Genomic DNA, 576,716 nt, shown 5'->3' on the forward strand with positions numbered 1-576,716 from the left:
AGATAAAAAGCCTCCTTATCATTGCATAGACATTTGGTATGCCAGTACTGACCCAGAAAGCCCTTGCCTGACTTGTGCAAAGTGCTTGGCAACGTTCGTCAAATCAATCAAGAACACACCTTTCCGACAAGGCAGCAGCACACACCATGTTTGCCGAGAGAAATAGTCTTCTGAAAAAGGTAGGCAATACAGCCGACATGACAGCACCAGAGAAAGTGTTGTAGCACAATGTATGCACACACGAACCCAGGGTTCTTGTGTTTTGAAGCCTCTTTATTTGGCTGGTAGGAGCACTGGCACGGCCCAACAGAACAGACAGAGAGGAGTGCCATGAGGCAAGGTCTAGGGTGCACAGCACTGCACACGCAAGGTTGCATGCATGGTACCAAAGGGTACAGCCCTTGCGGATTGAAGAAAGTGGTGCAGAACGTGGCTAAAGCACACTTTTATGCAACATTAGGGTCCCTAGCCTGCTAGGGTACATCTCATTCACAAATCCACAAGTGTAGTTGTGCAACTGAATGTGTACTGGGCTTTTAATTTTGCATGGACAAAAAAGCATTCCCAGCAAGTATACACAGAGTCAAGTGTTCGCACGAAACTGCTCAATTACATAATGCTTCCCAACGATACCCGGCAGGTAACTCAACAGCTTCTCATTTGATTTGCACTATCCTTAACAGTTTCCCTCTGGAGCATGACTAAAAAGCCTAAAAATATGGCTAACAGAAATCGTGTAATGTAAGCTGCAGCTAAGAAATGACACCTCAAGTTTTCTTTAGGCTATCGTGCTGAGGCACCCCACTGTCTGGGGAAAGACAAGCAGAGCAAGAGACTGGACTGGCAGCACTGGAACCTGGCAACTGAAGAAGCAGTCTCCCTTGCATGTTCTAGCACCCTTGCCATTCAGCAAACAGGTTCGTATCCGGGGAAAGCTAATGTCCCATTGAGCTCTCCTCTGCTGGCCATGCTTTGTCCACAAAACAGCACAGCATGCGAGCAGACAAAGTTAACAAGACGAAAAGCACGAGTTTTTGCTCCTGCTACTGCATTTCACACAGCCTGGGTGCCAAAAGAGTGTTCACCTGTTCCTGCATGGCCACTGTTACCAGGTGGACAAGGCAGGTTTCTGGTTCTCGGCATAAGAACTAACGGCCCCTTTGCAGCCTCAGCCATTACTGCCTGCTGTAATCACTTCCGTTCCCTGCCATGTTCCATTTGCAATGTCAGCCTTTCATGCTAAGTAGAAGAATGCTGAAACACAGGGTTGAAACGCAGGGTTGTAGAGCCACCCTCCAGTGCTGCTGAACCTGGCAAGTTCGTTTCCCGTGTAGTCAAAAGATTGGGCTTACATGCATAATGCCATCCTCACCAGAAACAATATGCACCCTATTGGAGGCACTTGTTAATCAGTAGCTGAGGGCCAAAATACTGTATGGCTGCTACACAAAATGCCTACTGAGGATCCCTCCCGAACTCTTGTATGCTGTGTTGCCAGAAAACCAGCCTTGCCTTGTCCACGCTGCCGTCATCTTTTGGCTACACTGGGCCCCACACAGCCACTTACTGGGATATACATGTTATGCGCACCACAACTGAAGCTGGCTGGCGCTGCACAAATGTTCCTCTCAGTTGAGGAGTTCAGGCTGTAATAAAGCATAAACTGCACAGTATTTCGTGGTAGGCACGGTTGCTGGTGCCAACTCTGTTTTTGAGCAGGACATGCATTTCACAGAGCAGCAATGGAAGCCCCAACCCAAGAGGCAGGCACATTTGTAGAGGCGTAGAAAAATACCGTTTGCATATCTGCAGAAGGCACGTAATGATCAGCCATGCCCAAGCACTTTTGACACAGCCCCGTTTTGTGGGACACTAATGCTCTGAAGGCAGAGCCACCACCTAAGCTGTTCACTCTGTGTTCCTGCCAACTCCACACTGCCTGGGGCAGCACAACCAGCAGTGCCCACTTCACTCAGTTTGTCCAGCAAACTGCCCCACTGCGAGCACCGGAGACAATGCTGGAGGCCCTGCCCTTCTCACGCTTGATACAGGATGTTACACAATCTCATCTTGTTTGCGTACAAGGCAAACAATGCGAACACAAACAAGGTACCAAACACGTCCCACAAAGCTAACTCACACTAAAGTTCTGCCTGCATACAGCACACGTACACCCTCTGTCAAAATTTTCAAGGCCAATCCTAAGCCTTCCAAGCCACAAAGAATTCAGAGAATACACTTTACCCTAAAATATGACAAGACTGTGTTACTACAGTAATAAAGAAAGGTGTTTTCTCCAGCTTTCCAGCAAAAAACATTTCAGCCTCGCTCGGGACGTAAGCTTGTACGTCCAATTTTTTGCGGCCTGCGCACTGTCAGCATGGCCTCGAAGGTTTTCACAAAGACTGCACCTAACTTGGCGGCAGGTAGGTTGAGCAATAGTTCTCGCATCAAAGTGAAATCCCACCAACCGCACTTGTATAGTCAGAAAAATTACAAGAGGCATGAGCTTCCACTGCTAAGTGGACACAGTAATACAGGTTGACAGGTTCAAAGTGCACTCAGTGCGGTTGGCCAACTGGGTTGCGGAAGCCCCTAACAAGGCCCGCAATCCTCCCACAAAAGTTTAGCCCCACCAGGATGGTATGCTTGAAACACTGGCAGCGTTCAAAGTCCGCTAAATGCACCTTCGGAAGGAAGGACTGACCTCGTCAGTCCTTCCTTCCAAAACTGGTGGCTTTCCTCAATTGTGTTCACAATGTCCATACAGCCTTAAAGGAGTACTGACACGAAATTTCAAAGCTGAGATAACTATGTAAAATGCTTCATGTTTATCAGGAGATATCTCCCATCAAGTTTTAACAGCAACCGTTCACCGAAACACATTTAAAATCCATTTTAATCTTCGCCCGCGCGAGAAAGCCCAGAGCGGACGACATGACATCATCTGCTATGCCCAAACTGCCGACGTCGGGGCTCCCGTGACGAAGCCGACGCGCTGGCTGTGGTTGGCGCGCGCTGCTCGGGCGTGTGTACACGTCATGGTTATGGGACTGACGTCATGCTGCCCGTGCCTGTGGGGACGGCGAAGACCTCGGCCGGTCTGGGCGCGCGCGTGCGCTCGCTCGCGCGCGCTTCCAGAGAGGCAGCGATACGGCAAGAATGGTGACGTCACGTGATACATCCTGTCATGGCGGCCGCTCGGCGTTTTTTTTGTCGGAACCGAAACTGGCACGAATAAACGACGCCGTAAATGAATGTTTACGCTGCGCTCGACCGTCTAATCTGTCATTCTATGATTAGTGGGCTGGTAGGCACGCATAGCAGCGAAAAAAACGTAACACGAAAATTTCGTGTCAGTACTCCTTTAAAGAGATCTTCATGCAGAGTTTTCTGAACACTTATGTCCCTGTCAAAAGCACCACTCCCGCAGACATGACGTCGCATGAACAAACAGTGACAGCCTGGCCTCAATTCCCATTGCCTAAAAAAGGTTGCTTGCGCTTTGCTGCTGGCAGCATTTTCAGTGCACACATGCGAGTGTCAACTAAAGAATCTCTGCAACCAGCTGATTTGAGGCTAGCATCCACTTCACAATGTAGGTCCACTAATGGGTACAACATACTTAATCGACGAGATTTAGGGGAAATCCCCAAGGTGGAGTAAGTTTCTCTGAAGGAAAGTTTGACGTCCACCTCAATGCAGCCAAATGGCTGCAAAGGGAAGCTGTACAGCTTTCTCAGAAACTTCACAGTTGAAGAAAAATTCGTCCTGGTCCAGGATGACCAGCCTCCTGGTTAGCTCAGTTGGTAGAGTGACTGCTCTCTGAGCACGAGGTCGCGGGTTCGATTCCCGGCCGCGGCGGCCGCTTTTCTGATGGAGGCGAAAAGCAAAAACGCCCGTGTGTACGAGATTTCGGTGCACGATAAAAATCCCCAGGTGGTCAAAATTAATCCGGAGCCCTCCACTATGGCGCGCCTCATCGCCTGCGTTGCGTCGGCGCGACAATCAATCAATTAGAGTGACTGCTCTGGTTCAGCGGTGGTCCCGGGTACGAATCCTGGACCAGGACGAATTTTTCTTTAACTGCGAAGTATTTGAGAAAGCTGTACAGCTTTCCTTTGCAGCCATATGTCAAACTTTCCTTCATACAACACAATTGCATGCCTTCACTAGGAAGTTTCATAATCCTGGCTCGAAGCCATTTTCTTGATAAAAAAAAGCCTGAAGGCCTAATGGAGATGATGGGACAAAATGCGCGAAACAAGGACGGGATGAAAAGAAGGAAGACGCCACGCTGCACAGCACATTTTATCCCACCAAGTCAAAAGACCAACTAACCCCGCAGATCGCTTTCATGAACCAATGGAGGCCTCTGCTTGCCCGTGGTGGTAAGTATGCCATAGCCATGCACTGAACAGCAAGTTCCACAAGAGCAGTGGCTGTGTTTTTCCAGTGGGGACGGCAGACAAAAACGCCCCTGTGTGTCGAGATTTCAGCCCGTGTTAAAGATCCCCTGGTGGTAGAGAGATTAATCCGGAGACCTCCACTACGGTGTGCCTCATCTTCAGCATCCAAAATGTAAAAATAATCATCGACTTTCCCCAGCGCTAGTTTGCAACTGGAGTGAGGAAATGAAATGCCCTTTTAATACTAAAAGCACTAACTTGTGTGCCCTGTCATGTTAAAAAATGGGCAGCCATGCTTAAAAGATGGCCGCGGTTAGCTGCTTCTAGGGGAAATGGCGAGCCTGGAGTGCAGCCATCGTCACAGATGCCTATTTCTCCTTCCGCTGTCCTCACAAACCACGTGCAACATTTGGTGCACTCAAAAGAGCAGAAGAGGCTAACACTTGCACTCACACTACTTAGGCTTGCAGGCACTCTTGAAATGTCCATGCTTCCAAACTGCAGTTTTTTTCCCCATGTTGCCGAGAGCCCTTGCACTTGTTAGGGGTGACTCTCTCCTCTCTTTTTTCGGTTTCTGCTCTCCCTTACATAAAAGCCATAATAGCTAACACAATGCTCAAAGAGTACTGCTGGGCATGGCACAGCCGTGTGCAAGAGAAACTGCCAAGCAGTATAGACAGTCTGGCAAGTTGGTCGATACTCATAACTGAGGAACAAGGCACACAGGGTTGCCAGTGGAGCCCTCTGATTATCATCCCTGGACTGAATGCGGACAGTTTGTGGACTCATCTCACCATCATAGGAACACTTGCAAGAAATGATTACCGGATTGAATCTCTGACAGTGAAGCAAATTCAGCATTGACAATCGAAGAGCCCCGAAAGGAATGACAGGCACAAGAACTGAGCAGTTGTGCATTTCCCTTTTGCACTGTGCTTTGACGATGTTAAGCAGGGTCATTCCAGCCCTTCACTGCCTCCACTCAAAATTGGACCCCGTGGCCAGTTCAGCAGGAGCACACCAGTGGGGTGGCTCAATCCCAGAGTTCAGTGCACTAACATCTTGGGCATTCATCGACAGAATTAACTGCGACATAGCCAGCTACTGCCGCAGCAGCTCCTCTGGTGCTTGCCAGCCAAGGCTACCAATGTTTCGGCTTTCCTTTGCAGCCATATGTCAAGCTTTCCTCAAAGAAAAACTCTCTGACGACGCTGGCAGCACTGCTTAAGTGCAACCGCATAAGGGCAAACTTTGCGACCGCATTGTGACACGTCCGTATCGTCACTGCTGTATGTGCAGCCGTAGAAAAAAACACGAAACACTGCACTAAGCAGGCATGAGTCCATGCGAGGGAAGAATGCGGCCATGTAAAAAATATCTTGCCTACGAGGAACTCTACCCTGAAGTGCCCACCAAGGAGGCCCCTGCACTGGGGAGTGGTAATAGAAAAATAGTTGCGCTTAAAGGTGTGTGTGCGTGTAATCACTGCGTGTGTGTATATATTAATAGGGGTGAATAAGAAGGCAATGATGAGGTGCTTTGGTATGGGGCCCCCAAGGGGGGAGCATTGCCCGGTGCCTAGATGTTGGTCGAGGCCAGCTTGTCCAGGTTCTTCACCTCCTGGAGTTTCTGCACGGAGGGGAGGGAGAGAGGGGGGGATGCGGGTTACCACAGCCCACTCAGCATGCACCAAATGCAGCCACTGCAGGTTAGCTAGCCCCCTCAGTAGAGCCCAGAAGTTGGCAAGAGCAGTTCCACACTTTACGTGATCAGGCTTGCAATGCCATGGTAGAGATCGGAGTCCAGTGCACCCTCTTTACTCTTCCTACGTTAATGTTGCTGTAGTCATGAATATGCAAACTAGGGTGCCATTATTAGAGTAGAGTACACAGGGTAGAGTTGTCAGCATTGCTTGAGGGGCCACATGCACCCTTGAAGCCGGTGGACTAAAATGCTCCACAAATACAGAACCAACTTTCTGCTTATCCTTGCTACGATTGTGCGAGTGCTTCGTGGCTACCCAAGCACGGCTTTCTCGTGCCTTCCCACGTGCTCACAGCATGCTGGAGAGAGAGCCTCACCATGAACGAAGAAATCTCGTTGGACACAGCCTCGATTTCCTGAGCAGTCTTGGGATCCTGGAAGGGGGAACAGAAGGACGGCATGGGGTCAGAATGCCCCTCGCAAAGCTGCCATTTTACTGTGCAGGGGGCCACAGTACAGTTCACACCAGGTTCCTAGATATGAGTACAGTCGAGCCCACTTATAACGATACCGTGTATGACAATATAGTATCGGATATTAGGATGGACAACTATCCACTTTTGTCGCCGTCCACTTTTGTATGTGTTCTATGGTGAAAAAACCGCTTAATACGATGCTCCAGTGCCACTATATTGGATATAAGAACTGAATAACAACATGCACTGAAAATGCAAGCTGCTGCCGGCTTTCCCCACTGACGGCATGCCCCACAGGCACTGTTTTGGAAACGTCTGAGTGCCTCACTGAAGAGGCAATCGTTGCACAAATACATGCTGTGGACAGCGGTGACAGTGACGACTCTGACAACGCGGTTGCGTAGCCTACTAGGGTAGTGCCTTCGCAGGAGGCCCAACGCATGATACAGTCCCTCAGGGACTTCGTTCTCGCCAAGGACCTTTCACTCAGCTATGTGGAAAACCTATAGGTGCTCTCGAAAAAGATGTGCGCCAGCTTCGCGTGAAGTGAACAAACCTGAGCGATTTTGGCCCCATTTCTTCAAATAAGTACTAACGGTATGACCTTGCTTGCATGCAAATAAAATGTTTTGGTCTCTGTTTTGCCTTTTTTATTTTTTGCAACCCGCTTATAACAATTACCGGTTATAGTGACGGGATTTACTTGGCACTTGAATACTGTTATAAGTGGACTAGACTCTAGTTCTACCCACTGTCTCGTGCTAGCAGTGACCGACACAGCCCCTCCCTCTTAGCGCTCGCTGCAAGATAGTTTGCACACCTACGACACACTTGCTGCTACAAACTGTCCATAGGTGGCAGCCCTCTCTCACTGACCAACAATTCGTGCGCAGATGACATTTTTTCTAGCAAGCAAGGGGTCATGTTCCTGCAAATGATGCGTGAATGTCATTGGTTGGGATTCCCGGATTCCCCTTAAAAAAAAAAAAGAAACAAAACTTCCTTCAGTCAGCATTCTTAATGGCTTCACTCCATTACATTCACACGACAGGAACGTTAAAGGGTTATTGTCACACATGATACACCAGACTCTTGCACGCAACCTAATGTAAACAAATGGAAATGCATGTGCAAGTCTCACCATAACATGGTCCTTATCAATTGCCATTAAACATTCCTTTGCCACCAGCGAACTCACATGCAGGTGAACCTCCTTATAACACACACTGATACAGCAAATCATCGGATATACAGCGAAACCTCGTTGCAAGAGACACTCAAGGGACACGGGAAACATGTCGCTTGTAACCAAGGTCTCTTGTAACCAAAAATTATAAAAACAGTGCACAGTCGAACATGACCACTTTGCTATCCACCAGCATCAAAGCATATTCAGACAGGTCAACCAGAAAATTCTCACTATGGCTTAAGAAAGTCATTCATAGTAGTTTTAGGGACTGCAGATTGTATTAGTTTCCTTCCCAACTTGCGTAGGTAAAGCATTTCACTTTGCAAGCGTTCCTGTTCTCACAATACCGTCAAAGTGCTCCTAGACAATAGTCAGCCTTAACTGCTGACACTTTGTGTCCTTGTCATCCAACTTCTCTGGTTCATCCTATAGGGCACCATTTACTTGCGCAAGGATCACATGATCTGTAGGCTCCATGAACACACAAGGTCCACATCTGCAGCCACAAACTCCTCAAAAGTTTCTGGAACCTCTGGGGCCTCTTGGATGCAGGTGCAAGCTTCATCTTCAGGGAAGCTTTCCACAAGGTCCTTCATATAAGGACCCCCTTTCATCGTGTCTCTTCTAAATAGTGAAGAATTTACTCTAGAGACTCGAAAAAGTTGCCCTCAGTAACAGAGTGTCTCTTGTATGCAATGTTGCTAACATGGTGAACATAGGAAAACCAACCAAACCATTTTCAATTGTCTCTTATAACCAAGTGTCTCTTGTAAAACAGTCTCTTATAACGAGGTTCTACTGAAGCAAACAAAATTGTGCCGGCATTTTGTCACGTAAAAAAAAACTGACGTGCACAAGCATAGTTTTGCATAGCAATTTGCCATTGAAAGTACAACGCTCTCACAACACACCAATAAATTGATAAGCTCTGCGAGTAAAGTTAGTGTCGGTGCAGGTAATATGCAAATTTTGCACTAAAATACACCTCGACCACAATGTGGGCCACAAAGTAATGCGTGTGTCGTCACAACCGACCGTGCTTTATTTGAAAGGCTTATTGTCAAAACCAAAGCCAAAGGGGACTTCCACTCTTCCTGCCATTGGCGGATGGACGCCACCATGCAAAGTGGGGGCACTGCACCAAAGAAGACCGAGAGGAGGAGGGGAGCTCACCTTGTCGCGGGTGCAGCAGGAGGAGGAGAAGGAGTCGTCCAGGGAGGAGTCCGCTGCAGAGGAGGACTCGCACGAGGACAGGTCCTCGGCCGTCAGCGGGTCGCTCGCCTCGAAGGGGCACAGGTAGCCGTCCGCCCCCTTGGGCCGCCGCCAGCGCAGCAGGGGGCTCTTCTTGGCCGCCTGCGAGGCCGCCAACGGCCAGCGTGTGAGTGCGAGTTAGTGGTGTCCGGCCCTGCTTAGACACGGTGCGCACACGTGCCACCCACCTTGACCTTGGCGGCGGGCGAGAGGGGCACGTGGTCGGGGCTGGCCTGGAGGGCGCGCTTGCGCTGCACGATGCGGGGCCCCAGCAGCTGCTTGAGCTGCAGGGCCAGGTGGCGGCGCAGCAGGCTCTTGCTGGCCGGGATGCTGAGGACGGCGGCAAACACCTCCCAGGTCATGCCGTCCTCGTAGATGAGCAGCGCCCCGTGCACCCCGCTGCCTCGCAGGTTGGGCGCGTACTCCGACAGGTCCACCGTGCGCAGCCACTCCATCACCCGGTGGTTGGTCCACAGGGACACGTCCAGGGGGCTGTACTGGCGGCACTGCACCACGGGGGGAGGAGAGGACAACGGTCAAGACACCCTCCTCCTTCCCGCTCGGCGGGAACTTGCCTCGTCGGGGAGGGAGCGCCGCTTGAGGCATGCCGGGTCGAAGCGGTTCAGCCTCAGCACCTGGATGCCCCACTTCATGCTCAGGTGGTGGAACTGGTTGGTCACCTTCAGCCGCAGAAGGTCCTCCTGTCAGGCAGAGGCAGCCATCATTAGAGCATACGCACACCTCACCCGGGTGGAGTAATGGTTGCAGTGATCCTATGGCAACAGCCAGCCTAGATATTAAAAAAATTACGCCCACCTCCCCTCGCGGGAACCCTGGTGTGATGCGACGCTGAGGGGGGTTCAAGCGCAAGCGGAGAGCAACCGTCGACCGAAAGGCCGCCGGAGAGCGGCACACCGGTTATATGCGCAGCGCGCCCGAAGGATAGGAGACCGCGGAGAGAGAGTGCCGTGGCTATGACGCAACACAATTTACTTTAATCCAATCCAAATCCAAGCCAAGCCAAGCCAATCAAATCCAATCCAATGCCCCTCGCGAGAGAGGAGAGGGGGAGAGTGGCTGCGGACAACGAATGCACGCAGACAACGGACGCACGCAGGAAGGACAGGGCCGCCGACAAGAGATGCTCTGAACGTCGCATCTAAAAAGAACTACTACTGCCATTGCTAGCTCTTATGAGGTCCTACTCAGTACCAGCAATGTGCCACCTTCCTGTTTCCTCGCACCTCCACAACAAAGAGGCCCATCAGCCTAGGGTACCTCGATTCAGGTGCGTCCGCCGTACAGGGTGGAGACACGTTGGCGGCGCCATTCTGGGTCGCCCACTTGCTGCCGCAGCAGGTCACTGTAGAAAGACCACGATATAATCTTCCCTGCAATGCGGTTCACTCGCAAAGTTTGAATCCTCTTATCTATTTCGCCTTGCTGGATCTTGGGGGAAATGAAAACAACTATGCACTAAGCACTTTGCCCCGATTGTGGCAGCACAGGACTGTTCAAAGGGTGCCTCCTCCCAGTGCGGCGGCGCTGGCATCGCTCCCTGTGGTCCATGTCTGTCCCATAAACAACATCAGTCCATCCTTCTACTAGCAATGGGCCCCACTGGTGTAGACACAGCACAAGCATGGTGCAAGCCGCAGAGGCAGCAAGGGGAACGCTGCTTCTCGGGGCAGCCAGATAACGTCACAAGCACTTGGTGCAGACACTGTGAGCCGCATTCCACTGTGCAGCCAAAACATGGTGTCACTAGTGTCATCTCGTTTGCCATTCTAGCTGTCAATCTTTGCAATGCGCGTTGGTATTCGCGGTGACATCACCCAATCGCTCGCCTCCTGTACAGTGTATTCTTGCTCTGAGGGTGCGAGCGAGGAGGGTAGCAGTCTCACCACGGTGAGAGCGTTGAGCACGGCCCCGTCGACCAGGGCCTCGGCGAAGGCATCCTTGTACTGGGGCAGGCCCACGTCATCCAGCCAGCGCAGCACCCAGGCCGCATCCAGGGCGGCCGCCGATCGACTGAGGGCACTTGCTTCGGGACGCAGTCCCTCCACAGCCAGCAGGAGCTTCTTGCGGTGCAGGGGGTGCCGCATGCCCAGCTCCTGCGAAAAAAATGCACGCAGCTCCCTCTTTCTCTGTCTCGCACACACGGGGAGCGCTCACACTGGATACCGTATTTTCGCACGTATAACCCACCCCTGCATATATTCCGCGCCCCCACTTTCGGGCTCCCGCCCCGTTAAAGAAAACGAAATCCTCGCGTATTGCCCGCACATTTGATACAGGAAAGGCTGCACCAAAGCTACTGCTCAAGCAACGCAGAAAAAGCGTATATTTAGCAAGTAGAATACATTGACTACAAGGCGCAAGTCAAAATTCAACCAGCGTCACTGCTCTCGCTAGAGCTATCACTTGAGCCACAGTCTTCACTGTTGTACCCAAGGCCATCGTCACGGCACAACGCGCATTGCCGTGAAGCCGCACTAAAGGAAAAACCTCGTGTATTATCTGCACCCCTACTTTGCCACTGAAATGTTCGCATTTTTGGCGTGGGTTACACGCGCGAAAATACGGTATCCTCAGACCAAGACGGTGTGCTTTCCGCCTCGGGGCAACACCTCATTGCAGGGCCACCTCCTGTCAAAAAGGGTGCCTCGGGCATATCACAGAACGTCCACGAATGACCAATTGACAAAGACCTGTGGGGCACACTTCCACCCCTTTTGTGCTACCCCAAAACACAGCTGCCTGGGATGCCCATGACATTTTACTTCAGGCCAAGCAGCTGGGCAGCCCTGCTTAGCGGCCTGTTTACGATATGCAAAGCCACAAAAGTGTAGTGGAGCAGCTGGACACCCTTGGTGATGCTACTGGTTTAGGCCGCTTTCAGGGGCGAGACAGCTGAATCAGATTTGGGAGCAGCTCTTGGAGCAGCGAAATCTCGATTTTGGAGCAGAAGAATTTTGATTGGGAGCAGAAGAACGACATTTATTATGTCCCCTTAGGAGCCCAAAAAATCAAATTTTTGGCAACTCACGTGGGAAAAGTGCACTTTTTAATCGGTTTTGAACGAACATAACACTGAAACATCTTCTCAATAAAGTTTTTTTTCTACCAGAGTATCACAAGGTACGAACAGCACTACCTTTTTACAAACCATTTTTAAATTCTTCGGTGGCTCTATGAATAGATAGTGGAGATCTGTTGAGAATATCTGATTGAGAAACTAAGGCATTTTTATTATCATGTGAATGCCGAAATTGTTATTTTTGTTATCCCAGACTTGGCTTTACGCACAAGTGTAGAGCCACGGCAAAAGTTGCGCAAAGCGAGGTGACAGTCGTCGCACCCCACCAGCCCTCCCATTTCAATGCCCAAGGTGCACATTCACTACAATCGTAATAGTAATGTTGGTATGCTTAGCCGCCTCCCTTTTGGCATTAAATTTTACTTCAGATAAATGAACCCTTTTTTCTAGCGTGAAATAATAGCCCGCCCCGCTATCGGACACTGCTTGAACATTTTGCAGCGATGTAACCTGCGCCGCTGCTTCTGCAGCGTTGATCGTCCCATTCCTGCCACTCGCAAGCTCGCTGTGAAAGGCAGTAATAACTCAGCATTTTATAACATCGCAATGAGTCTGAAATTTCACTTCAAGCACGCGCTGGCCTTACACTCAAGGCCTAAACACGGCAAATTCGTGGGCACCATGTTGTTTTTGATGAATTCCCGTCTTTCGAGTCCCGCAACGTACCCGCAACAGATCGAAGGACTAAATGTAAACCCAGCCACCTCAATCACTAAAACCAAGGTGAAAATCGGCGAAGAGCACTCTGCCTGAACCATGAGCAAATGCTTCGCCCAGCAGCCACGTTTTCACATCTTCACCACACCAAGATGGCCGCACCCAGTGATGTCGTTCCGGAGATACGGCGCTCCAAAAATTGCCGTTTTTTTTATCAACTTGCACAAGTAGTTTGACACCTCAATACACATAAGTATTTTTTCTACAGAACTTTGCAATGGCTTTCGATGGGAAAACTGTAAAAACGCACAGAATATAACATTGCCAACCCGACATGGTGACTTTCGAAAAAACTATCTGGGGGGCAATTTTATGCTGGTTTTTTATTGCATGATCAATCAATTTAACCTTTACAAACACCATCACATTAGGGGTGCTGGAAAATAATGCCGTCAGTAAGCATTTTCCCCCACAGAAACTGACGGGAGCGTTAAAATCCTTGGCTCTCAGACTGTTTTGGAGCAGTTTGGCGCAATTGTTGCAATTTTCAAGCTTTTGGAACAGCCTGGCGCAGGAGAACAAATTTGTACCAAATCTGCGCAATATGCGCAGCTGTCTCACCCCTGCGCTTTGGAGCAGCTTTTGGAGCAGGCAAAAATGCGTTTCGGAGCAGCAAAACCAGCTTTCGGAGCAGGTGTTGATAGAAGCAATTTTAAGACACGCATTGCATTCTTGATAGATAATCGCTAAAAGCCCGCTCTTTAACGATAATAAAAAATTAAAAGAACCCAGAACATGGATATTTTGTCCCCATATTTATCAGTCTCCTGAAGAATGTCTGCATTGAACTTTGTGCAGCAGCCTGCACAACAAAAATTAAAAAAAAAAAAAAAAAAAAAAAAAACAAGCTCTTATTTTTACACAATAGCAGATTTACTATGAACAAACTAAAAATTGCTCGTCGCAACAAACATGCTATGTAAAATCGAGCGCTATTGGAAGGCTATCATGGGAGTGCTGACCAATAAGCCACGGCTTTGACTACATACTTGAACATCACGCTCCTCCCCGTGTTGCACATGCATCACTATTTAGCAGCGTCAGCGCTGCCACCGTAAGGGTCCAAAATGACAAGCCACCGATAGCAGCGCTATTGTTTAAAAAGGCAGTGGGCAGCCATTTCTGCCAACCAACCTGCAGCACCAAGCTGAATCTTGCCCCTTCACAATGGGTTTGCCGCAAGCAACCGCAACGCTTCTGTTAATGACGGGTGGCCTATTGAAATCCGAATGAAAAATTGCCTGTGACGCTGGTGCACCGCCATTGCAGCAATAGTCAGCCATCGCTCTTGTAACCCTGCTGCATGGGCACTTGCAACGGCCGTTAAAGGGGCAGACTGGTCTTAGAGCTATTTTTTTTATTTACCAACCAATTTTAGTAAAACTACACTGCATTATAGAGTTTTTTTGTGCTGGTTTCAAATCTGCCATTAGATTTCTTGTAAGTTGATTATATTTTGAGTTAATTAATGATTAATTGCCATTATTTTGGGTCACAGTTACTAAATAACCACTCCATACAGAATGGCAATTACCACGTGGCTAGGCAGACAAATGACTAAAGAATACAACTTAGGAAGAACTTTTTTGATTCAGCTATTTTTGGTCGTTTTACAACACAATGAACTTCGCTTCTCCCGCACTCTGCCAGAAATGGCTCGCAGGTGGTGCCAATTGAATGCAATAATAATTTTCCAAAGCCTCCATTTCAAAAATTTGTTTCCAACATTGTATTCTCCACACATTTCGCTATCAGAAGCAAAAAGAATCACAGTTGTACCTGCTCTGGGTGCCAAGATATCTGGGGACGAAATGCTAGCTTTGCATTGCAAGAAAAGTGCCATTTCACCATCGAATTCTGCGCTAACTGAGCTGTTAAAACGCTAAAGTGTTAAAACACTTTAAAACGCTATTATAATATAATAATAACAAAATATCATGCCTTTTGACGAGGAAATTTACAGACTGATAGAAAAATGGCCGTGGAGGCCGAAAATGCCATTTTTCAGAAAACGCTTTCTTTTACCTTTTTTCGGCCCCAAAGACGCAACTGCCCCCTTAACGCAAGCTGCAGTTGAATGCCCTAACGGCCGTGGTAGTAGTAGTAGTATCTGTTTGTTTTATGGCGCAAGGGCAACGATGGCCAAAGAGCGCCAACGCAATGGTTGATCATTTTGAATGATGTTTTAGTAAAATGGTGCTGTAAATGTGACGATATTAAAAGATGTTAGTGTGGGGGTGTATACAGCCCCTCATTTAAAACAACAATAAAATTGGGGAAATGGGAATGGCAGGGTGAGAATGTAAAAAATAAATAGACACTCATAGCTTCCTCCCACTTTGAAGGGCCCCGAGGTTACACGTGGTATGATATGCGGTTTAAAAAGCCAAGGTCTCCCAGGTAAGCAAAAAGGCGTTTACTTGGAATTAAGGGTTGATCAGCTAAAAACGTCGAGGGATGAAGAGGAATCATGTGAGTGTAGAGTTCCCGGAAGTGCTTTTTCCTTGCCTTGTGGAAGTACCCACACTCAACTAAGACATGGCTGACGGATAGGCGATGTCCGCACCTGTCGCATTGTGGCGGTGGTTTGCCCTGCAGAAGGTGCGAGTGAGTAGCGTATGTATGGCCTTTTCGTAATCTGCACATGTATACTTCCGTTGTTCTGTTGTGTCTTTCTGTGTAGTAGCTGCCTAATTGGGGTTTTATAGTGTGGAGTTTATTATCTGTCTGAGTGTCCCAGTGTTGCTGCCAGCGTTGTCGGATTGCCTTTCGAATGAATGGTTTCCAGTCAAGATAGGGAAGCTGCTGAACGTCGACGCTACAGCGAAGTGCTGCCACAGCGGTGCTCTGGTCTGCGAGTTCATTACCAGGAATGCCACTGTGTCCAGGCACCCAACACACGACTATGACCTGTTTTAAAGCGTAGGCTGCCATTATCTCTTTAACTAACCTGTTCAGCACAATGTTCCTACTCGGTTTTCCATAATGCAGTGCTGTCACAACACTCAATGAGTCTGTGTATATAATGGATTGTTGTATCTTTGTTTGTATTATGTGTTCTAGCGTAATTAATATAGCATGTGCCTCAGCCGTAAATATACTTGTGTTTCTGTTTAGTGTCCTTGTGCTGGCAAAATTGGGACCGTGTGCAGCACATGCCACAGCAGTGGCAGTTTTGGAGGCATCTGTGTAAAAAGCAGTGTATGGGAATTTGTTTTGCAAGTGCAGGAAGTGTTGTAGGATGAGTTCTGTGGGTGAATGTTTTTTGTAAATTTCCTTGAACGACATGTCACAGGTGACAGGGCGCAGTTGCCAAGGCGGCATGAACTCAACGAAGTCAGTTTTGTAAGATTCAGATAAAATAACCCCAAGTTCTGCCTCCACCTTCACTCGGATAGAGAAAGGCAGAGGAAGCGACGGACAGCTCGAAAACAGCCTTTCGGACGCTTTGTTTTCAAGAATAGCATTTAGCGGATGACTATTTAAGGATGTCACCCTTACGCAGTACCAAAGTGCCATGTATGTACGCTGGTGCTCTAAGCACCACTGATCCGTTTCTGCGTAGAGGCTTTCAATAGGACTCGTCCGGAAAGCTCCAGACGCCAGGCGAAGCCCCAAGTGCAGCACTGAGTCCAGCATTTTTAGAGCTGTTTTTGAGGCAGACCCATACACTACACTTCCGTAGTCGATATGGGACCTGACAAGACTGTTAAAAACACGTAAAAGGCATGTTGTATCTGCACCGTATGACTGGCGGGAAAGGACTTTTAAGATGTTTATAGTCTTCATGCATTTCATTTTAAGTTGTTTAATATGTGGGATGAATGTAAGCTTATCATCTAAAACTACTCCAAGAAACCTGTGTTCTCTTTTTACGGGTATGTCAACTCCCTTAAGTTGTATGGTTGGTTGCAGATGGATGCCACGCTTCCTGGAAAAGAGAACACAAGTGCTTTTCTGCGGATTTAGGATAAAACCATTTTTGTCTGCCCACTTGGCTAGTCTGTTCACAGCAATTTGGATCTGCTGTTCACCGATAGACGAGTTGCATGACCTGAAGCTGATGTGAACATCGTCTACATAGATTGAATAAAAAATGGTGGGTGGCAGTGCTCTCCCTAACGTATTCATTTTTACAATGAAAAGTGTGCAGCTAAGTACTCCACCCTGGGGAACGCCATTTTCTTGTGTATACGTCCTGGATAATGCTGCACCAACTCGTACCCAGAATGTTCTATCTGATAAGTAGCTTTCCAGTGTGTTTAACATGTTTCCACAAATGCCGACAGATTTAAGGCCATGCAGGAAGCCATACCGCCAAGTGGTGTCATAGGCCTTTTCAATGTCAAAAAATACAGATATACAGTGTTGTTTATGAGCAAAAGCATCTTTAACATAAGATTCAACAGCTATAAGATTGTCAGTTGTTGACCTGCCCAAGCGAAAGCCTGCCTGGCAGCTATCAAGGACACCATGATATTCCAAGACATAGATAAGCCGTCTATTGATCATCTTTTCAAAGAGCTTGCTCAAGCAGCTCGTCAAAGCAATAGGGCGATAGCTTGTCACAGAAGAGGCATCTTTTCCCTCTTTCAATATAGCTAATACAATTGCCTCTTTCCAAGCATGAGGAAAGTACCCAGCACACCATATCTTGTTGTACAACAAGAGAAGAGTATTGAGGGTATCTATGTGCAGGTGCTGAATCATTGTGTATGTTATTTTATCAACTCCTGGCGCCGAAGCGCGGCATGTGTTGAGGGCTACCATAAGTTCCTGCAGCGAAAAATTAGAGTTATACCCGTCATTAGATTTCTTGTTGTCACGAATAGGCTTTCTTTCAACAGATTCTTTGTATCGCCGGAATGTCTCGGTGTAGTGGGAGGAACTGGAAATATGTTCAAAGTGTTGTCCCAGGGTGTTTGCTTGGTCTTCAAGTGTATCGCCAGTGGTGCTGACAAGAGGTGTGACATATGTTTTCTGCCCGTGCAGTTTCCGTATCCTGTTCCAAACTTTGCGCGTATCTGTATAGGAATTTATTGATGATAGAAAAGACCTCCAACTATCTGTTTTTGCCTGACGTCGGATTCGCCGTCCCATGGCTTTTGCGCGCTTGAAGGAAATTAGGTTTTCTGTAGTAGGATACCTGCGGAGGACCCCCCAGGCCTTATTCTGAGCATTTCTGGCCTTCTTGCAATCGTCATTCCACCAGGGCCTCTGAAGATTAGGTGTGGTACCGGAGGTCTGGGGAATAGAAACGCTAGCAGCATCAAGTATATGTGCTGTGATGAAGGAGCACGCTTCATCAATACCTAAGTGTGTTATTGATGTGTAAGTAAGTTTCGACATCTCTTTAAACGTTGCCCAGTCGGCAACAGCTTCTTTAAACTTTGCATGTGAAGTGTAACTGTAGGGGCATTTTTCTAAATATCTGAGGGTGACTGGGAAGTGGTCGCTGCCATAGGGATTTGTATCCACTTCCCATTCGATGGATGGAAAAAGAACGGGGGAGCCTATAGCCATATCAATGTGTGAATATGTGTGGTGTGCTGTATTGTAGTATGTCGGCTGCTTTTTGTTAAAGAGACAAGCTCCGGAGGACAAGAGAAAGTTTTCTATCAAGCGGCCCCGGGAATCTGTGCGTTCCGATCCCCATAGTGGGCTGTGCGCATTAAGGTCACCAACTAGTAAAAACGGTTCTGGCAGTTGATCTATAAGGGACTCAAATTCGTAACTGGACAAACGATATTCAGGGGGAATGTACAGTGAGCAAATTGTTGTTAACTTGTTGAAGATAATTGCCCGAACAGCAACCGCTTCTAGGCCGGTGCGCAAATGAATAGATTGACAAGGGACAGCTTTTCGCATATCGACTGCCATGCCACCCGAGCAGTGCGAGCAGCTGTCTCTGTCTCTTCTAAATACTGAGTATTGGTTTAGGAAGTTGGTATGCTTAGGATTCAAGTGAGTCTCTTGTAGACACAGGACGGTTGCTTGAGTTTTGTGTAGGATTTCATATATATCATCTAGGTTTTTAATTAATCCCCTACAGTTCCACTGCATAACTATTTGTGCTACCATAAATGTTTAAAGATTTTGGCTGGTGAAGACTAGGGATGGATATATCACCTACCACACTTAGGTATGATTTGGGCCAGTGACACGGGGGGCTGCTGGTTTTTTTTCCCGCCCCGCCATGGAGCGCTGTTCTTTCACCGCCTTTGGCGCTGGCTGAGACGGTGCCATCTCCATGTCCTCGTCTGAGTGCTGGGACAGTGACGAGATGGAGTCCTTGCAGCCTCCGACACGGAATATGTTCGAAGTGGAGGAAGGAATCTCTCCCACCAGAGTTTGTTGCGTGTTGGACGCAGAGGTGGTCGAAGGACCCGCCACATCTACATCCATGGCCACCTGAGGTCTGGTAGCCGGAGGAAGGGGACCGACGGCAGAGCCGTCACTCCTGGCATTCGTGGCCGACGCAACACTTGCGGGTGCCACAGGTGTTGTGTCAGCTGGTTGGCCTGCCTTAGGCAGCACCTCGGGGGGCTGGGGCGGCACCAAGTCTGCTTCACAGTACTGGGTGGCCGCAGTGACTAGACGCCGCTCCGCCCCCCGGCGAGCCACGTCGGCATACTTCGCAGAAGCAAAGGCGCTGAGCCTTTTACGCGCTTCTAGGTAAGAGATGTTCTCATTGACTTTAAGATTGATTATTTTCTTCTCAAGTTTGAATGTTTCACACGTCCTTGAGTACGCTGTGTGCGGGCCACCGCAGTTCGGACATTTGATCAAAGTGCTGTTGCAATTCTCTTTGGGGTGGTCGTGCTCTGAGCACTTTGCACACGTTAAACGCCCACGGCAGTTGTTAGTACAGTTGAACCCCTTTATAAGAGACACGTACCGGGGAGCAGTTTCTGTCTCTTATATAAGATGTCTCTTATAAGCAGGGTGCCATGTTTTTACCAATTAATCAACCCATAGTTCAATGTGGGCACCGTATGACTAAAATAAGCTCAAAAGAACGCTACAGCATGTTGAAAAAGATTCATTCTAATTAATGTTTGGCCCAAGCATTTATGAAACTTTGTTTGCTTCATGACTGTATTTACACTGTTTTTTACAACCAATTCTACAAGCTTTTTTTCCTTTCCTTGTTTGTGGAAGATGAATCGTAGATGTTGAGTTCACAAGCCTGATCAATAGCCAGAGCGCACAGCTTCTTCCGCTGTGTGCTCAGGCTATTCATTACGCTTGCAGGACTCAGCATCTGCAGTGCTTCTTGATTGGGAGCTACGCGAGTGGGAGAGCCCGCATGTGCGATCGCGCTCCATTCAATGGACGGCAGTAAGCTTCAACCACTTCTGTAAGTTGCATTTTCATTGGCAGGGCTTCTCATTGTCATTTCATAGCTGACTGAACCACTTTGTGTTTGCTGAAGTTATAATAAATAGCGACTGCAGGTGTCTGTCGTCCACCTGTGCTTCCAGGATGGAAGCAACTGCAATTAGTGACTGGTGGCACTGCGTCTGAAGTTAAAATGTCTGTTACAAGCGAGATTATTGATTAAACTTCAAGGATGACTTGTCCCTTATAACCAATCTTCTACATCTGATGTCTGTTATAAAAGAGGTCGATTTAATGGGAGAGATAGGGCAGCCAACCATGTGGGTGAATAGTGTCTCTTATACCCATTTGTCTCTTACATCAGTGTCTCTTATAACGAGGTTCAACTGTACTGTGCCCATAACGTTGGCACTTAAAGCACCGACGCGGGTTGGGGATATATGGTCGGACGGTACAACGAAGAAAGCCTGCATTCACAAATTCAGGTAAGGTACTACGGTCAAAGGTGAGGACAACATGTTTGGTTTTGATTTCCTGATTTTCTCGACGCATAGTGATCCTCCTTGCTGCAATGACGCCCTGTTCGCGCAGGCCCTCGAGGATGTCAGAGTCAGTTTCATTGTAGAGATCAGATTCGGATATCACACCTTGGGATGTATTTAGCGTTCGGTGGGGAGTGACTGATTTTCAGGTCGCCAATGAGGGTTTGTTCAAGGAGCTTTTTTGATTGAGCCGGGTTGTTTACTTCTACAAGGATTTCTCCAGAGGTCAGTTTCTTGGCTTTGTAGTGTTTTCCTACAACATGTTCAATGCACTTAGCTATTAAGAAAATGGATGTAGATGTCACTGGCTTTGTACTGTCTTCGGATGCGATGATCAAGAACTGGGGAAAGTTGTCAGGTATTTGGAACGATAGGGCAGGCAATGGGGGAAAATTCGCTTCGGTGCGGCCCCTTTTGGGGGGCCGATCAGTGGGTTTAGAAAATTTTGAAAGAACCATGCAGCATGGAAAAAAAGCAGGGAACGGGGGTACTATCTTCGCTCGGTTTACCCTGATGCCGAGAGAGGTCCCGGAGCTCCCTGCCTGGTAAACAGACAGGGAGCCCATCCGCCGGAGCTTGACCACGGCTCCGATGGCCACCGTTTGTGGTTTCTACCCTTCACCTTAAAACTCCTAGCCACGGTAGGATACAGCGTGAGTATGGGGGCTCGGGGTCCGCGGTATCGCCAGTACCGTCACCAAGATTACTCAAGGTGCCCCGTGCGGGGCTAACGACCGTGGTAACTGAACAGTGGTGGCTGTGCTCACACAGCAGTTCCCATGTTCAGTTTCTTTTCTTTAATTTTCTTTAATTATTTTCTACGCTGCATATTACACGGCGTACTTCTTTCACTCGTCACAACCATTTTTTTGTAACAGTACTGCATAACATTTAACCGAACCAATCCGATTCGTGGCGTTGCAAATGGCTGCGCTTGTTGGAGTTCGATGTGGTGAAGCGTCCTAATTGACACTCCATCGCTTGAACTAACCGCAGCACCGCTGTCCTACCACAAGTTAATTTGCAAATGTGTCAGCGAAGGTGTCCACACGAAGCGTTTTTGTGGCAGCGTGCTCGCCTGCAGAGGGGACACTATGCTGGGTGCAGCCATCTTGCCCATCTGCCGATGGAACGGAGACCGGTCCCCTCCGTTGGCGTGGTGATCGCCGTTGGATTTCCAACAGCGCTCGCGCTGCCATGTAACTCCGCCTAACTGCCTTTAAGGCCAACTGCCATTCTCGTAGCGGCAGTTAAGGTGGCCGTGTATAACAAGGGTTCAAGTCGGGGCAAAAGAACCGCTACGTCATTTGTTTGCACACCTATGCCTAAAGGCGGTCATGAAATGAGATCCCCATAGACCTGCAGTGGCACACATATAAGAAAAGCAAAATACAAGTAAAATGTAGGAATATTTCAGCTTTGAAAACGCCATCGACAAGGCCTGTCGACGGACTTCGCACCCAGTTATGCGCAGAAACTTCAGTTGACGTCCACACAGCAAAGCGGGCAGGCGCCTTGTATGCGTTGTGAAATCCCCCCCAAAACTATGTTAAAGAAGCACTGACACCAATTTTCGGCGTTAATATTATTGCACAGTTCGCTTCCTTCACTCAACAGAATACCCTGGCTGAAATATGAGCGGCCTGCGACGTGAAGAACATAGTTCAATTCGATCTCATTTATCGCGCCGACGGAGCAGCGTGCGGAGCGGCACTCAGCAAATGGACATCAGCGTGACATCACCCCGTGAAGGCAAAAGAAGTGGCGCGACAGCGCTCGTCAAAAACTCGTGACGTCACTTCACGCGCGCGGCCCCGCGAGCGGGCGCAACACCCTCTCAAGCGCGCGCCGGTGACGTCTGCACAAAGCGGTGAGGTTAGGCCGGGATTCTGTCATATGTGCCGTTCAGGATGAAAGCGCGGGAATTTGAAACAAACGATTTTCAGGCTGTTCAATGTAATTAACTATCGCGCGCTGAAGTATTTGAAGTGCTGTTTCAGGTTGGCCAGACCATTAAGCATCGATAAAAGCAATAAAAGTGTAACATAAAATTTTCGTGTCAGTGCTCCTTCAATTCCTTGCGAGGCCACATGCGCGCATTTCACCTCGAATTTCCACGTATGTGAATTCTATGCCTCTATGAACTCTACATGAAATCTAAGATGGGCGTCATCATATGCGTGAAGTACTCGTGAAGCTCGGCAACGTCAGGCGTCGTGAAACTGCCTAACTCACTCGCTGGCGCACGGCCCGAACTCTCTCACCGTTTCCTGCCCTTGCATACTATTTTCTCCCCCTGCACGTAGTAAATTCTCATCTGTTAACAGTAAAATCTTGATGATACGAATCTTGTGGGTCCGTGAAAAATATTCGTATCACCCGAAACTCTTATGAACAACACAGACCAAAAAATTAGGCACTGAAACAAGTTTTTGTTTATTTCTTTTCTTACTTTCGCGTGAAGAAATCCATAACGTTTTTCTGCTTTTTTTTACCCTCCATGTCGCCGAGCAATCCCTTCTGGACTTTCACCTCCTCCCTAGCGGTGCCCAAGCTCACTACAAGAGCGCTTTTGTATGCGATTCGTGCGCGTCGGCGTTGTGTGCGTGATATTTTCATGCCCGCGTCGGCGATTCTGCGCCCATGGTCAGAAAATTACGCGCGACGCGCGTGGCAGTGAGAGGAGCCTGACGGCTTGCGCCAATGGGAAATCTTGCGCCTCATGGCGGCAGTTACGAAGCACTCAAGATTTAGCTTAGCACTTCGACGCGGTGCGGATGATGTTTTATAGCGCCGTTTTCACTCACCTTGTTAGCTCATTTACCACACAAGAAACTTCATGTGTGCTTTGAGCGGCATTTTAAAGAGCGGTTAGAAGCGGTCTCTTGAGTGCCCACACCACTTCGCGACCGAAACCACCGCCATGTTTTCGCGGCCGGTCGCGCCCAGCGCAGCGTGCGTGTGGTTTCGCGGCGGCGTCACCGTGCCTGTGGAGTGCGCGGCGCGTTTTCGCGAGCAGAAAACTTAGCCCGGCCGTTACCGGAGAAAGAGCAACAAAGAGGGCAGAGAGCCCATACCTCGCCGTAGCTTGATCGCTCGGCAGTCGGCGCCTCGCCGACTCGTTAGTATCATCCGCCGGGCACTGCAGGTCCGTTTAAGAGCCAAAATTTTTCCCATTTCAAACAATGCAATTTCGCCGGGACTTATCAGAAATTCGTATCATCCAGAAATTCTTATCACCAAGATTCCACTGTAACTACAACTCCTGCGTCCTCATCTCTTGCATACTTTTCTTCCAGCACAACTCCGCCAGCACCCGGTCGACGTGTACGCTGTCGGGGCACGTTGGCGAGTGAGTACGGCAATTTCACGACGCCTGACATTGTTGCCGAGCTTCACGACTACGGCACGCATATCACGACGTACCGTATTTACTCGCGTAATCCTCGCACTCGCGTAATCCTCGCACCCCTATTGTGAGCCACCAAAACTTGGATTTTTTGGTTCCTCGCATAATCCTCGCATAATCCTCGCACCCCCAACTTTGCAGCGGCGAAAGTTGCCTGCTCGCGAAACCCGCATGGTGCACGCGCTCTCCAACGCGCGCCCTCCCCCGCCGCCTCTCCGTTCGGCTACGTTCGGCGGAGAGCGTGCAAGGCTATCCAGGCGCCCTAACAACCTGCATGGCTACTCCCTAACAGGCGCCCTAACACGCTACTCACACTGTCCTTGAGCCGGTTTCGCGTGTGCGCAACTAGACAGCATTCGCGCAGCCCGCTGCCGTGTCGTCGTGTCGCTGTCGTGATCCCGTCGTAGTGCAGCAGCAGTCAGTGAGTCACTCGCGTCAGTGGTGGATAGCTCGCTGCCATTTTGAGAACTTTTTGATCTCTTTGTTTTGTGCTTGGTGCCGCTTCGCCATGGGGAAGAACGCCAGCTACAATGCCGCTTTCAAAGTGAGAGCCATAGAGTACGCGATCGAACACGGCAACCGCGCCGCAGGCAGGCACTTCGGCGTCACCGACTTCAACGTGCGTTACTGGAGTAGGGCACGCACATGATGACGACGAGATAGGGCGCGCGCAAGAAAGCAAAGACGGCCATTTCATGATCGGTGATCGATGGGAGACTGTTTACGTTGTAAATAATAAAATAAAAAGAAATATCTGCTGTTGGCAACACTGAGCTTACATACAAAAAACGACCGCTACATTTAACGGGATTGGCATAAGGCAAATTGGCAACACTGTGCACCGGATTTTTTTCCCCGCATAATTCTCGCACCCCTAACTTTGCATTTACTTTTCCGAAAAAAAAGTGCGAGGATTATGCGAGTAAATACGGTATATCGCGGCCCGAAGACCACGAGGTGGACGGTCGTGACGGCGGCAGCTGGTCTCGCGAGCCCAATAGGTGCGAAGCTGCACGAAATTAACAGTCAACAGTCTCGGGTGGGTGGGGAGATTTCACAACGCCTACGAGGCGCCAGCCGCAAAACGTATTATCGCCGTTATCGCAACAAGGGCCAGCAGTTTGCTTTGGCTTGGCTTGGATTGTGTCCCGAAAACAGGTGCACCGCGATGCCGCTTTCAATGGGGAACCTCAAGTAGTTAGTTTGTTTCTGAAAGCCGGTGTACACCCTTGGGCGCAGGTTGGGCGCAGAATCGTCAAATTTGGAGGAAATGTAGCAGGATATAGCAGCCAGAGCACTTGGGCGCAGTTTGGCGCAATTGGCGCATCACTGGGCTAGTCAGCCATAACTGCCAGCCCTTGGCCCCCATTCTCCCCGAGAAAGTGTAGCACAACACAGACTGCTGTTATACCAACATACCTGGTGACACAGTTACCCACCTCTGGGGTCATATTTGCGGAGAGGGAATCAGTGGGGTGAAAATTTTGCCGCAATGCCATGCTCCGAGTTGCAGCTCACTGCATACGCTGCGGTTTCATTCCTTCTGAACAACAGTGACTCTTCCGAACTAGCCAACACACTTTTGCCATCACCATGACCAGAACTCTGCCTGGAGGAAACAAAGGCACGGCAAAGTAATCCACCTTTTTGAAGATAGGGAAATGCTAGGAATCGCGGAGTGTGAGATTCCACAGAAGCAGTGATGGCAGGGGAGGAATGCGTTGCGCTTCACTTCCTGCTAATCGGTGGTCACCTGAAGGCAGGAAGGTTGTACCTTCTACGTTTTCTGCACTCTTCCCCCACTACTGCGCCACCAAAGGCAACCCGTGGTCGAGACAGCTGTACTGCCGACTAAGAGGCCTAAACATGCCCGCTCACCTTCTCGAGCTCGGCCGCGGTCACCTTGAGCAGGCGGCTGCCATCGCGCAGGAAGGGCTTGGTGCTGTCCCCGTACACGGCTAAGCCCAGCCGCTCCAGCCACTGGGAAATGGTGTCGGGGCCCCACTCGCTCACGGGCTTGTCCGTGCTGCACACACACAACACGGCCACCGATTACGCCTGCTCTCACAAACAACGCAGGGCTCATGAAATGGTCGCAGTAGTACAGTGCAACCTCGATAATAGTACAACTTTCAAGGGACCGCACAAACGTGTCATATGACCAGGGTGTTGTATGATCGGGGTACGGGCAAATGCCGCCCTTGTAGATGGTCTCACTCAACAGGTGGCCTAAGGACTTATTCAAACTATTATATTTACCGCGTTCTTACGTAATTTGCGAAAACCAAAGTAAAAGTTTCTAAAAAACAAAAAAATTAAGGCTGTTTCACTCAAAGTGAAAGCTGTCGGAAGTGCAGAGCAGTGATTCACCAGAGGGGCTGTGTGGGGCCGTTGTCCGCTCATTGCTACCACCCCTCACTCTCTTCCCCTCCCTGTCTCACGCATCTCTCGATGAATTGAACAGAGCTTGTGTCCAACGCAATTCAAATTTCCCACCTTTGCACTGCTCACACAGCCTCCGCTTGGAACAGCACAAGCGGGAGTTCTGTTCTTTTTGTGCTTGCTTTCCTCTCGCATGTGCCGGAGCATTACTGTGCAGTTTTGAACGCGTCGTTTTTTTTTTGTCTTCCGTGACCACTTTTTTCGCTTATGATCGTAAAGACCAACCCAACGAGTGATCCTAACTTAATGAATGTGGGGGATGCCAGTTAATTACGCACATTTGGCCTCAAGTGCACCTGCAGTTTTCTTTGTGCTAAATAATGGGGACATGTGTGACAAGTGCCAGCGGTTCAGGAGTTTCGAATGGTTATGACCATATAAACCACTCCTTCAAGTATGCTGTTCACTCTTGGCTGGAAGGCTGAATCAAGGGACAAGCGGGTATCCTTTTGAAGCCCCTGCTTGGGTGCCTGACGCCGCGTGGCCCTGTTTGGCTGTGTGATGCCGCATGATACCGTGACAGCAGACGAGCTACGGTGACAGGGCGGGCCCCTAAGGTGCTCTGCATTTAAAACGCCTATTTTGTGCCCCTTTCCCTTCACACAACTTCGCTAGCTCACCAGCCGAGTGCCGCACGCCACCCAGCCCCCATGCTGCCCAGCGCTAGACCGCCAGCCTTTTGCCTCGCGCCTCGCATGCGAATAAGCTGGAAGGCCAACGCGGCTGAGCAAATTGAGAGAGAAAAAGGTGAGAGTGTGAAACTACCAAGGCCCAGCAAAACGAACAATATCACGGGGCGCCGATGGACGAAAGGTGGGAAAGTAAGGAACGGAGTGGCTTTCAAAGACCCTGACAAACAGAGATCAGGCGGCAAGAGTTGTAAAGACCAGAAAGAAAGGACTGCGCAATGATGCAGAGATTCACACAATGCACCGGGAGAGAGATAGCGTCACAAAAGGAAGAAACTTGAATTCAGCACGCGAGGAAAGCAGGTGTTCAGTCATCGCTGTGGGGTTGCAGCGTATGTGTTATCACGTTTGTTGGCTCGATGGGAGCGTAAAATTCGCGGTCTGCCAGCCACGTGTACTTTGACTCCACACGGCTGGTGCGTTGGCATTCTGCTGCCGCGTGGGACCGTCGAAGGTTAACTCCCGCCTGCCAGTACCCGCCTGCCTGCTTGCATCTGTTCAGCAAGTGGTCGGGCCCACCTACGACCTTTGCGCACCAAGCAGTGTGAAAGGGGGTGGAGAATAAACAAAGTTCGGGTCGAGGCAGTGAAGCGGTGTAAAACGTGGGGAAGATACCGGTTTATCCTCATTAGGGTCCATCATATGAAGCGGACCGCGTGCACCCGAGCGTCACATAGTACCGTATTTACTCGCGTAATCCTCGCACTCGCGTAATCCTCGCACCCCTAATGTGAGCCACCAAAACTTGAATTTTTTGGTTCCTCGCATAATCCTCGCACCCCCAACTTTGCAGCGGCGAAAGTTGCCTGCTCGCGAAACCCGCATGGTGCACGCGCTCTCCAACGCGCGCCCTCCCCCGCCGCCTCTCCGTTCGGCGGAGAGCGCTGTGTATCCAAGGCCATCCAGGCGCCCTAACAACTCCCTAACACGCTACTCACACTGTCCCTGAGCCGGTTTCGCGCATGTTTCGCGTGCGCGCAACTAGACGGTGTTCGCGCAGCCCGCTGTCGTGTCGGCGTGTCGCCGTCGTGGTCCCGTCGTTGAGCGGCAGCAGTCAGTGAGTCACTCGCGTCAGTGGTGGATAGCTCGCTGCCATTTTGAGAACTTTTTCATCTAATTGTTTTGTGCTTGGTGCCGCTTCGCCATGGGGAGGAACGCCAGCTACACTGCCGCTTTCAAATTGAAAGCGAAAGAGTACGCGATCGAACACGGCAACCGTGCCGCAGGCAGGCACTTCGGCGTCACCGACTTCGGCGTCACCGTGCGTTACTGGAGCAGGGCACGCACATACGACGACGAGATAGGGCGCGCGCCAGAAAGCAAAGGCGGCAATTTCATGATCGCTGATCGACGGGAGACTGTTTACGTTGTAAATAATAAAATAAAAAGAAATAGCAGCTGTTGGCAACACTGAGCAGAGGTCGGCAAACTCACTCATGAGTCCACTCACTCAGACTCATTTGGACTCAAACTCACGCGTGAGTTTGAGTTTGAGTGAGCGCGAGGCTAGTGTGGCATGGTGAGTTTGAGCTTGAGTGAGTTTGAGCCGAGTGATCACGACTGAGTTTGAGTCCGATTGAGTTTGAGTCCATTTTGAGTTCTGAGTACATTTTGAGTTTGAGTCCATTTTGAGTTCTGAGTACATTTTGAGTTTGAGTCCATTTTGAGTTCTGAGTACATTTTGAGTTTGAGTCCATTTTGAGTTCTGAGTACATTTTGAGTTTGAGTCCATTTTGAGTTCTGAGTACATTTTGAGTTTGAGTCCATTTTGAGTTCTGAGTACACTTTGAGTTTGAGTCCATTTTGAGTTCTGAGTACATTTTGAGTTTGAGTCCATTTTGAGTTTGAGTTCATTTTGAGTTCTGAGTACAATTTGAGTTTGAGCTCATTTTGAGTTCTGAGTACATTTTGAGTTTGAGTCCATTTTGAGTTTGAGTCCATTTTGAGTTCTGAGTACATTTTGAGTTTGAGTCCATTTTGAGTTCTGAGTACATTTTGAGTTTGAGCACATTTTGAGTTTGATTACATATTGAGTTTTGAGTACATTTTGAGTTCTGAGTAAATAGGAGTTTTAAGTCCATTTGGAGTTTGAGTACATATGAGTAGCCTAGCAGGCAGCTATGGTTGGCTGTTAAGTTTCATGCGTCACTGTGGGCTCGGAATTCAAGTTACCTGCGGGTATGGCACCAATCGCGATCTGCATGATCGGTTGGGAGGGAGGTGGTGTCTGATTTTTTTTTAGTTTCTTGTTGAATTTTTATGACCATAAGCACTTGCTGTATACAGTGTAGACCATTTATAACGTAACCGCTTATAGTGCGGGACCGGATATAACGCGGGTTTTTGCGACCACCGGTTTGCCTCCCATAGAACTCAATGCATAAGCATACCGCTTAAGATGCGGTTGGCCGAAGCCCAATACCGTTTATAGTGCGGTTTTTCGGCGGGTCTGCTGATCGACCGGCGCAGCTGAGGCATCGTTTTAGGGCAGCAAAAGAAAAAAGAAAGGGTGAAATCGGCCATCTGACGCAGCGTGCACCCTTTGCCCTCCTCTAACGTAGACACCCAAAGAAAAAAAATAGGCACCCTTTAGTTCGTGCGTACCTGATAACCACAACTGACCTTGCTTGATGCATCTCTGAAGATAGCGACAGTCTCCCCATCCGCGCGCGGCAAGTTGATTTTATTAATCGTGAACCGCATGCCCCGTTTTCGCGCACGAATCGTGCACATCAGCGTTGCGCATGAGTTTTTTTTTTTTTTTTTTCGTGCTCGTGTCGACGATTCCGCGCTCGCGGTGGCTTCTTCGCGTGGCAGTGGGAGGAGCCTGACGACTTGCACCAATGGGGAGACGCGTACGTAATGGCGGGAGATTCGAAGCGCTCCGAGCCGGCTAACCGCGTCAGAGATGTTTAGGCTTACCACCGCAGTATTTTTTGATGGGCGCTTTCACAAGCAGCGTGGATGGCAGTTTATATTCCACTTTTCGCCCACATTATTAGCTCCTTTCTTGCATGAGCATCTTCGCTTGCGCCCCGTGCGGCATTTCAGCGAACGGTTAGAAGCGGTCGCTGGAACTTACTGGAACTGCATGCACCGCTTCACGGCCAGTGCCGACGCCATGTTGCCGCCTTTTACCGCGCCGCTCACACCACGCCAGTTGTATCCGCGCTGGCGTGCACTGCACGTTTTCGCGATACCAAATCTACCACGCGGTTCACGCTTTAGAACGTTGTTGCTGATAAGCCACCGCTTTTTCTCTTTCCGAACATTCGAGCCGCGCGAAGCCGAAGATTTCCACCACCAGTACGTTGCGCTGATAAGCAGCCGCCTTCGGCATCGTGAACACAAGGTGGGGTAAAAAAAAAAAATCCCGCTGGCGTTCTTATCACGTCTTGCGGCATCTGTTCATAGCTGCTAAAAACGCAGCCATGGTCTCAAAACAAACACAACGGAAGTTAAAGCCGCGCTCGCCGTTTGTGAGACTGCGCTGTTGCCCTGCAGCAGCGGCTGATGTTAAAAATAACACGAAATATAGACCGTGGCTTCGTTTTTAAGTGCTATGCGTTTGAGTGATGATAAATATAGGTTGACTTGAGAGATAGGTGGCGATGTGGTTGAATTCGCGCGTGTTTTGGTTATAGTGCGGTACCGCTTATAGTGCGGATTTTTGCGGCTCCCGCGACATACGTTATAAGCGGTCTACACTGTACCTAATTTTCGCGGCTGGGCGCGTGAGTGATAATTGACTGGTGAGGTCATAAAAAAGGGTTGTCTTAACTTTTCCTCCTGACGGATCCACTAAGAGCGTGGGAAAGGGTGGTGGGAAAGCACACGGCGGCGCTGGCGTGCTGGTTGTTCGCCTGCTACTGTTAACGGCTTGATATACTAGGGGTCACAAAGGAAGAGGTGAGAGCCGGGGGGAAATGGGGGCGGGGGCTGTCCTTTCTACGGTTTCAAATGAATTAGCTGAATTGACTAGGCAGCGCCCCTTAAGACAGAATAATGACCACATTAGATTGGGTGAAAAGTGAAACTGATGAGGCTAAGGCGTGTAAGGTATCAAATGAAAGGTCCGGATTAACGGAATCACGCGGGGTAAATAAAAAAATGCTTCCTGATTGTAGTCATCAGGCAGTCATAATGAGTCATAGATTGGGTTAAAATTCAAAATGACGCTGCGAGGGCATGTGGGGAATCAAATTCAAGGTCTCGATGTGGGGAATCATTCGGGACGAACATGAGATATGGATATATCATGACGTAGTCATGGTAAATCAAAGATTCGGTTAAAATTCAGGTTCATGACGCTAGGGCGTATCAAATTAAAGGTCTCGATGAGGGTAATCACGTGCTTCCTGATTATTATCATGACATAGTCAAAATGGGTCATAAATTAGGTTAAAATTCACAATGATGCCACTGGGTGTCCGGGGTATCAAATTGAAGGTTCCGATAAGGAAAATCACGTGGGACAAAAATGTGGTAGGGCTATATCATGAGATAGTCATGGTTAGTCATTGATTGGTTTAACGTTCAAATTTATTCCGCTAGGATGTGATGGGTATCAAATCAATGGTCTTGATGAGCCGAATCACGTGGGAGAAATACAAAAATGCTTCCTGGTTATAACCATTAGATTTAATGGCGAGTCTTATATTGGGGTAAAATTCGAAATGACCCCGCTAGGGAGTGTAGGGTATCAAATTTACGGTCTTGAAGAGGGGAATCACGTGGTACAAATAAAAAAAGGCTTCGTAGTTCGAATCATGAGATGGTCATTATGAGTCATAGATGGGGTTAAATTCAAGGTGAGGCCGCTGAAGCATGTGGGGCGTCAAATTGAAGGTTCCAGTTAGGGGAATCATGTCGGACACCTAAATAATGCGTCCTGGTTACAGTCATGAGTCATGGTTAGTTTGACTGGTATGAATTCCATATGACCCTGCTAGGGTGTGTGGGGTATCAAATTAAAGGTCTCGTCGAGGGGGTCACGTGGGACACACTCACACTCACACTCTCACTCACACTACTCACACTCACACACTCTCACACTCTCACACACTCACTCACTCACACACTCACTCACTCACACACTCACTCACACACTCACTCACACACTCACTCACACTCACTCTCACTCTCACTCACACTCTCACTCACACTCTCACTCACACTCACACTCTCACTCTCACACTCACACTCTCACTCTCTCACACTCTCACTCACACTCTCACTCACACTCTCACTCACACTCTCTCACTCTCACTCACACTCTCACTCTCTCACACTCACACTCAAACTCACACTCTCACTCTCACTCACACTCTCTCACTCTCACACACACTCTCACTCTCACTCAGTCACACTCACACTCTCACTCTCACTCACACTCTCACTCACTCTCACTCACACTCTCAATCTCACACTCTCAAACTCTCACTCTCACTCTCTGACTGTCTCAATCTCTGTGAGGCCATGTGAGTTCTGAATTCATTTTGAGTTCTCAGCCCATTTTGAGTTCTGAGTTCATTGTGAGTTTTGAGTCTATTTTGAGTTTGAGTACATTTGAGTTGTGAGTACATTTTGAGTTTTGAGTACATTTTGAGTTTGAGTACATTTTGAGTATTGAGTTCACTTGGAGTTTGAGTCCATTTTGAGTTTTGAGTCCATTTTGAGTTTTGAGTTCATTTTGAGTTTGAGTTCACTTTGAGTTTGAGTACATTTTGAGTTTTGAGTTCATTTTGAGTTTGAGTACATTTTGAGTTTTGAGTCCATTTTGAGTTTGAGTACACTTTGAGTTTGAGTACATTTTGAGTTTTGAGTACATTTTGAGTTTTGAGTCCAAATTGAGTTTGAGTACATTTTGAGTTTGAGTACATTTTGAGTTTTGATTACATTTTGAGTTTGAGTACATTTTGAGTTCTGAGTACATTTTGAGTTTTGAGTCCGAGTGAGTTCTGAGTTTTGAGCTCAACGTGAGTTTGAGTTTGAGTGAGCGCAGATGTGCTGCTCAGCATTGAGTCTGAGTTTGAGTGAGTGGTGATTCGAAAAAAAAAATTGTGAGTGAGTTTGAGTGAGCCGCGCCAACTTTGCCGAGGTATGACACTGAGCTTACCTATACAAAAAACGACCGCTACATTTAGCGGGACTGGCATAAGGCAAATTGGCAACACTGTGCACCGGATTTTTTTTTTCCCCGCATAATTCTCGCACCCCTAGTTTTGCATTGACTTTTCCGAAAAAAAAGTGCGAGGATTATGCGAGTAAATACGGTAATCAAAGTTTTTAATGCATTGTCTCTATGGGGAGCACGTCAAGACCGTGGTGGTCCATTGTAAGAGGTGAGTCATTGTAAAACCATGGGACATAACATCGGTGTTCCACTGTATGTGGTTTTTCATGAGGCCAGCTTAGCCTCGTATAAAACTGCCAGCAATTACGCAGCCTAAGCAACCCCATTACCGTATCAAAGACACGGACAGTCGCCACTCACTGCTAGTCCTGTAGACAGCGAAAATCCCGACCCTTCAGTAAAACAATGCCCTCCGCCGTAGCATGTGGCACTCCTAGCTTCCGGAGATCGAGAAAAAAGTTTGCCCGCTCCTGGTTGTTCGTGGAACAGTTCGTAATATGGTTATCAATAGGGGTGTGCGAATACTCGAAAATTTCGAATATTGCTCGAATATTAAATATGTTATATTCGTATTCACTTCGAAAACTATGCATTCAAAACATTTCGAATATTCGAACGGGTTCGAATAATCGGCTATTATCGAATATTTGCATTGATTAGTTTAAGGGGGAACGCGTCTTTCAACTTCGGAAAAATGACCACAACGTCGTTTTTTTTTTTTTTTTTTTTTGAAAGCCAAATATTCGGCTTCTATGTTTTCTATGCTGTGGGTTTGCAAAGTTTTTCCGCCGAGAACCGTCGCAAAGTGGTATACAGAATACTTTTGCCAGCAGTGGTGACAAAATGTCAGCGCAAATGGGCGAAAAAATTGCAATTTTCGGCGCGCTTTCGGCAACTTTCGGAACGTTGCCACCAGGCACGGCCATTTTGGTACGATTGGATCGGCCGAGCGATCCTCTTTCGGGTCGTTACCATTCAAATGCAAAGAACTTTGAACAAGTTTTCTATCATGTTTTATAGGCCGCTCAAGCTCGGTGCAAGGTGGACAGAAAGGAAATTTTGTAAATAATAAGTTTTCAAAAATATTAGTTTGAAATTTTTTTGGTGTTATCACAGAAGCATTTCCGGTTGATGCGCTAATGTTCATCAAAATTCCCAAAGAGACCAAAAAGTTGATTTCGAAAGCCACATCCCCCTTAATTATTCGATGTTCGATTCGATATTCGAAGCTAGATATTCGTATTCGATTCGTATTCGAAAAATTTGATATTCACACACCCCTAGTTATCAATGTTACCAGGCACACTACACGAGCAGGATGAGGCAATGCTGACCTTGTATAGCCAATTGATTCATTGATGGTAAGGTTTAACACGCTGACACAGAGCAGGCAATGAGGCGTGCCACAGTGAAGAGCTCCGGATAAATTTGGACCGCCTGGGGATCTTTAACGTGTGCCGAAATCTCGTTCACACGGGCATTTCTGCTTTCTGCCTCCATCAGAAAAGCGGCCGCCACGGCCGGGAATCGAACCCGCGTCCTCGTGCTTAGCAGCGCAACGCCTTAGCCACTGAGCCACTGCGGCGGGTCCTTGTTTAGCCAAGCTGGTGTCGCATTGAAGCTGTTCTTACTCAATGAAGCATACGTGCCGGCTGCACTGCCAATCTCTATGCACAAAGCAACCATCAAGCTCTGTCCCCGGCTGTCACAAAGCACTCATCACAAAGCAGTTGTGCGGATTAACTCAAAATAGAAGGCTGGTGCAAAAATGCTTCTGCTGCACAGTGCCTCTGCACAGGCATCCTTACTTTACGATGACACTGGTGCTCTATCGCCACCTACAGAGAGAGAGAGGCAATAAACGCTGGGTTACACAACTAAACACGCCGTTCACGATTTCATTTCTCTAACAGTTGCAAGACAGCCGCAGCTTTTAGGTTGAGAGACAGGAAGAGATTTGTGAACAGAAAGTGGATCCTGCCCATAGTTTTTCCTCACCATTTCTGTTTACACAAAACACTCCAGGCAGGGTTTACGGCAGATGTGAAACTGATGTGCATAACATCCAAAATAACGAGAAAACCACCAAATAATGTGAGGGTCCTTTTTTTTTTAAACTCATACCTCATATTACATGCAGATCCAAACAATTTCAATTCCCCTCTGCCCTCCAGGCTTCAATATCCCCCGGGCCCAATCCTACCCTCTCCATCACCAGGTTTCTCCACAGTAGGAGACACTATGCCTAGCAGAAGCATGTGTTAGCTGTTTTTTTTTTTTACTATGCTGGCACGCCATTTTGACCACACTGGCTCTGTGATGGCTTCTTTTTGAAGAATTTTCTGTGTACTCTGTACTTGTGTCCACACTTTCATAGCTGGTTTCAATTCTTGGAATCATGAACCAATAAGCCCGGTTTTCAACTCTCTCCCAGCTTTGTAGTCCCCAAACATCACCTTGTATTATATGCATGCCTGTATTATATGCTGGTTTTCATGGTATGTCTACATAAGACACCACCCAAAACACATGCACAACTGTGTGATTCATACATCTCCTTTACATCTTGAAGGAATACTGAGACGAAATTTCAAAGCTGAGATAACTATGAAAAAGGCTTCCCTCGTGTGTGCAGATATCTCCCAGCAAGTTTCAATAGTAAGAGTTCAGTATAACATATTTTATACCTACTTTAATCTCTGCGCACACAAGAAAGCTCAGAATGGATACCCTTTTGCAATTGGCATCAGCATGATGCTAGTATCTCCTCCACCTAGCCCCCAACTGCCGACGCGAGGGCCCCCGTGACATGGCCAACGTGCTGGCTGCAGTTGGCGCGCGCTACTCCGTTATGTGTGCCACGTCGCAGTTTTGGGGCTGATGCCATGCTGCCCGGGTGTGTGGAGACGGTGGCAACCACGGCCAGTCTGGCCAAGCACGTGTGCGTCCACACCGGCAGTGGTGCCGAGTGGTGCAACGAGAACGGTGACATCATAGCTGCCACCGCCTCGGTGTTCCGTTTTGTCCCAACCGAAACTGGCACGAATAAATGAGGCTGTAAATAATTATTTATGCTGCAACCGACGGTGTAATGTGCCATTCTATGATCAGTGGTCTGGCAGGCACCCATAACAGCGACAAAAACGTAACACGAAAATTTTGTGTCGGTACTCCTTTAAAAAAATTTTGCGCGTCAAAGTTTGGGGATGTCCCATGAACGTTTAGACTGCCATTAGAATTTCTATGCGGTGTCCTAGAAATATTTACAGCCCTTGGCACGAAAGCAGTTCATCCCATGGGTGTTGCCTCTACGTTCAGTGCGTACTCTACGCTTGAGAGACCCAAGCTTTCCCCCTTTTCCTTCTTCCTTAATCCTCTCAGAGCCACAGGCAGAGAGAGAGAGAGAGAGAGGACTCACAAGTGGTGGCTGTTGTGCACGATGGGCGTCCACCCCAGCCGGGGCCCCGTGGTGGCCCGCATCCCTCCGCGCTGGAAGCTGTCCGACACGTCCATCGTGTGCGAGTTGCTGCGCTTCAACCTAGGCCATCAGACACGCGAGGGACGAGAGGGGGCAGATCATGGGCAAGGCCAACGGAAAACCCAAGAGCCACTGGCACATTTGTCCAAAAACCAAGATGCGTCTGCACTCGCCGTTCATAGCCAGTTAAAAAAAAAAAAAAAAGAGGACAATACCGACCAAGCAACCTTTACGATTTGCACCTTTTTCTTAGGGCAGCGCAATATATACAGCAAAAACTGCCCCTAGAAGTTCCATCTTAGATTTTTAGGCACATAACAAAGGGACACCCTTGGACAGCAACACAAAATGCGCAAAGAAGGAAAATAAGTTTGCAAGCATCATTCATGTGCCAAAACAGAGCAAAAAAATGTGAGACAGAAGACAAAGAATTAATGTGCAGTGCTGAAACCTGGTTGTGCATGCCACACTGCCTGCCCTTCAGCCTGCCTTCATTCTCCTCAGGCCACCAGTTTATCCTTAGCTTTACTATGTTCCATCTGAACCTCTTGTTCCCGAAAACAATTCTCCGTGTCACATGCAGTAGTAGGATGTCGAGTGCTGTCGCTGACTCTCATCCAGTGACCCTGCCTCAACAGGTTCTCCCACTCCAAGTTCCCACCCAATGGAGCTCCCCACATACCCCCCTTTCCAGATTAGGACTCTCAAATAATGCAGCCAAATCCACACGTCTCGTAAGCGTCCCAGCTGACTGGTGCAAAGGCAGTGTTGCAATGCAAAGCGTAAGGCCCTTGATGATCATGGTGATTAGTTTTTCATGGCGCAAGGCCGAACGCAGACAAAGACACGGTGTAAGAGGTATTTTAGGTGAGAGAGCGCCGCCGCCCAGCACGTCGACGTAAAGTTCGGCTTCGGGGGCGGGCCGACAGATGGCGACAGGGACTGCGGCCCGCTCAACTGCCTATGCTGCACGTGCACGCTGGTGCAAAAGCAGCCCCGGCGATGTATCGTTCGAGTGAGCGACCACTGGGAGTTAATCTGTGAATCAAGCGAATATTTTGTCTTGCCCTCCCTGATATCCGCTGCACCTACCCGCCCAGTTCTGACGCACTGCGATTGAAAAGACGTCACATTGGTGTCAGCGTGCGGCGCGGTTGCACCAGTTTCATCGTATCCTGGAGACAACTTCTGCTGCTTTTTTTTTTTTAATTTTATAAAGAGAAATCGCAACAATATTAATAGACAGCACGGCACGAACAAGAATGAAATAATAATCAAATGTTTGAGGTTCGAACCACGATCTTTCAGCAGTCATAAGGCTGTCAAACATGCCACTCCTGTCGGCTTTTGCAAAGAACCCTACCTGAAACCACAATAAAAAAAACAACACCAACATTTTTCTATCCTCTAAACTAGCCATTGTACAATGATTCAACATATGTTTGCTTGTTTCTTCACCATTTATTTAAATGATAGCAGCGTTCTCAAAACAATAAGAGCGAAACACGCGAACTGAGCACTCCTAAACTTATGCGTGAATGAAGGTTATATAAGCGGTACTGCACTCGTCCCGACATTCGGCGTCAAACATGCTTTGACATTTTTCGCAAGTCTGCACTCACTCAGACAAATGGGTCTCATACAAGCTTTGACATTTTTCGCAAGTCGTGGCTCTTTGTTTCGTTCTTCTTTTTCAACTGCCTGCAGTACTGCTGCATGCGCAGGCCCACGTAATAATGCAACAGCTTTGCCAGCATTTCTTCTTTGTGAGCACTGCATCGGAACATAAGGTTGTGATTCTCCAGCACAGCATCAATGGTTTTGTCGTACACATCTCGGTCACTAGCATGTTTCGCAAAATGCTCTTCATTGCATTTCAAAAGATCGAAGAGTTGCATATTTGGGTGTGTCAGCCAGTCCTTTGTTTTGCAGTTCACTAGGTCGGCTTCAGGGACATTTGCAATGCCCTTTTTCCCCGCAAGAGCCTCTTTGCAACTGGTACAGGATGTGAGGCTGCCAACCTTCCGGGATACGAATCCTGTGACGTAGTAGACGATGCAGTCAACTACTGTTGCGTCTGAGTCGTCCAAATCGAAGAGATCATCGCATGTGAGGCTGCCAACCTTCCGGGATACGAATCCTGTGACGTAGTAGACGATGCAGTCAACTACTGTTGCGTCTGAGTCGTCCAAATCGAAGAGATCGTCGCACTCCCAGCTTCCTTCTTCAATCAGGCCGTCAAGTTTTTCTTTCAGTTGATCTAATTTAGCAGGGCGTTGCGAGGATGAACCACTGTAATGATTTCCTAAATCCGCCAAGGTGACAACAGAAGCTTGCTTGTTTCCAGTAGTTGTGCAGTTGCTGAACTGCCGTGGCTTTAGCAAGGAATACAGGCTCAGCAAGCTGTATAGCTGAAGGAACGTGGGAAATGTAGGGTGTTCGTTCTGCACTCCAGCTTGTCTGACGATACCAAAAAAACCTTCCAACGGGTCTTGATTCATCTTCGCCGTTAGAACATACTTGAAACTGCCCCCTTTCAGCAGGTAGACTGAAAGCTCCCGCACCGACTTTAATGTTACGCGTAAGCCTTCAGCGGTTGACTGCGTCAAAAAAAACGTCTTTGGAGAAATTTCTCCTTTCACGACCTCGGTCTCCCAAGAGTCTAGCCACTCAGATGCAGCTTCTAGGACAGAAAAAGTCTTTGCATCCCAGTTTTAAGCTTTCTGCGGGAAAACGCCGGTTCAGTGCATCAGAGGTCGCTTAAAAAAAAGGGTAAACTGAGCTGTCGGCTCGGCATTAGTTGACATTAGTTGACATGGTGCGCCTTTCTGTGCGTAGAACATTATTCCTTTAGCCACGGAGTTACTAAAAATCTGTGTTGCAAGCTTAACTCTCATTTTCAGCATCTTAGATGGGTCGACGTGATTATACGTTATTTTTGGGCATACTCTAAGTTCACCACAGTGCTTGCTGTTTGCAACGAACAGGGCATCATAGCATGACCATCTAATGAGCTTGCCATCTTTCATCAATACCTTCTTGTCGTGTAGTCGGTTCCTGATGCACTTAAAAAAGTGAGGGGTGTCAGATAGGACATACACCTTCCTTAAAGTGTCCAGTGGGTGCTCGAATGCATTCAGCACGCCACCCAGTGCGTCACTGATTCCAAGCTGCTTCCACATGGAGCGGTTGGTGGATGCTCCATCGCACACAACGCCGTCAATGAACACTCCGGCCTGCTCAAGTTTCAGGATGCACTGAATCAAGAGCTGCGCTAAAAGAGTCCCCTTAGTCGGTCCTTTGGACGCAAACACTGCTACGGGCTGCAAATAGTTCTCGCCGAACGGGGCAAAAGCAAAAACCAGGCGGTGATCTGCGAGCTCACTACTCTGATCCTTTGTTTCGCCATGATCAACGAGGCCAGTGTACGTCATCGTTTTCGAATTGACGGATATTTCCTTCCTTACTTGAATTTCGTCAAATATCAGCATCCCTCTGCGCTGAAACTGTGACTTGGAGGAAATTTTAATCTTGAAAGCTTTGAAAAAGTTTTCATCAAAGCCACACTTGAGGCCAACCATGCTTATGTACTTTCTTATCGTAGTGATGCGTGGGCAACGGCAGTACATCATTACTGCGCAAAAAAGCGTATGTAGCTGGGCTGCGGATGTTCAGAAGAAGACACAACAGGAGCCAGTCATCCGTATACCGTCTGTTTGTTTTTGAAGTGCACTTTGCGGCTGATATGCATTCTTCTAGCAGAAGAAGCTGCGCTGGTGGCAAGTTGAGGCGCTGCAATTTTTCAGCGATGTCTTCTTCCTGCAGCTTTGTAAGTTCTTTCCTGGAAGCTTGCAACTGCTCCAACAGGAGCTTGTTCCTTCTTGCGAGGCGTGCTCGTGATCTTTGGAGTGCATAGCTTGCTCGCCTCAAAGCGTGGAGCTTCTGTTTTTGAGCAGGTGCTATTTCCAACCTGATGCGCTTCAATGGTCGATCCTGTTTGGCTCTTGCAGCTCGACGATCGGCATGTATTCGCAATGTATCAGCAAGGCCGCTCCAGAACTGACAGATGGTTCCACTGGGTGGAACTAAAAGGCACCTGTTGTGTCTCCAGTTCCCCTGGCAGTCCACAAAAGCACACTCAGGAGGGACACCAGGAAAATCCATTAAATTCGGCCCTCCGCAACACACGCTAGTGCTGTCGATGACGCTGAGCATAGTACCCAGTGCCGATACAGTCGAGACTGACGGATTTAAGCCCAAAGCAGCAGTACCTGCTTGTTTTCCGAAGACGGTCATGTCACTCTTCACATGCAACGCCTTCCGATTGAACACCAGCGAAGAGCCGTCGCTTGTCCTGTGCGTCACTGCAGCGTCTATAAAGACGATGTCTCTCACGCCTTCTGCGTCAGTGAGATGCACAGCCCACGAAGATTGTGGTAGACTAATGCCAGGCGTCGAGTTAAAAAGCTCTCCAAAAGATGAGTCATGCGAGGCATTTGCGTAGGGCTCAATCACAGTGCTGCTGTCACAGGGCATTTCCGCGCTTACTCCTGAAGCACTGCAGATCTCACCAGGCGACGTCGGCATGGGCTCACAGCTGCTTCCACTGTGAGAAGTGCTTCTTGAAGGGGCTACATGATGGGCTTGTCTCTTCACTTGCTTGCGAGGGCTTTTGATCTTCTTGGAGAGGTATCTTGGCGCTCCTTCGAAAATCGACGGCACAGCGACTTTCGCTAGGCCGCTCTTCTTCTTCCAGACATCAGTACATGGCCATCTGTTTCCGCGGACCAAGTCTTCATGATAGAATGCGGGGTGAAATGCTTCTCGCAGACTCTGTCCGCCCTTTGAAGCACGCGGTCCTTTCGAGGTACTGCACGTCTCCATGCTTCGAGCCTCGATGGGTCGTGCTGCGACGTGAAAAGCGAATACTTTTCCCTGCACGACTTATACCCCATTTTGCAAAACGGAACAAAGCACTTTCCCATCGCGCATGCTCGTGAATGAGTTCTTAGCTTACAGTTCTTGAGCACAGCAAGTGAAAATGGCACAAAAACGTCGCACAAACAGCACAAATGCCGCGCACACAGGGATGAAAAGCACTGACAAAGAGAGGAGCCAGGCGCGGGCGAGCCACAGGTTGCTACCACCCTCTCTTGGTGCACCGCGGAAGGAGAACAACGCCTCCCCTTGCCCACGAGCGGCTCGCCCGCGTTGTTCGCTCACCTAGAATACCTCTTACACCATGGACAGAGAGCACCAAAAAAAACTATTTCATGACAGTTGTGTAGAGGTAAATACTTAAACCCGCCAAAAAAAAAAAAAAGAAAAGAAAATCAAATGAATTAAATAGCAATGAAGATGGCTGCTGTCAAGGGCCAGGTTGTGACTATGCGTGGTAAGAAATGAGGTGTAAAGGCTTGCCTCTCAGTTAAAACCATAAAAATACACTTAATAAGAGGAATCACGGGGCCATTGGACAAAAAGAACAATTTCATCTTTAGAGTTCTGTGAAGTGTGTTGTGTCAAGCGCATTACATTGTACAAGGACGTGGATTATGGACAGGCTCTTCCCACACGTGCTACACAAGCCTTTCCATCTGGCAATCGCAGCATCCCAGGAGTGGACCCAACTGAGGAAGCCAGCCAGCGAGAGAAGAAGAAGAAGAAGCAGAGCCTCACCTTCCGAGGATCTTCTTGAGGCCTCGGCCCTTGCTGTGCTTGAGGGTGGAGGGTGGCGAGTACGTCTGGCAGCCTGCGCCCGGACGCATCACCACCAGCTCGGGCTGGGCTGCACGCATCAGGCATGGCACAGGGACAGGCCTTCAGCCCGGCAGTCTCTCCCTCTCCCATCACGCTTTGCGCTTTCATCACAAAACCAAGAATGCAACATCTGAAACAGTTGTGGGTAAAATGCCAGTGCGCTTTCCTGCTAAATGTGTTTTGCCCACTCTTGTTCACCTCAACGTAAGGGGGCCACCTGTACATCGATTCATGTGGTATTCGTCTATTTGCATGTGTTGCTACTGTATGGCCCCACACGAGTACATGCAAGGCCTCTTCACAAGTGCTATCCTTGAGAGTTCTATTGGGCACTTGTCAGTGACAACTACTCTGTCACACAAGCATCTGTGTGGCTCTCATGGCAGCAAAAACCAAAGCTGCCCACTCCTGCAACACAGGCGCGGCAAATGTGTCCGTGACCGCTCGCAGAGATGCTAAGCAGAGGGAGGTCACCTGACCACGGAACACACAAAGGCACACACACACACACACACACACACACACACCTAACAACAGATGTGGTCACTTGCATGGGAACGACCACCACACACACTGCGCACCAAGTGTTTTAAATGTAAGCAGCTTCGAGGTGGACTAGTTTGATCACGGATAAGAACTGGAAACCAAATAGACAAAAGGAAAAATAAAGCAGCTGCTTTTGCAGCTCTCAAACAACCAAGCTGCGTTGCTAGCAGAAGTTTGCACTGGTGTTACTGCCATGTTTTGCAGCATCATTAGTGGCATATGCAGGCACAAGTTAAGAATGGCTTGTGTAGTGTATCCCTCTGCCCGAGCGATGGACTTCCGAAGTCAATGCACGCATGTATTTTGGAAGGAGACTGCGTTTAATGCGTGACATTACCTGCCTTTTGTCGCCTAGTTTGTTTGTTGTCACAGCAGCAGTTCATAAGCTTAGGTCCGAAAACTCCCAGATACAGCCCATGTCACATTCGAAATGATCGCACTCATGTGCTCTTTGAACCATGTGACGGAGCAGCCAGCTGCAGTGATTCATTCTCAAGTTTTGTTTGTTTTTTTCTCACAAGTATAGTAGCCCCCAAGGGGCTCGAACGAAACGAAAACGAGGAACAAAAAACGAAAAAAAAAAGAACATTTGTTGGCAGAATAAAAACGAAAATGTAATGATATTTATTGTTTCGTTCAGGGGAAAAACCAATAAAATTTTGTTTCAGTTTCCGGTTTTCAGATTTCGATTTTCATGTAGCGAGGTATTACATAGCCGTAGATCTCCTGGCATGAAATCTTCTCTCTTCTCTCTCTTCTCTGTCAACCCTCTGCCTTCTTCCATACTCTCTCATTGTGCTGATAGGTGCAGTGCTGAGCTCCCCGCGTGATTGCCGCGGCTATCTGGCTGCGACGCAACAAACGCCGCAGCCTTGTTTGTTTATTTATTTAGCTAGCTAGCTTAATAAAATACCCAAGTTAGCCCTATGGCATTGTTTAGGCGGTGTGGTACATAAATAACAAAGAAGAAAAATACAATTCTTGGTGTGAACACCAGCATACACCACACGACTAGCAGCGAAAGCAGCGCATTGCAGCCACACACTCAATGCAAACAGCTACAAGTCATATTGCACTTGTACGCAAGTGCTGCCAGAGCGCAGCGGAAAACATTTCATAAGGAGCGGAAGCAACCGTATCGTGCAGGGCATTTCTAGCTTTAATAGATTTTAGAACAATTCATTTCCAATGCGGAGTCACGCCACAAATATTCACCAATTTTCTTGCTGTTATCCCTTCGTCTGAATGTACACCGGCGGGTGTAGCTGAAGGTACTGATGTTGGTCCATTGCTACCTCCTTTCATACAATCTGTTTTATGATCAAACACACGAGTTTTAAATTTTTCCATGAGACAGACTGCCTTAAACTTTTAATAGTAACATCGCAACTATAGGAGTTAATAACAAAGCCCACAGCTAGATTATGAATTGCCTCAAATTTATTCATAAGAATTTCAAATTGGGCGTTGCAGACAAACGCAGCCTACTCAAGAAGTGAGCATACGAGCGGAGCACGCTGGATTTCCGGAAGCTTTCAGAGTTCGCACCTGAAAATTGTCTGTTTCGTACAAAATGGGGAGCACCAAAACAAACAGCGCTGGAGGATTTTTCCTCTACAACCGCATCTCAACCAAACCTCGGTGCCAAACTGAGGACTGCCAGAGAACAGGGTGGCAAGTTGGAGCTTCATTTACAGCTGTGCCATCACAAGTTACATGACAAGGAGTGCTGAAGCGTTCTCGAATTTTTTTGTGGGCAGTTGAGTCATTTAACAAATATTTTTACAAAAATAAAATTAAGCGTCGCTGCATCTTTTTTAACATTTGCATAATTTGAGCGCCACAGTGGGGAGCTCCAGATTAATTCTGACCCCCTTGGAACCACATTTAACGTGCGCCAAAGTCTCGACACACAGTGTTTTCACTTCTCGTCTCTATCTGAAAAACAGCCACCACGGCAGCCGGGATCGAAGTCGTGTTTCCGGGCTCGGCAGCGAAACTCCTCAGCCATGGCCCACCGTAGCAGGCAAAACAGATCGAGTGAGCACCCACGGATAGCTTTGCAAATTCGTGGGGACACTGCCTCCCGCCAAAACTCCGCGCAACTGTACATACTGCACACTTGGGCTGCAGTTTAAAGCACATTCTGTCGACTTTGCCTACAAGCGCATTCTTGGCACCTTCCAGTGAGTCAATCAAGCCGTCAGCGACATCCTTGTGATGGTACTACAAAGGATGCTGCAGCCTTGGTGCTCATGTTGTCGCTCGATAGCTGGCAAAGCAGCCTCCTTAGAGCTGAAAGCACCACTACGTGTGTGCCCTTTCGATATGCTGCTAGCTTAACATTACCATCGCCCGTTACAAAATTCTTGCGAGAATAGGTTACTCGCACTGTGCTGCATAGAATCCCATCCGCTCAATGGTGTCAGCAGACGGTGCTTCAGGACCACTCCGTAGGCGGGCACAACTGCAACAGTGTGCTGTTGAGCCCAGTTTCAACAGCTAGGCAGAGGATCTTTCCACGAACCTAGCACACATGTGGTCAATGTGTGGCCACATGAGGTCAATGTGTACACTAGCCTCCTAATGTGCTTCAAGTTTCCCTCCTGTTTCACGTAAATGCCGAAGAAGGATGCAGTAGGTAAGACCAAAGAGTACCATTGCCAAGCATAATTCACAAGCACCTTCTTTTCAATGGCCCATAACCGATTGGTAAAGGTTTAAAAATGCACTCTTTTCAGGTATGCGTACCTCTGCTACTCTCCACGTGAGTGCAAAGTGTGTTTTGCAAACCAGAAGAGATTCATAGTTAAAAACATAAGATAGCTGACCAAAGCTTGATTAAAAAGGGCGTTTTGGCTCCCATACTGACGCCTTGTTCACTCAGCAAAAAAGTCCAAAGCTTCTTGCTCATTTGTTTGTTTGTTTAAATGCATTCACGCTGCACAGGCGATGAGGTGCGTCGTAGTGGAGGGCTCTGGATTATTTTCCAGTACCTGAGATCTTTAATAAGCACCGAAATCTCGAACACGCAGGCATTTTTCCCTTTGCCTCCATCAGCAAAGTGGCCGCCGTAGCCGGGAACTGAACCCGGGTCCTTGGGCTCAGCAGCACAACGCCTTAGCTACTAAGCCATTGCAAAAGAGCTCTAAAAGCAATTGCCTCAGGCATCTTGCATACGAAGGCGGCAGATTGTTTTTTTTCCCTTTCATTTGAATCACCAGGGCGTCAAGATGGTGTGACAGCTGTTTATTTTCTCTGGCGATAACTGAAAATTTTTTCCTAGGCTATCCTAGTGACCCCACATTTTTAACAACCATGAACCTGACTTCTAACCAACCAGAAGAGATTTTGTCAAAACTTGGATTTCCTTAAACCAGAGGTGCTGGCACATGTCCAGTGCCTGTACTCTGCGTCTTTTTCGACTACAGCGCTGTTTCTGCACCCGTCCTCGGTGCTCCCTGTGTTAGCCAACCTACAGCAGTGAGCATCAATCAGCACAACTGGGGCCTTTTCTTAAATTCACAGCTCCACAACAGTGATGAGAGGACGATGAGGCACACAGGCCTCCTTGTTCGTGAATTCAAGAACACGGAGAACCAACCTGCCCAAGCATCAATGCCAACTGGAGCCAGCAAATTGCTCACCTTAACCTTGCACAGTGTAAGAGAGATGATGCGCAACACTTAGGGAATTTTCTATGCTCTGCAACATGATCGTAGCCCGACTATCCCCAAACTCCGCCCTACCAACTCTGCACTCGACCTCGATGTTGAGTGAAATCACACGTAGTGATGCTCCAGTTTGCGCATTGGGCACAACTAGCACATGGGGGAAGCGCATTGTTAAACAACAGCCTATGCAGGGAGGGGGCACCAATACGGTGGCTGCAAAAAAGGATGAACAAGGGCATCACACGTCACACGTGGGCCGGCACAGTGCTGCTGAGGTTCTGTGGCTCGGCTTAGGCGTGCAGCCAAGTGAGCAGCCAGCATCCCCAGTGCGCGGCATGCAGTGGACATGCAAGAAGCCACATAAGAAGGCAGGCACCCAGCAGGCCGCCAGTGTTGAGCAAAGGGCGCCACGCAATACGATGCTGCACTAGGGGCAAAAGTGAGTGCACCCTGAACAATGGCCACGCACACCGCACTACGCCCAGCCATTGGAGAGATTTGGATTCACATTACGGGCTTCAACATAACAAAGCTACACCTTGGCTATGAGGAACCATAGCAGAGGGCTCCAGATTAACTTGGGGCACCTGGGGGTCCTTAACGAGCGCTGAAATCTCGACACCCGGGTGTTTTTGCTTTTCACCTCCATCTGAAAAGTACCAGCTACACCCGCATAAATGCAGAACTGATACTGCCTCCATCGGCGTTTGCACTGCTGGTGGATCCAGAATTAGAACAAAGGGCGACGCCTACCGCTTAGAAGCATTTGCAACAGATGAGTTGGGCGCTACTCTTGCGCTTTTAACAGCAAAACATTACATAGTGACGCAACCTGTGCTTTTTGTACTCATTTTGGCAATATAGTACTCATTTGGTATTTTGTACTCATTTTGGCAATTTTGGCAAATGAATAACATCGACATCCAGCCATCACAGAGGTAGGATTGAAAAGTCTGAAAATGTCGCACGTGCGTGGTTGACAGCTCAACAGTGTCAGACGTGCTTACAAGATCTTTTTTTTAGAGTCAACAGCCAGTCGCCTTTGCAATTCTATCTTCAGAGCGATCGTACGTTCACTACTATGCTGGGTAAAGATCAGTCCCACAATGGTTGCCTCCTTTTCCTACTTTTCCTGTCTGCTCTAGAATGTTTTCATCTCATCTTTCAACCTTCTCTGCCCTCCTGACACTTGACACTACCAGTACCCCTCCAGGTATCCCTGTCCCTCCCGTCACTGCATTTACAATGGCAGTGCTCTCACGAGGCAGCATGTGTATACATATACACTGACGTGGCCAACTCCCCATAAACACGCTCCGTCAAAAACATTGCAGCAAAGCGACAGGTGAAACCAAGAAATTGAGGGTGAAACCCAGAAAGCCCGCCTCTCCCGCATGACAATGAAGAACCCAAATGGCAAGCACCGCGAACACAAGACCCTCCTCGGCACTTCTCAAGCCCACAGTTTCCATTCCTGAAAGAGAAAAGTGCATTCGACAGGGCAGAGGAACCAGAGCAGTCAGAGAGACACACCCCGACACTGCATGCCTCGATCACAGCCCAGAGGCCAAGAGAGAAGTCAAAAAGGTGCCAAGTGGAGCGCTTCCCATTGAGCACACTACAGCCCCCACCCTGCACCACATGGAGTCACTTTCCAAAAGGGTGAAGTTCCCATTTTCTTTTAGGGGCGAAGCTCCTTAAGGCGTGGGTCTGTCCATCCTCGACGTATGTATGTAGCCACCTCTAGTTTAGTTCTTGGATTGTTTACGAGATGGCGTGGCTACCTCTAGTTTAGTTCTTAGATTGTTTACTAGATGGCGGTACTTGTATATGATGAAAAGATGCACTTGGATTGTTTACTAGATGGCGTGGCTACCTCTAGTTTAGTTCTTGGATTGTTTACTAGATGGCGGGGAGCGTTGTAATAAAATCCGTTCGCTGTTGGCGCGCACTCGGAGTCGCCCGATGGATAAGGCTGCAGATGTGCGAGCCCGCGAGGCAGAAGCGCTCCGTGAAGCTGCGCGACGCCGTCGCCAAGATCCTGCCGTACGAGAGCGGGAGGCCGAAGCGTGTCGTCTCACTGCGCGACGACGCCGCCAAGATCCCAGCGTTCGAGAACGAGAGGCCCAAGCGTCACGGCAACGGCGCGAGGACCCTGCCGTACGCGAAGCGGCACGGCTGCGGCGCGAAGAGGATCTCCAAAACGTCAGAGAACGGGAAGCGGCAAGAAAGCGCGCGTATCGGCAGGCAGACCCCGATGCAGTGAGAGCTCGTGAGGCGTCTGCAAAACGCATCAGGCGAGCTCAGCCCCAAGGTGCCGACGCGCGGTTTAAGCGAGACTTTCTAGACGTTACGTTCGGACACAGATGTAGTGGGCGAACTTTCACTGAAGAGTCACGGTTTTACCGATGATTTCCCCTCAGGAGCTTCGCCCACTCATCATCATTCACCCCGTGGATATGCTGTGAATTTTTTTTTTTAGGGGCGCTACTGCCGCACGTACTGCTTAACTCTACCCTGTACCTTTGCACTGTTTCGCCAGCACGTTTTCACTGTGAGCCTGTGAATATGTTATCAGGCATGTAAATAAATCGCAGGTGACGCTGGGTAGGGCCCTTTCTGTTGGACATTATCTTGAAAGTGATATGCTGCAGCATCCACCTCTGATGAGGGAAAGAAATTTTGAAAGTTCTTCCACAGATGCTTGTGTGAGGCAGCCGGTGCAAGTCGTGAAACTTGTGAGCCTGACAGTGAAGTGGCATTTTGCAGTGGCGCGTGACCATTGGATCCCTCCTGCCTGTCTACTGAACAAAGTATTTCCAGCTTCATGCTATTTGAATCACGGTCTCAACATCTTTGATCAAAGTGTGGCTGTAGCACACATAAGCAAAGTCCCTCCCACGCTGCAGGCGAGGAAATGAAGCTCTCGTTATGCTCGAAGACAAACATGACACCGTTAGGCTTCCTCGGGGCGCATGATCGGCTCTTTCCTAGCAACACCGAGCTTGTAAGAATCAATGGTGACTTTGCACCCCGTATTACAACGGATGCTACCAAATTCGAAGCTATAGCCAAGTATAATGACCAGGCCATCAGGACGCTGGCCAAGCTTGGCTCTCAAATAATCTCGGTAGAACCACCTTTGCAACACATCCCGGGAGTGCCAGTTGCCAGAACCATCCCATTCACTCAAGAAAGCGTGCCGATGGCCAGAGGACCCCGACTGCTCCCTTTCCAGTCAGCGCCAACAACCCTGCCGATCGGTGCTGGACTACGGGAGGAACTAAAAGCAGTCGAGTCGACAGCCGGCACTCCCGTATTCATCACTTTTTCTACAGGAAGCGTTGTGCACAGCATAAGAGAGGAACGGGAAGCAACGAGTTTGCCAGCAGACGCTCCTGGACTTGTCCCTTCTACGGGAAACGTCAGACACTCCTGAAACCACTCTTCCTTGTAGCCAGGCAGCACTTTAGAACAGCCAGCCCTGCATGAACACCGCAGGCAATCACAGCTGCAAGGATGGACTTCCTCTATCACAGCCACGTCCAGTAAGTAGCCAACGGAAGACGCACCCACAGCGCCCTTACTCAGTTCCTTTGCCGAAGGGCTACATGAATGTCAGTCTGTGTCCGACTCATGCTGAACACAAGGAACAATGCCCATTATTATTCGCGTGAATGAGTCATCAACCAGCAATTTGGCCACTGTGGATATGGAAAATGACAAGAGAAAAGAGCCAAGCATCTCCAATGCCCACTCCAGTGCTGCACCAATGGCAAAAAAAGCCACGTGCCTCATACAACGAATCGGCACCTGTCCGTACACCCTGACAGACAGAACCCGCAAGCTCCTACAAACGTGACTGCCAGGGCTCCAAGATCACCCCTACTTGACGAAAAGTGCACCAAAGGTCTTCTGTCAAACCGGACACTTTGTTACATGCCCAGTACCAAATATTCAAAGCTTGTACTGCTCCGATGGGCGAAACAATGTTTGGAACGACCATAGAGGAATCAGCTTGCCAGTGTGAAGATGACAAGATGATGTTAGCCAAAAGGACGTTGTGGGTATCACTAAAGGACACCGCTGCGTTGTGGGGAAAACTGGGCATGGTGACAGAGCTGCAGTACAGTTTGGACGAAGACGGTCATCCAGTGGACTGTTCTGACAATTTGTCGCTCATTGAAAGCAGCAACTCCAGTGCATTTAAAAATGTTACAGCTGCTCAACGCAAAAACGCAAATTTTATTTAAGCGTCTGGACACACGGATTCATGGATGATGACTGCACTTCAACTCGGTTTCCTTGCAAAGCCTCATGGTGGTGACCATGTAGGTTCATTCGTTCTTTATTGAAAGGCAAAAAAGGAAAAGGAGAATGTGGTCAAGTGGACGACATGCCATCTCTGATCATTACCATCGACTGTACAAGCGATGACACGTTCAACTCTGACAAGTGTTTTGCCACCAAGACGCCACCACAGCACCACAAAGAGTGCCACCACGTGAGAAGCAAGTTTGGCGGAAGTAAGCATTCGTCTTCAAAAACACCCTTGCTTTCAGAAGCGCACGCCAAAAAGGAAGAGCCAAACCGAGCCGCAAGAAATATCAACCGGTGCATCTACCTCAAGTACACAACAGACTGGAAGTCACCATTCAAAAAATTAAAGCCATTCCACTCGATGTGAAAGCTGTCAGTAGTGCAGAGCTGCGATTCGCCATAATTGGCTGTATACCACCGTTATCCGCTCACTGCTACCACCCCATGCAATTCAAATTTCCCACCTTTGCAGTGCTCGCGCGCCCCCCGCCTGAAACTGCGCCGGTGGGAGTTCTGTTCTTTTTGTGCCTTTCTCCCCGCACGTGCCAGCGTTGCACTGCCACATTTTGCGTTTAAGAAACCAACCCAACGGGCGTCCTGAACTAAAGGAACGCGGGCGCTGTCGCTTAATTACGTATATTTTTCCTCAAATGTACCTATGGTTTTCTTTGCGCTAAACAACGGGAAGATGTATGACAAACACCAGTGTTTCACGAGTTTCGAACGCTTATGACTATATAAACCGCTTGGCTTTCGAAGCCTCTGGGGTATGCCACGAACAACAGCGTTACTCCGGGATGCCGCCTTCGTGCTCCATATACTTGGGTCGAGCGAGCGAGCTAGGACGACAAGGCGAGCGCCTAAAGTGCTCTGCACTTAAGAGGTATTCAAGCTGCATTCACACAAGTTTGTCACAGAGGAAGAGTTGGATAAGGAGGCAGCTATGAAGCCAGTCAAGCTTTTCCACAGCAAGGACTTGTTGACGAAAACGGACGTGGATTATCAGTGCACTCAAAGACAGAAGGTCTGGACCCTATATTTTCAGGAATGGAGACCTGCGCCTTCCCCTGGAAAGGCATGTTGAAAAAGGGGTCCATGGGATCAGCCTGCATCTCCCCGGAGGGGAGAATGTAGAAAATGAGGATGAAGAAGTATTGAAGGAGGAAAAGGTAGCAGTTTGGAATGGTGGCCTCCTGTCTATCTCTTCTCTTCGCCCAGCCAATCCTAATAACACCTTATTCTGTCTTAGATCCCGGGGCTGGTGCCCAATGGGAAGGGTCGCTCCGACCAGGCAGGAGAGGAAGGGAGAGGGAGAGAGAGAGAGAGAGACCGTCACCTAGTTGTGGGGCGCTGCAGGCTCGGCGAGAGGGCCGCAAGCGGAAAAAGCCTTTACCGAAGGAGACCCCTGTGGAGCTCTTGCGGCCCCCCCTGAGCAGGGGCTCCTCCCCTCCGGAGGCTGAGGGGGAGGAGGGGGAGGGGACCTCCTCCGGGGGCCTCCGCACCTGGTGGCCGTGCGAGCGGGGGAGGCTGTTGCTGCTGTACTGCCGCAGGGCACCCATCTGGGAACAGGGGGAGAGGGCAACGTGCAACGTGGAGGCTATTCAATGCAGACGTTTGTGCTACTTAGTGACGGAACTTCGTCGCGGTAAAAAAGTTCTGCAGAAATTAAGAGAATGGACCTCTCCCGGGGTACGTTACGCAGCGGCCGTGACGTCACGGAAAGCACACGTGCTGGGTGTGGCCAGGAGGGTGGTTGGCAAAACATTCGGACCGGCGCGCGGCACGTATGCAGTGAGGCTGCATTAGACGCGCCCAAAAGTGGAGTTTTTGTTTATGTGTTGGCTTTTCTGATGCCGGTGGGCTGCTGTGCTCTCGGCTACGCAAATCTTGCGAGCAAAATCAGCGGCATCAGACTTTTCGGAGTCCCCAAAGAGGTAAATTCGGCGTGTATTGTAGATGCGTGCAATGTGCTGAAGAGGCTGGCAGCCAAAGCAGCGACATAGTCTACTCTTACTCACAGCAACATTTCCCATTCTCGAACTTCTGCTGTCCTCCAAAGCGCAGTCATACCGTCTACATTGGCAGTCTGCGCTGATTCGTGCCATGAAATGATGCTGTTTATCAGCCATCTGCTATCATGCAGCACCAGCAGAAATTTGGTCAAGTGAAATAGTGCCGGGGTAGGGGGCAGACGGAAATTTTCTTGCTGCGAAAAATTGTCGTGTTTTGGGGAGGTAGAGTACTGTATTAAAAACACAATGAATGCCTAACCTGCTTAGGCGACGTGAAATAAAGTTTTTGACGAGGGATCCGCGATAGCCGCCTGCCGCCAGATCGACAACGACAAGATTGGTCTTATGGGGGATCTGTTCAACACGAACGAAATTAATTGCTTGTAAGTGCAATAAAGTTTTACCTTGATCAATTATATTCTGCCTTGAGGATGCGGCAGAACAGAGATGCTTGCCGTGCTCACATGTAGCATCGCGCCTTCAACGCGAGATGGGCCGCTCACACGACTCGAAAAAACTCGAAAAATGTGTTTGCCCTAAGCGAACAGACTCAGTGAATGTATTCTTTTGTTGTGGCCTCCCGACGCTGGCGTATGCAGCGGGCGTACAAGGACACTAACTTTAACTATCATGAAAAACTGACTACCGAAAATTATTTCAGTGGACTGTCGCAAGCTATACGTGCACTAACCATAAGTGGCTGCTATGTTACTCTCACAATGACGATGAAGCGTTTAGCGATTTCGCTGGGGAAAAAGGTAACAAAACAATCGGTAAATCACGTAAAGAACGACATCATCGCTATATCTTTATTGCAATAATTTTTGGCTGTTGATCTTCATATATTTGTTTCGTTGCTGCTAATTTTACTTTTTAACCCTTTCATGCTTTACCTTTACCTTTTCCCCTCGACATGAAATCGTGTGTACGCCACTGTCTCCGGGCGACGCAAAGAGAACAGGGAGCGTATACGCTGCCCGAGGCACCACGCTTAGCTTAAGCGGACCTCGAAAGCAACAATCAATTAGCTTTCCTTGGTATGTGTCCGAACACAAAGAATTTTAGAAAAACATTCTTGGAATGCTTCGCAACAGCACCAACTTTCAGAATGACTCGTTTAGGCTGTTCTGACGCGCACTGATTATCCGAAAGCGTCGCCCTTCGGTTGACCGTACGGTAAACGAAAGTGTTGCGGAGGTTGTAGATGCGGAAAGCTACATGGAGGTGCGACAAGATAGCTAGACCCCCCCCTGCAATGTAGGCGGCCAGTGACGGCCCAAACCAACGGCACATTGTTCCTTTCGGGCGCCGCGCGGTCAGGCCGGGCCATCGGCGCAGGCGCGTTCTGCCAACCGCCACCGCACTTCGCGGCCGCCAGCAGGCGCCACCTGTCGCGCACGTGCGCTTCGTGACGTCACGGTGTTTACATACAGGGAGAGGTCCATTATGTACCAATGTGTACCATTCTATGCCGCTTGTCTTGAGTGCGAGTTTTTTACACCAACATTTTTTGTTTTTCTTAATACAGTCAGACCAATTATCTCCATTTACACTATTATAACGATTACATGTGGAACTTCCGCGAAATCTGCATTATTGTGGAAATGGAGGGCGTTACACGTTTCGCCCTTTTAAGTATTTTTTAAAATATTTTTCTTATTTTCAAGTTTTTCAAGTTCTTGTGCGACCAGCTAACTGAATTTGCACTGTTACAGCAATTACAGGTGAAACTTCTGGGATGTCTGCCTTTTTGTGGAAATGCGGGTCATTACACGGTCCTGGCTGCGGGGGTACTCGGCAAGGAATGTTACGCATTAAAAGCGCTAAAAGACGGGGACACAAGAGGGACATTCTAGCGTCTGTGCTTCGCAGGCAACATTCTGCATACATTGTTAGCAGCACCAAAGGACCTGCATCCGTTAATACCCGACACGTGAGATGCCCGACACCTCCGCACACCACTTTCAATGATGGCAGCCAACACTGCCAGCCGACTCCATCACACTATGCTCCATTAAGAGAAAGTCCATCAAAATGCCACGGCAGAGTCTTTCTGAACGCAGCTTCACTGCCCGCTTGTAAGGAAGGTCGGCCCACTGTTTAAGACCACTACCCACTTGAGGCCGCTGCCAAAAGGCCACGGGCGCTTGTTCTTTATCCAGTGAAGTCTGCGCTGCATGAAACTGCTCTGCCATTTTATTATGATTGTTGGTTTTTTTTTTGGTGTAAGGCCAGCTAGGGCAAAGAGCGCCATACGAAAGTGATTACCACAAAAAGTTAGGTATTAAAATGTATAAGTCAGTCAAGTACTAAACTCAATTAAAGGCGATGGGTAATGGCTGGTGTATAGGGTCACTTTTGATTATGCACGATAGGAAATGAGGTTCAAAAAACTTAACACCTGACAAATACTTGAAAACATGTTTCCCAGAAACCACGGCATGGTCACCCAAAAACAACGATGGGTGTGTTCTCTGTAGAGTTCTCTGGAGTGTTTGTGTCGTGCTGTGTCAAGTGCCTTGCATGTGATTAGGATGTGGACTACCGATAGGCCCTACCCGCACCTGCTACACAAGGGTCTTGGAGACCCATGCTCTGCCATTTTAGCCAACCCCTCAGCCAGCAGTGCTGAGAGCACCCTGCTCTGACCAAAATTACCAGCTGAGCGTGCCACTTCAAGTGCCCTGCAAAGCATGGTGCAGCATCAGTGGCTGCACGGCAAAACCGGCGTTGGCCCACGTAAACAGTGCCAGCTTGGAGGCAGTGAGACCTGGCTGCAGACCTCGTGTGTGCACAGCTTTTCAGGGGGGCCCTGCCATGACCACGATACCATCATCCCCCTCCCCTGCATGTGGCTCAGCCTCTGGCGAGTGTAGACGCACATCAGTGTGGCTCCACTATCCCTGGATCTCACCACTCAACAACATCGGCCCTCATCGCCGCCCATCCCCTTCTCCAAGCCATCTTGTTTTGTCAACCCCTCGCCCTCCTGCAGCAGCCATGGGCTTGACCCCCTCCATAGCACTGCCTCACTCCCCAGCTGCTAACCCGCCACCATGAAGGGCTTGCCTGAGAATCTGCAAGCAGCATGCCTGACAGCACCACTCTGGCCTGTTGTAAGTACATGCACACTGTAAAGTGTGCAAGGTACAAATGTGCAAACTTGTTTTTGAAAAAACAACCATGTTGTTTAGGCACGGGGGCACGACGCAAAAGGGACGTTACGGAAGCATGGAAAATCAGCCGGGAGGGGTTGATATGCACGAGTCATCCTTCGGTCAGCCTACAAGATGCAGAGTTGCCGTTTCTGGGATGACACGTGCAGTGGTAGCACACTATACCTGATAGGTTGTACTTTTTATGTCTGGTGTTATTTTTTATTGTGTTAATCAGTTAGGTTATGTGGGTCGGTTGCACTATATATTTCCATTTCTTAACAAACGTTGCCAGTTGCTAGTAGCACGTCGTCCTGTGCATTTCTTTCCTTGTTCAACGTCTTTTCTGTGCCTGTTTTTAAGATGAATCAATGCCAAGTCACCCCACTTTCCATCCTGTTAAAGTGGATCAGCTGAACAGCCCCAAAACGCGATTGCAACAGCTGGGCAGACAAAGTGCCCAACCAACGTCCTTGGGGCTTTCACGCAGACTCATCATGATAGTAAAGCAGGACTGGGGCCCAAGCGGTACCGCTTGGAGCACCAGGGACCGACAGTGTGCGCACATCCTGGTGAACATGATGCAGTGTGGCGCCACCAACTGCAAGTACCCGGCCAACAGGAACTGCCTCGCAGGGGATGAGAGGGGCCGAGTGCAGCAGCCACACTTGCCACCACACCAGCCACAGGGAACCCTTTCGCCCACCGTTCCATGTGAGGCGGCCGCTGCAAATTAACCCACCATGTGCGAGCCGTCGTCGCTGCTGGGGCGTGGCGCCAGCTGCTGGGGGGTGCTGGAGCGCAGCAGGGCGGCCGAGTGGGAGGGCGGGGAGGGCAGCGTGGCCGAGGCGCTGCGCGGGGGGCACAGGGGGGGCTTCTCCTGCAGCCGCAGCTCTGCTCCAACCGACTGCACGGACACACGGGGCGGCAGTCGTCAGCCACGCCACCTACCTCTAGGCGCTCGTCCACGCTCACACAGGCTTGCGTCAAAGAGGCAGAGTCAAGCAGTCGCTAGAAAACTAATAATAACAAGAAGAACCCTATTTCTACTCCGCAGGGCAGAGATGCAGAATATTTACCTGCACATCCCAAAAACTTTTCTCCCCTTTGTCCCTTTTACAGGTGACAAAATGTAAAAGCTGTGCCTGTATTCGGATGGTTGAAGACCTCGCGAATGGCACGTGCTACTGGGTTCAATGATGAACGAGCTTTCCTGACATGCAGAACAGGCTACAAGGACAGCGCTGGACTTGGGGCTTGCAATTGTTAGTTTAAAAAAAATTGGCTGTTTCTCTTTCCTTGTCATTATAATAATACACACGCTTCAAGCTAGACCAACTGTCAGCAAGTTCACAAGCTCATCTTAATTTAAGTCTAGCACCGTAGCTTCACATCCACCCAGCATTTGTAATACTTGACAGTGGCTCCTCAACACAGAGCAAAAACCAGAACAGATGCCGTCAAAGAAACCAGCTCCTTACACAAGTGCTGCATATTCCCCCACATTGGTGGTACTATTCCGTGTCCCGCTAAATTTTTGTAGCAATTTCAACAGCAATGATCAGCAAAGTCCAAACTGGCTTGGAAAACTAGTTCACCAGTTCGTTTTGCTTTCACTCACGTCAATTTTCATGCTCTACTGATAAGTAAAAAGTTTGGTGGTGTTGGCAATGTCATTTCCTCAGTCACTGTTCGGACAGTCGCCATCTCTTCAGAAGTGAGGGTTTAGTGCCTGAGAAATGGATTCAGCATTTATTGACCAAGGCCAAATGAGGTACAAAAATGTCGGCATTTTTTTATGCCTCGAAAACATGTTGAGCTGAGACTTGTATTTATGCAGAACTATTGGGTATTCAACAGTGAAGTGTTGTTCCCATCTGGAATCTTTTGTTTATGCTTTTACTTTCAGGGTTAACCTCTCTTTTACATGTTTTGCTCAAATATGTCTCAAAACTATTCATATGGCCTGATAAAATTTTGTGTTTAAGTTTAAAACACCTTTTAAAATTCATGAAAAGAGAAATCACATCTACAGGTGCCGTCTTAAATAATTGGAACAAGCATTTGTGAATATCACGAAACATTTGTCTTACTGTCTTCACGACAGTTACGACCGGCTTACACGAAGCTTTTTTTATTGCAAATGCAAAACAATGCAGCCAGGCAGCTTCTGGGAGAAGAAATTCCGGTAAATTTACGAGACCGTGTTCCACTTACTTTTGACGGCATCTGTACATGCTTTCATTTTTACGTTTTGCATACGCACTACAGTGAAACAGTCCTTGCGGAAAAGAAAAAAAAAAAAAAAAAGTGGCTGCAACTGCTGGGTAGTTTGTTAGTGAACACCCGATAACACTGGGCTCTGCTGCAGCTGACAGCTCTCAAGACAGGCAGTGTTCTGGGTGAGACATTGAGAAACAAATGGGGCTGCTTCTAAAAGAGCACCCTGTAAGCGACTGACACCAAACAGGAATGCCGCATTCTTGCTGGGCCCCTTACAAGTCACTTCTGAACAATGATCGATGCGCTGCTGCTGTTCACAAGTGAAACCCTCGTCCAACGCATGATTTTCAAAAATGTTTTGGGGGTGTAACGCAGTGAAGCTACCTGGGGATCTTTAACATGCACCGAAACCTTGGCACACGGGTGTTCTTGCTTTTGCCTCTGTCATAAAAGCAGCCACTGCGACTGGGAGCAGCAAAGTCCTCTTGAGCTCAGCAGCACAATCCACTGCACCACCACAACTGGTGTCAAACAAACGTCGCGTCCCCGTGCCACGTCCGCACACCGCACGTAAGAGTCCTTCCTTGACCTCCCTCCCTGCTTTCAACCCCCCGAGTCGATTCTCTGCGAAAGGCTGGGGGCAGCCACTGCGAACATGTCGGTAGTACTCCAAGAGTTTGCTGGACTGGTGGTGCTTCTTGAACAGCTACTCTGTATGTCAACATTCCCTGGTTACTACGCCGACATTCCTCAGTACAAGCACTGGCCTGAAGTAACCAAAACCTGCGGGAAACGGGCCTTTTCTCTTACGCTACAAAAAGAGCCCAGCAGCAGCATTCCTGGCCACCCTATCCGCGCCCAGCCCCTCCGACAGCTGCAGTGGCAACAAGGCAGGTGTGCTCACCAGGTGCTTGTCGCCGTCGCAGGGCGCTGGTGACCGCTCCTTCCAGTCGGCCCCTGCAGTGGGAAAACAGCCGTTCCACACACATGCCCAGCCCATCTTTTAAGGAGAAACCCCTAAGTGCCCCACTTTTCAAACAACCATTGATGTTGACGACGTGCAAGCAAGAAAATGGCTGCCACTGTAGGAAAGGGTAAATAAAAAAACACACGCTATGTGACACCATTTGAACCCGGATATGCACGGAAGCACCCCAGTGCTCTGTCACTGTGCCATCTACATGCGTTGCCAGAGGCAGAACAACAGTTGTTGCCACTGTCGTCGTTCCTTTTTTGTGGTGGGGATCAGGAGCTCTGCGGGGCTAGTGTGCCAACTTGACAACATTCGCAAAACTGCCGATTGATAGCACAGAAGTTGCCGAATAGCGAGTGCCACGTGACACCTGAACGTGACGCAATGTGAGCAGGAAAGCAGGAGAAAAGAAGCTGGTCAGAGTAGTTTGCACTACAGGGGCAGAACTACGATGCAGCCATAAAGCATGTAACCAGACTTAAGTGCCCCAAAAAATATTCTTCTTCTGATTTGACTTTCTTTTAGGCCCCACTCTTTTGCGCCTTCCATTAGGCATAAAAAGTACTCCACTACTTGTGTCTTCAGTTTTTGCTGAAGACCAATCAGATTTTGCTAAAGACCAATGTCAAGAGCTGGTCTTGGAAACCACCCACCAAGGTATTCCCTACATGAAGCTTCTGTTATCTGGCTGAACTGAACATTTTTACTGTCCCAGTAGTTCAATTCGTTTGCTGAACCCATCAAGACATACATTCACTGTGATGAAAAAGATAGACCCATTTGCTCCATTGCTCAGGGCCCGAAAGCTCCCTCTTGCATCCTTTTGCCTCCTGTAGGAGTTAATGTTATGCCACATCAGTTAGAACTACGCGAGGGAAGGACTCTCTCGAATCTTATGCACACACGGTTTTTCAAGTGCAGGCTCACTGCAAAGCACTGTCAACCCTCTCTTCGCCAGCTTTGAGCACCATGCGCCGTCTTCACACCAAAGTGTACTTTTTGTGTTGCGTCTCTCCGCAATACGTTCCAGCGCAACCCCCCCCCCCATACTGAGAATCAACTAGACTGGCAACACATTCTTCTCTGACATCACTCTCCCACAAGATGCGGGATCCCGATTCAGCCTCGTGTAACTCTCCTCACTAGCACGGCAAGCGGGATGGCTTGACACTGTCCCTTACTAGAAGCCGGACAGTGACTGGGTCGCGACAACGGACAAATTTCTGTCCAGAGCCCGGCACACATCACAGCCCGTGACGAAAGTTACAGGGACAGCCAACCGACTTTTGGCAAGTGTACGTTCTCTATCCCGAATGAAAGGGCACCACTTAATTAAGATACCTCAAACAAAAAAGGTCTTCCCGACGTGGTCCTTTAGAAGGCGGAATTTTAAGATCCACCAGCTGTATATGTGCTGCCAAAAGAAATGCTGGCAACCAAGACAGCCAGCTGCGCAGCAACACACATTCAACTGCACACAAGGCGGAAAGGGGTATTTAAACATCTGTCCCCAATACAGTAATACAACAATAATAAGCTAAAAGAATAATAAAGAGCAGCTTTTCTATTTTCCTACACTCTTTTTTAATTGCATTGAGACTAGAATGCAGATTTTTAAATGTACCAAAAGCTTGACAAGGGCTAGTTGGTTGAACATGCTGAAGACTAAGGTGCTACACAAGGGGGACCAGACGTGGCGCCGTATCTGTTGCTACATGTTTCTCCCAGTCCCCGTTGTTTAGCGCCTCAGTCTTGAATATGCATGTACAGTAGCATCACGTCTAGACATTGCATGGTGCCACCTTGCAGACATCGGAAAGTTTAGCGCCAAATTGAAATCATTTCCCCCAACTTATTTAGAAATTCCACGTGGTCACCCCACTATACGAAACGCTGGCTTTCACATGAGCTAGAGGACATACATGCCACAAAAAGCAGCTCATCCGTTCTTTTGTCGCTGTCCTTTTAAAGGGGCCGCGAAGACACCATACAACCTTGTTCAGTTTGAGAGATTTAGCTGTTAGCTACATTCCAGCCACGGAAAAATTTTCAACAGCGACGTTTGATGGGCAGGCATATGGGCCAGCACTAAAAGCATGCTTCTCAGTGTGCTAAATGAATGTCAGCATGCAGGTTATACGACCAAACGGGACTGAGAGGCCCCCCTGCAATCGACAAGTCATGTGGTGTCTTGGCAGTGGCTTAGGCCAATCGCACAAACAAGACCGTGTGACGTCATAGAGAAATTTCCTGACAGTGGCTGGGGAGTCGCCGCTGCTTCGCCTGTTTTTCTTATTAATGTGCCCACTATTTGCACGAAGTTTGCGGCAAGAGTGGCGTCATCCTTTATCGGGACAAGGCAGCCTCTCTAATGAACCAAACTCGCACTGTGTCTTCCCGGCCCCTTAATGAAATGCAAGGCGGTCGATCTCACCCAGCCGGGTGGGCGTGGCCCGGAAGCCGTCGGCGGCCACCGAGGACACGGAGCCGTGGTGGGAGGCAATGCGGCCGCAGCGTGTGATAAGCTCGGCCTCCCGCTCGGCCAGCTGGGAGCGCAGCAGCACCACGTCCGTCTGCGGCACATGTCCCGCACAGACAACCGACTGAGAAGGCTGGCACAACACTGGTTGAGCAGACTTCGGATACTGCTGCTTTTTCATATCGAAAGAAAACTCCTCAGTCTGTAAACAAGCCACGTCAAGGACAAGTGGGACGTGCCTGCGCTGTACATGAAAAGGCATGCTTGCTGAAGTGCGGCTCGCCTAGACACTGGCACCTGGGTTCCCTCTGGTACATATCAGTATGAAACTCTACGCGTTGAGCAGAACAAGCAATAAAAACGGAACACAGTATGCATAATCACCTGTGAGCAGTTAGTGCACTCTGTAGTGCATACATAGTCGACAAGAGTGTGAACTTGTGCTTGTTGGTGAACCATCCTTGTAGATATGGTGCAAAAAGTAGACAGAGGACAAGAAGAGACAAAGATTAGTGCTCACTGTCATCTCTTTTTGTCCTGCATCCATTTTTGCACTATGGCTACAAGGGTAGTGTATAGATGTACTCACCGACTTTAATCAGAACACATCAGTTACCTGGTTTGGTTGTAAATCCGACAGCATTATGGCCAAGATACCATGCACAAAAAGGCAAATGGCTCAACAAAAAAAAAGGTGAAAGAATGCATACATTGCTGCTCAATTTGTCAGGGAAGTTCCTGCAAACAAAGCAAAATAACTGACTTGGAACAAAAAAAAACTGGGTAACTTTTGGTCTAGCTGGGAATCGAACCCAGGGCCTCCGCAATGCAAGAGAAGAGCCCCCATCCCCAACACCACCATGACTCAATGAGCCAAGAAGACTGAAGGTGGACACAGTGAACGCGATGGGGACTATGAGATAGAAACATGCGCTGGAGGCATGTGCTGAGCCCTACAGAAGTAATTTGGGCAGGGTAATTACATTACCACCCGCCGAGGTGGCTCAGTGGCTAAGGCGTTGCGCTGCTGATCACGAGGTCACGGGTTTGATTCCCGGCTGAGGTGGCCGCTTTTCTGCATCGTTTGCAATGGGAAAAATTTCGGCTGTTACGAACGGACCTGCGCGGCCCGGCGGAAGGTACGAACGAGCCGGCGAGGCACCCGACTGCTGAACGAGCAAGTGACGGCTCTCGCTCCCCTGTTTGTCACTCTTTCTCCAGAAACGGCCGGGCTGTTGTTTTCTGCTCGCGAAAACGCTCTGCGCACGCCCAACGCGCTGACACCGCCGCGAAACCACCCCCACGCTGCGCGCGGCGCGGCCAGCGACGTCAACATGGCGTCGGCTCCAGCCGCGAAGTGGCGCGGGCGCTCGAGCGACCGCTTCTAACCGCTCTTTAAAATTCGGCTCAAGGGAGACACGAAGTTGCTTGTGCGGTAAAGGAGCTGATAATTCATGCGATAACGGTACTATAAAACATCATCCGCGCCGCTAGTGAAAGCGCCCATAAAATATTTGCCGGGGTGCTAAGCCTAACCGTCTCTGGCGGAGCCAAGCCGGCTGTCTCGATCTCATCGCAAGTAGTCAGGCTCCTCCATTCTGCCGCGGCGTACTGCGGTACTGCGTCATTTTCGGACTGAGGTAGGCGCTACCGCGGGCGCGAAATCGTCGATGTGGGCGTGAAACTACAGCGCTCGCAGAGCCGAGGCGAGAGAATCGCGTGCAAAACCGCACCATGCGGTTCTCGCTTGGCTGTTGCGGCGTGTAGCGAGCTTGGGCACACCGAGTGAGGAGACGAGCGCGAAGCTTTACGTGCTCCAGAAAGGACTGCTTTGCGACACGGGGGTTCAAAAAAGCAGAAAAATCACGAATTTCTTCACGCGAAAGTAGGAAAAGAAATAAACGAAAACTTTTTTCAGCGCTAAATTTTTTGGTCTGTGTTGGTTCATACGAATTTCGGATGATACGAATATTTTTCGCAGTCCCGCGAGATTAGTATAATCAAGATTTTACTGTATCAGCGCGCGGCAATGTGCACGGGCTCGGACATGCCAGCTACTAGGGTCTCAAGTGAGCGGCTGTTTTCGATATCTGGTAAAGTGGTGACGAGCAGGAGGTTATCACTGCTCCCCGAACATGTTGAGCAGTTAACCTTTCTCCATGTTAACATTTAAGTGAGTGCAGACCTTAATCTGTTGAGTGCAATGGTATTGTGTAATTCCTAATTTTACTTTGTGCGATTTGTTGTGCAAAGTTGCAGTTTTTGTGTCTCTAGATGGCGAAAACATTAATTTTACAAAAAACCATAAGTATTCGTATTCGAAAAATATTCGATTCGATTCGAACTTTGTTTTTATTATTCGAATTCGCTTCGAAATTAAAAAATTGATATTCGCACACCCCTAGTAATTACGTTACCACAGTACATTTCCACTAAATGTCCTTCTCGCTTGGCAGGCATAAGCTGAGTCATAGTAACTGAGAAAAGAAAAGAAAAAGACGCCAAGAGAGAGGACGGTGGTGATGATGATGATAACAAGACGCATTCTGCAACTTAGCCCAATGCTTCAGCAATCACTACATCATAGCGTGTGCTTCGGTGTTCTCGTAATTTTTCTCTGCTTGTTTTTTTAGCTGCCTGAGACCAGTTGCTTCTTAATGGTGGTGTAAGTAACTGCACTGCCCCACTGGCACAGCCTTCAGGGCCTGGAAAACCAACTGGGCTAACAAGTGTTACTCAATACACGTGCGTTTTCGATACACGATACACGTGTATCTTGATACACGTGCGTTTTTGCTTCTCGCCTCCATCAGAAAAGTGGCTGCCATGGCCGGGATTGAACCCACATCCTTGGGCTCAGCCGTGCAACCAACAACACCTGAGCCACTCAGCCCCCGTGGCAAGCCCGCCTTCCCGTTTCATTGAATTTTATCCACTGTTGTGTGGCTGGGCATGCACCCCAGCTGAGATTTGACAGCCTTTTTTTACTTGCACCCCCCCCCCTACCCCTATGCCTGGCAACGGAGCAAGGGCTCTGATCACCTCAAGCTTCTTGACCTTGCTCTCGAGCTCGGACTTCTCCCGCTCGGCAGTGACCAGCTTGAGCTTGAGCGCAGGCATGTCTGCCAGCAGGTCCAGCCGGTCGGCCTCGATCTTCTTCTTCAGCATCATCTCCTGGGGGCAGAGAAGAGGGAAAGGAACGTTCAGCACTGCCCCTCCGGACGGGCAAGGAGGTGAGCAAGGACAGCAAACGAGACTGGCAGACAACAAACCTCTAGCTATGCTGTGGGTCCACCCTAGGCCACAAGACATGCGCACAACTCTCGAGAACCGTTCCCTCAAAACAGATTTTCTCCATACTGCGGCTGCACATCCTAGCAACATCTTGGGAACTGCTTATCGGATTTGCATTCGCTTCAGTTTTTCTTATTCTGTTCCTGAATAAAGCAGCTTAGTGAGGGTGAGGTCTCACCTTACATTACCAACAGTCTTACTGGCATGCGATAGATTAGAAGAGAAAACCGGTTGGAAGGGTGCCTAGGCAGGCACAGCTGCACCAAAGCAATGACAAAGATAACACACAGTAAGCTCGAAGGACCTCTTGGGTCTTGCAGGGTGGTTACAGATCTGACGGGCACAGCGGAGATGCCTCCAGTGTGCAACCTTGTGCTGTGCACCTGACAGACGGGCTGACCCCACAATGATACTGTGATTGCGACAAGCCATGGTGCTGAGTTCTCCTACCAATCTCCTCTGCTCCTGGCCTAGTTCCCCCTGGCTGTGAAATCAGTCAGGTGCAAGACTGTGCCCTGCAGGCCTCCCTCATCTTCTACACCCCGTGATTGTGTGGTTCCCGAGTGACCCTTGCAAGTAGGCTCCTCCCCACCCGCCTTGGTCAGTCCAAGAAGGGGGACAAAAAAGGGGAAAGGCAGTGTCCCTAAATAAGGCATCAGAGAACCGACACTGAGGCACGCAAGTGAGCAACGGCGGCCATTTTGGTGTTTATCAGTGTTTCCAAGTTGCTGCTTCTGTGGTTTCACCACTAACTTTGACGAGGTCATTTGTAAGCAACCGTACTGAAGACACAGCGAAATGGCCTCTTTGGACACACTTCTGCAGCTGCAATGCCGCGAAGCATGGTATCTTTAATTTACGTTCGAAATGACGACGTCGCACGTAGGTGCAGAGCAGGCAGGGCAAGGTAAGACCACCACAGCTGGCCGACCGAAAACGCACAAACAACAAAATGGCGGCGGCCATGAGCCATCACAGTGTGAACAAATGTCACGTGATGCGAACTGACCAACGATCACGGCGGCCACACGGAACAATAGGAGAAAAGAGTGCCGATAACCTGTAACCCTTAATGCAGTGACACTAGCGAGAAGAGGAGCCGCACCTGCTTGAGCAGCTGCTCGGTGCGGTCGAGCAGCAGCTTCTTGTCCAAGAGGGCCGACTCGAGCTCCACCAGCTTCTCCTTCTGCAGCTCCAGCTGGTCGCTCAGCACGCTCACCTGCAGCGGGGCGTCGTTAACAGCAGGGCATTAATGCAGAAGGCAGCTCGGTCTCCCTTATCACGCCCACTAAAGGAAGGGCCAAGGCACATGCAAGTGCGCTCACACGCACCACGCTCAAACACACTATGCTGTTACAGAGAGTACGGAGGAAGGGGCTTCCACTGTGAGCTACACTGCCCTCTTTTGCGGCGGGACAAGATTTCGTGCCCTTCCACTAAACCACTGTTCAAATGCAGGCATACATGGGCAGGCCACCTTGTGGCAGCGACACATCCTTCACTCTGGGCCCAGTGCACCGACCACGGTGAGTGCGCAATGGATGAAACAAAGTGGCTGGTCATGCACTCGAGTCTGATAAACAGGGCTCTGAAAGAGAACAACCAGAAGGGAACTGGGGGGAGGGCCGCACGATGTTATCACGCAGTGCCACCTACCCATTGCTTTCCCACCGGAATACATGCCCCTTGGAGGTCCCGCAAGTGAGAGTGTGCCACAAACCTGCAGCGCGAGGTTCTCCTTTTCCGCTTCCAGGTGTGACACCTTCTCCTGCAGGTCTCCATAGTCACCAGACACTGGGGTCTGCACATCAAACAAAAAACCCCCGTCAGCACACACACACCCGCACTGGGCCGAGCTACTACGGCAACGCTTGCCCCTTGCAACAGTTGCGACAGCCCCAAAACATACACACACTCGAAGCTCCCATAATCGTGAAGCGAGCAACACTAGAGGCAGCTGGCCTCTGCTTGCACCTGAAGGCCAGGCGTAAAGAGCGCAAAGCTTCATAGTCGAGGTCAGCGCAGAGGCTACCTGAACTTTCTCCTGAACAGTCTCGAAGATACAATGGAAGAGAAACAGAAGACTAGCCCCATGTAGGAGCAATTGACTGCCACGTACGGATTGTAAGCGGGCCAGTTGTCGTCTCTCTTGTCGTCCTCCTTTACCACCTTATGCACCAACTGGCCCACCTACAATCCGTGTAACTGCACTTCCATTCCATTCAGAAACATGTTAACCTAGCTTAGTCACACATTTGTTTTTTGTTTTTTAACAATGTAGTTCAATTTTTCGAACAGAGAAACTTGAATGCTCCCCTTCCCCTCTGTGCACCAGGGACAGCTTGCCTCCCCTCAACAAAATGAAAGCAGACGTTCACTGATGGAAGCAGCATCCACATTCAATAAATGCCTGTAAAGACTAACTCGCTGGTTCAAACTTTTGGTTGCAAGGGTGAACTGGGAGGCAAGCCTTTTCAGTGGATTCACTTGGAAGCAAAGCAAAAAAAAAAAAAAAAAACGCTCTCTCTACACAAACATCTTCCCACAAGCCAAAGAGAGCATTCAGATCACCTGAGATTTGCCCCAAATAAGATGCACTGTATAAAAATTTAGGAAGCTACGCACCTCCCTGATGAACTTGCAGAATGCATTAGTACAAGTTCATGAATTGGTAGCAAATACAACTACCAACAGCGCTGTAGTCAACAGCAGAGAATTTTTCCAGTCACATTCCCAAAGCTGGAAGAAAAGTCCTCTTCACTTGGCATAGAACTAATCTACCGAAGTGATGTTAACTCTTTCAGTACGGCGCCATAGGCCATCGGACGCCGGTGTCCGATGATTTCAAACGTCCCGCGAAAGCTAAAAACGGCGGCGTCTGTCGGACAACTAACGCCATCTGGCGTGTTTATTGCAACTCATTTTTCGATTTTATTATGTTTTGTTGATATTTCGCGTGCAGAGACCGCGCCAAGAGTGAAATTTGAACCCGCGGTAGTGGCGAGTTGTGTGAAAATGGCGTCCCGCTGTATTTATAAACAAAACGGGCTTCCTATCAGACGACTGCGGCTTTACATTTGTGTGTAGGGTCTGGACAACGTACGGTAGGGATATTTTGACAAATGCGCCGCGTCATATCACATTATTACCTTCATGATAGCCTGGCACTCATGTCAGATTACCGCTAACGGAGCGATACCCGACACCTCTCAAGAGCGCTGGATTTTTTTTTTCTAGATTTTACCATTAAAGTGAAAAGGATTTTGTGCCAGAACACAAAGTGTGCTTGGATGCATGACTGACTTACAGTCGAGTGGCTTCGAGGAGTAGCACAGCCGTCAGTTCTGCTAGTTTGACGGGCCCACAAAAATACAAAACTTGGTGTACAGCGTTGATATATATATATTGAATCATAGCCAAGAAATGTAGGAACAATTTGTATATCTTATAATTTTTAAAATAATTATTAGACTCATTACAATCGCCTATATACATTGCGTGTATACTTTTTTTGTGCATTTTTTTCTGATTATTTGACTAATAAACTGTAAGTAACTGTACCTTTCACAAAACTGCTGGTATGTGTTTGTAAGAGCAGTCTATAAGCTACAATGACATGCATAGCAATGCTAAATGTGTCCACTAGCTCAAGAGAAAAAAATAGTTTTGTGGAAGCACTCAAAATTGGCCGTTTTTCCGCCGTAACCAGAGTTAATCTCCACCCACACTAAAGGCACGTTTACAGTCTGACATCGTACAAGCGCACGCGTTCTTGTGGCATGGCCACTTAATGTCGCAAATGAAGGGCCCTCTATACTGTAGTCGAGGGGCCTCAAACTCACATCAGTGAGTGGGCCACAGTCACTAAATTTAGTCCTACAAGGAAACCCGGGCAGCGATGAATGTTGAAACGAGGGGGGATTACCAAAATGCCAGCTAACGCTGCCATTCGAGAGAAACAAGTCCTTTCCCACATCTTGTAAATTGCCGAGTCCTTTCTGAACGGAATTTGGTGCCACGATTCGAGAAACATATTGGTACCCATTCCCAGGATGACTGAAGGGCGTCCACTCTGGTAAGATGAAGCTGCGAAAGACAATATCAACGCGTTTTCAAGCAGTCTTTGGCTAAGTGAGCAAGGCACGCACTCGCGCATTCACAAAAACAAATAAAAATAACTGAACAATGACACTCAAGGGTAAGACGGGCCGCAATCAAAGGCTCCGCAGGCTGTGTGTTTGAGATCCATGCTATAGACCCTGGAAGTTTGGCTAGTCTGCCAGCTGAGGCCTTCCAACAGAAGCCTTTTGCATACCGCACACCGGTCGACTGCAGCGCCCTCTCAGTATACTGGCCCTTTTTTGCTAGTGAGAGATTTTTCTACAAAATAAATTGTTTTGATAGCTTTCTCTGATATTATTTGTCTGCATTCCTTTTCGGGTGTGAATGTATTTTGGAATTTTTAAGCTTTTTTAAATGTGAACAGTACTGTTGCTGCCTCTGATCGGGTGCTCACCGCAGTGTGCAAACGACCACGGCTAAAAGCGGTGTCAAAGCGGTGTCGCTAATTTTTCACTTTCATTACTAGAGAAGATAATTCAGGCGAGAAAAAGTAAGCAAATACCCAATTTTACGAAAAAATTTATTAAAGCAGCAATGTGATTGTTAAAAATGCCTAAATGGCAAACCTGGGAAGTGTGCTGCAAGGTGCACTGAGAGGGTGCCACAGCCAACCAGAGTGCTGTTCTTTGCGCACTTTCATCGCTGCAGCGACACATCGTTGTAATGCGAAACTGGCCTAAACGGCAGAGTAGCCAAATTTCTACGGACCATACTCTAACATTACAGTGCCTGCAACGTGTTCGGCGGCTGTTGACACATTTTGACAGCACCGGCATCAAGACAGGACAAGGTGCCTATCCAGTGTGAAGCACACTGAACCCGTCAACCCAGAATGCCAGCCTGTTCGGACTGGGTGTGTGCGCGCATCCACCTGCTCGCCTGTTTTGTTTCATGAATTTCCGAGACAGTCAGCGTGCTAACTGCGGAACCTTGTACGCATGCACCAGCTGGAGCCACCTGTGCTGGCTGCGGTGTGCCTCCTTAGCCAGCAGGTGGAATCTTTCTGATCTGCCACAGCTCACTTGGCATCATTGGAGCCTCACTGCAAGCAGCTGGTTGAGGAGCAGATGCATGACCATGGCATGCAGGGTGAAGAATGCAAGCACTGAATTGCTGACAAAGAACGCTTTCGCCACTTCACATTTTGGCCCCTGCTGTACTCTTCCCCCTTTTTTCCCCAAACAAGACGACGGCAGCGCGTCGGCCGCCCTCTCACGACGCACCCTGCACCGGCCGGCCCCGACCCACGCGTGGCAGGGCGCTGCTGCCACGTGGGGCACCGTCTGGTCGACGCAGCAGTGGCCGCAGTGCGACGGCGGCGGGGCCCAGTTGGCACCGCCGAAGGCGCAGCCCCGCTGCTGCTGCGGCCTGCGCTGGGCCGACCAGGCCTGCTGCGGGCAGCCGGCGTGCGGGGGGCCGCACGGGGCCGGCGAGCAGCAGCACGGAGTGGGCGGCGGAGAAGAGGCGGCCGCGGCGGCCGCCGCGATCCACGGCTGCGCGGCCGCGGCCATGACGGCCAGCAGCTGCGGGTCGCACGCGTCCAGGCTCCGGCGCTCGTCGCCCCCCCAGGACGCCGCTGCGGAGCGGACGTGCGGCGAGCGGCCCCGCTGCTCGTGGTCCGAGGAGCGCGCGGGACGCCGCCGCCGCCGGTTCCTCCACTCGGCGGGCCAGTCCGCCGAGGGGGCCTCGCCGGCAGGGCGCAATGGCGTGGGCGTGCTCGTGCCGCCGTCCTCGTCGTCGTCGTCCCCGCCACGGTCGTCCAGGTGGTCGAGCCGGCGGCGCGCCTGCGACCGCTGCAGCGACGCCGACCACGGGGTCGAGTAGCCGGACGTGCTGGGCGACGAGTTGGCCAGCTCCTCGGCCGCGCTCATGTCCGCCACGCCCTCGCCACCGGCCGCTCCTGCCCAGGCCCGGCGGCTCGGGCTAGACTGCATGCGAGGCCCGTAGTACATGGCCGGCCATGCCGGGCGCCGGCAACAGACTCCCGCAGAAGACGCTGTCTCCCAGGACGACGGTTGATGCAGCAGGCTGCGCTCCGATGCGCTAGTGTCCAGCCCAACGAAGTCTTTCAGCAGCCCTCGAGTTGCGCGGGTGCAGTTCCGTAGAAGCACTTTGCCGAGACAACCGGGAGCAGCCGTACAAGGTCCACTGTCTTCGGGAACGAGTGCCCGCGGCGGTTAGGCAGCAGCCGATCGGGGCTTCAGCGGGAGGCCGGAAGCAGATGTTGCGTATCTACCAATCCGATGGACACACACAGAGCAGTGACGCACGTGCTTCGTCTGGTCCAGTCAATCGGACGTGTCCGTCCCGAAGGTCCCCCGAACAGGCAGCGCGGAGAAGCCTTCCAGCAGGAGCGGGCGGGCTGTCAAGAGGACGCGTCCGAGCAGCCGCCCCTCGATGGCTCGGCGGCCGTCACGTCCCTCCGGTCGGAATATGGTCGCCCCGAGCGCGCACGCCGCAGGGGCCCGCATGACGCTGACGGTATCCATGCGTGCCGCTATCGGCGGCGGCGGCACAAAACACTCGGTCGGGGCTTGCGGCTATCGTGCTTGAGTCAGGGCTCCGCGGGCGCAGCAAAACAGCCCTTTTCGAGGGGCCACAGAAGTGGGGCGGCTGGCATGCGGAGGGCCAGCCAGGCACCCCGAGTCGATATCGCTCGGTTCGTCGGGCGCACGTTTTCGGAAAAGTAAGGGCGCGAAGCGCGCGCGCGCGCGACGTCGTCGGCACGCGGAGGGGAGGAGGCGGCTCGCGGACGCAGCAGCGAGCTAAGTTTAACCGCGGGGTTCGCGCTCCTCAAATAGAGCCGCCGCTGCTGCTGGCCCTTCTTCCGCTACCGCCCACGTGTGTATCGTCACCGCTTCGGACAGCGGTCCGTCCAAGCTGATCGCCTCCGACGGCGGGTGGGCACCGCGGGCAGGCCACCGTCCGGGAAGAGGTCGACGCTTCCGGCGAGGAGCTGAGTTGCGCGCACGGGAGGACGCCCAGTGCGCCCGGCAACGGCCAGCCGACCGGCTTCGCCTGTTCCCCCTTCGTGCTGAGATCTCCTTAAAAGGTACCGTTCTTCCGGTCTCCGCTCTCACAGCCTATTCGATTACCGCCGCTCTCCATAGCCCCCTTCAGGTTCACGGACACGACACTCTTTGCAGGCCAGCGGGTCGCGCAGTTCGGGCGGTCAACGTCCGCTGATACAAAAGCGGACGTTTTTTTTACCGGGTCAACCTACTTTAGCGGGCTTCTGCTACCTGCTCCCAAAAGACACGTGGGCGTACGATCACAGCAAAGCCGCATGCGCCGCACAGCGACAAAACAACGCAGACGCGTCGCACCCCAAGAACACTCGTGTCGCAAGGTAATTCACGGAGTGTATACCCTTCCCATCCTTCGATAAGCCACAAAATCATGCTACGGTCGAACACGGATACACCGATATATTGTCTGTATCGAACAGTCTGAACATCCCCTTGGAAATCCCATGCAGAATTATAGCGCTGCTCTGCTGTACGCGTGTATCGAACTCTCTATCACGGGCACATTCGATAAATCGAACGCTGCGCCGGAAGTGCCCCTGAAAGTGCGCTTCTCCTGACCCAGTGTATGCGATGATGATGGTAAGTTCTTGCGAGCGCTGCCGCGCTAGGTGAGGATAGGGTTTCCACCTTTCCCCAAAGGAAAAAACCGGCCCTGCGAGGGCGGCGGGGGGGGGGGGGGGGGGGGTATATAGAAGGTTGAATTTGTGGTAAAAAAACGGCGGCGTTTTTTTTTTTTTTTTTTTCACATGCAATGCCATTTATTGTAGCGTTTTCCTACAGAGAAATCAACGTTTGTACTGAAAGTGATTGATATTTTGCTTATTGCTGTGAATGTGCTGCACTGAAAAGTAACCGCACTTGCTGACCGCGCCGGCGGCATTTCGTAGTGTTGTTCCTCCCGTGGTTCCTCCCTTTGGTGCCATAGCTTCCACCTCAGGAACCGCACGCGGCCGAGCATTTTCTCTGCTCGCGTATCTTTGCACAGCTTGTCGACACATATTTATCGGTGTAGTTGCTGTATTGACGCTTAAGAAAGGCCGAAAAAGAAATAACCATGGCCGATGACCAAAAAAACCGGCCAATGTCGGCCGGTTTTAGGTACAGACTGCCAACCGGCCCGCTGTCTAAAAAACCGGTCGGGCCGGTCCAAAATCGGTCAGGTGGTAACCCTAGGTGAGGAGGACGCGGTCCGTCGTTTCGATGGCCATCAACACCTGCTGCACGCACTGTAGCATGGGCATGGAGGAAAGAAAAGGTTAGCATGGGGGATGCCGCATGACACCGAGGACGCGGGGATTGATTGGGTGCGAAAGGATATAACGGAGGAGAGGAAACCGACCGGAAGCACTCGGCTTCTGGCTTTTTTTTTTTTTTTCTGCGTGCTTGAGAGATTACCAATGGTGGCTCGCGCGGGAACAGGCCCACTCGTCGCAGCCAACTCGTCATAGGAAGTCAAAGCGGGCCTCTGGTTCGAGGTAACACCGACCTCCTCGTAAATTTCTTCCCGCAGTTCCATTTTCGGCAGATGTCCAGAAGGGAGGTAGGGTGGGGGTGAGTTAGGTGGCTCGTTCAGGAGGTCCGATGCGGCGTGGGGCGTTCGTGCCCGAGGGACGTGCTTCGGAGCCATGGTGACGAAAAAAAAAAATTGGCTCCAATCCACGCTATGAAAATGGTTGGAAAGAAAGGCTTTAAACGACACCCACAACAATGGCCCGTGCGACTCACTTGAATTCACGCACCTGGCTCTAGAACAAAGAGTGTGGAGCACAGCCTCCTTTAAACAAGGCTATGCCTGGAATTCGCGAGGCGGAGTCCCGAACGCAGCAGCAGCGTCGGCCACGGCCGTGAGTCGGGAGAAAGAAAACGGAGAGCAGAGACTGATGAAAAGCGCTGGTGCAGGAAGCGTCCCCCAAACTTCCCCAGTATCTAACGTCTAGCAATTGCCTTTCTTAGACGGAAGAGCGTTCGCAGATGAGTGGTCGTGCTGCTGACCGCTGTGCTTGTTCACCCAGAGCAAAAGGGACTTCCTGCTTCCTAGTTTTGCACTGTATGGTAAAAGTTTCAGTTGATTTTATTTCCTCAGTACCCATTTGACTTCGCTGACTCTTCTCCCGCCTTCAAGTGGCCTTAGCTTTGCCTACTAACGTTACAGTCAGCGAAGCGTCGCATGTGCACTTGTGGGGAGCGACCCGGACTCGGAGCTTGATACAGTGTACAAACTAACAAAGTAAAGCAAATTCTTCCATTCACAAACGTGTAGTGGGTTAGTTTCAACTGAGCGAGCGAATTGCGACGACCCGTCGGCTGCCGGAGCACTAAACGCTGGGCCGACTGACTCTGTCGGAAGGTCGGCGAGCCGTGCAGTAGCGCAGCCAATTGCCAGCTCATCTCTTCCTGACGTCACACGAAAACACCACAGAAAATGGGCGACGGTGGAGAGAGGAGCACAGCATTTTCGAATTTATTTTTCTACTAAATAAATTCGCGTAAACGCGCTCAGAGTGGTCGAAACATGGCCTATGGACTCCAGACTATAATTTGTGCAGTAATCCCGCAATGTTTACAAATCACTTCAGTGTCCCTTCAACGTATGTTTGCCGTACGACCACTTAATTCCGCCGGGTGCGGGTTAGCCTGGAGGTGTTGTCGAACAAGTTAAGCCGTACGAAGGAAGTGCGCAATGGGCGCGCAGCTTCGCCAAAACAGGCCCAAAACAACCGTCGCTAAAGCAGACGACAAAGCCGACGGAATGGTCCCGCCGACGCGACCGCCGAGGGGATCAACTCCGGTGCGCGGGGAACGCTGGGTAAATTCGCCGCGCAATCTACAGTATGCTCCGTGAGTGAAACCCTCTGCCCCACCCCACGCCGCCGCGTTGAGTTTCTTGTCCCGCACGCCACGAAAGAACGGTTGGCTGGTAAGGTACAAAGTTTTGCCTTCAAGCAGCGTTCTACTAGGCAGGCCTGAGACAGCTCGCTCTCCGAGGGCAGAGACTGTCCGGTGCTGGAGCAGCCCGGAAGTTGCAAGGAGCCAGTGGCTGTCTGATGGACTTGGCGGCGAGTCGATGTTGGCAGTGAAGACGTTTCCATCAAGAAATAAAGGCAAACAACTGCTTGCGCCTTGAAAACATGCGCAGACCAAACACTCGGTGTTGGAGCTGGCAGGCCCCACTCCGGCAATTTCAGCGCGCAACCTTGGAAGCGCTGGGAAAATCCACGCGAATCTAGCTCGCTCCGGACAGGATCAAAATGCTTTCAATCCTGGGCTGGGAAATTCTATGTGAAGTGAGATCTGCGGCGAAGGGAATGACTGAAAGCATTATTTTATAAATTGGTGGAACCACGTACGCAAGTTCCGCATAAAGACGGTCAGATAAAGGAATGAATACCTGGATCATGTTGAATTAGCAGGAACATCCGCGGGGCTGCTCCTTCCGTGAAGGAACGACCATAAGTCTCGCAATTCTACACGAAGTGAGAGGACTGCCACAGTAACGCTTAAGTATACCCTCGTATAGTTAAAGGACGAGGTAATCGGCGTAGGCACACGTTCTCTCGCTAGCCAGCGTGCACACAGCGAACACTCACAGGCGCCCAGGCCGGGCACGATGCTTGCGCCGAATGCCACCACCAGGCCGTGGCCAGTGCGGGTCCCCAGTCGAGGTGCGGCGCTGCAACGACTTGGACGCGGCGACGGCTGCTGGCCGTAGAACGCGGCGGCGGGGTCGGCGGCAGCCGGGTGTCGACCGGCGCCACTGCGCCCCAGTGCCACGGGTTGCGGAAGGCGTCCGCCATGGTCTCGGCGCTCGTCCGACCCGCAGTGCGTCCGCTACGGACGCTGCAGTCGCTGCTGTCGTCGTCCTCGTCCCCTTCGCCGCTCGCAGCGGACGTCGAGGCTGCGGAAGACGCGTACGGAGGAGGAGCAGCCGGTGGCCTCCGCCTGTTGCGCCTACCGCTCCAGGTAGCAGAGCGGCACGGGGTCCGGTCCGGTGTCCCGCTGCGGACGCCCGGGCGCGGCGACGGACTCCGCGGAGGCCGGTGAGCCACGAACGTCGGCGTTGGGTCCGGCAGGATCATCGCGGCCGTACACAGCTGCCCTCTCGCCCGACACTCCCTCCCAGCAGCACTAGCCGCAAGCCGTTCCGGTCAGTCCGGTATCGCTTCGGTCACAACAGTAAAGGCCATTGGTCTCATTCTTCCCAACGGTTCCCTCAACAGCTGTTCGCGCCTGCACTCGATGCAGGTGACATGCTAAGTGCGCCGTGGCAGTTGGAGAACTTATCCGACGCAGTGGGCGTAGCGCGAACCAGCAGGTCGTCGTACGGCTGATCTTCGGTCGGACTGGTCAAATCTTTGGCGCCGCCACTGCTTGGTCACTCGGAAGTCCTCCGGTAGCACCCGCAGGGCTGTGGTCGATGGCGACTCAACGGCCTTCGAAACATGCTCTGTCCGACGTCACGTGATTCCCGACTGCAAAACACCGGCGGCGTGGCTGCCGGCCGCAAGTCCAGGTTGAGATCCACGCACCTACAGATAAGCAGTGCGGAAAGGGTTCCCAAAAAAAAGGCTAGATCGCTGCCGGTGTCGCTATCTCGCGGGCTGCCGGCAGTACTACGCGCCGGCATCCGGACCGTTCTACATCCGAGCCGTCGTGGGCCAAGGACGTCGCGAATGTCTCTGTTAATGAATCCATTAACGGCACAGAAACAGAGGGCGCTGAACGTGAGGGAGAGGGGCGTACAAAACGTGGAGGAGGAGCCACCGAGGCACGGAAAGAAAAATGTAAACTGGGTCACTACGCCAGCGGCGCAGACGAGACTGCAAGCGACTCGACCTTGGGGCGACGGCTTATGAGGGACGGGCTCGGAGGAATGTCAGTCGAGAGGACGTGCACCGTCGCGTCAGAGCTCTTATTGCGCTGCGCCTGCAACGACGACGACGCGCTACTTATCGGGTCAAATAAGCGCCGTACACGCACAAGATGGTACTAAATAAATAAATAAGCGCGCGCCCTAGGACAGCTATACTGATGATGATGATAGTTGGGTTTTATTGGCGCAAGGCCGACTATGGGCAAAGAGCGCCAAAGAAGAAGTTACTGAATTATGATGAGACTGTACATACTAAAATATCCGACTAAAAGTAAAGGTGATGCAAAACAAAAGACAATGGAGATGGCTGGTGTATAGGGCCAGGGTGATTACACATGATATGACAAGAGCTGCAGAAAGTTTACCTCAGCTAAAAACTTAAAAACACGTTGACTAGAAAACATGGGTTCGTCGGCTAAAAAGTATGATGGGTGCAAAGGAATGTGTCGCCTGTATAATTCAGGGAAATGTTTGTGTCGTGTTGTGTCAAGTGCCTTGCATGTGATTAGTATGTGGACTACGGATAGGCCCTTTCCACACCTGCTACACGTGGGTCCCGAAGTTCCAGTGAGCAGGTGGGAGTGCGTCGCATGTGTGTGACCTATCCGCAGCCTAGCCAGGGCAACTTCAGTGTATCTGTTGTGTGAGTCAGTTATGTAGCGTCCCAGTTGAGGTTTTGTTACGTGTAGTTTGTTGTCTGTTTGTTGACTCCAGTGTAGTTGCCATGTGTTACGAAGCTGTCGTCTGATGTGTGTCTTTAGGTCGGTGTAAGGTACTGTTGTTATGTCAACTGTGGTCATGAGAGCAGCAGCACTAGCCATTTGATCAGCGGTCTCATTGCCAGGGATCCCACAGTGACCTGGTACCCAGCATATGGTTATTTCTAAATCTGAAGCATATGCAGTCATTATAACCTTTAAAAGAACATTGATTACATAGTTTTTTGACGACCTTCCTGATGACAATGCCTGCACAACACTTAGAGAATCTGTGTAGACGATGGACTTTGGAATCTTATGTTCGAGGATGTGGTTTGAAACGAGTAATATGCCATAGGCTTCTGCCGTGTAAATACTGGTATGAAAATTCATTGTCTTAGTTACGGTAAAATTTGGTCCGTGTGCTGCACAAGATACAGTAAAACCAGTTTTCGACGCGTCGCTATAGAATTCTGCGCGCCTGTACTTGTCCTGCAGGAACAGGAAGTGCTGCAGAATTGCACTCCTTGGTACCCTATTTTTTTCTACTAATGTGAATGATAGGTCGCATGATATAGGATGTAGATGCCATGGTGGAATTAAATTATGGATGGGTGTCTTGTGCGTATCTGAAAGAGGGACCGTGAGTGCAGAAGCCTCCTCCCTAACTCTGAGAGAGAAAGGTAAGGAAATAGATGGCCTATTTAAAAAGAGTTGCAAGTTTGATGTATTGTTCATGATGGGATTAAAAGGATGGTTGGTAAGGGACACAATCTTAGATGCATACAGCAGGTCAACATACTCCCGCTGATGCCCTAGACACCACTTGTCGCACTCGACATAAAGGCTTTCGACAGGGCTAGTGCGGAAAGCGCCGCATGAGAGGCGAAGGCCAAGATGCAGCACTGGGTCGAGCATTCTCAGTGCGGTCTTTGTCGCCGACCCATACACGACACTGCCGTAGTCGAGCCGGGACCCCACCAACGCTGTGTACAGGCGCAGCAGGAGTTGTTTGTCGGCCCCATAAGATTGATGTGAGAGAACCTTAAGAATATTCATTGCCTTTAGGCATTTACATTTGAGCTGTTTGACATGAGGAATGAATGTAAGTTTTTCATCGAATAAAATGCCCAAAAACTTGTGCTCCTTGTTCACAGGAATTGGCACATTCGCAAGAGTGATGTCTGGGTCCGGGTGGACCCCACGCTTCCTGGAGAATACAACACAAGAGCTCTTTCCGGGATTAATTTTAAAACCATTTTTGTCTGCCCAGCCGGCAAGCTTCTTGACGCCGAGCTGGACTTGACGTTCGCAGATGGACATATTAAATGATTTAAAAGATATCTGCACGTCATCTACATACATGGAGTAAGAAATTGTAGGCGGCAGTGCCTTCCCAAGGGAGTTCATTTTTACTATGAAGAGAGTGCAGCTTAGAACTCCGCCTTGCGGCACGCCATTTTCTTGCACGTGTACCTTTGACAGTGCAGAACCAACTCTGACGCGAAAGGTTCTCTCCGACAAATAGCTAGCAAGGGTGTTAAACATATTACCAGAAACACCGAATGACTTCAGGTCAGTAAGGATCCCATAACGCCAAGCGGTGTCATAGGCCTTTTCTAGGTCGAAAAACACAGTTAAACAGAACTGTTTATGAACGAAGGCATCCTTAATATACGACTCTAGTGCCACAAGTTGATCATTCGTGGATCGCCCCGCCCTGAAGCCTGCCTGGCAGCTCTCGAGAAGGCCGTTATACTCCAAAAAGTACACGAGCCTCCGGTTTATCATCTTCTCGAGAAGCTTGCACAGGCAGCTGGTCAGGGCAATGGGTCGATAGCTAGCGGGAGAAGAAGGGTCCTTCCCTTCTTTCAAGAATGCTACAACTATGGCATCCCTCCAAGACATTGGAATGTGCCCCGAAAGCCATATCTTGTTGAAAAGGTGAAGAAGTGTTACAAGAGTGTCTGTGTGTAGGTTCTGTATCATTGTATATGTAATGTTGTCTGGGCCTGGAGCTGAGGGTTTACACGTGCTCAGAGCAGCCCTCAGCTCATGTAGTGAAAACAGGGAGTTGTACGAAGTCTGTGATTTGTTGTTGTCGTGTAGGGACTTCTTTTCACAAGAGGCTTTATGTTTCAGGAAAGTGTTCGTGTAGTGTGCTGAACTGGACACGTGTTGGAAGTGTTGTGCGAGTGTGTCAGCCTGGTCTTCCAGAGTGTCCCCTGTTGTACTGACCAGGGGCAGGCTGTGTGTCTGTTGTCCTTTGAGTTTGCGTATACGTGTCCATACTTTCCGTGTGTCTGTGTAGGAGTTTATTGATGTTATGAATGTACGCCAACTCTCTCGTTTTGCCTCACGGCGCACACGTTTTCCTAATGCCTTGGCCCGTTTGAACAAGAGGAGGTTTCCCGACGTGGGGTACCGACGAAGGATACCCCACGCCTTGTTCTGGGCCTCTCGCGCCCGCCTACAGTCCTCATTCCACCACGGCCTCCGCTGGTTGCGCGGGGCACCAGAGACGTGGGGAATGGACTTTTCGGCGGCGTCGAGGATGTGCGCCGTGAGGAGTTGGGTAGCTTCTTCAACGTGTAGGTGTCCTATGGATGTGTGGTGTAGTTTGGATGTCTCTGTAAATGTATTCCAGTCAGCTCGTGCTTCATTGAACCTATTATGGGAAGAGGAACTGCTTGGGCCTTTACCTATATATGTAAGTGAGGTGGGGAAGTGGTCACTGCCATATGGGTCAGTTCCCACACCCCACTCGAGAAGAGGAAAGAGAACTGCGGAGCCAATCGCCAAGTCAAGACATGAGTATGTGTTGTGTCCTATGTTATGGTATGTAGGCTGTTTACTGTTGAAAAGGCATGCTCCTGAAGATGTAAGGAATTTCTCTATGAGGCGACCTCGGGCATCCGTGCGAGAAGAGCCCCAAAGAGTGTTGTGAGCATTAAGGTCGCCTGTCAGGATGTATGGTTCGGGCAGCTGGTCAACCAGCGCCTCGAAGTCAGAGCTTAAAAGTGAAACATCAGGAGGAATGTATATGGAGCATACCGTTATCAACCTATTAAATATTATCGTTCGAATTGCCACAGCCTCCAGGATAGTGTTCAAGGTGACAGGGTGGCATGCTAAGGATTTGCGACCGATTATGGCCACACCGCCAGAAGAGTGTGTGCAGCCAACCCTGTCCTTTCTGTATACCAGGTAACTATTCAAGAAATTTGTGTTCTTGGAATTCAGGTGTGTTTCCTGAACACACATTACACTTGGCTGATTAGCATGCAGAATCTCATAGACGTCGTCAAGATTATTTAGAAGGCCTCTGCAGTTCCATTGAACGATATTTTCTCTTCCCATTATTATGTATTAGAGCTACTGGAGTGTGACTATTTATGTAGGGTCTTTCGGGGCTTGGACTCTTGGACGGGGTGTCTTTACCTCCTCTGGAGGTTTAGATGGAGGGACCCGTTCCTTCCGCTGCGAAGCAGACAGGAAGGGTCCTACATCCAAGTCATCATCTGATTTGGAAGGGGTACCCGGCGTACCGGACCCCCCGGACCTGGCACCCTTTGCGGTGCCCTTCGTTTTGGCCGCGACCGCCGAGGGCGTCAGGAGCGCCCCGGGTGGCACAGGCGGTGCGGCGGAGGTGGGAACTGCTGCGGTTTCCTCCAGCTCCATCTCCTCCGGGCCCTCGCATGTGCTTCGGGCCGGTGGAGAGGAGGAAACAGAGGGTGCAGCAGCATCCCCAACGGACGTGGATGCCACCACAGCCGCTGCTGACTTAGCAGGCGGTGCGGTGGCGGGTTGGGCCGCCAGAGGCAACCCAGGGGGGGGCGAGGGCGGGACCAAGTCCGACTCGCGGTACTGGGTCCCCGCCGAAACCAGACGCCGCTCCGCCCCCCGGCGAGCTGCGTCGGCGTACCTGCCCAGAGGGAAGGAGGCGAACCTCTTCCGTGCCTCTGGGAAGGTGATGTTTTCGTTGACTTTCAAGGCAATGATTTGTTTCTCTTGTTTGAACTTTTCACAGCTCCTAGAATAGGCAGCGTGTGGTCCCTGGCAGTTGGCACAGGTGAAGTTCTCGGATTTACAATTGTCAGTTTGATGATCATGGGCTGCACATTTTGCGCACGTCAATTTACCACGACAAGACGTTGTGCCGTGCGCAAACCGCTGACACTTGAAACAGCGGCGTGGGTTTGGCACGTAGGGTCGGATTGGACATCTCAAGAAACCTGCATTGACCGACTCAGGAAGGCTAGAGCGGTCAAGTGTCAAGATTATGTGCTTAGTTGGAATTATTTCATCATTTCGGCGTATGGTGATTCGCCTCACTGCTGTCACGCCCTGATCTCGGAGGCCCTCGAGCAGATCTGCTTCAGTCTCATTCATTAGATCCCGATCAGAGATCACGCCCTGGCAGCTATTGAGGCTGCGATGGGGCGTGATCTTGATGTCAACATCTACCATGCGCGTTTGCTTGAGAAGGTTAGAGGATTGCTGTTTGTTTTCAACTTCTATCAGAACTTCTCCCGTTGTGAGTTTCTTAGCCTTGTAGGACTTTCCGACAAGGCTTTCAAGAAACTTGGAGATTAGAAACACAGATTGGGAAGTGATGGGCTTTGTCTTGTCAACAGATTCCATGATCAGAAACCGCGAGAAATTATCAGGCTTTGGGGGAGAGATCGATTGCAAAGGAGGAAAAGAAACTTCGGTGCGGCCCCTTTTCGGGGGCCGATCACGTCTGGGGGGGGGTTTTGAAGATGCCATATGATACATTGGAAAGCAGGGAGACGGGGGTACTTTCTCCTTTGACCTTACCCTGGTAGTCAAAGAGGTCCCGGAGCTCCCTGCCTGGTAGACAGGCAGGGAGCCCATCGGCCGGAGCTTGACCAAGGCTCCGACGGCCACCGTTCGTGGTTTCTAACCCTCCACCTATAAACACATTGCCACGGTTGGATCCAGCGTATGTTTGGGGGCTCGGGGTCCGCGGTATCGCCAGTACCGTCACCAAGATTGCTCAAGGTGCCCCGTGCGGGGAGGACAGCTATACTACTAGCTTATTTAGTGGCTCTAGGCTATACAGTGGGGAACCCCGCGACGAGTTCTTTTGTTTACGAGGAGTTTCAAGGCAATCAAGGCCACAGCAATGGGAAATTGGCGCCGAGAAGCGGATAAAGAGGGCCGGTTCCAAAGTTGAGGGTTTTACAGCCCGTCCAGAAAACGGTGGCCAGGACGATCAGGACAGAAACCTAACAAAAGCTCAATTAATGTGTCAATGCGAGCTAGCTGGTATGCCGTAAGTAAATCGGGTTTAGTGCCAAGCACAACTTCAGGAAAAAAAATCACGCCATATCCACGGAATGAATGATGATAAGTGAGGCGAAGCTCGAGAGGGGGAGATCATCGGTAACCGTAACTCTCCCGTGAAAGTTTGCCCATTACATCATTAAGAAAGACGTAAGACTGTGTGCGTACATTGTACAAATCAACTTTTATTTTCTGAGTCAATGCTCCCAGGCCCAGACCTGGTGAAAGACCCCGCGCCATCGAGGACTACCCCGCACCTCCACCACAATTTGTCACGTAGGATGGGACACAACGGTAAAGAAAGAACTTTTATTTAGGGCGAACTTGTGCCCGAACAAGACGAGAGGAAACGAGCAAAGGTCCTTGCGTCTCGTTCGATCTCCGAGAACGACTGCCTGCGTTCGTGGCGTGATCTCTTGCGTGATCTCCCCCTCGCAGTGCACGTGCGCTCGCGCCTCCGTTGGCGAACACAGACAAGCTCGCGCTCCCGGTGCCGAATTTGCGCTGCCGGTTGCAGCCGGTTCTTGCGCGTGCAACGCGGCCCACTTTGCGACATCTCCGAAAGCATGCGGCGGTCACGTACCACGAGACACAAGGAATGGACAGACCCATGACTTAAATTAAGGCGCTTCGCCCCTAAAAAGGTTTCGACAGGACAGACCTCGTCGCGCACACGATGTGAACCGACGAGGTGGTAAAACAGACGCACCGCCGTTTCCTTTACGCTACCCGACTCGCACCTGCGCTGTTGCTATGGTAACCGTGTCCGGCACCTGCTGCGCTAAGGTGGCTTAGCCGTGGCTCTGCCGTGGTCTCCGCGATCGGCTACCAGCGGCGCGCCGCCGGCAGCAAATCGAGGAGGCCGTGGCTCTGCCACGGCCGGGCTGGAGGAGCGGCGGGCGCGCACTTTCATACGGCCTGCGCTTCGGGTATAGTTCCCACCTTTGACCGCCGCTAGTTCGTGTCGCTGCGGACCAACCCTCGCCGGTTGACCTACAGCACGCGCGGGGTAGGTAGAGCGGCGGCGCGCGCGCACTTGCCACTGCCCTAGCCCTGCCGGGGCTACACGCGATACCTGTCCGTGTAAATTTACATGTGCGTCATTAAAATAGGCGACTCCTCCCCCTTCTGAATTTTCGGAACATTATCACTCGGTAGCGGCTAATCAAAAAATTGAAAGAAACATTTTAACTCGGGGCACATGAAGAAAAATGTGCGAGGCCTTCATATCTTATCAGCGACTGTATTATATGAAAATGGTGAGACAGGCAAATAAACACGGCACTTTCCGTGACTGAAATATCATTTCTTATTTTTTATTTTTCCTTTCGGATGATGTCTTGGTTTGCACACGCACAGGGCACGACCAGAGACGCGAATGATTTCCCGTCGAGGGAGATAAGGTTATCGCTTAGCTAAACGTGATTCTGCTATTCACGCTCCGGTCGGGCTGAGCGGCCCGCCGGCAGCGAAGCGCACTGTCAAAAACACACAGCTGCTCTGCCAGAGGCGATGCGTCGACTAACAGAAAGGCGGGTTGGAAGGGCAGAGGGTTGGTTCGAAGCGCCCCCACTGTAAAGAATCTGCTGTATTGGTTCCTTCTTGGGTGCGCAGGCCGTATGAAAGTGCGCGCTCGCCGCTGCTCCAGTCCGGCCGTGGGCTCTGCAGCCTTGCTTACCGTCAGTCCTCACAGATGGCGCTGCCATACTGAGCCGCGGACCGTTGTCCACCGCAGCTTTGGGTCTATTCGTTTCACCTGCACCGCGTGAACCAGTTCAGGCGGTGCCGCACTTCGCCGTTCGTTTCAGCGGTGCAGCTCGCGGCACCTGAACCTGAACCGCGCCGTTCGATTCACCGGTGGTGCCGACGGGTGCAGGACGGGTTCATGGCTTTGCCTGCACTCCCTGCCGAGGAGGTGCAGAAGCAGACGACAAAAGTGCAGGGCTGGTTCCGCCGATGGCGGAACCCGCTTTGCACCACTGTGAACTGGTTCAAGAGGTGCAGGCTGAATCGAATAGACCCTTTGTTTCATAGAGTTAATACTACTGACTCTAGAGCAAAAGCTGCCCGGCCAGCCCGTGCATTGAAACCGTGCTACACCCGGGCGCTGACATGATGCCACCCTCACAGCGTTGCCCGCTGCCTTTTTGCCTACTAGAGTTGGCGGCAGTAGTCGGTATTCACCTAGTAACCAACGCATTCCATCATGGCAGCCGCCGTTGCTGTGAGTGCGCCGTGAAAACTGCTGTGCCCAAACGTTGTGTGAAGTTTTTCCTGTGGTAGGTAGCGAACTTTTGTGCCATGCTGCCGCGTTAGATGCAGTTTTGCATTCTCCGCAACTGAGAAGGGTAGCGTGTAGATTAGCGGGTACTTCGTACGCTCGGAGAGGTAGCTTTTGCCGGTGCGTCAGGGGAGTTCGGTCGTCGCTTCGGAGTTGAGCGGACGTGTTTTTTCGTGCTCCGGTGCTTCGGAGGGGCTTCATTTCGGCGGCCCGTTGCAAGCGCGGGCCCTTGGACGTCGCCCGGCTTTCGCTCTGCTGGTGTGGGCGGTCAAGTGCCAGCTCCCGCGCCCCCCTTAGTACCCGTCTCCAAAGCGGTCGGGACCGCCGCAGACTTCGCTCTTCGTCGCACCATGCTCGCCTCCGCGCTTCACTGTTCCCTTCGAGGTTTCTCGTCTCCTAGACGCAGCATTACGCCAGCCAACAGTGTTTGTGGTGTGTTGTGTGCGACGGAATCGACCACAGTGGAACTACTCTTCTCTACTCTTTCCTCACCTTTCTAATCTTTACTTTTCTTTCTCCTATCCTATTTCCCCAACTATTCCCGCTTCCGGACTGTGTTAAATGCAGGTGAGCTCCCATGAGAGCTTAATAATATCCACAGTCCATTTATTTTCCTGCTTCCTTTAAAAAGAAATCACTTCCCCATGATTGCTTTTTTCCCCTGATTTTTTTTCCTGGTGGCTTCCCCTGTATTCGCGCATGCGCTGTTTCTGTATATATCATTTTGTGTGTGCTAATAGAGTTCAGTTGATATGCAGCGCTAGTCCTGTGTAGTCGCTTCTTCGTTGTCCCGTCTGTACAGCGCTATTTTAACATGTTTCACACGCCTCCCCTCCCCCCCCCCCCCCCCCCCCCCCCTGTATGCGTCAGCTGATTGTTTTCGCAATCTATTGAGGTGCTCTTTACAACTACTTGCTGTTCTAGCGAATGGAAGTTCAAACTGGACAACACTTCCAAGAAATGCATGTAAATGGAAATCGTATTTGTGACTGCACTTTATGCTAAACAAACATGCTTTCTGTGCCCGTTCCTGTGCCTGTCTACGAGGCCCCTGCAGCACGTGTGTCAACTTTTTTCTCCAGTTGAAATGCTTTTAGGTAGTGGCCCTTGCATTAGCTTAGATTCAATAACCGTGAAATACCCAAGCCTAATATTGATAAGTTATGTGCATCAAGAAACTCTCTTAAGAGATTTTCCGTTTTTCTAGGTACGCTTAGAAGATTTGTCATTGATTGTATTCTTGGGGACGTCACACAAGGTACATGATTAATGTTGTCAGGTTACATTAGGTCGCAATAATTCTATTTAATAGCAGCTTAAACAAAATCTCGACAAAAGCAAACCAGAGACTAGAAGATATCATGTAGAACGCGCATTTCCATTCTGGGTTTGTGGAACTATAGCTTTCAGTACTTCCAACTACAAAGAAAGTAGTGCAAGTGTTCATTAGTCGCTGCAGGGCTCTTTACCTTTTAAAATTTCATGCCCCCTCTCCCAGAATAAAGAAAGAGGAAAATTGTGTGAGGAACTAACTATTTCCAGCAAAGTTATGGCAGGTTTAAAGCCAAAAAACAGACAGGGTTAAAAGCCAAAAAACCTTTTTGAAAAAAAAACAATTTCATGATAAAAAACCTAAGCACTGGAGAAGAGGAAAAGAACGAAATAAACAAATACAAGCAGAGGCAGCATAAAAGAGCAAAAAATGAACAAAGCAAATGCAATTCTACGAGGCAGTTAGTCACGAAAGCTTCCACGAAGGAGCAGACACTTCAGGAGAAATTTTAAAAAATTAGAAATTATGTACCCTATTTACATTATGTACACAGAAAATCAGTCATATTTCAGTGGTTTTAGACAAGATGGAGCTAAAGTAGCCAAATCAGTTCTTGCCTTGAAGAAGCAGATTGCAGTGATTAAGAGAGAACAGTCACAGGTGCTGTAGGGGTGTTACCAGTATGCAGCATCCTTCGTTTGCCCATTTTGTCATTTTGCCTGCTTGTTTTATGCCTGTCTTTTTTTCGCCCATGGTGCTGTCTTTGTACTGGCCATTTCCACGCCATGTTTTTTTTTCTCCCGAATTTTTTATCCTTTATTTTATGCCAGTCCTTTCCTTTTCTTTCAAGTTTCCTGTTCCCATTTCCACATGTAGCACAGCCAGCTGGACAGTTCTTCTTCTTTTCTTGGTTAACCTCCCTAGCTTTCTTCTACAGTTTCTTCCTTTCTTTGAAGTCGCACATTAGGTCATCTTAGCCTTGCTCTTACCTTCACAAACTTCCCTAGAGGTCTGGTGGTATTACTGGTGGGGAAATAAAATTTGTTGGATAAGAATTGCTTGTACATATGACCCTCTTGCTTTTTCTGTGTTTGTTTTTGCTTATGATACACGGACTGATGGCATTGCGATGGCCCATAATTTTTGATGAAAACAAGAATGCTGATGACCACAATCTGAATGAGCATTAGCCAGAACTTTCATAATCAGCTACAGCATTACTGGAACCCAGCTTCGGTGATGCAACTTCGTGATCATCCTTGTTGCTGTGAGCACGCTGAAGCGTGGAAATTCTACAAGGTCTGGTGTGGCACCTTTGTGGCCACCGGTTTGATGTTGGCATAAATGAGAAGGCTGTGCTACACATATCGAATTCCTTCGTTCTATCGCGTATCGCATTCGCATATCGCATGCCTTCCTTTTATCTAGTGTATACAGCTGAAGAACGTCTCCAGATGGCCCTGACTGAACCGATACGTGCAGATGTAACTGTCGCAAATAATAAAATTGAGAATTCAATTTATTGTCGGCTTTCTTAATGACTGCCATATGCAATGCACATTAAGTGTCTGAATACTCTATATTAGCGATTGATAGTCTCATGCTAGGCAGTCTGATTCACCTGCTATAGTTATGTTTGGCAGCTGTTTCAAAATTAACCACTATGATTGAACTAATGAGGGGCAATAACAATTTATAGGTGCACTCAATTAATTTACTTTTCAAGGGAGACGTATATCCTTCGTCGACTTCGCCTTGCACAAAATACATGACGGGCCCATCGCGACCCAAGAAAGCGCATATGTGTGTTACCTCAACATGCTTCCTAGGCGGTTTCTGTTGACAGAGATTTCCGGCCGAACCCGCAGGCATTTGAGGTAAAACTGCCTGCAGTCGGGGTGGTCCCGATAATTGGGCGTGTACAGAAGTGGCCGTTTCCGTTCATTGGCGAAGGCACCCAGGGAAGGACAGAATAATTTTTCTTAACGCCCCACCACACGGGTGCCCATCTCACATGAACGAAGTTTACTCTTCCCCCACTTCCTCCGTGCAGGTATATACATGGGCCATATGAGAGCAGAGGTGCAAGTATGCGTAATTAAACAACGTCGCTGATCAACCGAATTTAAGAAATGTGTCATGCAAAGCATCAAATATATTCTCGAAAATTTCAGATTGCGTGTTTCAGCGATCGAAGAAGCATGCACCAATCGCACACACCCATACAGGAGATTTCTGCACCTACATTCGGGATTACCTTTCGGCTTCGCCTTGTCCTCCTCTAGAAAACCACCTTATCGTGCAAATAAAGTTACCATTATTATTATTAGTTGGCGGTTGTTTTATCTCTGACTCAAGTAAAACACCGTTCAGTGAAAGTATAACAGCACCCGTAAACAAGAGCCTAGTTATACGGTAGGCATGGTAAAATGGTTCGTACATTTGTTTGTTTTAATTTACGAATCATATACGATTAAAAGGAGCCGATCTGCCCAGACATGTTTCGCGTAACATGATATGACCGGCTGACGGCGAGTTCAAATCGGCAGCAGCCACTACGGACATGTAGAGAAGGTGTCCTTGAAGATAGGCGGCGGCGGCTTTATTCCGTATCGTCGGCAGTCTTCGCAAGCAACGAAGTGGCACAGCAGACACTAAGGCGTGTTAGAGTGAACCTTTGTAAATTAGCCCCACACGACTGACGCTCCTCACAATATACCGAAACTAAATTTGGCGCCTCAGCCCGACGTCTTCTTTTTGCTTATAATTTCATTTATTTTTGTTCGTCAAGCATGAATACTTCAAGAAAACTAATAAAGAGCATACAAACTCGTAAAGAAACTCAGTTATTGCCATGAAAGTTGCCTAATTTTAGCATTGGGCCCTAAATTTGTGCCTCATTTTCAAGAAAAATTGTTAGCCATATCTTCAACTACTGATCTGGCAACTACAGCGTGGCATCATGGCGGCATTCATGTTTAGACACATTTTTGAGCCAGCTTTACCCGCCTGCTTTGTTTTGACCGTATTGGCTTGATTTTGTTACTGTAGAAAGTAATCGCTTCGTGAAACATGGGACATCCCCGACAAACAGGGTCACGTAAGACAACCCCAAAGCGGCGGACTGCTGTGCAGCTAGAACAAGCAACAGCAGCGCGCGTCGATAATTGTATGTTTACGTGTATGATTGTTTACCGCACCATTCTTACTGCTGCAAAATGAATATGCATTACATCTAAGTGCAAATAGCTCGTTCGCTTTTGCCGCGCCCAGCCAATCGCGCAGCTGGACACATATGACATCACAGATTCTGTTGCGGGAAATGAGCTAATGGGTCGCATGGTCATTCCCTTTTTTTCCTAATTATATAGCCTATTTGAGCGAAGTGTGGTGTCAGTACGATTCTAACGAGGCACTTTTTTGAATGAACAAAACTTGTGTTTTGTCTACATGGCCCTTTAAGGTGGCGTGACGTGCAAAAGTGGGCGTGTTGGTAGCCTAGCCCCTTAGTGGACCGCAGAAACGTATTCTCCGGTCACTACTGTCAGAAGCTCCGGACATTCACTGCAGGACAGGCATAGGAATGTACCTTCTAGTTGAGCTGCCACACCGTGGATAGACAATTCCGAAGCACGCCTAGAATAATTCTTCGAGGTGTACTACGGAGAAGGCAACCTCGCAGACGACGCTGACCTTTCCGTTGGGCGTGCGGACGATCTGGTCGAGCCAGGCGTGCACGAACTTGGCCGCCGCCGGGTCCGGGCTGTGCGCGCTGCTGTCGCTGCCGGCGGCCGAGCGGCCCCACTCGACGGCGCGGCGCAGCTCGGCAAGGAGACGGTCGACGCCGCTGCGGCAGCCGCCGTTGCGGTTCTCGTCCTCGGCGCACTCCAGGGCCGCACCTGTTTGAAGAGACGGGAGACGGTCCACGCCATACAGGCCACTGCTGCCATGGCTTTCGCCAGGCCTTTCGCAGGGCTTCGCATTCCGCACGCTGAATGCCCGAGTTCACCCGAGTCGAGCTTTCTACACGCGGGTAGGGTGTCTAGAAGGGGCCACCCTAACGCGGGGTAGCCACACATGCAGCGATATCGGCGAGCGACGCGGCAAGCACAACTCAGTGGGTACAGTAAACAGGTAGAGTGGGCGACAGCGACGAGCGAAAAAAATAATGCACTGCCGCCGCGGGGCCCTCGATCTGTCGCCAGCGACAGCGACAGGTGTTTATATCGCTGCCAGGACAACCCTGGCCGCATGTGAATAAATTGACAGAAAATCAAACGGGTACGTCTAATCCGTCTGCTTTAAACTACCCCTAGAATAATTCAAAAAGCACAATAATTTTTACGAATCCGCCCCTCGCTGCTTTAAAGGGGTCGTGAAGAGAAAATGCATTTGCCTTCGTTTAATTTTGCCTGCTTGAACGACCTTTTAAGAACATAAATCCCAAATATTTTCACAATTCATGGCTTCTGGAATTTAGGAGGCGCCGTTGAAATTCTCGTTTTGAGGCGCATCGCAAGCGACCATGCGCGCACCGGCGGTCGGCAGCACAACTAGAATTACGTCACGTCAAGTACATTCGAGAGTTCAACGTGGTTCAATGTTCTTTGTGTATAATATTCTGCAAAGCTGCAAACCAAATATTTTAAAAATAATGCATCCTTTATTCGTTGCCACAAAACAGTTTTCTATCCACGTGAGCGGTGTCGTGACCGCTTCAGTTGTCTGGCAACCATTGCAGCAGAACTAGAGTGAACTAGAACTACAGTGGCTGGAATAGGCCACTGTACTAGAACAGAACTCAGACCTACTGGGTTTGTACAGTTTGTAGCCAGTTTCCCTGCTGAATTTTACGTTCTTTTCCCGAATTTTTTTCGGAATCTTATCTTTTATGTATGAAATGGCCCAAGATCGCTCAAGCAAAAAAAAAAAAAAAAGTGCCCCGTGTGCGATTCGAACTTGCGGCCTCCGGGCCAGCCCAACGTTACGGTCAGCCTAGTGGTCCACTGCACTATCGAAGCGGGAAGGGCGCGCGTCGAAAAACTGCTGCATAAAAGCCTTTTCGCATTTGTAACCCAGAAGTCTGTCGTGTTTTCTAAATTCTAATCTACCCAGAGCTTTAACCGCCAACTTACTGTTGAGCGCTTCTGCAGTAAGCCAAAGCGGAGCGCATACAATCAACAAAACAGCGTTAACAGCATTGTTTATTGCAGGAAACAGGAAAGCAATCGTCGAACTGCGTGATGTTGGGACTCGGCGCTGTATCGCTGCTTCTCGCTAGTTATTTTTGCGCTTAATAATGGATGGGTTTTAAGTTCCGACTACTCGAACTTCCTTCGATAAACGTGTTTATGTAATAAACTCTCATTTTAAGCACTCCGTCATGTATCTCGTCAGGTCAGAAGTTTTACGCTCGCGCAACTCACATTACAGGCTACGTGAGACAGACGTCGGCAAACTTGTGCAAGAATATCGGCTAGCAAAACTACAGTTTAGACTCGGGGAAACAGCGTAAACTGTTTACGAATGCCCAGTATAGATTAAACGTGGTTACCTCTGCCTGCGCATCTCGCCGGTGTTGTTGACTGAAAGTTCGACCATCTTGATCAGGCGCATTTGAGATCAGACGTCTCCCCTTCAGTTGCAGGGCGAGTTTCATCATGGCGCTGATGTTGTAGCTTTACCTGACCCTTTGCAAGCCCGCTCTATGCCGACATATTGTGCAGACGAGGGAGAACTGTGATTGGCTTCTTACTGACTTACTGAAACGTCACTTCACGAGTTGAGGAGGAAAGCCTCGGTGAAACCGTAACTGCGTTTGTTTACCTATTTGCCGATATCGGGCGACGAAACGGATATGCATTGTTTGTTTATCAAGGTTCCACGGTTATAGGCGCACACACAACACAGTTTTTTTGAAAATCTCTGCACGACCCCTTTAAAGGGACACTGAAGTGATATGTAAACATTGCGGGATTACTAGCGCAAATTGTAGTCCGGAGTCCCCAGGCCATGTTTCGACCACTCTAGGCGCGTTTACGCGATTTTATTTAGTAGAAAAACTAATTCGAAAACGCTGTCCTCCTCTCTTTACGCTCGCCCATTTTCTGTGGCGTTTTCGTGTGACGTCAGGACGGGATGAGCTGGCAATTGGCTGCGCCACGGCTGCGCTACTGCACGGCTCCCCGGCCGACAGAGTCAGTCGGCCCAGCGTCTCGTCCGCCGGCCGCCGGCGGGTCGTCGCAATCAAGGAGGTTAAAAAAAAATTGCTTGGTCGCAATTCGTTCGCTTAGTTGAAACGAAGCCAGGACACGTTTGTGAATGGAAGAATGTGCCTTTCTTTACTTGGTTTGTTTGTACACTGTATCTAGCTCCAAGACAAGGTCGCTTCACACAAGCGCTGCACATGCGACGCTTCGCTGACTGGTACGCCAGTAGGAAAATATAAGGCCTCTTGAAGGCGGGAGAAGAGTCAGCGAAGTCAATATAGGTACTAAGGAAATAAAATCAACTGATATTTTTACCGTACAGCGTAAAACTAGGGCGCGGGAAGCACTTCTTTGCGCTGGGCGAACAAGCACAGCGGTCAGCAGCACGACTACGCATCTGCGAACGCTTTTCCGTCTACGAAATGCAATTGCTAGACGTGAGCTACTGTGGAAACTCGGGCGACGCTTACTGCACGATCGCAGTACAACAAATAGTCACCTAAGCGGCTTGAAATGCCAAAACTAAATAAAAGTGTAAACCGGTTGTACAATATATACCCTATATTAGCAACGTATTCGCGTCCCGCTCCGTGGCCTAGCGGTCTGGGGCTCTAGGATTTCACCGCAAATGTTTTGCGAGTCACGAGTTCGAATCCCCGCGGGTACGTGCTTTTTTTTTTTTTTTTTTGTAAGTTAACTTTTTTGTTTTCCGCCGATGTTTTCTATATTGAGTTCACCTTTTTTGGGGCCGCAACGTTCATGGCTACACGAACTAGTTCACAAAACGCGCGCAGGCTGGCACTGGCGCGCTAGCGAGTTCTCGTTGGCGTGCTGTTGCCATAAGCACCGACTGCTTGCAGGCAGTGGGCCCAGGCCAGAATGAACAGACCCTTGGCCTGGTGCGAACACGCTTTTTACGATACAGGCATGAGGGAGGCAAGCTCCAAATATGGGGGAAAAGCGCATGACATTTGGGCGTCTGCGGGTACGCGGAGGGCGTTCATGCACTGCGTAGGTCTCGGCTAGTGAATGCTACGACTACAAGCCGTCCTGGGAGGCTGATCTTGTGCATTTTACAGCCGATAACATGGCAGAAGCGCGGTACGATGATTACTGAGATATTGAGAATGCCCATCCAACAAAGCCATTGGTTATGTTTTACAGAACCGAAACCGAAACTTGTGTGATTGCTAACCTTGGGCATCGTCCAATCACGGCGCCCCTCCTCTCAACGTCACAGCCTTAGTTGGTGCGGCCGCCGCAAACCGCGCATGGTAGTTTTTCTTCTTTCGCGCTTTGTAAAATAATTACCGATTTGTCAACCGGATAAACGATGAAAAGTGTGCTAATTTGAGCCAGTCTACGCAGTGCAAGCAAAAACGGGAGCTTGACAAATTCACTTCAGTGTCCCTTTAAGTGCTTTGGGGTCAGCAATTTTGAAAGCATTACGTCACCATGTTTCAAGCACGCGCGTTGCGAGGTACAGAAAATCGGTGGTACACAAGACGTTGAAGTTGTGGTCAGCGCGAGCTGGGGATCACGCGCCGGGAAAGGGAAACAGCAGGGCGGGAGGAGAGGGGAAACATCAGCTCCGAAGGACTGTAGGCCGCTGCTGCACGTGCAACGCGAGCCGCCTTACGAGTTGAAGGCACCGACCGGGGCAAACAGGAGGCCAACTGGTCAGACGGACGCACAGTTCAACTGAATGCTCAACAGCAGATCGACAGAAGATGCAGCTAGCTTTAGGGGTACAAACCACGCGTGAACAGGACGATAGGAAGATCACACAAACAAGGCGCTGCTTTAGAGGCCTTCACATTTTTCGATTGATTGTAGGGTTTAACGCGCCGACGCAACGCAGGCGATGAGGCGCGCCGTAGTGGAGGGCTCCGGATTAATTTTGACCACCTGGGGATCTTTAGCGTGCGCCGAAATCTCGTACACACGGGCGTTTTTGCTTTTCGCCTCCATCAGAAAAGCGGCCGCTACGGCCGGGAATCGAACCCGCGACCTCATGCTCAGCAGCGCAACGCCTTAGCCACTGAGCCACCGCGGCGGGTCCTTCACATTTTTCAGAGGCCTTTGTAATCCTTTCTACGCATCCCCGCAATTTCCTTCCCACAAACACTCGTGTCATTCCACTTAAATCGCTCTTGTCAAGCAGTTTCGCCTTGAACTTGAAGGCGTAGATGAAGCCAGACAACCAATTTTTGTCGAGTATATGTGCTCTCGCCAAATGAACGCAGCGTTCTATGTAGTAAGGTAACCACAAGCAATTTATAAACAAATTGGCGGAAATTATTTTTTGAATTTGGCGCTAAACTTTCCAAAATTTGAAAGGTGGCAGTCGTAGTGTACACACGTGACACTACATTACGTGCCCTGGTCACGTGACCTGCAAACCTTCTGGAAAACCTTGTAACACAAGTATTTGTAAGTTTACCTTGTAACACAGTGATTTGTAAGTTTAAACTGTATATGTATTTTAAACATTCTTTTGAAAGTTTTAAAGGAGCCATGAAAACAAAATACAAGTTGGGTTTGTTAGAAAGACTGCTTTGTCCCGATAACAATGATACCAATATCATCGCAATCTTCGAACAAATAACGGAGATATTAAAGAAAACGTGTGAAGCAATCGCGACCCCCTAGCCGATTTCCCGCAACTTTTCTATGACGTCACGGAACCTTAATTGTTTGTGCGATTGGCGGCCGCCTAACTGACCTGTCGCGACGACACATGACTGGACGTCTGTAATGGGGCCTCTAGTTCCATTTGACCGCAGCACTTGAATGCTAACGTGCAGTTAACGCACTGAAAATTGTTTTATTGCTGGCCCGTATGACGTCATTCTTGCTCATAACACGTCACTGTGGTGCAAAATTTGAAAGTTTTTAAATAGTTCTTGCTTTTTTTTCGTTAAAAAACATCTTTTGTGGCTGTAATAGAGCTGAGTGAGATACTGAATCCTAATTCTTTCAAATTAAACGAAGTTGTATTTTCTCTTCATGGCTCCTTTAATGACGCCGCTCGCCGCCCCTGGATTGCTGTCACTGTGGCGAACTGAACCTCCATGCCTGGAATCAACGGCAGCGTTTCCTGTTTGTGTTGTACATTGTTTGACGATTCTGCCTGAGTGACGGCGTTTCTTCTGTCTAAATATTTTAAAAAGAAAAAAGAACGCGCCCGCGGAGAATCGAACTGCCGACCTCCTGCCGGCCACCGGTAATGGCCGCCTTTTTTTTAGTTTCGGTTCAGGAAAAGCAAATATTCGCGACTTGTTTGCGTCTCCCGCGCTCCTGTTTGAAACACAGTGTTATGCAGTTGGCACTCCTCTTATGTGTACTGCTAGATGACATCATTTTTACGTTGGCGAAAATTTGAGTGCAGTTGGCCATTCAGACGCTGAGATGAGGAGGACGACAGGCGGATAGCACGCGGCTGACAGTGGAGGAGAAGAATGAGGTACACGACATTGATCGGTTAACTCGGTTTATGGAAGGCTCTGTCACAATGCTGTGGCGAGGGGGGCTGATGGACGGGGAAGTACGCAATTACAACTGGACTATACTTTCTCACACAACAAATCTAATGTCATTCAGAGCGAATAACATTAGCTTTAAATGTCATTCGGTTTGACCGTGTGGATCTACACGGCGAAGTAAATGTCATTTGATATTGTCATGATAGCAGTGAAGATTGGGAAACTCGCAGAACTTTGGGATAGTCATGTATATGCGCCCATATTTTACTTTTTAAAACGAAACAAATTTACACCTTAGAGGGAAAAAAATTGGCGCAGCTTGCACCAGTGGTGCCAGGCTGGAGAGACAGCGGAGCTGGCGGCCCCTCTCCCTTCGTCGGAGAGCCGGCTGGTGCATCATTATCAGCAGCAGCAGCAGCCCACTAGGTCCCCTGCAGGACAAAGGCCTCTCACATCGACCTCCGACCGCTCCTGTCCCACACCGCTCAACTGCATTATTTCCTTATTTTGCCCCTCCATCGAGTAACTGGCCTTCCTCTTTTTCTAGACCCGTCCTTCGGTGTTCACCCTGTCCCTCTGGTGGTCCACCAATTGTCATTTCGCCAAATTACGAGGCCAGAATCTTCCACTCTGGTTTGTTCATTGATCCAGGAAGCTCGATTCCTGTCCCTGAGTGTTAATCCGATCATTCTCCGCTCAGTGGCCCGTCGAGCCGACCTAAGTTTGCTTTCAAGTTGTTTAGCAAGGCGCCAAATTTCCGCTCCATACGTCATCTCCTCCCACTCATTTTTGAACTTGCCGCTGAAATATCCCCATGAAAGGCCATGATCGTTTCGTCTGCAGGCTTTCACATCTCGGGTTCTAAAACACAGGTTTCACAACACGGGTTCCAGTGCGCTAGCACGCACTAGAGCCCGCGGCCAAATCCAAAGCAAACGCATGCGCTACGAACCCAAAGGAAAGGCTGTGCGCCCGGGATGCGATGATAGCTCAGTTGGATCGATGCTGCTTTCATAATGCGGGGGACCCAAGTTTTATACCGACAACAAGAAGTTCTCTTTCCATTAGATTTTCTGCACGTCATTGTTCCCCACCGCTGTTAACTCACACCCCTTGGGCCTTTGGGGTGGTGAGGTTGCCGGTTTCATGGTGTAAATGTTCCGGGTTCAATTCCCAGGACCTTAACCACTTTTTGTTTTCTTGAGGCTTTGGGGTTTTCTGTCTATGACGGACTGATTTGTGCCGGTCCAAATAGCTCTGCTGTCAGGTGACCTTTGTATCACAAGCCAAAACGTAAGTACGTAACAAATCCGTGTCTGGGAAACAGTACATGTGGTGGATCTTTACAAAGGCATTGTTTGCTTTTCATTCATTTATACAACAACATGCGGGGTAAAATATTCGGTGGCACGTTTTGGACATGGTGCTCTGCCATTCATTATTAAACTTCCTTGTTCAGTGACAGACCCCTGTGGTCAATGGGCGCTACTCATTCAGTTTGGAAGCTAATGTGTTCCCCAAACTCATTCAAACACTGAATGCCACTCGCGTAAATGTCAGTGTTCTCGTGTAGCACCAAACTAAGGGCCTGCACAGCTCATGTCGTTCGCTCTAAATGTCACTACATTTGCCATGTGACAGGGGTCATCGAAGGCTCTAGAAGCATGCAAGGGTTCATAAGCTGATTATCAGTAATGCCACCTAAGTGTCGTAATGAGATAACATTGAATGCATGCAACACAACTGGCTCGCAGTTTATTCTATCAGTCTTGCTATTATTCCTACGTTTATTACTCTCATTTCTATTGCTTACGAAACATTCATAACATATCTCTCTGGCTAGCCCTCCAGTAAGCTTTCACCAAACACATGTCACATGTTTGGTTGGTAACAGCGCGTTAAAATGGGAGCACGAAGAAAAGAACCGGACAGGACGAGCGCTAACTATCAACTGAGATTTATTGAAAACGAAGAAACATTTATACATGAAAAATTCAAAACTGCGCATGTGCAATGGTGAGAATCACACTCAAACGCTGAAAGAAACAACAGGAACGATTTACCCTTGCTTTGACGTTTAACAATCAGTTGATAAATCTCAGTTGATAGTTAGCGCTCGTCCTGTCCGGTTCTTTTCTTCGTGCTCCCATTTTAACGCGCTGTTACCAACCAAACATGTCGCTTTACCAACTCGCCCAACTCTCCATCCTACTGCAGTACATGTCACCTGTGGGTGTATGTGCGGCCACCTTGCTGGTGCAAAAAACTGCTGTGGGGAAACCGCTGTAGCCAAAGGGATGCTAACACTCACTCACTGTTCTGTCCCCTATTGTCCACTCTTGTCCTATTCTGTCCACTGCACTCAGAGAAGTTCAAATTATGGGGTTTAACGAATCAAAGCTACACCTTGGCTATGTGGTGCACTGTAGTGGAGGATTCTGACCACCTGGGGATTTACTCTGACCACATGCACCAAAATCTCGACCCACGGGTGCTTTTGCTTTTCGCATCCATCTGAAGCAGCTAATGCGGCCAGAATTGAACTTACGTCCCCAAACTCAGCAGTGCAACACCCTCAGCCACTTTAGCAGGTCACTTATGCCCGTGCTACGTGAGCGTTTTGAAGGCCTTTGAGTCGAATGTCATTTGACTCAAATGACACCTTTGAGCTGCTACACGACGTTTTTCAAAGGCATTTGGTTAAAATGGCATTTGAGTCAAAGGAGCACGACAACTGACCTTTGAAAGTCTCAAAGGCATTTGAAACACGAACGGTCGTACCCTCGGGCTCAGTTTCTGCAAGCCGTAATAACGAAAACAATCATTTACGACTAAAACTTGGTGTTTGAAGTGCAAGATCTTTATAATTTTTCACTTTTTTTCGTTCTCTGTCACTCACTCTACAATTACGAGGTAACTTGGTACGCTCAAAGCCAGCGGTGCAAAAAGAAGTCAGTAGAGTGGATGCTTGGGCGTGTTGGTAATTCATACTGGAAATAGGGGTTCACAGCGCGGGAGACAAGGACGACGAAAAAACACAAGACGAGCGCTGAACTTCAACAAGCTTTATTGACGATAGCGCCCAGAATATATACAGAAGCGGAGACACAAAAAAGAAGACAAAAAACAAGATAAACAAGGCGGAGGGCATGAAGTCACACTTATGCATGTGTTTAACACAATCGCGACGCATTCAGATAACGGAGTTCGTTATTGGAAAGTGCAACCGACGGCACACTGATGCACAGCTCACCCAGTCGCTGTATCTGTTCAGCTTCTACGATCTCGCGTGTTAGCTGCTCACGGTGTCTGTAGATGATTTCACATTTGTTAAAGACCGGAACGCAACCACAATCTCGACAATGAATACCCAGATGGCCCTGTACTGCGGTATTGACATTGTAATAGTGCTCCTTTAATCTTTCGTTTAGGCATCTGCCCGTTTGGCCGACATACTTCTTTCCGCAAGTGAGCGAAATGACATAAACAACGCCAGCAGTGCAAGGAACAAAGGGCTTTCTGTGCTTGGTGGTGCAAGTGTTTTTTCGTCCGGCACGGGAATTTACGCGCTTGCAAAGCCCTGATAATTTATCAGGGGCAGAGAACACCACTCTGACATTCGCTTTGTTGCCTATTTTCTTCAAACCGTGCGAAATTTTGTGCAAATATGGCAGCTTGTTGAAGTTCAGCGCTCGTCTTGTGTTTTTTCGTCGTCCTTGTCTCCCGCGCTGTGAACCCCTATTTCCAGTATGCAAAAAGAAGACAAAAAGAAACTGGCTGCCTTGTGCATGCTTTGTGTGCTCTTGTAGGTCGTTATCAATTTGATCATGAATAATTGCTTCTTTGCCCGTGTTAACTCTAAAATTAAATTTTCGCCAAGAACGAAACATGGCAGGAGTGGCGACACCAAAACATGGCGGGCAAACGCGGAAACTTTCAACTGCTTTTGAGAATGGTCGTGTAGATCGACAGAACTCCTTCCCGTTTCGAAGGTCATTCGACTGAAATGTCCTTCCAAACGTTCGTGTAGCACGGATATTAGAGAAGCGGTTCACAGCTTTAGGGAGCTGTGAAACTTTTCAAAAGCTGGCTTAAATTCTCAGTGGCTTTGGTGTGGTGGGCATCTTTCGAGAAAGGCCACCGGCCACATTTTTACTACCTCAAAGCCCTGCCTGCCATGCATAAAAAGGGAGCTGTTTGGGATCCTGTCAAGACACAGACACCCGATTTTTGTCGAGTATACTTTTTCTACCCCAAATGAAGAGGCATCACTTCAAGCACCTTAATCTGAAATGGTTCTGTTGACAGCACCCTACAACTTTTGGAATTGTAATTCTTACATCTACGAGTCATACGTGGCCCGCCAAAAGGAATACTGGCAACCATCACAGTGAGCCATGCGGCAACATACTTTTTGTAACTGCACGTCAGATGAAAAAAGGTTTGCGAAAAATTGTCTTTGGCTAAAAGAACAGTAAGGTGCAACCTTTTCTATTCGTTTACGCAGTTTTTGAATAATCAAATCAAGCCATTTATTTTTCCAGCATTGAAACGGCACTGAAAGGGTACAGACAAAAAGCCCTTGAGGCTTGACAACGACTGTGCCCCAATTACATGGCAAACAGGCATTGCGTTCGAAAAAGCGCGTTGAAATCGAAGTAGTTATTTGGACATGTATGGTAGTGCCATGTTTAAACACTACAAGGTGGCACCACTCAGGCTACAGAAATTTTAGCCCAAAATTAAAATTATTTCTGCGTGTTTATTTAAAAATTCCTTACGGCTATTCCAGTATATAAAACGCTGGCTTTCATATGAGCCAGACGGCATGCACTCCACAAAAATCGGTTTTCCGTCCCTTCAACCAGCTTTTACTGCAATGACAAGGGTGCCAACTGCTGCCGGCGGGAATTTCCAGAAAAGCTCTCTAGTGGTCTCTCTCTGCAGTTCTCTGGTCCTCAAGGTGCCATCTTTGACTCTTTTGTGGTTATCTGCAGCTAAGTAGGCGTGGTCCATAAAGTTTAAATTGGATGCACAAAGCCTTGCTTCTAGCCCATTTATGAAGTTGAGCACAGGCTCACTGGATCTTAAGGTATTTCTAACCCTTTCAGCCCTGAATTTTATATTTCAAGCAAAATTTGTTTTTCTGCATGTTTTCGTGCAGCTTTGGGCATGAGAAGCACAGAAATGAAAAATAACGCTAACAGTGCAATTATTTATTGATTTACAGGCATGATAATTAATTAGGTGATAAGGAAATGAAAGTATTTCTTATAAAAATACATTTTTTCCTTTTTGTTGTAAGACCTATGACACCCTGATTTTACAGAAAAATTTAAAGCTCGTAATTCAAGAATTTATAGATTTATAGACATTTTGACAAACCGGAATTTCCGTTTCCTTACTTGCCCTGTCATCATACCCTGCGTCCACTGAAGCTTCTTCTGTTTCATATCCTCCAGCGCCGCGAAAACCCAACAATACTGATGTCTGTCACAAGATGCACGCTTGAACATCCCTCACTCAGGCAACTAGGAGTTTTCGTTTTGTTCTTAAGGCGCCAGAGGATATTATATGCTGTGTTGTCAAATGACGACGCTAGGGCCAAGATGGCTAAACACCTCCAGGGTATTCCAGCACACACCCACTAATGTAAGCTCTAACCACCATGCCCTAACATAAGCCATGCACCCTTGGTGATACTGCAGCAGAATTGGGAGAACAGACGAAAAAAAAATACACAGGAAAAGAGTAGAAGTACTGGATTTAACTCCTCATCCGCACTGGGCCACAGATCATGTCAACATTACCAGCATCGTTTTGATGACACAAGGGAAGGGCAGCAGCCCCGCATTTCGGAGGAAGGTGCTGTCATCTACCTAATGGCTGAAAAGGCAACGTTGTTTAAACAGCAGCCAGTTTAACACCCACATGTGAAACAGCCCAACTAAGTACTCCGATTGTGAAGCACTACATTTCCAAGCGTGTCAATGCGCTCAGCTTGGCTGGCTTGAATTGATCGTAAAAGCACCAACTCTTCTTTTCGGGACGAGTGTCATTGGAGTACTGTCGCTCACTGTTCGACATACGGAATCTCTGGGGCGATCACCAAAGTCTGAGGTAGCCACGCAGCGGTCAGGCACTTTTACACAGGATCCTCGAGGGGACACTCAGACGGTTCAATATGCAATGATTCGAAAGATACAGGTTAGGTTTAATGTGAATGGTTTCGACTGTGATCGAGTGGATGCGAAAAAAAAAAAAAGGGCGCTGCTCACTGGAGATGATGCCGTCCATTTGTTCCAGCGCTGCTGCCAACACCTGGCTGGCGTCGCACTCCCCGTCCATACCTGCGCGGCAATCACACACGTCGTCAACAAGAGCGACGGCCGCTGTCACAGCAGCCGCAGTGGACACACGCGCGGACAGCAGCCTCCGGACGAGGCAGTGATTGTCATGCATACACGACAGCATCACGAAGCAACTACGACCGCTGCGGGGGAAGAGCCAAGGCGACGCGGACGTTCCGGATAGATCCCATCTAAGGACTGGAATTCAAACGCGGTCGCTCGAACTTGAAGGATGATCGTCGGGACAGCAAAATTTGGGACTACGTCATAGAGTCAGCTGAAGCTGCAGGGGCGATAAGTTGGCGGAGCACGACGCGTCCGCCTCGACGACCTTTACAAGTCCCGACACTTTTTTTTTTTCATCCGATTCCGCAATTTTCGCTGTGTCTGTGTAAGAAATTCGTCTCCGAGATGCATATGTTTAAAAGGGGACGCGTACACAGGTAGGTGCACGGTCAATCATCATTTACAGGCTAGGGCGCTGGCCCGAGCTTCATCACACCGCTCGACGGCCCGCCCAAACGCGACGCTCGTTTCCGAGAACATCCGTGTAAGAAGAATGTTTCTTTTTTCTCTAGAACTCCGGATATTTCGTCCCTGACGCTCAACCAGTGCCCTGCATTTCTTCCGATTGTACATACACAGTAGTTTCGGGGTTGACCCGACAAATCGGCGCTCATGAAAGCGCAGGGAATGAGTACCCCATAAAACAAGTGGGCAAGCACGCAGTGTCGCTTGTGATACGGGCCGTCTGAGCCCCGCGCTGAAAGCTTTGTGGTCGTGACCACGCCGACACCGAGGCGATAACCTTTGCGGCGTCTACCGCGGGGCTAGACACTCCGTCGACAAAGTCAGTGCGCCCAAGCTGCACACATCGCGATAGCGACGTAGGCCAATAAAGGCGCCGGAATTAATGTGGCCAGATTAAAGTCACGACGCGAGCAGCCAGCAATGAAGCCCCAAGAAGCGCAAGCAAGTACAGCACACAACGGTGCCAGCCACTTGTAAGCACTGGCGTAAAAGCATGCGTCCGTCCGCTTACACTTCGGTCCCGATCCGAACAGAAGACGGCGTAAGTTTTCGAAACTCACTTGCTCGCAAATGCCGCGGTGTTTCCGGAAGCCGGAATGCGAGATAAACACAACAAACAAAAACCAGCGTCAAGAACTTGTTGATGAGTCGTCGTCTGCCACAAACTCGGCCATTTGTAACGCGCCCTGCAGTGCATGCGCCGACTGCGCCCCCATGCGCAAACCTCCTACCACTGCTACCACTCCTCTCCGTGCAGCGCTAGCTACGTTGCGAAAACCAAAACTGCGGCTTAAAATTGATACATCCACGTGTAACTAGGGTTACGGCGTTTTCTATAATTTTGTAGTGTTGGTATAAGCGATACATGCAACGTAGCCTTAAATTTTAGCGATTCCAACAGCATTCACTAAATAATCTGAAAATAAAGAGTACTTTTATGCTCACCTAAACGCGTTCGGCAGTGCTGTTTTCGTGTAGATAGCGTATGAGCACGACATACTTGTCAAATATTTAATCAACCAGTGTTCGATATGAAACAATTATAGCTCAATGCGCCCTTTAGCACACCCAAGGAAATCATCAGAGCGAGAATTATTGCGCCGGGCAAGCGAAACATGTCGCAAGGAGATGAACGTTGAACTTGAGCTTGTGACTCACGTCCGGAAATGCTACGAGTTGAGTCGCTAAATAAAGCCGACCGAGGGGTGTGCCTGACAAGCCAAATGGTAGCACAAGCAGAGACCAGAAAAAATTCCTTTTTTTTTTTTCTTGAGACCGTATCAAGCCTATTTGACATATGAACTACTAGTGGGAATGAAATACTTTAAGCAATCGTTTATTGTGCCTATAAGTACCTATTTTGAGCTAGGTTGATGCCTATATGGGCCTTTTAGCGCCTAAGAATGCCTTTTTTGTGTTATGTATTCTTTTCTGACGCTTCTCACGTCTATGTTCCTCTAAAATTGTTCTCGTTTCAGCAGCCCGCAACTCGGCGTTTGCCTCAGGCTGTTCGCGAGGAGAGCCCATGCGCCGTGCCAAGCACGACGACACGCGGACACGCGTGCTCGAGCCGGCGCCTCCTCATGGCCTCCTCGTCGTGAAGTTACCCCGAGCAACTCGGCTGCCAGAGGCCCGAACGCGTCGACACTGCAGCCGACGTCGTCGCCGAGTGCCAGCATGCATGAGCACCCGGCATGAGCACCCGGCAAGAATTAAATGCCAAGACAAAGGCGATGTTCAGTTTACAACACAAATTAGTTACCGGGAACCCATTGCGCTGTTTCGTAACGAGAAATAAAAAGGAACGTTTTACTACATCTGCAACAGGGCAACTTTATTTGCCATCTTAATGGTTCGTAAGCAACATTACGCGAGAATGCAAACACATCTCGCTGTTCTAGACATCTTTTACATTTTAAAAAGAACGCAAATGGTCAACAGTGCAGCCGTAACAGAAAATCTGCGCTCTATGTGAGGTCTCAGAAGCTTGGTTTACACTGTAAACCTGCTTGTCACTTTGCAATTCGAGCTAAAAATGAGATGTTGATTATACTGAGCACGTTAGCAATTTAATTCACAAGTTCACTTGCGACGAAAGACTTAAATAAGCGATCCGACCCCATTATTCATCAAACCTGCCGTCAGAGGAATTCATTTAACTAAAGCTGCGCGCAAAAGACCCTTCAGAACGATTGCATTTATATCTCTACGCTGGTTAAAATTCGGTAATTTTATGTTGCCTTTCGAACACACAAGCTGTTAGAAAAAGATGTTCGGGCAGTTAAGTGGTGTTACCATTTCAGGGCATCCCACTCATGCAAGACTGCGTCATGCTACCAGTGAAAGCGATTGAAACTGCTGTTGTAAACTGAATTCCAGAGATCGAGGCTTCCTGATTTGTTTCTAATTATGCTTTCATTGAAGGCTCAAAGCCATAGTCTGGAAAGATCGAGCTTGCTACGAGCCACGGCGTACAAGTTCATTCTCATTATTGCGGCCGTTCTTAGATTCCCGATGGGTCGCCGCTTGTTTGGCGTACTATTAAAATCTTATTGCCGCTTCTATGCTATAAATGGAATGTTGATGAACCGAACCACAGCATGCCACTCTTGTATGTGCCTTTCGTGCGCACATACGGTGCGAGGAGGAGGAGGAATAGACTTTATTGAAGCCATAAATTAAAGACTTCCGGTGATCAACCTGGGCTGGTCCCCACGTCCAGGGTCCCATTGGTCCTGCAGGCCTCATCCGCTAAGGATATCAGCTGGCGCTGACCCTCCGCGTCCGAGGCCCTGATAGCCGTCTCCCAGATGTTGGGGTGGTCTCGCAGTCGTGCAGCGTCTTGTGGTGCCGGATGGTTGGGGCAGGCAAGGACCATGTGGTAGATGGTGCCGCGGGCCTGTTGGCAGTTGGGACATGCGGGTGAGGGGTAGAGCTGGGGGTAGAGCAGGTTCATTCTGGCTGGTGTCGGGTAGGTGTTGCTCTGGAGCAGACGCCACTTGACTTGCTCCCCCTTGTCAAGCAAATGATGAGGTGGTGGTAGAGTGCGCCGCTGCTCCCGATAGTATTTTGTAATGCTCCTAAAGGTGGTGAGGGGGGTAGGTGGGTCCAGCCGCTCTTCCGGATCTTCGTCCCCCGAAACCACGGCACGGGAGCTAGCTTCTTCGCGTGCCGCGCTCGGGCATTGCCTCTCACTTCGGTCTGAACTTCGATCAGAATTTCTTCACTGACAGGGGTGCGAAGAGAAGCTACTTTCGAGTTGTCGTCCCCAGTACACGCCACGGCTACCACTTCACCTGCACAGATCAGGGCTGCGTCTGTGTAGGCTACTCTGTGAGGGGCTATGTACTGAAGCATCTTGCCGAGTGCTTTGGCACGTGCTTCTCGTCTGCCCTTGTGCTTCGTTGGGTGCATGTTTTTTGGTATTGGGCGGACGTCGATAAGGGACCTCCAGGCAGGTGGTATTTTCCGGGGTGCTTCACCAACGTGGATGGGCTTGAGGTTCAGTTGAGTAAGGATGGTCTTTCCTGCTGGTGTTTTACCAAGTCTAACCAGTTGGTTAACGTGGTGAGCCTCAACCAATTCTGGAAGGGTGTTGTGGGCGCCCATCTCCATAAGTATCTGCGTGGATGACGAGGCTGGAAGATGCAAGGCTGTTTTTGTAACTTTCCGGAGTATAGCTTCCAGTCGGGCTTGCTCAGTTTTTAAGAGATTCATGTAGGGAGTCACGTAGACTACTCGGGAAATGGCGAAGGCTTGTACCAGGCGAAGGGTGTCCGCTTTCATCATTCCGCGATGTCTAGTCGTAACTCTCCGGATCATGGGGCATACGGCGCGAGAAAGGCATGAAGCGCGCCCACGGTGTGCATTCTCCCAGGCCGCTCAGCGGAGCATCCACACTAGCAGCGCGACGCTGCCGCCACCTACATGTCGATCTCGCGGCGAATAGGAATATCGGCGATGGCTGAGACAGGCATGCCGTGCTTTTATGACTCGTTCCCGCAACATTTAGCGATGACTTCCCAACGTCGACTGAAGTACGTACGCCACACAGCGGGTTTGACGCAACTGAACCTTAATAGACCATCGTTCCCAATAAACAAACTCCTGCTGGAGTCCTCCGATCGCATTTGCAAACTCGCCCCTTTGCGTACCCTTGCCACCGTGGGTAGTAGCAGGCGTAAAAGCAGGCAGTTTGAATAAACTTTTACTCTCCTCTCTCTCGCAAACTTCAAAGCAGTATCATTTGAGACTGATCAGCTGTTGTAGTCGGGAGCAATTTTTGTCACAAAATCCATATGGCTCATCTGTAAATGGCTTCATCCGCACCACGTACGACGCTCAAAAGCCTGATTGCGAATAGATTTTTAAGGGGGTGGGGTGTCTAACTACGTCTGCAGCTAACTTCGCTTCTTTTTGAGCAATCAACTTAAAATTTTTGGAGCGTATGAATAATCAATATTTACCAACTTCGCGCGAAATTTCATACAGCAATATTTATAGTTTTTTAAATAAAATTCTAGAGTTCTAGCTTTTTCCTCGGAATTTTCATAATTTTTTTTATAGGCACAGGGCTGAAAAATTTTCTATATGTGTTAAATGCCTCAGGCTTTCTTCTTAAGCAAAATAATAATGGTGGCAATAACCATTGATTTAAAAAATATATTTCCATAACACAAACACAAATTTTAATCCTTTTCGGCAGAAAAAAGTGCGAATAGAAAGATTTGGTGAGAACATAGTTATTCTGGTTCAAAATGTGTTTATAGCATTGATAAACAAAGCACAAAATGTTCCTTTTCTCAGCGGAAATGGTGTTTTGAGAAATCCACCTTCAAAGTTTCCGTTTCATTTTTTTTTTTTTTTTTCAAATTGTCGCTTCTTGCACGGATTCTCAGAAAAGCGAGGCAGTGCTACAAAAACAGTGGACTTCATGCTTTAAAGGTCGCTCTAATAGGTTGATAAAGAAACCAATTGCGTGCGCGCAAGCAGAATGATAGACGACCGACCTGACATAAACAAATGTTTCGCAATTGCATGCGCAATGACATTTCAGCGCCATTGCGGCATATAGTGAACTACAGAGAAATCCATGTCACTATTGATTGATTGTAGGGTTTAACGCGCCGACGCAAGGCAGGCGATGAGGAGCGCCGTAGTGGAGGGCTTCGGATTAATTTTGACCACCTGGTGATCTTTAACGTGCGCCGAACTTTCGTACACACGGGCATTTTTGCTTTTCGCATCCATCAGGCACTATTGGTAGAGTGTACACTCTACTATTGGCGGTGACATGTTTGAGTGGCGCCCCCTGGCTCTGACGTCGGCTTAGGGACTCGCTCCGCTGTCGTCTGCTACACTCCGCTTGTGAGGGGCAGCAGCGCATGTGCTAGAAGTCGCCCGCTTTGAAGCTTTAGTGCATGAAAAAGCGTATTTCTAGTAATTCAGGTATTTTTACCAGCCTCTGACACATGAATAATTTCAAGCTGTATCCCCCACAAGTTTGAAACGCACGATAAGAGAGAGAATAACTTTCTTTAGAGCAACGGTCAAAAGATCGTGTGTAACTTGTCCTTTCTAGCTTGTACGCGAGGTTCAGCGCTCAGAGCTCCTCGATAAGTATTCAAAATGCGTAGGCTTCCATACAGTATTTTTGGGATGCTCTTATGAAGACTGAACAGTTTAATGCTACGTGCCAAGCAGAGGGCCCCTGCTCGCATTGCATTGCAGGAAATAACTTCGGCTGTCTATTTCTCTCGTTGTTGACCTGTATCAGGTTGATGTTTTTTTTTTTTTTTTACTGTGCCCAACGCATTAATTTTTTCGCACCATCACAAACGTTTATTAGTAGGTTTTGGGATGCTGGGGAGGATCACAAAGATTGTGTGGATATTTTCTTCAGGCTGTATGGCATACATTCCCTTCTTCACAAATTCGCTTTCGTTATGGCTGCGTGCAAGAAGATGCACTTTCTCTGCGTGCGTTGTTTATTCACGTGCAAATAGAATGAGAAAGTTTGTGCTACGCCACCGCCATCACGCTCCGGACAACGTACGTTGTACAGAGTACTCGAAGGCGGCTTTTGTGCTCCGAATTTCTACCGTAACCATCGTTATCATAACGAGCTGACTCTCAACCCAAACAATTATGACATGATTACGGTGTTAAAGGGGTATACTAGCTAACCAACGCAATAAATAGTATACGTGCATATATTACAAGAAACAGTGGCGTAGACTTCTTATTTTTCCGGGGGGGGGGGGCAGACCTGGAGTGCGCCTTGAAGCGGCTAAGGGAGGGGGGAGGAAGCGGTGGGGGGGTCCCTATGAGATGACACGTCATCACCCCGATACAAAGAGGCTACCACTAATCATCATCATCATCATCATAAGGGGCACCTGCAGCAGTAAGGGCCTTTTACATTGTGTCGGCTAACTACGAGGTGTCCCCAAATAAGACGTCCCGCAAATCTATGAACCGTGAACTTCAGCGGTTTGACGCATCCAGTAGAAATTCCTTTGAATACGTGTTTTACTGGTCATATTTATTCAAAAATATTGCATGACTGAACCATCAGCACAAAAAAAAAAGGAGTCGATTTGTTTTTTTTAATGGGCAGTTCGGGGGTAAAAAGAAAGGGACACGAGAAAGGGACACGACAGGGGCGCTACGCGCTGCTATGTTCATTTCCGTTAAGAGCCCCGAAACGGGTCTGACTTTGACCACTCATTTTTGTATCCGTGTGTGTGTTGTGCCAGAGCGCCCGACACAAATTCGCTGCACCTGGCGACGTGCCGATGGCGGGGTGGATTCGCGCCTAGGTCAAACAACCCGCGTCAGACATGCCGCGACTTGGCGGGAAAGGCGCCGCCGAGGCGACGGCTGGACCAAATCATGCATGGGACGAACTAATCCCCGCAGACACGCAGCAAGTAGCGCCTGGAGACACCGCCGCAGAGTCGCCTTCCCTTTCCCGGTCGTCGCGGCTCGGCTGACGCAATCGCTTCGCCTCCATTCACCAGATTCATAATGCGGCCAGTGATAGCTCCGACTGGATGGCATTGGAACTGCACGCTGCCACGGAACCGTGGGGGTATAAAACCAGCCCGGAAGCAGCGGTGGTACGGCGGCATCTCATCGAAGGCCCTGAGTTGAGAAGTGCTATCGCGCTTGTCTTAGCCATGTAACGCTCTTGCTACCTTTGTATATATTGTATATAAATGCTGCTTCAAATAACCGTCAGCCCGGCTACTTCGTCGCTATGGTCTGCGCCGCGTCGATAGCGTACTGGGCAGGGCAACGTCGCAACAGTAGTGACTGAGCTGGGATGGCCCAGTCCCAACAGTGTATGTGTATGTTTTTGGAGGCTTGGAGCGAGTATCGCTCGCAGTCGACGGCCGCAGTGCACCCATTTGCTGCCGGTGCTTGGCAGCCGTTACAGCACTGTCCAACTGCTCTGGCGTGCTTTGTGACCTCGAAAACAAAGTTTGCAGACAGGCTTTTTGGAAGCGTGATAGCTTGCCCTGACGTCACTGTATTCCCATGTTGGTGCGTTGGTTGCACAGTGGAAATCTGCAGCTCTTGGTTCGAGAAGCGCTGATGAAGCTGAGAGCTATCGATAAAAAAGTGCGGTGGCGTCGTTATGGGCAAGCAACATGTTTTACGAGACGTTCCAAGACGCGAGCTAAAGGTAAAAACCCAACGTCTGGCGTTGGCGTTCATCATATAAAACGGCCCTTTCACGAGGCCTTCCACAGTGCGAGCTTAATTAAACTCGGCACAAGTTGCTAGCGAGGAGTGCACGGTCGCCCCGCCAGTAAACAGCAGATGAAGGTAGGGGAAGAACAACCACCGAAATTCACCGTCGTCATCAGCTTCATCATTACACGGTGGCATAAACGAGAAGCAGCGCATCGGGTTGCCATTCGAAAGCAAAACGCTCCTCCAGCAGCAAGATGCCAGCGCTGTTCGACAAAATATGCGAGGCGAAACAAGGCGTCACACGCGTTCGACTGGGCATTATGATGTCCGATTAACAACCCACAACCTGCACGGTGGGGCTATATGCTCACTTGTAAATGGACAGCACGCGGACATAGTCCTACCAAACCTGAGCAAAAAGTTCCAAAACGGGAGCCTAATAAAACCATGTGGTTGACACAAACCATGCAGTCAACTTGACGCGAATCACGTAAACTAACTGCGACTGTTTAAATGAGCGGTTCCGCTCACGAAACGACTCCAGAGCATGACATGCTTCTATGGAAACTGCTTAAAGGGCCCCTGAGATGGGGTTTTTTGGGGGTTCGATGGTATCGGAGCGCAACGGCTATTTCTTGAACTAATCGTGACGTGTTTGTGCGCTCTTGATTTAATCAATTTTTTACGAGCGTAAAAACATCAGAAAGCTACAAAAAACATCTTTTGTGTGTGGGTGCTTTTACACAGTCACACATATTTGTTTTATACCGGAGTGTAAAGCACTTACACACCGGGCCAAACCGGGCTTGACGCTCCTCCGTTCTCGGCGGAAGGATACAGTGAGCGCAGGAGCAACGACGCTTGCAGCCAGCGTGATCGCTGGTGTGTTCCGTGTCTGGTGTTAGAGTATCATCAGTTTTCTTTGCATTTGCTTTCTTGGACGCTGTACCCGAATAGATTCTTTGCACCATCTGTGTTTCGAGCGTAGCCGACGTTGTTTCAGAGGTGGTAACGAACGGCGCGCCAAGGGAGCGCCGCGCCGACGACGAAGGAGGAGCTCCGCACGCAGCGCTTGGACGACGCCGGCCACTGCTCGTGATCACGAGGCGCACGCTCAAGTGCGCTCACGCGGGCTGAATAAATCAATTCAAGCCCAAACGCTGTCGCAGCTGATTCTTTGCGGCGGTCGCGACAAGGGCAAGAGCATGCTCATCCCGTAACGACAACTGCCAAAGAGTTTCATTTCATTGCTTCTCATCAAGTCATGATCGCAGGAAAGTGTGGTTTGCTGCACCGGCCTTCTGAATGAACCTGTTGCCTAGTGTCCTTAGCGCGCTTTACCGTTTACCATGTTAAATGAAGCAAGAGTAGCCGTTTGCCGCTGAAAACGAAAGGATTGCACTCTGCGGTTTCTGCATTCCGGCTTACCGGCTCTGCCGAGTAGCGACATCTGGCGAATTCGTCGCAAAGCAAATGACACAAACGTTTGTTGCCCAGAACTGTTCGCTTACGCTTGAAATGGCTTGAATCTTAGACGTCTTAGATTGAACTCTCACAATACAATAATTTTTTTTTTAAAGAGCCGTATACTTCTACTGTAGAGCTTAAAAAATCGAAAACATGACGTTGACGCCGCCATCTAGTGGGAAGAATTAGGACCAAGTATTGCATTAACCAGAATTCACGCCACCGCTAAATATTTCGATATAAAATGAGTAAGATATATTGTAATGATTCCGCAGTTACCTATATTACCTTGCACAAGACGATTTTGAAAGCATAAAAGAGCTATGCTAGTTCATAAAGGCATCTGAACCATTGGAAGCGTGGGAGGCTGGGGTAGGGGCGGAGATTTTGCTTGCTCATTCTGAAAAAAATTGTCATTTATCGTGCTCCTGATCATCATTTAGCAAGAATGTAGTAAACAACATCAACTAAGATTGCTTGCATGAAGCGCCGAGCGCAGCGCATTTGCTGTGCCGTAAAGTTCCGGAAGAACGCCCACCCAAATTTAAGTACAGTGATATCAAGTGAAAAATACGAGATGGGCGAAATTTCGGGTCAAGCGCGGAAAGGACGAATAAGTGACCGCATCTACACATGAAGAGATGATTCGGGTTTGTTTTGTTCACTCATCGGCGCTAAAGCCATGGATTTTACGGGGTGGGCGCGCGTCTTTCAGTAAATTGAATATTTCACCCGTGGGGGGTGGGCGATGTTTCGGGGGAGGGCGTTCACTCGGAACTTTCCGGTAATCTAATCAAAACGCGAGCGTACATTTCGCCGGCGCAGGGGGCTCGCTACTAAAGTCGGTAGAAATTCTAGCCTCTGTATCGCTATGTAGCGACGGTAAAAATAAGTTACCGTTCACGGAAACTCTGGCGCGTGCAAGGTCGACTTCCGCAATCACCAGTATCTCCTGCTCAAAGTCCGTAAAGACTGAAAACGTAGCTTAAAAAAAAAAAAAAAGGACGTCGTCGTCTCATGTGCGACCCACTCGCTGAAGTAACCATGGTAACGACGACGCTCTAAACCAAACTGCCGCCGTCAAAAATCGCAGACATTCCGGCGGCCAACCATGAAATGAGTGCTTCGCCTGGACGAGGTCGGACTATGTCGTCATCGCAAGCCGCCGAGCCAACAAATAGTTCTGTCTCGTCGGGGTAATAACTTTTGTTAGCGTGAGCGAATATGCTTACTATTTTTGGACTTGTTTCTACAAGAACTATAGAGTAGATTTCTGACACAAACAAAAACACTTTGAAATCTATCTCAGGCCCCCTTTAAAGGGGCACTGACACAAAATTTTGAAGGCGAGATAACTTCGGAGATAGATTGGTGGGAACACATATACATCATCTGCAAAATATCAGCGGCGAATACAGCCTAGAACATATTTAAAATCAATTTTAAAGTGTGCGAAACGCAACCGAGCAGCCAGCAGAGGACCACGTGCAATCGACATCCCGAGGATATCGTGTAAATAAACAACATCCAAACACGTCACGAGTTTGTGTTTGCCGCTTCCGCACTGCCGGCGTTTTTCGCCGGCTCGCCCGGTTCTCCGCTCCAACCGGAGGGCCGGAGGGCGGAGCTTCTGCCCTCGAGAACGAACGACCCGATCGTTGGCGGCGGAGGCGCCGTGATTTCGTCAGCTCATGGGGCAGCTGGCCGCTACCAAAGTTCTACAGCGATTCCAGGCACTCTGTTTCTATTACTGTTTATTACCATTGGATGCGAAAACGCGCCGGAGGCACGAAAAGCCCACTGAGCTCGCCGCACGGTCGCTGTGCAGGCGGCGGCCACGGCCGCGAAGTGGCCCAGGCCGGCGCAGGTAGCTCGAGTGATAGCTTAATGTTACCGCTGCACGAAATTGTCCCCAAGTCCCGACCATGGTGGCTTACATGAGAAAGAAGTTAATGATGCGATGGCGGGTTGCATTAAAAATTGTCATCTGCACCGCTTACGAGAGCGGCACTTGAATATCCGCCGCAGTGCTAAGCCGAACACATCTGTAGGCGGACCTGTAGGCAGACCGGCCGGCTGCTCCCAGCGCGCGTCTTGCCACCCACCGTCTCGAGCGTCGCGCGTCGTTCTTTAGCCGCGGTAGCATTTGCACTCGCAGCGCCTGCGTCACATCCACGGTCGCTTTTTAATTAAGCGCCTCACGAGATCAGTACGTGGGGGCATTCGCAGAAACTGCCGTCTATGCGGATTCGACAGTGCTACGGCGGCTCTGCTCTGTGATATCCCTCCGACGGTCACGTGGTCAGCTTTGTTCACACAAAATCCACAAAATCCATCGTTTCGCGGCACTCGATGAAACCCAAACTGCGACTGGCCGCAGTTAAAATGCCTCTAAATAAACAACCGTCGCACGCTGAAGCAAATGGGGTTTCTACAGGTTATAAGTAGGTCACTAGCTACTTATCGCAACAAAAAAAAAAAAAACAAGATGCAAAATTTTTGTGTACAGTGCCCCTTTAAGGCAGGAAAAGAGCGACTTCGGTGCGCGTAGTGCATGCATTGTGAGCAGCCCCCACCGCTTCCCCTAAAACAATTTGAATGAAGCAAGCGGAACGAGGCAGCTACGCGTTCCCAGGCCGCGCATTTGTAAGCAAAAATAACTGCTCCAATCAACAGGTGCCGTAAAAACAGAGCAACTGTGGCCGCGTTCCCCACCGGGACCTAACCCCCTCGTTTTTCCCTTTTCACTGTGACCCCTTAGCGAGCGACCGCCGAAAAACGTTAATAGTGCCAAACAAGGACAGGCAAAGGAGGGAGGTGCAGTTTTCGTTGCGAGTTAAGCAGCACAGCGCCACCGCTGAATATCTGAAACTCGTACACGTGCGTCCAGAGTCGAGTTTGTGATATAACTTGTTTGCACTGCTGTACTCATGAGTGCATGTACTCACGAGTGCAAGCTCTCGAAAATACAGCATTCATGAGTATTGTAATCATGAGTACTGTGTACTCATGAGTACCATACTCACCAGTACTCATACTTATGAGTACTCATCCTCATGAGTATTGTAGTCATGAGCAATCATACTCATGAGTAGTGTACTCATGAGTTCTGTACTCACGAGTAGCGGGCTTACCCCTGTACTCAATCGTCATCATACTTACTGTTTTAATCTGGGTGTGTACTCACTCATCATCGTACTCACTAGTGACTTTGAGTACAAATGAGTACAAATGAATGTATTCACGAGTGAGTGCGCCGACCTATGCTCCCGACAAAATGTCGCTTTGCTGGCGTGCTGCTGAAGCCAAGCTATGGTGGCTATAAGGGTGGCCCTTCTAGCCACCATAGCCAAGCGCAGTGCTACACTGTTGTCAACAATCCGCACACTGAGCACGTCTAACTCACTGTGAAGAAAAGCGACACGACCCTGCGTTTACCCCTGCCCATCGGGAGGACGGAACTGTCTTTCAAGATCCCAACCCCTATTATAAACAATAGTTGGCAGACAGGACGGCCAGCAGTCCGATGTCGACGGGCGCAGAGCCGAGCCAAGCCTTTAAAAAAAACTCCCACCTCCCCTCGCGGGAACCCCTGTGTAGATGCGACGCATAGGGGGTTCACGTTGCAGCGTTGGACAGCGGAGGAACGCTGCTGGAACGATGGAGCGGAGCGGCGCAGGCACCGCGTTTTATAGCGCGCATAACGGTGAGGGGACGCGCCGGCGCCAGTGCGTCTGCCGCGGCTATGACGCAACACAATCCACTTTATTCCAATCCAAGCCAAGCCAAGCCAATCCAATGCCCCTCGCGAGAGAGTGTTCGCTATCGGAGAGGAGAGGGGGTGAGCGGCGGAGAGCACAGCTGGCGCGGCGAGGAGAATGGGGGAGGGGTGGACGCCGACAACGCCGGATGGATGCAGGGACAAGGCGAGTGAATGAGATGCGTTCGCATCTAAAAAATCGTCAGCCGGGGCCAGAGGGGGCTCTGCCCCCCCGTAAAGCCGTCCGGGGGGGGGGGGGGGGGCGCACGAGCCCCACTGCCCCCCCCCCGTAGTTGGCGCTTCTGACAAAAACGAAACCGATGAATATTTCCAAAAAATCTTTTTATTGCTTGCCACCCTTTCCAGGCGTAAGAAACAAATCCTAGTCTACTCGGGATGGCATTCTATGAATCGAAGAAAATTACTCTTACTCTCTTGTCCTGGACTGAGGACCCGGCCCACTAATCAGTTCAATTTTACTGTTAAATTAAGCTTTCCCCTCCTCCTCCAAGTACTCCTCCTCTTGAGTGCAGTTTTCCTACGACGCATATCTCAATTGCGGAGATGAGGCTGTGAGAAATGTAGAAGGATCAACATTTGGGCGAGTTGGTACTGGTTATGTATCATCTTGACGAAACAGCGTTAAAAAACGGGGACACTAGAAGAGAAAGACGACAGGACGACGCTGTACTCACAACTATTTTTTAATAAACTGCACCACGCATATATATACTATGTCCCCAAAACCCACGTGCGCTCACAACATGACGCACATCGAGATTATCACTACCAAGTAACACCAAACTCTAAGTCACGGACTTATCTAGAAATAAGAATTCTTTTTCATGTAATGCTATCGACGGCTCACTTATGCAGATATCGCCTCTTTTTCTAATGTGAAATGCTTCGATAACTTCCCTAGTGGTCTGATTAGTGTGAACCGAAAGGATGGTGGTGTCATGAAAAAGCGGAAAGCACCCATGCTCGGAACAGTGTCTGGTGATATGTGAATCTTTCTTGTTTTTTAGTGAGTTCTTGTGCTCTAATAATCTTATATTAATGCAACGACCAGTTTGCCCAACATATACGTGGCCACAGTTAAACGGAATTTGATAGACCACCCCCGTTTTACACTCGACTGGAGGGGACCTGTGCTTAACAGAGCATTCCTTTTTAACTGCAATATCAGATTCTGCCAATTTCCTTTCTATTCGACCACAAATTTTTCCCATCTTAATGGGCGCTGAGAAAACAACATTTATACCAAATCTACCAGCTACATTTTTGAGCCCATGTGACAATTTATGCTTATACGGAATTACTACCACTTTTTTCTTTTTACAAGGTTCACCCTCCCTTGGTTCTACGGAGGTAACTTCTTTTATCCGCCTAAGAAGCTTTCTTGCTGTTGCACAAAGAACATGCTCAGGAAAACCTGCCGTTCTTAACCGCTCCATTTGTACTACAAAACTTTTTGAAACCTGATGAAAGCAAGACCTGGAGAGGGCCGATAACAAGCACGAGAAGGCAATGCCATTTTTTACTATCTTGGAATGCGAGGAATTAAAATTGAGTATGGGTTTTCCCGATCTCGGGCTGTATTCCCAACACACGTGCGCATTAGTTAAATAGAGTTTAACATCTAAAAATTGCAACTGATTATTATTTGGTACTTCATGCGTGAACTGTAGACCAAAGCCATTATTATGGAAAATTTGAACCACCTCTGTAACTGTCTGTTTGAAATCACACTTCTTCACAAAAACAAGAAAATCGTCTACGTATCTTAGAACTTTAATTACTACGTCTTCCCCCCTTTTATCAATATTCCTATCCACCCTGGCCAGAAAAATATTGCTGAGTACTGGAGCAACTTTTGACCCGATGCACACCCCCGACCGTTGGCGGTACATATTCCCTCCCCACTTCACACAGGTAGACGCTAAATAGAAGGAAAGTATTTCAAGAAAACTGCTGACCGACACACCGCTACTATTACAGAACTTTAGCTCATCATTATCTTCGGTTATACATAGTTTTACACTTTTCATTAATTCATTATGCGGTATGCTATAATATAAGTCTTGTACATCAACACTGAACATATCACACTCTCCCGGGTTTGACTGAATAAGAAAATCTACAAGAACACTGGAGTTTTCTACTAAGAAAGGGTCAACAATTGCTAAAGACTGGAGATGTTTTTGAAGGTACCCTGACACTGCTCGCTGCCACGTATCTCTTTCTGTGACTATTGCCCTGAACGGAATATCAGGTTTGTGGGTTTTTGCAGAAAAGAATATATCTAAACACCCTTTACTTGCTTTACTTACTGTGTCTGCTAACTTCTGTAGGTTGTGCGAGTGAAGCAATGAGACCGCGTGTTCCTTCACCTCTGCCGGCTTAAAATCTACTTTGTTGAAACTTTTTTCCACGGCAGCTATCGCTTTCCTGCTATATACACTCCCAGGCACTACTACAAAGAAGCCTTCCTTGTCTGAGGTCATAACATGAAGATCCCTACTCACGGCGTAGTTCACCACATCTCTCACAGTCCTATTGACAGAACTCTTTGCTTCCACTCGTTCTAGTACGTCCACGCACTCGGCGGTGAAGCGATGCCTTTCTTCATCTGTACTTGCACGGGTGACTGACCTAGCCAAAGTCACCAACTCCGGAGGGCTGGGGCTTGGCTCGTGGGCGAACTTTGGGCCGAGGGCAAGAGCTCTTCTGTGCCTCTCAGGTAGTGTTGCATCCCCCAGGACCAGAACCTTTGCTTCTTGCGGCTTGCTTTTCTTCTCTTTGGGGAGGGTAGGCCGGGTGTTATTCCACATCCATTCCGCAGTCTGGTTAGACGTCTTCCGCCAATTCAGAAAATCCCGTCTGCTCCTCCCTCTATCTTCCTCCCTCCAACAGGCTGTCCGAAGGCAGTCTTCCAGAAACCGAGCTTGATTCATCCACTCCGCCCTTAGGATTCTACACAAGCGTCTGGTGTGTCCGGAAGAAGGCTGCAGGAATCCACACATCGACTGCACATCACTCGGGCACAACCCATACCTAGCATGCCATGCTAGGACCCTGCTCTTGCAAACACAGACCGCCATCATCGATGCGAGTGCACTTGGGTTACATAGGTCATAGTGGTTAGGACGGAGAACAGAGCCCGTTGTAATAGAAATATACTGCAGAAGGATCAACATTTGGGCGAGTTGGTACTGGTTATGTATCATCTTGACGAAACAGCGTTAAAAAACAGCGTTCTCCATGTGAGAAATGTACCGAATTTCCCTCCAGGTCTGAACAAACATAGTGTTAATGTATCTTTACCGTAGACGTTATTCGTTACCGGTTATTCGATACCGGTTAGAAGCCTAGTATAAAACCACCAAACAGTGGGTTATCTGTAACTCAACCTACAGGTTTTGCGACCCATAGTGAATGCCGGCATACTTTCATGCTATTACAACGTAAAGTGATGAAATATAATACTTTCGATTGTTCGGCGAGGTTGCAAAAACTGTTTTTTTCTTTCATATGACTGCTGGTAATCGTAATGCCTTCTGCCAAATTCGACAACCCCGAAGGTCTTGTATTTGTTTTGGTCTTGCGTTTTCGCTGTTGTAGGTTATTTGCAGCTGGCGGCTGCCTTTGTTCTAAAGATTTCTGAACACTGAAGCTGACGCTTACTCCGACTCATCGCGCTCCGCACAGGGCCGGCTTCGCAAAAACTGGGGCGGCACCGGCAATGTTTCTTCCGGAGCGGTAACAAAAACTATACTTTAATTAACGTCTGGAGCTGGCGTATGCGACTTAAAGTGTTTTATTATGATAAAAAGTTACGCACACGCAAAATCTGGTGCGAACAAGCATCAGACGTCAATTTCATCCACTGCGTAGGCTCGGCTAGTGTGCTATGATTCCAAGCCGTCCTGGGAGGCTTATCTTAGGCATTTTACTGCCGACGACATGGCAGAAGTGCGGTACGACGATTACTAAGATATCGAGAATACCCATCCAACGATGCCGTCGGATGTCAAGCATGTTGTTTTACAGAGCCGGAACCGAAACTTGTTTGAATGCTATCCTTGGACATCGTCCAATCAAGGTGCGTCTCTCTGTCTACGATGCAGTGCACGCTACTCGATTAGCTCAGATAGATCACCTAACCCTCCGAAACGACAAAGCTGAAAGAATAGAAATTGTAATTGAGCAGGCATCTTTCAACAAAAACACTATTCGTGGTGTCATCCAAGTGGACCCAGCGGACACCAACGAGACTATTCTCAGTTGGCTGCGTTGCGAACAGGCCGACATCCTCAAAGTACAAAAAATCGGTAACACGGACCGCGCAATCCTAACATTTGACTCCACAACTCTCCCAAAGACCGTCAAGTACTACATGGAGTTAGTACGCGTTGTAGAATACAGGCCAAAACGACTGGTGTGCTTTAACTGCCACAGCCTGGGACATATGGCTAAATTCTGTCCATCTCCGACCGTGTGTAAAGATTGTGGCCGTATCCACCCAGAAACCGCTGAATGTGATTCTGCAGCATATTGCGTTGCATGCAAAGAAACAGGACACCTCGCTGTTAGTAAGGTCTGCCCGACCCGCCTTCCTAAAAAAGAAGAACGTAACCACCGATCAGCCTCTTCCAAGAAGACGCTCCCCGAAAGCGCCTTGCCCAGCGCTCCTCGATCTACACCACCAGCGGTCACATGGGCTTCCACCGTCACCGGCACCTCATCCGGTTCGCCCCCTGCAATTGCTCCTTTACCAGAAAACCATCCTCTAGTAACTGAAAATGCCCAGCTCCGTCGTAGCCTCGCCGAAATCCGCGCCGCGGTGACGGCCTTACAGAAGGAAGCGGCCGCCCTCCGAAAGACCGCAACGCGCAGGCAATCGCCCTCCGCTGGGCCAAGTAGTTCTGCTGCAGCACGCCGTAGCCGTTCACGTACAAGCCGCCGCAAGCCATCCACTAACATTACTCAGGCCCCCACGGCAAGCTCTTACATAACGGAACAGATGCTTAGCCAAAGGGATGCCCGTATCAAATTTGAGACAATCAAAGAATGGCAGAAAGCGTCCAGCGAAATAGTTGCACTTCAAGATCAGGTGACTGCTATTAAAGATGAACTCCGCCAGTTCATGGAGAAATTTGGTCAAACGCTGGGAACTCAACAGCCCTCAACGCCCCCTCCCAGCGAAACGATACGAAAGAAAAAACATTAGAAGTCCAATGTTCCCCTCACCCCTTTTTCCTAAGGGAGGCATACTACAATGGAATTGCCGTAGTTTCTCTCAAACCGGCCCGCTACTGAAGTCCCAAGTGAAAACGCTCCTTCCGATGGCATTACTGCTTCAGGAAACGCGTGGTCCTTGCCAAATTTTATATTATACTACCTTTTCAGATCCTAATATTCCAAGCCAAGCTCACTCCCCACATGGCCCGACTCCAGGGTTAGCTGTGGTACTTGTTCACAAATCCTGCCACGCTGTCCAGCACCGTTGGGAACAAGCATGCAATGGCGACAGAGAAGTGGTTATTGTCCTTGTTATGCCACCAGAAGGCAAACCGATGCTTCTCGTGTCGGTTTACTGCAAGCCAAGTTCGAGTGCCATTCCCTCAACACATTATGACTGGATCCCATATCTTTTTTCACTACGTTTTACCGGTCCCATCATTATCGGGGGAGACTTTAACGCTCGCAACACTCTTTGGGGCTACTCCACCACAAACCGTCGAGGGCGGCTTTTAGAGCAAACTCTTGAGTATAGCCCCCTTCAACTAATAAACGAATATGGCGTCCCTATCCGCATTGGCCTTTATTACGCTCAAAAAGATACTACACCGGACCTCACTTTAGCTACTTCTGGGGCGGTGAAGAGCTGGAACACGTTGAACAGCACCTGGGGTAGTGACCATTACCCAATCATGCTCCAAATTAACAGCAAAAAGTTACGCCCTACACGTGCCTATCGTCAGATAAACTGGATGTCATATCGCTCGCAGTTCGCAATCTCTTCTCAACCTACGCTCGAGGAATTCATCGCCTCCATAACACAAGCACAGTCGCTCGAATCTGAAGAAGTCACCAGTACGGCAGATGTGGACTGTCCTGATTCCCACATGTTCCAACTTCTTCGCAAAGCAGAACGGCTAACCAAACGATATCGTACACAAGGAAAACGACATCATCACCTGATGCAGCTGAAACGTCATTATCGAATTATTCGCGAGTATCAGGTCACATTACAAAATGATAATTGGCAGAGTTTCTGTGAAGATCTTGGACATGAACCTGGTCTCTCTCGTCTTTGGGGTGTCTTCCGCAGCATGAACAGCCGTGCGAAGGTGCGTCTCCCGATCCTGGATGATATGTGCCTTCAAATGGGCTACACACAAGTGGAAGATACCATCATTCACGCGTTGTTTCCTCACGCCGTTACCGATCCCTCAACCCTCCCTCCTCTACGGATAATCCACATTGATCACCCCATGTCTGAACTCGACTCCCCTTTCACCCTGGGTGAACTGCAAGTAGCCATTTCTCAAGGCAAGCCCAAGTCTGCTCCTGGCCATGACCAAGTTAAATTGCGAGATCTCCGGAACCTTCCCCCCCAAGGCCTCGAGCGTTTTGCAAACTGAAACTCCGGTTGGCATCCTTGCGCCTCTCAAGCCTTTTTCACGTTCGGGCGAGGTATTTGCCAATAAAGTGTATGCAAATGCAGCGTACACACCACACATTGTACATGAGTGATCAGCCCCGGCAGGCTCTCAACAGCACCGACGCCCCCACAGCAATAGCAATGCCATACCAAATCTATTCCACTTAATTTGGGTCTGTCCTATATTCGCCCGTAACCGCCGTCAACTGCTAACTGTGGGTCCTGCACCCACGACTGAACTGGAGCACGTTAGTCGTGTCCGTAAAGACCCCGCTACTCTAGAAATAATTACCCAGTACGCGCTTGAAAACGGTCTGTACAAGCTGGTATAGCGGTCTGACAGACTTTCCCGGACTGACCATTCCCTTCCACGACCAATGTCAACAGTGCAAACTGTGCATTTTGGTGCCACTGACAGAGTGAAATGTACATCTTGTGAATAGGACCTTAAAACTAGAAGTGTGTACACTGTGTGAACTGTGATGAATTGTGACCTCTCCCTTTCTGCTCCTCCTCCGCCATCCTCACTTCCCCACAGGGCCTCATGGCCTCTCGTCCTTAATAAAGTATTTCACTCACTCCTCCTGTCGTCACAGCCTTTAGTTGGTGCGGCCGCCACAGACCGCGCATGGTAGTTTTTCTTTTTTCCCGCTTTATAAAATAATTACCGACTTATCAACCGAATAAACGATGAAAAGTGTGGTAATTTGAGCCAGTCTACGCAGTGCAAGCAAAACCGGGAGCTTGACAAATTTACTTAGCGTCCTTTTAAGGGTGGGTTCGGGATGACGAAGAATGCGTTGTACTGCCGAACCTCCTCCTCCATCTGGACTGGACTGGAAAGGACATCAGATCGCATGTGAAGGCCGCGAACTTTCAATGTTTTTTGTGGGTGAATGATGTTGTCGTGATGATAAAGGAAAAGATGAGGTGGGTTCCAATGACGGGAGTGCACAAGGAGCAATGAAGTTTTCTCAGCCGCGCAAGCTAGACCGATAGTATGAGCTGCTTGATCAACAGCTCCGAGAGCGGCTTGATGGCTGTCTTGAATGAATCCTGGACTACGGCAATTGATCCAGATACTGATATCGTCGGCATAGAAGGAGTAATTAATTTCGGGGAAAGATTCTGGAGTGCGATGGATACGGCGCATGGTGAGGTTAGATAATGTAGGAGAGAGGACCACTCCCTGAGGAATGCCTCTGTGTGGGTGAGGTACCGCAGAAAATCTCGGTCGTAACTGTACATGTGGCGTGCGAGCCGTGATTTGTATCTGCTAGTTCTGAAAGTATAGCGTCGTGATCCACGTAGTCAAATGCCTTCATGCGTTGTATAGCGGAGATGGCTTTAAGCAGGGATGAGCTGGAAAACGTATGATGCAGTGGAAACTCCCCAGCCATTTCCTGGCGATTTCTGTATGACATCACAGAATCTTCCCTGTGCGACTGGCGGCCTCCGGTCTAAGGCACCACCAAGAAACATGAGTAGGCGATTGTAGAGGGGCCTCTAGTTCCCTTCGATCGAATCACTTGAAGATGAATGTGTAGTTAAAACACTGACAAAGATGTTTTATTCATGGCCTATACTACGTCACTCCTACTCCTAGTAGGTCCTTGTGGTGCGAAAATAGAAGGCTTTTAATATTTATAGCGTTTTTCCGGCGTATTTCGTGGCTCGCTTGTAGCTGAGTTAGTTACCAGAGGCTAGTTTTATTTTTCGATGTCAACAAAGTTGTACTTTGTCCTCATGACACCATTAGGAGGGCGCAGAGACGCTTTCTAACGCCGCCAGCCCTGCTTCTCCGACTGCCTCACGCATGTGCCTCGAGCGAAGTGACGGTCGCGAGGGTTCAGCGCGTGCCACCTCGTTCTTTGGCGGCGGCGGCATCAGCACGCGACAGGGCGCTTCCATCGTTCCCACCGGCACAACATCGAGCCCTGAGGACGCAGTGGCCGCTGCAGCTGGCCGTCCAATGAGTCCCCGCCTCCCGTAGGCCCCCTCAGGGATCGGGACACCGGAAACTTTCCCGACTGCAAGAGTGCGTTCCTCTCAGGGCCTTGTCAAATTGAACGGGGTGCTAAACCGCTTTCGTCATGGATCCATCATCGTTCAGTATAACGGTGTCCCCAGGCAACTTCGTCCAGGAGCCCAACGGCTCCCGAGTGTTCTTTTTTTTTTAAATGCAGAGCATTTCAGTAACTCACGATGTCACCCGCGTTGGCGTCCGTAGTCCGCGTCCGCATCGCTCCCCCTACACTATATAAATACTTGCCGGCGCCAGGTTTCGATCCTACGACTCTGCGGGCGGAACGCAAGGTGCACGGTACTCTACCAACTGAGCCACAAAGCCGACACAGAACGGAAGGTTACGAACGTGCCTTATATCCTTGACTCATTCAACCGTCGGCCAGAGGTGCGCCCTCTCCCCCGCGTCCTCCTCGCCTTCTCTCCGCTCGCAACGCCCTCTCTCGCCGCGTTCGGTTCGGGCGCACAACAGGTGGGGACGTGCGCAACACCCTCTCTCGCCCCGTTAGGTTCGCGCGCAAGAACAGGTGGGGCGCTCGCATCGCGCTCTCTCGCCGCGGTCGGATCGCGCTTCGCGCGCGCTGCGGTCGCTAACATCTGTGGCGTGATCGTGACGTCAGCATCACGCGTTCGCGTGGTGGCGATTTCGGCGCTATAACACTCTCTCGCGAGGGGCATTGGATTGGATTCGATTGGATTGGCTTGGATTGGCTTGGATTTGGATTGGATTGGATTAAAGTGGATTGTGTTGGATTGTGTTGCGTCATAGCCGCGCCACGTTGCGTCATAGCCGCTCCACGTTGCGTCATAGCCGCGGCAGGGGGTTCACGGCACGTTTCACCATCACTTCATCGACAATGTCTACGCTGGAAGACAACAATTACAACAACAACAACCAATACGTAATCCATACGACTTGCAGGCGCGCGCCCCCGCAGAAATGCTCTGCATTTGATCGTGCCCCTCGCGAGGGGGATGTTTCTTTCTTTTTTGTGTAGGGGAGGGGGGGGGGCTAGTCGAGTCCCTAAGAGTGTTCTGTTCGTCCCAGCGTCGCTCTCTTCGCTTCTGTCAGCTTCCTGGAAGAGAATGCGAATTCGTGTTGAGCGCGCTCGGTCGCACCGCTGCGGGAGGATAATTCCTGGTCCGGCAGCCCCGCGTTTACAGCAAGGTCTTTCTGGAGCAGAGTCTGTGCTGTTAAACATACTGGACGGTGGTATTCCACACCAGCTGCAGAGTTCTGTGGTCGATAGTAGAAACCAGCACCATATTGTGCCGTATATTTTGTAATATATTGTATTTCCTTGCTTCTGCCTATTAACAATAGTAACCAGCTAGACAGGTTTTCGATATAGACAATGGAAGAGGTTGCACTGTACCTTCGAAAAAGTTTTATGTGAGTATGGCTGTTCCTCATACGAGGCCGCAGTTAGTTTGGCGCTAATACCTTCGGCCAAGCGGAGAACGCGTGCAAGCTGATCAGAAAAAGTTGCTTGCATTTCCGTTAAATTTCACATCTGCACCCACCAAAGCCGAGTGTCCCGCGTGTCATCAGCTTTTCTGAACCATTTTCGATGGATGTGGCTTATATTTGGCCATGTTTCATGCAAAAAAATTAAACTGCTAGTGCTGTTTACCCATTCGTTTTTCCTCGTGGGCCCTGACGATGACAGAGGCGCGCCAATGTAGCCGGCTGGTGTTCTGTATAACAATCCCTAAAATCAAAGTGTCTTTTCTCGCTATAGTAGCGACTTGTTCTAAGTGCCCTGTCGCGCTGTGCCCGCGCGTGCATGCGCAGTCGGGTTCCGGTCCCGCCACCCCTAGCGTAGAGTTGACAACTTAAGAACGGCACCGGAAGTTGCCGCTGTGCCTTATCACCGTAGCCGGATGTTTCTCCGCGCAGCGCAAGCAGGGTGTTACTGGGAATATTTTGAACATGGCGTGAGCCGTTCCCGTGATTTTTTGGACATAATATGCTTATAAACGACTCCAGTGACGACAAACAAACTGCGTGAGACAAGGCAGACGATATCACGCATTCATAGCAAACCCCTTTCAAAACGCGCGCGCACTGACGTTACGGGTCCGGCGCTTTGGCGGAGTGATACACTACATGAGGTGGTGCCGTTCTTGAGTTGTAACCGAGTATAGCCGCTATGCCAAAACTCTCTACTATACCCCTCTCCCGTGTCTCCGCTGCTCCCGGGTTCCCAGATCTTGGGTGCTGCCGTGACGCACCCGATTTCCGTTTGTGGACTTTTGCCGGCTCGGTTAGCACCATTGGCAGTGCATGCGGGACATGCATATCCAGCTGAACATCATGATAAACAGCATCACTGTAAAAAATTGGGACGATCACGCATTATGTGCTGCCTGTCAATGCGGCTGCAGGCGCGATATCTTACAACACCAAGATTTGAAGACTACTTAAAGAGTAGTTTTGATGACTACAATTTTCCTTGTCGCACTCAAACCCGAAAATTTCTCATCGACTGCCACCCAATTCAACCGCCCGCAAGTTGATATATTGTTTCATGAAAACGTACATGTATAGGAATAGCAGTTTTAAATAAGTCTACGGAAATGGTACATGCACTCATGCAGCGCTAAATAACAAAAATACCCCACAAAAGCAGCGTATTTTAATTACGAATAGAAGTGGAATATGTTTTTACTGTAGAAAATTTAAAAAATTAGGAGTAGACGTGGAATAGGCTTTTACTGTAAAAAAAAAACGGGTTACGAAACTTCTGTGGCGTGGCATAACTCAGTTATGCCTGGGTGTGCGTAGCGAGAGGATACGGTTAATGTCATTGTTTAGCTTGGTTCCCTGCACGGTTACGACGCTAATCAAGGCGTGCGGCTCGTTCTTCTTCCGTCTCCTCGGCTCGCTGCCTCCTCTCGGTTTCGTTCCGACGACGAAGTCTGTCTTATTTCGGTCTCACCGACTCACTTTCCATATCGGACGAGTAGAATATCCTGGAGTAGAATATCTAACAAATGCAATGGAATCTGTTCAAAATCGTAGTGTGCGTTTTATTCTTGCTAACTACTCTCGGACAGCAAGTGTGACATCTCTCACACCGTAGGAAACTAGCACGATTAGTACTACTGCACAAAATTTACTATTACCATCCTGAATTACGAAGTCAACTTTTGTCTGCACCTTCATATATATCGTCTCGAACTGATCACCTCCATAAACTGTTCGTTCCGCAGTGCAGCTCGAATTTATTTTTGTACTCATTTATTCCAAAAACCACCACTGCATGGAACCACCCGGAGTCCCCGCTTTAATTGCTAGCATAACCTATTTGTCTGCATTTAAAAACACTTACGTTAATCCGCGTTTTTGTTTTGTTTTTTCTCGGTTTTTCCTGTTTTTTGATATCCTTTCCTGTGTTTGCATTATGTATTAACTCCACTCCCTTCTGTAACGCCTTCGGGCCTTCAAGGTACAATAAATGAAAATGAAATGAAATAAACGCCACCTAGCCGCACCTTCTATATATACGACTTTTTGTATTTTATGCATATTTTATTCTTTTATTTTTAATTTTTAATTCTCTTCTTTTTCTTTTTTCCTTTTCCTTCTATTCTGTATTATTTTATTTTTATTTTATTATTATTTTTTTTTTGTAATGTTCGGCGCTGCCTGCGGCCCTGGCAGCTGCAGCGGCTAGGGAATCGCTAGGTTCCCTAGCCGCTGCCGGTTCCCTAGGAATTGCTGCCAGCTAGGGAACCGCTCAGCTCCCGGTGCGGCCACCGGTCACACAGAAACGGCGAGAATGCAGCCATTGTAGCTCTCGCTACAAAAAGGAGGAGAGTTGCGCGTTTTCGCGAGTTGTGCGAGCGCGGGAAAATTAACCACGGGCAAAGCGCAAGGGAAGCGAAAGGCCCCGTTGATTCGAAGCGGCAGAAAAGGGGGCGGGTAACATTGCAGCGGTTCGACGGCAGTCGCAGCGGAGCAAGCAAATACGCGGCCAATATTTAACGTAAAACATATTGTTCTCTTTAAGGGACAGACAGCTGATTTTTGTCGAGTATATTTTCTTCATCCCAAGTAAAAGTGCATCACTTTAAACCCGAAATGGTTTTGTTGATGGCTCCCTAGAACTTTTGAAATCGGAAATTTTAGATATGCCAGTCAAATGTGTCGCGCCAAAAGAAATTCTGGCAACTATGGCAGTGAGCCTTGCGGCAACACACTTTTAACTGCACTTCAGATGAATAGAGGGGTTGAAATCAGCAGAATTGCTTGGACATGCATGGCCTCCGAGATTCCCCCGTGCGCGTTTGCAAAACGCGCGCGGGGGAATCTCGGAGGCCATGGGACAAGTAACGTAGTATCGTGTTTAGATACTACAAGTCGCCACCATTGAGTCTTATTACATTTTAGTGCCAAATTAAAATCATTTCCACCTGTTTATTTAGAAATTTCTTGCAGTTAACCCAGTATATTAAACGCTGTATTTCATATGAGCTAGAGGACATGCACTCCACAAAAATCGGTTGTCTGTCCCTGTACTGATTTCTAAAACTTCAACATTCGAATGCATACACACAAGACACGACTGGGTATTTTGTTTCCTATTTTAATGGTGAGGATTCCAGCCTTATCCCTGTGCTCGACGATGTGCTTCACCGCTTTATCTATGGGCGATCTTTGTCACAAGCATGTGACCCATGGTCCTCTCTACAAGCAACCGTTGGCCTTTCTGGCTGGGACTGGCCTCCGCAGTATTCTGTAGTTACTGAAGCCGCCTGCATGACGTCATTAGTTTTCCCTACCCTGTTTAGTTAAGATCTATACGTAAGCTTGAGCATTTTTCTTTCCATTCCTTTCATGCCATGTAACAAAATGGCGCACTAAAGAAAGCGAACATTGCAAGCACTAGTGCTGCTTGCTAGTACAGTGGTTTGTATTTACGACGAAATAGGAAAGAGCGAAGAAAGGTAATGAGTAAACAACTTGCTCTACCCCTTTACAAATCTTGCCCCTCCCTTGCAAGTCCATCCCTACTGTGGGTCCTCCTCGCCAAACGAGAGCGGGTCGAGCCGAGTCCGGGTATACTTTTCCCTCGATCCGTTCAAAATCATAGCCGCGCGCTTGCCACCCGCTCAAGATGACTGAAGCTCCCCGAGGCCCACGCTTTGATGATTCACGAAACGCAGCTGCGATCACGCCACTCGCACAATCTCCAAACTTCTGTCTCCCGCCAAATGCGGTAGCACCAGGTCAAGGTGTGCCCGATGCTCGTCCCCCAGCTTCGGTCACACTAACTCGCAGGGGCTCAGTTATTGGCCCCCAGCTTCTGGAACGCAGACTCGACAGTTTCCCCCTCCTGCTCTCTCGGCTTCGAGAACGCCAATTCGGCAACCCCCCCGGTCCTTCTCCCCCGTCTTCGGCCACGCCGTCTGGAGAAGACGTTCGCGTTGAGCCACCTACCACACCACGCTGCGCCACCCGCGGCAACAACGACCGGGCCCAGCCAGCAGCAGCCCCCGCAGGAGGGAACCGGCACCGCAGCCACGGTGCGAGGCATGCCGCCCGAGTCTGCCAAGAAGGAGTCCTTGTTGGCTGTCAAGGCGTCCGAGCAGCAGCTTGGCCAAACATTCTGCGCAGCAAGATGGACAGCGAAAGCCTTCCTGCGAACGTTGTGCCGCCGGAGCAGGGGTTTTCTACACGGCCACTGGCTCCGGGAATTGCGCCTGGAGCGGAGTGCGGATACAACATGGCAATTGGTGTGGGACCAGGTCCACCTTGCAGCTACGACGTCGGAAGTCCCACGGTCGGTGAGAATTCGCGATTCATAGGGAAGACTACAAGCTGCCGAGGCTGGCCGCGCCAAAGCAGCACTCGCAGAAAAGGGCGTTGGACCTTTTACGCATGATACGGGAGGACATCGAGGAGCATTGCTCAGAAAGCATGTTACAGCACATCCACCATGAGGAGTCACGAGATATGCAACTGATGAAAAAGACGACCTCTGGCTCAGAGCCGGCGGTCTGCCGCACAGCGGGACAGCGTTCCCGCAAATCTTCCGCGACGATGGCGGTGGATCCAGAATAGCTCGGCCCACAACCTCGTCAACTCGGCGCTTTCCGGACGACTACATCGCCCCGAGGAGGAGCCCTGTCGTTGCCACAAAGACATCCTTCGAGGAGGCAATAGGAGTCGTAGTCTTCGATCTCCTAGTCCTCCGACTGCAAATCGCGGTGTTCGCGCACCCCTCGGCGACGCAGGAATTCTCCTGTCAAAAGCCCAAAGTCTCAGTCCAAACGACGGTGTAAATCAGACAAAAAGGTCGTCTTCATGGTCCAACTCTTCCTCTTCAGGCGGCCGAAGACACGGGAAGGGCAAATCCACGGAGAAGTACTTTTCGTCGACCCCCAGGCACTCGTCGGATGTTCGACGAGCGAAGAAGAAAGGCAGTGGCGTCGAGCTTAAACGAAGTGTCACCGTGCGGCTGTCATCCGAAGCGCAGAGGGACCTGGAAAACATTCGTAAACATTGCGAGGCGGTGGTCAAATCGCTAAGCTGCACGCGGGGTGTTAACGGCGATGCCCTTCTAAACATGCTAGAAACGGTCGCGCGAACAGGCGACCGCCATCGAGGAACGTTGTCGAAGCGCTACCGATGACCGGGGTCGAAGAGAAGTGCCGCTCCCGAAATTTTGGCGACGAGATGGTGGCGTACAACAGCATCTCCAGGCCTTCAACGAAGAACTTGGGCCGCGAGGTGGAGAGCTACGACGATGACTTCCAGAGGCCGCCATCGAGGAGCTTCGGGGCGCAGGAGCAGCGCATGCCATCTCGTGGATCTTTGTACAGATCTGAGAGTAAATCATCGGCCTTCAACAGGGATGAAAGAATGCCAACTTCGCGACTTGTCTTGCTTGCACACGTATTTTCATCGTGTGATAGTGTTGTTGGAATAGCGAACTTCACTATACTGACCATACTGTTGTATTTTTTTCTTTATAATGCTTCTTCAGGGTGATTTCCGTTTGTGCTTTTCGATGGTGAACGCACTGCCGTAGAAGCCTCTCGTGCAAATTAAAATGTCTGGCTGCTTTCAGTCATTTCTTCGTACCGCTAACACACGATAAAGTCATTTGCAACACAAGTACTTCTGCTCCGCCATACCCAGAAGAAATGTTTAGGGCATTCCTCACCCATCTGGTTAAGCGCACAGTACAGCCCACTAAGGTAATGCAGAAAAGAGGGCGTGTAATCCTGAGATTGGACCAAAGTAAACGGTAGGCTCACCGAGAGGCGGGGGACATGGAAGAGGGGCTCGAAGTTGGGGCAGTAAGGCCAGAGGTCCAGATGCAACTTTATGGGAATAGTAAAATTTAGTAGAAAAAGTTAATTCGGGCTGCGCAGTGAAGATCCGTTGTAAGTCAATGGGAAAAGGATCCGCCGGGATGGTGATAGTGGTGGAGTGATGATGGTGATTGCAACACACAGCGTACGTGTCGGAGGCTTTTCTTGGCATGTCAAAGCTTTTTTTGCCGAAAATACGGGGGATGCTTGCCCAAGCTTTCTAAGAATGTGAAAGCGAAAGATTAATTGGATGCTTGCTTGGTGTGCTGCTGAACCTTTTGTCGAACTTTGCGGCCGCACCCGTCCACAAACTTCTCTCCGAAGTCCATTTATCTCACTCGCTATCTCCAGGTGACCTCGTGTGAATCCGTTGCTGAACTTTGTGGCGGTGCACGTCACAGCGTCAGCAGCCCACCCTCCAAAGCTCGCTCTGTTCTCAAACATCGGCCGGAGCTTTTTCTTTTTTTTGTTCAGAAAAGGGGAAACCAGCGAGCAGAACGCAGGACAAGACGAGGAGGCACATACACAACACCGCTGGACTAACAACTGGTTTATTCGGCAGGAACACATCACATCTATACGCCAAACCTGCTCGCGTGCACACTTTTGAACAACGTGAAGAGCTGAACTATAAAGATAATAATTCAAATTCCTTTTCCGTGATAACAACCGAAGGATCACTAACGCAACTCTGTTTATTTTTTCTTATTAAAACCGCTTCTAGCAGTCCGCGCTCACGTCTCGTTTTCCCACGACCGATAGTGCTAGTGAGGTGAAACCGTGGGGCACAATTCTGGCAATCTTTTACATGCAAAGCTAAATTGCTTCCCGTGCCCGAGCCCAAGGTTCCTCGGTGCTGCATGAGGCGTTCCTTTAGGCACCCGCCAGTCTGCCAGTCGCCAGTTTGAGCGTTTATTTTGCTACATGGCATAGATAAGGGGTATGAGTTGATGATGAGGAAAGTTTGTTAGATGAGAAGGTTAGTTCGCGTATAAAGTCTAGGAGGGAACGATGATGGGGCCCATATATCCATGTGTTGTATGCGGATTCGTCGAATACGCGGAGGCCCATCGCCGCAAGATGTCGCAGTCTCGTAGGACGCAAAGCGAGCAAGACCACAGCAAGTGGTGTATGTCGGCTATTGCATCGCTGCAACTGGGCAACCGGGGTCTGGAAAACAATCTTTGAAGTGAGGCCATTGGCGGGTCACGGCGGGAGTGATGATGAAACAACCTTTATTGAGCCCAAAAGATTTGGTGGTGCCCACAGGCACCAGACGGGGGTAGCTCCCTATTCACGGGACCCATATGTCGCCAACAACTCCTGGCCCCTGGCCACCAGGGCTCGCTGGGTCGGCAAGGCGGGGCGGGACCGCAAGGTCTCCCATCGCTCAAGAAGTGGGGGCGGGAAATAGAGGTAGGATAGGGGGGTGTAGCGGAGGGAGTGGGGGCAAGTGTACTTTTGAGGAACGTGCATTCCGCCCTGGCGTGCGACAGCGTGACTTCGGCCTGCTTGCAAAAAGGACAGGTGGCGTCGTGTAACTCGGGATACATTTGATGGAGCAGGGTTGGGTGCGCGAGCGACCCCGCCTGCACTCTGCGCAGGATCGTTTGCTGTTGCCTGGTTAGAGAGCGGTGTGGTTCGGGTAAAGTGCGCCGTTCTTCCCTGTACACTCGAGTAATCTCTCTCTAGCTTGTCATTGGGCTCGGGGTGTCCGCATCATCGCGCGACTCGGTGGCTGCCCGGAGCGTCATTTCGTGGGCATGGTAGTCGGAGATGGTGTTGCCTGCTACCCAAGGCCACCGCCACCTGGATCTTCCTAAGCGCAACCTCCTCGGCACGGGTAAGACCCGGGGGGAGGTTGGCAGCTCACGGTGGAATTAGAGCACGTGTGCGGCGCCGGAGGTGTTCCTTTCTAGTCAGCAGGAGAGTCGCATCATCCAGCGCTAACGGGAAAGTCGGAGATGGAATGGAGACTGCAAGCCGGGCTGCTGCGTCTGCCCTGCAGTGGGCCGTCAGTAGGTCACGCGGAACCCATTCAGTCAGTATCTTGTGAGTAATTCGTGCCGCAGGGATTTTGTTCACCAGAGCTTGTACATAGCCGCCGTTACATATCATCTCTGGAGGTGTTCGTATTGCACGAAGTTTTGTGGTTTGAGTGAAAGGAAAAGGAAAGGAAGAGCGCTGGTGATATTATCATTACTATTATTGAGCTCAGCGGGGATCTTACCTGCATACAACCCAGGGCGGTAGATGGGGAGCAGAGTATAGAGGGTGCAAGGATAGAGCAGAATGTTACAGAGGTAGAAAAAGGGAAGAAAAATTGGTGCAGCTCGCACTAATACGCGCAAGGCTTGAACCATAGCGCATCTGCAGGATTCCTTTCTATATGTAAGCACTGAAGGCCTTCGCGACACGCCATCCCGCATTGCACTAGGTTTGAAATTGTTCACTTACATTTTCAGTCGTCGCTTTTAAAATGTGGCAGTAGTAGCCATCGTCACATTCATCTATATCGTCATCTTCCTTTTGCAATAATTGCGGGGCTGGATCGTTCTTAAGAGCCAAGCTGTTAAACTAACCATTTGTGTATGGTGCCTGCAGTAAAAAATAACGAGAAAGCACCAAGCGCTAGTGCACGCGTTCCTCGAGCGCACGTTCGTCAAGATAACCACACCCACTTGGGCAGGTTGGTCAATATTGGCAAAAGAACTCCAGATTCTCTGGGCGAAGACTGCAGCCACAGCCCGCGGCCTATACCGCAATAGGATGGTGGTGGTGGTGGCCATTTATTGGGAAAAGAGGGGAGAGAAAAACTGCGGGTATTGTTAAACTCAACGGGGAGTTCACCCTAATACAACCCAGCCCAGGGAAGGGGAGAGTGCTTTCAAAGGATAGAAAGAAAGAGCGGTAGGGGATTGGGGGACATTCTATGTCGAGTTCGTCCCGTCTATGACGCAACGGCTACAAACGCAGCGGTAGTCTTGTCAGAACCAGGAAGTTGAGCAGACGTTGGAAGGCCTCCCGTCGGATGGCGCTCGGTTCTGTGGGAACAGAAAGTCTTCCAGCTTGTGGCTTCGTGCGCCGAGTCACTGGAGTGCGGCCCGGAGTTCCTCCATCGCGTTGTTACGCTTGCGGCAAGAGCACAGTAAGTGCTGGAGCGTCTAGGGCTCTGTGCAGTCGGCTCAGGTGGCGGACGCCCGGCGGCCTTGGTGGTGCAGGCGGGCTCCCACGTTGCAGCAATTAAGCCGCAGGCAAAGCAGGAGCGACCGGGTGTCTCTGCTAATGCGTCCGGCCAGGACCCTTGGAGCCTGGCCCATTGACCATTCGGGCGTATGGATGCAAGGTCTCCACCACTCGTGTCAGAGTAGTCCTTGCAGCGTCGAATGACACCAGATCCCGTGAAGCTGGGACCCCTTGCCTGGCGAGCAGGCCCCGTGGCCAAGGCGTCCGCAACCTCGTTGCCCATGATGTTCACATAATATGGCAGCCAGTGAAGTCGCAGTGGACACCCCAGGGCCTCTTCCACATGAAGCTTGGCCGCCAGCCACCGCTACTCCATGTAGCCGCTGGAGCTGGCTGCTTGGTCGGCGGCACGCAGACGGAGGAGGGCAGACCGTGAGTCAGTCAGGATGACGGCCCCCGGACCTGGATGCCCTGCTTTAGAAGAAGACTGCACAGCAATACCTTCCATCACCCAGTCCGCCTCCATAGCAAATTTCAAGCGCAATTTCCGGTAGAATGCAACTCCTGCTTACAACCCGGTACTCTTCCTCACATTATACCAGAGTGCAAGCACAACCCCAACCTCCTCCCTCTTCCGTCCCCCTTCCCACCCCTGAGCTGTGGGAGAACCTGGTTACCAGCAGCGATCTGGACGTCCAGATACTTTTGGCCTCCAGAGTGAAGGCTGCCCACTCATCACATGGCTTCCTGGAAAAAGGAACCACTCCCACTTCACTGGCTCAAAATATTTTTCACTCACTCCGCGTCGAAGTGGAGTCCAGCCAGCTCGGCGTGGGTGGATGAGGCAGGCAAGGGCAGGCTTCACACCTGGCTGGTGCCGAGTTCCAGGGCCGTGCACGCAGCTCCGGCTCTGCCCGTCGACTGTGCACGGCGCCATCCGTGCACACCTGGAGAAATTCAGGAGCGTCGTCCTGCAGCAGGCCGGCCACCTCTTAATGGACGGCCTGGGGTGGGCTGGACCCCTTGCCATGGATGGCAACTTGGTGACGATGCGTAGAGCCTGCGCCGTGCCTGGCGGTGGTGGCTCTAGGTGGGACCGCGGTGGCAACGTGATGTGGCTCTCAATCAATCAATCAATCAATCAATCAATCAATCAATCAATCAATCAATCAATCAATCAATCAATCAATCAATCAATCAATCAATCAATCAATCAATCAATCAATCAATCAATCAATCAATTTATTTTCAGTAAGAAGTAGTGAGCAGTGGGAGGCCGCACTGCTCAGCTCTCTTCTGCTGCTGTCATCCAACTGGCTGTCATGCAAGCTGCTGTCATCCAACTGGCAGAGGACGCCGCCGGGGACCACGGGTTCCTGACCGCCGACTAATGGGACGAAGATACCTGACTTTTCCTCACGGTACATTCGTCTTAAAAGGGATGACAATAAAGACTGTTTTTTCACCCTCTCTCTAGATGTACCCCCAAACACACCCCTTGTGGCTCCTGAACGGCTCCTTTTGGATACCCCAATCATGGTCGTAGTAGAGTGTCCTCGCCACAACTTCACCTGTGCATATCGTGCTAAGTGAACGCTCACAGTGCAGTGCAGACTTTATATGAACAATCTTCCCCTCCCCTTTTCCCCGTGCCCCACACCAGGGCCTATTGGCCTCCTCCTGTAATAAAGTCATCCATTCCATTCCATTCTCTCTTTCTCTTCAGTGGCCAGGAACGACGGTGATGTCTTAGTGCTGGTAAGGTCTTAGTGATGTCTTAGTGTGCGTGAGGCGTGTGCGCATATTGTTTCAATATGAGTGACCCATGACAATGACGATGTCAAGTGAGCGCCTAGATACTCATAGCAGTCTGTTCGAGTTATTTCATTTGAACTAATATGGTATGCGTGATTTGTGATGCTCAGTTTACGGGAAAAGGACATGGATTAGCACTTATTAAGGTGTGCGAAAGAGCGCCAAAATGGGGGGCGTGAAAGAAAATATATTTTCCATGGGCGCCGTCCTATCTAGTTACGCTAGTGCACATACCACTGCACATAACCTTCTTTGCCCCTCAATCTCTCCCCCGACATACTCGCAAACCAATCCGCTTTCTCAATTTCACTTCGTTCTTTCCTTCTCCCCTCTCACCTGGGGACCTACCCCTATATAAAGCGTGCCAGCCAGGCGAGAGATTGCCCTGACGAAAGCAAGTCTCTTTGCTGAAACGTTGGCAACAATCGTGCTTTTACCTTGTTGAAAGTTTTCTGTTCTTGTGTTCTCTACCATCTTCAAAAGTTCAACTGCTCCCTGGATTTCGTGTACGAAGATGACGCAACAAGGTAAGCCCCCTCTCCTCTCTCTGGCACGCGTAGCTCTGATCGGTGATAGCCACTTTAAGTACATTCACGACCACTTCCCTTCCGGACAACATTCACCATACATCAGCTTTCAAAGCGGCGCCACAACCCATGACATCAGAAAACTCATTGACGCCGCCCCACGCAACATCACTCACTTCATTCTTCACTTTGGCACTAACGACTTAAAGAACAACACCGCTGAAAGCACCATCGAGGCCATGAAAACTCTTGTTCACGACGTTCAGACCAACAGGCCCAAAGCACAGATAACCCTCACAACAGTACTTCCCAGGATCGAAAACAAACACAAGCCAGACATACCCCAGACGCACAGACTTCTAGCTCACTCACAAAGGTCAGCTAAGCTTAACGACTTCCTCATGTACCTTGGACACAACAAAAGAAACGTTGACATCATTCACCACGCAAAAATTCACCACGACCCCCTAGGACACCTGGCCAAGGACGGACTGCACCCTAACTTTCGAGGCGTCCGACTGATTTCCGAAAACATCAAGCACAGGCTGAGGAACTCATTTAAGGTGACGCTCCCAACTTCACGTATCAACCTCCCGTCTCCGGCCAGCACAGAACAACAGAACCAACCCAACACCCCCAACGGTAACGAAATGTCATGTACACCTAAGAACAGCACATGTGACGCCAGCACACAAACCGTCGACGTGGACGCAACACCAGTTGTACAGCACGCAGGCGAACAACAACTCGACCCACCAAGACATCACGCTCATGGTTCACGCAGACCCCAACACGCAGTATAACGCAAATAGGCACCCAAACAGGCATCGATGTGGACCTCACCCCAAGCAGCCCCCCTAAACAACTGACTCCAAGCAAAAAAGTGTCACCCCGGAGGTCTGCTCGAAAAAACACAAATGACTACCACCGAGTAGACCGGATGCTCCAACCCCTAAATCCCGCTCTTTCCTCGAAGCTCGAAAACTAGCCGGCAAACAAACCAACTACAGATTTCATCTGAAAACGTATTCCTCGTATCTCCAAAGCAAAAAGATCCCAAAAGGCCTCCGCCTAAAAGTTAGTTGTGCCCTTGGTGAGCTCCCTCCTGAACTAGCTGCCAGGTGGCAAGGTATTCTCAATAATGCTTCGCTTTCACTCCTAGAAATTCTTAGAGACCACTGTACTAGCCAACTCAGCCTCTTCAACGACCAGATTGAAGCTCTTTCGCTAACTGAGCAGGAGAAAATAGATCTCAATATTTTTATTAATCATAAGGAAAATGATCTTAGTAATAGGCAAGCGGTTAAGTTTCAACGTGACCAGCTTCCCTTGCGAATTACAGCTTGCACTGTAGAAAATCAGCCTCTCAATAGCCCGGAAATGGAGTATTTGGTCATGCAATGTTGCCCCTCGATACAGAGATTGCTTTAGTAGAACCTCATCCCACAGCCAATAATCCTATAGAAAAAACGAGCTCCCTCGCTACCGGCCCCAGCAACGTCATTGACATTTCCAAAACACTAACGGCCGACGAAAAAGGTATCCTAGAACGAGGTCTAACTTTCTCTCCCACAAATAACCATGTGAATGAATACGAGTTACATAAAAATCTCACTGAATTTTCTCGGAGAATGAGACTAAGCGAGTTTTTTTCGGAAAAGCAGGACCAACCTAACATTAACAAATGCACCCCCCACCCTCCTAGCACTTGGACTCCAGATGTAGATCAATGTCCAGAATTAGATCTGTACGTAAAATCAGTATCAAGAGAAATATTGGCAACAACCAAGCGATCAAACAAGCGGAAGAACCTAAGTCCGTCGGATGAAGTTGCCCTGAATAGCCTATCAGCCAGAGCCGACATAGTCATAAAGCCAGCCGACAAAGGTGGTAGCGTAGTTGTTTTACCTATGGGGAAATACAAAGATGAAGCTTATAGGCAGCTCAATAACCCTTGCCACTACAAGCCTTTAGATAACGATCCGAGCCAGGAATACAGCCTAAAAATCCTTCAGAGCCTCACAGATCTGCGATCTAGAGAATTAATAACGACCACTGACTTAAATTTCATGAAACCGAATAATAAGCATGCGGGCCGTTTTTACCTCCTCCCAAAAGTCCACAAAGTCCCCGTAGAATTTTGTTCACTGCCGACATTCCTGGCAGACCCATAGTTTCGAATAACAATACCCCAACAGAAGCATTATCTCTGTTTTTGAATCATTACCTATCTGACATTCCGGCCCTTCTTCCTTCATTCGTTCAGGACACCCCCCACTTCCTCCGCATAATAGAAGAGATAAATAAGGGGGCGCCTACCCAGTGGAACCCTCCTTGTTACTCTTGACGTGGCCGCATTGTATACAAACATCCCTTTCGTCGAAGGAATTGAAGCTATTTCAAAAGCTCTATCAGAGAACCCGCACCAACATGCGCCAGAAGTGTACTTAACGTTGTTAAAACTAGTTTTAACTCTCAACTATTTTGAATTCGACTCTTCTTACTTTTTGCAAGTTTTTGGAACCAGCATGGGTGCTCCATTCGCGCCGACCTATGCCAACATTTTCATGGGGCAACTTCCATGAAGAGAAAACAAAAGTTTGTTTTATCCGAAAGATTAGGTGTTTCACGCTCTTAATAAAAAAAAGTCGTAAGAAGGTAGTAACGGCCGTATTTACTAACTCCTTACGAACCTTACTACCCCGCGGTTTTGTACATAGGGTCTGGCACTAACAACTGCATGGTTAGTAAATTAACTGAGTGTAGGAAGTGGTAGCACAGATTTAGGTCGTGCTTATGACTAGGTTGTTCATGGCCAGTTAGTAAACGCATGTAGCTCAGAAGAGTGATATCGCTGGGACTTTACTAGTTGGGGTAGTGGTGCTTACTGCCTGCTTCGGTTAGTAATTCTGACAAGTGCTACATTTACTACCTCCAGTTACTAAGTACCTAGTGTATACTGGGACACGTAACTTCTTAGTATTCCATTAGTGAATGCTCCGACCTTTTTTTTAAGAGTGCATAGTACCCCAAGCGCTTTCCCGAAAGCAAATGATGCTTTATTCACTGAGAAATAAGGCAATTTAAGCCAAAATTTTAAATCTCCCGCTAAAATTGAACATTCTGTGACGTGTACAATGGCGTCATAGAGCCGGTCCATGAAACAGATACTTAGTATGTCGACTCCATATAGCACCCACACGCGGGAGTCGATCGAGACGGCGGCCATTTTAAAAATACTAGTAAAACCTAGTGCACTCGCAGACCTAGTCATGGAATCGCCTGATCCGGAAAACAAAACTCTCGCCGAGGAGCTCGGGCTTGCATTTAACAACCTCACACCACAAAAACGCTCAATGCTTCTAAGTGCACGAGCGGCAAGAGTTGTGGGATACGCGGTGGACGGGAAAGCGACCATTCCGCGATAGCCACAACAGACGCACGCCCAGCCGTCGGCACCGCTGCCTCGTCAGCCCCGTCGCGACGGACGAATATAGACTGGTACGTATGTGCCGTATTTTGATTACGGTTAATAATAGTTCAATTTCAGTAGCAGTATCACTTATGCCAGTTGGCCGGTGTCGTGTATGGAAAGCCGTTCGCGCGAGCTCTCTGCTTCGACCAGAAAGATACGAGCGTCAATGCGCGGTGTTTACGGCATTTTTTTCCCCAAGGTCAGAGCGATTTGACGAAGTCGGCGACGAGCGCCAGCATGTCCCAGGAGTGAGCTAACGTAAGGGTCCCTGCCGTAATCACTTCCTCGGAAATGAAGCGAGCACACTCGTACTTCCTTTAGCTCTCTTTCTCCTCCGTTTGCAAAGTTCACAAAACGTAGCCACTTGCTTCGCCTAGGTTCGTCGTTGGGCAGCACATGAAAGGAGATCTCCTCACCGGCGGGGATGTCGCACTCCCTCGACGATTTGCCCGTACTACATGGGCATTTCAAAACGCAGCAACGAAATTTCATTGTAAAGTACTCGAACAAACTGAAGTTTTCAGTGGTTGTAAACTGGAAACGAGCTCGTAACGACAGCAGCAAGCCAACACCATTCGAAACTTACGCGACGACTGGCACTATCTCGTCGCTTCTTGCTGTTCCTTACTCCCCTCGTTTCTATTTTTACCTTTGCTGGTTGGCGATATGACGGCCAACCTCCTGTGAAGGGATTACGATACGAAGCAAGGTCGCGGCTGTGCATGCTGGAACGGTTCGTTGGCCCCGAAGAGCCTCGAACCCGAAAATTCGCCTGCGCGACGGCGAGATGTCGAGCTCGGCCGGCGCTAGTTTCGTACGCATTGGCGCACACGCTTGCGAGTTCGTTCGGACCTTCAACCGTTTACTCCTCCGTTCTTTGTCATAAAAAGAATGTGCAGTATGTTTCACGGGCATTTAGCTCGCTATGCAAACTGTAAGCCCTGCCTAACATGCGTTTGCTTTTGCCGGCCTCCGCCAATCGCAGAGCATTCCCAAGTGACATCACAGGTTCTGTTGCGGAAAATGAGCTGGTGGGTCGCATGGTCATTTCGTTTTTTCCTAATTATGTGGCTTATTTGAGCGAAGTTTGCATTATAAGTGGTGTCGTTATGGTTCTAACGAGGCAATCTTTCGAATTAACCAAACTTGTGTTTTCTCTTCATGGCTCCTTTAAGCTCTTTTCCGCATAAACCTCAGGTTTACCTCCGCTACATAGACGACATCTTCACGATTTGGGAACGCGGTCGCGCGGCTCTAGAAACGTTTATATCTCATCTCAATTCTTCGCATCCGACTATTAAATTCTCCTGCCAGTACTCTGAAAGAGAAGTGAACTTCCTAGATACTACCGTCATTTTAGACAACGGTAAACTTAAAACCACGCTTTTTAGAAAACCAACTGACAGGCAGCAATTCCTAGACTATAAAAGCCGAGACACTGCAAGCAAGGGATCTTTGTAGGACAAGCCACCAGGCTTAGAAGAGTATGCAGTGATGACAGTGACTACTTAGAACACCTAGATGAACTGAAGTCCACCCTTATTAACAGGAACCACCCCAAATGCTCGCTCGATCAGGCGTACCAACGCGCATCTAATCTCAAAAGGGATGACGTGCTGAACAAACAGCGACAAAACGAAAGCGCCAGGCCGCCTGCCCTAATAACTAAATTTTCAAACGCCCTCCCAAATGTAAACAATATACTGCGCAAGTACTACCGCGTTTTAGCCAGTAACGACCGACTTAGAAAGACTTTCCTGGAAGCCCCAAGGGTTACCTACCGGAAAAACAGGAATCTAAAAGATATTTTAGTGCATGCTAAAACAGGGCCTTCAAAGCAACCAGTCATAGCCAGCTGCTCCCGCCCCAGATGCAAGACATGCAGGCACCTGCAGACCGACTGCATTGTAAAAAGCACAGCCAGTAATTATGTCCACAAGATTAATTCAAGTTTTACGTGCACTTCATCCAACATTGTGTATTTGTTGGAATGCTCAATGTGCGAAACGAGTCAACCTATGAGCCTACGTCTTAATGGTCACCGGGCAGATACTCTTAGCAAATCCTCCATAGCTGTAGCGCAGCATTTCAACCAACCAGGCCACAATTTTGATGACCTTAAGTTGTATATACTTCAATCAAACTTCAGGTCTCCTAGGGACAGGAAATACCGCGAATCCTATTTAATTCACAAATTCAACTCCACGGAACCTACTGGAATTAATGCGTCTAGGGGCAACTTGGAATCCTTGCGATATTCACCGGGAATACAGAAATAGGCAATGTCTTGCATATACCCTATCCAAAGACTATTACCGCTCACTACGGCCCTTACCTGGTCACCTAATTTCTTTTTTTTTTCATTCCTTAGCCCGCATCCCTCCAACCTTTGCTTTTGGAATTCCATTTTATTTTTTTTATTTCTCTTTTTTTTACTCCGCGTGGTCTTGTGCCGCGTACGTCACTCTAACTTTATCTTTTCGTTTTTGAGTTTCAGGACAGGCCTGTTACAGGAATGTTGCCGCGGGTGACACGTGCCATTTCAGTTGCCGGGTCATTGCTTTTTCTTTTGTGTGTGGGTTTATGTGGTCTCCCTCCCTGATTTTTTTTTCTCTCTTCTTCTTTTTTCCTTGACCTAGTTAGTTTCCCCCCTTCTATATCTTTTCTTTTCACCTGAGGCTTGAAGATAGTTTCTGATAAGGACCCCACTCTCACCGCCTGGTCTGCTTCCGGCGGTTCCGAGAACCTTCCCCTATTCCCCGCGGCGGGTCAACAAACACCCTCTCATCCTTTCTCTCCAAAATTTTCACGAATATCAACCACCAGCTGACTTCCGTTTGACCTACTTCGCGGCTTAAACTATACAACCTTCTTTGCCCCTCAATCTCTCCCCCGACATACTCGCAAACCAATCCGCTTCCTCAATTTCACTTCGTTCTTTCCTTCTCCCCTCTCACCTGGGGACCTACCCCTATATAAAGCGTGCCAGCCAGGCGAGAGATTGCCCTGACGAAAGCAAGTCGCTTTGCTGAAACGTTGGCAACAATCGTGCTTTTACCTTGTTGAAAGTTTTCTGTTCTTGTGTTCTCTACCATCTTCAAAAGTCCAACTGCTCCCTACATACATACATACATACATACATACATACATACATACATACATACATACATACATACATACATACATACATACATATTGTGGAATATGTGGCGCCCTCTGGTGGAGCGCCCCCGCACTGTGTGCGCTTGTGTTGTTGGGTTGTAACCATCCACGCGAAGGCTGCGGCCCTTAGTTTCAGAGTGAAGATTACTTGGGCCCAGAGGACGTCGACCCCTGGACAGCAACAGGCGGATGCGCGACTCGTATACCTCCAACTACGCATCCACTGCCCTTATTTCCAGTTGACGCAATGTCAAAGTTGGCCACCGACAAAGAAGACCTTGGGCGCTCCACACGCGCACTTATTCCACCGTGTGGATCAAACCTCTCTGGTGGGCTCACCCGCCGTGAGGAGGTGACGCTACGAAGGATTCGCGTCGGGGCTCCTCTTACACCAGCTGTCACCCACACCTGGCCCCCGGATCGACGGGCCCCGTTTGGCCGGACATGTCCATTTTGCACCACGTCGGCATCGACCGCAGACATTCACCATCTTCTGTGGACTTGCCATGGCCTCGAACATTCCCGACAGCAAGTACTACATAGTGTGGGACTCAACCCAGGCTGGCCTCCCGACTACAGACGCTGGCTCTTTGGGCCGTATCACCGGAGCCTTTTACACTTTCTTAGTGAAAACTCCCCGTTTACGTACATTTAAACACACTCGCCTCCACCGTCTTATGCTGCAGAGCAAACTTTCGCAATAAAAAAAAAACTAGATGTCGTTACGGTGGGACGCACGTGATGGAAATGCTCCAATCACTTGCGTATGTGTGTGTGCTTGTGTCGTCATCATGTTGAATAAATCATTCTTTGTCTGGGGTTCAAGGAGCGAGGCAACACTCTTTTCTTGTGCGTTGTATCTCAGAATCTTTTCTTCTCAGGTATCTTTTCTTTTTTTCTCAGGTATCTCAAAACCTGAGACGTCGCAGAGATGCGGGCACACAGTCTTTTTATCTCAGGCGACCAGGAGAGATTACGGTCGATGATTACGCCAAGATACCTGTGGGTCCGGGCGTACGGGAGGGCTCGCCCACTGAGCAGAATTGGGTACCGATCCATGCGCTTCCTTGTAAACACCATTGCTACGCTTTTCTCCTGCGATAGGTGAAGTCCACGAGCAGCAAGGTAGGTTGAAATGGAGATGAAGGCGTTCTGGAGTCGTTGCTGAGTGGTGCGTCGAGCGTGCTGCGTACCGGATACAAATGTCGCCTGCATAAATCGTGATGATAACTCCCCGCGGTAACCACCGTTTCAGCTGTATGAGAGTCAAATTAAAGAGCAGTGGACTTAAAACGGCTCCTTGTGGAGCGCCTTTTTCGACGGGGAAACGTGATGTGTCACCGTCCCAAGTGCGCATGAAAAGCTGACGCCCAGCAAGGTAATTCTCGATCCAGGCGTAGAGTCTTCCTCAAAAGCCATGAACTACAAGAGCAGTAAGAATGGCTGTGTGTGTGACAGAGTCATAGGCAGCTTTTATGTCTAAGAAAATAGCGATTGGTATGTGGCTAGAATCCAATGGCTCCTCAACTGACGAGATAAGGGTAATTACCGTAATTACCCGATTCTAACGCGCACTTTTTTTCCGGAAAAAGCAGGCCGAAAAATCGGATGCGCGTTAGAATCGGATACGAAACCGAAACTGCCGAAACAGCTGAAATTTCGTCCTACCCATCGCTATCGCCATCTCAAGATGGCGCCAAAGCTTTTAGCAGCAATTTTTCGGATCTAGACGCCTAGACTTCTATCGGCGTTCACACAAATCGTCAAATTATTCAACTTGCGCGCTTGATAACAGCGATGGGAGCAGCGGCAACGAAGGTGTGCCGCTTCCACGGCTTACGAGCGGCTCCCACGCGTTCACAACGAGCGGTTCGCTGAAGCGTGCGCCTCTGGAGAAGCTAGCGGGATGGGCGTGCGAGGCGCGGGCCACGATCCCATCGACCATGGTTGAACGTTCGTTCAGAAGTGTGGCATAGCGAACGTGCTCTATGGTACCGAGGACGAGATGTCGCGGTCACCGGAAGGCGACAAGAAGCTCTCGGAGAGCGACAAAGAGTGAGATTACTTCTGGAAATAAATCGCCCGTTTCTTTCGCATTCGTTTTTCTTGCTCACAAAGTTCCGTGCGCGTTACCATCGGAGGTGCAAGGTTTTTCGGTATTTTTGCCTCGACAATCGGGTGCGCGTTAGAAGCGGGGGCGCGTTAGAATCGGGTAAGTACGGTATATTGTCAATCGACGATCTGTGCCTACGTAATCCATTCATCTCTTCCTGGTAAAGGCGTCTGCTTTCGAGAAACGAGAAGCCAGGACATACTTTTATATACCATCTTCTCCATCAGTTTTCCAATACAGTTCAACAGAGCTTTAGGCCGAAAAGATGAATAATACGCGGGCGGCCGGCTAGGCTTTAGAATTGGATTATTTGCGCGATTTTCCACTCAGAGGGCAGCTTACCGCTCCCCCAAGAGGAATTGTAGAATTCTATGAGACGGAGCAGGGAATTGTGAGGCAAGTGCGTGAAAGTTACGTAACTAACGCCATCCGGACCTGGACACGACTTGGTTTTTACATCGGAGATTGCTGCTGTCAGTTCTTGTAATGTAAAAGGTAGGTCCAGTTCTGGAAAAGCTGATTCGGGAGGCTTAAGAGGTGGAAGAGTACTCAGCGTTGATGAGCAGAGGATCTTGCAATATTCTTCTGCGACCACTTTCAAAGGAGAGTGCTCGTGCAGTGAGAGGGCAATGAAAGTGCGCAGCTGCTTAGGTTGCGTGCGTAACCCTTTGACAACGCGCCAGATGCACGTCAATGGTGTTAGTATTTAACGTTGCACAAAAGTTCCTCCACCGTTGTCGCTGAAGCTTGTATAGGTGACGCATTACTTCTCTGAGCCCTTCGCGAAGCTCGTAAATCTTCTACAGATTTTGTACGGAGGGCTTTTCGCTCCGCACGGCGACGAATGTATTTGGTACTCAGTATTTGGTACTCAGAGTCATTATTTGGTTGATTCCAGCGTTTTGTTCTTAAGCATGTGGAATCCCAAAACAGTGAAAAATCGTTGGGATGATTTCGTCCTCTCGAGTCGCTGCCATAATGCAGGTTCGTATGGCTTCCACGAAGGCTCTCCAGTCTGTGCACGCGACCTGTTCTATGTAAGTCTGTGAGGGCAAGTCACGAGTTGGTAGTGGTCACTTCCTCTTGTCTCTAAGTCTGTGCACCACGTGAATTTCGCAGAAAAACCAGCACTGAAGAATGATAGATCGATACAGCTTCTTGTTTTGAAGGATTTGAGGAAAGTAATACTGCCCTCATTTAGGTGCTCAATGGCATGTCTAATTAGGAGGTCTGCGAGTTTTGCACCATGTAGGCTTGTTTAGGAACTGCCCCAAAGTTCATTATGAGCATTAAAGTCCGCACAGATAATGTGCGGCTTGGCAGTCGACGTGATGAGGTTGTCCAGCCTGGTCTCATCAAACATGGCGTTTGGTTGTAAGTACGCTGGGATGAATGTGAAAGTCTGAGAACCAATAATTGTAGTTGCGCAAACGTACTCATTTGTTTCGTGGGGTGAGACTGGAATTTCAACTGCCGGAACGTCAGTACGGAACCCGATAAGAAGCCGGCTTGTACCGCTTACTCGTTGTGAGTGGATGAAATAGTAACCACTCAAGCGGAAATTTTGATCTACTCGTGACTCCGAAACTACAATGAATGGGAATCTGTAAGTTTGAAGAAGCTGACTAACTCAGAAGTAAGAATTGGAAAACTTGACCTGAATGTAAAGGGAATGAGAAAAAAGAAAGAAACAGAGCACGACGCAACACACACACACAAATTCCTGTACGTGCGTTATTACCACCAGTGTATCAGAGCCCACCAGAGCATACTCAGCCACCATGGACATTTGCCTCCTGGAGAATAACACTAACCGTTCCCGGCATCCAGAGCAAAGCTAAGTTGCCTCTGCCTGCCCTGAAATTCTTTTCATTGCAGCACATGGCTACAATTTATAAAAATTACACTCACATTTTCATGGATGGATCGGTGATGGATACATCATCTGCCATCGGAATATGGATCCCATCAGCCCGCACAAAAATTACCGCAAAACTAGATCACAAAACTTTGTCGATGGTCACTGAACTTACGGCCCTGCGAGCTGCATTGCAACACATTTTAACTGCCCCAGTTCAGGCATGGGCAATCTTCACCGACTCTCGGGCAGCCCTTCAGCACCTCATGGCGCTGCCACAAGAGCAGCTTGCTCAAGAAATCAATGGCCTGCACACTCAGGCAATAAACAACTACCACGTCGTTGTTCTACAGTGGCTTCCATCTCACTGCGGCGTGGATGGCAACGACGAAGCCGGCAGAGCTGCTGCATCAGCGCAATTCAGTCCAATTATCACTCCAGTGCCTTTCACAAGGCGAGACGCAGCGACTCTGGTGTCATCGGTTGACAAGAGCTCTCAGCGATGGCTGTAGACCGACCCAAATAAGACCTACGTTCCGTTGCACACAATAGACCCAAAGTGCCGATTTCGGATGCCAAGCGGTCTGTGCAAGCGAGATGAAGCTGTCCTGCATCGTATCCGACTCAGTGTGGCTTACACTATGCATTTCCTTTTTAAACTTCGCCAGGCTTCCTCACCTTTGTGCCCTACCTGTACAGTTCGCGAGGACCTGAAACACGTTCTCTGCATGTGTCCTTGCTATGAACTTGGGCGTACCACGGCTAAGCTCTCTGTGGGTCTGCCCGCGTCCGCCCAGATCTCTTCGAGTCACCGCCTTGGGCCCTGCCTTACAACCGGCATGGCAAGTCGCGCAAAAAAAAGCGCTCTTAACGTTCCTCCGGAGCACTGGACTTGTGAGTGAGCTATGAACTCTCGGACGAATGACTATATCACGTGATTGCGTGTGTGCTTTTCGTGTGCGTCTGAGTATTGATGTGTGAGTGAGAGTTCTCTTCATATCATCACACCTTCAACCTATTTGGTCTAGCAAGTCGGGCGCCCAGCCTGGCTGACCGCACTTGCCCATTAAAGATGTTTCTCTCTCTGGGGCCACTGTCAACGTGAGGGATACGGCTTCATCGTGGCAACATGAACCACTTCAGGAAGTATCCTACTACGCGTTGCCCGCGGTGTTCCTTCGGGGAGAACTTGATAGTTCATTTCGCTTACTTGGCGTATCACTTTGTAGGGCCCAAAGTAGCGGCGTAAAAGTTTCTCCGAACGTCCTCGGAGTCGCACAGGGCTCCATACCCAGACTTGGTCATTGGTTTGGAAAGTTATGTGTTGATGCCATTAGTTATAGCGGCGGGCATCAATTGTTTGTTGGCGACGGGCACGTTGTTGCGCAAGTTGTCGGGCCGCTTTGGTGCGGCTAGCATATTCCGTGGTGTCTGGAGGAAACCCGTCGATTTCATCCGGAAGCAGAATCGCATCCAACATAGTCGTCACTTCGCGGCCGTGGACCAACCGGAAAGGAGTGAAGTTTGTCATTTCTTGGACTGCCGTATTGTAGGCAAAGGTCACGTACAGCAGTATGCCATCCCAGTTCTTGTGGTATACGTCAACGTGCATCAAAATCACGTCGGCGATGGTCTTGTTCAGCCTTTCGGTCAGCCCGTTTGTCTGAGGGTGATATGCAGTGGTTTTGCGATGGTCGGTACGACACAGTTTCATTGCCTCTTCAGAAAGTGCTGCAGTGAACGCTGTGCCTCTATCGGTTATGACGACTGATGGGGCGCCTTGACGGAGTACAATGTTATGGACAAAAAATCTAGCAATTTCAGCTGCCGTTCCTTTGGGCAATGCGTTGGTTTCGCAATAACGGGTAAGATAGTCAGTAGCGACTACAATTCATTGATTCCCAGCTGATGACGTAGGGAATGGCCCTAGTAAATCCATGCCGACCTACTTAAATGGCCCGCTCGGTGGTTCAACAGACTGGAGGAAACCAGCTCGTTTAGTGGGCGGAGTCTTTCGCCACTGACAGTCACGACATGCTTTGGCGTATATAGCGCTTGAATGTCTTGGCCAGTAGTACTTCTGACGATGCCTTGCGAGTGTGCGGGTGAAACCCAGGTGCCCCGACGAAGGGTCGTCGTGGGAAGCGTGTAGGATGTCGTCACGTAGCGCTGTTGGCACAACAAGAAGGTGGCTCCCGTAGGGTCAGATCCTTTTTTCTAAAGGGCCCCATTGTGCAGCAAAAATGAAGACAACGAGCGCTGGAAGAGCCGTGGAGGACACGAGCTGTGACCTTCAAGGTACTCAATGAGGGGCAGAAGTTCTGGGTGCTTCTTCTGTCCTTCAGCGAGGACTGATGGTCCCAACGCCCCGAGAAAGGGTGTATCGTCTTCCTGGTCAACAGTAACTCGCTCCATGGGGGCTCGTGAGGCAGTCAGAGTAGGTGTGGCATCTTCCGGACTTGTATACGCCCGTCACGTTAAACTCTTGGAGCCGCAGGCTCCACCGTGCGCGAGGTCGTGACGGATCTTTTAGGTTGGCAAGCCAGCACAGACAGTGGTGGTCGCTGACCACGCGAAACGCCCTGCCGCATAAGTACGGGCGGATTTTTGTGACGGCCCATATCACGGCCAAGCCCTCCTTTTCGGTCGTGGAATATGCCTCAGCGCGTGATAGCGGCTGCTTGCGTAAGCACTGACGCGTTCAGCACGATCCTGCCACTAACCGAAACCAACGTCACTCGCATCGGTGTGAAGTTCTGTGTCGGCGTCTTCGTTAAAGTGTCCTAAGACGTGCCTTCAGCCCATCGAAAGCTTTGGTCTACTCAAGGACCCAAACAAATGGCCCGTCGTTCTTTGTTAGACGAGTGAGGGGCTCGGCTATCTTGGAGAAATTAGCCACGAAGCGCCGGTAGTAAGGGCAGAGGCCCAAAAATCGGCGCACGGCGCGCTTGTCAGTGGGCGTCGGGAATGTGCTCGCCATGGCCGTCTTGTCAGGGTCGGGGCTGACACCCTCAGGAGTAACCACGTGGCCGAGGAACTAGAGCTGTTGAAACGCGAAGTGTCATTTTTCTTGTTTGAGCGACACTCCCGCTGAACGGATCGTGTTCAACACGGCATGCAGGCGATCGAGATGTTCGTCGAAGGACCGGGAGAAAATGACAACGTAATCCAGGTAAACTAGGCAAGATTGCCATTTCAGGTGCCACAGTACACTGTCCATCATTCTTCGGAAGGTCGCAGGGGCAGAGCAGAGACCGAACGGGAGCACCTTAAACTCGTATAACCCATCTCGGCAGATAAATGCAGTCTTTTTGCGGTCGCGCTCATCCACTTCAATCTGCCAAAACCCGCTGCGTAAGTCGATGGAGAAGTACCTGGCATGGCGTAGTCGGTCCAAGGAGTCGTCAATCAGAGGCGGAGGCTAAATGTCTTTCTTCGCAATTTTGTTCGACCTCCTCTAGTCCACTCAAAATGGGACAGTGCCGTCTTTTCTTGCCACCAGAACCACGGGTGACACCCATGGACTCGTCGACGGTTGTATAACGTCGTCATGCAACATTTCTTGGACCTAGCGACGTATTGCATCTAGCTCTTTTGGAGATACCCTGTACGGATGTCGACGAACAAGTATTTCCCCTTCCTCGGTCACAATGCGGTGCTTAGTGACCGACACATGTCGGACCTTCGACAAAGGAGCAAGCAGTCATCAAAAGAAGCGATGAGGATGTGGAGTCGGCGCTCTTGGTATGCTGCTAGGTCCGGAACAACCTCAACATTAATGCCTAAGTTGGAAGCGGCTTGAGGGGCTGCCGTTGCGGTGTGCTGCTGACCATTTGTCTCCATCGCAAAGAACGAACGTTGTCCGGTACAGTCATGCACTTCGTCCTGGTGGGCTACGGCAGTCTTTTTCAATAGGCGTTGTTGTGCGTTACCTAAGTTGGTTATCAGAATTTCGGTCCTGTGGCAGCAGAGCTCCACAAGTTCTCGAGCTACGAAAACTTGCCGGACTAGTAATTAGAGGGACACGCTGCCTTCAGCGATCGCGCAGATGGCGTCGCCTTCAGATTATACCGTGACAAACAGGCTAGCTCGGGGCGGTGCTGTTACGTACTCGACACAAATGCGGAACGCCGCCGTGGGTGGTTCCCCCTCGTTCCGAACAGCTCCCTGTGTCGAGAACGTCACGAGTAACTCTCAAAGATCAATAATCGCGCCGTGCTCATGAAGGAAGTCTAATCCCAATATTAGCTGCTTGTAACATTCCCGCAGCACATAGGAAGCAGCCAGGCAATAGCACGCCTCGTATTTGGATCCTGGCCGTGCATACGCCGATCACGGTTACCAGATGACCACCATCCGTAAGGGTTTCTTGAGAGCGTGCTATGGTGTTGTAGCTTTCTTCAGTTTGGTGGCTAGCTGGCTACTAATCACTGAGAAATCGGCACCGGTATCCACCAAAGCCGTCACTGGATGACTATCGACCGTAATCGGAATATCGGCCCAAACCACTTAACCGTCGCGATGGCGCGCCGGCGGAGCTGGTGGGGTCAAGTCGTCGGTGTGGACTTCTGAGGTCGAGTCTGAGTCTGAGCAGGTTCCCGCCAAGTCGTCGGTGTGAATCGCTGAGGTCGAGTCGGGTTGTGAGCGGGTTCGTGGGGTACGTGGAGGATGTTGACCTTTCTGAGCGGCGGCGGTCCTGCCTCCGGAGGGCGCCGTTTTTAGTTTCGCCGAGTAGCACTGGGGGTCCAGCCGCTGGTCGTCTCCGAAGAGAATGGGCGTATAGGCGACGTGAAGAGCCGGGGCGATGGCGACCGAGACTCACGGCGTTGCACGGGCGGCTAAGGGCGCAGGTGGGCGGCCAGGTATTCTCGGATGTCGTGGGGCCGTTCACCGTAGCGCGGTCGTGGAGCATCTGGCGAAAACCACCGTACGCCCATCTTACGATAAGGGCAGTGGCGACGAACATGTCTGGCTTCTCCGCAGTGATAATATAGAGGCCTGTTGTCCGCCATGCGCCATATGGTAGCCTTCCTCGAGTAATGGACGGGTTCAGTTCGCGGAGCACCATCCTAATCACACAGAAAACAAGCGCTATTTAAAAACACAGGACGAGGCGTGGACGGGATTAGCACCTGTTCCGTCCACGCTCGTCCTGTGTTTTTAAATAGCGCTTGTTTTCTGTGTGGTAATTAACCAACACGCCCAAACCTTTCCCCACCATCCGAATGCCGCTGGAATATGGGCTTGTATAAGCAGGACCGAGGGAGCAGTTGTGCGCGGCACAACTGCTCCAACTGCTCCCGTGTTATGAAGCAGCTCCCACGGGGAGCTGCTTCATAACACGGAGCAGGGGTGCTCTGCGATGACGTAGAGGTTTGCATCACCTGCCAAATCTCGTCACGGACAACGTCGGAAATGGCGACGACGTTTGGCTGGTGACCGGCTACGTGGAGCTTCTGCAGCTCTTTCCGCACGAAGCTTCTGATAATCTCCCGGAGATACCCGTGGACAACGAAAGGCAGTTTGCAGTTGCAGGGTCAGTCTGCCGACCGTACGGGTGAAAGCGTTGCTGCAGTGCGTGCTCCATCGTGGTCGCTTCCCGGGCGAAGTGAGCTACGGTGCCAGGTTGATAACGCACAAGCCTCGCAAACAGCTCTTCCTTTACGCCATGCAATAAATGACGCACCTTCCTTTCTTCAGGCATATTAGGATCGGCTCGCCTGAATAGCCAACACATGTCCTCAACGAATATTGCAACCGGCTCATTTGGCTTCTGCACTCTCACCTGGAAGGCGAGCCCAGCCTTTTCTTTCCTCTCGCCTTCGCTGTAAGTGGCGAGCTGCTGCCGTCGAAATTGTAGCCACGTTGTCATAGAAGCTTCATGGTTTTCGAGCCACGTCCTGGCGGCCTCTCCGAGAGCGAAATACACATTCTTTAGCTTCCGCGCGTCGTCCCACTCGTTGAACGCCGCCACAAGTTCGAAGCTGTCCATCCAATCTTCGGCGTCCTAAAACCTGTCACCTGGCCTCGTGGTGCGCGGGGCATGGAGCACCATTGGCGGGGCTTGAAGACTCGTCTGGCTCGCCGTTGAAACCATCACTAACCTGCTTGGCGGGGCCCTGGTTGGCGTTGCAAGGCGGCCGAACTCAGGCTGAAGGCCACGCAGGCGCCGGGAGGTCTTGTGAACGCGTGTTGAGTCCACCGAGCCCCAACCAGCAGCGAACAAATCGTCTGGATGAAAGTGCATGGACAGCTACCCAGCACGCTCCACCAAAATGTCACGTCACAAAACCGGATCCAGATGGAAGGGGGCTTTAATGAGTGAAGAGCGGCGATCAAAACATCCAGCAGCCAAAGCCAGGAGAGAATAATAATAAGAAAAATTGAAGCCGCCCATTGCGACCACCCAAACTGGATTGGATTGGAAAAAACTTTTATTGGGCCGGCGGTTAAAGCCTTACACTAAGACTTCAGACTTGGCCGGAGTCGCCCTCGCCATCGCCGCCAGGCCTGAGCCTCGCTTCCCGTCATCGGGTCGCTCGGGCTCCTTCCTGGTCAACGCTACGAGGACCCGCTGGACGGCCTGGATTTGGAGGTCTTGGTCTTCGGATCGCTTCGCCTCCTCAAAGGCGGGTGGCAGTCTTCCTGTCGTAGATTCTTCCGGAAAGTTGAGACAGTCCCAGACGATGTGCTCGAGGGTCGCGGTGGATTTACGACACACCCTGCGCGTATCGTCTGGGTGCGTCTCCGGGTACATCTTGTGCATTAGGGACGGGCTCATGATCGTTCTTGTCTGGAGCTGCCTGTACACGACTGCTTGCTCTCTGCTCAGCCCTATGCAGGGCGGTGGGAGCGTTCGTTTCGCGAGTCGATATGCCTGGGTTATTTCCTTGTAGCCCGTCATTCTGTCTTTCGTGCTGTGCCATGGGCGTTCCCCGCTTGGCCCGGCGCGGCCTGTTAGTTCGCGCGCCCGGGCGTGTGCGGTTTCGTTGTGATTCGCACTGACGTCCGACACCTCTCCTGCGTGTGCCGGGAACCACTTGATTTTCTTCTTTTCCACGATTGTTGGCGCCCCTCTCAGGATTTTCTCCGCAGCGCGGGAGACCCTTCCTCGTGCGAAGTTCCTGACCGCTTGCCTTGAGTCGCTGAGCACGGTGGTGCACCCTAGGTCTTTAAGGGCCAGTGCTACGGCCACTTCCTCAGCTTCTTCTGGTTTGTCGCTTTTCGTACTAGCCGCCGCTCTGACGTTGCCTTCGGCGTCGACCACGGTTACGGCAAAAACGCTTTCGTTCTCGTACTCGGCTGCGTCTACGTAGCGAGCTCCCGCGTCTCCGGCGTGTAGTTCCACCAGTGCCTTGGCCTTCGCTTTTCGTCTGCCCTCATTGTAGTCGGGGTGCATGTTGCGTGGGATCGCGTCCACCCGGATCATGTCCCTGACCTCGTCCGGGATCGGCATCTTGACTCCCTGTTGCTCGTGGTATCGAAGCCCCAGCCTTTCCAGGATTCTCCTTCCAGTCTTAGTTGTGGCCAGTCTCTCCAGCTGCGCCATTCTCTGAGCTTCAATGGCTTCATCTAGGGTGTTGTGGATGCCTAGGCTGAGCAGTCTCCCGGTGCTTGTAGACTCGGGTACCCCGATGGCCGCCTTGTATGCCTTTCGGATGGTCGCTTCCAACTTATTCTTCTCGCCACTCTTCCACCTGTGGATGGCGGCCACGTACGTGATGTGGCTCATTACAAAGGTGTGCACGAGTCTTGTGCGGTTCTCCTCGCGTAGCCCCCTCTTTTTGTTTGACACTCTCTTGATTAGTCTGATGGCATTGCCCGCCTTGCCGACGACCCGTGCCACCGTACTTCCGTTGTTTCCGCGTTCGTTGAGGAGCATGCCCAGGACGCGGATGTCTGATACCCTGGGGATCGCTGAGCCGTCTTTGGTGTAGACCGCGATTTCTTCTCGTTCCCTTCTCTCTGCGCGCGTGCCTTCCTTGGGTTTGTACAACAATAGCTCGGACTTGGTCGGTGAGCATTTCAGGCCCGTGCCCTCCAGGCTGTCCTCAACCACTCTCACCGCTTGCTGCAGGGCCTCTTCTACTCGGGCATCACTGCCGCCCTCGACCCACAGCGTGATATCGTCAGCATATTTAGTGTGACCGACGTTCTCCACCTCTGCGAGTCTGTTGGCGACTTCGATCATTACTAGGTTGAATAGGAGTGGCGAGATCACCGACCCTTGCGGGGTGCCTCGGCTCCCGACCTCTTTCATTTTCATTGCAATGTCGCCCGCGGTGATCTCCGCCATCCGACCCGTCAGGAAGCTTCTGATGTGCGCATGAGTTCTCTCTCCCATGTTCAGCTTCGACACTTGACTTAGAATCGCCGAGTGGTTGACGTTGTCGAATGCTCCCTGCAGATCGAGACCCATTATGGCCCTCGGGTCCCGGGAGTCCCTGTCAGCTATTAGGTGCTTCCGCTGGATCATAGCATCCTGCGTGCACAGCTGTCTTCGGAAACCAATCATGGTTTTGGGATAGAGGTCGTTGTCCTCTAGGTAGTCCTGTCATCGCGCCATCAATACATGCTCCAATGCTTTGCCCACGCACGACGTGAGCGAAATGGGCCGGAGGTTGTCTGTGCTCGGCGGCTTGCCTGGCTTGGGGATCAGGATCATCTTCGAGTGCTTCCACTCCTTTGTCACGACTCCATATCTCCAGCACTTGTTGAAGAATTTAGTCAGTGCCTCGATAGATGCGTCGTCAAGGTTCTTGAGCGCCCTGTTTGGTACGTGGTCCGGGCCTGGCGCCGACCTGCTGTTGAGTTCTTGCAGGGCAGTACGCACTTCTTCTATGTTAATGTCTCTATCTAGCTTCTCGTTGGGTATTCCGAGATAGCCTCCGTGAAAGACCTTCTGCGTGGTGGGGATGTACTTCTCCAGAAGCTTCTTTTCCACCGCCACCGTTCCCTTCCCCTTGATTTCCACGTGTATGATCTTCGCCAGCCTGTCCCTCTGGTGAGACTTGGTCTTGGTCTCGTCCAGAAGATGCCGGAACAGATTCCAGGTCTTGCCGTTGTGCAGTTGTCCGTCTGCCGCGTTGCATATCTCGTCCCATTTTTGGCTGCCGGGTATGCGGCAGTGCTCCTCTATCTTGCGGTTAAGTTCAGCGACCTTCTTTCGCAGCCGCCTATTCAGCCTTTGCTTCGTCCACCTCTCCTGTATGGACTTCTTAGCTTCGATAAGATGGGCCAGTCTGCCGTCCATGTCATCTACCTGGTCGTCCGTTTTGATCTCTCTCGTGGCTGCCTTGACGTCCCCGGTGATTCTTTCCATCCAGGCCCTGATGTCTTCCATCTGTTGATATCCCTCCGCACTTTCATTTCTCTGCTTCCTGAACGCTTCCCAATCGATCGACGTGTGTTTTCGCGTCTGCGCCGCTTGGACCCCCTTCATTCGAATCGTAGTTTCCACGATCATGTGGTCACTGCCCAAGTCCGTCCCGGTGTTTCTCCACACGACGTCTTCCGCTGCAACGTTCTTGACGAAAGTGAGGTCGGGAGTAGTATCCCTGGATACCGAGTTTCCCGTTCTCGTCGGGTTGGCGGGGTCCGTGACGAGGACGTATCCGCTGTCGATCGCGTCTTGCGCCAGGTTCCTGCCCTTGGCGTTCCTCTTGGCGTACCCCCAGGACTGGTCAGCGGCGTTGAAGTCGCCACAGACCAGCAGCTTGGATCCGTTTGCCTGTGAGCTCGCCCTGTGCAGGAGTGCCCTGAAGCGTTGTTTGCGCTTGCTCGGGTTGCTATACACGTTGAGGACGTAGACGCTCCTTCCTCTTCTTGCCAATTACCACCTCGGCCAGTACGTGGTTGACTGCGACATTTTTTAGTTGAATTTTCAGCATAGTGTGCTCCTTTTTGTTCATGATGCACATTCCCCTGCTGTCTTTCTCGTCGGACCAGATCACTCTGTAGCCGTGGAGCGGCCGATGCGTCGCCAGTGTTTCCTGCAGTAATATCACGTCCGGTTTCTTCTTGCTGTTCTCGACGTGCTGCAGTAGTACCGCCCACTTCCTTTCCAGGCCGCGGCAGTTCCACTGCCAGATGATCACTGTTGGTTCTGGGTCCATGCTTGTTCCGTTCTAGCGATGCCTCCATGCGGTGCGCTGCGCGGGTCCTGATATTGGATAACTGCTTGCATGTGGCTCTGTAGCTGTTGGACGGCCCCCTCTATTTTTACGAACCGCTCGTTGTCCAGCCTGCTCTTCTCTGCGATGGCCGCCTTTATCGTCTCGAACATCCGCTCCATTTTCGCTTCCAGCTTGTTCAATCTGTCGCCATGCGCACCTCGATGCCGCTCATTCTTTCTTCCATGCCGGCGTCGATGCTACTAATCTCCTGGGTGGCGCGCTTTTCCATCGTTCTCTTCTTTATGGCCGGCTGTCTGGGTTCCGGGACGTCGCTCGTTATATCCATCGGCTGCGCTTTCGGCGGGGGTTCCGCCGTCGCCGCGACCGGGGGGCTTGGGGTAGCAACCGGGTTCTTGGTTTCCGTCATGCTCTGTATGGTCTTTTTCATCTCTTCCAGCATTCTACGCAGTTCCCTGTTCTCTTCTCGAAGGGTCTCCATGGCTTCGTTCTCTTTGCTCTGCTTTTGTTGCTGCTTCTTGGGCTCTTTTTCGCCGGCCCTCCTTGTACCCTTGGCCTTGTCCGCCCAGCTCACGCGCTCCCTCGACGGAGACCTTCCCTTTCGCGTGACGCTGGGACTCCGACTCTGCCTCCGTAGAATGCCGCCTCTGGAGGGCGATCTGCCTCTCGATTACGAGGGCCCCCTGGATGGGGACCTCGCCTTTCTTGCGGGGTTGATTTCCGGGAAATCTTGCTCCAGCAGCAGCGGAAGCCGCTCCTCTTCTCCGGGAGCGAGGCGCCGCTCCCATTGCCTTTTCCTGACCACGTAGGGCGTTTTGAAGCGCGCCTTGCAAGCCCTGTCGCCCGTCACGTGTTCCCCGCTGCATAGCTTGCATTTCGGCTTGCACGGGTGTTCTTCCCCCGGGGCAAGCTTGTCGCAACCCGGACATCGTTTTTCGCTCGGGTTTGGGCACACGTCTTTTCGGGGGCCTACTCGACCGCGTTGGTATCACACGTCCACCTTCTTGCAGTACAAAGAGCATCGCAGCAGCGCCAATCCGTATTTCACGTAGTTTGGCACCTTCGCTCCCTTGAAGACGACGATGACCGCCGTCGTCTCTCCTATTCTCTTGGTTCCTAGCGCCAGCGGGTTGCGTCGGTTGACCACCCTTTCATCGATGTCCTCGGGAGTTTCGGTTGTCGGGATTCCTCTGATGATTCCTTTGGCCGTGTCGTGTGGGGCGGTTCTGTAGGCCCACACCTCGTACTTCTGCCCTCTCACTGCGATCTCTTTGACTTGGCTGTAGCGGCTGGCTTTCTTCTTGTGCCGTGCAGATCACGATGATGTTCTGCTGCGCGTTTACGCACAGGGTGTCTTCGTATTCGGCTTCCTTGGCGGTTCCCGCCGCCGCGTGAACGGCCGCGGTCACTTCGACCAGGCCTAACTTGGCCACGTTGATTCCGCCTCTCGGCCTCATGACGATTTTGATATTATCCCTGGGTAACGCTGGCATTCTCGCCGCTTTGCTTGCTAATGACCTTGTTCTTCTTGCAATATTTGCCGCTTTCCTAGCTGCGGTAGCGTTCTTGTATGTTATCGAACGCACCTCCACGTGGCCCTGCACATGCCCAGTGTAGCGGAGAAACAACGCCTCACCCTTTTTTTTATTGATTAATAATTTCTGAGGCACGGCGCATGCTCGAGCCACGTGACGAGCCCCCCCCCCCCCCCCGCCCAACCCCATACCCTCTATGTTGACGCTGCTACCTACCCCTCTCCGACGATAGCGCACACCTCAGGAATCCCTCACCGTCCTCACAACGGCGGAGGAAGCGGCCATATCCCTCTCCCTATAGCCGGAGACCCCTATTCATAAACCATCCTGTCAGACTAGCAAGTCGTAATTAGAAAAATCCAAGCAGGCAGTATATCCAAAATTGCGCTACGGGCACTACGGAGGCGGGAAATTTGAATTGCTTTGGGTGGTCTGGCAACGAGAGACCGCTTCGACAACAGACCACCCAAAGCAATTCAAATTTCCCGCCTCCGTAGTGCCCGTAGCGCAATTTTGGATATACTGCCTGCTTGGATTTTTCTAATTACGACTTGCTAGTCTGACAGGATGGTTTATGAATAGGGGTCTCCGGGTATAGGGAGAGGGATATGGCCGCTTCCTCCGCCGTTGTGAGGACGGTGAGGGATTCCTGAGGTGTGCGCTATCGTCGGAGAGGGGTAGGTAGCAGCGTCGACATAGAGGGTATGGGGTTGGGCGGTCTCGTCACGTGGCTCGAGCATGCGCCGTGCCTCAGAAATTATTAAACAATAAAGAAAGGGTGAGGCGTTGTTTCTCCGCTACACTGGGCATGTGCAGGGCCACGTGGAGGTGCGTGCAGCCGCCAGTAGCAAACATATATTCGAAGATGGAAACGCTGATTGTCTTACAGAAATCGTGGCTTGTTACGTCTTAACAGCTGAGCTCTTTAAGCTTGAGTTCCATCCGTGCCTGGCGTCGCTCAAAACTCGGCGCAGAAAAGTGGAGAGGAGGCAAATGTTGGGCCAAGAAGTGTGAGGGAAAGTGCCGGGGAGGCAAGGAGTCGACAAGCAGGTGTGGGGAGTGTGGGCCTCAAGAAAAGAAATAGTGCCCTTCCACTCTGTGAAGAAAGACAAGCTGCGAAGCTTGACGTAGTCCACGGAGTGCACGAAACAAAACACGTCTTCGTGTAATTTGAGAATGAGCACACTTTCGAGCCAATTGCCGGAATGGAACTTAGAAGAACCCAAGCTTTATTCTCGCGGAAAAACACGGAGCTGTCTTCTTGACTTCAGCGTCGTAAGCATCTTACTGTTTCTGCAACACACCGATCCAATCCGCTAGACCACTGAGAGAACACCGGAAGGTCGTATTCGGCCGTTTTGACGTCCACGTTTAAACCTCCCGCCAGCACAACGGGGGGGGGGGGTGTTGCGGGAAAGGAAGAGGAAAGGAAGTGAATTGGGGATATTTTTGAGTTCGGCAGGGAGCCAACTTGCATACAACCCAGTGCGGGGAAGGGAAGTAGAGGTGAAGTGAAAGGATAAAGTAGAGAGAGAGAAGGGTATCATCATCGTCATCATCACCAGTCTATCTGCGCCCACTGCAGGGCAGAGGCCTCCCCCGTTAATCTCTAAAGGTATAAAGAGACCATAAAGAATACGAGATAGGGCTGTCAGTCCGGGCACATCAGTCAGACACTGGAGTCTGAGCTACAGCCACTGCGTGAGTACGGTCGTAGCCGATGGGTGATGACTTTCCGTTGGGTTCCCGCAGGCCCCTTCGGGAACATAAGGTCTTCCATACGGGCACTGGGAAGGCCTCGACGCTGGAGCGCTCGCTGGAGCTCTGTTCTCGGCGCCGCGTGGTGGGTCCAGCACAATGGACATTCCATAAGTAAGGGCATGAAAGCTACCTGTGATTGAACGCCCCCCCTCCCATCTAGAGCTCGCATAAACCGGCAACCGGTTATGTGCGCGTGTTTAGAAGTGAACGAAACCGTCAAAAATGTTGCTCTGAAAGACCTTTAGGCTGAACAATAATGGCCCAAGTCGGCGTTCCAAGCTGGAAAGTTGCTGTTCATCCGGGAGGGATTCGCAGCTACTCAACAAGCTGGAACAACTTAGACAGTAACGGCGGCGTCAACGCTTTCAGTCGTTTTTCGCCTATTCGCGCTCCTGTTTGATAAACGCTCTTTCAATTCCCGCTCTTCTTCCTCCAAGCGAACATGCGTCCGTCCCAGAGCGAATTAAAACCTGCAAGGCCTCGAGCTTTATTCTAGCGGGCAAACATGTGACCATCCGTCTCGCTCCCCCGTCATAGGCATGTTATGTCTGTGCAACACACGCACCTAGACCCAAATCACTCTATTACAGAGGGCAGCTGACGGGGCGCATCGAGCCATGAGACTTTCACGTTTAAATCTCCCTCCAGCACAACGGGCATGTCATCGGCTACGGCGTGAAGCACAGCTCTGCATGCCCGCCCCCCTTCCTTCCATTCCCATCCCGGGAGGGCATAAACTGGCAACCGGTGATGGGTCCATACTTAGGCGGGAGACAGGGAGAGAAAAACTTTACTGAAACGCCTGCAGAGTGGTTAGGCTACCCCTTCATGAGGGTCCGTCACCGTGACGTGGCCTGGACGTCGTCGCGACTGCGTCCTGAAGACCGCTTCTGGGTTCCGCCCATGGATGGGTCCAGAGAGGCTTGCGCTCCCCTCCCCTGCGGCTTCTCCCGGTCGCTACCTCTCGAGGGCCGCCGCGACCTGCTGGACGACCTGAAGTTGTAGTCCGTAGTGATAGCTCCTTGTTGCAGCCTCCAGCTGCAGTGGGATCGTTGTCTTCCCGCTTGCCTCACATGGGTTCACCGCACAGTTCCACATGATGTGAGCTGCCGTAGCTCGCTCCTTCGCGCACAACCTACACACGTCACTCTCATACACACAGGGGCAAATGTACTTGGCAAGCACCGGGGTGATCAGGGATCCCGTCTGCAGCTGTCGGTAAAGCACCGCCTCCGCGCGGGTGAGTCCCGGGTGCGGGGGTGGCATAGTTCTCCTATTCAGTCGATACCACTTCACGATATTGTTGAAGTTGGTCATTGTATCTCTGCTGATGTCGAACGGTCTCCACTCCGGGTCGGCCTGGCTGGCTGCCGCGCGGTTCGCGAGTCCTCGCGCGGCTGCATTGCCCGTCTCGTTGCGGTTCTCGTTCCCCCTGATCGAGACACGTGGGCCCACGTGGGCCGGGAACCATTTGATTGATACCACTGTCGTGTTGTCTTCCGTCTTGCGCAGGATGTCCGCCGTTGCCTTGCACACCCTGTTCTTGGCATAGTTCAGCACTGATGTGCGGGAGTCACACAGCACCGTTGTAAAGGCCAGGTCCGCGATAGCCAGGGCGATGGCCACCCCCTCTGCTTGATGTACCTTCTTAGTATAAATGCTTCAGACTGTCTTGGTCTCCCCGGTTGATGCCGCAAACACCACAGCCACGTAATCCGCCGGGGAAAATGTCGTTCGGAAAGCCTTTCAAGGTTTAGGATTATGGGCTCGTGACACCGGCGTTCCGACCGACAAAGTTTCTCTTCAACCGCGAGGAATTCGCACTCGGGGAGGTGAAATTTGAGGCGGCAGAGGTGGAAGTGGTTTTTCGGTCGTTTTTGCGCCCCTTCACGCCTGCGTTGATTCTCCGCAGTCAGCTGATAAGGGCGCTACCACCGTTGTCAGCCGATTGTTTAACTTGTGAAATAGGGGTAGGCGGTGGCGAGTAGGAGCACAGGAGCGGCTTCACCTCAACACCGACTAGATGCTTCACTGGAATGAAAACGGGGGTGGGGGTAGACATTAGAAACGCTTCCCCTGGTCGGAATCTAACCTGGGTCCCTCGTGTCATGAAACCCCCAAGCAACCACCGGACGTCCATCGGCCGTCCAACGTACGCACATGCCGCTTCTAGAGGACGTCCGCAGGACGTCTGTTTCAAAGCCGACCCGGATTAAACATTTCCATATGTCCATAGGTAGGATGTCCGAAATTGGTTGTATTTTGAATGTTCAGTGAGAATTATAGAATCACGAATGTTTTGTTACCGAGAAGTATATTGTCACGAAGCCAAAGACGACGCAGTTGTTTTCAAGGAAAACGATGTTATTGGAGCGAACCTGCGCTCCCCTAACTCAAAGAATACACAGGCGGCGAAGAAGCAGTCAGCAAAGGGACGTGCGCAGGCGATCGTCGGAATTTCGAATGCCACGGCATCTGCTCCGCAGGCAGTATTTATCTTTGGGCGCGAGTGTTTCTAGAACCGTCTAAGTACATTCAGAACACTGTAGATCAAACAAGATTATTCTAGGCTGTTGACGTTAGTTCCACACGCTCTCTCTATCAGAACAGATAACACGTGCGGCATAGAAATAAAGAATGAAACACGCCCTTCCCTTGGCACACAGGTAATAGAGCCCTGCGCACACGATCGGCAAAAAAACAAAACATAAAAATAAACAAACCCAATGTATGGTTCGCGGCAATATGTTTCACCAACGAATTCTATGCCGCACAACATAAACACACTACCGCGCAGGCTAAGACCAGAATTTTGCCGAGTCGGCCGTTTTGCGGCAACCGGTGTGCCATCCGGCGGGCATTTCTTGGGGACTGCATTGCGAGCAGACGACGCCGCAGTCACACGCTGTTGTTCCGTGCCGTGCGTGGATATCAGACGTCCCAGTAGCATCTAAAATCGGTAAGTGTCATTTATTAGGTATGCCAGCAGCGCGAAGTTTAACAGTGCTCTATTTAAGGAGAACTTTCAAAACGTCCGAGAGCTGTCAGGTTTGCCCATAAATTTCGTTCTCAATCCGCTAAGGCGGCGTGGTGCACCCTACGCACGCTTTGTCCTCACGGGGGTTGCCTGGGAGGCTACGTTTCGCCGCGCCAGCAGGACGCCCGACTTTTTATCACCAATTGGTGTTTATTTACTTAATTCTGGGCAGGTTGCCGCCATTGCCTTTACTTTCGATGTAAAGAATCTGCTCGTCCTGGCGTCACTACGGCGAACGTTGTTGGCTGCAACAACAATGAGTGCACGCGCAAAGTGCCCATACAGGGTGTTGCGACGGTAATTGGAACACTTTAAAAAATTTTCCTGAGAGAACCGCCGTTCTGTTCGCGCTCAAACTTCACACGAAGGTCGCATTTTGTGGTCTATTTTGTTTGACACCGGGAACAACGACTGTACTTACCTGTTTATCCTGAAAATAAATAAAAACGATTTTTGCCTATGGGAAAATGGCGGCGAAATTTTGGACGTGCGAGCCCGAAACCCGGGTTTTCTGATCGTCTGCTAGCTCATTTCTAGGTGAATTTTCTTATCGTCTGCTGCACCATTTGGCTCAGTACGTGAATCCCAAACATGCGTTTCACTCTGCAGGTGGTTCCGTCGTTCCAGCATCAACTTGCGCTGGCTCGCACGTCCAAATCAGCTGCCATTTTACCATAGGCGAAAATCGTTATTTTCGAAATACACAGGTAAGTACCATCGTTGCTCCCGGTATCAAACAAAATAGACCACGAATTGCGACCTTCGTGGCAAGTTTAAGCGCGAACAGAGCGGCGGTTCGCTCAGGAAAATTTTTTAAAGTGTTCCAATTATCGTCGCAACACCCTGTACAAGAAACGTGCGAAGTGCACCACGAGAAAACAAGTGTCTGCATGTGCTGAGTCTATTCGCTGCACAAATTTCCGGCGTCCCTTGAGGGCCGCCGCGAATGAGTTTGTCGCGCTGAATCGGAAAGATTTCGAACCTAGCAAATTTGCGAGGGCAAGTACGGTCGTGCACTGATTTTGGAAGCGCTGTTTATTCACCCTCATGCTCAATCCTTATCGCACATTTCTGTGCTCTGGAGGCATTCTTTGTTCATTTTATTGACGGGAAGCCAACAAAAATCAATCCGACACACATAGGCTGCAGCACGGGTACGCGAAAAAATTGCACCATCTCCCCGAAGGGAACTATGGGGTGATGCAAAGCATGGGGGTTACGTGTAGGTTTTAGTGCGGAGCAGACCCGGCGCAGGCGGTGTCTCGGAGCAGACTGAACGCCGCGCAGCGCGCGCACCTGCTTTTATACAGCTGGAGGAGAGGAGAATGGAGGAGAGACGCGCATGCGCAGTGGGGGTGTCGACGGCGCAACAACAAGGGAGGGACATAGCCCCAACCATGAGATGGCTCCTGGAGCGACAGTGTCTCCGGTGTCTTCCTGGGCCGGCACGAGACAGCACGCTTCCCCTTTAAGGGCTCCTGGAGCGACAGTGTTGCCGGTGTCTTCGTGAGCCGGCACGAGACGAGCCGAGCGGCGAGGAGGAGCGGCGAGGAGGAGAGCGGCGTTATCACAGCTGGCGTGGAGAGGAAGACAAGGAGGAGAGGTGCGGACGCCGGACGCCGACGGATGCTTTGCATCTAAAAGGCGAGCCGAAAGCGAAGTAGTAGCGTCGCGGTGGCGGAGCACGCCTGGTCGTGTCGGTAATTAAATTGCTGTTGGCGGTTCCCACCCGCCGCTGAAACGCAAAAGTTTTTTGGTCATGTTATGCATTTTACGCATGTTTATAAGCATGTTATGCGGCGGCAGATATCATGTTATGCGCTGGAAGATATTGTTAAAACATATTTTACTTTTATGAGCATGTAACGTCTACGACCTGCACAGGCAAATCGAATATATCATGGCCTGGTTTAAGTATCGCGACTCACGTTCGCGCACCGGCAGCAGAATGCCATACTTATAAATTTGCCCTACCGCGCGACCAGAGCTAGGCATTCGCTGAATGTACCAAACCGCTGACTTCTGGGCGTGCGTAGCAGGCATTCGCAGCCTCGCAGGAGACATATTTGCCGCCGCATAACACTATTTCCTGCTACAAACGCAGGAGCAACGTATTAGGTACACCAAGTTTTCACGGCCGTTCGCTTGCTCAAAAGAACTTCTCCGTTCCGGTGGTGGGCGGGAACCGCCAGCAGCAATTTAATTGCCGACGCGACCGGGCATGCTCCGCCACCGCGACGCTACTATTTCGCTTTCGGCTCGCCTTTTTCGCGTACCCGTGCTGCAGCATATATGTGTCGGGTTGTTTTTTGTTGGCTTCCCGTCAATAAAATTAACAGAGAATGATGCCCTGCTGGCGCGGCGAAATGTAGCCTCCCAGGCAACCCCCGTGAGGACAAAGCGTGGGTAGGGTGCACCACGCCGCCTTAGCGCCGCGGGTTGAGAACGGAATTTATGGGCAAACCTGACAGCTCTCGGACGTTTTGAAAGTTCTGCTTAAATAAAGCACTGTTAAACTTCGCGCTGCTGACATACCTAATAAATGACACTTACCGATTTTAGATGCTACTGGGACGTCTGATATCCACGCACGGCACGGAACAACAGCGTGTGACTGCGGCGTCGTCTGCTCGCAATGCAGTCCCCAAGAAATGCCCGCCAGGTGGTGCACCGGTCGGGAAGCAATGGATCACAAGGGAAAAATTATTCGATAATACCAAAGGGAGTGCATTGCTTTTTGAAACCCGGGCGGGTTGCTTGTGGACGAAAACGCTTATCCGCGAGCCGGTACAGGGAGAACTATGCGCAGGCTGCGGAAATGAGCCAGAAACCATGCGACATGTTGTAACGGAGTGCAAAAGTATCCGTCCAGTCCTCAGTGATGGGTCCATCCAGCTTCCGGAAGCCCTTGGCATCAAGGTTAGCGGAAAAGTGAATTGGACAGCAGTAGAGGTTAGTAAAAGAAGGTTAGAATGTTGGTGGGAAAAGAGCAGAGAACAATCTGGGAAGACATTCGAACAAAGAAGTAAGACTAGCACAAAAATTTCGTTAAAGTATTTTCTTTTAATTTTTTGGCGAGGTGATTGTACAGTGGCGTTGCGACTAAGGCCGCTGTGCAACGCCACCCCGTTACAAAGGGGAAGCCACTAAGCATCATCATCATCGGCAGCGCCAGTACGCACTGGAAATTCTTGTCTTAACGCGGCAAACAAATTCTTATATTTATACCCTTCCCAAAAAAGATTATCGTTGGAGTCGGTGAGGTGCTTCAAAAAAGTTACAAATGTTTAAAAAGAGTTAAAGAAAGCTTAACTTTAGTAGTATATAGATAAAACTTGCAATATGCAAGTCAGGGTGTTGATGTACAAAATCCTTTAAATTGAAAACCTGAGTACCCGCCGCGGTGGCTCAGTGGCTAAGGCGTTGCGCTGCTGAGCACGAGGTCGCGGGTTCGATTCCCGGCCGCGGCGGCCGCTTTTCTGGTGGAGGTGAAAAGCAAAAACGCCCGTGTGTACGAGATTTCGGCGCACGATAAAGATCCCCAGGTGTTCGAAATTAATCCGGAGCCCTCCACTACGGCGCGCCTCATCGCCTGCGTTGCGTCGGCGCGTTAAACCCCACAATCAATCAATCAATCAATCAATCAATCAATGAAAACCTGAGTAGACTTGTTTTAGATGCGAAGCATCTCTTGCTCTCGGCTCTGTCGTCTGTCGTCCGTCCATCCGTACCTCTCCCCCTACACTATAAAAGAAGAAGTACTTAGCGGCGCCCGGTCTCGATCCCACTACTCTCTGGCCGCAACGGGAGGTACGTGGCGCTCTTCCCACTGCGCTACAAAACCGAGACAGGAGCAAGTGCTACGAACGCGCCTTATGTCCTTGACTCATTCAAACTACGTCAAGAAGCTACTGAACCACGAAGGCACGATAAGCTGAACGTCAGCGGAAACGACGAACTGAAAACTTTAGAGGAGGATGTTGAATTTCCCGTGGGAAAGCTGCGGCGGGAAGCGCCACGCGCCTTGCAGCTCAACCAGAGAAGAGGACGAAGAAGGCGGACAGCGGAGTAGGAGCGTGAGCACGCAATAAAGAAAGACGAGAACCTGATTATATAGCGCCATGAGGTGGGCGCTTTAGCCCCAAAAATCCACCCCGTTTCTTGGCCAATCCCCCACGTGGGTATGTGCCACTACACGAGGAACAACAACAACGACGAGAACCAGGAGGTGTTCGATCAGGTAACGCCGGTGTCGGTCTCTTCGCTGTCTCTACATTTCTCTGTCTCTACATGGGGGTTCACACTACGTTCCCATTCGTGCTCCGATAAATGAAACAACATAACGGCAACAGAATGGAACCTACACAGAACCCCTATGATGCTTCGCATCCTCCTCATGTTTCCCCACGGGAAGATGGTGTAATTTTTTGCTTTGTATTAAATTTCCACCATTATTTGACGCTCTGTGGTAACTTTGGACGTACGCGGGCGGATGACCTTCGGACATAGTAATGTATTTCTTTTTTACATTCATTGTTGGATGTCCACTGTACATCCTCAAATGTACGTCCAAGCATGGAGGTACAGTGGATAAACAGTGGCCGTCCAAACGTGGCATTGGATTTTCGGCTGTTTTTCGGACGTTCCACGGATGCGCGTGGTTGCTTGGGCTCCGACGGGGGCGAACAGGAGGTTTCTCACAAGCTTCCGAGGGAGCTTGCTGGGGAACTTGTCATGTCACAGGCGCAGCCCCAAAGTTCAACATAAAGTTCAAGAGCAGAACAATTAAGATAACGTCTTGCCAGACGTTAGCCTTCGCATTTATTAGAAAGATGTGAGCATCGCGTAATTTTTTTTTTTCACTTTCGTGGTGGCATTCCTTTGTCAAGAACTGCAGGCGGAGTGGCAGAACGGGGAGGCGAGGGCGTGTGTTGGGCTGACATTAGGGCTGACGTTACAATCTGATGATGAGGAGACGCGTGATTTCAGAATGGGCTGCGTTTATCTTGCAGCTGTGTCTGCCTTTGACATTTTTTATTCAGATATCTTAAAGGCCCTAGCGGGCATTACTTAGGGGGAGGGGGGTGGATAACAACAAGGTATTTCAGACATTTGATATTTCACAAGATATTTGATACTCAAATTTGATATTTCACAACAAGATATTTCAGACTGTGGTGTGGTGGCTGCGTGGCTCCTGCAAAGGGGGTTGAAGCGAGGAACGATTACTACCTCAGCAATATGGCCCCAATGTTGTTTACGGCCCCAGCGTATGCGGTCAAATTGCAAACAACTCCGACAGGCGCCGCGCAGGGCACCTATATGTGTTAGCACTCACACGAAAGCAGTCTTGCGTGTCCTGCACAGTAGTTGTCCTTTTTTAATTTTCAGTCTTTGCTCGGGCGGGTAGGTGATCTTTCAATAGCGAAAGCAGGCGAAATTGATTTGGACGCGGGAAACACGTGTTAAAGATGGGTGAATAATCTTATGGAACCGCATATCAAACTAGCCGGAAATTTGACATGGTGAAATTTAAACAAAATTTTAATATTACATAAGACTTTTTTTTTATTTTGCCTGTGCTCTACTACATGGGGAAATGGTAAGAGCGTGTCAGAACAAGAGCCACGCAGAGTGTGCACAAACTTAGCGGGGAACACGACGGGAAAACCTGAACTTGGCCGTTCATTTCATTTCATTTCATTTTATTACCTTAAAGGTCCCCGGGGGGACATTACATAAGGGGTGGGGTTACAAAAAAAACGTACAAAAAAGCCATGAATTAGTTTGAAAGATGACTTGTGACGCTATGCATAAATGTTGATGGACAGGTGATTGCTGCAATATGGTGGGGGAGGTCATTCCAGTCTTTTGCTGCACGACGAAGAAAAAATGAGGCAGCAAAAGTAACGGTGCGGGAACGTTGACGGGTAACTTAAAGATATGGCCAATGTGATGTGATCTGCGAAATGGGGGGGAGATGTAAGGTTCGATTGCAAGTGGACTGTGAAAAAGTTTATGAAACAAGCAAAGGGTAGCAATGCGGCGGCGGGAAGACAGAGGGGACAGACCAATTTCTACTTTTAAAGATGGCACGCTAATGTGATGGGCATTTGAGGAATGAGTGAATCTAGTAGCCCGGTTTTGAAGTGATTCGAGTGCAGTAATGAGATACGCGTGGTGTGGGTTCCAAATTGACGACGCGTATTCGAGCTTGCTTCTTACGAGGGATTGATAAGCTAGTAATTTAATCCGCGATGATAGTCCGGATATGCTCAGTCCAAGTTAGGTCACTGCACAGAGTTAGGCCAAGGTATTTGTATGATTGCACAAGTTGAACATTAGTGTTAGAAATTATGTAGGAAGTGGTCAGCGGGTTATGGCGACGCTGAAACGACATAAGTTTACATTTGTTAGGATTAAGTTCCATTTGCCAGTGTTCACACCAACATTGTACTTGGTTAAGGTCACATTGGAGGTTAATTTGATCGGATACATTAGTTACTGTGCGGTACAAAACGCAGTCATTAGCAAACATGCGTCCGCAAACACGCATCAGCTAACACGCGGCATCCGTTATTGCTTATAGTGACCAAGAATGCCAAATATTGCAATGTGTATGCATATTCACATGCTTAACTTTAACGTGATTTTTTTTTCAGTCTCGTCGAGAGCGCATGTCTTCATCGCCATTCCCGACTTCTTGTATTGATCAAATGCGACTTACCAGCAGTTACATTCCAAGCAACCACGGACGTCCGTCGGACGTCTGCAATACAGCCGCACGACCAATGACCAGCTTGGACGGCCACTGTACGTCCATGTTTAGATGTACAGTTTCGGACGTATATATTCATACAAGGATGTACAAGTCCGAATGACATTCGCCAATGGATCATCAAATCGAAGCATCAAATACCGACTTAAATTGAATTTAAAAGCAAAAACGGAAAAGCTACTTCGCTTTTCAACTAAAAAGATTTTGTACATCAGCACCCCGACTTGTATATTGCAAGTTTCATCTGCATATTTATAAAATTGAGACTAATTCTTTTTACTTTTTTGAAGCAGCTCACCGTCTCCAACGGTTATCTGTTTGGAGAAGGATATATAAGAATGGAGAACCGCTAAAGAATCATGTGAAGCAAGTTCACTGTGTTCATGTATGCCTGTCTGCCCGGTAGTGTGTTGGCCTCGTGCACTCCAGTATTCATTGTAGGAACTTCTCGTTATGCAATTCTGGAAATTGTTACTGAACATCTGAAATACATCCGATTTCTGACGTCCGACTGGACGTACAGAAGTGTTAAAGCGCTAGACACATGGACGACCGGTGCATGCGATTCGCATGCGACTGATCGTTACGATTTATTGTTAGGACCGGTTTTGGCGGATCAGTCGCCTGCGAATCGCATGCACCAGTCGTCCATGTGTCTCGCGCTTAAAACCGGACGTCTCAAGGACGTACATGTTACATCCATCGGCACTAAAATGGACGTCATACGGACGTCCGCTAGAGCCGGAATGGACGTACGGTGGCCGACCGACGGACGTCCAGTGGTTGCTTGGGACGTGGCTCCAACGGGTACGATTAGCACAACGCAGCGTTCGTCTTGGCACAGTTTGGAACAGACCTTGCATCAACGAACTGAAAGCACTTTTTGTGGTTACCAAATAAAGCAATAAAGAAATCAATTGGCTGCTCAACACGTGCATTTCCTTTTGTGCCTGGTGTTCTGCTCGATTGGACAAAAATAATACCTTTAGTGGGGTCATGGGCATGATATCCCATCGGCCTAGTGAAAGAATCTCATGTAGAAAAAAAGACAGCTAGGGGCAAACCTGTTTGAGTGAAACTGTGTAATACTTATTTAACTTGTTCTGTCCCCAGTCCTCCCTCCAAAATTTTCGAGCTTGAAGGAAGGGGAATGAACGATGCCACTAAATCTACTTTACATTAAATAACAACTGCTGACCATTTTACTGCGCTAGCAGCCAAAGGGTCACGTCAGAAAACAACTAACGCTGTCACTTCATTCACCCAAATGGAGGAGAGGGTGCAAGAAGCTGGGGAGAGGAGGGAAGCAGAGCGCGATTGGTGCAGAGGCGAGTGACATGCAGCATCAGCCAGAAGCTGCATACTAAAAGAGGAGACCTGAGGCCATGACAGTGCCACTGCAACTTTTATTAGATGCGACGCATCGCTTGCTCTCGGGTATGTCCCTCCGTTGACGCGGCATCCGCACGCTCACTGCACATGTGCAACTCTCCTCCGTTCTTCTCTCCGACAGCTGTGCGCAGCGCTATCGCTCCGTCTCATTATTATAACAACACCTGGTGTGCGCGCGCTTCGCCTACGTTCGCATCTGCTCCGGCGCGCAAGCGTGCGCATGCGCGCGACTCTCCCCCCGGCTCCTCTCCTTTCAAAAGCGGGAATATAAGCGGGGGAGCGCACGGCGCCGGATCAGTCAATCGCTCGCTCTCGACCTTCACTTGACTTTGCTTGACGATACCTCCGTGCTTGACTTGAAGAAGAAGATCTTCCGATGAAGACGTGATGGAAGCGACAGTCCCTTCAGCGAGTGGACTGACGCAATCGAATACCAGCGTCAGTCCAAACGCTCATTGAGAATACCCGCATGTGATGGAAATGCATCATACGTGTTCACAACACGTTTCACGCGATTTAGAATGTCCAGTACCGCGGGGTCGCTGCGCAGCGCAAGAGAGAAAGTACCAGCGCGGCAGGCTTACGGGATCGAACTGCCCGTGCCGTGCTAGCGCACCAAGCACGCGCCGCTCGTTTCTTTATTCTCGTCTTTCATAGCCGGCGCCAAGGCGCCGGCTAAAAAGCGCCAAAAAGAGGGCGCTACAGGGCCCCCCGGCCAGACGGAATGTCGAACATTACGCGACGGCGAGGCAGGTGGGCGTCGGTTTTGGGGGCGCACGGTGGAGTGTTTAGGCCTGCGATGTCTGCGCGGAGTTCGTTGGGTGGCGTCTCGAGGTAGGCCGGTTTGAGGCGGTCCAACGAGACGACTTCTTCGCGGCCATTCAAGAGGATGGTGGCGGACTTCTGGGTCTTGTTAAGGACACGGTACGGCCCATCGTAGGAGGGGGTAAGAGGTGCCTTTACAGCATCCCGCCTGAGGAAAACGTGTGTCGAAGACGCCAGGTCGGGATACACAAAGATGCGGTGGTTAGAAGACCGAGGTGGGACTGGTCGCAGGTGCTGCATGCAGTCCTGCAGGCATTGGAGGTACTCAAGCGGCTGGGGCGAGGAGGCCGTAGGGACGAACAAATCACCAGGAAGCCGCAGAGGTGCGCCGTAGACAAGTTCAGCAGTTGAACAGCCGAGGCCGCGACGAAAGACGTCACGCAGGCCAAGAAGCACTACAGGAAGGTGATCGACCCAGTGCTCTCTATTCAGGCGGGCAGTGAGAGCACTTTTTAGCTGACGATGGAGCCGCTCAACGATGGCGTTGGCACAGGGATGGTATCCGGTGGTGCGGCAGTGTTTAGTGCCAAGCAAGCGGCTGAGGGAAGTGAACAGAGTACATTCAAACAATGCCGGTGCAGCCGAAACGGCAAACCCATGTCGAAACGAAGACTTTCGCGACCGTTTCTGCCGAGATGTCCGGAATTGGTACGGCTTCGGGCCAACGGGTGAAGCGGTCAATCATTGTGAGAATGTACCGGCAGCCACGGGAGGGAGGAAATAGTCCGACCAAATCAAGATGCACGTGGTCGAAGCGACAGCTAGGTGGCAAAAAAGGCTGCGTTGGGGTCTTCGTATGGCGGGTCACCTTGGCTGTCTGACAAGCGAGGCACGAACGGGCCCACTGGCGGACGTCAGTGTTGATGCTCGGCCAGACGTACCGCTGTGTAATGAGGCGCTGCGTGGCTCGGATGTTGGGGTGGCAGATGTCGTGGAGCGAGTGAAACACAGCACGACGAAAGGCAGCCGGAACGAATGCATGGTCGAGGCGCCGCCGCTGACATGTCACACCACAGTGAGCCAGGCACGAACGGATGAGGGACAAGTTGTAGACGAAGGGAACCCGAGTGGTACCGCAGTGCTTGCAGCTCAGGGTCTTCAATCTGCGCCTGAGCTAGGCGTACCCAGTCCACAGCAGATGCAGCACTGCCGATGGAGGTAATGCGTGAAAGCGCGTCAGCACCCTCGTTGTGGGTACCTTTGATGTGCCGAATGTCCGTCGTGAATTCCGAAATATAGGCGAGCTGACGGAGTTCTCGTGCGACGTACTTGGAGGAGTGTGTACGGAAAACGTACGCCAGAGGCTTATGGTCCGTGTAAGGTCCACTTATGAGATTAGCGGCCAGGCGCCCGAGCTGCACGTGAGAACCCGCCGCTCTGTCTGGTGGCTCAGCACTATAGACTCTACGCTGCAGCCGTCGCCAATTCGTCGCGGCGTGCACCGGAGACGGATTGTCTGGCCCACCGCATACCACAGGGATAATCCCCCATTGAGAAAGCAGACAGCGCCGCCGGATTCCGGGAACGTCTGCTTGGCGCACGGAGGTGGTGGGATTACCGGAGTCGGGGCGAGCGCCACACGAGTCTCCATTGCTAACGCGACCCGGTCAGCATGACGCACAGTCGCGTCTTTCGCTCTCACCCCTCGGGGTCGTACGCGCCTGCTGGCCGGAGAGCGGTCCGTTGACCTAAAGATGGCGGCGACTCGTTAAATATTCCGTGGCGGGCTGAGTGACAGTTGTCTACGTGAATTTGGGCACTCCCTCGCGCGTGTACGAAAGCTACAGGGACGTTCCCGAGAGAGGGTGATCTCGAGGTTTTATAAGGCCGAACTTGGCCGTTGGAAATCGTTCTTGTCTGAGTGCCGAGCTGGGCAGTTCCCGGCGGGACAAGGCGTCTCGACCGTTAAAGCTAGGGTGGGATTTGTGAGCCCCCTAGGCTAGAGGTTAAGATCGCGTCGGAGGTTAAGGGTACAACGCCGTACCGGGCAACTAGACGGATCTTGCGGCGAGACAGAGTCTCGGCCGTCGTTTCTCGAGCGGTTTGTGTACGCTCTGAGAATAGGAGAGTTAGACGAAGTTGAGGAGCTCGAGTGATTTGTGCGCACTCGGAGCTAGCGTCTAGCTGAAGTTCGAAGTTTTTCCTTTTACTACTCATGTACCCAGTTCCCCTACTGTAAATAGCTGTATATAAACTTTCGTTTCACTTAATCAACCTCAACGCCTGGAGTTAGTCAATTCGACCGCCGTCTCCAAGAACTTCAACACCGTCGCCCTGCCGGCCTCCTGCCAAATCAACCGGACCCCGGGCGATTGGGTTCCTGATCGACACCGGACTTCGGGGAAACGATCTTTACTGGCGCAGCCGACAGGATTTGGCAGAAGAAATCACCAGGCCGCAACCAGGGGCCGCAAGCAGACGCAAGCCAGCCTTCATCGGCGGCGGCCGAGCTCCGCGCGGAGTGGAGCGGCAGAGGCAAGCCAGCGCACGGAGCCAGCGACGCGGCAGCCGACCACCGAATGCGCGGGTGAGTGGGATTTCTTGCGCTTCGTTGTGGCGGTGTAGGCTGAGTCTGGGGTTGCATGGTAGTCACGCGGAGCATGCAGACGAACATGGCGGAAGGAGACGGAAATGGTCAGACACATGAGGCGCCACCTCAAGAAGGCACGGCGGCAGGAGGAGTGGTCCAAGCGGAGTCTGAGACAATAATTCTTAGACGAATGGAGTTCGAGTTTCAGGAGCGAGAGAGAAAGGCGGCGGAGCGGGAGAGAAAAGAAGCGCGCGAAGCGGAGGAAAGAGCGCGAGAGGCGGCGGAGAGAGAGAGAAAAGAAGCGCGAAGCAGAGGAAAGAGCGCGAGAGGCGGCGGAGCGAGAGAGAAAAGCGGCGCGGGAATCAAAGGAGCGTATGCAAAAACGCCGCGTGACATTGTGAGTTACTAAAATGCTATGCATTTAAAACTTCGGCTCGAATCTGAAGAGCGGTTGCGAAGGTATGAGTTGGAGCTGGAGCGGAGAAGGCAGACGACCTTGCACTCGGACACCCGCGAGCAGAAACAATGGGGCTCAGACCCAGCTAGCTGTGTAGCGACCGCGAAGTTGAATGGTTCCGGCCAGCGTTTGGAGGTTGTACATTGCGATGACAAAGCAAGCAGCCGTGACTCCCTACACGAGGCTAGCATTTCCGCCGATGTCGAATGCGCGGAGATGGACATTGGGATGAGGAGCGACGAGGTAGGCGCGGCCGGTGATACCGTAGAGCGGTGTAATGAAGTGATGCTCGAACATGACGAGCAGCCTCGCAGGCAAAGTTTGGGGATGGAGCTGCAGCGCATAGGGCAGAACCCGTCGAGCAGGCCCAGTTACGCACTGACAGCAAAGTTGAATGGGGGCAGCCCGTTTTTCAACTTGAAGCCGCGCGAGAACGAGATAGCGGCCGTGGCTGCGCACAGGTGGCGAGCGGCTCAGCCGGGAACAGCTGCATGGAAAGAGAAGCGAGCGTGAGGAGTGTTCCAGCGAGCGCGGAGTCAAAGGGTAGCCCTGTTGCGAGTGTATGGCCGCAAGTTACGTTTGCACCGGACACTGCGCTAATGCATGCTGAACTTGCTGGCACGAGCGGTACCCAAATTCTAATCGGGGGACCGGAGGAGACTGGAGTCTCGCAGGAAAGTCTTGGGGCCCGCCGCACTCCCAATTACGCTCGAAAGTTGCACGAGAAAGCGAACTCCGTGTCGGGCGTTCAGGAGCTCGCCCAGAAGAGAACGGAGATAGAAGACGAGAAAGCATGTGACGAGACGGAGCGAAAAAGAGACGGAGTTGACGATCAGGCTGAGGAAAAGCAGGAGTTAAGGGCGGATAAGGGAGCTGAGAAGGTGGACTGGGTTGAACATGTAGAAAATGGACGAGGAAGTGAGAGAGAACGCGAGAAGACGGAGGATGGGGAGCCCAGAACGTTTGAAGAGGGTAGGAACGATACGGAGATGTCGCGTGGGTTTGGTAGTCTTGATGGTGAGAGTGTAACCGAGGAGGTCGATGGAGAACACGAAAACGCATGCGTGGAGACTGCGAAACCAAGAATGAGAGCTCCCGAGGAGGTTGCGAAGGAGAGGGAAAAACCACGTGAGGAGGCAGCTACAGTTGAAACAGAGGAACGAGACGCAATCGGCGATCTCGCGAAACCGGTGTCTGAGATAGAGCTTCGTAGCTTTAGTGTTGGTTGCGGCCATTACCGAGATTTAGTCGGGAGCCGCGCTGGAAAGGTTGACGCACGGGGTTCCGTGACCTGGCCGTGTGTCACAGGCCCGAGCTCTGAGTTGTGGCAGGATGAGTGCGTGCTGGGACGGCTGAAAAACTGTCTTGGTCAGGCCGCTGCTCAGAATGCACCTAGCGTGCACGAGCGGTTTTTGGTAATAACAGATGTTTTTGAGGTTGTTGACGTGGGGCACTCTATACGTAAGGGAAAGAATGACCCCGTGAAGGTTGTCGCGTTCGCGGGCCGACATTCCGCTCCAGCATCAACCCTTCGCTCACGCCGCCAGCGCGCAGCATTGCCTTACGTTGGGGCATTGGAGAGGCATGGCCGCGTGGCCTATGGGGCAGGAAACGGGGTCGCATTTTGTGATACCACTCCGTCTTCCCCGAAGTTGTGTTCGCCTCATGGGGCTAAATTGTCGAGACTTGCGTTGACATTTAACGCAGCGCGGTCTGGATCATCTGCAGAGGGGACTGGAAGTACGCGAATGCACTCCCCTGCTTTCAGATTGTTGCTTGGGGGGAGGGGGGGGGGGGGGCTAGTATTGAACTGCCTCCGAGCCTTAACACCGCCACGACGGACGTGAACGTTCCCGTTCACCCGTCCTTTTTCTCGGTGGTGTGTGTGCGTGTGTGCCGTGGTTGTGCGTGATGAGAGGCCTTGGGGGCTCGATCCGTGCACAGAATTGATCGATCGGCGCACCGAACCGAACTTTCTGTGCACCGCAAGTGAGCGAAAGCACAGCTGAACATTCTCGAAGGAACGTTATCATGCCACGCTGTCACGGAGAACATTTGCGTGCGTGCGCATAGCGACAATGCAAACTTTCTTAACGTTTTATTTTTGTTGACTGCAAAATTGCCCGTGTTCTTTGCCAGTCCTTATTCCTTTTGTTCTTGTTATCGAGTGCCGGAATATTTGTGCGTGGTTGCTGTTATAGCGCGCATCAGTGTTATAGGTTGAGTTGTTGTTCGTGGCGTTTACGAGCCCCGGAGACACGACCCAATTACCCGCACTTAGTGTTTTTAGCATTTTTTTGGTGTGTTTCCGGTTTGCTAGAGTATTCCGTCCCTGTTGAACGGCTAGTGAATAGGTTGTGTTTGTAGTTTAGGCGGGAGAGAGTTCGGATCAGCTGCAGAAATAGAAGGGGGCTCATTTGTGGTTATCCCTAGCTCCTTCCACGTGTTTTTTTTGTTTGTTTGTTCCGCTGTTATTGCTGAAGGAGAGATGAAACGAGTGGCCCTTTTAAATTCTTTTTGGATTGACTGAACCAAGAGGTCCAGTAACCCTCTTAAAGGGGGGAGTTGTAAGGTCCACTTATGAGATTAGCGGCCAGGCGCCCGAGCTGCGCGTGAGAACCCGCCGCTCTGTCTGGTGGCCCAGCACTATAGACTACGCTGCAGCCGTCGCCAATTCGTCACGGCGTGCACGGGAGACGGATTGTCTGGCCCACCGCATACCACGGGAATAATCCCCAATTGAGAAAGCAGACAGCGCCGCCGGATTCCGGGAACGTCTGCTTGACGCGCGGAGGTGGTGGGATCACCGGCGTCGGGACGAGCGCCACACGAGTCTCCATTGTTAACGCGCCCCGGTCAGCATGACGCACAATCGCGTCTTTCGCTCTCACCCCTCGGGGTCTTACGCGCCTGCTGGCCCGCGAGCGGTCCGTTGACCTAAAGATGGCGGCGATTCATTGAATATTCCGTGGCGGGCTGAGTGACAGCTGTCTACGTGAATTTGGGCACTCCCTCGCGCGTGTACGAAAGCTACAGGGGCGTTCCCGAGAGGGGGTGATCTCGAGGTTTTATAAGGCCGAACTTGGCCGTACGAAATCGTTCTGGTCTGAACGCCGAGCTGGGCAGTTCCCGGCGGGACAAGAAGTCTCGACCGTTAAAGCTAGGTTGGGATTTGTGAGCCCCCTAGGCTAGAGGTTAAGATCGCGTCGGAGGTTAAGGGTACAACGCCGTACCGGGCAACTAGACGGATCTTGCGGCGAGACAGAGTCTCGGCCGTCGTTTCTCGAGCGGTTTGTGTACGCTCTGAGAATAGGTGAGTTAGACGACGTTGAGGAGCTCGAGTGATTTGTGCGCACTCGGAGCTAGCGTCTAGCTGAAGTTCGAAGTTTTTCCTTTTACTACTCATGTACCCAGTTACCCTGCTGTAAATAGTTGTATATAAACTTTCTTTTCACTTAACCTCAACGCCTCGAGTTCGTCAATTCGACCGCCGTCTCCAAGAACTTCAACACCGTCGCCCTGCCGGCCTCCTGCCAAATCAACCGGAGCCCGGGCGATTGGGTTCCTGATCGACACCGGACTTCGGGGAAACGATCTTTACTGTCCGTAAGAACGTCAAAGAACTGGCCCTCAAAAAAATTACGCCCACCTCCCCTCGCGGGAACCCTGGTGTGATGCGACGCTGAGGGGGGTTCAAGCGCAAGCGGAGAGCAACCGTCGACCGAAAGGCCGCCGGAGAGCGGTACACCGGCTATATGCGCAGCGCGCCCGAAGGAGTGGAGACCGCGGAGAGAGAGTGCCGCGGCTATGACGCAACACAATCCAACACAATCCAGTTTAATCCCATCCAAATCCAAGTCAAGCCAAGTCAATCCAATCGAATCCAATCCAATGCCTATCGGAGAGGAGAGGGGGAGCGTGGCTGCGGACAACAACGGACGCACGCGGACAACGGACGCACGCAGGAAGGACAGGGCCGCCGATAAGAGATGCTCTGAGCGTCGCATCTAAAAGTGCCGAAGTGCTGGATGGTGGCGTAAATGGCGAGCAGCTCACGACCAAAAACGCTGTAGCGCGTCTCGGCAGGTTGGAGCTTCCGAGAGAAGAAACCCAGCGGGTGCCACTCGGAATCGATTCTCTGCTAGAGAACAGCGCCGATTGCAACGCTGGATGCATCCACCATGATGCGAGTGGGGACGTCGGTTCTCGGGTGGATGAGAAGCACCGAATCGGCGACGGCTTGTTTAGCAGCGTTGAAAGCGGCTTGAGCTTCGGGAGACCAGGAAATCGCGGATGAGGAGCTCTTGGTTATGCGAAGAAGCTCAGTCAGTGGATGCAGAAGCTCGGCGCAGTGGGGTATAAAGCGTCGCGAGAAATTCACCAGGCCCAGGAACTCACGAAGCTGGCGGAGGCTGGTAGGTTCGGGGAAGTCCTTCCCGGCTTGAACGTGAGAGGGTAAAGGGCGAATTCCCTGCGCCGAGATGTGATGGCCCAGGAACTCGAGCTCGGACGACCCGAAGACGCATTTCTGGGCGTTGACAACCAGGCCAAATTGTTGAAGCCGTTCAAAGAGTTCTCGGAGATGACGCTCGTGATCTTGTGGAGTGGGACTCGCGACGAGGATGTCGTCAATGTACGCAAATGCAGCCGGAAGGCCGCGGGTCACCTCGGCGATAAACCTTCGAAATGTTTGAGCTGCGTTGCGTAGCCCAAAGGGCGCATGCCCCATAGGGCATGCGCACATACTCAAACAAGCCGAAGGGTGTAGTGATGTCCGTCTTCGGGATATCGGCAGGCTCAACGGGGATTTGGCGATATGCCTTGACAAGGTCCACTTTGCTAAAAATAGTGCACCCTTCCAAGTGGCTTGTGAAATCCTGGGTGTGGGGTAGGGGATAGCTGTCGTGGACTGTCTTAGCGTTGAGCGCCCGGTAATCTCCGCAGGGACGCCAGTCTCCACTTTTCTTTGGAACCATATGCAGTGGACACGCGTGGTTGCTGGACGATGGACGGATAATACCGAGTTTCAGCATGTGCTCGAATTCACGTTTAGCAGTCGCCAGGCGCTCACCGAAGAGGCGGCGAGGCCGAGCTGCCATTGGTGGGCCACGCGTGACGATGTGGTGAGTAACGCTATGCTTGGACGGCTGCTTTAAGTTGCAGGGTCTCGTAACCTCAGGGAAGCCTTCGAGGATTCTTGCGTACGGCGACGAGGGAAGCAGCGTGCAGATGCCAGTTGGAGCGACAGTAGACAGTACGCCCAGGATGGAAAGGCGCGTCTTGCTGTCAATCAGGCGATGGTGACGCATGCCGACGTCTAGGTCAGAATGGGTCAGGAAATCGGAGCCGAGGATGGGCCGATTGACGTCGGCTACTACGAAGACCCACCGGAAGGCACGCCGCAAACCAAGGTCGAGGGTGAGAGACCGCAGACCATACGTGGCAATAGAGGTAGAGTTGGCTGCACGAAGCGTAGGCCCAGTTGACTTAGAAGTACGCTCATCCTTGGTGGCTGGTAATACACTGACCTCAGCACCCGTGTCTACAAGGAAGCGCAAACCAGAAATGCGATCCGTGACCAGGAAAAGGCGGCCGGCCGCGTTGTAAGGCGAGGTCACATGCCGCCATCAGTGATCTCGCGTCGCGTTTCCCGACCAGCTGCATGGGGAAGTGCAGTGACGGGCGCGGTGCTGGAAAGTGCGATGGTACCAGCAGATAGACGAGCTTCGAGGGCTGCGCGAGCAAGAACCTCCCGGGGAAGGCGAACGACGGCTAGGACGTGGGGAGGAGCCGCATCGGCGATCAGAGGACGTCCTAAGCGCTTGAATGGAAGCGGCGAGTTGATCGATCCGAGCCTCTAAGCGGGACACGGCCGATAACTCTGCTGTCGAAGCGAGGATAGCGACTGAGGGAGAAGTCGCGTCGTGAACTCTATCGGCAAGCTCGGCGGCGCGGTCGAGGGTAAAGTCCCCTGCAGCAGCTAAAACGATGCCAGTGGACTGTGGCAAGCGCTGCAGAAAGAGCTCCTTTAAAAGTGCACCGTTCGAGTCCACGTTGCGCGCGCCCACGAGCTGTCGCATGGTGATGAGCAGCTGGGAAGGGCGGCGATCTCCAATCTCTTCGTGGGTGAGCAGGTGCCGGAGGCGCACGCTCTCGGACGCCGTGGTTCGGTCCAAAATACTCTGCTTGAGCCGCTGGTACGGAGCATCGTTCAAAGGTGCACCGATGACGTCTGCCACTTCATCAGCCACCTTAGGAGGCAGGTTGCAAAGCAAGTGGCGAAACCGAGTAGTCTCCGAGGTGACGCGGTGCAGATCGAAGACGGCTTCGACCTGGGCGAACCAAACGTGTGGGTTCTTGCGCATGAAGGTGGGCAGACGGAGCTGTATGACTGCGACGTCCGGCGGCCGCGACGAACCTTCAGGCAAAAGAGGGCCCGAGGGCGCGAGGTTGCGGGGGTCGGTCATGTCTTAGTCCGGAGTCACCACTGTCGAGTACCGCGGGGTCGCAGCGCAGCGCAAGAGAGGAAGTACCAGCGCGGCAGGCTTACGGAATCGAACTGCCCGTGCCGTGCTGGCGCACCAAGCACGCGCCACTCGTTTCTTTATTCTCGTCATTAATAGCCGGCGCCAAGGCGCCGGCTAAGAGCGCCAAACAGAGGGCGCTACAGGAGAATCAACCCAATGAAAACGCCAATTGAAACCCCCCGATGCGTCGCATCACATCAGGGTTCCCTCGCGGGAAGATGGGCGTAATTTTTATTTATTTATTTATTTACTCTCAAGGCAATACATTGCAGAGACTTTGCATTTAACTTTGGCTCCATATCAGCCAAACTGGGCACGTTTGGATGTGTTGTGTTGCCACTTGTGTGGGTGATGCATAACGTGAAACGGAGTGTGACGCGAGCGCAGGAGCAAGTCGGTGGCGAGACGATGAAAACGACGGTGATAGAATGCGGAGGGTAATGAAAGGAGTGGCTGGCAGCCAACACTGCCACCAACCGAGCAGAGGCGATTGCCGAGATAATTACAGCACTATGAATGGTTGGTGCGGTGTGCAGGTGCAGCACATAAATGGCTTGTGAAATAAATGCACTCCAATCCACCCTGTGAAGGTGGTTGAAAAGTGAAGCTGTAACCACCCACAACGATTACCCATGAGACTTCACTTGAATTCACCCACGTGGCTCTACAAAGAGTGAAACCAGAGACAAATAAAGTGCACCCAACCACACCCTTCATTACTTCAAAGAGATATTCTTTGCTAAGTTAAAGCTAATACACGATTCATGGACGGTGGTTGGTTGAGTTGCATTGAACACACGAAACTCTTTTTTTTTACAAAAATAAAGGAAGCTCAAACCCGGTGTTACACGGGTTAGACTTCTCCCCCGTCTGTGCTGCCGCCGACAGAGGCGATGGGATCGGCGGCAGAGACAGAGGAGAAGCGAGATGCCATGCGTTGGTGTTTTATAACTCCTAGCGCATGCACAAGGCCACTACATGTGCTTTAAGCGGAGTGCACAGCGGCGCGAGAGGTTGCGTGGAGCTATCACGTGGCATTCAGCGAGAACGAAGGGGGTAAACACACAGATGTGCTCGGTGAGTGCACCGTCTGTCTCCCCCCCCGTCTCCACGTGGGCTCGTAGCTCAATCGGTAAGACAACGGGCTCTCGCACCGTTTCTCCATTCGTTCCAGGTTCGATTCCTGATGGCGCCAGTAACTTCTTTTATTTGTTTGCGGGAGTTTTCTGTTGACACCAACGGTCGCCACAGAACCGTTGGGGGGTACAGGTAAAAAGCTTCGCTTTGAAAGCCAAGTACCGTGTTTCCAAAGCCATAGGCATTGGCAGGTCAGTTCGTCTTGAAGGGTGCAAACCTGAATCATACGATGAGGGGCTGGGAAGGAAATGGAAAACTACACACGTATAAAGCCCCTTGGGTGTGATGCAGTAGATTTTCTTGGAAATGTGCCTTTTGACTTCCATCTGAACCGCTGAGATCAGAGTTTAGCATAAGCAGAAACATCAAACAATGCCAGAAACCTTACAGGAAACATGCAAATTAGGCAGACAACACGACCAGCAGTTGAGTCCTTGAGTGATAACAGCACGCCCACTTACAGACAGCATTTTATTTAGCCCTTTCCATTTCCTAGGGGTACAGCCTGCGATATACTCTATAGTGAACACATGCACAGTTAGTCACATTTCCTTTTTGTTTTTCACTTCAACAGCCATATATATATATATATATATTGTATATATCTTTTTTATAACTTTTATATATATATAGTATATATCTAATATATTTAATATAAAGAGAGAGAGAGAGCAGTTTGTACTTGACAACTTTGCGTAGGGTATATCATCGGGATATGCCTGCGGTCGCTCATAAAGCGTGAACATATACGTACACACACGTGGTGCAGCAAGGGTGTCTCTGTGAAAAATGAAAAAATAACCCAATCGAATGCACTCCCGCATCACACTATAGGTGCCACAAAATACAAATGCCTTGAAAGTTGTTATCCCAACACACATCTCGAAAAAATATGCCTCCCTAAATGAAAAATATGCAACAAACCTTCAAACACAGACGCCCCCAATTCTCCTGTTTCAATCCAGCATTGCAGAAACAAAAATAGCAGGAGCAAAATCACCATTGCAGCGGCTTCCAACTTACTACGTGCGTGCACTAAGGGTGTATCAAAAATACCGTATTTGTGCTTCTCCAGACGTCGTTAAAATGTGTGAAGCTGGGCGGAACTCGCCCCCACAAACCAAAAGAACAAAAACCTTACCGCAAATAAACACAAACACACTGCTATCCTTCGCTTTGGAATGTTGCGCTGTATAAAACACTGGAAAATGCATATGAAACAAGAGTTTTCTTAGCCAGACCAGGTATAGAAAGGAAGAGCATGGGCTTGGGTGCAAACTACGTGTCACACCAAAATCTAAGAGCATGGCAAGAAAAGAGGCAGGAACCGCCCCAGTGTGTACTGAACGCATCACATCCCAAGAAGCGCTCTCGGCACACAAACAAGAGCAACAGCTTTCCCGATCGAAGCATCTCATCCTGACAGTGGACAACACAGACGGCGCATAGTTTGAGCTCCACATGGGACAGGCCTGAGCACACAGTGCATAGTGGGGGACACTTTACTCACGGGACCTTTAGGAGGCCCCGTTGCAGTCCGTGACTTTGGGATCTCCTTCTGCATATCGTAACGTGTTACAATAAAACCTTTGACATAGATGCACGGCTGACAATTTTTGCAGAACATGCCTGGAACATGTGAGTGGTCTGTTGGAGAGGGTGCACACACTTTGAATTGCTTTGCAGACCGCCGACAAAAAGGCTAGCCACAGGTTTGCTACGAGAATGGGGTCTTGCACACTTGCTCACACAACGCAACTGTGTACTAATGAAGTGACAAAAGCTAGGGCACATGCTTAGGAGATGCACAAGCGGGACTTGCAGCCCTTGGACGAAGAGTCCAACTCCTTCAAGACTACACACACAATACTGCAACACTGCCAACACTAGCTCACCCACATTAGTGCAAGGTGCAATGTGCACACACCACTGCCAAGTTCAATGCCATTCCCCCTCCCCACCAGGTTTTTTTCTGGCCCCTCAAAACAGCATTAACACATAGTATCGAAAGCCAGTTGCAGCTCAAACTTGCAGTGCCTAATTTATAGTTTTCAATTGAACATTATCAAATAGTGCAGTTATTACCGCCTTGTAACTTCAACAAGCTGTTGGCACCAAACGATAGCGCACATCTTGCCGGGTCAACAAGGTTGCTTGCACAAAGTCTTGCACACCAGTTAAAACCTTGTCTCTTTTAGAAAAAGCCAGAAAGAAATAGAACACTAGAATTTTAGCTTGAGTAGCAATCGTACCACAGCACAGGTCACAACTCTTGGAGGTCACAGATGTAACATGGCAAGTGCATTCGTCAAATCTCAGGCACTTCCCCTTCTCTCACAGTGGACATGGTTTGCTACAGATGGGATGAGGCACAATCATCCGCAAGCGTAGGCAAACGTGGACGAAGAATTTTGGGCGGCAAACACTCGGGTGGTGTTGGCCAGCAGGCAGACTCTGACTTGCCAACTGGGCCACCATGGCATATAAGCTTTGACCAGTCACTTTATTTCGAGCCACTTTTCAGTGTGCATGGGGAGAGAAGGGGGCACTTAGAATATAAGATCCCTTGTATGTGGAACCAGTGCAACCCAGTATATTAATAACATCAAACTGCACACCCTCATCGACTTCACACGTGTGCTTTCAGAATTCTCGGAGTGCGGTCGGAAGTTCGGTAGTTTGCCAGGGGTGATGCCAAAGACTTGCACAGAGCTACTAATGTTGTCAGTATCTTTTAACTTGAGGCATGTGTAGCAAAAAGCAGCCACAGCTGTCACGACGGAGAATGGCAAAAGCAGCTCTTGGCAGCGACAGGTGACTGGAAAACCACCGACAGTCCAGCCTGGGCCTATGGACCCCAGGAACCTCTGCCCCCACTGGCCCCAATGCTCTGCGGCATAAGATTCCGCTCCCCTGTGGCTGCAAGCTAGGTGCAACCTGGCGCCATCTGCTCGTTTGCCTTGAACACTCCCGCTATTCTCTTTAGCAACTACTAAAAACAGCCCGCCATTCACCCTCTGGCCTCGAGGTAGAGTTCTGTATCCTGATGCGAGGCAGCCCGGGCTCGAGCCCCAGCAGGCGTAACAATTTTTTCCCGTGTTTTATTGCAAAAACGTTTTAAAAGATCCATTTTTGGGCTCTTTTTGTTAATAAGGGCGACTTGGTATCCTTTGGGGGTTTACGAGTGGGGCACAGCCTATCACCACCTTTAACCAATGTTCGCCATCCGCCGGAAGCGCCTGGAAGTATTTTGCACCCAGATGGGAACGGAACGCCGCCTCTGTGGCACGAGTTAGCTGGACCGGCGTGTTCCCCTCCAGGGTCTTCGCTAACAGCAGCCACAACCAGGCACATTTCTCTGCCAACCAGTGCGTGCAGCCATCCCACTGGGAATAGCTAGCGAGTGCAGAAAACGTCACAGAACCAAGAAGCGTCCCTAGTGAATTCTCATGCCTTATCTGCTCAACGTTACTTCTTTCGTTCTTTTCTCCCCCTACTGGCGTGCCTAAGATGGCATCCCTTATCCGAGAAAACCGTCTCCTGCCTCTGACCAAGCATACATAAACATGTTACAAGCAGTGCAATACCGATGGAAAGGGCTGCTGAACACCGAACTTGCTGCCCGTTCATGGGCATGCCGTCTCGTAGGATTGAAGCATAGAAAACTGCATATTTAGATGTGTGCACACAACGGAAGTGACACAGTGAGCATGACGACGCCAGCGTGTCGTGGGCTTGCATCATCCAAGAAAAGGGTATTATACGTACGGCACAAGAAGACAAAGCTCTTGTTCCAGTGGCAAGAGGAATGCACCTAAGCATCAATTTCCTAACCCACACACGCGGTCAAAATCTCACAAGGAACTTCGAAGGAAATGTGCCAACGGGAAATGTGAAACTACCGAGCACAATTTGGTCCGAGAAGAACTAGTCTGCTGTGCTGCTGTCTGCCAACTGCGCTCCCACAGCATGCCATGGGTGCTGCCATCTATGCTGAACACGCAAGGTACAGAACTTCAACTACTTCGTGTGACAGGAATCTAAAGGGTCAGAAGAAATTACCTCACTTCCAGACTCACAGTAATGCTGCTAGGGCAGTAAGATATATGCGCTTAGCCTAGCAAGCTGTGGGTCAGCCAAAAATAGGGTATTCAAGCAAATAACAAAAGTTTGAAGAACTGCTCCCCTGCTGCACTTAATGTGGGAGTATGAAAGGCTAAGTGTATGTCCACTCCCTTGGAAGCTTCCTTTCTTGTCCTTTTATGGACAAGCTGCCGAGAAGAAAAAACATCAAAGTCATGTAGAGCACAGTGACCCCTTCCGCACTAAGATGCCCACAATGGCTACAAGGTTCGGAATATCACTGCACATACCACCCCATTAGTGCTCCCTTGCCAGAAGCGGACATAAGCTTTGTGGCAGTGCGACGTCTTTTTTTGAACATTTGTGTTGTCGGAGGCACCAGTAGCGTCGACTGGAAGATTTGCTTTAACACTGCACACATATGCAACACCCAACAATGCTGGCAGATACACTTGAACTCCATTTCAAATCCCGCACCTATTTTGCATTTTGCAGGAGGCAGCGTGTGCTGTGGACTATTGTGTGCAGCCTCGGGCAATGGCAATTGCTGGTGATGCGGGCAGTGATCAGAACCTAAACTGCATTTCGAACTTGTCACCAAATATAATTCACTGCATGCGCTTGAAGCAGTTTTTTTTAAGGACAGCATATTTGAACGTCTTGGCGGGAAATCGCTTCACAGGTGCAGTAGCCCAGTGCGGCACACTCTCACTAATGGTGCCCCAAGCAAAAAGACGCGATAAATACAGGCACATATCTTTACAGAGAAGTATGTAGTACCCCGTAAACAGCAATAAAAAATAAAAGACATCGATGTGTTTCTTCAACAGTAAATATAGAGTTACTATGCGGAATTGTACGTCGAGGCAGTGTTCACGTGGATATGACATGGTACTTTCACATAGGGATACATCTCTCTCGCTACTTGCTGGGTGATATGCACATTTACCGGTAATGTTAGGTACTTCTACAGTCAGTATAGCCGAACGGGTGCACATGTACGGTACGAATGGCTCAGTGAGCTGATGACTTGCACCCTTCCCACTGTAACTGACAGCCAACATGGGAAGTTCCACACCCTTTTTGCAGGAGGATGTCAGGTCTGCAGGGAGCCCCAGACCTGCATTAGCAGAAGAAACCCTGCACCCTTCCCTCACTCAGCCTGTAGCCATAAGGGGAGAAGCCTGCCTTCCTCCGCCACGGAGGCTGACAGGTGAACACAACGGCTCACCGTCTGCTTATTCGATGCCAGCTAGTTACGACAGTCCCCAACTGGGATACTTCTGGCTGCGACAACACGCAGAGTGTTTGTAGTGAGGAAGAAAAAACTGCATTCGCTGCAAAGCTCTGCCCCTTCAGTTGGACGCCACAACAAAAAGACTAGGATAGAAAAAAAGGAGTGCTGGCATTCGTAAAGTACTCCTTGAGCTGAACACCCGGTAGCTACATATTCCGAAGGCAAGGCACACTGCAAACAAAGGCGGAGGCGCCCAAAGCAACCAAAGCTGCCTACCAAGACCGGTACCAATACGAAAAGTTAGAAGACTCACACAAGAGAGAGACAAACCACCCGAAGGTAGCCCCTTGTTGTCAAGCCATCCCCCAAAAAGAGGCCACTCCACCGGCAGTAGTCTTGCACGCACAGAGCCTGGTATAGCAAGAACACGTCGATATAAGCTAGGTGTACTTTGGTGCGGCCAAAACACATACCAGAGTGAGGTGACAAGACAGAAAACTACACTGGGCATAGGTGGGTGGAAAAACCATAAAGGCACAAACTAGATGATCTCTTCCGTTTCCTTTTCCTAGCTGCGCTACTTTAGCTATACATATGGAATGTTTCCTTTCTATCAGTTTGTACACTGCAGCAGCTTCAGGTGGGAACCTAGTGCACAAAATTTCTTTCAAGAAGTTTCGGTGCAGAAAAAAATGACGATGCAATGCTTTGCAACTGTGCAAGACAAGAAGCAGCAGCATTACCTGGACATAGATACACGGAATGTCTTCCCAAACTGTAAGGACGCACGCTGCTGCAAATATACCACTGAGAACCGTGCATCAGACCCTAGCTTCAAGCACACACACACACACAAAAAAATATGTGACAGCCAGAAATCTTTAAGCAGCCCCCTTACAAGTCCTGAAAAACAGTGCGCAAATTCTGAACACAGCACTGAGGCACGTCTGAAAAACTGGACTGCAGTATTCCGCACCCAGATCTGAGCCTGCTTTCATCACTGGTCAAAAATAAAGGCATACGTACAGAATGTGCAGCCACAAAGGAAACTGCACAAGGCTTTGATAGAGCTTCTTTCTGCCAAAGCAGCCATCAGAGCAGAGTTGTGCATACCCAACACAAAATTGAAGAATGCCCCTAATACTGTTGGCAGCCTGCTAGCATATACACAAGGCTCCTTCTGGTTACACTTCCATGCCTTGCTGGGGAAGCCGTTAAACAAACGCCATACAAAAAAAGGCTGCAAGGGCCCTTAATCCCATACTAAAACTAGCATCACTAACTTCTTTCTACGACACAGGCCAGCAGTATGCTTGCTGCTCAAAAAAGAAAAAAAAAGGTAAGAAAAGAAAAAGGTCTGACACTTCTGAAGTGCACGTTCCGATAAAAAATGCCAACATCCCCCATATGAAAAACCTGCAAGCTGTGAAGCCTTGCATGTACAATGCCACATGTGCTGTAAAAGAAAAGGTGAGACAAACCAAAAGGAAATAGAAATTGCAAACGTTAGCACGTGCAGGTGCGGGGAAATGGCACGCCCTCCGTATATAAACACTCACTATCTACTCCAGCTAAGCAAAGAGTGAACCCAGATATACGCTCTTCACTGAGCTGCGCATACCTGGACAGGGCAGGGTGCCCCTAGGAGAGCACAAACACTATTTACCTTTTCATGTGTTACACTGGGCCACAGGACAAGGTGGGTCCTCCCCAGCTGCCATGTACTGAGAATGCTGCCGATTCCTATTCACTGGATGAGCTCAGATCCTCCCAATTCTGACAGGAGTGGGATAAGGCTGGTGTGCTTTTCAATAAATACGGCGCACCAACAGCAGAGCCAGGCACAAGTCTGAACTAATGGCATTGCCTCTAATCGAAAACTGGGCCACATATTTTTGCCAGCTGATTCCAGACAAAGGTACGCAAAAGAGAAAAAAAGAGAGACTCCCACTCAAACAGATGCCCCACTATCCTTCTGCCACTTATTCCCCTAGGTGCCCAGTGCCAGCCTGCCCACCGAAACACTTACGCGAACACCCCAGAGCACCTAGCTTTGCATCTCCCAAGGCAAGGATGCGACTTCCGGAGCCTATCAAGATAACGATCCCCGTAAAAAAAGGAAGGAAAAACGATGGAAACGTTCTCACACCAGGTGCGCACATTGAAAGTCTTCAGGAACATTCACGAATGGGCGCACGGCACGTCGTTGGTATCGTGTGAGCGATGTCACAAACTACAGTTGAGCCGATGCCACCCACGGAGTTGACCGCGAGAGAACACAGACACGGGAACACTGGACAGCACAGAAGTCCACAAGGCAAGGGGTGTGACCGGCCGCAGTTTTCACAGGCCGCGAAGCTACGCGCTCCTAGCAGCCACTGAAGTGGGCACGCGCAGTGTTTGTGAAGCTCCCACAGGTGAGCAGAGGAAGGACCACCTGGCGAAGTGCCAACAGGATGTCCAACTTGTGGCCACAGTGGACGCACGCGGTGGCAGCTGCCAGCGGAGCCACCTGCAAGGAGAGCAACACCACGCTACGCTGAGTCAGTGCCCAATGCGCTGGCCACACAATTGATCGATTGTTGGGCTTAATGCACCAAAGCTACACCCGGAATATGCTGCGAGCTGTGGTGGAGGGCCCAGGATTAATTTTGACCACCTGGTTTAGTGTGTGCCGAACTCCGAACACACAGGTGCTGTCGTTTCTTGCCTCCATCAGAAAAGCAGCCACCATGGCCGGGCGTGAAACCCGCTTCCTTGGGCTGAGTACTGCAGCGCGTTAGCCACTGAGTCACCCCAGTGGGTGTGTTTTTATTACTTTTACTTCCTCCCACACCAGAGCAGCTACAGCCGAGACAACAGGAGCGAGTGTCTGCTTGCCCCACTTACCATTCTCTGCCCGTGTTCCCGCTGCCAAGCCAGCTGCTGCAAGCGAGGGAGGCCAGCTCAGACCATCGCTGCATATTGGATGTACCTGCGGGTGCAACGAGATGGGACATGAGCACATGGCACAAGATGGGAGCCCTTGGGCTTTATAAAATGCTCTCGATGTTGAACAAATCAATGCCAGAGGCAACGGGAAAGCTATGCGGCGAAGCAAGCTCGCTTCAATTGCATTTCTGTAGGGGGAAGTGGCATCTTTTGTTAAATAGATAGTGTCAGGTGCACTGTATAGCCCCGGCCACATGGAGGCCTAGAAGCACAGGTGCGCATTAAAGGGAGACGGTACCTACGAAATTCCCACGACCCATTGCCCCTGCATCCAAAATGGTGCACACCGTCAGCGGTTCAGAGAGCGCTGAGGAGTCGCGAGACATGCTCTCTAGCTCCGTAATGAAATGAAAGATGCACATCCTTCCTTTTCTCTTTATGCCTTCTAGAAGAGGAAGGTAGGTTGAATACATGGTGTGATCGTGACAATTGAAGCACGCTGAGTGAGAACTGCAAGCACAGAAAACAATTTTAATTCACACTGCTCTCGTTGGCATCAGCCAATTGCACAAGTTAGCCTTATGCCATCACAAATCAAGTACAGAGGGACAGCTGATGGGTTGCCATCATTTCCTGTGTGTTCCCTGTTATACGGGTCCACTGATTCAAGTTCGCGTTAAAATTGGCACTATGAGTGTTACTCCCAAGAGGCAATCATTCACACTGTCTTGACGGCCCCTTTAAAGTGAAACAAAAGGGAGGGGAGGAACGAGTTGTGCTTGCCTGCCGTACCGTGACTGGTGGTGCTTCTTCTTTTTCTTCTTCTCGGAGGCGGTGCAGAGCAGCAGCATGGCTGATATGAGGCCGAACAGCTGCACGAAGGCAAAGCTCATGCACACGATGCCCACAATGTAGAGCCGCTTCATGATCCACAGGTGCAGCTTCGGGTAGCAGCCCTGCATGGGGCAAAGGAGGGGGCGGGGGCCCGCATGCTGTGCCTCAAAAAACAAACAGGCTCTGAGACAGATGCTATGTGACACCAAACCTAAAACAGTGCTTTCCTGTTGCCTTTTACACCCACCGAAATGATGGATCCTCTACAGTGGCTCACACTCAAGGCATGTCCTCTGGCTTGACTGCCTGTTGCACCACAAAGCCAAATGAGCTACAAAGGGGACTCAGACCAAGGCAACCAACTGTGCAGAGCTTGAGCAAGAGACTCAATTGGGTGCTAGGTAATGCAAGTTTATCACTCTTAACCTTTCATGTCTAGGGCATGCCAGCATGTTTATTACTGCTGGGGGAGGCTAATGGGTCCAGGTTTAACCTAAGTGGAAGTTTCATTTTTAGCAGCAGAACTGTTTAATCTCTTGGTTGCGCCATACATAAACAGAAAAAAATACCAAGAAAATACTGAGAGCACGTGAGCGTGCGTCTCCTGAGGAGCGCCCGGCATCGTCCAGGCTTGCGCGTGGGCTCGTGCCACGTGAGGGGCTCGCAAAAAGAAAAGAAAAAATAGCGAGCACACATGGCAGTCAGCGTTTGAGCAAACAGCATTGCCGGCAAAACAGCTGTTGTCTGCTCCTGACGTCACTCGCCCTGTATTGTTGTAGGGGCAACCACCTGCGCTCATAAAACTCGGAGTCACCTTCGCCAACTCTGTGCAGCGAACATGGGGAATTAAAGGCCCATTTTCCAATCACCCGGTGGTCCAGTGCCGCCCCCCCCCAACTCACCCCCTGGTGTATGAGGCGGGGGTTCCCCGAGGTGGCGCAGGCGGTGCCGTTGACAAACTCCTCGAGGCAGCACGACCGGGGCACCCACTCGTGCTCGGGCCACGCCGCGATGCGGTGCCAGTCCCGGTAGCTGCGCACCCCGCAGCACTCAAACTGCACAAGGGATGCACACCAGGGTCAGGTCATCACTCCTTGCCATCGAGAGGGAAAAAGCTGCACTGGGTGCGTGACAGGGCTCGCGCAGGGCAACGCAGAATCAGATTTTGGACACTGCATTAACCAGCGACAAGCCGCTACAGTTGGAACACTGCCGCTACTTTTGTGCTTCACGACTAGGAGCAGGAAGTTGGGAGGCCAGAGGGGCCAGGCATGCACCACATCCTCTCACAAAAATGTGGATATGGCGGCCAAAATGTGTTAATGCTTCGTTTTGCGTCAGTCATGGAGTGCACTGTGTGCTGGCTTTTCAAAGCCAGCACACAGGCTTGTTAACATTCCAGCTGCATGCAGAAAAGTTTCTCAAATGAGCATGCACCACTAACACTATCCATAATTAATGGGCATGCATCCTCGATTTTCTAGTCCTGGACAGTCCGTGGGCAGTCGGGAGACTGCGTTAGAGCTGGAAGTTCAATAGAAATACATAGGAAAATTGAGTGCCGTATCACGTCTCGGGCAGTCCGTGGATGAATCACAACTGATAATCAAGGAGGCCCATTATTTCACCGCTGTTGTAGAAACTGTTGTATCTATGTTAAAAAACATGCCTGGCCTTGTGCTGTGGCTTTAAATTTGCTGACTATAACCGTGCAGCTGGTTTGATCATCTGAGTGCTCTTTCACCACTTATTTTGTCTTAATTTGTCACGTCATTCCTTGAGCACCCTTTCGCTCTAGTGAAATATGTCCTACCATTTAGCCGTGCCATCTGTTTTTCATGGCAATACGAGTCCTAACCTCCTCTGTTTTGCTGCCTATGTCCTGGTAAGTGTCCTCCAGGTGCTTCAGTCCCCTCCCTTACTTTCATGGGTACTTATGAATGAGCATACAATAGGCCACCTTCTCCTGCACCGTAGTTATGGTTTCCTAATTCCTAACTGAAAGGTGGCAAGCCATCCTTTCTTACAGAAGGCTGCAGCTGACCCTGTGCGAGCTCTCAGTTTTTATTACCATCATGACTCAGTTGTGGCATGCTGGAACAAATGAGAGGCAACCCCAGCCCCGAGATGTGTCAAAGTAACACTACCCAATGAGTGTAAAGAGTTTGTTAGAGATCTGCAGTGTGCCTTGTCGTGCCGTAGAGAGCGAGTCCACAAGGAGCAAAAAAAAATTCACTATCTTACCGGAGGGGAACCCTGAGTAGTATGCGAAGCAGCCATGGGGTCGACTAAAGTTCTCATTAATTTTCAGTTCGATCGCAGCGTCGCGGGAGGAGAATGAGGGGAGAGGAGCGCGCGCGCGCGTCATTTATACTGCGGAGCTACAGTGGCGCCCCCCGTGGAGTATGCAGCGGCTGCCGTCGCGTCTCTAACCCTAAGCTGCTTCGCATTATCGCGCACGGAGCTGCAGGTGTTGCCATTCATTGCGCAATCCCAGAGAGGAGAGGAGCTTCGGAGAGGAGAGGAGGAATGCCTCGCATACTACTCAGGGTTCCCCTACGGGAAGATGACGACGGTGGTTGAATGCGAAGCTATCTCGTGATGGATTCTTTGGTTGGCCAATTCCTAGGGGCATCCTGCCACAATCATCATCAGCGGTGCCTGGCCAGGCATGCGCAGTGTGTGTGTGGTACTCAGGGTTCCCCTACGGGAAGATGACGACGGTGGTTGAACGCAAAGCTATCTTGTGATGGACTCTTTGGTTGACCAATCCCTAGGGGCATCCTGCCACAATCATCAGCTGTGCCTGGCCAGTCATGCGCAGTGGGGGTGTGGACGCCGCACAACGGCGCCACACAACGGCGGAGGGAACAGAATCGACCATAAGCTGCTTCGCATCTAAAAGACTGCGGCCCAGAGCAGCAACCAGCAAAGACAACCAGGAAAGTCTACCAGCAGGAAAGAAAAGAAGCACAGGAAGGACAGAGGACAGACAACCCAGACGGGCCATAGTGCTTGTCCATGCCCCATTGACTCTGGGTGTCCCCCATCCCTCCTGCACCCATTTTTGTTCCAACCGACCAACTTGCTCACGAATTCCCCCACCCCGCATCACCTTGGTGTGAATGTGGTCCCACAGCTCAGCGAGCCCATTGTCGCCATCTGGGTCGTACTTGAGCTCGATGCCTGCCTTCATCTCCTCCACCAGCGACTGGCCAATCTGAAAAGGGGGAAGGAGAGGGCAAGGGCACTTACATGAGCCGTTCAGCTGGCACAGCCCTCCTGCCAACGTTTGGTGCCCCACAGCCGCAGAAGCATAATGCCATACGACACACACCTGCCTTCACCAGCACTCCCGTCTCTCACACTAATTACAATGGGTCACCTGAATTCGCTGCCTGCAAATGTCGCTTCTCCACACTGTGAGTAGCAGCGTGGCAATGCCAACCTTACAAGTCACATTCGGATAATTTCCAACAGGGAGTCATTTCAATGTCCCTCACTACATGTGACATTTCAAGTGCCCATCACATTCTCCTTCAAACGTGCATGCACAATGACAAATCAGGATAGTGCTTAAGGCTGCTGGCTACGGCATGCAGTGCATCAACAACCACTGTGTGTGTGTCATGGCTGCTATTAAGTTGCCTTTCGTTCTGGTGCCCCCCCCCTAAGCACCACTATTGAAACAGATTAATTGTTGTGCAGTTAGTAAACAGCTTTAGCATTAAATACCTTTGACTCACACCATAAAACATAGCACTCCGCCACCAGATTTGGTTGAACAGTTTATACAGACGTGATGAGCAAACACTAGAATAAAGTGCCCGAGAAATTGCCCACTGAAGGCTGGATACACTCTTTCCTGTTGAGATGGATGGAATAAAAGTCAATTATACGAACAAGTACACATGCATGGTGCCGTTGGTTGAAGGGCGTAACGTGCCATGCTAAGACCAGCAGACACTCACGTGGCGGCGGTACACGAAGCCCAAGGTCCCAGCAGCAAACTCGAGCAGGAAGATGAGGATGACCAGCACAAAGTACTGCAAGAAGGCCCCGACAAGTCACACAATCAATCATTTATGCCACCAAGAAGTGCACGTACGGCAGGGATTCCGTACAAGAAGCTCGGCCCAACTCGCTTCCCGTGCTACCTGCTTCAGAAAATCAGTTCTCGTTAGCATGTTCTAAAGAAGCCCTAGGAGTTCATGCTCACTTGTGATGTGACGGCCATGTAGTGGGCACTAAACTGGTTGCGTCAAGATGAAATCAAGGAAGGAAACGTTGCTTCCCCACTTGAAGGCCGGAACATGTTGGCACACAGATGAAGTGCCACAGAAGGACAAAGGTGCACTCAATTTCTGCACGTAAGCTGCTTTTTGCCACTTCCCGTGAAACATCACACAAAGTAATGTAACGCTGTTGATTGACTACCAACTTAAGCTGTTTGTGACCGAATGTGAGCATTCTTTAAAATTAGCTACAATGATTTACTGCTGTCTTGCTCTGTGCTCTGAACGCCTGCATGCTGGGCGTCATTATTCGGACTTGTCACGCTTCTTCTTCCTCTGAAAAGCCAACAGCAGGTGGTGTACAACTTTAGGTTCACTCCAGAATACTGGCATCTGAACTGAATGTTTAAGAGGAAATAATCTCCTCCGCAAGGTCACAATCTCTGAGTGAATTCGCCATCTCTGTCTGTTTCTGTCATAAGGCCTGCAAAAACTTCACACTGCGTGATTAAAGCCTCTGACATTTCAGCAAAGCACGGCCCCCCATGCTGGCTTTACGGCCCCACGCCGTAGCTGTGAGGAAAAGCCAGCCGCACACAAGTAACAACCGGTACGAAGTGCATCGCGCGCTTCTTTCCCAGTGCAGTGGGCGGCGGTGGTCGAGGATCTCACCGTGGCCAGCAGGCAGCGGCTCTGGAACCAGGCCCCGCAGCATCCGAGGAAGGCCACGAGGAAGGTGACCGCGCCCGCGGTGAGGCACAGGCCGTCGGCGCTGAGCACGCGGTGCGTGGGCAGCAGCGTCGAGTAGCCGCCGTACGCCACGTGCAGCCACACGCCCACGCCCGTCATGCCGCAGCCCAGCACCTGCGCACGACCCTTTTTTTACTGCCCGGGACTGCCACCCTCCAGACCTCCCGCATCGCTTTCTGGGAGGACTGGCTGAAGAACCCGGGTCACGGCGTAGGCGTCAGGTCGAAAAAAGAACTCCTGGCACCCTACTGCCTTCCGGTTAATGAGGGGCTATGGGAGAGCTACGGAAAGGCCGTCTCAGTGTGGCACGACGACCAGGACTAACAGGGCTGTCTAAACTATGTATACTCTCTCTCTCTCTCTCTCTCTCTTTTAGACGAAACTTGGCGCGGACCGGAGGACGCGCGGTCACCACTGCACATGAACTCTGACCTCTTGATCCGGCGAACTTCTAATGCTGAAAACGCATTGCACGCGCCGACAGGCCCAAGCACGCTACAAGGTAATCGAGAAGGTGAAAGATGAAGGAAATGGTGGACGTAATAATACGGTAACAAAAGCCTATGAGCGTGGCTGGATCTAAAGAATGGAGGCACAGTAAAGTGTTTTCAGCCACGACACGAAACCGCACGGCAGTCTTGACGCAAGCAACACGGGCAGCTTCAGAGCAAGCACGCCTAACGAGCACAAAGGATGCCGACAGATGAAGCCACCCGCTGAGAGCAGTGCGCGGTCGCCCTTGGCATTTTAATCTCACCACAAAACACTGCCAACCCTCGTGCCCCTGCTCGCTTTCATGCACGGAGACCCGCATCGCACGAGCCGTGGGCGGCCGGAGAAATCTGACCAAGCTTGCGGGTTAAACTGCACCTGGGGCATGCAGCGGCGGGGACGAAACATAAAAAAATATCAACAAATTTGTTGGCCTGAGCATTGTCAACCTTAACAACAAAGCTAAGTATTCTTTTTTTTTTTTCACCTCACCGCCACCCATGACCCTCCTGAAGCGCACCCTTTTTCTGTTCCCTAACGGCTCCCTATGGATCTACGGATGAGCCATTATCATTTCAGGGCGTCTGCCACTTCTACTAGCATGCGTGGGGTACCCCCATGGGCGTAACCGGACCTGATGTGCTCAAGTGAACGCTCTCGGTGCCGTGAACAAGCTTTATTAAGTGCGATGCACTTTATAAGCGACCCCAAACCATCCACCGCCGGCGGCGGCGGCGTCCGCAGCCCTGCTCTCCCTAGCAACGGCGCAGAGCGGAGAGGAGCGTCAGTAGCAACGGCGCAGTGACGTCACTCATCACGTGACGCCACGCCCTCACCGCTCCCTCGCGGCGCGGCGGTGTGCGCCGCGCGCATCCCTCTCCTCACCCGGCAGCTGCCGTGCGCCGCTGCGCGCGTCCCCCTCCCCCTTCGCTCGCTCCTCCTCTCTCCTTGCTGGCTGCAGCTGCGCGCGCACCCCTCTCTCTCGCGCGCCCGCCTCCTCTCTCAGCCACCTGGCTCGGCGCGCTCAGCGCGGCGTACCCCCCTTTATATGCAGCGATAAACCGCCAGACCTCCGTGGGTCGGCTCGCGCGCGCTCTCTCGCTACAGTCTCCTGCTCGCTCTGCTCCAGTTTAGACCGTTCGCTGGCTGGGCGCCTCTCAAGGCGATGTCAGAATTACTACGCCGTGTACTCTCGGCGCAAGAAATGCATTCGCACTTCCTCACGATTCCCTTCGGGGAGGTGGGGGCAATTTTTTTTTGGACCGTTTTCCCTTACTCCCACATTCCGCAACAGGGCATCTCGGCCTACGATAGAATAAAGTCATCCATCTCCACTTCCCACCGGAACACTGCTCCCCCCCGGTTACCTCCATGCGTAACCGAGATAGGCCTCCTGCGCTCCCCAGGGGGCGCTGCGCAAGCGGCTTCCGGGCGCAAGCGGCTTCCGGGTAGTACAAAGCTGCGCGGGTCCCATAGGATCGCGTGTTGACACAAGCAAAATGAGCTCGATGTTCCCGATTGTTTTGCGACATGGTCACCACCCCATCCCCGACGAGTCTGGTCTCTTCCGGTGATCAACTTGGCATTAGGGGAAAAAGCTTTGCAGCGCTAAATACATTTACAGTGCCGACGAAAGTGCCGGGACGGTGACGGCGCTCTCCCACTCGCAGGTTCACTGACCATTTGAAGTGAAACTTCTAGCTTAAACTAATACTCTAGTTGACAAGGACTTTTCAACAAAAGCCGATCAAAAAATAAGAGGGACGCAATCGGCGATGATCGCGCTTTAAAAAGCCAGCGAGTCCAGCGGACCCGGTCGCTGCCTCGCCTGCTGCGGTGCGCCGCTCTTTTGCGTACCTGCGCACTATGAGTGTACTTTCATTAAACAGTGCTCGTTTATGTCGACGTTACGAATACATGGTGCAGCGTTAGCTTGCCGTTTTTTTTGCGTGTCTCAGTGACAAAATGCAGCGAGCGTCAGAAGCGGCGTGAAATCTGTTTTGCGATTCCGAAATTAGTGGCGGTAAAACAAGGTGGTCGGGCGAACTGAGAGGCCGCTCGTTTCCTTATTTGCTCTCACTTTACTTAATTACGCTCTTGCATTATATATTCCCAGCTCGCACTTAATAGGCTAGAATGATTGTCAGCAACGTTTTGAATTGCAGGGCCGAGTTGCATGCAGCCGACACGGCGGAGGGCTGGACGGCAAATCGGGTAGGAGGGAGAGGGGGGCTTTGAACACACAAAAAAAAACGAAATAGCGAATCGCCAATAATATTTGACAATAATCTGGTGAAGTGTGAAGATTGGGGACAATTCAACTGGAAGCGACCAATTCTCTGTTCTTGTCTCGCTGCCTAACTCTATTTGAGGACAAAAGTGGCGTGTCGGCGTTCAGATTGTTAGCGACGACCCCTGCACTAGAAGATAACCAACAGAGTCAGCGATGATTGCATGTAAATAATCGGGGCCGCGCGCCGTGTATGCGGCTGTGTTATGTTATGTTATGCAAATACAGAAGTACACATCTTTGCAGGCAGCGGGCGTGCGATTTGGTGCTTGTTTTGCGTCTTTTAATTGCGCTCAATTTGTTTATTTGGCGCTATCAATTGCCTCACCTACTCGCTAGTATACATGTACCCTGCCATTCGTAAATCGCGCGGCATAAAACGTTACGCAAGAATCATTTAGTTTGCGAAAATACGAAACAAAATTTCCACTCGTTTTCAAGGAGGTGCCAGGCCAGCAGTGTCAGCTGAGTCGGCTGCGCAATTCTTGCGTTCGCTTGCATGCTCCCGTTGAAGCAACGTCTTGCAGTTACCAGCAGCGTTCCGTGTTTATGCTATAGGCCTCCTGCGCTGGAGTTTTGGCGACATGCAGCGCCCCTAGCGGCCGACGCCTCTGGGTAGTACAAAAGCAGACGACCATCGCCGCCCTCCATGTGTTTTCAATTACAAGCCAGAGTGAAAGTTGGTTGTGGCGCTTTGTGGCGTGTTTAAATGACTGCATACTGTATGAAATAGCCCTTAAAGAAGCTGCAGAGGCTAAACAAAATAATATCCACTAAAAGAAGCTGATTTGTCGGCTTTCTTTTGAGCGAGCTGTCGCGGTGGTCGCGGCGTGGGGCAGTATCGCCAGGTCGGGTGGTTTAACTGTTTGACGACAGTTACAGTTTTTTCTTCTTGCGTGCGGTCGACAAAGGAAAGTTCACGAGTAGCATAAACACGGAGCGCTGCTCATCCTATATCCTGAGGTAACTACAAAACGTTTCTTCAGCGGGAGCATGCAAGCGAACGCAAGAATTGCGCAGCCGACTCAGCTGACACTGCTGGCCTGGCACCGCCTTTGAAACGAGTGGAAATTTTGTTTCGTATTTTCGCAAACTAAAGGATTCTTGCGTAACGTTTTACGCCGCAAGATTTACGAACGGCAGGGTACATATATACTAGCGAGTAGGTGGGGCAATAGCGCCAATTAAATAAACAAATTAAGCGCTATTAAAGGATGCAAAACACGCACCTTTGCGCGCTGTCTGTAAAGATGTGTACTTCTATAATGTCACATAACACAGCATAACATAACACAGCCGCATACACGGCGCGAGGCCCCGAATATTTATGCACGATCATCACTGACTGTGTTGGTTTTCTAGTGCAGGGGTCGTCGAATCTGAACGCCGACACGCCAGTTCAGACTTCAAATGGAGTTAGACAGCGAGACAAGAATAGAGAATTGGAGTCCTCCAGTTGAATTGCCCCCCCCCCCCCCCCATCTTCACACTTCGCCAGATTATTGTCAAATGTGATTAGAAATTCGCTGAATTTTTTCTCTGCGCATTAAAGCCCCCCCTCCTCCTCCTCCTCCTCCTCCTCCCCCCCCCCCCCCCCCCCCCCCGATTTGCCGTCCAGCCCTCCGCCGTGTCGGCTGCATGGTACACGGCCGTTGCTGACCCTCGTTCTAGGCTATTAAGTGCGAACGGAGAATGTATGCTGCAAGAGCGTAATTAAGTAATGTGAGAGCAAACAAGGAAGGCGAGCGGCCTCTTAGTTCGCCCGACCACTTTGTTTTACGGCCACTAATTTCGGAATCGCAAAACAGATTTCACGCTTCTGACGGTCGCGGCATTTTGTCACTGAGACACGCAACAAAACGGCAAGCTAACGCTGCACCATGTATTTGTAACGGCGACGCAAACGAGCAAGTGCACGCATAGTGTGCAGGTACGCAAAAGAGCGGCGCACCGCAGCAAGCGAGCCTGCGGTCCGCCGGACTCGCTGGCTTTTTAAAGCGCGATCATCGCCGATTGCGTCACTCTTCTTTTTTGATGGGCGGTTTTTGAGAAGTCTTTGTCACCTAGAGTATAAGTTTAAAACTAGAAATTTTACTTAAACTTTCACTTCGTACGACCATCGATCGGTGAACCTGCGAGTAGCAGACGCCGTCACGGTCCCGGCACTTTCACCGGCGCTGTAAACGTGTTAAGCGCTGCAAAGCTTTTCCCCCTAATGCCAAGTTGATCGCCAGAAGATATCGGACCCGTCGGGGATGGGCTGGTGTCTATGTCGCAAAATAATCGGGAGCATCGAGCTCATTTGCTTCTGTCAACACGGGATCCTATGGGACCCGCGCAGCTTTGTACTACCCGGAAGTACTGCCCGGAAGCCGCTTGCGCAGCGCCCCCTGGGCAGCGCAGGAGGCCTATTCGCGAACTTTCCTTTGTCGACCGCACGCAAGAAGAAAGAACGGTAATGATCGTCAGGAAGTTACAGAACTCGACCTGGCGATACTGTCCCACGCCGCGCTCAAAGGAAGCCGATAAATCGGGTTGTTTTAGCGGATATTATTTTGTTTAGCCTCTGCAACTACTTTAAGGGCTATTTCATACAGTATGCAGTCATTTATAGGCGCCACAAAGCGATTAAAGTAAGTACAACCAACTTTCACTCTGGCTTGTAATTGAAAACTATATATATATATATATATATATATATATATATATATATATATATATATATATATATATATATAGCGATGAATAAGTTCCGGGATTCGGTTTCAAAAATACACGAGAGGGTAGACACACGTATGAAAACGATGATCGAACGAACGTTTCGACCGGGGTCCGACGAAGACCAGACCCCGGTCGAAACGTTAGTTCGATCATCGTTTTCATACGTGTGTCTACCCTCTCGTGTGTGTGTATATATATATATATATATATATATATATATATATATTGAAAACACGCGGAGGGCGGCGAGGGTCGTCTGCTTTTGTACTACCCAGAGGCGCCGGCCACTAGGGGCGCTGCATGTCGCCAAAACTCCAGCGCAGGAGGCGTTCCCTCCCAAAGCCCATGCCGTCCTTCTTCCCCCTCTGCTCTTATGTCTCCGCTGCCCGTGCATCCAGACCCCAGCGAACAGCGCCCGTGGGCATATATGGCTGGGCACCCAATTTGTCCACGCAGTTGTCGTCCCACGAACGTGCATATGTGGGCCTCAGCAAAGCGGACAACCGGCAGCCGGGAAGCAGGCACCGCCGTTCCCGCCGATGATGCGGCACGTACCCAGAAGAGCAGGTTGTAGCAGCACAGCGTCCGGCGGACGCACGTGTAGCCCGTCCTGCCCATGGCGCTTCCTCCGGGGCCCTGCACGTCAAGCACATACTCGTTGCAGTGCACGTCAACGCTCAACAGACAGAGGTCAAAACGTGGGTAAAACGGCACTCCGCGGTACATTGGACACTTCGCGCAGTTAATTCAGCGACTTAACGCCGACCGACCATTGGGTTCGAAAAGGCCAGGGCCAGCAGCTTTTTGCGCACTTCACCGAAAGGACCCAAACGGTTCGCACTGAAGAAGCCCAGCTATGGCAATTCACGGCTGGAACCTGGCGTACTCGGAACCCGGGCCCGTATATGAAACAACGGCGCAAGCGAGTGCACCCCCCTACCCCTTCACACACCGTTCATTCACACACCCAAGAAAAAAGAAGAAAAAAAAAGGTTCTTCATGCATCACCCGTGGGCATGTGTGTAGCACGACTTACAAGCGCACGTGAAGCTGTGAGCAACTCATCACGGCTAAGAAACTGTGTGCATGTGTACACTTTAGGGGGCTGCACCGAATCGGCCAAACAGAATCGTGCCCGGGTGTTTGAAGTGGCAGCAACGACCACGAAGCGCGTACATTTTCCTTTCGAGGCAGTGCACAACGCTGTTTTTCGCTTCCTTAAGCGTTGATCCAGGTAGATGCGTTTCGTTTCAGCGCACAGTTGAATCGCACATCTCCCGTGCGCACTGTTCCAAGTGCTCGCCGGCTTCGAGCAGCACGGCGGGCCCAGCCCCGAAACAAAAACTGGTTCAATCCGTTCTGCGCACGCGCAGTCACACCAATTACACCGGAACCGGTTCTCCGATCTAGGCGAGCGCTTGGGACAATGCGCGGCAAGACTTGTGCCCGACTTTACCCAGCGTTTTCGTTTAGACCCTGGCAACACCAGCATTGCAGTCCATTCAACGATTAATTGATTTTAGGCACTGTTTTCGTTCAGACGATCATCAATACCCGCTTGGCCCATTCGCCGGTCGCTCTCCGCATCAGCGACCGGCGTGTTATTTTAACCCCGGACAACGCCAGCGATGTAGTCCAGTTAATTATGCATTGATATTTTCCAGCGCCGCCCCTCGGTCAGCGCTGCGCGTGTCAGCCTGGCTTTCATGAAAACGGGACGATAAATCGCGATTATTTCCGTGTTGCCATTTATCGAACTTGTACTTTGAGCTGACTAGCGTAACCAAACTTGCCACGGTTGTGGTTTCACCCTGGCGGAGTAGACGTTTCAGGACGTCGCATTACAGATTCGTTAAGCATGGATCCGTTTTCGGAGTTTTGTTTAGATACCCTAATGTGCCTATGATGCTTTTTTTGCGTTCTGCCGAAATACCTCCGTTTGCTTCTTTTGAGCCACCTGGCTTTTCGTGCCCCTTCGGCCAACGCGCCCATACGAGGACTAAACGCCACGCGATGTCACCCTTTTGCACCCACGCGTCACACTTCGAGGCCGCTTCGAAGGCTTTGCCAGCTTCAGCCAACCCAAGAAACAGATCCGGCCGGTTTGATCATCATATTTACGGGAAAAAAAAAAGAACAGTCGTTTTAGTGCAGGGGTCGGCACGCTGCGGCTCGCGCGGTAGTATTATGCGGCCCCAGCACGTCGTCAGAACCCCCACCCCTCCCCCTCTCACTTCCGATACAAAGACCGAGACGCCAGTTTTGACATCAGATGGGGTTAGACGGGAGACAACAACAGAGAATTGATCGCTTCCAGTTGGCATTCACACTTAGCCAGGTTATTGTCAATTACAGTCTAGTCCACTTATAACAATATCCAAGTGCCAAGGAAAACCCATCATTAAAACCGATAATTGTTATAAGCGGGTTGCGAAATAAACAGACGGAACAGAGCTCAAAACATTTTACTCCATGCCAGCAAGGTCGTACTATACTACTAATTTGCGGAAAAGAAGCCACAGTCGGTCCCCTTTGCCGCGTGTGAAGCTAGCGCGAATCTTTTCCAAGGGCATCTATATGTGCGTTTCTATAGGTAAATTTCCTTGGCGGAAACAGCGTCCCCGAGGGACTGTGTCACGCACTGGGCCTCCTACGAAGACACTACCTAAATAGGCTGCGCAACCGCGTCATTTGAGTCATCCCTGTTGCACTTTTGGTGCACAATATTTTATTTATTTATTTTATTTATTTATTTAAGAACATACTGCAGGCCATGGAGGCCCAAGCAGGAGGGGCATAATGTGGTAACAATATCAACCAAACGTTAATACAAACAGTAAAAAGCAAAAAGCAGAAACAAGAACTGAAGTATAAAACAGTGAACGCCAGGCACAACTACACAGGATAACCGGATTCAATCGTTATATCCGATATCGTGGCACTGCAGCATTGTAATAAGCGGTTTATTTTACCATAGAAAAATACAAAAGTTGACGGTGCCATAGCTGTTCATCGTTATATCCGATATATTGTTATAAACGGTATCGTTATAAGTGGACTCGACTGTATTGTGCAATATTATTGTCAATTCCCTGACGCCCCCTCGATTTGCCACCCGGCCCTCCATCGTGCCGGCTTCGTGCAACTCGGTCCTCCACTTTAAAAAGACTGCCCGCCAGGAGAGTTCGGAGACCAGGAGAGTTCGAGAGAAGAAACGAAAACGATCGAGACAGCCCTACAACGCAATGGCTGCCAGGATAATTTCATTCGGAAAGAAGCAACCAGGGCGATGAGCAAGAATCCGCATCGAGCAAAGCGGGCAGAAACGTCAACAGGTACCACGTCAAAACGCGCTGCAATTCCCTACGTCCAGCCCATCAGTGAAGCCCTGGCACGCATTTTCAAAAAAATTTCCCCGCATTTCCCCGAGGGGAAGAATGTGAAAGTGCGAATGCAGGAGTTGAATTTGCGCGGTTCGGTAATGTTCGCGAAAGAGAGATCACACACACACACACAACTACAAAGAAAGAAAGATGCATTTATTCACAGACACCTATTTGTGTTGTCGTTGTACTTGATTGCTAGAGCGGATCTCAGCTTTGAAATTTCGTGTCAGTACTCCTTTAAGCGGGTGCATTAGCCCTTCTCACGCCCGATTCCTGGCCAATCCCCCACGTGGGTATGTGCCATGTCAGCGGCCAGGCAGCGCGCGCCCATCTCCCCCCGTTGCCAAGGAAGACGAGGAGATTCCTGGCCAATCCCCCACGTGGGTATGTGCCATGTCGCCCATCTCCCCCCGTTGCCAAGGGAGACGAGGAGCGCGCGCACCCGCAGCTGTTGCTATGTGGACGGACGGCGGTCAACGGAATTCAGGGTCGCTTATAAAGTGCATTCGCACTTAAAAACGCGGAGTGCCCATCGCGCACGTGCCCGGTAGCAAGGTGCGTTAAAAGGACACTGGAGTGAATTTGTCAAGCTCCCGGTTTTGCTTGCACTGCGTATAGACTGGCTCAAATTAGCACACTTTACATCGCTTATCCGGTTGACAAGTCAGTAATTATTCTATAAGGCGGGAAAGAAGAAAAACTACCATGCGCGGTCAGCGGCGACCACACCAACTAAACGCTGTGACGATAGGAGGAGATGCCCTGTGACAGGACGATGCCCACGATTAGCATTCAAACAAGTTTCAGTTTCGGTTCTGTAAAACAACATGCTTGACATCCGACGGCATCGTTGGATGGGCATTCACGATATCTCAGTAATCGTCGTACCGCGCTTCTGCCATGTTGTCGGCTGCAAAATGCCTAAGATAAGCCTCCCAGGACGGCTTGGAATCGTAGCAATCACTAGCCGAGGCCTACGCAGTGCATGAACGCCATCCCCGTCACCGCAGAGGCTCAAATTCCATGCGCTTTTCCCGCATATTCGGAGCTTGCCTCACTCATGCCTGTATCATAAAAAGCGTGTTCGGACCAGGCCAAGGATCTGCTGATTCTGGCCTGTGCCCGCTGCCCACAAGTAGTCGGTGCTTCTGGCAACAGCACGCCAACGAGAACTCGCTAGCGCGTCAGTGTCAGTCTGCGCGCGTTCTGCGAACTCGCTCGTGGAGCATTGAACGTTATACGGCGCAAAAATGGTGGACTCAGTTCAGAAAACATCGGCTGCAAACTAAAAAATCAAGTTACAAAAAAAAATCATGTACCATCGGGGATTCGAACTTCCGACTTGCAATACAGTAATCCTAACGCCTCAGACAACTCGGCCACGAGCTTTTTTTTTTTTTTTTTATTGCCTGCTTTGACATTTTTACAGCACATCACAAATCATGTCATGTAATGATCTGTCAACCCTACTTGGCTGACTACGTGGCTTTAAAACTTTCAAAGGCACACTAAATCGTTCAGCACAGGCAACCACTCAGGGGGAACATCCTCAGTACGAAACACTTCCCGTATATACTGTACGCTTTCATTGAAATTTTCCCTGACAGGCCGGGCATTTATATCCGCATTCCTCACCGCCATTCTCGTCCTCCATATACTATGAAGGCTGAGGAGCATGATCAAATCGTACGGCACACCGCCCTCATTTTTTTCAGGTAGGAAACGCTGCCGAGGTTGGATATATAAGGTATATAATGTACAACCAGCTTGCACTTTTATTTAGTTTTGGCATTTCAAGCAGCTTAGGTGATTATTCGTTGTATAGCGCTCGTGCAGTAAGCGTCCCGCAAACTTCCACAATGTCTCACGTCTATATTGCATTTCTCAGACGGAAAAGCACTCACGGATGTGTGGTCGCGCTGCTGACCACTGTGCTTGTTCACCCAGGGCAAAAAAGTTGTTGCTACCCCCTAATTTTGCGCTGTACGGCAAACGTTTCAGTTGATTTTATTTCCTCAGTACCCATTTGACTTCGCTGACTCTTCTTCCGCCTTCAAGTGGCCTTAGGTTTTCCTGCTAGCGTACCAGTCAGCCAAGCGTCGCATGTGCACTTGTGCAGCGCTTGTGTGGAGCGACGCGGACTCGGAGACTGATACACTGTACGAACTAACAAAGTAAAAGGAAGGCACATTCTTCCATTCACAAACGTGTTGTGGCTTAGTTTCAACTGAGCGAGCGAATGGCGACGACCCGTCGGCGGCCTGCGGACTAAACGCTGCGCCGACTGACTCTGTCGGAAGCTCATCTCCTCCTGACGTAACACGAAAACGCCACAGAAAATGGGCGAGGATGCAGAGGGGAGGACAGCATTTTCGAATTGATTTTTCTATTAAATAAATTCGCGTAAACGGGGTCAGAGTGGTCGAAACATGGCCTAGGGACTCATGACTACAATTTGCGCTAGTAATCCCGCAATGTCTACATATCGCTTCAGTGTCCCTTTAATTGTGGCCACGTCATTGTGAAAGACCCTTTCCCACCCACCAAGTTTCCGGGTTTATAGATTAAAAGATTTCATGCGCGAAGTGTAATTCAGTGCACATCGGCGAAACGGCAGCGCCGCAACGACGTGAAAGAAAGGCCATGCAAAAACAAGTGCACTTGCGGAGCATCGCGTGAGAGGCCGGGACACGTGGTCGACTGGGATGAGGTGAAAGTGAGCGCAAGTCTACCTTCTCGATCGCTGTTCCGGTCCCCCATTACACAGACAACGCCTGACAGAATTGACCGCAATATCTACGCGAAGTCACTGCGCCGCCTCAGACCCAAAACATAGTCGTATCGGTTTCCGCGGCACACTCATTGTGAACAACCATGTGTGCCCGTAGGGGTGTCGAAACGTCAAAATGCTACATTTTTTACCTGGACAGTGAGCACCGTTTCATTGTTTCAATTTATGGGCGTAGGCAGGATTGTGTCTTGAGGGGGGCAAACCCATTGTATTGAGGGGGCAGAGAGAGAGGGCAAGGGCCCCTTTTGCACCCCATGATTGCAAACATTGACGAAGAAGAAGCTGTGCGTGGGCATATAGCCTCCGCGGGCTCCCTCTCTCTCCCTCTTATGGCCCCTCGTCATAGCGCCACGTAGCAAGGCGCGGGGCGGCGGAGTGGCAACGGTCTGTGGCGGCTAGGACTACTCCACAGGCCGTCGGCAGCGGGTTGGACGAAAGGGGCACTTGCCCTCCCACCTCTTAGCCCTCTCCCTCGCTATTCAACAGGATTGCACCCCGGAGGGCATAATCCTGCATGCGACGCCCATGCTCCACAGTTGTTAACTGCCGTCTCATCTTTTCTCCACAACGCACTCATGACGGAACTGCAGCTCGACCGGGACGGGGGTGACGTCACGCGATGATGACGAAGGGAATGCTGCATGGCGCTGTGTTGAAGATGCGTGGCACGCGTTGCCTATATATATATAGCTCGGGCGCGCTGAAATTCGCCGTCTTGGACTTACCATTTCAATGCCGGTTTTACTTTCGCTGGCTGGTGCCGTATCGCTGGCGTTCACTCACAGAGCCATCCACGCATACGGCGTCTGAACTTTTAGCTGCTCTTCCCGAGTTCACTTGCGCAGTGCAAAAAATACACCTCGCATCGTGCGACCTCTTGTACCGATTAGCATGTTTGATTGTACGCAATTTTCCTTCCGTCAAATTTACTCTCGTTTACAAATCACAATTCCGTAAAGCGGGCACTGCAGCCCCACAAAGATCCCGATCATGGCCAATCCCTCTAGTGGGTATGAGCGAAAACCAAAGAAACAACAAAAAAATTCCCCGCATTTCCCCGAGGGGAAGAATGTGAAAGTGCGAATGCACGAGTTGAATTTGCGCGGTTCGGTAATGTTCGCGAAAGAGAGATCACACACACACACACAGACAACTACAAAGAAAGAAAGATGCATTTATTCACAGACACCTATTTGTGTTGTCGCTGTACTTGATTGCTAGAGCGGATCTCAGCTTTGAAATTTCGTGTCAGTACTCCTTTAAGCGGGTGCATTAGCCCTTCTCACGCCCGATTCCTGGCCAATCCCCCACGTGGGTATGTGCCATGTCAGCGGCCAGGCAGCGCGCGCCCATCTCCCCCCGTTGCCAAGGAAGACGAGGAGCGCGCGCACCCGCAGCTGTTGCTATGCGGACGGACGGCGGAATGCGGACGGCGGCGGACGCTTCAGGCTCGCTTAAGAAGTGCATTCGCACTTAAAACGATACATCGCTCGCATCTTCCATGGTTCTGGCGCCTTCGTCCCCCCGCCACGTAACAATATAATAGCGAGTTTTAGCTGACCGTTTTTCACGGTACACTCCGGTTCGATAGCAAGCGGGGGCGCCATTGCGCATGCGTGGCGCGCTTGGCCGCGCACGGCATTGGCTCCGGTTGCGCACAGCGGGCCACCAATACCGGAGCGGACCGTCGGAAACGGTCAGCTAAAACTCTCTAATAGCGAGTAAAAACCGAACAGGGCGCTGGAAAACCGAAACTGGGGGAAGTAGAGGAGGCATAAGATAAGACACCCGGCGTAATTACATACGGCGCAAGACCTTATCCTGTATCCCGAAAATGATCGAGAGTGTGCGCGCGGTTCGGCTGGTCGATGAGGCTGCCAAGCTGTCGCCCGCAAACTTCCGCGCAAACATGACCGAAAACGGTCAGCGCCGCAACGGGCTGCTGAATATACGCCAGGACTCTGTACTATGCGCGAGCTATTCGCGGTGAACTGACCGAATGAAGGATGCGCCAGCGCAAACTTTTACTATTCGACCTTCGGAGGGTGAATTTATTCCGTGACGTACAAACCTAACAAGGTTGTCGATGCAGCTTGGCGAACCGAGGACCCCTCATCTAGAAATGTGAAGTGATTGGGTGGATAAAAGCAGTCGCAGGCACGCCGTCCACTGCACCATCAATCAAACTGCCCCCGTACAGGTATAAGGTCAGAAGAGGATTTTCTGGCCGAGTTTGTAGCACAGCGCCACCCCTGGGAGCTGCTGCATTGATTAGTTTTCTGGACGCGTCCAGGGTGGCGAAGCGGAGGGCGTTGCGGAGAGCGTGACTGGAGACGCGGAGGTGAGCGCGAGCAGCCACATCGGTGTGACAACATCGGGAGGCGACTCACGTGTGCGGCTGTACATCAGGGTGTCGAACCCAAACCGAAGGCCGCTGGTTCAACGATGCGCTGTCGACAATGAACGCTCAATCAACGTCATTGGGGGCCTTTCTCTTTCGGGTACCATCAACCTCGCCATCATTAGCGCAATATTTTAGCTCTGATCAATCACGAGAATTACAAACGACCCACTCTCGGCCACCGAACGAAAAGGGTGCGCACCAAAGTTGGAAGCGTACGTCGCTTCCGGTGTTGCGTGCACAATGCAGGCGCAGGGGAAACATCGCACTTTTTGCAGCCCGCAGGAGACATGAAACGTGAGATTTGCCCCGGCTACCAACCACGATAGTCCAGCATCAAGAAAGCCACGTTGGCTAGTAGGGCACACGCCCGAAGTGCCTGCCTGACAGCGCTTGAACGGGGCAGAAGTGACAAGACCGGGCGCTGACTAAGCAACAACTTCTGCCCGCTCAAGCGCCGTTGTTTAATGTCGGTATATGTACAAAAAATTCCCCCGCACCTCCCCGAGGGGGATTGTGAGGATGCAGAAATGCGAACGTCGAACACAACGTCCTCGGGTACCATGCGAGGAAGGCACCGCACAACCTTCGATACGTCGATGGGCACGTTCACCGCCTGTCCCTTGATTCCAAACTGCCCGTTGCCTCGAGTCAGCCGCCTGATGCTCATGAAGGGGAGTCGAGGCGCGATGAGCCGCTCTTCGACCGGGTTCAGATCGGGAAGATGCGCCGGCCGAGGAGGATAACGGTAGCCAAAACTCACTCAGCCCTCCTCTTCGCAGCTTTGTCTTCTTCTCCTTCACTGTAAACGCAAACTAGCCGGAAATGGAGTTTTAATCAAGTAATGTGCCCTGAAAAGTACTTATAGCAAAAAATGTACTCCCTAGGCATGGTCTAAACAAGTGGACGAACCTCCATGGTAGTACCGCTGCCCATCCGTGTAGCAAAAGGGAGGATTTAGAACGACATAACACCATTTGTGAGATGGCGTTCGGTCCCTTGTAAACAACCACGTCCACAATAAACTCCCCATCTGGAGTAATCATATCAAGCGGGCGGTCGCCATGTTAGTCTTGTGTTGTTTCCGTGTGTCAGCACTTCAACCGTGGACTAATGCTAATTAGAACGAGAAAGCAGGACGTGACAGTTGCATGCAGCTACAAACCCCATACCGTACGTATACCCGTATAGATGCTTCAGCCAGCGCGATCACAGGCAGACAGCGCGGCCGTGTTGTTTCAATCTGTTTATTTTGGCGATAGGTGTTGTCAAACTCTGCTGATAACAAAGAGACAGTTCTTGCCGTTGCAAACAATCGCAATGCTCATCTGCTTCGCTTGCTGGCGCATATATAGACGATTGAAATTCTCGTGCCAGCGCGCCAACGCACCCGACTGCAGCGACTCAACTTGCCCTGGCGGCACGACTTGCTGCCCGGATGTAAACATGTAAACAACCTCCGTGCTATTAACTCAGCGCGGCCGGTGACTCGGTGCGGCCGGAGCTTCAAGCCTCGCCTTGGGCCATCGTTTTTTCTTATTTGAGATGGACTAGTAGTGCCATTTGGTGGAAAGATTTTTATGTGCCCCTGTCACACGAGGAACGGCCGCTAACAGCATTTGGATACGGCGACAGCTGTGGACAGCTCGCTGGTAAGTGGTCTGTTATCAGTCGATCCGTTTGTCAAACGTTTGGATAGGGTTAACTGCGAAGTACCCGTGCCGCACACAGGACGTACACGCACGGGCAAAGAAAAAAGCGCACACTCGTTTTATTGTACTTGTTTGTGGCTTTTGGGGTATGTATTCGCATTCTTTTGTAGGGCGGTTTGTAACAGGGCATTCGAGATGAAATCGTTTGTCGCGCGGAGTCGTTTCAAAGCAACGTGACGGTTACTCAGGTAGCCGAATCGCCTCCGACAGCGGTGCATCGTCGGGCCCGGTCAATGAATATTGTGGGACTCTGTCTCTCATATGCATCGAACTGCTCGTGTTCTTTTTAGTTAACTGCTCTACTTTGTAATATCTATTTGTTAACGCTCCTGATGGCTTGCCTGTCCAAATATAAGTCTGTGTTGTTTTCGTTCAAAGCTCTGACTCATTCTTAGCGCTCTGGTCGGCGAAAGCCGCAGATCAGATGGCCACCCCCTTTGAAAACTGTGCCCTGAAGATTCGGTGGGGTTGTTTGCTCGCTTGAGTCGACTCTTCACATCTAACAGCGTACCCTATTAAGGAAACGGTGACATGCGTAAAAGATGCTATGAGCCTATCGAACGATTAAATGCATATAGTGTGGACCACGACGGCGACGTGGTTCGAAACCGAAATGTTTTTATTCCCTTTCGGATGATAATGAGGGGTCTGTATACAATCGGGGCCGTCAGTCGCCAGCTAAGGCCTCGTAATTAAAAACACAAATTCATGCCCTTATGGAAGAGAACCGAGTTTGCCGTTGCATGACACAAGTCTGCCGGGCATAAAAAAGGATATCATTTTTTAGAAGAACAATGCACACACTCTTCTTTTGTTGGTAATAACTTTGTCATAATCATTAGTAAGACCATACACAAAAATTACTCGATTCATCTGACACTCGATTTTGACACGGAGCTTCCAGCTCCAAAAAGTGCACTGGGGTTTTGCGTGACGGAAATTTCTACAATCACAGTAAATTAACGGTGTGTGTGGCATGCAGCGTTGGTAAGTTTGCGAGAATAGCGTTTCCATTTCAGCTGTTTTTTTTTTTGGTTGCCATGCAATCACAAGTAATTTGGTGCCATGAACGAGGTTTACGTTACCTAACAAGGCTGTAGTAACGGCTGCGGCTACGAATGACCTTATGCACCAATCATGCTTGTCAGCTCGGTGACACAGAATATTAAGTTGTCAGAATACGGATGACTGAGTCGCCTAGTTTATCACTTCTGTAAAAAAAGTTTCTGACCCAGTGAAGGACTTTCCTGTATGACTAGCTGTGTTATGACAGATTACCATACTTGATGAGACAAGCCGTAACAAATTAGCTTTGGATGTAACACCAGGAGGGAAATAGGTGGAGGTATCTGCAAGTATAACTGAAACAGTGGGTGCCTGTCCGGCATGAATTTATTATTTGCTGACACGATTTTCTTCTGCAGATCCTGATACACGATCGAGTTGAATGACTTCATAGATCTTAAGGCAGGATAGGCTGTGCTGTACAAGGCAAGGCTGCATTCGGAAACCAAGTTGGCCCCTCCAGCAGAAGTGAGTATTGCCATGGCTTGCAACAGCTCTCCAGCTCGAAAAAGCTGCACTTTTTCTATGAAAGTGAGCCACCATGGTAGGGGAGAGGCAGTGTAAGGGTTTGCATCTTTAACAGCGTGCCCATTCACTTGAATAGATGCAAGCTGGCATCTTAAAGCAAGAGACAGCAGTTAACAAAATCATGCAATACCAAAGTGTTTTTCAGTCAAAAACAAAAACTAATCTATCAACCTACAGAGACTTGAATTTTATCTTCACTGTCATTTAAAGTTGTGCTCGAGTATATTGTGCGGAAGTAATATTTTTTTTATTGCTGCTTTATTGCTGCCAAAGCCACGACGGTTAATGTACTGGCACTTGGTTTTATGAAGCCGTTGCATTCCTAATTTAGGTACTGGAATTCGCAGGGAACCTGGCCTTACAATTTATTACTGTACCGAATTATTAAGTTCATTTACCATAGTGTCTGTTTCGAATTTTACGTGTGGGGCATTTTTTTTTTCTTTTTTGCTTTTTCAGGCAGATGTTCCTCTGACTCCCTGCCTGCATTCCGTGAACGGGGAAGTTAGCCTCCACATCGATGGCCAGCGTGTCTTGACTGCATCATCTTTACTGGGAGGACTGTGTAGTCTGTTTGCATCGTTCTGGGTTTTCAACATTCAATATCCCAAGAAGGCACACAGAGCCTTAACGTTTGTGGACCATGCCTTTTTGGACCTTGCCAGCACCAAACCACGTGTGAAGGATTTAGAACTAATTAACTTTTATCGCATCAATATCGCTCACTAATATTTGTTTTCAATCCTGTAATCATTGGATAGTAGTCAAAAAGAATTCCGTATTATATTTCTGACTTTTTCTTTTTCTTTTTTTACTGAAAATGGGTATTTGATGGGCCGTTCTGCATGCTGATAATACAGCTATCTTTCAGTGAAGCAATAATATTAACAAACTAATTTAACTTGAAACAATTATCGAAATAATATTGGCAACTGGTGCGAAATGAATCAACTAAAAATTATCCGAAAAACACGAATTTCATGGCTTTTTGTTGTCACTCTAAAGAAGCTATCGCGATACCACCCATTCTGTTCTATATCATTGCAATTAACCCGTCAGACTCGGTCACTTTTCTTGGCGCACTTGTGTCTTTATCAAAACGCACTGGTATTTTCCGCAGCATATTTTTCGTTCTTTATATTACTCATTTGTCCATAGCCATCTCACTGCAGTCTGTCTCCTACATCATTTATCTCTTGTGCCTTTACCACCTACAAAATGCTTGTTACCTTTCAATATCAAATCGTTGCACAGCTCTCGCTCATTTCACCACAAATTGAAAAATTGTTTTGTTGTTGTAAACCAATGCAACCATTTTTTCTTCACTTTGTGTACTTAGTACTAATGCGTACTGATAAGTTCTGATAAATACTGACGCATTCTCGATCCTCTAGTATTATATAATGATTTCACTTACCATGCGGTTGTGTTTGTGCCTATCTGTTTTTCAAGTATTTCCAGTTCTTGTATTATTATTGTTTCTACAATTTGTTCAACTAGCACACAGCTCTCGCTCATTTCACCACCTACTGAATTTTTTTGTTGTTGTTGTAAACCACTGAAACCATTTTTTTCACTGTGTACTGAGCGCTGATGCGTACTGATAAGTTCTGATAAGTACTGACGCGTTCTCGATCCGATAGTATTCTGTAATGATTTCACTTACAATGCGGTTGTGTTTGTGCCTATCTTTGTTTTTCGCGTATTTTCAGTTCTTGTAGTAATATTGTTTCTACGGTTTGTTCAACTAGCATCGTATTGGTGTCTTCAATTCCTAACTGGCGTGTTATTTAGCAATGTACCATTTGTGATTTCAATATTAGGCCGCCATAAGTATTTATTTCGGAACCTCCTTGTGTACACCATGTACCATGTAAACTTGTCTGCGAAAGTTCATTGGCAGCGGTGACAGCACTCGGAACAGTCGCCTGAGTTTTCTTCTCTGTCTGCGCAGCCCCTTTGCCGGCCGCTGTTTCTACAGGAGCCTTGCCTTTTCCCGTGCGATCATCTGGGGCCTTCCACAGGCCTTTATCGTCGGCACGTGTGAGCTTCGACCAGGCTGATCAGCGATCCCCGGATCCTTCTGCTCCATCATCACCACCCACCGCTTGGAGGCACTGCCTTCAGCGACGACAGCTACAAACAAGCCAGCATCGGGTGCCGCGCTTCATTGGCAGCGGTGACAGCACTCGGAACAGTCGCCTGAGTTTTCTCCTCTGTCTGCGCAGGTTAGTGTCTAATTGCCAGAGAACCTCGCGTTTCTTGTCTTTTATTGCTGTCATTGCTGCCAATTTCACTGTTCTTGTCGTTGCCGTTGCGATATGCCCACGAACGCGGAGCTTGCAAAGATGGTTGCCGACATGCAACAAAGACTTGACGCTGAAACTGAGCGAACAGCGGAAGCTGTTTTCGGTAGGTTCTTGCTAAAAATGCAAACTTACGGCGTTGATATCCTCGAGCTCAAGAAGCAAGTTGATGAGTTAGTGTCGAGCCTTGAGCATATGAACTCGCTTGTTGAAGATCTGCGCAGTGAGAACGCTTCATTGGTCGCCGACAACAAGGCACTGAAGTCAGAAAACTCGGCTCTGACTGAAAAGGTAGCTGACCTGGAACAGTACTCGAAGATGAACAACGTGGAAATAAAGGGTGTTCCTTGCACTCAGGGCGAAGATTGCATCGCAATAATGCAAACCATTGGGGAAAAGATTGAGTGCCCTCTAGAACCCCTTGACATCGACGTTGTTCATCGGGTCCCGACGCGTTTGGAAAACCAGAACAATATCATTGCTAGATTTTGTTCCCGAACCAAGAAATCCGAGTTCATTAGCCAAGCACGGAAGGCGAAACTTTGTCTCGGTGATATTGGTGTTGTGGCATCACCCGACACCCCGGTCTACATTAACCATCACTTGACCCCAGGTAACAAGTCATTGTTCGCTAAGGCACTAACTCTAAAGAAGGAAAAAAAATGGATGTTTCTATGGACGTACAACTGCCAGATCAAGGCGAGGAAAACCACTGACAGTAAAGTTCTCCGAATCCGCAAAGAATCCGACCTGTCGAAAATCGCGTAAAGTGACTGCACCAGATGTAACCTATGTAGATCATTATCATGCCTCAGACATCCCCATCATTCTTGCCTAATGAATTAAGATCGTTTCTTTCTAACGACTCTCAATCCATTATACATTTCAACGCAAGAAGTCTGCGAAAACATTTCGACGAAATTCAAAATCTACTTTCATCCTTTGACAACCATTTTTCTATCATCGCAATTACTGAATCTTGGCTATCGGACGACGATAAGGACCTGTACTGCTTCCCTTCCTATTCACCCGAATATTGTCACAGGTTAACAAGTAACCACGGTGGTGTAGCTTTATTTGTGTCTTCTAATATGTCCTATAAGCGAAGGTATGATTTAGACATCTCGATGACCAACTGTGAATCTGTCTTTATTGAGTTCGATCCTTCTTTTCTAAATATTGATGGCAAATCTTTTATCTGTGGCTGCATTTATTGTTCCCCATCAACATCGATTCCTGAATTTTGCTTAGCTCTTCAACAGTCATTGAACAGTGCGTGCTCGGAAAACAAAAATATGGTTATCTTGGGTGACATTAATATAAATTTAATTGATAACACATCTTCCGGATGTATTAACTATACAAACACAATTCACAGCTTCGGATTTGAGTGCCTTATTAATATTCCAACTCGCCATGCCGATACCGGCGGTAGTTCTCTTATTGATCACGCCCTGTCTAATCTACTTACTCCGCCTCTAGCTGGTGTTCTTGACATCGATATTACTGATCACTGCCCCATTTTTATCAAATTTAACGGTACCCAGCCCCAACGTTCGTCTGCTTTTGTAAAAAATATCTTGAACAAAGAAAAGTTTGTTGAAGCGATTGCAAAAGTAGATTGGTCTGAAGTTATGCACACAGATGACACGCAGAAAGCCTATTCCCAGTTTTTACTGATAATTTCATCATGCCTGCTGTCCAACTCCTGTACCCGAAAATGTAAAAGAAAATTTCCATTTGCACACAATCCCTGGATGACCGATACACTCCTATCGGCTATGCGCAGGCGAGATAATCTTTACAAAAAAACAAAAAAACAGCCTTTCAACATTAAGTTACTTGCTCGGTATAAAAAACTAGCTAACGACATTTCTGCGCAACTAAAGACCGCCAAAAGAAAGTATTACGAACATAAATTAACAGAAGCTGGCCATAATTTGAGAAAAAAATGGGAAATTATAAATTCTTTCTTAAATAGACGCATGCGTCACGATCATGTCTCCAAAATATCGCACAATGGTATCGAGTACGTTCAACCCATTCATATGGCTAACGCTTTCTGCTATTTCTTTTTCAGTCATGATCAAAGTGACATTTTCAGTTATGAGCTTAACTACGCACGGCTACCGCATTCATTCTTTCTTTCACCTACAACACCCTACGAAATTTTTAATACCATACACAACCAAAAACTAACCAGCTCCGGGCTTGACAATATTCACCCCAGCCAAATACAAATGGTCGCTCATCTCATTTCAGAGGCACTTTCTCATTTAATTAATCTAATGTTTAAAAACGGTGTGTTGCCGGAGGAACTTAAGCGGGGAAAAATTATTCCAGTCTTTAAGAATGGTGATCGATCATTGCTTCCTAACTACAGGCCCATATGCATATTACCATATTTCAGTAAAGTAATTGAAAACTAATTGCAACTCGTCTAACAAACCATTTAAATAAATTTAGTATCCTTTCTTCATGCCAATTTGGTTTCCGTCCTGGCTATTCCACTGATCTGACCCTCGTTTCCCTTACCGACAAGCTAAAATCATTTATTGACGAAGGCTTCTACGCTGGTTCAGTTTTTATCGATCTGTCTAAAGCATTTAATACTATCAATCACTCTATCCTTTTTACTAAACTCGAATTGCTTGGAATTTCTGGTCCACCATTATTACTCATTAAAAATTACTTACGAGATAGAATTCAGGTTGTTTCCGTAAGTGACGTCTACTCGCAAGCTAGAACAACTAACATTGGCGTACCCCAAGGTTCCATATTGGGGCCACTACTTTTTTTGTTATACATTAATGATTTACCGAATTGCCTTGCCTCTTCAAAATGTCTATTATATGCACACGATACCACTCTCTACAACTATGACAGTACTGTTTTGTCACTAACGTCTAAACTAAATGTAGATCTTTGTAACGTGTTACAGTGGTGTAATCTTAATAAGTTAAAAATTAATGCTTCTAAAACAAAGTTCGTTGTCTTCCATTCCCATCAAAGGGCCATAGCATCCGCACCATCTGTTACCATTGACAATCAGCTAATTTTCGCCAGTGAATACTCCTCATTTTTAAGCGTCCTACTTGACTCCAACTTGAAGTATCATCATCATATTGTTAATGTAAAGAGAAAAATGGCTTACGGCATGCGCATCCTCATTAAAGCAAGATCTTGTTTCAGTCATTCAACGCTAATATTACTTTACTATTCATTTATTCATCCACATATTACATACTGCATCTCATGCTGGGGCAATACATACGACACTCACCTTAACCCATTACAAATAATACAAAATCTAGCTATTCGAAATATCTCATCAAGCACGTATGACGCGAATGCTCATTCATTGCTTTGTTCGAATAATATTTTGTCTGTTTCCAAACTAATGAGTTATAACCTAGGTATTTTTTTGTTTAAGGTGCTTCGCAATGAGTTTCCGTGTTTCTCTTTTTTGGCCGCTAGTCTTGTTAACACTAACACCACTAGGTTTGCTTTTAAGCACAATTTCATTTTACCGAGAGTAAAAACTAACTACGGCAAACAGACAGTGCACTTCTCGGCTATATGTCTATGGAATTCTATGCCACCCGCCATTAAGTCTTCTAACACATTGCACAAATTCAAAAAAGATTTAAAGTGCTACCTGATGTCCCTGCCCCAGACTTAACCAAGATTGTTCCTGATGCTTTGTTTTTCAGTGTTTTTCTTTTCTAAATTGATTGTGTATAGTTATTGCTACCATGTAATTTACTTATTGACTCTGCTTTACATCATTCTTGTACACATCCCTCTTTTCATTTGCTGCTATTATACAGTGTATTTTAAGTGATTCTTGGCAGGAGGTCCCGCTACAGTCTTTGACCTTGGGACCTCCTTCTGTATATAACCCCCATGTATCATTTGGAGATATTAATAAATTGATTGATTGATTGATTGATTGATTGATTGATTGATTGAAATAAACCTGAAATCGAGAAAAACCGTGTGAAATCAGTACTCCCGCAGGGAACTAGAAATTATCCCTCGTGGCCTTGAAAACCTCCTTTCGGAAGGCCTACAAAACTCCCCAAGCTTTCGTCAAACTCCATTCAAAAGAAGTAAATGCTTCCCTTGAACCTCCTAAAAACACCCCTAAACTAACATAAGTACTTCCAAAGGGAGCCATGATAGGCTCCTATTTTACCGCCTAAAAATTCCATAAACATCACTTAAAAACGCCCTTTAGGATGTAAAGAATACTCCATTTTGACCTCCTTAAATTCTCCCTAACATTTCTTAACACTCCCTAAATACCTCCTTTCTATAACCTAAAAACGCCCTGTTTTGAGGAGGTAAACAAAACCTCCCTGTTCCATGGAGTAAAAAAACTCCTACAAGGAGGACCACTAGAGGACAGGCGAAAAAGACCCTCTAGGGAGTATATGGGAGGAAAAAAAGTTTAGAGTGTTCTTCTTCTTCAGCGGTTCCCCTACGAGAAGATGACGATGGCAGTTGAACGCGAAGCTATTTCGTGATGGATTGTTTGGTTGGCCAATCCCTAGGGGCATCATGCCACAATCATCATCAGACGCGCTGCGGACGCCGACCAAGGGACGCACGACAACCCCCGACTATAATGCATTTCTGCATAAAAGGCCCGCACAATTTGTTTTTGCAGTTCTCAGCACACATCATCTCTCATGGTCCTGCCTGAAGGAAATGTGAGACCTGTCTATGGTCTCACGTTTTCTACGAAGTGTAAGAAGACCTGCCCGAAAACCAACGTCCCCCTCCTCCTATTATCATGAACACTCTCTGACTCCGGATGGGTCAAAGCGGCCCCATGGCCACGCTATTACAGTGAATGAAACAGTAGAACCTTAAACAGTAGAATCGGAACGTTGCGTGGAACTTTCGCATTGCCATCTGGACTCTTAAAGCACGAATCAAGCACCTGGCGAATGAGCCTGACAGAGACATAACAAATCGCGTTCGCAACACGCTTGGCGTCGTTCGTGTAGAGCGCTGCCTTCGTGCACGATGGCATGCAACACCGCGACTCTGACTCTGCGCCTGCACATGCGCGGAGACTCGCATGCATGGGTGCACAAACGGCCGGACGATTCACAGAAACGAACTTGAAAACGAAATCGGCGAGAAATAGACACGCCAATTCCCCAACTCCCGGCTACGACTTCGGGAACACCGAGAGCGCTGCCGGAAACGCCCCACACGGGCGTACGCACACGTCGCGTGCAAGTCGGGGCGCCATCGTAGTTCCCAGGTTGCTGCGCAGCACACACGGCGCGTGTTCAAGGTTTTTCGAGCACAAGTTCTTTGCAACGCTGCTAAAGACGACGACCACTAGAAGGCCTCACGAGGCGAACTGCAAGACCTGGAATAAAAACCGGCGGCAAACACAGGACACAGAAGAAACCGACATTTTTAGGAAACGGTATTTCTGGGCGTTCAGGTGCCTTGTTCGTTCAGTTGTTAGTGCCAGCTTGTCCCGTCGTTTTCTTCTGTGTCCTGCAGTATTTAGCGCTGGTTCTTATTCCAATCGAACATGTACCAACTAGCCCAGTCCAACGCCTTGAAAGTGCAAGTCGCCGATGGGGCCATCACAAAGGACGCTGCGTGCACCCAGTGGTGTGACTCCTGCTTTTTGGAACCAGCCAAGAAGCGTGATCGCACACAGCTGTTTCAGAGCGTTCACGACCAGGTTCCAAGCACAGCCGCCCAGCGCCCGCCATCGTATGCCGTGGGCATACAAGTGCTTTCCTGCTGCGGAAACAATGCCAAGGCGTGCGTGCGCGAAAACGCAGGAGGAGAGCGCCACAGAGCGTGTCCGGCTTGCACTCACACCAAGACGTGTGCCCTGCCTACCTGGTGCGTGCCGACGGGCACGTAGGGCGTCGCTCTGCCGGCCGCCCTGGCCGCTGCCATGCCGGCCGCCGCGGCCAAGAGCACGGCGTCCGGGTCGGTGGCAGGTGAGGAGCCTCGCGGCCGGAGACCGCGGCACGTGGACGCCGGGGACGATGCGCTCTGCGGGTTCGCCCAGCCGGGTAGCGACACAGAGCGCAGGCGGAGCAGGCCGTCCGACGAAGGCGAGCGCCACTGCGGGGCACCGCGTCGAGCGCAGGCTTCGCTACCGGGCAGCACGCCCCCGCGACTCGGAGGGCCGTCCAACGCGAGCTGCTGCTGCGACGAGGCGGCCCGAAGGCGGCCACGCAGGAGCGGGGGCGACCGCGGAGCATCCATCTCGGAACCGCCCGTGGTCGCCTACGACCGCCACTCGCCATCAGGCCCCGCCGCCGGAGGAACGACGCCCGAGGAGGCGAGCATCTGCGCGCGCTGCCGGGACCCTTCCGCCAGGACGTGGCCGCGCACAATGCGTCGCTCGTAAATCGCGGCCACCCCCGGCGGAAAAAGGGGCTCCGGTAGCAGCTGCTGCGGCGCGACACATTTCGCGGAATCGGGGCCGGCCGTCGGGGCGCGCGCTCGTGGTCCTCCGAACAGAGCCCTCGGCGGTTGAAATCCATTCGTCGCGGCCCGAGGCAGACGCGCGTGCCCAGCGCGCATTCCCGAAGTCGTCGGCCCCACTCGACGACCACGACGTCCCCGAATGGACGCACGCACGCTGGTCGCGCAAGTGCCGCTACCGGACCGCGTGGCGCAACCCTTCTCGGGGTCAGGCACTGCCACGGGAGCGCGAGGCGCGTATATAAACCGCTGCTCGTGTGCATGCATTGCATTCGGCGTCCACTGCACCCCGTTTCCTTGGGCCATTGCGCGCACTACACCTCGCACGCTTCGTCTCGTCCCCTAGCCGCTGTTTCGCTCGGAAGAGAGCCGAAATGTTCAAGAGACCCACGGGCCTTGGGAACAAGAGAGAGAGAGAGAGTATACGCAAGTTTTTGGAAGAGCAACGAAGGTCGACTCAGCCGATAACTGCCTCTCGGGTTGAGGGCACCTCAATCAAGACTGAGTCTAGGAGGAGCATAGACAGAAAAAGAGGATAGAAGGGGAGAATATGATGACTGTTCACACGCACTGGCAGCATCATAGCCGGTCCGAGAGTACCGTGTCCTTTGAAAAGTCCAGTAGGGCACGGAACGCTTTTTCGCGATTTGATGTGTGACAATCCTGGAACAACAGGTTTGATGAGGTGCATGAAGGCAGTCCCAGTTTCGCATACGGCGCTCTAAGCGTTGACCGAGCCTGCGAATGTTGTGGAGAATCGCACAGTGCATGCACGAGTGTCTCTATTGCAGGGAAGGCGGGTGAACTTGCGATGCCAAGCCTGACACTTCTTTCCGCGCAGCGGTGACAGCCGATTCGCAGACCAAGGAGAGCACGATCAGCTCGGGTAAGTCCCCTCGAAGGAATCGGTTGCGGCGGCTTGCCGGATGCAACTCTGGGGTCAGGGTATATGGTGCCGCGCGACTTGCACGCGCGCGCGCTGAATGTTTTTCTTTTTTTTCTGCGGGGGGGATTCAGTAAGTCAACGCAGACCCGTAGTACACAGGTCTACGGGATTGATTCCTGACAAAATGCACACAGCCCCGGGAAGCTGCTCGTGCACCCTGGAGGTCGAGTTCCAGGGCCGCAAACCTAAGCGCCCCCACGATTCCCGACACCGTTGCGCTGCCACGATGCGTGAGGCTAGAGCCGCCATGCAAGAACGCAGCCGGAACACCAGCCGCCCAAATAGCGTAAAAATAGGACGCCTTGAAGGGTCGGCGAGTGGCAGTCAGTGGCTCAAGCGGCCGAGGACCAGCGGAGGTCCGCGTAAAAACAGTATACTCGACAGTCGGGCTATAGATAGTTGTCGTGCATCGTTAGATAGCGCCGTCGTGTGTCTCGTCCTCGTCTCCAAGCGGTATTTAACGACGCGTAGAACCCCCCCCCCCCCCCCCCCCCAGCGATGGCGTAAGATACAGCGATGGCGTAGAGGTAGAACACCCGCCTCGCGTGCAGAAGGACCGTGGTTCGAATCCCGGTGCCGGACAATTCCCACCGGATTAAAAAAGAAAAAAATCCGCGTATTGATGGAATTGCACAAAGGGGCTTGGGGTGCCGCCTGACCCCGGCGACCATTGCCGGCAATGCACTCCCTCACCAGAGCAGGATTGGCCACCCTGATGTAGTAACGGCCACAACCTCCCATGAATACGAATACGCCAATTAACCCACGGCCCTCAGTCCCCAGCAGCTGCGAAGCAACTGACCACGGCGGCGGTCAGACCTGTGACGCAGCAGAGGGTGCTAAGAATCCCTGGATCCGGACAGGCCGCCAATGGAATCTGAACCTGGCAACGTTTAACGCGCGAACCTTATCTAGCGAAGCAAGTCTCGAGGTGTTGTTCGAGGAATTAGAGGGCATTAAATGGGATGTAATAGTGCTTAGCGAGGTTAGGAAAGCAGGCGAAGCCTTTAAGGTGCTGAAAAATGGACACGTCCTATGTCACCATGGTCTAGAGGACAGAAGAGAACTGGGAGTGGGATTTTTAGTCAATAAAAGCATAGCTGGACACATAGACGAACACTATAGCATTAACGAAAGGGCAGCAGGTCTTGTAATTAGGCTCAATAAGATGTACAAGCTCAAGGTGGTGCAGGGATACGCGCCCACATCCAGCCTCGACGACCGGGTAGTGGAACGCTTCTATGAAGATGTGGAATCGGCAATGGCTAAAGTAAAAACACAGTATACCGTAGTTATGGAGGACTTCAATGCTAAAGTAGGGAAGAATCAGGCTGGAGACAAGGCAGTTGGGAACTATGGTCTGGGCTGTAGAAATAGCAGGGGGGACCTACTAGTTGAGTTTGCAGAACGGAATAACCTACGCATAATGAATACCTTCTTCTGTAAACGGGATAGTCGGAAGTGGACCTGGAGGAGCCCGAATGGGGAGCACAAAAATGAAATAGACTTCATATTATGCGATAACCCTGGCGTCGTGCAGGATGTGGAAGTGCTCGTAAGGGCAAGGTGTAGTGACCACCGTATGGTAAGATCTCGAATTAGGCTAGATTTGAGGAGGGACCGCAACAAGCTAGTATGAAAGAAGCCGATAAATCAGCTAACAGTAAGACGTAAAGTAGAAGAATTCAGGATCGCGCTGCAGAACCGACATCCAGCCCTTAACGAGGAAGCCGAGCTTACGACACAGGAAGCCAGCGACAACCTTACACGCATTATCACGGAGTGTGCAGTAGAAGTCGGAGGCACTATGGCTAGACAGTATACCAGTAAACTTTCACAGGAGACGAAAGATCTAATCAGGAAACGGCAAACCATGAGAATATCTACCGCAGCTGACAGAATAGAACTAGCCGAGCTCTTGAAGTTAATCAATAAGCGCAAGACAGCGGACATACGGAAGTATAATATGGAGGATCGAATACGCTGTAAAGAACGGAGGTAGCCTGAAAGCAGTGAAGAGACGTCTTGGCGCGGGGAAAAATCATATGTATGCACTTAAGGATAAGCAAGGCAATATCATCACAAATAGGGATAAAATAGTCACAGTGGCCGAGGAGTTCTATAGGGATCTGTACAGTAGCCGGGACATACAGGATAATGCCGAACGAGACAGTAGTTCAGAGGAGATAGACATCCCACCAGTATCGACCGAATAAGTAAGGAAGGCTTTCAAAGAAATGAAAGGGGGCAAAGCACCTGGTGAGGATCAGATAACAGCAGACCTCTTGAAGGATTGCGGAGAAATTGTACTTGAAAAACTGGCAAACCTGTATACGCAATGCCTAATGACCGCAATGGTACCGGAATCTTGGAAGAACGCGAACATCATCCTAATCCATAAGAAAGGCGACATGAAGGACTTGAAAAATTACAGGCCGATCAGCTTACTGTCAGTCGTCTACAAGGTATTTACCAAGGTAATCGCTAACCGAATTTCTGCAACCTTAGATTTCAGTCAACCTAAAGAACAAGCAGGGTTCCGTAAAGGTTATTCAACAATGGACCATATTCACACGATCAATCAGGTGATAGAGAAGTGCGCTGAGTATTCTGAACCCCTATATATAGCCTTCATAGATTATGAGAAAGCATTTGACTCGGTCGAAACCCTAGCAGTCATTCAGGCATTACGGAACCAGGGGGTAGAGGAGCATTATGTAAGAATACTAGAGGATATCTACAATGGGTCTACAGCTACCATCATCCTCCATAGGGAGAGCAGTAAAATACCTATAAGGAAGGGTGTCAGACAAGGAGACACAATCTCTCCAATGTTATTCACAGCATGCTTACAAGAAGTATTCAGAACGTTGGATTGGGAACAGGTGGGAGTAAGGGTTAATGGAGAATACCTCAGTAACCTCAGATTTGCTGATGACGTTGCCTTGCTAAGTAACTCGGGGGACGAATTGCAAATCATGCTTCCTGCACTGGGCGAACAGAGTAGAACCGTGGGCCTGAAAATTAATATGCAGAAAACTAAAGTAATGATCAATAACCTCGGGACAGCACAGCAGTTTGAGATAGGTGGCGAGGCAGTGGAAGTGGTAAGCGAATATATCTACTTAGGCCAAGTTGTGACCCCAGATCCCAACCATGAGGCAGAGATAATTAGAAGGATCAGAATGGGGTGGGGTGCATATGACAGACATTCTCAGATAATGAATAGCAGCCTACCATTGTCGCTGAAGAAGAAAGTGTATGACAGCTGCATCTTACCGGTACTCACCTACGGGGCAGAAACTTGGAGGCTCACTAAGAGGGTTCAACTTAAATTGAGGACGACTCAGCGGGCAATGGAGCGGAAAATGATAGGTGTAACACTAAGGGACAAGAAGAGAGCGGAGTGGGTCAGGGAGCAAACTGGTGTTAAAGACATATTAGTAGAAATTAGTAGGGCATGTAATGCGAAGGCAAGATAACCGCTGGTCATTAAGGGCAACAGAGTGGATCCCTACAGAAGGCAAGCGTTGCAGGGGGCGGCAGAAAGTTAGATGGGCAGATGAGATCAAGAAGTTTGCGGGGATAAATTGGTTACAGTTGGCACAGGACCGAGGTAATTGGAGAATAATGGGAGAGGCATTTGCCCTGCAGTGGGCGTAGATAGGCTGGTGATGATGATGATGATGAGAAACACTTCACTGTGCACCCGTTCGGTACCTCGTGATACAATGGCCACGACAAGTCCTCATGATACTCCGACGTCCATCTCAATCCACGATTCGCAGCGCCATTTCTGGTGCCCAACCAAGAATTCTTCGCCTTACATAGCGCTCAACTCTATATTTGTGGCTACAGTCCCTTCATCTAGGCCTAAGCGTCTTCTGCTGCGTCTTCGGCTGCCTAAGCGTCTTCTCTAGTGAGTATTCCACATGAGTGAGTAAAGCATTTATTGCACTCAATAAGTCCCGTAAGGCGTCCTCACCGCAATGCTCCAGATGCCCAATCCAAGTGCCCTAGCGTGCAAATTCGGCAAATGACGTGGCCGAGGACCCCGTTCGAGCGAAAAAGGGCATCTGCGCTGGGACATCGGGCAATGCAAAACGCCTTGCGCGTAGTTCCTGCGCGCATGCGCTCAAGTCAGATCAAATGTTGGGCACCGTCATTCGCCGAATCTGCCATTCGCGTTGAATCTGCCGTTGGCGTTGAATTCTCCACTGGCAGAGACACCCAGGGGGCGTACGATCCTGTAAATATACAACTGCTGATTACATAGTGTTCTGAAATCAAAGGGGTCACGCGATACTATCAAGAGTGCTCCTAGACTCTCGACAAAACCGAGCGCACTTCATCTTAGCCCATACCTAAACCCGCTTTTGCCAGCAGGCTTACGGTCCCCGTTGCCTCCAATAAAATCTCTCTTGTACGACCAGTGTCCGATCCACAGGGAAGAGAGGGGGGAGTGGGGTGACGGCCCACCCCAAGCACACGCACTGCCGAGCTTTTGTGCGTGCCACCCACCTCTATTTGCCATGCCCCGATGCGTCCACCGTATACCATAGAGCACCCGCAGTGCCCTGCAAGGGTTCGATGACGTCCTCCCCTGTGCGCGACGGCCCTACACAGCACAACAGAGTGCGTGTGCATCGGAATAGGAATGGAAGACAGCGGAAGTTCGGCTGATCCCGAAACCAGGAAAACCACCCAGTATAGAGAACCTCCGGCCCATATTTCTTACTTCGTGCGCAGGAAAACTCCTGGAGCACATCATCCTCAAAAGAGCACAATCCTGGGAGTCGAAGGGTTTGGATTAAGTTCAGCACAAGAAAGTCAGAAGCACACGAATGGTTTCTGGCGGTAGCGTCATTGGCGGAGTACCGATCCAACAGGAGGAAATAGGTAAAAGAGTGTGGACTAAAAACCGCTGACATCCTCGGGTGAAACGAGTGGGGGAGGGGGAAGAAAACGAACCAACCCGTAGTATGGTGACTAATTTTGTAACTAACTTTTTTTCTCGCCAGTTCTAAGCAAAACATCGAGAACAGTAGGACAAGGCTTCATAACCTCTGAGCAACTGAACTCAGTGTCCATTAGGAATTAGGAATGCAGAAATCGGGAGAGACTTTTGCTAGCGTTCCAGTTAGGTTTTTGACATTGGACCCACAAGCGCCAAGAAGTGCCTCACTTGTGTAGAACATACGCGGCGAAATAATTAGATTGTGTGTCGACACGGATGCGGTGTACACAAAAAAGTACGAAGCATATCGAGGCATTCCAGCCTATACGCCACAATGCCGTGATATGCTTCGGATCAAAGGAGGGACTGAGGAGATTCGTTATGGAAGTACCACCTGCGCAATGAACAGAACAAAAAAAAATTGCGGACACAAATTTCGCGCATCACAAAAAATTACTCCCACCTCCCGTCGTGGGAACCCCTGTGTAGATGCGACGCATAGGGGGTTCCGTTGTTGTTTCCGTTAGGTTGATTCTCCCATCGCGTGAAACGTGCCGTGAACCCCCTGCCGCGGCTATGACGCAACGTGGCGCGGCTATGACGCAACACAATCCACTTTAATCCAATCCAATCCAAATCCAATCCAATCTAATCGAATACAATCCAATGCCCCTCGCGAGAGAGTGTTCCCTATCAGAGAGGAGAGGGGGTGAGCGGCGGAGAGCGCAGCTCGCGCGGCGAGGAGAATGGGGGAGGGGTGTGGACGGACAACGACGCCGTATGGAGGAACAAGGCGAGTGAATGAGATGCAGTCGCATCTAAACACGCAGGAAATAAAAGACAACTAGTACGAAGACTACAAATTCCGTTAAATAGGCTCGCTGTACAGACAAGCTTTGCAAATTACATAGCGAGGGGGAAACTAAAAAAACAAACTGGAAATTTTGTTACACAAATGGGCCGGGAAAAACACCTTCGATAAAACGGCTTCGATAAAACGGCCGTCGGTAAAACGGCATTCGATAAAACGGCGTTCGATAAACTGTCCGGACCCCGCCACGAAGTACTTCTGCGGTGGGTGTCCTTTCAACCAGTGGGCTATGAATCAGCCCTACACTTTACCATAGTGCCAGTGTCACAGTGATTCACTCGTTCTTCGCCCCTGCCTGCCCTGCGACCAGTTTTGAATACATCAGCCCAGACAATTTAAAACAACGCTGATTTCGATCTAACATTTCAAATATCTTTTTTGTCGAGTAATGTCAAATTATAGAATCAAATCTAGACACTAGAATTATTAGTCTACAGCAGCGGTCAGCAACCTCTCGAGGCGGGGGGCCGAGCTGCACGAAGCCGGCACGACGGGGGCAGGACGGGCAATCGGGGAAGGGGGCTCTGCAGGCCAAGAAAGAAAAAAAAAAATCTGCGAATTGGCAATATGTACAAAACTGGACAATGCCAATTGGAGCGATTTTTTTTTTTCCGCTCCTGCCTAACCCCGTTTGAGGCCGAAACTCCCACGTCCGCCTTCATACAGGAAGTGACGAGGGGAGGGGGCAGGGGGCCCGTGAAGGTAGCGTGAAATAGTTATTTCGAAATCTGTCTCTCAGGTGCACCATAATAATGACAATTTTTTTTAAACAAACGCATTTCAAAGGAATATTCGTTCTAGAAATAAGTGACTTCTTTTTGGCGCGATGTAAATTCATGTACATAACCAATGGTTAATTGTGGCTTGCGGGGCTCCTTGCTTATACATACATCTTCTTTGTTACAAATGTGTCAGGACCAGACACACAGCCTTAAGCGAATGAACGCCCGACTATTTCTCGGTTAAATTTACCTCGAAAAACGTTCCGCCGCACAGCGAGTTCGTGTGCACGCAGTATGCCCCGCTATCGGTTTTTATGGGTCAAGGTCAGGCACATCCCGCGTGGCGTAATCTGATCGCGACTTGAGGCCTTCGGCAGGCGACCGCGGCCGGAGATTTCGCAGATACTGACAGCCCCGACGGAAGACTAGGAAGCTGTTCGAGCGCTGGCCCTGACGACAGTAGTCTCCGCTGCTATCGCGTCACGTTCCCTCTGGAGCAGGTATCTCCGCCACGCAAAAACGGCTTCCCAGCGCAGAAAAAAAAAAACAAAAGATATAAAACGGTCCTATACGCCATATTTTTATACAGCCAGTCTTAGGTTTGCTTTCTTACACGCTTTGCTCTGCTTTGATTTTTCACCGACTTTTTGTTGTCCGACGTATTTTTGTGAAGTATTTTGTGAAGTTGCATTTTGTACGCACTGCGCCTTATAATCTAGAGTTACGTCTTGGCGGTGTATTGTGTCCTTGTGTTTCCGCACGTGGTGTTCGAAATGCAGTGTTAGCCTCATTTGGTACATATTAGCCTCCCCTTACGCTATGCCCCTACGGGGGCCTATAAGGTTTTTGTAAATAAATAAAAGACGGCTTATATCGCCCCTGAAGGAGCGTCTTCCAAGCAATGCTCTCGTGTCTAGAGGTGAAACCTACTTTGAAGACATTGCTGTAAGCTTGGTGTTTGTAAGCTGGCTTTTTCACATTGCCTGTTCCGCAGTGCAGCACGGCCATCTACGGAGGGTGTATTATTTACGATGGCTTGACGTTGGCCTAGTTGGGTACACATTATTCACACTAAAAAAACAGCGCCGAGGCGAGATCGAAAGAAGTGACAAACTATAGTTAGTCACTTCTTCCGTCCTCGTCTCTGCGCTGTTTTTTTAGTGCGAATAATGTGTACGATTAGAGAGAAGGCCCTAACTCTTGTATTATCGAAATTATCCCGAAACGAATTACATGACAATTGGCCGCTAAGACAACTCTACCATTACGCATAATAAAAATGACGGAGTCTTCTAAAGACAACCCACAACTTCGCCGTTTCAGCAGCAGATTTCACACTGGGTAACTGGGCTTAGTTTTTTTTTCTTTCACGGTCGGCATATTTCGTGCAGGTATCCTCACTTCAAAAAAAAAAAAAAAAAAAAAAAACAGGCTCTTCTTTTCTTTCTGTGTAATTTCAGTTTCTGTTCCACGCAGGCAATGGGAGTTGAGCGTGCGCCAAGGTTCAGCTGTTTCGCCGAGGTTCAGCGGAACTCATCACGGCCTGCCACACCTACCACACGCGGTTATCGCTACCACAAAGCAGTAAAATTCACTGAAGACTCATATTCCTGCATGAATGCGTGAGCACGCCATCTTTCCCCCCCGCGATCTTGAGGATCGACCCATGCGCGCACGCCTGGCTCCGGAGCCTCGGAAGCCTGCAACACGGCATAGTGCCAACCGCGCTCTGTGCGGAATCGGCTGCCGAGCACACTCCTTACGTGTACACCGGCATCGGCGTCACAGTCGTTCCCATTCCACCTTTTTTTTTCCCACCATCGCGGCCCTGCACCCGTTGAAGCTCGATTCTCAACGTGTACCGCTCCGGCTTGACGTCCCCCTAGCAACGATGTCGGCTGCGATGCGAATGCAGCGGCACCGCCGCGGGCTCGATCGGCACCCCCTTCGCACCAGGGCCGGGCTAGAGCGGCGGCGTGCGCGCGTTTCGCGCCGCCGCTCTAGCCCGGCCGTGTCCACACGTGCTCTGTCGCTTTCTGTTCATCAGTCGCGTTCTGTCCAGTACGCCGCCTACGGCCCACACACACACACACACACACACACACACACACACAAATGGGAGCCATTCCACTCCACGAAGGTGGATGACTAGCGAAGCTTTCTAGCACGCGACGTAGAAGTGATGCAGGTGTTTCTGAGAAGACTCATGCCCTCTCTTTCATCCCATGAACACCCCTCCCCCAGTGTCCAGGAGCGAACCGGGATCTACGCTTGCGTAACCTCTCGGCCTTTCCGTTCCTTTCTCTCCTGCTCCTTTCCCTGGAACGAAACAAAGACAATGCGCTTCTACTGCGTAAGCGTACGAAACGCTGGGCTGACGACCGTGGTTGAGCTTGCCCTTACTCTTATTCTATCACCCTCTCCACAACCCTCCCTTTGGAACGAACGAGGGATTAGACGCTTTCACTGCGGAAGCCATCGGCGCCGCGAGTTGGTTCGCTTTCGTCGATGCCGCAAAAACGCACGTACGTAACGCTTGCTTGACAGTGACCGCGCGACACGCCTGCTTGAAGGTCAGAGAGACGCTACCTAGCGCTTCTTGGGTTTTTACCTGGAGTAAAAAAAATCAGGGAAGCTTGAACTCACGCGCAAGACTTGAATGGCGAAGCTGTTGTAGGGGAGCATTGCCGGACACATAATTAAGTTCCAGTATCGTTGTTTATTTGCATAGTTGCGGTGCCAGTAGTCGTCGTCATATCCATCGAAGAGGTCGTCGTCTTCTTCGGGCGAGTGGTAGATGCAAAGTCGTCCTCAGCACTGTACACTTCCACCATCTCTTCATCATCGACTCGAGGCAGCGGCGGCGAGACCTGCAAGTCGTCTCGGGAAGGACTGGCACACTGGTAGCCATGTCTCCTGTTACCCATAATGGCTTCTAGAGAATACGGCGGCCGCGGTGACCTCTCCCAAGCAGGGTGTCTTCTCAACTTGAACATTACCGCTGGATTTTTTTTTTTTTCATGCGCTGTAGCGATTGACAACAACGCTGGTGGTTTTCTTTCTTTTTTTTTTTTTTTTGCTAAATCCACTACGCGAACCGGGGACTCGGCGGTCGCCGCGGGGCACGCACTCACGAGCGCTCGGCATTTTCTTGGTTTTTTCTTTCTTCAGCACCGGCAAACTTATGGCTACAACAGCTCAGCTGTACAAACATTTCATTACCCTGCAGGCGTACTGGTTCGCAACAGCTTCGTCAGACATCCACAGCCAAGAAGATGGAGGGTCAATTTCATTCACGACCATCGTCTTCAGTTCACAACGCCGACGCCGCCTTTTCTCGTGATGAGACATGTGAGGTGTTAATAATAACCGTTATCATCGCCGTTGGAACGAGCCGAAGAGGCAGCGTGCATCCCTCTGCGGGCCTCAGCTGGAAGGCGACATGTACACCGTGCACTACACTGCTCGAACTGGAGCCACGTTCAAAAGGTGATCGTGGGAGGCTTCCCCGAGGGGCATTCGGAAATGTGAAACTGTTTTGGAGTCCCCGCAGCGGAAAAACGCCGTCTTGAGCTGCGCGTGCCACAGCGTCAGCTGGAGGTGGCGACAACAAATCGGCCTTCACGAACCTCGTTTCACGTAACCAGGCAGGCCGACAAAGCTGGCCCCAACAAAAACCCAGCGGGTGTTTCCCCAATACCTGCGCCACAATAAAGGAAAAGAAAGACTGCATACGAAGCTCCAATGGGAGTTATCTGAGCGATGCGTAAGCCTTAATTCGATATAACGGCAAGAAACACCGCGAAAGAACCGTGACCAGAAAAACGCGGCTACAACTCTGAAATGTTGATCAGCCTTAGAAGACGCAGAAATCGCGACTGGTAGCGACTTCTACGCATCTTTCGAACTTCCGGAGAAACTACGCGTGATTAAAATGAAGTGAAAATGGAGATAGATATTTATAAGTTGACCAAAACAAACAACACTGATATCATACACTGCCTTTTGCTTCATGATGATGATTCCCTCGATGTTTCTGGCTCATACCCACAACGGGAAATTGGCCGGCCTCTTGTTTCGTGATTTTCGCGCTCCTTCTACTTTATCGTCAATCACTATGTTTCAAATGGTTTCTGCGGCATTCCAGTAACAACCCAGCCGGCTCAATTAAGTATGCTGCACTTGAAGTGTCTCATGCAATTATAGTTGCGTTGGGACTATGATGGGCAATAAAAATAAAAAAATAAAAAACAGATAATAAAAATTGTACTATAGCGGGTACGTAAGATGCCTGCACTCAGACAAATCACAGGTTCCAATTTCTTATTACATATTACGTTTACTTTTATTAACATAGCATTTCTTTGTGCGGCTAAACTGTATATGGTATACCTAACGTTGCAAACGGCTTTCGTCGTTGAGTCCACATCGAAATGATCAATAATTTAAAATGACACGCAGTTTGGACGTATCATTAGCATTGTGCAAAAGCAGCGAGCATACATCCGCATGATCGCTGCTACACCAGCTCAATACACCACCGAAAGTATTAGCTTTTTTTTTTCGAAATGAGTGAAATCCACCTAAACAGAATTTGAGATAAAAGCCAAAGTTTATTAGCGCACCTAAATGCAACGATGTCAAGCTATTATATCACCTGTTTTACGTGTAAGGTAAGGGAAGCTTGCGGCCACGAGTAATTAAAAGTTAAACAGCGTATTTGACCAACATTACGATGATAACTGTGGATTTGGCTCGTATTGAATCGGTACATTCAATCTGATGCGGAATTCTTATGAAAACTTTCAAGATTGGTACAATGAAGTTTTGGCGGGAAAGGAATTACACTTTGATAAACATATGCAGCCGGACTTCAAGAACAGTAGAACTATATATGAAGAGCACGTGAGTCTTCTTGGCAGCATAAGCAGCTCTCTTTGAATTCTACTGCAGGTTCATTTTCTTGGGCACGCCTGAAGACACTCACGAGAGAGCAATCCTTGCAGTGCTTTGCCATGAATTTCCAAAGCGCTTTAAAAAAAAGGCGGGCAATATCATCTTCTTCTTCTCCACCTTAATGGAAGGATTTGCCAGGATTGGGGGATTCGCCAGGCATTGTAAGCGGTGGCTATTTATTTATAATGAAATGTAAATATGGGAGTAAAACAAGACAGAAATGCTTTTACCACAAAGCGGCGCGGGAGACGAGATGAAATGATTGTTTCCCACCTCGCAGTTTCATTTCGTTCCCTTCGTCTTCTGTTCACTTGGTCATTGACGTCTGCAGGGCACAGATCTTCCGCCGCTCTCTTAACTGCTGACCGAATCCATGATAAGCGACATCAGAAAAGCAAAATAACTTCCGAAAACAGCCATCAAGCAGCCCGATCAGCCACGCAAAAAAGAAACTCCCAATGGGCATATGGATCGGCTCATTTTAATCCGCGATACAGTAGGATCTGTATCATTTTCAATAAAAAGTATGATCTGCGTACACGTTTGCCGGGCGGTATCTGACCTGTTTTGTTACAACTTCTTTTCTAGGGGAAGTTCCCGAGTTTCTTGTTACTGCAGTTTTATCTGACTTAATTTCGGTTTGGGGGTTTGGCTCATTTCTGGGGGGGAAAGGGGGGGGGGCGCCTCGTATGTGTTACCTCGTGGGTACGTAACACGCACTTCGCTAGGTCAATAGCACTAACCCTCGGGCATGCGTTGCAGACACGCTTTGAAGCCCATTTAAAGACTATTCTTTATTGGGATACTTAACCCGCAAATTTTGGTCTGTCTGTCTGCAGACTGTCTGTATGCCTACCCCTCGATTCAGCCACCCGGGCAAAAGATAATAAAATCCCCGAAGGAGAAGTTTGTACACTGTAAACGCAAACTAGCCGGAAATGGAGTTTTAATCAAGTAATGTGCCCTGAAAAGTACCTATAGCAAAAAATGTACTCCCTAGGCATGATCTAAAGAAGTGGACGAACCTCCATGGTAGTACCGTGGCCCATCCGGGTAGCAAAAGGGAGGATTTAGAACGACTTAACACCATTTGTGAGATGGCGTTCGGTTCCTTGTATACTACCACGTCCACAATAAACGCCCTATCTGAGGTAATCATCTCAAGCGGGCGGTCGCCATGTTAGTCTTCTGTTGTCTCCGTGCACCAGCACTTCAACCGTGGCCTAATGCTAATTAGAACGAGTAAGCAGGACGCGACGGTTGCACGCAGCTACAAAACCAATACCGTACGTATACCCGTATAGATGCTTCAACCAGCGCGATCACAGGCATAGAGCGCGGCCGTGTTGTCTCAATCTGTTTATTTTGGCGATAGGTGTTGTCAAACTCTGCACTCTAAGAAATCGGGGGAGTAGTTGAAGAGTTCAACAGTCATTGTACTCCTGCAAGCGTTGGCGCGCTCCCCTCGAAAGCTGCGGGGAGTTGGATGTAATGTTCGCTCCCATGAGGAGGCAGAGCAAAACTGACAGCGTACTCTTCTCGTGCGCGGCGGAGTGCAGCCCCAGTTCCGCTCCCGCACCAGTGAAGAGTAAAGCTGCACATCGTCTCCTCTCTCCAGTACGAAGAGTAAAATTGCAATTTCATTCTTGTCAAGTGCGGGAGTAAGCATGGAGAGGCACTCCTACCATTTACGCACACCAACTCATCAGCGATGTTTTATTTGCATACGTATATATTATATAAAGCAGTTGTGTAAAAAGCGCCCGAGTACTTCCGTCGCACATTCTAAACGTGCAAGAATAGGAATTCATGTAACGATTGCTCGCAGCGTTCAGTGACATGAATGGAGCAAGCTTAACAAAACTAGAAAAACGCATGTCTCGATTTGGTTTTGTTTCTTTGTTTTGTTTTTTCCTCTGTAATGGCTTAGTTATCGACATTTAAAAAGTTGTCAGACTATGCATCATAAAAGGTGCGCACCACGGAGGAAAGAATACTGCGCGCCGATTTCAGCGATTACGCCGATTACACCGAGGGCATCCCAGCGGCGGCGGCGCGACGGTGGACGCCGCGTCTCCGTAGCTCAGCCTGACGAAGATACGGCGTACTACCACGGCGGATTTTCCGCCACGCGATCTCGCGTCTACGGTGAAAACCGACACAGGCGGTGCACCCGCAAGAACCGGGCGAGCGACGACTGATCGCGCCAGACCGTGATGTCCCGCCAGCGCGGAACACAGGGCTGCGCTTTGTAAACCATGTGCTACGCACGAAGTGGACTTTCAAACAGACGCTTCATCCAACATGGGAAGTTCGACCTGCCCTTATCGTCATGCTTGCTTGAACACAGTACGACGCGTGCTCCCATCGAATAGGAGAAACTAGGTTTTGAGAATTAAAGGTATAATTATTGAGAAAACTGAGGTTACAGGGGATCAGGACAGAAGAGCACTGGGAGAAAACGTCTCACGCGGTGCGCAGGCGTGGGGCGACTCTCCTCGGCGAACAGCACACACACGTGACACGCTCCGGGCAAGACTCCAAAGCTCTCACTCGTTGGGATAAACATCCGGCCGCGTTCGCTGCGACGGTGGCGGTTTCAGGTGTTTCGTGCTCCGGGCTTGGCCCCTCGGCAGGCTGCCGGTGTCTGTTTTCGTTTTCGCCTTCTCGGCGCCAGCATTCTCGGCGCGAGAATTATCCGAAGCTTCGGAGACGGCTTGCTCAACATGGGAAGTTTGACCTGCCCTTATCGTCATACTTGCTTGAACGCAGTGTGACGTGTGCTCGCTAACTGCTTGCATGCCTGTGCGTCAGCGTTAGATCACGAACACGTAAGCAAGCCGTATATTAGTTCGTTCGTGCGTGCGTGCATGCGTGGAACTAGTTTTTATTTCGGACGGACATCACAGCTGCGGCGGCGCAGAGGCCGATACCGGAACTATATGCACTGTGTAGCAATGCGCGCGCAAGCCGCCGGACCAGCCGGTGTGCAGTCGCTGCCTTTGCAGGCGTCGCGCCTTAAGCTTGGGATCTTGGGATGACGACCATGGATTTATCTACCGGACGAAGAAATGCTGGCTGGAAGTGGAGGTAAGCCATTAGTTAACCTGGTATTCTTATCTTGTGTATTTAGCGAAGGAGAGTTGCTCTCTAGCTTCGGTCCGCGGAAGCGGCTAACCCTAATGTTTTCGTCACTCATTTTGACCGTTGCTTAGATTTGAAGGGCGGCTTTTGTACCCGTGTGCAAACAGCGTCGAGTCTTGCACCGTTTCAATCCCTTTGATTCGTGAAGTATTGGTATCCTAGCCGAATGTTTTCGCAGGTAAGAAGCACGGTCGCGCGAGTAGTCGCAGCGCTACCCTGTATTCTTAACTCGGCGGCTAGGGTTAGAGTGGCTGCCGTGCAGTAGCTGTGGCTACCTGCGCGGCTCCAAAGAATTTCGTACAATAGGCTGAGTGATAGGAGCGCGTCTAGCGCGTAGAAGTCACTAAAGTTACAATGATTTTAGTTACCGCCGCGCGTGCTGCAGCAGACTGAAATCCTGTCCAGACAGGTTTTTTGCGTTTTGATTTGTACTCTTAGCTCGGCGGCTAGGGTTAGAGTGGCTGCCGTGCAGTAGCTGTGGCTACCTGCGCGGCTCCAAAGAATTTCGTACAATAGGCTGAGTAATAGGAGCGCGTCTAGCGCGTGGCAGTCACTAAAATTACAATGATTTTACTTACCGCCGCGCGTACTGCAGCTGACTGAAATCCTGTACAGATAGGTTTTTTGCGTTTTGATTTGTACTCTGAGCTCGGCGGCTAGGGTTAGAGTGGCTGCCGTGCAGTAGCTGTGGCCTGCGCGGCTCCAAAGAATTTCGTCCAATAGGCTGAGTGATAGGAGCGCGTCTAGCGCGTGGCAGTCACTAAAATTACAATAATTTTAGTGACCGCCGCGCGTACAGCAGCAGACTGAAATGCTGTCCTGACAGGGTTTAGGTTTTTTGCGTTTTGAGGGCAGGCCGGCCGGAGATGGGACTGTTAAGGGGTAACTACATGCGTCTAAGCCGATGAGCGACGCGAGAAAACTCACTCATTGGGTACGGCAAACAGGTATTGTGGGCGACACAGACAAAAATTTTTTACACAGGCCGCTGACGGCGGCAACTGCGGCAGGCGACGGGCCGTCGCCGTCGCGGGCTTATACCGGCCAGAAGCAGCCCACGAGCGAGCGGCAGCAACGACGACGAATGGCATTGGCAGCAATGCAATATTTTTTTTTTTCGTTTGTCGCTGTCGCCCATAGTGTTTGTTGTACCCATTACGGTACTTTTTTCGCGTCGCTTGTCGCCGTCGCTGCGTGTGGTTTAATGTTCGAGCGTTCTGATCGTTCAATAACGAGCCTATTGGTTCTCATCAGGTGTTGCGATCTGCAGCGTGCATGCAACGAAACGTACTCGAGAATGAAGAAAACAGTAGCTATATGCCCCATAGCAACTTTTACACGCTGTACTTGTGAACGTATAATGGGCCGTACGTTGCAGTCGGCTGAGGGCAAAATCATATGCAAATTAGTCAGGGATTATAACGTTACAAAAAGAGTTCTCTTTACTTAAATTTTGTTAAATGTTTTTATACCGGGAACGATAGCGGGGTAAACAATAGAAGCTGCGGACACGTAAGCACTAATGGGTTTGGGGCGCATTGCGTAGGCAGACAGCTGTAGGGCGCGCTGTCTGACATGACATTGGCCAAGTGGCACAATGAGCGTGGCTGCATCCAAGGTCACCGCACATTCGCATGACTGCGCCAAGCAGTATTGCATTCCAATACGGGTTCAATGCGTTCTCTCGGCGCAAAAACTAATCTATCACGTCGTCAAACTCGTCAATTTTTTTTCGTTGTAGAACTTATCTTTGCTGTCCCCCTCTTTCTTCCTATGCAGGAACCACGGGAAGACGGTACTTGCCCAAAGATTTTTTTTTTCCCTGAGAGAGAACGAGATCCCCGAGGCGTCAGCAGGAGTGGCCGTCGCATTCAAGACACTTCTGCTCACATCCTTGGACATCGTGGATGAGTTCCCATTGCTGCTGTCTGTGTTTTCAAAGGGGAAGCGCACCTTGCTTCTGTAGACGTTACTTCGGCTCAAGCACGGTGCCCTGGTCTGTGCTGTTCTGAAGGCCGCCACCAACATTATGAAGCATTCAGCTAGAACGTGTTTGTTTTTAATAGCAAGTTATGCCTTTTTTAAATCTTACTAGCGCATCCTCATTTGAGAACCACCCGCCTAAAAAACCCAGTGGGAATGTTTCCGGTGGTTTCATATTGTCCCACCAACATATATCTGTTGCAAAGTTCCCGTGTCAGTGGCTTTGTATCTTTGTGTTGATTGCACCTTGTAATGCGCTAATAGTAATCCACGCTGAATAGTTTTAGTCCAAGATTTTTGTTTCGCAAAATTTATTTGTAAATGTTTTTGATGTGTCCTAAATAAGAGCTGGCTTTCCAGTCCATGTGAAGCACACTGATGTACTAAGGCCGCTTTGTTTTATGTTAATACTGTTAACTATTTTCCCACTGCTGTATTTCTACTGACGTTTTCGTGCTAATGCCAGTACCTTTTTATTTGTGGGTGTTAATGTCATTTTTATTGACTTAATTTAATGTTTGTATTTCAGTGTTATCAATTGCTTTGCTGCATTTTTATTTGTGAATTTTTCTTGGATGTATCCTCAATAGGCGTTACGTCTCCTGTGTGCATGTGGAGTAAGAACCGTTTTTATGCTGTGATATTTTAATTCAAAATAAATTGCTTTTTGTGTGAAATTGCAGAATGAACCGATTGTTGTATTTTTTTTTAAAATAAAGTCTGACCTTGTTTTTTCTTCTTTTCCATGTTTCAAAATGGCTTGTCCTGTTTTGTTTGCTTGTAACTGCCTATAGTACCATCGTGGGGATGGGGGGGGGGGAAGGGGGGGGGGGGGGGCTAGTAGCAGGCGGAGCGAAAACACGCTGTCTCGCGGGGAATAGCAGAACGCTCTTGAGGCGTAACGAGATGCTTTACAAGAGAGAGTAGTAGTACCCGTCTGCAGTATCCGGGAACGCCGAAACCAATAGAGCTTATTCACGCCTAAAGGGAGTGACGGAACGCTGCCTTGTACATGGCATAGCAATTCCCACACAGGGTTCAAGTACTCCGCTTCGACAGCAGCAAGTAAATCCCACGAGGAGTGTTTCGCCTCTCGTTTGGCCGCCACGCGCTACTCCTCGGAAGAGTCGCCCAATGCTGCCAAAGGGAGTGAAATATGGGACAAAAGTTTTTACTCCTAGACAGAGTGCCCAGCACTCCTCGTCTTCTTAGAGTGTGCTGCTAACGAAGAGGCAGTTCTCGCCGTTGCAAACAATTGCAATGTTCATCTGCTTCGCTTGCTTGCGCATACATAGACGATTTAAATTCTCGTGCCAGCGCGCCAACGCACCCGACTGCAGCGACTCAACTTGCCCTGGCGGCACGACTGGCTGCCCGGATGTAAACAGCCTCTGTGCTATCAACGCAGCGCGGCCGGTGACTCGGCGCGGCCGGAGCTTCAAGCCTCGCCTTGGGCCGTCGTTTTTTCTTATTTGTGAAGGACTAGTAGTGCCATTTGGTGGAAAGATTTTCATGTGCCCCTGTCACACGAGGAACGGCCGCAAACAGCATTTGGATACGGCGACAGGTGTGGACAGCTCGCTGGTAAGTGGTCTTTCATCAGTCGATGCGTTTGTCAAACGTTTGGATAGGGTTAACAGCGAAGTACCCGGGTACCCGTGCCGCTCACAGCTCGTACACGCACGGGCAAAGAAAAAAGCGCACACTCGTATTATTTTACTTGTTTGTGGGTTTTGGGGTATGCGTTCGCATTCTTTTGTAGGCCGGTTTGTAACAGGGCATTCGAGGTAAAATCGTTTGTCGCGCGCGGCGTCGTTTCAAAGCAACGTGACGGTTACTTGGTGCTGGCGAAAATCAGCGCAGTCAGACGGAAGCGGGAAGGAAGGTAGAGAGATCGGGAAAGAGGGCGCTAATATATAAAAGAAAGCGTAATGCAAGACGAGAAATATAACACAACCCGCCTGCATTTCTCCGAACTTCAGGACAGAGCCGCACACGGGTACGTTGTCACAAACTCGAGCGTACGACGTCTAAAAGTACCGTATATTTTTCTTTCATTGTTCAACGTGACCTGAGCCACTTATCTTCTCATTGCCGCGCATGCAGACCTGATTGTGTCCCTGTGTTTGAGCGCACAGCCATCCTTTTGCGACATAAGAACCAGCAAACGCGAGAAATTGTAGAAGCCAGCCGCATCAGAAAAGCTGGTTCCGAATGTATCAGTCATCTCTCTATCGCCCTGCTTAATCGAGAAGTCGCATATTTAGACGCACATTGAGCGCTATTTCGGTGCTTCTTCTGGGAATGCGTGTTGGGGGTGGGAGGGGGGTCTTAATCCATGTATGATGCGGTTATCTTTGCTGATTTTTCGCCTTTCGTGCGCCTCTAAGTTCGTTTTGTGGTTTTGTTACGGTTTTTTAGTATTTTCGGCTGAGTGCGCCGAGAACTGTGACGCATTGGGGGCGCGGCAATTTGGCGCTTGGGCATATAAAGCTTTGAATTGTGCAATAATAAACTAGTTGCGAGTGTGCGCTTGTGCCGTCTTCATGTGTTCTTGTCCTCGTTAATTTGCGCGCAGTTTATTTTTCGCAATGCATAATTACCAACTCGCCCAACTCGCAACCCTTTTACAGATCCTATACTCCGTAAAAATGAGTTGCCTGTCCTTTTAGGTACGGCAAAATCTCGCGCAGCGCATCATTCTGCCAGGGGGCCATATCCTAATGTCAATGCACACACTATGAAACCAGCTTGCACTTAATGCGTCACATTGTCTGCTGATAAGCATTTTAGATTCGCCCCTCTCATCATCATTCACTTCGTGGAGATGGCGGGATTTTCTTTCATAGCTTGTTGTCACTGCAGTAATTAATAGCAGAATCAGTCCTACAAATCACAGAAACGGTTCGTTTCACGTTGAAAATACTCACAGTAACACACTTTGCACCACACGGAGGAACAATCGGTTGCAGTGATGAGGCATAAGGGTAACTTGTTCTTAAAGGGTCATTGAAGACAACCAGCGAGTTGATTTCAAACGGAAGTCGGACCTCCGCATAGCCATTTCAGCATTTATTTAGTGCCAAGATGCCTTAAGTGCTGAGAAATCGCTGTTCAACTGCTCATCAAACGTGACGCAAACACGACTGCAGTCGCTGTTTGCATCAGGATAAACGGGAAGCAAGTGAAGCAGCGGTGATTAATAGCAGTATACAAGCAACTGAATACAACATTACCACGTACCAAGCAGTTTGGTCAGTTCCGGTCAAATCGCTCATGCTTCCCCAAACTCCCCTGTCATTTGCCGTTCGAGACCACTAAGCAAAATGTTTCTGCATTGGACCTGTGATCAGTATTTACGCTTCACTGAAGAAAAACATTGGCCTTTTGAGGCCTCGCAAGTTTTGGCGTCGAACGATTTTCTCATGCGTAGCTCGCATGCTCCCTTGGAAAGCGGTACTGCCACCCCAAGTATGGACGAGTAGCACCATCCAGCGGCAGCCAAGAAAGAAGTTGTGCGCGTCAGGCCACTTAAGCCCTTCCGGTGAAAACGTGTTTTTGCTAGTTTCAACCTTATTTTTAAAAAAATGCCAGGTGTAAGAGGGGTATAATAGTGTTCTCCGTGAGCTAATCTATCAACCTTAGAGAGACTTGCATTTTAACTTCCCTGTCATTTAAAGTTGTGCTCGAGTATATTGTGCGGAAGTAATATCTTTTTTATTGCTGCAAAAGCCACGATGGTTAATGTACTGGCACTTGGTTTTATGAAGCCTTTGCATTCCTAATTTAAGTACTGAAATTCGCAGGGAACCTGGCATAACAATTTTGTTACTGTACCGAATTATCAAGTTCATTTAACCATAGTGTCGTCTTGAATTTTACATGTGGGGCATCTTTTTTTCTTTTTTGCTTTTTCAGGTAGATGTTCCTTTGACTCCCTGCCTGCATTCCGCGAACGGGGAAATTAGCCTCCGCATAGATGGCCAGAGTGTCTTGACTGCATCATCTTTAGTGGGAGGACTGTGTAGTCTGTTTGCATCGTTCTGGGTTTTCAACATTCAATATCCCAAGAAGGCACACAGAGCTCTAACGTTTGTGGAACATGCCTTTTTGGACCTTGCCAGCACCAAACCACGTGTGAAGGATTTAGAACTAATTAACTTTTATCGCATCAATATCCCTCACCAATATTTTATTTGTTTTCAATCCTGTAATCATTGGATAGTAGTTTAAAGAATTTCGTATTATGTTTCTGACGTTTTTTTTTTACTGAACAGGGGATATTTGATGGGCCCTTCTGTATGCTGATAATACAGCTATCTTTTAGTGAAGCAATAATATTAACCAACTAATATAACTTGAAACAATTATCTAAATAATGTTGGCAACTGGTGCCAAATGAATCAACTCAAAATTATCGGAAAAACACGAATTACATGGCTTTTTCTTCTCACTCTGAAGAAGCTGTCGCGATACCACCTATTCTGTTCTATATCCTTGCAATTAACCCCTCAGACTGAATCACTTTTCTTGGCGCATTTGTGTCTTTATCAAAACGCACTGGTATTTGCCGCAGCATATTTCTCGTTCTTTATATTACTCCTTTATCCATAGCCATCTCATTGCTGTCTGTCTCCTACATCATTTATCTCTTGTGCCTTTACCATCTACAAAATGCTCGTTACCTTTCAATATCAAATCGTTACACAGCTCTCGCTCATTTCACCACCAATTGAAAAAATTGTTTGTTGTTGTAAACCACTGCAACCATTTTTTTCACTTTGTGTACTGAGTACTGATGCGTACTGATAAGTACTCACGCGTTCTCAATCCTCTAGTATTATATAATGATGTCACTTACCATGCCGTTGTGTTTGTGCCTATATGTTTTTCGCGTATTTCCAGTTCTTGTAGTAATATTGTTTCTACAGTTTGTTCAACTAGCACACAGATCGCTCATTTCACCACCAACTGAAATTTTTTTGTTGTTGTAAACCACTGCAACCATTTTTTTTCACTTTGTGTACTGAGTGCTGATGCGTTCTGATAAGTTCTGATAAGTACTGACGCGTTCTCGATCCGCTATTATTATATAATGATTTCACTTACCATGTGGTTGTGTTTGCTCCTATCTTTGTTTTTCGCGTATTTCCAGTTCTTGTAGTAATATTAATTCTACGGTTTGTTCAACTAGCATTCTATTGCTGTCTTCCATTCCTAACTGGCGTGTTTTTAGCAATTTACCATTTTTGCTTTCTTATAGGAGGTCGCCCTAAGTTTTTATTTCGGAGCCTCCTTGTGTACACCATGTACCATGTAAACTTATATGCGAAAGTTCGTTTGAAATAAACCTGAAACCGAGAAAAACGTGTGAAATCAGTACTCCCGCAGGGAACTAGAAACTCTCCCTTGTGGCCTTGAAAAAACTCCTTTCGGAAGGCCTACAAAACCGCCCCAACTTTGCAAAACTCCATTCAAAAGAAATATATGCTTCCCTTGAACCTCCTAAAAACTCCCCTCGCGAGGCCTACAAAACGTAAAACTCCATGCAAAAGAAGTAAATGCTTCCCTTGAACCTCCTCAAAACGCCCCTACAATAACATAAGTACTTCCCAAGGGAGCCATAATAGGCTCCTATTCAACCGCCGAAAAAGTCCATAAACATCACTTAAAAACGCCTTGAGGAAGTAAAGAATACTCCATTTTGATCTCCTTAAATTCTCCCTAACATTTCTTAACACTCCCTAACTACCTCCTTTCTATCACCTAAAAACACCGTTTTGAGGAGGTAAACAAAACCTCCCTGTTCCATGTAGTAAAAAAAACTCCTACAAGGAGGATCACTAGAGGACAGGCGAAAAAGAACCTCTAGGGAGTATATGGGTGGAAAAAAAGTTTAGAGTGTACAGCCAAAACCTCTCGGAAGAAGTAAATCCGGAAACATACTCTGAAACTTGCCAACATTCTTTGGCAAAAAGAAACCATTAGGCATATTTAACGCAAAACATAAGTGGTATTTGCAGTGCTCTCTCAATCTAAAATACATGGCTGCTTGATTTTCGCGATAGCAAATGAAAAACAAAGCGTCGAAAACAATGTTTTGATCCAGAAATACAAAGGAGGGGTCGCGCCCGAGCCTAGACCTCGTGGCGGCATCCCAAGAAGTCCAACAACTAAAGCTTCCAGCAGATGGCCCGCGAGCCGTGGAGCGCGGGAAAATTTAACTGACTTGAGCAAACCTCCACTGTGGTTATCACGGTAGGAGCGAGAGGGCAGGGGAAGAGCGTGACGGGTGGGTGGCGGAGGGAAGAGAGGCATGCACGTGGCGGCAGAAGACATTTCGACGACATTTGCAGCGAAGAGAGCAGATCGGGCAATTTTAAGTGCAGAGAACTTTAGGGGCTCGCACTGTCGTCGTAGCTCGCTGTAACGCTCAATTTCAAGCGACTGCCGGAATCAGGCGACATAGCAAGATAAGGGACCCAAGTAGAGCCCGGCGTACCCGTCGTATAGGGCGTCCCGCGCAGAGGCTTCGAAAACTACGCGGTTTAAATAGTCATAATCGTTCCAACCTCGTGAACCGCTGGCGCATGTAATACATCTCCACAAACAAAACTGCAGATACATTTGAGGCAAAACATACGTAATTAAGGAACGCTCGTTGGGTTGGTTTTTACGATAGTAAGCGAAAAAAAGTGGCAGTGAACCACCGGCACGTGCCGGAGGAAAAGCAAGCACAAAAAGAACAGAACTCCCGCGGCCGCAGTTTCAGGCAGGGGGCGCGCGAGCACTGCGAAGGCGGGGAATTTGAAATGCATGCATGGGGTGGTAGAAGTGAGCGGTTAACGGCGCTGCAGCCCATCATGGCGAATCACTGCTCTGCACTTCCGACAGCTTTCACGCTGAGTGGAACGGCTTTTTTTTTACAATGGGTACCGATTGAAGACGTTAGAACGCAAAGCGTGACGCTAGGCCCAACGCCCAAATTTTAGGCTTAACGTTAGGTAACCTTCAGCTGGAACCTTACGACGTCCCAGCGACGTCCCCTGCATTGTACGTCGATCGCGGGTTTTAGTTGACAGAGCTGAGCCCAAGAAGGTTAAGGACAACTTTGTCCTACTTAGTTAGACCTCAAGGCGGGACGTTAGGCCTAACTACGGGGCATCGCATACTCGCATCTCTCTCTACTAACAACCGGAAGCGACGAACAACGGGAAAGTAGGGGTGGCTTCAGAAAACAGGCTTCACCAAGCGTTTGAGATTAAGACTCCACACCTGTGATGAGCTCCTGCCGTGGAGCATCGCACTTGGAAAACACAAACGCTCAGCCGAAGTAGGCTAATGGTGATTTCCCACTAAAAATACGCGGCGAAGAAGAAACCGGCGGAGTACTGTGCGAGAGGGTGGCAGTAGGCACGCTGGAGGCAATTTGCAGAAGCTTTCAACGCCTGCCTCGACAGCGATACGGCCGCGTGTCGAAACGGAAGCACTCTCCGGGACCGAAGAACTTTCAGCAGCGAGACAGGCTGGCGCTATCACACGCGCAAACAGGCGGAGCTATGAAATGAAAGAGCAGCCGAGTCCCGCGACGCCGAGGCCGCGCGTACCGCTTCGAAGGGATGAAAACAGCGCGACAAACGGTAGACAAGAAATGAGAAACTTGAGCTGCTGGAAGCGTGCCGCTGCTATTTCGAAGCCCGCGCCACACATGCGCACAGGCATTGACAAACCTTCGCATGCGCTACGGGCGCTGCCCGCAGCGATGCAGTTTCGCCGACGTTGTCAGGCTCTTCGGTTGCAGTTCACTGCATACCTCGGTGGTGCGCACGGCCGACCACCCAAAAGAGGCGCTGCCATGGGCACGAGTTAACACGCGTTAACGAGTGAAAGCGTTATGTTGAAGCCGTAAAGACGAGTAAAGACGAGTTAAAGAATTAACGAGTCAAGGTTTCACGTGTCCTCAGAAGGTGGCTTTGCACGAGCACGGCATCGACTGAACGACACGAAAACGCAAGGAAGGCTCAGGGCAACCGTGTACAAAAGATGACTAATGATGACCAAATATATTTAACGGTTCTTTATTTCTTGTAACCAGTGTGCACCTTCATATTGTTACATTGCTATGAAACTTCCAAATTCGATCCCCCCCCACCCTTATGTAATGCCTTCGGGCCCTTCAGGTTGAATAAATGAAATGAAACGAAATAATCGAAATTAGTGATTTACCGCAGTGATTGTTGAGGTGGGAACTAAGTTGCATTAAGATGTATTAGGTTGGATTAACTACTGATAAGTGACAGACAGCAACGATCACTAAGGTGGGATTAAGGTGGGTTAAGACGGGATTATAGGGCTGCGGGGGTAACTCGGTAACGGAAGGGAAGCCGCTTACTCCCACTGTGTTTCTTGGCAGTATTCGTAATGCGTGCATGAGAGCGCGACTGGCGCGTCACTTGGCTCGGTTATAGAAACATTAGTGTTTTGACAGAACGCCATCACTCCCACTGAGAATGCCTTTGCTTTAATAGTAACGGGTACCGAACGTCCCGCTGTCAATAGTTTGAGTGACACGTCGGCTGAACCTGTTCGTTACATTTGACTCCGAAAATCCCCCTCTATCAAACTTATAACGAGGTGCACGTCGTAAACATCCCACTCGCGAGGGGCACGGTCAAATGCAGAGCATTTTCGGGGGGCGCACGACGTTAAGCTGACTCCGACGACAGCATCTGAAGAGAGCGCAGGCGATGACTGGATTGGAGCCCCGCACATACCCGATTTTATCTGGTTCGAAAGAAATTGACAGCGAGAGCGAACGCCGAGAACCGCCCCATCACGGCACGACCGCGCCACGACCACGCCACAACTGTTGTTGCTCCCGCGCCAAACTACGACGCATGCGCGCCCCACCTGTTGCTGAACGCGATCCGAGTACGCAGAGAACACGCGAGGAGCAGCGGAGAGCAGGCGAGGAGGAGTGGGGGAGAGGGCGCACCTGGAAAGGCTGTTGCGGACGCCGAGGCACGCCGACAACGCCGGCTGACATCGTGAGTTAAAGAAATGCTCTGCATTTAAAACGCGCCATTCGCAGATCCGCGTAACCACGAAGTGAAGGCAGGAACACGTCGTCAAGATTCCCATCGGCTGAGAACGGACCTTCCAATGAAAATAAGAAAAGAGTTCGTATTTTCACACGACTGCTTATACTGCCACTGGGAAAGTGTTTTCCCAGCAACGCCTCCGTGTAAAGAAAGTAGCGAGTGGACATACAAGGGGCTCGGTTTAAAACTTCGCATCTGTAAAGCTGGCTTTCCCACGCCGTGTATCGCAGTGAAGCCTACTGAGACCGCCTTGAACTGGAACGGTTTCTTTATGACGTAACCACGCGCGAGCAGTACGTCTCGCTTAATTCAGTGTCGCCGAGTTTTGTACTGCCCAGTTTAGCGTTGCTGAGTGTATGACATCGCGAGACGCGAGAAGGCTTCACTGCAGCGAGACGCCGGGCATACTCGGGAAGAAGTTACGAACGGCAATGGCTCATGTACGGTATCACTCCGCCTAAGCGACGGACCCGGGTGTCAACGGGCGCGCGCGTTTTGAAAGGAGATTGCTATGAACGCGTGATGTCGTCTGCCTTTTCTCACGTAGTCTGCTCGTCGTCGCTGCGGCAGGTTATAAGCATATTAAGTCCGAAAATCACGGAAACGGCTCGTTCCCTGCTCAAAATACTCCCAGTAACGCGCTTACTTGTGCCGCGCTGAGTAACATCCGGCCGCGGTTATGAGGTACAGCGGCAACTTCCGTTGCCGTTCTTGCTTCTGTCTGGCTGGTTGCCGTTCTGGTTGCCGTTCTGTCTGGCCGTCGCGTACGCGGGTACGCGACGGCCAGACAGACGTTAGGCCTAACGTCACGCTCTGGGGTCTATAGCGTAGTCAGCTCATTTGAAAAAAAGTGCTTATTGTACTGACTGCACGCCAAGAACGGTAGCTCCGTGCTTTTCAAACGAGCACCTTCTCCCACCGCACTAAATGGCTCTCTATATATATATTCCCACTACACATGCCACCTGTAGCTCTGAGGAGTGGGACGTTCTTCCATATGGCTGCGCGACCATGGCACTCGCGTAGTTCGGGAGAAAGCTCCGACCTCGGTGATCAGCTGTTGACGCTGTAGAGCTCAGGGAGAGGGGAAAACTCCTCGGCACTGCTGTCAGTGATAAGCGTGACATGTCTGTTCCCTCTCTCAACTGCGGATGCCGGTTGACCCAATGGATCTAGTAACGTTGGGTTGACCTTGTAAGACAGCGAAGCGAAACGCTAGGCCTAAGCTCCGGCGCGTATCCGATACACACCCACAGGGTAGCAGCGCACGTCCGCAGTGCTGTGAGGCCGACATTTTAAGCGGTATACAGGGATGGACACCATTTGTCAAAGTTTTCTAGGCCAATCCTCTAAGCCTACCCGATCACAAAGAATTCAACGAACAATCTTTGCTTTTAAATGTTGCAAACATATTTTTGACAGTAAGAAAGAAGAAAGGTGTTTTCTCTAGCTTTCCGGCATAAAACATTTCAGCCGCGCTCGGGACATAAGCTTGTACATTCAATTTTTGCAGCCAGTGCGTTTCCGGGTTGGCCTAGAAAATTTTGACAAGGACTGTACACCCTGCGACAGCGCACGCGCTGCTACATACGCTGCAGCAAGAAATATATATGTACTTACGAGTCCTGTGAGCGACACGCGGAAGCAAAGTGTCACCTTTGCTTCATAAGCAGGAATGCATGAAGGCTGGCTTAGCACGACGACACTCCGTAAGTGGCGCACGGCAACTTTTTGTCAACCTTTTTAACGTCGATTGCCGTAACCGCCCATTTTCACAGCGAAGTTGTGTATGGACACACTCCTGCGGTGGTCGGTGTCTGCTTGTCTCCGCGCCGCGTCTACACGAAAAAAATTCTCGCCTACAGTTTTGCGCGAGTGCTCGGTATAGCTCCCATTCTAATGTATATATATAGTACAAACTCGGTTGAGACGAACTTCGTCACTAAAACGAACACTTTCGCTCTCTTGTAACGTGCACAATGCAAAAAGTCCCCTTAAGACGAATTTCTGATACAGTTAAACGTGGATATATAACGGAGTTGACGTTACATGCAGGTTTTCGTGACATGCACATTTCGAGTTTAAGGCTCGCGCGAATAAAGCAGAAACGAAATTAAAATGCCACAGATCAGTGACGGTGAACTCACCCTTGAAGGATTTATTTCACAGTAAAAAACTGCGTGATTCAAGCCTGCTGCTTTCCCACGAACTTAGTCACTCCAGGGCACTCCGAAGACGCAAGGTCACTTACCCCGTATTCACAAACTGAAGCTTCTTTTTTTTTTTTATTCCTTTTGACACTTTTCGGTGCCTAAACCCGTTGCAAGGAACAAACGCATGCTGAAAGGGCGCCTTTCGCTAACCTGATGCTCTTTGCCGCAATCAAGATTGTTGAGAGGGATACACGCGTACCTGCAGCGGTTCTGCTTTCTCGCCGGCTTAGACAGCATTTAAGATTGCGAGCTTGCCTTGAAAGGCAAAACATCGCGTTTATTTATTTATTTTTCTGGCAGAATTCATCACCGACGAACTGCCACAGCACAGGTGGCAGTGGAGACGCGCGACTACACGCCGACAGGCAAGGCCTATAGCACGTAACCGACACCGCACTCACACGTGGAAAGGCACGCTAGCTTGCGGTGCGGGTGAAGTTGGCTAAATTAGTGTACTTCTCAAGCCGATTTTTCAGAAATAGTGCAAAAAACAATGGTTCATCAGCGTAGCGAATTCGTTACATCAAAGGAGGGTTACGCAACGCCTTCGTGACGTATAGAGGTCGCAAACACATGGGTTTCAATGAAGCTGTCAACGGGGAATCGAAAACCTTCGCTAAATTCAGGAATTCGTTACATAGAGGTTCGTTACATCCAGGTTTAACTGCAATACAAATATTCACGGTCCCTTAGCTATTAACGGGAGTTCACTGTATCTTGAAAACACGTGCTAAAATTCCCAGGTCAGGCGCCAGTTGAACCGATATATTCACACCAGACGGGAATTCCGAAAAGTGTACAACTTCAATGTGACCTGACCCATTATGACAAGTAGGTGAAACTCAGCGCAAAATACGCAGTAGCCTTAGGGGTCGATTGCACTACGATTTGCTGGCTTTTTTCGATCAAAGGGGCCACGTAATCTTCTCTCGAATTAAAAGGAGCACCCGCGCAACAACAGAGTGCCGACCTTATACTCTTCATTGAAAGAAAAAAATGCCACTCCTGAAATATGGTCGCCTATACAAGCCATATGACGTCACCTTTAAAGTCGAAAGCGTTAAAAGGCGATTCCTTTCCCGATCAAAAGAGAACCGATGATGGGCATCCTCGGTTGCCCAAAAAGAAAATGAAACAACAGCCTTTCCACGTTTTAAAGCGAAAGCTTACTGAGTGGGAGACTGGTTTGATGACCGAAAAACTTTGAATACATCTCCGCAGGACACATGGCGCATGCGTGACAGTGTCAAAACGGTTACTTGAGAATCGGGAATGGAAAGGAGCGCTTCTAGATAAGGCGCATCGAGACAGAAGGAGGAGGAGGAGTATACCCAGGTATCGGTATACATTTAGATGGTGCGTTTACTTACTGCGCGAGAAATCGTCGCATGGGTTCCTTCTTCGTTTGCGATTTGGGTCTTCGAAGGTACGCCGATCAATCGGACGCATTTCCGGCGAATGTTGGGCGCAATTTTATCTTCCGCGCTTCTCTCGACTTTCTTTCGGAAGAGAATCCGCCCCACGTGACAAGGGCGTGACCCGCCGTCGCCGTCCTTCACACGAGGCGGATCCCGCTCCCCAAGAGCGACAGCGGCCGCGCAGAGCAGGGGCGAAGCGCGTTCGCAGCGCTATTGTTTGCAGCGGCGAAAGGAGAGTTGTGTGTCGCGTGACAGACGAACTTGACGGCCGGTGAGTGGAACAGGTGCGCACCAGCCGATCGCAGCTCTCACCCGGGGAAGCTACGGTGAGTGTCACCAGCCTGCTTGTCGAAGTTAGCGCCAACAGAAAGCGAAACGACAGACAAGAAAGAGACGCCTTCAAAGCGCGCAAGCACCTTGGGCGCCCTGACACTTTTTTCCGCACTGTGGTCGTAATTTAGCCAACTGCCCCTCACTTCAATCGTGTAGCAATTCGGTCATTCCCCGCTCAGTGAGGGGGAGAAGGACGATCATAGTGGCTACCATGTGCGCTGTCATATGTCATATACGTAGTGTACTCGCCCAGGGAATCGCTGCTATAGGAGACAGGCATGCACACACCCCATTTTGGTGATGAAAGGACGCCGCGTGCATGGTCTCAAGTTGCGACGGTCTATTTGTCGTGCTTTCCACGATCCCCCTCGACAATCCAGTGCACGCCTAAGTGCGCCCCCACACCAAAGCAGGCTGATTGATTGATTGGTTGATTGCAGGGCTTAACGCGCCGACGCAACGCAGGCGATGAGACACGCCGTAGTGGAGCACTCCGGATTAATTTTGACCACCTAGGGATCTTTATCGTGGTGGAATACAGAAGCGCTAAAAAAAAACAAGGACGAAGGAAGAAGTAGACAACACGTTGTCTACTTCTTCTAGACAAGTGTTGTCTACTTCTTCCTTCGTCCTTGTTTTTTTTTTTTTTTTTTTTTTTTGAGCGCTTTTGTATTCCACCACGATGAACACATACCAACTAGCCCAACTTTCCGTTCTTCTGTAGGGATCTTTAGCATGCGCCGAAATCTCGTACACACGGGCATTTTTGCTTTTCGCCTCCATCAGAAAAGCGGCCGCTACGGCCGGGAATCGAACCCGCGTCCTCGTGCTCAGCAGCGCGACGCCTTAGCGACTGAGCCACCGCGGCGGGTACCAAAGCAGGCAGCTTCGTCATGGTAGCTAGCTGTATGCGCTGCCGTGCTGGTGCACCATGAAGTGGTGCGAGGTGCTCTGAGTACAGCCGGTAAAAGGCTTGTCTATAACACAGCGTTCGTACTCTCAGCCCTATCCTGCCCCGCCGGAGCGGGATTTGAATAAAACTACTGCGGAATTCTGAAATCTTAGCCCTTCGCTTTTGCCTCCGACATGTTTGGAACGAGTATGTTTGGACAGTTTTCAGATGTAGCTGGTTGAAGTTGAAATCGCTGTTATAGACAAGCGTTTTACCGGCTGGACATATCGCGCTTGTTGCTGTTTGCCACCTAGATGCCAGAAAGCGGCGTATGATGACGAAGGACAGCAGGGTTGGCTCAGTAAGGCAGCGTCCCGTTGAAAAGGGCTCGTTTCGAGGCTGGTTCCGGTTAAAACCACTTGCAGGTCATTTTTCAGCGGCCCGACGGTCCCGTCGCGAAGCCGGTAGTCTGCGCACAGTGGCGGGCGGGGTCATGCCAGAGTCACTAAAACCTTTGTTTGGTGACGCCGAGCAATGATACTGTCAGCTTCATACTCTCGGAATATCGAAATACGGGGCGACAGGCCGGCACCTTAGGGAGTGCCAACTGCTGGCCGGCAGCGCTGCTCGGCGTGTCTGCTCTCGTTTCGCCGCAGCGCCGCGCGTCCCTGCGGTGTAGGCCACCGTCGGGGGTACGTGCGACGCTTCCTGGCTCGCATCGCGTGTCCAGCGGGCGCGCACGCGCTGGCCACTCTCCGTCGTACAAGCGCCCCTTCTGTTGATAAACGTGGATCCATTGAAGTTATCACAGAAGACCACAGTTAACCTTCCCCACAACGATACCGCGGTTTTGACGCGCAGCACGGCGTTCGAAAGCCACTCACGCTCGTCTTCTCCACAAGAGAAGAGACGGGTTCACAGGGCGGCACTGCGGCCGGCCGCCCGTGTAAAGCGACTGCACTGGTCGTGCGGCCCACACTGTCAGGATCGCCCACGCGTCAGCGGTGCCCTGCCGCACAGGTGAACGCGTCTGGGCGGCACACGCGCATGCACAGCCGTTACTGCACACCGGTGCAGCAGCAGATGGCACGGGGTCGGGGCGGCACAGAACACCCGCCGTGACGTGCATCACAATGCCGCTAAGGTCCCAGTAAAGCATGTCGCTGGGACAGCTAGTTTTGCATGCTCGAGCGTAAAGCTGCGCACAAGGAAGGGGCAGTGAAAAAGGAACGAGGTCTGCTTGCACGGCTTCCTTTGAGCAACAGAGCAGTCGGCGTATCATTAAAAGCGGCCGATACGTTCCTCCCAACGCACGGGGAACGAAACCCTGCTCCGTTTTTGAAAATCGGCTGGTGACAGTCTGAAAATCTGAAGAATAGACTCAAGACTGCGACAAAGGTGAAATTCCTTACCAAGCCTTAGTTTTCGAATGAACCATCGTTCAGGTGTTGAATAAATCGAATCGAATCGAAAGCCAAACGAACTAGCAAGAATTCCCTGATTCTCGCGATTTGATCATTCCGGCTTACGATCTCTGACGAGCAGAGTACACCGACCGGCGACGAATGTGTTCGTTTATTTGAGCAGTTGGAAAAAAAGACTAAGACACATCCGCACTCGATGCATTTCGCGACCAGTCCGATTCCTTCCACTCGTTCCCGCTCGCAGCTGCGTTATCGCGCAGGCGCAACAGCTGTCTCGCGTTGAGGGTGCGAACACGCACGTAGAACACACTCTCACCCTCCATGGAAACAGCATGGCCAACTTGCGCGAGTGTGGAAGAGGCTAGGAGCTATCTGCCACCTCCACGTCTTCTCCGGAGGAAGACGATGTATCATACGCGCACCAGAGTCCACACAAGCTAGCGCACTTCTCTAAAACCAAGCTGTACTCGGGAACGAGTTCCAAAAAAAAAAAAAAGAAATCTCGTCCAGCTCGTAATCGGAGGTGGAGAACGTCACTCGCTGGCTGAGCTTCCGTGGAACGCCGCTTAATCACTGCCTACAATGAAGGGTGATATCGTGATAATTCGGCTTATCTCGCTCTGGATGCGATCACGAGCATGGTAAGGACACTTACGAATGGACACGCTTTTCCCTTGACATAACAACACAAAAAACGTCGTTTCAAATCGCGCGCCATCAGCGGCAAAGGGTTCGCACAACATCCGACAGATGGCGACGAGTGTACTGGCCAGTAGGAAGACGCAGTGAAACATCCCCCTCGCGAGGGGCACGATCAAATGCAGAGCATTTCCGTGGGCGCACGACGTTAAGTAGTTTGCGTTACGTTAATGTTGTTGCACTTGTGGCAACTGCTGACGAGAGAGAGCTCGTCAGCAATAATTTGAATGAGTCAACGATATAAGGCGCGTTCGTAGCGTCCCGTTCTATGTCGGCTTTGTGGCGCAGTGGGTAGAGCACCATGTACATTGCGTTCCGCCCGCAGGGTCGAGGGATCGAAACCTGGCGCCGGATAGTATTGTCGCGAAGCCCCGGTTCCATTTGCTTTTTTCAATTTTTTAGCATCCCTCTTCGGCCACCGAGGCCCCGCTTTCCTAAGAAACGTGTTGCCGAGTGTGTGTTGGCCCGTCGGCCGACCAGGAGACGACGGGGAGCGAGCAGGCGCCTCGGCTTCTGTTACCTCGGCCGCGGCGTTCCATGCTCCCCCGTGGCGTGTGCGCTAGTCGCGTTCGGGCTCCGTGTCTCCAGTGTTCTTCCGACGACTTTCCCTTTCACCCTGTTTACTTTAGTGCGTTTTGTCTAACTACTTGCTCTACGCCCGTAAATTCTCCAAGCGCGCGTTTTCGAGTCGAAACCTTGTGTCTGTGTTTTTGGTCCTTTTCGCTTTGGCGGGGACATGTCTGATTGGAGCTTAGAAGCGTCTTCCTGATTGGCTGCGGGTGTGCCTTAGCCTTTTCCCACGCGGTCCGCACACGCTAGGATGCGCTTTTTCCCCCAATGCGTCCCCCCAAGGCAAATATAACGCGGCCCCTCTGGCGCGAGAGGGAGAGCAACACCAGGAGAGCCGCTTGCTGCCGATCGTCGGGGCCAGACGCCGGGAGCCCTTCGCCCGCCATGTTTCGTTAAGTACTCTGAATCTTTTGAATGCCTTTTTCATCTATGTAATAAGTGTAATTGTCTCAAGTTTGTATGTGCTAAATGTCATCAATGTCATCCGTAAAGTAAACAAGTTAACCCTAAAACTTCTTCGACGTCTCGACTTCTTCCTTCCGATCTTCATGCTACAGTAGCGGCAGTATGTAACCAAAAATACTACGTTACAGTATTTTCCTTTATATAGTGTAGGGGGAGGGGTGCGGACAACGACGGTGCGGACTACGACGGGACAACGCGGGTGTCATCGTGAGTTACTGAAATGCTCTGCATTTAAAAGAAAAATTCCCCCGCATTTCCCCGAGGGGGAGAATGTGAAAGTGCGAATGCACGGTTGTCGGCCCGCTTGCGGCGCTTGCGCTCGGCCCCCGCAGCCCACCGCCTCGCCGCCTTCTCTTCCATCGGGTTTGTAGTATCACGTGTACACCACGCAGTTATCAAGCCGCTATAACGCCGCTGAGTCGCCAACGCACGCCGCTGACGACGTAGTTTGAATGCGTTAAAGATATAAGGCACGTTACTGACAATATCAGCGTCGCGTCCGTGGCTTATTCGGTAGAGCGTCGGGCTGCGGCCCGCAAAGTCCTCGGATCGAAACCTGGCGCCGGATGCTGTTTCTTCTTTAAAGAGCACTGCGGACGCCGCCGCCGCCGACGCCGGCGGTGGATGGTGGACACAAAACGACAAAAGGAGGTAGCAGAAAAGGGCCACTCGGCTCGTGTGGGCGCAACGCGCGAAGCAGGGAGTGGCGAGATGTGCACGCGGCGTTGATCCCGGCCACCTGTCGAGCCCCCGCTCGTGCCGGGCAGCCCTCCCACGGGAGCACGTTCATCTCGGTGCGCATCTGCAAAGCGCAGACGACATCCACGCCGGAGCGGGCACGCGCCGAGAAGCAAAAGGGACACCCGACGCTGCTGCCGGAGGGAGGCGTGCCCTGCGCGTGTGCGTGTCGCGCTGTTGCTGCAGCAGACTCTCTTTGAAGGGCGACGCGACACCACCGGAGACGCTGCAGCCGCGCGCAGGGCGCTGTTGCGAGCGCACCAGCTGCCACAGTCGGCGGAGAAGAACACGTGACCTTTCTTGGCGCGGCGTTGGTTGCGCGCCTGCATTTCGACGCCGGGCTCTAAGGGATTCGCGAGCTCCCTTCATCAACTGCTAAGGAAGAGGCGATTGAACCCATTGTCAAGAACGCTTCTGTCGGAGCAGCGTGTGGTCTCGAACAACTACAGCTGCGCCTTGTAATGCACGTTTACCCAAAAGCAAATTACACAACGCTTGACGGCTAGAAACGGCTCTGTCATCGCGCCAAGTTCCACGGATGTTTCATTATTGCATGTTAGCTAAATGCCGAGCATCACCCCTGATATGTTTGACAGCGCTCGAGGGTCTCCGGCAGCCCATCTCTTTTCTTTTTTTTTTTGCCCGGTCTTTTAGCGCAACGGCCACAGGGTTCCATGGTGCATTCATTCGCTCAGCCCTTCTCCAAATGTCGTTTAGCGAAGTTTCCGAAAGTAGGGTTGTACGAAAAATTCGTTTGTCTCCATGTGTTCTGCATCCCAAGGAGAAAGCGTTGTCCCCGTCACGCCCGCCTGTTTTTTTTTTTTTTTACTGCTTACTTGTAAATTCTCAAACGAGCAAAATACACCAGACGGTGAAGTTCAGCTGTACTCCTATTACCATGTTCCGACCGCCCACGGAACTTGCATTAAAACGACGTTTCACAAAGTATCCTACGTTGCGCAGGCTTTACCAGCAGTCATTCCCCTACAACTGCAACCAGCACAAGCAATTTAAAATGGCAATAAAAAATAATACACCCAAATTAAGGCTCAGGTTTTCATACATCAAACATAAGAAACTGGCGCGAGTTTCAAACCACGAGAATAATTTGCACAGATTTCCAGTCACAAGGCTGCGAAAGAACGAAGTCCTCTCCCCGTGGTTCCCTAATTGCCAAAAACAAAGTGCCGCTGTTCGTGGCTTTCGCAGAAACGCGTAAAGTTAACTTCCCGGCACAGCTTCTTCAGAGCGCAAATGGTGCCACGTGATGTGTCAAAAGCGTGGCCGATGCCAAGAGCAGAGCACGGGGCGCAAGTTCTTTTCAAATTATCCCTTCCAGCGGCCGCAGCGCATTCCACACGGCCGAGCGGCACATTCATTAGCGGGGGGTTATTTTCTTCCCGGTACGAAGACAACTCTTATCGAAACCTCCGGGAATCGGGGGGAACACACCTGCCCAAAAGACTGTCCAGGACTGACCGCTCAGAGGAGAGAAGATTTAGAACCAATGCGACCTCCTTCGGGCCGTTCATTCACCGGGTTGCGGTAGACCGATAGTTTAATGTTGGCTACTGACTAGTTAAGAGACGAGACAAGCCACCCAAGAGGCGCGCATTGCACTTGGCAGCTGGGATAGCGAAACACACATGCGCAGCGGCACAACATCCACCTGGTTCCATCTAGGCACATGTGAGGTCGCACTATAGCACTACGACCCTCTAACCTGCAGTGACATTTAATTTTATGACCACAAACGTGTCTCGCAAACACATATTATGAAGGTTAAGTCTCCTGCCACGCGCGTGGCACGAGCTGCGCCCCCCTGGCAACAGCTGCTGCCACGCAGAAGTGACGTCAAGCTAAAGTAATCACGTAACTTCCTGTGACGTCACAAAACAAACGTCATATTTACGTCATTTGATCATGCCACTTTTTTGTGTTGACGACGGCAGCCGGGTGTTCGCGTCTTGTGTCCCGATGTTCTCCGCCCGTGGTTCGAATGGCAGGCCTGAGGCATCGTTACGTCCTTATCTCCCTGTACAGCGGCTGCCTCGCGGCGCTTTTTTCTTGTTGGGAGGTGTGCTTGTAATTATTTAGATTGGGTATTTTTTGTGAACTTGCTGTTGCACGTCTTGGTAAGCCTAACGCATTGTTTTCTGCACGCTGCTTCGCCCCGCTTTTTACATGCTCCTAGAACTGTACTGTTGTCGTTTAATATTTTGTAAGCTTCACGTTGTTTTGCAGTTCGCGTGCTATTTGCTTTACGCGCCTGCATTTGTTGTCTACTTGTGCTTCGCTTCTTCCATGCCAAGCCTTGTGTTCTGATTCTGGAGTGCTGGCTCAATTATAAAACGTAGGGATCAGTATTTTCCATCGCGTCGCGCCGTAGCGAGCGACGTAGTGTCAGCGTGTGCACGAATCGAGTGTCGTCAGGTAGCGCACGGCATCATCGAACGCAATCCGATCTCGCATGTAGCTTCTGCAATTTTTCCCCCGGGGCAGTAGTACTGTCGCCGAGAAATGTATCCTGACTATTCCACAGAAACGATCTGTGCACGTAGCGCTGCAGAATCCGTGCAGGGAGCGCAGTTGCACTTCCGTGGGTGGAGCCCAACTGCCCGTCCAAAGATATATCTATTCAAGATACCACTGAAACCATTCGCTGACTGGCTGGCTTCTTGTGCAAGGAGGCTCAAGCTCCAACTGTGCAAGCATGGGAGAAGTGCAGCCGATAAGATCGCCGTGTGAGCCAAGTTTGGAACTTCTGCTAATAGTCCTTTAAAAGTCTGGTGTGCATAAGGTTAACAAGTGACAATTCAGTTCTATGCTCAGATTTGTTGCTTAGTACCATTGTGGTTTCAACTTAGGAAGTCTTAATGAAATGATAGGCAAGGCTTAAAATTACTGCTTGGCTCTTATTTCCCTTTCCTTCGCTCCAGTACCTTTCGCCTCCTCTAACCTGGTTAGGCAACAGAACTTCCTCCTGCATCTGCTTTGAGTATGTATTTTGATAGGCTCGTTCCTTCTTTACTCTTGTTTGGCTTGGTTGGAATTGAACATAACCAGGCACAATACTTTCATTCACTCTCAGCAGGATGGGCTAATGATGATGAGAGCTTATCTCGGAGGCTTGCAGTCTTTGCACAAATTCCAAGTGGCTGTGACATCTATATGCCCATCCCAAGCACTCTGCGGAGTTCAACTTGACACTAATGCTTGTATTCGCAACTGGTGAAGCGTGCTTAAGCGTCTACTGTCAAAGCCTTTGGGGTAGTGAACAGGAAGAGTTTCCAATTGTGAGGGGACGTTTCACATTCTATTGCTTTTTAACTCCGCACTGTGTAAACTGTTTTGGAAAATTGCTCAAGTGAATTTACTTAGTGGTAAGGGGCTTTATAAAATGTCCCAACAATGATGCAAGTCTCGTCAGAAGCCAGCTGCTAGAAAACACATTCACGGGTTGTGTGTTGTGTGCCCATTAGCTGTTTCTTTTTCTTCCACTAAACGGGCACTTAAACAATCCTTTAAGCCAACAGGCGTAAAAAATAGTTCATCAAGTACAACTTCGGGGTAATGGTTGGTGTCGAGCGTGACATTGCCCACTCCCAAGAGTACTTCTTAATTCCTTGTGCAAGAACTGGAGCCAAGGCCACGTGCGTAGATGTGAATGTCTGTCGGTGTTTGTGAAAGTTGCAGTACAGCTGGAAGGTGTATGGATCATGGGTGGCTTTAACAATAAAATGACTTCTGAACGTACTTTTGCTCTGGTATCAATGAGCAGCATGTGAGCATTGATAAGTGCTTCACTGTTGACATTTTTGTTACACAAAAGCAGGCCATGTTAAGGCCCCCTGGCAAATATTCATGAAAAACACTGGACCAAAAAGCTGCCAACACATGGAAACCATGTTGATCACGGCACCTTTCCTAGTACTTCAGTACCGTTTATCAGTGCTGTGTTTTTTCCCCCAGCTAGTAAACTATCCCAGCGTTGCACCTTAAGCCAGAAATCAAACACTTGCTTGTCAATGACAAGTGATCTGCCAAACTTCCGTGTCTATGCAAAAAGTGAGTAGCTCTACTATCTCTGCACTGTTTGTGCTGTGAAGTTCCGTTTCTAAACAAAATTCCAGGGTTCTTCTGCAAGATGCACAGCATTAAAACTTCAACAAAAAAGGAATAAGCACGCGATACTTTCTTGCACTACACTAGAGCCCTGCGGGAAAGCCAAACCAGCAAGTGATCTTTTTCTACAAAGCGCTGCAGAGGAGCCAAGAAAAAGATTCCTTTTTGCGGGCACCAAAGCTACGCTGGAAAGCCAAAATGTGTGGTGTCTGTTAATGCAGATTAGCTGCAAGACGGGCATGTTCACGCAAAGATTTATGAACCAGGCTGGCGGGGTAACAAAATCATTGAATGAGGTTACAACAAAATGTGTTATGAAAAATGATATAATACTGTTTGCTATAAATAGCAATTAAAGGTATAAAATGGTTCTGACACCAATTAAATGGCCTGTTGGAAATCATTGGCAAAACCTAAAGAGCAACATTTCATACAGCTGCAATTGAGAAATAGTAAAGCGTGGTTGGGGCCTGAATTCAGCAGGCATGCTCCAGCTGAGAATGTATAATTGCAGAGCAAAACAATTATAAAGGCCTAGGGAAAAGGTGAGCTTAGTTGAGTTTACCACCAAGGTATTTGGTAGAGAGAATAGTTACAAAAATAAAGAAGCAACATGGGAAGCTTTATTTTCCCTGATTTAAGTTTATCAGCACCGAGCTTCATGTTCTGCATGTCCCATTGAAGAATGTTACACCTGCATGCACTCGGCACATCACATTTTACGGTATAACACAGTTTACTTCGAACATAGGTAAATAAGAGAATATTGCATTAGCAGTTCATTTATACGTGAAATAGAAACAGCAGGGTTTTTAAAACGAAGCCCGTAAGTGTGCTGAATGAAAGGGACCAATGATGAGTTTATGTTGTCACTAATAACAAATTTCAACGACCTTGTCAGAAACAAACCCCTTCCATGGAGGGAGTGTGCGTAATCAAGATTTTTTTGATAAAAGGTTGTAAATGCCCTGTAAATGTATGTCAAAAGGTATTTTAACGCCCTAGTCGTGGCCTGTGAGTCATCGGCGCTTTTTTCTGGTGTTTAGATGATCAAGGGCTGTTGTACGGGATCCACCTTCTCTTCTCACTTTGGTCACCATCTTTCTTAGTCACTGCATTCATGTGCTTGGTCAGGGATCTAGCAAGCGAGGACGACAGTCGGCACCAACTATCAGCTGAGTTCCTTCAGGCTGGGACAATTGCTGGAGAGGCTAAACAATGTTTTTAAAATCCCTGAGAGCTTTCACTTTTTGTTTTGTTAAAGAACATTTAGGCAACCCTTCAACTGTCCGAAATAACAAAAATGACTATTGTGCCCGTTAAATAGTTAATCTACGCACAGTGAACGATGGCACAAAATCTATCAATGCGAACCTACCCTTTGAACCTGCTTAATATTTAGCAGAGACTCACTCCATTCATTAGCTGTTTTATGGCACTGTGGTTGGGCTACTGGTTTCCACCTATGGAGCCTGTGGGCCGCACTAGTTTCCAGTCGTCCTGGCAAATGTTTTTGGAGACTAGCACTACCCTGCAGTGTACGAGCCATGGATTCCTTGGGTTGGCCATGTGAAATTCTAGTGAATCGTTACAAGCCACCAAAGAAAGTGAGCATTTGTTTATCGACCACTGTTTTGTGGCCATGAAAAGTTTCGTTCATTAATTAAAAAGACTAACAAATGAGATCAATTTTATTGCAAAACTTCAAACAAATAACTGGTATTACAGAAAATGTGTAAAGCAGCTGGAGCTCCATAGCCACTTTCCAGCTATTTCTCCATGCCATCAGAGAATCTTGTTTGTGCGACTAACAGATACCGACCTATTCCACTGCAAAGAAACATAACTGGGCGATTGCAGTGGGGCCTCTAGTTCCGTTTGATCATATCACTTGAGTGTTTACGTACAGTTAACATACTGATGACTGTGTTTATAGTGCATGCACATATAACATCAATGTAGTTTGAAATTGGGATCTTTTGCACCATTTCTTTTTGTTAAATTCGCCCCATGATAGCCTTGACGTTTGCCTATCAATTACATTTGCAGCATGCTCGCTGCTTATACCTGTTTACACAAACAATCCGTAGATGCTTTCACGTTCCAGGCACATCTTAAGATTCTCTTTGACGTTGCTTATTGAGCCTGTGCAGAACCCATAGGTTTTCATATGCTGGAGTGCATGTAGGTGTATTAGACATGATGGCCGGCCAAGCATATACCCTTCCTATTGCCGTCTCTACAGCCTCTTCTCTGACCCTATCGTTTGGGTGTGTGTCCTGAATTAACTTCCTTTGCATGAGGGACTCAGTCAAGTCTGGCCAACATAGCGTACACCACGGTACAGTGAGATGTGAAAGTTATACCAGTGCAGTGACTATGAGATGAAGCGTCTAGCTAGTCTACCTTTTGAAGGTCGCAGGTCCTAAACTGTTGTAGAATCATGTATCCTACTACGAAATATTTGGTTTCTACTAGGAAATCTTTTTAAGCGCTGAATATCACGCAATTATGATCCTTGTGGCGCATGCTCACAAGACTTTTCTGCTCATAAAACGTATCGTGGGTGTAAAACAAATTTTAAGCTACAATTTCGCCCACTAGAAAATAAGAACTTCCCGATTTTCGAGTTTTCCTTGCTAATATTTCAGAAGAGGAGATCTACTGTAGTGGTACGTACGTGGTACATGTGTGGGGACACCAAAGATTACCTTTCCTATTCTCGGCGCAATTGTCTGTAATTGTAATGCGCACATGTGCCTAGTAAAAAACGGTTGCCGCCACTACCCTTCGTCCTCGGCACTGTACATTCTGATTATCTTTTGGCGCTGCTAAGTTGTCTTCATTTCGAGAACACACACCGCGATTTCAGGTCGCCCATTTAAGCATTCTGGACTTGCCGTGGTGCAAACTGTTGATAGTAGATGCCGCCGCGCCGACATGCGTCGGAAGGTTCACAGAATTACGCTCGGACGGTGTCTTTTCTTGTGTGGAACGTAGCTTGTTCGAACGAGGCCAGTCGGCTGTGCGATGTCGTCTCACGTACGCTGAAACTGTACGCAGGTACCATCGGCGTACACCAAGCATAACCAAGCGGTCACAGGTCAACATTACTCGAGAGCGGCTATTTTGCTGCGGTCTGGAAAGGCTGGCTGGGTCCCCACGCAATACATAATCACAAGCAACTTTCTCACGTTTTCAGATAGTGCTTCTAACAATATGAACTCCGGTTTATCTACGTTGTCGGCCCGAGAAAATCGGAGCTTCGTCACGCTTTCGGATACGCGACTCCATGTGCGCGATACGGCAGCTGGCAGCAGCAGCAGCATCGCCGGCTGCTCCCGCAAGAACAAAAATTGTTTGTTTAGAAAAGTTTTAGCAGTTCAATGGTGCGTTATTTTGTACTGCAAATAAAAAAAATGTGTATTTCGGACTACACTACATAAAATAATGACAATTATTAATGTTATGACGTCATTATGACGTCACGCGTGGCAGCAGCCGTTGCCAGGGGGGCGTGGCTGCTGCCACGCGCGTGGCAGGAGACGCTGCCTATTATGAAAGCAGCTCGGTACCCACTGTTTGCCAAGACGCTCGTGCAACGTTCGCACTAAAAAGCCCATGCGTATTCCTTCGGCGATATAACCTCACGAGTCATGTGCGTACCCTCGAACACGGGCAACCTCCGCCCTTCCACGAAACGATACCGTCCTAAGTTCCAAAGAAGAAGACTTCCCTCGCGGAGTGTACCGAGGCGTGTTCTGCGGAAGAGGCTTCATGACAACGGCTCACGGCAGTTCCGAGTGCAATAGGGCTCGCGAAGGACCCTGCAGCAGCCGCACCTCGTCAAACCTGCTCTACAGCGCGCGCAGGTGAGCGAGAGTTGAGGATTTCCGGAACCCACTTGGCCTGCTTCGGCGCGAGGTGCACGGAATAATTTAGACCACCTAACGGTCCTTAACGACCTCCAAAATCCCGTTCTTATTCTTGGTTTATGTTTTCGGTACACACAGCCTTGGTCAAGCGTTCATAGGGCCATCCCGGGTGTCTTCAAGAGCCACAAAGTCTCGAAAAAGACTTGGTTATCCCGCCTAAGCACGTTAAGTCACGTTCTAGCCAAGAAAAATGTCAGAAAAGATTGCGGCTATTTTTTGTACGTTCTCTTTTTTCCAATAAAAAGTAGCATCTGCGAAAGCGACACGATCTGCAATCAGAAAGTTGTCCGCGGGTGCTCGACAATATATGCATAGTCTACAGAGATACTTTACAGAAGCAGCCCGTACAAGGCTCATTTACGCTCTGCCGAGCAGGCGAACACAGACCCCGTGCTCACAGAACACGTCCAGGACAAAACCGACCTTCTTATCCAGCTTCCCCTTGTTGCTCCTTTGGCTTTTGCACACTTGGGGGATTGACCACGATCGGGAGCTTTGTGGGGCCAGTGTTCCCGCCTCCCCAAAGTGATTTGGAAACAAAAAAATGTTGGGGTGAAAAAAACAAACGCACACTAAGATATGATAAATAGTAGAACAAAATGCCCCACGATGCGAGAAGTTGCAATAGAAAGCGAGGTCTTCTTTGTACAGCGCAAATTAACTCGCGAAGAGCAGCTCTGGCCTCCGCGCGGCCACGTCTTTTTTGTCTCTCCAGCACTTGACCACTGGCTTCACCAGAGTGCCTGCGGCTCACACGGCGCACAGAATAGACGACGGGACGGCACAGATCGACGAGGCCAGCACGCCTCCCGCGCAAACAGCCGAGCGACCAAGAGCAGAGACGAGGGCCGTAGAGAGGGAACAACCGTGGCGGCGTCCAATGGAAAGCAGCGGGAACACGTGAATGGGGAAGGCACCGATCGAATCAGGTTCGCCGCATTCATTCGATCCCGCAAGGACGAACACCTGCTGCTGCTGCTGCTGCTGCTGCCTGCAGGTGGGGTCCGGAAGGAAAGCGCCAAGTTTTTTTTTTTTTTTAGTTTTGGTAGACCAAGAAAGACTATCACGTTTAAAATGGTGTAGTAAGGGCTGGGCATGCGCATATGCCCCTTGTGCTCATACTCGAGCATGCGCGAAAGCCGGCTTCACTGTTACAACACCCTACCTGTGGTGGTGCACCCTTCACAGGTGGCGCAGTTTTTTTTTTTTCTGGGTATTATTTTTTTGCTCACGCCACCGGACCAAGTTTAAACAGCTACGCTGTTAAAAATTCGTGCAAATAATAAAAAACGGTTAATTGAGAATGACGGTGACCGAGTTGCCCATGCATGGTGCGCGGCTAAAGGAGTGCCAAGGCGGCGCCAAGGCGAGCAAACATGACGTGCACTGCGACAGTTCGAACGCAAATCACGCTTGCCAGGGTGCCCGAGGAGCGTCTGAGAAACGCCAAGGTGCGGACGTCTAAAGAGGCGAGCGCATCGCGCCGGGAGAGGGTCAGGGGCGAGACGACGCATTTTTAAACATCCACCAAAAAGATGTTCGATTAATTGTTTATTGATATTACCTACCTGTACCTACCTACCTTAACTATCTACCTACCTATTTATTGATCTTACCTATCTATAATAGCCAACACGTGTAAAAACGAAAGCGAAGAATGCTGCGCGGTCAGCTTTGCTCCGCGGATGCTGCGGGGAAAGTGGCCGCAGATCACGAGCGTTTACGATGCCCGATGGGGCTTGTTTGCAACGAAGGACGGCTGGCATCTGCTGTTATCTGGGTGTTTACTACGCTGTCCAGCAAATTCTTGCCGTGGCACAGGATAGGCCTGCACAATGCGCGCCCTGGAAAGTCTCATACGCTAAACCTAATGCTGACGCAAGGTGGATCCCGTCTGCTGGACTTTATATATAAAGCAGGGCGAAATGTTGGCGCTCGTTAAGGTAATCGGCATCACGCCACGTTGCTGACGGATGGAAGTAGGATGAGGAGGAATAAACTTTACTTATATATTTGTTCATCAAAACAAAACAAAAAAGCATCTCCACTAACGTGAAACCTGAGGAGGAGCGAAGCATGCAATGTATCAGTGTATTCAAAGATTGTAAGTCTCTCTCGCCACACGTCGCGCGCTGATTGGGCGCTGGAGAAGCGCCGGTGGGAGGAGCCATCGCGCGCTTGCTGAGGCTATGGCGCCCTCTCTTGCATTGAACCGGATTTAAGCAATTCGCATGCCCCATCTGCCCCAGTTTTGGTAGCAAGAGGTCAACGCGAGCGCAGTGGGGGCTCGTCCTCGGTGATCAACGAAGCCCCGGCACCAGGTAAGTATGCCTTTTCTAGCTTCGAGCAGAACAGGCCTATAGCGTTAAAAGCCGGGTGGGTACTTGAGTACAACACAAATTATATCCCGTCTACAAACAGCTTCTGCCTGTGCTCGACGATTGCTAAGCGGACAGGGAGCGTTCCACAAATCTTTAAATCATGTTTGTTTTGAACCGGTTTTATCCATTATGGATTTAATTTTAGCACGCGTTACGTTGTAGTGCGAGACGTTACAAAACGAGTGTACCGGTGTTTTCTTAGTCCCGCGACTACATGAGATGCTGACGACGACGACTTCAGTTTTATTATCACTCCCCCTCCACCACTCTCTCTTTCAAGCAACAGGCGCCACCTATAAAACCGTCCAATCCAAGGCTACACGTCCCGCTGGTATAACAAAACTATTTCGACATTTTCTTCACTGAAAGCCGACACACAAAACCATATAGGCGACATTTCATTTAGAGGCGAAATACTTAAATCTCTACGTTTTACTGAACGCGCGCGAAACGCGAAATCGTTGTGAGGCACGCAGAATTCTGCAAAAAAAGGTAGAAGTTGCGTGAGCCGGGGAGAGGGAGTCCGGGATCGCACGCCAGGAAAGAAAAACAGCAGTGCGGGAGGTTCAATGCCTTTTGGCCTTGATGGTCTAGAAGGTCTAGAAATATGGAAGACGTCTGAGCAGGGCTTTGAGCGGCGCGCCGGGAGATGGGTCAAAGGAGGGTGCATGCCTGCCGCCGCACGAGGTGAAGCTGCCCACGGGGGAAGAGTGGTCATTTCAAGGGGGGCGATGGCCATCGAGCGGAACGAGATTCGGACGGCATGCTGCCCAAGGGGCTGGTCAAGTGGCGACGGGCGCGCCCGCGAGGTTCAGCAGAAAGTTCAACAGCAGATCAACGGGTACATCGAGGCTTTTGACTTCGCATTCTTAGAAAGCTCTAAACAGCGTGGCTCAAGCGTTTAAGCTTGACGTTGGTCCGGTGGCGTTAGCAAAAAAAAATACAAAGAAAAAAAACTGCGCCGCCTGTGAAGGGTGCACCGCCACAGATACGGTGTTATAACAGTGAAGCCGGCTTTCGCGCCTGCTCGGGTGTGAGCGCAAGGGGTATATGCGCATGCCCACCCCTTACTACACCGTTTTAAAGGTGACAGCCATTCTTGGGCTACCAAAACGCAGAAAAAATGGCGCAGCTTGCACTACTAGTGCAAGGCTGGAGAAACGGCGGATGCGCTGTCAGTGGTGGGGGACCGACCGGAACGGCCATTTAAAATCCGGCTGCACTTGGCCAAACCCCTCAACACTTCACCCAGCCTATAAGCGAAACATCGCAAAAACCTAACAAAACGTAGCAATAATTAGCAAAACCTAGCCAAACTTGGCAAAACCGGGAGAAGCTAGGTCGACCCACAGCTTTGCCGTTTCTCTAGCCTTGCGCCACTAGTGAAAGCATGAAAGCAGCAGCAATTTTTTTCGTTGTACTCTTTACGAGAAAAGTCCTCACACGCCACCTTCCTCGAAGCAATGCGAAGGAACACGATCATCCGAAAACTCGGCCTGCCGAACGCACGTTGTCGGCGATACCGGAAATCGGAAGGCGCTTGAGCAGCTGAGGGAAAGACCACTGCACTTTCGGCTCCCTACTTTAGCCGCGGATGCCTTCTGAGGTGAACCTTCCATGCACCGGTATCGCTTGGCGATTTACCTCCTGCGGCGACACAGCCAGGCGCTCGTAAGGCGCCGCGGTGGCCGGGCGGGCACTCCGCCAGGCGCACGTACGCTATTCCGCAACGTGCAATACTCGCATACGCACGGAGCCACACCTGTCATTACACGTCGGCCCGCGGCGTGAAGGAGGCAGCGCATTCGATGCGGCCCAGAACCGGAACGAGGGTGAGAGGTCAGGCGCATCTCGGCTGCTCAAGCATTCGTCGCGCGCCTCCAAGTCAAGGCGAACCTTGGTGCCTCCGTTAGCGAACCTTGGGGGGCAAGTACTGGCTAGCGCATGTTACGGCGCTACGCACTAACAAAATACCTTTGCAGGTTCTAGATTCCAGGAACATTTTCCACTCTCCCTGCCAGAGCTGAATCCCCGTCTTTCGGCAGGGGGCTCAGCGTCCTTCTCGGGAGAGCACACACCGCGCCCGTGGCAATCCTTTGATTGATTGATTGATTGATTGATTGATTGATTGATTGATTGATTGATTGATTGATTGATTGATTGATTGTAGGGTTTAACGCGCCAACGTAACGCAGGCGATGAGGCGCGCTGTGGTGGAGGGCTCCGGATTAATTTTGACCACCTGGAGAGTCTTAACGTGCGCCGAAATCTCGCACACACGGACATTTTTGCTTTTCGCCTCCTTCAGAAAAGCGGCCGCCGCGGCCGGGAATCGAACCCTCGACCTCGTGCTCAGCAGCGCACCGCCTTAGCCACTGAGCCGTCGCGGCGGGTGTGGCAACCCTTTGGCTTTCTCGCGTCACACAGTCTCTGGCGACAGGCATATTGCGGGCGGCCAGCAATGAGAAGACCGGCCGGCCGCGTCAGCCCGCATGACATGCCAAGGCCGACGAAGCGCAGATGCGGGGCTCCCGTTTCCGCGTCCACGCGGATAAATCGGGTCACACCCGAGATGGATGTGCGCGACGCGACGGCGGCGGCGGAGACGGGCAGCCCGAGAAGAGGAAAGAGGGAGGACAGGCGTGACAGCAGGAAGCGACGTCGGGGCTCCTTCACGCCGGGGCAGCTGTCCGAGCCCCGAGCGTCGTCTATAACGGGCGCCCACCTATCCGGGGCTGGCGACGTCCAAAGTGCGCCCATCGCGGGATTTCCTCCTCCACGGGGCGCCCAGCGGGAAAAGGAAGCCCAAAGGAGAAGGGCCGCTCACTCGCGCCATTCGCTTGTCACACGCGCCGTTATTGCTGCTCCTTCTTGCGCGGCCAGGGAGGACGCGCCCCGTCGAACGTGCTCCTGAGTAGCAAGGGCAGAGTATAGGCGCCGACGCTATATTCGAGCACACGGGGGCCATCGGCACACACACGAGGGCTAGGTCGGCGTGCAGTGAACTGCCCACTTTTCACTCTTTCGCTCACTTCTCGTGCCGAAACACGCGCACACGCAGAGAGAGAGAGTGCAGCAATTGTCAAGAACGACGTAAAGGACACCGATGAGAAAGTTCGCATCTCCTAGTGTGCAAACACAATTTGAAAACACTTCCAAGGGAAAAAAAAAAAGGAAATGGAAAAAGAACTTGAGTGGGATGCCAGCCCACAACGTTCGGATAACGCATACGACTCCCCACCAATTCGGACTGCAGAACCGACTAAATTCTCTTCAAGTTATATCAGGTGTTTATCTGAATGTCTAGATTAGAGGTATACACTAGTCAGCCTCGCCATGGCTGCTGTCGGCGTGAAGAGGCCCTCTTTTTACCCCTCGCGGCCATGGTGCGAACGTGTGGGCCGTTTCAGGAGCAGTACACTGGCACCAAAACCGCCAGAACCGAAGCACCAGAGGCGTAGTAGGGGAGGGGGGGGGGGGGTGTACTATAGGGCTTCATACAAGGCGAGGAATCCTCTCCGGAATACGCACTCTCCTTTGGTGGCCCGTTTCCCTCCTAGCGTGAACTCCTATGCAAGGCTTTCATCCACGGGGGTGTTCTGCGAGCTCGCGCTCCGCGACGCCACGGAGAGTCGCTGCTCAGGAGCCTCCTTGGAGTTTATCTGCGGATTTGATGCTGCGTCGCCGTTCGTGCGGCAAAATGATCTACTGCCACATCGACAAAAATAGGTCGTTTTGCCGCAGGAGCGGCGCCGCAGTAGTAAATCCGCAGGTAAACTTGCACCATGTAAAACGGGCTTTCTGTGTAAGTGCACACCTCTGTTGCCAGTGACAACCCTGATGAAAATACAATCTCGGTTTTTTTCGCCACGACTGTACATTTTGGCTTATTTTTGTGTGACTAATTTTCATACAATTATCCGCAGTACGGGACGGTTGGCAGGCTGCAATGTGTGCAATATATTGGCATAAAAGACAGATGAGTGAACATTTGTCCCTAACCGTCGCATGCGTGCAAAAATGAAAGAACACAATTTTCTGGACGATAAAGTGACATTAAAATAAAACGTCCACCCAGAGTTGTTTGCTCCGTGCTTTTCACGTTTATAACGCCCGCTCCATGCTTTGTTAGTTTTACATGAATTAGTGCTTTACTTACAAGTATTTTGCTTCCAAGTTAATCATATTACAGCAAAGCTGCATACCCATACCCCCCAACGGTTTCACCGCCGTGGGAAAAAAATTACACCATCTTCCCACGTGGGAACCTTGAGGGGATGCAAAGCCGTGCAATCTGGATCAGCTACTCGCCGCTGGCGTTTCAAAGCGGCTTCTCGTTCTCGAAGCGAGGAATCCGCTGCTCGACGCTGCCGTTTACGTTCGGCGTCGCGAGCTCTCATCTGTGAAGCCTTGTCTTCGGAGGTGCTCGCGGTTCTGACAGTGGACTGGCTGGCGCTAGTTGAAGGTGTGCCAGCCAGTTCGCTGATGGAATCGTTGGCGTCCATTTCCAGTCATCGGACGGCGCAGTACCGAAGAAGCAACTGAGCGGAGCGCGGATCGGGTTTATTTGCAGAGCAGAGGGTGTGGAGAGGAGGAGCAGCACGCATGCGCGTGAGTGGACAGCTGGTGTGGAGAGGGAGAGGAGGAGCAGCGCGTGTAGCGCACAGGTGGTGTGGAGAGGAGGAGAGGTGCGGACGCCGAACGCCGGACGAGGGAGGGTCGACTAAGAGATGCTTTGCACCTAAAAACGACTTCCGTGGGCAAAAGCGCGTGCTCGAAAGTTGACGTTCGCGCCGACACAAGAGAACCACAGATCCCCTGTTTCAGCAGCAGACTGTCCCCGCGACAATGGCATTGCCACCAACACCGCATTCAACTGGGTGGAGTAGGACCGGCTGGCGGCCATTGCAAAGGACCAAACTTTGGGAAGCCGGAGCGAACACGAGCTGCCCCCCTCCCCCCCTCGCCTCAGATCGACGCTGTGATTCAGGCGGACAAACTAAGCACGGTTTGCGGGTGAGACCAAGTCTCAAGCTAAGGGTCCCAAAACAGCGGACCTGTCGTAGCGATGTTTTCGCAACGTTGTGGGGACCCGTACCGGGATTACCACGACAGCTTCTAGAGCAAGGCTTGCTTCGGCTCTTCTCCAGGTTTTACCGGGGCTGCTGCTGATGCTTTCTGGCCGAGTGCGCCTCTGCTGGGTTTTATGTTAACGGCGCAGCTTCCACATACCGCGCCGAGGTGTCGGCCGGGGAAGCGACTTGCGGGGCTCCCCGCTTGGAGCTGCTGGCTTCTTCGCCACGGGGATGGAGACTCCCAACGTTTCTCGTCTCGCCTCGTATTTCCCGAGGCACTCGCCACTGCTCACGCATCGTTCTGAGAAATGAGCGAGTACGCCAAACACAAAAACACTACCCCCTCCCCCACACACACAAAAAGAGGGCGCCAGGAGTCCGCTAGAAGTAGGAGTTCCTGTATAAACATCCCCCTCGCGAGGGGCACGATCAAATGCAGAGCATTTCCGGAAGCGCACGACGTTAAGTAGTTTGCGTTACGTAGTTGCACTTGTGGCAACTGCTGACGAGAGAGCGCTCGTCAGCAGTAATTTGAATGAGTCAACGATATAAGGCGCGTTCATAGCGTTCCGTTCCGTGTCGGCTTTGTGGCGCAGTCGGTAGAGCACCATGCACATTGCGTTCCGCCCGCAGGGTCGAGGGATCGAAACCTGGCGCCGGATAGTATTTTCTTTTATATAGTGTAGGGGGAGGGGTGCGGTCAAGGACGGTGCGGACTACGACGGGACAACGCGGGTGACATCGTGAGTTACTGAAATGCTCTGCATTAAAAAAAAAGGCTGCCCGCAGTTTCATTTCAACCCAAGTGTGCCACGATGAAAGTTTCGCGCTACGCCAGTTCCCACCTATGCGTGGGATACGGCAGCCTTTTTTTCCTTCGGACGAGCGAGTCGCGCGCGCGGTGTGCACGCGTCGCATCGTTTTATTTCCTCGCTGCGGCATGCGGACACACGAGGTGGGACAGAGCGCCAGTACGCGGTGTATCTGCGAGCATATCAGGCGCATATTACGTATTCGAGACGCGGAGCTCCCCCGCGCGCGCGCGCGTTCACTTCTCTTCCACGAGCGGGCGCCGGGACGTGCGACGCCCACGCAGGCGCCCTCTTGGCCCAGATCCAAATGAGCGAGCAGCCCTTGCCGCTGGCGCCGCGCGGCCACCCTAAACAAACACGTGGAAGCGGCGGAGGAAGTGGCCCCTCTTCGAAAGGGAAACGCTCCATTCCCGCGGCAAACAGGGCCTTCCGGGCACGCAACGGCTGCCGCGCATTCTTTCCTGCCAGGCGACACGTCGGTGCCATCAACGCGGCCAGCGCAGCGTCGCCAGTGCACGGCGTAATCGACGGAGGAACGAGATGGGTTGCGGAGGTCACTTCTGCCGCTCGACACTGCAGAGACGCGATTCACCTCCGCGCTAGACGCAGAGGAAAAAGAGGGGGAACGCGGGAAGTGGGTGAATTTGACTCTACTGTTCGCCAGTATTTGATCCACTGTTGACTGGGGAGTTGCCTCCCAGGAGAGGCGACCCAAATGAGCACTCGGACCACACAGCCGGGCGAATACCGCGGTCATTAAACCACCAGGCACGCTGCAATAACGGCGCTCAACGATTCGCGGAAGATTTATTGCAGGGGGCCCCCATACCGAATCTTGCGGGTACGATTTCCCGCGGAACATCGCGAGCGGAGGGCAGTCATTTGTTGCGCCCACTTGAGTGTATACGTTCCCGTCGTCACGCGACAGCCCAACGGTAACAAGCTGGGGACGGTGCGGGGTCGTGCGCCTTTGGCATCATATACGATGTCAGTGTTGCAGCCGTTAGTATGGATTCGCAAAACTAGCGTTAGCGACCTTAGCAGGGAAGCTAGGGGGGGGTCACGCGATCTCCGTGTGAGTGAGCAGGTCGGTCTCGACCACACCTTCCTGTGCAACGGCGTCTGAAGGAGAAAGCACGACTGCTGCCTCCTCTCCACGGGACAACCGTCACGCCAGGCTGTGGCCGTCTCCGGTAGCTGCAGCTGTCATCACGAAAAGCATGGAGGAAAGTGTTGCACCAAGTGTTCTCGCCTTCGTGACGGAAACCGACGGAAAAAGCGCGCAACCTGGCCCACTGACGCCACGCCACGCCTGTGATCTCTTTCCAGACACGCCCACTGGGTGTGCGGTTCACTCGAACACTGCCCGTGTACGTCCGTGTGCGCGTGCGTGACATTCACGTAGAGTAGGTGCAAGAAACGAGACAGGCTTTTGTCCTTCAGCGCGCATCATCAATGGCCCATGACGGCCACCCTCTTCGCTACGCCGTGCATACAAGCGACGGTATTCCAAGCGCGATCATATTCTAGAATGCACTGCGTTCGTTTCTGCTTAGTTTATTTCAAATGCAAACTGGTCATGCCACGACAGAAAAGAAAAACATATACCCAGATAAAATTTTCTATGGCGGCTGCTAGGTGGTGGTTTATCGCAACGTGGCTGCACTAGAAATGAAGTATACAAGCCCGCTAAAGAGTGAAGGAAAAACGGGCACGATCGAGCCCAAGAAGCGAGTGCTCGTCTGTATGGCGTACTCTTAACACTTTTAGTGCCACCATTCAACGGAGGCGCCCAATAAGCGAGTGCTCGTCTGTTTGGCGTACTCTTAATATTTTAGTGCCACCATTGAACGGAGGCGAAAGCTCTTCCCAACAGCCGTCGTTAATCTCGACGCAGGAAACAGCCATGGCTAACTTTCGTGCCCCACGCAGTTGACAGATAAGAACCAATCTTAACCGTGATGCAACGGAGAGGCTTATCGTGTCGTGTCGCCCTCTTTTCTTACACCGATCCCGCCATTGCCATCACGATGGCTAGTGCATCATGCGTTTTCCACCGAACAAGCGTGGAATGAATCACATCATGTGACCGGTAAACATCATCAGCAGCAGCGGCCGCCTTTATGTCCACTGCAGGTACTCTCATCTAGCTATGCATGCACTGCAAAGAGTACACAAAAAAGTGTAAACCAAACCTAGATGACACGGCCATCATGGATAAGCACACAAAGCGATCCACAAGGGAGATATGGAAGCTTTTCGCATTAGGAATGGAGGAACTTCTTGTGCAAGCCAGCTATCTGTACAGTTATCCGATATCGAGATTGCGTTTTTGGAGCGGGTTTGATTGGGTTTTTTTAGTTTTCACTACACGTGCATGTGTGATTGTTTAGTGATTATTTGCTGCTTTCTTTCGTTCAAATGTATTTTTAAAATGCATCGATGCTATCAACGCTTTAGCGATGACGCAGATTCATATGTTCTTGTTCCTTGTTTTTTTAAATAACATTCAGTTGCTAGTGCCTTCGCCCTGTGTCTCGTCATTTGCCTTCGTGTTTAAGTAGCGCGTTTCCAATCATGAACGTATACCAACAAGCCGAACTTGCAGTTCTTCTAAGGATGACGGAACTCTGGCACTGACCATCCTGTCCGCTGTCCGAGTTCACCCTGTGCCACCTAATTACCCCACCTAATCCCCCCATCATCGAGCCAGAGGTCTTCTTCCCCGTCCCTCGGTCGCCCCTCGTTGAGCCTGCAGGTGGCCCGCACGTTGCCACTTGTCCGCGTTACGCGTCCAGACCAACTCCGCTCCTTTCTCTCAATTCGAGAAGCACGTATGTTTGGCGCCCCACTCAGCACACAGGCTGGAAGAGGCCCTCACGAGCGCCGTTCCAGCAGCAGTGGACTGCGACAGCCCCGCACGGGCGGCCGCGTATGTGGGGCGGAGTATACAGGCACGCACACACGCGGCCGCAGTTGCATAACGAGCGCCTTGGCCCGCTGCCGCGCCACAAATGACAGCCCTTGTTCGAGGCTGCACGAGCGAAGCCCAGTCGAAGCAGACCGGCTCGCATAAACGGAGGAGCCCACAAGGGGGCCGCTGTAGGATATAGAGGACATCGTGGACGGAGGATTCCTCTGCATGCAACACTCCCATTGTTCAGTACCAGTAAAGTTGGGGAGAGCATTCGCAGAATGCAATTAGCTCTGCTCTGTACATCGGCACCAACGAATAAAACAAGAAGCTCGAAAGAGGGCCCGGACGAGCGAAATCCTCTGCCGTGGACTGTCGGCGAGACCAACAGGCGCGTGTAAATGTGGCGTTGCGTCCCCATAGGTAATGCAGCACTGTTGGAGGGTCGCGCGACCGCTTTGCGTATTTAGCGTTGCCACGAAGGTCTACAGGAATGCATAAAATTAAATGAGAACAAGGAGCAATACATCTGGCTTGAAGAACGACACAGCATAAACTCACCATACACACACGCCACAATCGGCAGCAGAACAAATCCGATCCGCACTTCGCCATTTCATGACGACGGGTTGGTCTGCGATCCCCAGCTTCCACCGGCATAGCAGCGAGTGAGACGCAGCTTCGAATACCCAACAAAACAATCTTTACGGCCGCGACTATAGCGGGAAAGGACGAGACAAGGCGCAATAAGATATGTAATCGCAAGCAAAAAACTGCGGTTGATTCCTCTGTCATAGGAATCGGCAAAGCACGAAATTAAAATGTGCAGCGAAATTTGCAGCTGGACATGATTTGAGGGTCTGCGGCTCTCTCGTGTGTGTGCTTGGCGAGCGACGTCCTGCTGGCTGGTCGTTTCGGCAAAGGTGTACTGGCGTCAATTCAGGGACGGATGTGATGTCAGTGAAATCTTGGTGTATCTCGGCATAAAACACTTTCGTGTTAAAATATGAATCCCGAAAACGAACAACCCGAAGTATACCGTACTCTCTAGTACTAAAGGTTGCTTCCCCGCAAGAATGCCCTGTGTGCAGGAGTGCACCCTTTACAGGCCGCTTGCTTCATTGTACTGGTGTCACTTCCGTGACGGATGTGACGTCAGTGAAATCTTGGTGCCACCCGGAATAAAACACTTTCGTGAAAAAAAAGTCCCGGGCCATCTCCACTACCGTGAAAACTGCGGAGGGGCAAAGCATGCAGTGTACAAGTGTATTCTTCGCGCCTTGGTGTTTTTACCCGCGTAGCTGAGAGAGAGAGAGAGAGAGAGAGAGAGAGAGAGAGAGAGAGAGAGAGGGGGGGGGGGTAACCGGCCGGTGACCATTGCAGCTCGCTGGGTGACCTTAGCCTGGACCTCACGGTCCGAGCCGCACAACGCCCTCGCCCAGTGCTCTCCGTCTGTGAAAGGGGGAATGGGTTTTGGAGGCACTGCCACATGCAGTGGTCTCGGGTATCGAGGGACCCGCAGTCGGGGCACAAAGAGGTGGGGTACAGAGAAGGGTAGATAAAGTGAAGTCGATATTGCCAGGGGAGTACGTGTGTCTGGGTGAGTCGCCATGCGTTCCTCTTCGTTGGAGAAGGTCGGGGCGGCTCGGGGTGGTTGGCGGCGGGAGAGGCGATAGTGCGAAGTTATGTCGTGGAAGGTAACAAGTCTGTCGCGGGCTGATAGGGCTCCGCGGAAGGGCTCAAGGCCAGGACCAGCTCGGACGGTTAGCTCTCGAGCGGCCCTGTTGAAACCATTGGGGGTATAGGTATACAGCTTTGCTGTAAGTCTCGGGTCTTTGAAGAACGAAGCGTTCTAGCGCGAGGCGTAGGAAAACAAGTGTCCCGGTGTTTTAGTACCACGACTACATGAAACGACAACGATAACAGGAGACGTCGACAGCCCGAGCTCCTAATGGGGTTCGCTTCGCCCCATAAAACCTAGACATGCGCGCCACTTTTTTTCTTTTTCGTTCGGCTCGTTAGAAATGCGCGCAATCGCGGTTTCGTTCCGCTTTGCTGAGTCCGAGGTGGTGAACGCCGCACGAGACGCACTTAGGAGCCACAGCAGCGTACGGTAATGAACACACGCGCCTGCATGCAGTCAGCCAAGGATTGCAACGAAACGGCGTCTGCAAACGCCAGGAAAAAGGTCCGCACCATGCAGCGTTGACAAAAAGAAAAGAAAGGAATGTACCTACTCCGGGATTATCCTGCGAATGTATCCTGCCGCCGGGTGAGGGAGCGTGACGCTTTCTCAACGTTGTGCAATCTTTCATCGATACGCGCTTCAGTTTGTCCGTGTTTTGTTTTCTGTCCACGGTTTTTTCGCTGAAGCTGAAATTCGCAGTCAATATGAACCAACTCGCCCAACCGCAACCAATTCTAAAACGGGGCATCCTTTCAGACAGACAGCGTGCCTGCGAGTCCGAATAAGCTAGGGATGTTCGCAAAGGAGACTGTACGCGCCTGTGCACAGCAGCGGCCGCTGAAGAAGGCGCGCGGGAGGAATGAGGCCACAAATGACCCGAACTCGAGCACGTGCACGTTCGCAGTCGGCAGCCACACGTACGGTGCCGGTCATTTTCCCAGCCTCCCTGTAAACACCTGGCCCCTTTAAAATATACTTCAACGGTATACAGAAACGCTATGCTGAAAAGACATCTTGCCGGGGGCTGTGCAAGCACTCATACCGAAGCGTGAAGGCAGCAGGAGTAGTACCAGGGGCGTAGCCAGGGGTGGGGTTCGGTGTCAGAACGCCCGCCAAGTTTTTACTACAGCAGAAATGGGGCCAAGATAGTGTGTGGGCGAAGACAGGGTTTCTTTTTCTTTTTTATATTTTGCGGGGTATGCAACCCCCGAAAGATATTTCCGGCTACGTCGCTGATGAGGAAATTCATTTACGGAGCGCTAAACGCCAAGTTTGGCGTCCCTACCATGTACACGAGAGCATCACAAGGGCGCGCCGTGTCACGCGTTCTCGTCCTTTTTTTATTTATGCTAAACATTATTCTTCGTAGGTTCCGAAGGCAGCAGTCCCCAACATGTGCACTATTATGACGATGACACGTGTCAACTTAGCCATTCATTCTACAGATATCCTGATTTCTAGTGCCCTAAAAAGAGGCTCACCGGCTCCTCTGTCCCGTTCGCGGAGCATTCACCTTACGCAGTTCTATACGCCTCGAGCGCGGCCTGTAGGAGCGCCACTGAAATCCCCCTAGCGGCCCGTTTCGAAAGCAGGCGCGGGAGTCTCCGTCCCGCTCCCCACTGCCGCCGCTGCTTTTGCGGCATGTTCACGACTGAGATTTAGCGTTTGCGGGCGTTGGAAATCCATGGTTATGTGGAGCAGTCACTGTTCGCAAATGGGATGTGTTTGCGAGAGTGTACATGTTTCTGACGCGATCTTAGTGTGGTATATTCGGTCTGGTGTGTATCACAGGCCAGCTTCGCGGAACCGGCGTATGCATGAACCTAATTGTAGTTACACTGCCCTAAATTTATTAGCACTGTCTCCGTAACCACCGGTTCCTCAGATGTTCATGCTAGGGGTATACACTACGATGTAAATCAGTTTTGTGCGCTTACATATTCAGCGGAACACTCATACCTGACAGCACGCCAGTTACTTTTGCCAATAATATACCTCAGATACTGATCACCTTCATTTACAAGCCAGTGTGTGTTAATTTCGGGAATATTCAACGTAAGTACGATGGATAATGCAGAATTATACTCGGGGATCAGCACACGACAAATAGTCGTCTTGTCGTGAGGTGAGCGCCGGCAAACATTTATCCGCTACATATATCCTCTGCAAGCAGCGCGCAGATGGGCTTAGAATATAATCGGCATCCGCGACTAAACTCTTCTTCGAAATATCGTCACATGGCACAGGGAGCCTGAAGAATAAAGCTCAAACTGAAATCAGAGGGCCTTATCACGTACCACACTCTTCCAACGACACCTTTCATCGCTTGTGAACTGCCTACCCTATATACTTCCAAAAATGCGTCCGCCGAACGATCAGCTGTTTGTTGAAGTGGAAAAACAAAACGACAGTGAACGCGAGATTTGTGTGTGTGATTACTAAAACGTTCATTGCTTTGATGCCGCTCTGCATTTGTACACAGCGTCCCCCTCCGCTACCCCCCCCCCCCTCCCTATGTCTCGCGAAATAGCAGTGCATTTCGCATATAGTACGTTGGTCTGGTGGACCCTACCTGGCTTAAGTTTCGATGGACGTCTTTAGCATGTCAGAAGCTGCACTGTATTTTTTTTCATTTCCGTTAGAGCTATTGTTTCTTCCGCACTTGCACAGCATGTATTTTTCCGTGGTTTCATATTAGATTGCCTTGGTTCTTGCTATAAGGCGTTCGTGGGCACATATTCAACGAATATACTTAACATTTTCGCATGGTTTATATTCTTATAAAAGGCATAAGTTGTCCTGATTTGGCTAATCACATCCCCGAAACACATTTTTCTGCGACGTATATATTCGAAACGAAGCCGCATTCGTTGTCCACGCTGCAAAATGAAGCCAACCTTTCACTGTGCCAGTATCAGGTCTAAACGAGGCGACAGTAGAATTCATTTGTGCCGAACGTATTTGGAGGTGACACGGGCGATATGCTGCTACCGTCGCCGACGCCCGGAAGAGCGGTGACGATGCGCGCAGAACCGCGTCCCCGGGTAGCTCTTGCAGGCAATCGCGTGCTCTACGAAGACGCAGCTGCTTTTTAAGTGACCTAAACGTACTCTTTGCTTATAGACGTCACCATAACAAGTTTTTGTAGGGGGCGGAAAGGCAAAAAGAAGCGAAACAGAACCAAAACACTGCACGAGCCCCTATCAGCCGCGCAGCGCACATCCCGTCAACGCCGCGGAGAAGCGGCGGCAGGCGGCGCAGCGATCGCGAAGCTCGAGGCGTATAGAGCGCGGTGGCCGGCCGCGGCGCGTCATTGCCGGACAATAAACAAGCGGTCGTTAGTCAGCCTCACCGCGCTGCCCTTTGGCCCCCCGCGGGAGGGCATCTGGACGCTACCGCTGCGTACGGCCGCCGCAGGTTCGCTGGAACAGCTGCAGCGTCTTCCTGCAGAGCGCAAGCCCGGAGGCCGGCACAAGGGTGGATGCCGAGCGAAGAAAGAGGCACTCAGCCTCGTGCGTACGTGGGCGCGGTTGTGGCCCCTCGAGAAGGTCGCAGCTGCTAACATGGCCCGCAGAGGAAACAGGGAAACGGGCCATGCGGGGCTACGACACCGGCACTGAGCCACAGCGACACTGGCTTGCGAGTGAGAAAGCACACATGTCCCGCGGCCATAGTTGGCTCAGTTGACAGTGGGACATGCCCGTGGCACCCGCCAGGTGTTCAGCGGCGGACTACCTGCATACCAACCACTACGGGCTCCATCCAGTACACAACGGCTGGAGAGGAAATCCGCTCACCCTCCCATTTTGCGGAGCTATGTACGCCTACGCAGTCGCTGTGTTCGGGTCGGTGGTGTAAGCAGCTGCGGCCTTAGATCACGCTCCACCACGCGATGCAGAGCGGAAGGCGAAACACAATAACTGTTCCCACGAACCCGCTAAGACGTGAAACATGCGCGCGGGCTACATCCCTCGATTTCCCACTTTGCTTCAGCTCTGTAGCCGCTGCTTCTTATTGGCCAGCAGAGCTGACAAGCACATATATGCGGTTTTTTAAGCGGGACAGAGCAGAAGTGAGCTACTCTAGTGGCTCAGTGCATCCAGTTACTTCCGTCGGTCCGACGCGGATAACTTGGACTGCGCCCCTGCGCCGCCTGCTAGCCACAGGCGTGCACTCGGGAGGAGGGGCCATGGCCCCCCATGACTACCGCATTAACTCGCACAATGGTCGCACCCCTGAAGTTTGCCGTCAAAATACGACTTTTTTTTATTTCCCGCGCAATGATCGATCGCACCCTGAACTTGCCGCAGCCATATGTCGTATGTTTGCCAAGTCTAGATGACAATGGTCGTGCTTACCTTAGTTTCCTCCTCTTTCAAAGCGGACATGGCTACGTTATTGCCGCGGACTTGATAATATTAGCGATACCGGCAAGCATGAGTTCATTATTGGTGCGGAAGAAACTCTCACTAAATGCACATAATGTACATACTCACAAGACATATAAAAAAACACGCTCGGCTTGCTCCGTCGGCAGCCGTGTCCCACACTGTGACAGCAGCAGCCACCTACTGGTCGACCTGTTCTCACCTCGCAGCAAACTCGTTCCGGCGCGTTCCGTCATGAAAACACTGCATTTTGCGTCACTCGGTGGTCATTCGCTGGTCGGTGGAGTTTTTATTATGTTTTCATTTGGTAAGTTTATTACGTTCATGACACTTTTCGTAAACATTCTGACCTGCAACTCGCGTTTCCTTTTCTGAAACTTTTTTCGCGAGAAATTTACCTCGCGTAATGATCGCACCCCTAAATTTGCATCATATTTTTGAAAAAAAAAAAAAAAAAGTGCGATCATTACGCGAGTAAATACGGTACTAGGGAAGGGCGCAAAATTTGTGATGCCTTGCGACGTAATTTGTGAAAAATTGCGCCTTCTCGTTTCTTTAACCTTGGAGTGAAGCCACCCACCAATGCGCGGATATTTCTCTGGATCGGTGGTCTCATTAAAATGTGAACGTTGATAAAATAGTCTAGAGTTTGTAAATCTCACCAGTGCAAGTTTAGACGCGGCTACGTCGACCACTTCGTGTAAATGATTATATGCACCTTTCCTGCGGCCCCATTCTAAAACGAAAGCGCAACCGCGCAGCCGCAAATGTGACTCGATTCCAAGGGTGCCGCATCATCAGCACAGCATGTGCTTGTGTAATGCGGGGGTAATTTTCAAGGGCGCTCTGACGAGCACTGGGCCCCTCGCACGCGCACGCCTATGCCGCTAGCGCAGTTCCAGCGGGTCTCGACTAGGCACAAACCGAGCGCGCTGTAGTTTAGCGCGCGTCGGCGGCAGCTGCCGGCCGTAACTTTGAGGCTGACGCCGTCGGCGCCCCGGTGCCCAGAAATCAGCTGCTGCCGGCCGAGCACCGTCGGCACGCACGCCGCCACGTGCCGTCGTCTGCCAGCGCTCGCCGCGCAGGAATATGCGTCCCGTGAGCGAACAACACGCGCACACCGCAACAGCTGCACCTCTGGCCGATCGCTCAACCTCAGTTTGCTCACTATTTACACACAGAGAGAGAGAGAGAGAGAGAGATATTTGCCCGGGGCATATTGGGAAACAGGGCGTCCCGTTTCTTTACGATAAACGAGGTACACGCTTGTCACCGCTTAGGCAATTAAAGGAACAGCTCGATCAATTTTAGGAATCGTCACTGCGACGGTAAAATTCAACTAACCTCTCAGAAAATGGGCGCCAGCAAAGTGCCCTTCCTGCCTCGGTTGATCGCACGTTACGCGCGGGTGCGCGCGAGTACTATATGGTCTTTTTTATTTATAACCACACTTCGCTAGCCGCACCGCGTTTCGGACAGCTGCTTCAACAAGGCAACTCCGGTGCACGGGTGCCGCCTCGCAGCGACTATGTGCACCGTGCAGAGACCGAGAGGCGTAAGTCGCGATTCGGCGAAAACAGCAGCTCTGGCACGACGACGCTTGCACAATGCGCCCCTCCTCGCGTGGGTGCATATTGCCACACGAGTCAACGCGAAGGAATCTGCTGCAGCCGCGTTCGCGGTGGCCAGGCGGGAGCGCTCCTCGAGGGCCCGCCTGTACAGAGTCAACAGCGCGAATGCGTGCGCCGGAAGGCTTTCGTGATCACCGCACACTTTCAGATTGTCGGTTGGGGCAACAACTGGAGGACGGGCCACCGAGGCGCGTCAGACCTCCAGCAGGTCTGCGATGTCCCCCCCGTTCAGCGTCCCTTCCGCTCACTCCACGAAATCCGAGTTAAAAAATTCCCCCGCATTTCCCCGAGGGGGAGAATGTGAAAGTGCGAATGCACGGTTGTCGGCCCGCTTGCGGCGCTTGCGCTCGGCCCCCGCAGCCCACCGCCTCGCCGCCTTCTCTTCCATCTCTTCCATCGGGTTTGTAGTATCACGTGTACACCACGCAGTTATCAAGCCGCTATAACGCCGCTGAGTCGCCAACGCACGCCGCTGACGACGTAGTTTGAATGCGTTAAAGATATAAGGCGCGTCACTAACGCTGATATCACGTCGCGTCCGTGGCTTGGTCGGTAGAGCGTCGCGCTGCGGCCGCAAAGTCCGCGGATCGAAACCTGGCGCCGGATGCTGTTTTTTTATAGAGAAGTACTGCGGACGCCGACGCTGCCGACGCCGGCGGTGGATGGTTTGGGGTCGCTTATAAAGTGCATTCGCACTTAAAATATATGGCCCACAAACCTGCAGTTGTGACCCCGCGTTCTCGGCATTAGATCTTATAACCCCGCAGAATAAAGGGTCCCCTCCCGCCCTCCCCCACTGTCCCCACATTGTGGAGCGATGGAGGGATGAAAACCAGGGCCGTCAAACAAGTTCCGAGGTTTGTCCGAGTGACGCTGTTTTGTTACGCCAAGCGCTACAATTATTAAGTCTTCGATACATCAAAACGTGACATTAATTGGCAGCGCGAAAAAAAAAAAACCGAACGCAAAGACGGCGAACAACAACACAATTCTCTCGTACGAGTCCTATTTTGGAGCTGGCAGTTAACCGTCAATAGGCGGCCCGAAATGTCCACAAGTCTCCACAAATCTGCAACTACTTTTTAGGCGCCAGACCGGGCTGGGCCCCTGGGCCCCTAGGCCCTCGACTAATTTCTCCCGCCGTCCCCTTCCCGCGTCAACTACACAACAAGAGCAATGGGAGATGTTGCTGTCCAGCCCCTGTCTGCCTACCCAGCTTCAGATGGTGCACGGAGCACAGGCGGCGCGGACTGAATATGGCCTCCACTGAATAAGGAATTAACCACTCCCATGGGCCGCCATAGGCCGTTCAGAATTTTCAATAAAAGCATTTAATCCTCCTCCTCCTCCTCCGGCTAGAGAAACGCAGTTATGTTATTCAAACAGGCTTGCAGAGAAAGCCTCGCTGAACTTATTCCGTCTGTTTGTTCAACCATGCGGGGCAATACGTCGTCGCGGTCGCCTTATGAGCTGCCGCCGTGCGTCGACCCTCGGCTGTAGAAGCGCTCCGCTGCGTTGCGATGAACCTCAGTTGGCCCCAGACGCGGGCACGGTTCAACGCTCGCCCCCGGTCAATTGTCCTCCTCAGCAAACGAGAGCCAAGAAGGAGTTCGCTGCTTCCGCCTCCTGGCGGACCTGGGAACTCAACGAAGCCCCCTACGAACACCAATTACACCGCAATAAAATTACAGTAAACGCGGCTCACTTTTGCTTTCACCGCTACGCTGTATTTCTAAGCACGCAAACCATTTCAAGCGTGTTTCCTGACCAGACGGTATGCAGTAAAACCCTCGACTATACTGTCTTCAGTAAGATGAAGTACCCATTATATCGGCAGAACTGAGTGAAACACATCGATGTCCAAGGCTTTGCGGGAGGCCACAGTAACCACCACAAAGAGCACGCTTTCGGGAAACATTACTAGAAGTGAAATTTCAGACAGAAGGGGCCTGCCGATACACTCTTAGCCAAAACCGTTGCCCCTCAAGAGGAGTAACTGTGGGAGCGGGTGTGCCGAGTGCATAATTCGCGGAGTAAATGCTCCTCCCCGCCGATCGAAAGAGCAACGGGAGGACGAATGCCGCATTTGCTGAGCAGTTACTCTCTCCTGTGATGGGGTCGCCGCTATGCAATCTGGCGCATGTCTCTTCACAGTGTCATCATAACTTGCAAGCAAACGTAGATGCTAACAGAGGGTCTTTTATACAGCTTACTAGCGTTACAAAAAAGCGCCTCAGCTAAGTGAAAAGGCGGTTGGTCTCCCATAAATGCGACGAAGACTGGGGAACTCGCCGGTTTCGAGACTATTCCCATCGAACCGTTCAGACTTAATTAATGCGCGTGTACGAACACGCTAACAAAATGGCGTCTGGGGTTAATTTTCCCAGATTTGCGGTATTGACTGGCGGGCTCGATATTCTTCTGGTCTATTCGATGCGAGGAGCGGGAGCGCATTTATGTCTGAGGGCGTCCAGTCCAGGCGTGCGCGTGTGCGCATGCACTTGTGTGTGGTTTATGCAATTGCAGGAACAGCTCTTTTTCTACCCCGTGCATTTTGAGGCTGCTGTAATCATTTTCAAATTGTCGATTTTTTCCCGCGAGAAATGTTCCTTCTTCCTCTGCGGTATTTTTTCGGCATTGGAACCCAATGTGCAGAAACACATACACACACACACAAGCACACACACACACACTGCTACGTTAGATCGAGCACACCTACTATGTCCTGATTAAGCTTCGTATGATCATGCGCGGACCAAATGCATAATGCGTGCAGAGTCCTTCAGTATTGAGGGACTCTGGTACATACCTTGACACCGAAATAGTATATCGGCTGGAATGATGCACTGCATTGGTGTATTCATTGCACAAAGCACGCAAAAGGAGCACGTGTACTTTCATGCTTACCCCGACCTCTGCTTTGATAGCAAATAATTCTGACATCATCATCACCATCATAGCCCGCTGCAGGGAGGCCTCTCCCACAGATGTCCAACTATCTCGGCCCTGTGCTAACTGCGACCAATTTGTACCCGCAAACTTTTTAATCTGGTCTGCCCACCTAACTTTCTGCCGCCCCCCTGCCACGCTTGCCTTCTCTAGGATCCTCTCTGTTGCCCTTAATGGCCAACGGTTATCTAGCCTTCGCATCACATACCCCGCCCACGCCCATTTCTTAATTTCTACTAATGTGTTCTTAACACGCGTTTGTTCCCTGACACACTCCGCTCTCTTCTTGTCCCTTAATGTTACACCTATCATCTTCCGTTCCATTGCTCGCTCAGTCGTCCTCAATTTAAGCTGAACCCTCTTAGTGAGCCCCCAAGTTTCTGCCCCGTAGGTGAGTACCGGTAAGATGCAGCTGTCATACACTTTCTTCTTCAGGGACAATGGTAGGCTGCCGTTCATTATCTGAGAATGTCTGCCATATGCACTCCACGTACCCCATTCTTATCCTTCTAATTATCTCTGCCTCATGGTTGGGATCCAGGGTCACTACTTGGGATAAGTAGATATAGGCGCTTACCACTTCCACTGCCTCGCCACCTATCTCGAACCGCTGTTCTCTCCCGAGGCTATTGGGCATTACTTTAGTTTTCTGCATATCAATTTGCAGGCCCACGATTCTACTCTGCTTGTCCAGTGCGGTAATCATGCTTTGCAATTTGTCCCCCGAGTTACTTGGCAAGTCAACGTCATCAGCAAGTCTGAGGTTACTCAGGTATTCTCCATTAACTGTTATACGCCCACCTGATCTCAATCCAATGTTATGAATGTAACAGGCAGAGGTAGAGGTCGACGGGGAGCCGGGCAGCAGCCAGAGGAGGAGGAAGGAGAGGAGGTGAAAGGACGAGAACCGGACTGTTGTTTGTCTACTTAGTGAACTCAACCCAATAAAGGGGAACGTTACAATGAATACCTCTTGCAAACATGCTGTGAATAACATTGGAGAGATTGTGCTTCCCTGTCTGACACCCTTCCTTATAGGCATTTTACTGCTCTCCTTACAGAGGACTATGGTAGCTGTGGACCCATTGTAGATTAACATCATATATGGCGTTATAGCAGTTTCCATATACCTTTAAAGATTCGCAACAAACTAATAAACAATAATTTTACTGCCTCCTACACCAGCCGTACCGGCTCAGCATTTCCCCCCTGGAAATATCAAACGATTATACGCCTCAATCAGATAGCGATGTGTCGGATTTGGCGTGTGCCAACTTTTAAATTTCTCCGCACAAATGCAGCACAGCGGCTACGCAAACATCGTCCGAAAAAGTGCCAGCGCGAGCCGAGGGAGCGCGACCGCCATTTTAACTTCGCCAATGAAGAAGAGCCCTGTTGACTATGCACGAGCTGGTAACCAATCACATAGCACAGCAAGTTACTGGAAAAAAGCAAAGAAAGAATAAAGAATTCATAGCTGCACAGGAGCAACGATGCGAAGTTGGCCGTAATTTAGAATTACATTTGCGTTTTGCAAATTGGCACGACAAATTAACCTCCAGCAGGACCAGTAGGCCGAGAGTAGTTTATTTCAACGCGGTCGAGAGCTACGTCCGACGGAACCAGAAAAATGGCAGCATCTCAAGTCCGTGGATGATGCCGAGGGTGCAGAAACTCGAAATGACATCCAAGTTGCGCCCCGACCGTCATTCGATTTGAGCCGTGAGTTGCACCTTGATTATTCCCTAAATGAAACTGCAACTCACGGACCAAATCGAATTTCGCTTGATGGTGGTGTGCGCACGGACATTGGGAGGTCAGGTACACCGCACCGTTACAGGCGAGGGAGTAAGCCGTTGGACTCTCAGGTACTAACTAACGGTCGCAGCCCAATGGGTAAGGCGACTCGACACTATATTATGTCTGGTCTACCAGACATTGGCTCGAATCCTGCCGGTGCCGGTGTGATTTTTTGCGATTGCAAATGCTATGCGCACGGACGCGGACGGACATTGTGCGGTCCTAAGGTACTCCGCACCTAAAATTGAAAACTAAAGTTACGTTTGACTGAACTTTTTTTTAGTTGCGTCCGATGAAACCCAAAATTGAGAAATAAAGTTACGTCCGACTAAATTTTAGGCCGATGTTTTCAGTTGCGTTCGGCGTAACCTGTAAATAAAATTGGAGCTATGTCTGGCGGATTTATGAGACCGAAATGGAAATTAAAGCGACGTTTGTGGTAAGGACAAGCAAGAACCGTTCACAGGTGACAGTACCAAATACCGTCCCGTTCGACGTAATGGTCGATATGTGACGTCAAATTAGAAAACACGAATGTTCCTTTGCGGCCGAACAGGTGCAGAACTGGTAAATAATAGGTGAAACCACCGCTTAGGTTGGTTCCTTGTTGGTCAAACGGTCTGGACTCGCACACTGCTGCAGCGATGTGGGTTCAAATTTCACCCGGGCCATTGGACTGTATTTTAATTGAAGTATTCGAATTGTTTTATATCGAACACACAAGAGGAAAGGAGAAGACAGGAATTAACAAAACGAACCGCCTGTCGCGGGCGCAGTGCTATAGTTTGTAGCGTCGGCAGCTCGTGCCGAGGACGAAGTTGACATGGGCCAAGAGTCTTTAACAGATACAAGTAATGAATGATTGGGGGTGGTAAAAAGAATGCCCTGGTACTCTTTCATTTCTTACCAGAAAAAAAAAATATCCAGAAATTTCAATAATTAAATTTGGTTGGGTATGAGAAACGTGTTTTATGAAAGCGGTCACTCTGTATGCAGACGTCAGCAAAATCACAGCCATATAAGTCTAAAGCTGAAATTTTCGCTTGAGAGAAATGGTTGGCACACATTTTTGCCCAGGCATTAAGAACACCTTAAGCGTTATTCCTTGCGTGTGCGCTTTACGAAAAACACACAGGTGGGCACGCAGTAGATATATGAGAACACGCAATAAACTTGATAGAAATGCACAGATACGCAGTTTTATGTGCCGATCTTTTGTTTCATTTCTGCGCCTTTTGGCAAACCTGGTGAGCATTTCTCTGCCGCGGCTGGTGGGTTCAACGCGCGGCGACGGGGGCTGAAGGAAGTCAGGAGGGCAGCCACCCCTCCCTGTTACGTTAAGAAAAAATTTTGAGGGACGTGACAAAAACAACAGGGTGTTTTCATAATGCTTTTTTGTTGTTGTTTTTCAACCGCTCACATGAGCGTCCTCTGCTCTTTTGTGCTATTCCGGATCGTCGCCATTTGGCCGCTACTCGCTTTTGATTGATTGATTGATTGTTGGGTTTAACGAGCCGACGCAACGCAGGCGATGAGGCGCGCCGTAGTGGAGGGCTCCGGATTAATTTTGACCACCTGGATATCACAAACGAGCGTTTTTGCTTTTCGCCTTTTCATCAGAAACGCGGCCGGGAATCGAACCCGCGTCCTCGTGTTCAGCAGCACAACGCCCTAGCCACTGAGCCACCGCGGCGGGTCCGCCCCTCGCTTTAATTTCCATTTCGGGAACTAATTTTTTACTGTGGAATACGTCCGGCGTACCTTCAATTTCATTTACAGTAAGTTGGGTGGACGCAACTCAAAGCATTGGGTTGAAATTCGGTCGGACGTAATTCTTTCATTTTCATTTTTGGTTCCGACCTACGCTATTCAAAAGGACGTAACTTTAGTTTTCGATTTTGGGTTCCATCAGAGGTAACTCTAGACTCTGGCTTTAAGTTCCGTCTGACGTAACTTTCTTTATCAATTTTGAATTTCGTCGGACGTAACCGAAGGCACTGCGTTGCACCAGACACGATATCCAAAGTTCGCACAGGGTGCTGTCGAGTCGGAAACGCTCGTGACGTCAATGCTGAGCGCAGCGGCGTTCATCAACGGCGGGCAGCAGCTGTCGCTGTAGTAGTAGAGGGCGGCGCGTGTTTTGTCTCACGACGGGCAAGGTCGAAAGGCGGTCGCGATACATCTTCCGCCACTTGCAGCCAAGGTCGGACGCGCGCCTCCAAAGCACGGCAACATAAACTCCCGACGAGGTCGCGATATTCTAGTTGGCTGAGGGTTGGAGATGTTCATCAACACGCAATTCGTACATCCCACTCGCCAATTCAAACGGCGACTGAGCGGGCGGTAGGAGAGGCGTGGGCGGCTCACCTGCGAAATATGCATACCTTGGCGCAACCACCCGGAATCGCGTGGCACGCGCGCCAGAGGCGTCAAATATACTGGCGCGCCCGCACACGGGAGAAAAATATATATTCGCGTGAGAGCTCAGCCTCGCTCTTCATATTGTCGCTTGGCGACTGCATCTGGCGTTACAATCGATCATTCGCTGCGGCGGAAACCGGAACGTCTTCTGTCGGGCACTAAATCACTGACCCGCTGAATGAACCCACCGCAGCTGAAACCGCTCACGACGCGCACAAACCCGCACAAGCTACGGTACACGACGGCTGGTGTTTCGGGTCCGCTACATTTTATGCGGGGACCAGAACACGTGTCTTGCCCTCCAAACTACAACTAGCAATTGCATACATTCATCTGCCGGAAGATTCGACAAGGGCCGATCGAACAGTTCGCCAGCTTTAGCGCGATGACGGCGGCCACAGGTGCGATCGGATGTCACGGAGCAACGTGCCGATTTCCCGTGCATACTTGGCATTCACATCGTCAAAAGGTCACACAGTCCTGTCCCCGCCACTCGCAAGCGTTGCGCAACCTTGGGAGAAAGTTCACGCTCTAAACCACCTGGTTTGGAAAGGCAGACCGCCGCTGGCACAGCGACAACGGCAGGAGCTCGCGAAACTGCTAGCTGTCGTCTGCCGACGGCAAACTAGGTGTCAGCGTCTTACCGGATTCGGAGACTCAGTTAATCATGCGGCGTTGATAGCAGCAGCACACCGCCGGCGCTCCGTCCAATTCGATTCCATCGGTGAAGCTTTGGCAGCAGACAGTAATCCTTCTTGCAGGATGCACTTTTAGCAAGCACGAAGAAAAGGGCGGCTCGGCTCGCCCACCTCACGGCGTTGCCGGCTCGGGGAAGGAAACGGCTCGCATATTCGCAGGACGTGTCGTCGGTTTTTGCGGACGGCTATGCGTGGGTACGCTCGGTGCACTCTGCTTCACGGCATAAACGAAACACAAGTGCGTGCGAGGGAAAAAAAAACAACACATCCTGCCACCCATTTGGCTCAGTATGTGGCTTCGACTTCGCACTGGCTTGGCTTTATCAACAACAAAAACGACAAAACTGGCCATGTTGCTTATAAAAAACTTACTTTAAAAAAATCTTAATTCTTGCGAGATTTGTTCACCAAAATTATTTTTGCAAATATTTATTAGTGGTATTTTATAAGCTTGACTTGGCTCTGGCTTTGGCTTTGTTTGTCACGAATCCATGCGTGCAGTTCGCGCAACCGGTGCATCGTCTCAACAACACCTGCGTGTTGACACTGATTTATAATCAAGCGGTGATTGTCACGTAGTTTTGGGCGCTCGTCGCGTGCTGCAGTTTCTGAACTCCCACGGACAGGTTTGTAAGGCTGTTTCAAGCCACTTCACATGAGCTGATCGGTAGCGGTCCCTACTCGAACAAGCTAATAGGCGGCCGCATTCGTCGTCCTCTTCCCTCGTGTGTTTCTCTGCAGTGCTGTTGTCCGGCGGCACCATGATCATTCCTGTGCGTTGCTTCACGTGCGGCAAAGTCATCGGGAACAAGTGGGAGGCCTACCTCGGGCTGCTGCAAGCCGAGTACACTGAGGGGTGAGCACTGTCGCCTGTAGTGCCCGCGGAAGCATGCTGGCAAACTGCGTCGTTCTCCATTTCTACGTTTTCCCTTTCTTACCTGTAGCGGCACACCGTGCTTAGTTGCATTCCAGTGTGCCCTCGGGAAAAATACTATTCCTGGCAGTGGCCACAGTTGACCGCTCAAATAATGACACCAAGTTGCTTCTAGAAGGTTCTACGGTGGCGTCAAACCTATTTTACGTGTAACGGAAGCTTAATGTTGGTAAGTGTTCTTTAGACAAAGCGCGGTAGTTAAATAAGACTGTTTAAAGTGGAGCACGTGTCATATGTTGGCTGCAATCAGCCTGGTTGGTGAAGGGGTTTGTTGAAATGGCGGCACGTGACTACAGTGGAATCTTTACTCGGTTCCCCCATCAATCTGTGATCTAACGTAGAGTGCTTTGCTAGGCAATATGCAATGCAAACGGTGCCTAAAAAAAATACCACAGTGACTTCCATTACTTACGGTGAATATTGAGTGAGTGAATATTACGGTGTGCTCAGAAGTATTGAGCACATTGTACCTTCTGCGAGCCGAATTACGTGTTCTTCTAAGTTACGTCCATTTCCAGGTCTGCACAGTGGGCATTTGTTTGTTTGTCTGCACGCTGTGAGCTGCAGTAGCTCGCGGCATGAGAGCTGGACGCGGCTGTTGCTGCCTTGTCCTGGTCTAATCACACGTATCCGTGGTGCGTGGCGTGCAGGGATGCCCTGGACGCCCTGGGCCTGAAGCGGTACTGCTGCCGCCGTATGCTGCTGGGACATGTCGACCTCATCGAGAAGCTGCTCAACTACGCCCCACTCGAGAAGTGAGCACTGGACCCCACTCCGTGGCCCCCATGTAAATAAATGCCGCCTCTTGCTGCTGTCTTCTGACATGCTCACATGTTTGTCGTTTTTATTAGCCAGTGCTTGGTGCACATTTGTGCCATTTTGGGTCATCAACTGCACAGCAAGGGCCACTGGAAGACCTCCAGGGTGTTTTCGTGGGCGCTACGGTGTTTTCTGCTGTGCTGCAGCGGAAGCCGGTCAAGTTGTTCACATTTATTGTTCATTAATCATTCATGCTAACCTGTCACCCTGCCCTATTACTTTACTCTTTCGTTAATGGTCACTGGTAGCACCCAGGCTGAATATATGAGCTAGCTTTTGTGGCCTGGAAGTTGAGCACCGTTTCTGGTTGGACATCAAACAACTCGGTGGGACGAAAGCCAGTCGACATGCCGATAAGTAGACGCCGACTAAAGGGCAGTGCAAATGAAGGGCCGAAGAAGACACTTAAGAGTGCAGTTTGACCCATCCAAGAACCGGCTGTGGCTAGCTGAAAAGGGACATCCCATGCAAGTGGTGTATCCAATAAGGAAGAGCAGGCACAAACAAAAACTGCAAGTTAGGTAAGCCTATAATTGATTGCGCATGTGGCAATCATTTGAATGGGAGGCCTCAAAAAGGCCCCCGAGGTCATCCTGTCGTGGTGGTGTTAGTACAAGTAGTGAATGTGAATGTATATACAATATGACCTCGTTGCAGCTGACCATGACAGTGATCATGAGTTCAGTATGCTATAATAGAAGTAGGGACAATCCAAATACTGCTACTACAGATTGTTAGGCAATCATGGATGAAGTCTGTTACAACAAAAGTTCGGCATTTTCAACTGCTAAAAACAAATCAAGCAATAAAAGTATGCTGGTCATTCCTCAAGATTCAGTTGCAACTGAAACTAGGATGGCTTGGGATTTTGAGCAGTTTCATCCTCTTGTGACACTGAAGCACACCAGAAAATCACGTGCATGAGTCTTATATTATATGTTATATGGCACCACCTCAACATTTTCATTCGCTCATGCTATTATTACTTTCACTTCTTCAACCTACACTTGCATTTCCATTGTCTCCACATGAATATAAGCAAGGTGCACGTAAAGGTCTTGTTATTAAGCTTGGAGATTTAGCCATCTATATTTTATAGGGGCATACATTTTTTTTTGTTTCAGTAATGCTAACTTTATTATGTAAACATCTCATCTGTTCCACTAATAACATTGTTAAATTTTACATCCAATGAATTGACTACAAGGACATCACAATTGTGCATACAGCAAGTGGATGTGAAAAGTTTCACTTCTACTACTTCACAATTTTTAATTGTTTCAAATTGTTTTCGCTTGCAAACACTGAAAGCGTATGGTATGAAAGGTTCTCTGCACTTGAAAAGGGCACTGTAGAGGTGAATACATGGACTTGCTAACTTTTTAAACTGGTCTGTTAATCTTATTTTATTTTGTAACAGATCGTGTAGTAAAGGAAGTTTAATCAATGGTACAGGTAGGAAGACCAACCGAGCATCATAAATCGGTACGTTGTATCCGAATGTCTGTAGTAAGCACATCTGTTGTAATGAGGTTACGCTGCATAGTAGTAAGTGTACATAGTACTATTACCGAAATGACTGAAACGAAATGTATAAAATTGCAGCCCACTTAACCGATTGATTCTATAACCTCTAGTCGTCATTGCACGCAGCAAACGCAACCTGACTTTTTATATTGCGTTGCACGACGTGTCTGGCTCCATAAAAAATCTATGGACATGCCATGAGCTTTTACATACTGTTCAGTCATAGTAATGGCATTCCTCTCGGCACAGCAACACTGCACCATAATTCAGCTCGGAACCTTCTCCTGCGCCACAGTAGTAGTACTGGGAACCAGGGGTGTAGCCAGGAGGGGTGTTTCGGTGTCGCAACACCCCTTTAAATTTTCTGACCAGTGCATTCCTGCCGCTGTCCTCCCAGCTTATCAGCCTTTTTTTTCTTGTCCACGCTGTTCACACTGCATGCCAATATATTAATACATAAAAACAAAAGAAAACTAAATGATATTTGCACGCACGCTCTCCTTCCTTTTTTTCGGTTTGTCTTTATTTCTGCATTTAACATTGTGGTAGACATTGTGCCCTTTATGGTGGTGGGGGAGGGCACTAGTGTTCACTTCATCTTCGAGTGGTTTCAAGGCCAGCTCCGCGAGGAAATGTCCAAGTTCTCCTTCTTCCTTGAGGTATTGAAGGAAGGCCCACCAGAGCGCAAGTGCGTCCGATGGTGGGTTGATCCACTCTTGCAAGGTACGAGGTCAGTGTCCTCTGAGAGACGGAACCTTTAAAGTTTCTTTTCTGCCAACGGTGTATGACATCCCCCGAAAAATATTTCTGGCTGCGCCACTCCTAGGAGCAGCATTTTTGCAGTCTCATTGCTGACCAAATGGGAGTAGGATTGTGGTGTGCTATAGAAGCAGATTGATTTGGGTCCTGCTCGAAAGCACCAGTAGAGCCAGTGGGGCTGGGGGTGGAGTGGAAGGAGGTTGGTCATCAGGAATCCACACCTCGGGAGAGAGACCCAGGCACTGTCATTTGTTATTTGGAGGATCCACATATGGTGACTGTTTTTGTCTGCTTCTTGGCCATCCAAAGAGGGAAGCATAGCCCTCGCGGCTATGGCAAGCACAATAACGAACATAGACCACACATTCCACCCATGATGGCACGGACATGCAGCTCCGTGCTGTTCATTAAGGCATCCGACCAGGATGTGATGTCCCAGAAGGCGACGTGGAAACTGGCCGCAAAGAACGCATGTTGATCAATTTCCTGACCACAAACATCGCTGTCACCCAGCATTGGATATTGGGGCGCGGTGCCTACGAGCTGACGAGCAGGGTTGTTGCTTCCTACCACCGTCGGCACGGGGGCCATGCATTCACCCAGGAGTCCCCACTCTGGTGGATGTGGTTATCCCTTTGTAAAAGGCAGCAACCATGAGATGTGTCTAGTTATTGTTCACACTTAGGAAGGGCGCCGAGAACACAAAGCAGTAAGGAACTTTCAACGTAGCAGTGCACACATGTTGCAGACTGCGCCACCACACATATTTGCCAGCTACAGTGCCTGTGAATTGGGACCCCTTGCCACCAGACTCGTCTCCCAGGTGATTACGAATTGAGCACACTCGGCCTTTGCCATCAGAGCTGACATTGCACGGTGGCAAAAGTGATGGTCCGCACATTATCTGAAGTTCACATACAGAGACCAGGGACAAACAGGGGACAGTTGTTCAAAATACAACTCAAGGAGCACTGCCTTCACTGTTCCTGCTTTGCTGGCTCTTTTCCATAAAGGTAGGCAAACCATGCAACACCTGCTTAGCACTCGTCAAATGAGCAGTTGCCTACAAATGTGGCTGCGATTCCTGTACATAGAAAGAGTGTATGTGGTCTGGCTTGCATAAACCCTAGCTCTCCTGTCTTTCCCAGTTCAACCATCTATCAGTTTATATCAATCTGTGTTTCTGTACCAGGGAAAATGACATTCAAAATGGGGTTGAATTGAAAGTCGTGCCCCATACATCGCTGTGCGCATTTCAAAGACAAGAGTTCTGACTTTGAAATCTGGCCTGCCTACTCTCACAGTCGACATTATTGCTATGACATGAGTTTGACGTGCCTATATATGTAAAACTCATAACCTTATTTGGCCCTTTCCAGCTCTGTATCAGGCTGCATGCATGCAGGTTATTGGACTGATCCGGCACATTTGACTAGACGCATTTTTTATTCAATAATATGCCCTCTGTCATAAATTAGCGTATTGTACAAGTACATGTTGGCTCTTGTTTCAGAGAGTAAGTTGTGATTAGAGCAGTTTCAGGGTGCACCTCCCACGGTCAGTTGTGTGCGACTACAGAGGGAGCTCCTGACAAAGAGGGAGAAATCTCTCCATTAGAAGAAGCCGAGATGTTCGCACACCCATATGCTACTTTGCAGGGAAAGGGACGCAATGCAAGGCCCTATGGATAACAAGGCAGTAGAGAGTTGAGGAAGGAAAGGAAATAAAATATGGCAGGATTTCTATAAACAAATGGAAACACCGCTTAAATGGAAAAACACAGTGAGTTTTGAGTTAAAGGGGGCCGAATACGGGAGGCGCGGCAGAAAGAAAGTTTCGACTTAACCGATATTTCAAAATATCCAAGTTCGAGTTAACAAAATAAGAGATTACTGTATATCGTCGTACTTTCTGGTTTATAAGTCGCACCCCCTCAAAGCTGCAGTTTTTTTGAAAAAAAAAAAATGTATTTAAGTCACACCAGTGTACAAAACGCGCTTCAGGTAAACTCATACAGGATCAGTTCGTTAAAAAGTGCAACGAAAGTACACATGATTGCGGCGGCCACCTCCTCTGAACGGATCCCCCGGTAAGCAGTGCTAGACACGTGCATCTACCGTCCAAAGTCCAGCCAGAACTAACTTTCCACATATGGTCTATTGATACACAGGTGGCATGTACTTACAGACGGCGTTTAGGCAAACGTATCGAAGCCTTCTTCCGCCGACTCGCTAACAAATAATTCATTCATTTAGACCACAGAGCTGTGTCTCTTAATTAGTGCTGACATCATGCAGCACACAGGCACCTTTGTGAGCACGGACCACGCATGGCCACGACGTGCCAAATTTATTCCATACATAAGTCGCACCGGTGGATAAGATGCACCAACGAAAATTTCAGATAAAAATCGCAACTTATACACCGGAAAATACGGTACAGTGAACTTTTGTTAAGACGAACTCAAAGGGACCATGATGGTTTGTTCGTCTTATCAGAACTTCGTCTTGTGAGAAGCCCCCCCAAAAAGAATCGGCAACATTCCCAAGTGCATGCCTATCTCTTGCTTCAAAACGGTGAATGAAGTAGACTTACAATGGAGAAAAAGACAAAAAAAATATTTTATTTGAGTGCGCAACTTGATAAAAGACTGTCTTCACGCACTCTTGCCTGGTGGTTTTATCCAGTATAACGGGGTACGGATATGGAGAGCGTACACATGCTACCTCAAGCAACAACACAGCCGAGAGAGCTGAGAGGGAACTCCTCGCTTTCTCAGCGGTGACGCAGTAGGACTCGCGACGAGAACCGATGCGAACTGACATGCTCCTACTGAGAAATGGCACTGGTCAGAAGAGATGCTACGTTTGCGAGCAGGGAGCCTCCATCATCGCTTCTTTGAACTTTTTTTTTATCCTTTGCGCCTCTCTCCTCCAGAACAGAGTGGCCACAAAACTTGCTCTGCTCTTTTTTTTTTCTTTGCTTTGCCGCTGGCTCCGGGGGTTGAAGGATGGGAGAAGTGGTAGCTTTATCCGTGTGTTTTGTTTCTCGCACCCTCTCTTCCTCCCTGGCGCAAATTCACTTATCGCTGTGGTTTCTTTTACTTTTCTTTCTCTCTGGTCGCGTAAATGCTCAACCGCACCCCGCCAAGGCTGCCATGTTCACTACCCAGAATCACCAGCCATGGTGGTCACCCGGAAAGTCGTTCATCTTGACCGAAGAGTATGTGCAAGGCTGTTCATCTTAAGTGGATTTTTTTTTTTGCATTGGGTCAATGGAAAACCAAACAAACATTCCCACGTTGTTCAGCATAAGCGAGAATTTGTCTTAAACGAGTTCAGTTCAGTGTATATTCTTGCTCCACGGTCAAAGTACATATATGACTCCATGAGTGCCAGATTGAGATGCAGTTGGTGGTACAACGTCTCTACTTGGCTTTAATTTAAAATGCTGCTTTCAAGTGGCGGCTCAAGGCAACACATCTGACATGCATGGAGGGAATAAAGGCTCTAGAGAAACTGCACACACATGAGCTGCCTGTAAAAATGCAATTTGCACCACAGTACAGCCGGCTAATGTGGTCAAGTGGTAGCTGCAGAGCGCTGGTAATTCGGACATGCTGCATCTGACATATCGGAGAGAAATTTGGCCTAGGGCGGCAAATGAGACGGAATTGCTTTCGGTGCCTGCAGATGGAATGTCTTCAGTGTTTTCCCGAAACTCGAGTTGCTATTAGATTTCGCTTGCAGCCGATGTCGTAGATGTACATGTACCCAAAAGATTTTTTTTTTTTAGCCAAATCATACCCAAGGACAGCGAGCGAGCTTGTGCGACAGTACTCAAGCACAACGACCCGTTAGGAAGGCCAAAGCAGATGACAGATGTTTTGGCCCAATAAAGTAACGGATCGTAATATACGTGGTGAAGCCTGCAGTGGAGAGAACATGTGCACCAATAAGGGGCAGGGATGTACAGCCTGATTTTATACGGCGAGGCCCCTCAGGGGCTCTGGCTGTCGGCGTCGTTTCATATAGTCACGGTACTAAAACACCGGGACACTCGTTTTCCAACGCCTCGCGCTAGAACGCTTCATGCTTCAAAGACACGAGAGCCCCCCAACAGTTTCGTCTCCGTGAGCAAAAACGCCAGGGCGCCAAGAAATTCAGGCGCGTAGCCAGGATTTTTGTTCGGGGGGGGCTAAGGTTGTTCTCCACCCCCCCCCCTGAAGAAAAAAAAAGTGTGGTAGTTTGCAAGCGCCCTTAAAGGCTATGAGGATAAAATACGTGTTTGGTTCATTAAACAGTCTGCCTTGTCCCGATAACAATGATAGGTACCAGCTTTATCGCAAACTTCAAAGGAATAATCAAAACATTAAATTAAACGTCTAAAGCAATGGCGAATCCCCGCCCACTTTCCGGCGCCGATTTCACTATGACAGTTCAGGATCTTGTTGGTACGATTGGCGCCCAACGACTTAAGTCACCGCCAAGGAACATGATTGCGCGATTGTAGAGGGGCCTCCATTGATCTTATCATTTGAATTCTAACGTGCAGTTAACACACTCATAAATACGTTTTAGTGCTAGCCTATATATATACCACTCCTGCCGATATCACTTCACTGCAGTGCTAAATTAGAAAATTTTTGACATTTGTTGCGTTGCTTCAGTTGAAACAACGCCTGTGATTGGAATGGAGCTGTGCGAGTTACCAAAGGCTATTTGCTATTCAATTGAACAAGGTTGTATTTGTCTTTAAAAGGCCCTTTAACGTTCTCTCATGATATTGGTGTTGATTATGATTGTATTTGTGCCAGCTGAAGTTGTAAACTTGGCGGAAATCCGCAGACCACGTGGTACAAATCTCTGCCCGTGATACGGGACGTACATTGCACGCACGGGAACCTTGTGCAGGCATTGCATTAAACGGCCATAGTTTCATGCAATTACTTGCTTTATTTCAACGTGTGGAGAATGATGAGTGTGACATCCGCAATAAAATGACGTAGGCCGTAAGAATTAGATTTTTTTATTTAGTTGTCCTTGTCCAAAATGCAAAATAAAATGTTTTGCATTCAACGCCCGCACAGTAGCGGCCAGTGTCAGGCCAATGGAGCTCATTCTGTGCAGTATACATCGAATCTATGCACTTGCGTTATGTGTAGCGCAGGTCTGATCTTTAAAAAATGAGAGGCTATGAATTATACATACAGGAAGCGTTATATCTCTAGCAATAATTTCAACAAATATCAACCCTAAACACACAGACATCATGCGCAATAACAGCGCTGTTAAGGGCGAAAATTACATGAACATGGCAGGATTAGTCCACACCAAAGCGGAATAATTCAGCCAGTGGTATTTGTTAAGTCATGCCAGTTTAAATTTGCGCTTCTGTTTTGAGTCTCAACGCAGTCCATTTCGTAGCTTCTATCAGGTCTCCGGGCGGACATGAGAAGCTTGTGCTTTGTAACATAATGGATCTGGTTTACATTACGGCACAGCCCAAATGTAGAGTCTGCTGTAATGAGCTTGGTGTTCTCAAATAGTTGCATTATTACCTGTCAAGTTTTCAATGCTTCGGGCATAAATGCCCTATAGTCTGCCTGAAGCAGCCACCCCATTCAGTTACCACTCCCAGATGAGGTAGAGCAAGTCTTTACAAAGTTCACCATTCGATGCTGTATCGAACTTTATATTTAGCAAGAAAAAATAGTAACGCAAAGACGACGATGTCTGACCATACTCTTGCGGTTAGGCATGTTCTGTGCAATCTGAGCAAAATATTGCTGTTTTTAATTTTGTCGTGAGATCTGAGGAAAGAGTTATAATGCGGTCCTACCATTTTGATTTCAAACTTTAATGAAAGGACATACTTTTTTAGCTGACGCGTGCACTGTCATTTTTCAGCCGAGTACACGCTGCCGGTTTTAAAGCTAAACGATAAAACAATATCAGTGCATAAGCATGGGCGGCTCTGGAATGTATAGGGCGCACAGGAGTATTGTAGTTTTTGTTAGAGACGCGGGAAATGGAAATTATGTTCGGAATCTCCTTGGTCCACCAGAGAACGGAGGAGTGGGCAGCTGTGCAGAGCCAGCATGACCTTCGGGCGTGGTGCGATGCCCGAAACAAGTCAGCATTTCGTTTTCCGGAGTGCGCCAAGAAACCATGCGTATTGGCATGGCCCCGCATACAGAAAGACTAAAGACTACCATGCTTCAGCATGAAGCGGACAGTAATGACACAGTTAAAATATTTCCTTGGTTGACAGCGACCGTGATGTTGAAACTGAAGCATGGTTTCAGGCTACGACAGGATAGATTGGCTAAAAGTTGCAAAGTTGTTTACCGTGATAATTCCTCGGTCATTTCAGTTACTTAATAAATGCTGACGATTGCTCAAAATGTCCTTCATGCAACATTTTAGAATGTATACGTAGCAGTTGTGGATTCAGGAAGAAAGACAACAGCGCGCACCCGTATGTGTGTATGCGGGGGGGGGGGAGGTAAGGGGAGGAGGAGGGCGGAGGTGTGCTGGTGCTCTTGAGAGGGCCTGCTGTCTGTAGCCCGCTTATTTAATTAGGAAATTCTGTTGTCTTGCACGACCGATTGAGCCTTGAAAGAACGATACTCCTGCGTCTACAGAACTTCAAAGAAGGCCAGGAAGAGTTAAAGGAAACTTCTACCAGAAAGGCACGTTCGTTTCTTCGCCACCAGTACGAAGGTCCTTCACTTGTGCTGTGTCCGCTGCTGCTATGGGTTTGAAATTGGGTGTAGCAGTCGATGCACGCGTATATATGAAACGCGCTAACAAAAGTCCCGATAACGCGCACACAATGCGACAGCTGCTACCTCACATGGAGTTTCGTCCCAGTAAAAGCAAACTATTAAAACTGCAGCCAGAACAAATATATTTTTCACTCTTCATGTACTGATACTAACGCTGTCCCAATACACTCTGAGTAACCCTCTCCTACTTCGTGCATAATAAAATATTTAGGCATTTACAGGAGTTGAATTTACATTTTCCCTCATTAAAAATCACCTATCCGCTCCACCGTGGGCGCTTTTAACGACCAATTCAAACGCAAATACTGTATTCGAAATAAAACGAAATACCCAATTTTAGCTCGCACACGCAAGGTACTGGGGCATCGTGTAAATATAAAGAAATGATTATTTAAATATCAAAGAATTCATAACTGATCTGCACTGCACAACTTAAAGTACAATGCAACCTCCATCACCAAAAGACATCAGTGATCATGGAAGGATTAATCACTGGAAGAAAATGACTTACAATTCGAGGCCTCTTTTGGGTGTTGGCACTTGGAACATGAGCTTCTCAAAACCAGGGGCGCTTCTATTCTCGCGGCATATTGCCGTTGTGTTTCAGGCCCTTAATATACACTGCTATGGGCAGCCGCCGTCCAGAGAAAAAGCGGCCGTGGACGAAATGGAGGGGCTTTAGTTGTGATCGAGGTAGAATATGGCCATCTGATCGTTGTTACTGTCGCGACGTCGTCTGCCTGTGGCAGGGCATGGTGACCGCTGTGCCTTCACATTTAGGATAAAGTCTGGGACTGGCTCGGGGAGCTGCAGCGCGCCTTTTTTGTCGACCCGCTGTTTTCCAGTTTCCTAGGTTAGGGGAGAATACCGTCGAACAAAGCTGCCTACTCGCAGGGGTGAAATTGATTGTCGCAACATCGCCGTCGGAAGGGGACACTCAGTGCGCGCAATCTGAGCCCACTCCAACAAAACCCTCCCGGGCTCGACAGAAACGTGAAAAAGGAAGAATGAAGGGCTGACGCGAGGAAGAGGGGCATACCTTGCTGTGTGTCTCATTCGCAAAGACCCTCTGCGCGCCAGCGACATTCATCCAGCTAAACTGCATGTTTCATCCATTACGTAGCCCCATCGCATTCTTCAGTTACCTTGCACGAGTCTTGAATGTGTGCCCACGGCCGCTTGATCTCCCCTTTTCTAGGAGATGGAGCGGCCGTGGTCAGCCACCGCCGCTTGCACGTTGTTCTGCTTAACATACAAAGATCGTCTGTTCCCTTTCGAGCCTGCATCGTACCAGTCTTCAACCATCAATTACCGGCGGTCCCTCTTTTTTTTCGCCGCGAGTTAGTGCGGACCACGGTGTAAAATACATCTTACACCGAGGTGCGCACCACTCCTTGCTTTCCCAGCCGAGTCAATATCCTCTGCTGAGAACGACTCAGCCGGCCTATTATTCTCTGTGTTGCCACATGTCTCGCACAAAGGGACACAAGGCATGCCTTTGTCGTCCCGTGTGCTGAGCTTACCTCAAGGCGCCGTGGCTTTCGGGGCTGCCCCCCTCCGCAATCATCCCTCAGCGGTTCGCACCCTTCAGGCGCTTCATTTTGTCACGGCCGGACTCGACTCCCTTTCCGCAGCGCGGAAAAAGAGTCGAGTCCGGCCGTGGTTTTGTGTAAACACCCTTGCGTAGGGCAGACACTGAGTCGTGAATGCTTCTATTAGTGGCACCACGGCCTCCGCGATCGGCTGCCGGCGGCGCGCCGTTGCTCCGGCCGTCCCAATCGCCCGGAGAGAGCGTAAGTTGAAAAGGGGGCGTGGCCGCGTTTTTCGCCGCACCGCGGCGCGCGGAGCCGATGGTTGAAACGAAAGGCGTGCATGCTGCAGCGCGCTCCTCGAAATGGCGTTTCGTCAGCTTTCGCGCTTTGTATCTGAATAAAAACAAAGCATACCTAATGTCATGGATGCAAAGCGACACATAGAACCTGATAATGCATTTATTTTAGCTAGGATTGCAGCTATGCGACTTCTTTAATATGTGCCGCATGACGCCCTCGACGCACGGACAATATTCGCTGCTGCCAATAGAAAATTTCTGGCGCTTAAATGACGTTCAGTTCGCTTTATAACGTACTTAACGCGTTATAACGTATAACATATTTTATATAATCTGCATGGTCAATGCAGTTTATTAGAGCGTCATACCCGTGACGAATGGCTGTGCTTTTATCTATCCTTTGAATTAACAGCTGTTGGGTAGGCGGACCCATCCTATTTTTAGGATTAACCCGTTTAAGCAGTGTTACCCTGAGCGATAGCCTCAAGGATGCGGCAATCTGTTTTACACATGCGTGTTAAGCAAGTTACCCGCCGCGGTGGCTCAGTGGCTAGCGTTGCGCTGCTGAGCACGAGGTCGCGGGTTCGATTCCCGGCCGCGGCGGTCGCTTTTCTGATGGAGGCGAAAAGCAAAAACGCCCGTGTGTACGAGATTTCGGCGCACGATAAAGATCCCCAGGTGGTCAAAATTAATCCGGAGCCCTCCACTACGGCGCGCCTCATCGCCTGCGTTGCGTCGGCGCGTTAAACCCTACAATCAAATCAATCAATCAATGTTAAGCAAGTTACGGTTTCAATTTCAGTCGCAATAAATAAAAAACGTGAAGTCAGATGTACCCCGATTTCATTGTATTCTTAAACGTAATGGTGGCCACAGGCAAGCCCAATTTTGCCTATTTTGGAATGAATAGCCAAGACATTTAAATTTTCAATTATATACATGTCCATGTGTTAAGCAATGATGACAGCTTTCGTGTTTGCTTTGGACAATATCCACTTGTATGTATACATTGGGAACCAAATCTGTACTTAACGCTCGTCCAAGAGCTGCATAGTTTATTGAACGTCTATTTACAAAGTACACTGCACTTATATTTACAAATGTACGCTTTCAAGGCATCGATGCCTTGAAAGCGTACATTTCTGGTCTGCTTGTCTTGACTGACAGAATAATTTACACATGAAGCACTTTGCGATGCAGGGGCTTGGAAACCAGTTTTTTTTTTTTTTTGCTGAATACAGCGTTGTTCGTGACAGTTGCACCAACATTGGCAAGCAGTGACCTCACAATCACTATGGACAGAGTGGTGGTAGCATATGTTCATCATCCCTTGCTCTGCACGTGAACAGAGGACAACGTTTTAGATGAGGCAAAATCATTGCTTTGTACGCACAAGCAGCACGCGCTTTATCAGTATTTAGGATAAAAAGAAGCTGCAGCTGTTTTCAAAGTGGCCCGTTCTTCCTCCATGACAATATCGTAGACTTGTCCGTATGGAAAAAAAAAATGCTGGCGACAACAGTGTTTACAAAATCATTTTAGTTTGACAGCACAACCTACATAAAAATTGCGCCCACCTCCCCGCGAATAATCAGTAGGCTGCATAGCAGGTGTACCCTGAACGAGGTATCAAACAAAAATATAGAAATGGTCGATTTCTAAAAATAACTGGCAAAAATCAAACACGGCGTCAATATAAAAATGCAATGACTGCTCTCTATTGTTGTCCATAACCCACCCTACGCGGAAAAAAATATAACGGCTGCTCCAACAAGCAAGCATGCACCCGATAAATCTGTCGCCGAAAAGTTTCCGCACCCAAATGTCCGCGCACCGGAATGTCCGCACCAAAACGCCCTGCTCCGAAATGTCCTGCACCGATCAAATCAAGCCCAACAAGCAAAACGCGATTAACTTTTCGCCGTACAGTGACATATCTTGGTTTCCGTGCTATTACTCGAAGCTTCTGAGACAAGCGGTCTTCATGACCTGATCGTTTGGTTGGTCAGCTCAGCAAAAACAAAGCTTCAACACAGTTACGCGAATTCCGGCAGCGAAGACACGCAGCAACTCAGGCCCCGCAAAGCCGTAGAGAGGAGTGGGTGCGAGCTGCCGAACCATCGGCTAACACCGCCACCTCGCGGCGCGTTGCGGAGTTAGCCAAATTACAGGTTTTTGCTGGGGGACGCGCCGAATGGGACGGCCGGAGCAACGGCGCGCCGCCGGCAGCCGATCGCGGAGGCCGTGGTGGCACTTTCAAAGGATATGCAGCTTTGTTCACAGGCGGCGTACCAGGCATACAGGCAGCCCGGCGACGGCCGGAAAAATTTCGGGGGGGGCTGAAGCCCGGTCAGCCCCCCCCTGGCTACGCCACTGCCAAGAATACACTTATGCACTGCATGCTTCACTTCTACTCAGGTTTCACGTAAATGACCCGGGCTTTTTCTACCAGCCACCAACGCACGTGTGCCCGGCCGGAAAAGAACAGCCACCGACAACCGTTGCTACTTTGCTACTTTGACAATCTAAGCAGCGACAGAGTCAGCAGGATTCGCTCGTTTTTTGGACTTTGCTTTACAAGAACTAGAGAACAGATTTCTGACACAAACAAAACCATCTCACGGTGCCTTTAAAATGCGCGCCTAAATTTCGCCTTGGAGCAGGTTTTCTTTCTCCAAAATAAAAATAATCGGATATATTTTTTATTTCTCAGTGATGCGTCATTTGTAATATCAGAGCACAATGTAATATAATTTTATAATTAACGTCAACAACACACGTCGAAGAATTTTTTGACTCAAAAATGGACTTCTCACTAGCGCTACCTGTAAAGAGTGCTGTTTGGCGGCCTCTGGATTCGCCAGGGCCGCCCTTGTTGCGTCCATCGTCGTTGCTGGGTGTCCGTGTTGTGCTGTTCAGGTGCGTGCGTGAAAGAAAAATCCCTGCCGTTCAGCGTCGGCGGCCGTTCGCCGAATGAGCGGCGCGTAGAGGATCGGCCACCTCCCGTCGGGCACCATGAACTTCGGCCGGCTGCTCAACGTCGCCGAGAAGAACCGCTCGGCATCGGCGGCCGAGGTGAGAGACCCGTGGCCTGCCCGTGTTTCAATGTGGGACGGCTGCCGCCTGCTCGACGTGCGCATTTCCCCTCCCAGAGCGGTGGCTACGTGGTGCCCGAGGTGCGGCCTTTTCAGGCGTACGTTCGGCCCGCGACCGAGGCTGATTTCCCGCGGAGCAGCGGGCAACGTGCGTCGCGCTCCGACATTCCGCGGCTGTGGTCATCGGCCAGGAGCCCGAGTTGCGAGCCAGGCGAACAAACGACGCATGTCTCACTGCTCCGGCTGGCGTGCTGCGCACCAGCCTCCGTCAACACATGGCCGTGAAATGTGTGCATCCAACGTGTCGTCCTCCCCGAGCTAGTTCCGCTACGACGCAGCAGCCCGTCCCGTCAGCTGGTCCGCTTTCCTGCCCGCACCATTTGCACCCAAAGCCGAGTGCGAGGCACGCTCCGGTTTCTGGCGGCCAGCAGATATGCGTAGCTTTTCTCCGTGCTCGTCCTGCTGCTGCCGCAACGGCGCGGGGCCGAAGAGAAGAATACGTGCGTGTCAGTATAACGGCTCAGAACCAGGCCACGCAAGGGGTAGGATTGACCCGGAGCGTATTTTTAGTTGTCGCTACTGCTCGATCGTGCGCGCTGCCGTACAGCGGCAGTCGCCCTTCACCGCCATGCGACGTTCATCGAGCGTAGTCGGTTCCCGGTAGCGACCTGTGAGAGCATGGCCATTTCGTCACCTGGCTGCGTGTAATTGTCTTCAGACTGATTTCCAAGTCATGGTGGCCACTTCGTTCGGCCTATTGGCTTATTTCGATGGGGTCGTGAAGCGGGTAATAAGAAAAATTGACGTTAATTTTTGTTGGTTTTAGCTAGGTGGAAAAACGCAACCAGGAAATTTTGCCGAAAGTTTTGTGCCTTGACTTAACGAGACGAATTTAAAACGGGTTATTAACTGCGTCAAAAAAAAAAAAAACAGTTTTGGCTAGCACACTATACAAGGACATTAAGTGTACATGACGGCCAAAGATGCCTAGTGCTTTTTTTAAATTCCTGTTGAAATTACACTAATGCATAAGTAAAAAATTGTTACGAGCACCTATAGGGGCTCACACAAAAAAAAAGCTTTATATTGTCACGTCATGGCAACTATACTTCTCTTTTTAGCACATTTACAAAGTGCAGGAGGTCGCAACAATGAATGAATGGAGGCCGGAATTTAAATGTTGATTTAACGAGTGACTGGCATACATTTGCCCGTAAAACTATCCCGTGCAACACGAACATTTCGAAGGCCTTTGAGTCGAATGCCCTTTGACTCAAATGACACCTCAGAGCTGCTACACGACATTTTTCGAAGGCCTTTGGTTGAAATGCCACTTGAGTAAAAAGAGCACCACCAATGATCCTTGAGGTTCTCAAAAGCCTTTTAAATGCAAATGGCCGTACTCTCAGGAGCAGTTTCTGCATGCCATAGTTACAAAAACAATTATTTCTGAGCAAAAATTGAGGTTTTAAGTGCACAATCTCTGTAACTTCTCACTTGTTCTTGTTTTCTATCAATTGCTCTACGATCACAAGGTAACCTGGTACTCAACACCGGCGCTGCGAAAAAAAGAAAAAAAAGACTGGCGGCTGTCAGTGCATGTTTTGTGCGCGCTTGTAGATTATCAACTTGATTGCTAATTGTTTTTTTTTTTGCTCATTTTAACTCTAAAATTAAATTTTTGTCAATGACGAAATAGGGCAGCAGCGGCGACACCAAGATGTGGCGGGCAAATACAGAAACTTTCAACTGCCTTTAAAAATTGTCATGTAGATAGGCGAAACTCCCTCCAGTTCGAATGGCATTTGAAATTTCGAAAGTCATTCGACTGAAATGACCTTTCAAATGCTCGTATAGCACAGGTATTAGTTTTTATATGATTGGTGGCTCAGTATACATCATTGCATAATAGTGCTAATGCAACATTCAACTTCGAAATAAAAGTAATGTATTTTTTCGAAGATGGCATGGCTGTGTTATCTGTGTATAAAACTCAATTATCACAGTTTTTTGAATATCATTTCAATTATCACAATTATCACAGTTCTTTCAGAAAATTCTGAAAGATCACTGATATACATAATAAAAAGCAAAGCTCCTAGGACTGAGCCTTGGGGTACATCCTGCACGAAATATTGTTAAAGTATATCATACGTGTACTGTGTAGAGCTGACCAGATATGCCATAGAACTCAAGTTTATAAAGCTGTGCCTGATGGTTAATCCTGTCAGAACTTTAGTGAGGCCTTAAGAAACAGATGTGACTAAATTTTGCAAATCTGCTCATTTTTAATGTAGCTGGTTAGAGAGAGCAGAGCTAGGTCAGTGGAAATTTCTGGGTGGTTCTTGCAACCAGCCTTATTCAGGGGGTACTCGCTGCGGTGGCCTAATGGTTAAGGTGTTGCGATGCTGATTCTTGCTGCAGTGGCAGTTCTTCTGATTGAGGTAAAAGACGAAAACTACTTCCGTCAAGTGGGTCCCGGGAAGACCTGCAATAGACTGATCTGCATAGTGTATTAAGCAATCTAAAGCAAGGATAAACAGCCAAGCAATGAGGCAGCCTTTAAATTGTGGTGATGGAATACCAGAAAAATTGGATGTACAGGTTATTAGGGCTGATTGTAAACATGGAAAAAAAGAAATAGAAAACTCGGAGGCCCGAATGGCATGCAAGGTACTGGTTGATAACATGACATTAGGCCTAACACCTGTCACTTGCCCTTCCCCCCTCCCTCTGTTGGGGCAGCAGCTCAGCTGGTTATATCTCATCCTTTCCACCATCCTTCACATGACGCGTCATAGCCAATGGTAACATTAGGCCAGTGCGTTCCCATGTTTGTGGACAATGGAAATTGTGACATGTTCGTAGCTTTCTTTTGTGGCTATTCGAAATAATATGGTTTTTTTGCAAACTAAGCCAAAAAAACGCACAAGTCATGCTCACACATTAAACATCTTGTGTTGAGCTTGCATACGCTGGGTGCATTCAAGATTCCGAGGGAATTAACATTAATTTTGGAGAGTCGCTGAAAAGGATTGCATGCAACCATTGCATACTCCTTGGGCAGAAGCCTGGGGTCTTACTAAGCACGTTTGTTGGTCATGCGGTGTGGAGGACCGACAACAGTTGTACCACATGGGTAACAAAATGGCTACTGTGGGACGGAGATTAATGAAAAACAGAGAGCTGTCTTCTATTGCTCAGGTTCATCTAAGCCAGTGTGCATCGAAGCTCAAAGTTAAAAACTGTGGGTGCCACGACTCATTGCAGAGACGAGCCTTCTGGACTTGTTTATGCTTGAGGCTGACTTATTTTGCTCGAATAGAACCAGTAGCCAAGAGAGATTGCCTTAGCGTGTATTGATTATTTAAGCCCACACCTTGTCACGATGCATTGGTAGCCTTTCTTCTGTCACTACAGAACGAAGGCCTTTCGCTGCAGTGGCTGAGTCCCTTTCCCCCTCTTCCGCCAGATTTCCTTGTCACATGAGGGGTTCTCGCCAGTCTCGCTTCCTTTGCCATCTTGTATTGGCCACCACCGTAATGGTTATGGCCTTTCGTGTGACCAGTTGATGCAAGAAAGATAACATGCTCAAATGCAGCCCCATTTTTAAAAGAATTTCTGTACTAGGGTAGAAGAAAAATTCTGTGCCTGAAAGGCCAACTGCACTCAAAAATTCAACCTCTTGAAAACACTATTTTCATAGTCTGCCTAAAAATACTGCAAGATACAAAATATGGCAGCTGAAGTATGCATATCTGCGGCGCAAACGACCATAAAAAATCGGAAATAATTTTGAAACCAAAATTGAGGAGGGCGCAGCCATTATGGCCAGGCTGAAGCGACTCTCCAGCCGACCCATCCGGCAAGCAAGCGGCCGCGCTTGGCTGGCCGGCTGAAGCGAACCTTCAATCCACCAAGTGCAGCTTCGCCTGCGACGAAGCTATTCTAAATGCTTCTAATTAATTAACCAAGTGTTTGACGGGGCTACGAGTCATGTCCCAGTTGGTTTGGTGGTACGTACTGTACATTCAAAGTGAATTTGGCCGAGGTGAAATTTGAATGCAGTTGGCCTTTAAGGGGCCATGCAAACAAAATGCAAGTTTGTTTTATTTGAACAGTTTTGGGTTTTATAGTGTCCCCAGCGCTTGTCCGGAAGCAAACAATGTCACACCGAGAAACGATTCACCGAGAAGTCATTGAATTTAAGCTAAAATTTTGATTCTCCTGCTAAATCATGTGTTTTCGTGACGTCACAAGAACAGGTCTTCAAGCGAAACGTAGTGCGCCATAAGTCTCTGAAGGTGACTGCCGAGTTTTGTTTACCATCAGTCTTTTTAGATGGCGCCACCATACTGTGCCAAACTCTTTTTTCTGCCTTTGCTTTGTTTGTGACCGTATTTGCCCCCGGCTTGTTTTTGTTACTTCAAAAAGTAATCGTTTCATGAAACATGGTGTTCGCTCGACAAATATGGTCACATAAGATCGGCCAGTGTCATCTGAGACAACCCCAAAGCGCCGCACTGCTGTGCAGCTAAAACGAGGATAGTGCACGCAGTACCGACAGCAGTACGCATCGGTATATCTATGTTTATGTGTACTTTCGTAACTTTCACTGTTTACCCCACCACTCTTACTGCTGTAAAAAGAACGTGCTCTAAATTTAAGTGCAAATAGCTCGTTCGGCAAACTTATAAGCCCTGCATAATTTGCGTTTGCTTTTGCTGCTTCAGCCCATCGCACAGCAGGGCATGTGACATCATAGGTTCTGTTGCGGGAAATGAGCTAGTGGGTCGCATGGCCATACCCTTTTTTCCTAATTATATAGCTTGTTTGAGTGTAGTTTGCCTCAGAAGTGGTGTCGGTATGATTCCAACAAAGCAGTCTTTCGAATGAACCAAACTTATGTTTTGTCTGCGTGGTCCTTTAAGTGTACGGCAAGGAAAAGCGACCGTCGGCTTCATAATTGAGGCTGGAGGTGCCTTTCAAATGATTTACAAGGACACCTAAGCCTTCCGTATGATGTAGTGGTTAAGAAAGCATTAGTGCCCAATTGCCGAATAGATATGCTGTAAAAAACTAGTGCCCTGGATCTATGGTGTGGCTGAGTGAAGCAGCGGCTTCATGATCATAATCCTTTTTGCTTTCCATCCTCTTCTCTCTGTTACTATGAAGGTAAACTTATGGGCGAGTTGGTGCTTGATGTCTAAGCCGAGAGTTAAAGCAAGGAACAATGGAAGAGTGACGCAGACAAGTGCATGTTGATATTGTACCTTTGTCGTCCCTCACCCTGAGTACTGCCCATATAGATGTTCAAAAAGTTCGTTACTTTAACTGAAATCCTTGGGTCAGTTGTCTGTGTTAGGCCTATATCTAGGCGTGGAGAGGAACTGGAGCGAAAATTTTGGCTGCCTAAATCAAAAGATTGGAAGGTACAAAGTGCCACCAGAAACGTGCACATGCGTGCTGCAAGCATTCAGTGAAAATTTTAGCCACAGCAATGCTAAAATTTTTGCGCTTCTATTGTAAAACTTGGGCATGCTGGGGAATTGCACTGGTATGTTCTACGTTTTTTCATGGGTGGCCGCACAATTCTTGGTAATTTGAATTGCGTTGTGGGCTGTCGCTCTTCGGGATGCAGGACATGCTCTTTGGCATCATTGAGAGAGGGAAGAAAATGAGAAAATTCTGTTTATACACAAACAGAACATCAATTGCCAGTTAAAAAGAAGCAAGGTGGGAAATTTCGGTTCAACCAAGAAGTCCCCCTTAAGCTAGTAATGGGGCCGGTAGGAAAAGTGATGAAGCACGCAGGGGAAGCCACCCGACAGCTTGTGCAGGGTTGTCCACCTCCAGTGTAGGAGGGAAAGTTGGTCCCAGCTGTTGCAACTGCCTCGAACCTTGCATGCTCACCCCCGAGCCTAACGGCTTCGTTTGGAATGGTCTTTGTTATAAATGGGGCTTACTAATGGAGAGGCAGTTGTTTTGGCTTAGGATGCAGTCCTTCTTGTCATCCAGCACTAAGTCTTGCCAGTGCTGTTTTAAGGGTTTACTTAAACTAATGTGGTTGCGTTTGTCCTGTTCATTGTTGGCATGTGTGTGTGTGAGAGGTTGGACAAGCCAGGATGGTTACTCCCCCTGCCCATGGTGCTGTGCAGGTTGTTTCGTGGAGTGAGCTCCTTGCCCGCAATGGAGGCCCGGAGAAGGGTCGGATGTGGATGACTTGTCCGGTCCCTCTCGCTCTGTCTTGTGCAGAAGGCGACCAAGCGGTACAGCACGGAGGTGGCCCCGGCCAAGAAGGAGCCGCGCAGCAATGTGCAGTCGGCGGCCATTCGGGCCTTCCTGCAGCGCAAGGAACAGGAGGAGCGCCAGAGGCGTGAGTGCATTGGGCTCGCAGGTTGCTAGCGCGCTTAGCCTGGTGGCCGAGTACGCAGAGTTGGTGTCAACCATGAGAGGGCTGAAAATCGGCAGAGGCCGTTCAAGAACAGCACTTGTGCTGCCCGTCACGGATAGACCAAGGCTTCTGCTGAATGGTCAAATAACAGGTTGCATGGATTAAACTCCGTAATGAAGCTACAATTTTACACTTTGGCAGGTTGACCTTCAGTGCCTCTTTAAACCTAGGGCAGAAGTTTTGTGCAACTATGCGGCACTTGGCTTCTGTTCTAATTGACTTAGGTACAATTGTGGGGGTAGTTTGACAACAGAAGGTGTCACACATTCCTAGAAAGCTGCTTTATGGGATAAAAGCGGGTTGTCTGCAACTTGTGCAATCCACAGCCTAGGTGTCTTGAGAACTAGCGTGCGATGTGACGACATGGAGGGGGATTTTTTCGTTAGTTTCCAGCGTAGAGGCATTGGGGTGGGCCTGTGTGTGTCTGCGCAGAGATTGAGGAGCAGAAGAAGAAGGAGAAGCTGCTGGAGCTGCGTGCCCAGAATGCCAAGTCCAACAAGCGGGCCAAGGTGAGAGCTGCTCACGATTTGTTCCTGAGCTGTTTAATGGGATCTTGTCGGCTAAACAGGCTCTGTGTACCTCTGTCTAGTCTAGCTACCTGCATCGATGCATTTTTAATGCCTGGGGCGTGGTGACCCTGTGCAAACCCAAAAACTGTGATGTGCGTGCCACTCTTTCCACTGTGCCAGTGAAACATGGGTGGCAAATGACATGCCCTGGCCTGGAAAAGTGACAAGAGAGGCACGGCAGATGATCAGCTGTATTTTGGTGATCATGGGGGTGCTCACTGTGCTCCAGAATTTCAGCTCTCACATTGAGAGCTGCAAATTTCAGGCTTAGTAATTCAAGGCAAAAAGATTTTTGTGTGTGTGTGTGTGTGTGTGTGGATTATCCAGTGAAGGAGCCACTTGCTGTAGACTGTCTTTACCCTCTCTGGGAAATTGGAGCTTGGAGCATTGGCACAGGATCGTGTTAACCATACGGGGTCCCCAGATTGACTGTTAGGGTCGTCTTCGTGGGTTGAGACCTCCCCTCACAAAAATGCAGGTGATGGCGTCGCGCACCAAGGACAACAACTTTGGGCGCATCCGCCTGACGGAGGACGAGGAGGAGGCGCGGCGCAAGCGGGAGGAGGAGCTGCGGCGCAAGATGCTGACGGACAAGGTGGAGCGCATGAAGGCCCGCATCAAGCTCCAGCAGGAGGAGGAGGCCCTGCCCCACAAGCGCAAGCGCAAGCGAAAGTCCTCCCAGAGCGGGGGGGACTCGGGGGGTGACGGGGCAGAGGTACGGGCAGGCCTTTGCCTCTTCAGTGTTGCCGCCTCCGTTCACAGTGCAGCGGTTAACAGTTCAAGTGTGCAAGTACACTCGCTGCAAGTACACTCACCGCAAGTACACTTTAAAATCTCCAGTGAACCTGTGCAAGGTGTGAAATAGAAGCAAACAAGTAAAGAACTCTTTTTGCACAATGAAAGCATGAAAAGGCCTAATCTTTTTGTGTTAATCAAGCACACATAAGCTATTTATATTGGACAATAATATACTGTCATTCAATACCCAAATTCAATATCCAATTGAAAATATTCAAAATCCCAATGACAAGAAACTTAGTAACGGAGCACACAGTTGGCTTAGGAAATGACCCATGCCTAGCTAGCAGCCATAGGCCGAAAGCCTAAACAAGTTGCATGTGTAAACTGTTGGGGGGAATGATCAACAGGCACTTCCTGCTTGTTTAAGATTTCATGGCACACTCCTGGCAGTTGTCAGGCAGCTTGTGAGGTGCACACTTTCAAAAATGACAACCATGTGGCCTTTTGAGTCTTATGTACAAGATCCATTTGTCTACAGACATTAAGACGTGTCGGCATTTTTGGACTTGGATGAAGTATGCAATACAATGGGGTGCCGTGAAATTTTATATTTTCACTCCATTTCCACTGGTTTGGAATTTGTGGAAACGTATAAAACTTCATTGGAAGCTGTCTAACCCTTTTAGTTTCTGAGTCCGGGTTGATGTTTTTTTATCAGAAACGTTTACACATGCGATTGGCATTCTGCAGGGAGGTGTGCTTAGTCCCACTCTATTGTCAAAATGAATTGTCTGAAAACTGTCTTTCCACGCTCTTTATCATGATCTGTTTGTGGATGACATCTAGATGAGTATTCAGTGTTGTAATGTAGCTGTTTGTGAAAGGCAGGTCTAACATTGAGTGAATAGGCTATCAAAATGGGTGAACGAAAATGTTATTAGACTGAGCACCGGCAAAAGCCCCTCTGTCGTATTTTCAAGGCACTGAGGCAACCCATCAGAGCCATGTGGCACACTCAAACGAATCAGAATCGTAGGGTGAAATCAGCACAAGTTTTGGATATTTCACTTGAGAAAAAGCAAGCTTTAGTACCACGCATTCAGCAACTGAAAATCGAATGCATAAGATCGTTGGACGTAGCATTTTACTTGACAAAAAGCAAGCTTTTGTACCACGCATTCAGCTGCCGAAAATTGACTTGCATAAGATCATTGTCAAAATCGTCCCTGCAGGTGCTCAAAACTATTTGCCTCCTTGGAATCTGGTTAGCCTCAGGCGCTTACCATACGAGTCCCATTGACAGCCTTTATGTGAAGTCGGACATTAGTCTCAGAAATGTCATTGTACATTCGTAGTGCTCCTGTGTAGCGTCAAAGCAGCCTCATTACCATAGTTCCCGTGTAGCACTCTGATGAATGACAATTTGGTGACAGATTTGTGTTTAGAGTGTCCCTTGCTTCCCCAGCCAGAACACAGGCCATCGAGATAGGAGTGTTCCCTCCATTGAGCCAGCGGTCTTTTTCGTTTTCTTGCCCCGATCTCTCGGAATCCACTCTGTTAGGCTGGTGGTCCACTGGTTGTCGTTTCGTCTAACTACGTGGCAAGACCGAGTCTATTTCTGTGTCTTAATTTGAGCGAAAAGGCTTTGATTCTTTGGCAGGACTTTTCCGGCCTTCTTGCGTTGTTTTGTACAAAAATCTCGAGACATGTGAATGTTTTGGCCCCGTCTTTCACATTACTGCTTAACTCTTTCGTTACGGCGGAAAAACGGCCGATTTTGAGTGCTTCCACAAAACCATTTTTTTCTCTCGAGCTAGTGGACACATTTAGCATTGCTAAGCATGTAATTGTAGCTTATAGATTGCTCTTACAAACACATACCAGCAGTTTTGTGAAAGGTACAATTACTTACAGTTTATTAGTCAAATAATCAGAAAAAAATGCACAAAAAAGTATACACGCAACGTGTATAGGCGATTGTGTTGAGCCTAAAAATTATTTTAGGAATTCTAAGATATACAAATTGTTCCTACATTTCTCACCTATGATTCAATATACCGTAATTACCCCATTCTAACGCGCACTTTTTTTTCCGAAAAAATAGGTCGTAAAAACGCATGCGCTTTGAATCGGATACGAAACCGAAACTGCCGAAACAGCGGAAATTTTGTCCCACCCATCGCCATCTCAAGATGGCGCCAAAGCTTCTAGAAACGATTTTTTGGACGCAGGAAACAGGCGCTTAGGCTTTTCTATCGGCGTTCACACAAATCGTCAAATCGTTCCACTTGCGCGCGTGATAACAGCAATGGTAGCAGTGGCTCTCACGCGTTCAAAACGAGCGGTCGGCTGAAGCGTGCGCCTTTGGAGAAGCTCGCGGGATGGGCGTGCGAGGCGTGGGCTACGATCCCATCGACCATGGTTGAATGTTCGTTCAGAAGTGTGGCATCGCGAATGCGCTTGACAGCACCGAGGACGAGATGTTGTGGTCAGCGGAGAGCGATGAGGAGTGAGATTACTTCGGGAAATAAATCGCCCATTTCTCCCGCATTCGTTTTTCTTGGTCAATTTCCGTGCGCGTTACAATCGGAAGTGCAAGGTTTTTTTTTTTTTTTTTTTTTTTTTGCCAGGAAAATTGGGTGCGCGTTAGAATCAGGGGCGCGTTACAATCGGGTAATTACGGTATATATCAACACTGCACACCAAGTTTTGTATTTTTGTGGGCCCGTCAACCGAGTGGAACTGACGGCTGTGGCACTCCTCGAAGCCACTCGAGCGTAAGTCGGTCATGCATCGAGCACACTTTTTTGTGTTTGGACACGAAATCCTTTTCACTTTAGTGGTAAAAAACCAGAGAAAAAAAAATCCAGCGCTCTTGAGGGGTGTCGCGCATCGCTCCGTAGCGGTAATCTGACACGAGTGCCAGGCTATCATGAAGGTGATAACGCGATATGACGAACTGCATTTGGCAAAATATCTCTACCGTATGTTGTCCAGATCCTACACATCAGTGTGTAAAGCCGCAGTCGTCAGATAGGAAGCCCGTTTTGTTTATAAATACAGCCCAAATACAGCGGACGCCGTTTTCACACAACTAGCCACTACCGCGAGCTCAAATTTCACTCTTGGCGCGGTCTCTGCAAGTGAAATATCAACAAAACATAATAAAATCGAAAAATGAGTTGTCAATAAATATGCCAGATGTCGTTAGTTGTCCACCAGGCGCCGTTTTTAGCTTTCGCGGGACGTTTGAAATCATTGGACACCTATGGCGCCGTACTGAAAGAGTTAAACAGTGTGCTGATTGTCTCGGCTAGCAATGGGATCAGGCAAAACCTTGTAGGGAAATGGGTCCACCCAGGTAACAACTGTAAAGTGTGATTCCCCATGGGCTTCGAAGTGGCCTCACTTGCTCTCGGGTGGCTTCTAAAGAGGTGCGCCTGAACGAGTGGCCCCCCCTCGTACAATGTGGCACACCCAGTTGTGCCGCTGTGGTTTCAGATTATGCTCTAGGGGCCGCATTGAGCCAGAAGAGAGAAGCACCCAGAGGGGGCAGGGACTAGGGTTGAGGCCGTCTCTGAATCTTGCGTCTCCCTTCTTCCCCCATCCCTGTCTCAAGCAAAACAAATTCGTTCACTCGTTCACTCGTTCATTGGCCCGTCCCCTGCATTGACCGTGCAGCCGCAGAAGCCAGAGCCCGGGGAGAAGAAGCGGCGCAAGCGCAAGTACGCGCTCTACACGGGCAGCGGGTCGGAGGGGGAGGAGGAGAAGAAGAAGGCCCCCCCTCCGGCCCCGAGGGGACCCCGGCCGCCCCCCATCGTGGACTACCACACGCTGCTGCAGCTGGCCAACGCCAAGCAGCACGAGCCGGTGGTCATCGAGCGGCTGGCGCCCCCGCGCCCCGAGGAGTCGCGGCCCCTCACCAAGCAGGAGAAGGAGCGCCGCATGGAGGAGGAGCTCCACAGGAAGGTAAGGGGGAAGGGGGAGGGGAGGGCACGACACCTGCACACTTCTTCAGCCATGCACTAGCTGCACACAGGGGTGAGACAGCTGCGCATATTGCGCAGATTTGATACAAATTTGTTTTCCTGCACCAGGCTGCTCCAAAAGCTTGAAAATTGGCGAAATTGCGCCAAACTGCTCCAAAACAGTCTGAGAGCCAACGATTTTAACGCTCCCATCAGTTTCAGTGAAAAAAATGCTTACTGACCACATAATTTTCCATTACCCCCAAAGTGATGCTCTTTGTAAAAATTAATTTTCTGATCATTCAATAAAAAACCCGCGTAAAATGGTCCCCGAAATAGTTTTTTTCGGAAGTCACAATGTTGGGTTGCACATGTTATATTCTGTATTTTTTTAAAGCTTTCCCATCGAAAATCATTGCAAAGTCCTGTTCAAAAATACTAATGCTTACTGAGGCGACAAAACTTGTTTTAAGTTAATGACAAAACGGCAATTTTCTGAGCGCCGTATCTCCGGAACGACATTAGGCAGTTTTAGCATATCGTTACCGTGTTTACGTTACCGTTTACCGTGTTTGCGATAGTCGACTGCGCAGCGCGAGAGTTACCGCGAACGGTAACTTACCGGCACAGGCTTCACCTTCGCCAGCGGCTTCCGGTAACACGGTAAACGGTAACGTAAACACGGTAACAATATGCTAAAACTGCCTATTACGTACGTATACAGGGCGCCGCCATCTTGGTATGGTGAGGATCGGAAAACATGGCCAGCGGGCGAAGCAGTTGCTCGTAGTTCAGGCTAGTTCACTCTAGTTCAGGCAGACCGCTCTTCACAGATTTCTACCGTGCTTTTGGTTATTGGGGTGGCTAGGTTTACATTTAGTTTGATCTGTTACGGGAAGTTGCGCCACTCGAAAGGTGGAGTTCATAGAAAACAACGCGGTGCCCGCGAATTCACCGCGTTTCGTGTGAGGCGCGGCTCACACTTGAAGTGGACTTGGTCTGTTGGTCTGTTTTTTGCCTGGCAACAAAGCAGGAATTCAGTTGGCACCCACTTGATTCCCGTGTGTGTCTGCGTAGCGCAGGAATTTTTCACTTCCTCCTCAGCAGCGTCAATATTTAACGTCTTCCGTTATCATGTAACTGCTGTAAGTGGATTTCGGTAAGAGGGAAGAAAACAAGTTCTTGTCGCATGGGGTGACTGACCTCAAAAGGCAAGGCCAAAGATTGCCGACGGGGTGGGGGACATTTTACCACCTGCAGGATGGCGGTGACGCTTTGTCCGCACACCCTGGGATTGCTGGGTGACTTGCAGCTATTCTGTATAAGAATCGATGATAGGGCTACTTGGTGGTGGCTCTTGAATATCTTGAAGTAGCGCAAACTCGACACGACGCAAGAAGAAGGACGTAGGCAGACCACAGCACTGTCTACTTCCTCCCTCTTGTGCCCGTGTAGAGTTCAACCTGTTCAAATTGCACCTATATTCCTTGTGCTGCTTTCTGATGGAAAGGGTCCAGGACAGAGCACAGGCTGCTCCCGCCATCTCTTATGCCGACCGTGATGGGTGTCCCGCAGGGTGTGAAGGTGCCCTCCAAGTTTCCCCCGGCCAAGCGGAAAGAGTCCAGCAGCCAGCCCTCCTCCTCCTCCTCTTCCTCCACGCCGGCCATCAATGGCAAGCGGCCGGCCGGGTCGGACAGGTCGGACAGGTCGGCCTCTTCCTCCACGCCGGCCATCAACGGCAAGCGGCCCGCCGGGTCGGACAGGTCGGACAGGTCGGCGGGGGGGCAGCGGCCGTCATCGGACCGGGAGCGGGACCGGGAGCGTGAGCGGGCGGAGCGCCAGCGGCAGATGGAGCAGGAGGAGCGGGAGCTGCTCGAGATGGAGCAGCGCCTTGAGGAGCGACGCAAAGAGATAGCCCGCAAGCAGAAGGAGCTCGAGGAGAAAGAGGTGCGGTGAACTCACGCCCTCTGCCTTCCCCTCCCCCTCTGTTATCCAGAATTGAGGCAGAGACAGTAGCATCGAACACGTTGCAAGTACTACTATTTTGAGGGTTTAAAATGCAAAGAGACACTTGTTTTGGCAAACTCGGACACATGATGGTGTGTCTTGCTGAAAATGAGAAGTAACCAGCTAAGTACTCGAGTGAGCTATATCTTCTGCAACAAGTTGAAATTACTTTCGAGCACCAGATGTACCACGGTTTAAGCACTTGCAATTGCTGCGGAAACGTGCCAGCTTCCGTCACTTGTGGCGACAGGTTTACCTGTCACGCACCGTTTGTATGCAGCTGGAAGGCACGAGAAAAGTACTTTTGGGGTGGGCCCTATGTCACTGGGCATTGAGCAGACTTCACCGTGGTAGTAACAACACGCATAATGAGGTTGATGATGCTGAGCAGCTGTGGTCAACACCCTCTAGGTTAGAAATCCTGACTGTGCACTGCTGGGTGCACATGTGATGCACATTTCCACATGTGATGTTCTTTTTTTTTTTTTCCCCTTAACAAGGCATAAGGGACAACTGCAGACTTGTCTAGGTTTGTACTAGAGACTAAAAAAGGCGGGCCACACTGAACACTTCGCAGTAGCAATGCTGGTTGTTAATGCGATGACGCCATGATAAAGGAAGCGTCGTGCAGGAACGCTGTTGCGGGTACATGTTCTGGCCCATCACTTCACCATTCCGCAGTCTCATCGAGAGATTTTTTTGGTTATTTTGTGTACGCGGCAAGTGCTCTTGTAGCATTACAAGGCACGATGCCCACAAACTGCTGCGTACCTCTTTGCAAGCAGTACGTTTACGTGCAGTGATGCTGGGCAAACGGTACATTCTTAGTTTGGTGTGTACGTAATTTGACAATCTCAGGGCAATGCGTCTTTTTTATGCGCTATTGTGAGAGCTGCGTTTCACATGCCGGTCACGACTGCCACCGTTATTAGCGCCGAACATTCAGGCAGCAGAGTTGTTTCGGTGCAGGCGAATTGGAGCCTGCAGGCGTGTTTCGCTTCTGCTTGTTTTGACATTTCAACGGCACTAGATCGGGAATTCCGTCGGGGACTTGATTTTTGGTCTTTACGTTATGTGAATCTCGTTCTCTCGTGATGTTAATGGCACATACAGTGCAGCGAACACACTGTGCTCGAACTGAATTAGAATCCTGCTTTTCCATAAAATATCGATGTAAGTACAAACCCCCGGACGCAATGCAAGAAATGTACTGCGAATATGATACAGGTGGAAGATACGTCACTTGCATAGCTTATTTGCATGCGTCCTATCACGAGTTTCCAACTGACGTATGGACGAAGAAAATGGATCGCAGCAATCAAGAGAGAAGAGGGACAATATTTCACTGTCTGCAAGGCAACGAAAGTTTATTCAGAGCGTTTCGTGGAGACAAGATTGGTGTATTTATGTATAATTTCGTCCTTTCCGCGAGTGGTTTAGGAAGTTTGAACAGGCGCCACCAGAGGGCTCAGCAAAGAGCGGATGCCTCATAGTCCGTTCATAGCAGACAGCCGCCACTACGACGGGGCAAGGGCGCATCGAATAAACACAATTAAAACTCGACAACTAAACAAGTAGGCAGCGGTAAGGCTATTCGTTCTTAGTAACAAATCCTGCATTCGTTTGCTGCTGTTCGTCATCCCAGACGCCTGTATTCCTTGCAGGAATTATAGGATCTTGTAGGGTCTGTCAGTCGACGACTTCATCGATCAAAAGTCCAGAATAGGCGGCTCTTCAAATAAAGGAAGAGCAGCAAGGTTATTTCCCCACCCACTTGTGGGAAAAAACTTAACAGAAGCACATGGCATTATTACACTGCAGCGTGCATTAGCTGCTCTGCGTTTGCTGCCTTTTTGCTGTTTCCACTTCCTTCATGGTGGCGGTGCACAGTGTTGCCGGAATGGCTTACTGCTACTCCACTGGTGCCCAGGCCATTTTGCGAAGGGTCTGTAATGCCTAGATGATGATGATGATAATCCAGAAAAGGAGGACGAGAGGTCGCCAGTGAGCGAAGAGAGAGATAAGGAAGAAATAGGGAACTGTAACAAGGTAGCAAATTCGGCGAGTTGGATAGCATTCATGGTGGTCAGCACGAACGTCTATTCTAAAAAAAATCAGCGCCTATGTCGTCTATTCTCTTCTTTGTGTGTTGTTTCCATTCGCGCTGACCACCATGAAGAAATAGGGAAGTCATGGGGAGGGTGGTCGGCAGATAAAAGCAGCACGAATTTTACAAAGGATTTTAGATGAACCTTCTTTTTTGGTGTGCCAGGGCCCTATTCTCGACTGCACAAACTCCCAGGCAATTCGCCATGTTTTTTGCGTAAGCAATCAGTGACGTGATACACGTACAGCTCTGACGACATGCAGTGTAATTTGACGCTTCACTCATAAATATCACAACCAAGGTATCAAATATTGCGCATAAAAGATATAAAAACACTTGGCACGTGCTATAAAAATTAAGACGGTAGCTGAGGCTGGCAAGAGAAACACAGTTCTGCAGGTCAAAATTGGCGTCTACACCACAAGGCAATCGAGTAACGTTGATCCAATAGCGAGCGAAAGGCGGATGTCGAGCTAAAGAACATCACGCAATTTTTTTTACCATATCTATTTTACTTCTTTCAATCGCTTTTAGTGACATAGTTGGGCTCTGCTTCAATGCAAGCTTTGTTGCGTTATCACCTTCCTGGCCGCCACCGCCGCCACGCTATCGTCTGCTGCTATGTTACAAGTTTTTGGCATGACCACAGAAAAAGACGGCCGCGACCGTCGCTTGTGTGACGCGTAAGAGCAGCGAAGCGCTATGACTGATAACCGTGGAGCACACCGATGTCGCTGATTCCCGCATTCGTCAAGCTCGACTCCAGTCAGCGCTGTAATGAACAAGAGAGTCACTTTTCTTTGTTATTTTTCTTTTGAGTTTGATCATGTGACCCAGCAGCTTACTAGGAGGAGTGTGGATAAATGCCATGCATTGTGTTCTCTTTGTCTTGGAGAGGCTTGTACTGCCCTTTTATGCTGTGGTTACACCAAACAAATAATTTTTATTTTATTGCCAAACATAAAAGCAAAATAACAAATAATTTTTATTTTATTGCCAAACATAAAAGCAAAATAACAAATAATTTTTATTTTATTGCCAAACATAAAAGCAAAATACTGCACATTATTTGTATGCTCCGTGATCACTGACTTGGAAACAGTCGAAAGTGTTCTTTGTTTCAGCAAAAAACATGCTTTAAACCACGCGTCATGTGAAACGGCGCCTGCTGCAAATTCACTGACATTTCGCGGCGCCGAAAGATGGGGAAATTTTTTGCCCTATTTCGCGGCAAAAGCAGCTGCCATTTTCAAGTTGTTACGTAACATTACGTCACTTTTACGCAGGCTGAAGTTGCCAATGTGTGACGGGATCGTTTCCGCCAACTGTTTAAATTACGTCACGCCTTCTCAGCCAATCACAGAGACGGCGTGTATTACAAGAAATATTGTCGTTGAATAGCAAAGACAGGGCTACGTTGTCATGTTCGATGCATTTAGTCTAGTTTTTCATTGCTGGCCAAGAATGACGCGCTGTCAGTAAAGAGAAATAAGGCAAACTTTAGAACAGGTGCCCATAAACGTCATAAAACTTTGAAATGACGAAGGCCCACACAACCGCTTTGTCAACCGGAAGCACGTGACCAAAACTGAAAGCCAGTCAGAAAAGATTTCCGGCAAATTCCCAGTTGCCCTGGGAATTTGCACAGTTCAGAATAGGGCCCCCAGTCACAAAAGTGTACCCGGGGAATTGTAGAGTTAAGTTCTCGTGTTGGCAACTGCAAAAATATTCGCTTTAATTCTAAAATATCTGAACAAAACCATGACTCTGTTCACATTCCCTTCAAAAATGAAAGCCGTTGTTTCAGTACACAGGCCTACGAAACATTGCCAAGCGGTTCTACTGGGACCACACAGACCACTGGAATGGTGTCGGTTTTGATCCCAAGCGTTATTGTTCTGTTTGCTCCTCTTACGAACCCTGTGCTGGTGTGTGTTATCTTATTACTTGCATTTAAAACCCCCTACTGCGTGCTGCTTTTTCTGTCATTGAAACCTCTTGTGCGTTTGTGCTTCGGCAAGCAGGTTCAACTGGAAATTTGAAAGGACGGTCTGATGTATTGTGCAGCTGGTGTGTGGCGACTTGATTGTGTGGCTTCAGCAAAGTTTTAATTTTAAGCATTCAAAAAAAAAAAAATACAGGAGGTTTGATTTTTGAAAATAGACCTGTGGTCCTCCCCCATAAGGTGCACTGTGGAAATGTCGGAGGCCAGGCATTTCTTGTGTGCGTCAGCAGGGTGTCTAGCGACCGGGAAAACCGGGAAAAGTCAGGGAATTTTTAGCCACCGGGAAAAGTCAGGAAATTGTCAGGGAATTTTTGAATCAAGTAGTACCAGTCAGGGAAAACCACTTTGGGGCCTGCCCAAACAGTTTTAGAATCGGGGAAACCAGTCGGAACGCAACGCGAACGCAAACCGAACGCAACACGTTCGCGCGCGACGAAAGCTTGAACCGCATGAAACATTTTCTGGTTTTTCTGCAAGGGAAAAACACGGCGCGTACACCCGAGGCGCGCTGACGCCGCCGCGCAAACCACCCGCACGGTGCGCGCCGAGCGGTAGGCGGCGGCAACATGGCGGCAGCACCGGCCGCGGAGTAGTGCGGTAGCTCCAACGGCCGCTTCTAACCACTCTTTAAAATGCTACTCAAGGCACAAACGCACTTGCTTGTGCAGGAAAGGAGCCACCGCAAGCACGAAATCGTCGACATGGCCGTGAAAATATCGCGCACGAATCGCGTGCAGAAACTCGCCGTGCGGTGCACGCACCTGGCTTAAGTTGCTGGGTGCATTTGCGGCTGAGGGACGTCTAGGTGGTGCCCAAATCGCACGCAAAACGGGCCTTTTTATCCAGCGAATTTTAAAAGGCAGCATTTTTTGGGGGCTAATCTTGAAAGAACTTCCTTATGACATCAGGAGCCAGAATTACATATTCAAAAAGGAACATGGTTTAGCGCGAACCCAGTGAATCGCATGGGGTATTTTCTGCTTGCGAAAACGCGCCGTGCACGTCACAGGCGCCCTGACGCTGCCCCGGAACTACCCGCATGCTGCGCGTGGTGCTGCCGGCGGCGGCAACATGGCGGCGGCTCAGACCGCAAACTGATGACGGGAGCTCGAGCGACCGCTTCTAAGCGCTCTCTAAAATGCCGCACAAGGCACGCACGAAGTTGCTTGTGAGGTAAAGGAGCTTATAATGTGGGCGAAAACGGTACAATAAAACATCATCCGCGCCGCTACTGAAAGGGCCCATGCAATACCTGCCGGGGTGGTAAGCCTTAACATGTCTGGCGGAGCCAGCCAGCTGCCACGAGAGCTTCGAAACTGCCGCCATGAGGTGTGCGGCTCCCCATTGGCGCAAGTTGTCAGGCTCCCACTGCCGCGCGCGACGTGCGTCATTTTCTGAGCGAGGCAGAAGCTGCCGCGCGCGCGAATCGTCGACGCGGGCGTAAAAAAATCGCACGCGCAACGCACCATGCGGTTCACGTTGCATGTCAAGCCAGGACAATCAAGAAAAAAAGCAAAAGGTGCTTGCTGAAGCGCAACTTGAAGTTTCTATCCCGCAAGATGAAATAAACTCTCTGAAGCCGTAACTGAAGGCAAGCAAACCTCAAACTGAACAAATTGAAATTAATCAAAGTGCATTTTGAGTATTAGGGCACTTGCAACAAATGTGTTTTTCCGTATGATAGAATGTCTTTTCTCTACGCTTTTTATATGCTTCACGGACCGTTTCCACAAAATGGCGCGTGTTGTATTGGTCAGGGAATTTCAACTAAACTGGTCATGGAAAACATGGAAAAGTCAGGGAAATTGAATTAGGCAATTTGCTAGACACCCTGGTCAGGGTGGAGAAAGCTTGCGAAAGCGCATCGCACATGCGCCACCCCTGCTCCCTCTTGCCCCCTCAGGCGCGGGTGCCCGAGAAGAGGCCAGCGGACAAGCACGCCCAGTTGTCCCAGCGGAAGCCCGGGCAGCAGCCCACAGTGCGGCCGGTGTCCTCCAGCGGTGGTGGTGGGGGTGGAGGTGACCGGCGGGACAGGGACGGGGGGCCGCCGACCAAGAAGCCGTCCGACGACCGGAGGCCCAAGAGCTCGAGCGAGGCGCACAGTCGGCCCTCGTCCTCCTCCCTCTCTAAGAAGCCCTCGTCGTCATCATCATCATCGTCCCTCTCCAAAGACGCCCTCAAGGTAGGCACTGCCAGTACTGCCTCCTCCGAAGATAGACCGCCGTGGGGCGATGGGGAAACGGCGTTAACAGAAACTTGGGGGGTTTTGGCTGAGGGGAGCCTGGACTTCAGGGCCATAGAGGGGGCGAAGAGGCGGCTGCAGTGGTGGTGGATGAAAGGCAGGGAAGGGATGGGTACGCAGGTGGTGTAATCATGCAGATGAGGATTTACAGCAGTGGGGAGGGGGGTGGACAGGAAGGGGGGAGGTATCGATGAAGCCACGAGGGAGGCAGGAAGCAAATCAATAAGGTTTGTTCTGGGCGGGACAAATAATTTGAATAAAACGGGCAGGTCGTTTGTGGACGACCGACGTCTCGGTACAAAGGGAGAGCCTCTAGTCACCATCATGCATTGCCAGCAAGAGCTGGTGATTGCTGGCAGAGTGAAGGCTGGTGGGGAGGGCCCATTCGGGATCGGTAGAACATGTGCCGTTTTGGGCAACTTGCTCTTTTCTTCTTGTTCTTCCTTTTTTTTGTTTGTGTGTCCCAAACAAACTGTCTGCGTGTGGCCATTCTTGCTATCCAAGTTTAGGTGGGCAGTGTCAGTCAGTTGGGCCTGTATGCTGGATCCTCTGGAGTAGACTTTGGCTGGCAGCGAAGCTGCTGGTATGGACAAATCCTAGGAAGAGCAATGCAGTCTAGTCCACTTATAACAATATCAAGTTACAAGGAAATTTTGTCGTTATAACCGAGAATTGTTATAAGCGGGTTTCAAAAAAAAATAAAGACAAAACACAGACCAAAATATTTTATTTGCATGCAGGCAAGGTCATACTACTACTCATTTGCGGAAAGCAAGTCCTAGTCGGTCAGCTCTGTTTGCTGCATGTGAGGCTGGCGCACATCTTTTTCAGAAGCACCTATAGCGGCTTCACTTAGCTGAGCTGAAGGTCCTTGGCGGAAATGAAGTCCCCGAGGGACTGTGTCATGCGTTGGGCCTCCTTGAAGACACTACCTGAGTAGGCCGCTCAACCGCGTCGTCACAGAGTCGTCACTTACCCCACTGTCTGCAGCGCGTATGCACGGAACGATCGCCTTTTCAGTGAGGCACTCGGGCGTTTCCAAAACATCGGCCCCGACGTCCCTTCCACAGAAGAACGAACGCAGTTTGACGAGGCCAAAATATAGCCGGTCGTGGAAGAGGCACCCAGTCAAATTTAAAGCAGCACGCACGTGATTCAACAAGCGAACGTGCAAGCGTGCGGTGCCACGATGTTGAAAGCGGGCGCAAGGACGATGCCAAAGTGGCGGCGCCAGGAGGGGGGTTCGTAAGGAAAACTGCTCCCCTTCTCCTCTTGTTTCCGCATAAGCGACGCGCTTGACTCGTTTTCTGAGGGATGGAAGGGATGCGAGGCGCACTGCAGCTCGTGGCGCATGCCGTCAGCTGGATTCAATCGTCATATCCGATATCATGTTCCTGGAGCCTTGTTGATTGATTGATTGTTGGGTTGAATGCGCCGACGCAGTGCAGGCGATGAGGCACACTGTGGTGGAGGGCTTCGGATTAATTTTGACCACCTGGGGATCTGTAGCGTGCGCCGAAACCTCGTACACCAAGCTCTCTTACTTTTCGCCTCCATCAGAAAAGTGGCCGGGAATCAAACTCACGACCTCATGCTCAGCAGCAGAAGGCCTTAGCCTCCTCAGCGAGTCACTGGAGCATTGTAATAAGCGGTTTATTTTGCCATAGAACGCATACAAAAGTGGATGGTGCCATAGTTGTTCATAATTATATCCGATACATTGTTATAAACGGTATCGTTATAACTGGACTCGACTGTACAGGCAAGCCTCATAACGAATGCTGATATAGAAAATTATTAGATATAATGAACTAAGTTTGAAATTTGATTCATCATGCTCGATTTCTGTGGCAGTTATCCTGTTATGATGAACCCAGAAATGCGTAGTATTTTATTCAGTGTGGTATGGTACAGCAAAGTTGTTTATTACCACAAAGTTAGAAAGGGCACCTAAGCAAGGCAAAGATATCAAGGCCATTGCGAAAACAGTGCACTACTATTGTGGGTGATGATCCCTGCTGTAAATTTTCCTTGCACTATTGTTTCCTTTCTTGCATGTGTAACTTGGTTTTTCTCATTGGCGGCGTTGTGGCGAGTGGAAACAATTTGCCGCCGCACCTGCCTATGTCATTCCATGCACGGACTGTGCTTGCACTGGCAGCGTCACGTGCCGGCTGTACTGGCGTGTGCACGGAGCATTTTTGCAATCAGAAAGCGCGTCATTCTTGTGAGCTTTAGAAATTTCTCTTGAACGACGCATGAAATCTGCAATCTCAGTTGTCATTGTAGTCTCCAATGTTGTCCAGGAAAAGACACACTTAAAGGGATACTGACACCAAATTTTGGCGTTAATATTATTGCACAGTTCGCTTCCTTTACTCAACAGAATACCCTGGCTAAAATATGAGGGGCCTGCGACGCGAACAACACACTTTAATTCGATCCCATTTACCACCCCGACGGAACAGCACGCAGAGCGGCACTCAGAAAATGGACATCGGCGTGACATCATCCCGTGTTAGCCAAAAGAAGTGACGCGGACAGCGCTCGTCAAAAACTCGTGATGTCACTTCACACGCGCAGCCAGTGCGGCCCTGCAAGCGGCGACTAGGCGCCGGCGCATTCACAAACGGGCGCACATAGCCAGAGCTACAGGCATAACCGCTGCCCAGAAAGGCACTGTTGGCAAAAATAAAGTTCCACTCACGGAAAAGGAAGCGATAATATAGCCCGGAATTGCAATAGAAGTCGCCATTGGGACTTTTATTGAAAGCAGTCATCGAATTTCCGCCGCAATGGTAGGCCTAGCACCTTCAGGCAGCTCAGCCGTTCAGCTCCGGCAGCGGCGTGGTCGAAACAACGCCCCCACCAGCCTCCGCAGTGTTTTGACGTCCGCACAAAGCGGTGAGGCCATGCCGGGATTCTGTCATATGCGCCTTTCGGGCTGAAAGCGCGGGAAGTTGAAACGAACGATTTTCAGGCCGTTCAGTGTAATTAATTATTGCGTGCTGAGGTATTTAAAGTGCTGTGTCGGGTTCTCCAGACCATTAAGCATCGATAAAACAAAAAAAAAATGGAACATCAAATTTTTGCGTTAATACTCCTTAAGGTAAGCCAGGAGCTACCTTAAAGCTAATTTTTCAGGCCGATAAGTTCATGAAAAGACACCTCTTCACGGTAAGTTTGTATCTTGAAACGCTTAAAGGGGCACTGACACAAAATTTTGAAGGCGAGATAACGTCGGAGATAGATTGGTGGGAACGCATATACATCATCTGCAAAATATCAGCGGCGAATACAGCCTAGAACATATTTAAAATCAATTTTGAAGTGTGCGAAACGCAACCGAGCAGCCAGCAGAGGACCACGCGCAATTGTAAATAAACAACATCCAAACATGTCACGAGTTTGTGTTTGCCGCTTCCGCACTACCGGCGTTTTACGCGGGCTCGCCCGGCTCGCCGCTCCAATCGGAGGGCCGGAGGGCGGAGCTTCTGCTCTCGAGAACGAACGACCCGATCGTTGGCGGCGGAGGCGCCGTGATTTCGTAAGCTCATCGGGCAGCTGGCCGCGACCAAAGTTCTACAGCGATTCCAGGCACTGTTTCTATGACTGTTTATTACCATTGGATGCGAAAACGCGCCGGAGGCACGAAAAGCTCACTGAGCTAGCCGCACGGTCGCTGTGCAGGCGGCGGCCACGGCCGCGAAGTGGCCCAGGCCGGCACAGGTAGCTCGAGTGATAGCTTGTTACCGGTGCACGAAATTGTCCCCAAGTCCCGACCATAGTGGCTTACATGAGAAAGGAGTTAATGATGCGATGGCGGGTTGCATTAAAAATTGTCATCTGCACCGCTTACGAGAGCGGCACTCGAATATCCGACGCAGTGCTGAGCCGAACACATCTGTAGGCGGACCTGTAGGCAGACCGGCCGGCTGCTCCCAGCGCGCGTCTTGCCACCCACCGTCTCGAGCGTCGCGCGTCGTCTTTAGCCGCGGTAGCATTTGCACTCGCAGCGCCTGCGTCACATCCACGGTCGCTTTTTAATTAAGCGCCTCACGAGATCAGTACGTGGGGGCATTCGCAGAAACTGCCGTCGATGCGGATTCGACAGTGCTACGGCGGCTCTGCTCTGTGATATCCCTCCGACGGTCACGTGGTCAGCTTTGTTCACACAAAATCCACAAAATCCATCGTTTCGCGGCACTCGCTGAAACCGAAACTGCGACTGGCCGCATTTAAAATCCCTCTAATTAAACAACCGTCGCACGCCTAAGCAAATGAGGTTTCTACAGGTTATAAGTACGTCACTAGCTACTTATCGCGACGAAAAAAACAAGATGCTAAATTTTTGTGTCAGTGCCCCTTTAAGGCGCCAAAAAGTGTAGGGAGGCAGAAGTTAGGTCTGTAAAAGGGAGGGGGGGGGGGCGGGTTTACTGTTTTAGGATGACTGCATACTAGTGCCATTCATTAAATTGTTTTAATCATGTAACAAAGTTACTCTTGTTTACAGTTTTTTTTTTCTCCGTGCATTTCTTTGGTGTGTACTCTCCCCACGCTAGCAGACTGCAGTGTATTGTAAATAAATTCAGAGAAATGGAGCCATGGGCTGTCTCATACGGATTGGGGAATGTTAAAGGAAGGAAAGAGAACTTTGTGCGTGTTTAGGCTTCAGTGCGTGTTAGGAGCAGCCACCCAGGCTGCAGGGAGGTGGAATTCTCAGTTCTGTTCATTTCATGCCTGCTTCAAAATGTTTGTTTCAAGCAAGCCCTGACTGGCTGAACGCAGACAGTCAGGTGTGGCACAGCACAAGCAAGGCGGGGCTCCAGTTTCTGCATACATTACTGGTCAGAGGCCTCGCAGGTGCACCTACGTCAAAGTGGAAATGGATGCAGAATGGACGTTCTTGAAAAATACACATGTCAGAATTCAGCCCCAAAATCAACAGTCGGGCTAGTTGGTGTTGATACATCGTTAAGTAGCACTTGAAACAGGACGAAAGCAGAGAATGTGTGTCTTCTCTGCTTTTGTCCTGCTTCAAGCGCCGCTTAACAATGTTGAGTCCCAAAACCCATTGGTTCGGCTTTGGCGCACAAAAGTGCAGTGGGTGTCGTCTCCCCCCTTTCCCCTTGGTCACACAGAACGGGGTCAGCAGCAGCCGAGCAGCACAGGACAGCCGCAGCGCGCCCTCTGGCAAGAGGCCCCCGTCATCATCGTCCTCGTCCAAGTCGAGGGTGGAGCAGGATGACGAGGACGGGGACACCTTCTACGCCTACTCGCACAAGCCCAAGGCGCCCCTGGCCAAGGCGTCGTCGTCCCAGCATCAGCCGACCAAGAAGCCCTCTTCCTCTTCCTCGAGCACGTCCGACACCAAGCAGCGCACCTCCTCCTCCTCCTCCCAGCGGCCCTCGCACTCCAAGGATGAAAGCCGGGGCTCGTCGTCGTCTAGCGCACACAAATCTGCCGTACCCAGCCGAGCCCGCGAGGAAGCCCGGCGGAAAGAGGACGACAGGCCAGCTGCCTCACGGGTGAGCCTTTTTCTTCACCCGGGATTGAGCCACTGTCCAATCAGAGGGCTACTGGATGCACTGGAACTCGGCTGTGACAAACTATTTCGTACAGAGCAGTGTGCACTGAGCAAGAGATTTACCGCGTGACGAGCCACTTGACACACTTAATGTGGTCACCAAGACTGCTTGGAAACTGACTGAAACGTATAATCTGCCAACACTTTTCTAGTTGGAGCAAAGCTTACTGAGCTCGCTAAGACTTGTGGTAAGATTAAGTACTGCTTCTTATTACATAAACTCCAATTGTTTGGAGTACTGAACCATGTTTGGAAATCCTCTGTATATTTAATTTTTTAACAAACTTTTCACAGGCCATTTACATCGGTAGTGTACTATCCTTTTTTAAATCAGTTAACGGAGGAGTTCTGCAAGGTTCTGTACTAGTTCCTCTGCTATTTCCGGTATTTATTAATGATATGTAATATACTTGCACACCCAAACAGGTTTTCATATGCTAATGACACTAGTATTTTTACATCACAAAAGACAGCCACTGTGCTTGAAAGAAGACTCGTGCCAGCAGCATCATCCTAAGAAATGGCCGGCTGTTTTTGCATTGCTGGCATTGCTGTAATTGTGGTAGTTGCAGAAGTTGCAGTGGTATCACAATTAAAGAGCGCTTTACTAAGCTCAAGAATTGTGTTCTGCAGCAGCCTGTGGCCACGTAGAAGCCAAAGGCAGTGAAGTCGATTACTGCAAAATGAATTCGAAGAAGGTGCGCTTATTTTTTATGAGACTGCATTTATTTAAAAAGGTGCCTTGCATGCTTCGCATTAGGTCACGCAGTTTCAGCGCACTCACGGAATCTGTATAGTATCTACCTCAGTCATAAACGTGACATTTCTGATAATTTTGTATGCAAAGAACAAAGTACTAGGACCCGCCGCGGTGGCTCAGTGGCTAAGGCGTTGCGCTGCTGAGCACGAGGTCGTGGGTTCGATTCCCGGCCGCGGCGGCCGCTTTTCTGATGGAGGCGAAAAGCAAAAACGCCCGTGTGTTCGAGATTTCGGCGCACGTTAAAGATCCCCAGGTGGTCAAAATTAATCCGGAGCCCTCCACTACGGCGCGCCTCATCGCCTGCGTTGCGTCGGCGCGTTAAACCCTACAATCATCACACATCACAAAGTACTAGTGCTAAATTACAAAGGACACAGCATCTGCAAGAAACGATCTCGAAAGGCTGTATATTTTTCATAGAAAAGCATGCAGAGCGTTGTCTTTTGACATCAGGGGACATCACCATGTAGCAGCCAAGTGCACTGCCCACTGCTGTAGACAGGGTTCGCACAGGTCCTTCAAAACCTTGAAAACCCTTGAATTTGGAAGTGTCAATTTCAAGGCCTTGAAAGTTCTGGAATTTTTTAGCGGTCCTTGAAAACCTTTGATTTTTATGGGTGATTATCAGTGGATCTGTCTTTTCACAAGGATTTAAAGTGTTTATCTTGGATTGTAAGTTTTAACTAATGCAAAAAATATTGTAACAATCCAGTCTTAGCGTTATCGCACAAAGTTACAACACATTTAGAGAATTTTCGTTGAGAACGAGGCAATATTAGGAGTAGGAACTTGTGAATTCAACCTGCCCTGACACAATCTGCCATAATATTTTTGGTCCGCTTGGCGGGAGATATAGAAATGCGATTTGTGTCATCCTGCCTGTTGAATGCAGTAATTATGACTTATATCGAAACAAATAAATGTTCCAAAATCTTGAATCTCGAAAAAAGAGCAGCTTGCAAAAAAAAGCAGTCAGAAAGACGTATTCTCGAAGAGGAGATTGACAACATAAGCGCAACAGTTGCTTATTTAATATCTTAGCTGGCACCCTTGCTGACAAAGCATGCGATACAAGCAACATTGCATGCATTGTGAAATAAAACCACCTGAGAAAAACAGGAAAAACAAAGAAAGAACTACTTCTAAACACCAACCAAAAAAATAAAGCTGGGGTGCTTTCAACAACTCGTTAGCACTTATTTGAACTAATGTTCTTAGGTATTGTACAATAAACAACTTTTGCATTGTGTTGAAAAAGTTATATTATAAATAATCCCAGATTAATCATTAGATGGGGTCCTTGATAATGTGTGTTCTGGTCCTTGAAAGTCCTTGAAAATCCTTGAAAATCCTTGAATTTCTGCCTTTGAAGTGTGTACGAACCTTGGGTAGAGTATGCCCTGTGCCATGCATGTTTCATGTCTGCTTGGTTTCTCTGCTCATCTCTGGAAGTGTGTGGTGAGGCCAACTTGCATGTGTGCAGGAGTCCTATCTCTCTGAGCTAATTCAACATTTTGGGGGTTGGGGCCAGTTTTTGGTGGGCAAGAAAGAAGGCCACCACTAAGCCAGTGTGCGTGTTCTGAGCGAGAGCCCTGCCTCCTCTTGCGGCATCTCCTGCGCAGCTGAGTGCGGAGGAGATTGCGAGGCGCAAGGAGCATGCGCTGCGGGTGAAGCGTCAGCTGGAGGAGAAGCGGCGCCACGAGGAGAAGCAGAAGCAGGAGGAGAAGCGGCGGCAGGAAGAGAAGCTGCGCGCCGCCTCCGCCGCTGGGGAGGCCAAGTCCGGCAAGAAGCTCAGCTACGAGGAGCAGTACGAGGACCTCTACCGCCGCCTCCAGGGGGGTGCGTGATCTCTCTTTCTCCAGCGTGTCCTCCGCCTGAGGTGACATGTTATGGAACACGTTAAAGCGTGACTACCGTATTTGTGCGGTTGTAACGTGTGGGTAAGTTCGATCAGGAAAACTTGATGGAAAAAGAAAAAAAATTGACACGGAATGTGCCGTGCAAATGAAAATAACATGACACCACGTACCTGGGAAAAGGCGATTTTATTTGGCATATGCAGCTGTGGAAGTGAAGCTGTTGGTGATTCTAAGTGCCTTGATCTTCATAATTGTAGGCTTGACAGGCTAATTGCAGCACCACAAAAAAAAAAAAACAAGTGCAACAGCTGACCAAGGTATGCGACATGCCATTGAGGAATTAGTGTGCCGAAATTCACTGACGTGGTGTTCACGGATTGGATTGAGTTGGATTTTGGGTGGACTTTGTGTCCGTTCCGTATGGCAATGCTGCTGGCCCCTTTAAAGCCTATTTCGGTTTTGAGCCCGATTGGAACGCGCACACAAATGTTAAGGCTAGCTTTTAGCAAAAAAGGGTGCGCGTTAGAATCGAGAAAATAAGGTGAGTGAGAACACAGGACCAGCGCTGCCTCGTGTTCTCTCTTCGTCTTCCTCTACCTCTGTGCTGTAATGTGCTCCACAGCCGAGTGCCAACTTGCCCAACAACGAACTGTTCTCCAGTGACAGGTTACCTTTTGCCCAGTGCAGAAGGACCGAGAGGTGGGCCAGTTCATGTGCATTGTGTAACGAGGCTTTATTGATGCGGCGGACACTGGGCAGGGTACTCTGAGAGGCTTCGCTAACGTGCCAAGAGGATCTGCCATGTGCACCGAGCTCTTGTGCCCAACGCACTGATGGTACAGAGGATGATGGATGTTGATAGCGGTCGCATGAAGGTGATTTTCACCAGCGCCGACTCCGTCCACTTTTTGGCGGCACGGGTGAGAGTACCTTGGATGGTGGTTGCTGTTCCTCGTGACAGTTCATAATGGTGAAACAGCGTTCCGGAACCTTCACGACGGGACTCGTGTTGTTGTCTTCTCTTTGTCCCGTCAATCTTGCGCTGTTTCGTCATTGCCTTATCCCATCTTCTGAGAGGGGGACGGAGTAGTGTAGGCATAGAGGCGAGCTGAAATAACATCTGGGAAGGGAGGAAGTTTGGGTTGGACGTACTGACATGACACACGAAGGCAGAGCAGAGGTGAGGAGGAGGGAGGGAGAGAAAGGGAAGCTCCTAAATGCCAAGCAGATGGATCAACAGCTTCTGGGAGGCAAAATAGTTTACCATTCCACTTGGAGGCAGTAATGGGAAAGAAAAAATTTGTAAGGGAAAGACCTCGTGTTTTTAAAATGAACGAAATGTTCTTGGTATGCTTACCTTATATAGTAGCGAGTAAACTTGGTTTCGATATCTTGCACCCAGAAAAGCGGGATGTAGCAATTTTGTGAGGCGAAACAAAGACCGTGCTCCTGTTAGAAACCTCTGCAGCACGACCAGCCTGGTGTCGTCTGGTCACCGTGCTCCTAGGGCCAGCTTTCAGCTTATGGGGCGTTAGTGGTACATCATTTCCTTTATGGCTATGCTGAAACTGCTTTGGCTCTGATGAGGGAAGATGCAACCGAAACTTGTGGGGTGAGAGCGGAGTCTGCCCAAGCTGAGGACGAATGGGAGAGCAGGTGCCGCATCTCGTGCCCCTTCCTGCCTTGCAGCCCAGTACATCGAGTCTGAGGAAGACGAGGATGAGTACGACGACGAGGAGGAGGAGATGGACGACTTCATCGATGACACGCCCCTGGACGGCAACCTCGACTACTCCAAGCACATCCGCGAGATCTTTGGCTACGACAAGAGCAGGTGCGTTCTCTCTCTGTCTCTCGTAGTTTTCTTGGCCAAGCTGAGCCAAGGCAGCTGGAGTCCCCCCCCCTTTATTACCTTGATGTCCTCCTTTTGGCGAGCCCTTTTGGTGCTCTGTGGATAGGTAAAAACACCCTGCTTTGCTTCAATCAGGGTGTTGCAATCTTTTCTTTCTTTTTCATATTTTTTTCTTTTTTTTCACATTTTGTTTGCTTTTAATATGTAAGTGTGCAGTTGTCATTTCAATTCTAATAACCAGTTGTCAGTGCACAGTCTATACGTCAATTGTATGTGTCCTTTTTAGCTCATCTTGTGTTTTAACCAGCGCAATCCAATCAACGATGCATAACCAACTAGCCTAGTCAAGCTTCAATCAGTAACTTGTGAACAATAAATAATTCCAGGAGGGTGTTCTTAAATACTGATAAAGCGTGTTTTTTTTTTTTTTTTTAGCCAAAGCAAAACTTAGTTGAAATTGCGCTACTTTTTTAGAAACGTCTTAGTTGAACAGTGAAATGAAGGAAAAGGCTGCCCACGAGTTTTGTCGAAATTTGGCAAAAGCTGTGCTGAGGAGCCACACAGTTGTGCAAAGCTGGGTTGGGGGTGCTCACTGTGCCGCTCTCGTGTCGGTTGCAGGTTTCAGGACGACGACGATGACGAGGCCATGGAGTCGAGCTACGCGCAGCAGATGAAGGAGGAAGTGCGCAGGTGAGACCCCCTCCAGGGCGGCACTGGAGCTGAGCGCGAGGGGCTCTGGTTTGACAGGGAGGGGGGCTGTCGCCGAGGGTTGCTCGAGGACAGGTGCTTCCTGGAGCAGCCAGATAACAGCACAAGTGCTGGGCCTAGGTCGAGCTAGCGGTTTCTGTTACGGGAGCAGAAACTTCGCCGGCACCGCCATTGGCATTTCACTGTGCAGGCCCGGAAAGAATTGTGGCTGCTATCATTCTGTCCATCAGGTGTTGCCAGCCTAGTGAGAGAGAAAGAAAATAGTGATTAGAGAGTCTAGCTGTATCGCTAGTTGTCTTTCTGCTACGGATAGTGGTGAGGGCATGGTGACAAAGCCTTAACGGAGGTGTTCTTCCTGAAGTAGTAGTGCTGAGACAGCCAGTAGCCACAAAAAAGCCTGGGGGAGGAGTTTTGTAGTGGGCAGCTGTTTGTCCCTGACTGCGGATAATATGTGAGGGTGAGAGCGCAGAAGCCATGTATAGTGGAGGGGAAGCACGCTTGGTATGTATGTGCTGTGCTGTCCATGCTTAGCTGCAGTCACTTCGTGTTGGTGGCCGTTGTTGTAGCCCCACGTGATAGTCGCATGCCTGCCCCTGGCTGCAACTTTTCATTTCATCTACTGCACAGAAGGGGTCCTTCCTGCATGGTCAGAAGCATCAGTTCACTGCTGAGATAGGCTGCAGACTGCCTGGTGCAACCTAAACCTTACCGAACTGGTGTTATTTTGGGAAAGATGTCTGCAGGTATTGATTTAGAACATTTTTGCGCAAAATTTCTTGACTTGAAGAAAAACAGCAGATTGCCCAGGATTGTGGGGGTTCAAACCCAGGCTGTTAAAATAGGAACTGAATATGCCACTTTAAAGCTACGAAAACCGAACGGCGGTTAGTCGAAAGAGCACTGCTAGTGTTGTAAGTGGACCCGTAGGTGGTGCTAGGTGCTATCGCTTGGGTAATGCACGTGAAACGGAATGAGGCCCCCTGGCTGTGTGCCTGTGTGCAGTGCGAGGATCGGGCTGAAGGAGGACATTGAGGACATGAAGCGGGAGGAGGAGGAGCTGCGGCAGAAGCAGATGCGCAAGCTCCAGATGATGCGCAAGTTGCACCGAAAGCTCTAGCCACGTGGGGGGCCCCTGGCTTGAGCCCCCCGACCCCCGCGCGGTGGCTCGACAGCGGGACTGCAGCGGAGGGGGGGCGGCCCCTTGGCCCCTTAGTGGGGACTGCCACACGTGGGTGGGGCCCCAGCCTGTGGGCCAGTGCGTACAACGTCGAGCGCACACTTTTGCGGCCTGCACGGTGCGCTCGTACCGAGTGGCTCTTCTTACCGTGCAGCTTGCTGAGACTTCAGTGAATCTGTACATAGGCTCCGAAGGTGTTGGCCATGCTGTGTGCAACGCAGCAGAGCCGCCCCGTCGGCGTGGCCTGCGGTGGTGCCTGTTCTGTGAAGCCGTTTGTGTTTGGGAGGAGGGTGTGTTGGGCTGCTGCAAGCACAGGCGGCGGCGTGTTGCCTGCCCTAGAGGGGGAGCACATGAATAGTGAGCGAGGCCTGCGAGTGCGCCGCTGTTGTGGCATGCAGTGGCTCGGGGTGGTTGGGCAGCCTGGGTTGGCTCCACATAACGTGCAGCAGCCCACTGCATGCCGCTGCTGCCGTGTCCAGCCAACCAGAAGAGCACAGGGCTGGGTAGGCGCGAAGGCCGTGTTGAGTGCGTTAACAGTATTCAGGGAGTGTTGTTGCAGTCACTGGTACTTAGAGGAGCGCTGGCCATGGATTTCCCCCACTGGCTGTGTCTGTTGTGTGCCAAGGTCCAGGTGTCACTGGAGAGATGATCTCTGGGCGATGTGGAGATTGCTGTTTCTTTCAAAAAGCGAGTCTCTGCTGCTTCCTTGCCACAGTGCTGCTTGTGTGTTCGTCATCTACAGATCTGCTTTCTGTCCCACAGTGGGTCTCTGTGCATCTGCACAATGTGGGGAGGGGAAGGGGCCTTGGCTGTGCGCTTTGCTTAGCTTCGCATCCTTGTGCAGTGCTTACTTTGACTACGGCCTGATGCAGGTTGTGGTTGCCATCAAACTGCGGAGGTAGGTACTGCCCCTACAGGGTCGCACAATGAATGGCCAAGGGAGGGTGTTGAGAAACGGGCTTTGCAAATTGTGAAGCTGGGCCACCATGTCTGTGTATAAGTGGCGACGGGAGGCTGCAATTGCTCCTTGAGGCGTCATATTGACTGCTCTTGGGCATGAGAGGAAAGAAAACAATAAAATATTTTTGACCAAGCACTGCTGTGTGGTGATTTCAAGTGTACCTGGTGACACAATCATTTAAGCTTTACCTCTTCTTGCATCTTTAGGCTTAGTATGAGCAATGCGTCCAATTGCATCACCCGAAGAGCTGCACCTGGAGTTCTTTGCAGCTCTGGCAGTTTCCCGGGAATAGTCAGTGTAGCGAAAGAGGACCAGCGTCTGGCTTCCGATGTGGTGATGGAGTCGATTAGCGAGGCAGTGAGCGCGTCGATCCTCCTCTTTCTCCTCCTCTACTCCCCCTACTGTCGCCCCCTGCCTGCCCATCTTTATTTCTTAACAGTCAGTTCTTTGAAGGAATAGACCTTCTCTGTCTGTAGGGAGTTGGGCAGCTGGACAGGTGGCGCCACATTTCGTCGCTCCCCTCATTACTGGATTGGGCCAGCACATAGGAATGCGCAGCCTGCTGTTGATTTTGTTGAGTTTTCCTCATTGCTTTTAGTGTTCTGGTGTCACTCTGAGTGAATATATCCGGGTAAACGAACTCTAGTAAAACATGTTGATTCCCGCAATTACTTTGAAAGCAAGAAATACACAGTTGAACCTGAAATGACCTCATGAAATCGGTGCTTCAATCTTCAGCACCGACGCAAGTAACTCCAGAAAAAAAAAAAAGCAAATACAGTGCCACCCAGTGTGAAATGTGCTAAAACAGTGGAGGTATGGTTTTTTTGTGTCGGCTCAAGCCTGACTCGCACACTAACATCAACTAGCACTCGCCCAAGCATGGCAGCGCCGTTGCCGCACAAGGGAATCGGCAGCCAAACTTAACGTTGAGGCTTCCCTTGGTGGGAGGGCGAGCAACCTGCCACTGTGAGACCACTGCACCTTTTATTGGCAAGACTGGGAATAGGTTTTTGCGAGGCTTGTGGCGGCAAGACCACTTCATCAGTGGGCCTGGGAACCAGTTTCTGCAAAGCCACCTGCGTGACGCAGGACCTACAGCGGATTTACGGAAAGGTTTGATGTACAACAGCTTCGCTGCTCAAACGCTGTCTAGGTTGACACGCTGCATTGCCACCAATGAAATTAAAAGTTGGTGAAATGAAGACATACCAAACCCTATGCAAAGACTTTTTTTCCCTTTGCGTTTACGCTAACACGGCCCTAACCCCTCATGTACTACATAAATGGACCCACGGAGCCAGCTCGCACATCCAACGCTGCCCGTATTGTGACGAGAAGTGTATCCCTAACCTATACCATTTGATATGGCACTGAGAGCACTTCAAGACCGGTCGCGAGCCACTATTGGACCTCGGTTCCCCACCCGGAGATGAAGAAGCGCACCTGCAATGCGTTCGAGAGGACCACTCGGTGCTTGAGAAAGTTATTGAATACGCACTAACCAGTGGTTAGTGCACAAGCTGCTGTAATAACCTGGACCGACACCTATAAAAATCGTCGCACCTATCTCTTCACGGTTTTTGCGAACTATATGTTCACGGACTTTACAATGCTACCCACCATTTAAGGTGATTGAACCTTGAACATTGTTCTTTTTTCGATTATTCCCTCCCTTCCTTCGTGTCCCTTTCCTTCCCCAACAGGGCATTCATGCCCCCTCTGATAATAAAGGCAGTCCTCCTCCTTCCTTTGGGTTAAATCACCTTGGAACGTGTGTGTGTGTGTGTGTGCCCGCCCCTGCCTCTCGCCAAACTATCACTTGCTTTCGGGCACGACACCATTTCTTTATAATGGCAAATACCAGCGCGGCTTCATGCTTGTCAGCTGTTCGTGCCGGCTTTGCTGGAGTATTTGGCTTCGGTGATGTCCCTCGACGCGTCGAACTGCATGCCAGCAATAATGCAGCATGTGAAATTTGTTTCGTACATTACAGAGGTTACACGGAGGAACGAATTTGAACTTCCAGCTTCAAATCTTAACCTTGCGCACTGCGCGTTTGAGCGTCATCTGCCAGACTGCGCAAGGTGTTAGCTGAATATGCGTGTGTGGAGCCTGCCTTTGTCACTCGCTCAGGTCATGCGCCTGCCGTTCCTTGTAAAGGCTGTCCCTTTTCCCGAGGCTTTCCTATCACAAAAACCCCTCGTGATTATGTAGGCTTTGCAGGACACACCGCAGAACCAGAGGCAGGGCCCCCCCCGCCACCATTGGCAGTGCCACTCTGCATTCCACTGATGAGTGCTCTGCCACAGGTGGCGCTGTTCAGTGGGTGCCCAGTCCTTGTGGGGCTGGCACCTAAGGTGCTCTGTGGTGTAGTTTCTACTTCCATGCTATCACACTGGCCCTGTCATTCCACCGGGGAAGGGGTTGCGAACAGAGAGAGGCGGCTGCTCTGCCTGTGCAGCACATTAGTCCTCTGATCGCAGCGGCCCTCGAAGTGCTTCAATTGTTGAGATTTGAGTGCAGGGTTTAATGCGCCAACGCGACGCAGGTGATGAGGCGCGCCGTAGTAGAGGGCTCTGGACTGAGTGAGTGAGTGAAAAGACTTTATTCGATCATCCGGCGGATGGCTATCCTAGCCCCACGAGGGGAGGGTAATCGCGATGCGGCCACACATCATCTCCACGTGGTGTCCTTTACTCGGCGAGCAGCCCTCGTTACTCCCGCCTTCTAGCACCCGCGCCTGCCCCTGTGCTTGCGGCCGCTGCGGGAAGCGACCAACAGGAACAACAGACACGGGCCGTCCACTGGATTTCGGCTGCCCCCGAGCAAAAGCGCCAGGTGCTCGCTACCACCCCAGCACAGGGCTCCGGATTAATTTGGACCACCTGGGGATCTCTAACGTGCGCCGAAATCTCGTACACACGGGCGTTTACCCTTTTCGCCTCCATCAGAAAAGCGGCCGCCGTGGCCTGGAATCTTTCATTCTATATTTCCTTTCTTTACAGGAGGAGGCGAGACAAAAAGCTGTTTGAATAGCTTGACGGGCCCCGACCCCTTTTCCGTTGACGGCTTAGCGGAGAGAGAGCTTACGCTACACGCACAATTTCAAAAACATATTGCATACTACCACTTGATGCAATAACACAGAAAGTGAGGTTCTTTCACTTAAAGAAAACAACAACAACACAGAAAAAGTACAAAAATCACAACTTGTGCTCACAAAACCATCTAATCGAACCCGCGACCTCATGCTCCGCTTCAATTTTTCATTTACTTTGATTGCAGTTTTCGCTTCAAAAAGGACCTCGGGCAGCGTTAGTGGTACTAGCGCGATTGCATTGAATACCATTGGAAAAGGAGGTCCTCTCATTACAGGGTGGTGTGTAGAGTCTCAGAAGGATTGCAGGCTGGGGCAAATGGGTTAAAGGTAACAGGGACTGAAAGAAGAAAAGAAATAGCACTGCAGTCCCCTGTGACGATTTCTAGTGTGCATACCTGTTGTCAACCTGTGTGGTCAGATTTGTGTCACAGATTTAATATATAAGAGTGCGCGAGGGCAACTTCAGAGCCTTCTTGCAGTCTCCAACGACCCCAAAGGGATTATACAACTATCGGAAGCATTAGTTGTGCTTATGGCAGCTCTCTGGTGGTCCGTGGAACAAGGCAGGACCACAAAGGAGTGTGGTCAGTTTCACTGTATGCAGTGTGGGTTTGAGCTAGTTGGTGTCAGTGATCCGAAGCTTCGTATCGTGCAAAAAACAAAACAAAATGAAAAACAGGCAACCACGGGGAGGCGCAACAGGCACAAGCGTCTGCTTGCGCCCGTCACGTCTTTCTGTGTTCGTCTGTTTGGCGCCATACGACGCTACTGTTCACGGGTGTTTGGTGGTCTACATTCGGAGTGGGAAAGGCTGAGGTAATTTAGCTTGGTCCACTGTAGCCTTGGTCACTTGTTTATATAAACTGTTCTTGCTTGCTTGGCTGAAATGTTTGTTCCATCAGCTTTTGTCCGTGGTTATGACATGCAGTGGAGGAGGGTTGGGAAAGGGGGGAAGGGCAAGAAATCGGGTGTGTGTTGGGAGGAGTGGGAGGAGTGAATGGAGAAGGTTGAATGCAGCAATCGAACAAGTTTACTTTTAGCTTAGCTGATGCTTTGGAGGCAGCTTCAATCTCTGAACTAGAAGGATTCGCATTTGCGACTTATGAGCTCTTGCTTCAACAGAGAAAATGCAGATACCCGTGGGGAATGCCTCGGAAGAGGTGAGGGAACACACACTTTTTCCTCAGAGGAGCGTATTGTCTCCAACATGGCACGTTGCATTTCTGTGTGGTGAACTCTGTAACCTCAACCTCAACTGAACCTGGGAAATGTGGACACCCACGTATACCTATGTTTAGAAAAAGCGAGCAAGGGAGCACCCCCTTCTATGTCAGAGGAGCGCATTATCTCCCCATCTTACTTAGCATTTGTGTGTGAACTCTGTTGCATCCCCCTCAACGACACCTACAAATTACGGATGGCCACGTCGGAGCAAGTAGCGAGAACGTATTTTCCACTGTAAAAGGGGTGCACTGGCTCCCGCACCTCACTTTGCATTTTTGTGAGTGAACTCGGGCGTCAACCTCGAAACAGCTAGCAAACGCCAATGCCCACATTAGCGGAAGTATTGATGGAATGTGTCCTTCACCATCATAGGAGCGCACTGTCTCCTGCATCTCGCTCTGAATTTGTGTGTGAACTCGTGTCATCCCCAGTGCCACCTGGGGATGACACCAGAGTCCGCACACAAATGCCCATGGAAGCATGCCTGTGAAGCATGGAGGAGCTCGTCGGAAGGAGCTCTCCATAAAGAGTGCACAATGTCTGCAACATCTCACTCTGCATTGCATACATGCAATAAAATCTATGGAGGCAACCTCAATGACACCTAGGAAACGCGGATAGCTGCTTCGAACACATTTTCACCATCATAGGTGTGCTTTGTGTCTGACATGCGAGTTTGAATTTACGTGCGGATTCTGTAGCACCAACCACATTGGCACCATGGAAACATCGAAGCCAACAGCAACAGCAGTGGCAGGGGAACACACTTATCTCTATCAAAGGAGCACTTTTCCTCTCCTGGTGTCCGCTTCAATGGCACCTATGAAATGCAGTTGCCCATCTAAGAATATGTAAGCAGCAGGGAAATATCTGTGCCATCAATGCCACACATTCTGTCTCTTGCGTTAACTTAGCATTTGCACCTCATAAACTCGATAAACCCTCTAGCCTCAACCCCAATGTCACCCAGAAAATTTGGACGCCCAGGAAAGTATGTCTCAAAAAAGACAGTAAGGGTACGGTCTTCTTCTTCAAAGGAGTGAATTTTGTTCTCCCACATCTCACTTTGCATTTGCAATGAACTCCAATTGCATCCACCTTCAGCAGCGCCTTATAAAAGTAGGCTTAGCAGTGCATTGTCTTCCACATCTTGCTTTGCATTTGTGTGTGACGAGCTCTGCAGGGTCAGCATCAATGGCACCTATGGAACGCAGATGCCTGTGTGCGAGGACATATCAAAGGGATGCATTTTTCGTCACCATCAAAGGCACCCATTGCCTCCTCTATCTCGCTCTGCATCTGCACGTGAACTCTATAGTGTCATCCCCAGCAGCTTCTAGGAAATGTCCCCCCACAGATGCATGCCTCGAAAAAAGCAGTTCTCTATCAAGGGAGCGCATTGTTCCCTCACCTCACGTTGCATCTGCACAATAAACTCTGAAGCGTCAACCTTAACTGCGACTAGGAAACACGGATGCCCACGGAAGTGCACCTTAAAAAAAAGGGGCAATTCGATGTCCAATTCAACGTTGTATTTATTTGCTTTGATATCTGAAATTTCAAATACTCACCTCAGCAGCATGATAATTTTCAAACATGAAACTTTGCTGCACTGGCAAATCCATGTGATTAGCCATGTGCTGAGTGACTGCAACTCCCTGAAACAATGTTTGGGGCTCTGCTAAAACAAGGTCCTGCCGCTCGGAACTGGCACCTTGCGCAAGTAGCCAATCGGACTGGTGCTGAAATGTCCGCACTGTAGCACTTGAAAGCGACGGCCCTGCACAGATGATGAGCTAGCATATGGCTGAAATTCTTGCAGCCTCAGAGTTTGGTTTCAGGGCGTCAAAAGGTTGTGCTTATCAAGACCTGTGCTGTGCATCTGTGCCTTTGTCCTGCAACAGGAGTTGATGTCCTCAAAATCCTCACTGACCCTGATATGAGAAGCGACATGAAATATCCCTCACTGCTAATTGAGATGCAATTCCTTCCACAGTGATATTTTCCAATGCTCAAGTGCCAGAAAGGGGGCTGTTTGGTTGATAATGAGTTAAAGTAGAGGACATTTTCAGTGACGATAACCACATATAAACAAGTTACAGGTCGGATGATAAAGTGAAAAACGCAGATGAGCACTAGATAGAGCAATCAAAACAAGCTCATGTTGCATATTGCATGGTTGCACAGTGTCTGGTGCAGGGAAGGCTTTGCTTGTTGCCTGGCCACAACTGTTCCCGGGGCATTCGCACTGTGTCTGAATGCTTGATGTGCACACATTACATTGAGGGTGGCACGTAGATGGCCGACATTTGTTTGACACAAGTGCAGGCGTAAAGTTTGCAAAGTATTTAGCGAATAGTTAAATCTAGGTGCGGATCCAGACTAACCCGTAGGTTGGGCCAGAAAGGGGTTGGGAGTCAGTGCACAGTGGTCTTTCTCAAGCCACTTGCAATTTCCCTTCACTCCACCCTGTCCCCTGTATCACTGAGGCTTTGAAAGTAAACGTATAACTTCATGCATAGAGCCTCAACACAGTGTTCCACGTGCCCACAGCAATTGTGCTGCTCTTTGCCATGTTTTTTTCTTTTGCCAATCAAGCTTGTGCTAGGAATGCAAACATAAAAAAAAATGGCCGCGTATCTGCTCCTTTTGTTGCAAATGTCGTCAAAAGACGATAGTCTTTGTAAGCATTTGCCAAGGAAATGCCCCCCTTTGCTTTCACGCTCACCTCTCATGCTGTTCCTGTTCCGTCGCGCTCCTACCAAAGTAAACACACTAGAGGTTTTCTCAAGGCGATTTGAATTTACCGCGTTCCACTGCTACAGGCCACGTTCCTCGATGCCAGCGCTGCAGTACGGCGAAGACGCGCGTGAATGGAGGCGGGCGACTACAAGGTTTATAGAACCGTGTGGCCGTGCTCCACGTGCGTTCTAAGCAGAACGTGGAACCTAGGTAGTGGAACCTTTTGTTGCTGTTGCCGCGTGATTTTTCATATGCCGCCAGGAGGCGGCGGTTTTTTGCAGTAGATGTAGAATATCATTTGCTATCGAAAAACCAAGCACCCAGGGATTTTTTAATAAAGGAACACTGTAAATATCCCTTGTTTACTAATTTCCTGTCTTATATTTGCGTAATGCCTTGTTCTTGTTCAACAAAGTTGACAAGTATGACCATATAAACCGGGCTTAGACGTTTGCATTTGGCTGTGAGTATATAAGACTATTGCGCAGTAAAGACTTTACTTTGGCCGGGTGGCTGAGTCGAGTTACAGACAGAGAGACTGACAGACACACAGACAGACCAAAATTTCTGGGTTTAAGTAGCATAAGCCTAAGAAAGACTATCGTCTTTAAAACAAACCTTCAGCCCCAGGATGTGGTATTTGAAAATGCAGCACAGTATACAGAGGAAAAAATATAGAGGCTTTATTTTGTTCAAGTCAAAAAACAAAAAGTACAAAGTGCACTTGCCACGTTGTAATAACTGTGCACCACCCAGCCGCACCAGAAGGCTTAATTACATTTGCGTGAGGCAATGAATAGGCCTTGGGACAACAGTGCCTGCACAAGGACGTCTGGCCTTTACTTTGTGTGCACCTATAGGGTTCTTTCCAGGGAGGGAAAGATGAGAACAAGGCTTGATGCCCACACTCCCATTTCTCATAGTCAGCTACCTTTCCATCTTGCCCAAACACTTCACAGTACTCAAGTGAAAAAAAATTTGGCTTTTATGTTCTATCTACTGCTTTGCACGCGTGTAGTGTAAAAAAATATCTTGAAGTCGCTCACATCAGCTGCGAGGGTAAAGAAGAAGGGAGGCAGCACAACAAGGCTAAGGGCTGTGCAGTCAGATATGTACATGTGGGTGCACAAACACAATACCTGGGCAGCAGTACACCCCTGCAGTGCAGCATGGCTAGCTCCTAGTGGGTGTAAATGCCCATGCACACATCGGCACTGCCCCTTTCAGAAAAGTACACACACCAGGCAGCGGTAGTCGAACCTGCCCTAAGCCACATTATGATCACTGGGGCCTCCCGGCAGTCCTGCACGTCATTTGGCCTTCAGAGCTGCACAGCCTCAACTCTAATGACACACGCACGCTGGTCAGTATACATTTCAACAAGGCCCCTACCCGCTTGCTTCTGGTGACACCACAGAGCAGTGCTATATTAAGGAGACCAGATAATGCTGCCAAAAAAAGTAACATGGACTACGCAGCTTTCCAGCCGGAACAGCGAACAAGGTGACAGCCGCACCGGATGGATGAGATGCTAGTGGCTATGCAGTGCAATGCCAATCGTGACGTCCGTGTAGTTTCTGCTCCCGCAACAGGTGCCACTAGCTTAACTTGTGCCAAGTGCTTCAGACGTTGTCTAGCCAGCCCAGGAAATGAAGCTTCCCCTGCTGTCCCGTTTCCTACTCGGTGGCCGAAGGCAGGCACGCCCTCTGCCCAGGCTGAAAGACTGCACCAGGGTCACACGGACACTTTTCCAACTCTCCCTTCCAAGAAGGCAGCCACATTCGCTCTGTCTCTCAGTCAGGGGCGAAGCCGTCCTCCTCCGTCAACTACAGACTGGATCCGTGCTGACTCCAGCGCTCGCGCGCCACGTGTGCCCTGGAACTTACGAAAGTGCAGTGTGCAGTGTGTGCGCGTTGGTGACTGCAGACCTGGCCCACATCATGTGGGGATGTGAAAGACACAGTGCAGTGGGGAGCCCAAAAGAGCTACCACCGGACATTATAGGACTCGTGAGCTCGCCCGAATACGAGCGGCAACTGCTGGCAGTCCAGTGGCTCGAGGCTGCTCTGGCCCGGCAAAGGCGAAAAGGAGACCCTCCTTCGGGAGGGGACTCGCCGAGTAGCCTGAACCGGTGCCCAGGCATAGCTTCGGGGTCTGCTTAGTACATAGACAGGGGGTGGCGAAGCCCTGCGTGGCCTGACCCGCCTCCCCGCCGGAAATTTTCAATAAATGTCATTTTCTCTCTCTCAGTCTCTGTAGCTCCCACTCCTCGCACGTGCCAAGTAAGGCCCCAGCTAAGTGCACCCTGAGCCAGTAGTACGCACACTTCAAGCAGGCAGTCCCCAGGGAAGCAGAAAGCTCAGGGTAGGGCAAGACCAGAACACTGCAGCATTTACTGGCCCCACCCAACATCTGGAACATGCCAGCCAAGCGGTGTCACTTGGAATCGATCACCTCAGAGGCATAACAATACCCTCTCACAGTGTTCAGAAGTTCCACGAGGTATCGGTGTAGGCAGACTCCCACTGATCATCTCTAAGAGAAGATCCGAGCCAAGCACTTTACTGCAGCCTGGCTACAGTCAAACCAGCAAGGCCTTCCTAGGTTACCTAAAAGCGTGACACAGTGATAGCTCGCGACTCGCTCCAATGTGCTCCAGGGCAAAGGCACACACGCTCACTCAACCAACTGGGCTCCACAGGAGCCTCGCACATAAACACGTGCAAACAATGCACACCTAGCTGCATCTCTCAAACTATCATGCCCATTTTGTGCTTGCACAAAAACACTGCCACTAAAACCTACCTCCCGAGCTGTAAACAACACCTGAACTCCAGTTCAATGGCTGCTCTTGACAACAATGTGGCTAAAAAGCCTCTTCAAACACCACCTTCCTCTCCTATGGGTAGGCCATACAATCCAAGACGTCCACAAATGCATGGTCTAAAAGGACAGTGAAGACAGAGATCACGCGGTCACAAATAACGCACCATGGTCACAAGATGCGGGCAAGCATCATCACATGGCTTCTCAAAGCAGTCCCCCATTTACACACTGTGCATAAATCTGCACACAAAACAACAAAACAACGACCGTCATCACAACAGCCCACCTCCTGGTTATGGAGGACGCAGGGAAACTGAAGGCATCATTACAGGTTCCTTCAAAGTCCCCTTGAGGTCTCGAGTACTTGTGGCCAGCGATAAGTACTGGTAGTGAAAAACACATAATGCCGTTGGGAAAAATCTCACTTGGCTGCCCGCTTACGTTCGTTGAGCATTCAGAAAAGCTTGGCCATCGAGGTTACTACTGAACTTCACCTTGCAGCAGTAGAGCCTAAGCTTTGGTCTTCAATCTTTATCGTAACTACTACCTTAGAGGAACCGCAAGGCTGTATTTATGCCACACTCCGAGGAGTGCGAACGCAGCACAGATGGGATTCACAAACGTACATGTTTACTGTGCCCTAGACGTGGTTCACCCCAATGCACACTCACCATAGCTGCTTGCAGGGGTGCAGAAACACAACCACTTATTGTTTCCCGCGGCAATAATGCCCAACAGCTAGCTAATTTTCACTAGTGCAGCTTTAGGGAGAGACACAACTCGTAAATAAAGGCCTGCACTATGCACTAACAACAGGCTAACTGCATTTGGCCTACAACCAGCCAGGGCGTGCAGGAACAGAACAAGTGGCAAGAACGCATTTAACAACTCGCATGCATAGAGCATTATAAACTAAAATCAACGCAACAACAACAACAACGGCAAATCCTCAAAAATGCATTTGCCAATGGGAGCTATAAAGAGCAGTAAATAAATCAAAAAAGCCTTAGCACATTTCAGCGTAATGCCATTTCATGCATTACACAGCAGTTTGGCGCCCAGCAACCTTAACAAACAGAGGAAACCTCAAAAGTGGACCTCTTCCAGTGCCAAAGTTAGTGACCTGGCATAGCAAACGCGGCTGCTTGTCTCTGGATTGCAGGGCGAGAAAAGAGAAGGATCAAAAAGCCAAACAAAAACACGTGCCTCTCTGGGTCCCTCGCCTAGAACAGTGAGAAGTCCAGGTTACTGTGGTCCAGCCACAAACTTGCTGCAGGCACCTGTGAGAGTTGCACCCGTGGGCTCAAAGCCACATGAACAGCACAACGAGACACGTTTGTCTCCCTCCATGCCACACACCGCTCACTTCTTGAGGCCAGTCGCCTTATCTTTAATCTAGTGCTAAAACCAGGTCTGATGCTTCACTGAACAGGGGAAGTCTAGGGCCATGCGAATTCATTTCAGCTGAGCAAAATCTGCCAGAGCAGTGTCACCAACCAAAAGGCAGCTGAATGGCACGACAAGAATCGGGCTACGTGCTCGTTTCTAAATACACATCCACCACAAACTTGACTAGGTCCCACACGGAGGCCACACGTAAAACTTGCCATGCAACAATATAAACTGAGTCTTGCCGATATAAACACACACAACAGCACCCACGAAAAGCGAGGTAGCCACACCAAGGACCAGAATTTGTCTCTTTTTTCCCCCTGGGGTAAACTTGTATAGTAGGCAGTCACTCTGGACAAGGCGGATGCTTCCTGCTCTTGGAACCACAAACGCGTCACGATATACTCTGAATGTTCTCTGCAAATCTGAGCTCGATTTCAGTCCCTCACCAATGTGCGTAGTTTCGAAAAATTTCATGCGGAGATCTCCTTTGGGAAAAACAATTTTCGCACAATTCATCTTGAAACCATAAAATGATGCCAGGCACAGTGACCTACCATCACGCCCTTGAAACAGTAGAAGGGGATTTCACAGGGTACTGCACGTGCTCACAGTCTACAATCTTGCCATTAGCCAGCGGAGGCAGATCCGGTCTGGGTTTGGCACCCTAAGAACAGCCTAGGGCTGCATCTTGCTATCATTATGTACAAACGGTGGGCTTCTACAAGTTGTCACTCCACCTGTCACGCCGTTTAAATGTCCTCCCTTGGCCCACAAGATTAATTGCTGGGTGGCCCCTGCAGCGGCGTGATACCCCTCAAAGAATGCCAAAACCTGCGTGGTGCGACAGAGGGTGCTTTCAAAGGCACGCTTTCCCCTGTGTGACAGTTCAGTAGGACACACGGGCTCGGTCGTTCTGCATTTAATTCAGAAAAGGTACGTTCAACCGCTAACCAGCAGCCCCCGCCACAGTCATGGAGACTAGCATGTGCTGCTGCCTCCCTACGAGGCAGTCGGCTGACAGGAGGCATGCGGGAACAGGGACTACCTCGTCAGGCAGAACAAATGCAGTGCAACTGCGATCCTCTGCCTCGGACAACACTGTGAGCTCGGGTTTCGGGCTACAAGCACGGGGCCTCCAACAAGGCTCTGGGAGCCCAGGTTTGGGGGGAGGAGGGACGAGATGCGTGCAAAAGTAACCAAAATAGACGGGGCGTAGCAAAAATATCTCGCTCCTCATTTGTTGCGTCCAGTCGGAGACGGCAAAGAAGCCGGTGGGCGCGGGTGGCAGTCTCTCCAGGCAGGGTGCGCGTCGGGTCCTCGTAGGGCAGTGAAGTAAGTGCTGACCGATCTCTGAGCAAACAGTCGGAGCTCTTCTTCTCCAGCGGCCAGTCGGGGGAGGTCCCCGAGACAAGCTTGGGGGGAATGGCGTCCACCCACTCCTAGGAGGGTGGGGGCAGCTGCAGGTCCAAGAACTCCGCCTTGTGCCGCCTGTACATGTCCAGCCGCTCCAGGGCAAACCTTGGCAGGGCACGAAAGAGGGAGGGGGGAATCGCAAGGCACCTTCCGCAGAGCAAGAAGCTGTCCAGCCACCGTGGCTAAAGGGGCCATTAAGACAAAAAAATGCAAGCTCGGTTCATTCCAAAGATGGCCTCGTTTAGAATAGCACTAACACGACTTTCAACACAAACTCCACTCAAATAAACTTAACAATGAGGAAAACAGAGACTGGCCATGCAGCAACCTAGCTGCTTTTCCGCACTGAACTTTTGACGCATTATGGGCAGTTCGTTGCAATTGGCTGCGGCCAAAAAAATTTAGCACAAATTAAACGGGGAATATAAGCTCGCAGCACAAGCATTTTGCACTAAATTTAGTGCACATCCTTTCTACAGCAGCAAGAATGGTGGGGTAGGAATGGAAGTTATGAACGAATGCATAAACATAGACGCAGCTAGTGTGGTTATGGTGTACTAGAAGAGAGAGGTGTGTCATCTGGGGCTGGTCGGGGGGTCCATTTTGCGATGGAAAGTTCTGCTGGGGAGCTCCTATGGTAAGCAGCACCTCTGGCAGCCGCCCCCAGTAGGCCTCACATGGTTCGTTTGTTAAACTCGTCATTATTTATTGCCTTAAATAGCCTCACTATAAAGATTTATAAAACAAACACCTTAAATATCTCTCGAGCTTAAAAACTGGTGGTGAGAAAAAATTTACGTGGCGCTGGCTGAAACAGGAATTCTCTGGGGAACTGGGCTCCCTGAAATTTTTACATCGCAAAAAAGACATTGGTTCGTATCCCGAGTGACACACCCCTATCTCCTAGAACACTGCAGTGTGGTTTGTGGGGACCACGTGGGTCCCCATGTTCGCCATGCAGAGCCCGCCGGCAAGGACGTGCGGCAACGCACAGTGCGTGCTTCCCCATCGGTAGTCACGGCGCACGGAGCACTGGGCCCATAGCGAGGAGACTTGGGAGACAGGACTGCTCTGCTCAGGGCTTTTTCTGCTGAGGTCAGAAACCGCGCAGGTCGAACGAGGGGACTCGTCTTCCCAAGACGAGGCGAGTCCCCCACTCGGGCGTAAACAGAGTCGGCGGCCACAGATGGCTTAATGGGCTCATGGAGACTACTACCAAGCTCGGGACAACTGGTCCAGTGCATATTCCATATTATGACCAAGCATGGTTTATCGACACCGCGTCCCTCCGATCGCATCACTGGCACCTCCCGGTGAGTTGAGTGAACCCCCCACGGTGGAGACTGCGGCTTTGGTTCTCACGTTATAGCTTGCTAGGTGGATAATACAGCCCATTTATAGCCACAACCCCCACAGGTTCTACGTCGGCCGACGCTGCCGTCCGGGAAGGATGGGCTTGTCTGACATGACACTGGCCAACTAGCATAAGTGACACTGCCACTTACGTGACCCTGTTGGTCAATTCCTGCTCAATGTTTCACGAAGCGATTATTATCAACCGTGATAAAAATACGGCAGGTGTGCATGTCCGGTCAGGAGCAGAGTGCAAGCAGCGGTCCTTGGGCGGCACCGTTGCACCATCTAGGTAGGCGTACAGTAACCAAAGGGGCGTTTTGCAGGCAGTGGCCGCCTCAGTCAACATACTGATTTTCGTTTTAGGTACCTGCCCATATGACATCCCGGAACATACAATTCAGCGAAAGAATTAGAATTTTAGCTTAAATTGTTCAATATCCAGTGAACAGAGCATTGTTTGTGGCAGGGCGTGTGCTGAGGGTACAATAAAACATCAAATCTTTGGGATAAAACAACCTAATATGGAAGTCTGGGCCTGTTGGTTCATGACTGCCTAAAAACAAACCAGTGGAAAAAAAAAAAAACGCAGCCAGACGGCCCGGTGTATTAATAACTGCATCCGCAAGCACCAGCCTCAATAATGGCACAGGCAGTAACTTGGCGCAGCACGTGCGCAAACGCATGTGCACTCTGGATTTGGAAACTGTCTCCACTGCAGGTTGAGGTGCAACAAAGCACAAACGAGAGCAGGACAAGGCATTTCTCATGAAGAAAGGAGGAGAGAAGTGAGTCAGTGAACTTTCACCGGCACTAGGTGATAAAGAAGTGGCATTTCTTAATGCAGGCCGCAGGATAACGTGTGTAAGTGTGAACGGTTCTGTAGTGTTCTGCTGTTTTTTGAGGGAGAGGGGAGTTGTTCCAATAAAAAAAAGTTAAGTCCCGTGACTTTGTGTAGCGTTTTTCACTTGTATTTTGTCTTCGTGGCCCTTGTGGCAGTACACCTTCGGTCACAAGGGGAGAGTATACTATTATGGCATACCCGTACAAACGCCATATTAGCCACAAATGGCATTTACCACAAACTGAGGGAGAACACAGGGTCAAGCTACTTTTTGTGCCCTCACAAAAGGATGCCGTCAGGAAGAAGAATCAGTGTGCCTGTGAAGCTCACGCCATTAAAAACGCAATGCTGAGGCAATTGTGGGCTTCTGACTTGACACAATTGCACTTAAAAATAGAAACAGGGCAATTCCCAGAGGGCTACACAACATAAGAGCTCATGAGGAGCGACCGACGTGGCAGCTCTGCATGTGGCTCCCCTAAGAGAGGGGTTGATGAAAAGAGGAGGACGCATCACGACCCTGGCACCTCTTGTTTTCTCACTGGGACGCTGAGCCTTCAGGTGAGCTCAAGTTGTCCAATTCAAGATAAATATAGACCTAAGCTTGAGGCTCCTCATTCCAACTGAGTATGGAACCCCCAGTCCCGTCACTGCACATCATGTGAAAAGCCCCACCAGGCTTCACTAGGTCATATACAGAAGTTCCAGTTTGAGTGAGTGAGTGAGTGAGTGAGTGAGTGAGTAACTGAGTGACTAATGGAGTGGGTGAGTGAGTGAGCAAGTGACTGAGCGAGTGATGACTGAGCAAGTGACTGAGTGAGTGATTCAGTGGGTGAGTGACATAATGAGTGAGTGACTGGGGGAGTGAGTGAGTGAATGAGTACTGAGAGAGAGAGAGAGAGAGAGAGAGAGAGAGAGAGAGAGAGAGAGAGAGAGAGAGAGAGAGAGAGAGAGAGAGAGAGAGAGAGAGAGAGAGAGAGAGAGAGTTGCACTCACTGGAGGAAGTCGAACTTGATGGTGGAATGTGCCGCCTGGATGAGCGCCCACAGGCACCACAGCATACACGAGGCCTGCAAAAGAACGTAGCAGCAGCACGCAGTTGTTGGGTGCACATGTTACAGCAGCTACACGCATTGTGGAGGCGATAAAGAAAAACGGCGTTTAGGTCTCTCATTGCTTGCCTGTTTTAAACTGCTCCTACAACGCTGCACTGAGTCTGTCATATGATGGGACAGGAGGGGATCAGTGAGTGCATGAGGCTCCACTGCGCAATTTAAAAAATGCCTGCACTGCACCCTCCCTGCAAATTGTGGGCCGTGACAGGGCGGTGTCAGTTCAGAACGCTCTCCCAGCAGATGGGGCAACTTAAAATGAAGTCGAACCCACTCGTGACAACACTGATATTCTAACGAAACGTCCATGACTGCACCTATTCAAAATCGTTCAATTTGAGCGATACCTTGGGAGCCCGTTTTCATGGCGTTTCAGGCGTTGCTGGAACAAGTAAAGCTATTTGGAGTCAGTTCAGAAAATGCCCTTTCGAAATCAGTTTTGTTTTCATTTTTGCAACAAAAACATGATTTTTGTCACGCGTTTGCATCACCTGGGTGTGGAATAGAGGTGTGGTCATCGCGCGTCGCTGCTACCAACGAAGAATGCATGCCGCTCCTAATTTACGCTGCATCAGCATTTGGCTTTTCTTATCGGGAGCACGAATGGTGAATAAGCAAACAATTTTCGATCATCAGGTTTGCACTCTGACAGTAATAATCCCTGAAACTGGCTGAAAATGACAAGCAGTGCCTGTTTGCAAAGCTACTTCATCATTTTAGGCAGTTTTATTGCCTTTGTGCATGTTGTTCTAAGTTGCATTGTAGTTCTACTTAGCACAGGACCATTTGCAAACAGTTTACAACAATTTCGGTTTCGTTCCTGCATTGCGCAGTTCATATTTGGCTACGCAGTTAGGCAACTACTATATGCGGTTACCCAACTTCAAGCCTTCCTGGCATGGTACCTTGAGCGTCCGCGACTGGATCCTTGAAAAACGCACGCCACCCAACCCTAACCTGATTTCTGCGATAAGAACTTCGATGCAAGTCACAAGATAACACCCAGTCGCCAGATATCTGTTCCGACGAGGAGAGTGCTTCGAACCGGCCTTACGCACCGCCAGCTGTTCGCCTGCCAATTTTGTTTCCATACGAGGGTATCTCCGGGGGTCTAGTGTTACTTATTAGTTGAACTGTCTATTCCGACTGAGTATCCAATAAGTCTTGTACTGTTTCATTTCAAAAATGTTAAGTGGCACTGCAATGGAGGAGGCTCGTAGTGCTGATCTTGTTTATCGCGCAACAGCTACTCGGCCAAAGTTTGCAGGGCACGATTCTAGCGCATCGCACCTTATCCGTGCAAGCAAAGCTACAATAGCGAGTCAGGAAATAATAATAAAGCGCAACTTTATGTTTTGAGAGATAACTGAGTGAACGTCAACAAGCGTCAACCACGGAGTTCCGTTTTCAACTTCATGCATGTTTTTCCGCATTGCATGCTTGCCCCAAATACTGTGCTGTCCGTAAATACAAAGTCAGTCTTTGACAAGATGTTTTTACATTACGTGGGGGCAAACTGGTGCCTCTGATAATGTCAAACCGCCAGATTTCTTCCTGGGAACCACCCGAAATTGCACATTTTGAAATGGAGGTTGGGCTTCACCGCATGGCATGAGCACCACGTGTGCTAAGATTTTTTTGTTTTTTATATCTGACAAACTGCTCCACGCAAGTCGACATTTTACAAGACATTCTTGAAAAGTTTCCCCACAAAATGCATATTTTTTTTTTTTCTACTACCGGTGGTTTGTTATAAACAACTCCTTTCCTATCATTTTTGTCCACAGCTTGACAAAAATTTCGGTTTTGATATTTTTTTTCGCAATTATGGTGTATGAAATCATTTAAAAACTGGTGTTATTGGAAAGACCGTTAAAAATCTGAAATTTGTGTTCCTGTAATTAGTGCCTAACCAATTTTTTTTAGCAGAAAAAAATGTTTTCTCGGATCCCTCTAAAAATCGGTCAATTTTCCCGCAGTCACAAAAGAGCTAAGCCATCACTGTTATCAGTGAGCTCGGGGAAAAAGGGGGTCTGTTTGTATGCGTGCAATGGCTTTTACTGAGCATTTTATGAACCAGATACCTAACCGTGAGGCTGCATTCGAATAAGAAGAGTGCCTCTGAGCCAATGTGATGCGCAGGAGAGACTGGATCAGCACTGCCCAGATCACAGCGCCTTTTCACCTCAGTGAAGTGATTGTTCCCTAACCCAGAGTGCACAGGACAGCGCATGGTTCATAAGAAAATAATGTTGCAGTGTGGAGTATAAGGCAGACAAAAGGGATTAGAGGGGCAGCGGCGAAGTCCCTCTGTTCACAGATAGCATGGCCACAGAGAAGAGAGCCGTTGACTGCATTTTCTCATGCGCGGAAAGACTGTCGATGTGCTGCACATAGGTAAGCGCTGAGAAAGAGAGAGAGGGGGAGAGAAGGAGACTTTGTAAAATAAAAAAAAGGCGGCACATATCCTTCACAGTTGCTGCTAAATACATAACACAAAATCTTACACTGCCACTTTAGTTGGTATAACCGATAATGAGGAAGAGCATGCAGGCTTGCAACAAGCTGTTCACTTTGCCCAATTGCACATCGCAGAGTTGAAGGTGCTAGTCGAGGTGCTGCACCGTGTATACTGTTTGGAACTGCCACTGCTCATTAACTCTTTCGTTACCACGCCTATTCAAATCGATCACCGGTGATCGATGATTTATATTGCCTATTTTGACATGTTGTAGTCGTTTCTCGTACACCTAATGCGGCCAGTGGTTAGTCTAGGCACTGCCCTTTTAGAATCAGTTTAAATTTTCCCGCTCCGGCGACACTGCGATTTTTGGCGGCGTTTTTTGCGAGCTGAGGTGCGTGTGTTCTTGAGAAAGGGGGCGTGGCTGCTGCACTTGACAAAAAAGGATGCAGATCGTGGTTAGGCTGCATTACCATAATTATTTTTTTTGTCAAAAGGCTCCTGGCAAGTCAAATACCAAATAATGCGGTCAGCTTTGTAATCCGACAGCGTTGAGAGGTGTTAATTACTTGAAAATGGCCCTAGCTATTTACTAATGATCTTTGGTTTGGACAAAGGGCAGCTCTATTCTCCCAAAGCTTATTTCTGATGGTCCCCCGCATGTCTAGCAAGTGTGCCTGATATTTTCAACCAGCTTCCAGCAGTTTCGGTTTCGTTTTCGCATTGCGAAATTCATATTTGGCGCTACTACGCAGCTACCCAATTACATGCTCATTTGCCATGGCGCCTCCGTTGCCCGCAGTGCTCCTCAATACAAGCATGCCGCTCGCGCTTCCGCTTTATCTATGCCTTGCTTCTGCGATAAGAGCTTCCGCTGAAAGTCAAACGATAACACCAAGTCGTCGGGTATCAGTTCAGACGAGGAGAACGCTTCCAATTGGCCTTGAACACCGCCAGCTGTTCACCGGCCAGTTTCGGTTTCATACGAGGGTATTTCAGGAGGTCTAGTGTCGCTTCTTAGTAGTACTGTCTATTCTGACAAAGTCTCCAACAGCCTTGTATTTGTTTCTTTTCAAAATTGTTAGGTGGCGCTGCAATGTAGTAGGCTCGTAGCGCTGAACACGCTTCACAGCCCGACGGCGGCTTGGTGAAAGCTTGCTGGGCATGATTCTAGCGCATCGTACCTTATTCCTGCAAGCAGGGCTACCATAGTGAGTCAGAACATGATAATAAACCGCAAATGAAAGTTCCGACTGATAAGTGATCATCAGACCGTCAACAAGCATCCACCAAAGAGTTTGGTTCTCAACTCCAGGCGGATTTTTTCACATCGCTTGCTTGCCTTCAATATTGTGACGGTCATAATCATTGACAAGGTGTTTTTACATCACGTGGTGGCTAACTCGGGCCTTTAATAATGTCAAATCACCAGATTTCTTCTAGAGAACTATCCAAAATAGCAAAACTTAAAATAGAGGCTGGGCTTCACCACATGGCACGGGCACCACGTGGGCTAACGTTTTCTCTTATATCTGACAAATTGTACTGCGCAACTCAATTTTTTTTCTAGGACGGGTTTTCGAAATGTCTACCTACAAAAGGTATATTCTAAATTTTTTCTACTACTGGTGGTTTATTGTACACAACTTATTTTTCTCTTACTTTCTTCGGCGCGTGGACAAAACTTTTGAATTCGATAATTTTTTCCGGAATCATCATTTAGGAAAACATTATTAAAACTGGTGTCGTTGAAAGCGCGTGGAATAATCTGCATTTTGCGTCACTGCAATGTGTGCCTAACAAATATGTATAGCACAAAAAAATGTTTTGTTAGAGCCTTCAAAATTGGTCAATTTCCCGTGGTAACGAAAAAGTTAAAGTGGCGGCTGCAGCACTGCAGTGAGGAAGGGGACGCTGACCAGGGCAAACTTGTTCACTTGCACGTAGAGCAGCTCGACGTCCCTGGGGGAAGCAGCCTCCCCGCGGCCCGCCAGCCGGTGCCACTCGTCCAGGTAGTGGCGCAGCCAGCGCAGCTGGAACTCTCGCTCCGGGTACAGCGAGCTGTCAAACTTCTCCACTCCTGCAAGGGATGGGGGCCAAGAGAGGGGGGAGAGGGGGAGAGGGGACCGCACGTGAGCACTTCGTTGTGCAACCAATGATCGGTTCTGGGTAGGTGCGGCAATGAGAGAGCTACTAATCCACGCAGGAGTGAGGCATTACAGGAGGCCAAAATTTGTGTTCCCATCGTTGCGGGTGGCCTTTCATCCAGATCAATAGCACAACATTCAGAATTCATGCTGGTATATGAGATGGCAAAAATTCGAGGGTTTTCACAGACTTCCAAGGCTATGTGTGTGGGTTTTCAGGGACCACACTGTCTGTTGGAAGTCGATTGATTGATTATAGGGTTTAACGCGCCGACGCAACGCAGACGATGAGGCGCGCCGTAGTGGAGGGCTCCGGATTAATTTTGACCACCTGGGGATCTTTATCGTGCGCCGAAATCTCGTACACACGGGCGTTTTCGCTTTTTGCCTCCATCAGAAAAGCGGCCGCCGCGGCCGGGAATTGAACCCGCGACCTCGTGCTCAGTAGCATAACGCCTTAGCCACTGAGCCACCGCGGCGGGTTGTCTGTTGGAAGTCCAGCGCCCGTGTTCGGGGGAAGATGGAGGCTGGGAATGATGACCAATCATTGAGAAAAGAACGTCACTGGCGACAACATTTTTACAAAGGCACCTGTTAAAACGATGTCCTTGTTAAAGTCCCCTTCAAAAGTTAAAGCCTCCTCGTCAAAACGATGTCGCCAGTGACATTTTCTTCAAGTGTTTCTCGTAGCCAGAGTTACACAGGTAAGCACTTTTAGCGGGTTACAACATGCAAGCTCTCATTCACTAGAGAAGATCAACCAAGCAAGACACAGCCACACAGCCCTTATGCAGACTCATGTAGCTGTTATGTGTACTGATTAAAAAGCAAAGTTCAAGAAATAAAGGGATTTTTCAAGGGTCTGCGAAAATTCCAGTTTTCAAAAACACACTTTTCAAATTGAAGGGTTTTGAAGGATGTGCATGAACTGCGAGTTATCCGCTACTTTCCTGCCCTCCACGCTATAGCTTCCCGTTGGCAAAAGCAGTGTTTCACACAGCACTTGACACAGGTGCCACCAGAAGAACGAGAAAGAACAACACAATCCTGCTTCTTGGTAACGTGTGAAGTGCATTGGCAAGGGTCATGACCCCCCTACTCATTTAGAAAAAAACTACATGCACACATATGTGGAGGCACACGAGTGCAGTGCTTCCAGCGTACCGAAGACACAGTGGCGGACTCCACACTCTGCACTGGTCGGCCTTTCAGAGGCGGAGAAACTTGGAGAGAAAGAGGGCAAAGGGCCGCTCACCGCCAAACTCGCAGAAGTGGTTGCCGATGTCCAGCGCCTGGTAGTTGTTGTCCGCATACTCGAAATCGATGAAGATCACCCGGTCTGAGCGACAAAGGGCACGTGCAGAAGGTCAATGGCGCCCTGACAATGGCCCTTACACATTCAATACTGCAAGGTGAGAGAGTGCACATGCCAGCAGAGACACGCCCCCTTTATCACCACCCACCCACCCGACGCCCACTGCACGGTCTTCAACTAGGTTTCTGCCTCCCTCTGTTTCCCTGTCCGTCCCTTGATTCACCAATACGTGTACTGCCTACCGCTCTTGGTCATCCTTTGCACTACACGCCCTGGGCAGACTCCAGCTTTTTCGTTGCACAGGATTTGTTTACGTGTGTTTTCACAAGCAGAATAATAGCACAGCTGCTGTTCAGCTTAAACCTATTCGAAGACTCTACATCAACCTTGGAGGGCCTGCAAACCCCCGTGGTCGGGGAAACCGGCATCCCTTGCTGCCTCCTGGATGCCATGGGTGCACCAGTTTAGTTCACACGGACTGCTACGAAAACACTGCACCTAGAACAGTGGCTCCGAGGGGTGCAAACAGTCGAGCCCGCTTGTGAAGAACTGGAGTGCCCCGGCGAATTCATTCGTTATATCTACAGCTTGTAATAAGTGCAATTACTAGACGCGAAAACATGGCGCGCACACGGTGACTGCACTGACACAGCTGCAGACATCACCTGCACAGTATGAGGGATGTCCCTTTTCTATCTTTCTCCCTCCCGACAGCACTGGAGAAGAACCAATACCGCCTAGAGTTATTAAAGACTGCACAGGCGAGCCTGCTGAAACTCGAGCTTAGTGGATCTACTAAAATCATTCTGCCCGTCTGTCCCCCCATGGCCAGTCGAGAGCGGAGAGATGTGCGGTGCAGGCGTTGGCCCCATGCCAGCACCAGTTTTCTGCACGCTTCACCTGCTGTCACCCCTATCTCACTACCCCCCGTTCCCAGCACCTGCCTCCCGCATATGGTGGTGAAATGTAGACAAGAGTTCGACGAAGGTTCGTGTGGTCAGGTATCATGATGAGAACGAAATGCGGTCACTGACCAAGTCAAGGTGAAAAACACAGAGACGTTTCGGAACCCGTACGGGTTGCTTGATCACACTAAGCAGGCAAGAGCCGTAAGTCGCTTCTTATTCTAAAATGTGACGTAATGAACGGGTGTAGCTTGCCGGCAGATTGCCATCTGTCCTGTTGATAGTGTCCTTGGTCTTTTGAATGAACACGGATTCCAAAAGGAAAACAAGGGAAAGAACCCAGCTACGAGATTACTTTTGGAATCCGTGTTCATTCAAAAGACCAAGGACACTATCAACCGGACAGATGGCAATCTGCCGGCAAGCTACACCCGTTCATTACGTCACATTTTAGAATAAGAAGCGACTTACGGCTCTTGCCTGCTTAGTGTGATCAAGCAACCCGTACGGGTTCCGAAACGTCTCTGTGTTTTTCACCTTGACTTGGTCAGTGACCGCATTTCGTTCTCATATGGTGGTGAAGAAAGAAGAGGGCGGCAGTGGCAGCCATGAACACGTGGCAGTGATGCGCTTTTCTGCTTGCACTTCCTTCCTTTCTTTTTGCTGGCTGCCATCAGTTCTGTTGAGAAGACAAAGCGATGCTGCACAGTCCATCTGAGGCTTCGTGTGCACAGGAGCCCAACTGCAGTGGCAGCTGTGAATGCCTACCACGATAAGGCTGCACACCCTCGTACACATTCGTCGTAGTATCTGGAACATGATGCCATTGGCGCAGTGCGTACTGCGACAGTCATGCAACATTTGTGCATTATAACTGACCATTCCTTATGACCGTGGCCACCAGAAGTGGGCTCAACTGTGCATAGGCCTACTGCTGGTGGTGGCATAAGTGACACATTTCCACATCTCAAGCTAGAGTGTCCTCCACCAGGCTTTGCCCTGTGAACTGTGATGCCCCTCTTCTGTTCTTTCTGCCTTAGCATGAAGCTCCAACACACAGCGGGTGTACTGCTCCTCAACAAAACACTGAAGAGGGGGAAAAAAAAAAAAAAACCTTCAACAGTTGCTTTCCATTATTATTTTCTTTTCTCCATAGGGTGCAGTGCACTTCGACCTAACAGTGCACCTAGAGCGCAAATAGGACAGCCAATGTAGAGAGGATGGCGGGCTTAGAATGCTGTCCTGTCCTTGGCCAAAGGTGGTGTCTCTGCCCTGCCAGCTAGCCATGGCCCCAGCCTCGCTTCTCAGTGGCCCCCCTACCGAGTTCCTGCTGGTAGATGATGTTCTTGACGAGCAGGTCGTTGTGGCAGAAGACGACGGGTGAGCCCAGGCCCGACAGGTGCGCCTCCAGCAGGGACACCTCCCGCTCCAGCTCGCCCTTGCTTGGGATGCTCGACACAAACCTGCAGCGGGAGAGGGCGGCAGAAGTAACAGTGGCGACCACACTCCCCAGGGAACCCTGCAAGCTGTTCCTATCCGCACCTGTTCACCACTACCAAACAAACGGCATTGCGGTTACCTAGCTACCACGTGCTATATCGAAAGGACATACAGGAAGAAAGACGGGGGCACAAAATGAAGACGCAAGTGCTGACAGCTATCACACCTCCATTTGTACATCCGAAACTGTGGCCAGCTCCTTCCCAGTTAGTCTCCCAGGGTGAGCAAGTGCCACAAAAAACACCAGAACAAAGCAAATGGCCATGCGGGACAGAAAAGCTGCCCTGCCCCCCCTTTGCACCATATTTTTCTCATCACAAGCTCGCAGCGAAATCCCTAATCTATCAGTTTGGCCTGTTCCTGCCAGGTGCAGAACTGTGCTGAGCAGAACGGTTCCTCCTCAATCTCCAAGTGCTGGAGTAACTTGGCTCGTGTTTATGTCAGCCACAGAACAGCTCAATGGCGCCTCAACGTAAAATAGAAGGGCAATCAGGTTGACACAATCTCTAACTACAATTTAATATAGGCAGAGAGAGCACTGCACAGCTCCAGTAGAAAGGGCAAATACAGTGGCTGACTGTTTTTCCGGACTCCAAAAATTCAGGCTTGACGGATAATCCTGACTTTCCCGAGGAACTGCCAGTTGTCCCATAGGAGTAATGGCCCACAAATTTTTCGGACTGCTCCTTCATTCGGACTATTAGGTACTCGTTCCCCTCCAGGCCCGACAAATCGGTCGGCTACTGCAAAAGTGCCAAGACCAAAGCCAGTGCACTATAAGAACGAGGGGCAGTAGGCTCACTGCACAGAGTGCACAAAAATTCAGAGTACTAGCGACACTAGAAAACATGCTCACAAAGCGTTAATTAGGAGAATCAAGTTTCAAGGAATGCAGGCACAGCGAAAGGTGGCACTCGAAGCAAAAGATGTTAAATGCCCTTTCAAGGCCTCAGAGGCCAATGAGTGCAGGAAAACGATGGCCATGACATTCTCTACAGCTCCAAGAAGAGGGCCGAAGAAGCAAGCAACCAAGCCACGCGACCAAAAGCACCCGGAGTGTGGCCAGCGAGCGGCCAGCCCCTCCCACCGACATACTCGCCTCTTCTCACTAAGTCCGGACAGCAGACAGCGGGTGGGCCCGACACAGTGGAGGAGTGACCAAGAAAAAGGGTAAACCAAGGAGGGAACAGAAGAGTGAGCAAAGAAACGGACCCCACACAAAAAAGGCGGAACCAAGGCACAAAGGCACACAAGTGCAAATAAAGCAGAAGCTCTACACTCCCTGCCCAATCCACCGCATATGGAGGGTGCCTGCCATGTTGGCCAACGCTTTTCGGCATTACATCCCAGCTGCTTGCCACCGTTATAAACCAGTACCTGTCCGGCAATTGCTTTGAAGCCGTTTTGTACCCCACAGTGCGAGGTATGCCTGGCTCCAGAAAAGAATGTGTGCGTATGTTACAACCCCTGCACCATTCCTTCCTGGATAAGAGCAAAAAGAGCCCTCAACACTGCTGAGCTGTCGAGGGCTCGTGAATCTGCAGTCTGGCAGGCTGACTCTTGAGGAGGAAGGTATATAATGTTATAGCATGATGTACCACACGTTTGCATGCATAACCACCTCCACACAAACATACCCCCAAACCACCATCCTGCACCCTTGAAAGAAGCAAAGCGCTATTAGCGCACATTTTTTTTTTTTTGAGATGCACCATTACCAACTTGCCCACCACTGAATGCAACCTTTCAATCTACGTAAGAAAAACAGCGTCACCTAATTACACTGCGTTCATTCAGAGAATGAATGCACCACCAGTCTCCCCCCCCCCTCTCTCTCTCTCTCTCTCTCTCTCTCTCTCTCTCTCTCTCTCTCTCTCTCTCTCTTGTTTTTGTTTTTTACACACACAAAAAACATATAACGGGAGAAAAAATGCAGCCAAAAGGCCTTCCACAGTGCCGTATGGCAAAGCACATCTGCCATGCTGATTACTTGCAGATGGCTGCTCGGTTGTCAGAAGCTCTGCCTGTGCAAAGGCGGCACCCGTTATCTCATCCTCTTCAGCGCTGCACAAGGGCATCCGATCTTCAAAAGGCAAGCGCACTCGCAAAAAAGATAGGATAGCCAAGTTCAAGGCTGGCCTTTAAAACTTCTCTTTATTTTTCATTCCGACGACAGGCTGGCTAGAACAGAGCGGGAGGAAGACTGCAATAACGGTTGGTGGTGACACAATGCAGCACAGCAAGGGCCGCAAGCAGTGAAGCTGAATTACGGAGCAAGATATAGTATGCGATGTTCACTTTCTCTTAATATTCGCCAATTACTGGTGCGGGTTATACACAAAAAAAAAATACGGTATGCCCGGCACCAAGAAGAAGAAAAATATGCCCATCACGATGCTATCACGACGTTCTCACTATCTGCAGGATGGCGCGCTCCTAACATGAAGATGGACAGGGATGAATGGGATACCAGTACCGCTCATATGGGGGAGCAGTAATGGTCAGTTAAACGTGGAAGGAGCAAAAGCCCAATCCCACAATGATGGACCAGTGGGTGGCGGAGTAGAAGGAAAAAACCACTGCAGCAGGGTCACGAAAAAATGCGGGCAACACTGACCACTGATGGTCCAACCAAGCAGACGACCCTTTCACGATTCACCTGTGGCAAACCGTTCCAACTGCATGGGTATGCAATGATACTGATACGGGTTGTGGACTGCTTCCGAGAAGCCATTAACTTCACTTGCGATGGCAGCTGTCATCGTCACTGCCTAGAACTCTTTTGTTGTTCACAAATTCCAGAGACGATGATGATGGTCACAAGAGATACCATCAAAAATGACACTAACAGCTCCGCTGCATAAACGGCACCCCTGGACAAGCCCGAGAAGGAGAAGAAAAAAAAAGGGGGGGGGGGAGACTTGGGTCAATCAGTTTTCTGGCCTATTTTCTTGAAGTGTGCAAACGTTCGGAACCTCCAACATGTTGCAACTATTGCAACCAGTGAATGCCATTTGATTTGATTCGTATTACAGTTTTACCATTCCGACTTTTCAAATATTCAACATTTACGGACAACAGAGCCATAAAAGCTGGCTCTGCCACACAACGTACATGCAAACTTTCGAGCCTCACTGCATGGCTTGTGCTGTTTTAGGTTTGCCTTTTTACATGCTGCTTGAAGTTCTGTAAAAAAAACCTAACACATGCAAGCCTCGTGCAAAACACAACTGTACTTTAAATTAAATAGTTGTCATGTTTGCCGAGATAGAATGCTTGCAAAAAAAAAAAAAACAAAAGAAAAAAAAACAGAGTTCCCAGCCGATATAGCACGACGGGTGAAGAATCAAGGGCTATAAATGAAATTGGGGATTCTCGGTTTTCACTGGTTCAAAGCGCCTTGGTGGCTACTTTCGTGTACACTGAAGATATGGAAGTGTAGTTACGAACACCGTAAACCAAATTGAAGCTGGGAGTGTAAATGCACCATTGCAAGCTCTTTCGGCTGACATCCTCATTTTAATGACAAAGAAAGTGTGTTCGGAAAGGTCTGGCAGCCTCACTGTCTACATAATGATGCTGGCTATGACAGCATGCTTGCGAAACTGTGGAGCAAAATTTAACAAATAATGGGGGCACGTTTAGCCCGTAAAGCCTGTGTGCAAGGAGACAACGAGACGACCATAAAATAGGTTCAAATCAAAACTTTCAAGGAATCATCCTGTTTGTGCAGCTGTTGAGCACCAGGGATACCAAGGTCCTCGACCAGCACTAAACGGTGAAATGACACATTATACAAGTTAAACTATGCATTGCAGACAGAAATAAGTGTTAGACAGATTCACATCAGAGTTCCCGCAACGAAAACAAGTTCTGTGTGAGAATCCGTACTGCACCCACAAACCTCCCAGACGAGCTTCTTTAAATGGTAAGGTCACCAAGTGCTACGTCAGTGCAAAGGTCTGACAGAGGCCCATCTTTTCCACATACTATTGCCGTCACTGCACTCCAGTGCCCAGAGACACGAGGAGTTTCCCACTCCCCGCCCTTCCCTCGCTGGGGCGTACCTGTGGTTCTTCTCGAGGTCGTCGAAGTGTGTGGGCACCAGGCTGAGGTACTTGTGCAGGGTGGGGAACAGGGAGGGCCTCGCCTCTGCCTGGTCCTGGCCGCCCTTGCGCAGACGCACCGAGTGCATGCGCGCCAGGGTCTGCGCTATCAGCCTGCAACACACGGCACAGGCCAGGGCCCACAACATGGTGAGGGCACGGTTGAGGCTGACACCGCCAGTCTCACTTCACGTTCCAAATAGGCGCCCCCTTTTTGCGAAGGGGACCTGGCTTTGTGGCCCCTCCAAAGGGTTCTCCAGGCCACTTGCTCTAGCAGTCGTGCAACGCACAAATGCCCAGCCTCATGGACACTTCGAGCGACTCATGTGGGGAACCCACAGATGGCATCATGCACCATCAACGCTACGTACAACATCTGTACAAATATCCCGACGAAAGGAGAAGGAGCGTGCTCGAGAGAGCATGCAATGTAAGCAAAGTGTTCGCAGGGCTTGTCTGCCAGTGGCAGGAGCACAACAGGGGCCCCTGTCACCTGCCAGAGCTTCTTGTGGTCACAAAAGTCGTACACGCGGCACTGCGCTGGTGTGTGCTCCCTTTGTTCCAGTCAGGCCCTGCAGGTGGGCAGCAGGAAACAGGAGGGAGCAGCCAAGGTGGCAGTGCGCAGCAGCTGCCTTCGTTCGGCACAAAGGACTCTCTTTCTGGGCTTTCACTTTGCTCGTTGAGCAACATCTAAAGGCTGGGAGTGAAATAAATTGAAACTGCTACTTGCGCGTGCACTGGTCCGTGGCTGGGACGCATGTCCACCAGAGGTTTGCGTGTCAGGCGCAAAAAATGTTACGAAAGAGCGCCCGCAACTCGCTAATAAAAGGGTGCCACTTGCGTGCACTGGGTACGAATTTCCCACTCAATCAAACGCAATAGAGCAAAGCAAAGTGCTGGTCTCAACGGCTTTCCATGTAGCTCTGCGGCCCACTGTGAGACGGCCAGGCAGTTTCCCCCCCCCCCCCTTCCCCCCCCCCCAGACACCCACCGGGAGACGTGCGGGTCCCGGACCAGAGCGGTGTCGGCCACCCGGCCCGGGTTGAAGCCGTAGCAGAGGCCGTTGCGGAAGGCGCAGTGGAGCGGGGCGGCCAGCCCGTGGGCGTGCAGCAGCCGCATGTTGAGCACCTCGGCCGACCGGTCGATGAACAGCTCCGTCCGCTGGCCGTACACCCGCATCAGCACCGTCTCCTCCCCGCCCAGCTCCCCCCCTCCCTCGCCCTTGCCCCCACCGTGGGCGGGCCAGCAGGCCACCAGCTGGTTCGTGATGCCGTCCGTGAACGTCTGCAGAAGGGGGGGAGCAGGACATTCACACCACTGGTACACGCAGAAGTGTGAACAGCACACATTTTTGATGAAGGGGGCACACTGGACTTAAACCAAAGCAGTTTACCTTTACAGTTATGACGGTGAAAATTGAGGGGAATATGTAGTTTTTCATTCTGATTGCAGATCTAAAATTTGTTTTCGTGTAAGTTGACTGCACGCAAATTTATTGCAATTTTTATATTTGATTTTTTGACAGCTTTTGTAAGAAAACTGCAGGAGCGATGCAGCTGGACGACATACCAGGCAACCTTCCAAGCCCAAACTTCAAAGGGTCGTAACTTCTGCTACAGAGCAGATAGAATGATGATGTTAGTCTTATTGCACTCCTCGATTCGTGAACAGTTCCCTGGTATGTCATGCAGCTGCATAAACTTTTCTGGTTTAGGGGGGGACACTGGTCTCAAAACAACTTCTAATTTTCAAGTAAACTTCGTAAAATTTGCCAGTCTTGCTGCTTTTTCCCCACTGATTTCAAATATGCCATTATTTTTTTCAGTTGGTAAATTAGTTCCCAAGATAATTGGAGATAATTAGCCATTTTCGGTCAAACAATAGACAAAACAGTGTTGGTCATAAAGCTGCAATCTTTCTACGTTCTAATACTACGAACTCTGGTGAATGCAATAATTGAAGAAGTTTTTTGGTGCATTGCTTGGAACTAATTTTACAGCTCATTAAACTTTGGTGTTTGAAATGGCCACTCAGAATGGTTCTTTACCACTGGTGCCACCAAAGTTTAATGAGCTGTAAAATTAGTTCCAAGCAATGCACCAAAAACTGGTGCCACCAAAGTTTAATGAGCTGTAAAATTAGTTCCAAGCAATGCACCAAAAAACTGCTTCAATTATTGCATTCACCAGTGTTCGTATATTGGAAAGTATAAAGATTGCAGTTTTATGACCAACACTGTTTTGTCTATTGTTTGACTGAAAATGGCTAATTATCTCCAATTATCTTGGGAACTAATTGACCAACTGAAAAAAATAGTGGCATATTTGAAATCAGTGGGAAAAAAAAGCAGCAAGACTGGCAAATTTCACGAAGTTTACTTGAAAATTAGAAGAAGTTGTTATAAGACCAGTGTCCCCCCTTAAGACCAGCATGCCCCCTGAAGGACGTAGGGATATAACACAACACAACTGCTGACTTTCAACTGATTGTTTTTATCGCAAGTTCTGCAAGAAGTACCACACTGTAAAAAAGTTCCGTAATAAATGCCACACACACATGAAAAGACACATTAACTACATGCGCAAAAACAACAGGCGAAAATGCATATACTACTGCCAAACCATTGCTATGGTGGAGAAGCTATTGCCACAACTGTGTTGTCCTTGCCTCCAAGAATGCGACTTCTGTCTGTGAAATCGCTACTGATGGCACGCCAACACAACTGTCATCTGCTTTTTCTACCTTCGCAGCTTCAACAAGTTCCCTCGTGCTCTAGTTTTCGCTACTAATGACTACGACTGTTCCTTCGAACTCAGGAATGCACAGCCAACGCAAGAAAGGCGGTCACAGATGGGCAGAACCATGTGGCCTTGTGATGGTTGTAGTGCCGAGGAGAGGGGTCGAATAGAAGTCACGTGCAGAACATGCCATCAAAGGGTGTCCAACATTCCCTCTTGAAAGGCCTGCAGGCGCAGCGCATCCACCCTGCCCATAGCCTTGCAGCAGTCGAAGAGGAAGCTGCACACCAAAGTGCTTACCCCAACAAAATGACTGCGAAACAGGGAAGAAGGGGGTGGGATAGCAGCATCCAGAGCATTTACAAAGGCGTAGCTGACACGGCAGCGGAGGCAGAGCAGCTGATGGAGCCTCGGTTCATGCCCAGCACAAGGCCGGTTTTCGCCTCCCTCTTGATCCCCGTTCGGCCCCATCCACCACACAGGGCTGTTTCTTTACCATGATCACTGTACCGTAACAAGTGCAACGGACAGGCGAGCAAGAGAGAGAGCACGGGAGGAGGACACTGCCCCACATTGTCCCCCCCACCTTGAAGCGGACGGTGGCCGGGTCCCAGTGTGGGCGCACGTGGCCCAGCACCCGGAGGGCGCCCTCCCTCAGGGACTCCTCGCTCGAGCCGTCCACAAAGACGTCCGCCACGTCCAGGGGCTCCTCCCCCTCCTCCACATCACGGGTGCCGTTGTGGGTGCACAGGGTCGTCGCCCTGGGGGGGCAGGGGGCCGCAGGCATGGCTGCACCCGCTGCTGCTGCAGTCGGCTCGCCCGCAGCCGAGGCAGCGGCCATGGAAGGCGGCAACAGCGGCTCAGGCAGGCAGGGGCTTCCGCACGCAGGTGGGGCCCCCTGGGCACATGTGCCCACCCACTGCCTCCCGGGCACCACACCTGCATGCACCACGGGGCATTCATTCACTCCCCACCAGGCACCAGTTGCCAAAGCTTCCCTCCTCCAGTCCAACGGAGCCCCCGCGTGTTGTATAAGGCAGTCCTCAGGGAAATCAGGACGGTGCTGCTGCTGTCTCATTTTGGAACCAAGTGTCTCTTGGGACCACCTCAGACCTTGCACACAGGCTCCCCACTATGTTACCACCATGGGGGCAGCCAGTAGAGGCCCAAATGAATCAACACAGCTCCATTCCCCCTCCCCCCCTTCCAAGGAAAAAAGGCACAGCTTGCACTAGTAGTGCAATGCTGGAGAAACAGTGGAGCTGGAGGATGACCTAGCTTCTTCCGGTTTTTGCAAAGTTTTGCCAGGCACTGCTAAGTTTTATTAGGTTTTGCGATGCTTTTGCTAGGCTAAGTCTTTAGCTAAGTATTGAGGGGTAAGGCCAAGTTTATTTATTTATTTACAGAATACTGCAGGCCCATTTAAGGGCCCCAGCAGGAGGGGCAAGAATATAACACTGCACACAGCTGTAAATCAGCAAGGACAATAAGAAGAAGATACATCATGGGTCATGGTTCAATGCGATCAAGAGATTCAACAGAGCCGGTTAACGACTGAGGTAGGCAGTTCCAGTTGTTTATGGTTCGAGGAAAGTACGAGTATTTGAAAATGTTAGTTCTGGCGAAATACGGTGTTAATGAATGAGTGTGCCGACGCCGGGTTTGTCTTGTCGTAAGCGGTTTTAGATACAAATCGCGGTTTACTGACAGCTTGTTGTTATTCAAAAGAAAAAGAAATTTGAGCCTGTGAATTTTACAAAGTTTTTCAAGTGCGGGTATACTGTTTTCTTTCATAAGGTTTGTGGGGGAACCAGTTCTTTGGTACTTGGAGTAAATAAAACGGACCGCTTTGCGTTGAATCAGTTCAAGAGCCTCGATATTTCTTTTTGTGTATGGGTCCCAGACGATTTGTGCATATTCCAGCGTGGGTCGTATAACAGTTTTGAATAAGCAAGTTTTTTAACAGTATTAGGAGCATGCTTCAGTTTGTGTCTCAAAAAACCAAGTTTATGGAAAGAAGACGCGCAAACGTTAGAAATGTGCTTATTCCAGCTGAGGTTGTTGGTTAAAGTGACACCGAGGTACTTATACTCAACAACCTCAGTTAGTATCTGGGTACGGGATTTATATGTGAATGGTAAAATAGCTTTTTTGTTGCTTACTCGCATAAAGACGGTTTTGTCAGTGTTTGACTTCATCTTCCATTGCTCGCACCATGCAAAGATATTATGGAGGTTAGTGTTTAGCAAGACCTGGTCGTCATGGGAAGTGATTTCATTAAACAACACACAATCATCAGCAAACAGTCTGATCTGAACCGGTGCAGAAACAGTGTGAACAATGTCATTAATATAAATTAAAAATAATGAGGCCCAAGAACACTCCCTTGGGGAACCCCAAAAGTTACAGGGAGCAGGTCAGAGCAATTACCGGCAATGCTTACAAACTGAACGCGGTCAGACAAGTAGGAAGAAATCCAGGAAATTATAAATTCAGGAAGGCCAATCGATTCCAGTTTTCGAATAAGCTTGTCATGAGGAACAAGATCAAATGCCTTTGTGAAATCCAAAAAGATGACATCAACTTGACCTACCTACCGTAATTACCCGATTCTAACGCGCCCCCGATTCTAACGCGCACCCGATTTTCCTGGCAAAAAAAAAACGAAAAAACTTGCACCTCGGCTGATTGTAACGCGCACGGAACTTTGTGAGCAAGAAAAACGAATGCGAGAGAAACGGACGATTTATTTCCCGAAGTAATCTCACTTTTCTCACTCCTCGTCGCTCTCCGCTGACCACATCTCGTCCTCGGTGCCATCAAGCGCGTTCGCGATGCCACACTTCTGAACGAATGTTCAATCATGGTCGATGGGATCATGGCCCACGCCTCGCACGCCCACCCCGCGAGCTTCTCCAGAGGCGCACGCTTTAGCCGACCGCTCGTTTTGAACGCCAGAGAGCCGCTGCTGCCATTGCTGTTATCGAGCGCGCAAGTGGAACTATTTGACGATTTGTGTGAACGCCGATAGAAAAGCCTAGGCCTATGCTTCCTGCGTCCGAAAAATTGTTGCTAAAAGCTTTGGCGCCATCTTGAGATGGGGATGGCGAGGGGTGGGACGACATTTCCACTGTTTCGGCAGTTTCGGTTTCGTATCCGATTCTAACGCGCATGCGATTTTTCGACCTATTTTTCCGGAAAAAAAGTGCGCGTTAGAATCGGGTAAGTACGGTAATCTAAAATTTGTGAAAAACTGTGCACAACAGAGATTAATTGCATTTCTGTGGAAAACCCTTTCCTGAAACCATGCTGAACACCCGAAAGTATGTTATTTTCATTAAGGACAGTTATAATAAATTTAGCTATAATGTGTTCAAGCACTTTGCAAGATGAAGACGTTTAGAAATTGGACGATAGCTTGGCACCAAATTTTTGTCACCCTTTTTGTGCACCAGAGCAATGCGTCCCACTTTCCAGTCACGAGGCAAGCGGCCGGAACGGATGGAAGCGAGGAAAATGATTATAAGAAATTCCGATAACATCTCGGCATATCGTCGTAAAAAAGTGTTGGGAATCGGTCAGGACCGGTCAAAGTTTTAGTTTTCAAATTCAGGAGCAACGAAACAATACCGGGTAAAGATAACATATCTGGAACGTCGTCATTACTTTGACAAACTCGGTGCAGTGGCTCGTTTGAGGCGGTAAAAACGTTATGGAAGTACAAATTGAAATGATTGGCAATCGTTTTCTTGTCAACAATAGTTGCTCCTTCATGTGTTATTTGCTCAACACTATTGGCCTTTTTGCTGAAAAAGTTCCAAAATTTTTGTGGGGCAGACGTAGTAATAAAGTTGGGTAGAGTATCCTGAAAATATCTACATTTAGCAATCCTCACAGCCTCGTTCAGTGGGTCCTGGGAAGAAAGAATAACATTGCGTGGAGCACCTCTGCGTTTAAGCCGCTCTAGTTTCCTTTTCATGTGCAAGACATTTCGCGTGATCTACGGATAGGGTTGCCACCTTTCCCCGAAAAAAAAAAAACAAAAAAAACGGCCCTTCGGGGGGTATATAGAATGTTTTATTTGTGTTGAAAAAAAGACGCCCTGTTTTTGACATTGTAGCGTTTTCTTAGAGAGAAATCAACATAACGTTCGTACTGAAAGTGATTGAGAGCTTGGTTATTGCTCTGTATGTGCTTCACTGCAAAGTAATCGCAATTGCTGACCGCGGCGACAGCATTTCTTGTTTTGTTCCTCCCTCAGGTCCCCCTCCATCTCAGGCAGCGTGCTCGCCCACTTATTTTCTCTGCTAGCGTGTCTTTGCGCAGCTTGTCAACACATATTTGTAGTCTTAGTTGTTGAATTGACGCTTATAAAATGCCTCAACGGACATAATCACGGCACGAGGGCCAAAAAACCGGCAAATGACGGTCGGTTTTAAGTATGGACCAGCGCGCCAACCGGCCCGCTGATTAAAAAAACCGAGCCGGCCAGTCCAAAACCGGGCAGGTGGCAACCCTATCCAAGGATTTGATTTGCATGTTCTTTTGACTTTGCAAGGGATAAAATTATCTAGACAATATAGGCATATTTCTTTAAATTTGTTCCACAATACTTTGGGGTCAGTTCCCTGAAATCTGCTGAAGGAGAGATTGAGGTGGTCTAGAACACTCTCGTCATTTGCACGCGAAAAATCTTTCACAGTGATTGATTTGGCATGGTGCGTAGTGCAAACAGACTGCACGGGACAAGAAAAATAAACCATGTCGTGATGCGAAAGGCCAGGATCGACCATTACAGAAAAAAGTTCGATTGATCTCGTTATAAAAACCAGGTCAAGCAAGGATGCACTTGCGCCTTGCACCCGTGTCGGCTGGGTAACAATTTGATGCATGTTTCGGCTTATCACAATATCAAATAGGTACGACGCATGCTCATAGTTTTTTGGTTCGCAAAGGGAGAGCTCCAATCTATCCCTGGTAAGTTGAAATCACCTGTTAATATTGCCTTATACTCCCTGCATGTGTCCATGTAATCGTAATCGTAATGTAATCGTAATTCATGTAATTGTAAGCCGGATTTTACAAGGGTGTTCCGGTCGTTCCCCTGCATTGACAGCGGACCCCACAGGGGAGGAGCTAGGTCGACCCCCAGCTCCCCTGTTTATCCAGCCTTGCACCAATTTTTTTTTTCTGTTTTTTTCCCATTTCAGTAGACAAAAAAAAAAAAAAAACGCTATCACCCTTAAAGTAACATAATAAGGGGTGCACATATGCCTGTGCCCCTTGTGCTCGCAATCAAGCAGGCGCAAGAGTCAGCTTCACTGTTATAATACCCTATCTGCGGTGGTGCAGCCTTTACAGGCAGGGCAGTTTTTTTCTAGGTATTTTTTTTTTGCTAACGCCACCGGACCAAGCTGAAGCTCGAACAGCTCTGCTGTAAAAATGTATTGGTGCGGGCCAGTTGGTACATACTGACATTAAACAACAGCACCTGTCTTGTCACTCTTACTTGTCCCATTCAGGCGCTGTTGTATCGTATCTCCTTTCCTCAAATCAGCTCAGGCAAGTGCCCAGCTTCCGTTTCTTTTTTTTTTCTTCTCTCAATAAGCACCTTACACGTTTTCCTTAGTGCATGCTGAGGAAAAGAAAAGCCAGGCAGTCGTCATCCTAATGGCAGTCACAAAACAAATTAGCATTGTCTCGCGTGCTACATTCGAGGCCAGTGTGGGAGCGGGGTGCTGACTCTTGGGTATTTTTAGTTTAGCAAAAGTACAGTTGCACCTAAAAAAGATAAAGGGTCTGCAAAACACAAACAAAAGAAGAAACAAGCATGAGACAGCTACAAAGTGCCCAATTAAGTGCCTAATTTTAGTGCTTCTTTCTCCTTTCGTCCATATTTTGTAGAACCAACTTGCCCACATTCGCTTTGCTAGTTGTGTTAACGGCGGTTATACATTCACACAGCACACAATTTGTCCTAGGTTATGATATGCAGCAACATCAGTGCCGATTCCCCAGGCCCAACTATTACAAGAGCATAACAATGCTAAAGATGCACAAGGAAGGAAAACAAAATGGGGCCGTCTAAGTTAAGCGACAGGAGATGATGCTCAACCTACACTTCTCACAACGTTCCACCGCAAGATCCGTTGATGGTACAGCTTCATCCATGCCTCCACTAGCACCACGCCATTACACACACTACCCACACAGCAAGGACAGCTAAACAAGGTGGCAAAGTGACGCGCCAGCAAGAAAGTTTCACACTACCCACACAGCAGGGACAGCTAAACAAGGCGGCAAAGTGTGGCGCCAGCAAGAAAGTTTCGGGCAGGAAGGAAGACACTGGCCCACAATTCTATTGCTCAAATAAGATTCACGCACAGGCCTGTTAAACTTTGCTTTTTCGCCCGCACGGCACAGTTAGCGTTCTTGAGCTAAAAGTTGTTTTCCTCTTCCAACAACACTTGATAAGAACTTGTGGCCGAACAATGACGAGTGTGCAAAGGAGCGGCTGGCACCCATTCCAAGTGGAAATAAAAGATATAAAACTGTCTTATCTCTCTTCTTATCGAGGAGGCATGTGCCTGCCTTAACCTTTATGGCTGTGCAGACGCCGCCAAACAAGGCCACTGTCAGTGCCCCCGCCAGATTGCGAGCTCGTCAGCTTTGCAAACAAGCTACGATAGTGTCGTGTCAGCTGTCAAGACTATCTGGCAGACCACTCGACCGTCGAGTGGTGGCTGCGATAAGGGCAACATGCAAACGGCAGCCAACCTCTGCCCCACTTTTTCACCCCACACCTTCTGTCGCCTCCTGCACTGTGGGCAGACGAGGGAGTGCTGTTTGTCTTGTTACTTCTTGTGATGGCTCACCATGCCTGGCCATCCTGTAATGCCTGACTGCAGAGGAGCAATCAATTGGAACCAACAGTACATCAATTGTGGCAGCCTTTTCTTCCCCACAATTTCCAACTTCACACGTTCAACGGTTCACGTTCAATAACCACTGCTCTCGTAACAATCAAAACTTCAATTCCGCAGCCCCATTACAAACAACACCCTGCAGTGTTGTTTGTAATGGGGCTAAGGCTAAGGCTAAGGCGTTGCACTCCGGAGACCAAGGATGCGGGTTCGATTCTTGGCTGCAGCAACCACTTTTCAGATGTAGGCAAAAAGCAAAAACATCCGGCTTGAGATTTTGGTGCATTTCACAAATGCCTAGGCAGTCAAAGTTTAAAAAAAGTTAATAACAACACATTACAAACAATCTGCACTAACAGGTTGGGAAGGAGAGAGACAGAGAAGGCTGCAGATATACGTCGAGGTTTTGATATTCCTGGGGGAAAACTTAGTTTACGATTGTGGTGGCACGAAAGAAGTGCGATAAAAATGTCATCAAGCAAGGTGGAAAAGGTCATAACTGCCCTTGTTATCATTCAGGCCATCGTAAAAGTACTTTTCTAACGTAATTTTCTTCTGAACACTGTTTTACACTGACAAAAAAAAAAAAAAAGCCAAGCGTTCTGCATTAGCCCGTTGCGACTCAACCTGTTTACCAAAGTTAAATACCATTTGGAATGCATGCCTTCGTTTACCGTATTTTTGTGCGTATAACCTGCCCCTGCATATAATCCGCACCCCACTTTCAGTTTGCCAGAAAAGAAAAAAAAAATCCTCGTGTATTGCCCGCACATTCAATACATGAAAGGCTGCGCCAATGCTACTGCTCAAGCAACACATCACATACTATGTAGACAGAAAAAGCGTATATTTAGCAAGCAACTGCAAGGTAACAGTCACAATTCACTAATAAAATTCAGTTGTTACGAGTGTGCGTACCCTTGTTTTTCCTTGCTTGTCCTTGTATGTTTTGCACAAGCGCTGCCATGGAAGGCTTAGTCAGTGACGGTGTTACGTAGGAGCTTCACGGCACAACGCGCATTGCCGTGAAGCTGCACTAAAGAAAAACCCCGCGTAATATCCTCACCCCTATTTTGCCACTGAAATTTTTCGCATTTTCGGTGCGAGTTATGCGCGTAAAAATACGGTATTTTTCTCATGTCTCTGGGTTTTACAAAAGACCAAGTGCCACAACTCTGCACATTCCACTTTCTGAAATGTCAGCTGCCTTGGTGTTGTTTCCCGCTGCACACAACCCCTGCTTTCTTGTACATACAGGGGCTGCCCATTTTCCACGAAGATTGAAGAGTCACTGAGCGATTCACTGGCTCAATTTTTCAAACTGCCAGACTAGCTGGACATCTTTACCACGCCCTTCAGGGGCAGAAAATCGGTCACAGGCTGTATTGCATTTCTCGTTGAGACACGGAGTCGACACAGATGCCATTCCGGCTACTTGCCAAAGCCTGCAAAAAGTTTTGGGCACTGAACGGCGGGTGTCGATGAAACCCAGGCTGGAGAGGTGCATATTTTCAAGGAGTACAGTACAAATTAGGACATCCAAGAACATTTTCAAAAATCAGCAAACAAATAAGTGAAGTAACGAGCTTTTCTTAAAAATTAACAAAATCATGTACACCGACCTCTGATTATAGACAATTGTACGGTGAAGCCGGTATGACGTTGCTCCTAACTTTACTAAGCCCAAAAAGAGCTTATTGGTTTTTGGCCTTCCTGTTTCTTACTTCCTTTTCCCGTCCCTTTACTGAAAACGTTACTGAACCAGCTGGTTTTCTGATGATGATAAATTCTTTTATCAGGAAGGGGAGTGGGGGAAGAGGGGGACTAGGGATGGGAGATAGACGCCCACTAAATCACGCTCGCCAGGCCGCTGGCAACGCCAAACTGGGCTAAGGTCACCAGGTGTTGAGGACGTTCAAGGATGTCCCTATGCAATGCTTCCACATCTGAATTTTGAAAAACACTACGGTTCAGTCTGTGAAGAGCCATGCGTGCCTGGTTTATGATTTGGGATATAGTGATGAGGCCTTCGGGGTGCTTTCATATAAAACCAGACCAATTCTGCCCTTCAAGGGCTGTTTGTGGTCTGGTTTTCTGAAAGCACCCCGAAGGCCTCATCACTACATCCCAAATCACAAACCAGGCCCGAATGGCCCCAAACATATTTTATTACTCAGAGAGACAGCTCTGCTTCATATGTGCTTCACAGCAGGTTTACGGCCCCACACAATTGCCGCAGCAACTCTTTCACCCGTCACCCGTTCATCAGAACAGTGCTCCCTTCTCTCCGACACACAGTAGTTACTTCGTGCCCTGTTCAGTGGCTGCCCCTTTCTTGCTTTGCATTCCCCCACTCTGTTAGCAGGCACGTCATTAGGCAACCTCAGTGGGTCAGACTAGTGTCACTAAATAAGGTTTCATTTTCTTTTCAGTGACACTAGGCCAGACCAGGAAGAAACAGAGGCCTGGCACCGTGGCAGTGGTGCCAGCGGCCCACCCGCCCTGCCTGAGGGCCCCTCCTCAAGCTGTGGACAGCTGCCCCGCCCCCTAATGGTCTCGGTGGCCTTGGCACGGTCCTTACTGGCCCTGCGGCAATCACCCGTCCCGCACAAGCAAACACACGGCTGAGGGAAGAACGCTGGAGGCCACTAGCGACACAAATAGGCAAATGCGATAATAGAGCTTGCGCTCGATGCCTCAGGCTGCAGCAACGACGGAGGACTCAGGAAATACAGAAGGTGTGGGACTCGCAGTGCCAAAAACCATAGCTGCACAAAAAGGTACAGGCTTTGTCAAAACTTTCTAGGACATTCCAAAAGGGTGTAGGACACTGAAAATTGAAAGTACGAGTTTACCTCTCAAGTGAGGCCGAAACTTTTAATGCCAGAAAGCGGGTGAAAACACATTTCTTTCTAACTGTCTTAAACTAATTTGGCCGTAGTAAACACTAAACTCTTCTTTTGAATTCTTTGTAGCCCAAAAACCTTTCTCGTGGTCTAGAAATTTTTGACAAAGACTGCTCTGATGTGCAGCCCGTACGACAAAATTTTTAGGCCAAGCCAAAGTGTTTACTGCTGCTGGATCCTTATGATCCCAAAATATGGACAAAGGATGCTAAAATGTGACATGTTGTTTAAACAGCACCCAACAACATGAGTAACATCCCTATCTAGCCACTGGTAGGATGGGCGCAACATTCAGCTGCTTCATACTCTGTGCACGAATAATAAAATTAACGCAACATATCCTACAAGCCACGCATGAGCATGAGTATTACGAATAGCTACACCTGGATGAGGTGAGTTCCATCACCAAAGTGTGGCTCAGCCAATTGAGTGGTACACTGAGGTGGGAAATTTTGTTTTCCAACACTAAAGTGCTTTGTTTACTGTAAATGAAGGCAGGTGCTAGGAACACAAAACTAAGCCTGGAACCTCCTGCAAAATTTTTTTTGCGTGGCCATATAGGTTGCAATTGAGAAGAGTAACAGTCCTGGCTGTAACCAATATGGTTCATGTGCGACTCAAAAAGACGATATTAAGATTTTTCACAATGGCTCCTTTCTGGATAACCAATGTGACTGCGTGCAATTTTAACCGATAATTTCACAGCTTATCATGTACACTTGCTTTAAATTTTTTTTTTCATGATATGTTCGCATTATGTCTTACAATGGCATCCTCAACATGCTCCTTAATTGAAAACTAAAATCCCTTGACTAAGTTCCTCATTATTTTTAGGCTTATTTTTTCCATTTTTCACCGTACCTCCTCGGGATGTAAAGTGGCACGTAATTTACTGCGTACAGCCCCATGTCTGTTGTCGTTCTCATGGAAACTTCTTGAGCATATAGCAGCAACACTTAGGGTTTCTTTACGAGCACAAGATCTTATTATCTTTGCAACATGGTTTTAGAAATGGGTACTCATGCCACCACTCAGTGATGTTCAATTGTTCATTTTTCTGACTCACCACTCAATGTTGATGGGCAGGTAGAAGTATTATTTTTTGGACTTTACGAAGACGTTTGACTTAGTTCTCCATAAGAAACTAATTCACAAACTGCATTTCATCAGGCTCCCCTTTTTTTTTAATTGCGTGGGTTCCTGGTTGTTGGCCAAATCGGAGCCCCAGGGTGGCTCTCTTGGCCCCTTAATTTTTATAATTTAATGTAATGATCTTGTCTCTGTTATTAAAGAGCACACCTAAATTTATTCGCTAATGACTCTGACATTTTTATTAATAATAACAACACTATTAGTGACCATGAAGCGCCTAATTCTCACTCACTGCATCCCCTCGTGGAGCCACGAATGGAAGTGCTGTAAATCTGGAAGAAATCATCTGCTATTATATCACGAAAAAAAAGAAAAGAATCCGTACCAATTTTTGTACTTGCTTGCAGGCAACTGCCTAACCAAAGTTCAGGAATACAAATATTTGGTCATAATACTTCCACTAATAACCTAAGTTGGAATTCGCACATTACTAATGTTTCTTCATCTGCCTTTCAAAAGTACGTTTACTTCAGCATAAATTCAGTGACGCTCTGGATAAAGTTAAATTACTTTCATGTACTACACTAATTCGGCCTGAAAGCTTGGGACCTAGACTTGCTAGAAAAGATTCAGAAAAAAGCTGTTATAAATATTACTGCACTGATTCTGTTTCTGAGCTTACGAAAATTAATGGGATCCAAACAGGAAAAAGGTTCGCCGTCTTGTATTACTGTACTTGTCATTTCATTGCACACGGTTATTTCAACTTGCCCCAGACTCAAGCGCGTTTCTCAAACCCCTTCGGATCCCATTCGCTGTCTTCAACCCTATTGTCATTTTTTTCTAATCTGTTTAAATTTTCTTTTTCTCGACCCACTCTAAACGACTGGGGCACCCGCCGCGGTGGCTCAGTGGCTAAGGCGTTGCGCTGCTGAGCACGATGTCGCGGGTTCGATTCCCGCCCGCGGCGGCCGCTTTTCTGATGGAGGCGAAAAGCAAAAACGTCCGTGTGTACGAGATTTCGGCGCACGTTAAAGATCCCCAGGTGGTCAAAATTATTCCGGAGCCCTCCACTACGGCGCGCCTCATCGCCTGCGTTGCGTTGGCGCGTTAAACCCTACAATCAATCAATCATCAACGACTGGGGCAATACACCAGAAGAATGTCCGATCGGTCTTGACTTGTCAGAAGCTAATATGTTCAGTAGTGCCTGGCAACCAGTGTTGTTTCACCCCGTTTTGTTCTTTTGCATTTATGCCACTTGCACTGTGTTTTCGATGATGTTTGCACATTGTGCCCCTCCTGCTTCGGCTTTTGGCCTGCATTACGTTCTTAAACAAGTAAAATAAAAGTAGTCCGAACATAATAAAGCTAAAAATACAAAAAGTCACTCTGTATGGAGTTCTGGGGTCCTAAATGGGTGCAACGCTGTATCTAGCTTTCTTTTTTTTCTTGAAAATAAAATATATCTTCTTCAAATCTTTGAAACACCAGTTACTGTATTAAAACGTGCAATTATAGTAGAGGACCAAAAAGTTCACTTGAGAACTTTCCGAGATAAGGAGCTCCAGACATTCATAGTAGTGTTTCCACATCCTTAAGCTATAAGCTCCAATGTCGAATTATTTCACAAGCTCACACGCTGCACCTAAAAATAAACTTGCATATTGGCAAGACACCCCAGCTGAAGGAAACAAGCGAAATAAAATTTGAAAAAGAGGTGACACCCACAACAAGTTTTGCTGAAGACGTTCTCTAAGCTGCAATGCAGGATGGAAGAAGACAGGGAGGGGGAGACGGGTGCCGAGAGTGTTGGTGTGCAAAAAAACACACATGTGCACTACCTGTGCATGCAGCTGTGCCTCCGTGGTTAACGGCCATCTGTGTAGCACCACAGGCAAAACCGTTCGCACTTAAAGCATATTGCCCTCTACATTTATATCGTTTCAAGCTCCAAGCTCAAGCTCAAGCTCCATGCGCAGTCCACATACCCGCATACTCTCAGGACTGTCCACCCCCAGGGTGCCTAGACATTCAAAAAACGCTTCCCAGAAAAATGTACACAGCCATGCACACACTCACAAGTTCCACATTTTAAAGGACTTGGACTATATATGACTCTATGCAGTTCCATGTGCACGACACATGCACTTGAACATAAATTAACACTGCCTACAAATACGCTAAACTGTTTTTCCCAAGAGTAAACGTGACCTGTGACCAGCTGGTTTACGGTTAAATTCACAGCTGGAAATTTAACCGTATACCATATGGTCCCAGCACGCACACATTTACTTTTGGGTTTCTAGTTAAAATTGCAATGACTAACATAATTACAACCATTGCAACATTACTTACAAATGTATAGCTACGACTGGTTATGATTACTGCTATTAATAATTAAAATTGCACACTATTACTTAAAATTGAATATGCCACTACACTTTTAATTTTTTTTTTTTCATTTAAATTTACCTCGATGCCTAGACACGTACCACAGAGCTCTTCAAATGGTCCAGCAGCTTCCAAGGAATAAATCGAATAGATGACCGAAATACAAAAGCGCATGCAGTCATTCAGGCGCGCGTACGCGAGCTGTTGAAATGACAACATTAACAATGATAAACGTGAGCACTCTCTGTGGTTTCGATTCGGCGAATCGTTTGCCCCGCAGGTGATCGATTCGTGTGTTCGTTTCTTTATGCGGCAGTGAAGTAAAAGCGGTGCACACAAACTAAAATACACAGCGACTACGGCGGAGAATTCGGCCAACACCGCGGCCAATGAATGAACATCAAACAGACGTCACCGTGAGCTGAGCACAGAAGCGGTGTTAGCCCACCGCTGAACACGGCGTGGTAGCAACCGGCGCTCATAGATTCCGAACGCTTCGATCAGAGCGCTTTACCTAGTGGCGTCTTCCCCCGAGCCGGGAGGCTGGATCTTCTCCTCGCGTAGTCCGCCGGCCGGTTGCGCGCTGACTCCGGCGCCAGAGGAAGGTGGAAGCGCTCGCTCGTAGAGGGGGGCTGGCGGTGATATCCGTCGGCTCAGGCGGCGCGCAGCAGCTCCTCACATACACGTCGCACGCAGCACACTCGCGTCCGCTCCGCATTCATCCCTACCCACATGCGAAACTTGTGAAACCACGTCGAAAAGCCGGAAGAAGGGCATGCGTGAGCAGCGACGACAGCGGCACCTGTGGTCCCGTTATTCGCTCGTATGGACGAGTCTGGTGGACGCTTGGCAGTGCTGGCAAGCAGTTTATATTCAACCTACTGGTAGTGATTAAACGTCTACGACGACTGTAAAGAACAAAGTCCGCTTCAAATGTTCAACAAAGTGACTTTGTTATGCGCAATTTTGCTTTTGCGGATGATGCCCCTTTTTATACGCTTGTTCGAATCAGGAAAAGTGAAATAGTTAATAATACTGACTCCGTAAAACAATTAAGGAGAGTTAACTGTCAAAATAGCAGTAGTGAACAGCAGAGTTACTGGATATGGTGAACAGCACACATTAGACAGCAGAGCTCTTCGATGTTAGACAGCACATGTTCACGATGATGACGTAGTACAGAGCTGCTCTGGAGCTGTTCTGGGCAGCCCAAAATGACAAATCGAGCAGACCTGTTCCTCTACATTCTACCGATTCTACATCCTAGCGCATGTTCTCTCTTGTCGTCTGCCGTTCATAGGCTGCTTTGGCATGTCTTTGGCGGAGTCATTGTGGAATTGCAAAGTGATGCTGCGGTCCGCATTTCTTTGCCCACGGTCTCCAGCGCAGGTGCGTACATACTACTGCCGATCGGATCTTGCCGTACGACAGCCCGCATATGCCGGGAGAGCTTTGAGAGATGTCCGCGCTCTAACTGCGCTGCTTTGCTTTCAGTGGTTTTTTCAACTGGGTACATAGCTTTGCCAACACAAGGAATCATCTGTAAAGACTACGTGGCACGGGTACTGTTTCATAATGCATGATTGACTGGAAGAGGCCAAGTTTCGTGGTGCTTCCCCACACGCACTTCGATCTGTACTGTGCGAATTCTTGTTAAAGCCGAAAGGAAACTCACGATGCATAAACTACTTTCGAAATGTTGGCAGCTAGCGAGCTTAACGATAATGTTCAGGGCAGCTAGCTCACTGACCTAGCTGCAGGATATTGTCTTGTTTCGTGTTTATTATAATTAACCGCACGCTCGCGTTCAACATCGACATCGCCCGTTGCACGTGAACAAACTTATGGGTGCCAATCGCAGCCCTGATCGGAGGTGACCGCACGGGCGCGATGGCGAGGAGGACAGCGCACGCACCGCTACAGCTAGCGCCGTTGCTATGGCAACGCGGAGTGTGTCGGCTGTGAAATCGCCGCAAGGGAAGCGTGCTTGATATTGCTGCATACTCACGGTCCTGGTGAACTGAAGAACGGATTGAGCTGGGAGGGCTTGAGATAACTGGGCGAGGTGAAGGAAGAAGAGGTTGCAGTTGGGCATAATTGGTTGTCCACCTGACAATAAACCGTCGTTCCCAGCACGCCACGCCAGATGGGCTATACAAATTCAATGTTATGCCTTTTGTCTTGAGTAATGTGCCTGCCACCTTCGACACAGTTTTGCGTGGGCTGAATGCATGTGCTATCTGGATGATTTCATCAATTTTTGTCCAACTTAAAGGGAAGCTGAAGCGCTTTCCAAAAAAATTGAGTTAGATTAACAGTTATATAGTTTCTTGTGCGCTGATTCCGAATATCACATTGAAATTTATCGTACATGAGTCCAAGTGGCATTTATCTTGCAAAAAGCGCGGCCCCGTTTGAAAGACGCGCGCTTTTCGTCTTTTGACGCCCCTAAATTGGTTGCGCCCGTCATGACGTCAAAGGAGGACACCCTTCGGCCGCGCGGGTTGTCGGAAGCATTGCGAACGATCGCACGGTTGCCTTTGCGGTAATTTAGCTTGCAGTTTAATTTTCGCACATGACTGGAAGTTTGTTTTATATATTTCCCGTGCTGTTGGTTCAATTATCTTGGAGCTTAAATTTGCTTTACACGACAGAGAACCCCAAAGCAGTGACTGTGACGTCGACTAGTGGGTTCCATCAAAATATTCTTGAAATAGGCAACCAGCATAGGGGGAATTTATACCTTATGTTAATATTAGGTACTGCCTTAACTGTTTTTTATTATACACAAAACCATTTATGCCGAAGATTAATGGGCGTTTTATAAACAATCTACCAGCGAAAAGCACGTACTTGCACTGCGCGAAAAAATAGCGTTCATGCGCTGTAAACGTATATGCGAGACACATCTTGCCGGTACACGCATAAACCAACAAGCAGACTCTGCTTCCGCATTTCCTTTGTTCGTTGTCGCCCACCCCAGCCCCGTTACTCATCCCCGTACACAGACTCACACGCGCGCGCCATTTCGGCAGCGGCGCTACGGCGCCTCCGCGATTGCTAGCTGCACTTCGATGAGTGCGTCTTACTGCTTCACATGCATTTATTCTGAAAACACTGCACATACTAGTGCCTGCTCAGCATTATTGGCTGTAGTAGGGCTTGCTTTTCGCTTGTGCGTTGCGCATTCTGCTGCAATATTACGGCCACCTCATTATAATTAACAGACCAGTCGGACAAGGCAGTTACGTTGTAGTAACGTTACTTTAGGTAACAATCACCAAACGTTTGTGATAATGAATCGTTGGCCTGTTTCAGCATTTCTAGATTTAAGCATTTACCGCGCTAGTCGGACCGAGGCCGTATATTTACTCTTCGTTTCTAATTTTTTTAGTATCATCATTATATATATCACCGACTATCACTGGAGCACACTTGAGGTTCAGTGACAACAAGTGCTTGCCAGGTTATAATATGCAGCCACACAGAATCTTGGGCAAAAAATTAGGCCCCCGCAGTCAACACAAATTATGGCACGGTGGTGGTTCGGAGTGGTGTTTTTTTTTTTAATTCCAGACAAACACCAACTTATCGTGACATGTATACTTGCAAAATAAGTAATCTGGTTTTCTTGGTTCTTTTACTTTGTAGGAATACTGTTTACCTCTTAGTCGGGAGAGAACTTCTATCAGGATTGGCCCCTTGTTTTAGTTTCGCCAAAAAATTGTTTTTTTGAACACTGTCCTGAGCCCATAGGGAAAGAAAACCGACGCGTGTAACGAAACAAGTATTTCCTGAACAAGTGTGACTTGGTTTCTGGAATGGAACGAAACATCCCCGGCCAAGGTACAGCAGTATTCCCCATCCTTCCTAAATCTAGAATCTAATGTGAACATTCACGTCCGTCGCATCAAAAAAAAAAAAACCGCATTGGAGCGGCTTACAAAGTATTTAACGTAGTGTAGTATATTCTCTGTCATCAAGCACAGCCACCTCGGCTGTCGCTTCCGTATGTTATCAAGCATCCCGGCGTGGCATTATTCTGCTTAAGAATACGGCATGATAACGTATGCCTCGTTTGGCGTTCGTGCATACTTTTTGAACACGAAAATTGTACAAATGAGTGCTATCAACCACAACAACAAGTATCATTCACAAGGAAACACGGCGAAAAGAGCATGGCCGAGGCGGCCGATCCGGCCGGAAGTCCAGGTATGACGTTTTTCAGCCGGTTTTCACCCGCGCTCTTCGGTCTTCCGGCATCGCGCGGCGAGATGGGGGCGGGGCATCGGGCCACTTTTGTTTGCTCATTGCGCCGCTTCTATTGCATGTATTGCGAAAATATTTCGTACACGGGAACTATTCAATGTGTACTTGCTGCGAGTCAACTTTTCTTTTAATTCTAAAACCGCTTCACCTTCCCTTTAAGATAAGCATAACGTGTGCCCAGCTGTTGTGCTTGACGGCATACAAGATGATCGTATTGAACTCCAAAAAGTGCCGTTTTGGCGAGGGTCAGGGCCTACCAGTTGACAAGGACGGTGTGCAACCAGATCCAAACAAGAATGAAGCTGTTGCATCATTCAAAGAAACTGCAGCCTGTTTAGGGTTTAAGTAGTTTTATTGACCTCCGTATTTTCGACGCTTTGTGCCCTGATTTGCTGACGTCGCATCTCCTCAAATGCACCTGCTTAAAAAACACGTCCCCTTCACCTGGACTCCAGAATGTGAGGAAGCTTTCCATCAGTTAGTTTCTGCTTACATCAGGGCCATTCGTGGTTTGCACGGACGCCAGCGGAGTAGGCAATGGGGCGGTGCTTGTTCGATGTCACAATGGCCATGAAGACATTACTATTGCTTATGCCAGTTGTCTGCTGAGCAAAGCAGAGTGTAACTACACTGTCATGAAACAAGACCGCCTAACAGTCATTTTCGTGACGCAGAGCTTCCATTCTTATTTGAACGATCATAGTTTCGCTGCAGTTATGGTCCATCACTCACTGTGTTGGCTTGGGAACCTTCCCGACCCTTCAGGCAGCTTTGCACGGTGGGCTTTGCGGTTACAGGAATTGCACTTCACTGCTAGTACTCACACGAGCAGCCACAAGCATTCCAATGCAGTGTGTCTTTCCCGGCTCCCAACAGAAACAACGGACGGTGGTTCTGATAACCTCAACAACTATCTTGCAGCTTTAACCACGGAGTTCTCTGACCACGGTGTAAGAAACACTTTTACGTGTGAACACAGCAGCCCAAAAATCTGTCAGATAAAGTTGGTGGCGCCGTGGCGCCGCGCGTAGACCTTTGATTGAAAGGACATCTGGCGGCAGAACTCCTAACTAAGCTTCGCAGTGTCCTAATCGTCAAGTGGCTTGACCAGTGTCTGTCCGAAGCAAGGTGGTTCGCAGGCCCTAGCGGCATGCGTGTAAAACGTGTTTTGTGTGAGCTCACACAACGCGATCTTAACACGTAGGTAATTTATTGCATTGTTTAAACAGCTGCGAGAGTTCGGGCTCCCTAAGTTCATTTAGACGCGCGCGCAGCTCTTCTGAGCATAATCTTGAATTCACAGCGCAAACAAGAAACGAGGATGATAGGAAGAGCATGACACACAGGTGCTGACTAACAACTGAAGTTTATTGCTGTGACGTCGGTGTATAAATACAGCAGAAATCAAGGCAACAAAGAAATCGACACATAACATGTAAAAATAAAATTTAATAAATCTGCCACGACATCACTACCACTATGGGCTTTCAAACCGTCTAGATAGGTGATTTCTTTTGCAGATAGCGCGAAGAAGATACACTTACACACTTTTATTCTTTTTTTGCTATTTTATGAGCCTCAATAATTTCCCTTGTCAGTTTATGCTTATTTTTACCCAGTATTGAGGTACTTCTGAAGATAGGCTCGCACCCAGGACAGTCCCTACAATGCACCCCTAGATGACCACTTTTGCTTATTTCCACGTTTTAACTGTGTTCCTTTAGCCTATTGTTAACACATCTCCCCGTTTGCCCGATATATTCTCTGCCACACAATAAAGGTATGCTGTAAACTATCCCATGTGCCACAAACGTAGTTTACAGCATACCTTTATTGTAGGGACTGTCCTGGCACTGACTACCCTGACTGCCTCACGTCATCGTCAGGGTCCATGGGTGCCAATTCACTGCTGATGTTGTTGAAGAACTCCTCCGCCTTTCTTCTTCTCAGTTCTGACATTCAACCCCCTATCACCCGCAGACGAATGGCCTCACTGAGTGCACCAATCGGGCACTTATCAACATGATCGCTGTGTACATTGGTTCCAACCACAAAAACTGGGACTCATTTTGCCCTCAATTGGTACACATGTTATACTGCTCAGCACGAAACCACAGGATGCAGCCCTTTTTTACCTTCTTTGTGCGCGTTCCCCGTTGAGCACTCTGGACACGATCTTCCCTCTTTCTCTTCATGGTGGCCACAGTGTAGCCATGACTCTGACTCACTGAACAAGCCCGTCGACTTCCACGGCTGCGTATCCTGGCCTCGCAAGACACGGCTGCGTATCCTGGCCTCACAAGACTGGTCGAAGTTGTGCTACGGCAGCCACCATTGAGAAATCTCGTTTGAAAAAGGAGATTTCATGTGTCGTTGGACCCCCCCCCCTCTGCCAGCCTGGTTTGTGCCAAAGGCTGCTGGTGCACTACACGGAGCCATTTGTGGTTTCAGATTGTACAAGTGATGTGAACTACATCATCTCACGGCTCCTTGCAAATGGCAGACGGAGCAGCAAGACCCAACGGTTCACATCACCCGCCTCACACCCTTCCACTCTTGCGACGGGCCCTGACTAGCTCGGAGGGCTACATCTCCACCAAAGGAGATGTTACACTGCCTACCCGCGGTCCGCAAGATAAAGTGCCCGGTGAATGGAACAAGGATTGTGCTGGGGGTGCTTGAGACAGCTGGGTGGTGTAAAAAAAGAAGAGGTTCCTTTTTGCAGCTGCAGTTGACCGTACTGAGCAGCCACTTGTCCACCTGACAATAAACTGTCATAATAAATACGACAGTAAACTGACAATAAATATCGGAGTGCCGTAGAATTGGTTTAATACTACTTGGAAAAGGGTAACTCACGAAGAAATAGTGAGCAAAGACTTGTTCGCAACAGAGGGAGTGAAGAAAGATCATCAAAATATTGATGTAATGTTGTGAAATTGATTGTCACCGTGTGGTTACAAATGTCATCGCATGATCGTGCGGCTACACTGAATTTTCGCATTACCGTATTGGATCGTCATCTCCCGTTGTTGTGTGACGCTGGAAAAACGAGCTAAAACAGAGCCTTCCTGATGAATTAAAGCAATTCGCAGAAGGCTTTTTGAAATATTCACAGCCAGTGAGCTAAATGTGGATTAAACTTGCAGAATACATTTTCTTGTTTTCTGTTTCGATCACTGGACGCTGCTTCAGGAAAGCGATTGAGAGGAAGGCTAGTTTTGTGCCTCATGGTGAACTTGTGCTGCAGACTGTCTGGGAAGAGCAGTAACGTTGCCATGATTTGAAGCACAGTCTCGTCTACTCTGTTCTTCGTCTGTGTGTTTTTGTTGCGCTTCAAATCATGGCATCTATTCACCAACTAGCCCAGCAAGAAGTTCTCCTGAGCAGTAATGTGTAGGCAACGTTTTTCAATGCATGTGTGTCCATATTGTCACAGTACTTAGGTGCACACAGCCAATATGAACAAACATCGCAATGGGACATTGGGCAGATGGGCAGAGCAGGTATGACTGGCTTAGTGTAGGCAAAGGAGAAAACAATTTCTATTGAGGGAGTCGCATATGCAACCTCTGAGTACTTCTTCACACGTAGGTTTTGTGGGTTTATTGTGTCTCACTGTGTGTCGAGCTTGAATGTAGAGGGGATAGGTTTCAGGTGCAGGTCGAGGTGCAAAAAAAAAAAACCAACAGAGGAGAATGAAAATCCAAGCCACGGTTATGCTATGACATAAGCTGAGAAACAGTGAAAACAGAGGTGGCAGGCTTACAAATGTCTCGTACCGACATTTTCACTTCACAATTGAAAGTTCAAAGTGGGCTTTTCAGTGCCGAAGGTAGGCCTGGGCTTTTTAGCTGTCAGTGTAGCTAACTGCATGTGCTAGTAGTGTTGGACTTTTGCCACTGGCTGTCATGCGTATATTTGTTACCGGTAACTAGGGGTCACGTACTCACCCTCACTAATCTTTTTGCTGCACTTGCGTGTTGAGGCGAAACATTTCGCAAACTGAAACAAGGCCTACCACCAATGGCAGTGAATCAACCTGTCTTGCAACGTCTACAGCTAAAGTTTGAGCTTCTTAACAGTGAGTGCTGAGCAGATGTTCCCGCATACATTTATTCTATATTTGTGTAAATGTTCACTGCACTGACTGATGGTGTGCCTCTTTCCCCCTTGCACAGAGGCTGGTGCGGCAGTTGCTGTGCACCCAGCAGCAGCAGCAGCAGAGCGCCGTCCTTCTGGACCAGGGCTGCGTCCCGAGGGCGAACGAGAGCGTGGAGACGCAGCGGGCGCGGCTGCTCTACCAGAGCCGCAAGCGAGGCATGCTGGAGAACGACCTCATCCTCAGGTAGCCTGCTGCTGCAGCGACTTCTCTACGGGGGGGGGGGCTCTCCGTGGTGCGAAGGGGGCAGTAGGCACACGCACACACACACAAGAATAAGGCAGGAGGTAAACGACGCTTCCTGGAGTGGCCAGATAGCATCACAAGCACTAGTCCCGAGTTAGTCTAGCAGCATCTGTCGCGGGAGGCCGCCACAGTCAGCAATGCATTGCACAGCCCCGGCATGAACTGCGGCCGCTATCGTTTTGTCCATCAGGTGCCGCTACTCTCTCCTTCACCTTCACACCTACAAAGCTTCGTTGCCCTCGTTAGGTTTCAATGTGGCAATTACACTGGGTGCCGGAAGATATCCGGCAGGGTTGATTCACGCAATTGGCGCAGAACGGAAACAGCACCGTGCCTGTGTCACACGAATAAGTGGCTGTAATTCAGTGACCTCACGTAGACCCCGCAGAAATCCACCCTTCCAGAATTCCAGCACCCTGGTCACTCTCGCCCACGCTGGCCGAAATGGGACGTTTCACCTCCTATATGTATTCGTGCCCCGAGCTCGCACACACACATACAGAGGCTCACTATGACCAGCCGCATATTGCAAAAAAAAAAAAAAAAAGAAAGAAAGAAAACAGACACAAGCAAAATGGGAGGCCTTGTCCCTCTCTCTGCAGTTTGGGCGTGTTTCCGTGTCTGGTCCTTTGGTGCCCATTTCAGCCTGCAACCTGCAGTGGCACTTCAACACTGAACCTGGCCTCTGAGCTGTGCTGCACTTTTTTTGTGTCTTTTTTTTGTGAGTGCCCTCTCATGTGGGGCCATGCACGGGTTGTCGTTTTTACACTTTCTGGGGTCAAATTCCATACCTGCTGCTTTGGACCTTGCCTACTTTGTAATGGATATGAGCGAGTTGCACAAGGTTAAATCAAGGCAGGGTATGGTAAGAAGGGTCCTGTACTTATCTACGTGCATCACACATTTTTGGGAGCCTGCCGTAACACTTTGTTCTTGCCTAATCTAGCATGAGTGAACATTGTTTGGGTTACATTGAACCTGGGTTGTAAATTGCCTGCTAGAGAGAGCAGGGATTGCCGGGGATAGGGTGGGGTTTAGAAGGACTTGTCGGTGGGTGAGTTAGTGCATCTTTAACATAAATTAAAAACTGCGGAAATTGAGACGATTGCAAAAAGGAAGGTACACGAGGATGGGCGCGCACTTGCAACTAGCTTTTATGACACACAAGCTCACATGTAAATACAGGCTGAAACATTGCCATGGCGCACACGCAACACAATACGATAAAACTTTACGATAAACCTATGTACAACCTAACATTAATCATCAATGTTTGGTCATCAATGAACTTCATCTCACTGTTATGCAAACAGATCAACATTTCGCTGGCACATTTATGACCCAACTTCCTTATATAGTAAGCCTTGCGTATTTCTCTCGCCCAGCTACCATGGAACCGACACAAAATCTTGACTTCCTTCAAAAGCGGCTTACATGTACTTGCCAAACTGTGGATGGATAGAAGCCTGTTTACGTTATCCTGAATCGACAGTTCGTGCTGTTGCAGTCGCACATTAACACATGTTCCCGTTTGGCCTACGTATACTTTCCCACATGAAAGAGGTATTTGATAATGCACCCCAACACAGCAGTCAACGCAGGAATTAGCGTGCTTTCTTCCGCACCCTTTCCATGCAATCCGACTCCTTCCGATGCGCAAGCACATCCCACCTAGCTTACCGGTGCTGAAAACGTCACCTGAACGCCAAACCGTTTTATCACCTTCTTCAAATTATGGGACGTCTCGTGCACATATGGCACAACTTAACGTTTCTTATTATCACATAATCTTTCAGTTTTACTACTGGCATTTTCAGCATTCATTCTATTTAGCACCGCTGCTGCTTCCTCTATTCTTGCAATCTGTGTGTTGAAGCTTTCCTGCACTTTGAGTGTGCATGACCTCATAACGGCTGACATGATGCACTGGGTGGCAATTGCCCACTTCACCATCTTCGAATGCATCGAATCGTGTGGCAACAATCCCTTTTGAGACCTTGGGTAATATTTTCAGCAAATAAGTTTTATCGTGTTGTTTCGGCCCGTATTTGTGTGGGAGCTTGTGTGTGATAAAAGTTAGTTGCAAGTCTGCGCCCATCCTTGAGCACCTTCCTTTTTGCGGTCATCTCAATTCGCGCAGTTTTTAGTTTACGTTAAGGATAGGTGGGGACAAAACAGAAGGCCCCGAACCAGTGTTGAGGTTGCCACATTTCATGCGTAAAAGGGCTGTAGGGGCAGTGGCTGCCTGCTCCTGTTCTTTTCTCTCATTTTTACAGCCTTGGGTTGGGAAGCTTCTTAATGGGGTTCCACGCGCAAGTAGGCAAAGAATTTACGTGGCAATACTGTAACCAAGGCAGCTCTCTCTGCTAGGAGCCAGAGCTTGCTGCTTCATTGAGGCAAGAGTGGAGCCAGCTGCATTCCGGCCGGCTATTCACCGCCTGTGTAACCGTGCCACATGATAAACCAGCTGTTGTCGATGAGTGTGACCTTCCTCTGCTGCAGTGCTCAGAGTGGTGAGTTGCAGTCTCAGCACTTCCTGCTGTGATATGACATCAGAGCACATTCGCAGCTGTAAGTGGCCTTGCCTTTGGCACAGGCGCACCCTGTCGTAAGCGGCTGTCCCCCCTCCACTGTTGCAGCACGTTTGCGGCCAAGCACCTGTCCTCGTTCAGTGCAGAGCAGCTGCAGCAGTACGACCAGCTCATCAACGTGCCCTCCAACGACTGGGACATCTACTACTGGGCCACAGGTACCTCTGGGGACATCCCTGCTCGGGCTTCCCGGCTGCTCAGTGCAGTCCGTTGCTGTCGCAGTCTGCGTGCGAGGCGTGTGCGGTCTTGTACTATCTCGGTCACCTTGATGCTGGCTGACTCCTGTGGACAAGCCATGCACCTCGCTCACTCTCACTGCATGCAAACACTCTGCTGTAGGCCTCAAGTGGCTTCTTTGTTGGCGTGTGCCTCATTGTATGCTAGACTAGAGGTTGGCATTTTGGGCCTCATATAAACAAAGTTGTGAAGAAATCTTAAGCAGCTTGCTCAGTAGGCATTGACTTCGTGGGGTTTATGTCCACTCTAACTCACCTATATCAATCCTGGATGTTTTTAATTATCACTTGCTATATAAAACAGCCATTACTTGTTTATCTACGAATGGCTTCGCCGTTTCGCATGAAGATAAATGCCCACTTAGAAAAAACAGCACCAAAAAACGATATGACAGGGAGTAAAGACAAACACTGCGCTGTGGGTGGCACCCTTAGAACGACTTTCCTTGAGGCACAAGTGTCGCCTCTTTTGAGCACAGCGTCGTCAAGCCAACAGAGCGGGGTGAATACAGTAGGTTGGCAACGCAGCAGTTAGCAGTCCTGCCCTGCCAGTTGGAGCTAAGGACCTCAATAGTCTCCCACATCCAACACACTTTTTAAAGGCCTTTGTGCTCCTTTACCATATTTCCGGATTGTCCTAGCAGTAATGATATGGTAAGTAATGGTAGGTAACGTACATTCCAGGTTTGAGTTTTTTCTTACCCACAAATAGCCGACAGGATTCTCCAGTCTAAGCATAATATTTTCCACCCTCCACTTATGCCATGGACACTATGCCGGTGACATCAGTACATCATGCATGCGTTCTTTAGTGTTGAGTTAGCCTTTTTTTTTTTTTAAGGGGGGGGCATATTTTCCCTGCACTGTTCTCTGTTGTTCTCTTGATTTTTTCACCATTTTAAAAGAGTACCCTGGATGCATGGGTGTTCCGTCGGAGCTTATGCTTAGTGTTGTGTATCGATTGAATTCCCCGTATAGATCCCCTCAAGATTTCATGTATGCAGGATTGGTGGTGTTCCACTGTAATTTGCAGCCGCGCACAAAATGTCCTTGCCAATTTATTCGTTTGTCTGAATTTTAAAGACATGGTAGACATTCTGCCCAACTGTGACGTCGTGCGGGAAAGCCAACGCGACTGCCGGTGCCTTGCAGTGAAGTTGGGTGCTCCTTACTTTTCAGAAAAGCCAAGTTTTATCTGTGGTGTCATTTGTAATATTTGGAAATATTCGAATGAGAACTTAAAAGCGACACTACTTGCGAGGTATTCAACATCTCAGATATTCACATGCCTGTACACTTTGGTCTTTCACAGTGGACGTCGTGCAGCCAAGAAACTTAGTGCCAAGTAAACTGGGAGGTTGTGAGTGTAAAGGTAGACGATATATGAAAGCAAAAAATGGAAAGTAAACAAGCACAAGCAATGCTTGTCTCAAGTGCACTTATGGAAAAAGCAAAAGTAAAGCAAAGCAAAGGCAAAGCAAAACAAAGCAAAGCAAAAGCAAAGCAAAAGTAAAAGCAGTTCTGAGACCCGCTGCGGTGGCTCAGTGGCTAAGGTGTCGTGCTGCTGAGCCGCGGCGGCCACTTTTCTGATGGAGGCGAAAAGCAGAAACGCCCGTGTGTTCGAGATTGAGGCGCACGTTAAAGATTCCCAAGAAGTCAAAATTAATCCGGAGCCCTCCACTACAGCGCGCCTCATCGCCTGTGTAGCGTTGGCGCATTAAACCTCATAATTAATCAGTCAAGCAGTTGCGAGAGCCTCCCTTCTTCAAGCAGTGTGGTCTCTGTGCTGATAAGCCACACAAGCATTCAAGCACGCAGAAAGGGACAGCCACAGGGTCTCTCGCTATGAAAGCAGGCAGTCGTTCAGGCACCCTCTTTTCTGAGCTACGTAACTACTTTGACATTTTTTTTTTTTTAATGCGATAGATTGCCCTACGGCATAACAGGGAGGTTTATAGGTGCAACATTGCACCAGTTGCACGCAGAAAGCCAAGAAGAGACCGGTACTGGGGTCACCATGTCCAACGCTTAACATCGGGGGGTCTCCCAGGATGGAGCCCTGTGCCTCGGAGGAGTTGGATTGTGGCGTTTCTAAGACTTGAACAAGTCCACACTACTTTGACATGAAAGGGAGTGAAGTACAGCTTGCATTTGTGCACACTGATCCTTTATGACGCAGTTGTAAAGTCATCTTTTGTATCCTTTTCACGACAAGGTCCCTTGCTCTTTGCCTACAATAGTGAGACAAGCGAGCTTGTCTCTGTAGGGGTGGAATTCTCGGTTTTGTCCATTTCATGTGCACGTCAAAGTGTCCACTTTGAGCGAGCCCTGACTGGCTGGAAACAGACGGCCCAAATAATGTGACACTGCGCAAGTAAGGCAGGGGCATCAGCTTCTGTGCGTGTTATTGCTTGGAGGCCTCACACTGCAACTACGTCAGGATTGAAATGTCAAAACGGGAGTTCTTGAACAGAGCGCAACTCGGAATTCCACCGCAGGTTGCTTTGCACATTTTGTTTTCGGAATTGCCGGATGCATTGTTTACCCCCGTCGTCCTCTGTCACCACAGGTGCCCGGCAGACTCCAGCCGAGTTTGAGAACGAGGTGATGTCGCTGCTGCGGGAGCACGTGCGCAACAAAGAGCGCGAGAAGAGGTTCAAGCAGCCTGACATATCGTAGCGGCAAGAGGCCGAGGGAAGCGGACGACTTCACAGCCAGCAGGCGTGTGCGGAACAGGGGGAGCTACCCCTGAGGAGGGAACGGTCAGGCCTGATCAGAAGGGCTGAGCCTTGTCTAGTCACCGCTGCCACTGGTCGCTGTTTTTGCATTCGACACTTTAGGACACACTGGACTGAGTCCTGACTGACCGTGTGTTTTAGCAGCTGATGTAGCGTTACCCAATAAAATTTATTCCAATTTCATGTGACCTTTTTTTCTGTAGTATTTCACATACTTTTAGTGTCACTGTTCTCATATGCTGCTGTACAACTGTACAAGTGAAATATTCTGTCAGTAACAACAATTAGCGAACTTTTCGTTTGTTTGCGGCCGCAATAAAGGATGTGAGGAATTCAGCTTGAACTCGTGTAGCTGAATCTACACTAGTACACATATTGTTACAAATTGTCCAACTATGGCTGATGGGATCATGGCTTTGGGCCACTTTCAGCTCCCTCCATAAGTCGTCAAATGTACCAACCATGAATTTGTTTTTGTTCTGTATAGCTACTGTTGCAAGACTATATTATAATCTTGAGAGGGGAAGGTCTGATGTTTGACTAGCTGGAATTGACAACATGGTGTAAACATTGGCAATGCAACCAGATTTCATGGAGAGAAGAATGGAAAGAGAATTCTTTGCATCCTTTGTCTAAATATTTTGGCGCTGGAAAGTCTTATGAAAAACTAGACACTTCCTACAGATGTTTTAGGATAACCTATCTTGGCCAATCCTCACGAGGAGGTACATGCCATTGTGGCACCGTCACCACATCATATGGCCATCATCATCACCTCCACTGCAGGCTGAAGGACTTTAAAGGAGTCATCATCATCATCATCACCAGCCTATCTACGCCCACTGCAGGGCAAAGGCCTCTCCCATTATTCTCCAATTACCTCGGTCCAGTGCCAACCGTGACCAATTTATCCCCGCAAACTTCTTAATCTCATCTGCCCATCTAACTTTCTGCCGCCCCCTGCAACGCTTGCCTTCTCTAGGGATCCACTCTGTTGCCCTTAATGACCAGCGGTTATCTTGTCTTCGCATTACATGCCCTGCCCACGTCCATTTCTTCTTCTTAATTTCTACTAATATGTCTTTAACACCAGTTTGCTCCCTGACCCACTCCGCTCTCTTCTTGTCCCTTAATGTTACACCTATCATTTTCCGCTCCATTGCCCGCTGAGTCGTTCTCAATTTAAGTTGAACCCTCTTAGTGAGCCTCCAAGTTTCTGCCCCGTAGGTGAGTACCGGTAAGATGCAGCTGTCATACACTTTCTTCTTCAGCGACAATGGTAGGCTGCTATTCATTATCTGAGAATGTCTGCCATATGCACCCCACCCCATTCTGATCCTTCTAATTATCTCTGCCTCATGGTTGGGATCTGGGGTCACAACTTGGCCTAAGTAGATATATTCGCTTACCACTTCCACTGCCTCGCCACCTATCTCAAACTGCTGTGCTGTCCCGAGGTTATTGATCATTACTTTAGTTTTCTGCATATTAATTTTCAGGCCCACGGTTCTACTCTGTTCGCCCAGTGCGGAAAGCATGCTTTGCAATTTGTCCCCCGAGTTACTTAGCAAGGCAACGTCATCAGCAAATCTGAGGTTACTGAGGTATTCTCCATTAACCCTTACTCCCACCTGTTCCCAATCCAACGTTCTGAATACTTCTTGTAAGCATGCTGTGAATAACATTGGAGAGACTGTGTCTCCTTGTCTGACACCCTTCCTTATAGGTATTTTACTGCTCTCCCTATGGAGGGTGATGGTAGCTGTAGACCCATTATAGATATCCTCTAGTATTCTTACATAATGCTCATCTACCCCCTGGTTCCGTAATGCCTGAATGACTGCTAGGGTTTCGACCGAGTCAAATGCTTTCTCATAATCTATGCTTTCTCATAATCTATACAGAGGTTCAGTATACTCCAGCGCACTTCTCTATCACCTGATTGATCGTGTGAATATGGTCCATTGTTGAATAACCTTTACGGAACCCTGCTTGTTCTTTAGGTTGACTGAAATCTAAGGTTGCAGAGATTCGGTTAGAGATTACCTTGGTAAATACCTTGTAGACGACTGACAGTAAGCTGATCGGCCTGTAATTTTTCAAGTCCTTCATGTCGCCTTTCTTAAGGATTAGGATGATGTTCGCGTTCTTCCAAGATTCCGGTACCATTGCGGTCATTAGGCATTGCGTATACAGGTTTGCCAGTTTTTCAAGTACAATTTCTCCGCCATCCTTCAAGAGGTCTGCTGTTATCTGATCCTCACCAGGTGCTTTGCCCCCTTTCATTTCTTTCAAAGCCTTCCTTACTTCTTCGGTCGTTACTGGTGGGATGTCTATCTCCTCTGAACTACTGTCTCGTTCGGCATTATCCTGTATGTCCCGGCTACTGTACAGATCCCTCTAGAACTCCTCGGCCACTGTGACTATTTTATCCCTATTTGTGATGACATTGCCTTGCTTATCCTTAAGTGCATACATCTGATTTTTCCCCACGCCAAGACGTCTCTTCACTGCTTTCAGGCTACCTCCGTTCTTTACAGCGTACTCGATCCTCTCCATATTATACTTCCGTATGTCAGCTGTCTTACGCTTATTGATTAACTTCGAGAGCTCGGCTAGTTCGATTCTGTCAGCTGCGGTAGAGATTCTCATGGTTTGCCGTTTCCTGATTAGATCTTTCGTCTCCTGAGAAAGTTTACCAGTATCCTGTCTAGCCATAGTGCCCCCGACTTCTACTGCACACTCCGTGAGAATGCGTGTAAGGTTGTCGCTGGCTTCCTGTGTCGTAAGCTCGGCTTCCTCGTTAAGGGCGGAATATCGGTTCTGCAGCGCGATCCTGAATTCTTCTATTTTACGTCTTACTGTTAGCTCATTTATCGGCTTCTTTCGTACTAGCTTGTTGCGGTCCCTCCTCAAATCTAGCCTAATTCGAGATCTTACCATACGGTGGTCACTACACCTTACCCTTCCGAGCACTTCCACATCCTGCACGACGCCAGGGTTATCGCATAATATGAAGTCTATTTCATTTTTGTGCTCCCCATTCGGGCTCCTCCAGGTCCACTTCCGACTCTCCCGTTTACAGAAGAAGGTATTCATTATGCGTAGGTTATTCCGTTCTGCAAACTCAACTAGTAGGTCCCCCCTGCTATTTCTACAGCCCAGACCATGGTTCCCAACTGCCTTGTCTCCAGCCTGATTCTTGCCCACTTTAGCATTGAAGTCCCCCATAACTACGGTATACTGCGTTTTTACCTTAGCCATTGCTGATTCCACATCTTCATAGAAGCGTTCCACTACTTGGTCATCGTGGCTGGATGTGGGCGCGTAGCCCTGCACCACCTTGAGCTTGTACCTCTTATTGAGCCTAATTACAAGACCTGCTGCCCTTTCGTTAATGCTATAGTATTCGTCTATGTTGCCAGCTATGCTTGTATTGACTAGAAATCCCACTCCCAGTTCTCTTCTGTCCTCTAGACCACGGTAACGTAGGACGTGTCCATTTTTCAGCACCGTAAAGGCTTCGCCTGCCCTCCTAACCTCGCTAAGCCCTATTACATCCCATTTAATGCTCTCTAGTTCCTCGAACAACAGCTCGAGACTTGCTTCGCTAGATAAGGTTCGCACGTTAAACGTTGCCAGGTTCAGATTCCATTGGCGGCCTGTCCGGATCCAGGGATTCTCAGCTGCGTCACAGGTCTGACCGCCGCCGTGGTCAGTTGCTTCGCAGCCGCTGGGGACTGAGGGCCGAGGGTTACTACACCAGGGTGGCCAATCCTGCTCTGGTGAGGGAGCTCGTGCATTACCGGCAATGGTCGCCGGGGTCAGGCCGCACCCCAAGCCCCTTTGTGCAATTCCATCAATACGCGGATTTTTTTTTTTAATCCGGTTGGAATTGTCCGGCACCGGGATTCGAACCACGGTCCTTCTGCACGCGAGGCGGCTGTTCTACCTCTACGCCATCGCTGCAAAGAAGTACTGACACGAAATTTCAAAGCTTAGATAACTATGTAAAACGCTTCCTTTTTATCAGGAGATATCTCCCAGCAAGTTTCAACAGCAACCGTTAAGCGAAACATATTTAAAATCCATTTTAATCTTCGCCCGCACGAGAAAGCCCAGAGCGGGCCGACGTGACATCATCTGCTACGTGCCCCAAACTGCCGCGGCGTCGGGGCTCCCGTGACGAAGCCGACGCGCTGGCTATGGTTGGCGCGCGCTGCTCGGCCGTGTGTACACGTCATGGTTCTGGGACTGACGTCATGCTGCTCGGGCCTGTGGGGACGGCGAAGACCTCGGCCGGTCTGGGCGCGCGCGTGCGCTCGCTCGCGCGCGCTTCCAGAGAGGCAGCGATACGGCAAGAATGGTGACGCCATGTGATACATGCTGTCATGGCGGCCGCTCGGCGTTTTTTTGTCGAAACCAAAACTGGCACGAATAAACGTAAATGAATTTTTACGCTGTGCTCGACCGTCTAATCTGTCATTCTAGGATTAGTGGGCTGGTAGGCACGCATAGCAGCGAAAAAAACGTAACAAAAATTTCGTGTCAGTACTCCTTTAATACTTCCAGCCCCTCCTGGCTGCGGTAGCATTCAGGCTGCATTCAGGCCTCTACCGAAATTTTAATGCAAACTCAGTAAGGGCAAAATGAGCGAAAAAGCCAGCCCATAGCGCGTGCTGAGCATTAATAAAACAAGATAAGGCCTGTGCTGCTAAGCAGTACGCCTGAAATATTATTGTTAAGACGACATGCACTTGCAGTGAAGTGGGCAGATACGCGGCCAATTTTTTTGGACACCGCTAGTCTCCTGTCCGCGGTCCTCGGGTCATGTTCTCAGGTGGCACACACCTCGCCTTGCAAGCGATAATTAAGTGTCTTGGAAGTTATTCAATGATTTCCCAAAGTTTAGTTTTTGCTGCATTTGTTTTCTCACACATTAAAATGGTTTCGGTTGCGCTTGTAAAAAAATCGGTTTCGTTTTCGATTGAGGAAAATGGCGACGTCGGCGTTTGAATTGGAGGCGGTGGCCGCACACAGTTCGCTTGTTTTCTCGTGCCGCGTGGGGAGAGATGATTGCTGAGAGGAAACGTCGATTAGACGTGATTCTCGCCCGTCAAATCGCTGGGCCCAATGTCCGCTGCACGGAGCTTTTACCGGCAAGCGTTATCGGTTTCACCTATCATCGAACGAGTCAAATCGGCGGTCGACTGAGTGCGGAGTCGCTTTATCAGGGCGCCCCCGATGGGGAGGACGTCACTGTAAACAAAATCATATCTCAATCGCGAGACGAGAGGGCGCGAAACAGCTGCCTGCCTTGCAGTATGTCTAGCTACGACTGATGCGACCGTAGTCGTCGTGGCCCCGATGGAGAAACGCGCTGCGGCGTGGTCGCTGGCATTCGCCGCCTGCGTGCTGCTCCTCTGCCGCCCCGTGCTGCCGGCGGTCCACCTCGCGGCCTGGGACTCGTGCAGTGCTCTGCCGCTTGTCGTCAACACCTGGGGATTCTCGAACGCCACGCTTCGAGGTATACGCACGTGCACGTCGAATATGCATCACCACCACATGGTGAAAATGTAACGACTCTTTATTGCGCGCAAATGCGAGAAACGTTGTCGCCGGTTCGTGGTGTAATGTAAGCGTGTGGGGCGCGAGTCTGCAACATCGGTAAATTTTGAAACCGTGAAATTTTCACTAGCTGATGATGATGATTTCTATTGGTTTCCCCTTTGTATCGGGGTGATGACATGTCATCTTACCAAAAAAGACTAATATACCTATGTTTTACACTTTTGGTTCAATACTAGCGCTGCTTAGGGCAGGCACAAAAAGCTTATTAGGCACAAAATACTTTTTTTTTTCTGTTACAAGTGGTAACTGTCCTAGGCAATATTCCCCTCTCTGCTTTTCGTCCACCAGCATTCTTTTCGTCCACCAGTGTGAATGGCACGTGCACACCCGTGCGGGGGATCGGCCAAGAAAATTGGGGGATTGGCAATCTCAAATTAGGCAATTGACCTTGGTATTTTGGGAGACAAAAATTGTATGTCTTTACATATGTTTTTCTTTTCTCTTCTTTAATTTTTCTAAGTTCTGATTGGATTCAACACTTCCTGGTGCTACGTACATCTCATGTTCGGGCAGTTTGTTTTTTCTGTTTATATTTCCCCCCTAAACGCCGGCCTGTTTCAAATGCATTCCGTGTATTTCTTTAATTGCTGAGTATATGGTTTCTCTTGGTGAGTGCCCCTTTCCCAGCCGATCCCCCTGAGTGGGTATGAGCCATATTTTCTGGCACCACGACCACTCAAGTGGAGACGGGAAGATATATGACTAGCTGGAAAACCGGCCTGTTGTGCAGCCAAAGGATGCAGGGCGGCCACAACACCCCTTTGGTGGAATCCTACGGCACAAACGCGGAGGGAAAACAAAGCGTAAGCGGAAAATACGGGGTAGAGCCTATGGAATTGGCAGATTCTAAATAGAGATTCTCTCAATTTATAACGAAGCGGTCAGTAGATTCTGATTTGTTGCAGAAAGGGCACTGAGAGTGGGGCCAGACTGTTTTAAAATATAAATTTAAAGGGGGTGATTCAGAACCTAGCCATTGTTACCTCGCATTTGTATGATTCACAAAATCGGGGATTTGAGGAGGGAGAAATGGGGGTAAAATTGGTGGAGGAAATCAGGGCGTCATGTGGCGACTTTGGAGAAGTTGGAGATTCCGGAATGTTGCCCTCAATAGAAAACTATCAAGTGGATGCATGGGAATAAGCACTTTCAAGAGGCAAGCTATGGTCAGAGACCCACGATTAATTGAATGTCACGTAGCTGACGTACAAATGAATGGGTGGTGCGGCAAATTAGGTTGTTTCCAGCTGTTTTGGCAGTGCAAACAGGGAGGGAATTGAAAAGGATCACAATGCGAGAAAATCTATGCTGCAGTTCTTGAAGAGCTACAATGATTGCCAATAATTCCGCCTAGGATATATATTCTGATAACTTAATGGAAAAAAAGGACCTGTCAAAAGTCAGAACGTTCCTACCCTAGTCTTTGCATCTCTTTGTAAAACATCGGTAGCAGTGAAATGCAAATGCAGACTATGGTGTTCAAGCAAACCATTAGGGATAACTGGGACATGTTTTCTAGCGCAAAGAAAGACGGGAACTTGCAAAAGAGTCGGTACGAGACAAACGCGTATTCTTCTGCAAGTTCCCGTCTTTTTTTGCACTAAAAAACATGTCCCACTAATCCCAGTACCAACTTGCCCAACTTTCTGCGCTAACAAACCATTACGGAATCGAGACAGAAATATCTTTGCATTGGGGGGGGGGGGTGCGGAGAGATGTCAAAAATTGCTTGCACGGAGGGGACGTTGCTGGGTAATGAAAGAACTGAGAATAGATATCTGTATGAGGTGGCTGAAGCCATGTCTGCATGCAAACCAGTTGCGGGCAGTTGAACCGCGGCTACTTGATCCCTTGTACAAGATCGGGCCTCAGAAGGGGCTCAGCCTGTTGCCGTCAAGACTGAAATGGTTTCTTAGTACAATCCTGTATGTAATAACAAAGTCAGCAACATACTTCGGCCGGTAACCCAAGACATAACCACAAAACCACCCGATGAATAGATACTGCATTACCCAAAAGAAAGATGCTATTGAACTCCATCACTGGATGCACATAACAGCGCTAAATCATAAAGGGAATGTCTCTGCACATCCCACATTTACATATATTCTGCGCTGCACATCAGCAGCTTGTTCACCTTTGGCCGAAACGTGTTTGGTGCGAGGATGCCATGTAAGTCGGCCGTCGTAAATTATAAGCAGATGTCGGAGTTCTGTAACCGGAGGGTTGGATTGCTGTTGATAAGGTAAGCATAATTATGTAGGTACAGCAATAGGGGAAAACAGACCAGCTTATTTATTGAAATCAGGCGATTATGCACTGAGTAAATTACCCAGGGAAGCCATATACATTTACTACTGCTAATATAATTCTTGCATATTTTCATCCAGAGAAAAAAAAAGGCGGGCAATTTTATTGACATAAATGCAGATTAATACACCATTCTGAGTCGGAATAGAATTGAACAATGTGTTAAAACAAATAGAAGAAAATACTAAAGGGCCCCATGCAATTGTTGATACTGAGTGACGATAATGCATCTTTTGAGTAGAAGAATTTTTTTCCTGATTAAAAATACACAAATCCAGGACTGGGTAGTACTTTGCTAAACTTTGAGTTTTGCCATTATGGTGCCATACTCTCTATGTTGTGAGCCTTCACAACGTCGAGAGTAACAAAGGTGCTGGCACGTTTACGGTTATAGCTTAACGCAGGTCTCAAAGTCTTCCAAATAGAATTCTCCAAATGGGTGGGGCCTTCCAGACGGAATTCTCTTCTCGGGCTTGAAGCCAGTTTGCATAGGGCTTGGCATATTGTCGCTCTCAAGCAACTGCATAACATATCCCCTCAGTCAGCTTTACTGCATTGCTAGCCAGAGGAATGGGTCTGGTATATGCGAGATGAAGCCTTAACTTTCCTATTTGAGAAGTAGAAGTAAGGCCTGTTTGAGAATTTACAGTAGGCTGCTGGGGCTGGGGATGAAATGGTGATGAGGAAGTTAAAACAGCAATAAAGATCGCTTCTCGTTCCATACGGGATGTACATTGTAAATGAGACACTCTCACTCGTTCTCAGCTACCTCCAACCTGTTGAGGAATGATGTGTCCCCTTTTCCTCCCCAACCCAGCGTGGCATGTGCTGACCGTTGAGAATGGCACAGCCCTGGACGCTGTGGAGCAGGGCTGCTCGCAGTGCGAGGAAGACCAGTGCGACGGCACGGTCGGTTACGGGGGCAGCCCGGACGAAGACGGGGAGACCACCCTGGATGCGCTCATCATTGACGGGTCAGTCTTCTTCCTCCACACTGCTTCAACTCTCCCGCCTGCTGACAGTTTTGGGACGGTTGGTTGGGTTGGATATGCACCCCCAAATGTGGCGCTGATTTGTTTTTCTGGGGCACATGTGCTTCACGAGTGCTCCCAGTCATCACCTTTGAGGTTTTGCTCCTGTTTCCTTTGGGTTTGAACTATTTGCTGCTTCTTTGCATGACGTTCATATTGCCGCAGACCATTCCTTCTGTTTTTTCTTGCTTATGTGCTTTGTTGCCAGTGTCTGGCCGCACCTGGCTGTCTTATTTGTTTTCGAAGTGAAGCGGGTGTTTCCTTCTCTTTCTTTTATATGCCGCACAGGCTATCTTATTTGGTAGGGAGAGTGTTCTGCCCTGTTTTCACTAGACTGGACTGATCGTCTTTGATCTCCAGTCTTGTCGATGTAATCTGACAGTTTTAGAAAAGATCACGCGGAAAGAAATTGCTCGCAGGGAAAACGCCGTGGCATTAGATTCGGCAATGCTCGCCTGTGTGTGTCACCTTGCTGACTGCTCCTTCACCGCTTGTGTGTTCTTCGAGTTCTTTGCGGAGCGCAAGTTTGCTCCAATAAACTTTGTTCCTTGAAGAAACCTGCATCATCCTTGGCTGTGTGACAATATTTATATGGTGCTTGTCTGCATTACCCCTTGCTTTTGTATTAGCTCTTTAGAATACAAGACTTAAAACTGTGCAAACAGGTGTTTTCCTTGTCCAGTTATTCTGTTGATTGCTGCTCTAAGAGAGCATCACCTGCTTTACAAGCTCCTGTGCAAATCCCGTGACCTCGGTTTACAGTGCCGTCGCCTCCAGAAAGCCCCAGATGTTTTTCGTGCCTTTGTGGAATCAGCCGGTTCAGAAATTTTAGCTGAGAAGTGGTGCTACGTACAAGTGGCTAATAAGTCAGGAAGGAAGTTAGCCTCCATGGCTAACTTTCAACTTAAAATTGGTTCAGCTGCCATACCAGCCAAAGAAGAGCTGCGGGTGCTCGGACTTCTGAACCACCAGTCGGGTTCTGGTATTCACTGGCTCCGAAAGGCACGGAAGGACTCCTTGACAACATTGCACTTGATCCGATCCGCTGGATTGGAACGTGTAGTGGAGGTGGCTAGGAGACTCGTACGTGCTGTTCTCCAGCCGCGGCTACTCTACCAGGCACAACTTCACAGACTTACCATGCAACAATGGGCGCAACTTGAGACTGTAAACAGAGAAGCCATGCGCACCATCACGGCACTTCCTCGTTTTACCCCGATACCCACCTTACATGAGCATGCCCAGCTCAATACTATAACGGAGCTTATAAACCAGCGCGAAGAAGGAAGGAAGCTCAAGCGTTTGTATATTCCAGTGGTCGCAGCGCTTCATTCCCATTTTTGTCATGAGTCCCCCGTCACTTCAACCTTAGACGAGCTTCCACCGTGGCGGTACACGACAATGACAACCAATAAGTCGACGAAGCTTGGTCGCCGTGACCAGCCAGCGCCAACCTCCGATACCACAGTCCCTGACGGCCACTGCGTACTGTACACAGACGCAGCTCTTCTGCCGGACGGAGTACGGACTGCTTTCGTCAGTGCCACGCACCTGGAAATCAAAGGCTCGCGCTGTTACACTACCGACACTCCGGACCCGCTGCTACTGGAGCTCCAGGCTGTACATGACGCAGTCAATGCTGCAAGTGCACTCCATAACATCACAGAGGTGCATATATATGCAGACTCGCTCAGTGCTGTGAAGCATCTGAAGCAAGTAAAGAAGACACCTCTGATCTGCCAGCAGATTCACAGCCTCCACAGAACATCAGAGCTAATGATCTGTGTACATTTGGTACAGGGGCACGGTCAGAATATACTGCATCAGTTAGTGGACTATATTTCCCGCTCTTCTTCCCCCCCTGAATCCTCCCCTATCCCCCTTCCTTGTGATCCCGTCTTTTAGCCCGGAAATCTCTCCCGAGAAGGGACACTCGTGCCCTAGTTCCCCCGTGTGTCTGCTCCCTGCCCCCTAATCTTTCCCGGGTGGAGCAAGTGCCTCTCGGGAGGCTTCGGGCTGCGGTGGCCCTCACACCTTCAGTCACTTGGATTTGGGGGCACTCACAAGACGACCCAGGATCGTGTCCCAAGTGTCCGGCTCCAGCGGTTGAAGCTGATGCCAAGCATCTTTTGTGGACGCGTGCGCGGGAACAAGGACAGCTCGAGACGATGCGCTCAGAAAGGTTGGTCTCCGGTGGGATAAACCGGATGACTACAACCGCTGGGCGCAGGAATATAAGTACTAGTGCAGGTCGCTGATGGACTTTCTGCACGCCACTGGACTGCATGCATACCTGTAGACTTGAAAGCCTATCGGTTTCGTAACCGTCTGTGCTCTGGGAGCCCCTCTCTCCCTACTTTCTTCTCTTTCTCACCGCCTATCATACGCTGCGCGGGAAAAACTCGAAGTAAAATTTTAAGTCAGCACTGCTTAATGCTGTATCTTTGCACTGCTGTGGCACTTGTATGAAGGATGCATTCGAGAGTACTTTAGGAGCCACCTGCTTGGTAATACTTTCCCACTGAAGGACATCAACAACAACTGGCGAATGAAAAATCAGGCATTCTACTAATTATTGGCTCTCCACCACCATGTCCAAACTGTTGGCAATTGAAGCGCAACCTGAGTGCTTGCTTCTCTGGTGGAATGCTTTAAAATGCTGTATCACCACCACTCGAGCTGTGACGGTATGTGCTCTGACATTTGCATGCATACTGCCGTATCAAGTCAGTACCATTAAACAGACTGTGGTAGACTTGCGTGTGTTTCAGTCTTGAACCAGCATCTGAATAGTAAGGCAATGTGTTGAGGCCCACCTTCGTTGCGATGAGAACAATGAACCAGTTGCGACAGCAAGGTAGCTGTGCATATTCAAAGAATGTCCATCTGTGTTGCAGTTGTTGTATCAGCCAAAAGCAGTAAAAGGGGTGCCCTGTCGTGGCTACCGACTTGATTTGCCGGAGCCACTGGGCCGTCTTTGGCGACTGAATAAGTACTGGTTGCATCAAACAGAGAGAATCCTCCAGAGTGCATTGTGTTTAAACTGGAGCGCAAGTGACCACTGTAAAGACTGCTGTTCCCAGCTGTGAACTTGCCTGTCAGGACATTGTGGGTTTGGGTTTCTAGTGCTCAGCACCGAGGCAACAGTTCCTGAGTTACTTTGCAGTTTACTAACGGCTACCCTTCTCTATGTGGGCGTTTCTTTCTGCATGTGCCCAAGTAGGGCTTTCTGTTCTCATCAGAGCTTAATGCCTCAAGTTTCATCTGTGTGCCAACAGAGAACTCCACCAAATGATCATAGAGAAAAAAATGTGGGTGAGGCAAAAGACGCTGAAGTAGACACAAGGAGACTTTTATTTTGCTTTACCTGTAGTTACTTGTTAACTGGTAAGTGCTGTCACCTTTCTTGGCGTTGACGTCGCTATTAGACCATAAAATAATGCCGTCTTTGTGTGAAATCTGAGCACAAATTGCACGCTGTCCTGACAAGATTTTCTTTCAAGTTTTTTAAGAAGCGCTTCTAGACCCTGTATGCAGTGCGTTCCAGTTAAAAAGACCTTGGTGAGATGAAGAAATTTGTTAGGCTCATTAAAAAATGATATTAAATGAATGAAATCCTATTCATCTAAAGCCTAAATTTATCATCACTGAGTTAGCTCTAGGTACTGAAGTCCTCTCTAAAAGCTGAGCTCCATCACCTTGACTCTTGGTGGTGCCTGACACTGACTTACCACCTCAGTTTTATCGATGCCACCCTCCATGCAATGAAGAGGAGGAGTAGGAGCGAAAGCCTAATGGCAGAAATAGATCTTCGTCTTCCGAAGTGAGAGGAGCCCTTGTTCCAGAGCACCTGTAGCTTTGCAGCACTGAGGAAAAGAGCATGCATGTGTGGCGAGCTGACTGGAAATAGCGGGCTTTGATTGCCATGGTGGTAGGGAGTGGTAGAGTTCTTCTGTACAGCTAGCCCCCACAGGGAGGTGTATAGAACAACTCTATGTAGCTCCAACTCCAGAGAATGCCAGCAGTGGCCAGCCAGCATCCAGCTCCCAAGTAATCGGCAGCAAACTACTGCGTCTTTATCACCACTAGCCTAGCAAACTGGATTTCACCTCGGTCTGTGTGAAGTTCCTTCCAAGCTGGTTTAAAAAAAAACGCTGCCGAAGCTTCCACGGAACCTTTGTCCTCTTATTCGCCAAGCGAAAGACTTGCCAGCTATGCCGTGCTAGCTGGCTGTTACAGTCCGCTAGAATCCAGTGGACCATCTACAGCAGCGGACTGAGGATAGACCAACAATTTTCAGCATATGGAAAAAATTCCCAAAAAATGAAAAAACGTTCTAGGGCTTCCATATTTTGATATAAGATGGCTTATGATGCCCTCAGGAAAATGAATTCCCAGCAAAGCACTCGCATCTAAAGGTGAAGCTGACCTTAAGGGGACTGGTTTAAAGGAGCCATGAAGAGAAAACACAAATTTGGTTCATGCAAAAGATTGCCTCGTTATAATCGTACTGACACCACTTTAAACGTAAACTTCGCTCTAATAAGCTACCTAGTTAGGAAAAAAGGGAATGGCCGTGCGACCCACGAGCTCAATTCCCACAATAGAACCTATGATGTCATACCAGACAGCTCTGCGATTGGCGGAGGGCGGCAAAAGCAAACACAAATTAGGGAGAGCTTATAAGCTTGCCGAACAAGCTATTTGCGCTTAAATTTGGGGTACATTCTTTTTAAAGCCCTAAGAATGGAGGGACAAACAGTGGAAGTTATGAAAGCACACGTAAACATAGAAGTACCGATGCGTACTATGCTTGGTTTAGCTGCACAGGACTGCAGGGCTTTGGGGTTGCTTTAGACAACACTGGCCGATTGATGCAAGCGACGATGTCTTGCATAACCGTATTTGTCGAGTGAGCACCATGTTTCACGAAACGATTGTCTCCATAAACAAAATCAAGCCAGGTACAAATACATTCACAAACAAACCAAGGGCAGAAAACGGCTTACCGCGGTGTGGTGGCGCTATCGAGGTTCACTAACAGTAAACAAGGCCCTGTGATGTCATTGCAGACCACGAAAACGCACGATTCAGTGGGAAAATCAAAATTTTAACTTCGATTAATAAATTTGTCAGTGAATAAAGCATCGTTTGCATTTGGACAAGCGCTGGGGGCACTATAAAACACGAAATCTTTCGAATAACACAAAATTGTGTTTTGTCTTCATGACTCATTTCGTTCTTTGTAAGCTGGCTTTCCCACGTTGTGTGTTGCACAGTGAAGCATGGCCGTCTACAGGGGGAATATTGCTACAGCCCCAGTTTATACTCCTTCCCACCGCCACTTCCTCTTTCGCAAGTCGTGAATACTCGTTGCCACTGAAGGGGCCCATGCCATTGCGCAATGCTGGGCACTCTTCGGCCTGTGCCATGGATTAGAGATGTCACCGTCTCTATCCACCAGCCCTGCATGTTCGGAGTGTGTGACATAGAGATGGGGTCACTGCCCTTATAATTCGACGCAGCAAATCACCAATATAGCCCCAGTTTCGCCCTCTTCACAGTGTGGAAAGGCCCTCATTTTAGCATTCATGCGTTACTGCTTTGCGCACAGCAATGCCTGCTGGCGTACGTGTGAAATAAACAAAAATTCGAAAGTGAATGAGCATCATCTTCTGAAGTGTCTATACAAAAGAGATTCGCTGCACCGGGCCTGTGGCCACACACACGACACATATCCACATGGCAGATTGACCGACAAAGGCATGCCCAATATCCGTAAAGGACATCTGCGCTTGGACCCACACCCACATATGCACATACAGCACTTGCCAATGCTATGGAATCACGACTGCAAAGCATTTAGTTAGCAACTGATTAGTTGGGCCCTACTTTGGTTGGCCAGCTTGGTGCAATGCCTCGTTAGTTGGTGCAATTGCTTGATTGCCTAACAGCAATGCCCACCTTGGTGCGAGCAACTGGCTGACTTGCTCCAAGAACATTAGCTCTTATGTGACATTTCGTTGCTGGCACAGACAAACTGTGTCTGCTTTTATAGCTAGCCGCCCATGAGGCAACTGTCAGCTGCAGTTTTTGGTTCTGTAGCCACAATTTCAGTCTATGGAAGTTGACCTTAGTGCTGCGTAGTAAACTCGGGACCACTTTGTGATGTACTGTGCGAGCATGGTGCTCAAATGATGCCAAGGTCTGTTTGCCCCAGCTGTGCACTTGCTTGGTCTCCCCCCTTGCAGACCCAGGTACGCCATGGGAGCGGTGGGCGACCTGCGGCGGGTGAAGCGGGCCATATCGGTGGCTCGGGCAGTCATGGAGCGCAGCACCCACACCTTCCTGGTGGGCGAGAAAGGTCCGTCTCGGGGCTCACTCACTGCCCCACACGAGGCTGCCTAATCGGTTGTTCGCACCCACGGAAATCTGGGCGAAGCTAGTTCAGTTGCAGAGGTCGACTCATTGCGAAGCTGGGATTTGGGCGAGTTGAGTGCTGGGACTAGCACAGAGTGTTGTGCCTATTGATGATGCTTTATTATTTCACTCTTGAGGCTTTTGTAACTCAGTTTGCTTCTGTGAAGCCGTAAGAAATCGCGAAGCCATTGATGCGGTGAATGCGGAAAATGAGTGTCCCAATGCCGGATGTCACCATCGCTTACCTTTTGCACCCTTTTCCTATTACTCGTCATGTACCAATGTTTGCGTAGCCAAGGAACGAGGGGATGTAACTTGCTGCTCACCTAATTACTACTGCTGTAATGAGCGTGCCCAAATTACTCATGTCATGTTTCAGCGTATATCTCCCGCGCATGTTTTGTAAGTTCAAGGCCACAGCACATTAAGTAGGCCCACTTTTAATCAGCTAGGGTCACCAAGCTGCAGTGGTGTCAGGGATGCGGGTTCGCTTCCCAGTCTGGAGGCCCCGGGTTTGACTCTGATCCAATCCCAAATTCACCCAAATTCGTTTTCAGTGCAATTGCCTTAATTTGATTTTCTTTGCAGTGCGCACCATTCTGTGCGTGCCATTTCTTGCTTATGCGGGACATTTTCAATTTACCAAGTCAACTAATGATTGCGCATTAAAATAGTTTAAATATCATTCTGCGCTTTGTGCATGCATTGTGGTCACTGCATTTATCTTCCCCCGTTTTACTAATTCAGCCACGGTGGTGTTCAAAAAGCTCGAATCCCCTCCATCTAATGACGATGATGGCTGAAACGCGATGCTTTCTTGCGTGTGAAAATCAAATGGCGAAGTGCCAGAGTCAAAGCCGCTGCAATCAATGGTCAAGCATCGACAAGCAAAGTGCAAGCTGCCTGCGAGTCAATGTCCAAACTCAGACAACAGCAAACGAACCCCTCACCCACCCCATCGTCATCATAGACAGAGAGGATTTGAACTCTGTTTGAAGAGAGGATGCGCTAAAGGTGCAGTAGGTGGTGTCCGCTTCAACTCAAAGTCCAAACCCAGCAGCCAGGCAACAAGCCCAAAGGGACCCAAATGTGATGATGGCGCAATCAGATGACAACAGTCTCGTTGCACAAGGGACCACAGGGTTTTTTTTCTCTCGCTTTATCATCGTCATCGTCGTGTGCCCCCCTATGGTGTAAAGCTGGCTTTCCTGCAGTGCGTTTTGGTTACGACATCGCCATCAGTGAGACCAGCCTTGGTATTCTGAATTCCTCCGCCACTCGAGCCTCCAGTCGAGGAGATGATGCTGCTCAGTTTTATGAGGAGTGCCAGCATGAAGAGGTACCGTGTGGAGAGCTAGGTACCACATCATCTCCCAGGATACAGTAATCCTCATTGTAATTTTCTGTTGTACTTCACTGCTTATTTCTATTTTTTCACATCAAGCTTTTGTAAAGCAAGTCATGTGGCTGGGACACATTCCAGCCTGCATGGATTGGGCCAAAAGGTTGTAGCCCTTTTTTTTATCACTTCTTCCTCACACCAGCTGCCATATTTGGAGCTCAGAGTGCCAGGTCTCACATTTTTGCCCGCATAGGAGGTGCAGCAGAGAAAAAGTAAATGATGCAAACCCTGTGTATGCATTGCCTTAATTACAGCAACATGCTAGTTTCAAATCTTTGGACACCCAGTGGCAGCTTTTACCAAATCTTAAGTGTTTTTCAATGTTTGTTGGCATGCTAGTTTCTGTTTCTCTGTGCACTCTGAGCTTTGTCTGGAGCCATCGTACTAGCATAGAAGTAAGAGCGCCTTGTCGTTTTTCTTGAGTCCTTGCTGGCAGTGAGGAGTAGTAGTGTTGTGTCACGTGATGTTGCTGCTGCAGCCACGCAGTTTGCGGTGGAGATGGGCTTCCAGGAGGAGTCTCTGTCCACCAACCACTCGAAGCAGATGTGGCAGGACTGGCAGGAGGCCCACTGCCAGCCAAACTACCGACAGGTGCCCACTTCTCCCGTCTCTGCCTTCTTGGGGGCACACCACAGGAAGGGGCTTCATTTCCAGCCGTACGGCTTCCCACGGGAGCAGCGCTACCATCACTCTTGCATGTTGACAAACGGCCGAAATTATTCGTTGCTAAAGTGGCTGAAGCTGTGTCGCTAACCACGCGGCCTCCCGCTTCCCATCTCTCACTGGGCAGAGGTCAAACCCACCCAGTCACCCAGGGCAAGGTGTTTATCGCGTGTCTGCAGTCATCAAAAATGGAGCCATGAGGAGGACATGTTGGCACCTTGCAGGTGCTTTTTCTTGCACAGGCATGGTGTGACACGTATTGTTACATCAATGTTGACCACAAAAAGTGGAAAAGAGATCTTGGTTGGATCGTGATGGCCTGAATGATGCTGGCCTACATAGTTAACTTGAGACAGTCGTCTATTTCACTTAAGACGGTCACCGCGTCGGCAACATACAGCGCCCTGTGACTGAATGCCGAGCACATCGTTTACACTCTCGAAAAACTTGTGCTGGCCCAAGAAACGTGTAACTTCCGAGGAAGAAGTGCAGCGTGAACGCCATCGTGTCGCTGCTCGAGAACATGTGACACAGATCTGCTGTGAGTGGGGGGGCCGATCGGGATGGCCCGGTGAAAGCTTGCTTGGCTTCACTAAAACTTGCCCTACTTTGGTCGTGCCTCTCAGAAAAATTGCCGCAGCTTGCACTAGTCGTGCAAGGCTGGAGAAACAGTGGAGCTGGGGGGTCGACCTACTAGCTTCTTTCCCCGTGGGATCTGCTGTCAGTGTGGGGGATCGGCCAGAACAGCCCTGTAAAATCTGGCTAAACTTAACCTCACCCCTCAACGCTTTGCCTAGCCTAGAAAGAACATTGCAAAACCTAGCAAAACTGAGCAAAATGTAGCAAAACCAGAAGAAGCTAGGTCGGCCCTATCTTTGCTGTTTCTCCAACCTTGCACTACTAGTGCAAGCTGCACCAGTTTCTTGTTAAGTTTGAGATATGAAATTACAGTCGGAGTTCTTCCAGGGATTTTTTTTTTTTTACTTTTCGAAATTCTAAAAATATGGGTGTCGGCAGACATTTTCACCAGGGGAAGGGTGGGAAGTTACCAGAAATATTGTCGGAAAAATTAGAAATTAAACAGTAAAGGAATCCACCTAATTTTAAGACATTTATGAACAGGAGAACAATACAAATGACCAGTTAACTTCTCCACGAATCTGCACTCTAAAACTAACACTTTTTACAGCCTCAACTTCAAGGCAGCACCTCTTCCCCCGTTGTCATGTCAATGCTCACAGATTACCACTGTTCAATTTTCCTGCCTTGCTAGCACTGATGCCAGAGCACTGCATTAAAGTTCACCTCCCTGCTTTCTCATGTTGTCTAAATCTGTTTGGGAGAGCACAAACGCTTCACTGTTTCGAAGTTCTGTTATGGGATAATGGACCTTAGTTACCAGCTGTTTGAACTGGGTGTTGGTTTGTTGTAAGCTGTGACTGCTTTAATGTAGTGACTGTTGTAGTCTCTATGCACAGTGTCTACGAGATGTCACCTCTGCTTTGCCTCACAGCGCTTCTTACTTCCATCCCTGGCTCTGTGGAGTTTATACTTACTGGGATCTGTTCCCTTGCTTTGCAGAATGTAGTCCCAGACCCACGGACAAGCTGTGGTCCTTACCGTCCAACAGAGCAGCTGTCCGCTGAAGAGGAGCGGCCTTCGGCGGCCAGTGAGCTCAACCACGACACCATTGGCATGGTGGTCATCGACGCCCAGAAGAGGCTGTCAGCGGGCACTTCCACCAACGGGATGAACCACAAGATACCCGGGTCAGTTCCGGCTCTGCTTCTGTCCCATGCTTGCCTTGCATGACAGTCCCAGAGTCCTGAAGTCAGTTGCTGGCTAGCATACAGATGGTACTAGTCGCATAAAACTTTAGCGGGCAGTTTCTGCTCCTGGAAACACCGAAAACTGCCATGATAGTGCCCGCCGTGGCTGTGCATGCGTCCGCATCTCGCAGAAAAATAAACAGACCGCAGCGTCCGTCGTCTGTGCCGTTACCACCCGATGCTCGGCCGTGCCGTCAAGAGATGTGAATAGTCGGCAGTGACCATGTGTGGTGATGGTCTGCTTGCCCTTGAGAACTTTGCATGGCCACCGGAGAGTGGAGCTGCGGTTGCAAAAGAAGACGGCACGATGCACGAAATCCCTACGCTGCAGCCAGGCAGTTGCCTGCAAGCACGAATATCGACACAGCGGCACCTGCACCTTGCCCATGGCAGAGTCGTTCAGTACAAAAGCCAGACAACGATTCCAAAGAAATTGCGCGTGCTCACGCTCACGCCAATTAAGATACAATAGTAGTGTAGCAGTGGGTGCATTGTTAGCTGGGAGTCAAGCGACATCTATTGGCAAGTGGCCAAAGGAGAATGCGTTCTCTGAGAGCTGAGCAATCTGGAGCCGATACCAAAACACGGCAGCTTGCAATGAGCTGATCTTTGCCGACGACATCATTCGTGTCTTGTCGTGTCTTGCGACAGGTAGACTGTAGTTGGCTGCGCGAAACAGTAGTTAGCGTTGAGGTAATGCTTTTGAGCTTGGTGGGACACAGTACTGCTGCTGATGCTGCCTGCACAAACTCCAGCGTTTGCCGTAATTGTGGCAACACTTGCTGGGAGTGAGAAAGACACGTCATAGTGTGTGCCCCTCCAAGGTTATGTCCAATGAATATCACTTCCAAAAAAAATGAAGGAAGCTCACTTTTATATGTAGGAGCAATGATGGAGTAAAGGTCGTTATGGCAGCGAAGAAGCAAATTGGCTGCAATCGTGGACTTAAACTGTCGTGATGGTCGTGAGGGTTGCGTTCAGCTTTGCTACGTTCAAGTCTCCTGCGTTAGTGTGAACTTCCTTGCATTTTTTTGTTTCTTGTGGTTGAATGCAGTGAAAGCCCTATCTGCCATACCTAAACCTGTGTCCGCATTTTGCATCGTTCGAGCTGCCTTTTTTTTTTTCTTCTCACTGCTGTCTGAGAAGCGCCGTAACGGTGACCTATTGCAGTGTTAAATGACATAATTGTATTGCCACCTGGCTGTTTAGGCTTGGCAGTATCTCTTACCACGTCAGCTCTGTTATCACGGACGCCTCAGCTGTTCTATGTTCTTCTTCTATGCCAACTGCCTGTGTGCTGTGCTAAGCCTAACATGGCTGACCGAGATGTGGGGTGAGCCCCTTTGAAAACCGTGGCTGACGCACTGCAGGCGCATTGGTGACTCTCCCATCCCCGGTGCGGGTGCCTACGCTGACCAGGAGGTGGGAGGGGCAGCGGCCACGGGAGACGGCGACATCCTCATGCGCTACCTTCCCAGGTGAGGAGGTCCTTGTCCTTAACCCTTTAACTGGGGAGCACATCTGCAGGCATAGCCCCTTTTTTGGACGGGGAAAGTTGAGTGTGTCGATGGGTTCGCTAGCTCACTTGTGTATACACGATGCTGGAATTTAAACAACGCCCCACACAAGAATTGGTAACTATACAGGTCGTGTCATCTTTTACAAAAAGGTGTATTCGCTAGGTATATGGTTGGGGGAAGCAGCATCTGCAGACGGGATACTTTATTGGCATGTGGGGTTTGGCTTTCACCAAGGAGGCACGTATTTTTGTACGTGCTCTTGACGAATGGGTGACAGCAAAGGTTGTAAAGCCTGCACAGGCACAGAGGTCTCGGTGTAGCTTGTGCAGAGGGGTGACTGAGATATTGCCTTGACCACACAAAGGGTAGTGTGCACACAAAGGCTATTGATGTGGTGTATGCATGATATGGAGCGGTGTGCAGGTATTTGGAACTGTCGAATACTGAAGCGAATGATGTAAGGGTCGATTCAGCTTCCAATCAAGTAGCACTATTCAAACATCTCAAATGAGTTCTGGAAGCAATTTAAAGTTAACATGCACTGGTGTTCTCTGCTAGCAGCAACGGGCTTTCCCGCACTGCTCCAGTGATGTGCGGCCAAATGGCGAAAAAGGTGCTCAAGATAGTTGAAACTCTCTAGATAAGAAAGCCCAGCTGCGTGCTACGAAATATGAGAAAAACAATAAACTTGTGTAGCTTTGCACTCCTAGACACCCAGCTACAGCTTCCTTGATGTGAAATAGTGGGGCACCCTCGAAGCTGCGGACCAACCCTGCGCACACTGTTGGCGCAAGCTCTTTTTGTACATTGGTATTCATCTTGATGGGCCCTTTGCAAACGCATATTGGTGATTCTCGTGCGTGTGGGGACATCCACAGTGCAAACGCATTTTAAAAATAAAATTCATCCATTAGTACAGTGACCCTCGAGCAAATGCAATGCGGAGGTGACAACAACGTGCCGTAAAGGCATGCAGGGGAGGGTTTAGAAATCACGGGAATTCCTCATGCCTTGCACTGCCCTATACACCAAGTTTCCTTCTTAGAACTGACATAACTTTAAGAAAGTGCCATTTTTTTTTTCTTTAAAAAAAAATGTAGTGATGTCAACTGGTCAGAATATATACCTTCGCATACCTCGGCAAAAGTGGACACCACTTACTCACACTCACTCAAAAAAAATATATTTTTCTTCACGCACTCACACTGACCGCTAGACCTCAACACTCGCACTGACTCGTGCTTTTGCTCTCCACTCGCACTCAGCCATGCCCACGCTCACCACTCGCCCTCACCACTTGCTCTAACTCATGCTCACACTGACCACTAGACCTCAACACTGGTACTTACTCGTGCTCACGCTCACCACTCGTTGTCACCACTCGCTCTTGCGCTCCCCACTAGCTGTCACCACTCACACTCACTCATGCTCACACTCACCACTCGCATTCGCCTCTCACGCTCACTCACATTCACCACTCACATTGGCTACTCACACTCGCATGCACTGGCATTCACCACTCACATTCCCCACACACTCACAAGCTCCACTGGTACTTCTTCACATTCCCACTCAGGTTCCTTCTTTCTTTACAGTGTTGGGCTTTAACTTTGCTTTATGTTTGTTAACCACGTCAGTTATTTATTTTTTATTTTTTAATTTTCAATGCGGCCACAGTGAGACCGATACCAAATGATACCAATACGTGAAGGGAGAAAAATAATTTCGGTGTTTTACGAGGGTAGCTCCACATGAGCTACGCTTATTATGTCCAACATGAGTCAGACATAATGTATGATTCTTCTCAATCTGCACGAACACATATGCCAACTTCAGTGGAAGCCAGGGGACAAAACAAAGGGGCGCAGTCATGATGACAAATACTGTAATATCACGTCCTTGTGAAGGTGAGCTATTCGTTTGCTGCATGTTGCGAAAGGTGCGCACATTGGCTTATGGGAATCAATGCAACATACACGAACATAACGCAACGCATAAACTTAGGTGCATTTTGCAATAAAACAGCAGCGCCGAAGTTTTCACTCGTGTCAAACAGGGACAGCAGCAAATCACATGCCTCAAGGCAAGCACTGTGACTGCCTTTGAAGACTGTGTGACACCAGGTGCGCATGAAAGTGAAGTAGCCTAACAGAGCGCTGCCATAATGAGTGATGACAAATATTGATATTGTCATACCAATTGTATGAGGGTTCAAACTTCGTTGTTTGAACCCTCATACAATTGGTTGTAGGAAGGTTAGAAGCATGGGAATACTTTTATTGCACTCCCTGGTTGCTAAGCAATGCAATGAAGTGCAGTTTAGAAGCATCATTAAAAGCAGATTTTTTTAAAAATTGGGGATAGGCTTTTAACAATGAAATCTGTATGAAATTAGAACTACTTGCGATATCCAAAATCTAAACTGATATTTGAAATCAGAATGCTGAAATACATCTGTTTGGAATTTTTCATCTCAATAGCTTGAAAAATAAAAAAGTTTTGTCTAAGACCAGCCTCCCCCCTTTATAAATCAACATGCCACCGGAGAGTTATTTCCACAGTGCCCCATAACAGGAGTGCAGTGACGACATATTCCCGGAGCTAAATGCAATCGCGCCATTAACTAGCAGGTGTGCGTACGATAAGATAGCACCAGCAGCAGCAACCACATCAAGCAGCTCCTGTGTAGCATAGCCGACAGCGAGTACTAGTGCAAGTGCTCAACGTGGTAAGCCCAGCACATAGTACCAGTAGCGCGAGTGCACTCACCACTCCTGAGTGGTGAGTAGGGCTCAGCACTCGTGAGTGGTGACCGAGGCTTGCCACGAGTGATGCTCGCACTTGTGAGTAGTGAGCGGAGCTCACCGCAAGTGGTGCTCACACTCACCAGCCCGAAACGGCAGTGAGGCTCACTCACCACTCACTTGTGAGTGGTGAGTGGGGGGCGTGCGAGTGCACACGGGAGTGAGCCTGCCGACCTATGGCTCAGAAATACTGAAACACTTATGGTCGAGGTCACCATGTGCGATGAAAGTTGACTACATATAAAGTATAATATCATAAATGAGGCTAAACGCAGCAGGATAACTTTTGTATGCTTTCTGCCGTATAAAAATTATGCGAATCTTTTTACCGTATTTACTCGCGTAATGATCGCGCTTTTTTTCCCAAAAATATGATGCGAAGTTAGGGGTGCGATCGTTACGCGAGGTAAATTTTTCGGGAAAAAGTTTCAGCGCAGAAAACGCAAGTTGCGGGTCAGAATGTTTGGTAAGTCTCGTGAACATAATAGACATAACAAATAAAAACATAATAAAAACTCCACTGACTACCGAATGAGACCGAGTGATGCAAAATTCAGTGTTTTCATTGCGGAACGCGCCGGAATTACGGAACGCGCCGGTACAAGTCTGCTGTGTGGTGAGAACAGGTCGACCAATAGGTGGCTGCTGCTGTCACAGTGTGGGACATCAAGACACGGCTGCCGACACAGCCAGCCGAGCGCGTTTTTTTATATGTTTTATGAGTACATTATGTGCATTTAGTGAGAGTTTCTTCCGCACCAATAATGAACTCACGCTTGCCGATATCGCTAATATCATCAAGCCCACGGCAATACTGTAGCCATGTCCGCTTTGAAAGAGAAGGAAACTAACGTAAGTGCGACCATCGTCGTCTAGACTTGGCACACATACGACTAATGGCTGCGGCAAGTTCAGGGTGCAATCGATCATTGCGTGGGAAATAAAAAAAGTCATATTTTGACGACGAACTTCAGGGGTGCGATCATTACGTGAGTGCGATCATTATGCGAGTAAATACAGTATATGAGCCTTTTATTTTCCTACGGGCTGATTACTAACGCATGCTTGTAAAATTGTAAGTTTTACTTTTATCGCAAACGACTAAAGATTTTCTTCTCTTCACAACTATTTGAATGAAACTAGTACTATTTGCTTTATATTTGCTTCAAAATAAAAAAAAAACAATTGTATTTGCGCACCCCCAGTAATGGAGTATGGTATATCAAGATGAGGTACTCATGAATTATAGTGTATATGCCCTTGAATTCATGCGAGAGCTTCACATTTAAATGACTTCCATTTTTCTAGACAACACAGTTACCGTTGCGACTTGGAAAAAATCAGGGACACTGGTGGTGTTCTTATTGGTGGTAAGGCAGGAGTTGTGCTGGAAGCCTGTTTTGACTGTGAAATGGGCAGCGTTTCTGCAGGCACATTGATTTCCGAGCATGCAGTGGTTTTTGTGTGAACATAGTTTTTGGCAGATTTCTGATACTGTATCGATTCCCAGAAAAAAAAGTGGAAAAATATTGAACTCTTGTTGCTCCTTGGTTAGAATGGTGACTCTGCCATTAATTAATATATGCAGAAGTGTTCGCGCATTAAATATATAGTAGAAGCTAAATAGTAACATATTGTTTGCTACAAAGCCGTTCAATATGTGACTATTCCCTGGTCCCGTAATTTCCCACGAAAAAATTATAATACAAGTGCACGGTGCATGCCTACCACAGTGATTCAAGGTCTGCGGAATTCCTGGTCATGTGTGCTGGACACCAATGTGCTAAAATCACTTTTATACTGGACAACAAAGGTGATGAGTCGTACGCTTTCAATCACGGGCTGACTGCACATGTCAAGTTGGATGCTGTAAGCTTTTCTGAATACAAACTCAACAATAAACAAGGATTTGCAGACTTGTTGTGCTAACGTTGAGAACGCTGTCACGGAGTGCATGGTTGTTGACAATGACATTGATAATGAACTTGCGTGTGTCCCTGCTCCAGGAGAAAGAATCTGTTCCTGACTGTTGCGCAAAGCAAAGGTTCGCAGTGCCAGGCTCTTGGCAGAATTTACGATTGTATCCGTATAAGGTCGGGTGTACAGAGTGTAGAGCTGACAGGCAGCTGTAAGAAATGCCAGCCTGCTGCACATGAAACTATTGTGGAAGGTGCATGTATCCATCATGAGTGCCAACCACGGCTGGGCGTCATCCGCACGCAGCTACCAGGCCGTGGAGAGCATGCGGAGAGGCGTGGATCCCCGCACGGCGAGCGTGGATGCCCTGCACCGCATCGTTCGGCACCACCCCAAGTTTGTCGGAGGCCTTGTGGCTGTCAGCATCGACGGCACCTACGGTGGGTGCCCCTGGCTTTGTCGTCACTTAAGACCGAGGGTGAAATTCAGAGTTTGTGTCCCTCTGACGCAAAAAATGTTTGTTTTGGGTCTGCTCCGTCAAGAAAAGCTGTGTGGCTTGAGTGGAACAGACACCATAATTAGTGGAATGGGTACGTAATATGCCCTGCACCAAAACTAGGACGTGGCTTTAAAAGGGGCACTTCTTAAACACTTGCAAGCCCAGAGTAGCGCCCCAGTAGGTGTTGCCTGTGGGCTGCTGTTGCGCCAGTTTCTTCCCTCATGATTTGTGAATGTGTTGGGCGTATAGTCTGCTTCTCCCGCCCTTGTCTGTTGTGGACAGTGCAGGTCACTCCTCATCGCTGCCTTGAGGTGAGACAGAATCACCGGGCTGCCAAAGAGGCATCTGCTACTGAATGTGTCTTGCTGCAAACTTCTAAGTCAGTGGCCCACACATGGTACTTCACATGCACAGCCATGAAACCAGCCATGTCATGGCCGCCACCCAAAACAGTGCAAAAGATAGTGCACCGCAGTAGAAATGAACAAAGGGCACAGAGTACAAGCATCAGTCTGTAAGCACTAGCGTGGGTGCAGCCCAAGCTTCATCTGACCTGCTTTTGTTGGGACCTGACCTGTGAGCCACAGAATTCCCCACCATCCCATAAATATACAAGTGTGGGAATACCAGAATCTTCCCTTCAGACCAAGCAGCAACTGAAAAACTCCAAAAATAAGGAAAAAACAATGGTAAAGCAAATCATAAATATTTTTATTTCAGTGTGCGCCTAACCTCAATGCATGACGAAATGGCAAAAATCGCGCCACATGAAGAATGGGGCAACTCCACAGTGTATTGCTAGTCTTGTAGTGTGCAGCACTTAAGCGCCCGTTTCGGTGGTGTGACGGTGCCATCGTCCCTCGTAACCGAGCGAATGAAGGGGGCACCGAATACAGAAAGAAAAGGGAGGAGGAAAGCGTGACGAAAGTGTGAAGGGAAAGGTGGTATGCCGAGGCAGTGCATGACGCTCCTCGGCAGCAACGCACTACGAGATAACCGCGAGAACGAAGACGCCACCGAATGTGAACCCGCACGAAAGTGGAGGATGAAAGTGTGAGGGGGAGGGCAGTATGCCGAGGCCACGCCAGGCACGTGTGTGAAAGCCGCACCTTAGCGTCTAGTGGCGCCCAGGAAGGGAGATGCAAAACCAGGGATCCACGAAAGCAGGCATCTTGTTCTTTCAAGTTCACAAAAAACGCAGAAGCACAGCACACGCTATGTGCTGCCCGTGCATCGGTTGTTCTTCGTCCTCCTCGTTGCATGGCTTATCTGTACCATGTGACATTTGCGCAGTAGTTTCAAAAACAATATGCAACATAATTGCCGGCACTGACGCGCTGCGAGGTAACAGCAGTACGTGTAGCGCGTGCCCCTGTGAATTCACAGATCACGCGATCAATTCCTGAAACGCAGCAGCTATGCGCCATGACCAACAAGACTGCAGTTCGCACTGCGCACAAACTTCACATTAGGGAGCATCGTAATTGTCAGCCATATTTCTTTTTTCATGCTTTTGTTCAATCGTTCGTATAGTCAGCGCAGAACCTCAGAGTACCGTCTTTTTTCGCCAAAAAATAGTAGATGTGTGCGAATCCTGGAACCAGATATGCTGCCCGAAAGGTACTTGCTATTCCATTCAATTTGAAGTCCCTATACACAATTTGAAGTATTCAAGTTTTTTAGATGCGTATTTGAAAAAAAAAAAAAAAGGTGACCAATGGAGCTCTCGGAAGAAGTGCACAAAAGAAACGCATTTGTTTGCACTGCGTGATTGAGCGTGCCTCTTAGTTAATGGGCTCAATGAAACTTGGACGAACTAGGGCATTATTCTAGTGGACAAGCATTGGGCTGTTTCCCTCCTGTAAAATTCTATGTATTGACAGCAAATGGGTATTCCACAATATTGACATCTTCACTGTGAGCTACTTAAATGTGAAAGAGAAGATGAAATTTAGCCTGATGTTAGAGTGTAGAGAACGCTACACGCCATTCTGACTATATATTATTGTGACCAATAAATGTGGGGGTCATTCGTTCCGCTAGCACTGCTCCAGTCACTGGTGCATGTGCCATAGAGTTTCATACAAATAACTAGAGGGGAAACTGGCGCTAGTGTCAACGCGAACATGGCAGCGGCGCTTACGCTTCAATGGGAATTATGGGTAGTTCTGGAACCGGATTGCGTAGGATCGAAACGGGTCTATGGCTGCGCAAATGGTGTTTTTTGACAAAAAAACTCTTATTGCCCAATTCTCCGTTTGTAAATTACAATACGAACAAGGAAGTTAGTGACCAAAAAGTGGTTTTGTACGAAATAAAACCGCGTGTTTAAATAAACAGCAGACGCGGAGTTGAGGAGGTTTGTGGAGCAGGTTTGCCATTTGCCGCCAACTACAGCAGGACTTGGACTCCTTTAAAAACTATTTGTAAAAGTTTCGGCACTTGTAGTTTGTAATACTAAGAAAAGTTTTGTGCTCATAAAAAAAAAAAAGAAACCGATTACCTTTGGAGAAGTTATTCTTGCCTGAATTAGTGATATTCATCAAGCTGCGTTCCTATCAGCCGCCGGTGCTGTTGCTCTACGCCGTAGGAGCCGGCGTTCGCATGAAAGGTGTGGCTGTTCCAAGCGATTCGCAACCGTCGTCAGCTTTGACAATACACTGCTCTGCCGAATGAGCAGTGCTGCAACTCCTAATTCGCAGACAACTTCGCTGCACAGAGCGCCGGCAATGAATTGATAACCCACCCAGTTCGCAACTCTGGTTATAAAACATTCCACTCAGGGCGGCGTCAGTGCACGCGAGGCATGCAGTTCAAGGAGAAACGTGTTTTTGATCGCTTCTCCCGACACCCTGCGTAGGCAAATGCGTTCATGTAAATCCAAAACGAAAACGAAACTGCCTGCAATCCATAGTAACTTCCACAAGCCATCAAGCGCCAATCCGAATCCAGAACTACCCATCACGCCCATTGAGGCGTACGATCGCAGCGCCAGATTCCTCTCTAGTTGTTGTTGTATGAAACTCTATGGCGTGCGCGGCTAGCAGCTGTCAACACTCATTTCCCTACAAGAGTTGTCTTACCAGCCAGTTGTCATATCATTTTTTCTGGGATAGCTTATATAACGCAAGGGTTGCAGCCATTTTCTGTAACCATACTTTCTCTGTAGATGGCTGTGTTTTGACTACAGTGGGCAATTCTGTAATGTTTACCACTTTGCTGTGAACTTATGACAAGAGAAACTCGGTGTGATGATACTGCAGCCAATTTTCATATGATTTTTCTTAATATACCTACATAGGTTACGAGCTACACAGCACTCACTAAAAAGTTGGCTTTGCCACAAAATTAAATTGTCAGTCAGTGTAACTTTTGTCTACACACCCTTTGAATGCCCTCAGTTCTGGTGAGAACTTGGTCTGTAACAGCTCCACTGTACGAAGAACGTTTTACTGGGCAGGAGCTTTTTAACTCGTGAAGCTTCTGTGGCTGGTATGTGAGATTTTATGGCATCCGCACGCGTCGGGAAAGCCAGCTTACAAAGACCAGGCTTACTGGCAAAGCAAACGCGTATTGCTGCTAGCATCGGAGTGGCAACTCTCGCTTAAAAAGTGAAACGGCCAACAACAATTTAAGCAAACAGATACCACCACTTAAATCAGAGCGACGTATTGCTGCGAATTTATGATGCAGTGCATGACATGGCGGGCACCTGACAAGGCAACCAAGCCTTATGGCACCAAGCTTTATTGAACCAAGTGCATGACATTGGAAAACAAACATCCAGCTGTGAGTTCTGTTAGAGTGCGTTCGCCACCGAAGTTGCATGCCATTCAAAGAATGTTTTGGCTTTAAGTTTATACATCTTGTCACTTGAATGTGCATTTGGAGTGGATCAGTTATCACTAATAGGCGCCATTTTCAAGATCAGTGGAGTCAAAATAAAAGTGTGGGTGTGTATGTGTCTTTCTTAGGGTTGATCGCCGTCAATGCTCAGGAGGAATAACATTTCCTCGTACTTGTCACTTGTATTCTGTGTCACCTCCAAGTCATCACCTCAAAGATGAACAACTGTGGCACCGTCCACTTTTGTATGCGCTCTGTGGCGAAATAAACCGCTTATTACGATGCTCCAGTGCTGTGATATGGGACATAATGACTGAATGCAGTTACTGTGTGCACCGAAAATGTGAGCTGCTGCCGGCTCTCCGCGCTGACAGCATGCGCCCTGAGCAGTGATGCGTCTTGCATCCCATCCACCCCTCAGAAGACAACTCAACTGCTCCACTTACGAGGAAGTGAGGGGAGGAGGAGAGAAGTTTTTCTTTCGAACCACCCTCCCGGCGCCACCACTTTGGCATTGTCCGTGTGCCCGCTCACACCACTCGCGTGTTTGCTTGTTGTGTCACGTGCACACCGCCTTGAATTTGACTGGGTGCCTCTTCAACTGCCTCTGTTTTCCCACGGAAGGGACATTGTTGTGTTTTATTGTAAGGAGCTGCAGCCAACGTGAGAGACGAGACGGAAGAAGCGTCGGCGCCACACGCAGACGAAGTTCACCTAGCTTGCCTGCCTCCAGTGAATCACGTAAAGCGCCTGGGTCCCGTCACCCGACACACAGCACGATCACCGTGGGCGCCTTCAGAACGGCCTCTGGGGTTCGGACAGGCCCATTCGAAGAGCGTCTGTTGCCCCGAGGACGCCAGTGCACAAGTGTTATGTCTGTGCTGTGACCTGCGAAGAGAGTGAGTGTGTGTGTGTGTTGTGCGCGCAGTGAGTGAACGCTAGGAAATGAACACGACTCTCCCACGCCGCCCGCTCCGAAAAGGACGCTTGCATTGCGGTGGATGCCTGCAGCAACCCTCCCAATTCCTTTCTATGTGTACTTCTTTTTCCTTCTCTCGAGATTCTCCCAATAAACTCAGTCTGGAAACGGAACCCAAAGTGGACGCATCTTCTGTTTGAGGCTCCTGCACGCGTGGCCTCGCCACCCGGTAACGACACGTGCAGTAGAGTGGTAACTTGTTTTCGAATAGATAATGCCTCTAAGCAAGTTATCAGCAAGATCGTAAGAAAGAGAACAACAACAACAGACATGAGGGCCGATGTGTTCGAAACATGCGAGTCACAGAAGAGGCGATCGTTGTACGGATACGTGTTGTGAACAGCAGTGACAGCGACGACTCCGATGGTGCAGTTGCGCAGCCTACTCAGGTAGTGTCTTGGCAGGAGGCCCAACGCATGATACAGCCCCTCAAAAACTTAGCTGCTGCCGAGGACCTTTTGCTCAGCTAGGTGAAGCACCTATAGATGCTCTTGGAAAAGATTTGAGCCAGCTTTGTGTGCAGCAAAGAAAGCTCACCGACCTTGGCTTCTTTTCTGCAAATAAGTAGTAGCACAACCTTGCTTGCGTGCGAATAAAATGATTTGAGCTCTGTTTTGTCTTTTTTTTTTGTGCTGCACACTTAAAACAACGGAATGCCCTTGGCACTCGAATATTGTTATACGTGGAATAAACTGTATTTGATAAGACACTTTCTCGAAACCAAATTGTTTTCAAATGGAAGCCACCTGCAAAAGCATTTCAAGAGTCCACCCACAGAGATGTCATAAAAAAATGTGCTTCCTCATGCCCATTTTCTATCCACTCTTTTGGTGATGTAGCAAGCTGGTTGTGTGGTAAATGCACCATCCAACATATCCACAATATAGTTGCTTGTGAAAAACCTCGATTGCTTTCCTGTAGAAGCCACGTGTTAGGAGTTTTAAGAGCCACTGGGAATGGTCCGAGTAATACGCCATATTTCAACTAATCTTCGAGCGCTCCAAATACATCAACTGCCCAAAGCCACTCCTCCAAACAAAGTGATTAGGCAGTCACCAAACACACTATTGCTCTCATTCACCACTGGGCTTTGCACGGAACAGCCAACGTGAAAGCATGTGCCTCATGGTGAAGCCAGAAGTGTGGGCCTTTGGGCAGTGCCAGCGGTTGCTTGCCTGCATGTGAAATCTTCGGATATCAGGAGTATGCATACTTTCAGGCACGAGAAACTCTGTGTGCCTATAAAACGTTCCCTTGTGCACGCCCCTCCCCTTTTCGTTACCCGTTTCCCAGGTGCGGCGTGCCACGGCATCCCGACCTTCCCCTACTCGGTGGCCAAGCCCGGCTATGGCACGGCCGTGGTGGAGCACGTCCACTGCACCAACTGAGCGACGGACTGCTCCCTGAAGGGTCACTCCAAGCCCGGTGGTCGGGCCGCAACGTTCAAGGAACACTCACTTTTGCTGTGGAACACACTACAGCACACAGGTAGACAAAGACTGAGAGAGAACACCGGACAAGCGCTTGCCCGTGTCCCGTCTTCATCTATCTCCGTGCTTTAATGTGTTCCACAGCTGAGTTCCCAACTTGCTCAAGAACATATTCTTCTGGAACACTGGCCTGCCTCTCATCCTGGGTCACTTATCAATTGTGGAGGATGAGAATGAGGACACTTGCTCTGCTCACTGTGGGATAATGACTATTGATAACTAGTTTTTTTTTTTTTTTTGCAAGTGATGCACTCAGTACCTTTACTAAATTTCACCATTTGCTCTCTATACAAGTAGCCCTTTTGCAATGCCACTCAAGAAAAACTACCAATTTTTAATACAATCACAAAACTTGCTTAAAGTACGCCTACTACAGTCCGAAGTTTGTTTAATTTTGAATTGATTTCGTGTTTCGTGTCTTTGCTTTTTGTCTCATTTTGTTACATTTTTGCCTCCTGTCTTTACTCTCCTCCTTCTTTTTGGCAGAAAACATGAAATTCTGTGTACACCACTGAAAGGAGGTAGCGGAAAGTCAAGCAGCATTTGGGTGGCACCAGAACTTATACAATTACAGTGATTAGAGGGTGATGCCAGGCCCTGTACTCTGATTTGTGATGTCACAAATTGTGACAAGAGAATGAGCAGAGTTTATTAAACATTCTTATGAAAGGGAGGATGAGGTAGTGACACATAAAAATGTAAAACAAATGCGGTTGGCAACTTTTGTTATGTACACATTTACTAAAGGGCAACCATCATTGAACGCACTTGTAAACAGTATATCGATTTCCTGTGTGTCAAAAGTGCAACAAGGCAATTTATGCAGGTGGTGAGCATGAGAGCTATAGTTCCTTGGCACCAGTGGCTGAAATAGTGAGATTATTTGCGCAATCCACTGTGGGGCAAAGCTGGCCGTCAGCTTTCCACTGGCCAGTTGTGGTAGCTTCTGCATCCTTTTCATAGGTGCCAGCAACGCACAGGCCCTGTTGGCCCATCTGGAACTAGCTCAGCGTTCACTCAGCGCTTTGTCGACTGCATGGAGGGAAGATTACACTTGTGATGTTTGTGTCACACGGAATGAGACAGGAGGCAGAGGTGTCAGCTGTAATAATTTATTTCTAAGCAGTCGGGTCATTTTTCGGCTTCAAAGAGGAGCCAACAGAGTTGCAAAAGCTGCGGTCTTTAACAAAAGTGTTGTTCAGCCATTAGAGGCCCTTGGGGTGACCATGAGCGGGCTGCCACTCTCTAGCTGAGCACTGCTGGAACGCACAGCGACACGAGACATTTCACAACCTCCTGCCTCAGAAACTTTGTGGCGCCACTACCGCACTGATTTTTTTATCCCAGATTACACTAGGATGAAGCGGTATGAAAGAAAAGAACAAAAATGCGCATTTAAACGCTGACACAGTTTCCGAAAGAAGGAAATTTGGAGGCAGAGAATGGACGGGAGCGGTTGGAGGTCGATGGGAAAGGCCTTTGTCCTGCAGTGGGCTCAAGTTGATGGTGACAGCTTCATGGTGCACGCTGTCCCTGCAAGCCCTGCCTTTTTGGGGCCCCCCAATGGAGCCACCATGGCTGCAGTGCTGTGGATCAGGCTGTAGCCATTTTTCGCCAAGTGGGGCTGGTGTGCCGTGTGCAGAGCTGTTTTGCAAACAGGAAACAAGTGCCAAGGCAGACAAGGCAAACTTGCCCGCCGACTTCTCAGTTGGTCTCTTTTTTGGAAGCGTGAGCAGTGTGCCTCACCCATTACCTCCGATGGGGAACTCTGTGCTGCTGGCAAATGCAGTTCACCCTGCTGCAGCCAATGCATGCGTGTCCTGCTGCGCAGCTGTTATCCAAGCACCCCTGCTATGCCACTTCCCAAGCCGAACAAAAAAGGAGCTTTGCTTCGCTATGTCTATATGCGAACCAGCAAGATTTTTGCTGTGCCTATCCCCGCACCAGCTCACTGCACACCCTTTTTGGTGAAATCCTGCGCTCGAAGGCATGGAAGCCAGCCTTCGTGGTGGGCAGTCAGCCAGCCCTTGACTTGACGTGTGTAGTGAAGCACACCAGCTGTCATCGCAAACTGCGTCCAGCCACACCCTGGCAAGGACGCTGCTCAGAGCCCTATTCTTGCTGCTCGCTGTGCGTGCTGCACCGTCGCCCTTCACTGACGGGGAGAATTAGTCTTGCGTGGGTCCCATCTGGCGAGGTTACTGCTGTGGGGTATGCATGATAAATATCAAAGGAAAAACAAAGCTTAACTTTAAAATGAGCGACTTCCATAAATTTCACGTTTGCATGCACCGACTTTTTCTAGAGGCAATCAACTAGACAGGAAACAGTTGAAAGGTTTATTCTACGTCTGCTGCAGTGCAGCATCTGCTGAAACATTAACGACAACCTTCAAAAGCAATCAGGTTGGCACATAAAATGCTCTGTGTCAGGGAAGTGCACACTGACTAAATCCGGCATGTCTTTTCACTGCTAAGACTGCACTGCCATTGCTCAATATGCTGCACTGGCTTCGGCTTTCCATTTTACATTACCTATGCACACATCTTGCTCGTTGGGCCTCCCACACCCCTGACGTTAGCAGAAAAAAAATGCACTATAACGTTTATGTATGAACCTGCTACCAACAAACACAAAAAAGGGAACTTGTTCTTTCTTTGGTCCTCTTTTGTTCCCCACGCTGCAGCTTAATTTTAGAAAGTTTTGGGGTCTACGCAATAATTCAGAACACCAGTGTTGCCTTCATTCATGCAATGTTGAGTCAATGAATAGCCTTCACAGAGTATAGCTTCAAACCTAGCTTCCTGTATTTAGAAGCAAGGAAAGCTTGAATCCACACCCAGGACTGCATACAATGGTGGACTCCGTGGGCAAGAGGTTCTGTGGAAGTGGCAAAAAGGTTACTCGCGTGGCATCCAAAACCAGACCAGAGAGGAAGGCAGAAGGAAATGAAATAGCTGCATGCAGGCACTCACTCGCTCCGAGTTTGGCTCTCTGTGCGGAGAGCACACAATGTTCGTTGCATGTCTGGAGAGCGGGAATGCAAGGTGCAACGTCGCAGCATGTGACAGTGCTGTTCTGATTTGTGCATCTGACAAATCAACAAGCCAATGACTAGAAGCACAATCACTATAACAAACTGAGACCCAGTTCACAAGATGTTTTGTAACGTTAGTGACGTTACTTTAAGAAGTGATGCCATTAAATAAGAATACTCCAAGGTCTACCCACAGTTCTGTGTGGACCCAGTTTTCCATAAAGATTTCAACAATTTGCCACAATAGTGGCGAGGCAATCTTAGTAAGCCCACAGAAAGTGCAATAAAGTTCTTTACAACATTATGTCAATAACCACCAACCCTGTCAGCATATCAGTTAAAATGGGCCATGAATTTTAATGATGCATTGTTTAGATACCCCCGCACCACCACTTTTTTATTGTCTCAAAACAAAACATGCAGGCCCCCTGTAAAGGATGCACCACCGCACGCAGGGCACTACTGCGGTGAAGTTTTACATTGATGAGAGAGAATCCCTTGGCTACCCCCACTGGTACTGGCCTGGCAGGTGGTACGATAGCGTGAGCGCTTATGTCAGTATCGCACTATTCAATCCCTGGAAAGCTGCCAAACTCTCTTCTACAATAACTGCACCACGAAATGATGCCCCCCCCCCCCCCCCCCCCCACCACCTCTTGAGTGGTGGCAACGGACGTGCATAAAGAAGTGATCAAACCTGCTCCTCTCCCTCAAACTTCCCACCAACATATATGACTCCTGTCAAATTGCACTGTGGCTGCAGTAGGGGCGGGGCCTGGCAAGAGCCTTCCTCCCACACAAAGAAAGGCCGCAGTGCAAAGCTGCCACTACGCAGCACAAACAGCAGATGCTAGACAAAGCCACTTCAGTCACTCCAGGGAAGAACATGCCACTATCCAGAATTTAAGGTACAAAAAAAAAAAGAAAAAACCTAAGGAGGTGCAAAAAAGTGTCCCACAGAAAAGAATGCTCCTAAATTTATTCGATAATCACCATAAAGCACTTCCGCCAAGCTCTCTGTGCTTCAAAGAGATGGAAATGACACAGAATGAAACTCCTAAGGAAATGACACAGAATGAAACTCCTGAGGACAATTGAGAGATCAAATCAGAATTATATGTACCACAGTCGCACCTGGGCTTTGGGAGGGCTACATTCAATTAGGCCAGCGTTGGATCTTTAATTTGCTTCGCACACATAGATGTTTTTGTCTTCTGCCTCCAGCAGAAAAATAGCTGCCATACCCTTGAATTTAACCTGCATGCTTCCTCGGGCACCCATGCCTTAGCCACTCTGCACAAAGACAGTGTCTCCCTAGCAACAAGCAGTGGTGAGACCAGTGCACTGCGAGACCCCACAGTGTTGCCCCAAGCCATATCAGAGGTGAGCCTACAGAACGGGCTTCAACATAGTAGCACATCATTTCTGTTACTGAAACAATGGCGTCACAAAATGTCTGTTCAGCTATGTTTTCAGCATTGCTTCAGCTAGCTGATGTCCCAGCCACAGCAACTGTTTCTGAAGTGCAAAAGTAGATTGATTGATTGTGGGGGGTTTAACGCGCCGACGCATCGCAGGCGATGAGGCGCGCTGTAGTGGAGGGCTCCGGATTAATTTTGACCACCTGGAGATCTTTAACGTGCGCCGAAATCTCGTACACACGGGCGTTTTTGCTTTTCGCCTCCATCAGAAAAGCGGCCGCCGCAGCCGGGAATCGAACCCGCGACCTCGTGCTCAGCAGCGCAACGCCTTAGCCACTGAGCCACCGCGGCGGGTGAAGTGCAAAAGTACAAAGGCACCTTTGCACCAACCTTATATGGTGAATGCCACAGAATGCAAGATGCTTTGCAACAAAAATCTAACGTTTCATAACTCTGGTGTCTGGAAAGCAGTGCAAACACAGTGGACAAGAACAAAAAACACAAGTGCTGCTGTTGTCTTTGCATCGATTACTGTCTCGGCAATGCTTGTACCATGTCGTGAAAAAGCTAGCCATTGTTGACTCAACGTGATCCCACGCCTGGCCAAAGATGATTGAGTTGAGGGAAATTCTTATTCACTATCTCAGTCGTGCAGCATACACAGGTGGGTAGAACTGTTCTTGGCTCTGATGAAAGCAGAATCTCAAAATAAATAAAGTATTGGTGGGTCCCACACAGAGGTGGCAATCGACGCAATGTGAAGCTGTGCACTTGCGCTTGTACACTGACACTATCACCTGCATGGTTTTGCCGTGAGCATAGGTTTCCTTGTGGTCAGAAATGTCACAGAAGGATCGTAAGCATGTGATCCACCTCGACCACCACATTTACTTTTGCGCTTTGCGCAGCAAAGCCACGTCTGCTGGCCAGCACACTGCCACCACCAGCTGCAAATGCAGAGAACGCGATACCTGCATGAACTGGGCCTTCCCCGCAGGTGCTCACTTCCTGGGGGCCCCAACACTGTCTGGTGTAACTCCCAATCCAAGGAATTTACACCAGACAATGTATAACTCCTCCAAGTTGGATCCCCATCCCGTGGGCACAGTACAAGGAGGGTTTTGTGGCACCACACGCCCAGCTAGGGGGCCAAGGACTGGTTCGCTTAAAAACCAGTCCAGCTACCGCTTTCCCCAAGCTTTCAAAGCAGCACTGGCCTTGTTTTGCTAGTGTGACTTTATTGTGCACTGCGCTGTCCATGCACAAGACTCGCAGGCTGCGATGTCTGCATGAGCTTGGACACTAGAGAAGCATTTCACCGGCATGACAAAGAGGAGCCAGCATACTCCTTACTGCTATAAGTGCACAGAGTGAGTCAAGACATGAGACTGCAATAGTGAGATCCAGAAGCATGCTTAAATAAGGTATAGTGCCATTAGAACATTGGCATGGAGCGTCTCCCATACTATGGCTGCTTGATCTCTCACTACCTTCGGCCAAGCTTATAAAGTACGCCAGTCTGATGCTTCTTTGCTTCGCCAACTCGGGTTTTGTATCCTCCCTGTCCTTGCCTGCTTTCCATTCTGGACTGACACTGGACTCGCGAGATGGCATGCACTGCAGAGGGGTGATTGAACATTAGTGAAGGCAGTGTACGGCTAGCACAAGCTGGTCGGCTGGCATGCCCATTTCTCCTATGCACATCACAAAGACTAGTTTGCAATGGCTGCGATGCCTCAGAGCAGGACACCAACACCGTGCTAACCAAACACTAAATGGCACTTTGCCCGCATTGGGTCGCTGATTGATGCCCTCATCGAGCTGCAGCCGGTAGTAACACAGCTTTAATATTGCAAAATGAAAAAGGAAAATGCCGAGTCTACTGAGTGTGGGACTATGTAAAGTTGACCGCCAACGGTACAGCCGAATGAGAAAGCCAAAAAGTAGGCTTAAAGGCGGCTCGTTCCGCAAAACGGAGGGAGCTGGGGAGCGAGAGGTCAGTGAGAAGAGCAGGGTTTGATGTAACTGCAACCTCTTTGTCATAAAACAAGGGAATCGTAATCAGTGTTCCACTGAGGGGGACTACTGTGCGGCACCCAATTTCATTGGCTAATGTGCAGCTAAAAATGCCGAAATGGCTTGACCTAGCTGATTACCACGGCAAGCATAAGTGAGAAGCTTGCAGCTTGCTGTGCGCATCCGGCTGTCAGGTGGTCCACTGTTGTGGTGCGACAGTGCTTAGTTCTGTTCTACGTTCATAAATTATATAGGTGCATTTTGCAACACTCACAGACTCAGCTGTGATGCTAACAACTTTGCAGCTTGTGTCATCAACGGGGGCTCCCCGGAAGTGACCAGGATTGAGGTCCCGCATGCAGTGGTTCCACTGCCACACGACTCTTGACGACAGAACCCGGGCATTTGCGTGAAAAGCACACCGGCGACACTGAGAGGGCTTCTCCGCAGTGAATCCCTGGACGCTAGACTAGCCGCTAGGGAAGAACTGACGCAGCCACACGGGTCAGGAAGACGAAGACGAATTCCGGGCCGGCCTGTCTCCAAATGCCCAGAACGAACGCCTTCCTGGAGGACGAGCACTCCATCAGCCGGCGGGTGCATGGGCTTCGTGTGCCGCCTGCCTGGCGACCTGCCTGGGCCACCAGCCGGGCTTGGCGACGCTCAGCGGCACGCCGTCCACCTGCAGCGTGTCAGCGGCCAGGGCCTCGTGTACGCGCAGCAGCGCCAGCCCGAGCTGGCCCCGGTGTGCGCGCAGCTTCCCCAGCGTGGCCCCCTGGGCGTCGCGCACGAGCGCGTCGGCCGCCAGCATGCCGCCGCCGGGGGGACCTCCCAGCAGCACCACGGGTAGCAGCCGCTTGCGCACCACGCCCGTGTGGTGGGTGCGCGCCGTCAGCTCCTGCCCCACGTAGCAGCCCTTGTGGAAGCTCACGCCGCCCAGGTAGTCCGCGTTGCACTCCAGCGGGAAGCAGGCCGCTGGGGGAAGCTCGCGCAGCCCTTCGCCCACGCCCAGCTGAAGACGGAGACACGCGTAGCTCGGCGCCTGCAGCTCGCCCTCGTCGCCGCCCCGGACCAGCGACGGGCCGCTGCTCGCCAAGTCTTCGCCGGCGTTCGCGAGCACGCGCCAACCCAGCAGGTGCAGCCTCGGGTCGCGCACCATCAGGCGGCCCAGTGCCGGCCACCGGTCGTCGGCGGGAGGTGGCGGGGGCTCTTCCACGGCCCCGCAGAAGGGCCGGAAGACTACCCAGACGTCCAGGTCGTCGTACGGTTCGATCTCGATGGGCTTGCGCAGCCGGTAGAGCTGCAGCAGCCGCAGCAGGCTCTGGCGAGCGCCGGCGTCGCACTCGACGAGCACCTCGTCCTCGCCGGCCGGTCGGTAGATGAGCAGGTCGTGCAGGACGCGGCCGACGCTGTTGAGCATGAGCGCGTACATGCAGCGCCTCGACTTGCCCGCCGCGTCCGTGCTCAGGTGGCGCGTGTCGTTGGTCACCATGCCTTGCAGGAATTCCAGGCTCTCGGCGCCCCGAAGACGCACCAGTTTGCGCGAGCTGGCCAGTGGCTCGCACACCGTCAGCCTCTCATGGTCGCTCTTGCTGCACAGGTGACGCCGGGACGGGGCGCCGGGTAGCCGGCGCGACAGCCTCGAGACGGCGAAGGTCGCTCGGACCAGACCTTGCATCTTCGCTAGCCGACAGTTGTAGTTTGAACAACTCGGCTCTTTGCGCTAGTCGCCCTTGCTAGCAGACGTACTTCGGCCCATGGCGTATTGGCTGCGGCTTTTGCTATAATTGGCATGTGCAAAGCAAATTCCCGACAACTTAATTGCTTAAGAGAAATTTAACAACTTCAATAATTAAAATAAATCGTTAAAATTGAAGATTTTAAATTTACACAAAAGTAACACGTGAGAAACCAATAAACTCTCTTTATAGCCTAGCGCAAAACTAGCAGCAGCATAGGGAACGGCATGGGGAGCGGCAACAGCATTCAACATGGCAGCGCCCAAGCTGTAAACATGGCTGTGAAGCTCTGAGTTTTGCAAAAACTCTTAGTTTGTGGAGTTGCGTTAGCTTCGTCTTCGCTAACCCTGCGAAGGATTTTGGATCCCCTGTTTGTAACCAAGCTCTGAAATGTCCACGGAACAAAGTGAGTACACTGGCTGCCACTTAACCTGGTCCGACCGTGTGCGATTGTTAGCAGCCCGTATTTTGCACGTTACCACGGATCAATTTTTTCAACTCTTTCCAGCGGTACGTCCCGACAAAACATAGCCTGAATGGTCTAGAGTGTCGTCCAGACCAAGCTAAAACTGCCAATCCTGCCAATCAAGCATCCTACACGCAATGGTCTTGCGTCTGCGTCCATGTCATGGTCAATATCTCCTTTTAGTAATAATGCGAAAGCAGATGTGCGCCACGAGGAGAAAAAAATACGTGTTTTTAGCAGTGGGTGGCCTGAAAATTCCATGTGCCGTCAACTAGAAAAGCAAAAACAGTTGCACTAATGTAAATCGAACACATCGATGGGCCACGCAGCCATGCTTCTACTCAACGCTTATGTCACACAGAACACAGCTTTCGAGGTGCGTTTAAATTATGCTTACGTGCTTTAGATTAGAAAGCATGGTGGGCTTCCATAGTGATACTTCAGAGCTATATCGCGTGTGTGTCTGGTTGGTTCTATGACTACCATAACACATTGTATTGGCCTAGAAAATAACAGCTGCCCTCAGAGGCTCACGGCTGATTAATTAACAAGCCCACCCACAATCCCTCCAGCAGGAGGCATTGTGGTCAAAGAAAATGATATCTGCGTAGGACCGATCGAGCCATTTTCGTTGCCATAATGCTTTCGCAATCGTGTAAGCAGACTTAAGTCTCTCACAGTAATTTTTTTTTGTGTGTGTGTTTGTGTGTGGCCATGGCTACTGTTTTGTGATAGCTGCATCTCGCGCCCGCTTCACAATTCGCGATGAGAGCAGCCCGTCTTGATTTTTACCCAACCGCCCAAACTGCTGCCGTTCACTTAAGCCACAGCCGACATAGTCATCTCTAGTTACATCAGATCATTTGTAATTATGAGCATTAAATAATAGTTAACAGTGAATCTGGCTAGTCAATGAGTGGTGGCAATTCGACTGGTTGGGTGAACACCAGGACGGGCCGTTTTCACCGTAAGTTGTGAAGAAGAAAAAAAACTTGACTTTTAGATGTAATCAGAAATGAAAGAGGTGAGGTTACCTGTTTGCAATGGCAGTATGCCACTCCGTGTTGGAGCAGTTCAAAAGGTTTGTACAGAAGGTTTGGAAAAACATTTATTTATTTATTTGGAAAAACATCTATGAGCAGTTAGAAAGGGTGTGTAATTCACAGGGCTTGTCCCTTTGGCAACTGCACTACAGTGACAGTACCCGTCGCTTTAACACGTGCTTCATGGTGGCGGGGCTTGCCATTTCATAAACGGCACTACTATAGTGACGAAAAAGCACGTGCCTAAATGTGCGTTGGGTGTAACCAGTAATTGCCAGTACCAGTCTGTTGGACTCAGTACCTGGTGTATTCTGAACAGTGCTAACATAACTGAATTTAAACTTGATCTGAACTTTAGCCTAACCGAACCTTACTGAATCCAACTTTTTAACCCCACCTAGTTTAAACCTAATTTAATCTGCAGTCAACAGTGGGATTCAAAAGCCACAGGGGAGTGGCAGGACTGAATCTCAGCTTTGGTTGTTTGCAAATTTTTCTGCCAAAAAATATTCTCCAAAAGATGCTGGAGGCTACAGTTCAGCAATGTAGGGTCTATTTGTCATGTGCGTCGAAAATGGATTTGTTATAGGCATTAGGTGTAACTCTAAGTTCACCGAAAGGTGTCTTACCCCCAAAACAAGGAATTGCTCCTTCACCAGAGATTGTTATTTCACACAATCTTCACCCACAGTGACCTGTTCTCACGCGTTGCCCGCACCCAAATTGCTCGAGTGAAATCGGAGGTGGCAGCATGCAGTCAGTAAAGGGGACTGGGGGGGTGACTCTCTTTAATGCCAGGCGATGCGGCAGTGGCCGGTGGCTCCTCCTCGGAGAGTGCGTGGTCCATGAAGCTGCCCGCGTTCACCCCCGAGGACAACCCGCACGGGGTGCTGTGCGAGAGCGCCTTTGCCACCCTGTTCCCCAAGTACCGGGAGAAGTATCTGCGCGAGTGCTGGCCCCTGGTCAAGAAGACGCTGGCCGAGCACGTGAGTGGGCATGCATTCCAGCCCCTGCGAGTGCCTGCCAGCAGGGACAGGCCAGCTGCGTGATCACGACCACACTGTTTGCACTTGAGCACGAGCAGGGTCACAGCTGGGCTTACTGTAGCTTTGTCCAGTGGAGCTTCTCCCCTGCAACGAGAACTGAGCGCGGGCTTGCAGGACAAAAAAGCTCCCATTTACCTGTTTGCCATCTGCACTGGTGAGAGAAATTCTTGTGTCCGGTAGAGTTCAAAATAAGGGCAGGATTGCAAAGCAATGACATGTGAATTTAGTATTCCCCTACAATCCACTAGAGCAGTGCCCTATGCACTTGGCACCTGCACAGGAGGGCTGCAATTAGGGCAACACTTTGCACCACTTACATGCTTTCGTGACGACCAGCAACATGCTGAAGTAGCATGCAAAGCTGTGTGAGTCGGCATGGATTCATGGTAGAAAGCAACGCAAAGGATGGCACAAATGAAGACAGGGTGTTGTCCCTGCCTGTTTTATTCTGTCCCGTCCTTTCCACTGCTTTCTACCAAGAACCTACGTTTGCTGTGGCAGAGCTCAGTCTGCTGGATCTGTGGCCTGTAGTGCGTGAGCTTTTAGCCAAAGCCACAGTGCTGCATTTGCTGGCCTGCCCCAAATGGTACTTGCTTTGCGCCGTGGTGGATTGCAGTTTAATAAGCCAGCATCAACACCAAATGGTACACCTAACTGGACAGCTAGTGAGCAGTTGGTGCGATGAAGTGGTGCCCTTTGATGGCTGGAAGCAGCAGTGCTACACTTGGTGGATGCCTATTCTGCCATGGAGCGAGGTGGACGAGTGAGCGGTAATCTGTCAGACACTGTGCTGAACTGTGGGTGTTAATGTAGGGGTTACTTGCGTAGCTCATAGTGTTGTTAGCATGGCCTCCCCACCCACCTATTCCCCCACCACCGTGCAGGGCGTCAAGGGTGAGCTGGACGTGGTGGAGGGCAGCATGACAGTGGCCACCACACGCAAGATGTGGGACCCCTACATCATCCTCAAGGCGCGCGACATGATCAAGCTCCTCTCGCGCAGCGTGCCCTACGAGCAGGTGCGTGGGCTCACCACACCTCCCTCGGCCGACATCAGTCCAGCGTAGCGCCCGCTTCTTCGCCCCTTGTATACGAGCCTCACATTCCCTAGACCAGCTGCCTCGAGGCAGTACTTTCTTTGCTTTGCGGTCGTCTTTCTGGTTTCAGCAGCCACGCCCCTTCATAGTGGTCAACTCTGCTGGGCTGCAGTGCATCTGCCATTATGAGCCGCTTGTTGGCTAGATAGCTTAGGTTGACTACATGTAATGCACATATTGCTTCATGCCTGTGTACAAATCGTTTGTGGACTATTCTGGTGATTCATTCCTCTAAAATAACGGTGATGCAGTTGAATGTGCTGTAACTGCCGGGTTGGTCTGGCAAAATCGCGCATTAAAAATTTTCTGTTGGTGCTGGTAAAATGAAATGAAGAAAGGAAGAAGGTACTATCGGTCTCCTCGATTTGGCTACACTTTCTGCACTAGTTCACAAAAGTGCCGTGCAAGTGCAGCGCCAGTTCTTTGAGTGCGAGTGCAGCCGTACACTAGCGCTTTCCGTGCAGCGGCCGAATCGAGGGCAAAAGTGCAGAAACGTCGTCTGCTGCGGTCCGCGTTTGCGCGCGCACGTTGTTTTTTTATTTGAAATGGCGTGCATTTTGGCTGCGGCCATGGAAATTGTGGACTCCGACAGCGACGAGGAATTTGACTGTGCCCTTTCTATTGCTTTGTGCAAAGTGGCACGGGTCGACCGTCACCGAGTGAACGGGTACTTCGAACAGGTGACAACCAAATACTTAGACTTCGAATTCAAGAGGCTGTTCCGGTTGTTGCGCGAGACGTTTGACAATTTGTGCGCGCGGTTCAGGCTCTCGCCTTTCTTCCCGAAAAGTGTCTCCGGCCGTCCACAAATCACAGCAGAAAAGAGTTGCCTGATAACACTGAGCTACCTTGGTAGCCAAACCAGCATTTACTCAGTAGCCGATCGATTTGACGTTTCGGAATCGTCGGTTGTGGTGTGCATGCGGAGGGTGCTGAACTTCTTGCAAGCGGTAAGCGCTGAAGTGATATGCTGGCCAAGTGCTACCTACATCGCCCGCAGCAAAATGGCCTTCCTGGCAAAAAGCGGCGGGAAAGGGCCCCGCAACACCGTGGGGTGCATTGATGGCTCGCACATCGAGATCCTGAAGCCAGACGAGTCCACTGCCTCGTATATCAACCGGAAGAAGTGGCCGTCAATTATTCTGCAGGCAGTTTGCAACGACCAGAACAAGTTTTTGGATGTATTCATTGGCTTCCCTGGTTCTGCTCATGATGCCCGGGTGTTGAGAGAGAGCCCTTTCTTCGAAGAGGCTGCAGCCAAGTGTGGCGATGGTTATATACTCGGAGATTCTGCGTACCCCATGCTACCTTGGCTTTTGCCACCATACAAAGACAATGGCTCCAGTTTTTTTTCGTGGAAAAAAAGATTCAACAAGTACCACAGCCAGCAGAGGGTGGCCATCGAAAACTGCTTTGGCCTTTTGAAGCAACGCTTCAGAAGACTATACCTTGTCGATGCCAAGACAATTATGCAGTGCTGTCGCATTGTTATGGGAGCATGCGTGCTTCACAACTTGTGCAACTCTGAGAGGGATTTCATTGAAGATCTTGCAGACGTGCCTGCTCATGATGACGTTGGCAATGATGAAGAATCTTGTGAAAGCGACGCATCTGCTGCACAGTGTGAAACCTGAAGAAGACACATAGCCCAGCATCAATGCTGAACAACATGCAAATCATCGCAAGAAACTGACAGAATTCTTTTATTTGCCTCGACTGCACACGAGAAAGCACGTGTGATCATTTTTTTCCCTCGACAGCAGATACAAGACGCTCAAGAAGGCGCATTTTTTCTTCATGCTGCTTTTGTTTTGCAGCCATCGCATCCTGCATTACTCTAATCAGGCTGCCGATGGTTGTGTCCCTCTGCCGACTGCCGCCTCTCGTCGGTGCTGTAGCTTCTCTGCTGCGGGGTGCAGGTGCCTCCTCAGCTGGTGCTTCCTCATCACCAGCTTCACCCACAGGCTCATTTTCTGGAAGCATGTTCTCTCCATCCCTGTTGCTTTCGAAATAATAAAAGTTGTCAACAAACGTCATGCAAAGTGTGGGCATTTGTGCAGTGGATAGGTCAATTCACAGTAAAGAGAATTTCATTTCAAATGAAGGGATCGAATTCCCACGGTTATCCGGATGGCCACGCTTGATATATAATAATTCAGCCATACTACCATACTGATGGGAAGTTTTACCACAGAAACATGCATGCATATAGCAATTGTGCCAGCTAACAATTCTGTAGAAATGCACATTAAGCGCAGTTTAAATGTACCGCCAGAAAATTAGGACACATATATATTTAATGGGATTTCTTTTGAAAATAACGTGGTGCTGGAAACTTACGCAACAATCCTTCCTGGGGCGAGCAGTGCAACAGGAGCAATATGGTGCTCACGCTCCAAAACCTCTGCAAGTTCCCTGCCAAGAAAACGCATATTTAAAAATGATCCTCAGTCAGAAAATGAGCAAAAAAAGTGAAAGGTCTGCTGCTCATACTCTTCCAACTCGCACGCTGCAGGGGGGCGACCGGCTGAGCCATTCCTCATTTTAGTTTTTTTGTAGGCACGCTCCATAGTCTTCCATTTATTCTCCACTTGGAGTGCACTGATGGGACATCGGAACGCTGAGCTGATTTCGTGGGCTATTTTTTTCCACATGGCTTTTTTTGTCCTGTGAAAATAATTTACCGTATATTAGCACCGCAAGTGTGGGTACGATATATATGATGGGCTTACTTAAATCCTCCCGAGATTCCAATCTTTTCCTTCAGTTCCTTGTATTTGCAAATGAGGAACTTCGCCTTGTTGGCGCTCCACACACCGCTCGTTGCACTGTCGGCGGACGGTTGTGACGCAGGGGTTAAAAGCTGACCAGCCGGCGAAGGCGAAGCTGCAGGCTGGGTCGCAGGCGGGAGAGGAGAGTGAATGACGGCAGGAGGTGAGACCTGCAGCTGACTAGCGACAGCGGCTACCGGGAGCGTAGGGCTGGCTGGCGCTTCTTCGTGCTGGATGCTGATGTAAAGGCCGTCTATAGCACAAGAAAGAGGTTGCAGCGAGTTATCACAAGTGTTTCTTTCCGCTCTGCCGGTTCTGCCTAAGGCATCTTAGACTGATCGAGCGAGCTTCAATAAAAGCTCATCTCTTGGTCAAAATAAAAGTTAATTCTCTCTATCTCGGTTTCACTCACCTTGCGTTTTGTACAAAAACGCGCTATCTTGTCGCAAGTGACCACCATTCTCATCTAAAACGGGAAACGCTGTCGCTTCCACTCCGTTGACAGACACAACTATCATGGTGGAGTCGGTGGAATCGTCTGCTACGATGCGCACCAAAAAACGCGCCTAGGCGCGCTGCACTGTCTGCACCTTGCACGAGAACTCGCACAGGGGCTAGTGCAGAAGTGTAGAAGAACTGGTGCAGCACGGCGTCAAATCGAGGGCCGAAGTGCAGGTGGCGCTAGCTGTACTGGCAAATCGAGTGCGCGAGTGCTGCACCGGCTCAACTGGTGCAGAAAGTGTAGCCAAATCGAGGAGACCATATGTTTGGCCAATTTTCCTATCACTACAGTGTGTTATTTCCTGCCTGTGTGTGCAAGCACCTAATTGGGCAGTTTTGCTGCACTTTATGCATTTCCACTCACATTGCAGGCCAAGCCAATAACGAACCTGGCTCAAATCTGTAGTCATCCCATAGCTCCCACGATAGCATGAATGGCCTAGAGCAAGTTGCATAGATGCTAGCGCCAGGTTCTTTTCGAGAACATGCAAGAAATGCTGTGCCTCCAACAGAGGCTGCTAGATGAAACAAGACACCCGTTGCAGACTTGCACAAGAAACTGAATGAGCAAACGCTGTGACTGAACAAAGCTGCTGTCAATGCTTCCCCCATTGCAGGCCTTTATTTGGGGCAGTAGGACCAGCAGGCAAGCATTCTTGTAATTTGAAGTCTTGAAAAGAAAAGGATTTCTAAACGCTGAGAGCGTCACCTGTGCCCGGACGTGGTATGGCATGTGGGCCAGATGCAAGGCGGCCTGCTCTCTTGGCCTGCACTTGATCCGTTTGTGCTTGGGACTGTGTGTGAGTGAGTGGTGCCTGGTGGCCGCTTTCAATCCCTGCTGCAGGCCATCCGTGTGCTGGAGGACGACGTGGGCTGCGACATTGTGAAGATTGGCACCCTGGTGCGCAACCGGGAGCGCTTTGTCAAGCGGCGCCAGAGGCTCATCGGCCCCAACGGCACCACCCTCAAGGTGCGTGGGCTGACGACCTTGTGAGGACACCCGGCTGCACGATGGCACAGGGCCGTCTTCATTCTGGGACTCGCAGTGCTGTGGGATTGGGTGTGGTGGAACAGCTGCTGCCTCACACCTTGTTGCACTCTTTATTTTTGCAAAACTGGTGTAGAGCTCGGGGCTGTGACGAGTTCTCCCATACGTCACACCCGTGGGGCACGAGTGGGCTGTGTGGCCTTCTCAGGGTTCCTGACTGGGTCCCTAGCCCTGTCAGTGGTGGAGAGGCCCCCTGCACGCGTTTGGGGAACCAAGGGGGGAACAGCAGAAGGGGGCGCAACAGGGTGGGGCCAGGTGGAGGGCAGCGAGAAATAGGTAGCACTACATGGCACCAGAGCTGTGGATGCGTGCAGGCAGCACCCATGTGGTGAGGCTGAAGAGGGGGGCCTGCCAAGGTGCTCACCTGGTCCCCATTCGATTCTTCTTCCAGGGGGCTCTCGGTTCGGTTTTCTCCAATCAGCTAGATCAAAGCAGCCTGCATTCTTGCAGCCCATTCATTGTCATTGGGCAGCAAGTTCGGGCTGTGATAGCTTTGATTGCTGACCATTACCAGGACTCCACAGAGCAGTTTGCTGGGCAGTTGAAGTGTGCAGTTTAAAAAAACGCTTACATCTGTGTGGCAGGGAAGCAGACTATTTGCACTCACAGTCACTCTTCACTTCCTCTGGGCTTCTTCTTAACCACTGCATCGGTCCTGTTAACCTGCCTATATTGAGCACACTTGCGTGTCCCTTGTAGCAAGCATTGAAGCTGGCAGTGAGTGCTGCCTTCCCTTGCGTTGCTCAGTGTCCTGCTTTTTCAATTTGCAGCATGCACCAAGAGAAGATGCACATAGACAGTTGATCTCATTTGATCCGAAACAGATTATTTGATACCCTGCAGCAGTGTACACAACAATGCTTAGAAGCTCTTGAAGTGCTTGTCCGTGTGTATCTTTTCTTTTCCCCATTTGCATTGTACAAAGTTTCATGGTGAGACAATTCCAACTACAGTTAAACCTCGATGTAACGAACTTCAATGTAACGAAACCCTCGATGTAACGAACCACGGAATTTTTCCTAACTTCAAGTGTATGCACGCCATGTATTTTCACCCTCTGTGTAACGAAGTCCTGTTTGCAGAATTTCAATGTAACGAAGTTTCATGGAGAACTAGGCATGAAATTTGTGGGGTCGCCTACGTAAGGCTAACCTGTGAAGCGAACTTCACCTGCTAGCGTTTACGCAATCGTCCCGCCGTATAACTTGGCGGCTCTCACGCGACTCCCAACCCGCCGTGCGCAAAGTCGCGCGTGGCTCCGGGTTCGGGCGAAAAAGGACACCACGGACTCGCAACAAACAATCAACAGGTTTATTATAGCTAATATCGTTGCGCGTGCAAACAGACCAGCAGCCACAGCAGGGAGGATAGTCCTGTCCTACTGCAGCGTTCTCGCAAGGGAAGACAAAGGGTTTGGCTTACCCAGTGAAGGTCGCGGGGGCGGGTGGTCTCCGAGGTCGGGGCAGGGAGGTCCTTCCTCCAAGAGGTCGATGAGTCGAAAGAGAGCAGGCCCTCGCTCGCAACCTCCGACCTCGGCTCTTGCCGAGGACCGGTTCTTCCCCAACCTCCTCCCAGAGCTACGAGCGCGCCCTCCGAGGCGTCGCGGAGGAAACGGGAACCGAGACCCGAAACGGGTTGTTACCGGGGTGGTTGGCAATGTACAGCGCAGCGCATTGCTGCGAGAAGGTTGCCCCCGTGCTGGCCGCGTCAGCCGGCTTGGCCATAGCCGCCGGCGTGCGCTCGAAGTGGGGAGAGGGGGCAGGGCGCGAGTGCGCTCCCCACAAATTTAAGTTGTAGAGGTATATTTTGGGAGACGCAAGCGCCGAAATTGGGTCTCAATACAACGCAAATGACAGCATGGGCCGCCCAATGCCGCGGATGCAGCGAGCCACGGCGTCTGTGAGCGAGCCTTTTGCCTACAAACTGCGTGGCGTGCATACACGGCTGGCGCACTGTTTCTGTTTCTGTCGGAGCTTACTCGTCTACGCGAGCATCAGCGTGAACCGCATGGAGCGTTTTCTCCCCGCAAAGACGCAAAACGCGCCCCGCAAGCCACAGGCGCACTGCCGCAGCCGCGGAGACCGCCCGCACTATGTGATTAGCTCCACGGCTTCTAACCACTTGCTGAAACACAACTCGAGGGGCAAACGAGAGGAGCACACGAGAAAAAAAAAAAATCGGATAATGTGGGCAAAATTTTCACAGTAAAACATCATACGCGCTGCTTACGAAAGAGCCCATGAAATATCCTCCGCGGTGGTAAGCCTAATCGCCTCTGGCGGGGCCGCAGCCGCCCCATGCCACCGTTTTGCCCTTCGTTCGAGTTCGCTCATGCTTGTTGGGTTTAACCGTTCCAGCAAGCATTTGTGAATCGTTATGAGCCTTCCTATAAGCACCCTATGGCGGGAACTTCGAAGCACTCGGGGATGCCGGCTGGCCAGACGATTAGGCTTACCGCCGCGGGGAATATTTGATGGGCGCTTTCGTAACCAGCGTGTACAAGATTTTACAGTGAAAATTTCGCTCACGTTATCTGCTTTTTTTCTCGCATGCCCCTCTCGTTAGCCCCTCGAGTTGCATTTCATGGTTAGAAGCGGTCGCTAGAACTACCCACATCGCGCGGGTGGTCTTCGCAGCTGCGTCAGCGCACCTGTGGCTTGCCGGGCACGTTTTTGCGGGGAGAAAACGCTCCATGCGGTTCGCGCTGATGCCCGCATAGGTGATTAATCTCCGATAGAAACAGAAACAGTGCACCAGCTGTGTACGTGCGCCATGTTTTCTTTCGCAGGAAACGCTTTGCGGGATGAACACTTCATTATAACTGCGAATTTCAATATAGCGAAATTTCAATGTAACGAAGTAAATTACGAATTTTACTAACTTCGTTACATCGAGGTTTAACTGTATACTCGAGTACAACTTAAGAACGGCAACGGAAGTTGCCACTGTGCCTCGTCACCGCAACCGGATATTACTCTGCGCGACGCAAGTAGTGTGTTTCTGGGAATATTTGGAACCGTGGCATGAGCCGGTTTCATAATTTTTTATACTTAATATGCTTATAAACTGCCGCAGCGATGACAAACAAACTGCATGAGAACAGGCAGATGACATCACGAATTCATAGCAGTCTCGTTTCAAAACGCATGCACCCACTGACACCCGGGTCCATTGCTTTGGCAGAGTGATACCGTACACGAGCTACTGCCGTTCTTAACTTGTTCCCGGGCATAGGCTGGCTCACTGTGATGGCCCCTTGTAGCCCCCTCCGCACTCTACTGTAGACTGGGCATGCAGAAGGAGGGTGTGCCAGAAGTGCTCCTGCTGCTGTTCCCAGCCCTTACAGAGGCCCAGGATGAGTGAGTGACTGGGTGTCGATGGTGCTTCCTCTCCCCTGATGCAGGCCATTGAGCTGCTGACCAACTGCTACGTCCTGGTGCAGGGCAACACGGTGGCCGCCCTGGGGCCCTACAAGGGGCTGCAGCACGTGAGCGTCCTCTCAGGGGCACAGGGGGTGCATGCTGCGGCAGAATGTCCATGCCTACTCGTGGTACCTGGCTGCTTCCATAAGGCGGGCAGGGTGCAGTTTGGTACGGGGCTGTGTCAGCAGGGAACAAGCAGCCTCGTGTGCCGGCGTTCTGCCAAGCAGGCTGCAGCAGGGAAGTCTACCAGCCCATTGTCAGTGGTGTCTCCTGACGGACTGAACTGGAACTACCCCTCAATATCTACTAGTATCTACTGGTCATGCCATCGCAGTTAGGTGGTAGCATGGGGAAGTTTGGTGCCAGGTGTGCTGGTGGCCGCTAGAGCAGTAGGCCGCAGGTGATCCAGTGCAGACGTAGCACTTGCCGTGTGCCAATTTATGCACCAGCTATGTGCAAGCCCTAGCCTTGGTGGCAGCCCACCAGTGCATGAATTTTACATGGCCCTCTTCCGCTGCCTCCCCTGCCCACTTGATGAGGTGTCTCCCTCCCCAGGTGCGCAAGATTGTGGAGGACACCATGAAGAACATCCACCCAGTGTACAACATCAAGGTGGGTGCCTCGCCCACGGGGGCCTCGGCGTTTCTTTCTTCTTTTTCAGCGAACACTCGGGGCATGTCTCACTTGTCTGCACCCCGTGCTTTTCTTGAATGTCGGGTTGCTTGGAAGAGCAGAGAGCCAGCTCGGTTTCGAATGGAGTGCTCAGCAAAAGGCACAGCAAGCAGTTGAGCGAGGACTGCGATGATGATTGGCTGGGACTTTGGCAATTAGGGGAAAGGTCAAGAAGAGTACAGGGAGGGGTGTGACCGAGAGGCTGCGAGGGTTATTGTTGGGGCTGTGAGGATGTGCTCAATAAAGATTGCTATGAGGGGACTGCACTAAGGCACTGCAGGAATTGGGACAAGGAGGATGACCCAGACTGTGACCAACGTCAGCAGTGCAAAATGTTTGACCAACAGGGAATGCGAGAGTTGGCTCACTGAGTAGTGGCAAGACGAATGGCAGTTTTAAGGCCTCCTCTTGAAATTTAGTGCGCAGTTCCAGCAAGGAATAACGCACACCAATGGAGGAGAGGGCAGGGCATAGTATGCTTGCCAGCTTTTGCTAGAACCGGGTACAGCTGAACTTGCTTGTGGCAAATAACAAGGTGTGCTGCGATTAGATTTGTACTACTGCCTACCGTGCACATAGCAAATGTTTTCCACAAATTCACTACGTGTGGGGCCATTTATAAACAAAAGTGCGGTAAATGAAATGTGTGAAACCACGATGGACGGACTGCCTGTTGAGCACTGGATGCCCCGAATGTTGCAGTTTTAGAAGTGTGACAGCGGCACTGCCAGAGGTCACCTGTGCTCAGAAAAATGAAGCTCGAGGGACAAAGCATAGTGTACTGTTTACTTTATGCCATCGCTGTCACCAGAATTTGTTTACCTTCACGTGCCTGCTGTTTGTAGCTTTATTCCATGAGGGGAAAAAAGTGAGAACGACACTGTTATAGCCCTGCAGTAAGTGCTGCGCACGTAAAGCAAGGGTGAGGCTGATTGCATGACAGTGGGCTCAACAGGCAGAAAGAGGGGTGCAGCGGGCGTGCTATATGCATGGAAGGAGAGATAGGGGGCTATCCAATGTGTGTTTTGTTCCGAAGGATGCATTTTGCATTCATATTTAACGGAGTATTTTCTGGGTTGGATATGTGGCATAATTTGCTGCATCTGAGTTCAGTGTTCCATCAAGCAGTTGCTACAGGATGTACATTGTGTCCGTATTGGGACTTCCCTCGCTGTCACTGTAAGATTGTGCTTGTGATCTGTCCCTGACTGAAAGATTAGGGCCATGTAGTGAATGGCTTCAGTACAGGGCTGCGTACCTGTCACCTGCCATGCCTGGTTCCTCGTGAGTGGCTTTAGTATCAGAAGGTGGGGCATGCATGGTACGCCTCTGATCACACCGTTCATGTGCTCACACCTAATTCATGCTGGCACTTTTGTCTTTTGTGGAGGGTACGTGCCTCCTTCCCGTTGTGACCCACCGACACGGGCGTGCAGGCGCTGATGATCAAGCGTGAGCTGGCCAAGGACCCGAAGCTGCGGGACGAGAACTGGGAGCGCTTCCTGCCGCGCTTCAAGGCCCAGACGCTGTCCAAGCGGCGCAAGCCCAAGAAGCAGCGCACCAAGGGCGAGTACACGCCCTTCCCGCCACCACAGCCCGAGAGCAAGGTGCGTGCCAGGGTCTCACGCACACCGGTCAAGAACATAGTTCTCAGGGGGGAAAACCTTCCCATTGCGGCAGGCAAGAGCAACTGGACAATGACTATGGATACCACTGCAGACTACATTTACCTTAAAGGGGCACTGACACAAAAATTTTGCACCTTGTTTTTTTTTGTTGCAATAAGTAGCTAGTGACCTACTTATCACCTGTAGATACCTCATTTGCTTCAGCGTGCGACGGTTGTTTAATTAGAGGCATTTTCAATGCGGCCAGTCGCAGTTTCGGTTTCAGCGGGTGCCGCAAAACAATGAATTTTGTGTGAACAAAGCTGACCACGTGATTGCCGGAGAGATATCACAGAGCAAAGCTGCCGTAGCACTGTCGAATCCACGTCGCCGGCAGTTTCTGCGAATGCCCCCACATACTGATCTCGTGAGCCGCTTAATTAAAAAGCGACCGTGGACGCGACGCTGGTGCTGCGACTGCAAATGCTGCCGCGGCTAGAGAAGACGCGCGCTGGGAGCAGCCGGCCGGTCTGCCTACAGGTCCGCCTACAGATGTGTTCGGCTTAGCACTGCGGCAGATATTCAATTACCGCTCTCGTAAGCGGTGCAGATGACAATTTTTAATGCAACCTGCCACCGCATCATTAATTCCTTTCTCATAGAAGATGCCATGGTTGGGACCTGGGTCCAATTTCGTGCAGCGGTAACAAGCTATCACTCGAGCTACCTGCGCCGGCCGGCGCCACTTCGCGGCCGTGGCCACCGCCTGCACAGCGACCGTGCGGCTCGCTCAATGGGCTTTCCGTGTCTGCGGCGCGTTTTCGTGTCCAGTGTAAATACAAAGCAACAAAAATGGAGTGAGTGCCTGGAATCGCTGTAGAACTTTGGCCGTGGCCAGCTGCCCGATGATCCGACGAGATCACGGTGCCTCCGCCGCCAACAATCGGGTCATTCGCTCTCGAGAACAGAAGCTCCGCCCTCCCAGCCCTCCGATTGGAGGGCTGGGAGGGCGGGGGATGTCGATTGCGCGAGGTCCTCTGCTGGCTGCTCGGTTGCGTTTCGCACACTTTAAAATTGACTTTAAATATGTTCTGGGCTGTATTCACCGCTGATATTTTGCAGATGATGTATGTGTGTTCCCACCAATCTATCTCCGAAGTTATCTCGCCTTCAAAATTTTGTGTCAGTACCCCTTTAAAGGCCACCGCACTGCAAGTGAGGCATGCATCAGCTGTGGCAGCTGCTCAGAGCATTGTTGGCAAGGGCGCAGATCCCTTTAGGCACAGTGGGCTCACTGATGTCCTCATTGTCATCCTGAGTGCCAAAGGAGCTGGGGTGCCGGGCAGATCGGCATGCACTGACGCACATCTTGAAATGAGCTAAATTATTGTTACCGTTATTGTTACGTCAGCTCAAAGAGGCTGTCAGAAGTTAGATTTGTGAACTGTAGAGTAAATTCTGGCAATGCCGGTGGTATTCTTTCTAAACGCTGTTCAAGTGCTTGCTCTGTTGTCATGACGCTCATTTCAGCTTGGTTCAGCCAAAGTTGTTGGAGTTGCTTGCCATGCTTAGCCAAGGTTGCCATAGCCACAATTTTTGCAACATTGCGACAAGTCAGAACATTGTGACAAGTCAGGAAGGTGTAAGGTCATGCTCCTGGTGTTTTATGCTGTCTGCTGCTGGTAATTTCATCAGCAGCACTGCGACATCATGGCTGAACTGGAGCAATGCTTTCTGTCAGCGAGATGACAGGACCTGCTGTGAACGTACCACATTTGTGGGATTCCATGTGGCATGCACTTACTGGCCCAGTTTTCCGTGAGTGAAGTTGTTCTGGAGTGAGAGAGGGGGGACACCCTTTTTTCCCGGTGTGGTGTAATGGTGCAGATGGACCGTGAGCTGGCCTCGGGCGAGTACTTCCTCAAGGAGCACGAGCGCAAGGCCAAGAAGACCCAGGAGAAGCAGCAGGCCAAGGCCCAGGCTGAGGTGAAGCGCCAGGAGCGCCGCAGCCGCCCCTTCCAGCCACCGCAGGAGCCCAAGTTTGTGCCCTCCAAGAAGGGGGCGGACACCACGCACAAAGGTACCGTGCCAAAGACATTGTGGTATTTGGGGTCCCAACAGGCATTGCGCTTATGTTTGGCTATTGTGGTAACGTCATCATCAGTGCAGTAGTCTCCTTTTGCTGCGTTTGCTTTTTCTTTTCTTTTTTTTTGTGTGTGTGGAGGCTTCACTGTGCAACACCACAGTGTGGGAAAGCCAGCTTACAAGGACCAAGCTGACGCCATCTTCTTAAAGTCGGCTTCACCTTGTGCATTGCTGAGAAGGCATTTTTGCAGGGGCAATATACGCCTCCTTATTTGAAAATACGAAGTGCTGGAGGCGAACAGGTGGCTGAAGGGAGAGGGGGTGCATATGGCGCAAGGGGAGAACACATGCAGGGAACACTGGCCTGGGAGCTGAGAAAGCAAGGAGCTTTTCTCGCCCTATGGATGCACAAAGATGAGGAAGATAGCGTACAACTGCTCCGCTGTAATACTGCACAGAGGTATGGCACCTGCTTGTACTCGGTTGTCCTTGTTTTTGTAGTGCGCACAATCCTCTCCCAAGCTGGAAGCACGATTTTGCCAAATCATGACAATGTGGTTGGTCGTGGGTGCCCTGTGGGCCTGGCACTGTTTTTTGTTTCTTTCGGTGCCATTGGCTGTCTTGGCATCCCAGAGTGCGAGCAGGCCATGGGTATTTCATTGCAGTGGGTGCCTTTTGCCAGTGACTTTTCACTTACTCTTGGCACACTTCGATTCCTGGCTGCGGCGGCCGCTTTTCTAATGGAGGCGAAAAACAAAAACGCCCGTGTGTACGAGATTTCGGCGCACGTTAAAGATCCCCAGGTGGTCAAAATTAATCCGGAGCCCTCCACTACGGCGCGCCTCATCGCCTGCGTTGCGTCGGCGCGTTAAACCCTACAATCAATCAATCAAATCAATTGCGCAGAGGTGTCCTCCGTTTTGTGCGAGCCCAACTGCGGCATTGCTGTGCTCAGCCTGAATGTACCCGTGTTTCTGGTGCAGCGACCCCCGTGGACATTGAGGCCCTCAAGAAGAAAGTGGTGAAGGCGTCGGCCAAGGTGAGGACACCCTTGCGTCTCTCCCAGGTTGTGCGCCTCAAACCCGTGAGGTTCACTGGCACGGGTTGCCAAGCGACGCGACTGTGGTGATCCCTCCAAGAGGGCAGCCAATGACGAGGGTGCATTCAGATTCTCTTGAGGTGACGGATAAGGGAAATGCGTGCAGCAGTGTCCCAATGCGTGTTCCAGTGTGCCCAAGAACTGCAAGGTGGACACGAGTAGTGCTGCAGTGCCGTAACTGACCTGCTGCCTGCCTTACACAGGTGCAGCTGGGAACTGAACGGGGCGGTCTTTGCAGTACGGAGCTCCCTAGCCATTTAGGAGTGGCCCAACTGGTGTGGCAGCAGTGCTGGAGCTGCGCCAAACCGCACCTTGACAGAAACGCTGCTGCACGGCCCTTTTGCAGGGCAGACTGCACCACAGTTGTGCCGAAGTCACACTTGCGAAAGTCGAGGAGAAAGGGGGTGTGCTTGAAGGCATGCGTGCCCTGTCAGCCCAACCAGAACTGGTGTATACTGACGGGCACTTTGTTTATTGTCATTATTTCACCCCTCTAAACGAGAGTGACTTTCCACTTACTCTTGGCACACTTCCCCCATTGCCCACAACCGCAGAAGGAAAGCAGAATATAACTGATAAAGAGAAAAATGCCCCACAGGCTTTTGCTTGTAGGTAGAATGAAGGATTATTACCTATGAAGGATTACCTATGAATTATTGGTCTCCAACATGTGGTGTGTTTGAATCAGTTTTTGTGCCAACGCTGAATTAGAGTTGTACGCTTGTTTGATGCTCGAGTAACAAGAATGAATGTCCAGGTTGTTCCAAGGTCAATGTACGGTAAATTGCACAGCAGTTACCTTGCTATGCCATGATGCTGGACTTTGATCTGCCCCAGGGGAATTGTTGGTTAGCTTTAGCTTGTTTTCAGGGTGTCGGAACAAAATGCTTTCCATTCTGGTTTCTGCATTGTTCCATTCATAAAAGTTATGTTTCAGTTCAGCCCTGGAACAGAAAAAATAAGGTTTGTAACAGTTCATAACAGTTTGTGTTTGCGCACAAGAAAAACTGAAAACAAAAATTAAAGAACTTACTGCAATGTTAATTAATTTTTGGCACAAATGTGCTAGGCTGTTAAAGAGCTCTTACAACTGCGCATAAAAACTGCAACATTTATTGTAACACCTCTGCCATGCTGACTTGTGTGGCTAGAACACCAAGAACTGCTTGTGCTACAGCATACGCACAGTTCCGGTTGGCGCTTCCTGCGCTCTTCCCAAAATGCAAGCACAGATATGGTTCTCAGGAAGTGAGCACAAGGTAGCGGGTTAGATTCCCGGCCGTGGCGGCCGCTTTTCTGATGGAGGCGAAAAGCAAAAGCGCCCGTGTGTACGAGATTTTGGCGCACGTTAAAGATCCCCAGGTGGTCAAAATTAATCCGGAGCCCTTCCTTTACGGCGCGTCATCGCCTGCGTTGCGTCGGCGCGTTAAACCCCACAATCAATCAATCAATCAAATGGTTCTCGGAAGGCGCGCCTCCTTGTCCAGTGTGCCTAGCACACTTGAAAAATTTGGTTGGGGTGCAAGCCAGCCTCAACTTCTCTTTCCTGAAGAAACAACTTTGAGGGCATCTTTGGGTTCCTCTGGAGCATCACTTGGATCGTGCCACTGTTCTGCTGCTGTTGTTGGTGGCCTGCAATGCATTTCCGGGTCCTCATTAGGTGCATCCTTTCTGGGCATATTCGAGAAGACGATAGGTGAGAAGAAGGCGACAGCAGTGCAGCACAAAAAATATTTGTATCGCAGAGGTCTTGCTCCCTCTTTTGGCGGGTTGGCGGGAAGCCAGCTGCCAGACGTTGGCTCGGTGCTTTATTCTGCTTTGTTTTTTTTTTTTTTGTTTTTTTTTTCCTGTGTTTGTTTAACCAGAAGTGGACTGGCTTTAGCGCACTCTGCGAGCGAACCTGTGGCAATGTTCCTCCTTGCTGCATGCAAGTTGAAATGAACGCCAGATACCTGAACTTTCCACTCAAACCGAAAATTGAAGCAGATTTATTTTGGTTTACTTCCTGAACGAAATAATGAATAATGTTTTATTTACAATGTTGTTCTGGCCAAAAATATTGTTTTTTTTTTTTTTTTTGTGGTTTTCGTTTTGTTCTGACCCCGTGCTTGTCTATGTAATGGCACAGGTCACAGAATCTTGTTTGTGTGATTGGTGGCTGCCAGTGCAAGTTGTTGACGTAAGTTAATGTGGTTCCCTTTTATTGCATCATTTGAATGTTGACGCACAGTTAACACGCCGACAATTATGTTTTTACTGCTGGCCCATAATGCATCACTCCTGCCCATATTGTGTCACCGTAAGGCAAGTTTTAAAAGTCTTTCAATACTGCTCATGTTTTTATTTTGGTTAATAAGAGGTATTTTGTGGCTGAAATGAAAATGTGTTCATGTCTTATTTAAGGGGGGACACCCCTCTTAAAGCTATTTCTTTTAATTTTTAAGCAAACTCTGTGAAACTTGTCAGTCTTGCTGCTTTTCCCCCTCTGATTTCAAATATGGCATTATTTTTTAGTTGGTCAATTAGGTCCCGAGATAATTAGAGGTAACTAACCATTTTTGGAGGAACAATAGACAAAACTGTGTTGGTCAGAAAACTGTAATTTTTACATTTTCCAACAGTATGAACCCTGGTGAGTGCAATAAGGCAATCAGTTTTTTTATGTGTCACTTGGAACTAATTTTACAGCTCATTAAACTTCAGTGTTTGAAGTTGGCACTCAAAATGGCTCCTTGCCAGTGTTGCCACCAAGGTTTAATGAACTGTAAAATTAGTTCCAAGGGATGTATAAAAAACTGATTGTCTTATTGCACTCACCAGTGTTCATAGTGTTGGAAAATGTAAAGATTAGTTTTCTGACCAATACAGTTTTGTCTATTGTTCCTCCAAGAATGGCTAATTACCTCTAATTATCTCGGGACGTAATTGACCAACTGGAAAAATAATGCCATATTTGAAATCAGTGGAGGAAAGGCAGCAAGTCGGACAAGTTTCACAGAGTTTACTCAAAAATTAAAAAAGTTTTTTTAAGAGCAGTGTCCCCCCTTAACACTGGGCCCCATGCTAATCAAGTGGCTGTGTGTTTTCATCAGTGAGCAGATGGTTGCATGCCAAGTGTCCCCCAATCAACTGGTGCCCTTCTTTTCTTTTTCCCGCACGCAGAAGAAGCCGGAGAAGAAAATCCAGTGGCAGAGCTGAGCTGGCTGGGCGTCAGTCACAGCCCATCCCCGTCACCCCTTCATTCTGCATGGCAGTGCCACGGTGCTCGTGACCTCCCCTTCATTGTACAGCTGTGCCCAGTGGCACCATCCTGTTCATGTTTTGCTCATGGATTGTTTTGTGGGGCCAATAAAGGAGTTACCGTACTTCACTGTTGGACGGCTCGTGTTTGTCAATGTGCACCAGGGGCAAGTGATCTGTCCAGAGAAGTGCTCTGTGCAGAAGCGATGTGGTTGCTAGCCACAGCTGCCAACCTCCATTTTGTCATTGTCAGTGCCCTAGACTGCAATTAGCGACGGCTTCAAGCATTCACTTGCTCTCAGGCCTGGGACCCAGCCAATTTATGGGGAAAGAAATGCCACTTCTGTTAAGTATTGGACGAATCAGTGAAAGCATAGAATATTTGACAGGTTATGGGCATATTCACGTGCATCCAAAGACATTCCTCAGCACACACCTTGCAGACACGAGGAAATGATTGCAGTGCTCTAAAGGCACAAATACACATCATGCTGCTCTGCTGTTTCACCCAACCTGCGACAGTTAAGAAGATTGCCACTCCACCTTGGCGCATGCAGATCTGGGTGCAGAATACCTACATCAGGCACTACTGGCTCCAGCTTGTGTGCGTCTTCTTGCCACAGCACTGCAACTCGGATGCTGTGGGCCATTGCTGGGATGACTTTACAGGGCCCTGCAGGTCGGGGCACACGGCGGTCACCGCCATCCCAAATGCTGGTCAGCATTCCATTGCAACCTTCGACCCACGATGGCACCTGCCTGCTCCAGTGGCTGCTCTTTCAGTGCTCGCAGCAAGAGCAATGCATACTCATGGCCATGGACCTTTGTAAGGCATTTGTCTTGTGAGGCACTGCGGGAGGAGCAGCAGCAGCGAAACTTTATGACAAGAGGCAGCTAGGGCCTTCTGCACAGGTACGGTCCCTATTCAAGGAACCCGTTGGTCGAGGCCGCTGCTCTCACCGTTGAGCAAGAGCCCTTTGGGACTCTAGCCATGAGCAATTGAGCAGGGCCATGCCTGTCTGGCAGGGGAAGGGTTAGGGGAAAAAGCAGAATTTTCCTGACACCACGCATCTGTTTTAGGACAGCAGCAGCTTTTGAGCCGGTGGTATTGTAGTAATGGTGAAGGCTTTCTCTGAACCACAGAAGCGGTTTCCTCATCACCGCGCTGAGAGAGCACGGGTGAGGTGCACGGTGGGTAAGCGCTCGGGCAGCTGCATTCTCAGCCTTGTTACCTCTTTGGCCTCACAGGCTCGGTGCGAGTCCATGATTGCGGTCCTTGAATTGGGTCCTAGGCCGTGACTGCTGCGGCTGTCGCCTCGGCTTGCACAGGGTTAGGCGCCTCGTAGCAGAGCCCATCGACATGCTCGCCCCTGTGAATTACATGGGCAGTGGAGGATCTGGAATAGTCCTGCCACGTCAACCTTGCCTGTTTCTGTATTGTCCTTCAAGGGTCCGAGCACGTGCTTCCTGCCTTCCTTCGTGTGTGCATTTCTCCATGTTACGGGGAAGTGGCTGCACCCAGAGCTTGTGCCCCCGCAGCACTGGGAGTTTGCGCATCTCCTCTGGAGTGCATTCATGATTCATAAGTAGGCGATCAAGCAAGTGGAGCCCAGACACCGTCTGTGCCAGTCTCTCGTATTGGTTTGTGAGGTGGGCCTGTTCCAGCTGTTGATATGGATTGAGCACTCCCAGCACCAATAACCTGGACTTTGGAGGTAGCCACCAGGAGGTCCGGGGCCCGTTTTGTGGCCTGTCTAATGATGGCATCAACGCGGTTCTTGTGTTGTGTGCTGGTATGTGGGTAGAGTATGGAAAAGAGGATTCCACTGGTCACGAAGGCGTGCGCGAGCTGGAGCGTGTCCCTGCCCCATAACCCACTGCACCTGTTGGATACACGGTGTATCATCCATCCGACCAGTCTTGCATTGTATCTCCTCTTCTGCCCCTAGGGCTCACAGCAGCGCTTCCTTCAGTGACGCGACAGCCTTGCTGGGGGCCATTCGACCACTGATGCAGCTCAATGACGATTGAAATAGCATCATTGTACTCCCGGTACCAATGCTCTAATGCCTTGTCATTGCCATTTTCTTGTTTCAAACATTTCCAGTAATAATGTCCATGCGGTTCCACAACTGCCCGGCAGCATGGTACGTCTTATTTACACTACCGAGGTGGTACCAGTGAGTTGTGGTGCGTATACAAACAGGAAAAGTATGAACAGCGGTGGTGCTTGCAGTAGAGTGGGTGGGAGCTCTTCACTGCATAAAAGTTGCAAAACACTCCCTTAGAACTTGACAGCCACCATACTCCTCCCCTTGCAGTAATAGTTGGCAAATGTGTATGGGCACAAATCATCTGCCTACGAAAAAAAATCTGCAACAGCTGAATAATAATTTTTCAAACAGCGGAAGCTCTCATGTAGAATGAAAGGGAGGGTTGATTGTAAGAAAAGTTTCAAGCCATTCCATTAATGTGCCAAACATTGTGGGGAGTTGTTTACTAGTAGTATTAAAATTCGTGTTGGCAGATGAAAGCACAGGGGGGGCAGATAAAAAAATCCCTTTTTTAACACATCAGTCCTATGGGGAGCTTCGTAAACTGAAAAGGCTCTGGGACAGACAGCAGTTGACAATGGCAGTGAAGCACAAACACTGGTTTTGGCTCGCCATTTTTTACATGTGCCATTCAATATGATCAGTTGGCTCATGGGCTGGCTTCTATTGAAGGCTCATATGTAGTCAAAACGCAAAAAAAATGAGGTTGAAAGAACACACAAGCGATGGGCTGTAGTGCAACATGTGGCAGCTGCTACATTTGCACGAGCTTTCACCCTTGTTTCTTGCAGTTTCCCCAAGGTACAAGCCCAGTTCTATCTCCCGACTGGACAGAGCCTGGGTACTTCATTTTGCTCCTACCAGATGGTGACAATTAACTGCAGCATTTAAACGCAAGACACTGGCAAATGGTTTCTGGCACAAAGAATCACCATTCAGAGGGTTATACAGAGGTGTTTTACAATCACTTGCTCTCTTGCCAGTTTGAAAAAGTTGTCACCGACCAAACTATCGTACGTGATTGAAAGGAAATACTAGACTGAAGCATTACATTAATGATTTAGCTTTCTTTTTTTCTTTTTCTGATGTGGTAGTTTGAGTGGCGTTGGTGATGTGCAGTAAATGTCGAACGGCAGCTTGGCTATTTCTCGGCAGTTTTTGGACTTGAATGGCACTCGCGCAGTAGAATAGCTGTGCAATGGCCTGTATTTCACCTGTCAAGGGGTCTGGTATCTTGATACGGTGTTTCACCTGTTCTCACAGGTCACTGTTGAAACAGGCATCGGAGGTGGTGTGCATGAACAGAGCCAAATTGACAGCATCGAACAATGGGCAGGGCGAGTGCAGAAACAGGGCACGACAGTACTAGGAAGAGGGCATGGCAGAGCAAGTTGTGAAAATGATCGGGCAGGTTGTTTTAATGCGACTCCAGGAAATATGATTTGTTCGCAGCATTTTTTTTTTTTTGTCTCGGAAAAATATTTTTCTACACCACTTCCGCCTGCAATGGGAAGAATTTGTGAAGTAACTTTGTTTTGGAGTCAGTTGGCTCGTAACAATTATGCATTCTGCAGGAAATACAAAAATGTATAAAGTTGCTAACAAATGAAAAAATTTCGCTGACTATTGCGATACACCCTAATGTAAAATCCGAGCACAGCGCGGTCTACAGTCATCTCAGTGGCAGCGCACAGCTGTTCTTTCTTTGGAAGTGATTGCGACATTGATGGATGCACGACAGTGCTACTCTGGCATTAGTACCTCGTAGGGTGTCGCCACCGGGAATCATGCCTTGTGCCGCCTCAGCATATACTACCGCCCTCCCCTCCCTTTGGCAATACTTTCATCCCCCGCTTTGCTGCTCCCTCTATCCTAAGTGGCCTCTTAGTTTGACAGACGGCGAGGGACAATGCGAAACCACAGGGGTGGGCGCATAAGAGCTGCGCTCTGAATTTATAAACAAAGGCACAGGAGAAAGAAAACCCTAGCAAGCCAGCCCAGATGGCGACATTTGTCAGGCACCTTTTCCATGGCACCAAGCGTCTTTCTAATAAGCATGAAGTTGTCACTTCGGTGTGGAAGTTCGGACTAGTGTGCAAGCCCTTTTGCTGCAGAATTTCTCAAAACTTGCACAGGTCTTGCACGCAAGAAAGGAAAAAAAAAAGGAGTGCAGGAAACTTTGTCGTTGCATTTCCAATTACTGCCACCCCTTGCAGATAGAAGTACTTGGGCGCAATGTCATGGTGGTGCAAGCACTGTGTCCCACAAAAGCAGGTCACGGAGAATGTCAAAGACGTCCCAAGGAGGAGACAGGAGCTCTGGTAAGTATCTGTTTATTATTTTGCACAAGTGCTTCGAAACGCTTCTCTTAAAAACCCTCTGGCTAGCAGCGGCAAGGGAGCCTGCACTGACGAGGTCCTCCCAACGAGCAAATTTATTCTCCCACTCCCCCCTCTCGGACGCGACCCTCCCCTGGTCAGAGCAGGGGGAAGCCCACGGGGGCCGGCACTCCCTGGCCAGCCATGCCGGACGCTGCCGCTGGCACACCGGGCCTGCAACCCAGAGAAAAAGAACACCCCCCACCACAAGATGATGGGACTCGACAGGCAAGTTCTGAGATGCACCACTACAGCCACACACGGCAACACCCACCATGGCCAAACCTAACCGCCCAATATGGCCAGGTGAGTGTACACCTCAATTTATTTTTCTTTGTTTATTTGAAAGATTTGGTGCTTTATACTGTCCTTAGGGCTTGTCTGGCAGCAAACGATGCTGTATTTACTGAAAAATTAAACAATTTAAGCTGAAATTCTCCTGTTTCACCATGTTTTATGGTCATATGGCCAGGTACCTATAGTGAAAGTTAGTATGCTGATTATCCGCCTTCATAGATGGCACAATAATACCGCTCAAAAACCGCTGCCTCCACTCTGTTCTTCTGAAAAGGCTCGTAGCAGGCGCATTTTTGTTACGGCTGTTAGTAAGCGTTTCATGAAACACTGGGCATGACTTGGCAAACACGGTCACATAAATAAGACAGAGCAGCACTACACTAGCACTGAATACAGTGCTATTTCCCCAAATTAAGCTAAAACAGCAAGGAAGACTGGCAGGATGTCACCACAAAGCCTGGGTAATGTACGTGAACAAGTTAGTCAACACACTTTACACACACAGTGGTTCCTGAACTCCCCAGGCAGCCAAGTGGAGCTAGTGTTGCTCACGCAGCATGTGTGTAGTGTGCACAGGGTGGAATGTACGAGACTGTCCTTGAAGCAGCAGTTTAAATTTGTTTACGCTGTGCACGAGGAGGTGCGTAGAGCTGGGCCCTTTACCACTTCTCAGGGACACCTGCTCAAGCAGTTGACATTCGGTACCCTTCCACTGTTTTTAGGCAACTGCACAACAGTTGTCATGCATGCAAGCAGAAACAAATGACCCTGCCCATCCCACAGCCACTGCAAGTGGTAAACATCTCACTTCCCCTGCATTCCTGGTTCTAAATCCCTGGTCACGAACCGCAGTTGCGTGGTACCTTGGCAGCACCAGTGGGGGGCAAACTATTTGCACGTGGGTCTGCAGCCGCACTCTCCACACACCTCTCCTTCCTCTGTGTCTACTTCTGTTCTGCAATATATCGCAAGCAGTCGTCCCTAGCACAATCCAGTGCTAGGGATGACAGGGACGACTGGGCTCATGCCCAGCACACCAGTAAGCTGCCGCTTTCACAAGGTGTTCCCCACACCCCTTTAGCACCCCCACAACGGCCCCAGAGAACCTAACTGAGCAGGATGATGCCCTCAGCGATTGCCAAAGGCATAACCATCCTCCTCCGTTTCTCCGTTTCTCATCCGTTTCTCCTCCTGTGCCAAAGGCACAGGAGGAGAAACGGCCCATTGCGGCAAGATCTCAAAATGCAAACCAAGGTGGACTACAAAGCTTTGTAGCTGCATTGGTGAAGGAGGTGGTGGTGGCGCCTGATGGACGGAATTAAAGCGGTCACAATTAATTCCGGGGCTGCACAGTGAAATGCTTATTGCTGCAGCTTCGCAATTTCTTTTACCACGACAAATGTCGCTACGCTTTAGCCTCGGCCAAGTGCTTGTGATGCTATCCGCTTGACGCACAGTGCACATGCTCATTTCCAGCAGAAAGAAGTGCTCCAGAGGCAGGCCACAAGGACACGGCTGCCGGCACTCGGTCACTCACCCTGCAGAGAACGGTGGTGGGGACATGGGCATCTGTGGAGGCATGCCCCCCATGCCACCTCGCAGGTCGGGGGCACCGCTGGGAATGCCTTCACCCACGGGGCCGTACAGCTGCAGGGAGGGAGAGAGAAGGGAGGGGGGCTCCCTTCAGAACACGGCAGTGCCCGACTCAGACGAGCACTGTTACATTGGGAGCTGCGTCCACCTCAGCAATGCCCCACTTCAGTCGGGACACACTTTCAGTTATGGCGCCCCGTGCGTGCACTGAAGCATCGCTTGTTTTGAGTCACACCCTGCTTTCAGCCATCCGGGGCTAGCGTGAAGTGGGCACTGTGGAACGGACATGAAACGGGCAAAGCTCAGATTTCTACCCACGGACAACTTCTGCACCCCTGGTGCACAAGCAATGCACCTTTGGAGCAGCACTCCAAACACGCCCTGGCATGCCCCCTTTTTGGTCCACCCAATGAGGCGACAGGACAAGGGAAACATCGGAATGCACCACTGCAGGAGGAACACCACCACCCACACAGAGCACGCTCACTGACAGGCACTTTTAACAATGTAAAGGCACTGCATCTGTGGAACCGGGCTTCTTTGTACAAGACACAGCCCATTCCCGCTTCTGGCATGGCCCACAGCACCCAACGTTCAAGGTTCCCGCCTGCCAAGGGAGTTCCCCGTCACCCCCTGGTGGTACCCCACTTGGGGTCACTCCCACTACTACAGTACTTGTCGCTACTATCAAGGCAGTTCCTGAATGAGCGATTCGAGTTCATCGCCACGTAGCAGCCACCCCGATACTAGTGACACCGCGTGTGTGCCACAGCTGCTACGAGGCTGGTGGAAAGCAGCCTCCCCTGCTGTGGAATCAGGCCCAGCCCACCTGTCTCCAGCCAACAAACGGATGCCCGTCCATTCGATCTTTGCTTCCGCTTAGCTGCAGGCACCAGACGCCACCAAATGATCCCGCGCCATCGAACACTGCTGCTCAGATGTAGGAAACTCCTTGCCCAAGTCCAAGTTTCGACGAATGCTCATCTGGTCAGGAGGGTACATTGAAGCGGCTGCAAGGCACCAGCCAGTAGACAGAACAAAAAACCAAAACGGCCGTTTTGGCTCCCACACGGGAGCCCCATCTTTGCGAACAGTTTCGTTCTATTCACCAGTCAGGGCCTTTTAGCTTCTGCTTCAAACTCCCTGCTGTAAGAGCCCCAAGCCCAGCAGGAACGTAGGGAGGAGTGGGCGCCCACCATGGGTGCTCCTCCGGTGGGCGGGGCGGCCTGTGGTGGCGGCTGCTGCTGCTGGTGCAGGGCGGGCGGTGCCCGCATGAGGCCGTGGTAGAGGGCCAGGGCGTCGGCCAGCTGCCGGCTGACCGAGGTGAGGGAGGCGTGGCGCCGGTCAATGCGCTCCAGCTCCTGCTCGATCAGGGGGCCCATGCCCACACAGCGCTCTGCACGGCACCAGCAGGGGGGGGAGGAGGAGGAGGAATGCCATTGCCACCACTGTCGGGGCTGTGCAGAAGACAGTGCTGTTTCCCTGCTGGCCACTAGGGAGTCCTCACGTGTGTTACAAGTGATGGAACTCTAAAACATGGCTGCCAAAATGTGCTGGGCACGGAAGAAAAGAAGAAAAGGTGCACTACAACGGACAGCATGGCAAAGCAGCTGCACAAAAATGCTTTGCCAACACCACCGTGAAGAGGTGCAAGCTCTCCAACAGCTGGATGGGCATGCTATGAACAGGAATGCTGTAAGAGAGACAGCCAACGTGCAGTAACCACTCATTTGTGCCACCAGGTACTGACCAAAATGCCTCTTTTTCCACCTTCACTTTTCACGTGCAAGCAGCACTTGAGCTCAGCTAGTACACCCCATGGTTAGCACACACTTTTGTGCAATACGCATTTCCACATGCTAGGTCAGCCTGGGCCATGATCAAAAAAGTCAAGCCAAAAAAAAAAAAAAAGTTAAATTCAATGTGGTGAAATTGAAGAAAAAAAATGCATTTTTTGCAGAATAGTCAATTTCAATTTATTCATCAATCATAACTTTTGAATACTGTAAAAACGTTGAATACTTTGGGCATAGTGTTCCATACAACAATGCCTAGAGCAGAGCCTGGCACTGCGATCGTCCACAGCAATGGACATGATGGGTAGAAGTGGATTTGGATTGGCACTTGGTGGCTTGCAGAAAGTACTATGAATTGGGTCATGCAGCCAGTTTTGTTTTCATCATGGTCTTGCTCGCATGCCTTTGCTAGTGTAGAGAATATACGGTGCGTTGTTGGGGAAAAACATTTGCGAATGCATTCACCTTTGAATTCAGAGTCACGTGTGCGCAGGCGCAGCGCTCAGTGGAAATGTTCTACAGTTAAAAACCTCGTTATAACGAGACTGGCTATATTGAAATATTGGCTATAACCAGCAAATCGTGGTTCTCCTTGAAAGTTCCCATAGAAACCAGTGTATCTAAAACCTCGTTTTAACGAGGTAAAAGTTGCCCATTACGGGATATAATGAACAAATTTCGTTTGAAAATAAAATTCTGAGACAATTTCATGGCAGTGCGCAACGGGGATTTGAGACTGTGCACACAACTGTATTTTTAGCATTTTGAAACTCCCGCCATGCATGCTCCAGCAAAACGTGCAAAGTCGGATGGCGCTGTGCCCATGAAGCCATTCCCAACTTCCTCTCGCTACACACGGCATGCAGCCAATGCACACAGCACGCACAGCCGCGGTGCACTTGCCTGCAACTGTTATCACTTGGCGACAGGCACCGCAGCAGCTGCGTTGAAGTTGTGGGCATGTTTTCTTTGTTTCTTTTTTCTTTTTTTTTTTTTTTACTGCTTCAGCCTTATCTTTTATCGCGCTGCACGCGATTCGAGCAGCATGAATGCTGCTTAGGAAGTGAAAGTGAAAGACGGTAGACGTGAGGGCAGCTATGATAAAAGCTGCCACATCGAGCACAAAGCTGAGCGAGCCGTCGTTTGCATCAGAAAGATGCATTAACGTCCAATTACAAACTTCTGTGCAACAAGGTCAGGTTTTGAAATATGGGTTACGCATTTTGAACTGCAATAAGGTGCATGGTTTTCCGTTTCTATCTCTGGAATGTGGTTACGTTGCTTTGTGCCGCTATGCGTCGCGATGCAATTGCGCCCGCTATTTGTTTTGGGCAAGTACAGCGCCCCATATTTGCATAAATGCCCGCTATGGCTATAACGAAATATTGGTTGTAACGAGCAAATCGCGACGCCCCTTCAATTTTGTTATAACGAAGTTCAACTGTATAACCAAACTTGCGAGTTCAACTGTATAACCAAACTTGCGAGTTCCAGTGGGTTTTATGAATTCATTGTCGGCAGAATGAGCACGAAAACACAAATTACGGTGCTTTATGCAGTGACTTTACCAGGAGAATTACCGTATTTATTCAAAAATAGGTCGAGCACGAATATAGGTCGACCCCCTAAAAATTGAAGTCGCCGAAAAAAAAATAATATATTCGATTATAGGTCAACCCATACTTTTAAGAAAAAACTTGAGGAAACTTTTTAAAACTCCCATTTATTTACAACGCGGTCACCTCACTGGTTGGAGCCACACACTGCGTCGTCGTCGGAACTTGCGCCGCATGCGCCGCAGTTCATTACCCACCCCCGCCCCCGACTGGCTTTGAAGGCTGAACGGCCAATCCTGCCTCGCAGCGCTAACTGTTGAGCTTTGGTCTGAATATCGCACGCTCCTCTTCCACGTGCAGCCGGAGTTTTTTCTCGAGAGCATCGTGCCTCCCAATTGTAGGGCCACGAAACGCACGACGCAGTCCCCTACAAGCAAAAAGTTCGTCCCGCTGTTTCCGCCATCCCCTGATCAGCTTTTCATTAACGTCTAACTCTCGCTGAGCGGCGCAGTTGTTCAAGTTCTCAGCAAACAGGATCACCCGCCGCTTAAAGTCCGACGTGACATCGCGAAATGCGCACGAGAAAAACGTTATCTGCGGAAATCACAACGAAGCAAGCACAAAGAAAGCGCATGAAACGGAGAACGGGAGATAGTAGAGACAGCGAGCGAAGCAGGCAACGCCGTTTCGTTCACGAGGTGGCTACGCTAGGTGGCGAAGGTCACCTTTACCCCCACCTCGCGCTAGCCGCTACCGCAGCTCCGAAGACACCAAGCCAAGCCAATCTGGCTCTCTAGCCAGTACGTCAGCTCGCTCGTGTCCGGTTCGGCCGCAGGTAATGCCGGCAGTGACTGTGGGTGGTTTTCTTACGCTGATTGTTTTGTTATTTTTTCCTTTATTTTTTTTGCCTGTCTTTGTTCTAGACGCTCCGCGCTGCCGCCTCAAATTGAGGAGCGCCGGACGCGACGGAGAAACGGATCGCTTGGTGCGCTCGCCATTTTTGATCACGACTATAGGTCGAGGTTCTTCGGTCACGATTATAGGTCGACCCTCAATTTTTAAGCACATTTTCGGAAAAAAAAGGTCGACCTATATTCGAATAAATACGGTAGGTGTTGTGGCTCCACTTTAGTGGCAGAGTGTTCTATTTTTGCAGTTTAGGCAAACTGGGAAATGTTTGGGTTGGCCAAACTGTGTCAACGCCATTTCTACGACGTAGATTAGCCGGACCGGCGGTGGCTGGTAGGACAGAGCTAGGTTAGCAGCCCATCTGTGAGCTGAGAGCTAGGTGAATGTCCCAGGTCTAGGCCATTCACTTCGTGGAGATGGCGGGATTTTTTAATGGTAAACTGTTTCTGTTTTTAGCAAAGAAAATATTGTTAATAACAAAAACTACCAGTGCCGAGACGTTCACACATCATTTTTTTGAAAAAGTCCTCATCCTGTTGTATTCGGCAGCAAATGGTGGACGTGCTCCAAAAACCACTATGACCTCGTGTCTGCTTTTGACCTAAACATGCCGTTATATTTTGTTGAAAACCAGTTTTTAGGAACCAACTTTTTTGTGCACAGTGTAATTTGTACACAGTGAACTGTGCAATAAGCGTTTCTCTGGTTAAAAAGTGCAATAAGCGTGCAATAGCCATGTTTCAATCCCACGCAATCCAGTTCCACTTCTACCCGTCATTCTCATCGAATCCTGGCGTTGAAACCAGTGGCAGATTCCTTGGAACTCTGTGGCAAAAGGGCACCGCAAATCAAATCAACCAGCAAACAACGTACTCAAGCATCTGCCGAAACCAGCTTGCTCACCCTACAAGAAGAGGCCCCAACTAAAGACCACGGTCCCCCTAGCTGCTGCCCTGTGTGCCACTCAAAAGAGGGCACCACATTACAAGGGTGCCTTGTCAGCCGCCCGGCTCCTGGGGGGAACAGCCGAGGCCCTGCCAGGGCAGAGTGGGTGCCTCGCTTCCCTGCCCCCCTTTTCATCACTGGAGCCCACAGTGGGCCCCCAGCCAATTGTGGCCACCACAGCAGCAGCAGCAGGGAGGAAGGGATCGCAGCCCCCACCTTCGAGGGCGAGCAGCTCGGGCGGGTCCGGCTGGCCACTCCGGGGGTTGGCGTCGTGCAACCGCTGCAGGGTCTCATCGATCTGGGCCTGCATGGAGGGGAGGGGGCACGCATCACCACTGCACGTGCACAGGGCAACAACAGGCTGCAGGCGGTGCAGCACACCCTTTGGCAGCTCACCCAACCTCCACAAGCGAGCAGCCAGCTGCTCCGATTAATGGATCAGGCAAACATGCCTCTCTGCCCCGTCAGAGGGCACCCAGAATAAGGAAAGTTTCTCGCGGCACTTAAGTATGCGTACGTCCTTCAAAGGTAAAAGCGACACTCATCAACAGCTTCTTTGCTGCAATGTCGTAACAGGAGCATCTTTGCCTTCGCTTTTGATACCTCTGTTTTTTGGCACACACTGCTCTGACCGGCTTCTTTTCTTCAACTCCCGCACCACCACGTTCCGGTGCCACATGGCACCGCAACTTTTGCGCTTCCCATTTCCAATGCTGCGAAGCAGGCACACCAGCCCCTCGAGGCTCCTCACTCCTGGCCAATAGCCCAAGAGGGCATGTGCAGCAATGGCAACGACTTCTGTTGTGCTGCTGGCAATGTGCAAAGACAGCACAATGGTACCACATCCGGCTGCTAAGGCCCACTGAATCGCACCTACGCTTTTATCTACTCTCTACAGAGGCAGCCCTTCTATGGACTGGACGACAAGAGGAAAGGCACTCTTTTGCCAAATAGGGCAGTTCATGCTTTTGCCTCAACAGAAAACAAGGTGGGCTGGGGGAGAGAGGCAGCAGCAGCACTACTGACACGAAATTTTCGCTTTAAGTTTCTTTTCGTTCCTACGGGTGCCTCCCAGCCCACTCATCATAGAAAGGCACACTGCATGGTCGACAGCAGCGCGAGTACAGTCGAACCCGACTATATCGAACCCATTTACATCGAATTATACTGTATATCGAACCATTTCTGGTCTCGGTATATCTTCAGTGAGAATATACAGCAAAAATTACACCTGTATCGAACAAAAATAGCAGCGACAGCCGATATATCGAGTGGCAAATGCTGCAGGAGTGCCCCCCAAGTTGGCTTTCCCTCGAGGCAGAGGAGAAATTCCGCCGGCACACCCTCAAAAGTGGCTTAGCCCTGCCGCTCATGGGCAGCATCCCTTCCTTCTCACTCTCCCTCGCTATCGTTATGCAACCCGCGACGGCCAAGGCGAGCTGTCACACCCCCATGCAAAAAATGATCCTGGCCCGTCCACCATGCTTTTTTTTTTTTTTTTCCTTCCGTTTCTTGTGTTTGTGCCGTTCGCACTTGACGAGGTTTTTCTTCTGAAGTGCAGCTGCGGCGGCTAGCGCTAGAAACACTTATTTGACGGCTGTAGCTAGCGCAGAGCGGCCGAATTTGCATTTCGCCGTGAAGCTGGCAATCGTAAATCAAGTCGAGCGTGGTGAGAAGTCTGACATCCCGGCGATGCCCAAGATTCCCAAGAGCACCCTCAGCACAATCGGCAGGGAGCTTTGATTAACATTTCGGGCAGGTGTTAGCGAAGAAACCGCCTGAAATGGCTTCAGATCTGCTGCTTGTGCATGCCAGTGACGACTTGGGAAATCCCGAGGAGTGAAACGAAGCCACCGCTGGTGTCGCCCAAGTGTGCAGTGAGCTGTCACAAATTCCAGATGCAGTTGCTGGATTGCTCGGTAAGTTGTGGATGATGGTGTTGCGACCATGGGAGAGTTGGTAGGACTACATTGCCGACATTGAACTGAGCGCAAGTGAAAGCAGGTGCAACGAGGAAAGCAACTACTGTATTTACACAATTGTAAGTCTACTCGAATGTAGGTCGATTGCCCCGAAATTGCATCTCAAAAAAGGCGAGTGGAGAAAGCAGCTTGTTTAAATGCTGCTGTGAACAAGTGCCGAGAGAGAAGCTCTTCCGTCAACTACCAATACACACCCCTACGGTGGCTCTTCCATCAATGATCAATGCTCCCCCAAGAGGCGTACGCTCGTGGTGCGCGCAGTAGATGTTAAAAAAGAGAAGCTTCTGTGATAGCACGCGGAATAGCGATGTGCTGTGGGTTAAGCAGGAAACTTATTCCCAATCATGAGAACACATTCGCTGCGAGACCACAACCGTCGAAGCTACCGCGCGATATCAAAACAAATATGGCGGCTGACAGAAGCAGCCGCTCGCGAGTTCCTTTTATTCGCGAGTACGTTATTTGCATTCAAGAAGCATTTTGTTCGTCCCTAATAAACAAAATAAGTATTAGCGAATTCCTCGATTCAATGCGCGGTGCTAACATAGCAACAATCATATCACGTTGTTCAGTACACTTCCAAATGCGATGGTGGAAGGTTAGTCACCCAAAGGGCACAGATCGTGAACACTAACTTTCAAAGTCTGAAACATTTTTCTTGATGCCAGAATGTATGCAACAGTAAATTAACACGCCACGCTTTGACCGTAACCATGGAAACGAGGGTGCAAGGCTTTCGCCAGCTGGAAGCACCTCTGATTTCTCGTTTCCCTTGCCGTTACTAGCGGTACATGGTTTGATTTCGATTCTACGTTCGATTCGACCCCAACACTCGGTAGTCAAATTTAGAAAAAAAAAAAAAAAAAAGTCGACCCAAGATTGTGTAAATATGGTACGATCCTTTGCTCACGACCTCTGATGTGATTGGTGCACTCGCACTAAGTCCAGCGCTTCTTCGCAAATGTGAAAGATTGGGGCTTAAGCTGCCTGACTCGGTGTTTGATGTGTCCCCTGCCTCCTCCTTGCACCTGACATCGCAGTGCAGCACAACCACCAGAGGTTGCACTGTTCAACCATCCAGCGGGGGGGAACCCTAGAGCCCAGTTAGCACAAGCCCGGCATCCACACCCCCCTCTATATCCCCTTTGTGGCCCTGCCAGCACTCACGGGGTCCACCTGCAGTGGTTCGGGCTCTGCGACCGGTGCCTCGGGCTCAGGCTGGGCTTCCGGCTCGGGAGGACGGCCTGCACCGCAAGAGGGAAAGGGAAGGGGGTGAACACGTGCCTCTCGGGGGAAACTCGGCATGGTTGCACTGCAAATGCAGCAGACCCATGATCATCCAGCGAGCTCCCACAGCAGCCTCTGCACACCACCCGTGGCCACTCCACCGGAGCGTCCTCCGAGGGCACGGAGAGGGCACCCCTGGGGGCCTGCCCCCACCCCAGCCACTTCTCGCTCTGGCCCACTTCCCTTGCACGCACGCGCCCTACAGGTTTACCAAAACTGCATGGCTCTAATGCCAAAGGTGGACAAATACGTACTTGCAAGACACACGGGGCAAGCGCTGCCTTGTGTGTCTTGAAATTGGTCCTTAGCCAAGTATCGACTTGCCCAGCAACATACTCTCCTGCACAGTTTTAGTTTAAGGGAAGACACTCCTCGAAACAGCTGTGCAATTTTTGCAGAAACTTTTACATGTTGCAAATGCTCACAAAAGGCATCTTGCTGCAGCTCACTTAATCTTTTGGATATCGCAGAGTGCAATACGCGCGGCCACTTGCACATGGCTGACCGCACCGCACGCCAGTATAGGACGGACGCAAATGCAGCGAACATTTCGCAACTGTTCGCGATTTCGCGCGCCACTTTTAACTTCTTTCTCGTGTGAATTTTAGCCTGATCATTTTATGAATAAAAGTTTATACTCCAAGAATTAAAACAGAATTAAAATAGAACCAGGCCAGGGTTACTTGCATCTCACAGATGAGGGAAAGTACCGGATATTCCCCAGTCTTGAAAATTTGAGTGCTAGGGGCTTAACACCTTCCTCCCACACCTATTCAAATCGATAGCCTATTATGGACGCTTTCAAGTTCACATTTCGACGTTTTCCCATTTGAGTTTGGCACTTTCCAAGTGTGCTCTCAGAGCTGGCACCATCTACTGAGCAGTAAAGACACTTACAATCTCTCCGATTTTTTTTTATGCATTTCATCTCTAGCACTTTGCACGGGCCAGCCAAATAGGCTGCAGTGAAACACTGGTAGTGGAGGCAGTAATTGACCATGCTCGTGAAGAGTGCTTACTTGGAAATCGTCTTCTCACTGCCACAAGAAGGGAAAGCATTGCACTGCGTCATAGTGGTCACCAGGCACTACACTCTCTAGTGGCATGTACTACTGAAAGGAGGCCACAGCAGAAGCAGCCTTAATAAACACACTGACACTGCGCAATTGAGGAAACTTCACTGCAGTGCGCTTTTCTACACAGAGATCGCTCAAGACTTGAGCCCGTCCAAATCTGGCACACATTTTCCCAGCACATCCTTTTGAAAAAGCCTGGCATAGACAGACTTCTGTTTTCCCCTTCCAGCCTCTTCACTGATGATCAAGGCTCTGAAGGCAAGGTCTTTATCATTTGACGTGCTCTGTTCCTTCCCTCCTCCCCCGTCAAACGCCAACACAGTCTGGTTCCTTGCTACCCATGCCATGGTTCACAAGTGCAACCACTGTGCATCCAAGCAACTCAGACTCTAGGCATGCTAAGCACGCACCTTCCTCGAGGTCTGCAGTGACAAAGTTGGCTGGGAAGAGGCCCTCCCCCCGGTGGTTGGATCCCTTCCACCAGTTGGGGTCACTGCAAGGGAGAAGAAGGCAGGGGTCAGAAGATGCCCCCACAGGAGTGTGCTTGCACTTACGCTACAAACACACTTTTCCTAAGCAAAAAAAGAAAGACATAGCTTGCACTAGTAGTGCAAGGCTGGAGAAACGGCAGAGTGGGGGGTCGACCGACCTTCTCCCCACACTGACAAGTGGATCCCAGGAGGGAGGGAGCAGAAAGGGCGAGTCCATGCACGTTTCTCGTATGGCAGGCTTAAGACTGTCAACCGCAACAGTAATGGGCGCCAAGACGTAATGGATGCGACCGAGTCAAGCCCCTCCCTACCCACCCAGCACTTCCCTGTCTCAACGATTCCGTCCCGGAATTCCCCATCTCAACCGACCAAAAATGTCACGTGGGCAACAGAACAGCCTCTGGCACTACGCCAAGTGGGAGAGGGCCCTGAAGATGACTGGTCCGAAAAAATTTTGCTCCTATACTGCATTGAGTCTACATTAACGGGGCCCATATTTGCGAGACACCACCGCAGTTGGCAAAGAGTAGCGATCCGAAGCAATGCTTAAGGGGACGGGGCTTTTTAATCCAGAAAATCACGGGGAAAAGAAGAGGGAAGGCTAACACTTCTTTCGGAAATCTTAAATATATATTTTTTGATTCCACATCACTGACATGTTTTCCAAATTCCCGAGACATCCAATTTAGTTTGCACTGCTGCCAAAAGTTGCACCCAATGTGGCAATAGTAAAACACGGTTATCCCAATGCCTCATCATTCCTGTCACAGCCATTTCGGTACTGTTTTACAGCTCAACCATCCTCCCTTTCCTCTTCCTCCTCTCACCAAAGCAGGGGTGAGACAGCTGAATCATATTTGGGTCAGTTTTAGGAGCAGCGAAATCTCTGTTTTGGAGCAGGAGAACCTTGGTTTGGAGCAGAAGAATTACATTTATTACGAAGCCCAGGGAGCGCAAAAAAAATCATTTTTTTTGCCAACTGGGGAGAGAGAGAGAGAGAGAGAGCACTTTTGAATCGGTTTTGAACGTAAACAACACTGAAACAGCATTTTAATAAAGCCTTTTTCTACCAGAGTACCACAAGGTACGAACTGCACTGCCTTTTAAAAAACCATTTCAGAATTCTTAGGCTCTATGCAGATAGCTTGAGGGTCTGTTGAAAATATCGAATTGAAAAACTAAGCAACCATAAGACATTTTTATTATGTGAATGCCGAAATTATTTCTGCAATCTCAGATTCAGCTTCGTGCACAAGTGTAGAGCCACGGCGCGAAGTTGCGCGAAGCGAGGTGACAGTCGTCGTACCCCACCAGCTTTCCCACTGAGCCACGTTGGTATGTTTAGCCACCTCACTTTGGCATTAAATTTCACTTCAGATAGATAAAACCATTATCAATAGCGTGCAATAATAGCCTGTCCCACTATCGGACGCTGCTTGGACATTTTGCGGCGATGAAGCCTGCCCCGCCACTTCCGCAGTGTCGATCGTCCCAATCCCGCCACTGGCAAACTCACTGTCAAAGGCAACAATAATTCAGCGTTTTAGAACCCCGCAGTGAGTCCTAAATTTCATTTCAAGCACACACTGCGCCTCACACTCGAGGCCGAAACACGGCGAATTCGCGGGCGCCCCTTTGTTTTTTGATGAACTCCCGTCTTTCGAGTCGCACAACTTCTCGCAACAGATCAAACGACTAAATGTTAACCCAGCCACCCCCATAACCAAAACCACGGTAGAAATCGGCGAAGGGCTTTCTGCCTGAACCACAAACAACTGCTTCGCCCGGCGGCCATGTTTTCCAATCTTCAACACACCAACGTAATGTCACGGCGCCCAGTAATGTCATTCTGCAGATACGGCACTCCGAAAATTGCCGTTTTTTCATCAACTTGCACAAGTAGTTTGTTGCCTCAATACACATAAGTATTTTTGCTACAGGACTTTGCAATGGTTTTAAATGGAACAACTTTTTAACCCGACATTGCGACATTCGAAAAACCTATCTCCGGGCAATTTCATGCGTTTTTTTTAATTGAATGATCAATCAATTAAACCTTACAATCAGGATCAACTTGGGGGTACTGGAAAGTTATGGCATCAGTAAGCATTTTTCCCCGCAGAAACTGACGGGAGCGTTAAAATCCTTGGCTCTCAGACTGTGCACAATTTTTGCAACTTTCAAGCTTTTTGAGCAGCCTGGCGCAGAACAAATTTGCATCAAAACTGCGCAAAATGCGCAGCTGTCTAACGCCTGCCAAAGCCAAGTAATGACAAATAACGAGTGTGGAAACGACGCAAAATGCAAGCTGGTGAAACAAAGCCACTCATAGCGATTGCAATGGCAGTGCTCTTTGTTCTTGCGCCGTATTCAGCTCCCTCAACAACGGTTGCCACGAGAGACAAACTGTTACGGCAGCTGCTGCGTCGATAGCAATCTCCGAGGCCCAGTATGCCCTACCCCTTCATGTCTATGCCTTCACACCCCCACCTGACGTGGTTTGTGGGAAAAGAGAAGCAAAGGAAGTGCACTGGGGATCTGTTTTGAGCTCTGCAGGGAGCTCACCAGCATACAACCCAGTGCGAGGGGAAGGGGGGGTAGAGGGGGAGTGAAAAGAAAGTACACAGAGAGAGATGCTCACCTGTCGTCGAGCACGAGCAGCAGCTCGCCCGCCTGGAAGGTGAGCTCGTTGTCCTCAGCCGCCTCGAAGTCGTACAGGGCCCGGACCTTGCGGGGCTCCCGGGGGTGCGGGGAGCCATCCGGGGGGGCCAGGGAGGCTGAGGGGGGCAGGGAGGAGCCGCCCCCATCGGGCCCCATGGAGGCTGACATGGGCGACGGGGCACGCGGGTACAGGCTGCTGCCACCACCACCGCTAGCCGCAGTGCCGCCGCCGCTGCTCCCCTTGGGCGGGGAGTCCCGCAGGGAGAGCTCGATGGCTGCGATGGAGCCACACGGGGGCGCTCAGAAGCAAGCACTGCTTTGCGCGGAGCTCCCATTCGCTGCACGCTGGCAGCACACAGAGTCTGCCAACACCCACCACCACCACCAATGCAAAATGGCACCAAGGATAACCTCCAAGGATAAGGGGGATAACCTCAACTACTTTTGCTTCCAATGGGAACATCACTGGAATATGCACTGCGCGGAAAAGGTTCTGGTAGAAATAATTTCCATTAAGGTTCACTACTGCTGAACACAAGCCATGCCCTGTGGGCTCTCACATTGTAACCCACAGCATGTTTTCTCTGCCCTGCCGTGGCTAGCGTGACGAGATGACGCTGAGGACTCTGTGCCTGAGGCTGCCCGAGACTCTGCGCAGCCCTCTTTATGCGCTGCTTTTTGGATCCCCAGACTCGCCTGGGCAAGTGCAAAAGCGGGACGAATGTTGTTGGCCGTGCACCCCACTCACCCCGAGCCAGGTCCTGCTCTTCCTGCTGCTGCTGCTTGGTCGCCGACCGACTGCCGGGCTGCTCCGATGGCTGCGAGTCGGACTGCAAGCACACGGGGCAGCCAGTGAGTCACTCTCACGGCAAGTCACCGCCCACACAAAAACTTGTACGCAGTCAAGCCTCGACGCAAGGAGCATCCAGTATGCCACATTCCCCATTCAAATTATTCTTTTTTCGTTTGTCTGTTTCCCTTCTAGACTTTCACTGTACCTACGAAGTTCGAAGAGTGTACTAGCAAGACCTCTGGTGTTCAGCATCATGGACTGTGGGTAAGGTGCAGCCTACTGCAGGCATGTTTTTGCACACACTTGATGGCGCACCTGTTCTGTCACTGCAGTAGAAGTGCAAGTCAGAGCAGACATTTTCTTGGTAGAATCGGTAACACCGTGTGCATTGGTGCAAGTGCAACACTTCTTTTGAGCCTCGAGGGCATGTGGTTCCAACAACACAATGGGTGAATAAGTGGCACCCGCTGTCCCTTAGTACCAGAGAGACAAACCAACTAGGGTTGCCACCTTTCCCCGGAAAAAAAACCAGCCCTTTGGGGAAAGGGGGGTGCGTGGTATATAGCATGTTTAATTTGTGTTGAGAAAAAGACGCCATGTTTTTGACATTCAGAGCCATTCATTGTAGCGTTTTCTTAAAAAGGAATAAACATAACCTTTGTACTGAAAGTTATTGAGAGCTTGGTTATTGCTCTGTATGTGCTTCACTGAAAAGTAACTCCAATTGCTGACCACGGCAGCAGCATTTCGTTGTTTTGTTTCTCCCTTAGGTACCCCCCTCCAACTCGGGCAGCGCGCTCGCCCGCGTATTTTCTGTGCTCACGTGTCTTTGCACAGCTTCTCGACACATATTTATCGTCTAAGTTGTTGAATTGACGCTCATAAAACGCCAAAACCGACAATTGCGGTACGAGGGCCAAAAAACCGGTCAATGACGGCCGGTTTTAAGTGTGGACCGGCAACCGGCCCGCTGTTTAAAAACCCGGTCGGACCGGTTTAAAACCGGGCAGGTGGCAGCCCTAAAACCAAGGCACTCCTGGTGCATACACAAATGACACTGCTGGCTCCCACCTACTAGTATCTCTGCTCCCAATCACTATCCCTCCCACCAATCACACAGCCCAAGTGGCATAAAAGTCAATGCACAACATCTGAGGGTGGCTATGTTGGTGGTGAAACAGGCTGTCAGGACTGTTGCGCTTTCTCAGCAGTGCTTGGCAGTGAGGACACACTATGGCTTGGCTCAAGGCATTCCAACAGCAATTGAGCACTAAACGTTCACGGATGATGCATGCAAAAGTGAGTACACGCAAAAGCGCAAACAATTGTGCCCATAAATTCCACCGCAAGAAAAGACTGCTATGGTTGGGCGAGCTGGTTCAGCACTTGTGGCTGTCCTATTTTCTTTGTCTCGTGTATTGTCCATGTTGCGCTGTTCCCCCCTTAGTTACCGCAGAAGACGCACTGGAAAACTAAGAAATACGGCCCTCCCACCAAAGTTGGCCAAATATGGACTGGCAGCCACGTGGGCTGCAGCCTAGCACACAGATGAAATTCTCCTAGTCCTCCCTTTGTCAGAGCCACTTTTTACCACACACACACACACACCAACGAGATTCCCCCCCCGCTGACTCACCGTTGTGTCGGGGCCAAACTCAATACCGTCGCCCTTGAGCTTGGAATACAGAGACGGAATGAGGCTGCAAGGGAGAGAGAAGGCAGGGACCACATCCCGCATCAGTCACGCTGGGGACATGCCTGCACTTCAAGTGCCGCAACACAGGCCAGAGGACGGGGGAGACGGGCAACCCTCCCAGGCTGACCTGAGCTGCGGGTCCTTGCTGAAGTCCTCCTGGGCCCACTTGCGCAGCAGGCCCTTCATCTTCTCCACCACCCGGGGGTGGCCCTGGGTGGGGGAAACAGCCACTGGTGAGGAGGAGGGGGAGCCCCACCCCCTGCATCCCCCCGATCTCGTACCTTGGCGAGGAGCTTCTTGCACTCGGACTCGAACTCGCGCGAGCACACCTCGAGGTGGAAGATCTTGCCGCAGTTCTTGACGCAGGCGTCGAGCAGGGTGAGCGCCTGCAGGGCCACCTGGGGGATGGAGTGGTTCATGCGGCGCATGATGCACTGCAGGCAGTCCTTGGGGCCCCCCGGCACCGTGCCCACCCGGTCGCAGATGTCCAGGATCAGGGCCCAGTCCTCGCTCGTGTTGCGCTCGCTCGTCGCCTTCTCTGCAGCGGACAAGGGAGGGAGGGACTACGCTCCACACAAACAGCCTCCCCTCTGGCACACTGTGCTCTCTTCAACACCACTTGACTTTCTTGCTTCTCGTGAGTTGTACTGCTTGTAGCAGGGTTTGTAGTGCTACCAAAACAGCGCAAAACAAGGAACAAAGTGAAAGGAAGACGTACACAAGGGCTTGAGTACCGTCTTTCTGTTACGTTGCCCCATGTTTTGCACTGTTTCGGTGACATAACTGTGCTTGTAGTGCACAGAAGAAGCAGAGCATGACATGCATGCCCTCACTACAGCCTCGCACCTTTTCCCACATGACAACTTCCCCTCCCTTTTCTTTTTATGACGTTCCACCTTTTTCCTCATCACACAACACACTGCAGCAATCACTGTTCAAGTCGACAAAACCAGAAAATGCTCAGCCCAGCTGCATGCACCAGGCTCCCTTGATGATGCTGGCAACATCCTAGGAACACTGCAGCTCCTCCCAGACACCTGCTGTGCATTGCCCCACAATGAAAAACTGCACTTCCAGACCGCAGCCAGGTGCAACCTGACATTTCACCTGTCACCTGAGTTGCAAGAGCAGCATGCCATGCAATGGAAACCATTGCCACCTGGAGCTTAGGCATTTCTCCCTTTTCCCAAAGAAACACCATGGGCACAGAAAAATGTCTCACAATTGCAAGCAAAACAAAGCTTGCCACATGAACTGGTGATGTTTACCAAACCACAGTCTGTGTCTTTGTAAAAATGTGTTCCACTAAAACTGCCCCAATTATCATTCTTATTAGAAAAATGCCTAAACAAGCTCCCTCAATCCTATTTTGCCATTTACAATTTGTGCCACCACTAATTGTAGTGCTGAAATGTGCAGAAAAATTTATAGGGCCATGATGCCAGTTCTCATGCATTTGGCAATTTCTGGATTACTAAAGAACTCTCGCTGTCATGAGTAGTACGTCTGCCTTTACGGCACCATAAGTCTACTGACCCAAGTCAACTTGTCCTCACACTTTTAGAGCAGTTCCACTGAACATCCGCTAAAACAAAAAATTCTGCAAAGAGTTGCTAAAGCTGAATTCCCACTGGAATGCCCATTTCTTCTCGAGGTGTTAAAAGGCCCAGAGGGAGGAGCCGGGTGGGAAACTGAAAAGGATTAAGCCCCAAGCTCCAATACAAGCACTGATGAGATACCAGGAAGCAGAGGACCAAAGTTTAGCTGAAGGCAAGTTCAAAAGAGACTGCAAAGACCCATATCACCTGTACGCGAGTATGTGCAACCAAAGAAGGAGAAGAGGAAGTGGTGAAAGGGTTGTCGAGCGACACAAGCCAGAACGGCTGAAGCTGGGGCTGCTCCACGACTGCGACCTGGACCAGTGAAAGCACCCAGCCATGGATTGGCACCCACAGTGCTACAGTGCCAAAACGCCTGCCCACGTTGCAGCTTCTGCGCCCTACCCAAGCATGAAACAACCACTTGCCCACCCTTATACATTAGGACCAAAAAGGAAGGCACTCGCAAAGCTTCCTCCTTCACTCATTCTGCCAATCTTCCGGACCCCGTCTCTCAATTCGACGGTTGTGAAACCACAACCTTGGTGAAACTTCCGAGGTTTGCAGGAAACTGTACAAAAGCCGGGGGGCGAGCCAGCAAAGGAAATTGCGCCAACACCGCAGCATGAGGCCAGCTGCAGCCCAGCACTTCCTGGTGCGAGCAGCGAGGCCAGCCCACATATACGGCAGCAGCTGCTTTGGAAATGTGCTTGGCAGTTGTGGGCCGAGTCTCTCTTTTCTCCACAAGGGCCCTCAAAACTACCACCAAAAATAAACCTCAGTTAGAAAGAAGCCACTATCACCAGACAAACTCGGTTGTGGCCTGTGCTTGCTGCTTTGTCATGCTATGGTCATGCAAGCTTGCCCCATAGCAGTAAAAATATTGTAGCTTGGTGGATAGCGCACTGCAACTGAATAGTGTAGCCTGCCCAAAAAATTTGCACCATGCTGACCCTAGGGACGAGGCTGGCGTCGCCACAGGATGCACGGTGCCTCCCTTTTAACTGGCCGGCAGTGCGGCACCAGGAAGTTTCGGTGGTTTTAATAATGCCCTGGCACCCTGAACCCCAGAATCACATTGTACCAATGTTGGCCTCATCTGTTCTTGGGCCTATTTTCTTCTCATCTTCTTCCACTCTTTCTTTTATGTTCCCTTTCTCCATTTATGAAGAGCAGAGGCAATTTCAAGCATCGTTATTCCAACATTCTGCAACTGCATATGTTTGCACACGTGTGGGAGCAAGCCTGAATGATTATTTTTTGTATTTTGGACGAAGTGATTATGAGGTTTCATGGTCCGATGCTAAACAGGCAATGAGGTGCGCCTCAGTGGAGGGCTCTGTACAGGTTTTGACCACCTGGGGATCTTTAACGTGCACTGAAATCTCGATCACACGGGCATTTTCGCTTTTCGCCTCCATCAGAAAAGCGGCCGCTCCGGCCGGGAATCAAACGCACGTCCTTGGGCTCAGCAGCACAACGCCTTAGCCACAGAGCCACCACGGCAGGAAGTTCGGACAAAGTGATATTCTTATGCTTAAAATAATGAGAGAGAGAGAGAAAAGACCTTTATTCGGCCGAAGTTACAGGCCGAGCATGTCCACCGCCTGGGCGACCAGTCTGCGCTGTTCTTCTTCTCCTTCAGAGCCGAGCCAGTCGGTCCAGGTGGTGATGGAAAGGGATGGAGAGGGATAGGAGTCGGATAGCTGAGCCACCGGGCAGTAGAATAAGCAATGAGGTAGATCAGCGTAGGCAGTGGGGCAGTTGGGACAAGAGGGGTCAGACCTATAGCGATAGAGGAAAAGGCGGGAGGGAGTGATCAGGGCATTCATTTGGATGTGCCGGAGGAGTCGAGCTTCCGTTACGGTGAGTGATGGGTGAGGAGGCGGGTAGAGGCGTTTGTCAAGACGGAGCTGAAGGTAGACCTCCTTGATGGTACGGCGAAGGGAGAGCCTCGCACCGTCCTCCGAGGGCCCGGGCCAGGGGATCAACGGTGCCCGGTGAAGAGTTTCGCGGGCGAGTTGATGCGCCAACTCATTGCCGTCAATCCCGGAATGTCCAGGGACCCAACGGAGGAAAACGATGGATGGCTGTAGAGCGGAGACCGCTCGTTCGACCTCCTGTTGAAGGATAGAATGTAGTGAGCGATTTTGTATCTGTATAATAGCGGCGTGAGAGTCAGAAAAGACTGTGTATTCGGGGACGGGGGGGAGAGAAGCAAAGGACTGAAGGGCATGGGCAATGGCGAGAACCTCAAGAGACATTGCTTCCGGAGGGTGAAGGTACGGGCCGCTAGTGTGGGTTTCTGCTTCAGCAAGGTGAGGGTGGTACAGAATGTAACCGCACGAGCCTCGAGGCGCCACAAAGGAGGCATCTGTGTAAGCAATTCCCTGGGTCGCGAAAAGAGGAGAATGATGCTGCGCGGCCGCATGACGACGACCTGCATGAAGGACAGGGGACATGTTTGACGGGAGAGGGAGAATACGAAGGTTGGGCGCCGAAATAGCGTCAGGAGGGGTAATGGGGGAGACGGGAATCGGAGATATACCCGCCTGAACCAGTAACCATTGACCTTGACGGGTAAGGGAGAGCCGTGAAATCTGGGAATCTCGATGGAGATTGAGGAGAGAGCGAAGGGAATGAAAGAGGCCCGTGGCAAAAAGCTTATCTGTAGAAGTGGTGATAGGGAGGTTCAGTGCTGCTTTGTAGAGTCCTACCAAGGCGGTCTCAAGGGTATTGAGTTGAGTGTTGGTGAAGGAGATGTAAGGGATAAAGTATAAGAACTTGTTGAGCGCGAGGGCGTGAGCAACCCTGCAGGCATTAGCTTCGTGAAGACCCGCCCGTCGAGTGACCACACGACGTAGAAGGTGGGTTACCGAGTGGCAGGTCGCGACGGCGCTGTGTAGGGCTTGTATGATGTTCGAAATAATTATACCTATTACTTCCACCTAGGCAATAGGCTATGTATTACAAGTGAAAATAACGGCTGAAGTAAGAAACACAAATGCTACAGAATAAAGCAAATCTTTCTTGAATGCATAAGCTTTGATAAGTTACATAAAAGTAGTTGAGCATCGGCCCTACCAGAGGGCATTAGTTGCGTCCTGGCCATCAAACAAGATGGATCAATGTGGCTGGGAAGCCCTGGATGTCGTGACAACATCTGTCATTGGATCGTCAAGGCAAAGAAAGACACCAAAGGATAGATCAGATTGCCTGCTGTAAAAAGATGAGCAGATATCAAAGCACAAGCTGGCCTCGGTTGAGAAGAGCCCGCTTGACGGGTGGTCGTATAGAGCTTAGTAACATTTGCTGTTCGGCTAGTTGGCAATGCACTTTTAATTGCGGTTGTCGGGCAAAGTAGCGGCTTGGGTGAGTTGGTACATGGCGAAATTTTAAAGCGTTGCACTACAGACGAGGCCAGGGACGACTACACAAAGGACACACACTGTAGAGCACAGGGTCTCTCCTTTGTGTAAGCTGTCCCTCACCTGGTGCGGCGCTTTAAAACTTCGACATGTGGGGCAAAGAGAGACAACACGGAAAGTCTATTCAGCCTGCATGGCTGCCTTCTGGGCATGCACAACTTTTCTGAATATTTGTGTAAGCTGGCACTTGTTTCATCTGCCCTGACTTTTTGTATTATCTAGCTTCACCAGAATCCCAATCGAGGAGATCGTATACAGCCACCATCTTAAATAACATGACATTCTGCTTACCTACCAATAATGAACGTAGCGAAATTCCCACGCCTAGCAGAGTACTGTAACACGATCGATACCCTGTACAGGTATTTGGCCACTACCAAGTAAGTACAATGAAAGTGTTACTCTACTGAAAATTTAAACAATAGCGCTCAAACAGGGCAGAAGTGACGGGGCAGGGCGCTGCCTGTTGCTACCAAAACAGAAACACCGTCAGCCAGTTGGGAGTGTGCCGATTCAGTCATGCCAATGAGTGAAAAGACATCACAGCCAGCCGAGGAAAACGACCCCTGACCGACTAGCTCAGAAAACACCAATACACAGAGGAACTGGGAACTAGAATGTGAGCCGCTGCCAACTGCCATTGGGAGACAACACACGGTCCCTGCCGGTCCCAAATGTTTATCCGTAACAAGCGTGCACGGCTCAGATTTCAGACTCTCTGGTGGCGTGAGAACTTTGTGCCCAAGCATGCGGTGTTGCCAGTACTCTTTCTCTCTCTCTTTCGAGGTTTTAATTCTGCTAATTGTATCAAGTTTGTGAAAAGTTTGCCATTCCACTGATTTGGCCAAAATATCGCTCTCTTCAGAAACAACTGTACTGGCACATTTATTTCCTCTCAGGAAGTCAAAACGATGAAGACCAACTTTTCAGAGATCCTCAAGCATTATTGTTGAGAGTAAGTGGAACACCTAAACGAGAAATTCCTACTAAGTAGAAGATTCCCACCCAATGTAGCCCATTTCTGTCCAGTGGTGATGGCTCTGGAGCCCCTGGTAGAGTCACATTCCACCCCGACATCAGAGCTGCATCATTTGGTGCATGCATGCAGCAGTGCCAGTGGGTATTTTAAGAGGTCCCCCAAGGTTACTTTGGCCACCGAATAGGGCGTAAGAACGTCACACCCCTAACACTTAAATGAACGCTGATGAGGGAGACCGTCCATGGGACCACATTGCTGTGTAGTCCCTTCCACCTTCATTCAGTGCTCGCGAAAATAACCGCAATGTTGGTTGGTCGAACTGCTGGGTTTTGGAGAAAAAAAAATAACTGCTTAGATGCTCATCCCAAGGGTGGTTCTTTTATTAAAATGCGGAAATAACCACTATTTCATGCTTCACAGCATTCTCAATGGAACACCTACATTATTCCTATCCTACCGACATCAGGGGAGCTTTCGCTTGGAAAAACAATTTTGAAGGAAAAAAAAAAAGAAAAAAAAAAAAAAACCCTGCCCCTCGACTAGGCGGCAGAAATAGCAGCACAACCATAAGGAGCGACTAGTAAGCGGAAAATGCTTGGTAGAACGTAAGCAGAACAGCCCTCTCAGATGCTGGGCGCACACAAGCTGATATCCTCGAGTTGTGCCGCAAGCAACAAGTGTACAGGGGGGATTAAAAGAAATGCGAACAACGGAGCACGCAGCCTCCAACGCATGCTACACTATCTGCCTGTATGTCAGTAAACTGCGCACATGCGTAGTTCTTTCAGAGCGTTTGAGAGTGTGGCCTACTGTTACAGGGAAATGCTTAATAAAGAAGCGATGCCGGTCATTCATTTTAAGGCGTCTTTTTATGGTCTGTCGCCATTGAGCGGTATGTTATCTAGTACATTGGGGAGCCAAGCGCGCAGCACGCCGATTGCAGCTACCATTATGCCCTTCAACGATCATCCTGCTCAGTGGTGAAAAGGCACCTCAAAATAGAAGACCGGCGTCGCTTCTTGATCAAGCATGTCCCATAAATATAGGCCACACTCTCAAACGTTCTGGAAGAAGTGCGCATGCGCGCAGTTCGCATTTTTTTTAATCCCCCCTGTACCAGACGGGAGAGAAGGAAGATAACACTCCCCCCCCCCCCCCCCCTAATGCATGTATGCAAAACTCCTCCATCTGATTAGATTAAACTGCGCAAACGACGGGGCTGACAGATACATCAACCCTAATTTTCTATCATGCCAGACTAACTGGCCCGTCGGACTGCTTTGATAAGAACTGCAATGCCGGGTGGGAATACAGTCGCCGGAAAGGACGTTCGCTATTGCAATAGCGGGCTACCACTATCGCGACGCGGAATCAACTGGCAAAATATTGATATGCCTTCGAGGCAAGGGCCGAGTCGCGCCTGACTAAGTACAGACACTGCGGTAGGACACTCGCAGTGATCAACTTGCCATAGATAAAGACTCGGTACTACCGACCTTGACGACACTTGCAAGAAGGAACTGAAGCGTGCAAAAAAAAGTTCCGTTCGGCTCGCGATTACTGCTCCCGACCGAGCCACGATTATCGGGTTTTAAACTCTGACTGACAAAATGCTATACAGAAATTCGAAAGGCTCATAAATGTCAGTGAAAATGAACGTGGCGGATTCCGGCAATGCGCGAGCAGAGCCAGAAGCACTGACAGCTTTGTCACGAGGTGTTGACGGCTGTCGTCGCATGCAACAGGAAGCAATCGGACACTTCCAGCCCGCACGAACTGCAACGACCTGCTACAAAAGACTTTCATGCAATTTGCAGACGCCGGGGATGTCCTGCGTGACTAACGACTTTTGAAGTTCAGTAGCGGCTACGTCACAAGAACCAAAACCAAAACAAGGTTGTATGACCTACGCTGCGTGACGCACAGGGCAAACTCGGACGCTCTTTGGAGAGATAATCGACGCTCGGATCTGGCCGTAGCTGTTGCTCGCGGCCTTATCGGACGACACACGGCCAAAATCTAACGCTTCCCCGCTTTTTGGAAACAACCATCCATTTTTTTTTTCGCACACAACTCTAGTTTCCATCAGGCCTACGAAGACAATTTGCGCGAGAGGCTGCTCGGGTGGTGCGAAAATTGCGCGTCCCGAAGGAGCCGCCCTACGGACTTACCGACATCCTGCTGGAACGCAGAACTCGTCCCGAGGAACGGCATCCTTGCGCAAATCCGGTGCGTCTGGCCTTAGAGCAACATTTCCACGGGGAACGGGGAGCTGCTCCGGCCAGAGCTCGCGGACGCCTCCCTCTCTCGCCGCGCTAGAGCCCGAAGCCCGCCGATGGGGTTCACACCAGCACGGCGTCCGGTGGTCAAAGCACTGGCCGCTGAGTAGGTAGCGCTGGGGTAAGCCAATTATTAACGACGAAACAATGCACGCACGCCGAAGTGTCGAAGCTTCTTTTCCTCTGGAACCATTCACTTGCTTTTGCCAGCGACGATGACGTAATTTCTGCGAGGGCACTCAGATGGCAGCACTGTCGCAACAGCCTCAAGCAACGCCGCCTTTTCCTAAGCGATTATTTTGTTAAAAGCAGCCAAAAAATTACAAAATTACTCCTAATAAACACCTTAAGCTTATAGAAATAACCACTACGAAAATATTATTTCCGTGTTGCAGTCATAGGGGGTACGTCCTAACGTAACTAAACGACTAAACCTCGCATCGGTACTGTGATCAACTTTAGTTTCGTTTTGACCATAGCTTTAGCTTTTGGATCGGACGTCTGCCGCTGTTGGCGTCAGCTGTTTGCGTGTGCGATGTTTCGGCGTGAAAAACTTGGATCGTGCAATCGATCGCGTGCAAGATTTGTGCGTGCCTACACCGAGTGATGTGCCAGTCGGGGACAGACCTACCGGCGTGCGACGGTGCGAGATCAAGGTGTTGCCCGCCAGACTCGCGCGAAGGACGTAGCGCTCCCCGCCGAAGGTCTAAGACTGTCTCCACTGCGTAGCGTTCCTTATCGCCTCTGCTCTCTCGATCCCGGTCGTCGTGGTCCCGCGTATCTTTAATCAGCACACCCGTTCGTTAATTATGAGCCTATCGGCACTCGCTGGAGAAAAAAAACTACGTGCGGATCAGGGCACTTGCGCACGGTTTCATCTTGGTCGGGGTTGGAGGTGGGGCGAGGTGCCCGTTGTATAACCGCTGTAGTGGCACTTTTTTGAGCGAGGCTTGCCCGGATTTCGTGTCCCGATTCTGGGAGGGGCTGCATGCACACATTCCTTGCTTGTTGCGCAATCGTTTGCACCGGCCGGATTATTTGCGTTCGTGCTTGCCCTGAACTCGAGATGCGTTCACGCTAGAATGAATGACTTCCTATTATGCACGCGTTTGGAACGCAACTATGTATACTTCCGCTAAGTCATTGCAGTTTTTATACTATGCTTCGTGATTTACTTGCACTGTATAGTGTTGAGCAAGTTTTATTCAAAATTTCGACATCAATAGAAGGACATTTTCTTTGGTACAGCTGCAGCACGATTTGTTTATTAATGTCTTAAGTCATACATGATTTGTATCCATCTGTGGTAGCAGCTGGTATACCTGCTAAAAAACAAAACAATACACCGAAGAAAAAATTATTACTTGCATGGATCCATAAATCCACTAGGTGACATTTTTTTTACAAGAAAAAATCAACAGAATATCTTACTAAGAACTATAAGCAGCGATTTAGAAAGTGCGAATTCTAAACAAGCAAGTACAGAAAATGCACACTTATTTGTAGTCATATATTTGTCAATGCTATTGCTCACTTGTACCAGTTCTAAATGCACAAATCAGTGTATTTATGTCTGTAAATTGCCATAAAAAATATATACTACAGTAGTTCCTTAAATGCAAATGAAACAAGTGTTGAATTTCTTTAAAATTTTGCTACATGCTAAATGTGAACCTTCTAAGAACTGAAGAAAATTTTATTGGCCCCATGTTTCTGTCTAAGGAGATGAATTCACAGCGTTATATTGGTGCTTATATATGTGTACAAATCACATGTGCTGTTTTTTTATTTCCATGTAGTACAATACTGTAGTACAGATATGAAAATGTGTTTTGAAAGGGGTGTTTCAACAATACATCTCTATCGTGGGCCTTGACCCTGTTCCCCTGTGCAGTTTTCCATTGTGCCACAAGTTTGGTGCTCGAGTGCATCAAGTACGGTTCATTGCTAAAGCTTCACGGGGCTATTGGTGCAACGCTATACACAAGGATAAAATTTAATTTCTCACAGCTACCGTAGTTTTGTACTCCAACGACTTCACTTCCTCAATTTTTATTGGTTGCTCTGTGCAGCATAGTTGTGCAGGTGATTCCAAGATGAGAACCGAAAACAGGTATACAGCAGACTCCCGTTAATGACAAATGGAAGGGACCGTAAAAATGTGTTCATATTATCAAAAATTCGTCTTAAGCAGAGGTTTTTTTGCATTGTGGCCGCATTACAAGAGAGCAACAGTGTTGTTCGTCTTAACGGGAGTCTGCCGTGGTTGCATAAACTTCCACCCGAACTGTGCAGACACTGCTGCAGAGTGAAGCTGACCCTCCTCTCACACATGGCTGGCTCTTCTTGCCAGCGCCTGCACGCGGTCACGCCTACATCGTTTACCTGGCTTTAGTCCGTGCTTGAATTGATATCAGGGACTGCTTTCACCAATTAACCAGTTGATAAAATTACATGGCAAATAATGCATTAACTGAGTAATCAGCTTCCCAGGTCCACTGATGAGAGTGCATGAAGGAGAAATGCACCAAGTGCTGCCCGTTGGAGATTATCAACAAGCATGCAGGCAAAATTCTATTTCGTTTTAAACCAGTTACAGTTTTTTGTATTATTTTATTTCTTTCAGGCTCAGTCCAGGTTTGGGATCATGCTTGCTGGAGGAATATCTGGTCAGGCTTAGGTTCACTTCCAGCAACATTAACTTTTCAGGCTTGGTTTGTGAGAAGGTATTTCGCCTTCTATGTCGATACGTGTACATGAATTAACCAGAGGTATTTTCCATATAGCACATTTCACTTCACGCTGCAAGAGCCTGAATTGCACGGAAAATGCGTTATTACTAACCTTTCAGTTCATTATACAATGAATTGAAAGTGGATCCTTATTTATTCATTCACTTGATAGCTCATTGTTCGTGCAATATTTTAGAACTTTGTTTCGGCACCGTGAGGCTTATTCTCATGGCCTTACTTTCCTAGCAGAAACACAAAAGTGAAAAGTCAGAGGACGGAAGGAAGTAACACAAGCTAGCAGCACTTCTTTGTGCTCTTTCCATGTCCATCTTCTGTTCATGTGCAGTTTTCACATCCCATTTCAGCGTTACTTCAGTGTCAGCCCAACTTTTAGTAATTACTTTCCTAGCAACCTTTTGTTGAGCAGTCAAATAACATGTATTAATGCCCTTGCTTTGTTTCTGGTTGTTGATTCATTCCTTCTTTTTTTGCACCATTAAATGGCCTTTGTGGTTGTCTCAGTTGGTAAAATGATTGCCCTTGGTTCAAGACCACATGTGTATGAGCTCGCACTAAGATGAACTTTTCCCTATAGCTGCGAGAGTTTGTTAATTAAAGCTGCTTTCTTCTCTGTTGCTTCACGTAGCTATACACTTGCACAGATGCTAATTATTCTTTTCTTGGAAACGGATTGTGAGGAGCAGTTTCTGTGTGCTGCAACCTAAGAGTTTCCAAGCAAACATCAAGAGGAGGTTGGTTCTATTCATTTCACCACAAAATCAAGGTTCCAATGAGAGCGCAGTGCAGTGGAGCTACACCAGCGCTATGAGATGTTAGATTAGACTGGACCGTTTTGGGGGTGTTTACCGTGAGCTTAAATTTTATATGCAGGACTGTTCTGTGTATTGCGTCATCACTTGCGTTTTAGGCAATCCTGTGATACTCCCTGAACCATTTGTAACAACATTCCCATTGGTAATCAGTGCGTGATCCTTGAAAGCAGTCACACCATTCAATGTTGAACAATAGTTCGGAATAGTTCCCCCTCCCCCCCCTCCCTCGAAATCACTGTTGTTCTGCCCTTGGCAATGGAGAGGGGAGAGCTGCCGCTGCGAAATGGTTCTTCAGAACTGCTCATAGATTGCTTTGCATGCTTTTTCTTTTGATTACGAGCTCCTTGCTAACTGGCAATTCTTCCATTTTGTTACAGGTGTTGTGTGTGGTTCAGAGGGAGCGCCTTCCAGAAGCTCAGATCTACTTGTATGCCTCCAAAGCAGAGAAGCAGCACGGAACACATTCACTGTGCAACACGGGCCTCCAGCATGATGCTGCTTTGATGATGATGATGCTTTGTGTTACTTGTTCAAGTTCCCCCGATGGAAGGCCCAAAGTTGACGTGGCCGTCGTCAAAATTACTTTTATGCAAGGAATGCGAAGCCGTAATAAAAGGCCCATGCACTGCATTTTGACGACGACTAAAGCTAGCTTCAGTTTCACACGCTGCTTGCAGTATCGAAGCATTCGTGTACAGTTACGTGCTTTGGTCAACATGCTCGGGACTGTGGTGGACTCCTGCTAAACACTGAGCAGAAGCTTTTGGCATCTCTCTCTCTCCAGAGAAATAATCAGTATATCTCGATCACCCTCACTTCTGTTAGTCCAAGCAATGTGATTGCCCTGTTTTTCAACTCAGTGCATTGCAGGTAATACTGCTTTATTTTGCCACAAACGTGGGTTGTGGGTAATCGCCGTTGCTTTTCACCCAGTGGAGTCATTTCCCTGCCCCCACCAAAACAGCTGCTGCAAGCAGTATCATAGGCAACACCTCAGAGTTTACCATGTTGGTGCAGCCACCAATCATTGATGAAGTTCTGTGCTACTGCACTCGCTAGAAGAGTACTTAGTACCATATTTTCCTGCCTTTAAGTGGCACCCCTGCATCCCTTTATGATGTAGCTACTTGTATGAAGACATTGTTGTGTGTGTGGCACTGCCATTCAAACCCTTTCCCCCAATTCATTTGTGTCGATGTGTTTGCATTGCATTAGGTGCACCAACGAGAATGTTGCAGAGGAGTTAATACTTTCACTGCATTTAAATACTATACATACAAGGTGGATTACACCACGGCCTCTGGTTAACCATTCTCATTAACAAACCATGATCAGGATGGCTCACAAACCTTGCTTTGCAAATGGAAACGCGGGGCTGTAATTTCACCACGCTGCCTTATAAACTATGCGAAATTACGAGGCAAACAGGAAGGTGTGGTGCGGACAACATGGGTAAAACTATGCGGTACTAAAGTTCATTCAACCAAAAACGTCTCCACGGCTTGCAAAACCACAAAGAAATTTTAGCAAGGAAAAAGAAGCACTCAGCTGAATTGGTTGTTTAATAGGTGGGTACTACTTGATGAATATTTTGATGGTTGCTGCGAGCCTACTTGCTTCCCTCTATTTTCACCAGTGACTGTTTCACGACCGGGTGCCATTTGTGCGGCATGTGCACCTTTAGCAACAAATGAAATCTAAAGAGGGCACCACACAACAAAACATGTATTTTAGCAATTTTAGTGGAAGTGTTGGATAACAGCACAGCTTAATTAAGAAAGAGAGCAGTAAGGTTGAGGAGTGCATGTGAGCCAAGACCAGACACTTGCAGATATAGTACCACAGATTGTTCGAAATCCCACGAATGAAGAAGGTCTTGGAATTTGTGTGTTCAGGCTCTTATTTTCCCTTCTGAGCACACCTCTGTGGTTTTCTCGATTCCATGCAACCCTCCCCCTTCCTTCCTTGAGCAGAGACGTATCAGGAAAGTTGGCATCTCACTGAGGCGTCTCCTTTCGCTTTCTGCCAAACCCGAGAGGGGCTGGTGCACGTGAGGCTGCCCTGGTGTCCGCACCGGAAGGGTGCGTGCCAAGTGGCTTTCCCCCCCTCCCTCTCCCCCAGGAGACGGCGGTGGCAGCAGCCAGCAGCAGCACAAGGGGATGAGCTGCTCGCGGTGCGGGGAGGCCCTGGCGACGGCGGGCCAGTTGCGGTGCCACCGTTGCGACCGCAGGCCCCCCGTGGGGCACGGCCGCTACTCGTGCCGCTACTGCCACTTCACGTGCAGTGACCGGCTCGAGCACAGCCTGCACCAGGCACAGCACCTCAAGGACCGGCCCTTCAGGCGAGCACCACTCCCACTGCTCGTCTTTGCATTTTAGGCTTGAAACGCCCCGAGGCCAGCTGTCCGAGGTTGGGGGGTCGCTGATTGTGAGAGGACTGTCGCTGCTGACAGGTGAACAGGCGGAGTTCGTTGGTGTGTGGGGGGGGGAGCGTGCGACAGTGATAACATCGTAACAGCTTGGGTTATGCGAGGTTCAGGAAGACAGTTTGAAATTCACTGAAGCTTGATGTCGGGCTGGTTGGTGTAACGTGCTTCTGAAGGTAGGTTCCACTTGTTATGATCAGAGAGACGGGCACAGGAAAAAAACATACACTTTCACGAGAAGACGGCACACTAAAAACCGATTCATAAGCCGCCTTAACGAATCAGTTGTTAGTGCACCATGTTCTCGTGAAAGTGCACATTTTCTTCCTGTGTCCGTCTCTGTGATCATAACAAGTGCAACTTACCTTCAAAAACAGTTTGAAAGCATTGGGTAAACCTTGCGATACTGACTACATTGCCTCAGACTTGTGAGAGAATGTCTCACATATGCGACACAATTGCTTACCAGTTTTTCATACATCTATTTTTCCCCCGAAAGGTGCGTGTGTAAAACAGGAGTCGGCAGAGTAACTTTGCCCAGTTTATAACATGCGCAAGATACGTGTGTGGAATAGCGTGCAGCAGCACATCTTAGTTGTGCTGGGGAGCGTAATCTGCTCTGGAATGACTCGCACCCATGCAGGGACCACACTGCTCCCAGCTAGCTAGGCCACTCGCGTTAGCAGCAAAACTCGGAGCACTTTGTGGGTGCCGTGATGATTTGTACGCATCTGCTGACTCCACCGTTTCTAGTCATCGCGCCGTTCTCTGTTGCCCCCATTCTACTCGAAGTGCAGCTCTTGTCAGTTTACGTGCACATGCTGCAAAAAACCTAGTGGTGACTACCACAAAGCTAGCACTGGCGTGCCTGTTTGAGCTGTAGTGAAGAGGGCTTGGTCCTTTGAGGAGACCAGTGCTTGCCTTTTCTTGGCCCACAATGGGTAGCCACTCTAGCCTCCTTCGTGATAGCACAAAAGTGGCGGCCCTCACGTCGTCTCTGATAACATGGGGCGATGTTATCGCGCGTGACAGTGGGGCTCTTCAATTTACAGTCTCGGACTCACCGCGAATAGTCCGCGGGTAGTCCACAGGTAGTCCAAGGATTCCCCGAAGTCACAGGGATACATGGGAAGATCGAATGCCGGACTGCTTCTCGGGGAGTCCGCTGTGAGTCCGAGACTGGAAATCGAAGAGCCCCAGTGCAAGGCGATGAGAGAAGCTACACACACGTCGTCCAGCCGCTGCTAGACGGTGTCCCCTTCCCCCGTGTGGTTGCAGCTGCGGCGTGTGCGGCAAGGCGTTTGCGCGCAACAGTGACCGCAACCGGCACGTCAAGATCCACACGGGCATCCGGCCCTTCCAGTGCGACCTGTGCTCCCGAAAGTTCCGCCAGTCCTGGCACCTGCAGTACCACCGGAGCACCCACCCGGACGCCTGACGACAGCACCTCTGCTGCTGCTCATGCTGGGGGCCACGGGTGAGCACTCTACTACTCTCCACAGGGGGGCACAGGCCTGCAACAGTAGCTGCAATCTCCTTAGCACTGCTTGCTCGTGATACCAGTGCTCAATAGCTGTTCGCCTCTTCTCGTCTATTCATTCAACAAACCCCTCTACATCCATAGTGGGGGGCCTTGGCTGTGATGCCACAGGCAGCTTTGAGCAGGAATACATTCAAATCATCATAAGGGCACTCAAAAATGGAGGAAAGTATCTGTACTAATGGCTAAACCGGTAGACCAGTGGGCCTCAGCCTCCTTGTCTGCATGGTCCTTAATTCGCTGAACTCTCCTCCTTCATTTTACTTCTTCAGGTGACCAAACCAAGCTTGCCAACACACTGTCTCTTCTGCTGAGCATGCGATTTCAAGTTGGCATTTTGCACAACACTTCAGCTGTGTGGAAAAGCCAGGCACACAAAACGCGGTCGTCAAACGGAGGCAGGCATGGGCAAAACTAAGCAAGCCAGCCTTCTTTTTTGTGGAGTTCCAGGAACAGAGTGGGTAACACATAATGGTAATAGTACATAAATGAGCAATTTCACTTTGTGACACGCCATCTGCAGTTTTTTTGCATTTTAAACATCTTATTGAAGCATTTTGTATAATAAAAACCAAGCCATTTTGATTTAGGTTTTGTTCAAACTTCAAAAATCCAAAACTTCGAAGCTTGTACTTTTTTGCACTGCTTGATGCTAGTGCTTGCTTCAGTACGAGTGAGCACTCATTTTTAAAACAATATTGATTGCACGAACTAAAACACCACGTGAAAAACAGTGTCTCCACTTAAATCAGGCACATTTATTTCACCAAGCGGCGTGCATTGTTCCGCTGCCGCAAGCATCACTACTTCATGCTTCGATGTTCAAAGCTCGGATGCACTTTCAGTCATGTTTTAAGTGGAAATGGTACTGCTGTGAACACATCGTGCTACCTGGTAGCTTGAGTGCAGAAGGGTGTGCAGGAAAGACTGGCTGTCACTTGCTCAGACCGTTGGAGAGAGGCAGCAGCGTGGCTTGATAAGCGAGGCTTGTCTGATGCTGTATTTTGACGCCCTTCACAGACACTGCACACCCATCCTCTGCATCCTGCCAACGCATTCTACCGACCGTCTCCACACGCAGGTTTCTGATGTCCCGAGCACGGCCCACCGAGCCGAGATCTGAGCATCCTCCCACGCTGCGTGTGGCTTCTTTGGCGACTACTCCTATGCGAGCCCCGAAGCCCTCAGGCTGGGCCCAGTGCCCGCCCCTTGTGCACCCTCCCACCAGGCCTGCTGGCTGTGCCACGCCAGCCAGGGAACTCGAGGCAATTGCTGCCCGAGGAGGCCACTGCTGCTACTCAAGGGATCCGTCTCCCTCCCTGGCACTCAAACCTCGCTGTCTGTCGCGTCTAACGCTGCCTCTGGTGGGAGCACTCGAGTGGCCAGTGTTTGTCTCAAGCGGCGGTGGCTCCCCCTATCCCCTTCCTCCGACATCTTACTTTTGATGAGAAAGCATTAGGTGGTCCATTGCACAAAAATGCTGGCGTGAAATGCCCACTTGGCTGCGACGGGTCCCACATTCCGTGCCTCAGAAACAAAGCACAGAGATAAAAAACGTGGAGGCGTGCACAGAGACACGTGGCAAAGTGATTAAATTTAAGCCTAGCTTCACACCCTGGCCTCTCCCCTCACCCTGCGGCGCGGCAGTCACCGGCAAGCCAGGCTTTTCGAGCTCTGCACAGTTCAGCTGGACACGTTTTCACATTCAGAACTCATAAGTGCTGAGGCGGCCTCAGATTTTCTTTAGTTTGCCTCCCAGCAACATTGCGCATACCATGTTGAACAAGCTGAACTGCATGATCCGCTTTGCCTGCAAAATCTGGCTACCAAATTAGTCAACGGCTGTTTTGAGCTCCCATCTTTTGTTGTTGCCGCTGTTGTTCATCACCCAGACAGTCATGCACATAGCGCTGTGATGGGCCGAGTAAAAATTAAGGGAAACCTTCTTGCAGCAGACTTTGGTCCTGTGTTCCAGGTAACATTTAGACAAACACAAACGTTTAAAAATAGTTTCTATCATCCAACTTAATGCAGCCTCGAAAAAGAAACAAAAAAATCAAATTTGCAGTTTATCAAAAATGCTCTCGTCAAACACACCCCAACCACTAGTCTGCATCATTCATCCTGTTAACTGAGCGAAGTGGTGCATTGTACTCCCACATGGAGTTCAAACGTCGAGCTAAGTAAGGCAGGTAATACTCAACACAATGCTGACAGTAAACAAACAAGAGATCAGTACCTCCTCACCACAGCTTTTTGGTGGGGCTGCGTTTTTGAAGTGATTGCGGTGAAGTGATTTTTCAGATTTCGGTACGCCCTCCTTTACCGTCCGCCCTGTGGTTTGTTTCTCGATAGAATGCAAAGTTTGCGAAAACTGTCCTCAACACTGACTCACCCCAAGGCCTAGGAACACGTACGTCGGCAGCTTTGCAAAGGGTCGCAGTGGTTTTACGGGGGGCCAGAGAGGCAGGAATGCACAGGATCAACCTCAAATGTCAACAAGGCAGTTTTTGAAGCTGTTTCAGCATTTCCCATCGCCGTTGCCCAACACATTCTCCAGCCGTAACACCTAAGCACTCCGTGCCAAAATGTCTTTTTTTTTTTGCCAAGATAAATCCTTGGTATTGATATCTGCCATCACAGATCTGAGATGAAACAAGTCAACTTAAAGCAAGGGGAGCCCTTTATGGCGACTGCAAGGCAGGGATACTATTAGCTGTTGCAAGCTCAACAATGCCAAAACATGTGCACATGGATGATAAAAGGCTCAGGATATATTGCCAGCACCCAAAGAAGCCCAATATCTCCGGCGCATGCAACTGCCGACTCCTGTTGCTGTAACAGGCGAGTTTCTGCACACTTCCAAACCACCACTGCCCCTTTTTCATATGGCCTGTTAGGGTTTTCAGCTTGGCCAGTTAGAAATGTGTGTTGGTTGAAATTTTCCGTTCCAGAGGCAAGGGTTTCTGCGGAATTAAAGTTAAAGGGGCCACACAGGCAAAGTACAAGTTCGTTTTATTCCACAGATTTCGTGTGTTAAAGTTCCCCTAGCACTTGTGCGGCAGCAAATATTGCCGTATTCACTGAGAAATTAACCAATTTAGGCTAAAATCTTGATTCTCCCACCAAATCGTGAGTTCCCGTGACGTCTGCCATAAAGTCATAAGAGCGCAAGTTCAAACGAACTTCCGCTGCGTCATTCAGCTCTGCAGCCTTGCCTGCCATCAGTCTCACTAGCATACTCATCCACGGACCATTGTCCGCCGTTGCTTTGTTTTTGACCGTATTTCCACCTGGCTTGTTTTTGTTACTGTAGAAAGTAATCGTTTCGTGAAACACGGGGTATCCTCGACAAACAGGGTCAACAGGCCCGACAAAGACAACATCGCTTGCGCCATTCAGCCAGTGTGGTGCGAGACAACTCCAAAGTGGCAGAATGCTGTGCAGCTAAAACAAGCACAGTGCATCAGTACTTGTATGCTTACGTGCATTTTCGTAACTTTCATTGTTTATACCACCATTCTTATTGCTGTAAAGTGAATATGCATTACATTTAAGTGCAAATAGCTCGTTCGGAAAGCTTATAAGTGCTGCCTAATTTGCATTTGCTTTTGCTGGCCTCAACCAATCGCACAGCCGGGCACATATGATATCATAGGTTCTGTTGCGCGAAATGAGCTAGTGGGTTGCACGGCCATTCCCTTTTTTTCCTAATTATATAGCTTATTTGAGCTGAGTGTGTGTTAAAAGTGGTGTCAGTAGGATTCTAACAACACAATCTTTCGAATGAACCAAACTCGTGCTTTATCTGCATGGCCCCTTGAAGGTTGTGGGTGACACCCAAGTGCAACTGTCCACATTCTAAAAGGGGACAAAGTGCCTTTCCCGAAGTAACTTTGCCGTATGCGGTGTAGCTTGAAAGTGGCAGCCCTGGCTTTGCACACGGGGAAGCTTGTCTTGGTGAGCTTGTTGACCCTGACTCCTCTTTAAAGCAAGGAACTGTATCCACACCATGTGTTCAGCACCCTCTCCACTTTTTCCAAGCCTGCCAGGTTTTATTGTATTTTACTTGGGAACCTGATTTTCAGCTAACGAGCATTGTTTCACTCCACCCGCAGTAAGAGTGTCGTTTTGCAAAAAGCAGCATCGTCCATTATAAATGAACAGCTGCAAGCCTCAGCAAAGGTGCTGTATTTATTCAATTATACAGCGGTCACATTTATAAGGCAAGGGTGCAGTGCAGAAAGTAAAACAATCGACATATATATATATATATATGTATACACTGAGCTTCGAATACAAGGAGGGCAATGAGTTTGGGACTATGGGTTTTGAGAAAAAACATCGCCTTATATTTGAATAGATACGGTACACACAAGGACAGTGTGGTGAGCAGGGTGAAGGCCGTTGCAAGAGGCGAAATCAGTTTGGCGACCCCAATCTGCCATGCAATCTGGATAACAATGCTGGAGCAGACCTCATCGCATCGATCAGAATGACCGCCCGTAGATATTTTCTGTAGATTCTGTTAGCAGCTGCTTTTTGAGCACTGCTCTAATTTACAGCCACCAACCTTTGTTCTTCTGCTCGCATCTCGGAGTGTGCTTGCGAATCACAACTTCAAAGTGGTATTTGCACTCAGAGATGACATTTGATTGCTGTGCTCCAGTAAAGACGTGAAGACTGCAATGCGAGATCAACTAAAAAAAAAACAAAAACAAAGAGTAGCGTGGTAAAGCAGAGAGCAGCGCCTTTGCACCACACCTTAGACAGGAGGAGCCCCATGTTGCTTGTTGAGTAGTAATCTGCAGTCGCAACATTTTCCCACCTTGGTTGCACGATCCCTGTGGACAGGAGGGTTGTTTGCATTGCTTTAGTAGTGTACCTTGTTCTGTGACGTTCTAGAGTACCGATGTACACATATGTTGCTTTGTTCACGACGGCTGCCCATAAGGCGCTCTATTTTAATCTTATTTTTGTTTGTTTACATGTTGTCGTATTTATTGTAGCAAAGGTGCGAGCTGCATTATTACTGTCGGGTAAAAAAATCACTGGCACCCTGTGTAGTGGGAGAGCTGCAACAGCAGAATGTCTTTTCACTCCTATCTAGTCTGACATTACTGTGATCATGCCTGGGAACGAGCGGATGGCGTGGGCAGTGAAATACCCAAATGATCAAGCTCCAAGGAGCCTAAAGCTTTGTTTCGCACAGTCAGCTTCAGGCACATGCAAACTACTATTTATAATTGTTTGTGTTGACCCTTTTTTTGATGTTCTGTCAACCGGTGTTATCGTAGCGCATCAGCCGGTGCTTAAGGAAAAGGTTGCTGCAGAAACGGCGAAAGCAGCACTTTGTATGCAGCTTCGTGACACAGCTGCGATTGAGTTAGCTGCTACTGGAAAGAGCTTTAGTTGTGCTTCAGAGGTCCATAGTTATTGAAGAAGTCCCGTACCTGAACAACATGTTAGTCGCTGCGTTGAGGCAAGCGGGCCCCAGGGCGCCACGATGCAGAGTGTTTCCAGCCAATGTACAATGCATCACATGAAAGCATCAACACAAAATGTCGGCAGGCAGTTTGGCAGCAACAGGTTTAACAGCTTTCTGTGCTGTGAAACAAGTTGTCTTTCTTGGGTGCGTTTGTGCCGTCCAGATGTGCTCCCTCGCGTACTGTATTGCACTCGATGAAGTCGAGGGTTTGACGGAAACCCGTCTGGTCGGGAAACATGTTGGAGTAAAAACGGAGACACCGACCAAAAGAATTGGCCACTGGTGTGGCCAAAAGCACTCACTGGGCAAAATCAAACCCAGCTTATTTGTGGCTAAATTCCCAGCTGGTTCCGGCCACCAATTTCTCCTCAGTAACGTGCCATCAGGTGCAAGAAACTCGCACTGGCACATGACAGCCACGTCACGGACTATCAAAGAGTGCCGACATTTGGCTAGTACGAAACAATCACCCAAAATTTTAAACTCAGGCTTACTTCTGAGTGCAGTGCAGTGCTGTGGCTGTCCTCAGCTTCCTGAATGAACCACAGGGAAAGAGAGTGGTTGTTGCTGAATTGCCACTAAACATCGTACTGGCACTGTTTGCCACGCTGGAAAAGACTGGGCAAAGCCAGAAACAAATGCGCTCAGTGAGGCGATGTGACCCTGTTGTGATTCTGAATTTAGGGCATTTCTTACGTTACACTCACGAATGCACGTTTTCAGTTAACTAATGAGCTTGCGTAAATACGCTGGCAGCAATCAGTTGCAGGGTTGGCAAGTTACACTGACTGCAAAATTGTGCATGAAAGCAAAATATTACAGCGGAGTCGGCAAGCAAATGAGTGGTTGCAACCACCAAGGTCTGCGCGAAGCCTCGACATGTTATGTAACATTGTCACACCACAAGCAATGTGGTTGTTTTTGCCAAAAAACTGTTTGGTTACTTTTCACAAAGCAGCTGCAAGTGCGTGTTCATATTCTAGTCGCAAATGAACATTGAGAGGACTGAACGAGTGCACGCATGCCCACTAAAACGAAATGTTGCTGCTTAGCCTCCACCATAGAGGGTAGCACTCGCCACATTGTCACTGTCAGAGTGCACTATTGGGAAAACGTTTCCAGCACAAATGAGAGTAAAACTGCAGCTTGGAGAACAAAGTACGGCGGAAAATGCAGCGTCTCTTTTTGGCCTCCCAGCGCCACTATGATAGAGCTAATTACTCCGTCACAGCAGCCACCTCGACCTTGTGCTGCTCCTGGCATTGCAGCTACTCGGCACAGAGCGCCAAGCTTTTTCTGAATGGTGCAAAACGTGCCGATGTGGCCAGGTCTTTTCAAGTCATCCTAAATCTCACAACCATACATCCCTGGACATGTTGCCCATAGGCGCAGGCCCTGTCGTCACCAGTAGCACAAAGGTCACGTCAGGGGCACGTTTGACTCGCCCATAAACAGCAAAATCGCTGTGTAACAAGCACCATGGGAACATGCTCGTTTCCCGTTTGGCCAAAAATGCCTCCGGCAGAATTAACAACTATTTAGCTGCTAGTGACAGTAATGGCCTGCAGCTTAGCTTACGTCCAAGGTGAAAAAAAGCCAAAGAAAAGAGTGATAGACTTGTACATTACATTATGTTCACTTCTACAGCTATGTAACGATCTTTTAAGATACCCGTTAGGCACGTGATGCCACACAAGACATACTACACTGGCATCTTGGCAGATAAAAATCGCAAGCAGTACGAGAACGTTAGAAAGCAGTGTGCAAGTTCCTTTGTATAGCACAGTCCTTGACGCATTGCAGAGGACGAAGGCATGCAAATGGGAGCCGATGGCTTCCGTTCGTTGTTAGCTAGTCTGTTGGCGAAAGTGTCACAATGCTCGCTCGATCTGCCACATGCTCTCGTTGTACCGGTTTGGAAGTGCTTTTTTGAACGGCAATTGTATGTGTACTGTTACAAGTGTTGTTACAGTAAAAGAGTTTGTGAAATTTGCCTCCTGCCTCGCATGCACAGTTGCCTTGAATGCCAACCAAATGCATAGATGCTTATGCACGCATCACGTGGTTTGAAAGCTGAGACGTGAAGCTAACTTGTGGGGGGAGGGGGAAGGGGACATACACACACACGCACACCGTGGCATGTTCCTCATACACAAGGTTCTCTCTAAACTTCTTTGCCTCAACATACTGCAAAAGCAAGAACCCAAACAGTGGCGATCAAAGTTTGAAATAGAGAGCATTGTAATCATCGGTGCTTCTCCTTTTTAATGCAAGGCGTTTCTGTGTGGACTCTGTAAAAAAAAAGCTGCCTGTCCATCTGTAAGGCTTCATGTGTCACACTGTTGCCACCCAAAACAGAAGCTCTGCGAGAAAAAAGTTCGCTGGCATTCAGATTGTAACCTGGATCTCTGGGGTTTGAATGCAGGCACTTAAACTACTACTTCGCCGATACCAGTTCATCTCAAACAGTTGTACAAAACATCCACTCTAGTTAATCCATCTGCACGCGTGTTGAAGCACGATATTTGCTATAGCTAGCGAGCAGGTTGACCACGTTTGTATCGGGGCCCTGACAAAAGAGGCGCAAAAAAATGCCTCTGGTGAGATGTCAGCGTTATAGTGAGCTCCGAGCCCATCATCACCAAAAGCAACACCAATGTGTTCTTTCTGTCTGTTCCTTGTGTGCTTTCAAAAAAAGAACTGACACTCGTCAGAAAGTGTGCAGCGTTGCACCATAGTAACATCCGGGCTCCTGCTGCCAAGTGCTTTCCAGATTTGTTTCTGTGCCATTCTTGCCAGCTGATGGGCAACGATGGCACTGCCCTTCATGAAGTGGTGTGTCACGGGTTGGGGGCAATTTCCGACGAGGGTGGGGCAAAATTCGACTTGCAGCACTTTTTCCTCTTCTTGGGCCATGTTTTCGTGCCACCCTCGTTGGGTGGCTCTGCCCAGCCATCAACAAGAGCAAAGGGGCAAATACCTTTGGCGCTCTTGCACTCTGTCCCACTGACCAGTTCCGATCCAGGCTGTGGCCAGGACCATGCAAAGCAGAGTTGTTTCCGTCTGGTGAGCAGATCCCTGCTGGGCTGCAATGAAAAGGAGCCATCCCCAGCATCCCTGCTCAATGTGTTCTCTTCTACAGCAAATGTTGCTAGATGAGAAGGGATGACCACTCTTGCCCATCACTGGCAATGCAAGAATATGGTGAAATGCACAAAGGTCTACAGGGTTCAGGAACTTCTAGAACGGCCACAAAGCTTCCTACTTCCAGCGCCAAACTGCGCAGGAAGTGAATGCATGCACGGGATTTGCACATACATTGGTCCTCGGCACCGTGCAGACCCGGTGGACTGAAGAGCACAACTAGGAGATCAACCTAGGCTCTTTGGACGTCAAGTTTGTTCTCTCTCTTTCACTACCAAGCTGACTAGCTCGAGGTCAGCCACTGATCAAGATGATGGCCTCCACAACGCGCCACTGTGCTTGGGGGCTGGTTGTATACTGATGCTAACAGGTTTATAAGTTTGTGACTTGTTATGCAAATTGTGGCTCAGAAATTGTAGAACGCGTGCCTAAGTCAGTTGACCGAATGCACAAACATGCACTCTCCATATACACGGGCTTAGATGGGATACACGTGCTTGGATGAGCAATGCATGCATTATATCTGTGATGAGAACTCAGCCAAGAACAGAGCAATGGCTTGCCTAAGTATGCCTCCCATGGTTCACCACCCCCTTATCTTTTGGCCCAAACTTTACGACAGTGCTCTAGACAGGTGGGGCACTTTAAGTTACGCTTCGCAAGATTGAAGCAATAAGTCTACCTGTGCCTTGCTATAAGGCCCCCGGTAAGCTCCAATGACATTTCTGAACTTGATGACCGAACAGAATGTGTTGCCGTATTTACCTGCAAACAGTGAACCGACCACAGCAGCCATATGTACCCCCTCTGTGCAAACAGGAAACTGCAGCCCAAAGCCACATTACAGAACCCTGCTGCACTGAACTGATGGCTGCAGAGCCAATGCCTGTTGCCTTCACTGCTGTGATGTTCATCCTTGGCAGCAATGCACGGCCATCAGGGAAGCCATCATCGAACAGGTTCCAATGCACTCGCTGCTCCCGGTATTCCTTAAAGGGCCCCCTCGTTCCAGCACGTCAGCCTTGATGGGCTGCCTTCCGAAACCAGACACGTAGTCCACGGCTGGCCGCTGCTGGTTGCAGCATTTGCATGCCTTCACCTAGCAGCAACAAAGCCTCGGTGCGTGTAACCTTGATACTGAGGGAAAAGAAATGGGGAACACTTACCTGGCACAACGAGGACACCCCCGCAACTAAATGAACAGATTTCTTTAGCTACGAGAATACAGACAGCATTTCTTTCAAAACTGCACCAACTTCCGTGCAGGCCTTGCGCTGTCAGAGGACCTGGGGAAAGGAAATGCAGCAGGAACAGGCAAGGTGGGGCCCACTTCCTTGACTGTGTTGGTCTCCATCGAATCTAGAGCTCTTCCCACAGTTGAGCAAAGGAAATGCTTTAATGGCAGTGACACAGAGAACCACAGCTCATGGCCGCTGTAAAAAGCCCCCCACACACCCAACTCTGCCAATGTGCACTGACCAAAGCTACTGCTTCCAGCCACCCCTGCACGCCTTGTGTCTGAGTGGTTAGCTTACAGCCCACAAACACAGTTACCGTGCCACATATCTGAAAGGCAAACTTGCTTAGTTTACGGCATGTTATCATGTCAGCTGTAGGCAAACTGGGCTCAATCGTGGCTCCGCAGTGACCAGACCGATTCAGGGCAAGCTTTGATCAAAGAAACAAGCTTGTCAACAGCAAGTGTCAATGCCACCCCGTCTGCTGCCACACACTCCGGAGTACACTGCAAACACCTGGTGAGAGAGAACCGGAGTAACGACCACACCACAACACCGCTTAGCATCAATAGGGTTTTTATTTTGTCTGTACTCCACAAGTCCCAATCGTCAACTCGTAACGACACTGGCCCTGCCAGGCATGCCTGCAGACCTTTTTAAGGCAACGTATTTTAGTGAGACAATTTCCCCTGCGCTCTCCTCCTGAGCCGCCTTCGCTTTGTCCCCGCCCCCCGTAGCACACTGTTCGACGATTCTGCAGCCACTGTCCCCAACCCGAGTGCGACGAGAGTGACACAAAAATATCCTCCGGTACCGAAAACACTGTACTCGCACCATCCCCCGGGAAAACACCGATTTTGTACACCAGTGGCTGCCCACATCACACTGCTGGGCACCACTTTGTCGTCTCCTGCCTCCGATAAACCAGTTCTCAGGCCCCACAGGGCACATGCAACGCATTTCTGCAACTGCAATGGAAGAAGAAGAAGAGGGGGGAGAAGGAGGAGGAAAAGGATTAAAAAAAAAAAAAGGAGCGAAGGGCGCCAAGCGAGCAACTGTACAACAAAGCCCCTCCCTGCTATCAAAATACACACGCAAGCATCACACACATGCGCTCACACACGACAAATGGCCCACCCTAGTTTGCTTTCCCCTTCCAACAAAGCAGGCGGCTACAGAAGACGGAAGAAAAACAAAAACTGCGGGGGGCTGCTCCCAGTCACTCTGCAGTGTCTGCAGCACCGAGTCTCGAGAGGAGCCGTTGAGGCCCGTACACATCACCACCACTTCTGCTCGAACTACGCGGCACGGTGCTGGGATCTTCCAGGCTGGCGGAGTGGTGGCACCACGGAGCACTTGTCTCCACCGCGGCACGGCCACCTGTTTCCACTTGGCCGCCGTGTTGGAGGAGGGCGGAGAGTCGTGGAATAGGAACGTTCTGCCCGGCATCCGTGGGGGAAGGGACGCAGACGCTTCCCGCACCGAGCGGGAGAGGGAGCAAGCAGCACATGCGCGGGAAGGGGCGCAAGAAGAGAGGAGGGCAGCAAGGGCAATTAAAAGAGCAGAAGGGCCCAAGACACAGTCCAAGGGGAGGGTTCGAGCTAGCACAGGGGACTGCCACCAAAGTTGAACGACGTCGGCACCGTCTGGTTCTGGAACACGTAGCCACCGCTCTTCTCGATCCGCCTCGACTCTGCGCAACAAGCGTGGTAAAAGAAGGAGGGCGTCAGTGCACAGGGCCAAACCACGTGCAATCGTTTCAAGCACTCCCGCAACGGGACCAGTCAGCAGCTGGGCCCCAACAACGGTTAGCATTGAATAAATATGGCAAAAGCACAGGTGCTCTGCGGGCTACACCTCTGGCCTTGGGAATGGCCCTGCACCTGTACCAAAATTTATCGGCTGTTGCATGCGACTAAGCGGCCACTTCAGCTGCCACTGCAGCGTTTGCTTCCTAACTATTTGGAAGCCAATCGCCATTACAGCTAAACCTGGATGTGACAAACCTCTGTGTAGCGAATTCCAGGATTTGACGAAGTTTTTCCATTACCCATTTCTACCCCTATTGAAGCCCATGTGTTTGCAACCCCTATGTAATGAAGCTGATTAGTTATTGTTTTCTGAACTTTTACTTAAAAATTGGCTGGCGTAACGCACCAACTTACCGAATACAAGCACTACTTCAAGGAGCCAGCAACTACAAAAACATCTATACTCGGTTACAACTCACGAACGGCACCACCTCATGTAGTGTATCACTCCGCCAAAGTGCCAGACCCGTGATGTCAGTGGGCGCGCGTTTTGAAAGGGGTTTGCTATGAATGCGTGATATCGTCTGCCTTGTCTCACGCAGTTTGTTTGTCGTCACTGGAGTCGTTTATAAGCATATTAAGTTCAAAAAATCACGGGAACGGCTCACGCCATGTTCAAAATATTCCCAGTAACGCCCTACTTGCGCCGCGCGGAGAAACATCCGGCTACGGTGATAAAGCACAGCGGCAACTTCCGGTGCCGTTCTTAAGTTGTCACCGAGTATAGAATCGCTGAACACAAAATTAGTCATGGTGATGATGATAAACGAAGTGGCTAGCGCCATCCGATGGCTAACGCAGCACCCACTTAGGTTCCGCTTGTGCAGTGCGACACCACGTCGCAATAAGGGTAGCTACATTAGACCTTTTTTTTTTTTTTTTTTCCCCGCACCGCAAACAGCCGTGCATACCCGCGTCTAAGTGCGGTGTCAGTTTGAGACTTAAGTTTTGACTTAAGTTTTGTCTAGTCACGCGTCTTCACTGCTATCTGTGGTGTTGGTTCGTCTGTGACAAGTTCTGCTGCCAGAAAATGAAACCTTTTCTCTTTTCAAGAGAAGCTAGTAAATGCCATTGCCACCCGGTAGTACAGTATTCCAGCTAGCACCCTCTCAACAATTTGAGTGCAGAAGTGAGCATCAAATTCGCGAAAAGGCTCCTTTTCAGCGTAAGTGTGGCTCTCGAAACGAATTTGGAAGCAAAAAGTTTCTAAAGGCAAAAGTGTTAAGTTATGCTTGTGAATTCGGAGGTAAGTGTAGTGCCTAAGCTCGGGCGAAAGATGCAGGTGCAAATCACGCAGTCTTCTACTGTGAAATAAGTCCTTGAAGGGCGAGTTCACTTTCACTGATGTCTAGCACTCTGGTTTCGTTTCTGCTTCATTCATGCGAGCCTTAACTCACAACCTGCATGTACCTGGATGCAACGAAAACTTGTGAGATTTTGTCAACTTTGTTACATCCAGGTTGAACTTTATTCGCTTCGCATTCCCTCAGAAGAGCCCCAATTACGAGACACGGCCGTCCCGCACAGAGGAGGGACCTCCTCTCTCACCTGCCGCAGCCTTCCTCTGGTCGGCCAGCACGTAGATCTCCTGCAGGGACTTCTGCTGGTCGGCCGACAAGCCCGAGGTCAGGGCGCCAAACCACATCGGGTCCGTGCTCTGGATGCCTGCACACCACACCACCAACATCCATGGGGGTAAATTCGCACGTAAATCTGTACAATTTCTGAGAGGCACCAAAGCAATGCCTTGCTAGGAAGGCGCAGTAAATGGCCGCAAGTTGGTTCACACTTGACGGGGCTCCCCAAACATGCGCGCTAGCCTGTCCCATGCAAAAGTGCACTGTTGCAGCAAAGCATTTTTAGCCCAGCCCAGCTTGAGCAGGTGCCCGGCAGGAGCTGGGTGTGGTTGTGAATTGCTGCCACAGCATTTGCAGCAGACACGCTGAACCAAGCAACGCCCAGGAGACCTCTTACCGTGCATGACCTCCTTGAAGACCTGGTACTCGTCCACGGGGCAGTCCTCGTCGTCCAGGGGCGTGGTGAACGACTCCAGGGCCGTCTCCTCCTCGTCGTCCTCCTCGTCCTCGTCGTCGTCGTCATCCTCAGGGTCGTCCTCGATGGTGGCCGAGACGACAGGGAAGGGGCTCTCCTTCTTGGCTCGCCGTGCTAGCCGTGCCAGGTACTCCTGGCTCTCGTCGTCAATGTCGTCCTCGTCAGAGTCCAGCACCTCTGCGACAAGGACACCACCAGCTTTTCGACGATTCTCTGATCGACCGTGGCCAGCTCAGGCCTCAAGTCTGCCCTCCAAGGTCTTGTCGCTACGCTCTGCAGCTGGCTCGATTGGAGTTAGCTGGCACCCTTAGCAGAGTCACAACAGGGACAGAAGATCACCAGACCAGGGCTCACTCAAATCTGAACGAGGTGGCCAACCAACAGACATTACATCCCCGAGATCGTTCTTGCTCTCTGAAAATTTTTGAGGCTTTGCCAAAACATTGTAAGGCATAAAGAAGACCCGCAAGGAGTGAGTGAAATAATAATGAAGTCCTCGCGCACAGCACCTCACTAAGGTGATCGACGAGGTCCCCGAGAAACCTTGAAAAATCCCTGCTTTGCTGTTTCCTTCAGGCTCCATGAAACGAAATGACCATGAAATTCCAAAGCCACAAAATATAGCAAGATTTACCATATTTACTTGCGTGATCGTTGCACTTTTTTTCCGGAAAAATTGGTGTGAAGTTAGAGGGTGCGATAATTATGCGGGGAAAAAAACTTTTGAGAGGTAAAAATGAGCTTAAGATCTGAATAGGTATTATACATAACTTAGAGATTTTCAAACAGGACTTCCTGTCGTAATAAAAGTACGAGGTGGACATAGGCACGAAGCACAAAACTTTATTCGCTGCGGCCAGCCGCCGCCAAACTTTACCACCCTGCATTTGGTAGTGGGGGACCCAAGTGCGAACAGACCTAGTCCAAGTCAGTGCTGCTAAAATCACTGGTCGCTGCCCTTCGTCACCTCGGATTCCATGTCGGCTCCACAGGCCTCGTCTTCACCCCACACCAAGTGGTCTTTAGTCGCATCTCGGGCATTTGATATGCCCATTTTCTTGAAGCTCTTGACAACAACATCTGCAGCGATCATTCCCTACGCTTCTGATATCCAGCTGCACAGCAGCTCTATTGATGGCCTCTTTATCTTTACAGCCGGTGTCAGAGTGTGCTAGCCTCCGGCCATCCACTCTGCGTACAGCCTTCAAAGATTCATGACGGGTACAGTGCAAACAAAACTTTGACAATAAAGAAAGCAGTTCTTCGAACATTATCTTTGAATGGCTTGTTCAAAGACACGCCCAAAGGCTACAGCATTGACATCAGGCACTGACATCAGAACTTCTGCACGTCTTGCTGGTCGCCTTCAGTTCCCCATGCTGCCGTCTCCAAGAGGGCACGCTAAACTCGTTGACAGAAAAGTGCCTGCTTGCGGCACGGTTGCTGTGCTCTAGAGCATATTCGATAGCTCTCAACCTAAAAACGGCTGCATAACTGGCACACCGTCCCATGGCGAAGCGGAACCAAAACCACCACAGAACGAAGTGATGAGAAACTTCTCGAAATGGCAAAAAGCAAGGTCTCAACAACTTATTAGACTGACTGCTGCTCCTTCAACGAACGGACAACCACGGGCTGCGCGAACGCGTGCAAAACCGGCCCAACAACAGTGGGAGTAGTGTTTGAGAGATGGCCTTGCGCCTGGCGCGCTTGAATACACCGTGCTCTCCGCCGAACGGAGTGCTGGTAAGCAACGGCCTTCCACATGGCAAACGCGAGCTGGGGTTGAAAAAAAAAATTCCCACTAGCATTCGTATCACGTTGCCCCGCGGCATCTCTTCATAGATGCTAAGAAACGCAGACGTCCTCGTTCAAAACGCAAGCACAAAGAAGTTAAAGCCGCGCTCACGGTTTGTAAGAGCCTGCAGTAGTGTCTGATGGGGATAAAAAAGACGAAATAAAGACCTCGCCACTATTTTTAAGAGGCCTTCGTTTGAGTGATGATAAACAAAGAATGATTGAAAGGTAGATTGTGATGTGATTGGATTCGCGCATGTTGTACTGTATATACAGTAATCCCTCGTTATAACGAACTCGCTTTACTCGAAATACCGCTTTATTCAAAATTTCTTCTGGTCCCAACCCAAATGCATGCATTTCAGATCGCATTACTCGAAGCGCACGAAGAGCTGGGCCCGCTTAGGGCGAAGTGTGGCGAGCAAAGGCGTCTCCGAGCGGCGGCGACCCAGCGGCGAGTCAGGTGGCCAACATGGTGGGTTAACAAGCTGGTGTTTCCCAGGCGATTTTCTCGGGCCGGTCACGCTCTATTTGCCGTCTGACTCAGAGAAACGGCCCAAAACCGTGGTAGGGTGATTGAATTTTGTTCCTAGACATTGTTCAATAGCCTGGAGCGATGGTGCGCAACCACCGACACTCGAACCGCAGAATTAGCAGTGTCGTTGACAGTGGGGCGAGGAAAAATTTTTGTTTCCCAAACTTCACTGCTGCACACCTCGTGAAAAAATGGCCCAGTGACCATGCAAGGTTCCTAGTGCAAAACCGGTCAGTTTTCGTGATTGCATTGTGTATCCACAAGGAGCAGTTAATCGTCTTTGGAGCTCAACAAACACAACCTCTAACTCCATCCACGGCATTGGCGGCGCTTTCCAGCGCAAAACTCTCGTAGCGTTCCGTGACGCCCGCACCTGCCCCATATGTAAAAGTGGCCCCTGCCTTCCCCTTTACATGCAGTCTGCGAGGCGTTCGGATGCAAGTCACTGCTTGGGCCAATTGGAGCAGGGGTGGCTCGCGCCAGGCAAAAAACTGAAAAGGCCAAAGCTCAATGCCTTTTCTGCACCTGAGTAAAGTTTTGCTCCACTGAATACATTGGGTTTTTATTCTTCGCACTTGTGGTGCAGTTGAATCTCAACTAGTTAACTTTTCTCGAATGGTTGCTTATATCGAAATATCGCTTATAACGAAATTTTTCACGGTCCCGCTGACTTTGTTATAACGAGGGATTACTGTAGTGCGCTCCCGATTATAGTGTGGATTTTTGTGGCTGCCTAGACAAACGTTATTAGCGGTCTACACTGCTCAGGTGGCCCCAGAGAGAGGAAGAAGAGGCTCACCTCCTTCGTCGTCATCCTCCTCTTCGTCGTCAGATTCCTCTTCCTCCTGAGCCCGGTCTGCAGGACAAGGACACACACACTGCTTTTCTGCTGCCCACTGCACAGAAAAACTGGCTCCCCTCTGCTCCCCAGCATTGTGCGTCCACAGGCCGCTTGTGGATGTGCATCGTTTTTGCACTCTTCGATCTTGCAGCGGCCCCAAGTGAAGTGCGATTCAGCATCCAGTAGAGGCGGCACTCTTGGTCCCAATCACATGTTTGCAAAACTGGCAAAATACTGAGCAGCGCATCCCCAATCTAGACTGATGCCTAGTGCCAGCCCCTGGCTAAGCTGTAATTTTTTCCATTTTCGGAACACAGATTAGGAGGCTTGGTCCGCATATTGGGTTCGTACACATATTGCCGTTAGAGAGCAACCAACGGCTGACTTGGTGCGCTAATAAATGCAGCTCAGGCATCCCACTAACTTGCCTGGTGAAAATACACCCCCCTCTACTCCCAACGATTCCCTTTCCATTTTTTGTCATAAAAACCAAGTATGCACTACACCCAAGCAAACATGGTGTTTTCAAGAACTGAGTGCACTTTGTGTTAGTCCTTTGTCGCCCATTCTTTGACCACCAGTACGTTGGAACAAGAACGGTATCAGACACACCAGGCAGCTGCTCCACATGCCAAGAGCGGGCGAAACATCGTTTTGTTTACCAGCTTGCCTAGTGCCACATAATCAGCCAACTGTGTGGGTTCGCTAAAGCCTCCGCTAGGCAGTGCAACCTCCTCCCTCTACCACAGTGGTTACAGAACTTTCAGAGGCCAAACAAACATGTCCCCAGAGCGGATTTCTCTTCCCTGTTGTTTCAGTTGGCTGCCCAGCTCTGCAAGCGCCACAGCAGCCCCAGCTCCCCGCATGCCTGGCAAAGGAGGGCCGAGAGGAGGAGGAGGGTGGTACGCACAGGCGTAGGCCCGCTTGAGCCCGTCGAACAGCACCAGCAGGGAAGGCAGCACCTGGGGGGCCATCTCGGAGAGGGCCTGCGGCTTGGACGCCTGCCCAATCAGGGTGCACAGCCCCAGCACGCACATCTTGCGGTCGTGCAGCCTGCATCACCAATCCACAGGGCACACACTCAGCCACCCTGGCAACGCCGCAGCCCTTGAAAAGGACAACTGCAGCACAGGGCCTTTACAGGCGTGCCACACGTGTTTCCTCACTGAATGAAGGGGCAGGACAACATAGGTGCAAAAGCGCATTGACATCTGGTCTCATCGTCCAATACTACTAGTTCACTTTCTTTCCAAAAAGCTGCTTCACTCAGTATGAAAGCTGTCGGAAGTGCAGAGCAGTGATTTGCCATAATGGGCTGCGGTGCCGTCATCCGCCCACTGCTACCACCCAGGGCAATTCAGGTTTTCCGCCCCCACAGTGCTCGCGCACCTCCTGCCTCAAACTGCACCAGCGGGAATTCTGTTCTTTTTGTGCTCCCGCACAAGCCGGCGTTGCACTGGCACTTTTTTTTTGCTCACTATCACAAAAACCAACCCAACCAGCGTTCCAAACTAAATCAACGTCTTGCCAACGCTGCCGGTTAATTACATATATTTTGGGTCAAATGTACCTGCAGTTTTCTTTGCGCTAAACAATGGGGAGATGTACAGCAAGCAACGACAACAAGGCAAGCCCCTAAAGTGGTCTGCACTTAAAACAACCCTCCCTAGGCTGTAATGATGGCACTTGTTATGCACCAGCAATGGCGGAACCTGACCGCACGAGGCTGATGCTACCTCATCTCGCCACAGTGCCTGTCAGCCATCCCCACAGAGTTTTCGGCCACCAAGGCGGGGACCATCCAGCGTGCACCGCCCTCGGGCCTCAGGGTGCCGTTTTCTGTGCCACCGTTTTCTTACGGCCAAGCACATGAGGTGGTGCAAGGCCGCCTCTTCCAGTGGACACGCGTGCACGAGACGTGCAGCCATGCGGAGATACAGTGAAAGCTCGTTGATTCAATCTTCACTAATTTGAATTTGTTGATAATTAAAACTACACATTTTGGCCCAGCGAAGCCCCCATGTGCAAAAAAGCTGATTAATTCGTTCGGAAGTAGGCTCCACCACAGATAGTTTGAACAAGGCTGCACCACTGTGCCACAACTTCCCGCCCTGTACACAGCCAGAGAAATGCACCCACTGCCCACACCTGTGGAACGAAGAGAAAAATGGAACAAGCAGCTAATAGTACAGTGGAATCTCGATGATACGATTCTGGGTGATATGAATTTCAGGATGATACGAATTTCTGACAAGTCCCGGCGAAATTGCATTGTTTGCAATGTGGAAAATTTCGGCTCTTACAAACGGACGAGCCGGCAAGGCTCCCGACTGCCGAACGACCACGCGACGACGACGTACGGGTTCTCTCTACCCTCTTTGTCGCTCTTTCTCCAAGAACGGCTGAGCTGTTGTTTTCTGCGTGCAAAAACGCCCCATGCTGAGGCCACCCGCACGCTGCGCAAGGAGCAGCCGGCCAAGGCAACATGGCGGCGGCTTTGGTCACGAAGTGGTGCGGGGCGCTCGAGCGACTGCTTCTAACCGCTCTCTAAAATGCCGCTCAAAGCACTGACACACGAATTTTCTTATGCGGTAAATGAGCTAATAATGTGGGCGGAAACGGTGCTATAAAACGTCATCCATGCCGCTAGTGAAAGCGCCCATGAAATATCAGCCGGGGTGCTAAGACTAAACATCTCCGGCGAAGCCAGCCAGCGTTTGGAGCGCTTCGAAACTACCGCCATGAGGCGCACGCCTTCCAATTGGCGCAAGTCGTGAGGCTCCTCCTACTGCCACGCGCGTCGCGCGTCATTTTTTGACCGAGGCCACGAGGCACAGGTGACGGAATCGCCCACGCGGCCGTGAAAATGTCGCACGCACGCAACGCCCAGGCGCACGAAGCGCGTGCAAAAACGCTCCTGTAGTGAGCTTGGGCAGCTTGAGTGAGGAGATGAAAGTCTAGAAGGGACAGCTCGACAACATGGAGGTCAATAAAAGCAGAAAAACGTCAAGGATTTCTTCCTGCGAAAGTAAGAAAAGGAATAAGTGAAAACTTCTTTTGGTGCTCAATTTTTTTTGCCTGTTTTGGTTCATACGAATTTCGGATGATACGAATATTTTTCGCCGTACCACGAGATTCGTACCATCAAGATTTTGCTGTATTGGGGAAAACTAGGAGAAACCAATCTAACTACCACATGGCAGGTGTTTCGGAAGATGTCTTCTTTGCATAGTTCATCGATGCGGACCCAAGTGCAGTGGTGTGACGTGAGCTGACAGGTGAGGACATCGTGTCTCACATCCAAAGATAACAGCCAGTCGAAGGGCAAAGCACCACGGCGTCTGTTCGCTTGGAAGTCATCACCGGATGGAATGGCCCCCAGGGTGAAGACAGCCTTCGGCGAAATTTCTCGTTAGAGCAAGAAGTGCTGGCTGTCGCCTTCAAGGACAAAAGGCGCTGTGTCACCGGCTTTCTCAAGCATCACAGTGTTGACATGCCCAAATGTTTTCCACTCACAGTGTACTGTTGTTCTTTTTCATCATTAATTCGAACTTCCATTAATTCAAGCTGGGGTGGCTTCCTTGTGCGGTTCAAACTAACCAGCTCAGAAAATGTGCATAGCTGCCAAGTTGGCAACTGCTGCAACTCAAAATCCAACCTAGGGGATTACTTGATTGATTGATTGATTGTGGTGTTTAACGCGCCGATGCAACGCAGGCAGTGAGGCACACCGTAGTGGAGGGCCGCGGATTAATTTTGACTACCTGGGGATCTTTAACGTGCGCCGAAACCTCGTACGCACGGGCGTTTTCGCTTTTCGCCTCCATCAGAAAAGTGGCCGCTGCGACCAGGAATCGAACCCACGTCCTCTTGCTCAGCAGCACAACGCCTTAGCCGCTGAGCCACCACAGCGGGCAGGGGATTACTTCCGCTAACGCCACACCCGGGCTGCAAGGCATGCCTTATAGGAGGGCTACAGGTCAACATTGGCCCCCTGGACCTCATTAAAGGAAGCAGTTTAGTTGATGAGTGGTCTTTGGCGTTGTGTCTGTGTTAACCAGTTGGGACGTACGTGTGCCCTTCTTGTTGTTCGGATTGCTGCGCATGGAGTGCATTTGAGCAGCATTTTGGCCGCTCACTGCAACAAATGCAAATGCGAACCACAGTTCAAAGAAACAACAGCATTGGCACCTTCCCACAGCAGAACGACCAGGGAGGTTATGGAAGCCTTCAGTACGGCATCGAGGAGCCACGGTGCATGCGTCAGCCAGACATCAGAGCTCCTAAGGAGCGGAAGTTCAACCTTTGCCGAAAGAGGCGCCTCGTGTGACTGCGAGTGCGAGAGAGGGGAAGGTGGGCGTGTGCGACGAGCTCTGAGTGAGATAGCGAGAAAAGGGGCGACCATTACAACTATCAAGGATGAACACAGATAGGGTTTTGTGGTGGTTTTGAGTGTTTTCTTTCTATATTCACCTTTCCAATGTTTTTCCATAGGGTTCGAACATAAAGCCAGCAGTTAGTTGTGCTTTCGTATGTGTGTATCTTCTGTCTCGCCGTCCTTCAACTTCGTCAATTTCAACTTAGCGTAGAGTTTTATCAGTGGTAATGTACCAACTAGCCGAGAAGCAAGTTCTCACCTGCGATGGCGGAACCTGACCGCACGAGGCTGATGCCAGGTCATCTCGCCACAGTGCCTGTCGGCCATCCCCACAGTGTTCTCGGCCACCAAGGCGGGGCCCAGCCAGCGTGCACCACCCTCGGGCCTCAGGGTGCCGTTTTCTGTGCCACCGTTTTCTTACGGCCAAGCACACGGGCTGGTGCAAGGCCGCCTCTTGCAGTGGACATCACGTGCTGAGACGTGCAACCATGTGGATATACAGTGAAAGCTCGTTGATTCAATCTTCACTAATCTGAATTTGTCGATAATTAAAACTACACAATTTGGTCCAGCGAAGCCCCCCCGTGCAAAAAAGCCAGTAAATTCGTTCGCAAGTAGGCTCCACCACAGATAGTTTGAACAAGGCTGCACCACTGTGCCACAACTTGTCGCCCTGTACAAAGCCAGAGAAATGCACCCACTGCCCACACCTGTGGAACGAAGAGAAAAATGGAACAAGCAGCTAACAGTACAGTGGAATCTCGATGATACGATTCTGGGTGATACGAATATCAGGATGATATGAATTTCTGACAAGTCCCGGCGAAATTGCATTGTTTGCAATGTGGAAAATTTCGGCTCTTACAAACGGACCTGCGCGGCCTGTCGGATGATACGAACAAGCCGGTGTGGCACCCGACTGCCAAACCATCAAGCGACGACGGCGTACGGGTTATCTCTACCCTCTTTGCCGCTCTTTCTCCAGGAATGGCCGGGCTGTTGTTTTCTGCATGCAAAAATGTGCCGCGCTGACACCGCCGCGAAACCACCCGCAGGAACCGCGGGGAGCAGCCGGCCACGGCAACATGCCTGCGGCTTTGGTTACGAAGTGGTGCGGGGTGCTCGAGCGACCGCTTCTAACCGCTCTCTAATACCCCTGACACACGGGCACTTTCAATCGCGATTGAAGTTAATCGCGATCCGAGTTTTCAAGCGTGCTCGACGTACTCCCGCTGCTACACGGCACGTTTCAATCGCGATTGAGAAGTTGCACGGGTTGCGCTCGTGTTCGCCAGATGGCGCTAACCATGTACTTGCGGCTGGCGTCTGGTAACTTCGCGCGGTGGTAGGTATACGTAACTATAAAAATATTACCTCACGCTTATTTGGGTCAAGTCATTTGACACAATTTGTGGCGTTAGTTGAAGTTGTCACATTCTGTGCCATTACTGAGCGGGGACGAGAGTATCGCCGCTTTCGTTCGATCGCGCTTGGAAGCCTCGATCGTGCTTGAGAAACCAGGATTGAGTTCAAGCGGGATCGAGCTTGATCACGATTGAAACTGCCGTGTAGCAGGTGCCCGATCCGGATTGAGCTCGATCCGGATCGACTCAAACGCGATTGAAAGTGCCCGTGTGACAGGGGCATAAAATGCCGCTCAAAGCACACACGAATTTTCTTATGCGGCAAATGAGCTAATAATGTGGGTGGAAACAGTGCTATAAAACGTCATCCATGCCGCTAGTGAAAGCGCCCATGAAATATCTGCCGGGGTGCTAAGACTAAACATCTCCGGCGGTGCCAGCCAGCGTCTCGAGTGCTTCGAAACTACCGCCATGAGGCGCACGCCTTCCAATTGGCACAAGTCATGAGGCTCCTCCTACTGCCACGCGCGTCGCGCGTCATTTTTTGACCGAGGCCACGAGGCACAGGTGACGGAATCGCCCACGCGGCCGTGAAAATGTCGCACGCACGCAACGCCCAGGCGCACGAAGCGCGTGCAAAAACGCTCCTGTAGTGAGCTTGGGTAGCGTGAGTGAGGAGATGAAAGTCTAGAAAGGACAGCTCGACGACATGGAGGTCAATAAAAGCAGAAAAACTTCCAAGGATTTCTTCACACGAAAGTAAGAAAAGAAATAAACGAAAACTTCTTTTAGTGCTCAAGTTTTTTTGCCTGTTTTGGTTCATACGAATTTCGGATGATACGAATATTTTTCGCAGTACCGCGAGATTCGTACCATCGAGATTTTGCTGTATTGGGGAAAACTAGGAGAAACCAATCTAACTACCACATGGCGGGTGTTTCAGAAGATGCCTTCTTTGCATAGTTCATCGATGCGGACCCAAGTGCAGTGGTGTGACGTGAGCTGACAGGTGAGGACATTGTGTCTCACATCCAAAGATAACAACCAGTCGAAGGGCGAAGCCCCCCAGCGTCTGTTCGGTTGGAAGTTATCACCGCATGGAATGGCGCCTGTCTCTACCGTACTTCCGAAGAGTGTGAAGACAGCCTTCGGCGAAATTTCTCGTCAGAGCAAGAAGTGCTGGCTGTCGCCTTCAAGGACAAAAGGCGCTGTGTCACCGGCTTTTTCAAGCATCACAGTGTTGACATGCCCAAATGTTTTCCACTCACAGTGTACTGTTGTTCATTTCCATCATTATTACGAACTTCCATTAATTCAAGCTGGGCTGGCTTCCCTCTGTGGTTCAAATTAACCAGCTCAAAAATGTGCACGGCTGCCAAGTTGGCAACTGCTGCAACTCAAGATCCAACCTAGGGGATTACTTGATTGATTCGACTGATTGTGGTGTTTAAAGCGCCGATGCAACGCAGGCGATGAGGCGCACCGTCGTGGAGGGCTCCACATTAATTTTGACGTGCGGGAAAATCTCGTACACAAGCGCGTTTTTGCTTTTAGCCTCCATCAGAAAAGTGGCTGCTGTGGCCAGGCATCGAACCCGCGTTCTCATGCTCAGCAGCACAATGCCTTAGCCACTGAGCCACCACAGCGGGCTGGGGATCACTTCCGCTAACGCCACACCCGGGCTGCAAGGCATGCCTTAGTGGAGGAGGGGCCCCTGGACCTCATTAAAGGAAGCAGTTCAGTTGATGAGTGGTCTGTTGGCGTTGTGTCTGTGTTAACCAGTTGGGACGTGTGTGCGCCCTTCTTGTTGTTCGGACTGCTGCGCATAAAGTGCATTTTGCAATGAACAGCGTTTGGCCGCTCACTGCAACAAATGCAAATGAGAACCACAGTTCAAAGAAACAACAGCACTGGCACCTTCCCACAGCAGAACGACCAGGGAGGTTATGGAAGCCTTCAGTACGGCATTGAGGAGCCACGGTGCATGCGTAAGCCAGACATCAGAGCTCCGAAGGAGCGGAAGTTCAACCTTTGCCGAAAGAGGCGCCTCGTGTGACTGCGAGTGCGAGAGAGGGGAAGGTGGGCGTGTGCGACGAGCTCCGAGTGAGATAGCGAGAAAAGGGGGCGACGATTACAACTATCCAGGATGAACACAGATAGGGTTTTGTGGTGGTTTTGAGTGTTTTCTTTCTATGTTCACCTTTCCAATGTTTTCCAATAGGGTTCGCAAATAAAGCCAGCAGTTAGTTGTGCTTTCGTATGTGCAGGGGTGAGACAGCTGAACCAGATTTGGGAGCAGCTTTTGGAGCAGCGAAATTTCGATTTTGAAGCAGAAGAACCTTGATTTGGAGCAGAAGAACGACATTCATTATGTCACATTAGGAGCCTAAAAAATCAAATTTTTGGCCACTCGGGTGGGGGGTGGGGGGAGGAGTGCGCTTTTTAATCGGTTTTGAACGTACATAACACTGAAACAGCCTTTCAATAAAGTTTTTTCTACCTGAGTATCACAAGGAACGAACTACACTACCTTTTTCAAACCATTTTTACATTCTTGGGCTCTATGCATAGATAACGCGGAGTTCCGTTGAAAATATCGAATTGAAAAACTAAGCAATTTTAAGGAATTTTTATTATCCCGTGAATGCTGAAGTTGTCATTTTTGTAATCCCAGACTCGGCGTTACGCACAACGGCGAGCCACGGCAAAAGTTGCGCAAAGCAAGGTAACAGTCGTCGCACCCCACCAGCCCTCCCATTTCAATCCCCAAGGTGGGCGTTCACTACGATCGTAATTAGAGTGTTGGTATGTTTTGGCATTAAATTTCAATTCAAATAGATGAACCATCATTACTAGTGTGCGATAATAGCCCGTCCCGCTATCGGACACTGCTTGAACATTTGGCGGTGATGCAGCCTGCGCCGCCACTTCTGCAGTGTCCATCGTCCCACTCCCGCCGCTCGCAAGCTCACAGTCAATAGCAACAACAACTCGGCGTAATAACGCCGTAATGAGTCCCAAATTTCACTTCAAGCACGCACCGCGCCTCACACTCAAGTCCGAAACACGGCGATATCGCGGGTACCCCGTTGTTTTTGATGAACCTCCGTCTTTCGAGTCGCGTAACTTCCCGCAATAGGTGAAACGACTAAATGTAAACCCGGCCACCCCCATAACCAAAACCGCGGTAGAAATCGGCGAAGAGCACTCTGCCTGAACCACGAGATACTGCTTCGCCCAGCGGCCATGTTTTCCAATCTTCACCGCACCAAGATGACGGCGCCCAGTAATGTCGTTTGGAGATGTGGCGCTCCCAAAATTGCCGTTTTAAAATCAACTTGCACAAGTAGTTTGTGAAAACTTTATATGGGAAAACTTTAAAAATTCGCACAATATAACATGTGCAACCTGACACTGTGACTTTCGAAAAAACTATCCCGTGGGCAATTTTATGCGGGTTTTTTATTGAATGATCAATCAATTAAACCTTTGCAAACAGCATCACCTTCAAGGTGCTGGAAAATTATGCCGTCAGTAAGCATTTTCCCCGACTGAAATTGACGGGAGCGTTAAAATCCTTGGCTCTCATACTCTTTCGGAGCAGTCTGGCGCAGTTTTTGCAATTTTCAAGCTTTTGGAGCAGCCTGGCGCAGGAAAATGAATTTGTATCAAATCTGCGCAATATGCGCAGCTGTCTCATCCCTGTATGTGTGTATCTTCTGTCTCGCCGTCCTTCAACTTCGTCCATTTCAACTTATCGTAGAGTTTCATCAGTGGTAATGTACCAACTAGCCCAGAAGCAAGTTCTCACAAGCAATGGCGGAACCCGACCGCACGAGGCTGATGCTACCTTATCTCGCCACAGTGCCTGTCGGCCATCCCCACAGTTTTCGGCCACCAAGGCGGGGCATCCAGCGTGCACCGCCCTCGGTCCTCAGGGTGCCGTTTTCTGTGCCACCGTTTTCTTACGGCCAAGCACATGAGGTGGTGCAAGGCCGCCTCTTCCAGTGGACACGCGTGCACGAGACGTGCAGCCATGCGGAGATACAGTGAAAGCTCGTTAATTAAATCTTCACTAATTTGAATTTGTCGATAATTAAAACTACACAATTTGGTCCAGCGAAGCCACCACGTGCAAAAAAGCCGGTTAATTTGTTCGCAAGTAGGCTCCACCACAGATAGTTTTACAAGGCTGCACCACTGCGCCACAACTTCCCGCCCTGTACACAGCCACAGAAATGCACCCACTGCCCACACCTGTGGAACGAAGAGAAAAATGGAACAAGCAGGTGATAGTACAGTGGAATCCCGATGATACGATTCTGGGCGATACGAATTTCAGGATGATACGAATTTCTGACAAGACCCGTCGAAATTGCATTGTTTGCAATGTGGAAAATTTCGGCTCTTACAAACGGACCTGCGCAGCCCGTCGGATGATACGAACGAGCCGGCGAGGCTCCCAACTGCCGATCGGCCAAGCGACGATCAACGTACGGGTTCTCTCTACCCTCTTTGTCGCTCTTTCTCCAAGAACAGCCGGGCTGTTGTTTTCTGTGCGCAAAAACGCGCCGCGCTGACGCCGCCGCGAAACCACCTGCACGCTGCGCGGGGAGTGGCTGGCCGCGGCAACATGGCGGCGGCTTTGGTCACGAAGTGGTGCGGGGCGCTAGAGCAACCGCTTCTAACTGCTCTCTAAAATGACGCTCAAAGCCCACACAAATTTTCATGCGGTAAATGAGCTAATAATGTGGGCGGAAACGGTACTATAAAGCGTCATCCATGCCGCTAGTGAAAGCGCCCATGAAATATCAGCCGGGGTGCTAAGACTAAACATCTCCGGCGAAGCCAGCCAGCATCTCGAGTGCTTCAAAACTACCGCCATGAGGTGCACGCCTTCCAATTGGCACAAGTCGTCGGGCTCCTCCTACTGCCATGCGCGTCGCGCATCATTTTTTGACCGAGGCCACGAGGCACAGGCGGCCGCAGGCGCGAAATCGCCCACGCGAGCGTGAAAATGTCGCGCGGGCGCAACACCGAAGCGGACGAATCGTGTGCGAAAACGCTCCTGTAGTGAGCTTGGGCAGCGCGAGTGAGGGGATGAAAGTCTAGAAGGGACAGCTCGACGACATGGAGGTCAATAAAAGCAGAAAAACATCAAGGATTTCTTCACGCGAAAGCAGGAAAAGAAATAAACGAAAACTTCTTTTAGTGTTCATTTTTTTTTTGCCTGTTTTGGTTCATACGAATTTCGGATGATACGAATATTTTTCGCAGTACCGCGAGATTCGTACCATCGAGATTTTGCTGTATTGGGGAAAACTAGGAGAAACCAATCTAACCACCACATGGCGGGTGTTTCAGAAGATGTCTTGTTTGCATAGTACATCAATGTGAACCCAAGCGCAGTGGTGTGACGTGAGCTGACAGGTGAGGACATCGTGTCTCCCGTCCAAAGATAACAACCAGTCGAAGGGCGAAGCACCCCAGCGTCTGTTCGCTTGGAAGTCATCGGATGGAATGGCGCCTGTCCCTACCGTACTTCTGAAGAGGGTGAAGACAGCCTTCCGCGAAATTTCTCGTTAGAGCAAGAAGTGCTGGCTGTCGCCTTCAAGGAGAAAAGGCGCAGTGTCACCGGCTTTTTCAAGCATCACAGTGTTGACACGCCCAAATGTTTTCCACTCACAGTGTACTGTCGTCTTTTTTCATCAGTAATTCGAACTTCCTTTAATTCAAGCTGGGGTGATTTCCCTCTGCGGTTCAAATTAACCAGCTCAAAAATGTGTACGGCTGCCAAGTTGCAAACTGCTGCAACTCAAAATCCAACCTAGGGGATTACTTGATTGATTCTACTGATTGTGGTGTTTAACGTGCCGATGCAACGCAGGCAGTGAGGCGCACCGCAGTGGAGGGCTCCGCATTAATTTTGTAACCCGGGTTTCTTTAACGTGCGCCGAAACCTCGTCACATGGGCGTTTTCGCTTTTCGCCTCCATCAGAAAAGTGGCCGCTGCGGCCAGGAATCGAACCCACGTCCTCTTGCTCAGCAGCACAACGCCTTAGCCGCTGAGCCACCGCAGCGGGTTGGGGATTACTTCCGCTAACGCCACACCCGGTCTGCAAGGCATGCGTTAGTGGAGGCCTACAGATTAACATTGGCCACCTGGACAAGTTGATGAGTGGTCTTTTGGCGTTGCGTCTGTGTTAACCAGTTGGGACGTGTGTGCGCCCTTCTTGTTGTTCGGACTGCTGCGCATAAAGTGCATTTTGCAATGAACAGCGTTTGGCCGCTCACTGCAACAAATGCAAATGAGAACCACAGTTCAAAGAAACAACAGCACTGGCACCTTCCCACAGCAGAACGACCAGGGAGGTTATGGAAGTCTTCAGTACGGCATTGAGGAGCCACGGTGCATGTGTCAGCCAGACATCAGAGCTCCTAAGGAGCGCAAGTTCAACCTCTGCAGAAAGAGGTGCCTCGTGTGACTGTGAGTGCGAAAGGGGAAGGTGGGCGTGTGTGACGAGCTCCGAGTGAGATAGCGAGAAAAAGGGGCGACGATTACAACTATCGAGGATGAACACAGATAGGGTTTTGTGGTGGTTTTGAGTGTTTTCTTTCTATGTTTACCTTTCCAATGTTTTCCAATAGGGTTCGAAAATAAAGCCAGCAGTTAGTTGTGCTTTCGTATGTGTGTATCTTCTGTCTCGCCGTCCTTCAACTTCGTCAATTTCAACTTAGCGTACAGTTTTATCAGTGGTAATGTACCAACTAGCCCAGAAGCAAGTTCTCCCCTGCGATGGCGGAACCTGACCGCACGAGGCTGATGCCAGCTCATCTCGCCACAGTGCCTGTCGGCCATCCCCACAGAGTTCTCGGCCACCAAGGCGGGGCCCAGCCAGCGTGCACCGCCCTCGGGCCTCAGGGTGCCGTTTTCTGTGCCACCGTTTTCTTACGGCCAAGCACACGGGCTGGTGCAAGGCCGCCTCTTGCAGTGGACACGCGCACACGAGACGTGCAGCCATGCACAGAGACACGCTGCTGCCAGGTTGCAATCCACCACTACTCAAAATCCAACTTTGGGGGACAACACGTCCAGGCATGGCCGGGAGGAGTGCAGCAGGAGCTCACCCCGTGAAGACCTCAATGTTGCCCACCCACACCTAGGGGTGCAACAGCCCAGGCAGCATTTGGAGCAGGTTGCGGAAAAAGAAACCTTCACTTCAGTGCATCAAATCCCACATTCGGAGGAGTTTATAATACAAATAATGTGCACACAACTTAGCATTAGTGCAGAGATGCTGTAGCTTCAGTGGACAGGGTGCCAACCTGTGAAGCACAGTCATCTAAGTATGAAAAATATCTACAAGATCAAAGAAGAAAAAAACAAGAGAATGGTACATAAACATATTTTCATTTGTACTCCAAAGTGCCCTCATAAAACCTGATTTTATGCCAAACAGCTCTTCCATCTGAGCTACACTGGGTACAAATAAGACAAAACTGTTCATCATCACAGAAGCTAACTAGCAGCAGATAGATGAATAGTGCAATAATCACTGGCATAGCGTCAACGCTGTCGACATTTATGAGTTTGCCAAGCCACTGAAGTCTGCTCAAGGCTTCTGATCACTCGCTAGGTCTGTGTGGCGCGTCGCCCAGCGAGCTCATGCCATCGCCGCCAGGGATCTTGCTGTATGTACTGTACCAGTGCGCTTCCTGTGGGCGAATTATTCGCCCCCCTCCACTCACGACCGCATGCACAGATACGGTGAGTTGCTTTGTTACTGCAAGCAACATGCCCCCCAAGCCTCTGGGGTGCACTTGGCCGCCCTGCGCAAGGAGGCGGCAGCAAACGCCACGTTTGGGTTGCCGCCTATTAAACGAGTGCAGAACATTTTACAGCAGCGTCAATAGCACTACGCCCCATGTGCTTTCGAGCGGACAGCTGAAGGTGCCTGTCGAGATTGGGTGGTCGGAGGTAAGCTGTATTGGTGCACTCGTCGGGGCCTCTGCCCTTTTCCCGGGCTTCACTGGAATGCTTCCCAGCACTGAATTTCAGCCGTCATTATATCCTAAACGGGTACATATTAGCGACACTTACAAAACAGGCAGTGTGTTGAACACTGCTCCACCTCGCCATGCACTGATGCCACCGAAATGGCAAAGGTTTACATCAAGTGGCACGCCAACCACTTGTCTGCCCTCCCTTCACGCGGTTTGGCGTGAATTTAGTGTCGGTGCAGCTACAGTGAACCAGAGGTGGCGTAGGCTGTGCACTGCGTATGAAGGGTGACAAGGGTCTGCGCAATGAGATCGGATTTGATGCTGTACAAACCTCAAGTTGCCAATGCATCCTTCATTGTCCCCTAAAGTTAGCAGAACTGGGAAATTTTGTGCCTAGTCAGGCATCCTGGCACAGCGTAGTGCAATTTGAATGAATTTCATGGTTTCGGCGGAGCCTGCCGCAGCTGTTGCACCCCTAGTCCCCCCATTGAGAGGGGGTGCTTGCTCAATGTTTTACGCTACTTCACTTCCACTCCAAGCGAGAAAAAGTATTCCACATCATAAAACCCCCACTAAACACCAAATAATGACGCTTGCAATCCACCAGCAAAGGCAGAACCTTGGCTACCCCTTGCCACACTGCCTGTAGGCACCCCCCCCCCCCCCCCCCCCCCCCCCCCACCGCTTGGCCGTCAAGGTTGGGCCCTGTGAACATGAACCGACCTCTGGCCTTGGGGTGGCCCCGCAAAAAAAAGAGCGCTTTCTGTGCCACCGTTTTCCTACGGCCCAGCGCACTGGGTGATGCAAGGCTGCCTCTTGCAGTGGACACGCGTGCACGAGACGCAAAGCCATGCACTGAGATACACTGCTGCCAAGTTGGCAACTCCTACAACCCAAAATTCAACTTCGGGGACTGTACCTCCCCAAGCCTCACCTGGGCCCTGAGGTGCGCCTTAGAGAAAGTCTTCACCACCCGGGATCTTTCACGTCTGCCCAAATTTTGACACACAGGTGTTTTCATTTTTCAACCCATGCCCTTCGGGGTCATCAACACAACACCACTGGGCCACTGTGGTGGAGGGTAGTGGGTGACAAGTGTTCTGCTGTAAACTGGTCTGCTCGGGGGGTAGTACACCTGAACTGACATCAGGGCGGGAGGAAGCTCACCCCATGAAGTACTCGATGTTTCCCAGCCACATCTTGACAAAGTGGTCGAGCAGGTTCTCCTGGGAGTCGGCCCTCTGGATCTTCCCCAGCGTGTCAAACAGCAGGGCCGGGTTGTAGTACAGCGCCGCTATCACCACCTGGAGAGAAGGGGGGAACGAGTGAAGTGCAACAAACCCCAAAACTGAGCGTAATAGCGCGCAAACCCCTCATTGTGCAGTGGAAAAAAGAAACATTTGCATACACCTCTTCTCTTTTTGTCACTGCTTGGGCAGTGACGCAAAATGGGCGTCGCTCGAAAGTGAAATCTTTTGGCTTCACCCGACATGTGCTACCTTGCTGGCTTTTCGACGCCAGGCTGAAGCAGTGTGCAAAGGCAAACACTCCATCCAGAAGAACTGGACAGGCAGACCTCATGCACAAAAGCAGATCCCTTTGAGAACATTCTATCACTTAACTGCACACACACACACACACACTCCTACCAGCCTTCAGCTGAGAATCACATTTAATGCCTGCTTTAGCAATCTACACCACCATTTCTGCAGTGATGATAAATTAGGAGGGGGGAAGATGAAGATGAGGACGCAAGGAAGAGGCCACAGGCTTCATAATTTTCAGAAGTTACTGGTCCAGGTAGGCCCATTTGTTAGCGATGATTGTTTTCAACTGTTCCAGACTTTCATTGCAGATACGTAGCTTGATTAGATAAGCACTGCTTAAAGGTGAGACCATTTCCTCAGTCAACCACTGCCACCCTTACAGCAGCTACCACAAGCCTCAATGTAGCGGAGTCACGGCCAGAACGATGTCTTTGGCTATGGCAAAGGACGCCTCGCCAAAAGAAAACTGAGCACCGTCGCATGACATCAACAAATGAAAGCATCAGCAGGAGCACATTGTCACCAAATCAAAATGCATGCACAAAGAAGGATGGGGCTGAAGCGCAACGCAAGCACGACTTGAAAGGAGCAAATTCTGCAGCTAACTCAGACAGGCTGGAGATGGACTGGTGCTGTAACATCCACAGGGTCAACAAAACATTCCCAACATCCAAAGAGCAATCTCGCGCGAGTCCTCATCCAGCTCGCCCATGCTCCTGGCCTCAGCCAGCATGTCACTACCAGAAAGCAGAGGAAGTCAATTACTGCAATGGCTTATGAGAACACGCATGCCACCCACTCGCCACAACATTCCGTTTGAAATTGAAGCCCTTTGCCCTTGCTGCACACCCGATGACGTGATTTGCAGTGATCTATGAGACTCCACAGGAGAGTTGGAAGCTAATACAGCATGCAAAAGTGCCAGATGGACTGCAGCGATTTCACCGTAGTAACGTTTGAGACTACCGACATCAGCAATCGAGCAGGGTGCGTGCATAGACAAGGAGGGCAAAATGGCAAATGCTCTGCAAGGGTCGTGCACACCGATAACCCATGATGACAGCCCCCTTCCTTTCCCGGGCCCAGCCAAATCACCGCACCCACCTGCTGGCACATGACCTGGAGACCGATGGCCGCACCCGCATCAGCTAGCGTCCTGATGGCCAGCTCCACAAAGGACGGGATGCACTGGGAAGCAGAGGGACAAAGAAGGGGCGGCCCCTCAACACGTCATCCAGCCAATGAGCAAGAAGCGGCCAGCGGCGGCCCACCCACCTGGTCGATCTGTCCCTTGCACTGGAGGATGATGACCTCGAGGAGCTTGAGGGCGTGGAACTTGGGGTCCTCGCCCGAGTCGCCCTCCAGGACGGCCTTGGCCATGTTGAACATGGCCAGCAGGTGGTTCTCGTTGGCGACGAAGGCGGGCGTGTCGACGGTGACGTAGTTGTGCAGGGCGGGCATCATGTCGGTGAAGAAGTCGAACGCGTCCTTCTGGAAGGCCACGTACACGGCCTCCAGGGCCTGCCACATGTCAGCCGACAGGGGCCCCCGGCAGGAGAGCGAGTAGAGCAGCGAGAGGGCCTCCTCGTAGAACTCGAGCAGCGACTGGCCCAGCACCTGGCCCACGATGAGGCGCAGCAGCGTGGGCTCCAGCAGGGCCACCAGCTCCCGCTGCTCCTCCAGCACCGTCACCAGCGTGTCCAGAGTGTTGAGCACCCCCATGGCCACCATGGCCTTCTCGTCCCCGTCCCCGCCACCCGACTCCACCACCTGGCTGAAGGTGGCCGCCAGGTGCTGGGTCATCTCGACCGCGATGGGCGCGATCTGCTCCGTGTACATGCACACGATCTTCTGCATGACGCTGGTCAGGTCGTCGTTCTCCGTCTCCCGGATGATCTTGAGCAGCTCCATGGCGATCTCCTTGATCTGGGGCTCCACGCTCGCCTGCGCCTTCTCCTGGCAGGTGAGGCACGCCTGCAGCGCCACGGCCGCCTCGACGCGCACGGGCAGCTCCGAGTCGTGCAGCAGGCAGTGGGTGAGCAGCTCGACGGCCCGCAGCAGGTTGGCCTCGGTGCGGAAGGGCATCTCGCAGAAGTAGTGCAGCACCCAGCAGGCGCGCGCCCGCAGGAAGCCCTCGCTGCTGCCGAACTCGGGGTACACGTGTGCCACCAGCATGGCCTCCATCTGGTCCTTGTAGAGGCGCCGCTTGAGCAGCAGGGCGGCCACCGTGCCCACCAGGTGCAGGGCGCCGTCCTTCTGGCGCGGGCTGCACGCGGGGCTCGTGAGCAGCGACACCACGAAGGCCATGGCGCGCTGCAGCACCCCCTTGCGCTTCTTGCACACCGTGTGCACCAGGCTCTGGGCGGCCGTGACGGGCGAGAGGAAGTCCTCGAACACGTCGTACTTGAGCCGGATGTACTCGTGCGGGTCCGTCTTCCACAGCTCGTCGTCCTGGTCGTTGTGGCACAGCAGCGGGAACACCACCTCGAGCACGATGCCCACGATGTGCGGCTTGAGGAACTTCCAGGAGAAGGCGTGGCCCACGGCGTGCCGCAGGTAGTTGAGGGCGTGCTGCAGCACCCGGGGCGAGAGGTACACCTTCTGCCGGTGCTGGTCGAGCATGCGCAGCACCACCTGCAGGATGCCCTCCGTGTACGCCTTGAGGAAGAAGTCGGCAAACTCCCCGTACTCCTTGCTCACCGACCCGGGGCTGCCGTACCTGCCGTCGAGCGGGTGGGGAGCAGAGGTTTAGCGCCCGGGACACCACCCACTGGCCCACGGACTGACCTCTCAAAGATGCGCACGACAATGTGGAAGGCCCACTTCTTGCACTTCCACCAGGGCAGCTCGGGCCGCTCCTCCTCGTCCACCTGGTTGGCCACCTGTGAGGGAGGGTGGCACGGCCACACCGTAAGGATGCCTTTTTCGGCCACTGAACACAGCTGCAATGTGAATGCTGCAGGCAATGGGCCTCCTTGTTTATCAGTTCCAATCGTCCATGGACTGCCCGGGACACAATCCGGCGCCCAATTTTTCCACGTGTTCCAATGAGACCTTTGCAGTCCTCTGACTGCCTGTGGATAATCCAGGAATGGCGAATCAAGGAGGCCCAAGCAGAGTGATTGGAAACAGCCTACTATCACCACAGTAAAATCAAGTGCCTCTTCATTGACATCCATTCAGCCTACAACACCGCAAGTTCCTTTGGAAAAGGCAACACTTTGCGCAAGAGAAGGAGCCCCGAAGGATGTGGAAACGGAGACGATACTCCATCCTTTGCACCAGAAAACCTCCCTCCCTCTATACCTCGGCAAAACTGGTCGTCACTCTTCGCACTCAGTTAAAAAAATATAATTTTCCTCAAGCATTCACTCATGCTCACCACTTGCACTCACACCGACTACTTACACTCACCACTCGCACTAACGCTCACCACCTGCAACTCGCCCTCATGCTCACTAATTGCATTCACTCTTACCATTCGCACTTATGCTCGCAACTTGTACTCATGTTCACTACTCGCGCTCACCACTTGCACCCATGCTCACTACACGCCCTCATCACTCTCACTCCAACAAAACACACCCTCACTGCTCTCTCTTGCCCTCACCCCTCACACTCAAACATATGCGCATACACGCATCTCCTGATGATGATAGTTTATGTTTATAGGTACAAGCCAGCTCGGGCAACGAGGGCCAAGAGAAATATTTGACAACGTTGGTGAAAATGTATACTAAGGCCTGTTAGCAACAAAAAAGTGAACTGAAACAAAATGCAATGAAGATGAGTGGTGTAAAGATGACAAGTAATAAAGTGTAAAAACTTGACACCACCAACTTACGGGAAATTATGGGGTCGTCCCCTAAAAGGTATGACGGGGGTAGTGGGAAGTGTTGTCTGTACAGTTGTGTAAAGTGTATCTTCTTGTGTCAAGTGCCTTGCATGTGATTAGGATGTGTACTACGGATAGGCCCTCTCCACACCTGCTACACAGAGGTCTTGGAAATCCAGTGAGCAGGTGCGAATGTGTTACATGTGTGTCCGTTGTGCGAGTCAGTGTGCATCGTCCTACATGTGGTTTTATTACGTGTAGTTTGTTGTCTGTCTGCTCACTACAGTACGAAGGTGTTGTCTGATGTGTGGCTTGAGGTCACTGTAGGGTACTGCTGCTATGTCCATTGTGATCCTGAATGCAACAGCAGCGGCCCTTTCATTGACCACCTCATTTCCAGCATAACCTGGAACCCAGCACAGGACAAGTTCAAGTTTCTGGGCATATACAGACATGACCGCATTAAAAACCAAATTGAAAATGTGGTTTTTGCAGGGCTTATCAAATGACAATGCACTTGCACAACGCCCAAGAAATATGTTTAGATGATGGACCTAGGAATTTGATGTTGAAAAACGTGTTGTACAATGGCTGAAATGCTATATGCCTCTGCTGGGAAAATCGTTTGTACGCTCATGGTTCTGCACACATCAAAGTTTGGTCCACGAACAGCACAAGACACCACAGCGGAAGTTTTCGATGTATCGCTGTAAAATTCTTCATTTTGATATTGATGCTGCAAAGACAAAAAGTGCTGCAAAATCGCATTGCATGACAGGGTGGAGCTGCCATGGTGGCAGAAGATTGGTAAAAGAAGTGTGACTAGAAAGGAGACACGATGAGCAGACGATTCCTCTTTCACTCAGTGCGAAAATGGAGCAGAAATGGATGGACGATTTAAGAAAAGCGGGGGGGTGGATTTATCACATATGCTCATTCACGTCTGTTATCATGTCAACTAACAAATGCATGCATACACAAATGTAAAACTCTCCTCTACCCTTTTGCTTCCCCTGTTTAGGGAGAGGAAAGGTCTGAGAGGAAGGGCTCACGTCGGGCACGGGCCGGTCGAGCACGACGCGCAGCATCTCCATCCACTGGGTGCAGGCGTCGCGCGAGATGAGCCCCAGGGGGAAGTGGTACTGGACGAGGGCGAAGTAGATCTTGAGGATCTGCTTCTGGAGCAGGGCGGCGGCCTCGCCGGGCTCGCCCAGCAGCTGGGCCAGGCGCTGCTGCAGCAGGGGCAGGAGGAGCTGCATGGCCTCGTGCAGCGGCTCGCGCTCCTCGGGCTTCTTGTACTCGTAGTTCTTGACCAGCGTGTACAGGGCCAGCAGGGCGCCCGGCCAGCCCTGGCTCTCGGGCGACTGCAGGTAGATGGACACCTTGTCCACCACGCCCGTCCAGCGGCCCGGGAAGTCGTGCTTCAGCACGCAGCCCAGGCACGACGCCAGCTGCACGCGGATCAGCTCGGGCGCGTGCACCATGGCGTCCACCAGGGCCTCGCGCACCATGGCCCGGTCCTGCTCGTGCACGTGGAAGGCCAGCGGCTGCGGGGGCCCCCCCGACGGCGGCACGGGGGGCGGCGGCTCCTTCTCCTGCCAGAACTGCAGCACCAGGTTCTTGAGGTAGATGGCGCCCGCCTGGCGCACGGGCATGTCCACGCCCGCCGTCATCACCACTTGCAGCAGCGAGGGCGCAAAGCCGATGATCTTGTGCACCTGCACGCCACACCCAAGGGCGGCCCCCTCCTATTAGGCGACGCAACCCTCGGCAGAGCAAGAACCAAGAGACTGTGCTGGGTGCAAACACTTCAAACTGTTAGCGGTTCACGCTGCAACAAGGACAAATAACTGCACAACACAACCACATTAACATGCCGTTCAGTAATGGCCAAAAGTCGCTCCCTTACTGGCGCAATACTATACCAGCATTACATCTTCACCAAGGCAACATAAACAGAGAAACCTGGTTAGCGAACACTCTCATAGGAAACAGATCAGCGTACAAGAGAGTCAACCTTAATTAAGCCGGCATTATTCCTAAACTTGCTGCGATTGAGAGAGATGCCACTCCAGAGTAGTGAACTCACAATCACGAGATACAGATTGAAGACAAAAAGCTTCCTGTTCTGGTTCTAACAGCTACAAAAAAAACTTTTTAGCCAAAATGAAAAGAAAAACTGTGTTCGCATTAACTTCTTTACCACAGATGAGCCAAGTAGAAGCTGAACTGCTTGACCTAACTTCCTTCGAGGCCTGGGAGTGCTGGCTTCCTCACTGCTTGGCCGTGACAGTCGCTTTTTAGACAGAGGCGAAAAGTGGAAGCACCCGTGTGTTCGAGATTTAGGTGCACATCAAAGATTCCCTCCAGGTTGTGGAAATTAAGCCTTATAGCCCACGTGTAGCTTCGGCGTATCAGCCCCCCCTTAACTCTTTCGCTACCGCACCTATTCAAAATCGTTCAATTTGATCGATACTTTGGGAGTGCGTTTTCATGGCGTTCCAGGCGTTGCTCGAACAAGTAAAGCTGTTTGGAGTTAGATCAGAAAATGGCCTTTCAAAATCAGTTTTGTTTTCATTTTTGCAACAAAAACGTGATTTTTGACACGCTTTTGAATTACCTGGGTGTGGAAAAGGGGCGTGGTCATCGCGCGGCACTGCTACCAACGAAGAATGCGTGCCACTCGTAATTACTCTGCACCAGCGTTTGTTTTTTGCTATCAGGGCGTGGATAGTGAACCAGCAAACGATTTTCAATCGTCAGGTTCGCACTCTAACAGTAATAATCGCAGAAATCGGCTGAAAATGTCAAGCAGTGCCTGTTTGCAAAGCTACTTTACGATTTTAGGCAGTTTTATTGCCTTTGCGCACGTTGTTGTAAGTGGTGTGGTAGTTCTATTTACCCCAGGACCATTCATGAAGAGTTTACACCAGTTTCGGTTTAGTTTCTGCGTCGCGAAATTCATATTTAGCGCTACTACGCAGTTACCAAACTTCATGGGTACCTGCCATGGCGCCTTGAGCGTCCGCGACTAATCCCCGAACAAAGCATGCCGCTCCCGATTTCCCCCCACCCTAACCTGATTTCTGCGATAAGAACATCAGATGCAAGTCAAAAGATCACACCCAGTCGCCAGATATCTGTTCCGCCGAAGACAGCGCTTCAAACCAGCCTTACACTGCCAGCTGTTCGCCTTCCAGTTTCGTTTCCATACGAGGGTATCTCCGGGTGTCTAGTGTTGCTGCTTAGTTGAAATGTCTATTCGGACGGAGTCTCCTATAAGTTTTTTGTACTGTTTCATTTGAAAAATGTTAGGTGGTGCTGCAATGGAGAAGGCTTGTTGTGCTGCTCTTATTTTATCGCGCAACTGCTACTCAAGCAAAGATCGCAGGGCACGATTCTAGCGCATCGCACCTCATTTTTGCAAGCAAGGCTACAATTGCAAGTAAGAAGATGATAATAATGCTCAGCTTTATGTTTTGAGAGATTAACTGACCGTGAAAGTCAACAAGCATTAACCACGGCATTGCGTTTCCAACTTCATGCATGTTTTTTTCCGCATCGCGTGCTTGTCCCAAATATTGTGTTCGCTGTAAATGAAAAATCAGTCATTGACAAGATGTTTTTACGTTATGTGGGGGAAAATTGGCGCCTCTGATAATGTCAAACTGCCAGATTTATTCCAGGGAACCACCCGAAATTGCACATTTTGAATTGGAGGTTGGGCTTCACCGCATGACATGAGCACCGTGCGTGCTAACATTTTTTTTATATCTGACAAACTGTTCCGCACAAGTAGACATTTTTTCTAGGGCGTTTTTAAAATGTTTCCCTACAAAATGTATATTCTAATTTTTTCTACCAACGGTGGTTTGATATACACAACTTTTTTATCATTTTTTTCGACAATTTGACCAAAGTTTTGATTTTGTTATTTTTTTCACAACTATGATATATAAAAACATTTAAAAAACAGGTGTTCTTGGAAAAGCCGTTAGATAGTCTGCATTTTGTGTTCCTGTAATTAGTGCCTAAACAATTCTTTTAGCAGGAAAAAAATGTTTTCTTGGACCTCTAAAAATTGGTCAATTTTCCGGCGGTAGCGAAAGAGTTAAACCATCCACTGGCGAGGGGCAGGTGGAGCTCAGGGTGAGACTTCCAAGCGCCAAATATTTAGACAGGGGGACGTTAAGGACAGAGACCAGGGCATGGTCTGCCCTGTCGGCAGAGGCAGTGCAGCTCTGGTGCAGGCACAGTGCCACAATGACTGCACCCATTTGCGCCTCATGCGGTGCAAAGGAACCGAGCGTAGGCAATGCCGTGCACGCTGCCACAGGCCACAGAGTGCCACACACACAGTGCAAGTGGTTGAGCTTTGCACGTGCTGATCCGTGTCGGCTAGGTAGCTACAGTGCGCTGCTGCAGCAAGGCCATAGTTCCCCTCGGAAATGCAGCATGGGGCACACCATTCGCAAATTGGTTCCACTAAGGCTTTTTACTGCACGTGCACGCCTGCTTGGTGGCAGCGGTTTTAGGTTTTCTTTTTTTTTCCAGAAAGGCAAAAAAGGTTTTCTTCCACGTGGTCATAACGTCTATAGAGCTGCCCTTCCTGGAAAGAAGGCCACACCTGGCTGGAGCGAGACTGTGCAGAAATTGCTTCCTTCATTCCCCATTTACAACGCTAGCCAGGGCTCAGACGTGATAAGCGTACCATTTGTGAGGGAATTTCCGCATAATTCTTCTTCAGTTCCAGCTACAGTGCTCTGCTAGGGTCCATACTGCATCGATGTTTTTTCAACGAGATCCAAAATCTCACCTACAGAGGTGTTTTTGCCTGTAACCTTCATTCACCACTGTGCAATTGAAACATGTGACCTGGCACGCACTCGCAGAATGTCATAGCCACAGCAGCAGCTGCTACTCCTCTTGTGTGCTACGCTCCTCGAGCATTTGAAGGCCATGATAAACAGAAAGCTAACTGCCAACGGGCCCAGTCCATGCTTTAAAGTAAGCATTAAATATTTTTACTTCAGTTGAGATGTAACAGTTCTTGTTATCAGTCCTTTAGTGTGTGTATGGGGACCATTGTGGCACAAATGAAGGCATTTCCTGCAGACTGCACTGCAAGGTTTCAGGATATTCAAGACAGCCTGAAGTTTTATTTCACAGCCTCAAGCCCATTACAACGCTCTGTGCCACTCACAATTCTATTTCCCCTGAAACAGCCCTATCTGCCAGCTGCAGGCAGATAAAGCTTGAAACGCAGCCTCGCCAATAAACATAGCTGCCATGGAGACTGAGTAAGTACGAAAAAGCTGCGTCAGAACGACCTTGGAACGGTTAGCCTGCCCTGTCCACAAGCAATATCTTTCAATGTGGCTCCGTTCACATGGTTTTCAACTCAACTGACAAAACGTTGCTGTCGTTGCCTTTTCTAGCTTAAGAGCAGAGGGCGAGCAAACAAAAGGTAACCCCTTCTCTGGCCCCATTCACGCCGCAAGTCCACCGTCACTTTTGCAGCCTTTCAATGGAGCTGTGACACAAAAGTAGAGGTGTCAAGTTGCGCAGCTGACCTCTCAAGGCAGCAATCAAAGGATTGCCCAACAGGCCGGCAGTAGTCACTTTCATCGAGTAAGGGACACCTGGCCTGGTGATTCAGGGGGGTATGTCGAACAGGGCCGAAAAAACCACACACACTAACTACACAGACAACACCAGCTAAAGCTCTGATAAAACACCGAATTAAGAGGACAGCAATAGTGAGCAACTATACCAAGTGCCTCGCTTGACTATATAGTGAAAAAATGAGAAGACAAGATGAATTTTGCTCCACGCCTCCTTTTCGCCCCAGCTAAAACAAAGGCAGCGTCCCACTCGTGTTCAATGCCGTTCATGAAATGCTGCTGCCTTTAGTACAGTCAAACACAATCACCATAATCATCATGTGGTCTACTGCAGGACAAAGGCCTCTCCGTACATTCCAGCTGAAGGTTTTCCAGCAACTGGTGCGCCTCAAAGTTCACTATTCCCCAACATTGTTGCCCTTGTTTCAGAAATATGCGCTCACCAGCGCACCTTAAAGAGTACCAGACTTTGTAAAAGTGGGCTCTAGTCGTCCCGGTTTTGGCCATTGAAAGGCACGACTGTGGGACAAACCAACCTGCTATGCCGGAGTCCATTCTTGGCCTCCGAAATTTATTATTTTTGTCTCTCCATCGAATTAATGGCCTTCTCCTTCTTCTACAGCAGCCGACCGTTTTTTTTGGACTGAAAATTTTGGCTTGCTGAATGTTTGGGACTTTCCCGAGGAACCACCACCTGTCCCATAGGGGTAATGACTACCGGATTTTTCCAAGTACTCTTTTATTCAGACTGTTCCCCTCCAGGTGAGCAAATCGGTTGGCTACTGTAGTCCATCTCTCAGTGTCCGTTCTGTTGCCCTCACGGTCCACCTGTCGTCAGTTTGTCTCACTACGTAGTCAGCCCCAGTCCACTTCTTCAACTTGAGTTAACAGGGCACCTGTAGGGGCTAGTCGGTGCTGCATAGCTGGAGTGGAAAGCGCTGACAAATAGCAACACCAAGGACAAAAACACCGGGCAAAGTGCTTCGCCCGGTGTTCTTTCTTGTCCTTGGTGTTACTATTCAAGTATGCTCAAGTTTGCTGAGCATCTATACTGAACTGCCATCCCCCGAACACAAATATTAAGCAGCAACTGGTGCTATTGCTTCAGATTGGGCGAGTTGGTGGTTCATGATCGCTGGAAAACCTTCAGCTGGAATGTACGGAAACGAAGGACGGTTGAGAGAAACATGGATGCAATGCTGACTAACAACTGAAGTTGACTGAAGAAAAACACACATATATGCAGAGAAACATGGCACAACTTGGTGAAAATTTGGCTCAATCAGTCCACTGTATACACCCCCGGAGCACGTCCTTTTCTTTGTCGGTTAATGTGACGGAAGCGGTGCTGACGCACGTGCCACCCTTTTTGTCGATAGCAAGAGCCTCAATAATTTCTCGTGCCAGGCGATTATGTTTCCGTCCTATAATGTCGATTTTGACAATGCGTGCCATGCACGTACAATCGCGGCAATGGAATGGAAGGCAGCCGGATGGCGTTGTCTTTAGTGATGTGGCGTGTTCCCGGGCTCTGTGATTTATTCACATGCCGGTTTGTGCAATGTGAACTTTTCCACATGATAATGGGATGCTATAAATGACCTCACTGTTGCAATCCGCATTGGACAAACCGGCAGGTGCATAAATGACAGGGCCCGAGAACACGCCGCATCACTCAAGACATTCTTCCATTGCCGCGATTGTACGTGCACGGCACACACAGACAAAATCGACGTTATAGGACGGAAACACAATCGCCTGGCACGAGAAATCATTGAGGCTCTTGCTATCGACAAGAAGGGTGGCACGTGCGTCAGCACCGCTTCCGTCACATTAACAGACAAAGAAAAGGACGTGCTCCGGGGGTGTATCCAGTGGACTGATTGTGCCAAATTTTCACCGAGTTGGGCCATGTTTCTCTATATATGTGTTTTTCTTCAGTAAACTTCCGTTGTTAGTCAGCATTGCGTCCATGTTTCTCTAAACGGTCCTTCGTTTCCGTACGTTCCAGCTGAAGGTTTTCCAGTAGCTGGTGCTCCTCAAAGTTCACTATTCCCCAACACTGTTGCCCTTGTTTCAGAAATACGCGCTCGCCAGCACACCTTAAAGAGTACCAGACTTTGTAAAAGTGGGCTCTAGTTGTCCCGGTTTTGGCCATTGAAAGGCATGACTGTGGGACAAACCAAACACTAGTGGAGAGAAAAAAAAAAACAGTGGCAGCACAGTGATTTGCTGAGACGTGTCTTTCAACGTTAAAGTTTTGGAAGGCCATTGCTAGCTGTTAACTGCCTGTTTTCCTTTCCTGCTCCAGCTTTAATGCCATGTTTGGTAGTGACTGCTTGCTGCTTGCACAGACTTTTCCATAACCAGAGGCTAAGATGTTTGTTTGATCGTTTATCTCTATGGGGAGTGTGCCTCGGTTAATTTTCCTGGTGTTATTTAGAGCGGTAGGTTGGTACTATGGGATAATTCATGCACATGTGCTATTGCCTGTCCCATCTGCATCCTCGCACAGCAGATAGTTGGCAGCAGTCCCTCCCCATGTACCATCCTTTTCCTCACCCGTTCCACCTGCACTGGCAACAACCTTGCAGAGCGCACCGGTGGCCCAGCACTTGTGAGAACCAAACAGCACTTGTCTCGTTTCTCCTCCTCCCCTCGTTTCAGTGCACTCCTGTCCAGTCTGTGCAAACACTGCTATTGCAGCCAAGAATCAAACCCAGGACTACCACGCTATGGCAACCAGTGTTCCCCATGGCATACGTTGAAATTCACGTCGCCTAGCCAGCAGGATAAAATTTACTCTCACTCCCACTGCACACCCACGTTTTGCATAGAGCTTGCAGCAAGACAATGGGTTTGACAGTGCATCAGTGTAACAAAATTTACTTAATAAGGCATTTCCTAACCATTTCCACTGTTTGTGTGTAACACCATTTTTCAAAATGTACCTATTGAATTTTTTAAATGCCTTGAGGCCCCTTAAGGCATTTCTGCCTTTGGCCTGTGTGTCTACATCGTGTGAGAAAATATGCCGCTGTAAAAATGTGGAACTGTAAACGGTGTATTCTGTATCAACGAACTGATGCCCTTCTGCTTTGGTCTCGTATGAGACTGGCAGTATCGAAAATAAAAAATAAATAAATATAGCTAGTGATGCCACCTGCCCAGTTCTTGACCAGTTTTTTAGACAGTGAGCCAGTTGCCATGCCAGTCTGTACTTAAAACCGGCTGTCATTGGCCGGTTTTTTGGCCATCGTGTCGCGATTATTTCTTTTTGGCATTTTACAGGCGTCGATTCAGCAACTGCGATGATAAATTTGTCATCAGGCTGGGCACTGCATACTTTTTAGCGTTCGTTTGGGGTATTCAGATGCAAAGAAGAGCTGGACAAAGTAGGTGCAGTTACTTTTCAGTGCAGCACATTCAGAGCAATAACCAATATCTCACTTTCAGTACAGACGATATGTTCATTTCTCTCGAGGAAAACCCCACAATAAATGGCATTGCACGTCAAAAAAACGTGGCGTCTTTTTCAACCCAAATTCAACCTGCTATATCCTTCGGGATTGCCCTTTTTTTTTTCTTTTTTTTTTCCAGAAAAAGGTGGCAGCACTAGATATAGCTTGCTACAGTGGCACAGCACGCGCCTACAGTTTCGAGTGTTGCCAGCCTCTTGGTTGGTGGTAAGCACAGCAGCCCGGGACCGACATAGCTCAAGCACACCACGGGAGGATCGCAGGGTCCACTTGGTGGCTGGACACGGAGGGCAATCACCATGCCTGCCAAGACTAGTCCTGTGCCAATGGGGCCTTACTAGGACTTAATGGTAATTGTCAAAACTGGGTGCATGTTCTCCTTGTTCGGCAGGGCACTAGATGTGCAGCTTCATTCCATCAGCAATTCTATTTCGTCCACGTTTGGCTGAGCCCCTCAGGCAGTGTACACCAACAGCATTGACAGAAATTAGAAGCTGACAACAGACTGACTTGCACCGCAGCCCATGATCTACGAGCCAATGGCCTGCCTGACACTAACCATTGTTGTATAGCAGCTTGAGCCACATGGGCACAAGTGGGCCACAAGTTGGGAGATATGCTGCCCATATGGAGATATTCTGCAGGGTTCTACGGGTTAAACATGTCTGCGTAAGCTGCTCATCGAAGAAGGCCCGCATACCAAATGACATCCATACTGTGGTAACAACAATTGATTTCACTTTTATATTATCTGCTTATCAGTGAGAAGGCGCCCTCACCATAAAATTACCCAGGGTAGTCCAATAGCGGGGATTTTCACTCCACTGCGTTTTTACCTCTCATTCGGAGAGCCATCACAGGCGTTAACTGAGGGTATGAAATGGCAACGCGCATTCATAGCCGCCGTTTAACTTGCCAGGCCAGCTTAGCGCGACAGTTGCATGATGCCGTGCCCGATTTTGAGAAATGGACACAAACCCGCTTTCGCTTCTCTGCGCGACCGGTGCAACGCGTGCGTCACTGGTCACCGCCGGCCCCACCGCAATCGTCGGCGCTCGCAGCGCGCAGGCAGGCGGCCGCCACGTGCGCGACGGCCAAACGCGCTGTCGTCGCGGGCTTATCGACGCGTGCGGCCGAGACAACCGAATGCGCATTCTCGGCGCAATTCGAGCGAATGTTACACATGGGGCGCTGCGAGGGAGCCGGCCGCGCATCAAAATTTTCGCTGGCGAACCCCCAAGATCCGACGCGCAGCACGCCGTCCCTCCCGAGCGATGTCACCACGCCGTCAAGCCCCGGTGGTGGCAGCCTGCCTCTTCGAAAGACCGGTCGCCCGCAACAATGCCCTATTCTTCCCCCCGCGAGCGGGAGAGACCCCGCCACTGATCCTTGCCTCGGTGATGACAGCGCAACCTCGGTGCGAGACCCGCGCACACAGCACGCGCTTCGGCCGCAAGGCAGTGCGGGCGAAACGTCGGCATACGGTACTACAATGCCTTAGACTCGACACTGCGAACCTACACCTGGTGCACAAGCGATGAACGTTGCAGATCGCGCTCGAGCTGACATTCAGACGGCGCGGCCCAGCCACCACGCCGGCTCCAACGAGGCCGCACGACGGCACGCATGGGTCGGTCAAAACCAAAACCTGCTACGTCTGCGACCGTTGGCTTTCCGGATCACGACGCCACCGGCGTATTCAGTAAAGCTATCGGCAATCAGTACGATCTCCGACTATCCGCACCCTGCGACTGTCGGAGGGAACGCGACCGAAAAGAAGACAGAGCAAAGTCTTAGGCCCCTTGAGGGTAATGGCGCCATTCATGGCCCATTGAGCCGTTTTTTGCTGCGCGTCACCTGTTCGAGTTGCTTCTCCGCCGCCTCCCGCTGGTTCGGGTCTATAGTGGCCCGGAGAATGTCGATGAGCTGACCGGCATCCATGGTTAGGCGGATTTCGAGGCGGGAATCGTGCTTTCACAACGCCAGAACGTGCTTCACGTGAACCATGCACCGGTGACGCACCCCAGAGACATGCTCGGAGTGAAAGAAAGAACCGCGGCGCCGCCGAGCGGCAACCGTTCCAGGCTTCTTTTCGCCTTTACAATACTTTGATCATGTTCAAGACGCTTAATGCACTGAAGTTAATTAAAAATTAAAAATAAATTTGTTTGTATGCACTTTGTTTATACGTTGCGGGTCCAAAATGACTATAAACAGCAACACTATTCCTGACGTTACATAGCAGCCGCCATATTAATAGAGTGAACTAGAATAAGGGAGTGTCCCGAGCGGCGGCGCTGAGCCACTCCGGTTGGCGTCGACACCGCGAGGTGGCGCGACTGCGCCCTTTCGCAGCTGGACTGGCGCAGTGAGACCAGTGAGACTACGCGTCTGGCCTTGCTCTGTCCTGTCCTCGCGTTCTCTTTCGCCTTTCAAAGGCATTCAGAAGCTAAGCAAGATTCTAAACGGCCAAACGTGATTTTTTCTTTACTTACTGCTGCTCCAGGTCGAGCACAAGAAATGTGGCCTCGATGTGGTGAGCCGTTCTGGTTGCAGGCAGCTTAGTTCCGCTATCCGCGATTTTGATTCACCTCGAGCTTTATATCTCGCGCGGGCGCTTCTGAATGTCAATGAAGTGTCACTTGTGTTCTCCGCAACACGTCGAATATTCCTGACGAACGATAATTACTTACTTTTTGCGAACTGGCAGGTGTTCAGCATGGACTGCTAGTCCCTGCACAGGGCAGAGCATCGCGGTTCCAAAAACACGTCATGCATTGCTCGTATAGCATCATTTAAAAGCGACAATTTTTTTAGACGGGGTGTTGCAGTCAACTCTGATGTATTATTCAGCGCATGTGCGCAAATAAGCGCGTTGACCCCCCCTCACCCCCAATCTCCTAAAAGGAAGTTTAGACCCGCCGCATAGCACAAAAACAAAACTAACTGCATGCTGCTTGCTTGCCAATCATGGCGAAATACAAATTATTTTGTAGCTGTTTCTTGTTAAAATTACTATAAAAAAGAACAGTAACTAATGTGCACTCTTACATGCAATGCTACATGTTAAACAAAGTTGTGTACAGCTAATGGCCCAGCTTCGCTTTCTTCAAACCTGATTGCAATTTTTATAATATACATACAGTGAACGAGATAGAGCAGATTACCTTTCAGTCAGCTGTGACAGTTTATTTCGCAATTTGGTCCAGTACTACGGGCATTTACCCAGTTTATCATACTTTGCAGATTGCCGTCTTTTTGCATTGCTTCTGTTGATGCTTTTGAAGTAGAAGCTAGTGAATGCGGGTCGTGAGGTAAAACGCACCTCTGCCGCAACAGCCTTACAATGATCACTGCACCCAAGTTCACACTGCTGCTTAGCCTTCACCACAATCAAAACAGATCAAAATGTCAAGGATGCTATCAAAATGAAGCTCAAGAAGACTGAAGCATTCAGTGAACGCGTTCTCCATGCTTTAGCACAAACCTGTGCAGAACGGTCAGTACACAAAGTGAAGCTGCATGCAGCCGACGATTCTGTGAGGGGCTTGTCCTAATAGTACTGACAAATATGTTTCCCCATCTAGTCAGGATGCATCTGTTATTTCCCACACAATTCGACGCACAATGAAATTCTGTACTCAACCAGGCACTCTATGGCACATAATATGGGAGTGCGTCAAGAACCCGGTGTGACAGCCTGGGCAAAACAGTGCGCATCAGTCCTTGTTTTCGCCATTTTCCTCACATGCTGGTCCTTGACGAAATGCACTATCTCACTGTTTTGAAAAACATGTCAGAACCTCCGCACCGATTCCACCGAACGCACGTGCACCCACCGCCTTCTGAGGGCTGCGCCCGTGCGGCGACAGCGCCAGACAGCGCGGGCGCGGGGGCGCGGGCACGGCTGACCGTCTGCGAGATCGTGCACCAGCGCCCCTATCCACCCTAGCGGTGGTCGACGGCGCGTGGCACGCCGAAAGCAACGCCGTCTCCGCCCGCTCGGGCCACTCCCCTATTCTAGTTCACTCTAATATTAATATGGTACCATATTAATATGGTACTGAAGAACTCTGACCGTTATCTGCCGTACTTAGAGAGCTGCTACAGTCAAGGGCGTCCGCAGAACTTTTTGCAAGGGGGGGCATCCATCACGGGGGGTGGGGGGGGTACAGTTGGATAGCACCAAAAAGGCGCTATTTGTGGTTACAAAAAGTACAAACAGCGAATTAGAACCAGACTTGGAGGATATACATCGGATTTTATTACCGAACAAAGAAATAAAGTTAATAAAGCAAATGCGAAACGTTACTGTCATAGTAGGACTTGATTGCTGGTTAGTTGGTTCATGATGTACGAAGGAATAAGTTTGCGCAGAAGACGAGGACAAAGAGACGAGAGGACAGGACGGGCGCAACTTCCAACTTTATTTTGCGTGAAAAAGCACCAGTGACCAGTGAAAAAGAGTGACCAGTCTCGCCGCGTGAGGGTTCTCGACTCACGCCAACTGATCACCAGCACACAGTACATTACATTCACATACATAGAACTGCACTCCGTCAATCTGGGCAAATTGCGCTACGACTGCTGCACTGCTATACCCACATTCGTGGTGTTTCGACCCTGAAGCTACCGTTCGCGTTTGTCGACAACTCAACTTTCCACTCTGTCAATGTTGTACCCTACGTGGTACAAAATGTTACAACTTGTATGTAGGCCAGCGGCAGCCACTTCTGGATTGTTGTTTTTGTGTGTGTTTCCCTTTTGTAATGTGCACATGTATTTGTTGCCCGCGATGCATAGGTCCATCGAGGCATGTTGTGTATCTGCTTCAATGGACAAATAAACCTCTTCACAATTGCGAGATGACATGTGTGATGAAGTCTGTTGAAATGGCTCACGCAATAAAGATACTACTCGCCTCCCTGGCTTTCAATGCAGTACAGGCGTACAAGCGCTTTAAGGGGCTCATTTATAGGTTTTGTTTCGGGGCTTGGGTGGTGCCGACATTTCGCAATTTCGAAGGAAAGGGTGTACAAGATGATGGGACTGCACGGGAGGACGTTACACTCTCCCTACTAGGTGTAGCGGTGAAGATTTGTTGCTAGATATAGCTGAAACTTTTTCCGAGAACTGAAGTTATTGCGGTAAGACTGCATAAATCTAGAGTTTAGAGAAAAAAAAACAAAAAAAAGTCAAACCTTTCAGAATTGTTCGCTATCTTCAATAGCCAGCACAGGCAGTTTGTTTCACTGTCGTCACATGACCGCCAATGTCAGCGTCTAAAGTGCAATGTTGACCGCAGCCCTGAAGGGCGTTTCATACGGATACGCAGGACCTGAGTGTGCTAATCATTTGAGTAGCATGAATTCTTGGGCTAGTTGGTTCATGTACATAATTTAAAAAACTTTGCACTGAAGGACGGGACAAAGGAGAGAATTTCTGTGTCGTTCTCTCCTCTCTTCCATCCTTCAGGACAAAGTTATTTTAATTATAGGCCAACCAAGCTGTGCAGCTTTTTTGTAGTGCATAAAAAATATCCGAATTTCCAAGGAGGGGCAGTTGCCCCCCCTTGCCCCCCCTTCTGGACGCCCATGGCTACAGTGAACTGAAAGAGTTTACAACCGACCTAAAGAGCCTTATATAAAGCGTAGCTGGCGTAGCCAGAGTTATTTAGTCGCTGTACGAGAAAAACAAGACCTAGACCTTCCTCTGTTACAAAACTAATGCCAATCAGGATTTCATACTTCAGAGACACGGCTCTCAGCACTACTACAGCATAGTTTAATACAATTATATTCTAGCAAGAAGCAAAACAAGTGGTGTACCGAATGAACGACGATGCGCCATTTCATTGGTACCACCACCACGGACGATGCTAGTGCCGCAATGGCCTCCATAAGACCATAATCAATCATGGTTCCTGTCCCCTTTGTTTTTTCGGTCCCGTAACAGTATTGTATGAAACTCTATGTGCTTTATGATACTACTCCATGCACGCAGCTGGTTGTTGGATTAATTTTAAATGCCCTAGCATTTCCACGAGGAAAAAGAATTGTCTTGCAAGCTGGGTGAGTTAAAACGACCTTGTCTGTTGGAAGCTGACTTTAAAGGGGCCCGGTATTTTGAAGCAATGGAACCTTGCTATGTTGATGTCAGACTACTGTAAAAATTATTTCTGAGCAATGCATCTGCGCGCAGTAGTGAAGATGACTTCAAAGGCATTAGGTGTATATAGCACCGGACAGCGCCCAGAGGGCCACATGGATGATGTTGTTGATGATGATGATGATTAGCGGTTTTCCCTTTGAATCGGAGCGTCGATTGTCAGCATCCGACTTGCTTGTCTTATTCAACTTACTTGTCTTACTCATAGCTAACCTGATGATGATTGATGATGATTTCTATTGGTTTCCCCTTTGTATCGGGGTGATGACATGTCATCTTACCAAAAAAGACTAATATACCTATGTTTTACACTTTTGGTTCAATACTAGCGCTGCTTAGGGCAGGCACAAAAAGCTTATTAGGCACAAAATACTTTTTTTTTTTCCTGTTACAAGTGGTAACTGTCCTAGGCAATATTCCCCTCTCTGCTTTTCGTCCACCAGCATTCTAATCTTCTTTTCGTCCCCTCGACAGCCTTGAAGTTAACTTCCTCTGTGATACCTTTAAATCCTAGGGCTTCTGACAGCCCAATATTCCCTTCATGTAGATTTGGATGGATACCCTCACATTCTAGCACGATGTGCCGCATAGTTTCTGTTTCTTTTCCGCAGACCACGCATACCCCATAATTTTGTGAATACTTCCCCACAAAACTCTTAGTTCGCAGGCAACCTGCTCTTGCCTCAAAAAGCAAAGCACTGCCCTGGGAATTATCGTAGAAATTTTCCTTTCTGATGTTCATCTTCTCAGCCCTGTACATCTCTAACGACGTTTTGGCTTCCATTTTTTCCCTCCATTTATTCGTTTCAATCTGCCTTGCCTCTTTTTTGGTTACCTTGGCTGTTTTGGATTCCCCACTGTTCTTTCCGTATTTCATCGTTAGCCTTCTAGTCTTTCTTAACCACTGCGTGTCCACGCTTTTCAAGTATAGGTACCTAAAAACCTTAGCTGCCCACCTTCGTTGATCCATTGCCCTCAACCTCATCTCAAAGCATATTTTACTCTGAGCTTCTCTAACTTCAAACGACGCCCAGCCCATATCTCCCTGAACTGCTTCGTTAGTTGTTTTTCCATGCGCGCCTAAGGCCAGCCGTCCTACCGTTCTCTGGTTTACTTCAAGGCGTGATAGAACGTCTGATTTTAAGCAGAGTACAGCATTCGCAAACGTGAGACCCGGAACCATTACTCCTTTCCACATTCCTCTTACTACTTCATATTTGTTATACCCCCACAGAGCTCTATGCTTCATTATAGCTGCGTTTCGCTTTCCCTTAACCTTAAGTTGCTCCTCGTGAGTACTTAAGTAGCTATCCCCTTCGTTTATCCACACTCCCAAATATTTATATTCCTTGACTCTGGGTAATTCGCCTTGCTGGATAGACACTACGTCGGTGGTAGCGTCATTGAAAACCATTATTCCTGATTTTTCTGCACCGAAATTTAACCCGAGGTCAGTGGCTTCCTGGCCGCAAATATTTATTAGCCGCTGCATATCGGTTTGGTTATCAGCTAAAAGAACAATGTCGTCTGCGTATAACATTCCCGGAATATGCTGTTGTACCACTTCGCCTTGCAGCATATGGGTTAGACTAAACCCTACTTGACTTTCTTCCAATTTCTTTTCTAACCCTGCCATGTAAAGCATGAACAGTATAGACCCTTTGCAAAATGGCCCGAGCGCTAGCGGAGCAGCAGCAGGCCATTCCGGCAACACTGTGCTCCGCCATCATGAAGGAAGCGAAAACAGCGAAAAGGCAGCAAACACAGAACAGCTAACGTCCGCCGCGGCGTAATAATGGCATGCGCTTCTCGTAAAGTTGTTTTTACAAGAACTACGTGGGAAAATAACCTTTCTGCTCTTGGTTTGTTTGAAAAGCAGCATATCCTGGACTTTTATTCGACGCGGTCGTCGACTGACAGACCCTACGAGATCTCACAATTTCAGCGCGGGGTACTGTCGTCTGGGATGATGAACAGCAGCAAACGAACACAGTATTTGTTACTAACAACGAATAGCCTTACCGCTGCCTGCGTGTTTAGTCGTCCAGTTCTAATTGGGTTCATTCGACGCGCTTTCGCCCCGTCGTAGTGGCGGCTCGCCGCTATGAATGGACTATGAGGGGTCCGTTCTTTGCTGAACGCTCACGTTGCGACTGCTCAAGCTTTCTAAACCACTCGCGGACGAAACGGACGAAAGCATACATTGCTCTTGTCTAAACGAAATGTTCCGAACAAACTTTCGTTGCTTTGTATACAGACAGTAAAATATTGTCCCTCATCTCTCTCGATAGCTGCGATCTCTTTTTTTCGTCTGTATGTCATTTGAGAACTCGTGATAGGACACATGCAAATAAGTTATGCGAGTTATAAATACTTGATGTATCCTCCACCTGTACCTCACAAGTACTAGTGTACACTTCGTGCATAGCGCCCGGGGGTTTGTATTTGCATCAATATTTACTAGGAAAGCAGGATTCTAATTGAGTTCGAGTACGGCGTGGTCGCTGTACGGTATGCGCCGTCAACACCACGAGAGATCGGAATTCGCATAGTGTAAACACAAGAAATAAAGTCCTAGACCGGATTCCCGATCTACCAAGGATCTACTGCCGTTGAAGTGTCAAAACAAGCAGAGAGAAACATGCCTGCAGGCTGCAATTTTTGGCGGCACCAACACAACTCGCCTGCCTGGATGTTCACGTTAAAACTACGGCAGTCATGATCGGCTCGTGAAAATTTACCACACAACAGTTCTCAAAAAAAAAAAAAGAGGAAGACGAGCGCGTTTGCGGTTCACAGATGCTGAAACATCGATCAGCGCGGGCAGAGCGAAGCACGAATGCAGGCTCGAATTCGCTTGCACCAAAACAACTCTGCCATGTCTAAATGTTTGGCGCTAATAACAGCTGAAGTCGGGGCCGGAACGTGAAACGCAGTTCTCAAGACAGTATAAAAAAGACGTATTGCCCTGAGGATTGCCAAATTAAAACGGGAGACGCAAAAGGTGCGCCTCGTACCTACCTTTCGCATCACTGCATGTAAACATACTGCTTGCAAAGAGGTACGCAGCCGTGCGTGGACATCGTCCTTATAAGACTACAAGAGCACTTGTGAGCGTATACGAAATAACCCAAAATATCTCTTTATGAGGCTGCAAAATGGTGAAGCGTTGGGTCAAAACACGTAACTGCAACGGCGTTCCTGCGCGACGCTTCCTTTCTCATGGCGTCGTCGCGTTAACCACCAGTGTTGCCACCGCTGAATATTCAGTGTGGCCCGCCTTTTTGCAAAGGGTCTATTGGGCTCAAAGGGCATCCCTAGCTGTTTCAGTCCCCGATGGATGTTGACCTGCCGGGCGCATTTCTGTCCTTCCCAAGTAAGGTGCACTCTATTGTCTTTATAGATTGCTATAAGGAACTGTACTAACTCGTCATCTAATCCCTGGAGTTTCAACATTCTCCACAGCCGTTCTCTGTTTACGTTGTCATATGCCCCTTTAATGTCCAAGAACGTAATCCATAGTGGTCTATTCTGTGCTTTCGCAATTTCAATAACCAGTCCTCTGGTACTTCTGTGCTTTCGCAATTTCAATAACCAGTCCTCTGGTACTTGTTTGGTTTCTATTAACTTATCTATTGCCCTCATAAACGATTCCTTACTTTAAGGTCCAAGTAGGTTTATCAGTTGCATTGGTATTCCGTCCGGGCCCACTGCTGTCTGAGGGGAAACCTTTTGCTCTGCTTTTTTCCAATCAAGGTTGCTCAAACTTATTTCCCTTTCCACAGTCTTTTGTGGCGCTGATGTTATCGGTGCAGGTTTCCCTACCACTATTATCCTAAACTTCTCACTAATCACTCGATGAATATGCGCCAACGCGTGCTCTCCTTCTAAATGTTCCCCCTCCTCATCAATCAGGAATTTTTGATGGTTATCGTTTTTTGAGCTTAGTGATTTTACATGGTTCCAAAACTTCTTGGATGCGCTTTTGTCCTTCTTCCGTATTTCTGCCATCCATTGTTCGCTTTTCTGCTTGATCTTCGCTTGCACCATTTTCTGCACTTCTAGTTTTTTCCCATCCCACTTTTCCTTCACTACCTCCGGTTCCATACTAGTTCTTTTTGCTTCTCTATGTTCTCTCGACGCCTTTCTTCGCTGGTCGATAGCCTCTTTTATTTCCTTATTCCACCAGCTTCTCGGCTTTCTCTTCCCTTTCCATCGGTTTCGTTCCTTTTCTTCATTAATCTTACCCTTTATGAACGCAATTATTTCATCGTAATCCCAATTTTTGCCTGGGTATTTATTGATTTCATCTTCCAATCTATCAGCGATGATCTTTAACTGCTCATTATTCAAATTCTTTCCTCCTATTGTACCTATTTCTGCATTTGTCCGGGTTGCGCCTCCAAAGTGCAAGCTAAACCGCTTGTGGTCGCTTCCTAATAGATTTGCCTCCCCCCCCCCATAGCCATTTGCCTCCCCCCATCTCCCCCTCACCCCAGTTTTAAACTCCCATCGCTCCCTCCCCCAAGCAGTTCTAAATTCTCATCTGTATGATTACTCCACCTGCGTACCCATTTATTCCCCACCTTTCCTCTTCCACCATTCCAGCCGCCTCTTCGTCACCTGGGTCTGAAGTTGAGGCTGCCCCTCACCCCAAATCCCAAAGCCTCCGCCAACGTCGTTTCCCCCTCGCCCCGCGGCGGTCGTATCTCTGCGCAGCCCCTGACAATATGTTCTATAGTTTTTCGATCACTGCAGCATGCACATATGTCTCATATCCTGCTGCCTGTAGATACCCGTGAGTGCCCGGGTTCTCAGGCACCCCGCCCGTGCTTCGAAGAGCAATGCACTGCCACAAAAACCTTCCATAGAAACCTTCCTTCCTGATTTCTAGTTTCTCTGTCGTATAATATGTCTCCGGGGTTTTTTTTTTTTCCTTCCATTCTCCGTGCCCACTTTTTCGTCTCGGCTGCCTTGACCTGCTTTTTAACTGTTGCTGCGTATAGCCCACTTTCCCAAATTTCCGTACCGCTTGCTCAGCTGTCTCGTCATTCGTCTCCACTGCGGGTCAATGCTCCTCATATACAGGTACTTAAACACCCTCGCGGCCCATTTTTCGTCCTCCATGTCACGAAGTCGCTCCTCAAACTTTGTCTTGCTCTGCGCCTCCCTCGCCTCAAAGGACGACCCTGTACCGCTTCGTTCGTGCTTTTGCTGCGGGCCTTTAGCCTACCGCCCTCTGATTCACCTCCAGGCCCGCTTGAGTCTCTGGTTTCATGCATAAAATCGAATTTCCGAAAGTTAATCCTGGTATCATGACCCCTTTCCAGACTCCCCTTACTGCCTCCCCAGCCGAAAAAAACCATTGGCCGACCAATTGGAATTCCAATGGGTCGGCCAATTGGTCAGCTAATTGGTCGGCCAATAATGTATTAGGCACCCATTGGCGTTCCCATTGGCCGGCCAATTGGGTGACCTATTGGCCGTCCAAATGGATGACCTATTGGCCGACCAATTGGACCGCCAATAGGTCTTCCCATTGGCCGCCAACTTGTTGCACTTTTAGTTGGTTCTATCCCATTGCTGCAGCCACTCCATCTGAGCTGCCGCTGCAGTGCGTTGGTTACCTGTATCACAAATAGAACTCTTGGAATGGATGAATATCTTTATTTCTCTGTTTGTATACACAGCATGCAGACTAGTTCGTCCTTTAAGCAATTTTCCACAGGCCATTGGCCATGCCGTGCTCCGCTCGCCGCAGGCTGGCTGGACCTTCACAAAGTGAGTGGCAAAAGCGAACAATGGGTTTAATGCGCGAACCGCAGTTTCGCGCATTAAAACAACAAGGCACTGAAATGTTGAGTGGCGTGAGCTCACCTCTTCAACAACGTCCCATGCATGGCGAACTCCGTTGCGTGGCGATGTCGTGAACCCGTCAATCGTAACATGAACAGCCCTGAAATACATTTAGGCAGACAAATTAATTCTTAATAATACCGCTCACGCTATGAGGAGTGAAAATGGCAAGGAAAACTGAACCAGCTATGTTACTCTTGGTTACTCACATAAACAGAGGCACTCTTCCTTCGGTGCGAGGCTTAGCGGCGTTCAGCGTAAAGATGCATCTTGAAACACACTGCTTTGGGTGTGCGACATCATCGTCGCCACTTCTCACACTCTTGCAGACCACTTTACATTTCCAATGCAATGCACAGTCAGAGAAGACTGCGTGTGCAACCGACCAATACGCCTACACTACGTATACACCGCCAGCACCACGTTGAATACCACTTATCCACTGTACGTCTATGGATTGGATTCGATTGGATTGGATCGTGGTTTTATTTCAAAACAATTTTGCTACTCGTGTCGGAAAGTTTTCTTTAGTGTTTGCTTGTTGTTTTCTTGAGAACTTTATCTTGAATCGCTGATTGTAATATCAAAATTAATTGCCTCATAAATATACATTTGTAAAGGTACATACATACATAAGTGGTTCAAGAGAAAAGGAAGAGAGAGAGAGAGAAAAAAATTTTATTTCTCCAGCAGAGGCTGATGTGTGGGCGTCGCCCCGTGGAAGGCGTCCCTAGTCCGGGATGCCTTGACTTCGGCTGGCCGTCCGTGCTCGGGTCACCAACTTAAGCTGGATATCCGGGTCCGGGCTGGCCAGGGAAGCCCTCCACTGCTCGAAGGTTGGGTTGGAAAGGGGGGGCAAGTCTGGAGTTCGTTGGCACTCCCATATGATGTGGTAGAGGGTGCCAGGCTGGGCACTGGGGATATTATTGAGCCCAGCTGGGGGCTCACCTGCATACAACCCAGTGCGGGGGGAGGGGGAGGAGGAGGGGGATGAAAGATTAGAGGAGAAAAGGGGTGATGAAAGAGATAGGTAGGCTAGGAAATTAAAACGTGGAGCCTCTACTTAAAGCTAAGCGAAGCAGCAGCAGCAATGGCGCGGACAGCAGACGGCCGTCTACAGGCGCTTGTTGAGACTGAAGTTTTGAACATTTCTGAAGGTTTCAAATTAAGGGTGAGAGACATAATTAAATTTCAGCAATTGGTTGTCGTAATTGAATACTATCCAAATACTATCTAAAATGGCTCCCCAATCGGTACATCATGTTGGAGCAGTCAATAGTATTAACTTTATGGTTGGAGCCAATGGGTCCAATTGGGCCAACTGGCCATCCTAATCGAGCCAATGGGCCCAATTCGGATCGCTCCAATAGGTCCAATTGGTCCCATTGGGTTTCCATTTGGCCCCATTGGGATTCCATTTGGACCCATTGGGTGGCCAAATGGCCGACCAATTGGTCGGCCAATCGTATTTGGTGTAGTAGCCCTAGAGAGCTCTATGCTTAATTATAGTTGCGTTCCATATCTTCCGAAAGGAAGATCAAATTTTTCTTTGTCCAAATTTGATCAGAATAAGCAGTCTAAGCTCTTAAAATAACCTTGGCGAAATCCTAAGCTTCGCGTAAGCGCACAGTACATTAGGTACCATCGTTCACAGTAGCTCCATGCAGACGACGTTTGCACCTGGCGGAGAGTCGCCGAAACAAGTTCCGAGCAGCCTGTGACGGAGGTACAGGAACCTGTACCGCGCAGGCCTAGATCGAAGAGCCCTGGTCACGCGGAGCTCGCGCTTCTCCGCCGACTTGCACGGCGCTCCGCTGGGCCCAGGGACGCGTTCGCCCGGGTTTTTTTTTTTTTCGGCTGGGGAGGGTTCGCGAAGCAGATTGCGAACTTATTTATTTATTTATTTATTTATTTATTTATTTATTTATTTGTTTGTTTGTTTGTTTCAGATTTACTGCCAGCCTTTGAAAAAAGGCCTTTGGCAGGAGTGGGCATAACAAATAAAAGAATGCGAAAAAATACGCATGATACATGCACAGATAGGATCAACATCCACAAAGCAACCGTAACAATGAGCGGGAACAAAAAAAAAAATCGGATTGCGCAATCAACAAAGTGAACACAGGTACTAACAGTATCTACAAACTAAAACAGTAAGCAGTTCGACAACAACGAAAAAAGCAACGCATGTGGTACCAAGCCAGACCTATACTGATAGAATAGTTAATAATATGCAAGACATGAATGGAAAGAGCAGGAATAATCCTAATTGTACAATGAGGACACTGTAAATAGTAACAGCACCGAGGTGCACCGCAAAAACGAAGCAGAGCTAGAATATAAGACAAAAAACACATGAGAGCGACATTATTGTTTCACAATTGCCGATGTCGCGATACTAGGAAAGCGGAGTGACGAAGAAGATACAAAAAAAAACTACAGATAATCTGACAATGCTTTGGCGAAGGAATTTAGTGTACTGCAATCAATAACATTGGGTGGAAGTCGATTACATTCGCGCGTGATTCTCGGGAAAAAAGAGTGTTTAAACGTGTCTGTTTTACAGCTGAAATCCTTTATCTTTTTTGTGTGGTGTGATGAAAGTTTTGTAAGCTAGTAACTTTATTTATTTGGTTGATTTTCGCAATGACCTTCGAAGGTATCCAAGTTTACGCATGGCTTTATTTTTAATGTACGAGATGTGTTCATTCCATCTAAGGTCTGCGGTAATAATTACGTCTAAATATTTTTCTTTCTACAACGGAAAGAGTGTGATTATCTATGGAATATGGAAAGCTTAGGGGATGCTGTTTACGCGTAATTGACATGGCTACTGTTTTATTCTTGTTAACACTCATTTGCCACGTTGAGCACCAAGTTTGTATTTTCGCTAAAGAAGAATTCAAAAGAACTTGGTCGCCGGGGCTTTGAACTTCATGATAGAGGATGCAGTCATCTGCGAATAGTCTAATTTTAACTGGCATATCCTGTACTATGTCATTTATGAAAACTAGAAAAAAAAAGTGGCCCAAGCACCGAACCTTGAGGAATACCGGATATAACTGTCTCTGCTGGAGAGCACGTATATCATCAATTGTAACACATTGTCGTCTTAAATTTAAGTAATATTTTATCCATGACAGAAGTGCATCGTTCTTCAGTATGGGTTGAAGTTTTAAAAGTAGCTTTTGGTGTGACACTCGATCGTACGCCTTCTCAAAATCCAGAAAAATAATATCAGTTTGACCTTGCCTATCAAGGGTTTTGGAGAATTCATGTACTGTTTCTAATAGCTGTGTTACGGTAGATAGGCCTTTCCGGAAGCCATGTTGTCTGGGGTCAATGAGTTTATTTTCTTCTAGAAACGTTGATAAGTGCTTAAAGATGATGTGTTCCAATATTTTTGCACATGTACACAAGAGGCTCATAGGCCTGTATCAAGTAACCAAATGTGGAGTGTCCGATTTAGGTATAGGCGTAATTTTACCGTATTTCCAATCCTCTGGGATCTCATATTGGGATAAAGATTTATTAAATAGAAGATGCAGATAATGCGAGCTCCATTCAGCAAACCTCACCAAGAAGTGGTTATCAATACAGTCTATTCCGGGTGTTTTCTAAGGATCGATTTGAAGCAAAAGAGAAAGAACACCTTCCTGGGATATCGAAATGTTGCTTATTGGGGGAATGTTCTCGTACTGATTGACTGAAAATGTAAAAGTCTCATCTTTCGTGAATACTGAACAGAAGAAGTCCTTAAAAGACGTTGCAATAGTGAGTCGGTCAGTGACGGTTTCCCCGTTAACTATAATGTTAGAAATTGACTTATTGTTTGAAGAGAAATGACGCCAAAATTTTTCAGGAGACGAAAGAAGAAAATTTTTCACAGTTACTTTGTGGTAATATTCTTTAGCTTTTTTAATGCTTTCTTGAAGGCGTTTGCACATTGCCACAAGTTTTTCGCTGTTAGTTGGTGATAAAGACTGGGGATGTTGTTTTCTTAATTTTTTCGTCTTTCGTCCCATCCGCACTATTTCTCATGTTATCCATGGATTAACCCTATGGCTGACAATTTCTCTGAACGGAACAAATCGTTCAATGCATGACAAAACAAGTGATTTAAAAAAGCGCCACAATTAAGTCATCCACAGAGCAATCGTTTGACTCGGAAAGAGAACAGAAAGTAGGAAACGAGACATCTAGAGCGTCAATAATGTCCACATCTTGAGCACGTGAAAAAACTGGAACCAACCGTCGGTATTTCCCTGTTTTGGTGATGCGATTTGCAGGGATCGACCAGAAAACCAGCTTATGATCTGAAATTCCTTCCATTACTTGTATATCAACGTCTCGACTTGCAATACTCTGGCTAACAATAAAGAGATCCATGGGACCGAGCTCTTGTCTTTCTAGATGCGCGTGGGCTGTTTGAATAACTGCGCTAAATTATGAAATAGTATAAGGTCCACAATGGGTTCCACCGCAAAGGCAAGTGGTTCCGAAAAATCACCGGGCCAGTGAATGGACGGAACATTAAAGTCTCCGGCTAACAACACATTGCTTGTGTCACATCTGCTGGAACACAGGAACTCATTCAGTTTTTCAAAGAATGTGTTACCACTATATGGAGGGCGATAGAATGCGCCTACAGCCAAACTTAGCTCGTGTAAATACAGTTTGATAATAACACATTCAACGCCCGCTATATCGGTTTGCCTTGTGCAATGATTGCTTTACCATAATAGCAACGCCACCACCACGCGTGTCTCTATCTTTTCGATAAATCTTGTAGCCTGGTGGTGTTACTTCTTCATCGCTTATATCACAATTTAACCCCGTTTCTGTGATTATCAATATATGGGGGCGATGTGTCATTACAATACTCTCTAAATGTTCCAGTTTATTCAGGACGCTACGAGCATTTAGGTTCAGGCATACGAGAGGTTGCTGGAAAAATGATAGGTGTAACATTAAGGGACAAGAAGAGAGCGGAGTGGGTCAGGAAGCAAACTGGTGTTAAAGACATATTAGTAGAAATTAAGAAGAAATGGACGTGGGCAGGGCATGCAATGCGAAGGCAAGATAACCGCTGGTCATTAAGGGTAACAGAGTGGATCCCTAGAGAAGGCAAGCGTTGCAGGGGGCGGCAGAAAGTTAGATGGGCAGATGAGATCAAGAAGTTTGCGGGGATAAATTGGTCACAGTTGACACAGGACCGAGATAATTGGAGAATAATGGGAGAGGCCTTTGCCCTGCAGTGGGCGTAGATAGGCTGGTGATGATGATGATGATACGAGAGGTTTACCATCTTCAATGTTATTTCATTTTTTGCGTACTTGGCTACCCCCGCCCTTCTTTAGGGGAATTCTTTTGTTTTCAGCGTCATTCCATTCGAACAGCTCGTCATCAATTTTAATTTTGTCGTATTTCATTGTAACTTTTCCACCTGCCTTTCTAAGTTCAGAAGTGCTTTCCCACAGTTTTTTTTCGTTTTAAGTGCGAATGCACTTCTTAAAGGGACAGACAACCGATTTTTGTCGCGTATATGTTCTCTAGCTCATATGAAAGCCAGCGTTTTATATAGCCCGGTAACCACAAGCAATTTTTAAACAAACTGGCGGAAATAATTTTAATTTGACAGCAAACTTCCTGAAATCGGAAGGGTGGCGGTTCGTAGTGTCGAAACTTAACACTACAATATGTGTCCCTGTCACGTGACCTGCAAACCTAGCAGCTACTGTAAGTGCTCAAACGTTTATTTACGTATTAAAAACCTTTTAACACAAGTATTTGTACAAGCTTAAATAGCATATGTATTTCTAAACATTACTTTGAAAATTCTAAAGACACGCCGCCCGCCGCCTACAGTGTACTAGTACGCCGCCGCTGGGTTAGTCTCAGTGTGGCTAACTGAGCCACCATGCCCAGAATCTACGGCAGCGTTCAGTAAACAGACCCAGCGAAGGAGCTTTGACGATTCTGTCTGAGTCAGGGGCGTTTGTTCTGCCAAAATATTTGATTTCAGTCTCCAAATACGCCAACGGCAGCTTAAAAAAAAAAAACAAAAAAACGTCACGCCCGGGGAGAATCGAACTTCCCGCCTCCACAACGTGAAGCCAGATTCTACCTATCGTCTATCCCAACAGATGGCGCGTTCGTGCAAAATAGACCCTTGCATTAAAAAAACACATAAAGGAACAGGAAAGCCTGCGATTCAAAGTTTTTTAAATGGGAACAAGTTTTTAAATATCTGTTTTTGTTTCGCATACAGACAAAAGTACGTTGCCGAGCTACTCTATGTTGTGGTTGCCAGCATTAGTTTTGGGAGGGACACATACGGCTCGTAGATCAAAAAATTCGATTTAAAAAGTTCTAGAGCGTTATCAACAAAACCGTTTCTCGTCAAGGTGCTTTAAGTGATGCCCTTTCATTTGGGATAGAGAATATATACTCGACAAAAATCGGTTGTCTGTCCCTTTAAGCGAGCCTGAATCGTCCGCCGCCGTCGTCCGCATAGCAACAGCTGCGGGTGCGCGCGCTCCTCGTCTTCCCTAGCAACGGAGGGAGATGTTCCTGCTGACATGCACATACCCACGTGGGGGATTGGCCAGGAATCGGGCGTGAGAAGGGCTAATGCACCCGCTTAAAGGAGTACTGACACGAAATTTCAAAGCTGAGATAACTATGTAAAACGCTTCCTTTTTATCAGGAGATATCTCTCAGCAAGTTTTAACGGCAACCGTTCAGCGAAACATATTTAAAATCCATTTTAATCTTCGCCCGCACGAGAAAGCCTAGAGCGGGTCGACGTGACATCATCTGCTACGTGCCCCAAACTGCCGACGTCGGGGCTCCCGTGACGAAGCCGAGGCGCTGGCTGTGGTTGGCGCGAGCTGCTCGGGCGTGTGTACACGTCATGGTTTTGGGACTGACGTCATGCTGCCCGGGCCTGTGGGGACGGCGAAGACCTCGACCGGTCTGGGCGCGCGCGTGCGCTCGCTCGCGAGCGCTTCCAGAGAGGCAGCGATACGGCAAGAATGGTGACGTCACGTGATACATCCTGTCATGGCGGCCGCTCGGCGTTTTTAAGTGCGAATGCACTTCTTAAAGCGCTGGACACATGTACGATTTGTACACGCGATTCGCATGCGACTGATCGTTACGACTGTCACCACGACTAGTCGTACGCGTGAATTTGAGACACATGACCCGATGCGTGCATGCGATGCGTCGTCGGCGTCGCTCCGCCCACCGTTTTTTCTCCATGGTCAACTACGACTATCGCTGAGCTGAATTTGTAGATTCCGCGCGTTTAATCGCAAAAAATGGATAAAGCAGGTAATCGTGAAGCGTTTCCTGCCTTCGGAAACAGTTCGCGCACACGCCGGCCGCGCCTGCCAGCTCGGACACTCAGCGGCTCGAACCGGCGCAGACCACGGTAGCAACCGCTTGTCGCTGCTCTTCTGAATCAATCTGATCATTAAAATGAAGTTCCACATGCGAGAAAGTAGGTGTTAGTGTGGTGAAAAATTGTGCTTGGGATTGTTATCAGGGCTTATTTTAAAAGCGGCGATCAGATATCTGCCGCGATGCAAGCGTATACGCTGACCGGCCCCCGCGGCGGGCGGTGCGCCGACCGGTCGAGAGATGGCAATACCTGCGCGGAAGCATCGAAACAGGCTACGCAGATGTTCAACTACGAGGATCGCTGAGCTGAATTTGTAGATTCCGCGCGTTTGTTCGCAAGAAATTGATAAAGCAGGACAATCGCGAAGTGTTTTCTGCCTTCGGAAACAGTCCGCGCACACGCCGGTCGCGCCTGCCAGCTCGGCACACTCAGCGGCTCGAACCGGCGCAGACCACGGTAGCAACCGCGCTTGTCGCTGCTCTTCTGAATCAATCTGATCGCTAAAAAGAAGTAGCTTATGCGAGAAAAGGGATGATAGTGTGGTGAAAAGTTGTGTTACCGATTATCATTCGCAGTTACACAGATAGCGGCAATCAAATATCCCCCAGGATGCTAAGCCTAAAGTTTCCAACACCCGAGCCGACCAGAGCAACGCACGTCGGTTGCGGGGGGTCGGGGCTCAGCGGGCTCTCATTGGCTGTGGCCTCACGACGATTGCAACGATGGCACGACTGCATCTGGCTTGCCAGACGCACGTCGTGAGCCTCCTCCGACCAGCAATCAACGCCAAAACAGGTCCTAACGATCAATAGTAACGATCAGTCGCATGCGAATCGCGTGTACCAGTCGTACATGTGTCCAGCGCTTAAGCGAGCCTGAATCGTCCGCCGCCGTCGTCCGCCGCTCCTCCGGAGGTGTTATCGGGCGCCTCCTCTCCCCTAGCAACGGAGCAGAGCTGAGTACCCCGGAGCTGAATACCCCGGAGCTGAATACCGGAGCTGAATGCGGAGATGAATAAATGCATCTTTCTTTCTTTGTAGTTGTGTGTGTGTGTGTGATCTCTCTTTCGCGAACATTACCGAACCGCGCAAATTCAACTTGTGCATTCGCACTTTAACATTCTTCCCCTCGGGGAAATGCGGGGTATTTTTTTTCTCTTGTGGCAAGGGAAAAATCTTCGGAAACTGATATATCAGTACCTTTAAGCTTAAAGCAGTTTTTCAGCACTTCCGCTTTTTTGCGGTGATCAAACAATTTTATTATGACCGGACGATTTCTATTTGCTTGCTTGCGCCCAAGTCTGTGCAGTCGTTCTACCGAGCTCAGCTGTACGCCAAGCACATCCTTAAACACACCTTCAACAATAGTATTAGCAAGGGCATCCGCGGTTTCCTTTTCATCCTCAGGTATACCGAACACTATAATATTATTGCGCCTACTGCGGTCTTCTAAGTCAATCACTTTGTGTTCCAAATTTCGGACGGTTTTTTCCAGGCTTCACACTTTCGCATTTACTTCTTTAATGACTGAGGCCGCATCTTCGACCTGGTTTAATTTTGCTTCTATCACCTCAAGCCTTGTTTGAATGTTCTTCTGACCGGCGAGGAGCTCATCAAGAAGTTCCTCAACAGTAGGGACTGGGTTAGACTCAATGTCTCCACATAGCATCAATAAGGACACTAAGAAATTCCGAATGACTAAACAAGCCAAAAAGACACTTTGTGGGCACGTCAGCTCAATTAAACAACGATTACTGGTTTTGACAGTGGAATACTTGTTACTGACCTGTACAAAAAATTCCCCGCATTTCCCCGAGGGGAAGAATGTGAAAGTGCGAATGCACGAGTTGAATTTGCGCGGTTCGGTAATGTTCGCGAAAGAGATATCACACACACACACACAACTACAAAGAAAGAAAGATGCATTTATTCACAGACACCTATTTGTTTTGTCGTTGTACTTGATTGCTAGAGCGGATCTCAGCTTTGAAATTTCGTGTCAGTACTCCTTTAAGCAGGTGCATTAGCCCTTCTCACGCCCAATTCTTGGCCATTCCCCCACGTGGGTATGTGCCATGTCAGCGGCCAGGCAGCGCGCGCCCATCTCCCCCCGTTGCCAAGGAAGACGAGGAGATTCCTGGCCAATCCCCCACGTGGGTATGTGCTATGTCAGCGGCCAGGCTGCGCGCGCCCATCTCCACGTGCGCGGACATCGCCGGTGGACGCAGGTTCAGGGTCGCTTAAGAAGTGCATTCGCACTTAAAAAAGAGAAATGGATTTGGCATGTTGCTCGCAGACCAGCCGGCGTGCCCACTGAAGCGGTAGGATGTGGACGGTATGCTGATCCGTTGATGTCGATCGCCCAGGAGGCACCAGCGGTTGTCGGCGAAAGTCGGTCCATGTGCGGATGCGTCTTCAGTCTTCGCTGCCGCGATGACTAAACGTGGTGCATCTTGCTGTGCGCTGGTCTCCGATGATATGCCGAGCAGCAGGAACTGTACAAAAAAGAGAAACGAATTTGGCATGTTGCTCGCACACCAGCCGACGTGGTCTGCGGTCTGCGACGTGCGGTCTGCACGGTGCCATAGGTTCAGAAGCAAGGGGTCCAAGTAGAAAGCGCGGTGGTTGCGGCAAACAGGGAGCTTTGGACCCTGGGTAAAACGATGAATTTTGCGGTGGTCAACCTGAACCGGGACCTGGACCGTGCAGGCCTCAACGGGGCGTTTGTGTACGACGGCATACACTTCAGTGACCGTCTAGCTGAGCCTGTAGGGCGGCGACTGGCAGCCCGGGCAGTAGCTTTTTTAGGGGGGCCCCGAACGTTCAAGAAGGTGGACTGAGCGGAGGAGGTAGCGAAAGGCAGGAAGGAGGGGACACTGATGCACAGCGGCGGATACATAAAGCAAAGAAAAGGAAAATAACCGTGGAACTAAAATTAGCTATATAAACATGCAAGGCAGCCGCAAGCAGGAAAAATGCATTGAGATACAAACCCAACTCGAGAAAGAAGAAATTGACGTGTACGCCCTGACTGAAACCCACCTGAGAGATATGGAGGCGCCACCAGTGATGGATGACTACGTGTGGGTCGGGTGCAACAGGGCGGCGGGAGAGAGGAAAGGTGGGGGCGTGGGCATGTTGATTAGGCGAGGAGGCAATCGGCAAAGGGATAATCAGGGCTGTAAAGAGCACTTATGGGTTTGTGGAACGGTGGGTGGAAAAAAAATACCCCGCATTTCCCCGAGGGGAAGAATGTGAAAGTGCGAATGCACGAGTTGAATTTGCGCGGTTCGGTAATGTTCGCGAAAGAGAGATCACACACACACACACAACTACAAAGAAAGAAAGATGCATTTATTCATCTCCGCATTCAGCTCCGGTATTCAGCTCCGGGGTATTCAGCTCCGCTCCGTTGCTAGGGGAGAGGAGGCGCCCGATAACACCTCCGGAGGAGCGGCGGACGACGGCGGCGGACGATTCAGGCTCGCTTAAGAAGTGCATTCGCACTTAAAAACGTCGAGCGGCCGCCATGACAGGATGTATCACGTGACGTCACCATTCTTGCCGTATCGCTGCCTCTCTGGAAGCGCTCGCGAGCGAGCGCACGCGCGCGCCCAGACCGGTCGAGGTCTTCGCCGTCCCCACAGGCCCGGGCAGCATGACGTCAGTCCCAAAACCAGGACGTGTACACACGCCCGAGCAGCTCGCGCCAAGCACAGCCAGCGCCTCGGCTTCGTCACGAGAGCCCCGACGTCGGCAGTTTGGGGCACGTAGCAGATGATGTCACGTCGACCCGCTCTGGGCTTTCTCGTGCGGGCGAAGATTAAAATGGATTTTAAATATGTTTCGCTGAACGGTTGCCGTTAAAACTTGCTGAGAGATATCTCCTGATAAAAAGGAAGCGTTTTACATAGTTATCTCAGCTTTGAAATTTCGTGTCAGTACTCCTTTAAGCGGGTGCATTAGCCCTTCTCACGCCCGATTCCTGGCCAATCCCCCACGTGGGTATGTGCCATGTCAGCAGGAACATCTCCCTCCGTTGCTAGGGAAGACGAGGAGCGCGCGCACCCGCAGCTGTTGCTATGCGGACGACGGCGGCGGACGATTCAGGCTCGCTTAAGAAGTGCATTCGCACTTAAAAGACACGGCTGGGAGTGGCCTATATGTGGACAGGGAATGACGCCAGAGAACAAAATGAATAGTGGGTGGACTGCCTCAGGAAGGACATAAAGAAATTCAAAGAATCTGGCGAGGTGGGAGACTTAAATTCCCACATTGAGCATCTAGATGGATATACGGACTATAACGGCGCCCTAGTTCTAGATATGTGTGAAGAACAGCAGCTGGTGATAGTTAACCAGGAGCATAAATGCGACGGGCAGATAACGTGGCGAAGCGGCAATAAGCAGTCTTGCATAGACTACGGCCTGGTCTCAGAGCCCACGTACGAGTCGTTGAACCAAATGACGATAGATGAAGAAGGAGAAAACAGCCTGGGCAGCGACCACAGGCTGAAATTTGACAGTGGAGGGGCTAGGCAGGAAACACCGGAGGTTGGGCTTCCGAAATTAAGCGAGAAACAGATAGCAGACATCGTCAATAGCATCGAAAGAGAATTAGAGGCCCAGCCCACGAAGGTGTGGGAATATGACGAGGTTGTGAGTTGTATACAAAAGGAAATAAACAAAGTAAGGAGAAAAAAAAAAAAAACGCTGGAGGGGTAAAAGGACACCACGAAGCTGGTGGGACATGGAAATTAAACTGGCTATTGAAGAGCGACAACGGGCTTCTAGATTGCACAGAAAGGCAAAACGAATGGGATATCAGGATGAAGAGGTGCAGAATTACGGTGGAGTCGGTACCGATCGAGAAAAGAAATTAGAGGTGCAAAAACTAGTACGAGCGAAGATTGAAAGTGCGAGTGGAGAAATGGGTATCAGGTATACGTAAGAAGGATAAGAGCGCCTCCAAAAAATTCTGGAATCATTTAAACGCATTGGGAAAGACGACTAAAGAGGTGCAGACTCAGATACAGGACGGGGACGGTAACGTTCTCCTGGGGGACAGCGCATGAAGTTTCAAAGTTAATTTTAAAAAATGCAATAATGTGCGATTACATAATGTAAGTATACAAGAGAAGGTCCCAAGGTAAGAAACCGTGGGCGGGACCTCCTATGCTTCTACACCATAAAGAGCGAGCATATAAAAAGACGTAGTTGGAAGTCAGCAATCCATTAGCACGTAACGGTAAAAAAAAATTAGTGGCGATACAGAAACACCTCAAAAGCACACAATAGCAAAGTATACATAGAATATGGCTCAACCGTATATACTGCACAGACCAAATAAGAGGAAACCATTCAAGAAAAAGAAAAAAAAGTGTACAATACATTTTTGTTCGAAATAATTTATACATGGTTACATGCAAACAACAACAAAAAACAAGAGGCCAGAAGTGTTCTTCACAACCAAAACCAGTAGTAGTGGCAGAGCCTAATTCCTTTTATTCCATTAAATGCATGCGTAAATACTGTTTAAAGAAGAACAAGGATTTAGAGTTTTTAAGGTCCAAAAGCTTAAGTTTTCTAAAAGCTTATTGCGGAAAATGCGATAGTTCGTTTTCCGTAATTTGTTCGTACTTTGGGTAATAACAGATTATTTAGAGATGCAAAAAGTGTATTATTACGGTTGGACATGTCTAGTACAAGGTCATTATTTATTGCACCAAATGACATGGTGGCAAGACTATATGCATATAATTTAGAAAGGGGAAGAATATTCAATTGAGAAAATAAAGGCGACGACGGTGATAGACGGGGCGAGAAAGTAATGATACGCATTACCTGTTTTTGGATCTTTTCTAACCGGCTAATGTGAACATTGTATGCGCCTCACCACGATAAAATGCAATAGTTTAAGTGACTGTGGATAAATGCAAAATATACACAAGTGAGAGTTCGAACGTTAAAGAAATGCCTTGCCCTTAGGTGCCCTTACTCCATAAGCAATTTTTTTGCAGGTAGCGGCAAAATGAAAATGGAATTTTAGGTGCGTGTCTATAATGATACCCAGGAAAGAAGTCTTTTCATGTAACGGAATCGGCTGAGAATTGATATTCAAGGATGAGATGGCGGGCAATTTTCTTTGAGGGGAATAGAAGGGTACGAAACAGGTTTTCGAGACGTTGATGGAAAATTTTTGCATGACACCACTGCTCGAGGGAGAAGAGGTCTGATTGTAGATTAGAGATAAGGGAATCGATATCCTGATGGTGTGATAAAATAGTGGTGTCGTCGGCATGAAGTATACAAGTGGAATAGGAGAGGTACAGAGGAAGATCATTAATGTAGGTTAAAAATAACAGGGGGCCTAGAATAGAACCTTGTGGAACACCCTTGTTTGTTATACCCTAGCGGAATTGTGACTGTTTATGGAAACAATTTGATACCTATCTTGAAGAAAACTTTTTATAATAGTTAGACCTGGACCAGTTATGCCATAATATTCCAATTTTTTAAACAAAATGCTATGATCAATGCTGTCAAAAGCTTTCGAAAAATCTATTAAGACCGCTCCCGAGATGTTACCTTCATCGATGTAAGATTTAACCTTATCAGTAAAAGTAGCAATGGCAATGTCAGTTGAGAAACCTTTTCGGAAACCAAATTGGTTGGAAGTGAGAATATTAAACTTTTTGAAATACCTAGACAACCTCACCTCTATCAGTTTTTATAGAATCTTGTCGAAAAAAGAAAGAATGGAAATTGGCCTATAGTTGTCCGGGTTTGTAGGATCACCTTTTTTAAATACAGGAACAACCTCAGCCCCTTTTCGTCGCTTGGGAAAAATTCCGGTCTTAAATACACAGTTAAAAATGTGGCTCAGTATACGTTCGATATAAGTTTACTAATGATAACAACATTTTTGCCATGAATACCATCTAAGCCAGGGCCTGTTACTTTTAGTGTGTTAAGAATGGACTCAACTTCCTGTGGACACGTGGGGTTCAAGAAAAAAGATTGCAAACTGCGATTGAAAGGTGGAGCATTATGCGAAGCCGTGGCGATATGAACATTACGGAAGAAATATTCGCAGCAGGCATTTCGATTTCTGCGGGTGCGGTGATAACGGATACATCCTTGCGTAGAGTAATTACTGTGTCGGGTAGTTGGACCTTGTTTAAAAATTCATTAAGTATTTTCCATTTTTTCTTTACGTCCTTGCCACATTCCCGAAGGCATTTTTCGTAATAGTTACGTTTAGCTCTTTTGAGTACAAAGGAAAGGATTTTACCATAATTATTTAGGCTCATTTGAAGGTTGTCACTAAAAGGTTGTCGTTTAGTTTTTTACAAGGCACCTACATGGAGTCATTGCAAATACTTTTGGCCAAACACGCGAGATATCGGCTAACCAGGCACAAATGGCCAATGGGAGCGCGACAGATGACAAATTTAATATCGAATTTTCTGTCTGGAAAAAAGCAGAACAAAATGTTCCCAAAAATACGGCAACAGGACCGAATGGAATCCCAATAGAGATTATCAACCATTTGGGACCAGCGGGAAAGGCGCACTTGTATACAGCCATCGAACGCGCTATAAAATCTGAGAGGATTCCCATGCAATTGCGCGAAAGCATAATGAGTTTGATCTACTAAGGCAAGGGAGAGAAGAACAAGGCGAGCTATACAAGCCGAACTATAGATTAGCCACACAAGCCATCAAATCCGAGTTGTTGAAGTGGGTGGAAAGTAATGGTATTTTAGGGGAACAGCAAAATGGATTTCGGCCGGGTCGGCGCTTAGAAGACCATATTTTCGAATTAACCCAGACCATCGAAATTTCGGCATTACAGGGCAAACCAACATGGCTACTGTTTCTGGACATAAAGGGAGCCTATGACAACGTAGATAGGGGATTGTTGTGGCATATATTGGAAGAAGAGGGGATTGGGTCAGAATTTGTAGGGCTGCTAAGGGCAATATATGAGGATAACAAGGCGCATGGAAAGGGAGTACAGGCACAGAGCCCATGTACATTCGAAGAGGTTTAAAACAGGGGTGCCCCCTTTCGCCATTGCTGTTCACACTTTACATTAGAGGAATGGAAAGACGATTGGAGGAGAGTGGATGTACGCGGACGATATAGTGTTGCTGGCAGATAATGCGGGAGACCTTCAAAAACTGGCCGACATTTGTGGTGATGAGGCAACGTACCTAGGCCTACACTCTAAGCTGGGTAACCCTTAATAGAGGTATACATTTTCGAATTTTTGTAACCTATAATTTATAAGGTACAAATGTAACCTATATCTTCGTAACCTTTATTACGTATACACGTAAGGGTTACTCAGTCATGGGTTACTTTGCAGCTTTCAGCATGTATACCCTTATATAAGTTACATGTACCGCCATCCAAGGCCACACCTGGAAGTGCACTCTAAGCTGGGTAACCCGGTATACATTTTCGAATTTTTGTAACCTATAATTTATAAGGTACAAATGTAACCTATATCTTCGTAACCTTTATATACGTATACACGTAAGGGTTACGCAGTTATGGGTTATTTTGCAGCTTTCAGCATGTATACCTTTATATAAGTTACATCTACGCCGTCCAAGGCCACACAAATTGGAAGGTGTGATGCTGCGCGCCAGGCGCGCTTTCGCCGGCGCCGCTGTGGCGACACCCCCAAGGCGCCTTTCCCGCGTGGTAAACAAACATTGCGTTAGTGGAAGATATGTGCGACCATGCTGTCCATTGCGCCGTCTAAACTTTTCCGTCGGGTGTCTTTTCTTTGTCCCTTGAATAAACTGCCGGCCACACGGCTGGGGCTAAAAGAGAAATTACTTTTATAATTCCTAAAACAGCAGTGCCAAAAAGCTTGAAAATGTTCTCTTAATATATATGCATTGCATTACCTGTTCGATAATCGTTACCCAGGTTGTTACCCAAAAATCTTCGTGAGTATTGGCAACGCTTAAGTCCTATAAACAGGCATAACTAAATTTGATGTTTGCATCAGCTTTGTGCCGTTTAAGACACCGGTATCAAACATGCATGATAGGTCTTTTGCTAAATTGAGCTTTAGTTAAACAACTTTAGGCTTTAGTGAAACCAAGCTTGAGTGGAAAGATGCACTTGATAGCACACTTCAAAAGGACGCCAAAGTTATGATAACATAGCCTTAAGCCAAAAAATCTTGTCTGACAACCTAGGCCATGATTATCAAAAGAGAATTGCAGTACATGCACACATATTTGCGTATTTAACAGGAGCACATTTCCAGAAGTTTCGCATCGGTAGTTTTGAACATTCACATTTATTATTATGAAACACCTGTGGGCTATTTATTAAAAAGCAAAGCTGCGAACCACCCCAACGTTATTATCGTTCCTTAATGAGTATTGGACGAGTGCGGATTCCTGGGCGAATTGGTGTTTCCTATATTGCTTTAGACTTCCAGGTAAAATTCGGTTTATTCATATATCCTTATTAAACCTATTTAATAAATGTTGTGTGAACAGCTTCACAAACATGGCCAAATATACAAATTCTTTACCTCAATATTTGCACGGATGTATGCAAAGCATTCCCAATTGTTTGGATACTGCCATTGAACAATTTCAGACGAATTCGAGTTTGAGCTACATTTATAAGATGGTTCTCAGGGGTGCACTTTCCCAGTACAGTGTTGTCATGGTTCCCCACAGAAAAAACGCAGAATGTGGGAAAGTAGAAAGAACATTTATTACAAATTCACTTTTTCATACAAAGCAGTGTTTATGGCTATGTTCCCTACATTCTCCGTTTCACTCAGTCTAATATTACACTTGGAATTCACCCGCCTTTACGAATCCATCTTTACACTTCCCTCTTAGGTTCCTCTTTACAGTTCCACCTGAGTTGTGATTCCCACGCCAACTTATCGTTTTTTATGCAGCACTAACAAGTTTCTAGGCCGATTGCAATCTGTCTTTTGGACAAACTTTAAATGGTATCTATAATTTCCTGCACGAAAAAAAGGCGCTTGGAAAAATTCAGAGATAAGCTTCGCAATTTACGTAGTACACAAGCAGGCACAAAATCAGGGCACGCTGAAGATTTCCCGCGGTCATCTTGTTCCCTGCTGCCGCAGATGGGCGTATATATGTGAGGGGCCGTCATTTGGATTTCCCCACCTTGAAGAGCCATCTACAGAAAATTTCAGAAAAAGAACAAAATCCAGTGCAACCATAAGCCCCTCACACCAAACCACAGGCATGTGAAGTACAAAAAATATATTGCACGAAAATGAAGACGGAGACCAGAGAATGAAATGAAAGGCCACACCAGAGGAGTGATTTACGGCCTTTCCTAATAATTTCACATCATTTCAGTAATCGTTACACAGAGTAATTTGGCCGCATTGTTCAGAACAACGCGAAGCCACTACAGTCATACCGGCCAACCTTCCCAAATTTTAATCGTGCCGTCGTGTTCCAGTTTATCTCGCGAAATGTTTCTGCATGCTCACCCAGAACAGGCAGAAACTTTGGGCTACGAGATAAACTGACATACATTTGCAAAAGAGAAAACAAAAACGTTTCCGCGCCTTCATGTGGAATCACTAGTACACGCAACAGAGCGAACTTCGCACTAAACCCAGGAAACGTGCTTTTACGATGCTGACGCCACCTGCGTCACATTTTTGGCTGTACTTAAACATCCTCCCCCCCCCCCCCCCCTTGTACTGGCAGTTTCATTTTGAACAAGGATCCCACGTGGAAGCCGAAACGTTTTTCATTTCAGTAAAGTGTTCGTATCGGTGGTTTCTTCCTTCGCTATAAGTAAAAAGGAATCGCCAACTTACATTTTTTCTTCGTCCAGAGGTGTTGTGGGAGAGGATACATCTAGAACTAGCCCCGATCTTCCAGTGGCATTCCCAGAAGGTGTGTAACTGTAATGACTCGAAGGGTTATTTGGGTTAAAATGTAATAGGCTTTAGCGCTGGGCAGTTCGTATACATTCATAATGAAAGAACACTTCAAACTTGACAAGACGAAAAAAAGAACACAGCACAAGCACTCACTAACAACTGGACATTTCTTACAGAGCTATTTTAGAAAAAGAGTTCTTCTTGTTGGCTCTGCAAAACCGCGCCTCTTATAGAATAGATAGAGTTGCTGAAAAACTACAAAGCTCCATGCTGAGGAAATCGTTATGTGAATTCATAACGTTCATGTAGTAACGAACTGATAGAAAGAGTCACTAAACATGAGGCAAAATAAGATACGAAATATAACATCATAACACTTGAAGAAAGGCCTCGCATTTTTACAAGTGAATCATGCTTTTGTCTGTGCAGGCCTGGGTGCCATCTTTACAAAGAATATTTGAGTGAATGTGTTTTAGTTATTGCATTTTCATACCGTTGTTTCCGCTGAAATCAGACTTCATTTCAACTTGTGTCATACGCACGGGAGTCCTGGTTGTCAGCTCAAGGAACACTGCCTGCAAGAAAAAACAGTAGTG

The 576,716-nt window shown here is 49.5% G+C and overlaps 12 protein-coding genes and 1 long non-coding RNA gene across 25 annotated transcripts; 6 read left to right on the forward strand and 7 right to left on the reverse strand.

The window, feature by feature from the left end:
- Positions 1-254: 254 nt before the first annotated feature.
- On the reverse strand, positions 255-104,850 carry Liprin-beta (liprin-beta 1). Of its 4 annotated transcripts, none has more exons than XM_077705029.1 (19): positions 103,989-104,850; positions 102,875-102,946; positions 90,596-90,801; positions 67,040-67,120; positions 66,425-66,538; positions 65,068-65,199; positions 61,981-62,119; positions 59,478-59,530; positions 57,093-57,257; positions 52,520-52,742; positions 42,563-42,671; positions 36,824-36,943; positions 26,017-26,164; positions 10,934-11,143; positions 9,605-9,730; positions 9,218-9,535; positions 8,952-9,131; positions 6,491-6,547; positions 255-6,038 (listed from the first exon to the last, which is right to left on the reverse strand). In XM_077705029.1, exons 2-19 carry the CDS (start codon positions 102,942-102,944, stop codon positions 5,988-5,990), a joined length of 2,502 nt encoding a protein of 833 aa, XP_077561155.1. In that variant the 5' UTR covers positions 102,945-102,946; positions 103,989-104,850; the 3' UTR covers positions 255-5,987. The 4 variants fall into 4 exon arrangements, with proteins under 4 accessions (XP_077561155.1, XP_077561154.1, XP_077561153.1 ...); XM_077705028.1 differs by having other exon boundaries at positions 104,038-104,849; XM_077705027.1 differs by lacking the exons at positions 90,596-90,801; positions 102,875-102,946; positions 103,989-104,850 and adding an exon at positions 70,665-71,584 and having other exon boundaries at positions 52,577-52,742.
- An 80,281-nt stretch (positions 104,851-185,131) lies between these two features.
- On the reverse strand, positions 185,132-295,458 carry Tsp5d (Tetraspanin 5D). Of its 6 annotated transcripts, none has more exons than XM_077705034.1 (9): positions 295,108-295,458; positions 204,803-204,883; positions 198,667-198,858; positions 197,731-197,805; positions 196,875-196,979; positions 194,662-194,814; positions 193,709-193,881; positions 192,884-192,968; positions 185,132-192,506 (listed from the first exon to the last, which is right to left on the reverse strand). In XM_077705034.1, exons 2-8 carry the CDS (start codon positions 204,863-204,865, stop codon positions 192,941-192,943), a joined length of 789 nt encoding a protein of 262 aa, XP_077561160.1. In that variant the 5' UTR covers positions 204,866-204,883; positions 295,108-295,458; the 3' UTR covers positions 185,132-192,506; positions 192,884-192,940. The 6 variants fall into 6 exon arrangements, with proteins under 6 accessions (XP_077561160.1, XP_077561161.1, XP_077561157.1 ...); XM_077705035.1 differs by lacking the exon at positions 295,108-295,458 and adding an exon at positions 255,177-255,197; XM_077705031.1 differs by lacking the exon at positions 295,108-295,458 and adding an exon at positions 224,317-224,737 and having other exon boundaries at positions 185,132-192,528.
- On the forward strand, positions 255,466-296,917 carry Polr2l (DNA-directed RNA polymerases I, II, and III subunit Rpb10). 2 transcript variants are annotated; one of them, XM_077705037.1, is made up of 3 exons: positions 255,466-255,550; positions 295,903-296,017; positions 296,746-296,917. In XM_077705037.1, the coding sequence occupies exons 2-3, from the start codon at positions 295,923-295,925 to the stop codon at positions 296,852-296,854; spliced, it is 204 nt and encodes a 67-aa protein (XP_077561163.1). In that variant the 5' UTR covers positions 255,466-255,550; positions 295,903-295,922; the 3' UTR covers positions 296,855-296,917. The 2 variants fall into 2 exon arrangements, with proteins under 2 accessions (XP_077561163.1, XP_077561162.1); XM_077705036.1 differs by lacking the exon at positions 255,466-255,550 and adding an exon at positions 295,629-295,787.
- Positions 296,918-310,679: 13,762 nt separating this feature from the next.
- Positions 310,680-344,048, forward strand: LOC144175961 (uncharacterized). 2 transcript variants are annotated; one of them, XM_077705039.1, is made up of 13 exons: positions 310,680-310,896; positions 317,172-317,292; positions 317,803-317,879; positions 318,418-318,654; positions 322,362-322,649; positions 324,224-324,354; positions 324,412-324,595; positions 330,671-330,949; positions 336,151-336,537; positions 338,979-339,195; positions 340,905-341,049; positions 341,686-341,757; positions 342,778-344,048. In XM_077705039.1, the coding sequence occupies exons 1-13, from the start codon at positions 310,837-310,839 to the stop codon at positions 342,890-342,892; spliced, it is 2,313 nt and encodes a 770-aa protein (XP_077561165.1). In that variant the 5' UTR covers positions 310,680-310,836; the 3' UTR covers positions 342,893-344,048. The 2 variants fall into 2 exon arrangements, with proteins under 2 accessions (XP_077561165.1, XP_077561164.1); XM_077705038.1 differs by having other exon boundaries at positions 324,224-324,595.
- A 7,602-nt stretch (positions 344,049-351,650) lies between these two features.
- Eas (ethanolamine kinase 1) lies at positions 351,651-389,206 on the reverse strand. The gene is made up of 9 exons (XM_077705040.1): positions 388,927-389,206; positions 375,684-376,036; positions 373,351-373,643; positions 372,321-372,473; positions 368,074-368,216; positions 365,789-365,872; positions 364,306-364,466; positions 359,810-359,883; positions 351,651-356,721 (listed from the first exon to the last, which is right to left on the reverse strand). Exons 2-9 carry the CDS (start codon positions 375,936-375,938, stop codon positions 356,643-356,645), a joined length of 1,242 nt encoding a protein of 413 aa, XP_077561166.1. The 5' UTR covers positions 375,939-376,036; positions 388,927-389,206; the 3' UTR covers positions 351,651-356,642.
- A 436-nt stretch (positions 389,207-389,642) lies between these two features.
- Positions 389,643-402,837, forward strand: LOC144175963 (succinate dehydrogenase assembly factor 2-A, mitochondrial-like). Its single transcript, XM_077705042.1, has 4 exons — positions 389,643-389,801; positions 396,863-397,029; positions 399,729-399,838; positions 402,486-402,837. Exons 1-4 carry the CDS (start codon positions 389,724-389,726, stop codon positions 402,593-402,595), a joined length of 465 nt encoding a protein of 154 aa, XP_077561168.1. The 5' UTR covers positions 389,643-389,723; the 3' UTR covers positions 402,596-402,837.
- A 4,807-nt stretch (positions 402,838-407,644) lies between these two features.
- Positions 407,645-436,438, forward strand: LOC144175965 (N(4)-(Beta-N-acetylglucosaminyl)-L-asparaginase-like). Its single transcript, XM_077705044.1, has 8 exons — positions 407,645-408,181; positions 411,413-411,569; positions 417,878-417,990; positions 419,927-420,039; positions 421,693-421,880; positions 423,311-423,418; positions 428,488-428,621; positions 434,799-436,438. Exons 1-8 carry the CDS (start codon positions 408,022-408,024, stop codon positions 434,891-434,893), a joined length of 1,068 nt encoding a protein of 355 aa, XP_077561170.1. The 5' UTR covers positions 407,645-408,021; the 3' UTR covers positions 434,894-436,438.
- A 2,339-nt stretch (positions 436,439-438,777) lies between these two features.
- On the reverse strand, positions 438,778-443,307 carry LOC144175964 (iron-sulfur cluster assembly factor IBA57, mitochondrial). The gene has a single exon (XM_077705043.1). The coding sequence runs from the start codon at positions 443,145-443,147 to the stop codon at positions 442,056-442,058; it is 1,092 nt and encodes a 363-aa protein (XP_077561169.1). The 5' UTR covers positions 443,148-443,307; the 3' UTR covers positions 438,778-442,055.
- Positions 443,308-443,452: 145 nt separating this feature from the next.
- On the forward strand, positions 443,453-463,436 carry Dbe (KRR1 small subunit processome component homolog dbe). Its single transcript, XM_077705045.1, has 10 exons — positions 443,453-443,614; positions 445,516-445,703; positions 446,648-446,782; positions 450,977-451,102; positions 454,584-454,667; positions 455,158-455,214; positions 456,711-456,881; positions 458,769-458,961; positions 459,950-460,005; positions 463,228-463,436. Exons 1-10 carry the CDS (start codon positions 443,599-443,601, stop codon positions 463,261-463,263), a joined length of 1,062 nt encoding a protein of 353 aa, XP_077561171.1. The 5' UTR covers positions 443,453-443,598; the 3' UTR covers positions 463,264-463,436.
- A 4,240-nt stretch (positions 463,437-467,676) lies between these two features.
- On the reverse strand, positions 467,677-493,345 carry Stam (signal transducing adaptor molecule). The gene is made up of 12 exons (XM_077705046.1): positions 492,996-493,345; positions 485,101-485,357; positions 484,947-485,029; positions 484,760-484,823; positions 483,079-483,160; positions 482,311-482,605; positions 479,589-479,671; positions 477,983-478,059; positions 475,050-475,137; positions 470,824-471,023; positions 469,572-469,681; positions 467,677-467,911 (listed from the first exon to the last, which is right to left on the reverse strand). The coding sequence occupies exons 1-12, from the start codon at positions 493,036-493,038 to the stop codon at positions 467,836-467,838; spliced, it is 1,458 nt and encodes a 485-aa protein (XP_077561172.1). The 5' UTR covers positions 493,039-493,345; the 3' UTR covers positions 467,677-467,835.
- Positions 493,346-493,612: 267 nt separating this feature from the next.
- LOC144175968 (uncharacterized) lies at positions 493,613-508,128 on the forward strand. Of its 3 annotated transcripts, XM_077705048.1 has the most exons (5): positions 495,588-495,829; positions 496,482-496,587; positions 497,046-499,009; positions 500,372-500,570; positions 501,715-508,128. In XM_077705048.1, the coding sequence occupies exons 3-4, from the start codon at positions 498,828-498,830 to the stop codon at positions 500,529-500,531; spliced, it is 342 nt and encodes a 113-aa protein (XP_077561174.1). In that variant the 5' UTR covers positions 495,588-495,829; positions 496,482-496,587; positions 497,046-498,827; the 3' UTR covers positions 500,532-500,570; positions 501,715-508,128. The 3 variants fall into 3 exon arrangements, with proteins under 3 accessions (XP_077561176.1, XP_077561174.1, XP_077561173.1); XM_077705050.1 differs by lacking the exons at positions 495,588-495,829; positions 496,482-496,587 and adding an exon at positions 493,613-493,807; XM_077705047.1 differs by having other exon boundaries at positions 495,588-496,587.
- Positions 508,129-511,062: 2,934 nt separating this feature from the next.
- Positions 511,063-547,826, reverse strand: Msk (importin-7 msk). The gene is made up of 11 exons (XM_077705051.1): positions 547,628-547,826; positions 537,720-538,385; positions 535,620-535,714; positions 534,108-535,551; positions 533,937-534,020; positions 532,453-532,589; positions 518,450-518,592; positions 517,498-517,554; positions 514,289-514,543; positions 513,863-513,979; positions 511,063-512,196 (listed from the first exon to the last, which is right to left on the reverse strand). Exons 1-11 carry the CDS (start codon positions 547,709-547,711, stop codon positions 512,105-512,107), a joined length of 3,174 nt encoding a protein of 1,057 aa, XP_077561177.1. The 5' UTR covers positions 547,712-547,826; the 3' UTR covers positions 511,063-512,104.
- A 9,597-nt stretch (positions 547,827-557,423) lies between these two features.
- LOC144173692 (uncharacterized) lies at positions 557,424-558,343 on the reverse strand. The gene is made up of 3 exons (XR_013323362.1): positions 558,004-558,343; positions 557,816-557,894; positions 557,424-557,710 (listed from the first exon to the last, which is right to left on the reverse strand). It is a non-coding gene; the product is annotated as an uncharacterized LOC144173692 (long non-coding RNA).
- Between the last annotated feature and the right edge of the window lie 18,373 nt (positions 558,344-576,716).

This window comes from Haemaphysalis longicornis, unplaced genomic scaffold, assembly GCF_048455015.1.
Source record: "Haemaphysalis longicornis isolate Haplotype H1 unplaced genomic scaffold, Haemaphysalis longicornis Haplotype H1 scaffold_3, whole genome shotgun sequence".
In the NCBI taxonomy this organism is placed as follows: Eukaryota; Metazoa; Arthropoda; class Arachnida; order Ixodida; family Ixodidae; genus Haemaphysalis; species Haemaphysalis longicornis.

Coding starts and splice junctions, on each gene's coding strand:
- Liprin-beta (XM_077705026.1), bottom strand. CDS start 71,393: ATGTACTACGGGCCTCGCATGCAGTCTAGCCCGAGCCGCCGGGCCTGG. Junction 65,200..66,424: donor CCGAGCAGCTGCTCAAGCAG/GTGCGGCTCCTC, acceptor CTCTGCCCCCAG/GAGATGATGCTGAAGAAGAA. Junction 6,548..8,951: donor CCTGCTGCACCCGCGACAAG/GTGAGCTCCCCT, acceptor TCCCCCTTCCAG/GATCCCAAGACTGCTCAGGA.
- Dbe (XM_077705045.1), top strand. Junction 445,704..446,647: donor AGAAGACGCTGGCCGAGCAC/GTGAGTGGGCAT, acceptor ACCACCGTGCAG/GGCGTCAAGGGTGAGCTGGA. Junction 446,783..450,976: donor GCAGCGTGCCCTACGAGCAG/GTGCGTGGGCTC, acceptor TCCCTGCTGCAG/GCCATCCGTGTGCTGGAGGA.
- LOC144175961 (XM_077705038.1), top strand. CDS start 310,837: ATGAACTTCGGCCGGCTGCTCAACGTCGCCGAGAAGAACCGCTCGGCA. Junction 310,897..317,171: donor GCTCGGCATCGGCGGCCGAG/GTGAGAGACCCG, acceptor TGTCTTGTGCAG/AAGGCGACCAAGCGGTACAG. Junction 318,655..322,361: donor CGGGGGGTGACGGGGCAGAG/GTACGGGCAGGC, acceptor TTGACCGTGCAG/CCGCAGAAGCCAGAGCCCGG.
- Msk (XM_077705051.1), bottom strand. CDS start 547,711: ATGGATGCCGGTCAGCTCATCGACATTCTCCGGGCCACTATAGACCCG. Junction 538,386..547,627: donor CGGAGAAGCAACTCGAACAG/GTGACGCGCAGC, acceptor TGTGGCGTGCAG/GTGCACAAGATCATCGGCTT. Junction 517,555..518,449: donor GCTCAAGCGGGCCTACGCCT/GTGCGTACCACC, acceptor CTTGTCCTGCAG/ACCGGGCTCAGGAGGAAGAG.
- LOC144175968 (XM_077705050.1), top strand. CDS start 498,828: ATGAGCTGCTCGCGGTGCGGGGAGGCCCTGGCGACGGCGGGCCAGTTG. Junction 499,010..500,371: donor CTCAAGGACCGGCCCTTCAG/GCGAGCACCACT, acceptor GTGTGGTTGCAG/CTGCGGCGTGTGCGGCAAGG.
- LOC144175963 (XM_077705042.1), top strand. CDS start 389,724: ATGTCTTTGGCGGAGTCATTGTGGAATTGCAAAGTGATGCTGCGGTCC. Junction 389,802..396,862: donor GCCCACGGTCTCCAGCGCAG/GTGCGTACATAC, acceptor CCCCTTGCACAG/AGGCTGGTGCGGCAGTTGCT. Junction 399,839..402,485: donor CATCTACTACTGGGCCACAG/GTACCTCTGGGG, acceptor CTGTCACCACAG/GTGCCCGGCAGACTCCAGCC.
- LOC144175965 (XM_077705044.1), top strand. CDS start 408,022: ATGGAGAAACGCGCTGCGGCGTGGTCGCTGGCATTCGCCGCCTGCGTG. Junction 408,182..411,412: donor CTCGAACGCCACGCTTCGAG/GTATACGCACGT, acceptor TCCCCAACCCAG/CGTGGCATGTGCTGACCGTT. Junction 421,881..423,310: donor ATGAACCACAAGATACCCGG/GTCAGTTCCGGC, acceptor GACGCACTGCAG/GCGCATTGGTGACTCTCCCA.
- Eas (XM_077705040.1), bottom strand. CDS start 375,938: ATGGCCGCTGCCTCGGCTGCGGGCGAGCCGACTGCAGCAGCAGCGGGT. Junction 359,884..364,305: donor AAGTGAACAAGTTTGCCCTG/GTCAGCGTCCCC, acceptor GTTCTTTTGCAG/GCCTCGTGTATGCTGTGGTG. Junction 356,722..359,809: donor ATCAAGTTCGACTTCCTCCA/GTGAGTGCAACT, acceptor TGCCCTGCCAAG/GTTTGCCCTGGAGCGGCTGG.
- Polr2l (XM_077705037.1), top strand. CDS start 295,923: ATGATCATTCCTGTGCGTTGCTTCACGTGCGGCAAAGTCATCGGGAAC. Junction 296,018..296,745: donor CAAGCCGAGTACACTGAGGG/GTGAGCACTGTC, acceptor CGTGGCGTGCAG/GGATGCCCTGGACGCCCTGG.
- Stam (XM_077705046.1), bottom strand. CDS start 493,038: ATGCCGTTCCTCGGGACGAGTTCTGCGTTCCAGCAGGATGTCG. Junction 478,060..479,588: donor CACTGCAGACCTCGAGGAAG/GTGCGTGCTTAG, acceptor CTTGCGGTGCAG/GCCGTCCTCCCGAGCCGGAA. Junction 469,682..470,823: donor CCACCGGAGGAGCACCCATG/GTGGGCGCCCAC, acceptor CCCTCCCTGCAG/CTGTACGGCCCCGTGGGTGA.
- LOC144175964 (XM_077705043.1), bottom strand. CDS start 443,147: ATGCAAGGTCTGGTCCGAGCGACCTTCGCCGTCTCGAGGCTGTCGCGC.
- Tsp5d (XM_077705031.1), bottom strand. CDS start 224,691: ATGGATGCTCCGCGGTCGCCCCCGCTCCTGCGTGGCCGCCTTCGGGCC. Junction 204,884..224,316: donor TGCCCGTCGGCACGCACCAG/GTAGGCAGGGCA, acceptor CTTGACGTGCAG/GGCCCCGGAGGAAGCGCCAT. Junction 197,806..198,666: donor GCCGCTGCCTGCTGGCCACG/GTGAGATCCTCG, acceptor GCCTTCTTGCAG/TACTTTGTGCTGGTCATCCT.